This window comes from Marmota flaviventris, chromosome 4 (assembly GCF_047511675.1).
Source record: "Marmota flaviventris isolate mMarFla1 chromosome 4, mMarFla1.hap1, whole genome shotgun sequence".
In the NCBI taxonomy this organism is placed as follows: domain Eukaryota; kingdom Metazoa; phylum Chordata; class Mammalia; order Rodentia; family Sciuridae; genus Marmota; species Marmota flaviventris.
In genome coordinates, this window is record NC_092501.1 from 73,536,533 (window position 1) to 74,038,581 (window position 502,049).

The 502,049-nt window shown below is 37.7% G+C and overlaps 4 protein-coding genes and 3 pseudogenes across 20 annotated transcripts; 2 read left to right on the forward strand and 5 right to left on the reverse strand.

Moving 5' to 3' along the window:
- Positions 1-3,529: 3,529 nt before the first annotated feature.
- On the forward strand, positions 3,530-94,060 carry LOC139705502 (ankyrin repeat domain-containing protein 26-like). The gene is made up of 30 exons (XM_071611725.1): positions 3,530-3,601; positions 4,869-4,926; positions 5,020-5,171; positions 8,101-8,158; positions 8,253-8,404; positions 11,322-11,379; positions 11,474-11,625; positions 14,543-14,600; positions 14,695-14,846; positions 17,766-17,823; positions 17,918-18,069; positions 20,989-21,046; positions 21,141-21,292; positions 24,212-24,269; positions 24,364-24,515; positions 27,435-27,492; positions 27,587-27,738; positions 30,658-30,715; positions 30,810-30,961; positions 33,880-33,937; positions 34,032-34,183; positions 37,103-37,160; positions 37,255-37,406; positions 40,326-40,383; positions 40,478-40,629; positions 43,549-43,606; positions 43,701-43,852; positions 46,765-46,822; positions 46,917-47,068; positions 93,083-94,060. The coding sequence occupies exons 1-30, from the start codon at positions 3,530-3,532 to the stop codon at positions 94,058-94,060; spliced, it is 3,990 nt and encodes a 1,329-aa protein (XP_071467826.1).
- Positions 94,061-146,256: 52,196 nt separating this feature from the next.
- On the reverse strand, positions 146,257-281,573 carry Marchf8 (membrane associated ring-CH-type finger 8). Of its 6 annotated transcripts, XM_071611256.1 has the most exons (8): positions 281,130-281,573; positions 230,990-231,169; positions 178,354-178,404; positions 154,783-154,865; positions 153,697-154,542; positions 152,140-152,320; positions 150,123-150,270; positions 146,257-149,744 (listed from the first exon to the last, which is right to left on the reverse strand). In XM_071611256.1, exons 2-8 carry the CDS (start codon positions 231,089-231,091, stop codon positions 149,440-149,442), a joined length of 1,716 nt encoding a protein of 571 aa, XP_071467357.1. In that variant the 5' UTR covers positions 231,092-231,169; positions 281,130-281,573; the 3' UTR covers positions 146,257-149,439. The 6 variants fall into 6 exon arrangements, with proteins under 6 accessions (XP_071467357.1, XP_027803683.1, XP_027803686.1 ...); XM_027947882.2 differs by lacking the exon at positions 153,697-154,542; XM_027947885.2 differs by lacking the exons at positions 153,697-154,542; positions 281,130-281,573 and adding an exon at positions 280,989-281,009.
- On the reverse strand, positions 259,695-262,994 carry LOC114102449 (CCR4-NOT transcription complex subunit 8 pseudogene; annotated as a pseudogene).
- On the forward strand, positions 263,096-263,652 carry LOC114102448 (proteasome subunit alpha type-6 pseudogene; annotated as a pseudogene).
- Positions 281,574-299,363: 17,790 nt separating the features above from the next.
- On the reverse strand, positions 299,364-384,710 carry Zfand4 (zinc finger AN1-type containing 4). 9 transcript variants are annotated; one of them, XM_071611260.1, is made up of 12 exons: positions 384,640-384,653; positions 383,847-383,923; positions 371,480-371,780; positions 334,170-334,245; positions 333,016-333,083; positions 328,146-328,332; positions 320,803-320,950; positions 312,133-312,198; positions 308,847-310,010; positions 308,264-308,318; positions 301,380-301,497; positions 299,364-300,316 (listed from the first exon to the last, which is right to left on the reverse strand). In XM_071611260.1, the coding sequence occupies exons 3-12, from the start codon at positions 371,739-371,741 to the stop codon at positions 300,181-300,183; spliced, it is 2,280 nt and encodes a 759-aa protein (XP_071467361.1). In that variant the 5' UTR covers positions 371,742-371,780; positions 383,847-383,923; positions 384,640-384,653; the 3' UTR covers positions 299,364-300,180. The 9 variants fall into 9 exon arrangements, with proteins under 9 accessions (XP_071467361.1, XP_071467359.1, XP_071467360.1 ...); XM_071611258.1 differs by lacking the exon at positions 383,847-383,923 and having other exon boundaries at positions 384,640-384,710; XM_071611259.1 differs by lacking the exons at positions 383,847-383,923; positions 384,640-384,653 and adding an exon at positions 384,268-384,379.
- A 2,775-nt stretch (positions 384,711-387,485) lies between these two features.
- LOC114102419 (WASH complex subunit 2) lies at positions 387,486-445,595 on the reverse strand. Of its 4 annotated transcripts, none has more exons than XM_027947892.2 (31): positions 445,471-445,595; positions 445,263-445,385; positions 444,375-444,539; positions 436,270-436,332; positions 433,526-433,699; positions 430,127-430,220; positions 429,292-429,350; positions 428,010-428,057; positions 425,408-425,515; positions 424,776-424,857; positions 424,072-424,131; positions 423,128-423,243; positions 422,574-422,631; positions 421,427-421,486; positions 420,773-420,946; positions 418,843-418,979; positions 416,805-416,891; positions 413,079-413,180; positions 411,162-411,293; positions 410,355-410,524; positions 407,487-407,589; positions 403,329-403,484; positions 401,158-401,340; positions 395,628-395,756; positions 395,414-395,494; positions 394,727-394,849; positions 393,714-393,776; positions 393,137-393,343; positions 390,993-391,613; positions 389,565-389,742; positions 387,486-387,823 (listed from the first exon to the last, which is right to left on the reverse strand). In XM_027947892.2, the coding sequence occupies exons 1-31, from the start codon at positions 445,471-445,473 to the stop codon at positions 387,684-387,686; spliced, it is 3,999 nt and encodes a 1,332-aa protein (XP_027803693.2). In that variant the 5' UTR covers positions 445,474-445,595; the 3' UTR covers positions 387,486-387,683. The 4 variants fall into 4 exon arrangements, with proteins under 4 accessions (XP_027803693.2, XP_027803692.2, XP_027803695.2 ...); XM_027947891.2 differs by having other exon boundaries at positions 429,262-429,350; XM_027947894.2 differs by lacking the exon at positions 393,714-393,776.
- A 44,513-nt stretch (positions 445,596-490,108) lies between these two features.
- On the reverse strand, positions 490,109-492,939 carry LOC117794894 (ATP synthase F(0) complex subunit C2, mitochondrial pseudogene; annotated as a pseudogene).
- Positions 492,940-502,049: the final 9,110 nt, after the last annotated feature.

The window sequence follows — 502,049 nt, forward strand, 5'->3', positions numbered from 1 at the left end:
TTATCCAAATAGTGCTCTGGATTTCCCATTTATTAGCATTTAACTTTTCAATATAGTCCTTAATTGTCTTTGAATTTCAGAAACGTGTCTGTTGTATGATCCATATTTTTGCCTGTAAATTTATTCATTTGTATTTTCTTTCTCTTTACTCTTTATAGTGTCTCAGTGTTTAGATATGTTGTGTCTTTATTCTCACTTTTAAGTATTCTTAGATATCATCCATGCTGTACTATTATTTACTCTAGAGGTGTTAGAATAGCTTTTATTTTTTATTGTATTGTTACTTTCTAATTTCATTCCATTATCTGATGGCATGCAAGGAACCACGTCTCATGTTTTTGATGTATTAACTGATGCTTTGTGGCCTCATATGTGGTCTGTTTTAGAAAATGATCTGTGCCCTTCAGAGAAGAAAGTGTATGTAAAACTTGCTCATTACAGTTACCATGTTTTTATCCTTTTTCCCTTTCTAGACTGTCCATGAAGGGAAAGGAGAAGTTCATAAATATTTTTGGCAATCCAGGAATGATGGTAATCTCTTTGAGACTGCTCATTTCTGTGCTGTTTATCAATTTGAAGTTAGAGAGAATTTCATGAGTGTTTTACTTCTTTTTTTATCATAAAAGGAAAATATGACCAGAATAAGCAAGGAAATCGAACCTTGCTAGACAGCAGTGATTCTGATAATGAAGCAGAAAATGTAGTTTGGAACACTTGTGCAAAAAATATGAAAGTAAAGAGCTTGCATGGTACTCCTCCTACTTCACGTGGCAAGAAGGTAAGATGCATTCTAAGACTTTTTTCCCAGGCCCTGTTAACATATCATCTCCCATATCCTCATAATGGTGACATTGATCCTAGAAAAAAATATAAGGTTCCTACTAGTTCACCATAGCAAATAAGCACAGCACCAAGAAAGACATGTGTGCCAGGATTGTGATTTGTAGAAGTTTTGGCGTGTAATCAGTGGTTAGGAATGCTCTTTCAGAAGGAAATAAGTAGAGAGAAAACCAAATGAATACCTAGGTGAATCTGAATGTGAGAAAGGAGAAAAATGGGAATTATTCCTGAAAGAAGAATGACATAACTATTTAGATTGAGTGAGAGAGTGAAGACAAAGAGGTAGTACAAACACAACAAGAAGAGTGAAGTTAAGGATAGCTGGAACTGTAGAATAGATTCGTCTGAAACACTTGAAATGCATTTTAATTAAGAAGTGAAAGAAATACAATTCTCACTTCTTTCAAATCTATGAAATACTTGTGTAGTTCCAATGTGCAGAGTTGTGTGAGTGGAATACTGGAATCAGTGAAGATCTTACCATGTGTAACAATTAAGTGGACAAGTCAGGCAGGGAGAGAGCCAGCCTCATAAAAATGTAGCAGGAGAATATTGTGGACAGAGAGAACATTTGTTTACCATTCTTCTTCTCACATTGTGGAGTGGCAGGATCACAGGTGTTAGAAAACATGACCACAGTCATTTTGTGATTCTAAAATATACAAACATATGCATAAATGTAACTACACATATTAGATACTTAATAAATTTATTCACTTCCCAACTTATTGAGATTTGGAATAATTATTTTATCTGAGCAGTAATGAATTATAGATTGAAAATGATTAAGATGGTCAAAGTTTTGGGACAGTGCACATTGGTTTTACAGAATAGAGGGTTTCACTGTGGTATACTTGCATACGTGTATAAGTTAGTTTGAAGCAGGTCACTCACAAAATATTATTCTATGTGTTCTTTTTTTAAATATAAGACATCCTAACATAAAACTAGTAGATTTCTCATTCATTGCCATTTAACGTTCCTTAGTAGTATCAAGTGGTCCGCTGGATTTCAAAAAACTGTTGGTTATAAGAACCACATTTTGGATAGTAAATTATTTCACTTGTTTCTTCTGTCTCTCTCCTTTGGTTACTTTGGTTCAGATTTATAAGACTTGTTTCTCTTCTCAAAAACACAGCTCTCTTTTTCATTCATATTCTTTTTCGTTCCTTTGGCATGAATATGTATCATCTGTTCATGTGTCCTGGATTTGGAGTGGGATTGTTCTTGTTTCCCTAAGACCTCGAGATTCATCTCTAGGCTATATAGTTGAGATCCCTCTGATAAGGTATGTAGCCTTATAAGATATGTAGCCTTATAACTTATATAGTTGAGATCGCTCTGATAAGGTATGTAGCCACATTTATACTTTTCCTCTTTGACTGCATTCATTGTGTGTAGCAGACACTGGGATGTGTTTTTCATTTCAGTTGATTCTAATGATCTATTAATCTTTTTGCTGATTTCTTGGAGGACTGATTCTTCATGCCAAAGTGTATATGGCTCATTGTCTTGTGATTGTGCTCTATCTATCCCTTTTTTTGGTGTGCATTTGAAATGTTATTTGAATGGCATCTGATAATATGAAAGGAATCACTTTGATTGCGATGTGTACTTGCTAAGAATTGTCTTCATGACCTATATGGAGTCTGTTTTAGAGCAAATTCCATAAGAAGCCTGAGTGCAGCACTTTTTTTCTGAGGAAGTATTCCATAGATACCTGTAAAGTCCTCAGGATCAAAAAGTACAGTTGAATTCTGTAGGAATGGTTGATATTTTGTCTGAGCGAAATACCTCTTAGTGAGTTTGGCAGAGTGAAGTGACCCAAACTTGTTTTACAGGGCCCCTGTGTCCCTTTCCTTGGAGCAGTTTGTGGCTGATGTAATTGGGGGCATTGGTGTTCCAGGCACAGTCCTTTACCATTCTTGTTGGATTACTCCTTTTTCTAGTAGGTGTGATCTTCTCTGTCACCTCTGGCTAATGGAGGGTTGAAGTCTGCTGTAGCAAATATGACAATAGCTATTGCTCCTTGCTGTTGGCATCCATCAGCATGAAATGCAAATACTATTTTCCATTCTTGCGATCTCTGCAACTCTGTGCATGTGAAGTACATTTTCTGCTGACAATATGCATTTGGGTCTTGATTTCTTCACTTAATATTCCACGCAGTGCCTTTAATTGAAGAATCAAGCTCATTTACATTTGGTATGAATGGTGAGAGGTACATGTTACTTGGTGCCATTTTGCTTCATTTGATTTCTGTTGGAGTCAGTCATAATTCACATTGCTTACGTATATTAAGATTTATTCTTTCCCATGCTCCACACTGTGTGATTTTAGTGTTCTTCTTTCACATGTAGGATTGTCTCAGTACTTTCAAGATTGCTTCCTTAGTGCCCCTGTATCGCTTTTAGTTTTCTCTTAGCAATTCAGTGATGGGTGTTAACTGTGTATTGTGCTCCTTTTCTCAATTGCTTTCTTTGTTCTAAATTTTTCTGGTGAACATTTAAAATCTTCTAAGTACAGAATCATGTTGTAGTAAAACCACACTACTTTTAGCTGCTGGTTTCCTGTATGAAACACTTTCTTCTTCTCCTTGGCCTAATAGCACTGGCTAGAGTGACACAGAATGTTTTGAACAGAAATGATAAAAGGGGGCATCTTCAGTCTCGTTTCATGTCTAAGAAACATGGTTTGTGTTGTCTCCGTTTTGAATGAGATTGACTTCGCGTTTACTATAAAAAGCTTTTACAAGGTTGAGGTATGTTCCTACTATCACTTGTTTTTCTTGTGTTTTGAACCCTTATTTTGGGAAATGCTTATCCTGCCTCTATTGAGAATACCTAGGATTCTGGTCTCTGTGTGTGTTGGTATGCTGAATGGCATCTGTTGGTTTCCATCTATGGAGCCAAAGGTGTATCCCGAGATGAAACGCATGGGATTGTGGTGTCCTATCTTTTTCTTGTGTTTGGAAAGTGAATTGCCCACATTTTATTAAGATCTTCTGCATTTATTTTCATAAGGATTATTGGCCTCAAGTTTTGTATCCTCATGTGTATTTATCTGGTTTTGGAATCCTGGGGATGCGGCATTCATAGAATGAGTCTGGCCGGGTTCACTTCATTTCTCCTAAATGGAATGTTTTGAAGGGGGGTTTCTATTAACTCTTTTTAGAAGGTCTGCTTGAACTGGACTAGGCTTCCATTGGGTCCTGGGCTTTGCTTTGCAGGTAGGCTTTTGAGCATAACTTCAATTTCATGGCTTGATTTGTATCTGTTTGAATTTGAGATGGGCATTTGGGTAGGCAATGCTGGTATAATTTCCCAAATAGTTTCTGATTATCCTCTCCATTTCATTGTTCTCCATGGTGATTGTTCCTTTTCATCCCAAATTTCAGGAAATTGAGTCTTGTCCCTCTTTCTCTGGATAGTGTGCACAAACTTACATGAAATTTCTGGTTGGTTTCAAAGAACCAAGTTTGTATATTGTTGATTTGGTTGGAACCTTGTTGTTTTCATTTCTTAAAGTTTGGTTCAAATTTCAATTATGTGCCATCAAGGGCTGCTTTCAATGTTGATTTCTTCTTTTTCCATGGCTTTGAAATGTAATGGGAGGTTTGTGTCTGGGAGATTTTCTGTTCTCATAAGGAATAAGATCAGGGCTGTGAACCTTCTTCTCTGATCAACCTTCTGAGTATCCCTGGGTTGTGGATATGTTGTGTGGCTGTTATCAGTAACCTTGAAGTATTATTTATTTCATCTATCGTGTCTTCTGCTCTCCAGTAGTTGATCATTCAGTCTAGGGGACTAGAGGGGCTCCTGTGTTTTTATTCTACTGTTGATTTCTGATTTCATTGCATAAAAGTCTGATGGAACGCCAGGTATTCTCCCTAATTTTTTCCTATGAACTGATCCTTGCTTTGTGGCATCAGATGTGGTGTGTTTTAGGAAATGATCTCTGTGCTGCCGAGAAGAAAGTGTCTTTATAGTGCTTGCTAATTCCTAGCATCCTGTGTTTTTCCTTCCCAGAATGCCCCTGAAGAAAAAGAAGAAGTATGTGAAAACTTCCGGCAATCCAGGAATCATGGTAATGTCTTTGAAGACTGCCAAATGTGCTATTCATTAATTACAATTACACAGAGTTTCCTGTATGTTTTACTTTGACTTATTCCCATAACAGGTAAAATCGACCTCGGGAAACAAGAACACCGAGCCTTGCTGGACAACAATCATTCCGAGAGTGAAAGAGAACATGTGGTTTCCACCTCCCGTTTAATACATAACACGAAGAAGGGCTTGCGTGATGCTAACCCTTCATCACCTGACCCCAAAGTAAGGCATGTTTTAATACTTGTTTCCCATCCCCTGGCCACATCTTTGATTTCTTCTTCTATTTTTTGTTTGTTGTTTTAGCATATCATCTCTTCTATCCTCATAATGGTGACAATGATCCTACACAGAGGGCCCCTAACTCAGGGTCACAAAAGAAAATAAGTGTCTCACCAGGAGAGGCATAAGGATAGGATTGTGCTTTGTGGGAGTCAAGAACGGTCAGGCCTGCGAATGTGGAATAAAGAACTAGAAAGCAAAGCCAATGCATAGCTACTAGAACCTGGAAGAGGGATTTTCATGCCCCCAAATAAACCATTGTTTGAGTGCTGACTAGAGTTTTTCAGTAAAGAGTGGGCATTGGTACAGCTGGGCCGTTTTGAGTTTTAGGAGTAAGCTCCATTCTGATTCCCATAGTGGATGGTAGTAATAAGCATCCTCACCAACAATGTTGAAGCATTTCTATTTCCACATGATCCTCAGTGTGTATCATTTGTGTTCTCAACATTACCTTCCCGAATGGGGTCAGATGGACTCGCTGTTGAAATTGGAATTGCATGTCCCTGATGTGTGAAGACTGGGATTTTTACTACCTTGATGAGCTGAGCGATTATCCATGTTCTTTGGGTCCATCGAGATCATGTGCCATTGTGTAAATGGGTTGTTTGTCTTCCCAGAGCTCAGTACCTTTAGCTGTTTATATATTTAGTATGGCAATCCACTGTCCAAGAGAAACTGGCAAAAACTCATCTCCTAGGCTATATGCTTTCTCGTCACCCTGTGAATGGTTTTCTTTGCTGTTCTGCAGATTGAATTTGGATGCGCTCTGGTTTACCACTTCCTGCGAGCACATTCTCACGTGTAATATTCCTCTTTCTAAAGTCTTATTCGATGCCTATATTCGGAGGTGTTTCCCCGGTATTCCTTCCAATGGCTGCCATGTTTCACTTTTTGTTATATCTAGGTTTGTTACCCCTCTTGTGTTGTGTTGTGCATGGGGAGAAACAGAGACCTAGTTTCACTCTTCTTGGTATGGATATCCAGTTTGCCCAATTCCATCCGTTTTGCTTTTGCATTGGATTAAACATGTACATGATAGTTGGGTTCATATGGACGTATTCATACACGTGTTTTTTTCACACCATTCAGACCCTGGTTCCTCTCTCTTATTTCCCTCCACCCTCAACTTGCTCTAATCTACTGGTCTAACTACCATTCATTCGTTGATGTAGTGATTATTGATAGATATACATTGAATTGCAATTCACCATATATAATTTCATGCTTGTAGAGTATTTTCATCAACATTCCCTCCACTACCCTAACTCTTGTGTCCTCCCAATGATATTTTTCCGCTGTACTAACCTTTGCTTTCACTTCAGGATATCCATGCCTATCTTGTTCCTAGTAGGTTGCTTTATCTTCTGCCTTGATTGGAATCGTTTCAATGCTCCATATTCTCATATGACTTATTGAATTGAGCATGGTATTCTCCACTTCCTTCCGCTCATCGAAAATGGTATAAGTTCATTCTTCAACATATACGAAAACTTGTTCATGTATATACGCCTCATTGTATCATCCATTCAATGTGTCGCTGCTGGTAAGGGTTGTGCGGCTATAGACATTGATACACTTGTGTCCCTGCTTGTCAGCTGAACACAAAAGAGGCGTGGATATCAAGATCCTGGGGTGTTTCCATTGCTTGTTTTTGGAGGAATCTCCATAGTGCTTCCCACAGTGATTGCCCTAATGTGTGGTTGCCCATATGTGTGGTTGCCCTAATGTCTGTTGTTTTGCATCTCTGGAGCCCAAATTGCATCCCGAGATGAATCGCATGGGATCCTAGTGGTGTCCTATCTTTTTCCTGTGCTTTGGTAAGTGAATTACCCATGTTTTACGAAGATCTTCTGCATTTATTTTCATGAGGATTATTGGCCTCAAGTTTTGTTTCCTGATGGGTCTTTGTCTGGTTTTGGAATCGGGGTGATGCGGCATTCATAGAATGAGTCTGGCCGGGTTCCCTCCATTTCTCCATAATGGAATGGTTTCAGGGGGTTTCCCATTAACTCGTTTTAAAAGGACTGGGTGAACTGGGCTCAGCTTCCATTAGATCCTGGGCTTTCCTTTGTTGGTAGGTTTCAGCGTATCTTCAGTTTCATTGCTGGATTTGGATCTGTTGAAATTTCTGATGTGCATTTGGGTAGGCAATGCAGGTATAAGTTTCCCCAATAGTTTCTGATTATCCTCTCTATTTCATTGTGCTCCACGGTGATCCATCCTTTTCATCCCAAATTTCAGGAAATTAAGTCTTGTCCCTCTTGCTCTGGATAGTGTGCATAAACTTTGATCAAATTTACGGTAGGTTTCAAAGAACCAAGTTTGTATATTGTTGATTTTGTTGGAACCTTGTTGCTTTCATTTCTTAAAGTTTGGTTCTGATTTCAATTATTTGCCTTCAAGGGCTGCATTTAGTGTTGATCTCTTCTTTTTCCATGGCCTTGAAATGTAATGGGAGGTTTGTGTTTGGGAGATTTTCTGTTCTCTTAAGGAATAAGATCAGGGCTGTGCACCTTCTTCTCTTAACCAGCTTCCGAGTATCCCTGGGTTGTGGATATGTTGTGTGGCTGTTCTCAGTAACCTTGAAGTATTGTTTATTTCACCTATCGTGTCTTCTGCTCTCCAGTAGTTGATCACTCAGTCTAGGGGCCTAGAGGGGCTCCTGTGTTTTTATTCTACTGTTGATTTCTGATTTCATTGCTTAAAAGACTGATGAAACGCCAGGCATTCTCCCTAATTTTTTCTTATGAACTGATCCTTGCTTTGTGGCATCAGATGTGGTGTGTTTCAGAAAATGATCGCTGTGCTGCCGAGAAGGAAGTGTCTTTATAGTGCTTGCTAATTCCTGGCATCCTGTGTTTTTCCTTCCCAGAATGCCCCTGAAGAAAAAGAAGAAGTATGTGAAAACTTCCGGCAATCCAGGAATCATGGTAATGTCTTTGAAGACTGCCAAATGTGCTATTCATTGACTTACAATTACACAGAGTTTCCTGTATGTTTTACTTTGACTTATTCCCATAACAGGTAAAATCGACCTCGGGAAACAAGAACACCGAGCCTTGCTGGACAACAATCATTCCGAGAGTGAAAGAGAACATGTGGTTTCCACCTCCCGTTTAATACATACCACGAAGAAGGGCTTGCGTGATGCTACCCCTTCATCACCTGACCCCAAAGTAAGGCATGTTTTAATACTTGTTTCCCGTCCCCTGGCCACATCTTTGATTTCTTCTTCTATTTTTTGTTTGTTGTTTTAGCATATCATCTCTTCTATCCTCATAATGGTGACAATGATCCTACACAGAGGGCCCCTAACTCAGGGTCACAAAAGAAAATAAGTGTCTCACCAGGAGAGGCATAAGGATAGGATTGTGCTTTGTGGGAGTCAAGAACTGTCAGGCCTGCGAATGTGGAATACAGAACTAGAAAGCAAAGCCAATAAATAGCTACTGGAACCTGGAAGAGAGATTTTCATGCCCCCAAATAAACCATTGTTTGAGTGCTGACTAGAGTTTTTCAGTAAAGAGTGAGTGGGCATTGGTACAGCTGGGCCGTTTTGAGTTTTAGGAGTAAGCTCCATTCTGATTCCCATAGTGGATGGTAGTAATAAGCATCCTCACCAACAACGTTGAAGCATTTCTATTTCCACATGATCCTCAGTGTGTATCATTTGTGTTCTCAACATTACCTTCCCGAATGGGGTCAGATGGACTCGCTGTTGAAATTGGAATTGCATGTCCCTGATGTGTGAAGACTGGGATTGTTACTACCTTGATGAGCTGAGCGATTATCCATGTTCTTTGGGTCCATCGAGATCATGTGCCATTGGGTAAATGGGTTGTTTGTCTTCCCAGAGCTCAGTACCTTTAGCTGTTTATATATTTAGTATGGCAATCCACTGTCCAAGAGAAACTGGCAAAAACTCATCTCCTAGGCTATATGCTTTCTCCTCACCCTGTGAATGGTTTCCTTTCCGGTTCTGCAGATTGGATTTGGATGCGCTCTGGTTTACCACTTCCTGCGAGCACATTCTCACGTGTAATATTCCTCTTTCTAAAGTCTTATTCGATGCCTATATTCGGAGGTGTTTCCCCGGTATTCCTTCCAATGGCTGCCATGTTTCACTTTTGTTATATCTAGGTTTGTTTTCCCTCTTGTGTTGTGTTGTGCATGGGGAGAAACAGAGACCTAGTTTCACTCTTCTTGGTATGGATATCCAGTTTGCCCAATTCCATCCGTTTTGCTTTTGCATTGGATTAAACATGTACATGATATTTGGGTTCATATGGACATATTCATACACGTGTTTTTTTTACACCATTCAGACCCTGGTTCCTCTCTCTTATTTCCCTCCACCCTCAACTTGCTCTAATCTACTGGTCTAACTACCATTCATTCGTTGATGTAGTGATTATTCATAGATATACATTGAATTGCAATTCACCATGATATAATTTCATGCTTGTAGAGTATTTTCATCAACATTCCCTCCACTACCCTAACTCTTGTGTCCTCCCAATGATATTTTTCTGCTCTACTAAACTTTGCTTTCACTTCAGGATAACCATGCCTACCTTGTTCCTAGTAGGTTGCTTTATCTTCTGCCTTGATTGGAATCCTTTCAATGCTCCATATTCTCATGTGACATATTGAATTGAGCATGGTATTCTCCACTTCCTTCCACTCATCGAAAATGGTATAAGTTCATTCTTCAAGATATACTAAAACTTGTTCGTGTATATACACCTCACTGTATAATCCATTCAACATGTCACTGATGGTAAGAGTTATGCGGCTACAGACATTGATACACTTGTGTCCCTGCTGGTCAGCTGAACACAAAAGAGGCGTGGATATCAAGATCATAGGGTGGTTCCATTGCTTGTTTTTGGAAGAATCTCCATAGTGCTTCCCACAGTGGTTGCCCAATTGTGTGGTTGCCCTAATGTCTGTTGTTTTGCATCTCTGGAGCCCAAATTGCATCCCGAGATGAATCGCATGGGATCCTAGTGGTGTCCTATCTTTTTCCTGTGCTTTGGTAAGTGAATTACCCATGTTTTACGAAGATCTTCTGCATTTATTTTCATGAGGATTATTGGCCTCAAGTTTTGTTTCCTGATGGGTCTTTGTCTGGTTTTGGAATCAGGGTGATGCGGCATTCATAGAATGAGTCTGGCCGGGTTCCCTCCATTTCTCCATAATGGAATGGTTTCAGGGGGTTTCCCATTAACTCGTTTTAAAAGGACTGGGTGAACTGGGCTCAGCTTCCATTAGATCCTGGGCTTTCCTTTGTTGGTAGGTTTCAGCGCATCTTCAGTTTCATTGCTGGATTTGGATCTGTTGAAATTTCTGATGTGCATTTGGGTAGGCAATGCAGGTATAAGTTTCCCCAATAGTTTCTGATTATCCTCTCTATTTCATTGTGCTCCACGGTGATCCATCCTTTTCATCCCAAATTTCAGGAAATTGAGTCTTGTCCCTCTTTCTCTGGATAGTGTGCATAAACTTTGATCAAATTTACGGTAGGTTTCAAAGAACCAAGTTTGTATATTGTTGATTTTGTTGGAACCTTGTTGCTTTCATTTCTTAAAGTTTGGTTCTGATTTCAATTATTTGCCTTCAAGGGCTGCTTTTAGTGTTGATCTCTTCTTTTTCCATGGCCTTGAAATGTAATGGGAGGTTTGTGTTTGGGAGATTTTCTGTTCTCTTAAGGAATAAGATCAGGGCTGTGCACCTTCTTCTCTTAACCAGCTTCCGAGTATCCCTGGGTTGTGGATATGTTGTGTGGCTGTTCTCAGTAACCTTGAAGTATTGTTTATTTCACCTATCGTGTCTTCTGCTCTCCAGTAGTTGATCACTCAGTCTAGGGGCCTAGAGGGGCTCCTGTGTTTTTATTCTACTGTTGATTTCTGATTTCATTGCTTAAAAGACTGATGAAACGCCAGGCATTCTCCCTAATTTTTTCTTATGAACTGATCCTTGCTTTGTGGCATCAGATGTGGTGTGTTTCAGAAAATGATCGCTGTGCTGCCGAGAAGGAAGTGTCTTTATAGTGCTTGCTAATTCCTGGCATCCTGTGTTTTTCCTTCCCAGAATGCCCCTGAAGAAAAAGAAGAAGTATGTGAAAACTTCCGGCAATCCAGGAATCATGGTAATGTCTTTGAAGACTGCCAAATGTGCTATTCATTGACTTACAATTACACAGAGTTTCCTGTATGTTTTACTTTGACTTATTCCCATAACAGGTAAAATCGACCTCGGGAAACAAGAACACCGAGCCTTGCTGGACAACAATCATTCCGAGAGTGAAAGAGAACATGTGGTTTCCACCTCCCGTTTAATACATACCACGAAGAAGGGCTTGCGTGATGCTACCCCTTCATCACCTGACCCCAAAGTAAGGCATGTTTTAATACTTGTTTCCCGTCCCCTGGCCACATCTTTGATTTCTTCTTCTATTTTTTGTTTGTTGTTTTAGCATATCATCTCTTCTATCCTCATAATGGTGACAATGATCCTACACAGAGGGCCCCTAACTCAGGGTCACAAAAGAAAATAAGTGTCTCACCAGGAGAGGCATAAGGATAGGATTGTGCTTTGTGGGAGTCAAGAACTGTCAGGCCTGCGAATGTGGAATACAGAACTAGAAAGCAAAGCCAATAAATAGCTACTGGAACCTGGAAGAGAGATTTTCATGCCCCCAAATAAACCATTGTTTGAGTGCTGACTAGAGTTTTTCAGTAAAGAGTGAGTGGGCATTGGTACAGCTGGGCCGTTTTGAGTTTTAGGAGTAAGCTCCATTCTGATTCCCATAGTGGATGGTAGTAATAAGCATCCTCACCAACAACGTTGAAGCATTTCTATTTCCACATGATCCTCAGTGTGTATCATTTGTGTTCTCAACATTACCTTCCCGAATGGGGTCAGATGGACTCGCTGTTGAAATTGGAATTGCATGTCCCTGATGTGTGAAGACTGGGATTGTTACTACCTTGATGAGCTGAGCGATTATCCATGTTCTTTGGGTCCATCGAGATCATGTGCCATTGGGTAAATGGGTTGTTTGTCTTCCCAGAGCTCAGTACCTTTAGCTGTTTATATATTTAGTATGGCAATCCACTGTCCAAGAGAAACTGGCAAAAACTCATCTCCTAGGCTATATGCTTTCTCCTCACCCTGTGAATGGTTTCCTTTCCGGTTCTGCAGATTGGATTTGGATGCGCTCTGGTTTACCACTTCCTGCGAGCACATTCTCACGTGTAATATTCCTCTTTCTAAAGTCTTATTCGATGCCTATATTCGGAGGTGTTTCCCCGGTATTCCTTCCAATGGCTGCCATGTTTCACTTTTGTTATATCTAGGTTTGTTTTCCCTCTTGTGTTGTGTTGTGCATGGGGAGAAACAGAGACCTAGTTTCACTCTTCTTGGTATGGATATCCAGTTTGCCCAATTCCATCCGTTTTGCTTTTGCATTGGATTAAACATGTACATGATATTTGGGTTCATATGGACATATTCATACACGTGTTTTTTTTACACCATTCAGACCCTGGTTCCTCTCTCTTATTTCCCTCCACCCTCAACTTGCTCTAATCTACTGGTCTAACTACCATTCATTCGTTGATGTAGTGATTATTCATAGATATACATTGAATTGCAATTCACCATGATATAATTTCATTCTTGTAGAGTATTTTCATCAACATTCCCTCCACTACCCTAACTCTTGTGTCCTCCCAATGATATTTTTCTGCTCTACTAAACTTTGCTTTCACTTCAGGATAACCATGCCTACCTTGTTCCTAGTAGGTTGCTTTATCTTCTGCCTTGATTGGAATCCTTTCAATGCTCCATATTCTCATGTGACATATTGAATTGAGCATGGTATTCTCCACTTCCTTCCACTCATCGAAAATGGTATAAGTTCATTCTTCAAGATATACTAAAACTTGTTCGTGTATATACGCCTCACTGTATAATCCATTCAACATGTCACTGATGGTAAGAGTTATGCGGCTACAGACATTGATACACTTGTGTCCCTGCTGGTCAGCTGAACACAAAAGAGGCGTGGATATCAAGATCATAGGGTGGTTCCATTGCTTGTTTTTGGAAGAATCTCCATAGTGCTTCCCACAGTGGTTGCCCAATTGTGTGGTTGCCCTAATGTCTGTTGTTTTGCATCTCTGGAGCCCAAATTGCATCCCGAGATGAATCGCATGGGATCCTAGTGGTGTCCTATCTTTTTCCTGTGCTTTGGTAAGTGAATTACCCATGTTTTACGAAGATCTTCTGCATTTATTTTCATGAGGATTATTGGCCTCAAGTTTTGTTTCCTGATGGGTCTTTGTCTGGTTTTGGAATCGGGGTGATGCGGCATTCATAGAATGAGTCTGGCCGGGTTCCCTCCATTTCTCCATAATGGAATGGTTTCAGGGGGTTTCCCATTAACTCGTTTTAAAAGGACTGGGTGAACTGGGCTCAGCTTCCATTAGATCCTGGGCTTTCCTTTGTTGGTAGGTTTCAGCGCATCTTCAGTTTCATTGCTGGATTTGGATCTGTTGAAATTTCTGATGTGCATTTGGGTAGGCAATGCAGGTATAAGTTTCCCCAATAGTTTCTGATTATCCTCTCTATTTCATTGTGCTCCACGGTGATCCATCCTTTTCATCCCAAATTTCAGGAAATTGAGTCTTGTCCCTCTTTCTCTGGATAGTGTGCATAAACTTTGATCAAATTTACGGTAGGTTTCAAAGAACCAAGTTTGTATATTGTTGATTTTGTTGGAACCTTGTTGCTTTCATTTCTTAAAGTTTGGTTCTGATTTCAATTATTTGCCTTCAAGGGCTGCTTTTAGTGTTGATCTCTTCTTTTTCCATGGCCTTGAAATGTAATGGGAGGTTTGTGTTTGGGAGATTTTCTGTTCTCTTAAGGAATAAGATCAGGGCTGTGCACCTTCTTCTCTTAACCAGCTTCCGAGTATCCCTGGGTTGTGGATATGTTGTGTGGCTGTTCTCAGTAACCTTGAAGTATTGTTTATTTCACCTATCGTGTCTTCTGCTCTCCAGTAGTTGATCACTCAGTCTAGGGGCCTAGAGGGGCTCCTGTGTTTTTATTCTACTGTTGATTTCTGATTTCATTGCTTAAAAGACTGATGAAACGCCAGGCATTCTCCCTAATTTTTTCTTATGAACTGATCCTTGCTTTGTGGCATCAGATGTGGTGTGTTTCAGAAAATGATCTCTGTGCTGCCGAGAAGGAAGTGTCTTTATAGTGCTTGCTAATTCCTGGCATCCTGTGTTTTTCCTTCCCAGAATGCCCCTGAAGAAAAAGAAGAAGTATGTGAAAACTTCCGGCAATCCAGGAATCATGGTAATGTCTTTGAAGACTGCCAAATGTGCTATTCATTGACTTACAATTACACAGAGTTTCCTGTATGTTTTACTTTGACTTATTCCCATAACAGGTAAAATCGACCTCGGGAAACAAGAACACCGAGCCTTGCTGGACAACAATCATTCCGAGAGTGAAAGAGAACATGTGGTTTCCACCTCCCGTTTAATACATACCACGAAGAAGGGCTTGCGTGATGCTACCCCTTCATCACCTGACCCCAAAGTAAGGCATGTTTTAATACTTGTTTCCCGTCCCCTGGCCACATCTTTGATTTCTTCTTCTATTTTTTGTTTGTTGTTTTAGCATATCATCTCTTCTATCCTCATAATGGTGACAATGATCCTACACAGAGGGCCCCTAACTCAGGGTCACAAAAGAAAATAAGTGTCTCACCAGGAGAGGCATAAGGATAGGATTGTGCTTTGTGGGAGTCAAGAACTGTCAGGCCTGCGAATGTGGAATACAGAACTAGAAAGCAAAGCCAATAAATAGCTACTGGAACCTGGAAGAGAGATTTTCATGCCCCCAAATAAACCATTGTTTGAGTGCTGACTAGAGTTTTTCAGTAAAGAGTGAGTGGGCATTGGTACAGCTGGGCCGTTTTGAGTTTTAGGAGTAAGCTCCATTCTGATTCCCATAGTGGATGGTAGTAATAAGCATCCTCACCAACAACGTTGAAGCATTTCTATTTCCACATGATCCTCAGTGTGTATCATTTGTGTTCTCAACATTACCTTCCCGAATGGGGTCAGATGGACTCGCTGTTGAAATTGGATTTGCATGTCCCTGATGTGTGAAGACTGGGATTGTTACTACCTTGATGAGCTGAGCGATTTTCCATGTTCCTTTGTGTCCTTCGAGATCGTGTGCCATTGTGTAAATGGGTTGTTTGTCTTCCCAGAGCTCAGTACCTTTAGCTGTTTATATATTTAGTATGGCAATCCACTGTCCAAGAGAAACTGGCAAAAACTCATCTCCTAGGCTATATGCTTTCTCCTCACGCTGTGAATGGTTTTCTTTGCTGTTCTGCAGATTGAATTTGGATGCGCTCTGGTTTACCACTTCCTGCGAGCACATTCTCACGTGTAATATTCCTCTTTCTAAAGTCTTATTCGATGCCTATATTCGGAGGTGTTTCCCCGGTATTCCTTCCAATGGCTGCCATGTTTCACTTTTTGTTATATCTAGGTTTGTTACCCCTCTTGTGTTGTGTTGTGCATGGGGAGAAACAGAGACCTAGTTTCACTCTTCTTGGTATGGATATCCAGTTTGCCCAATTCCATCCGTTTTGCTTTTGCATTGGATTAAACATGTACATGATAGTTGGGTTCATATGGACGTATTCATACGCGTATTTTTTTCACACCATTCAGACCCTGGTTCCTCTCTCTTATTTCCCTCCACCCTCAACTTGCTCTAATCTACTGGTCTAACTACCATTCATTCGTTGATGTAGTGATTATTGATAGATATACATTGAATTGCAATTCACCATGATATAATTTCATGCTTGTAGAGTATTTTCATCAACATTCCCTCCACTACCCTAACTCTTGTGTCCTCCCAATGATATTTTTCCGCTGTACTAACCTTTGCTTTCACTTCAGGATATCCATGCCTATCTTGTTCCTAGTAGGTTGCTTTATCTTCTGCCTTGATTGGAATCGTTTCAATGCTCCATATTCTCATATGACTTATTGAATTGAGCATGGTATTCTCCACTTCCTTCCGCTCATCGAAAATGGTATAAGTTCATTCTTCAAGATATACTAAAACTTGTTCGTGTATATACGCCTCACTGTATAATCCATTCAACATGTCACTGATGGTAAGAGTTATGCGGCTACAGACATTGATACACTTGTGTCCCTGCTGGTCAGCTGAACACAAAAGAGGCGTGGATATCAAGATCATAGGGTGGTTCCATTGCTTGTTTTTGGAAGAATCTCCATAGTGCTTCCCACAGTGGTTGCCCAATTGTGTGGTTGCCCTAATGTCTGTTGTTTTGCATCTCTGGAGCCCAAATTGCATCCCGAGATGAATCGCATGGGATCCTAGTGGTGTCCTATCTTTTTCCTGTGCTTTGGTAAGTGAATTACCCATGTTTTACGAAGATCTTCTGCATTTATTTTCATGAGGATTATTGGCCTCAAGTTTTGTTTCCTGATGGGTCTTTGTCTGGTTTTGGAATCGGGGTGATGCGGCATTCATAGAATGAGTCTGGCCGGGTTCCCTCCATTTCTCCATAATGGAATGGTTTCAGGGGGTTTCCCATTAACTCGTTTTAAAAGGACTGGGTGAACTGGGCTCAGCTTCCATTAGATCCTGGGCTTTCCTTTGTTGGTAGGTTTCAGCGCATCTTCAGTTTCATTGCTGGATTTGGATCTGTTGAAATTTCTGATGTGCATTTGGGTAGGCAATGCAGGTATAAGTTTCCCCAATAGTTTCTGATTATCCTCTCTATTTCATTGTGCTCCACGGTGATCCATCCTTTTCATCCCAAATTTCAGGAAATTGAGTCTTGTCCCTCTTTCTCTGGATAGTGTGCATAAACTTTGATCAAATTTACGGTAGGTTTCAAAGAACCAAGTTTGTATATTGTTGATTTTGTTGGAACCTTGTTGCTTTCATTTCTTAAAGTTTGGTTCTGATTTCAATTATTTGCCTTCAAGGGCTGCTTTTAGTGTTGATCTCTTCTTTTTCCATGGCCTTGAAATGTAATGGGAGGTTTGTGTTTGGGAGATTTTCTGTTCTCTTAAGGAATAAGATCAGGGCTGTGCACCTTCTTCTCTTAACCAGCTTCCGAGTATCCCTGGGTTGTGGATATGTTGTGTGGCTGTTCTCAGTAACCTTGAAGTATTGTTTATTTCACCTATCGTGTCTTCTGCTCTCCAGTAGTTGATCACTCAGTCTAGGGGCCTAGAGGGGCTCCTGTGTTTTTATTCTACTGTTGATTTCTGATTTCATTGCTTAAAAGACTGATGAAACGCCAGGCATTCTCCCTAATTTTTTCTTATGAACTGATCCTTGCTTTGTGGCATCAGATGTGGTGTGTTTCAGAAAATGATCTCTGTGCTGCCGAGAAGGAAGTGTCTTTATAGTGCTTGCTAATTCCTGGCATCCTGTGTTTTTCCTTCCCAGAATGCCCCTGAAGAAAAAGAAGAAGTATGTGAAAACTTCCGGCAATCCAGGAATCATGGTAATGTCTTTGAAGACTGCCAAATGTGCTATTCATTGACTTACAATTACACAGAGTTTCCTGTATGTTTTACTTTGACTTATTCCCATAACAGGTAAAATCGACCTCGGGAAACAAGAACACCGAGCCTTGCTGGACAACAATCATTCCGAGAGTGAAAGAGAACATGTGGTTTCCACCTCCCGTTTAATACATACCACGAAGAAGGGCTTGCGTGATGCTACCCCTTCATCACCTGACCCCAAAGTAAGGCATGTTTTAATACTTGTTTCCCGTCCCCTGGCCACATCTTTGATTTCTTCTTCTATTTTTTGTTTGTTGTTTTAGCATATCATCTCTTCTATCCTCATAATGGTGACAATGATCCTACACAGAGGGCCCCTAACTCAGGGTCACAAAAGAAAATAAGTGTCTCACCAGGAGAGGCATAAGGATAGGATTGTGCTTTGTGGGAGTCAAGAACTGTCAGGCCTGCGAATGTGGAATACAGAACTAGAAAGCAAAGCCAATAAATAGCTACTGGAACCTGGAAGAGAGATTTTCATGCCCCCAAATAAACCATTGTTTGAGTGCTGACTAGAGTTTTTCAGTAAAGAGTGAGTGGGCATTGGTACAGCTGGGCCGTTTTGAGTTTTAGGAGTAAGCTCCATTCTGATTCCCATAGTGGATGGTAGTAATAAGCATCCTCACCAACAACGTTGAAGCATTTCTATTTCCACATGATCCTCAGTGTGTATCATTTGTGTTCTCAACATTACCTTCCCGAATGGGGTCAGATGGACTCGCTGTTGAAATTGGATTTGCATGTCCCTGATGTGTGAAGACTGGGATTGTTACTACCTTGATGAGCTGAGCGATTTTCCATGTTCCTTTGTGTCCTTCGAGATCGTGTGCCATTGTGTAAATGGGTTGTTTGTCTTCCCAGAGCTCAGTACCTTTAGCTGTTTATATATTTAGTATGGCAATCCACTGTCCAAGAGAAACTGGCAAAAACTCATCTCCTAGGCTATATGCTTTCTCCTCACGCTGTGAATGGTTTTCTTTGCTGTTCTGCAGATTGAATTTGGATGCGCTCTGGTTTACCACTTCCTGCGAGCACATTCTCACGTGTAATATTCCTCTTTCTAAAGTCTTATTCGATGCCTATATTCGGAGGTGTTTCCCCGGTATTCCTTCCAATGGCTGCCATGTTTCACTTTTTGTTATATCTAGGTTTGTTACCCCTCTTGTGTTGTGTTGTGCATGGGGAGAAACAGAGACCTAGTTTCACTCTTCTTGGTATGGATATCCAGTTTGCCCAATTCCATCCGTTTTGCTTTTGCATTGGATTAAACATGTACATGATAGTTGGGTTCATATGGACGTATTCATACGCGTATTTTTTTCACACCATTCAGACCCTGGTTCCTCTCTCTTATTTCCCTCCACCCTCAACTTGCTCTAATCTACTGGTCTAACTACCATTCATTCGTTGATGTAGTGATTATTGATAGATATACATTGAATTGCAATTCACCATGATATAATTTCATGCTTGTAGAGTATTTTCATCAACATTCCCTCCACTACCCTAACTCTTGTGTCCTCCCAATGATATTTTTCCGCTGTACTAACCTTTGCTTTCACTTCAGGATATCCATGCCTATCTTGTTCCTAGTAGGTTGCTTTATCTTCTGCCTTGATTGGAATCGTTTCAATGCTCCATATTCTCATATGACTTATTGAATTGAGCATGGTATTCTCCACTTCCTTCCGCTCATCGAAAATGGTATAAGTTCATTCTTCAAGATATACTAAAACTTGTTCGTGTATATACGCCTCACTGTATAATCCATTCAACATGTCACTGATGGTAAGAGTTATGCGGCTACAGACATTGATACACTTGTGTCCCTGCTGGTCAGCTGAACACAAAAGAGGCGTGGATATCAAGATCATAGGGTGGTTCCATTGCTTGTTTTTGGAAGAATCTCCATAGTGCTTCCCACAGTGGTTGCCCAATTGTGTGGTTGCCCTAATGTCTGTTGTTTTGCATCTCTGGAGCCCAAATTGCATCCCGAGATGAATCGCATGGGATCCTAGTGGTGTCCTATCTTTTTCCTGTGCTTTGGTAAGTGAATTACCCATGTTTTACGAAGATCTTCTGCATTTATTTTCATGAGGATTATTGGCCTCAAGTTTTGTTTCCTGATGGGTCTTTGTCTGGTTTTGGAATCGGGGTGATGCGGCATTCATAGAATGAGTCTGGCCGGGTTCCCTCCATTTCTCCATAATGGAATGGTTTCAGGGGGTTTCCCATTAACTCGTTTTAAAAGGACTGGGTGAACTGGGCTCAGCTTCCATTAGATCCTGGGCTTTCCTTTGTTGGTAGGTTTCAGCGCATCTTCAGTTTCATTGCTGGATTTGGATCTGTTGAAATTTCTGATGTGCATTTGGGTAGGCAATGCAGGTATAAGTTTCCCCAATAGTTTCTGATTATCCTCTCTATTTCATTGTGCTCCACGGTGATCCATCCTTTTCATCCCAAATTTCAGGAAATTGAGTCTTGTCCCTCTTTCTCTGGATAGTGTGCATAAACTTTGATCAAATTTACGGTAGGTTTCAAAGAACCAAGTTTGTATATTGTTGATTTTGTTGGAACCTTGTTGCTTTCATTTCTTAAAGTTTGGTTCTGATTTCAATTATTTGCCTTCAAGGGCTGCTTTTAGTGTTGATCTCTTCTTTTTCCATGGCCTTGAAATGTAATGGGAGGTTTGTGTTTGGGAGATTTTCTGTTCTCTTAAGGAATAAGATCAGGGCTGTGCACCTTCTTCTCTTAACCAGCTTCCGAGTATCCCTGGGTTGTGGATATGTTGTGTGGCTGTTCTCAGTAACCTTGAAGTATTGTTTATTTCACCTATCGTGTCTTCTGCTCTCCAGTAGTTGATCACTCAGTCTAGGGGCCTAGAGGGGCTCCTGTGTTTTTATTCTACTGTTGATTTCTGATTTCATTGCTTAAAAGACTGATGAAACGCCAGGCATTCTCCCTAATTTTTTCTTATGAACTGATCCTTGCTTTGTGGCATCAGATGTGGTGTGTTTCAGAAAATGATCTCTGTGCTGCCGAGAAGGAAGTGTCTTTATAGTGCTTGCTAATTCCTGGCATCCTGTGTTTTTCCTTCCCAGAATGCCCCTGAAGAAAAAGAAGAAGTATGTGAAAACTTCCGGCAATCCAGGAATCATGGTAATGTCTTTGAAGACTGCCAAATGTGCTATTCATTGACTTACAATTACACAGAGTTTCCTGTATGTTTTACTTTGACTTATTCCCATAACAGGTAAAATCGACCTCGGGAAACAAGAACACCGAGCCTTGCTGGACAACAATCATTCCGAGAGTGAAAGAGAACATGTGGTTTCCACCTCCCGTTTAATACATACCACGAAGAAGGGCTTGCGTGATGCTACCCCTTCATCACCTGACCCCAAAGTAAGGCATGTTTTAATACTTGTTTCCCGTCCCCTGGCCACATCTTTGATTTCTTCTTCTATTTTTTGTTTGTTGTTTTAGCATATCATCTCTTCTATCCTCATAATGGTGACAATGATCCTACACAGAGGGCCCCTAACTCAGGGTCACAAAAGAAAATAAGTGTCTCACCAGGAGAGGCATAAGGATAGGATTGTGCTTTGTGGGAGTCAAGAACTGTCAGGCCTGCGAATGTGGAATACAGAACTAGAAAGCAAAGCCAATAAATAGCTACTGGAACCTGGAAGAGAGATTTTCATGCCCCCAAATAAACCATTGTTTGAGTGCTGACTAGAGTTTTTCAGTAAAGAGTGAGTGGGCATTGGTACAGCTGGGCCGTTTTGAGTTTTAGGAGTAAGCTCCATTCTGATTCCCATAGTGGATGGTAGTAATAAGCATCCTCACCAACAACGTTGAAGCATTTCTATTTCCACATGATCCTCAGTGTGTATCATTTGTGTTCTCAACATTACCTTCCCGAATGGGGTCAGATGGACTCGCTGTTGAAATTGGATTTGCATGTCCCTGATGTGTGAAGACTGGGATTGTTACTACCTTGATGAGCTGAGCGATTTTCCATGTTCCTTTGTGTCCTTCGAGATCGTGTGCCATTGTGTAAATGGGTTGTTTGTCTTCCCAGAGCTCAGTACCTTTAGCTGTTTATATATTTAGTATGGCAATCCACTGTCCAAGAGAAACTGGCAAAAACTCATCTCCTAGGCTATATGCTTTCTCCTCACGCTGTGAATGGTTTTCTTTGCTGTTCTGCAGATTGAATTTGGATGCGCTCTGGTTTACCACTTCCTGCGAGCACATTCTCACGTGTAATATTCCTCTTTCTAAAGTCTTATTCGATGCCTATATTCGGAGGTGTTTCCCCGGTATTCCTTCCAATGGCTGCCATGTTTCACTTTTTGTTATATCTAGGTTTGTTACCCCTCTTGTGTTGTGTTGTGCATGGGGAGAAACAGAGACCTAGTTTCACTCTTCTTGGTATGGATATCCAGTTTGCCCAATTCCATCCGTTTTGCTTTTGCATTGGATTAAACATGTACATGATAGTTGGGTTCATATGGACGTATTCATACGCGTATTTTTTTCACACCATTCAGACCCTGGTTCCTCTCTCTTATTTCCCTCCACCCTCAACTTGCTCTAATCTACTGGTCTAACTACCATTCATTCGTTGATGTAGTGATTATTGATAGATATACATTGAATTGCAATTCACCATGATATAATTTCATGCTTGTAGAGTATTTTCATCAACATTCCCTCCACTACCCTAACTCTTGTGTCCTCCCAATGATATTTTTCCGCTGTACTAACCTTTGCTTTCACTTCAGGATATCCATGCCTATCTTGTTCCTAGTAGGTTGCTTTATCTTCTGCCTTGATTGGAATCGTTTCAATGCTCCATATTCTCATATGACTTATTGAATTGAGCATGGTATTCTCCACTTCCTTCCGCTCATCGAAAATGGTATAAGTTCATTCTTCAAGATATACTAAAACTTGTTCGTGTATATACGCCTCACTGTATAATCCATTCAACATGTCACTGATGGTAAGAGTTATGCGGCTACAGACATTGATACACTTGTGTCCCTGCTGGTCAGCTGAACACAAAAGAGGCGTGGATATCAAGATCATAGGGTGGTTCCATTGCTTGTTTTTGGAAGAATCTCCATAGTGCTTCCCACAGTGGTTGCCCAATTGTGTGGTTGCCCTAATGTCTGTTGTTTTGCATCTCTGGAGCCCAAATTGCATCCCGAGATGAATCGCATGGGATCCTAGTGGTGTCCTATCTTTTTCCTGTGCTTTGGTAAGTGAATTACCCATGTTTTACGAAGATCTTCTGCATTTATTTTCATGAGGATTATTGGCCTCAAGTTTTGTTTCCTGATGGGTCTTTGTCTGGTTTTGGAATCGGGGTGATGCGGCATTCATAGAATGAGTCTGGCCGGGTTCCCTCCATTTCTCCATAATGGAATGGTTTCAGGGGGTTTCCCATTAACTCGTTTTAAAAGGACTGGGTGAACTGGGCTCAGCTTCCATTAGATCCTGGGCTTTCCTTTGTTGGTAGGTTTCAGCGCATCTTCAGTTTCATTGCTGGATTTGGATCTGTTGAAATTTCTGATGTGCATTTGGGTAGGCAATGCAGGTATAAGTTTCCCCAATAGTTTCTGATTATCCTCTCTATTTCATTGTGCTCCACGGTGATCCATCCTTTTCATCCCAAATTTCAGGAAATTGAGTCTTGTCCCTCTTTCTCTGGATAGTGTGCATAAACTTTGATCAAATTTACGGTAGGTTTCAAAGAACCAAGTTTGTATATTGTTGATTTTGTTGGAACCTTGTTGCTTTCATTTCTTAAAGTTTGGTTCTGATTTCAATTATTTGCCTTCAAGGGCTGCTTTTAGTGTTGATCTCTTCTTTTTCCATGGCCTTGAAATGTAATGGGAGGTTTGTGTTTGGGAGATTTTCTGTTCTCTTAAGGAATAAGATCAGGGCTGTGCACCTTCTTCTCTTAACCAGCTTCCGAGTATCCCTGGGTTGTGGATATGTTGTGTGGCTGTTCTCAGTAACCTTGAAGTATTGTTTATTTCACCTATCGTGTCTTCTGCTCTCCAGTAGTTGATCACTCAGTCTAGGGGCCTAGAGGGGCTCCTGTGTTTTTATTCTACTGTTGATTTCTGATTTCATTGCTTAAAAGACTGATGAAACGCCAGGCATTCTCCCTAATTTTTTCTTATGAACTGATCCTTGCTTTGTGGCATCAGATGTGGTGTGTTTCAGAAAATGATCTCTGTGCTGCCGAGAAGGAAGTGTCTTTATAGTGCTTGCTAATTCCTGGCATCCTGTGTTTTTCCTTCCCAGAATGCCCCTGAAGAAAAAGAAGAAGTATGTGAAAACTTCCGGCAATCCAGGAATCATGGTAATGTCTTTGAAGACTGCCAAATGTGCTATTCATTGACTTACAATTACACAGAGTTTCCTGTATGTTTTACTTTGACTTATTCCCATAACAGGTAAAATCGACCTCGGGAAACAAGAACACCGAGCCTTGCTGGACAACAATCATTCCGAGAGTGAAAGAGAACATGTGGTTTCCACCTCCCGTTTAATACATACCACGAAGAAGGGCTTGCGTGATGCTACCCCTTCATCACCTGACCCCAAAGTAAGGCATGTTTTAATACTTGTTTCCCGTCCCCTGGCCACATCTTTGATTTCTTCTTCTATTTTTTGTTTGTTGTTTTAGCATATCATCTCTTCTATCCTCATAATGGTGACAATGATCCTACACAGAGGGCCCCTAACTCAGGGTCACAAAAGAAAATAAGTGTCTCACCAGGAGAGGCATAAGGATAGGATTGTGCTTTGTGGGAGTCAAGAACTGTCAGGCCTGCGAATGTGGAATACAGAACTAGAAAGCAAAGCCAATAAATAGCTACTGGAACCTGGAAGAGAGATTTTCATGCCCCCAAATAAACCATTGTTTGAGTGCTGACTAGAGTTTTTCAGTAAAGAGTGAGTGGGCATTGGTACAGCTGGGCCGTTTTGAGTTTTAGGAGTAAGCTCCATTCTGATTCCCATAGTGGATGGTAGTAATAAGCATCCTCACCAACAACGTTGAAGCATTTCTATTTCCACATGATCCTCAGTGTGTATCATTTGTGTTCTCAACATTACCTTCCCGAATGGGGTCAGATGGACTCGCTGTTGAAATTGGATTTGCATGTCCCTGATGTGTGAAGACTGGGATTGTTACTACCTTGATGAGCTGAGCGATTTTCCATGTTCCTTTGTGTCCTTCGAGATCGTGTGCCATTGTGTAAATGGGTTGTTTGTCTTCCCAGAGCTCAGTACCTTTAGCTGTTTATATATTTAGTATGGCAATCCACTGTCCAAGAGAAACTGGCAAAAACTCATCTCCTAGGCTATATGCTTTCTCCTCACGCTGTGAATGGTTTTCTTTGCTGTTCTGCAGATTGAATTTGGATGCGCTCTGGTTTACCACTTCCTGCGAGCACATTCTCACGTGTAATATTCCTCTTTCTAAAGTCTTATTCGATGCCTATATTCGGAGGTGTTTCCCCGGTATTCCTTCCAATGGCTGCCATGTTTCACTTTTTGTTATATCTAGGTTTGTTACCCCTCTTGTGTTGTGTTGTGCATGGGGAGAAACAGAGACCTAGTTTCACTCTTCTTGGTATGGATATCCAGTTTGCCCAATTCCATCCGTTTTGCTTTTGCATTGGATTAAACATGTACATGATAGTTGGGTTCATATGGACGTATTCATACGCGTATTTTTTTCACACCATTCAGACCCTGGTTCCTCTCTCTTATTTCCCTCCACCCTCAACTTGCTCTAATCTACTGGTCTAACTACCATTCATTCGTTGATGTAGTGATTATTGATAGATATACATTGAATTGCAATTCACCATGATATAATTTCATGCTTGTAGAGTATTTTCATCAACATTCCCTCCACTACCCTAACTCTTGTGTCCTCCCAATGATATTTTTCCGCTGTACTAACCTTTGCTTTCACTTCAGGATATCCATGCCTATCTTGTTCCTAGTAGGTTGCTTTATCTTCTGCCTTGATTGGAATCGTTTCAATGCTCCATATTCTCATATGACTTATTGAATTGAGCATGGTATTCTCCACTTCCTTCCGCTCATCGAAAATGGTATAAGTTCATTCTTCAAGATATACTAAAACTTGTTCGTGTATATACGCCTCACTGTATAATCCATTCAACATGTCACTGATGGTAAGAGTTATGCGGCTACAGACATTGATACACTTGTGTCCCTGCTGGTCAGCTGAACACAAAAGAGGCGTGGATATCAAGATCATAGGGTGGTTCCATTGCTTGTTTTTGGAAGAATCTCCATAGTGCTTCCCACAGTGGTTGCCCAATTGTGTGGTTGCCCTAATGTCTGTTGTTTTGCATCTCTGGAGCCCAAATTGCATCCCGAGATGAATCGCATGGGATCCTAGTGGTGTCCTATCTTTTTCCTGTGCTTTGGTAAGTGAATTACCCATGTTTTACGAAGATCTTCTGCATTTATTTTCATGAGGATTATTGGCCTCAAGTTTTGTTTCCTGATGGGTCTTTGTCTGGTTTTGGAATCGGGGTGATGCGGCATTCATAGAATGAGTCTGGCCGGGTTCCCTCCATTTCTCCATAATGGAATGGTTTCAGGGGGTTTCCCATTAACTCGTTTTAAAAGGACTGGGTGAACTGGGCTCAGCTTCCATTAGATCCTGGGCTTTCCTTTGTTGGTAGGTTTCAGCGCATCTTCAGTTTCATTGCTGGATTTGGATCTGTTGAAATTTCTGATGTGCATTTGGGTAGGCAATGCAGGTATAAGTTTCCCCAATAGTTTCTGATTATCCTCTCTATTTCATTGTGCTCCACGGTGATCCATCCTTTTCATCCCAAATTTCAGGAAATTGAGTCTTGTCCCTCTTTCTCTGGATAGTGTGCATAAACTTTGATCAAATTTACGGTAGGTTTCAAAGAACCAAGTTTGTATATTGTTGATTTTGTTGGAACCTTGTTGCTTTCATTTCTTAAAGTTTGGTTCTGATTTCAATTATTTGCCTTCAAGGGCTGCTTTTAGTGTTGATCTCTTCTTTTTCCATGGCCTTGAAATGTAATGGGAGGTTTGTGTTTGGGAGATTTTCTGTTCTCTTAAGGAATAAGATCAGGGCTGTGCACCTTCTTCTCTTAACCAGCTTCCGAGTATCCCTGGGTTGTGGATATGTTGTGTGGCTGTTCTCAGTAACCTTGAAGTATTGTTTATTTCACCTATCGTGTCTTCTGCTCTCCAGTAGTTGATCACTCAGTCTAGGGGCCTAGAGGGGCTCCTGTGTTTTTATTCTACTGTTGATTTCTGATTTCATTGCTTAAAAGACTGATGAAACGCCAGGCATTCTCCCTAATTTTTTCTTATGAACTGATCCTTGCTTTGTGGCATCAGATGTGGTGTGTTTCAGAAAATGATCTCTGTGCTGCCGAGAAGGAAGTGTCTTTATAGTGCTTGCTAATTCCTGGCATCCTGTGTTTTTCCTTCCCAGAATGCCCCTGAAGAAAAAGAAGAAGTATGTGAAAACTTCCGGCAATCCAGGAATCATGGTAATGTCTTTGAAGACTGCCAAATGTGCTATTCATTGACTTACAATTACACAGAGTTTCCTGTATGTTTTACTTTGACTTATTCCCATAACAGGTAAAATCGACCTCGGGAAACAAGAACACCGAGCCTTGCTGGACAACAATCATTCCGAGAGTGAAAGAGAACATGTGGTTTCCACCTCCCGTTTAATACATACCACGAAGAAGGGCTTGCGTGATGCTACCCCTTCATCACCTGACCCCAAAGTAAGGCATGTTTTAATACTTGTTTCCCGTCCCCTGGCCACATCTTTGATTTCTTCTTCTATTTTTTGTTTGTTGTTTTAGCATATCATCTCTTCTATCCTCATAATGGTGACAATGATCCTACACAGAGGGCCCCTAACTCAGGGTCACAAAAGAAAATAAGTGTCTCACCAGGAGAGGCATAAGGATAGGATTGTGCTTTGTGGGAGTCAAGAACTGTCAGGCCTGCGAATGTGGAATACAGAACTAGAAAGCAAAGCCAATAAATAGCTACTGGAACCTGGAAGAGAGATTTTCATGCCCCCAAATAAACCATTGTTTGAGTGCTGACTAGAGTTTTTCAGTAAAGAGTGAGTGGGCATTGGTACAGCTGGGCCGTTTTGAGTTTTAGGAGTAAGCTCCATTCTGATTCCCATAGTGGATGGTAGTAATAAGCATCCTCACCAACAACGTTGAAGCATTTCTATTTCCACATGATCCTCAGTGTGTATCATTTGTGTTCTCAACATTACCTTCCCGAATGGGGTCAGATGGACTCGCTGTTGAAATTGGATTTGCATGTCCCTGATGTGTGAAGACTGGGATTGTTACTACCTTGATGAGCTGAGCGATTTTCCATGTTCCTTTGTGTCCTTCGAGATCGTGTGCCATTGTGTAAATGGGTTGTTTGTCTTCCCAGAGCTCAGTACCTTTAGCTGTTTATATATTTAGTATGGCAATCCACTGTCCAAGAGAAACTGGCAAAAACTCATCTCCTAGGCTATATGCTTTCTCCTCACGCTGTGAATGGTTTTCTTTGCTGTTCTGCAGATTGAATTTGGATGCGCTCTGGTTTACCACTTCCTGCGAGCACATTCTCACGTGTAATATTCCTCTTTCTAAAGTCTTATTCGATGCCTATATTCGGAGGTGTTTCCCCGGTATTCCTTCCAATGGCTGCCATGTTTCACTTTTTGTTATATCTAGGTTTGTTACCCCTCTTGTGTTGTGTTGTGCATGGGGAGAAACAGAGACCTAGTTTCACTCTTCTTGGTATGGATATCCAGTTTGCCCAATTCCATCCGTTTTGCTTTTGCATTGGATTAAACATGTACATGATAGTTGGGTTCATATGGACGTATTCATACGCGTATTTTTTTCACACCATTCAGACCCTGGTTCCTCTCTCTTATTTCCCTCCACCCTCAACTTGCTCTAATCTACTGGTCTAACTACCATTCATTCGTTGATGTAGTGATTATTGATAGATATACATTGAATTGCAATTCACCATGATATAATTTCATGCTTGTAGAGTATTTTCATCAACATTCCCTCCACTACCCTAACTCTTGTGTCCTCCCAATGATATTTTTCCGCTGTACTAACCTTTGCTTTCACTTCAGGATATCCATGCCTATCTTGTTCCTAGTAGGTTGCTTTATCTTCTGCCTTGATTGGAATCGTTTCAATGCTCCATATTCTCATATGACTTATTGAATTGAGCATGGTATTCTCCACTTCCTTCCGCTCATCGAAAATGGTATAAGTTCATTCTTCAAGATATACTAAAACTTGTTCGTGTATATACGCCTCACTGTATAATCCATTCAACATGTCACTGATGGTAAGAGTTATGCGGCTACAGACATTGATACACTTGTGTCCCTGCTGGTCAGCTGAACACAAAAGAGGCGTGGATATCAAGATCATAGGGTGGTTCCATTGCTTGTTTTTGGAAGAATCTCCATAGTGCTTCCCACAGTGGTTGCCCAATTGTGTGGTTGCCCTAATGTCTGTTGTTTTGCATCTCTGGAGCCCAAATTGCATCCCGAGATGAATCGCATGGGATCCTAGTGGTGTCCTATCTTTTTCCTGTGCTTTGGTAAGTGAATTACCCATGTTTTACGAAGATCTTCTGCATTTATTTTCATGAGGATTATTGGCCTCAAGTTTTGTTTCCTGATGGGTCTTTGTCTGGTTTTGGAATCGGGGTGATGCGGCATTCATAGAATGAGTCTGGCCGGGTTCCCTCCATTTCTCCATAATGGAATGGTTTCAGGGGGTTTCCCATTAACTCGTTTTAAAAGGACTGGGTGAACTGGGCTCAGCTTCCATTAGATCCTGGGCTTTCCTTTGTTGGTAGGTTTCAGCGCATCTTCAGTTTCATTGCTGGATTTGGATCTGTTGAAATTTCTGATGTGCATTTGGGTAGGCAATGCAGGTATAAGTTTCCCCAATAGTTTCTGATTATCCTCTCTATTTCATTGTGCTCCACGGTGATCCATCCTTTTCATCCCAAATTTCAGGAAATTGAGTCTTGTCCCTCTTTCTCTGGATAGTGTGCATAAACTTTGATCAAATTTACGGTAGGTTTCAAAGAACCAAGTTTGTATATTGTTGATTTTGTTGGAACCTTGTTGCTTTCATTTCTTAAAGTTTGGTTCTGATTTCAATTATTTGCCTTCAAGGGCTGCTTTTAGTGTTGATCTCTTCTTTTTCCATGGCCTTGAAATGTAATGGGAGGTTTGTGTTTGGGAGATTTTCTGTTCTCTTAAGGAATAAGATCAGGGCTGTGCACCTTCTTCTCTTAACCAGCTTCCGAGTATCCCTGGGTTGTGGATATGTTGTGTGGCTGTTCTCAGTAACCTTGAAGTATTGTTTATTTCACCTATCGTGTCTTCTGCTCTCCAGTAGTTGATCACTCAGTCTAGGGGCCTAGAGGGGCTCCTGTGTTTTTATTCTACTGTTGATTTCTGATTTCATTGCTTAAAAGACTGATGAAACGCCAGGCATTCTCCCTAATTTTTTCTTATGAACTGATCCTTGCTTTGTGGCATCAGATGTGGTGTGTTTCAGAAAATGATCTCTGTGCTGCCGAGAAGGAAGTGTCTTTATAGTGCTTGCTAATTCCTGGCATCCTGTGTTTTTCCTTCCCAGAATGCCCCTGAAGAAAAAGAAGAAGTATGTGAAAACTTCCGGCAATCCAGGAATCATGGTAATGTCTTTGAAGACTGCCAAATGTGCTATTCATTGACTTACAATTACACAGAGTTTCCTGTATGTTTTACTTTGACTTATTCCCATAACAGGTAAAATCGACCTCGGGAAACAAGAACACCGAGCCTTGCTGGACAACAATCATTCCGAGAGTGAAAGAGAACATGTGGTTTCCACCTCCCGTTTAATACATACCACGAAGAAGGGCTTGCGTGATGCTACCCCTTCATCACCTGACCCCAAAGTAAGGCATGTTTTAATACTTGTTTCCCGTCCCCTGGCCACATCTTTGATTTCTTCTTCTATTTTTTGTTTGTTGTTTTAGCATATCATCTCTTCTATCCTCATAATGGTGACAATGATCCTACACAGAGGGCCCCTAACTCAGGGTCACAAAAGAAAATAAGTGTCTCACCAGGAGAGGCATAAGATAGGATTGTGCTTTGTGAGAGTCAAGAACTGTCAGGCCTGCGAATGTGGAATACAGAACTAGAAAGCAAAGCCAATAAATAGCTACTGGAACCTGGAAGAGAGATTTTCATGCCCCCAAATAAACCATTGTTTGAGTGCTGACTAGAGTTTTTCAGTAAAGAGTGAGTGGGCATTGGTACAGCTGGGCCGTTTTGAGTTTTAGGAGTAAGCTCCATTCTGATTCCCATAGTGGATGGTAGTAATAAGCATCCTCACCAACAACGTTGAAGCATTTCTATTTCCACATGATCCTCAGTGTGTATCATTTGTGTTCTCAACATTACCTTCCCGAATGGGGTCAGATGGACTCGCTGTTGAAATTGGATTTGCATGTCCCTGATGTGTGAAGACTGGGATTGTTACTACCTTGATGAGCTGAGCGATTTTCCATGTTCCTTTGTGTCCTTCGAGATCGTGTGCCATTGTGTAAATGGGTTGTTTGTCTTCCCAGAGCTCAGTACCTTTAGCTGTTTATATATTTAGTATGGCAATCCACTGTCCAAGAGAAACTGGCAAAAACTCATCTCCTAGGCTATATGCTTTCTCCTCACGCTGTGAATGGTTTTCTTTGCTGTTCTGCAGATTGAATTTGGATGCGCTCTGGTTTACCACTTCCTGCGAGCACATTCTCACGTGTAATATTCCTCTTTCTAAAGTCTTATTCGATGCCTATATTCGGAGGTGTTTCCCCGGTATTCCTTCCAATGGCTGCCATGTTTCACTTTTTGTTATATCTAGGTTTGTTACCCCTCTTGTGTTGTGTTGTGCATGGGGAGAAACAGAGACCTAGTTTCACTCTTCTTGGTATGGATATCCAGTTTGCCCAATTCCATCCGTTTTGCTTTTGCATTGGATTAAACATGTACATGATAGTTGGGTTCATATGGACGTATTCATACGCGTATTTTTTTCACACCATTCAGACCCTGGTTCCTCTCTCTTATTTCCCTCCACCCTCAACTTGCTCTAATCTACTGGTCTAACTACCATTCATTCGTTGATGTAGTGATTATTGATAGATATACATTGAATTGCAATTCACCATGATATAATTTCATGCTTGTAGAGTATTTTCATCAACATTCCCTCCACTACCCTAACTCTTGTGTCCTCCCAATGATATTTTTCCGCTGTACTAACCTTTGCTTTCACTTCAGGATATCCATGCCTATCTTGTTCCTAGTAGGTTGCTTTATCTTCTGCCTTGATTGGAATCGTTTCAATGCTCCATATTCTCATATGACTTATTGAATTGAGCATGGTATTCTCCACTTCCTTCCGCTCATCGAAAATGGTATAAGTTCATTCTTCAAGATATACTAAAACTTGTTCGTGTATATACGCCTCACTGTATAATCCATTCAACATGTCACTGATGGTAAGAGTTATGCGGCTACAGACATTGATACACTTGTGTCCCTGCTGGTCAGCTGAACACAAAAGAGGCGTGGATATCAAGATCATAGGGTGGTTCCATTGCTTGTTTTTGGAAGAATCTCCATAGTGCTTCCCACAGTGGTTGCCCAATTGTGTGGTTGCCCTAATGTCTGTTGTTTTGCATCTCTGGAGCCCAAATTGCATCCCGAGATGAATCGCATGGGATCCTAGTGGTGTCCTATCTTTTTCCTGTGCTTTGGTAAGTGAATTACCCATGTTTTACGAAGATCTTCTGCATTTATTTTCATGAGGATTATTGGCCTCAAGTTTTGTTTCCTGATGGGTCTTTGTCTGGTTTTGGAATCGGGGTGATGCGGCATTCATAGAATGAGTCTGGCCGGGTTCCCTCCATTTCTCCATAATGGAATGGTTTCAGGGGGTTTCCCATTAACTCGTTTTAAAAGGACTGGGTGAACTGGGCTCAGCTTCCATTAGATCCTGGGCTTTCCTTTGTTGGTAGGTTTCAGCGCATCTTCAGTTTCATTGCTGGATTTGGATCTGTTGAAATTTCTGATGTGCATTTGGGTAGGCAATGCAGGTATAAGTTTCCCCAATAGTTTCTGATTATCCTCTCTATTTCATTGTGCTCCACGGTGATCCATCCTTTTCATCCCAAATTTCAGGAAATTGAGTCTTGTCCCTCTTTCTCTGGATAGTGTGCATAAACTTTGATCAAATTTACGGTAGGTTTCAAAGAACCAAGTTTGTATATTGTTGATTTTGTTGGAACCTTGTTGCTTTCATTTCTTAAAGTTTGGTTCTGATTTCAATTATTTGCCTTCAAGGGCTGCTTTTAGTGTTGATCTCTTCTTTTTCCATGGCCTTGAAATGTAATGGGAGGTTTGTGTTTGGGAGATTTTCTGTTCTCTTAAGGAATAAGATCAGGGCTGTGCACCTTCTTCTCTTAACCAGCTTCCGAGTATCCCTGGGTTGTGGATATGTTGTGTGGCTGTTCTCAGTAACCTTGAAGTATTGTTTATTTCACCTATCGTGTCTTCTGCTCTCCAGTAGTTGATCACTCAGTCTAGGGGCCTAGAGGGGCTCCTGTGTTTTTATTCTACTGTTGATTTCTGATTTCATTGCTTAAAAGACTGATGAAACGCCAGGCATTCTCCCTAATTTTTTCTTATGAACTGATCCTTGCTTTGTGGCATCAGATGTGGTGTGTTTCAGAAAATGATCTCTGTGCTGCCGAGAAGGAAGTGTCTTTATAGTGCTTGCTAATTCCTGGCATCCTGTGTTTTTCCTTCCCAGAATGCCCCTGAAGAAAAAGAAGAAGTATGTGAAAACTTCCGGCAATCCAGGAATCATGGTAATGTCTTTGAAGACTGCCAAATGTGCTATTCATTGACTTACAATTACACAGAGTTTCCTGTATGTTTTACTTTGACTTATTCCCATAACAGGTAAAATCGACCTCGGGAAACAAGAACACCGAGCCTTGCTGGACAACAATCATTCCGAGAGTGAAAGAGAACATGTGGTTTCCACCTCCCGTTTAATACATACCACGAAGAAGGGCTTGCGTGATGCTACCCCTTCATCACCTGACCCCAAAGTAAGGCATGTTTTAATACTTGTTTCCCGTCCCCTGGCCACATCTTTGATTTCTTCTTCTATTTTTTGTTTGTTGTTTTAGCATATCATCTCTTCTATCCTCATAATGGTGACAATGATCCTACACAGAGGGCCCCTAACTCAGGGTCACAAAAGAAAATAAGTGTCTCACCAGGAGAGGCATAAGGATAGGATTGTGCTTTGTGGGAGTCAAGAACTGTCAGGCCTGCGAATGTGGAATACAGAACTAGAAAGCAAAGCCAATAAATAGCTACTGGAACCTGGAAGAGAGATTTTCATGCCCCCAAATAAACCATTGTTTGAGTGCTGACTAGAGTTTTTCAGTAAAGAGTGAGTGGGCATTGGTACAGCTGGGCCGTTTTGAGTTTTAGGAGTAAGCTCCATTCTGATTCCCATAGTGGATGGTAGTAATAAGCATCCTCACCAACAACGTTGAAGCATTTCTATTTCCACATGATCCTCAGTGTGTATCATTTGTGTTCTCAACATTACCTTCCCGAATGGGGTCAGATGGACTCGCTGTTGAAATTGGATTTGCATGTCCCTGATGTGTGAAGACTGGGATTGTTACTACCTTGATGAGCTGAGCGATTTTCCATGTTCCTTTGTGTCCTTCGAGATCGTGTGCCATTGTGTAAATGGGTTGTTTGTCTTCCCAGAGCTCAGTACCTTTAGCTGTTTATATATTTAGTATGGCAATCCACTGTCCAAGAGAAACTGGCAAAAACTCATCTCCTAGGCTATATGCTTTCTCCTCACGCTGTGAATGGTTTTCTTTGCTGTTCTGCAGATTGAATTTGGATGCGCTCTGGTTTACCACTTCCTGCGAGCACATTCTCACGTGTAATATTCCTCTTTCTAAAGTCTTATTCGATGCCTATATTCGGAGGTGTTTCCCCGGTATTCCTTCCAATGGCTGCCATGTTTCACTTTTTGTTATATCTAGGTTTGTTACCCCTCTTGTGTTGTGTTGTGCATGGGGAGAAACAGAGACCTAGTTTCACTCTTCTTGGTATGGATATCCAGTTTGCCCAATTCCATCCGTTTTGCTTTTGCATTGGATTAAACATGTACATGATAGTTGGGTTCATATGGACGTATTCATACGCGTATTTTTTTCACACCATTCAGACCCTGGTTCCTCTCTCTTATTTCCCTCCACCCTCAACTTGCTCTAATCTACTGGTCTAACTACCATTCATTCGTTGATGTAGTGATTATTGATAGATATACATTGAATTGCAATTCACCATGATATAATTTCATGCTTGTAGAGTATTTTCATCAACATTCCCTCCACTACCCTAACTCTTGTGTCCTCCCAATGATATTTTTCCGCTGTACTAACCTTTGCTTTCACTTCAGGATATCCATGCCTATCTTGTTCCTAGTAGGTTGCTTTATCTTCTGCCTTGATTGGAATCGTTTCAATGCTCCATATTCTCATATGACTTATTGAATTGAGCATGGTATTCTCCACTTCCTTCCGCTCATCGAAAATGGTATAAGTTCATTCTTCAAGATATACTAAAACTTGTTCGTGTATATACGCCTCACTGTATAATCCATTCAACATGTCACTGATGGTAAGAGTTATGCGGCTACAGACATTGATACACTTGTGTCCCTGCTGGTCAGCTGAACACAAAAGAGGCGTGGATATCAAGATCATAGGGTGGTTCCATTGCTTGTTTTTGGAAGAATCTCCATAGTGCTTCCCACAGTGGTTGCCCAATTGTGTGGTTGCCCTAATGTCTGTTGTTTTGCATCTCTGGAGCCCAAATTGCATCCCGAGATGAATCGCATGGGATCCTAGTGGTGTCCTATCTTTTTCCTGTGCTTTGGTAAGTGAATTACCCATGTTTTACGAAGATCTTCTGCATTTATTTTCATGAGGATTATTGGCCTCAAGTTTTGTTTCCTGATGGGTCTTTGTCTGGTTTTGGAATCGGGGTGATGCGGCATTCATAGAATGAGTCTGGCCGGGTTCCCTCCATTTCTCCATAATGGAATGGTTTCAGGGGGTTTCCCATTAACTCGTTTTAAAAGGACTGGGTGAACTGGGCTCAGCTTCCATTAGATCCTGGGCTTTCCTTTGTTGGTAGGTTTCAGCGCATCTTCAGTTTCATTGCTGGATTTGGATCTGTTGAAATTTCTGATGTGCATTTGGGTAGGCAATGCAGGTATAAGTTTCCCCAATAGTTTCTGATTATCCTCTCTATTTCATTGTGCTCCACGGTGATCCATCCTTTTCATCCCAAATTTCAGGAAATTGAGTCTTGTCCCTCTTTCTCTGGATAGTGTGCATAAACTTTGATCAAATTTACGGTAGGTTTCAAAGAACCAAGTTTGTATATTGTTGATTTTGTTGGAACCTTGTTGCTTTCATTTCTTAAAGTTTGGTTCTGATTTCAATTATTTGCCTTCAAGGGCTGCTTTTAGTGTTGATCTCTTCTTTTTCCATGGCCTTGAAATGTAATGGGAGGTTTGTGTTTGGGAGATTTTCTGTTCTCTTAAGGAATAAGATCAGGGCTGTGCACCTTCTTCTCTTAACCAGCTTCCGAGTATCCCTGGGTTGTGGATATGTTGTGTGGCTGTTCTCAGTAACCTTGAAGTATTGTTTATTTCACCTATCGTGTCTTCTGCTCTCCAGTAGTTGATCACTCAGTCTAGGGGCCTAGAGGGGCTCCTGTGTTTTTATTCTACTGTTGATTTCTGATTTCATTGCTTAAAAGACTGATGAAACGCCAGGCATTCTCCCTAATTTTTTCTTATGAACTGATCCTTGCTTTGTGGCATCAGATGTGGTGTGTTTCAGAAAATGATCTCTGTGCTGCCGAGAAGGAAGTGTCTTTATAGTGCTTGCTAATTCCTGGCATCCTGTGTTTTTCCTTCCCAGAATGCCCCTGAAGAAAAAGAAGAAGTATGTGAAAACTTCCGGCAATCCAGGAATCATGGTAATGTCTTTGAAGACTGCCAAATGTGCTATTCATTGACTTACAATTACACAGAGTTTCCTGTATGTTTTACTTTGACTTATTCCCATAACAGGTAAAATCGACCTCGGGAAACAAGAACACCGAGCCTTGCTGGACAACAATCATTCCGAGAGTGAAAGAGAACATGTGGTTTCCACCTCCCGTTTAATACATACCACGAAGAAGGGCTTGCGTGATGCTACCCCTTCATCACCTGACCCCAAAGTAAGGCATGTTTTAATACTTGTTTCCCGTCCCCTGGCCACATCTTTGATTTCTTCTTCTATTTTTTGTTTGTTGTTTTAGCATATCATCTCTTCTATCCTCATAATGGTGACAATGATCCTACACAGAGGGCCCCTAACTCAGGGTCACAAAAGAAAATAAGTGTCTCACCAGGAGAGGCATAAGGATAGGATTGTGCTTTGTGGGAGTCAAGAACTGTCAGGCCTGCGAATGTGGAATACAGAACTAGAAAGCAAAGCCAATAAATAGCTACTGGAACCTGGAAGAGAGATTTTCATGCCCCCAAATAAACCATTGTTTGAGTGCTGACTAGAGTTTTTCAGTAAAGAGTGAGTGGGCATTGGTACAGCTGGGCCGTTTTGAGTTTTAGGAGTAAGCTCCATTCTGATTCCCATAGTGGATGGTAGTAATAAGCATCCTCACCAACAACGTTGAAGCATTTCTATTTCCACATGATCCTCAGTGTGTATCATTTGTGTTCTCAACATTACCTTCCCGAATGGGGTCAGATGGACTCGCTGTTGAAATTGGATTTGCATGTCCCTGATGTGTGAAGACTGGGATTGTTACTACCTTGATGAGCTGAGCGATTTTCCATGTTCCTTTGTGTCCTTCGAGATCGTGTGCCATTGTGTAAATGGGTTGTTTGTCTTCCCAGAGCTCAGTACCTTTAGCTGTTTATATATTTAGTATGGCAATCCACTGTCCAAGAGAAACTGGCAAAAACTCATCTCCTAGGCTATATGCTTTCTCCTCACGCTGTGAATGGTTTTCTTTGCTGTTCTGCAGATTGAATTTGGATGCGCTCTGGTTTACCACTTCCTGCGAGCACATTCTCACGTGTAATATTCCTCTTTCTAAAGTCTTATTCGATGCCTATATTCGGAGGTGTTTCCCCGGTATTCCTTCCAATGGCTGCCATGTTTCACTTTTTGTTATATCTAGGTTTGTTACCCCTCTTGTGTTGTGTTGTGCATGGGGAGAAACAGAGACCTAGTTTCACTCTTCTTGGTATGGATATCCAGTTTGCCCAATTCCATCCGTTTTGCTTTTGCATTGGATTAAACATGTACATGATAGTTGGGTTCATATGGACGTATTCATACGCGTATTTTTTTCACACCATTCAGACCCTGGTTCCTCTCTCTTATTTCCCTCCACCCTCAACTTGCTCTAATCTACTGGTCTAACTACCATTCATTCGTTGATGTAGTGATTATTGATAGATATACATTGAATTGCAATTCACCATGATATAATTTCATGCTTGTAGAGTATTTTCATCAACATTCCCTCCACTACCCTAACTCTTGTGTCCTCCCAATGATATTTTTCCGCTGTACTAACCTTTGCTTTCACTTCAGGATATCCATGCCTATCTTGTTCCTAGTAGGTTGCTTTATCTTCTGCCTTGATTGGAATCGTTTCAATGCTCCATATTCTCATATGACTTATTGAATTGAGCATGGTATTCTCCACTTCCTTCCGCTCATCGAAAATGGTATAAGTTCATTCTTCAAGATATACTAAAACTTGTTCGTGTATATACGCCTCACTGTATAATCCATTCAACATGTCACTGATGGTAAGAGTTATGCGGCTACAGACATTGATACACTTGTGTCCCTGCTGGTCAGCTGAACACAAAAGAGGCGTGGATATCAAGATCATAGGGTGGTTCCATTGCTTGTTTTTGGAAGAATCTCCATAGTGCTTCCCACAGTGGTTGCCCAATTGTGTGGTTGCCCTAATGTCTGTTGTTTTGCATCTCTGGAGCCCAAATTGCATCCCGAGATGAATCGCATGGGATCCTAGTGGTGTCCTATCTTTTTCCTGTGCTTTGGTAAGTGAATTACCCATGTTTTACGAAGATCTTCTGCATTTATTTTCATGAGGATTATTGGCCTCAAGTTTTGTTTCCTGATGGGTCTTTGTCTGGTTTTGGAATCGGGGTGATGCGGCATTCATAGAATGAGTCTGGCCGGGTTCCCTCCATTTCTCCATAATGGAATGGTTTCAGGGGGTTTCCCATTAACTCGTTTTAAAAGGACTGGGTGAACTGGGCTCAGCTTCCATTAGATCCTGGGCTTTCCTTTGTTGGTAGGTTTCAGCGCATCTTCAGTTTCATTGCTGGATTTGGATCTGTTGAAATTTCTGATGTGCATTTGGGTAGGCAATGCAGGTATAAGTTTCCCCAATAGTTTCTGATTATCCTCTCTATTTCATTGTGCTCCACGGTGATCCATCCTTTTCATCCCAAATTTCAGGAAATTGAGTCTTGTCCCTCTTTCTCTGGATAGTGTGCATAAACTTTGATCAAATTTACGGTAGGTTTCAAAGAACCAAGTTTGTATATTGTTGATTTTGTTGGAACCTTGTTGCTTTCATTTCTTAAAGTTTGGTTCTGATTTCAATTATTTGCCTTCAAGGGCTGCTTTTAGTGTTGATCTCTTCTTTTTCCATGGCCTTGAAATGTAATGGGAGGTTTGTGTTTGGGAGATTTTCTGTTCTCTTAAGGAATAAGATCAGGGCTGTGCACCTTCTTCTCTTAACCAGCTTCCGAGTATCCCTGGGTTGTGGATATGTTGTGTGGCTGTTCTCAGTAACCTTGAAGTATTGTTTATTTCACCTATCGTGTCTTCTGCTCTCCAGTAGTTGATCACTCAGTCTAGGGGCCTAGAGGGGCTCCTGTGTTTTTATTCTACTGTTGATTTCTGATTTCATTGCTTAAAAGACTGATGAAACGCCAGGCATTCTCCCTAATTTTTTCTTATGAACTGATCCTTGCTTTGTGGCATCAGATGTGGTGTGTTTCAGAAAATGATCTCTGTGCTGCCGAGAAGGAAGTGTCTTTATAGTGCTTGCTAATTCCTGGCATCCTGTGTTTTTCCTTCCCAGAATGCCCCTGAAGAAAAAGAAGAAGTATGTGAAAACTTCCGGCAATCCAGGAATCATGGTAATGTCTTTGAAGACTGCCAAATGTGCTATTCATTGACTTACAATTACACAGAGTTTCCTGTATGTTTTACTTTGACTTATTCCCATAACAGGTAAAATCGACCTCGGGAAACAAGAACACCGAGCCTTGCTGGACAACAATCATTCCGAGAGTGAAAGAGAACATGTGGTTTCCACCTCCCGTTTAATACATACCACGAAGAAGGGCTTGCGTGATGCTACCCCTTCATCACCTGACCCCAAAGTAAGGCATGTTTTAATACTTGTTTCCCGTCCCCTGGCCACATCTTTGATTTCTTCTTCTATTTTTTGTTTGTTGTTTTAGCATATCATCTCTTCTATCCTCATAATGGTGACAATGATCCTACACAGAGGGCCCCTAACTCAGGGTCACAAAAGAAAATAAGTGTCTCACCAGGAGAGGCATAAGGATAGGATTGTGCTTTGTGGGAGTCAAGAACTGTCAGGCCTGCGAATGTGGAATACAGAACTAGAAAGCAAAGCCAATAAATAGCTACTGGAACCTGGAAGAGAGATTTTCATGCCCCCAAATAAACCATTGTTTGAGTGCTGACTAGAGTTTTTCAGTAAAGAGTGAGTGGGCATTGGTACAGCTGGGCCGTTTTGAGTTTTAGGAGTAAGCTCCATTCTGATTCCCATAGTGGATGGTAGTAATAAGCATCCTCACCAACAACGTTGAAGCATTTCTATTTCCACATGATCCTCAGTGTGTATCATTTGTGTTCTCAACATTACCTTCCCGAATGGGGTCAGATGGACTCGCTGTTGAAATTGGATTTGCATGTCCCTGATGTGTGAAGACTGGGATTGTTACTACCTTGATGAGCTGAGCGATTTTCCATGTTCCTTTGTGTCCTTCGAGATCGTGTGCCATTGTGTAAATGGGTTGTTTGTCTTCCCAGAGCTCAGTACCTTTAGCTGTTTATATATTTAGTATGGCAATCCACTGTCCAAGAGAAACTGGCAAAAACTCATCTCCTAGGCTATATGCTTTCTCCTCACGCTGTGAATGGTTTTCTTTGCTGTTCTGCAGATTGAATTTGGATGCGCTCTGGTTTACCACTTCCTGCGAGCACATTCTCACGTGTAATATTCCTCTTTCTAAAGTCTTATTCGATGCCTATATTCGGAGGTGTTTCCCCGGTATTCCTTCCAATGGCTGCCATGTTTCACTTTTTGTTATATCTAGGTTTGTTACCCCTCTTGTGTTGTGTTGTGCATGGGGAGAAACAGAGACCTAGTTTCACTCTTCTTGGTATGGATATCCAGTTTGCCCAATTCCATCCGTTTTGCTTTTGCATTGGATTAAACATGTACATGATAGTTGGGTTCATATGGACGTATTCATACGCGTATTTTTTTCACACCATTCAGACCCTGGTTCCTCTCTCTTATTTCCCTCCACCCTCAACTTGCTCTAATCTACTGGTCTAACTACCATTCATTCGTTGATGTAGTGATTATTGATAGATATACATTGAATTGCAATTCACCATGATATAATTTCATGCTTGTAGAGTATTTTCATCAACATTCCCTCCACTACCCTAACTCTTGTGTCCTCCCAATGATATTTTCCCGCTGTACTAACCTTTGCTTTCACTTCAGGATATCCATGCCTATCTTGTTCCTAGTAGGTTGCTTTATCTTCTGCCTTGATTGGAATCGTTTCAATGCTCCATATTCTCATATGACTTATTGAATTGAGCATGGTATTCTCCACTTCCTTCCGCTCATCGAAAATGGTATAAGTTCATTCTTCAAGATATACTAAAACTTGTTCGTGTATATACGCCTCACTGTATAATCCATTCAACATGTCACTGATGGTAAGAGTTATGCGGCTACAGACATTGATACACTTGTGTCCCTGCTGGTCAGCTGAACACAAAAGAGGCGTGGATATCAAGATCATAGGGTGGTTCCATTGCTTGTTTTTGGAAGAATCTCCATAGTGCTTCCCACAGTGGTTGCCCAATTGTGTGGTTGCCCTAATGTCTGTTGTTTTGCATCTCTGGAGCCCAAATTGCATCCCGAGATGAATCGCATGGGATCCTAGTGGTGTCCTATCTTTTTCCTGTGCTTTGGTAAGTGAATTACCCATGTTTTACGAAGATCTTCTGCATTTATTTTCATGAGGATTATTGGCCTCAAGTTTTGTTTCCTGATGGGTCTTTGTCTGGTTTTGGAATCGGGGTGATGCGGCATTCATAGAATGAGTCTGGCCGGGTTCCCTCCATTTCTCCATAATGGAATGGTTTCAGGGGGTTTCCCATTAACTCGTTTTAAAAGGACTGGGTGAACTGGGCTCAGCTTCCATTAGATCCTGGGCTTTCCTTTGTTGGTAGGTTTCAGCGCATCTTCAGTTTCATTGCTGGATTTGGATCTGTTGAAATTTCTGATGTGCATTTGGGTAGGCAATGCAGGTATAAGTTTCCCCAATAGTTTCTGATTATCCTCTCTATTTCATTGTGCTCCACGGTGATCCATCCTTTTCATCCCAAATTTCAGGAAATTGAGTCTTGTCCCTCTTTCTCTGGATAGTGTGCATAAACTTTGATCAAATTTACGGTAGGTTTCAAAGAACCAAGTTTGTATATTGTTGATTTTGTTGGAACCTTGTTGCTTTCATTTCTTAAAGTTTGGTTCTGATTTCAATTATTTGCCTTCAAGGGCTGCTTTTAGTGTTGATCTCTTCTTTTTCCATGGCCTTGAAATGTAATGGGAGGTTTGTGTTTGGGAGATTTTCTGTTCTCTTAAGGAATAAGATCAGGGCTGTGCACCTTCTTCTCTTAACCAGCTTCCGAGTATCCCTGGGTTGTGGATATGTTGTGTGGCTGTTCTCAGTAACCTTGAAGTATTGTTTATTTCACCTATCGTGTCTTCTGCTCTCCAGTAGTTGATCACTCAGTCTAGGGGCCTAGAGGGGCTCCTGTGTTTTTATTCTACTGTTGATTTCTGATTTCATTGCTTAAAAGACTGATGAAACGCCAGGCATTCTCCCTAATTTTTTCTTATGAACTGATCCTTGCTTTGTGGCATCAGATGTGGTGTGTTTCAGAAAATGATCTCTGTGCTGCCGAGAAGGAAGTGTCTTTATAGTGCTTGCTAATTCCTGGCATCCTGTGTTTTTCCTTCCCAGAATGCCCCTGAAGAAAAAGAAGAAGTATGTGAAAACTTCCGGCAATCCAGGAATCATGGTAATGTCTTTGAAGACTGCCAAATGTGCTATTCATTGACTTACAATTACACAGAGTTTCCTGTATGTTTTACTTTGACTTATTCCCATAACAGGTAAAATCGACCTCGGGAAACAAGAACACCGAGCCTTGCTGGACAACAATCATTCCGAGAGTGAAAGAGAACATGTGGTTTCCACCTCCCGTTTAATACATACCACGAAGAAGGGCTTGCGTGATGCTACCCCTTCATCACCTGACCCCAAAGTAAGGCATGTTTTAATACTTGTTTCCCGTCCCCTGGCCACATCTTTGATTTCTTCTTCTATTTTTTGTTTGTTGTTTTAGCATATCATCTCTTCTATCCTCATAATGGTGACAATGATCCTACACAGAGGGCCCCTAACTCAGGGTCACAAAAGAAAATAAGTGTCTCACCAGGAGAGGCATAAGGATAGGATTGTGCTTTGTGGGAGTCAAGAACTGTCAGGCCTGCGAATGTGGAATACAGAACTAGAAAGCAAAGCCAATAAATAGCTACTGGAACCTGGAAGAGAGATTTTCATGCCCCCAAATAAACCATTGTTTGAGTGCTGACTAGAGTTTTTCAGTAAAGAGTGAGTGGGCATTGGTACAGCTGGGCCGTTTTGAGTTTTAGGAGTAAGCTCCATTCTGATTCCCATAGTGGATGGTAGTAATAAGCATCCTCACCAACAACGTTGAAGCATTTCTATTTCCACATGATCCTCAGTGTGTATCATTTGTGTTCTCAACATTACCTTCCCGAATGGGGTCAGATGGACTCGCTGTTGAAATTGGATTTGCATGTCCCTGATGTGTGAAGACTGGGATTGTTACTACCTTGATGAGCTGAGCGATTTTCCATGTTCCTTTGTGTCCTTCGAGATCGTGTGCCATTGTGTAAATGGGTTGTTTGTCTTCCCAGAGCTCAGTACCTTTAGCTGTTTATATATTTAGTATGGCAATCCACTGTCCAAGAGAAACTGGCAAAAACTCATCTCCTAGGCTATATGCTTTCTCCTCACGCTGTGAATGGTTTTCTTTGCTGTTCTGCAGATTGAATTTGGATGCGCTCTGGTTTACCACTTCCTGCGAGCACATTCTCACGTGTAATATTCCTCTTTCTAAAGTCTTATTCGATGCCTATATTCGGAGGTGTTTCCCCGGTATTCCTTCCAATGGCTGCCATGTTTCACTTTTTGTTATATCTAGGTTTGTTACCCCTCTTGTGTTGTGTTGTGCATGGGGAGAAACAGAGACCTAGTTTCACTCTTCTTGGTATGGATATCCAGTTTGCCCAATTCCATCCGTTTTGCTTTTGCATTGGATTAAACATGTACATGATAGTTGGGTTCATATGGACGTATTCATACGCGTATTTTTTTCACACCATTCAGACCCTGGTTCCTCTCTCTTATTTCCCTCCACCCTCAACTTGCTCTAATCTACTGGTCTAACTACCATTCATTCGTTGATGTAGTGATTATTGATAGATATACATTGAATTGCAATTCACCATGATATAATTTCATGCTTGTAGAGTATTTTCATCAACATTCCCTCCACTACCCTAACTCTTGTGTCCTCCCAATGATATTTTTCCGCTGTACTAACCTTTGCTTTCACTTCAGGATATCCATGCCTATCTTGTTCCTAGTAGGTTGCTTTATCTTCTGCCTTGATTGGAATCGTTTCAATGCTCCATATTCTCATATGACTTATTGAATTGAGCATGGTATTCTCCACTTCCTTCCGCTCATCGAAAATGGTATAAGTTCATTCTTCAAGATATACTAAAACTTGTTCGTGTATATACGCCTCACTGTATAATCCATTCAACATGTCACTGATGGTAAGAGTTATGCGGCTACAGACATTGATACACTTGTGTCCCTGCTGGTCAGCTGAACACAAAAGAGGCGTGGATATCAAGATCATAGGGTGGTTCCATTGCTTGTTTTTGGAAGAATCTCCATAGTGCTTCCCACAGTGGTTGCCCAATTGTGTGGTTGCCCTAATGTCTGTTGTTTTGCATCTCTGGAGCCCAAATTGCATCCCGAGATGAATCGCATGGGATCGTAATGGTATCCAATCTTTTTCCTGTGCTTTGGTAAGTGAATTTGCCATATTTTACTAAGAAATTCTGCATTTATTTTCATGAGGATTATTGGCCTCAAGTTTTGTTTCCTAATGGGTCTTTGTCTGTTTTTCGAATTGGGGTGATGCGGCATTCATAGAATGAGTCTGGCCGGGTTCCCTCCATTTCTCCTTAATGGAATGGTTTCAGGGAGTTTCCCATTAACTCTTTTTAAAAGGACTGGTTGAACTGGGCTCAGCTTCCATCAGGTCCTGGACTTTCCTTGTTGGTAGGTTTCAGCGCATCTTCAGTTTCATTGCTTGATTTGGATCTGTTGAAATTTCTGATGTGCATTTGTGTAGGCAATGCTGGTATAAGTTTCCCAAATAGTTTCTGATTATCCTCTCTATTTCATTGTGCTCCACGGTGATCGATCCTTTTCATCCAAAACTTCAGGAAATTGAGTCTTGTCCCTCTTTCTCTGAATAGTGTGCATAAACTTTGATCAGATTTACAGTGGGTTTCAAAGAACCAATTTGTATATTGCTGATTTTGTTGGAACCTTGTTTTCATTTCTTAAAGTTTGGTTCTGATTTCAATAATTTGCCATCAAGGGCTGATTTAGTGATGATTTCTTCTTTTTCCATGGCCTTGAAATGTAATGGGAGGTTTGTGTCTGGGAGATTTTCTGTTCTCATAAGGAGTAAGATCAGGGCTGTGAACCTTCTTCTCTGATCAACCTTCTGAGTATCCCTGGGTTGTGGATATGTTGTGTGGCTGTTATCAGTAACCTTGAAGTATTATTTATTTCATCTATCGTGTCTTCTGCTCTCCAGTAGTTGATCACTCAGTCTAGGGGGTTAGAGGGGCTCCTGTGTTTTTATTCTACTGTTGATTTCTGATTTCATTGCATAAAAGTCTGATGGAACGCCAGGTATTCTCCCTAATTTTTTCCTATGAACTGATCCTTGCTTTGTAGCATCAGATGTGGTGTGTTTAGAAAATGATCTCTGTGCTGCTGAGAAGGAAGTGTCTTTATAGTGCTTGCTAATTCCTGGCATCCTGTGTTTTTCCTTCCCAGAATGCCCCTGAAGAAAAAGAAGAAGTATGTGAAAACTTCCGGCAATCCAGGAATCATGGTAATGTCTTTGAAGACTGCCAAGTGTGCTATTCATTAACTTACAATTACACAGAGTTTCATGTATGTTTTACTTTGACTTATTCCCATAACAGGTAAAATCGACCTCGGGAAACAAGAACACCGAGAATTGCTGGACAGCAATCATTCCGAGAGTGAAAGAGAACATGAGGATTCCACCTCCCATTTAATACATACCACGAAGAAGGGCTTGCGTGATGCTAACCCTTCATCACCTGACCCCAAAGTAAGGCATGTTTTAATACTTGTTTCCCGTCCCCTGGCCACATCTTTGATTTCTTCTTCTATTTTTTGTTTGTTGTTTTAGCATATCATCTCTACTATCCTCATAATGGTGACAATGATCCTACACAGAGGGCCCCTAACTCAGGGTCACAAAAGAAAATAAATGTCTCACCAGGAGAGGCATAAGGATAGGATTGTACTTTGTGGGAGTCAAGAACTGTCAGGCCTGCGAATGAGGAATAAAGAACTAGAAAGCAAAGCCAATGCAGAGCTACTGGAACCTGGAAGAGGGATTTTCATGCCCCCAAATAAACCATTGTTTGAGTGCTGACTAGAGTTTTTCAGTAAAGAGTGGGCATTGGTACATTGGGCCGTTTTGAGTTTTAGGAGTAAGCTCCATTCTGATTCCCATAGTGGATGGTAGTAATAAGCATCCTCACCAACAACGTTGAAGCATTTCTATTTCCACATGATCCTCAGTGTGTATCATTTGTGTTCTCAACATTACCTTCCCGAATGGGGTCAGGTGGACTCGCTGTTGAAATTGGAATTGCATGTCCCTGATGTGTGAAGACTGGGATTTTTACTACCTTGATGAGCTGAGCGATTATCCATGTTTTTTGGTTCCATCGAGATCATGTGCCATTGGGCAAATGGGTTGTTTGTCTTCCCAGAGCTCAGTACTTTTAGCTGTTTATATATTTAGTATGGCAATCCACTGTCCAAGAGAAACTGGCAAAAACTCATCTCCTAGGCTATATGCTTTCTCCTCACGCTGTGAATGGTTTTCTTTGCTGTTCTGCAGATTGAATTTGGATGCGCTCTGGTTTACCACTTCCTGCGAGCACATTCTCACGTGTAATATTCCTCTTTCTAAAGTCTTATTCGATGCCTATATTCGGAGGTGTTTCCCCGGTATTCCTTCCAATGGCTGCCATGTTTCACTTTTTGTTATATCTAGGTTTGTTACCCCTCTTGTGTTGTGTTGTGCATGGGGAGAAACAGAGACCTAGTTTCACTCTTCTTGGTATGGATATCCAGTTTGCCCAATTCCATCCGTTTTGCTTTTGCATTGGATTAAACATGTACATGATAGTTGGGTTCATATGGACGTATTCATACACGTGTTTTTTTCACACCATTCAGACCCTGGTTCCTCTCTCTTATTTCCCTCCACCCTCAACTTGCTCTAATCTACTGGTCTAACTACCATTCATTCGTTGATGTAGTGATTATTGATAGATATACATTGAATTGCAATTCACCATATATAATTTCATGCTTATAGAGTATTTTCATCAACATTCCCTCCACTACCCTAACTCTTGTGTCCTCCCAATGATATTTTTCCGCTGTACTAACCTTTGCTTTCACTTCAGGATATCCATGCCTATCTTGTTCCTAGTAGGTTGCTTTATCTTCTGCCTTGATTGCAATCGTTTCAATGCTCCATATTCTCATATGACTTATTGAATTGAGCATGGTATTCTCCACTTCCTTCCGCTCATCGAAAATGGTATAAGTTCATTCTTCAACATATACGAAAACTTGTTCATGTATATACGCCTCATTGTATCATCCATTCAATGTGTTGCTGCTGGTAAGGGTTGTGCGGCTATAGACATTGATACACTTGTGTCCCTGCTTGTCAGCTGAACACAAAAGAGGCGTGGATATCAAGATCCTGGGGTGTTTCCATTGCTTGTTTTTGGAGGAATCTCCATTGTGCTTCCCACAGTGATTGCCCTCATGTGTGGTCACACCAATAATGTGTGAGTATACTATTTCTTTGACATTCTCACCAACTTTTATTATCGTGTTTATTCTTTTTGTTGTTGTTGTTTTTTCTGGGGATTGCTTTTGAGGTCCTTCAACCTCTAAACCACAACCCCAACCCTTAATCTGTACACATGACTTTTTACATCTCTTTTCTTCCTTTGTCTCATTTATTTTACTAACAGTTCAGGTGCTGTTTTTTTTTAGGAGTGGGGAGTTTGCACATCTCATTCTTTTCTGATTTTAAAGGAAAGCCTATAGTGTTTTCACCATTATGTGTTCCATTTGTTTTATTCGGCGTACATAGCCTAGGTAATCCTTATTAAGTTCGTCCTGTCCATAGCTTCAGAGTTTTCTCCTGTTCAAGCCTGTGGAAAGCTTTTTGTACATCTTTTTAAATTATCCATAAATTTGTCTCCTTGGTGCTTTGTGTGGTATACTACATTTATTGATTTGCCATTTGTTGACACATCATTGCATTTTTCAAATTCAACCAGATTCATGATGGTGTATGATCATTGACATGTATTGTTGATATTGTTTTCTAGTGTTTTATGTGGGTTTCTGCAACTCTGGTCCTCAAGAATGTTATGAATAACTTTCATTCCTTGTTTTGTTCTCATGCACTTGTCTTGTAAGTGTGATATTGCCCTCCTATAATGTGTTTGCCACGTTCCTTCTTTTAGTATGCCTTGTAATTCTTTTGAGGAACACTGGTATTAGGTCTCCTGTGATGGTCTGGTGGAATTCTGTCATGACTCTGTCTGGTCCTGGGCTTTTCATTATTCCTTCAGTATAATGGCCTACTGTTGGTCCGTTTTGATTTCCCGTATTGAAAGAACAATCAAGGCTTGCCGTTGGAGATATTGTCCGTTTATTGAGAAACAGCTCTGCATATTTATAGAGCTGAGGTCAGTTTCACAGTTATGACAGTTTAATGGTTGAATGGTTTGACAGTTGGCTGGAGTGCTTTCTGATTGGTGGATAAGGATCATGGGATCCAGCAGTGCTAGCTGATTGGTGAGTAAGGATAATGTGAGCCTGCAAGGTCACCATTGGATGGCAATATCATATGAACCAGCAGAGCTCACCATTGGAAGTCAGGATCATGTGAGCCAGCATAGCTGAAAAGAGTTGGAGGGATTTTCAAGGAGAGACAAGAATGGATAGAACCCTAGAAGGAGGAGTCAATTTAGTAGGCCTTGCAATGGATTATTCCCAGTTGCAAAGGCAGCCTGGAGGCCTGTAGTAGGCCAGAAATAAATGTGGAATTACTGACTGCCTTCCCTCTGGTGTTCAATAGCCCCTTTTCTTCCAAATGGCTGCATGGGAGATAGGTATATAGGGAGAGGGTTTTTCCCTCCGCTTGCTCTCATGCCCTTGTGGCAGCTATGAGTTCAGCTTGTTGGTTGGTGATATTGGGTGGGAGAAGTTTTGCCTCTATGATGGATGAGAGGGAAATGATAGCATATCCTGCTACCTTAACCCCTTCATATATAAAGGAGCTACCATCTGAGAACCAGACGAGGTCCGAAGAGGGCAGGGGTCCCTCAGAAATGTGATAGAGCAGGGTAAAATCATCTCTAATACCTCCAGGCATTTGTGGATGGGATCTTGTGGGGGAGAAGATATGAGGAGGGAGGCAGGGTTTAACGGAGAGCAGGGCTGAAAAGAGATGGAGGGATTTTCAAGGAGAGACAAGGAGGGAGACAAGTTGAATCTGATGCCCCAGTCAATTAATGATGCAGATGGGTTGTGCGGGTATAAAAAACTGCATGAATCAACAATACAGTCAGCCTGCAGAAAGGAACCCTGGAAGAAATGGTTCCCTGGTCAGCCACTAAGAATATGTAGGATAGAATTTGCAATGCCCCATGTCTCCAGGGCCACACATGGAATTCCAAAACTATCCTCAGCTCTACTGATTTTTTTTCTCTTTTATCATTTTATTTTATTTTTTAAATTTTATTTGGTGTTTTTATATATACATAACAATAGAGTGTATTTTGACATACTATACATACATGGAGTGTAACCCATTTCATTAGGATCCAATATTTGTGGTTGTACATAATGTGGAATTACACTGGTCATGTATTCAGTTTTAAAAAAGGAAAGTTAAGTCCAATTAACTCTATTGACTTTCTCTACTAACTCCCCCTCCCTTCTTTTTATTCCTTTTTTCTAATTCAATGATCTTCTATTCTTCTCTTCTCTACCCTCCTTTGTTGTGGATTAGCATCCACATATCAGAGAGAACATTCGACCATTGGTTGTTTTTTTTTTTATTGGCTTATTTTGTTTAGCCTGATAGTCTCTAGTTCTGTCCATTTAGCAGAAAATATGAAAGTTTTATTCATCATTATAGCTGAGTAATATTCAATTGTATGTATATCACATTTTTTGATCCATTCATCTGTTGAAGGGAACCTAGTTTGATTATTTAGCTTGGTGTTTGTGAATTGAGGGGCTAAACATTGATGTGGCTGTGTCACTATAGTATGCTGATTTTAACTCCCTTGGGTATAGTCCAGGGAGTACGCAAACTGGCATAATTGGTAGTTCTATTCCAATTTTTCTAAGATCCATACGGTCTTCCATAGAGCTTGCACCAATTCACAGTCCTACCAGCAATGTAGGAGTGAACTTTTTCCCCAATCCTCATGAATATTTACTGTAACTTGCATTCTTGATAATTGCCATTCTGAATGGAATGTGATGGATTCTCAGTTTATTTTAAATTTCTCGAAATGCTGAATATTTTTTTCATATATTTTTTACCATTGTATTTCTTCTTCCATGAAGTGTCTCTTCAGTTCCTTTGCCCACTTATTAATTGGGTTATTGGGGTTTTTTCCCCTTTTTGGTGTTAAGTTCTTTAAGTTCTTTGTATGTCCTGGAGTTAACTCTACTGACTTTTTAGCCCCAAATTGAAGCTGTATGAGAAGTCACAGACTGTGTGATGGACGGTCTATATAAATGGTGTCTGTTTTCCTGAGATTGTTGGAATTCTTTCATTTTTATCTCTGGAGGGGGATCTTATAGTCTCCCACCTACCAGTGTGTGAAAGTAGCTTATGTCTTTTAGGAATTCTCTTAATATTCCAATAACCAATGTGTTCTCTGTCTCACCTGGTATCTGACTCTATACAGTTGCACTGCAAAGTTTTTGCCCAGTAACCTGTGTCATCATGGATTTCTAAGCCAGTCAATTGGGTTAAATCTCAGGTCAGCTTCTGTAGTGCCATAAACTTCTAGACTGACATTTTTTTCTTAGTATATATCTTTCAAGTTCTTTCTTGAAAGAAAAGAGTTGCAGAGTCTACCCAAACCTGTGTGCTATTTTTAATGAATGTCAAGAAATGTTTTCTTACTATTTTGTCATCTTATTCAACTCCTTTTTCTATCAAATGAATACCAAAAATATGTAGTTTTCTAGGTATTTGTTTACCCAAATTAAGCAGCTACTACAATGTTCCATTTATATACAACATGATATTTTCAAAGTCTTTTATCATTCCAACTATATTTATTTTATCCCACTAAAACAATGCCTGCCATTTGAGTGTCCTAAATGTTAAACATTGTATTATAACAAGTTTGTAGATGAGAATTTGTGTAAAGTGTTTGTTCAAGAATATCTCTCTTCTTATTGGTGGGGAATGCATAAGTAGAGTTCCATGTAGTAAAGTTATTTCTTTCCTAAAATATACACATTAGTTAGGACCTTGTCTCTGCATATGTCTCCCTCTCTCTTTCCATGCTGTGTTAACAGATACAATAGCCATGAGAAGACAAATTATTCCTGTTCTAGAGCGCATATATGAGGTTCTCTTTGGAAAGGTTTTAGTTTGTAATAAATTCTTGTCTGCTTTTTTTTGATTTCAGTAATGGGAATTTAGATCTGTTCTTAATAAGCAAGAAGGAAATCTTTCTGCAACTCATTATCAATGTTAATTTTACCAGAGTGTTTCTGAGCCTCTTCCACTGAGCTGTGTTGGCAAGTTTACTGTGGCTGAAGATCAAAGAGCTGAACAGAAAATAAACAAACATAAAGAAGGTAAGAGTTACATGTCCTATAAAATTCACAGGTTGAATGTTTACTTAAAGCATGTACACTGGTATATTCTAACACATGAAGGAAGGCACCTAATAAGTAGTAAGGAAAAAGAAATGAAAGATATGTGAGTGGCATATTGGAGAAAGGCTCAGCAAGACATTTCATTAGGAGTATCACTAGAAGAGCTGAATTATTGATTCCATCTTCAAACACCTTCAGATAGGAAAGTTAAAAAATAAAGAAAAGGATGTGAGCATTGGGAACGAAGAATAAGAAAGGGAGAAATGACGGAGTGCATAAAAGAAAAGAAGGTGGTGCATACATTGGTGGGAGTGAAATTCATGTAATACTTTAGGAAGATGATGGAGAGGCTATTCCAAGTGTGGGGAGAATTTGTGCGCTTCCAGTTCCAAAACTTGTCTGAGAAGTGGAAATTCCCCACACTGCCTGTATACATCACTATTGGGAAGGCAGCAAGGATTAAAGTAGCTGATCATGCAGAGCTATTTTTTTTTCTTAAATGAATATGAACCTTTGAACATAGCGAGCCATACATGTGTGTAATTTGATGTTATTTTAAAATGTTGGTACTCCTAGGAGAGAGCCATGTAGTCTAGCAAATGAGAATTAGGAAAAGAAAAATTGTATGATTTTTCTGGAGACATCAGGAAAACCACAGCAGGAAAATGTCCATCAAATAGTCTGTGACTTCTCATACAGCTTCAATTTGGGGTCATGACAGGGAGGGTGGGTGCCAAATAGAGATCAACTATGGGAATTGGAAGCTGATACAGTTCATCAGAGCTTCTGTTGCCTCAAAGAATCATCCAGTCTGCACCATGTTAAAAAAGGCACATTTTTCTGAGCAGAGGAGGTCTGGAATTCTACATTCCTAAAGGCTTCTACATTTATTTTAATTTTTGGTATCCTGACCACATTCTATTTAGCAAGGTATAGACTTCCTTTTAGAAAAATCTGGATGAAGATCTGTTGGATATAAGTTCAAGGAATAACAAGATCCAGGGATGGCTTATATTTTCTTGTTATATCCAAACATGCTTTCTGACAAATATGGAGGACCCAAAAGTTGAAGTGACAGAAAGTATAATTCTTTAATACAATTGCTAAATATGGAGGAAAGAGACAAAGTGGGACTAGTTTGTACAGAGAATGTAACATTGTAAGCATGACAACCACCAATCAAGAGGATACTTTGAAAATGCTGAAATGAAGGTAAATGAGGAAGGAAGGGAGGGAGGGAGGGAGGGAGGGAGGGAGGAAGGAAGGAAGGAAGGAATTAGCTTTGTAATTTAAGAAATTATGAGAAAACTTGTGAAAATGCACTTTGGAAAGCAAATGAAACATTGCATTGGAAGCAAAGATTAGATTATTCCTGCTCCAGAGATTATGGGAAGCAGGAGGGTATGTTGGCATGGGAAGACACCTAAGTTATGCATTCTTCCTCTTCCATAATATGCAGGGAAGGGATATATGTTGTATTGACGTTAGTTATTCATAAGAAATGAGGTTTGTTACAGGAACATTGGCTGGACTTTGAAAGATAGTGACTATTTCCCCATGATTCATATTTTCCCTCTGATGTTGGTGCTGGCAATGGGTCCCATGGCCTTGGTCATACAAACTCTGTCATACACTCTGTCATACACTCTGTCACTGAGCTACATGCTCAGCCCTAGATAGATAAGGTAGTCATTTCATTAAAATCCTTCAGACTAACAAGTTATACCATAGCAGAGTAATGTTGGGAACCAAACACATTCAGTCTTTGAATACCCAATTTGTTACTTTGAGAATCAACTACATGGATTTTGAAAAGTAAAGGATATTCATATCTAATCATTCATATATATCTGTTTATCTCTCCTTTCTTATTACCAAACTCAAATAATTTGAGTTTCTTCTACATCATTTTTTAGATGATCTTGGTACATCTTCTCACAGGAATAGATTGAGAACAGCAAACATAGCTCAGCCAGATGATGCAAGAATTTTAGGCACACTGGTGTCCAATGCAGGTATGGAAAAAGATAACTTTTTAAAATAAACTTTTATTCTAAAAATATGTATCCCAGTTTATCACTTCACAAAGCTTTCTTTGATGAGAATTGTGTATTCCACTGGCTTTTATCACAACTTTTCACATACTAAATCACAGGAGAACTTGAGGGATAGGCTCCATCATTGTAATAAACAGGTGCAAATAATTCTGGTGTGTCACTGTTAGGAGACACAATGTTACAGTCCTCCTGCAGCTATCCTCTTAGGGCCATGATTTTATCCTGTGGTCAGACTTTCTCTGCATCAATCAGCATATTGCCATTGGAAAATGAACACTGTCCTACTTGATTTCTGGTTATGGAAATCATAATCTAGTTTTGGCAATCTGACTGCATGTTTTGTCAAACCTACATTCTTGGTTGTGTTTTTCTGTGTCACATTTGGTTTCTTAATTAATTTAATTTTTTACACAAATGGAGCACAACTTTCCATTGCTCTGGTTGTACATGATGTAGAGTCACATCATACATGGAATCATACCTTTACATGGGGTAATACTGTCTGTTTCATTCCACCATCTTCTCCCCAACACACACCTTCTCCCCTCTCCTTCCTGCCTCTGCTCAACCTAAAGTTCCTCCATTCTTCCCTTTCCTTCCCCTGCTCCCATTATGGAGGAGCATCCACTTATCAGAGAATACATTTGCCTTTTGGTTTTGTGGGGTAGGCTTACTTCACACAGTATGATATTCTCCAACTCCATTCATTTATCTGTAAATGCCATAATTTCATTCTTCTTTAAGGCTGATCTTTAATATTCCATTGTGTATATAAACCAGTTTCTTTATCCATCATCTACTGAAGGGCATCTACGTGGGTTCCACAGTTTAGCTATTGTAAATTGAGCTGCTATATACATTGAGATGGCTGCATAACTGTAGAATGCTGATTTGAAGTCTTTGGGGTATATGCCGAGGAATGGGATAGCTGGCTCAAATGGTGGTTCCATTCCAAGTTTTCTAAGGAATCTTCATATTGCTTTCCAAAGTGGTTCCACTATTTTCCAATCCCACCAGCAATGAATAGTATACATTTTCCCCAAATTCTTGCCAGCACTTATTGTTGCTTAAATTCTTGATAATTGCCATTCTTACTAGAGAAGAAAACTTAAGTTTTGATTTGCATTTCTTTAATTGCTAGAGATGTTGAACAGTTTTTCATACATTTGTTGAACAATTGTATATCTTCATCTGTGAAGTCTCTGCTCATTTCCTTAGCCCATTTATTGATTGGGTTGCTTGCTTTTAGGTGTTAAGTGTTGGTGTTAAGTTTTTGTGTTCTTTGTATATCCTGATGATTACTTCTCTATTTGTTGTGAATGTACTAAAAATTTGTTCCTCAAATAGGTTCTTTCTTCACCTCATTGATATTTTCTTTTGCTGAGAAGCAGCATTTTAGTTTGAATATTTTCCATTTATTGATTCTTGATTTTATTTCTTGCACCTTAGGAATCAGATCCTAAGCTGACATGATGAAGATTTGAGCCTGCTTTTTCTTCTATTAGGTGCAGAGTCTGGTCTAATTCCTAGTTCCTTGATCCACTTTGAGCTGAGTTTTGTGCAGGGTGAAAGATAGAGGTTTAATTTCATTTTGCTGCATATGGATTTCTAGTTTTCCTAGCACCACTTTTCTACAATGCATGTTATTGGTGCCTTTGTCTAGTAAGAGATAACTCTATTTATGTAGATTTGTGACTGTGTCCTCTATTCTGTTCCATTGATCTACATATCTATTTCGGTGTCAATACCATGTTGTTTTCATTACTATAGCTCTGTAGTATAGTTTAAGTTCTGGTACAGTGATGCCACCTTCTTCACTCTTCTTCCTAAGGTTTGCTTTGGCTATTCTGTGTCTCTTGTTTTTCCAAATGAATTTCATGGTTGCTTTTTCTATTTCTATGAGGAATATCATTGGTTTAAATTGGAATTGCATTAAATCTATAAAGCGCTTTTGGTAGTTTGGTCATTTAATCCTGCTTATCCAAGACTTTCGATTTTTATTTCTTTTCTTTTTCCATGTTTGGTGGGAATATTTGAGAAAACTTGGCAAATGCCAATGTTTAGTATTCGTGTTTGAAAAAAAAGATATATACAATTACAAAAAAATGATCTTAATATTGAATGTTCCTACACTTATCTTTACACCACTTGAATTCCTAGAAATTTTTAGGGATTCAGAATTTGATGGTTTTAGACTGTAATATGTTAGAAAAATTCTCACTGAATTGCTGGACATCAGTGCACATTACAATCTCTTATTCTTGGGGTAAAACAAAAGTTGTCCTTGACTCCATGAGTTAGAGACAAGTTTTTAAAACCGAGAGAACAACTCTCCTTAAAAACCAGTTTTAGTACTAACTTTACACCAAGTCTATGCAGATAATATCATTGAACATTAGTTCAACTTTATGTATCTGTTAAGTCAGTGCCCTTATTCCCTGACTTGATGGGGTTTGTACTATGAAATCACACCTATTTCATGTTTTTCTCTTTCCTGTACATTATCATCTTGTACTGTTTTTTTTTAACCAATAATAATATATTTTGTAACTCAGAGTAAATTTCCAATGTCTCACCATAAAAAAAACAATAGATAAGTGAGGCAATGAATATGTCAATTAGCTTGATTTAATCATGCCACATTATTAAGATATCACAATGTACTCCATAAATGTATACAATTCCGATTTTTCAATTGAAAATAATATTAACAATAAATTTATTTTTTTTAATTTATTTTTTATTGGTTGTTCAAAACATTATAAAGCTCTTGACATATCATATTTCATACATTAGATTCAAGTTGGTTATGAACTCCCAATTTTACCCCAAATACAGATTGCAGAATCACATCGGTTACACATCCACATTTTTACATAATGCCCTATTAGTAACTGTTGTATTCTGCTACCTTTCCTATCCTCTACTATCCCCCCTCCCTCTTGTACTGTTTTTTATAGAAGAAAATCAATTATTTCCAGGGTATTTCCTAAGAGTTATAAATTTTTAAAGGTACTTACTTGTACCATTGAATTTAGTGTTCTTACTTCCTTTTGCTCTTTTTAAAGGAAGGGGTTTGAAATCAGGGCCTTTTGCATGCTAAGAAGATTCCCTACAACTGAGCCTCACCCCTAGCCTTGTCTTATTCATTGTTGAGCTTGGTAGATCCAAGAATCAGGAAATTATTAACAAAACACCTAAATGAGTGTCCTGGACCTAGGAACATATAAAAGTGAAAACCAACCAAGTAAACACAAGCAACTTACACAGTCCCTGTAATTCACCTCACAAATCATTTGATACTTTTGTAGAGAATTGAGCAGAGTCTCATTTGCCAGGGAATCATATTTATACCGGTATTCATTGAATAAAAACTTATTTTATAATATTGTTTATATTGAATATTTTTTGTGGGAATTTCTTCATTTCAGGCAGGCATCTTCTTAATGTTGCGTATTCCCTTGTACTTGTTCATCTCCTTCCATTTATCCAGTTGTGCCTGACATTCACCATACACATAGCATTTAGAAAAATCTAGCTCCCATGAAATTATGTTCATGAACCACTAAAGGACATGAATGGGCAAGTATTTCAATGTCACCTCTAGTGCTTTCATAATATGACTTTTGCCCTACTCTCTATCATTAGTCCTTTCCTGTCTTCCCTTTCCTATGGCCTTACTCCTCACTAATTCCTATATTTTGGGGCAAGCACACACCCCATTTAATACTCATCCTTCTCTCTTGCTACTTCCTGTCTTGCTTGTACCCTTTCCTGCACTCTGGCTGGGCTACCCTCACCTCTTAAGTCTCAGCTCAGGAATACCTCCAGAAAAACCATCCCCGGCACCTTTTATTCACACTAGCAGTACCAGGAGCTCAATCAACACTTAGAGGGTCCAATGAATAGGCAGTTTACACCAGATGACCTAAAAGATTGTCCCTTCCAGTTGAGCAGCAAAAGAGATTGACTTGTAAAGAAATCGTTGATGTCTCTAGTGGTGAAATAATAGTAGGGAAGTTGATGAATTGGTAAAGTAGGCCCAAGGAAAGAAGCCCTCATTAATGTCATCATAAGGAATGATAGCCATAATCAAGTAGGATTTCACAGAGCAAACTGAGTCTCAGGGACAGAAAAAGGAATACCACCTCAGATATGAGGAACAGGGAGTTAACTGATAAAGATGTGAGAAGTTATCAGTAATTTTTGAAGCCATTAGTGATGAAAAGTAGATGATTCACGTTCTCTATCAAGAGGTATAGAAGAGTGTATGGCTTGAATTTTATTTTTTATGGCATTTTCAAATTTAATTTCTGGGGATTTTTTTCATTTGAGTAGATGAATTTGTGGATTAACCATTGAGATGTTTGTATGCATTAAAGCTGGTGACATGTAGTGATGTAGTGTCCCACCAGGTGTTTTGATGAATTTCAGGATGAGTAGAAGTATTTCCTAAAGAAATAATCCTAGGTGGTGCTGTGGAGCACACTACATTTCTAGTGACTTGGGTGGCTGATGCAGACTGCTGGTAGGTTTCAGGCCAGTAGGGTGCTGGAGAACAGACCCTGTCATGAAATAAACTAAAAAGACCTGTGGAATGACCTCCGTGGTAGAGCAGGTGCCAACCATGTACAAGACCCTGGGTTGAATCTCTAGCAATACACACACACACACACACACACACACACACACAGAAACACAGACATAAAATCAAATGAGATGTAAGATAATAAAATAAGAATAAAGGAAGTACATATTTAACTAAAGATTATGGTCCATTAAAATTACTAATTGATAAAATAAAAAGATATTACTATTGTTTTATTAGACTATTGCTTTTTCTGTGCCCTCTATATTGTTTAATAACTGTTTACTTTTCTTCAGCAGCACCACATGTGGAAGTAGAATCAGAGAACCACCAGAGAAGGCTTAATGGCCCAGAAAAGAAACTGCCACATGTGTGTAAATATATAAATATTAATTGGTGGTTTCATAGTGGTTACTATGCTTTAGTAATGTAGAGTAGTTCAAATGCAATTGCCTTTCAGAATTGATTTATAAATCTATACATCATAGATTAATTTTTAATTTAAAACATTGTAAATGGTTATGTATCTTAAAATGTGTTTATTTTCCATAGTAAAATGGCAAAACATTTATCCTTTGAAGTGAGCCCACTTTAAGATTATTGAATGTGCTCCCATTTGTATAATATCTGTAAATGATAAAGGAAAAATTGGGGTCTTATGAATGAACAATTGAAATTATGAACAAATGTCAAGTTGATGGCAGCTTAATTATACTCATTGTGAAAGAGAGTGGTCATTCCCAGTCACTCAAAACTTTTAGTTTAATATAACCAGTGATTAATTGCCATAGTTCAAGAGTTCATTCTGCTTGACTTTGGAGCATATGGAAAGGCAGATAAAAGGATTATAATAAAAACACTAATGAAAATGAAGGTCATCATTCCTACCAGAATGGAATCTTTGTTATTAGAGTACAAACACCCATTTGCATTCAATGTAGCAGTTGGTACATCTCATTAAACACTTTTATCGATCATCTTAAGAGGACAACAATAGAAAATAAATCTACAGATTCAGTTGTTTGGTAGTTATGAAGATTTGGAAGTGTCTTATCAATGCATTGTTCATTCATATTGCCTTTTTTTCTATGCTGAGGTTTGTGCTTATGTCCAGATAGATTCCTCTTCCACTGTTATAGATAGGTCTTTTACTGAACCACTTTTTCCATGGGGTGGTCACAGGTTACATCCTGGTCACAGGTTACATCTCAGTGTAAAATCCCCAATTTAGTTTCCATATTCATTAATGTCTTTCTCACAGGAGATAACAACCATCAGTCAGTTTGACAACTTATATGCAAAACATATATATGCTTAAAACAAGTCTTTATTGAAAACATCCTCTACCATCTACAATCTACATCTACCATCTACAATGAAATGAAGTAAGAATAACAATCTAAAAGTAACTGGCTAAAGAATTTATCATTAGTAATAGTGCAACTGTCATTAGCCAGAAATTAGAAGAAGAAAAAAGTGTGGGAGGGCAGGGACAGATAAGAACACATGAGGAACCCATCCAAACTCATTCTATGAAGCTAGTCTAGTATCATTCTGATTCCAAAACGGAACAAAGACACATCAAAGAAAGAAAACTTGGGACCAATATTCTTGGTGAACATAGACACTGAAATTCTAATAAATACTGGCAAATCACATACAAAAATACTTTAAAAAGACAGTGCACAATGATCCAGAGGATTTTATGCAAGGCATGCAAGGCTTTTTCAACATTGGAAGTCAGTAAATGTATTCATCACATAAGTAGACTCACATGAGTATCACAATAAATGCAAAGAAAGTACTCAATAAAGCACAGCATTCACTCAGTTTTAAAATACTAGAAAAGTTAGGTAAATAAGGAGCATCCCTCATCAATGTATGAGTTATATATATGACAAATCCAAGGCCAATGTCATTTTAAATGAAGACAGCATTCCCTCTAAAAACTGGAACAAGACAGGGCTGCCCTTTCACTGTTTCTATACAACATATTTCTAGGAAAACTGGCCAGAGCTATTAGGAAAAAGAAAGAAAGAAAAGGGATACAAAAGAAGAGCTAGAAGTATTTATGATTGCCAATGACATGACATGATCCTGTATTTAGAAGACCCAAAATCACCACTAGAAAATTTCTAGAGTTCAAAAATGAATTCAGCAAAATAGCAGGTTACAAAATTAACAACCAGAAATCAAATACATTCCTCTATTTCAATGATGAATCAGCTGATAGAGAAATTAAGGAAACTATCTCATTCATATAAGCCTCAAAAATACATGGGAATCAAGCTAACAAAGGAGATGAAAGACCTCCATAATAAAAACTAGAGAACACTAAAGAAAGAAATTGAAGAAGACCTTAGAAGACGGAAAGATCTCACATGTCCTTGAATAGGCACAATTAATATTATCAAAATGGACATACTACCAAAAGCATTCTACAAATTTAGTGCAATTCCTATTAAAATACAATATCCTTATTTATAGAAATAGAAGAAGCAGTCATGAAATTTGTTAGGAGAAATAAGAGGCCCAGAATAGCTAAAGCAAACCTGAACAAGAAAAGTGAATCAGGAAGCATCATAACACAGACATTAAATTATATTACAGAGCTACAGTAACAAAAAGAGCATGATATTGGCATCAAAACAGGCATGATGATCAAAGGAATAGAATAGAAGGCACAGAGATAAACACACAAATACAGTAATTTCACACTCGACAAAGGTGCCAAAAATATACACTGAAAAAAAAAAAAAACTGCTTCAACCAATGGCGCTGGGAAAACTGAAAATGCACAAGTAGAAAAATAAAATGAAACCCTTCTCTCTCAGACTGCACAAAAGTCAATTCAAGATGTATCAGAAACCTAGGAATTAGACCAGACACTCTTCATAATCTAGAAGAAAAAGTCTGCTTAGGAACCGATTCCTCAACAAGATTCCTAAAGCACAAGAATTAAAAACAAGAATCAATAAAGGGAATAGTATCAAACTAAAAACTTCTTCACAGCAAAGGAAACAATCAAGAATGTGATGAGAGCCTGAAGAATGGGAGAAAACTTTGTCAACCACACCTCAGACAAGGCATTAATTTCCAGGATGTATGAAGAATTAAAAAATCTCAACACCAAAAGAACAAATAACCCCATCAATAAGTGGGCAAAAGAACTAAACAGACATTATCAAAAGAAGAAGTATGAAGGTCAAAAAATATATGAAAAAATGTTCAACATCTCTAGAAATTACAGAAATGCAAAACAAAACTATGCTGAGATTATATCTCCAATCAGAATGGCAACTGTCATGACTATAAGTAACAATAAATGTTGGCAAGTATGTGGGTAAAAGGGAACATTTGCACATTGTTGGCTACACTTCAAAATAGTGCAACCACTCTGGAACACAGTACAGAGATTCCTCATGAAGTAGCAATTGAGCCACCATTTGACCCAGTTATCTCACTTCTTGTTATATATCCAAAAGACTTAATGTCAGCCTACTACAGTGATGCAACCACATCATTGCTTGTACCAGTACAATGCACAATAGCTAAGCTATGTAATCAACCTAGATGCTAATCAATTGATGAATGGATAAAGAAATTGTGAGATATATCCATATATATATGTATTTATATAACATATATATATAAAAAGAAGAGTGACTTTATGATATTTGCTGGTAAAGGGATAGATCTGGAGACTGTCATGTTAAGTGAAATAAGCCAATGCCCAAAAACCAAAGGTTGAATGTTCTCTCTGATATGTGAAAGGCAAGAATAGAAGTTCAATGGATTAGAAATGGGGAATGAAGGGAAGGAAGGCGGGTAGAAATAGGAAAGACAGTGAAATTAATCTGACATAGTTTTCCTATGTACATATGAATACACTACAATGAATCTCACTATCATGTACATCCACAAGACTGGGATCCTAATTAGAATAAGATATATTTCATGCATATATCAGTATATCAAAATAGATTCTACTGTAATGTATAACTAAAAAGAGCAAATAAAAATTTCAAAAAACAAAACCTGAGGAGAAAAGGAAATAAAGAAGAGAAAGGATAGGAGTACATTTGAGAATGAGTACAAAGGTACAAATACCAAAGAGATAATGCAAATATTACCTAAACTTAGAAATATGACACATAATGTGTGAAAACTGTATCAAAATGTTACAGATCAAAAACCATAAAAGTTTAACATTGCTCCTTACTGATGTAATTAAGATACAAACACATTTTTCTGAGTCTTGTAATTTTATAATCCACCATTGGAAGGAGATTTCATGGGAGTGATTGCATGTCAATATGTTCCTTTCTATCACCAGACTGAATAGGTTAACCCTGGTAGTAAATCAGTGTAGCCTGAGCTCCTCTCTTCCTTTCCCTATAGGGCTTACTAAGGAAAAGTTGCCAGTCACAATAGTAATTTCACCTTCCTTTTTAAAAATTGCTATTTTTTATGTATTTATTTATACCTCAGTTGGAGGCATTGCTCTTGTAGGAGCTGGGTGCTCAAACGTTTTGCCTAAGGAGGCTGTGGACCATTCAGTACTACAGACCATTAGTCTTCCAGATTCTGCCTCACTGTTCCTGGACCCTTCTCCCTCAGGATCCAATATACAGTTACTTTTATCCCTGCCATGAAGTTCAAACCACATATTAGAAATGGGCATTGATTTCCTTGACCTCCAATCTACAGACTGGCCATCAAATGGATTGTATTTCCTACCAACCAGAGTTTTCAACATTTCGGTACAACACTCTCTTTTCTTGGCTCAAACTAATTTTCAGAGTGGGAGCCCACTAACCCAGTTGAGAGAGATGACCACTGTGTGTTGAAGATTTTTCCCCTGCACAAAGTGTCAGCCATGAACCTTTTCCCATTGTGACTACCCCTGAAAGGTCTCTCTGAATCTGTAGGGAGGTGACTAGACCCCCTTTCTTGGTGGAGGTGGCCACACTTATCCTAATGTCTCAGAATATGGTGGAGTGTCCACATCTGATAGATCTGGTCTCTCGTGGGGATTGCACTCACCAACATTTTTGGAGAGCTTGTTTGGACATTCTAGCAGGGGAGCAAGCTATCTATGTTGGAAGAATGGTTTTCCTCCAAATGTTGAAGGTTGCCTCTTAGATCAAATGGGCACCCTTAGGAAGGACACAGAATGAGCACTTAGGAAGAAAATATGACACAGCCTAGCAAGACAGATCAGGTGAATCAACACTAGGGATCCATGAGGTGGCAGATTTTGCACACAGAAGACTCTCATATCCAAGCCCAGGGTTTCTAGTAGATACAAACTTGATACTCACAGAGCTTGAACACCATTTAAGTGAAAGTGCCCTGGGTTTTTGTCCCTTATGAAAACCACTTGACTGCTCCTCCAGCTGCCCAGAATTCTCAACAGATCGGTGCCTCAATTTCTCTATGGGACATGATCTGACATGATCTTGAGGTGGGTCTCTGCTCATTCAGTGAATTAGTGTATTAGTTTAATCTTGGAACTAGTAGTTAGGCATACTGAAGTTGGTTCTTTGTTGAAACATGACACTGGTTTCTATTTTCTCTGAATATGTTTTCTGTGTTTCCTTCCATGCTCAGTGTTCAGAGCCAGTAGCCATATGAAGACAAAAGTTAGGCTTCATCTTGAGTGCTTATATGAAGTTCCTTTCTTGAAAAGATTTGGTTTTCAATAAATAGTTGTTTTTAATTTTCATTGATTTCCAAAATGGTAATTTAGATGTCTTCTTAGTATGTGAATAGGAAATCTTTATGCAACTCTCTATTGACATTCATTCCACCAGAAAATTTGTGAGAGTCCTTCACTGAGACATCTATCTGGGCCTTCAGATCAAAGAGAAAAGCGTACAGTAAGTGGTCATATAAAAGGTAAGAACTATATAGTATAACAATTTAGTTCCAAGTACTTTGAACTAAATGTTTGCTTAAGACATGAGCACTGACATGTTTTCATAACTGACAAAAAGTGACTATTAAATAGTAAGGAAGAAGAGAAGTGAAATGATACTAAGTGGTATAACTTATTACTTTTCAACTACAGGTTAAGTTGGGAATGTCACTAAAGGAAATTAATTATTAGTTCCTTTCCCAGACATGCTAATCCCAGAGGAAAGTTGGGAAATAAGAAAAAGAAAGAAGAGGAAATGGAGACTAAGAAAGGCAGAAGATACAGGGAATAAATGAAGGAAAAATGAGCAGGCTGATACAGTTGAATTCATTACTACTTTGGAAAGAGCATGAGCAGCATATTTAAATGTGGGAAGAATTTGTGAGCTTCCAGAACCAAAACTTGTCCAAGAAGTAGAATAAAATTTTCCCATTCCTCCCATCTCCCTCACTGTTGGAAAAGCATTAGGGATTGAAATACCTGAACACACAAAGCTGTTTAATTTACCACATATAACAGCTATTTGCATCTATAGTTAGGTGTCATTTTAAAGTGTTGCTATTTCCTAGGACAGGATCATATAGTCCAGTACTAGAGAATGGAGAAGAAATTGTAAGATTATTTATGGAAAGACAAGAAAACCACAACCTGATAAAATGCTCATTAGACAGTTTGTGACTTCTTATACAGTTTCAACTTGGGGGATGTGATAGGGAGGAACATGAGGCTAGATTCCAAAAAAAAAGAGAAGTTAGAGGAAGTGAAGGCAGATTCAGTAAAGACCAGAGCTTCTCAACCTTTAATGAATCATCTGTGTGGGGGGAGGACCATGTTAAAATTGCACGTTGTGAATAATTAGGATGGTGGTTCTACATTTTGAATACATTGTAAGGTGATTGCAGTAGTTCTGGTTTCCAGATCTCATTCTAATTAGCTCCAGTGTACCTTTAAAGAAATCTGGAAGAAGGGCCTTGGAATAATAGTTCAAGATACAGTAAGATCAAGGCAGAAGAAAAGGTTGCTTTTATATCTATGCATGTTCCTTGTCAAGAGGAAGGGGGAAAAAGATGCAGTAGTAGAAGTTATAAGCCTCAGATGCAATTGATAAATGAACAGGGAGGAAGAAAGTAATGGGAATAATCCATACAAAGAATGTAAAATGGAAACCAGTCTAGAGATTATTTTTTTAAAAGCAGAATGGCAGCATAAATAAGGAAGGAAAGAAAAAATGTAAGCTAGTTAACTTGGAACTTAATGATGAGGAAATTTGATAAAACTTAATTCATATGGCTTCAGTATATTCCTTCCCTTTCAAACCAAATATTAGGTTATGGCTGCTACAGAGATTATTGGAAGCAGGAGGAATTGTTGGGATTGGAGTAATAGGGACATATATTTCATTGATATTAGCTACTCATATGAGACTTATGTTGTCATAACAGCATTGACTGTTTTTGAAATGATAGCTAATTGTTCCCCTAGTATTTTTTACCTCCTTTCTTATTGGGGCTTGGGATGGCACCCCTGCCATTGGTCTTGATAGGAATGAACACTGTTACTGAGCTACATCCCATCCTTGGTAATATAACCTACTTTTTTCTTATAACTTTTAGTTGTGATTGACAAAATATACCTTTCTTTCTTTCTTTCTTTATTTACTTATTATTAGGTGCTAAGGATCAAATTCAGTGCCTCACATGTGCTAGGCAACTACTCTACCACTGAGCTACAGCCCCAGCCCTATAACCTAATTTTTAATGAGATGGTCATTTTACTAAAATCTTTTAAAGACTAAGAAGATGCACCACACCAGAGTAATGCTGGAAACAAAATACATTAGAGAGCTTATTCCTTGAATACCAAATTTATTACTTTGAATATCAATCATGCTGATTTTGAAATATAAAGGGTATTGATATCTAATTCTATGACTGTATTTACTGCTTTCTTTTTATTATCATATTCTAAAATTGTAAGATTACTATATATAATTTCTTAGGTGAATTTCCTACATCTTCTTACATGAGTGCATCAAGTAACTTGAACATGGTGAAACCAGAGTATATAAGAAATGTAAATGCATCAGTATCCTGCAAGGGTATGTAAAATCAAGAATATTTTTTAGTGAACAGTTTTTCTCAACACAAATAGCTAAACTGATCAATTGAGCAAACTTTCTTTAATAAGAAGTGTATATTCATTCCATCAGGCTTTTAGCATACTTTGTACTTCTTAAATTGCAGGACAGTTTGAGGAATATGTTCCATACCTGTAATATAAATGTATAAAAGTAAACAAATACAAAGTGAAAACAAGCAACTTAGTCCATGTTATTCGTTTCACATGTCATTTGGTATCATTTTATAGACTGAGCAGAGTCTCATTTACCAGGGAATCAGATCTATACATGAATTCATTCAATTAAAATGAATTTTACAAAGGACACACAAAATATTTTTATAAGAATTCCTTCATTTCAGGCATGCATCATCTGAATTTTGCACTATTCCCTCAGGCTTGTTCATCTTCTTTCATTTATCCAAATGCCCCTGACATTCGCTGTATGCATAGCATTTAGAGAAATGTGTTTATGTAATCTTCTTTCCCTTGCAGTTATGCCCTTGCACCATTCCTTAAACAACATTAACGGGCAAGTGTCAGAAAGGTACCACTAATGCTGTTGTAATATGACTTTTGCCTAACTCTGTCTTTAGCCCTTTCCCCTATCTACACTTTCCTCTGGCGTTACTCTTCACCAGTAACCTATATTTTTAAACAAGCACACAACCTGTTTAATACTTGAATGCCTCTCCTGCTATTGCCTGTCATGCTCTCACACTTTCCTGCATTCTGGCTGGCTACCCTCACCCTGTAAGTCTCAGCTCAGGTATTATCTCTAGAAAAGCCATCCCAGACACCTTTTAGTCACCCTAACATTTACAAAGAATTCAATAAGCAATTCAATAAAGAAATAAAGACTGTTTATTCAAACCAGGTGACACAAAAGATTGTCCCCACAAGTCTAGGTTCAAATAGGATTGACATGTAAATAAATAATTTTTTTCTTCAGATGGTAAAGGTATAGTATAAAAATCAAAAAAGAAAAACCAATTACCCTAAGGAAAGAAATACCAGTTTTTTGTGCAAAATCCATAATAATGGAAGAATTTACTTAGCAGACTGACTCTAAAATTTAGAAAAGTAGTTTGTCATAAAAGTCCACAAAACTATTTCAGAAATAATGAACAGGGTGTTTACAAATGAAAGTATAGGAAGTATCAGTAATTTTTGAAAGTATCAATGATGAAAAGTTGAAAGTTGATAATAAGTTACTCTTATGAGATGTGAGTTAGAAAACAGAGGACAGTGTAAACATTTATGTTTCTTTGGTATTTTAATATTTTGTCTCTCAGTATTTGATCATTTCTATTGAATGGGTGCATTTCCATCCTCATTGCCATGGATGTAGCCTCCCATGGGCTAGGTTTGTATAGATAGGTGTCTGTGTCAAGGGTTTATGTATCTTTTTGGTTTAAAGATTTGTCATTTCAATTTTAGAATTGTATAAACATCTGTTTAGTAAAAAGAGAAGAATATAAGTGTGACTCCCTCCCCCCACAGTTTTTTTGTTTTTTGTTGGTCTTTTTTTGTTTTTTTTGTTTTTTCCTCAAAACCTTAGTTGTTTTTTAGAAACCACTGTATGCATGGAACCTGGTGACCCCTAGAGCCTGTCCAAGTGATTTCTTTTGGATAAGTAGAATTATTTCCTGGAAAAATCCCTATTTGCTTAGTGACTTGGAGCTCACCTGTAATCTCAGCTACTCAGCAGGCTGAGGTAGGAAAATGGAAGGTTTGAGGCCAGCCTACACACTGTGGAAAGACAATGTCTCAAAATAAAATTAAAAGGCATGGGATGGAACTCAGTGGTAGAGTACTTGCGACGCATGTACAAGGCCCTGGGTTCAACCCTATAGCACATAGGCACACACACATATCAGTGAAAACCAAGCCAAATTAGATGAACTGCAACAAAATAAAATAAGATAAAAAGAAGTAGATATTCAGATAATGATTAAACTTCATTTGAATTATTTATTGGGAAAATAAATATAAATTTTTATTATGATGATAATGATGATGATGGTTGGCTTCTTTAATTCCAATTTGATAGAGTATTACATTTTTTGATTGTTACCAGTACATTTTTCAACAGCACCACCTTTAGAAATTACATCAGAGGAAGAGCAAAATACACTTGAAGGATCTGAAAGTAACCAGTTACTGGTATGTAAAACATGTACATTTAAATTCCTGCTCTCATATTGTTTTCTTTGCTTAGTAATTAGTGTATGCCAATTGCAATTACCATTCAGAATATTCTTTCAGAATCAATAGATCGTATTTTAATATTGATTTTCAAAGACTTTTAACTGATGATTAATCTTAAAATATGTCTGGTAACGTAGCAACTTATACCTAAATTTTATCCTTAGAAAAGAGGTCAATTTGTCAGAATATTGCATATAGGAAAACATTCTTGACTCTCTGAATCTGGCTTATTTCATTCAGCATGATGTTCTGCAATTCCATCCATTTACCAGCAAATGCCATCATGTCATTATTGCTTACGACTGAGTAAAACACCATTGTGTACATGTGCCACATGTTTTTTCTTTATCCATTCATCTGTTAACAAGCACCTGGGCTGGGTTCATATTTGGCTACTGAAAATTGTGCTGCTATATAACTATAGTATGCTGACTTTAGTTCTTTGGGATAATTATTGAGGGGTGGGATAGCTCGGTCTTAGGGTTGTGCATTCCTAGTCTCTTGAGGAATCTCCATATTGTTTTCCAGAGTGTTTGTGTTAATTTGAAGTTCCACTAACATTTATTATTGTTTGTATTCTTGATCATTTCTAGGGTTGTTGAACATCTTTTCATATACTTGTTGGCCATTTGCATTTATTTTTTGAGAATTATAAGTTTAGTTTTTTTTCCCATTTATTACTTGTTTTGTTTACATAAGCTTTGTAATTTGATGCTGTCCCAATTAATTGATTATTAATTTCATTCCTTGCCCTTTAGGAGTCTTGTTAAGGAAGTTGTTGCCTATACAAATTTGTTGGAGTGTTTAGCCTATGATTTCTTCTAGCAGGTGCAAAATTTCTGGTCTAATTCCTAGGTCGTTGATCCACTTTGAATTGAACTGTGTGCATTGTGAAGATATGGATCTAGTTGCATTCTTCTTTATATGGTGTGTAGTTTTCCCAGTGTTCAGAGCAAATGCTCTGAGGTTTTTCTCCATTCAGTATGACATTGGCTTTGGATTTTCATATTGGCCTTTACAATGTTGAGGTTGTTCCTTTTATCCTAAGTTTCTCCAGTGTTTTAATGTGAATGGGACTTCTCTCTCTCTGATTAGTTTGGTTAAGGGTTTATCACTCTTGTTCATCTTTTTTAAGAATCAACTTTATGTTGCATTTATCCTTTGTATTGCTTTTTAATTCTCAATTGCATGAATTTAAGCTCTGATCTTAATTATTACCTATCTTCTACTGATTTTGGAATTATATTGTTCTTTTTGATGGCATTAAAATATAATGTTAGATTTTTTTGTTTGGTATTTTTCTTTTATTTTAATGTAGGAAATCAGTGCTATAAATTTCCCACTGGGACTGCCTTCATACAGTCCCAGAGGTCTTGGTATTGTTCTATTCTCATTTGTTTTTAATAATTTAATTTCTTCCCCAATTTCTTCTTTGGCCAATTCCTGATAGAAAAGTGTATTACTTCATTTCAAGGTGTTAAAATGGTCTCTAATTTTTATCTGGTTCTTAACTCCTAATTTCATTCCATCATTATCTGATAGAATGCAAGGAATTATCTCTTTTTGTATTTGCTAAGACTTTCTTTGTGCTCCCAAATATTATCTGTTTTAGAGAAAGTTTCATGTGCCTTTGAGGGTAAAATGAATTCACTTCAATAGATGAAATATTCTACAGATGTCTGTTAAGTTCATTTCATTAATTCTACTTTTTACTCTTGGTTTATGTTTGGATGCCCTATCAAATAATGACATGGTTTGTTGAAATCACCCAGTATTATTGTATTGAGTTCTATTCGATTCTTTATAATATTGAGAAAGGCTTGCTTTTTGTTCATCAGTACACCAATGTTTGGGGCACAAAGACAATCGTTTCATCTTGTTGTTGGCTGATTCCCCTAATAAGTATGAAATAACCCAGTTTGTCTTTTCTGATTAATGCTGGCTTGATGTCTACTTTGATAGGAGAGTAGCTACCTATAGGACAGGTAGAAAATTATAGTCTCATTCTGTCTGGTAGCTCTTACTTCACTGCTTCCTTTCTGGACTTTGTAGGGGTGGAGGGCTGCTGCCTGCTCTGCCATATTCAGTCTCTAAAGGACTTAGAATTCTTTGATTTCCACAGGAAAATTCCTGTAGCCCAGATGAAGGAAGAAGGGTGATGAGAAAGTCAAGAGTTACTCAGGAACAGCACCTTAGTAGGGAGAGTTCAGGGAGGGTATTTGAACCCTGAGGAGGGTGGCTCAGGGTCAGAGCTGGGTGTGTGAGGAGGGGCTGCCCAGCTGTGCTGGTAGGAGGGCCCCAACTCACTTTGACAGGCCCATGTGTGTCCCTGCCATCCAGTGGAGACCACCTGCTTTTGCTCCTCAGGTCCTTCACATCCACACACTGTCTTGCTTGGTGCATATTGATATTGGCTCTTAAAATGTGTTAACTCCAGAGGAAGAATCAATCTAAAGGAAAACACTCTCTAATTTGAGAAGTTATGTACTTGATTTGAGGAAAAAGTTGCTTCTGGAGTGTCTATCTCTTTAGTAATGCAGAAATGTCTTAAACACAAAGAACCCAGTCTTCAAAATTCTCTCCTTCTCATATATGCTCTGGGTCCCTAAAACATTCTCACCAGTCATTTGCTAAGATGCATCGAAGTGAAAATAAATTAAAGCCTGAACATAACAAACTAGAAACTGAACATTCTTCTAACACTGAGGAGGAGAATTTTCATAATAATACAGAAAATTAAAAACTAGAAGTTGTTATAGTTACAATGAGAGAAGACCAAGGATTTGATCTACAAATAAAAGTAACTATGAACATAAGTACTCCTAGTTGGAATTTAAATGCTGGACCCATGCTTAGGGTCTAGTAAGTCAAAAGCCATCTTGATTCACGTCTTATCTAATCCCAAGAAGTGAATCAAATTACTCAAATAAAAAGGCACAGTATTTATACTGTGTATAAAATGACACTTGTAAGAAAACAAAATCAAATCAAATTTTGTCCCAGAATCCATCATGTGATGCAGTGCTACAGCTGTAAGAGCATGGGAACTGAATTAGAAAAGGTGAGTTTCTCTCTACCTCTTAGTGACAGAATAATAAAAGGATGTCTAGGTGAACACTTACTGCAAAACAAGGGAAGGTTTAGGAATGAGATAGGCATGTCACAGGTAGAGGTCTTGACATTAGAGAAAGAAAAAGTTCACCTTCAAAATGGGAGAGCTATTCTCTTGTTGCTACTCTTGGTTTTTCTCAGTATCAATTGTATTCTGATTTCCTGCTTTGAAAAAGCTCATGTATTAATGGTGTTATCTAAATAAGAAATTCTGTCTAGAAATTTAAGCTTTCCTCTCTCTCCATAAAGAGAATTTCAGGAAAACATTCTCATGATCTTTCTTTCTCATCATCTTAAGACAATCAATCTTACAAGTGGCCTGTGAACTGGGAAAGTAATTTAGTCCTATACCATATGACCTTCTGAACCAAGATAAGCATAAAGAAGTTGCTGACAGAATGTAATAAGCTTGAGGTGTTTTGTTTTTTTTCTCCCTCTTGGTGTAAGATTAATTCGCATTTATTTACACATACACACACACACACACACACACACACACACACACACACACAAAGGAAATGTAAGGGAAAGTCATGGCTGAGATGGAATATATCCATGTGCCTAGTTTTGAGATGTTTTCAGACAAACTAATCTGTTTATTGTGCTTTTATCTGTATAAATTTATCTGTTTTACCAAACCATTGAAACATAATTCTAATATGAGCACTTTAAATATCTTTTACAAGTATATATACTTCTTTTAAAGTCACTTCTGTTAAGTGTTTCTGTTTCAGTCAGCCCTTTACTTTAGGTTGTTTTGAAAAATTTGTTAATCTTGGTATGTTTGATCTTATCACATAAAGAAGCATTAATCTCAGCCCCAAATTTTGTACTTGACTTCAATGTAGAACATGGATTTCTGAAGTTCTAAGTTTTAAATATAGACAAAATCTAGACATATCCTTTTAAAAATAAATGTAGTAGCATATGAACTAGGAGGCTTCCCATCTCCCAAGAAATAATTGGTTTACTTTTTCTGGATAATTTATCTGATGCAGAATTGTGAAATTGTGGTAACTTTCCATGCCACCAAAATGCTAGGTAGTGCCAATTGGGAGTCATTAAAACTTTCTTGGTTTTACTCCCAAGTAGATAATGGGGCTAATGCAGATAACCAGTCTGGAAAGCATCTCATTTTCCAGCATTCCATAGTTACAAGGTAGCAATTTTGTCCTGCTCCTTGTGTTGCAACAAACTTTAGTTCATATGTTGCAATGAGCACCTTCACTGTTTTGCTCTCCCTGTATCCAAATGACAAAAGAATTGCACAAGGCAAGGTGGGGGAGGTTGGAGACTAGCTTAATGCAGAAAGGGGAAATCTTCCTCTTTACTGAGGCCCAACAAGACACAGTCCCTGAATTTGGGTGTTTAATGTACAATCCATGTAGGAAAGACAGAAGAGGACTCCTTTCCTATCCTTTTCTTTTTATGTCTGCCAGAGCTACAGGGAGTGTAAATGCTAGATAGCAAAAATGGCTCAAAATAAAAGCATGGAATGAAAAATTGTTCTATTTGAAATTTTGGAAAACTCTTGTTATTTCCACTGAAACAAAAATGAAGCAGAATTGGCAAAAATTTTCAATGATATTTTATAAAATTAAAGGAAGCTCAAAACATTTTATGGGCTGAAATAATGACAAACTAAATCAGGAGGTAAAATCAAGGATAAAAGCAGAAAAAAAGAAACCTTTTTATTAGAAAGTAGCATGATCATCCTTATCATTCATTAAAGGTGGAAGAAAAAAAGACGAAGCACCCAACTGAAACAAAAGAATCACAAAACCTATGTGAAAGTACTGAAGACACTGATTATAATGATGAACCCATGGAACAGAGAAAGAGCAGAAAAAATGATCATGAGCCTTTTTCTCTTACAAAGTGTCAAGAACATGATGGGTAAGCGTGTGGCAGTACTCCACAGTAGATAATTGTTATTCTCCTCTAAATCTCATTCTAATTTGGTCTAACATTCATGATTGAGAAATATTAAGCTTTACCTGGGGATATTCAACCTTGCAATGTTTCCAGAAAAAAATGAAAGTAAACAATGAGATACCATTTTATTGTGAATGTATTGATGAATTTTATTCAAAATGTAATAACTAAGATAGGGAACTGTGATGAAGAGAATATTCTCATACAGTGTTTATAAATTAAATTTATCAGCACTTTTTGAAGGGTAATTTAGAGGCATGTACCAAAGATTTAGAATATTATTCGTCAAACCTAACAGCCTCTCTTCTATTCCTGGATCCTTCTTGGAATGGAAAATATACTTGTAAATGCATGCCTGCCCACATATATTAAGGACAAGTATTATATGATATACAAAATGCATATTATATATATGAATATTTCTCATATGCATAACAGGAACATTAAATGCAATATATGTGTTAAGGATATATATATATATATATATATATATATATATATATATATACACACACACATATATATATATTCATTTATTTATTTAAGGGTATTTATTATAGCACTGTTATATCATTAAGTGAGAATCTAAATTCCTATCAATAAGGAAACAGTTAAATTTCCATATCTATAAACTAATGTAGTAAGCAATCATTTAAAAAATGAGGTTGGTTCTATAGCATACTGTCAATTTCACATTAAAGTACACTTATAACAGTTGCATGACACCTCTTAAACAAATTTTGTTCTAATTCTTGAATAGTCACATATAGATATGATTTTGTATGGTACTCTAAAATATCAGGTGTATCAACTTGATAGGTGTTTAGATTCTCAGGAAAATGGAAGCTTTGTTGGTGCACAACAGAAAAGTGAACTATCCACAACCTACTACTAAATATTGCTTTGATGTCTTAAAGTATACAAACCTTGCTTCCCCATACCAACAGTGGCATGGAAAATGGATTTTGTGCTCAGGAAGTATTTGTGAAATGCATGAATACACTGTTGGATTATCATGCCTGTTGATAAATTTCTTCAGAAAAAAAACAAAAAACAAATCTTAGTTTACCAAAACTAAACTAGCTTTTGAACTATGTTTTAAAACATATTGGCACAATTCACAAATTATTGTTTATAATTATCACCAGATATGGAATGATAATGTAGATTGATCTGCTATTCTGTGTCTTAAAAACACCAGAAGAGAATTATTACTTTTCATAGTATATTGTGATACACACGTTTAGAACCTGGAATCTATATTTGGGGTTTGCTGCTGACCATTTCTATGCCTTTAAGCAAGTTACTTGGCCTTTCTTTGCCTAGTTTCTTCCTTTATATAATACATAATATGGTATCTGCCTTATGGAATTATGAAGATGATAACAAGTTGAACCCATGTAGAGTGTTAGAAAAATGCACAGTAATTGCATTGTAGGTTTTGAAAAATTAACTCATATCATTATACAAAAAGACTTTCCCTTATATAAGGATTTAAGCCATATTTTACTAATGGGTTTGAGTCCTTGGTAAAAATTTGTCTTTTATTTTGATTATAATAGCAGAATCTGCTGTATTTATTTCTATTAAAGAATTCAAGTAACATGATACTTTTCCTTTGGCTGTCAAATAGTGTGATCTTAAATTTTATTTTTCTAATATTCTTTATGTAGTATTATTCGTTGTCCCTTAATGTTCCTCTTTCTGTTTATGATTGCAGAAAATGATTGTACTTTAAATAGCCTGTAAAATTTATGAATAGGAGAAATAATAACAAATGTAAAGATTTTACATAAAAATATATTATACATTCTTATTAACATATTAATATTTACCTGAAAGGATTTTATGTGTGTGTCTTTTCTTTTATTAGGGCCAGAGAGAAAGCATCTAACTCAAAGAGAAAGGTATTGTTAAAAATAATAAAAGGTAGTATTTTATTCAACAGCACACTGTGAAAGGCTAAGTGATATAATTTTAAAATTTATATTGTATTGTAAAATGTAACATGAACCAGGAATGGTAGTGCATCCCTGTAATCCCAGCGGCTGGGGAGGCAGAAGCAGGAGGATTGAGAGTTCAAAGCCAGCCTCAGCAAAAGCGGGGTGCTAAGCAACTCAGTGAGACCCTGTCTCTAAATAAAGTACAGAATAGGGTGGGATGTGGCTCAGTGGTCAGATGCCCCTGAATTCGATCCCCAGTTCCTTCACCCTGCCCCCAGAAAAAAAAAACATGTAACCTGAAATAATAGAGAATCTTTTTAGGTAAAGACTTCTGCTTTGGGAAAGTGATTAAGAAACAGTCACCATTGATAAAGACATCCTTTTGACAGAAACTAGATCTTATTTAACAAATACCTGTTTTTTGCATATAAAATAACAGACAGATGTTCCCTCTATGAATTTAGTAAATGGTATAAATATTTGAGGGACATTCAGAAATCATATTTTTTTTACAGGTCAAAACACCGGCCAATGCCATGGAAAACCTTGATAACTTAAGTAAGTCATGTCAAACAGCCTCAGAGGATTGGGAGTTGGCTTACCCTAATGATAAGGAAATTTTACAGTTGATTGAACAACATAAAACATCATGTAAAGGTAGGGCCTTTGCATAAAATTAGGCCTTTTATGTATATTATAATAATAGATGCATAAATAATAAATATTATTATGTTATAATAATAATACAATAACATTGCTTAGCAGTGCACCAGGGAGAGGTGATGTTTTATAGCTGTTCCTATCAGAAATATATGTTATATTAAAATAGATGGAAAACTGGGTTTACTCTGAGCCAGAGCTAGGATAATTCCCACTGCACTTTTCTTTGTGAATGGCACCCTGGCTCCTTTTGTTGGCTGTGTTGCTCTCTTGTGCCTTGATCATGATCTTTGTCTCTTGTGCCTTGATTATGATCATTGTCTCTATCTGAAGTCTGCAGTAACCTTAAACCTGTTTTTCCTGCTACCCCACCTCCTAAAACCATGCCCTAGCCTGCAACCATAATTATACATTTTTAAAAATTCAGATATGATCATGTTAACCCTACCCTTAAAACCTAGCTCTCACATATTTTTGCTATAAGGTGAAAAAGATTTCAGTCCTCTAGCTTATCCTGCATTGCTGTGCCCCAACCACTGTCTTAGATGTTTGTCCTTACAGTGCAGCTTTTTGTTTTAAAAGTTTCAATGTGAGATATTATTGAAAATATGATAAACTGCACATATGTAAAGTATGCAATTTGAAAAGTTTTAACATACAAGTTAAACACATTTAAATACCATAATCAAGATGTTCAACATTTCTAGCAATTAGAGAAAATGCAAATTAAAACTGTACTAGGGACTTCATCTCACTCCAGTTAGAATGGCAACGATCAAGAATACAAGCAACAATAAATATTGGTTGAGGATGTGGGGAAAAGGGTACCCTCATACTTGCTTGTGGGACTGCAAATTTGTATAACCACTCTGGAAATCATCATGAAGATTCCTCAGAAAACTTAGAATGGAACCACCATTTGTTCCAGTTATCCCACTCCTTAAAATCAACCTACTGTAGTGACATAGCAAAATCTATGTTTGTAGCAGCTCAATTCGCACAATAGGCAAGCTATGGAAACAACCTAATTGTCCTTCAACAGATGAATGGATAAATGAAATGTGGTATATATACAAAATATATACAGAATGGAGTATTACTCAGCTGTAAAGAAAAAATTAAAATAATGGCACATGCTAGTAAATGGATAGATCTGGAGAATATTGTGCTAATTGAAATAAGCCCATCCCCCAAAATGAAAGGCCAAAAGTTCTTTCTGATATATGCTAACCCAAAACAAGGAGGGTGGGGAGGGAAAGAATAGAAATCCATCACTAGATAAAGGGAAATGAGGGAGGGAATGGGGGAGGGAAGGACAATAGAATTATCAGACATAACTTTCCTAGCCTCGTATTTGAATACATGACCAGGGTAACTCTGCAGCATGTACCACCACAAGAATAGGATCCTAAATAAAATGAATTATACTCTATGTATGTTAATTTCCAAAAATACATTCTAGTGTCATGTATATTAAGAAAGAACAAATTTTAAAAACACAGTTAAGAAGCCCATTAATCACAAAACACTCCTCATGCCGCTATATATTCCCTAATTAAGAAAGTCTCAAACAGCTTTCCAAAATATTTCCATCTTTTTCAATGCCCATGGTATGAAAGGTCCCATTCTTTCCTATCTTCAATATCAAGTCATATGGTCAATTTTTAATAATTATAACCTTTCTAAGAGGGTGCTCTGCACACATGCACACATCAGTACGGTTTCAATATGCCTTACACTAATGACCAGTAATGTTGAGGATGTTCCATGTGCTTATTATTAATTTGGATGACATTTTTGGTCACTTATCCTTTTAATTCTCTGTTATTTTGTTTGTTCTTTTAAATTATTCATTCCAGTAGGATCCATTTTGATATATTCATGCAAGCATGGAATATATTTTATTCTAATCAGGCTTCCAATCTTGTGGATGTACACAATGTTGAGATTCACTGTGGTGTATTCCTGTTTAGATAGGAAAGTTATGTCAGATTCATTCCACTGTCTCCTCAGGATACCATTCCTTATCAGCTATTTTTTTGCAAGAAATTTTCACCACTTTGTGTCTTGATATTTTCTCATCTTGACAGTTATTTTTAAGAGCTTCAGTTTTAAATTTTAATGACTCTAACTTATGTATTTGTGCAAATAACAGATTTTGTCATTTGTGTCATAGCATTTTAATTTCTTTTGTAAACCATTTGATTTTAAGCTGACATAGTAGGGGGACATATTGATGGGGTACACTGTGTAATAATAAGAGCAGAGTGATTGAGATAGCTCATATCTCATATATCTCTTATCACTTTTAGAATCATGCAAAATCCTTTCTAGGGAATAGCTATTAAGAAACCAGCCTGAGGAGAAGATGGCGGCGAGGGGAGTGCATTGCCCCCGTGTGCCGCGTCACTGTGTGGGAGTATGACGAGTCAGGACGGCTAAAGGCTATCTTGTTAGGAATTTCCAGCAATAGTGGGGTGCTCCGGAACCTGGAGGAAGGATTTCCATCGCACGAGGATCGGCAACAGGGACTCAAATGCGAGAGATTTGTCGCATGGAGGGTAACACTGCTTATTCAGCAAATCGCCCCGCGGCTAGAGTCTGCAGCGCGTGCTGGGAAACGAGGAGATAGCGGCGCAGGGATACAGCGCTGCAGTTTCTGCCAGCCATGCAAGCACCGTACTCAGTGCTGAATTCTGGGTTCGAGATGGGGGAAGGAAGCGGTCCATTTCGGTTCTCCACACCGGTCAGACCACAGAGGAGGCCAGCGGCCACCATCTTGGAGAGCTGATGTCACCATCCCTGTTTTCGACTGACCGCAGCTCATTCAGCCATAGAACAGGTAATTTCAGGCTGCCATTCGCCTGCGGCTTGCAGACAGATTACTCAGGCTCAGTGCCTGAGTGCTTCTTGGAGCCTGCTCTTATCAGAGCATACACCGAGCACAGAGCAGCCGAGTTCCGGCTCCTGGAACTGCTCTGGCCCAGGGCTAAGGAGCCCGTGGAAACTGCTTCTCGGTCCGGGTCCTCCTGAGGGCCGGTCAGGAATCACCCGTTGCTTTGGTTACCCGGCAAGGGGAACGAAATGCTGCCATTCGCATAGGATACCAACATGGCAGAGATCTGATGTCATCAGAAAGCGGCAGAGGAGAGAACTTCATCAATACCAGCGGCGACATAAACAGTTGGTCTCCTGGTAGGGGGGGTGAGGCACAGACACCTGAGTCTCCTCAATTTGTCGTCGAGCCAGAGGGGAGGAGCCGGGCCGCCGCCCGCGCCTGGAGCAGGCCCAGCGGCTGGCCGGTGTGGTGGTCGCGTGACCCCAATTGGAGAGGGGGCGGAGCGGAGCCGCCACCCGCGAACGCAATGTGGGCAGACCCGCGACCCAGTGGTACACGGGCGTGGTAGGAGGGGCAGGGTAGAGCCGCCGCCCGCGCCTGCAAGGTAAGCAGACCTGCGACAGACTGGCGGGTCAGGCCCAGCGGCCTGCCAGCGTGGTACACACATCAACCCAACTGGAGTAGGGGCAGAGCAGAGCCTTTGCCCGCGCCCGGATCAGGCCCCGCCGGTGTGGTGGTCACGTGACCCCAATTGGAGTGGGGGCGGAGCGGAACCGCCACCCGTGCCCGCAGGGTGAGCAGAACTGCAACCAACCTGCAGATCAGGCCCAGCGGTCCGCAGGCGTGGTAGGAGGGGCAGGGCAGAGCCTGCCGGCGTGGTACACACATCACCCCAATTGGAGTAGGGGCAGAGCAGAGTCGCCGCCCGTGCCAGGAACAGGCCCAGCGACCTACCGGCATGGTAGTCACGACACCCCAATTGGATTAGCGGCAGAGCAGAGCCGCCACCCGTGCCCGAAAGGTGGACAGACCTGCGACCGACCAGCGGGACAGGCCCAGTGGCCTGCCGGTGCGACAGACACATCACCCCATTTGGAGTAGGGGCAGAGCAGAGCCGCCGCCCGTGCCCGCAAGGTAGGCAGACCTGCGACCGACCGGTGGAACAGGCCCAGTGGCCAGCCGGGGTGGTAGACACGTCACCCCAATTGGAGTAGGAACAGAACAGAGCCTTCGCCCGCGCCCGGAACAGGCCCAGCGGTCCGCGGGTGTGGTAGACAAGTCACACCAATTGGAGGGGGGGCAGAGCAGAGCCGCTGCCCGCACCTGCAGAGTAGGCAGACCTGCAACCGACCGGCGGATCAGGCCCGGTGGCCTGCCGGCATGGTACACTCGTCACCCCAATTGGAGTAGAGGCAGAACAGAGGCGCCGCCCGCGCCCAGAACAGGCCCAGTGACCTGCCGGCGTGGTAGTCACGACACCCCAATTGGAGTAAGGAGAGAGCAGAGCCGCTGCCCGCGCATGCAAGGTAGGCAGGCCACCGCCCGACCCTGCAAGGGAGACTTTTCAACTATACAAGAGCAATATAAATATATAGGGGAAAAAACATTTCAAAAACACAACAGTTTCACCAAGCAGAAAGAAATGCAAGCAGTATGAAAAGACAAGGAAAGAAAGGACCACAAGCAATGCAGGTCAACTCAACTTTAGAAGAGGTAACAGCTGCAGCAAATGGAATGTCAGATAAAGAATTCAGGATATACATGCTTCAGATGATCTGGAGTATCAAGGAAGACATTAGACAGCAAAATCAGACAATGAAAGATCACTTCGACAAGGAATTACACAAACAAATCCAGGAAGCAAAGGATCAACTATACAGGGAGATAGAGGTTATAAAAAACAAACAAACAGAAATCCTAGAAATGCAGGAAGCAATAAACCAACTTAAAAACTCAATGGAGAATACTACCAGCAGAGTAGAACACTTAGAAGATAGAACATCAGACAATGAAGACAAAGTATTTCAACTGGAAAAGAACATAGACAGCTCAGCAAGACTGTTAAGAAACCATGAGCAGAACATCCAAGAAATATGGGATAACATTAAGAGACCAAACTTAAGAGTCATTGGGATACAGGAAGGTACAGAACTCCAAACCAAAGGAATGAGCAATGTATTCAATGAAATAATACGAGAAAACTTCCCAGACTTGAAGAATGAGACAGAATCCCAAATCCTAGAAGCCTACAGGACGCCGAATGTGCAAAATCATAAGAGATCCACACCTAGACACATTATAATGAAGATGCCCAACATACAGAATAAGGAGAGAATTTTAAAAGCTACAAGAGAAAGGAAGCAGATTACATTTAGGGGTAAGCCAATCAGGATAACAGCTGATCTTTCAACACAGACTCTGAAAACTAGAAGATCCTGGAATAACATATTTCAAACACTGAAAGAAAATGGGTTCCAACCAAGAATTGTGTATCCAGCGAAATTAAGCTTCAGGATGGGAGATGAAATTAAAACCTTCCACGATAAACAAAAGTTAAAAGAATTTGCAGCTAGAAAACCATCTCTTCAAAACATCCTTGGCAAAACATTACAGGAAGAGGAAATGGAAAATAACAATGAAAACCAACAGTGGGAGGTAGGACAGTAAAGGGGGGGGGAAATAATCAAAGAGGAAAACAAACCATGTTTAGTAACAGAAATAAACAAATATGGCTGGAAGAACAACCCATATCTCAATAATAACCCTAAATGTTAATGGCTTAAACTCACCAATTAAGAGACACAGGCTAGTAGAATGGATCACAAAACAAGACCCAACAATATGCTGCCTACAGGAGATGCATTTGATAGGAAAAGACATACATAGGCTGAAGGTGAAAGGTTGGGAAAAATCATATCACTCATATGGACTTCGGAAACAAGCAGGAGTGTCCATACTCATATCAAATAAAATAGATTTCAAGCCAAAGTTAATCAAAAGGGATAAAGAGGGACACTACATACTGCTTAAGGGAACCATACACCAACAAGACATAACAATCATAAATATATATGCCCCAAACAATGGTGCAGCTATGTTCATCAAACAAACTCTTCTCAAGTTCAAGAGTCTAATAGACCACCATACAATAATCATGGGAGACTTCAACACACCTCTCTCGCCACTGGACAGATCTTCCAAACAAAAGTTGAATAAGGAAACTATAGAACTCAATAACACAATTAATAACCTAGACTTAATTGACATATATAGAATATACCACCCAAAATCAAGCAGTTACACTTTTTTCTCAGCAGCACATGGATCCTTCTCAAAAATAGATCATATATTATGTCACAGGGCAACTCTTAGACAATATAAAGGAGTAGAGATAATACCATGCATCTTATCTGATCATAATGGAATGAAACTGAAAATCAACGATAAAAGAAGAAAGGAAAAAGCATACATCACTTGGAGAATGAACAATAGGTTACTGAATGATCAATGGGTTATAGAAGACATCAAGGAGGAAATTAAAAAATTCTTAGAGATAAATGAAAACACAGACACAACATATCGGAATCTATGGGACACACTGAAAGCAGTTCTAAGAGGAAAATTCATTGCTTGGAGTTCATTCCTTAAAAAAAGAAAAAACCAACAAATAAATGATCTCATACTTCATCTCAAAATCCTAGAAAAAGAAGAGCAAAACAACAGCAAAAGAAGTAGAAGGCAAGAAATAATGAAAATCAGAGCTGAAATTAATAAAATCGAAACAAAAGAAACAATTGAAAAAATTGACAAAACTAAAAGTTGGTTCTTTGAAAAAATAAACAAAATCGACAGACCCTTAGCGATGCTAGTGAAGAGAAGAAGAGAGAGAACTCAAATTACTAGCATACGGGATGAAAAAGGCAATATCACAACAGACACTTCAGAAATACAGAAGATAATCAAAAATTATTTTGAATCTTTATACTCCAATAAATTAGAAGATAGTGAAGGCATCGATAAATTTCTTAAGTCATATGATCTGCCCAGATTGAGTCAGGAGGATATAGACAACCTAAACAGACCAATATCAATTGAGGAAATAGAAGAAACCATCAAAAGACTACCAACTAAGAAAAGCCCAGGACCGGATGGGTATACAGCAGAGTTTTACAAAACCTTTAAAGAGGAACTAACACGAATACTTTTCAAGCTATTTCAGGAAATAGAAAAAGAGGGAGAACTTCCAAATTCATTCTACGAGGCCAACATCACCCTGATACCTAAACCAGACAAAGACACTTCAAAGAAAGAAAACTACAGACCAATATCTCTAATGAACCTAGATGCAAAAATCCTCAATAAAATTCTGGCGAATCGGATACAAAATCATATCAAAAAAATTGTGCACCATGATCAAGTAGGATTCATCCCTGGGATGCAAGGCTGGTTCAATATACGGAAATCAATAAATGTTATTGACCACATCAATAGACTTAAAAATAAGAACCACATGATCATCTCGATAGATGCGGAAAAAGCATTCGACAAAGTACAGCATCCCTTTATGTTCAAAACTCTAGAAAAACTAGGGATAACAGGAACATACCTCAATATTGTAAAAGCAATTTATGCTAAGCCTCAGGCTAGCATCATTCTGAATGGAGAAAAATTGAAGGCATTCCCTCTAAAATCTGGAACAAGACAGGGATGCCCTCTCTCTCCACTTCTGTTCAACATAGTTCTCGAAACACTGGCCAGAGCAATTAGACAGACGAAAGAAATTAAAGGCATAAAAATAGGAAAAGAAGAACTTAAATTATCACTATTTGCAGAAGACATGATTCTATACCTAGCAGACCCAAAAGGGTCTACAAAGAAACTAGTAGAGCTAATAAATGAATTCAGCAAAGTGGCAGGATATAAAATCAACACGCATAAATCAAAGGCATTCCTGTATATCAGCGACAAATCCTCTGAAATGGAAATGAGGACAACCACTCCATTCACAATATCTTCAAAAAAAATAAAATACTTGGGAATCAACCTAACAAAAGAGGTGAAAGACTTATACAACGAAAACTACAGAACCCTAAAGAGAGAAATAGAAGAAGATCTTAGAAGATGGAAAAATATACCCTGTTCATGGATAGGCAGAACTAACATCATCAAAATGGCGATATTACCAAAAGTTCTCTATAGGTTTAATGCAATGCCAATCAAAATCCCAACGGCATTTCTTGTAGAAATAGAGAAAGCAATCATGAAATTCATATGGAAAAATAAAAGACCCAGAATAGCAAAAACAATGCTAAGCAGGAAGTGTGAATCAGGCGGTATAGCGATACCAGACTTCAAACTATACTACAGAGCAATAGTAACAAAAACAGCATGGTACCGGTACCAAAACAGGCGGGTGGACCAATGGTACAGAATAGAGGACACAGAAACCAATCCACAAAACTACAACTATCTTATATTTGATAAAGGGGCTAAAAGCATGCAATGGAGGAAGGATAGCATCTTCAACAAATGGTGCTGGGAAAACTGGAAATCCATATGCAACAAAATGAAACTGAATCCCTTTCTCTCGCCATGCACAAAAGTTAATTCAAAATGGATCAAGGAGCTTGATATCAAATCAGAGACACGCCGTCTGATAGAAGAAAAAGTTGGCTACGATCTACATACGGTGGGGTCGGGCTCCAAATTCCTCAATAGGATACCCATAGCACAAAAGTTAATACCTAGAATCAACAAATGGCACTTACTCAAACTAAAAAGTTTTTTCTCAGCAAAAGAAACAATAAGAGAGGTAAATAGGGAGCCTACACCCTGGGAACAAATCTTTACTCCTCACACTTCAGATAGAGCCCTAATATCCAGAGTATACAAAGAACTCAAAAAATTAGACAATAAGAAAACAAACAACCCAATCAACAAATGGGCCAAGGACCTGAACAGACACTTCTCAGAGGAGGACATACAGTCAATCAACAAGTACATGAAAAAATGCTCACCATCTCTAGCTGTCAGAGAAATGCAAATCAAAACCACCCTAAGATACCATCTCACTCCAGTAAGATTGGCAGCCATTATGAAGTCAAACAACAACAAGTGCTGGCGAGGATGTGGGGAAAAGGGTACACTTGTACATTGCTGGTGGGACTGCAAATTGGTGCAGCCAATTTGGAAAGCAGTATGGAGATTTCTTGGAAAGCTGGGAATGGAGCCACCATTTGACCCAGCTATTCCCCTTCTCGGTCTATTCCCTAAAGACCTAAAAAGAGCATGCTACAGGGACACTGCTACATCGATGTTCATAGCAGCACAATTCACAATAGCAAGATTGTGGAACCAACCTAGATGCCCTTCAATAGACGAATGGATAAAAAAAATGTGGCATTTATACACAATGGAGTATTACTCTGCATTAAAAAATGACAAAATCATAGAATTTGCAGGGAAATGGATGGCATTAGAGCAGATTATGCTAAGTGAAGCTAGCCAATCCCTAAAAAACAAATGCCAAATGTCTTCTTTGATATAAGGAGAGTAACTAAGAACAGAGTAGGGAGGAAGAGCAGGAGAAGAAGATTAACATTAAACAGGGATGAGAGGTGGGAGGGAAAGGGAGAGAGAAGGGAAATTGCATGGAAATGGAAGGAGACCCTCAGGGTTATACAAAAGTACATACAAGAGGAAGGGAGGGGAAAGGGAAAAATAATACAAGGGGGAGAAATGAATGACAGTAGAGGGGGTAGAGAGAGAAGAGGGGAGGGGAGGGGAGAGGAGGGGAGGGGGGATAGTAGAGGATAGGAAAGGCAGCAGAACACAACAGACACTAGTATGGCAATATGTAAATCAATGGATGTGTAACTGATGTGATTCTGCAATCTGTATATGGGGTAAAAATGGGAGTTCATAACCCACTTGAATCAAAGTGTGAAATATGATATATCAAGAAATTTGTAATGTTTTGAACAACCAACAATAAAAAATTTAAAAAAAAGAAACCAACCTATATGCCTTTCAACAGATGAATGAATAAAAAAATGGGATATATGTATGCATATACCTATACATATGAAGTAAATAGACACTCAATGGAATATTAGTCAGCCAAAAAAAGAATAACTTTGTCATTTGCCAGAAATATTTTGTTGTTGATTTCTGATCATGACTTCATAATCAGGGAACATATTGTGCATGGTTAAATTATTATGACATCTTAAATTACAATTTATTGTCTGATCTTAGCATCTGTTCCATTTTGGTAGAGAATGGTGGTGTTAAGCTTTTCTACATTCTTGCTGACTTTCTGCCTAATTTTTCTATTAGCATTGGTGATCATATAAATATATCATCTTTTTCATCAATTGAATCTTTTATCACTGTGCAATTGCCATGTTTATTGCTGGTAAGGTTTTGTAATATGAAATCTCATCTGGCCTTTATGTAGCCATTCCCATGAAGCCTTCTTTTATCAAGTGTCAGTGTGGTTTATCTTTATATTTTTAACCAATGTGTGTCTACATTAAAAAAGTATTTCCTGTAGGAAATGGGAAGCATATAGTTGTAGAAAGCACATTTCTTGTAGAAAGCATAGAGTTGAATCAGACTATTTTGTTCATACTAACAACCTGCCTTTTAATTTGAATTTTTAGAGCTTTTTGTTATATACATTTGGCCCTTGAACAGTGTTGGTGTCAGGAGTGTCACCCACCTGTGCAATCAAAGAAAATCTGTGTGTATATTTGAATCTGCAAAAATCAGAGGTACTAATAGACTGCTGTTGACCAAAGCTGTCTTCCTAATAGAAACAATTAACATATTTTGTATGTTAAAGATGTTGAATATGAGGGAAAATGTATAAAAACTGTGAGAGATCATTTTTTACTGTCATAGCCAATTTGCTGGAGACCAACTACTCCCAGGGAGATAATTAGCATCATGGGACCTTTTATGCAGCTGTTCATAACAACTCAGTAACCACAGGAGGTAACTACATAATTATTTGAGTAGTGCAGTTATATACTTGACATCTCCTGACTTCTCTGAGATCTTTCAAATTGATTCTAATTTCCTAAAACAAATCTGTGTATAAGACAACTCCCAGAGTTTAATCCTGTATTGTTCAATGGTTAATGTAGTTGGACTACCCTATCATCATGCTCTTTCATTTCTATCAGTGTTCCTCCCTTCAAGTGTAGTTGGTATTTCTTTTTTAACTATATCTTTCATCCTCCTCTTCTCCTTCTGAATTTTATTTTGGAAGTCAGTCTGGTTACTAGTAATGAGCTTGATATCCTTCCCAGTCTTGTTTTTGTGATTGTTCAGGTGATCAGCTGGTTATGAATTCTCCACTACTGGGAGTTGCTGATGACTCTACCCTTATCCTGTGAAATATCTATTTTTCCAGATTGACTGATGGGCAGAGACACCCTTCTTGGCACTCAGTGAACAGGAGACGGTTCCTCTAACCTTAAGCAATGCTTTTTCTTTGGGTCTCAGGTTGCTCTTGGCACTCCTTTGTCGTCCATTAGTCTGCTAAAAATTCAAAGGGGGTCCTCTGCAGATGTCCAGGATTCTTTCTCTGTAGTACTTTCTCCTCTCCTGCTCTATCCTGTGATGTCTCTGTGTCTTGGTTTTACCAGAATCTCAGCTCCATCACCTCAGCTCAGAGAGGCTGGTAGACTCTCCTTCTGCTTGTTCTTCTTGAATCACCACCTTGAAGCTCTCACAACAGGGAGATGGCACACTTACAAAGCTTACATCATTTGTTTCCTGTCTACTGGGGATCATTTTCCTCATTGTCTGAAGTGTCCACGGTCTTGGGAAATGCCGTTTAATATCTTTGGCCTGTTTTGGTTTGGGTAGTTTCTGGTGGGATCAGGAATCAGTACCTGTTACTTCCTCTTGGCCAAAAGCAGATTGTCATAGAGCCTCAGTACATGCTGTATGTTGACTGGAATGTTCTTCTTCACCCTCTGCCCAGCTGCTTCCTGATAATTTTCATTTCTCTGGGGAGTCATGTTTTCCTCAGGGAAAACTTTCTGTAGCTCTGATTCCATAATGTGATTACAGAACTCTGTTTCCCTACATTATCCATTTATTTGTCTGTCTTCTCCTCTACACTTTAAGCTAAAGAAGAACATGGATCTCATCTGGTAGGTTTTTCTACAGAATATATTATAATGTGCCAAAAGTTGTAGGCACTCCACGTGCATTTCTTCAGTGCATGAGTGCCTGTGAAAATGTACAGTCCTTCATATATGAAAAATATTCACATATTTGATTTTTATCATATTTGTTTTAAAAATTTATTGTTGATTGTTTTAAAAAAAATAAATTTTTGAATGTATTTTATTCATTTAAAAAATTTGCATTGCAATCATTGCTTCATGTTTTTTCCATTATATAGATTCTGTGAGCCTATCCAAAATCGAGGATGCAGTTATTTCATCTCAAAGAACAATTAAACATAGAAAATGTCACTGTTCACAGTGTTTACTATTTATAGAAAAACTTACAAAGATGGAAACTAAAGTTTGTGGACTGAAAATGAAGCTATCAGATGCAAAAAAAGTAAATGCCATGCTAGAGCATGAAAAAGCAGAGTGGAAACAGGAACTCTCTAATTTGAGGTATGATATCCTAACTTTAAAGAAATGTTTGAATGATCCTTTTTTTGCTGGAAAAAAATAATTTTATTAGTTCTTCTTAGTTACACATGAGAGAAAAATCCATTTTGATAAAATTATACAAGCATAGGACATTTTGTATTTCCTGACTTACCTTTTGGCATTTCATAAGGGAGAAAACTTCTAATTCTTCTAGAGTGTGAAAATCTTGGAAATAAAAACAAGTTGGTAGGAATGATTACTTCCACCAGTTGAATGCATATTCTTCCCAATCACAATTCTACTGGCTACATAAAAGCCCACTTTACAGGAATCTCAATATTCATTAACAAATAAAAGTTTTCGACTGTATTTTATTCATTTAAAAAATTTGTATGGCAATCATTGCTTCAAGAAACTTCATTTATAGGAATTGTTTTCTATATGTTTATTTTGACTACATCCTTCAAAATACAATTATTTATTTAAAGTAGAGACATTTTTAAAAGGTATTTGATCAGTATTTCTAAATTGTACTCTAGAAAATTTATGTAAATTTAGTATTCCAAGAGAGGATGAAATGGGCATTTTCCTCAATGAAGAAACATGTTTTGAAAAATTACACATTTTTTTCTTCTAGTGCCTGGGATGGAACCCAGGATTTTGCTCAAGTGTATAGGTCTGCTCCTGCTGAGCTATATCCCCAGATGCTGTCTTATTCTTAAGACCCATGAAATAAAATATGAATTAAAAAGTGATGACTATTTTATTCAATTTTTCTCATATATAAATAAAATAAGTTCAAATTTCTCTGGTAAAAGGACATATACTCTTTATTATTGGATTAAATATAAGGTTCTGTCTTGGAACAATTTTTACATTGTTTATAAAGTACATAATAATCAACAAGATCACTTGAAAGTGTTACCCAAAAAGAAATAATAAAAAGTGTAATACAAGGATTTATACTCCTTAGACTAGGAGTATAATATAGTAATGTGCTGTTGTGTGTTGTATGAAAACCTATGAAGGTACTATATTACATTGTGAATCATTTCAAGGGATATGTTTCATGTTTCATGAAGATAAACCTTATTTCCAGTAAACTTATAAACTGGTTTTTAAACAATAATTTTTTAAAACAACTTTAAATCATATTTAGAATTCAGGAGGAATACTTAAATTAAGTTTCAACTTGTGAATTTACAGAATCATCTCAAAATTTCTTTTGCATAATTTCTACCAGAGTTGCTAGTAACAGAATCTTACCCAATCACAGAATGTTCTTTATTACCTTTATATATCTAAACCTTTTATTTCTATATATAGATATATCCCCTTAGAGAGTTATTGAAGTAGGAAATAAAATGTGAAAACAAGAAGGGAAGTGTATTTGAGAACACAGAATTTGTATTAGGATAATAAATTAACATATGAAGAGCAGTTCATAAAGTGAACTTTTTTCTTTCTAACAAAATGAATTTTAAGATAACTTATTTAACTACAGATGTGAACTACAAGAAGAAGAGAAGAAGAGAAAAAATGCTGATCATCTTTTGAAAATAATTAAGCACCAGTTAAGAGAAAAAGAAGAGGATTATAATAAAGAAATGGAAACAAAAAGACAACTTGAAATGGCTCTGAAAACAAGAGATATGGAACTGAATACTGAAAGAAATAAGTTAAAGCAGGTAAAATAAGTGTCAAATTTCTTACTTTATTTCAACATTAATTATATTATTTGTATAATTTAATATATGTGGTCATGTTTCACTTAATGATTGGGATAAGATCTGAGAAAGGTGTCCTTCAGTAATTTCATCATTGTGCAATTTGATTTCAAGCCCCATTCCCCCTCTTTTCCTCACTTTCTCCTTCCTGTTATCCTCCTCTCTTCTCTATTAAGCATCCTTTTTTTCTATATGCATTAAAGTGAAATTGCCTTTGGTATCTTTATATATGAATATATAACATGATTTTGTTAAATTCGTTCCATTTATCTTCCCCTTTTCTGCCTTCCTACCTCTCATTCTCCTACATCTACTTCACTCATCTTTCCTGTATCTTTCTGCTCTCTGATCTCCTCTCCCACTGGCTTCTTTCCCATATTATGCTCTAGCTTCCACTTATGAAGGAAAACATTCGACCTTTGATTTTCAGTTGGGTTTATTTCACTTAGCATGATTTTCCCCATTTCTATCCATTTACTGGCAAATGCCCTTGTAACATTCTATTTTATGGCTGAGTAAAATTCTGTGGTGTATATTTACCACATTTTTTTTAATCTGCTCATCCATTAATGGACATCTGGCCTGGTTCCATAGCTTGGCTACTGTGAACTGTTCTGCAATAAACCTTGAAGTGTATTGCTGTGTGGTATGCTGATTTTAGATATTTTGGATATTCAAGGAGGAGTTGGAATAGCTGCATCACATGGTGATTCCATTCCTAGTTTTTTGAGTAATCTCCACATTGCTTTTGAGACTGGTTGTACTAGTTTGTAGTCCCAGCCACAATGTAAAGAGAGTGCCTTTCTCCCACATCCTCACCAACATTTGTCATTATTCATGTTCCTGATCATTGGTATTCTAACTGGAATGAGATGAAATCTTAGTGTAATTTTAATTTGCATTTCCATAATTTCTAGAGATGCTGAAGATTTTTCATATATTCTTGTCAATTTGTGTTTCTATTTTTGAGAAGTAGAATGTGTATAGAACATTTTCAGAAATGGAAAACCAAAAGAATTTTGGAAAATTTTTATCAGTCAAGTATATGTACAGCTAAGGCTCTCACTATGGCTTGGTTCTAAATATTAGAATGTAAACCTTTTTTTAAGCATGGTCACAGCTATTAATCACTGATTTTATGTCTTGGGTCTGTTGTACTTCAGGAAAAGTGTTCTTTAATTCTGAGATTCTTATAACTTATCATTTCTTTTGTACTCTCATAGATTCCCTTCAATTAACTTTTTGAACTTCTGGGAATATATGCTTTTATAAGGTCTGAAGTTTAGCTCTAATTTTTCTCCATATATATATAAAGTGTTGCAATGAATGGAGTCCAACTGGAGAAAAATTTCCAACTGGAGAAAAATTTATATATATAGAATTTTTGGAAATGAGTGCTAGCTAACTATTTCCTTGGTTTTGCTTAGGTTTCTACTAGCAATAAAATGGGAAAAGATCTGTTGGATAAATATCACAGGATAAAGGATATAATTGCTAGGAAAAGAATAGAAATAGACACAATAAAACATGAGAACCAAGAAAAGGAAAAGAAATACCTTGAGGATATTGAAATTTTAAAAGGAAAGTATGATGACCTTCAAAAGACAATCAAGCAGAAAGAGGAAACAGCTGGAGCGAATCCATTCCAGGATAATGAACAATTTAATAAGATGAAAGGTGAGATAACAATGCTAAAATTTCAACTGGAGTATGAAAAAGAAAACAGGGAAAGACTGGAAACAGAAGTTAAGTCGTACCATGCCACATTGGCTGCTGAACCCTTCCATCATTATGAAGGCCAGACATCAAAAGGATACCAAGAATTTGCTTTCCAGTCAGCCAGAGAGGAATACTTGCGTTCACAGGCCAAAATGAACTTTGATATCTCTCGCCTAAAAGTTCATAGTGAGGTTGTTTCCGAAGACCTTGTTAAGTATGAAGAAAGATTCTGTAGCCTAAAAAATAAAGTCTGTCAGACAAGACATGCTGTTAAAGAAATGACTTTGAATTTAGAAACTCTACAAGGAGACCTACGGCAAACACAGTGTCAGATAAAGAAAATTAAATACACATATCACAATGAACAAACTAAAGTGAATAAATATGATGGGAAGCAGGATTCCACAGAGGAGAGATTACAACCACAGACTGAAAATACATTGCTTCAACAGCAGTTGCACAAACCTCACAATGAATCTGTCAATAAAGACACAGTAATAAGTATCCAACAGCAATGTCATGATATTGTAGAAAAACTTCGAGCTGAGACTAAAAACCACTATCTCATTCTGGAAAACATAATTAATAAATTAAGCAGTAAATGTGATCGTATTGAAGAAAGACTGAATCAATATGAAAATGAGAAAACAGAAAGAACAGTAAGTACCAAGCATAAAAACATATGAATTACCTTTGAAGGAGAATTCAAAGTAATGTTTGCTTATGGCTAAATGTTGAATCTAATTGTGTGGAAAAATCCATACACTATAAATGTATTTGCTCTATCAACTCCAAAACAACCTCACTTCTGCCAAATTCACATTTGACCTAATTCCCAACACAAAGAAATAATCCATGTTTGAAGTGATGTCTGCTAATTTCCCTGCTCTGGTCATTATTCATTGTATACATGCTTTGAAATATCACACTGTACGTTATAAATATGTACAATTACGTGGTAATTAAAACTGAAGATTCAGAGGTACATAGTACTGCATTCAAAAATTTTTTTTCAGAATACAAAATAAATTTTATTGTGAATTTCAAATATACAAGATTTTTATTAATTTATGTTAGAACATAGGTACCTTATAGTTCTTATTTCCGAAGCATCAATAATTTTTAAAATTACTTTTTTTTTGGTTGTTCAAAACATTACAAAGCTCATGATATATCATCTTTCATACATTTGACTCAATTGGGTTATGAACTCCCATTTTTACCCCAAATACAAATTGCAGAATCACATCAGTTACACACTCACATTTTTACATAATGGCATATTAGTGACTGTTGTATTCTGCTACTTTTCCTATCCCCTACTATCTACCCTCCCCTCCCCTCCCATCTTCGCTCTCTACCTCATCTGCTGTTGTTCAGTTCTCTCCCTTGTTCCCCCCCTTTCCCCTCACAACCTCTTATATGTAATTTTGTGTAACATTGAGGGTCTCCTACCATTTCCATATGCTTTCCCTTCTCTCTCCCTTTCTCTCCCCCCACTCGTCTTTGTTTAATGTTAATCTTTTCCTCATGCTCTTCCTCCCTGTTCTGTTCTTAGTTGCTCTCTTTATATCAAAGAAGACATTTGGCATTTGTTTTTTAAGGATTGGCTAGCTTCGCTTAGCATAATCTGCTCTAATGCCATCCATTTCCCTGCAAATTCTATGATTTTGTCATTTTTTAGTGCTGCGTAATACTCCATTGTGTATAGATGCCACATTTTTTTATCCATTCATCTATTGAAGGGCATCTAGGTTGGTTCCACAGTCTAGCTATTGTGAATTGTGCCGCTATGATCATTGATGTGGCAGTATCCCTATAGTGAGCTCTTTTAAGATCCTCAGGGAATAGTCCGAGAAGGGTGATAGCTGGGTCAAATGGTGTATCCATTCCCAGCTTTCCCAAGAATTTCCATACTGCTTTCCAAATTGGCCTCACCAATTTTTAAATTTTGGTAAATTTTTAGCAAAATTTACCAAAAACAATTGAAAATATTGAATCTGAGATATTTTTACTCAATGCTGTACATTGAGTAAAAAAGGCATTGTGTTTCCTATGAAGCTTGAAGATATTAATTTACAAATATTTAATATACCTATACTGATATTAAAAATATAGTTATTCACTTGAATTCAAATTTAATTAAGCTTTTAGGTCTTTTGGGTATAGTCTGAGAAGAGGAATAGCTGGGTCAAATGGTGGTTCCATTCCAAGCTTTCCAAGAAATCTCCATCCTGCCCTCCAAATTGGCTACACTAATTTGCAGTCCCACCAGCAATGTATGAGTGTACCTTCCCCCCACCTCCCGCATCCTCGCCAGCACTTGTTGTTGTTTGACTTCATAATAGCTGCCATTCTTACTAAAGTGAGATGGTATCTTAGAGTAGTTTTAATTTGCATTTCTCTGATTGCTAGAGATGGTGAGCATTTTTTCCTGTATTTGTTGATTGATTGTACATCCTCTTCTAAGAAGTGTCTGTTCAGGTCCTTGGCCCATTTGCTGATTGGGTTATTTGTTTGTTTGTTTGTTTGTTTGTTTTTGTTATACCCTAGAGATTAGAGCTCTATTTGATGTATGAGGGGTAAAAATTTGTTCCCAGGATGTAGGCTCCCTATTCACCTCACATATTATTTCTCTTGCTGAGAAAAAAACTTTTTAGTTTGAAAAACAGCATACTACAGGGACACAGCCACATCAGTGTTTATAGCAGCATAATGTACAATAGCTAGACTGTGGAACCAACCTAGATATGCCCTTCAATGGATGAATGGATAAAAAATATTGGCATATATACACAATGGAATATTACTCAGCACTAAAAAATAACAAGATCATGGCATTTGCAGGGAAATGGATGGCATTAGAGCAGATTATGCTAAGTGAAGTGAGCCAATCCCTAAAAAACAAATGTTTTCTCTGATATAAGGGGAATGACTCAAAATGGGGTAGGGACGAAGAGCATGAGAAGAAAATTACCTCTAGATAGGGAAGAGAGGTGGGAGGGAAAGGAAGGGAGAAGGGGAATTGCATGGAAAATGTAAGGAGACCCTCATCGTTATACAGAATACATGTATGACAAAGTGAGGAAAAAGGAAAAAAAGTGTGTCACATTAGATTGGGTAGAGAGAACTGATGGGAGGGGAGGAGAGGGGAAGGGAGGAAAGGAAGGACAACAGAATAAAATTGACATTATTATTGCTGTATGTATATACATGACTGCATGACCAATGTGATTCTGCAACCTGTACACTCAGAAAAATGAGAAATTATACCCCATCTGATTCAAATGTATGATATGTCAAGATCATTGTACTGTCATGTGTAACTAATTAAAACAAATTAAAAAATAAAATGCATTCAGGAAAAAAATATTAAATCAAGCTATGAAATAATTTGCAGGAACATGTCATGCAAGGAAAAAATCCAAACCAAACTAAACAAATGATCCACTTTCACACACAAATAAGCAGCACTAAGAAAAGAAATATGAACTGTTGTAGATTACAAGACCCAGAAGTTCCACACCAACCAAATATCATGTATGGATTTCTATTGGAATGTAATTAAGCAAACCAAACATGAAAACATATTTTGAAAACCTTTCAATGTCAGACTTACAGAAAGCTTGCTACAGTACCAAGAATCCCCACATACCCTTCATGTGTTAAGGACTTACCATGTTTACTTTATCACTCTCTCACACTGCTGGGAATTGAACCCAAGTTCTTGCAAATGCTTAGCACATTCTCTCCCAGTGAACTATGTCCCACCCTTGAATAATATTTGTAATATCTTTATGGTCCCTTGTTTTAAGACCATGATGAAGTCGACAAAAAGAAATGCTCATATGTAAATTGAGTTAAGTGGGCTATTTTGACAGCTGAGCCGAAGTGTAGATGATATATTTTGTAATAATTCTCCTTCACTAGCATTTTATCTATTCTGCTTAGTTCTTTTATTCATGGCAGTAGTAGTAGAATTGAAAATCACCATCTCAATTTTTTATGACCACAAACCTCTTTCAAAGCATCTACTTTTTGTGAAATCATAATAGGATTAATGGCTGGAAAATCATAGTTGATTTAAGCTACCCATCGTTTCTGTCATTAATCGTGCATGTTTGCAGACAACTTGTTCAGACTTAACTGTTAGTGTCGTAAAGGATACAACTTCATCCAATGCAAAGATAATTGTAGCTCTCTGTGGTTCACTAACTGGGCATTGAATCCCCATTTTGAGACTAGCAAAGTGTGGCAGGACTCACGTACACAAGGAATGGAGTGAGGAGTGGAGCAAGTTTTAGGAGCTGTGGTCAGGGAAGGAGGTGGAGGCCAGGTCACCTAGGGTCTCCTTTTAATTCTTAGTTGGGAATCTTTTGGAAAGACTTGAGCAGAGGAGTAAATGTGTGAGGAACTCTGGTGTCAATTTGAGCCTCTAAGAAAAAAGGGGGTAATGTTCTCTGTAGAATTCACCAGCCCTAGTCCAATCCACATACTCATGTATATTTGAGAATTCAGTAGGTTGTCAAGCATTGCATCAGGGGAGGAACAGATAGAGGGCTGAATCTGTTGTCTAAAGAACATAAAAGTGATCAGACATGAAGACAACACCTTCTGTGTCCTCAACAGAATCCAGAAATAAGAGCGCATCCAGGGAGATAGATTGATGTATGTGGTGATATTTTTCAGAGAACTATGTAAGAGTTAAGTATGGTTAATATCCAGAAATCATAAGGTGATTTATAAAATCATTAACAGAAATATCTTACCAGGTAGCAGTGAGACCACTTCAACAAGAACGGGCTTCACTTGAAGTTTCGTCTGATTGTCACCTTAATTTAGAAGAGGAGACACAGGAATAAAGAAGAAACTAGATCAAGTCACAAGTCAAGTATGTATGAAATTGGACATTTAAAATCTAAAATCTAAAAATTTTAAACAATAAAAAGCGTTTTAGGATACTAATTTCAGTGCCTAGCATTCTTTGGTTTTCCATTATACTTGATTTTTATTATGATTTTTTATTATTCTCTTGATTGAACTTATTTATTTGATTTTGGTTTTCAGTACTGGGGATTGAACATGTAAAGAGTGAACATTCTCATATTAATCTGATCATTCTGATGCTACCTGACCATATGAATGGTGAACTGAGGAATGAAGAATGGGGAAACCCGAAGCTCTGTTACTCAGGCACATTGATAATTAACTCAGTGTTCAACAATGGGCAAATTATATTTCAAAGTAATGTTTTAGTAAACTGTGAAATCTTTGAGAGACAGAATATAATAATAATTCATTTTGTTCCATTTGCTATAGAATTTGTACCTAGACTTAATAGAACTTCTGCAAACATTCCAGTAAAAATATCAAGTTATTTTATTATCATTTAAGAATATTTTGTACCTTGGGTTTTACTTTTTTTGAATTCTGACCTTATATTTTTATTTTATGTTTTTATAAAGCTTCTGTATTTCTGGTTTAACATTTCAAGTTTGCTTTTATTTATCGTTTCTACACATTTAGTTTTACATGTTTCTTAGTCATGCTTTTTAAATTATTTCTGCTTTTTGAACTTTATATTTAATGTACTCAGCCTGGTCAATCATTGATTAGTAAACTTATATTACTCATTTTTAGACTTTCAAAAATAAATAGAAGACTATGTTTTTTCTCAGTACAACTTTACTATATTCACTGTAAAATATTTCTTTGTAGCAAAATATGTTGTCATTATTCCAAATTCCTCTTTAATCCAGGGGCTATATAGAAAAATGAATTGTTATTTTTTCCACTCAAGTGGATTTAGAGTTATTTGTTGTTGGTGATAATGGGCATTACCATGTATATATGGAATACACAAATTCACAAGGTTGAATAAAATTAGCATATATTAAATTTAAAAAATTGAATCTTTCTTGGCTCCTACAACTAAATTTGAATTTAGTTGTAGTACGTACCCATTGGATTTTTATGTACTCTCAAACTATAATATAATTTGGCCAATGTCACTAACACTCCCCGCCCATCCCTACCTCCCGCCCCTAGATCTTTTTACTTTACTGATCTCCCTTTTATTTTCATGATTTTGTTCCAACATTTCTTTACCTTTTTCCTCTCTAGCTCCTGCATGTGAGAGAAAGCAAACAACATTTGACCTTCTGAGTTTGATTTATTTTGCTTAACATAATCCATTTTGCTGCAAATGACATAATTTCATTTTTCTTTCTGGCTGAATAAAATTCCATTGTGTATATTCAGCACATTTTCTTCACCCTTTCACCTTTGATGAACACCTAGGCTGTTTCCATAATTTGGCAATTGTGGATTGTGCTGTTAAAAAGATGGACATGCATGTGTCACTGTACAAAGATGACGTTAATTCTTCAGGATAAACACTGAAAGATGGTATTGCTGGGTCATGTGGCAGTTCCATGCCTAGTATGTTGAGAAACCTCCATACTGAGTAGTGGTTGTACTAATTTACCATCCCACCAACAGTACAAGCATTCTTTTTTCTCCACATCCTCGTGTTATATTATTATATATGTATTCTTGATATCTGTCATTCTGACTGGTTTGAAATGAAATCAGTGTAGATTTAATTTCCGTTTCCCATATTGCTAGTGATGTGTGGAACATTTTTCATAAAGTTGTTGGCCTCTGTTTACTTTATTTGCCCACTTACTAATTGGGTCATTTGATTTTTTTGTGTGTAAAATGTTTAAGGTTTTCATATACGTTATGTATTAATCCTCCATCAAAAGAGTAGCTAGCAAAGATTTTCTCCTGTTTTATAGGCTCTGTGTTCACATACCTAGTTATTCCCTTTGCTGTGGAGAAGCTTTTTCATTGGATGTCATCCCATTTATTAATTGCTGGCATTATTTACTAAGCTTAGAGGTCCTAAAATGTTTTGTTATATTTTTTCCACTACAATGGAATTAGACTTTCTTTTTGGTGATGATAATGTCTGTGTGTATGTGTGTGTTTGTGTGTGTGTATGTGTGAGAGTGTGTGTGTGTAATATACAATTTCACAAAGTTGAATAAAGTGAGCACATATTAAGTTAAAAAAATTTTAAACTTTCTTAGTACCTACAACTAAATCTGAAGTGCAAGTGCACATCAGTTTGAGTTTTATGTATTAAAACTGCCCAAATGACAACTGATTAAACATTACCCTAACAACCAAGTGTTTGTTAATAATTTTACGGAATTAAATTCACATTATTAATGGCTTACTTTTATTTTCCAATTTTTATTTCTAAATATGTACCTAAGAGTTTAGACAGACATTATTTTGCCACATCAAGACTGTGGCTATAGCAATGTTTTAATGTATTATAATTATTTTAGTGCAGTCAACCTTATATACTTTTTCTAAGTTTTCATTTTAAGCATTGACATTTTTTTTTTCCTGATGAGAAAGAATGTCTAAAGCCTTGAAATATTTCCCTTTTTGTTTGGTTCTTCAACTTTAATTTTTTGGAAATAATTTTAAAATAAATGTTCCAGGTTCTATTAAAAAGAACTTTGTTTCTCTGAACCATGTGAGCATAAATTTCTGAGACTTGCCATCATTCTTGATTACTAAAATATTTCTTCTAAGTCAGAACATGCTCCATAACTTCCATACAACTTTCACAAGAAAAAGTTAATACTAATACATTCTATCAATCACTTAATCATCAGATTCTTTTGAAGTTTTGTGACTTGTCTAATAGTGTCCTTTCTAGCCAAAGGGATTTCATTTGGATCTGGAGAATGCACTTAGTATTATATTCCTTAGATTCCTGAAGTCTCAAACATTTCTCAGTCTTTCCTTAACTTTCATGACATGGATGGAATCTTTTAAGGACATCTCTTTTAGAATTTATCTCAAGTGGATTTTTTTCTGTTTTTTTTTTTATGATTACACTTAGATCACACTTTCTGTGAAGAGTATCAAATAATTTTGTGATTCTCTTCGAATCCCATCATGTATCCTATAAGTTTAATTTTCCCATTACTGATGATGTTAACCTGGGATCACTAAAAAGGGGAATCTTGAGATTTTTCTCTTGTGTGATGTTGTCTTTTCACCTCATAATTATTTCACGTTTTATGGGTATATAACTTGAGACTATATAAATGTTTGTGCTCCTCATGCAACTTTGAATTTATTCATTTATTTTACCCATATGGATCCAGGGCTTATCTTATTCAGTGTACTATGTGTTAATATCATTTTATACTCATTTTTCTTTTTATAAATGCCCTGGTTTAATAATTTCAGACTTATAGACATATAATGCAAAGAATTTCTAGATACTACTTCCCAAATATTAACAGTTTATTATTGTTGCTTTATCCCTTCTCCACTATTCTCTTTTTTTCTAATTTTTTTGTAGTTGTAGATGGATAGAATGCGCAGTGCCTCACCATGCTAGACTATTTCATTGAGCTATAGTCCCAGCCCTCCACTATTCTCTTTTTGTAAATAAATATAAATGTAGGTATATAACATAGTCTAGTTTCTCTGAAACATTTGTGAGTTACACATGATACTGTTTTATTTCTAAATATGAGGGTCTCCTAAAAACAAGGTATTATATAACTGCAATATAATCACCAAAACCAGGAAATTAAAATTGAACTAAGAAGATCTAATATATAAACTTCATTTAGATTTGCCACTTATCTCAGCAATGCCCTTAACAACCATAGTAAATCCAAGATTAGGGATTTTCACAATTTGTGATTCATTGTGTCCAGAGGTCTTCTTTCTTTAGTATCCTTTAATCTGGGACAGGCACTGAGACTTTCTGTGCTGTTCATGACATATATAATGTTGAATGGTATAGGTCAGTAGTCTCATGGATTTTTCCTCAGTCTGGGATCAGATGATGTTTCCTGATGTTTGGATTCAGGTTCAGCCATTAAGGCAGAAATGTCCACTAGTGATGTTGAGTTCTTCCCAATGTAGCATATTCAGTCTTCACTGCCAGACCCCTGATTTGATTAAGCAAGCAGCCATGTTGAGGAAGCCCACATGGCTGAGAACTATTTACAGACTCCAGGAAGAGCAAGCATCCTCTAGGACTTAAAGGAAGCTTCTAGTCAAATGAGCAAACAGCTGGTGGCCTCAGTTACACAGTCACAAGAAACTATGGAGGCAGGTACTTGGTTTTGTGCCTGGCCAATATTGACTTTGACTATATGGTTATGGAGTATCTGCCAGTTTGGTCCATGCTATAGTTTCTATTTTCCCTTTGTGCTTCATAAACATCTTATGCAGAGATACTTTGAAACTCTGTAGAAATCTGGCTGGTCTCAAAATATCACCCTCTAGATTTAGCATTTCATTGATGGTTCTTGTTTGAATCAAATTATTACCATGGTGATTTACCCAATGATGATGTTCTTATTCTTTCATTTAGTCAATATAGACAAATACAACAAAACACAAATGGGAGAGAAGAGTAAGCTTATTGTTTTGGTATTTTGCACACCCCAAATTTGGGTAATGGTGGCCATTTCAAGGTGATTCTATGTTTATTTGTTGTGTTCTCACTCATTTTTGAGTACTTTCCGACTCTCTGGCACAACAACATTTCTCCAGATCATCTTGTATTTTCTCTACTTTGGACCCAGAATCAGTCATTTTTTTTTTTTCCCCGAGAAGCTCTGATTCACATTCAGGGAGAAAGATGTGGGCACTATTTGTTGTAGTTGTGAATATTGCCCTTGGAGTTCTTGTGTTAAGCACATTTATTTTATATTATATATAACATACAAAGCTGAATATATGTTTCATATAGATAACATGCATAAAGGATATGTAATATATGTGTTAGGAACATTTATACAAATCTATTTCACATATATATATACGTGTGTTCTAAGTGCATTTATTATAGTATTTATCATATCAAATTGGAGATAATCTTATTACTACTCAATAAAAAAAACATTCTATTTTCACATCCATAAAACAATGTAGTATGCAACCATGTTTAAAATTTTAGAACTGTAGAGAATAATAATAGTGTGAAGTATAATTAAAGCACTCTAGATAGATGACACATCTTAAGCAAATTTATTTCAAATACCTGTAACAATTGCTAAATTGCAAAAGGAAGCTGCCTGCTACTGGCACTGTACCTTGTTACTAGAATAATCATTGGTTGTTATATTTTTGGTTTTTGTTCCCAGTGCATGAATGCTCATATAGAGGGCCATCAAATTAATCTAAATGTCACTCAGGGATTGCCCATGGGGATCCATGCCCCACTAATACTTCAGTGTATTTAGTAAAGCATATTAAATTGGTACTTTGACATACTAGACAAGGGACTTAAAGGGACTTTGATATACTAAACAAGGAGTTGATGAAAGTTTTCTGCAGAGCGCCAGGTAGAAAATAGTTTAGGCTGTGTGGACCAGAAGTTCCTCTGTGGGTGTAGTCTGATTGTGCTATAAATGTTAAGTGAAGATATGTGAATGTAATCCAACACAACTTTATTTTCAGGGATAGAGGCATAGTACAGTGGTAGAGCACTTTCCTAGAAGGCATCAGGCTCTGGGTTCACTACAACCACTGCAAAACAAAACGAAAAAAAAAAAACCTCCATTTACAGAAAAAAGCAATGAACTAGTTTGGGTGTAGACGCACTAATTTTCAGATCTTGTGTTAAACCCAAGGGACTGCTAATGCAGGGAATCTTCCTTCAGTGGCACTCTGCATGCATGTCACATTCCTTTTTATAGATGATGGTGTGCAAATAAACCATGTGCAAACCATGTACAATTCACAAAATTTCATTTTATAAAATAAGATTATTTTCTGAATCTCTCTCCCTTGGTTACTGTTATTAAATGTAGTATCTCAATATGATTGCATACTTCGTATATTTGATTAGCTTAAAATATCCTCAAATTAAAGTACTTTTATCATTCAAGAAATATTGCCCTCAAATTGTTTTTAATATGCTCTTTATTCACAAAAACTAGTAAATTAATAGATTTAATAAGAAATTGGTGAGATAACATTCAAGGGGGTTTTGTTTAGTTTATAATTTTATGAACTTATTACTTAAAACCTTAGTCTAGTATTTTTTGGTACCCCATATATGTAATTTTAAGACTCTTTGAAGTGTTGTAAATATATTGCATGATTATTATATCAGAATTGAAAGGTACAGTTAAACAAGATAAAAATTAGATCACCCACAATTATGCCATTTAGTTTGAATTCATTGAGAAGGAGGGTCTGTACTCCCTGACTTCATTGTCCTTTTAAATCCTTGAGTCAATTCCAGGGCATTCACTACCATTCAGCCATATCTCAGGCTCTTCGTTCATTCTTGAACTTGCTAATGATTTGTTCACAAGTACTCCTCTAACTTTCTACTACCCAAAGTTACCATTGATTTTCACGTTAGCAAATCTAGACAAAACTTCATTCACCACATTTTACATTTATACACTGAGCAATGAAAAAAAAGCATAGACTCCATGTAAATTAGCAGTTCTGCAAAATGACTTCTCTTTCACAACCACACCTAGAGGTATGGACAGCCCTCCATCCCATCCAAATAATGTTAGTACAACTAAGACAACATCAGTACAGAGTGCAAAAGTAAGAACAGCCTTATTGAAAGTGGGGAGGAACAAGTACCCAGAACAGCCTATTCTTAAGTGGACACAATCTGGTATAATCAGGAGAAAATAACAAATTCTCAATGTTCTCCTTGGGAGTCAGAAAAGGGAACATAAATCCAACATGTTGGTGTTTCAGGTGATTGCTTTCTTTCTCCTGTGACACAGAGAGCTGAAATAGGGGACCCTGAGAACAAGAGAGAATTTGGCAACTGATTGAGCACCTGAGTACTGCAGACAGACACCAGGAATAGTAGGTTATGCATTTGTGACAGAAGGTCACAGCTCTCTGCTTGGAAGGCTCAGAGAATTTTAATTTCCAGAAAGAATGGAGAAGTCATGAAATATCTAGCTGAGATTATTAGTAAAGGTTTCCCTGTATGGATATCCAAACAGAAATAGTTAGTCACAGGTATGTCAGTTTAAGGAGCACTACAGGATAAGTCAGAAGACAGAGCAGGTATCGTACACAAACCTGACAGATTTAAAATAAGACATCTTAGTATTTATGTTAAGAGATGAGCAAGAGTGACAAAAACATTCTCATGTTAAAAGTATCAAAAATATTACTAAAATGAAAGAAATGAATGACTTTGGAAATGTAATATCAGGAATAAATTGATAAAACATTCAAATAATCATTGAATGTGTGGCTCTCAATCTTCTTTTTTTCTTCTGCAGTAATGATGGAACCCAGGGCACCATGCCCTTGACAACAGTCCCAGGCCTTATTTTTAGTTTCTTTATATTGAGACAGATTCTCAATAATTTGCCCAGGATACTTAAATTTTGGACTTCTCCTGTCTCAGCCTGGGTAATCTCTAGGATTTCATGCATGCACCACTGCACACAGCTTAACAACCTTTAAATTTTTTTTCTTAGTTGTAGACAGACACAATACCTTTATTTTATCTGTTTTATTTATATATGGTGCTGAGGATGAAACCCAGATCCTCACATGTGCTAGGCAAGCACTCTACCACTGAGCCACAACCCCAGTCCCTTGTCAATCTTAATTAAGGGGGAAAAAAAAGCAAGTGAAACTACAGTAATAGTAAAAAGAAATAAATAACCACAGGTCTGGAAGAGTTTTCTGAATGTTTTCATTAATATCTTACACATAATATCGGAATTTTCCTTTTACATAATCATACATACATAGAACGTTAATTGCCTCCACTTCAGTCCCCGGTACTACTCGTTTCCCAACTCTCCTAGTACCCCCTTTCCCATACTTCTAATCTACAAGCCTTCCTTCAATTTATTTGAAGTGTCTTAAACTACTGATTTATAGATAAAGGTGAAATTCATTCATTGTACGTTATTTACATATATGTCCATAGCATTGGTCAAAATTGTTTCTTTTTCTTTCTTTTTTTCTTTTTTCTTTGTCTTTTTCTTTTTCTTTTTTTTTTTTGGTACTGGGGTTTTAACACATGGTCACTTAGCCACTGAGGCACATTCCCAGAATATTTTTATGTTTTACTTTGAGACAGGGTCTCCCTAAGTGGCTTACGGATTTGCTAAATTGCCAAGGCTGGCTTTGAAATTGTGATCCTCAGCTTCCCAAGCTGCTGAGATTACAGGTGTGCACCACCGGCACCTGGCACACTGGTCAGTTTGGTTCCAGCAATTCTCAATTCTCCATTTCCCGTTCCTCTTCCCTGTCCCTCAACCCTTCTTGCTCTGCTTTGAGACTTTAAACACAATGTAAACTGATCAATAAAAACAGTTTGTAATCATGTCTGGGTATATTGGCAGTGGAAAATTCAGTGTAGCTTTTATAGAAAAGGGAGGGAGAGGGGATCAGCTGTCATTGACTCCAGAAATGTGTCCAAACACAACAGTGATTTCTTGACTTTACAGAAGACTTTAAGCAAGCCAAGGAGTATTCCTTCCACAGGGCACTAGTTTCCCGAGCTCCTCCTGAGCCTATGCAGTAAGTAGTCTCTCAAGGAGCACCCTGGATTCTAGAGCAAACAATACGTGTTCTGTTTGACATAGTGCTGTATGAAGCACCAGCTAGTTGGCCCAATGCTTTTGCAAAATCACTTGGGATATTTGCACTGTCCATTGCAGCCAAAAGTGTTGGGCAAAACCAGATCCTTCTGAGGTATGTCTGGCCTTCAAGCCAAGGTCCTCCCTTATCAGGGAGGCCCCTCTTCAGTTCCACTGGGGTAGGGGAATGGCTTTATGGATAATGGTTAATGAATCAAGTAAATTACACACACAGGAGCATGCTATCAGATGCAAATGAAACTGCAAAGCCTAACTCTACACACACTGTGAATAATCACTACTGCAGTTTCCAGGACTTCCTAACAGTATATGTGCACTGGAATATTTACCAAAGTGTCTTTGCCCAGTGACAAATATGTCACTAAGGAAATTCCTACAGGCTTTTGTTTTCCTGCGGGGATATTCTCCATGAACTGAGGTTATAGAGTGAGGAGTTCAGAGAAAAGTTCTGTTTCTAACACCTAATACCATCTTACTAGTGTATTCTGGGCTGGAAGACATATTCTATACATTTATAATACAATTCTGGAAAATTCCATGCTATTTGGAAAAATGCATCAAACATCTGACTTATTAATGAAGAAAAACAAACATTTAATTACAAGCACTCAAAAGTCAAGTGCAAAAGTTGTGATCCAACCACTGTGAGAATACATCCTGTCAGATTTAAACTGTTTCATCGATGTTCATAGCAGCACAATTCACAATAGCAAGACTGTGGAACCAACCTAGATGCCCTTCAATAGACGAATGGATAAAAAAAAATGTGGCATTTATACACAATGGAGTATTACTCTGCATTAAAAAATGACAAAATCATAGAATTTGCAGGGAAATGGATGGCATTAGAGCAGATTATGCTAAGTGAAGCTAGCCAATCCCTAAAAAACAAATGCCAAATGTCTTCTTTGATATAAGGAGAGTAACTAAGAACAGAGTAGGGACAAAGAGCATGAGAAGAAGATTAACATTAAACAGGGACGAGAGGTGGGAGGGAAAGGGAGAGAGAAGGGAAATTGCATGGAAATGGAAGGAGACCCTCAGGGTTATACAAAATTACATACAAGAGGAAGTGAGGGGAAAGGGAAAAATAATACAAGGGGAAGAAATGAATGACAGACAGTAGAGGGGGTAGAGAGAGAAGAGGGGAGGGGAGGGGAGGGGGGATAGTAGAGGATAGGAAAGGCAGCAGAATACAACAGACACTAGTATGGCAATATGTAAATCAATGGATGTGTAACTGATGTGATTCTGCAATCTGTATACTGGGTAAAAATGGGAGTTCATAACCCACTTGAATCAAAGTGTGAAATATGATATATCAAGAACTATGTAATGTTTTGAACAACCAACAATAAAAATTAAAAAAATAAAAATAAACTGTTTGATATAAGGATATTTACTTTCTTGGGTTTATTGTTCTCTTCTACATGAACAAATATCTCCAAATCAAATGGAATCATGCATTCACAAAATACACACTATTTCTTACAATTAAAAGTGTAAACATGCTTTTATGATTGTTTTCTTTGAGAAAAATAGATGTTTGAGCAAGGCTGTGTTAGAGTCTAGTTGAGGTTTTTTTTCAACTCAGCATACTTCAGTTTCACAGAGTATTTGGGAAACAGTGACCTCCACTGAAGAGGCTGCTAGTACCCACAGACTGATTGCAGCAAGCTTCATAAACCTGGGCCCCAGCAGTCACCAGGAACGAGGAACTTGCAACACTGACAAGTAGTCTGGGAGGGTGAGGCCAGAACCTGTAGGCATGAAGCAGGTGAATATGAGAGCAGGACCATGTAGAGCAGATGCCATCTACTCTGAGTAAGGAGGGTACCTGACCCCTGACCTTGGGACCACTAGGGTAAAATTCACACACCTTGAACTCCCATTGTTTTCTGCAGTGAACTGCCTCATAGTACTGAGAGGAGTAATGGGGTTTGGAATCCCTGTCAGTTTGTTCTTACCAATTTTGTATTTGTGTTAGCAAACTCTTAATGGAAATGTTTGTAGGATTTCAGGGTCAAAGCACATGCCATGCAAGGATTCTTATTTACATTGATAATATAGAGATGATTTATATTTCCAGCCATTTTTATTTTTTGGCCTTCAAGCCAAGACTTGATTCTCTTTTAGTTAAGTATTCTTCTAGGGAGTTTCATCCCTCTACTGGTTCTGATTCTTTCTTTTTCATGAAATATTTCATTGAGTAAATTTCATAGTGCAGGCTTTTGGTTATTTGAATTCTTTTACATTTAGTATGGAAGTTTTTTATTTCCTTTTCAATTCTGAAGGACAAATTTTGCTGGATATGTTCATCTTGGTTGGTTTATATAATTCCAAGCCCTCCCTGCATTTAGGGTTTGAACTGCGAATGCATTTGAAATTCTAACTGGTTTTCTTCAAAATGTGACTTCCTTCTTCATCCTGAACCTTTTAAAATTCTAACCTTAGTCTGTAAATTAGGCATTTTATTATACTGTGTTTTGGAGAAGATCTTTATTGATCCCTCCTATTTTGGGTTCTAAGAGGCTCTATATTTGGATTTCCATCTCATTTTAAATGTTTTGCAAATTTTTGGTATATTGAAGTTTGTGCATTCATATATTTTGTATTTTGGTGCCTTCATCTATGCCAATGATTCTTTGTTTTCTAAGAATATTCAGGTCATGGTCTCTTAACATCTTTACTGTTGACTTTATTTTTAAAATTACACACTTTGCCTTCAAGGTCTGAGAATCCATCTTCAAAGTGGTCTAATTTATTAGTGATGTTTTCCACTTAATTTTTAATTTGGTTTACTGAATCTTTTCAGGATTTCTCTTTGATTCCTTTTCAGAATCTCTTTTTTGAAATCATCTTTTACTTCCTGTATTTTTAAACTCCTTACATATTTTTGGTTCACTGAATATTTTAACTATGAACTTTCTTAATTCTCAACATTTTATTCACTGTGGTGTCAATGAGATCAGTTGAAGTGTTGTGGGTTGTTTAGGATGGTAGGTTCACTTGTTTTTTATATTTGTGTATACCCATCTTCTGAGATGATTATTACCTCTACTATTGTTTTTTGTACCAAGGATAGAACCCAGGAGCTTAACCAGTGAACCTCACCTCCAGTCCATTTATTTTTTATTTTGAGACAGAGTCTTCCTCAGTTGCCTAGTGCCTCATTATGTTGCTCAGGCTGGCCTTGAACTTGTGATCTTCCTGCAAAAACACCCTGAGCTCCTGGGATTACAGGCATGAGGCTCCACACCTAGTTATTATTTCTACTTTTAAACAAGAGACAATTGAGTGAGCTTCTTTGTGTAAGTGCCCTGGGCTGGGTGAATATCCAGGTATTGATACTCCCATTCAGCATGTATCATCTGCTGTTCCTCGGCATAACTGAAGAAGCCCTACACCAAAAACCCCAAACCTGAAATCCAGAACCTCTGAGCACTGACATGATGCCCCAAGTGGAAAATCCCACACCAGACCTCATGAGATGGGTGCAGTGAGAACACAGGCACAAGCTGCGTGTGGCACACACACCCATGATCCCAGCCACTCCAAGGCAGAGGCAGACAACAAACCCTAAACAGCACTTCTTCCTCCAAGTCTTCACAGTGAGGCTGCCCACAGGGTGGCCATCTTACCTTTTCAATCAAGTATAAAGCCCAGTGCCAATAATTATGACAAGCAAGCATATCCGAGTCCTATGGAAAGAAAAAGAGAAAGAAGCAGCTGGCAGCCCCAGGAGAAACCAGTACCATCCTGTGCTGCACAGAACCAGTCACCTCCGAGGGCAGCCCAGCAGCCCTGCCAGGCACCGGCTCCCAGGCAGTCCTGTGCTGGACATCTGTACACTACCTTATGGTCTTCAGGGCTGAGGGGCAGCAACCATCACTCCTGCTTTTACAGAGGGGAAGCTGGGGCTGGGGCAGGTGGATGCATTGTCAGCCCCCAGCTAGGAGCAGCAGTCCTTGTATGGGCCACCAAATGCCGCAGTCTGGCTGGGCACAATTCACGAGCCACTTATCAAGCAGGAATGAACTTTATTTTTAGAACGCACACGCTAAAAAGCATTTTTCACTTTTTTTTTTTTGGTACCAGGGATTGAACTCAAGGGTACTTGACCACTGAGCCACATCCCCAGCCCTATTTTGTATTTTATTGAGAGACTGGGTCTTACTGAGTTGCTTAGCACCTTACTATTGATGAGGCTGGCTTTGAACTCACCATTCTCCTACCTCAGTCTCCCGAGCCACTGGGATTACAGGTGTGCACCACCATGCCCGGCCATCTTTCACTCTTGATAAGTGGGAGTCATGTGGATTGTGGGTAGTTTGTGACCAGTATACTTAGTATCTTCAGAGCAAACTTCACACTAATAAACCTTAGGTCAAGTGGAACTTGATGAAAAAATTCTCTACTGTTATCATATTCTGGGTATAAAATTGTAGTAACATTCTGGAATAGGTTCATATTCTGGGTATAAAATTGTAATACCATTCTGGAATAGGTTGGGAAATGAGTTATTAAAGATAGTAAAGTTACTGTTACATTATGTAGGAGAAGAAGAGATTAAATGGACAGAAAGAATGAAAGAAAAAATAAAAATAAAAACCAAGTTAAAAAGAAAGATGGATGGAGGAATTTGTGTTAGTGGCAGATAATGTAAGAGGGGAAAGTGGGACTAAGAGGAGCAACTCTGACCTAGGAAAACAAAAATAGAATTGTTTCCAATCTTTAAAACGTTACAAGAATACAATCAAATATTGACGAGGGTGTAATATTGGTAAAAGATAACATTTATTGATTCAAAATAAAAAGATCAAAACTGATATTAGTGCTCTATGTAATATCCAAGCCAAAGTGGAAAAATTTCTTATTGAGTCTTGCTTGTTTGGATTTCACCAGAATTTGGGACCTTTAGAAGATGTCCACCAATCTTCAGCTTTAAGTCTATGTTTCTCTGGGTGTGGCAATAGTGTGCACACCAGCTCTAAAAATATTCTAGGAGGCTCCCTCCATCTTTGGTATATTTGGGTCCCTATTAGCTTCCTGTTGGTTCAGAGGAGAGGGCACCTGATTTTCTGTGAGTAAGCAGCCTAGTTATACCATGTTAGGGGGTATAGTCTTGTGTGCTCTGCTGAAGAAAAACTCCATGTATCCAGGGCTGTCAAATCCAGGGTGTGGAACCAGTGTATATTTTGGAGGGTGTAAGGTGTGGCAGTGTAAGTTAGAGGTATTTTAACTTGTTTGATATGATGCTGGGTGGCCCATGGGGCAGAACGGTACATGGCTGCACCCCTCTCTGGGGTGCACAAGTCAGTATCCTTGAACCTGGGCACACTGGGAGGTAGATGGTGTTTGTGGGATGTAGTGTCTGGTATGCATGTGGTTTTCTGCTGGCCACTGTGGCTTGACAACCACTGTTGGGGCACAAGAAGAGTTCTTGCCCCAAAAGGCCTCCCAGTCCACAGAGTGTTTGGGACAACAGAACCCGCCTTAATAGAGACCCTTCCAGATTTTGACAGGTTAATGGGGGGAAAAATAACTTACTTATTCCTGGAACAGGCCTTTGACGTACATCTCTTTCATTGGCTGGTACCCATCCCTAATCAGTAGGCTATGGGTAATTCTCTATCTTATGATGTCCTTGAACATCATCAAGCTGAGCTTTCCCTCCTACTTCCCAAGACTGGACATACCATACATAATGCTGATCTTACTGCCTTGCTGACAGAGATAAGCTCTTGCTGTCCTTTTTTCCCAGAAAGCGGGACACTAAATTTGAAAGACTGGGAAAAAAATAGGTGAAACACTTCATGAGAAGCCACAAACTTCTATACCAGTCCTTCAAACTTGGTTTCTTTATAGAGATGCAATTGACAAAACCTCTCTTTTTCAACCTACCTGCTCTTCTCTTTCTGTGCCTAACTATGCAGCCCCTTTAAATCCCCTGCTGCTCCTCCTGCAGCTGCACAACAGCCCTGGCAACAACATTCTGCCTGGAGTTGTCCTGGAGTCTCCCATGCATATATACGACTCTTCTGACAAATTCACTGCCATTGCCTCTGTGGCTGGCTGAGGCAGACGCCCAGCCCCAGCTAGTTCCCAGTTAATTTAGTGTTTCAGACAAGCTGTGGAAGAGGGGGAATCTCATAGCTTACCTGTCTGTCCTGTTAAGATAAACTCTGCTAACCAGCCAAAATATGAACAGTTACCTTTTGCTATATTGAAAGAGTTACAACCTTTAAATGAAAGGGGAAGTACAAGATTTGACTCTAATGTCATTGAAATTGTTTATCAGTTACTATAAGTAGACCTGAATTAACTATTTAAATGAGCAGTCAATTACAGGGTTATCAGACACAAATACTAATGTCATGGTAATACTTTTATGGTATGGCTTTATGCATGGGCTCAAGAGGCCACCCAGTCTAGGGCAAAGAAAATAAAAATAAAAAATATCCAAAGGCTCCCTGGGGCTACCAGGCTCTATCCTTTCTAATCCACAACAAATCATCACTTATATTCAACTGTATATGGAAAATGTTACTAGATTTGCAAGATTTAAAACAAAAAAGAAAGAACTCTCCACAAAGTATATAAATTGCAACACCATGCTTTAAGAGAATTATAAAAGAAAAAAATGGTTACAACAGTTTTACTTACCTTTCAACTTCTGCTGGATCTGTAACTTTTCTAGCCTTATATTTAAAATGTAAATTACAGGACCTACAAGATTTACTAGACTTATAAAAAACTAAGCCAAAAGGAGAAAGGTGTCTCTCTTAAATCCAAACTACTTGGGTAGCTGTCTATGTTCAGCTGGCTTTCTTGACTAATTCCTCCCTAATGTTACAGCACAGAAATACAAAAGGAAAAACATTCTAAATATACAAGCTTTCTTTTTTTTTAAGAGAGAGAGAAATTTTTTAATATTTATTTTTCAGTTCTCGGCAGACACAACATCCTTGTTTGTATGTGGCGCTGAGGATCGAACCTGGGCCGCACGCATGCCAGGCGAGCGCGCCACTGCTTGAGCCACATCCCCAGCCCACAAGCTTTCTTTTTGAGAAAAAGTTTTTTCTTTTTTTTTATTGGTTGTTCAAAACATTACAAAGCTCTTGACATATCATATTTCATATATTTGATTCAAGTGGGTTTTGAACTCCCAATTTTACCCCAAATACAGATTGCAGAATCACGTCAGTTACACATCTACATTTTTACATAATGCCCTATTAGTAACTGTTGTATTCTGCTGCCTTTCCTATCCTCTACTATCTCCCCTCCCCTCCCCTCCCATCTTCTCTCTCTACCCTATCTACTGTAATTCATTTCTCTCCTTGTTTATTTTCCCATTCCCCTCACAACCTCTTATATGTAATTTTGTATAACAATGAGGATCTCCCTCCATTACCATGCAATTTCCCTTTTCTCTCCCTTTCCCTCCCACCTCATGTATCTGTTTAATGTTAATCTTTTCTTCCTGCTCTTCCTCCATGCTTTGTTCTTAGTTGCTCTCATTATATCAAAGAAGACATTTGGTATTTGTTTTTTAGGGATTGGCTAGCTTCACTAAGCATAATCAGCTCTAGTGCCATCCATTTCCCTGCAAATTCCATGATTTTGTCATTTTCTAGTGCTGTATAATACTCCATTGTGTATAAATGCCACATTTTTTTTTATCCATTCATCTATTGAAGAGCATCTGGGTTGGTTCCACAGTCTAGCGATTGTGAATTGTGCTGCTATGAACATCGATGTAGCAGTATCCCTGTAGTACGCTCTTTTAAGGTCTTCAGGGAGTAGTCCGAGAAGGGCAATAGCTGGGTCAAATGGTGGTTCCATTCCCAGCTTTCCCAGGAATCTCCATACTGCTTTCCAAATTGGCCGCACCAGTTTGCAGTCCCACCAGCAATGTACAAGAGTACCCTTTTCCCCACATCCTCTCCAGCACTTGTTGTTGTTTGACTTCATAATGGCTGCCAATCTTACTGGAGTGAGATGGTATCTTAGGGTGGTTTTGATTTGCATTTCTCTGACAGCTAGAGATGGTGAGCATTTTTTTCATGTACTTGTTGATTGATTGTATGTCCTCCTCTGAGAAGTGTCTGTTCAGGTCTTTGGCCCATTTGTTGATTGGGTTATTTGTTTCCTTATTGTTTAATTTTTTGAGTTCTTTGTATACTCTGGATATTAGGGCTCTATCTGAAGTGTGAGGAGTAAAAATTTGTTCCCATGATGTAGGCTCCCTATTTACCTCTCTTATTGTTTCTCTTACTGAGAAAAAACTTTTCAGTTTAAGTAAGTCCCATTTGTTGATTCTTGTTATTAACTTTTGTGCTATGGGTGTCCTATTAAGGAATTTGGAGCCCGACCCCACCATATGTAGATCGGAGCCAACTTTTTCTTCTATCAGACGTAGAGTCTCTGATTTGATATCTAGCTCCTTCATCCACTTTGAGTTAACTTTTGTGCATGGCGAGAGAAAGGGATTCAGTTTCATTTTGTTGCATATGGATTTCCAGTTTTCCCAACACCATTTGTTGAAGATGCTATCCTTCCTCCATTGCATGCTTTTAGCTCCTTTATCAAATATAAGATAGTTGTAGCTTTGTGGATTAGTCTCTGTGTCCTCTATTCTGTACCATTGGTCCACCCGCCTGTTTTGGTACCAGTACCATGCTGTTTTTGTTACTATTGCTCTGTAATATAGTTTTAAATCTGGTATCGCTATGCCACCTGATTCACACTTCCTGCTTAGAATTGCTTTTGCTATTCTGGGTCTTTTATTTTTCCATATGAATTTCATGATTGCTTTCTCTATTTCTACAAGAAATGCCGTTGGGATTTTGATTGGCATTGCATTAAACCTATAGAGAACTTTTGGTAATATCGCCATTTTGATGATGTTAGTTCTGCCTATCCATGAACAGGGTATATTTTTCCATCTTCTAAGATCTTCTTCTATTTCTCTCTTTAGGGTTCTGTAGTTTTCATTGTATAAGTCTTTCACCTCTTTTGTTAGGTTGATTCCCAAGTATTTTTTTTTTTTTTTTGAGAATATTGTGAACGGAGTGGTTGTCCTCATTTCCATTTCTGAGGATTTGTCTCTGATATACAGGAATGCCTTTGATTTATGCGTGTTGATTTTATATCCTGCCACTTTGCTGAATTCATTTATTAGCTCTACTAGTTTCTTTGTAGACCCTTTTGGGTCTGCTAGGTATAGAATCATGTCTGCAAATAGTGATAATTTAAGTTCTTCTTTTCCTATTTTTATGCCTTTAATTTCTTTCGTCTGTCTAATTGCTCTGGCCAGTGTTTCAAGAACTATGTTGAAAAGAAGTGGTGAGAGAGGGCATCCCTGTCTTGTTCCAGATTTTAGAGGGAATGCCTTCAATTTTTATCCATTCAGAATAATGCTAGCCTGAGGCTTAGCATAGATTGCTTTTACAATATTGAGGTATGTTCCTGTTATCCCTAGTTTTTCTAGAGTTTTGAACATAAAGGGATGCTGTACTTTGTCGAATGCTTTTTCCGCATCTATCGAGATGATCATATGGTTCATGTTTTTAAGTCTATTGATGTGGTGAATAACATTTATTGATTTCTGTATATTGAACCATCCTTGCATCCCAGGGATGAATCCTACTTGATCATGGTGCACAATTTTTTTGATATGTTTTTGTATCCGATTCGCCAGAATTTTATTGAGGATTTTTGCATCTAGGTTCATTAGAGATATTGGTCTGTAGTTTTCTTTCTTTGAAGTGTCTTTGTCTGGTTTAGGAATCAGGGTGATGTTGGCCTCATAGAATGAATTTGGAAGTTCTCCCTCTTTTTCTATTTCCTGAAATAGCTTGAAAAGTATTCGTGTTAGTTCCTCTTTAAAGGTTTTGTAAAACTCTGCTGTATACCCATCCGGTCCTGGGCTTTTCTTAGTTGGTAGTCTTTTGATGGTTTCTTCTATTTCATCCATTGATATTGATCTGTTCAAATTGTGTGTATCCTCCTGACTCAGTCTGGGCAAATCATATGACTTAAGAAATTTATCGATGTCTTCACTATCTTCTATTTTATTGGAATATAGGGTTTCAAAATAATTTCTAATTGTCTTCTGTATTTCTGTAGCATCTGTTGTGATATTGTCTTTTTCATCCTGTATGTTAGTAATTTGAGTTCTCTCTCTTCCTCTCTTCATTAGCATGGCTAAGGGTCTGTCGATCTTATTTATTTTTTCAAAGAACCAACTTTTAGTTTTGTCAATTTTTTCAATAGTTTCTTTTGTTTCAATTTCGTTGATTTCCACTCTGATTTTAATTATTTCTTGCCTTCTGCTATATTTGTTGTTGTTTTGCTCTTCCTTTTCTAGGGCTTTGAGATGAAGTGTGAGCTCATTTATTTGTTGGTTTTTTCTTTTTTGAGGAATGACCTCCAGGCGATGAATTTCCCTCTTAAAACTGCTTTCATTGTGTCCCATAGATTCTGATATGTTGTGTCTGTATTTTCATTTATCTCTAAGAATTTTTTGATTTCCTCCTTTATGTCTTCTGTAACCCATTGATCATTCAGTAACATATTGTTCATCTTCCATGTGATGTAGGATTTTCCCTTCCTTCTTTTATCATTGATTTCCAGTTTCATTCCATTATGATCAGATAAAATGCATGGTATTATCTCCACCCATTTACATTTACTGAGGGTTGCCATATGGCATAATATATGGTCTATTTTTGAGAAGGATCCATGTGCTACTGAGAAAAAAGTATATCCACTTGATGATGGTTGATATATTCTATATATGTCAGTTAAGTCTAGGTTATTGATTGTGATATTGAGTTCTATAGTTTCTTTATTCAACTTTTGTTTGGAGGATCTGTCCAATGGTGAGAGAGGTGTGTTGAAGTCACCCATAATTATTGTGTTTTGGTCTATTTGATTCTTGAACTTGAGGAAAGTTTGTTTTATGAATGTTGCAGCACCCTTATTTGGTGCATAAATATTGATAATTGTTATGTCTTGTTGGTGAATGGTTCCTTTTAACAGTATATTATGTCCTTCCTTATCTCTTTTGATTAACTTAGTCTTGAAGTCGATTTTATTCGATATGAGGATGGCCACCCCTGCTTGCTTACGAGGACCGTGTGAGTGGTATATTTTTTCCCAACCTTTCACCGTCAGCCTTTGTATGTCTTTTCCAATCAGATGTGTCTCCTGGAGGCAGCATATTGTTGGATTTGTTTTTTTAATCCATGTTACCAGCCTATGTCTCTTTATTGGTGAGTTTAAGCCATTAACATTTAGAGTTACTATTGATATATGGTTTGTACTTCCAGCCATGTTTGATTATTTATCTCTTTTTTAAAAAAATTTGGTTTGTTTCTCCATGATTAGCTTTACCTCTGCCCTCTGGCTTTACTGAGGTACTTCCCACTGTTGGTTTTGTTTATTGTTTTTCATTTCTTCCTCGTGTAGTGTTTTGCTCAAGATGCTTTGCAATGCTGGTTTTCTGGCTGCAAATTCTTTTAACTTTTGTTTATCATGGAAGATTTTTATTTCGTTGTCGTACCTGAAGCTTAATTTTGCTGGATACAAAATTCTTGGTTGGCATCCATTGTCTTTCAGTGTTTGAAATACTTTGTTCCAGGATCTTCTCACTTTCAGCGTCTGTGATGAAAAATCCGTTGTTAACCTTATTGGTTTACCCCTGAATGTAATCTGCCTCCTTTCTCTTGTAGCTTTTAATATTTTCTCTTTGTTCTGTATATTGGATATCTTCATAACAATGTGTCTTGGTGTTGGTCTACTGTGATTTTGTATGCTCGGTGTCCTGTATGCATCTACAATTTGTACATCCATTTCCTTTTTTATTTCTGGAAAGTTTTCTGTAATTATTTCATTCAGCAGGTTGCTCATTCCCTTGGTTTGAACCTTTATACCTTCCTCTATCCCGATGACTCTTAAGTTTGGTTTTTTTATGTTATCCAATATCTCTTGGATGTTTATCTCATGATTTTTTTTACCAGCCTTTCTGAGTTGGCTAGACTTTTTTCAAGTTGATATATTTTGTCTTCATTATCTGACGTTATGGCTTCTACTTGCTCCACTCTGTTAGTGATACTCTCATTTGAGTTTTTAATTTGGTTTATAGTTTCCTTCATTTCTAGAATTATTGTTTGATTTTTTTATAATCTCTATCTCCTGATAAAGATGCTTATTTGCTTCTTTTATCTGTTTATGTAATTCATTTTCAATGTGTTCTTTCATTGTTTGAATTTGCTGTCTCATATCCTCTTTAAGATTCCATTCCATCTGTCTAAGGTATTCCTTGAGTTCTTTATTTGACCATTTTTCTGATGCCTCTAGGTCCTCCTGAGTATTTAGGCTGTCCTGCATTGTTAGTACTCCTTTTCTTCCTTGCTTTTTCATGCTGCTCATGTTACTTCTTGTTCTGTTTGACTGCTGAGTTACTGTTTACACCTATAAATTTATTTGGTTTTGTGTGTCTCTCTGGGGTCTCTCTTTTGTGATGGGAGACTATGACTAGAGATGATGAGTTTTGTTGCACTTTAATGCAGATTCATTCGTTTCCTAAACTGTGAACAGATTCTGGTGGCATATAGCGGTCTGCAGTTTGGTCTTAGGACTTACATTTAGGTCGAATGATGTGATGGTATTGAGGTTGGTATCTCTTGACAACCTTGGACGGTTGCACTACTGATGAGGGATATTAACAGGAGAATGGTCTGGGGTATTTGGGGGTATCTAGGGACTTGGTAGCACTATATAATGCCTCGGAACATTGACCTATACATATTTAGTAAATTACACATAAACAGCATCGTGATGCTTGGGAGGAAAGGTATTAGAAGGGAAGGGAAGAAGTCACTAAAGAGAATGAGAGTAAACAGGTAGAATTCAAGGAAAGGGGAATAAGGAAATTGAAAAGAAATGAAAACACAAAAGAAAAAAATAGAAGATAAAAAAAATTTAAAAAAATAATCAAAAAATTAAAATTAAAAATTAAAAGATAATTTTAAAAAATTTAAAAACTTTAAAAAATAAATATGAAAAAAACCCAAATAATAAAAAAAAAAAAATTAAAAATGCAGTCTTAGAGTTCAATTAACTTCTCTTCCAGTAGGTGGAGCTGTGCCCACCGGGCCAAGCTTCTCCCCTCAATACACGGCAACCAATCACTGTGCAGCAGCTCCTCCTCCCAGACTGGGCGGGTCTCCAATCCTGAGTGCTTAGGGCCTTGTCTTGTGTCTAGTCACTTCCCCACTTTTCCTCCAGCGGTGACGCTCACCACAATACTGGCTACACACCAGGTCTGCTGCTCCCAGGAGCCCTATTTTCTTGAACGACTGGGCACACTCTCCCTGTTTGCCATTCCCTCAGACCCTAAGGTTGTGGAGCTTGGGGCTGAGAACCCTCAGCGTATTTTGCCTGCCCTCCAGTAGCCACGCCCCTTGGAGCTGGTGCAAGAGACCTCAGTTTTCAGCGCTGGTGGGAGCGGTAGCCGGGGGTCCTGCGCCGCGGGTCCTGCGCCTGCCGCTCCTGATTCCCTTGGTCTGACTATCGCGCTCACAGGAGAGGTGGGAGGGGCCCTTGAGGTTTCCCCGCTGTGTGGAGAGGGAAGGCTAGGGGGTTACACACCTGCCACCACCGGTTTCAATGAAGTTATCTCCTCCGCCGCATTCTGGTGACGTCAGTTCTCTGCCATTGTTGTATCCCAAGCAAATGGCAACAGTTTGTTCCCTTTGCCGGGTGACCGATGCAACGCGTGGGTCCTGACCGGCTCTCCCAAGCCCCGTCTCAAACCTGTGGCCACTGCCTATGAAAGCTCGGTTGGTATTAACCTCCACAGGTTCAGAAGGGCTGACCAGTTGTTTCAGCAGGATCGTTTAGCACTGAGTCAAAGCAGTTTGTCTGCGAGACGAAGGCGAACAGTAGCCTGAATTGAGCCGATCCGGGCTCAGTGCATGTTCTGAGAGGCGCAGATTGTTCGCCCCAGATCCACGTTAGCTCAGCATTGCCTAGTGATCCTGAGCAAACAGCATTTAGACGGTTTAAGACTCCCTATGCCCGCGCCCGCCGCCATGTTGGGTCCTCTTCGCAATCATGAAATTCATCTGGAAAAATAAGAGACCCAGAATAGCTAAGGCAATCCTTAGCAGGAAGAGTAAAGCAGGTGGCGTCACTATACCAGACCTTAAACTATACTACAGAGCAATAGTAATTAAAACGGCATGGTCTTGGCACCAAAACAGACTGGTAAACCAATGGTACAAAATAGAGGACAGAGAGAATAACCCACAAAATTACAATTATCTTTTTTTTTTATTGGTTGTTCAAAACATTACAAAGCTCATGACATATCATCTTCCATACATTTGATTCAAGTGGGTTATGAACTCCCACTTTTTACCCCAAATGCAAGTTGCAGAATCACATCGGTTACTCATCCACATTTTTACATAATACCGTATTAATGACTGTTGTATTCTTCTACCTTTCCTATCCCCTACTATCCCCCCTCCCCTTCCCTCTCATCTTCCCTCTCTACCCCATCTGCTGTTGTTTAATTCTCTCCCTTGTTTTTTTTTTCCCCTTTCCCCTCACAAACTCTTATATGCAATTTTGTGTAACAATGAGGGTCTCCTTCCATTTCCATAGTTTCCCTTCTCTCTCCCTTTCTCTCCCCCCACTCGTCTCTGTTTAATGTTAATCTTCTCCTCATGCTCTTCTTCCCTGTTCTGATCTTAGTTGCTCTCTTTATATCAAAGAAGACATTTGGCATTTGTTTTTTAAGGATTGGCTAGCTTCACTTAGCATAATCTGCTCTAATGCCATCCATTTCCCTGCAAAATCCATGATTTTGTCATTTTTTAGTGCTGCGTAATACTCCATTGTGTATAGATGCCACAGTTTTTTAATCCATTCATCTATTGAAGGGCATCTAGGTTGATTCCAAAGTCTAGCTATTGTGAATTGTGCTGCTATGATCATTGATGTGGCAGTATCCCTATAGTATGCTCTTTTAAGGTCCTCAGGGAATAGACCGAGAAGGGGAATAGCTGGGTCAAATGGTGGTTCCATTCCCAGCTTTCCTAGGAATCTCCATACTGCTTTCCATATTGGCCGCACCAATTTGCAGTTCCACCAGCAATGTACAAGTGTACCCTTTTCCCCACATCCTCGCCAGCACTTATTGTTGCTTGACTTCATAATGGCTGCCAATGTTACTGGAGTGAGATGGTATCTTAGGGTGGTTTTGATTTGCATTTCTCTGACTGCTAGAGATGGTGAGCATTTTTTCATGTACTTGTTGATTGATTGTATGTCCTCCTCTGAGAAGTGTCTGTTCAGGTCCTTGGCCCATTTGTTGATAGGGTTGTTTGTTATTTTATTGTTTAATTTTTTGAGTTCTTTGTATATTCTGGATATTAGGGCTCTATCTGAAGTGTGAGGAGTAAAAATTTGTTCCCAGGATGTAGGTTCCCTATTTACCTCTCTTATTGGGATGCAAGGTTGGTTCAATATACAGAAATCAATAAATATTATTCACCACATCAATAGACTTAAAGATAAGAACCATATGATCGTCTCAATAGATGCAGAAAAAGCATTCGACAAAGTACAGCATCCCTTTATGTTCAAAACACTAGAAAAATTGGGGATAACAGGAACTTACCTCAACATTGTAAAAGCTATATATGCTAAGCCTCAGGCTAGCATCATTCTAAATGGAGAAAAACTGAAGGTATTCCCGCTAAAATCTGGAACAAGACAGGGATGCCCTCTCTCACCACTTCTATTTAATTTAGTCCTTGAAATACTAGCCAGAGCAATTAGACAGACAAAAGAAATTAAAGGCATAAAAATAGGAAAAGAAGAACTTAAAATATCACTATTTGCGGACGATATGATCCTATACCTAGAAGACCCAAAAGGGTCTACAAAGAAACTACTAGAACTAATAAATGAATTCAGCAAAGTGGCAGGATATAAAATCAACATGCATAAATCAAAGGCATTCCTGTATATCAGCAACAAAACTTCTGAAATGGAAATGAGGAAAACCACCCCATTCACAATGTCCTCAAAAAAAATAAAATACTTGGGAATCAACCTAACAAAAGAGTTGAAAGATTTATACAATGAAAACTACAGAACCCTAAAGAGAGAGATAGAAGAAGATCTTAGAAGATGGAAAAATGTACCCTGTTCATGGATAGGCAGAACCAACATCATCAAAATGGCGATATTACCCAAAGTTCTCTACAGGTTCAACGCAATGCCAATCAAAATCCCAATGGCATTTCTGGTAGAAATAGATAAAGCAATCTTGAAATTCATATGGAAAAACAAAAGACCCAGAATAGCAAAAGCAATTCTAAGCAGGAAGTGTGAATCGGGAGGTATAGCGATACCAGATTTCAAACTGTACTACAGAGCAATAGTAACAAAAACAGCATGGTACTGGTACCAAAACAGGCAGGTGGACCAATGGTACAGAATAGAGGACACAGAGACCAATCCACAAAATTACAACTTTCTTATATTTGATAAAGGCGCTAAAAGCATGCAATGGAGAAAGGATAGCATCTTCAACAAATGGTGCTGGGAAAACTGGAAATCCATATGCAACAAAATGAAGCTGAACCCCTTTCTCTCGCCATGCACAAAAGTTAATTCAAAATGGATCAAGGAGCTAGATATCAAATCAGAGACTCTGCACCTGATAGAAGAAAAAGTTGGCTCCGATCTACACATTGTGGGGTCGGGCTCCAAATTCCTTAATAGGACGCCCATAGCCCAAGAGTTAAATACAAGAATAAACAAATGGGACTTACTTAAACAATTATCTTATATTAGACAAAGGTGCCAAAAACATGCATTGGAGAAAAGATAGCCTCTTCAACAAATGGTGCTGGCAAATCTGGAAATCCATATGCAACAAAATGAAATTAAACCCCTATCTCTCACCATGCACAAAACTCAACTCCAAGTGGATCAAGGATCTTGGAATTAAAACACAGAGACTCTGTGTCTAATAGAAGAAAAAGTAGGCCCTAATCTTCTTCAAGTCGGATTAGGCCACGACTTCCTTAATAAGACTCCTTTGGTGCAAGAATTAAAACCAAGAATCAATAAATGGGATGGAATCAAACTGAAATGTTTCTTCTCAGCAAAAGAAACAATCTGTGAGGTAAACAGAGAGCCTACATCCTGGGAGCAAATTTTTACCCCTCACACATCAGATATAGCACTAATCTCTAGGGTATATAAAGAACTCAAAAAGCTAAGCACCAAAATATCAAATAACCCAATCAACAAATGGGCCAAGAACCTGAACAGACACTTCTCAGAAGAGGATACAAGCAATCAACAAATATATGAAACAATGTACATAATCTCTAGCAATTAGAGAAATGCAAATGAAAACTACTCTAAGATACCATCTCACTCCAGTCAGAATGGCAGCTATTATGCATACAAACAACAAAAAGTGTTGGCGAGGATGTGGGGGAAAAGGCACTCTCATACATTGCTGGTGGGACTGCAAATTGGTGTAGCCAATATGGAAAGCATTTTGGAGATTCCTTGGAAGTCTGGGAATGGAACCATTATTTGACCCAGCTATCCCTCTTTTCAGTCTATACCCAAAGGGCTTAAAAACAGCATATTACAAGGACACAGCCACATCAATGTTTATAGCAGCACAATTCACAATAGCTAAACTTTGAGCCAACCTAGATGCCCTTTAGTGGATGAATGGATTAAAAAATGTGGCATATATACACAATGGAATTTTACTCAGCAATAAAAGATAATAAAATCATGGCATTTGCAAGTAAATGGATGGCACTAGAGAAGATAATGCTAAGTAAAGTTAGCCAAATCCCCAAAAAACAAATGTCAAATGTTTTCTCTGATATAAGGAGGCTGACTCATAGTAGGGTAGAGAGGGGGATCATGGGAGGAATAGATTAATTCTAGATAGGGCAGAGGGGTGGGAGGGAAAGGAAGGGAACAGGGGGTTATCAAGAATGAAACAATGTTCATACTCTCTAGCAATTAGAGAAATGCAAATGTGATAGATATCATTATCCAAAGTACATGTATGAAGATACAAATTGGTGTCAAAATACTTTATATACAATCAGAGATATGAAAAATTGTGCTGAATAAGTGTAATAAGAATTGTAATGCATTCCACTGTCATTTATTTTTTAAAAAATCAATAAAAATTTTTTTAAAAAAGGAAAGATCAGAGCTGAAATCAATTCACTTGAGAATAAAAGCAGTACAAATGATCAATGAAACAAAGATGTGGTTATTTGAAAACATAAATGAGAGTGATAAGCCCTTATTTTCTTTTTCAAAAAGAAAAAGAAAAAACACAAATTAATACAATTAGAGATGAAAAAAGAGAAATTACCACAGACATCATAGAAATCCAGCAGATCATTAGAAACTATTTTGAAAACATACACCAATAACTTGGAAAACCTAAAAAAAGGAATTCATTTCTAGGCAAATACAATATACCAAAACCGAATCAAGAGGACATCCCTTTATAGGAATTAACTGAGTGGTAACTGAAGTGGTAGAGTATAGCTGGAGCAAGTGGGAATTGGGGTATGGCTTGTATCTGGCCAGTGGAAAACTCTCTCTCTGTTTCCTGGTCACAGTGATGTGAGATGCTTCCCTCTGCCACCCTCTCCCACCATAATGTTTAGCCTTACCTCAAGCCCTGAGGAATGAGGCTGGCCTTCTATGGACTAAGAACTCTGAAACCATGAGCCCTCAAATAAATTCTTCTTCCTTTATAATTGTGTTCGTCTCATCTTTTAGTCACAGCAGTGAAAAAGCTGACTAAAACAACATGATAAAAGCTACATATGAAAAACCCAAACCAAATCTCACAATATGGGAAAAACTGAAAGCATTTTCTTTAAAATCTGGGACAAAAACAAGGATTTCTATTTAATATAGTCCTTAAAATTCTAGCCAGAGCAATTAAGCAACAGAAGGAAATAGAGGGGATAAAAATAGGAAAGGAATAAGTCAAGTTATTACTATTGGCAGATGATAAGATCCTATACCTAGAAGACCCCCCGGGAAAAAAAAAAAAAACTCCACCAAAAGACTACTAGAGCTAATAAACAAATCTGGCAAAGTCGGTTACAAAATCCATATACAAAATCAGTAGCTTTCCTACATGCCAATAATGGATCTGCTGAGATAAAAATCAGAACAATTCCATCCACAATAGCCTCAAGATTTTTATCAAGGAATAAACCTATCAAGGAGGTGAAAGACCTCTACAACAAAAACTATAGAACACTGAAGAAAAAATTGAAGATGACCTCAGAAAATGAAAAGACTTCCCATGTTCATGGATAGGCAGAATTAATAGTTAAAATGGCCATAGTAACAACAGCAATATACAAATTCAATGCAATTCCCATCAGTACACAAATGTCATTCTTCACAGAACTAGAAAAAACATTTCTAAAATCCACTTGGAAGAATAAAAGAACCAGAATAGCCAAAGCAATTTTAAGTCACAAAAGCAATGCTGGAGACATCGAAATATCTTAATTGAATTATACCATGGAGTTATAGTAACAAAACTGCAATGGTACTGTTATGAAAATATACAGGAAGACCAAAGAAACAGAACAGAATACATGAGAGAAACCCACACATTTGATCCTTCACAAAGGAGCCAAAAACATACACTGGACAAAAGATAACCTTTTTAAAAAATGGTGCTGGGAAAACCAGTGTTTCCTATATAGAAGAATGAAACTAAATCCTTATGGAACTCCTAGAAGAAAGTGTAGGGTCAACAATCTAGGATATAGGCACAGGCAATGACTTTTATCAATAGGACTCCTAAAGCTCAGGAAATTATTTCAAGAGTTAATAAATGGGATGGCATCAAATTAAAAACCTTCTGAATAGCAAACGAAACAATTAGGAATATGAACAGAAAGCATACAGAATTGGAGAAAATCTTTTCCAGCTACTCTTCTGACAGAGGATCAATATCCAGAACAAAGAACTAAAAAAAAAAACTTAATACCAAAACTAGATAATCTAATTAATAAATGGGCAAATGAATTAAGCATACAATTTTCAAAGAAGAAGTACAAATAGCCAACAACTATATGAAAAGTATTCAACATCTCTATCAATAAGGGAAACGGAAATCAAAACTCTCACACACAGCCCCCACAGATGATGGAAGCTGGGTTCCCCTGGGTGGAGTGGGTTGGCTGAGAAATACCCGAAAAATCACACCACACAGAAAATAGTTTTAAAGAGGGAGGGCAAGACAGCTCTTTGATCTTAAGGGTCCAGCTTTCATGCTAGAAAGAGAGCATAAGAGCCCATGTTTGCTTTATTTATATGAGGGAACTTCAGAGGCTTTCTACAGAATGTTCTTAGTCAGTTAGGGTAGGAGGTGGGCTGTCCAGTTCCCAATGGGTCACCTGAGACTGTGGAGAGCTATGGGATCAGTCTTCCTGGCTGAGCAAAGACAGAGGTCACGTGCATTGCACAATCCATTAAGTGGAAGGAGCCACAAAGTAGCTTGCAATGCCAAACCAAAAGCTCCTTGGCTCCAAGGCCAAAAGAAGACACTCAAATAGCTCAGGGGTGGCTTCCCACACAAAACTGCACTGATCTCTTCTCAAGCCAGTCAGAATGACAGATATCAAGAACACTCATATAATAAACATGAGAATGTGGAGAAAAAGGAACACTTGTACTGTTGGTGGGATAGCAAATTAGTACAACCACTATGGAAATCAGTATGGAGGTTTCTCAAAATACTAGGCACCACATGACCCATCTTTCAGTATTTATCCTGAACAATTAATGTCATCTTTCTACAGTGACACATACATGTCCATGTTTTTAACAGCACAATCCACAATTGCCAAACTATGGAACCAGCTTAGGTTTTCATCAACAGATGAATAGATGAAGAAAATGTGGTATAGAAATGATAGAGTTTTATTCAGCATGAAGAAAAATGAAATCATGCCATTTGCAGGAAAATGGATAGAACTAGCGAACATTTTGTTAAACAAAGTAAGTCAAACTCAGAGGTCAAGAATCCTGTTTTCTCTCATATGTAGAAACTAGGGAGGAAAAAGACAAAGAAATGTAGGGTGGATCTCATAATAATCAAAGAAAGATCAGTAGAAGAATGGGACCAAGGGGTGGAGGTGGGGATGGCGAAGGGATATGCCAGGCAGTGATATTAGCCAAGTTACATTTTTAAATTGTGTGCATAAATGAATATGTAACAGCAAATCCCACTAGTATGTACAACTATAATGCAATAAAAATTGTTTGAAAAAGTATATAAGGTTGATTGAATTGTGATAATTGGAAAAACATTAAAATATTGGTAAGGGTCACAGTAATGGCATAGCAAAATAATATCAATCTAATCTTTAGGTCCGTATTGAGAAATAAAATTTGTAAAATACAAATAAGCTATCAATAATGTGATATTTAGATCCATAAAGTTATTAATGGCCAGTTGACTTTTAGGGTACTGTTTAATCAGCTGGGATTTGGGCAATTTGAGTATGTAAAACTCAATCAAATGGTTTGTACTTGTACTTAAAATTTAGTTGTAGATGCAAGAAAGTTTCAAATAGTTTTTACTTTAATATATGTTCACATTATTCAACTTTGTGAAATGTGTATTCCACATAAACACACACACACACACACACATTATCACCATCGAAAATAAAGTCTAAATCCACTTTAGTGGAAAAATAATAACAAAACATATTTCTATATAGCCCCCGGATTAAAGAGGAATTTGGAATAATGGCAAAATATTTTCTTATAGTAATATTTTACAGTAAATGTAGCTAAAATTATACTAAGAGAAAATATGTGGACTTTATTTTTGAAAGTCTAAAAATGAGTAATATAGGTTTACTAATTAATGATTAACCAGTATGAGTACATTTTAAAAATTTTTTAAAAAGTAAAAATAATTACAAATACACAACTAAAATACATGGAAAACTAAATGTATAGAAAGGACAAAGAAAAGCAAACTTGAAATGCTAAACCAGAAATATATGATTAGCTTTATAAAAAATAAAACATGAAATAAAAATATAAAGTCAGGATTTCCAAGCAGCAAAACACATAATACAAAATATTTTCAAATAATTATGAAATTACTAGACATTTTTACTACAATATGTTTGAAATTCAGAGAAATCAGAAAAATTCTAAATTCTAAATAAAGTGTAAGTCAAAAGATAGTGAACTCAGAAAACAGGTCTAGTAGGGTATGTGTAAGCAATGGAAATATATGTTCATATTGCACAAAGAAAAACCAAATTTAGAAGACATTAATTTTTTAAAAATGAAATTAACAAAAAGAACACATGAATTTATGAATAAAAGTTGGGAGTCATTTATAAAATATATAAACACTTTAGAGTTTATAAATCCAAGAGCAAAATGAATCAAGACAATCTACAAATATGATAAAAAAAGTTCTAAAAATTAACGTTGACTTCATTATACTAGCTAAATACTAGCATTTGCCATCATACTGCAAAGACCAAGATATGAATATCAACCATCATCTCTTTATATAAATGCTTTATTAGTGCATTAGTATTATTATACATAATAGTAGACTTCATGTGACATAATTACACATGCATGAAATATAATTTGTTCCACTTCAGTGTTTAGTTGTTCCTCTTGCCTTTCCCTCCTCTCTTTTCCTGGTTCTCTTTCCTCTAGCCTACTGGTTTCCCTTGTATTTATTTATTTATTGTTTCTTAATAGATGTACATAAAGGTGAAATTCACTGTGGTATATTCAAATACGTACATAGTAAAATTTGGTCAATTTAATTGCACCATTCCTTCCTTTTCCCATCCCTCTTCCCTACCCAGTTTCCCTTTCCTCAGTCTACTGATGTTCCTTCTTTTATCATGGGATTCTCCCCCCCCTGCCTTTGCCCCCTTTTCATGCTCTAGCTTCCACATATGAGCAAGAACATTGGACTTGACTTTCTATGTCTGACTTATTTCACTTAACATGATATTCTCCAGCTCCACCCATTTAACGAGAAATGTCATCATTTCATTCTTCTGAGTGAAACTCCATTATGTATGTATATTTATTTTCTTGATCCATTCATCTATTGATGGGCACTTGGGCTGCTTCCTTAAATTGACACTGTTGTGCCTGTATCTCTATTATATGGTGATTTTAGTTCTTACTGGTAAATACAAGCAATGAAAGATCTGGGTCATATGATGGCTACATTCCTAGTCTTAGAGGAATCTCCATGCTGCTTTCCAAAGTAGTTATACTAATTTTCAGTTCTATCAACAATGGATGAATATACCTTTTTACCCACACCCTCCCCAATATTTATTACTGTTTTTATTCTTGAAAATTGCCATTCTAATCAGAGTGAAATGGAATCTTAGTGTAGTTTTGATTTTCATTTCCCTAATTGCTAGGGATGCTAAACCTTTTTTTTTTTTTGTATATTTGTATTCTTCTTTTGAAAAATGTCTGTTGGGCTGGGGATGTGGCTCAAGCAGTAACACATTCACCTGGCATGTGCGGGGTGCTGGGTTCGATCCCCAGTACCACATAAAGATAAAATAAAGATGTTGTGTCCACCAATAACTGAAAAATAAATTCATTCTCTCTCTCTCTCTCTCTCTCTCTCTCTCTCTCTCTCTCTCTCTCAAAAAAAAAAGAAAGAAAGAAAAATGTCTGTTGAATTCTTTTGCCTATTCACTGATTGGGTGGTGGTGGTGGTTGTTGTGTGTTAAGTTTTTTGTATACTCTAGATATTAATCCCCTGTTGGTGGAGTGGCTGGAAATTATATTCTCCCATTCTGTAAAATCAGTCTTCATGCTCCTGAGGGCAAGAATCCCATGATTATCTAAATAGATGCAGAAAAAAAAGACAAAATCCTGCATCCATTCATGTTAAATCTGCTCAAGAAACAAGAAATAGAAAGAACTTATTTCAACATTATAAAGGTTATATAAGACAAACCCAAAGCCAACATCATACTAAATGGAGAATAACCAAAAGCATTTCCTTTAAACTTAGGAAAAAGGCAAGTATGTCCATTCTCACCATTCTGATTCAATATAGTTCTTAGAACTCTATCCAGAGCAATGAGACAAAAGAAGTAAATTAAAGGGAAACAAACAGGAAAAGAAGTTGTTAAATTATCCCTGCAGATGACATGATCTTATATCAGAAAGACCCCAAATCTGGGCGAGACTTATAAAGCTGATAAATCCAGCATACAAGATGCTACTAAGAAAGAAATCAGAAAAACTATTTCATTCATAATAACTTCAAAAAATAAAGTACTTAGGAGAAAAATTAACGAAGGAGGTAAAAGATCTTTGCAATCAAAACTACAGAACAATGAAAAAACAAATTGAAGAAGACCTTTGAAGATGGAAAAACCTCCCATTTCTTGAATAAGAAGAATGAAAATTGTCAAAATGGCTCTATTACCAAAAGCTTTATACAGATTCAATGCAATTCCAATTAAAATATCAATGATATTCCTCAAGAACTAGAATAAACAATCCTAAAATTCATCTGTAATAACAAAAGACATAAAGTACAGAAAGAAATACTGAACAAGAGAAGTGATGCTGGAGACATCATAATACATGAACTCAAATTTTATTACAGAGCTACAGTAACAAAAATAGCATGGTACTGTCATCAAAATAGATATGAAGACCAATGGAATAGAATAGACAACACAGAGAAAATGAGACATAGATACAGTTATCCAATACTCAACAAGATGCCAAAACTATTTGGGTAAAAATAATAGCCTTTTTCACTGATGGTACTAGGAAAACTCGATATCTACAAGTAGAAAATGAAATTAGATCTCTATCCTTCACCTTGCACAAAAGTCAACTCAATTAGATCAAGACCTAGGAATTAGACAAGAAACTTTGCAACTGCTAGAAGAAAACACAGGTTCCCCACTCCAACATATTGGCACAGGGGCCAACTTCTTTAACAAGACACCTAATGCTCAAGAAATAAAACCAATAAGTGGGATGCCATCAAATTAAACAGCTTCTGCAGAGAAAAGTTTCAAATATATTATGAATGTTCATCATAAATAAATGATATAAGCATATTTTCTTTCAATGAAGTATTCTTATTATACATTCAATGGGAAACAATTAAAATGTTATGGCAATGGTCCAAAAAGTAAAGTATTATTTTTCCAAAAATGTATTTTCTCCTTAAAATGTATATACACAAAATTTATATTAAATCTTGTGATGATTCCAAAAGTATATCTTGACTTTGATTTATTAGAAGATCTTAGGGCAGAAATTCTAATAGGTTCAGGTTCAAATTCTATAACAACTGGAAAAAATGATGATTATTATATTCTGTATCTCAAAGACTTCACAGTTTTCTAACCATGTAGTAAAACATTACTGTTAAACATAATTTGCCCATAGTTGCACATTGAATTAATTATCATTGTGACTAGAACTTCTAGTTTTCCCATTCTTCATTTGTTAATTCAACATCCATCTGGTCAGGTAGTATGACAAACATAGGAATAACAAGATTAATAAGAGGAAGTCCACTCCTGAACAATCACATACCCTAACTTGTAAAACAGAGGAACAGGCAACTTCTATGCAGAGTCCCAGATGCTATGATAGGTATAAAATAAGCACTACAGGAACAAAGATATTTGTCTCAGTTTTGTGTCAACATGGGAGGGTTTTTGGTGGAGGTGAACAGAAAATTATTTCTTTACATTTCTCTCCCTTTTGCTCCTGGACTGATGGGGACAATCTTTTAGGTGACCTGGTAGAAACAGTCTTTATTTAATTGGCCCCATAATTACTTACTGAATTCTTCATAGTGCTAGTGTGACTACAAGGTGTGAGAGATGGTTTTTCTCGAGGCAATGCCTGAGCTGAGGGTAAGGTTAGCCAGACAGAGGGCAGGAAAAGGTGAGAATATGACATGTAGTAGCAAGAAAGGGTGATGAATATCAAGTGGGATGTGTGCTTGTCTAGCAATATAGGGATTGATGAGGAGTAATGCCAGAAGAAAGGGTAGACAGAAAAAAGGGCTGAAGAGAGTAAGTGAGGCAGATGTCATATTATGAAAGTATTAGAGGTAATTTGAAGATGCCTGGACATTAATGTTTTAAAGAGTGGTTCATGGTCATATTTGCATCGGAGCTAGATCACTCCCAATACTTCAGTTAGGATGAATGTGAAGGGCATGGGAATAAACAGAAGGAGATATTCGAATAAGTAGAAGGAAACAGTAAAAAATAAAAATGATTCAGGATTGAACTGAAGGAATGATTCCAGAAATGTTTAGGATGCAAAATTTTCTGTGCCCAGTATAAAACAAATATTTTTTCAATTAATAAATGTACAAATCTGAGTCCCTGGGAAATGAGGGATCATACAAATGCTCAAGACCATACAAAAGGTAACAAATGAAATGCAAGATGAACAGCATTTTGACTGTTTAAGTTGCTTGTATTTACTTTATAGTTTTCCTGTTTCCAATCTTCCTAGGTTGAGGGCACTCATTTGATTGCTTTATTTGGAATGTCCTGATTCTTATTTCAACCAAGCTTAACAATGAATAAGGGAGTGAAGTCCAGTGGTACAGTATTTGCTTAGCATGCAAATGCCCTGGTTTCAACCCCTCTCCACTAAAGAGAAAGAGGAAAAAAGAAAAATAAAGAAGTGCAAACAATTCAATGGTAGAGGTAAGTAACTTAGTAACTTCAGACTTACAGTTCTTAGTTCTCTAAGAAAATAATATTTTCTTCTATAAAACACTATTAAATCTATAGGTAAAAGAAAAAATAAATTGAATATTACATAGTTTCTTACTACAAATGCAATCACAGGAGTGATTTAAGGGCTGAATTAACTTAATTAACTGAATTACATATAGCAGAACACACATTTGATGCATTAGTCACACAGACTGATTGTCATAGTAGAATTTAAATTGAGTTTTCTAAAGAGATAGGTTCTGCCTGTTTCCCAGACTGGCCTCCAACATCTGGGCTCAGATAAAACTTTTTCTGCCATCTCCTAAGATGTGGAGACTTCAGGTGTGCACCACTGCTCAGCTTTACAATAAGCATTTTTAGAATTGGAAAAATCTTAAGAGTCTTACAATTCACTTCTGTGAATGCCTAACATGTATAAAAATTCCTACAGGATACCTTGAAAAATAGAAACATCTGAGATAAAGGTTACATTTTAAAAATCATTTTCTTTTGATTGTAAATACATTTTTTCCAAAAATAGATACTAACATTGACATTTGCCTTATTTATGTCAAATCCATCAAATTTGGAAAAAGAAAATATTAGGACTGGGAAGACTGGTTGCATTTCAAATGTTTAATGTTTGATTTCAATGTTCTTACATCTGTCATGCCTACTGTTTCACTTCCTACCAGCTGAATAGGTTTGGAAGAAGATATTAAATAAATAGTGCATATGTCATGCAATATGTAATTCATAAGGCGAGATAAAAATATAAATGATTTTAACTTCAAGTGAGGCTATTTCTCATAGATATTGAAAGCAAAAGGGACATATAATCAATTGTATGTCAATATGACAAAACCAACCATACATTTATGTAGAGTTAGTATGGAGCTACATTGTCATGTTTGGTTTGGATAATGATTACTTAGCTTTGTAGTTTGTTTTTTTTTTTCCTGGTTAGCACAGCAACATGAAATGAAGAAAAACAGGTTTAATAAAACATAGTTAAGATCCCAAAAGTAAGATTATGTTTCTCCTCTTATTTTCCAATTTTCTTCTGGTCTAAACATGTCTTGAAAAGAACTGATAATTCAGCAGTTCTACCATACTCCCAATTTAACCTTTTGCTGAAACTTGATAAGATAAATCACTTATTAACCTTTCATTTCTTTTTACTTACTACCAGCCTCAGCAAATTAGCAAGGCCCTAAGCAACTTAGCGAGACCTGTCTCAAAATAAAAACTAAAAATGGCCTGGGGATGTGGCTCAGTGGTTCAGTGCCCCTGAGTTCAATCCCTGGTACCAAAAGGAAAGGAAAAAAAAAAAAAGAAAAGGGACAAGCTAACTGACACAGCATGGATGAATCTCAATACACTATGCTAACTGAAAAAAAAAAAAAACTTTACACAAAAGAATACACATCATGTGATGTCATTAAAAAGTTAGATTCTAGAACCGACTAAAACCAGTCTCTGATGGGCTGTGGATCAGAAGATGAGAGTGAACTGTGAAACAAAATCACAGAAATTTCAGGATTGAGAATATTATACACACACACACACACACACATATATGTATATATATATATATATATATATATTTTTTTTTTTTTAGAAGGTTTGGATTACGTAGGTTGATATATTTGCCAAAACTTATCAAAGGGTACAATAAAGATTAATGTATTTCACTGTCTGTAAATATTATTGAAAATAATATTGAATTATTATTAAATATTGAATTCTAGCTAACAATGCAGACTGAAGTGGTTGGGGAAAAATATCTTCTGGCCAACATTTACTTAGAAATCCATAAAAACATAAGTTGATGAGTAGATAGAGTAATGAATAGATGGTGATACATTGTAAAGAAACATGGAGAAAATGTTATTTTGCAGAATCTAGGTTAAGTGTATTCTCCTTCTACAATTATTTAAACTGTTTATGCTTAAGAACTTTCATAAAAGAGAAAGGATTAAAGATGGCAGGTAAGAGAAAGGCTGCATTTCCATTTGATTTGTGGCTTGGAATTCAAGCTGTTGGAGTACTTCTTAGCAAGGTGGGTAAAAGAAGGAATTCATTAAGATTCAATATCAAACAGTCAGAATGTCCTGGAAACTCAGAAATTTGGATGCACTGAAAAAAGAAAAAGAAAGAGCACACTGGAGCCATGCTGGCTGCAGAGTGGCAGCAGTTCCACTTCACTGCAGAGGAGAGGGAAAACAGAGAGAGAAACACAACCAACCAATCTGGCACAGAAAGACCTGTAAAACAAAAAAGCAGCCTGAACTTAGCTGATCCAGAGGCTGAACCAGTGACCTGGTATTTGAAAAGTACTCTGTGTATCTCAACTGGCAAGTGGAGAGCTGAGGCCAAGAGCCATCTTGAGACAGCCATACTGTGGCTTGCTGCTGCAGGAGCTCAGGAGGTAATAGCAAATGTTGCCATACAGTTCCAGCCAGCACCTACTGTGTGGCCTAGGGTATACCTAGGAGAGGCTAATTGAAAAAGCACAGAGAAGATTGTACCCAGGAGGATTCATGACAGAAATATGCAGAGTAACGCAACTGACTTTCTCTTTAGGTCTGGCTGCTCATGTGACTACCTAAAAGGGTTGGGAAACTGAACAAAGGAGTGGATTACACTCAGGAATAAAGCCTGGGAAGGCTGTATTTATGGGCAGTGCAGTATGAGATTTGTGAAGGGTTTGCTCCCCTGTCCTGTGAGAATTCTGGGGAGACTCCTGAGATCCAGACTCCCAGCAGAGATCACTATCTGCCTGACCTAGGGGTGTGTTGATCTAATCTCTCCAAAGCAGGTACCATCCAACAAAGTCCCAAAGGCCTGATTAGACCTAAGCTCCAGCCACTGGGACTCCCCTCTTAGAACTCTGCAGTAGCCCCACCCTGGGATTGCATCAATCTAGTCCATGCAAACAAAACTCCAGTTGACAGTATTTCCCATTCTCATCTTTTTTTTTTTTTTTTTTCAGTTGAGAAGGAAATGGAGAGCTATTTTAACCAGGTCCAGTTTTAGGTCACTCCAGCTTGCAGCATGGTGAGTGCTTTAGCTTTTCTGTTGCTCCAACCAAAAACCTGACAAGAACAATTAGAGGAGGTAAAGTTTATATGGGGGCTCACAATTTCAGAGGTCTCAGTCTAAGGATAGCCAACTCCACTCTTCAGGGCTTGAAGTGAAGTCAAACATTATGGTCAAAGGGTGTGGTAGAAGACAGTGACTCAGGAATCACATCAGGAAGTAGAAGAGGCTCCACTCACCAGATACAAAATATTTGCCCTAAAGGCATGCCCCAAATGACTCAACTCTTCAGCCACACACTACTAGGCTTCAGTTACCACTCAGTGATAATTCACTGATTGGGTTAAGGCTCTCATAATCTAATCATCTCACCTCTAAGCCTTCTTGCATTGTCTCACACACGAATTTGGGGGATACTACACATCCAAATCGTAATATTCCACCCCTGGCCCCCAAAAGCTCATGATCATCTCACAATGCATTAGTTTTAGCATTGTCCAAAAGTTCAATCTGAAAGTCTCCTCTGAGACTCAGGGCAAACTCAGTGAGCCCCTGTAAAATCAAAAGTATTGAGTTTTGGGCAGTGTGAGATATAAGGGTTCAATTTTAACATATTACATGCAGATTTCCAGTTTTCCCAGCAGCATTTATTAAAGAGGCTATCTTTTCTCCAATGTATGTTTATGACAGTTTTGTGTAGTATGAGATAAGTGTATTTATGGGAGCATGTCTCCATGTCTTGTATTCTGTTCCATTGGTCTTCACTTCTGTTTTTGTGCCAATACCATGCCGTATCTGTTACTATAGTTCTATAGTATTATACTACAGAACTATATAGTTCTGTAGTATAATTTGAGGTCTCTGGTTGTGATACCTCCCACATTGCTTTTCTTCCTAAGGATTGTGTTAGCTATTCTGGGCCTCTGATTTTTTGCAAATGAATTTCATGACTGCTTTTTCTAGTTCTATGAAGAACATCATTGGAAGTTTAACAGGAATTGCATTAAATCTATATAGTGCTTTTGGTAGTATGGCCATTTGGATGATACTAATTCTGCCTATGGAAGAACATGGGAGATCTTTCCATTCTCTAAGGTCTTCTTCAATTCCTTTCTTTAGTATTCTGTAGTTTTTCATTGTAGAGGTCTGTTCACCTCTTTTGTTAAGACTGATTCCCAAGTATTTTTTTGAGGCTATTATGAATGGAATAATTTTCCTGATTTCTTTCAGCTGATTTGTCACTGGTATGTAGGAATTCAATTGATTTATGGGTGTTAATTTTATATCCTGCTATTTTGCTGAATTCATTTATGAGTTCAAAAAGCTTTTTGGTGGAGCTTTTTGGATCTTCTAAATATAGAAATATGTTGTTGGCAAATCAGGATAATTTGAGCTCTTCTTTTCCTATTTGTATCCCTTTAATCTCTTTTTTTCCAATTACTCTGGCTAGAGTTTCCAGGACTGTGTTGAATAGAAGTGGTAAGGTATCCCTGTCTTGTTCCAGTTTTTAGAGGGAATGCTTTCAATGTTTCTCCATTTAGAATGATGTTGGTCTTGGATGTAGCATGCTTTTACAATGTTGAGGTATGTTCCTCCTATCCCTAGACTGATGCAAGCACTTATGGAAAGCAATATGAAGATTCCTTAAAAAACTTGGAATTGAAATGGAACTACCAATTGACCCAGTTATCCCACTCCTCAGTTTATACCCAAAGGACTTAAAATTATCATACTGCAATGACACAGCCGTGTCAATGTTTAAGTATTTACAATAGTCAAGCTATGAAATCAACGTAGGTGTCCTTCAACAGATGGATAAAGAAAATGTGGTATATGTATACAATGGAATATTATTCACCTATAAAGAATGAAATTATGGCATTTTCCAGTAAATAGATGGAACCATGAGAATATCATGCTAAGTGAAATAAACCAGTCCTAAAAAACCAAAGGTCAAATGTTATCTCTGATATGTGGATGCTAACCCATAACAAGGGAGGGTAGGAAGGGGATGTATAGAAGTACACTGGATTAGACAAAGGGGAATGAAGGGAAGGGAGGAGGATGGGAATAGGAAAGACAATAGAATAGGACTTAACTTTTCTATGCTCATATATGAATATATAACCAGTGTCACTCCACATAATGTTCAGCCACAAGAATGGGATCAAAATTGTAATGAGTTGCAAAATATACCCTACTGTCATGTATATCTAAAAACAATAAAACAAATTAAAAGAAAGTTATACATACCATGTGTATAAAGACATATAATAAACATTTCCATTCAGAAAAATAGGGGCAGAGAAAGAAGAAATGGAGCCAAAACAAGATCAAGATCCAGCTGGGTAAATAAGTCTTGTAGTTCCATGTACATCATCTGAAGCACATGATATCATGATGTTCTCTCCAAGGGCTTGTGTAACTGATGGTTGCAGCTCACATTTCATCAATCTTGGCTTGTCTCTGATGAATTCCTGCAGCTTTCCTCTTCAGAAATTCTATGGTACTGGCATTTCTTAATCTTGGGGGTCTCCACTGCAACTTCAGCTTCCTCCTCCCATCTCCACCCACTGCTCTATCAGCATCAGCCCACAGGGACTCAGGCCCTGTTACACTTTGCCTGGTCTCTCAGGCCTCCCTTTGAAATCTTGGTGGAAACCTCCCTGAACCCTGAGCATCCTACAATCCTTCAGAACCAGTACTACCTAGTTTCTGCCAAAGTCTGTCACCATCTCCAGAAGCAGCCAATCCTCCTAGAACCGTGGCTGCCACAGCCCTAGAGTGCCTGGATGGCTGAGCCCTGGTGGAACAACTTCTCAAGCCCCTCTACGCAAACAGGATGTCCCATTGGTGTCTTCTCAAAGGATTTTTTATTTTACTCCTTTGAGCCAGAGATGGATGTGCTTTTGCTCATTCCCGAGATGCCCTCAAGAAATACTGTCTCTGGGCAAAGACTTTAGCATTTCTTTAGTTGCAGGTAATGTCTTTACCAATTGAAAGTTCCTTAGCCCCAGTTTTACTCCTACCTTTCAAGTCCAAGCTTTTCAAATCTTTCTGCTCCTGAGTATCACAATAAACTTGGCTAAAAGCCTCCAGCACTATCCTTGCCACAGCCTAAATACTATGCTGCCTAGAAATTTCTCCTGCCAGAGTAAGGAGTCCATTGCCTTTAAATTCACCCTCACAGACTCAGGACAAGGGCAGACCACCTCTTAGCCAGAATATAACATGATTGACCTCTCAAGTTCCAATGGAGTCCTCCTCTTCTGAGACCCCATGAGCTCACTCTTTACTCTCCAAAGATTGACATTCTGGTCTTCTGAGCTCCCACCCTTCTCACCTCCCTCTCCCTGTTCCTTCCCTCTCTACTGACCTTTCTGCTACTTATTTTTAGATTTGTTTTCTTTTGGGTCGGTGTCTTGTGGATATACATGTTAGTGAAATTCACTGTGGTATATTCATGTATGTACATAGGAAAGTTAGGTCAGATTCATTACTCTTATTCTGTTATCCTGTCTCATCTCCTTCCCCTTTAGTACCCTTCATATAGCCCACCAGTCTTCCTTTTTTTTGACAGAATCCATCCCTCCCAATTTCCTACTTGTGCTTTTATTTTTCCTCCTTATTTTGAACTAGTTTCCACATATAAAACATCGACCTTTGGTTTTCTGAGTCTGGTTCATTTCACTTAGCATACACACTATTCTCCAGTTCCATCCATTTATCAGCAAATGCCATAATTTCATTCTTCTTTTTGGCTAATACTCTGTTGTGTATATATATTCATTTTCTTTATCCATTCATCTGTTGAAGGGTACCTTAGTGGTTCCATAGCTTGACTATCGTGAATTGTACTGCTATAAAATATGATGTGGCTGCATCACTAAAGTATGCTGATTCTAATTAGGTCTTTGGGGTATAAACTGAGAAGTGAGATAGCTGAATCATAGCGTGGTCTCATTTCTAATTTTTTTTAGGAATATCCATACTATCTTTGTATTTTGATTGAAGAATTTAGACAATTTAAATCCAATGTTATACATAAATAAATGATTTGTTATTTCCTGCCATTTTGATTTATTTCGAGTTTAATTCAGATTTGGTTGTCTTTAATTGACTATTCTTCTAGTGTAATGCATCCTTCTGGTTTTAATTTTTATTCTTCATTTATTTTTACTAATCAAGGAAAAGATATTTTTGGAAGCATCAGAAGAGCACAAGAACAATAAGTATATATGTGCTGAGGCTTTGTGTACAGCCCAAGATGGTACGCTCCATAAATAAAAGAACTAAATGCTGTTAAAGTGCTACTCACAAAAGAGTCTAACATTAACACAGAACTCAACTGCACTGCTAAATATGGTTGTCTTTATAAAATAAAACTACAGGACTGAAATTCACAACCCACTAAAATCAGCAATAAGTTATGAAAATCATAAAGATATTTCTTTAAGTAATTAAGGGTAGTAAAAGTATTCAAAGTCCAAATAGCTGGTGGTAAGGTCTCCAGGATAGATTCCCAGGGTAAGAGAGAAGGGAACAAATGAAAACCTTGGAGTTTGAAAGACAAAGGGAACACATGACATCAAAGTGAAATTTCATTGCAAAGAAAATAAAATTTCTGAAAACTTTTATAAGAGCAACAATAGCAACTGCACAGTGTGATTGTGAAGAAGACTACCTGTAGAAATTAGAAGCAAATCTTTAAATTAAAATGAGACAAGTCTTCATTTCTTCTTCCTGAAATATTTCATTGAGTATGTTTTGTGGAGCAGGCTTCTGGTTTTGAATTCTTTCAGTTTGTTTGTCATGGAAGGTTTTTCTTTCTTTTTCAATTCTGAAGCTTAATTTTGCTGGGTACAGTAATCTTGGTTGGTCTTCAATTTCTTTCAGAGCTTTGTATGCATTATTCCAAGCCCTCTTGGCTTATAGGGTCTGAGTTGAGAAATCAGTTGAAAGCCAGATGGTTTACCACTAAATGTAACCAGTCATTTTTTCTTCTGTGGCTTTTAGGATTCTATCTCTATGTGTTAGGCATTTTCATATTAATGTGCCTTGGAGTGGATCTATAGAAAATTGTATATTTGGAGTCCTATAAGCCTCTCATATTTGAGTTCCATCTCATTCTTAAAGTTTAGAAATTTTTCTAATATTATTTCATTGAAAACATTGTACATCCCTTTAGTTTATATTTTTCAGAGTCTTCACCTACCCCAGTGATTCTTAAATTTGTTCTCTTAATGTCATCCCATATTTCTTGAATATTCTGGTCATGGTATCTTAACATCTTTTCTTTATAGTTAATTTTAAGATCATATACTTGGTCTTCAAGATTGAAAATCTATCTTCAAAGTGGTCTAATCTATTCATGATGCTTTCCATTGAATTTTTAATTGGACTTACTTTCATTTTAAGGATTTTGATTTGGTTCTTTTTCAGAATCTCTATGTGATCTCTCACTTCCTGTATATATTCTCTAATTTCACTCATTATGTCTTCTTTTAGCTTACTGAACATTTTAACCACAAATTTTCTAACTTCTTTCTATAACCTTTCTTCCACAGTGCAATGTATGGAGTCACTTATTGAATGTTACAGGCTGCCTGAGGTGATTTGTTACATTGCTTTTTCATATTGCTTGTATGTCTACCCATTTATTGGGAGGTTATAGCTTCTTTTTTTTTAAGAGAGAGAGAGAGAGAATTTTTTAATATTTATTTTTTAGTTTTCAGCAGACACAACATCTTTGTTGGTATGTGGTGCTGAGGATCGAACCCAGGCCGCACGCATGCCAGGCGAGCGCGCCACTGCTTGAGCCACATCCCCAGCCCTATAGCTTCTTTTTTAATTTTTTACTTGTTCTTTTTAGTTATACATGACAGTAGAATGTATTTTGACATATTATACATACATGGAATATAACTTCCCTTTCTTATGGTTGTACATGATATGAAGTTACACTGGTCATGTATTAAAAAATGAGCTTAGGAAAGTTATGCTCAATTCATTCTACTGTCTTTCCTATTCCCATCCTCCCTCCCTTTACTTTGTTCCCCTTTGTCTAAGCCAAAGTATTTCTATTCTTCCCTATCTACTCCCCTTATTAAAGTTTGTTAGCATCCGCATATGAGAGAACATTCGGCCTTTGGTTTGGAGGGACTGGATTATTTCATTCAGCATGATAGTCTCCAGTTCCAGACATTTACCAGCAAATGCCATAATTTCATTTTTCTCTATAGCTGAGTAATCTTCCTGTGTGTGTGTGTGTGTGTGTGTGTTTGTGTATCACTTTTTCTTTATTCATTCATCTGTTGCAGGGCATCTAGTTTGGTTTAATAATTTAGCTATTGTGAGCTGAACTGTACAGCTGCTTCTTTTTAAGGGGCAGCTTTGTGAGCTTCTTTCTCTTATGAGTCCCTGGGTTAGATGAATATCCAGATATTGACAATTTAACCTAGTGTGTCGCCTCTGTTAATTTCAGTATCAGGTCTACTTTGAGAGATGACACTGAACCCTATTTATTACAATCACTTCAGAGCCAAGCCACATACTATTCAATCTTTCAAAAAGTAAAAAACTTGTTGATATTATCCTCCACAGTTCCTCTAATCTAAGTGTAAACTCACAGTATGGTTCTGAAACAGGTTTAAGAATTAATTACTCATAGTAAAATTGCTATAAAATTATATGAGGGCTGAAAGGGGGAAGAAGAAAGATTGAGTAAGAGAGTGAGAAAAAGAAAAAAAAGGCAAGTAATAGACTGAGGTAAAAAGGAGAAAAAGGCTGATGGGAGTATTTGAAATAATGGGAGACAGTGTGAGAGGAATAGGGAATAGAGAAGCAAGTATATACTAGGAGTAGGAAGACAAAGACAAAGAGAATAATGCTTTAAACTATTAGAGGAAATATATTCATATGGATTGAAGGTACAATGTTGGCAGCCATCAAGAATACAAACAATAGTAAATGCTGTAGAGGATGTGGAGAATAACACTTTAATGCTGTTGGTGGTATTGCAAATTAGCACAACCACTATGGAAGTCAATGTGGAGAATTCTCAAAAGATTAGCTATGGAACCTCTATATGACCTAGCTATACATTTCCTGGTATTTATCCTAAAGGGAGATGTGTAGAGTAATGACACTAGAGGGAGGGAGGGGAGAAGGGAAAGGGTAAATATTGGGGAATAATATTGGCCGAATTGTATGGTTATGTTGTGTGCATGCACAAATATGTAACAAGGAATTCCACCATTATATACACATATACTGTACCAACAAGAAATTACTAAAAAAAAGAATTTTTATAAAACAACGCTGAAAAAGTTACAAAGTCCTACTTAATTCGGTATGACAATAAAAGGAAATAAAAAGCATACAGAATGGGAAGGAAGAAATAATAGTGTTTTTTGTTATAAGGTGCCATGATCATCCATATAGAAAATCCAAAAGAAACAACCAAAAAAAATTCTAGAATAATCAACTATAGCAAGGTTGCAGGAATCTAGCCTAATTCACAAAAGTCACACCTTACCATGAACTCCAGGAACTCCAGCTGCCATCCCATGACTCTGCGTGGGCCTCCAGTCCCACACACCAAATACTACATGGTTTATAAGCTCATACCTACTTTGATAACCCTGGTGCACACAGCATTTCTACAGGAAGACACACAAGGCTGCAGTACTGCACAGGGAAAGACCTGGTTGCTAGGCCACAGACAATCAGAAGTCATTGTGTGGACTCTCCAGAGATATTAAGTCTCCCTAGACATACCAAGGAACTGAGGGACCCACCTAGGTTTACACCAGAGGCAGGCAGAACTAGGTCTGTGTGGATAGCTTCCAAGACCTAAGTTCTATGCTGTTTTTGAAGCAGAAAGCTGAGGTAGATGGGGAAAAAACTAAAAATAAACCTCTCTAACCCAGCACAGAGATAGCTGGAATAGTTGCTACTTCCACACCCAGAGAAACTTAAGAGGACAAGAGGAGAAGGCATGGGCATTTACTACACCTCCAAAAACCTAACATATCCAAACTAGACAGCTTTGTAGGAAATCTCTCCATTTCAAACAGCTAACCAAGAAATAATTTTAGACTCAATAGTTTTTTTTAATTCATTGGTATTGACTTCTATGTTGATTTGAGAGGTTTTCCTCCATTATTTCATATTGCATACTTTATTCCAATTTTATATGTTTTTAAACATTTTTAATGTGTTTATTGGAATTATTCTTTAAATCTTCTTCTTTCTCATTGATACATTTTCTTCCTCCTCACATTATCTATTTCTATCACTACCACCCCTTTCATTTTACTTTTTCCTCTTTTACTGTTCATGCCCTATATAATTTAATGGTCATTTTACTTCCTTCAATAACTAATTTTTCAGCCTAGAGTATTACTCCCATTTTGGACTGACAGGATACAAAGGACATTTTAAGTATTTATGGTTTATTAGTATATGGTTTGCCCTGGATTGGGAAGAGTTACTGGTGGTTATTATCTTCTCTCAAAGAAGAGGAATTGATCATGGCATTGTGATCATTTTGAATGGGAATTCTGACTCAGATATTCACCAAGCTTGAATCATATAATAAAGAGAAAGCAGCTCACTAAAAAGACCCTCACCCAACAGGAAAAGAGATATCCCTCCCAGCAAATGCACAAATATCAATACTGAAAGCTGAGAAAACAAAGTGCCTCCAAAAGTTCCTAATGCTCCAATCACTGGACCCATAGATATCAAAGTGGAGGAGATGAAATAACCATATTTTAAGCCTAGAAATCCATAGTCTTCAATTCCCTGATTAGCTCAGGATGGGCACAAGGCTCCATGCACCCCATGCTACAAACCGGTCTCTACACAATCACCTCAACCCACAGACAGAAATGAACCAGATGAACTTTTTCCAGCTGTATCACTATCTCCTCAGAAGAATTTAACAAATTTCTGAACTTCTGTATGAGTAATCATTTTAAGAGATGTTACTTTGAGCTATTTACATTTTCAACAGGAATAATAATATAAGGGAAGGTATGTCAATAAATCATGTCCAAATAAAAAATGATATCAACATAGAGAAAATGCCAAGAATTTAAAAAGTTGATTGTTACAATAATCAATGAATTTAAAAAAGATCTAAGATGAACTGGGAGGGGGGAATATAGGATATGAAAGAACATTTACAAGTTCTGAAAAAAACAAACTGAGAAATAGTAAACATACACAAAAAGATACAAAACCAGACATTTAGATTACTATAAGTTTTCTAAGAAAAAGTTGAAATGTGGAGTGCCTTTTTAGAAACTACATCACACATACCAGTGTAAATTTGGTTTTTATTAACAATCAACTTTCTATAAACATTGCATCTAAATGTTCACCAATCAGCTGCACAATTTGAACAATTTTACTTCCAAAACAAAGACAAATGCTTTTATTTCCTTATGTCTCTGTCTTTCCTTGGGCTAGAGAAAGAAGTTGTATATGTAAAAGCAGATTCCAAAGGGGCAGTATTTCAAATGTGCTTTTTGCACACAGCCACATCCATAGCATGTGGATGGATATTCATCCTGCTAGACCTAGCTCTGCAGTCCACCACCAGGGCTGTACAGTAAGCCCAAATTGTAAGCATCACCCCAGGCTTCTGAACCACCCCACTGTCTGAGGACTTCATGTCTGAGACCAAACAAAGCACAAACAGATTTGGTAACTATGTCTATGTGATTGAAGAGTACACTAAAGCAAAAAAAAAAAAAAAAAATGGGGGAGATAGGACTGGGGTAAGAGATCTTTGACAGCATTTCCAGGAAATTCTTGCAATAAATGTGGGCATAATATCTGAATTACTGCTGGTAGCCAAAGTCAGAAGCCCACCAGTGGTATCATGACTTATAAGGAGTAAAGGCCAAGTCAGAGAGAGGGCTGGCCAGTGATACCCCTGAGACTGTTTTCCTCTTCTCCCTTACCCGGCCCACAAGTAACAGTCCTCCTGGCCCTGAGACCTCAGCCAAGATTTCTGTTTGGTTTGGCCAAGTGCCATCTTCCCATAAAGCCTGGTGAAAAATAAGGCAAAACTGGGGATAAATAATCCCTCAAAAGCACTGAGGGGCAAATGTACAGACCACAGGAGATTAGTAAGACCTAGAGTCCCCACTAGAGGGAAGCACACATATCCTTGCTAAGTCAGCTTCATTGGCCTGCCAGAACACAGGTGTTGGAACTATCCCTACCTAAACACACTTTCTTCACTACATAAACCCTCAGTGCTTTTCAAGTTCAGCACATGGGGTTCTATGAGGGAGAGGGATTCACACTTAAAAATCTATCCTTGTTTTCATTTGATCACTCACCCATGGTTGGAGGATAGAAAGGACAGGTATACACGACCAGGAACCTTTCCTAAGGGGCATGGGTAGGGCTGAGCTGAGGTTCAGCTCCTCTGAGCGGGTAGTCTATAGCGCCTGGTGTCTGCAGACTGAGAAGGGATGTGGGTAATTGCACTTTGGGGCACAGAGGGCACAGGCATGGACTAGATATGGCCTGGGAGACAAGAGAGGGCAGACTGACCTCAGTTCAGTTCTCTGGACAATGAGAGGAAGGTCATGGTGAGGCAACTCCACAGACCAGAACTGTGATCCCAGTCAGCAAGACACAGAAACAGCAAGAGAAGGCTTACTCCCAGAATCTCTCACCCAGGGAACAGAGACCCTGTATCTTCTTCCCAACCTTCAATACCAGTTGCAGGGCTTCTACTCTGAACATTTGTATTTGCTTTATCTTTTTTTGGGGGGGTGGGGGATGTGCAGGACTAGGGATTAAACTCAGGTCCTCAAATATTCTAGGCAAGTGCTCTATTCACTGAGATATCTCCCCACACCACTGCTTAATCCTTCTAACAGGTCAGTTGAGGCACCTAAGGCTCAGGGAGACTCTAGGCAGGACCCCCCAGATATCACCCTGCCCCATTTCAGGAGGCTCTGCAGGTGCTAGCAGCTGGATGACAGTTCCCTGGTTGAACATCTGAGCACTCATGTCCTGGCCAACTCCCAGAGTTGACTATTTGCCTAGCACTATGAAACTGGGCTTCAAGAACAGAATTATAAGCAGACATTTTAGGGGGACAAAGGTCATTTGATAGTGTTGAATTTGGTTTTGTCTGTCTTATGAAAAACGGTTCAAAAGGTAATCCCTGATGATAGAACAGACCAATTACAGGGCCAAGGGCTCCTAAAGGATCCTGTCTGTTCGGTCTGGTTAAGGCAATGATGGGTGGGTGTTGGCTGGGGAGCAGTAACATAGTGGCCCATGCACTTTGCTGCTCACACCTGGCCTTCCTCCCAGAGCCAGTCACCTGCCTTTTGGCTCTTAGCAATGGCTCCATGGAACTTCCCCAGCAGGAGCCAGCACATCAGACAGGTGACAGGAGCACCTACAGCACACACATCCAGACCAGACAATATGTGTCTGCTCTTTCAGCATAAAGCCAGCACCAAACTGGAGAAATCTATTGGTAATCATTTTTTAAATACTCAGTTTTGTTCTAAGTATTTCCTTTCCTTCCATTTGTATCTCAAAACCCTTCTTTTTCAGTGTAGACAAAAAAAGATATGTACAGGGCAGGCCTATGAAAAATAAGGACTTGTCATAAAACAGGCTCAAAACTATAGGAAATATGCAACCTGACTTTTAGCATCCATGAGTTCCCATGAACTCTGTTACGACAAAGTCTCAGACCTGGTCTTCCCTCTTGTCAAGTCATAAGTGTCTTCAGACATAAAGAGGACGCCACATTTGTTAGAATGTATAAGGCAAAAAAGGTTTCAGATCTATTTTTATGTAAAAGAGATAACAAGAGGTTTCTAAATGCAACACCCAATTTTAAGTGTCATTCCCACTAGACACATATTACAAAATACTCTCTTCTGTAAAGTGCTGTTTGCTCAGTAAATCATGCACCACCAGAGACATGGCACCAAGCTTCATCTGCTTAAGGGCCAATGTGGCAGCATCAGTAGAAGGAGGGTGGGAGTTTTTGCCTATAAAGACTATTTCCATTCCATCTCCTCAGCCCTCTTTAGTGAGAAGGGAATTCTCTCATTACTGCCAGACATTCCCAATGCTTGGCTCTGGGACAGGGACAGCTTCATTATCAGGGCTGTCCCCCACTTCTGCTCCTGCTCTCCCTTCTGGTTTGGCATTGTATTACCTCATTCTTCTCAAGATCTTGAATCAGAACTCAGCCAGCTCCCCATGATGGCTGCATGGGGTCTCCTCCTCCCTTTAAATCATATAGAGTGGCCAGGCAGAAGTGGGACTCACCCATGCCTGACACACAGGAGGGCTTTCCAGGAGATTTGACAAGAAGGGTTCAAAAAAGAGAGGCAATGGTCACCTGCCAAGTCTATACTATTTAAAGGACATAGAAAGGTACACAATTGGCAGTAAACAAATTCCTTTAGCTCTTCATAGATGTCCACAAAAACAATACCCTCCACACCATCAGACGTGAATGATTTCTGCTCCAGTGTCTTCAGGCTCTGTGCAAGAAGAAGAGTTTGTGTCCGAATAACAGACTCCATGTCCATCTTTATTTTCAAAACTGGACTCTGTTAGTGCAGATTTTTCAAAAATATTCTTTTTGCTTGTTTCTGGACAGTTTTGAACATAGATCACTCTATTATAAGCCTTGAGTCTCTTCCACAATTGCAGGTATACTTTACATTGAATGTACATAAAAAGAAGTCCTCCAGTGAAGCCAATGGCCACTACCACCAATTTAGTCCAAAAGGGCCACTCTAGGATTCCTGGAAGAGAAAAATTCAATTAGCCTCTCAATAGAGTTCAAATTTAACATCTGAAGTAAACAGAACACAGCTTTTGAACTTCTCATAACCAATGGATTCTTCACTCATCAAATCTTCCTTCCTCAAAAGTGGGGTGGAAGAGAACATCCACCATCTTTTATCCTGTCCTCTCATCTCACACTCCATTATTCCATTTCTTCTGACTGGGTTTTAAACTAGCCTGAGAAACATCCAAAAAGAATGCTTTGTGCCTCCTATTTATGCCCCACACCCCAAACCCAGATGCTCACAGTAGGGCTGGAACAACATTCTGACCTCAAGACCCCGGCATGTTCTCCAAGGCTTGTGCAGCACTTACTTCTCAGGCTGAGCTCTTACCTGTTCCCTGCCCCTGCTTGATCTCCTCAGCAGTACGGTCGATGAGCACATATAAGGACCAGACTACACAGGTGATGGCGATGACATGAAACATCACTGAGTATGTGATCTTCCTGCGCTCGCTGGCCGTCATCTGCAACTTCTCCCACTGGAAAGGTGACAAGCAAAGAGTGAGGCTCAGGCCCAGAGTAAATAGGTATAATGGGAGTGAGAATATTGTTGATGGCCACAATCAGCTCTCCATCCCCTCCCTCTCCCTCAACTAGATGACTTTCCCCAAATACTCAAAGCTGTTCTCTTTAAGCCACTGGGCTTCAACCAGGTACCAGACACAGCCAAAATTTTATGAAATAAAAAGCATCTGGGATCAAGATAAGCACTGAATTATCATCAGCACCTGCTTATTCTCACAAGCAGACACTAAGTGGCCTAATAAAGGATTCTGTGATTTCAATCCTAATGAAAACAACATGTTGGTTCAAGACCCAGGTGCTGTTTTATGTCTCCCTGGCTTGTTGACTGGTATGGACAAGCGGAAGAATAGGGTTGATGATGCCACAATACACTGGCAGATGGGTCACACTATGTTGTGAAGGTGAATGGCGGAAGGCGCTCACTCTTTGGTCCTCTGCTACCTTTGCAGCAGCAGCTTGACATCGATGCTAAGAGTTCCTGGTACAAGCAGACTCTGCCAGTGCCATCTCCTCTAGGAGCACATTAATTTACTCCAAATAGCCAGATTTTCTTTTTCATTTACTGGTTTCCGAATCAGAAGAAAACATATAAAAGTAGAAAGAAAGAAGAAAGTGTAAACACTCTGCATATCCCTTGCCAACGGTAGTCACAGCCTTTATCCAGATGGTTCTATGCAATGTAAGCTGAAAATAGAGCCTCTAAATTATCCACGTGCCACAAGAGAGAGTCACTTCAGAGATCAGCATGGAATAGGTGGCAAAATGTTTCTTTTAGTAATATGAGCCTGCCTTCTGTAACATCTGATTGCTTTCTGCTGAGGTTTTATAACCAGCAAGTTCTCTGGGCTTCCTACCTAAAACACAATCAGTGTCTTGGTGTCTCCAGTCCCCTGATTATCACTATTTCCTAGGAAACCCACAGCTCCACTCTTTCACACCTCTGAAATGCTCACCCTCTTGTCTTTCTTGGTGGATGCTTTTCTCCAATTTGACCTCGCTAAAGTCCTTCACTTTGCCCTCAAAGCCCATGCATATATCCTTCCAGAACTGCTACAAAAGCCAAACTTTCTTTGATGCTCTCCACCTCCCTAGGATGAGGCATGCCCACAACACACTTCTCTCTGCATGGTTTTAATTGGTCTCATTGTATGCCATTATTTGTCTGTGTGATTCCCCTGGCAATTTACATGTTGACATTTTTAAGACAGAAATAGGCTTTTATTTTTCCAAACAAAACCTCTGTGCTAGGCACATAGAAAGATGTATGAAACAGTCAACATCTGAATGGTAATCAGCATCACACAGTTTCTCTAAAATGAAGCAATGACCTGTGACATGAAGACAGCTGCATTTCCCCACTCACCCACCTCCCATCCAGTAAACACTTATCACAGGCATACACGAACAAATTGACTATGTGCTATGCTAGGCTTAATGGTTGGGAGACACACTATCTCCAATATTCAGTCTTCACTGGAAAGGCAAGATACTAACAGTTAATACATACAAAGCTAAATGCTGACTAAGATGTCACAGGACAGTCTGTGGCCAAGAGCCAAGTGACTGACACAGACAAGCAAGCAGTCTAATTGTGAAATAGAAGCATCACAACTGAATAGTGGTAAAGAGCTTCTTCCTGAAGGTAGGGACTTAGACATAAGTACCAGAAACAACAATCTACAATGTGAGTGTAAGCACCAGTCAGTTATTTAAAGAAACAAACAGAGGCATGCTATGGCTCCATGGTCTGAGATGATAACTCATCCAGGTCATTCATCTCAGAGAGGGTTAAGTACTTGTGGGAATGTTCTTTCCTCACATACTTTTCTCAAAGGTTTCAGCTTGGTCTCCATGATGAACTCGTACTTGCAGAGCTCACAGCAGCGCGTGTCAGAGCTCTTGATCCACTGCTGCAGGCAGGCCTGGTGCACAAAGTGGAGGCTTCCTGTGCAGTGGCAGGGGGTGATCAGGGGGCTCTCATCATCACCTTCACAGTGGCATATCCTATGGTGGGAGGAAAATCAGTTAGTGCCAGAAGAGCCCCACAACAAGGAAGGTGACACTGCAGTGGAAGTTCAATCCATGAAAGAAAACTTTCAGCAACAAACATCACAGAAGTGACTATGAGCACAAAAACATACAAGCACAAATGAAAATAATATTAAAACTAAAATATCTAGCTTACCGCACACACATGGAAAGTCAGGATGGCATTTGGCAATAAAGAGGGAGAAAATGATATAAGAAATGACAAAGCAATCATTGTGGGTTAAGACTTAAGAACTTCACTGAAAGATGAATTTAAGGCAACATGAAGTTATCTTCTAGAACATAAGACATTAAAATAATTAAAATTTCTATGTAAAATAAAATGAGCAGTGTCCCTCCGCAAAATACTACAGTGACTTAAGAAAGCATGGCTTTCTAACTTTAACACTGACTTCGCCTTCACACACTACAGGTACATCAGCCCACCCTCTCTCATGGAGTAAATAGAGATCATAGTTCTCTCTCCTCCACCTAAAAACTCACCATGATGACATACTGCAATTTCATTTCTTTTATTCAGGACCACTCATAGTACTGAACAAAAATTAATTTTAAAGCAGTCATTATTTCTAAGGAAGCATGCAGCAGGAGAACTACTAACCTCAAGGAACTTAATCAGGCTTTTGAGAACAGGGATCTTTTCCAACAGCTGAGGAATAAGCAGGGATATGTGTCCTGAAAGCAGCCAGGCCCTGACCTTGCCAGACTCTTGGGCTGGTTGTTTCAGGCACAGGATTTCTGATCCAGCTCTGAGAAATGTAATGGGTGGCACCAAGGAGGGAAAGGTTGGTTTGGGAGAAACAGGAGATTTGTGACAGAAAATGAATTCTCAGAGCCTTAGGGCCAGACAAGGATGCTGCACAAAGAAAATAAGGTGGGAAAGAGGATTTAGGACTGGGCAGGGGTGGCCACACCTAAGTTAAGAGGAAAGCAGGAAGGAGATACTGGAGAGCAGCTACTCCTAAACATTCACTGGGGGGGAGCTACAAGGAGTAAAAAACGAGACTGGGATGGCAGCAAATGCTTAAAATCAGGACTACCAAGCTGGAAAATTGGAAATACTATTTTCTTTTTTCTAATTTCCTTATCCAAAGTCTATTTGTTTTTAGTTGAGAAGGTCAGCTTGGCCTTTAATATGTATAGCTTCTTCCTCTTTTAAAATTAGTTTTTCAAATAGCAACAATACTTCATTCTCCTGAAGAAAACAATTACCCCCCCAAATGGCTACGACTGTATTAACTGTTTTCCCAAAACTTCACATATTAAAAGCAAGATGAGGCTACAAAGGTGTGAGCAGAGATGGCCAGAATGGTGGTTCCTGGCAAACCAACCTGCAGGCATCCCCTGAGATGGACACAGGAGAGATGGGGGTAGATTTTTCAGACAGGGGAGAAGGACAATCCAGGTCACTGTCCTTCTCCACTGAGCAGAGGGGTGCCCGCAGAACCCTGCACTTGAGTTTGGCGGATGTGCTGTCCTCAAAGACGTCGTCGTCTCCCATTTCATCAGAGCAGAAGCCCATGCTCCCTGCCAGCCCACTCGAGGACTTGGTGGCATGCAGGTGAGCGGTATGGCTCTCCAGCTCATGGAATCTGCGCAGGCTGCTGGTGCTAGAGCCATGGGAGAGCAAGAACAGGTACTGGAGCAGCCGCTGGCTTCTGGACCCGGCCTCACCATCTGCTTTCTCTTCCAAAATCGGGCTGTGCATGCCCCCCTTGCCAGCTTCTACCTCTGAGGCAACAGAATGGTTGGCAGAGAGGGATGAGACACAGAAACGTTTGGAACTGCCAAGAGATTTAGGATTCAGTGCTCTTTTTCCTTTAAAATGAAACCTGTTAATTCTGAGACATGGATCTTGAGAGAGTACCAATTTTCCTTCAGAACAAGTTCTTTCCACATAGTCAAAGCTTTCCAAAGTATCCTGGGGCTTCTCACATACATCATTTAGGGACTTTGAAAACTTTAGTGTTCTTCTGGCTTTGGCATTCTTAGCAGGCTTCAAGGCCTGAAACCATTCAGAATCAAAGGAATTGCTTTCTGATGCCTGTAATGTGTCTTTACAGACAACTGTCACAGGGAGCCCTTGTGTCAGAGAACTCTGGCAGTGAGGTGCTTTCAAGACAACAGCAGACTGCACGGGACTGTGATGACAATACTCAGAAAACACTGCACTGGAACTGCATGCAGAACAGTGGAATAAAGCACAGAAAGTAAAAACAATTTTAAGAGAAAACAGACATCAAAGTTTAGAAATGAGACTGGTGTGGTAATCTGGTGAGCAAACAACACATAAAATTGGGCCAACTCCTTCACCAAAGGAAGAATGATAAAACAAATGAAAAACTGAGAAGCTACAGACATTAATCCTTACATCCAGAATCATATGGGCCACGGCAGCATCTGAAGCACAGTGTTACCTGCAGATGTCCTGGTTGGATGGTGTGACAGAAGTGCGAGAGAAGGCAGACACTGGAGCTGATGCTGAAGGAGAACTCCCAGCCTGCAATGACATACCCCCAGTCAGTGTTCAGGAAGGAGCCAAGGTAAGTGGAAACACCATCTTCTCATGAATGGCTGTGAGAAGAAAAATCTAAGAATGTCTACTGCTCACAATAAGGAATATATGTTAGGTCCTACAAACCTAGGCAAAACAAATACAACATCATTCCTCCTTTTTTTCTTATGTGTGTATTGCCCTTAAAGAAAAGTAAGATAGTAATATACCTTGTCCTCAATACCCCCCACTTTTCATTCCCCCCAAAAAACCTAGTCAGTTAAGGAAGCAATGAGAGCAAGCCGGGGCTGGAATGTCCAGGTACATATTATCTTGAAGGTCTCTGACTTTCTCTCATGCATGCTGGGAAAAAGGAAAATTCAACATTATCAGAAGAAAGTTGCTTTCTGCATGTACACAGGGTAGCTGCTTCTTGGGATGCTGGTCATACATGCAACCTAACCAAGCTAATGTTGATGTCGCTGTTTCTGTAACCTAACCTATAAACCCCCTCCTCCTGTAGTAACTGGTGCAGATCAGAGCAATTTGGAGGCAGAAGTGCTCATCCAGGTGGCTGCCCCTGGACAAAGAGTGGAGAGGGATAGCAGGCACTATTCTCTGCAAGGTACCGGAAACACTGTGTGTAGCAGAGGTTCATCTGCCCAGCCTGTCACCACTGGACTTTCTGGCAAAGCACCTTTCCAGCCTTTTGCCACTGGACCATTTCTCAGTAAAGTGAACTTCTCGATAAAGTGAATTTTTCAATAAAGGCTTATGACTTATAAGCCACCTCTGAGTATTACCTTAGGTCTCTCTGCAATGTGTCCCAATGTCCTGGAACAACTGGGCTATGGATATAACAGCAGGCCAGTTGGAAGACCAAAGAGATCCTATGAGCACCAAGACTGTGGCAGCTGAAAAGGGGACATATGCCATAGGTAACATCCAAATGGCTTTCCATTTCCATGTGTTGGGGATGGTGGCTACAATAGATACTTGGGGGATATCACACAAGTAGGAGGATGCCTGAAAACACCCCAGGGACCAGGGGAAATATTATTGCTTGTGGGCAAGCAATACTATCTAAAGAAAAAGAAAGAGGTGAGTAAAATAGCAGCAGCTATGTGGTGGCCCCTCCACATAGCAATGGATGCAGCAACAGAGGCAGAGCTTCAGGCCCAATCCTGTATTAAGCAACTAAGGAAGAATTAAAAACTGGACTGTGCAACATGATTAACTCAAGCAGGGACTACTGAGCAATAATTGCTCATAGAAGAATATTGATGAGAATTTAGAAACCTAAGCCTTCTGCTTTGCTAAACTGAAAGGTAAACGTCTACCATGAGCTAAAATAAGGATGAAAATTACTTAAAAGAACTGGGACCCTTGGTGACCCCAGGATCTCAGAAGAAAATATGAGTACTGGGATGAGCCGATTGAGGTACCAGTACTAAAAGCCAGATGGCTCCTAAATCAAAAGGTAAAGACAGATCTGTCTCAGCTAGTGAAAGTGGATGATGAGAATCTTCCCCTTCCCAGTTGGTACATGCATATCTCCAGAACCAGGAAACAAGTTTAGACGGAAAGCTAGGGGAAATATAGCAGTATGGCTGTTGTGGCTTTGGGATACTATTACTGAATGCACACTCCTATCAGAGAGCAAAATGAAATAAAATGCCTCAGGCACCACACCCCCTACTCTGTAGTAACATTTATATTCAGCTGTTAAGGAGAACTATGACATCTCTATTGTCCTGGATGATAGCTGCCTATAAAAAATGCTTAGCTCCACTGGGGATTTACCTGTGGCACACCCAGATGACCTCCTAAGAGAGGAATGAAGTATGCAATTTATGCAGAGATCTACAATGGTCCTAATGAAATAGCAGGAATAAAGAAGACATTCTTCAATGGCTCTGGGGCATATTATGGAACTCTGGTATGAATTCTCAGTCCTTTGGTGGCCCTTCCAGTTTCACAAGCAGCACAGGCTATAACTGATATAGGGGAAACTGAAAAAATTAGGAAGCAAGGGGCTGGGTTTGTGGCTCAGCAGTAGAGTTCTCGCCTATCATGTGCGAGGCTCTAGGTTCGATCCCCAGCACCACATAAAAAATAAATAAATAAAATAAAGGTATTATGTCTGACTACAACTAAAAAATAAATATTTTTTTAAAAGATTAGGAAGTGAGAGATACAGAATATGGATGAAAAGGTGGGAGAAGGACGGAGCAAAAGAAAGGGAAGATGTCCAATAAAGAAAGCTAGGAGAAATCTGATTTCATGTGGGAAGGGCAAAAATTGACTTTCAATGTTCTTCCCCTAGGATATTTACATAGTCCAACCATACATCATGGGATGATGGCAATTGATCTGAACTAATGGACAAAACTTGACACAGTACCAATGTTTCATTATACTGATTATACAGTGTTAATTTCTGAGTCTTTTCCCTACCAAGAGGAGGCAACCCAAAGGTGGTGGGGCATTTCCCAGAGAAAGGATGGGCAGTCACATCTCCAAGTTGCAAAAACTTGGGCTATCAAATACTTGGGGTTATTTGGTTGGATAAGACTTCAGTGGCACCAGCTTCTCTCATAGGTAAAATTTAAGCTTTCTTTACCCTGACTACTTCCAAAAAGATGCATCTCATTTGGAATCATTAAGCCCCTTCACTCCATATTTAGCACAGATGTTAAGACCACTGTGCCATTTAGTAAATAAATAAAGTGGGACTGGGAACATGAGCACATTAAATACACACACACACACCGAAATTATAAACCTTGAGCAGAGTATTCCAAGAACAGCCCTATGAATTGGATTTTTCTAGATACCATGATGGTTTTAGACAAGGCTGTGGTGGTGGCCTCAGAACAGACATGACCAATGTCTTATGTGATGAAGTGTACAGCTCAGGAGGGAAGAATGAAACAATAGTGGCAGGATGATTTCATCAGACCCTTGCCCTTATCAAAAGTCTATAAGCTTGTCCAAACATGTGCAGGTTAAAGAAGCAATGAGAGCAAGCCTGGACTGGAATATCTAGGTACATGTTATCTTGAAGGACACTGACTTTCTCTCATGCACACTGGGAAAAAGGAAAATTTAACATTATTAGAAGAAAGTTGCTTTCTACATGTACACCAGGGTAGTTGCTCCTTGGGGTGTTGGTCATATATGCAACCTAACCAAGCTAATGTTGATGTCGCTGTTTCTGTAACCTAACCTATAAACCCCCTCCTCCTCTAGTAACTGGTGCAGATCAGAGCACTTTGGAGGCAGAAGTGCTCATCCAGGTGGCTACCCCTGGACAAAGAGTGGAGAAGGATAGGAGGCACTATTCTCTGCAAGGTACCAGAAACACTGTGTGTAGCAGAGGTTCATCTGCCCAGCCTGTCACCACTGGACTTTCTGGCAAAGCACCTTTCCAGCCTTTTGCCTCTGGACCTTCCCTGTAAGCATTTCTCAGTAAAGCATAAAATTTGCATGTCATGTCCAGGCATTTTATTTGGTCTTTTAGTAACTTTTCCCACTGCTCTGGCACAACAGGGCTATGTACATGACACTGTGGATAAAAGTATAGCCCAGAGATACCTGAAACCACAAAGCCTCACTGTCAAGCTTCTGTGAGTTCAGTGGCTGGTTTTTCCCCTAAGCATCTACACTTCACAAGTTCATATATAAGTCAATAAAATGAAGATATAGGAGGCATGGTGCCTGACATCACTAGCTTCTCCCAGAATGCCTTCACATGGTTCCTGAGACAATCTTATCCAAGGCTGGAGGACTTGAGAGCACTCTACTACCTCACAACCTCATGCACAGTGCCCACTTGCTGGTCCACATAACCTCACTACCAATGTCATAGTTCTCTCTCTCTCTCTTGTTTTTAATATTTATTTATTTTTTAGTTGTAGTTGGACACAACACCTCCATTCCATTCATTTATTTTTATTTTTATGTGGTGCTGAGGATCGAACCCAGGTCCCTGAGCATGCTAGGCGAGTGCTTTTCTGCTGAGCCACAATCCCAGCCCCAACATAACTCTCTTTATAAAGAAGATTCCATGATTTGAACCACCAATCCACAGATCAACCTGGAAGCTAGGAGAGGGCTGAACATAGGATGCTCCCAAGAGGTCTAATCTTAGAAATGTGAATTAATAATTAAGAAATTTAAGTTGAAATAACATGTAAGAAGAGCTCATAGGATAGAATAGGGCCTCTGAGGGGTAGTGAACAAGCCAAAATTAGGGGAAAGATCTAGGACAGAAAAAGCACCACAGTGAGAAGAGAAGTGGATGGAGAGAAATAGGGATGGGAAAGGAGCTAATCTGAGCATGCAAAGCCATCACTAAAGGCCTCCGGCCTTCCAGGCATGCCTCTCTGGGGTCTAACAAGACTCATTCTCTAGCCTCTAGGGTACCTATGTCCTTCTTATAGTCACGTGTTGCTTACAGTGGGAACATGGTCCACATTTATGACTAGAAGATTCTGTCATCATGCAAACATCATAGAGTGGACTTACACAAACCTAGATGGCATAGGTCAATCACTTGATGTGGCCTCTTGATTTGATTTAGAGATATAGTAAACATGAGATGTATGAGGCTGCTTCTGGCACAACACTGCATACTTATTTTACAGTAAATTTTTTAATAAGTAGAAGGAGTACACTCTAAAATAAAAGTGTAGTATAATAAGTGCATAAACCAATAATAGTCATTTACTTATCAGTTGTATAGGCACAGCAGGGTTATACCAGTATCACCACAAATATGAATAACATGCTGCACCACATTAGAATTGCAACGCTGTCACTAGAAGGCAGAAACTTTTCAGATCCACTATAATCTTATGGGACCAATGCCATATATGCAATGTGTCATTGACCAAAAAGATCATTATGTGATATGTAACTGTAAATACATTCTTCCTTCCTTAATTCCAGAAAACAATGCTATGAGTCTGTTAAGTCCACATTACCACTCACCATGATTCAAGAGGAGCTTCACCTTGACCCTAGTTGAGGTCTAGCCCCTACTTTAAGTGCCACCCCCAGGGATACACTCTCATCCTGGCACCCCACCCATGGGACATCTGTTAGCCACTGGAATGGAACTGTTACTGCCCAGAAATTCCTATTCCTATCCCATCCTTGCAGCAAATGCACCAGCCTGGAAAGAAACAGGACTAGCTTGTTTGCTGGACCACTACTCCTACTCCCAGAACAAGATTAAACATCATTTTAAACCTAATAAACCTCAAGAAACTTGATCCAAGAAGTTGCCATGCTGCATGTGTATAATGAAATCATCCAGTGTTACTCAATTAGCACATCTTCTGAGTCACCCAAGAATCCACATTTTCTAACCAAATGTACACATGGACATTGGACATATTTTATCTAAAAGCATTAATGGTCAAAGTTCTTAAGAATCTATTATTTGGAGACATGAAAATGACATCCCAAAATAACTTCCATTACTACTTTACAGGATTCTTCCAAAAATAAAATGAAAGAGATCTCAGGACCCATGTGGAGATGGTGCCATTCATACCCTGTATCCCACAGTCCCAAATATACCAGCCTTCCTCCTCTTTCTTTTGAGGCCTCCTCCCAGACAGCCATTACGGGCTCTATTGGAGAGCTCTTTAGGCCCCAATCTCTTGATTTGATTTAGACATATGGTAAACATGAGATGTATGAGGCTGCTTCTGGCACAACACTGCATACTTATTTTACAGTAAATTTTTTAATAAGTAGAAGGAGTACACTCTAAAATAATGATAAAAGCGTAGTATAATAAGTGCATAAACCATAAAATAATGATAAAAGTGTAGTATAATAATGCATAAACAGTAAGTACCCTGGTACTGAAAGTACCAGGGTACTTACTATTAATAACTACAGGGAAGCAGATTGAGGGTACCTATTCTTAAGTGCCCAAACTCTTTTTTTTTTAGTTATAGAGACACAATACCTTTATTTTATTTGTTTATTTTTATGTGGTGCCGGGGATGGAACCCAGCATCTCACGCATGCTAGGCAAGTGCTCTGCCACTGAGCCACAACCCCAACCCAAAGTGCCCAAACTCTTACCTCTGATGATTTTCTGATGTCCAATCCTAAACCCATTCTGAGACTGGAAACCTTTATGAACCTGTTGCCTCCTTTTACTTCTGAGAGTAACTTTTGTTCAGTGACAGAAAACATAAAAAACACAGGCTAGTCAAAACGTACAGCAGAAAAGTGTGAATCATCAACATCCTTCTCCAGGTGGACCTGAAGGAAGTAATGTCCAGTTGCATTCATGACCTTGTACTCTCACTGCTATAAGGTCACCTCTTCTTTCTCTGTGTTGCAGGTTAAGCTCAGTTGCCAGGACAGAGGTATAAAAGGAAACCCCTCCCCATAAGGGATGGAAAACATGGAATGAACTAGTTATCTTCCATGCCCTCACTTTCTTGGAAAGAACATGATCTTCTTGGAACCACATAAACTTTCCTGTCTTATGAAAGGAAGGTAAGTCTTGTGGAAGGAGAGTGGAATCTTATCTACAGAATGGTGCTGAATCAGGGTCAGTGTTCTGAGAAAAGGCAGGTCTCATGAAGCTGAAATCAAGAGAAAATGCCTCTTGCTCTCCTGAATGTCACATAATCTATATCAAAAGGGAAGTAAGGGATAATGATTGCATCCATAAGTGCCTGGGTTAAAAATATGGGGTAAGAACAGCAAGGCCCAGGGACAGGTAACAGGCCTTATCAAGGAAGCAATCAACTGTCCACATATGAAGAGACGTATGTGCACTTGCCTACACGGTTTCCATCTCAGATGCATTGCAGAAAACTCAAACAGGTGTGTCTGCACTGGCAGCAGACACCAACGCTGAGATAGTGGCAGCAGTCAGTCTCAAGGAAGAATGGTGTTGTGGCAAGGCAGGAAGATTGTTGCTACCCAATTTTTATTCAGGAAACGGGGACTCTGTCAGCATTCTCTATTTATGTTCCTGTCCCAATTTGACCCTCTTTAACTTCATGAAAAATGTTGTAAGATGCTTTCAGCAAGTAATGTCCAAAACTTCAACAAAGCTCCCAATAACAAAGTCTCCTTATCAGACTATAAATTTCAAGGAAATTTTTTAAATCTACTTTTATTTTACACAAATATAAACTTCAGTAAATGCTGACTCCCTTTTCCAGAAAGAGCAAGAAAATGAGAAAGGATGGGAGGGATATCATAGCTCCCACAGAAGCTCCTTCTGTTAACAGCTAAAGAAGAGCACATGTTCCAAAGATCAAGACGAATCCATATGCAGAATAATCACTGCAGCAATTTTAAAGAGCTTGATCTGTTGTTGGCAATAAGCTGAGTAAAATCTGTCAATCTACCAACAAGGATCTAGAAAACTGGCCTGATGGATAACAAAAAGGCCTAAAGTTTCCAATACAGTTTCACAGCCAGATTTGGGAAGCTGTTCAAAGTCAAAGGCTAGCAATCTCTTCTTAGAAGTTCCAAAACATAGCAGAGTGGCACTCAGGAGCCAGGGAGGCAGCACCAGGTCAAAGGTCTGTACCATACAAAATTAATTCCAGGAGCACCTGCACTCTTCCTCCATGAGGTCAGATAACGCAGGACCTGACAGTTTCTGACAAAAGGTGCTACTGTCTATAATAAGAAAATTAAATGTGACAAAAACAGTAACAACAAAATATACTGAAGCCCTCTGTTCCTGAAGCACTTTCCTGGTTCCCAAGAGACTTTCTAGTCATGAAAAAGAATGTAAAAAAAATTCATGAAAATTCTCTCTTTTTATATCATCTCACTCCAGTCAGAATGGCAGCTATTATGAAGACAAACAACAATAAGTGTAGGGGAGGATGTGGAGAAAAAGGCAGACTCATACATTGCTGGTGGGACTGCAAATTGGTGCAGCAAATATGGAAAGCAGTATGGAGATTCCTTGGAAAACTGGGAATGGAACCACCATTTGACCCAGCTATCCCTCTCCTCTGTCTATACCCAAAGTACTTACAAACAGCATACTACAGGGACACAGCCACATTAAAGTTATAGCAGCACAATTTACAATAGCTAAACTGTGGAGCCAACCTAGATGTCCTTCAGTGGATGAATGAAAAAAAAAATGGCATATATACACAATGGAATTTTACTCAGCATTAAAAAAAAAAAGAACCAAAACCATGGCATTTGCAGGTAAATGGATGGCGTTGGAGAAGATAATGCTAAGTGAAGTCAGCCAATCCCCCCCAAAAAAACAAATGCAGAATGTTTTCCCTGATATAAGGAAGTTGACTCATAGTGGGACTGGGAGGGACAGCATGGGAGGTATAAATGAATTCTAGATAGGGAAGAGGGGTGGGAGGGAAAGGGAAGGGGCAGGGATCAGCAAGGATGGTGGAATGTGATGGACATCATTATCCAAAGTACATGTATGAAGACTTAAATTGGGTGTCAACATACTTTATATACAAACAAAGATACAAAAATTGTGGTATATATATACTAAGAATTGTAATGCAAAAAAAAAAAAAAAAGAATAGTGTTACCTTAGATTAGGTAGAGGGAAGTGAAAGGAGGAGAAGGCAGGGGATGTGGGGATAAGAAAGATAGTAGAATGAAACAGACACTATTACTTTATGTATGTATGTGACTGTATGACCAATGTGATTCTACAATATGTATAATCAGAAAAATGAGAAATTATATCCCATCTATGTATGATATATCAAAGTATATAAGTGCATTCTACTGTCATGTATAACTAATTAAAACAAAATTTTTTAAAAAAATTTCCTCTTCTTGTGATGCTGAAATCAATTCTGCCAAAGCAAACCTTTAGGTTATATATAAGCCTAAATCTCAGTTGACTTTATTTCTCAGGAATGACAGATACTTTTAGACATTATCACTCACTTAGACATTTTGTATGGCTATTCTTGAGCCTCTTAATGATTGTCTTTCCTATCAGAGTCACTGTTTTGAATTACTTTTAACAAGGCTGTGAAGATATATGGGGAAAAGAAAACTTCCTATTCAACCTTGACAGAACCTGGCTTCTCATTCCTTCTGTTTCCTCTGGGAGAACCTACTGCCCTTGGAGTGTCTATCCTAATACACTCCTCAGACAGACTTCTCAGTAGGTGACAGGAACACACTACTCTCTCACTGCAGGATAACCTCAAGCCTTCCTTTCCTATCACTTTTTTCCCTTGCTCCTCCCACTAGATTACAGCCTGGCTTCCTTTTCCACCACTCCTTCCTACTCTTTGTGGGAGTCCCAGGAAAGTTTTCAGAGAGTCTTGCCCAAGTCCACCTCTTGATTTTGGACTGACAGCAGGATAATATCAGACTCTGAAGTCCCCACTGCATGTGATAACTCTAGGTCACTTTGGCCCATGATGACCAGTTCTAATTAGAATCTGTTCTTACAGATGGTTAGGGGGGATTATCCTTATCTCCCTGAGTTCTTCGATGGGGTCTTTGTAAGGGTCACAACAGTCCCCAACTTCAGGATAATTTATACTCTTTTTATTGGCATTTTAGGCCTCCATTTCTCCTGCAGATAATAGGCTATTTGCTGAAGAATGTAATAGATAGGAAGGAAGGAAGGAAGGGAGAGAGGGAGGGAGGGAGGGAGGGTGGGTCGGTCGGTCAACACAGTGGGCCCAGTTTAAAGAATTATTCCATTTACCTCATGTTCCCACCACTCATATCTCTGTTCCCTATACTCCGTAAGATAGCAACAGCTCTCAGAATTAAAAGGCACATTAATTTTGTCCCAGCAATTCTTTTAGGAATTCATCCAGAAACACCTGCACCAAAGGATTTAAAGAGCAGTGTTCATGAGAGCAAACAGCTGACATCAGCTTAAATGCCCACCAGCAAAATGAGGCAATACTGTTACATCTACAGGAAGAAATAACAGGCAGTCATAAGAAAGAAAGAGGAAGTCTGCTGTGCCTAGGAATGGACACATAGAGAAACAAGCAGAGAAACATCATTGCCATCTGTGCTGACACCTTCACAGATGATCCAATCCACAGAGGAAGACCTGGCATCTGATGGGGGAAACACTGATTCTCCATAGGAACTCTACAGAAGAGCTTTGCTGCTTTAAACCTGAGCAATATTTCCTACACATGATTTCATTGGGTACTCTTGTACATTGCTGGTGGGACTGCAAACTGGTGCGGCCAATCTGGAAATCAGTATGGAGATTCCTGGGAAAGCTGGGAATGGAACCACCATTTGACCCAGCTATTGCCCTTCTTGGACTTTTCCCCGAAGACCTTAAAAGAGCGTACTACAGGGATACTGCTACATCGATGTTCATAGCAGCACAATTCACAATTGCTAGACTGTGGAACCAACCCAGATGCCCTTCAGTAGATGAATGGATAAAAAAAATGTGGCATTTATACACCATGGAGTATTACGCAGCACTAAAAAATGACAAAATCATAGAATTTGCAGGGAAATGGATGGCACTAGAGCAGATTATGCTTAGTGAAGCTAGCCAATCCCTAAAAAACAAATACCAAATGTCTTCTTTGATATAATGAGAGCAACTAAGAACAGAGCAGGGAGGAAGAGCAGGAAGAAAAGATTAACATTAAACAGATAGATGAGGTGGGATGGAAAGGGAGAGAAAAGGGAAATTGCATGGTAATGGAGGGAGACCCTCATTGTTATACAAAATTACATATAAGAGGTTGTGAGGGGAATGGGAAAATAAACAAGGAGAGATATGAATTACAGTGGATGGGGTAGAGAGAGAAGATGGGAGGGGAGGGAGGGGGGATGGTAGAGGATAGGAAAGGTAGCAGAATACAACAGTTACTAATAGGGTATTATGTAAAAATGTGGATGTGTAACCGATGTGATTCTGCAATCTGTATTTGGGGTAAAATTGGGAGTTCATAACCAACTTGTATCTAATGTATGAAATATGATATGTCAAGAGCTTTATAATGTTTTTAACAACCAATAAAAAAAAAATTAAAAAAAAAATAGCTTATGGAAGCAGGAGGTATCACAATACCAGATGTTAAATTGTAATACAGAGCCACAGTAACAAAAACAGCATGCTGCTGGGTGTGGTGACACATGCCTGTAATCCCAGCAGCTCAGGAGGCTGAGACAGGAGGACTACAGTTCAAAGCCAGCCTCAGCAATATTGAGACGCTAAGCAACTCAGTGTGAGTGACCCTGTCTATAAATAAAATACAAAAATGGGATGGGGATGTCGTTCCCATCCCCACTCCCTTGAACATGTGGTCAAGTGCCCCTATGTTCAATCCAAAAAAAAAAAAAAAAAAGTACCAAAACCAGTACGCAAAAAAAAAAAAAAAAAAAACCCAGCATGCTATTGGCACCAAAACAGGCATGAAAATCAATGAAATAGAACAGAAGACAAGAGAGATAAACACACATAAATACAGTGATCTCATAGTAGACAAAGGTGCCAAAAATCTACACTGGAGGAAAAAAATAGCCTCTTCAACAAATACTGCTGGGAAAACTGGAAATCCATATATAAATAATAATAATCCATATTAAAAAACTTCTATCTCTCACCCCTGCACAAAAATCAACTCAAAGAGAATCAAAGACCTAGGTATAAAAGCCTGCATATCTGAGAAGAAAATGTAGGCCCAACACTCCAACATGTTGGCTTAGGAACTGACTTCCTTAGTAAGACTCCTAAAGCACAAGAAGTAAAATAAAAAATCAATAAATGGCATGGGATCAAACTTAAGTGCTTCTTCACAGCAAAGGAAACAAGAGAATAAAGAGAGAGCTTACAGAATGGGAGAAAATCTTTGCCACTCACATTTCAGATAAGGCATTAATTCGGGATATATAAAGAAGTTAAAAGCTTAAACCAAAACAATAAATAATGCAATCAATAAATGGGCAAATGAACAGAAACTTCTCAAAAGAAGAAATACAAATGGTCAACAAATATATGAAAAAATTCTCAACATCTTTAGCAATCATGGAAAATGCAATAGATTACACTGAGGTTTTACCTCATTACAATCGGAATGACAATTATCAAGAATACAAGTAAAAATAAATGTTGGCTAGGATGTGGGGATAAGGATACACTCACACATTGTTGGTGGGACTGCAAATTGGTACAACCATACTGGAAAGCAGTAAAAAACAAACAAACAAAAAAAACCTGGAATGGAACCACCACTTGATCCAGTTAACCCACTCCTTAGTATATACCCAATGGAGTGAAAATCAGCTTACTACAGTGATGCAGCCACATCACTGTTTACAGCAGCAAAATTCAAAATAGCTAAGATATGGAACCAACTTATATGGCTATCAATGGATGAATGGGAAAGGAAATTGTGGTATACATACACCATAAAAAAGAATGACTTTATGATATTTGCTGGTAAATGGATGGATCTGGAGACTATCAAGCTAAGTGAAATAAGCCAATGACAAAATAACAAAGGTCTAATTTTCTCTCTGACATACAGATGCTAACCCACAACAAAGGGCAGGGATAGAAGTTCACTAGATTAGACAAAGGGGAATGAAAGGAAGGGAGTGGGACAGGAATACGAAAGGCAGTGGAATGAATCTGACATAAATTTCCTTTGTACATACATGAATACAGCACAGTGAATCCCACCATCATGTACATCCATAAGACTTGGGTCCTAAATACAATATATCCTGTGCTTGCATAACTATATCAGAATGGACTCTACTATCGTGTATAACTAAAATAACCAATAAAAATAGTAAAACAATAAAAATGAAAATAAAACAAAACTACAAGCACAGCCAATGGCAATAATTATTCAAATCCCGAACAACAAGTGAATAAACTGATTTCACAAGTCATGATCTATATTTTAAAAATATGAAATGGAATGAAATAGAGTAAAACAGAAGTACTCAGAGTGTATTTCACATAAGAAGGATCAAGTGTTCTGAAGGGGACTTTTTTGTTGCGTGTGTGAATGAACAGGTTTCTATGTTAAAACTCTCTAAGGATCATGGTTATAAATTGACAGTCACTGCATGATGATAAGTCTAACAAAGACAACACAAAGCATCAAAATAAGTTAAAAAAAAAAAAAAGATGATGGTACAATCAAGAAGTCATGTTACCCCATCAGCTCAGAGAACTTCAGAAGTGAACTTCTCTGCCAGTTCCCAGGAGAGGTCTCTCCTTCACACAGACAATAACACAAATCTATTTGACTTTTCTCTTGCTGTATAGCAAAGTACCACAAACTTAGTGGCTTAAACTACAAAAATCTATCATCACACCATTTCAATGGACCAGAAGTCCAGGCACAGTGTGCTAGAACTCTCTCCTTAGGGTCTGGTTTAGTTCCCTATACGTTGCTGTGACCAAAAGTTCTGACAAGAACAACATAGAGGAGGAGAAGTTTATTTTGGCTCATGGTTTCAGAGATTCAGTCCACGTTGGCCAACTCCATATCTCTGGACTTGAGGTAAAGCAAAATGGCATCAGGAAGCAGAGAGGAAGCTCCACTCAGCGGGCAAAACATAAACCTCAGAGTTATACCTTCAGTGACCTACATCCTCCAGCTATACTCTACATGCCTATAGTTACTATGCAATTAATCTATTTCAGTATTTTAATCCACTTCTCATAATTTAATCACTTCTTGCATTGTCTCACAAGAACTTTGTTGTGGCACCTCATAAAAACCATATAGGGTCTCCCACTTTCCTAGAGAGCCTGGGAACAATATATATCCTCACTCATTCAGGTTGCTAGCAATGCTGTTCCCTGAAATGACAGTATTGAGGACACTGATGTCAGCTTGCTGGCTGTCTCTCAAGGGCTGCATGCATGGCCCATCACAGGACCCTTTACCATCTTCAAGGCCTACTTGTACTATCAGTATAATGTCTCTCTGTCACCAACTAAAAGAAATTTCTCTGTTTTTCAGTGTTCATGGAATTCCACTGGGATCATGTATATAAGTCAATAATCTCCCTATTCTAGGGCCAACTATGCTACATGACAAAAAATATGATCATGAGAATAACATCTCAGGATATTCATAGATTCTAGGCAAAATGGCAGAACATCTCTGAGGGGCCATTTTAGAAGTCCTATTTATCAGATCACCTTTTAGTTTGTGTGTCCTGCTCAGGAGGTTGCTAAAGGTTACTATTCTCCCACTCTAAACTCAGAGACAGTAGTGATCTCCTAACCCCACCTCAGAAAGTATGACATCATTGAGCACAGACAAAATCTCACTTGGTGTTAAGATACTGAAATGTGCAGACTAAAATTATGTTTCAAAAAACTTTCTGCTTAGCACAGAAGTTATTCTGTCAAAATCAAAGCTTCATTATGAGACTCTGATTTCTATAAATAAATATTCAGTTGTATTCACCTTCAAAAATGAGCTACAATTAAAGGACAAGCCATTCTGTGGCTGCTCTGATAAATACATGCTGGCTCTTGCTGAAGGCCTGCCAAGACCAAGCTTTCACAAAGGAAATTAATTAAACTGACCATTACAAAACCACACACACACACACACACACACACACATTCTTATTCTCTCTCTCCCCACCCTCTCATTTATGGAAAAGAATACACAATAAGAACTACTGAATGCCCAAAGAATTTCCATTATAAATGACTCTCATCAGCATTGCCTAGCAAGTGTCAGTAACACTAAATTCTATTCTAGCTTCTTAGAAGAAGCTGAGATTATATGAATGTCAATATAACCCCAGCACAATGAGGGGTGTGTATCATAGCACTGCTACAGGGAAGGCAGCAGCTGAAGGGACTTTCTTAGGGCTTACCTTCCCAAGCAGGTCTCCATGCTAAGTGTCAATCTTGCAAAAAATTATTTTTACTAAATTACATTGAAGACAACAATTCTGGGGCAAAGATGCAGAAACTACAGTGTGACGATATAAAGGTCCAAAATCACTAGAAATAACATGGTGAAAGGGCTTATGTCTGTGAGTCCTCACTCACAAGGACTTTTACTGTAGTAACTTCTTTAAATATTTAACTTTTCAAATAGAACAAAAATATTTTTTCATTGCCAATAAAGGAAACAGAGAATTCTTGGGTGGTGGCAAAAGCACTGGCTTTTGACTCTAAGCCCTCATTGTGCTCTGGCATCACAGCACTGAGCATATCACAGAGCATGAGTTCAATAATTTCAAAATCAGGCCAACAACCCAATGATAGGACTTGCTTCAGGAATCAAATAAAATCAGAGGAGATACAGAAATTCTACTTTCACCATTCCAGGAATACTTTCTATTCCAAAGCACCAATGCAGACACTGCTTGATGACCCACAAAGTAATCTGCAGGTTCTATATCTATTATAAAATGCTTTGTTTCCACAGAAGTCCACCTACCTGGGATGAAGAAAGCTTCTACCCAAGCTGCTCATGGACAGCACTGGCCCAAGATACATAAAATTACAAGAGTGAAACAACAGTCTGGGAGCACTTTATCGATGGGAACATAGGACCCTAACTTCATGCTCGGGCTCCTGCTCCTAAGTCAAATGAGTCAGAAGGCTTCAAAAGAAATCAATCATCTTTTTAAGCGTACCCCCAACCTACACACTCAATATCAAAGAAGGTTCAGAGACCTGCTAGAAGTCTCATTACCCTGGCCAGTCCCCCAGCCTGCCACTTTGCTCCATTATTGACCCAGCAGGCTGTAGCCTTCCCTAACCCAAGGCTCTATAACTCCTGCTTTTCCCAGAACACTTCCACATTCACCTCACACAGCTGGATCCTCCTCGGATTTTTCCTTAAAAGGGACTTTCCATCCCTATTATTCACTGTCCTTGCACCTTATTCACTTCTTCTACAGTACCTAACAAGGCTTATGTTTGGGGAACAATGTCAACTTCAGAGCTTCTGCCATCTGGCCTGACACACAGTAGGTATTCAATGAACATTTGCTGAAGGAATCAAATAACTATTTTCTGGGGAGACTGCCCATGTCAGAGTCTCAGGACCCCTTTACACTCTTAAACTATTGTAATCCTCCAAAGATCTTTTTCTTATATGAGTTACAGCTCTCAATCTTACTACATTAGTACACCTTAAAACACAAGAACATATTCCATAAGTATTTAAAAGAAGATACCATCTTGTATGTCACTCAGTCTTGGGAAACTCCACCATACATCTGTGAGAGAATGAGGTAGAAATGGCAAAGAATGTCTCAGTATCGCTATGAAACTCTTTTAAACTTGGCCCCACTTTTTTTACCTCTAGGAGACCATAAATTAAACTTTGAAAATTGTTTACCTAATGTTTAGCCAAAAAATTAAGCTGTAACTAATCAGAAGAAAGAAATTTATTAAAATATCATCAATGAACTTTGTAAAATAAGAGACAAATAGCAAACATTGCCCACCAGGCTCTGCTGGGATTGCAAGCGAAGCTACATGGTTAGTACCTGTGATGAAGATAGAGCAGGCTGTCACTACCGCCTGATGCCAGCAAGTCTAATTCATTCCTCTTGCTTTTGTTGCATGAAAATAAGTCTCTTGTCTTTGGCATAGTCATTTTCTTCAGTACACATTAAGAAACACACACACTGCCTTATATGCAACCCATGAGTCTGAGTAACCGAGTCTGTCTGGTCAACTCTGGATTCAGAAACAAAGAGAAGCAAACCCTGGCCTTGATGACCACATTCGGGTCTGCTTCCAGGCAAAGTGGTAGCAGGTTTCCATCCCGATGTCCTGACACAGACATTCTGCTATGTCTTTTTACTGTCTAAATGCAGCACTAACCTAGAAAGTATTTCAAAGAATTTAAACAAGTCAAAGACCAAATACATTGAGATTTGCTTGCCAAGTAACAGAAAAACAATAATTCTAAGTGCTCATTAAATAAGTTCAGTTTAACTTTACCCAAGAATATTTGATTAACCAGAGGCACTTTACTCATGGTATAACATTGCAACTGTGCTCAGCTCTAAAACCAGCCAATAGGGGTGCTGGCCCTTACAACTCTCAGAGCCAGAGAACTTGGAGGTGACATCCACACTGGAGAATTCCACTGCTTTCTCCCTGGAATAAATGCTGCCCATCATGATCTGCTTCAGAAATTGTGCCATCTGGACCAGGTCTGACTCCCAGGGTTGAATGAGAAGGCTTCCCTCAGGGTGAAATTATGTCACATCTGGTGTGCTGCCCTTTGTGCACCACATGCCTCCTCTAAAAGTCATAGGCAGAGGCATCAGAAAGTCCAGTCTCTTGGATTAGCTTGGCCTCAGCCAATTCCTGAGATCTAAGGCAATTCCAGTTGGACAGAGTGGGTTCAAGCCTCCTCAGGGAATCGCATGGCCCCCTCAAAGAATTCCAACCTGCTCCTAAAGGATTTGAGGCCAAAGAACTCACTGGTACAGCTGAAACCAACACAATTTCATGGTTTCCTAGCACCTACAATGGATGCTATGATAGCTATTACTGCCTTTCACTATCTACCTGAAGTACTGAATTTCCCCCAGGATACGACAAACTATCTTTCTGCTATAGTTTGCTCCTGACTGGTTCCTTTCCACCATTTATAACCTGTTTTAAGTGTCACCTCTTCAGCCATACCTTCTCTGAGCAACCCTATTAACTTGAGTTCCTTATAATCCTTTCCTCAGTCCCTTATCTATTCCCTTTGTAGGAATACTCTCCATGAACAGGTATTGCTTGTACCTTCTCTGTTTGGTTCAGCATTCAAAGTACAATGTCTGGTACATGGTTAAGTATTATACAAAATCTTAACTCATGCAATCCTACACTGCACTTCCTTGTCACAATACTGCAGGACAAGCATTTACCTCATTTGAGTCTGTGCTCAATACCTTACTGCATCCTATCAACTCATATTTGATGGCCCCCTAGCACCCTGGGAATGCTAGGCCCTCAACAGGCAGAGACTCACAGCAGAGATGGGAGGTGGGCTTACCCAGCCCCCAGCCCTCCTCTCTACCCAGTCAGCCTCCCAAATACCCTTCCTAGTCAGAGCTTTATCTCTCAAAGGACATTATCAGGAAAAACAGGGAGTGACAGTGAGTTTAGATGATATACTGAAGAACATATTTTGTTTTACATTTTAATTTCAGGTTGGAAAACTTACCAATCAAATGTGGTTTCCGATATTATACAATATATAAAATTCTAAGTTGGTTCTTCAGCAAACACTAAGCAACAGCACAGGAAATGAATGCAATTTGGGTGGGGTATGGATATGGAGCTGAAGAATATAGCTCCAAGATGGCTCTGCAGTCCCACCCCTCAGCAAGGTGAAGACAAGGTTGGAGCTGAATAGAAATTGCATTCCAATGTCCAACATTCTATGAGCATGTCCTCTGTGGGGCTCATCCAACCTTAAACAGCTACTTCTAAAAATATATTTTTTGTACACATTGCTGCAATATCATTATAAACTGTGACAGGTGTTAAAAAGGGAAAAAATGTAATACCCAAATGAGTGAGATAATTTAGATTAAGAAAAAGGCGTCCAGGAAAGCCCCTCTAAGGGGCCCAAGACCTAAAGAAGAAAACAAGAGTCAGCCATCCATTCTCAACTAGAGGGAATAACATGTGCAAAATGCATGCATGGATAGAGTACTGACCTGTCAGAACCATCTAGATTTTGATGACCAAAGGGACACTGAGATGGACGAGGCTCCAAGTGGCCAGTGCCAGATCACTTTAACTCTAACAGACGAAGGTAGGAAGATGGGAACTTATACTAACGAAATGAAATACATGAAGGCGAGAAAGGAGAAGCGTTAGGATTCCATTTACAGGTTGCTAGTCAGAGAAGGATTTCAGAAAAGTGGTCAAAATGTACACAGATTCTTAGGGAGCTAAAAAGGAGCTAAGAAGCTTGGCCTGGAAGGTGGCTGTGACAATGAAGGAAAAACAACAGGCTGAGTATAAAGCATCTGGAACAATGCCATGCAAACATTCACTCAGTACTGCTGGGAACCTCCAGGGTTACATCCTATCTTTTTGGCTCTGAAGGCTTAGGAGTAAACAAAACGTGACTCTATGTCAACAGAATTTAAGTGGGATGAAGCAGCAGCAGAAAAAATAAATTCAAACATCTAGGCAGCAATAAGTGCTCTGTTAAAAATTAAAAAAAAGGAAAAGTAACATGAACCACTTAAGTGACTAGGATGGGCCACTAGGGAGTGGTAACAAATTTGATGAACTCCTGAAATCCAATCTAGATAGACTACCATGAAACAGACTGAGGTTTATGTTCACCTCTTATCAACCTCTAATATCCTGCCAGCAAGAAGTAAACTGCAGAAATCCAAGACAGACTGCAGGTGAGCAACTAAGATGCTGAACCCATATGGAGGCAGAGAATTTGCAAGAAAAATCTGCTGAGAGATACAATGAGAATTCTGGGAAATAGAAGACATGTCCTTATTCTGACCTCCTTTCTTTGTACCTTTTATCTCAAGGGTATAAAGAATCTGCTGAAATACACCTGTTACACTAAAGATAGGATTTTATATGCCATGGCCTAAAAATGGTCGAAACCAGCAGGTTCATTTTACAAATCCTGCGATAAAAAGGAACTACGATTTTCAAGAAAAAAAAGTAACTTCCACAGTGTCCTCTGCCAGCTTCCCTTGGCCCCAATGAACTGGTTCAGCCTAACAACTTTATACAGCCTCTGTAACTCTTAATTACAGAGGGGTATACTTTGTGACAAAGTTTCACATTGAGTGGCTCCCTGGAAGTTCTGTGAACAGAGTTCTAAAGCACACACTGCTTCTGAGATTCTCCTATGACCCTAAAAAGTGTCTGGGAACGTAGTGGACATAGTAAGTGTCCAGGCACAGATAGCACATGATAAAAATGTGTACAGGAAGAAAAGATAACACTTATGCTTCTGCCCTTGATTAGCAGTAAATAATAGCAGCTACCACTAGACTATTCAGACCCAATCCACCCAAATGATCGCCATGATTTGACATAATCTGAAAAGAGTCAGATTTGTTGGTTCTGTGCAAGAAGAGAGCCCAGGTCTGAGCTAATATTAACTCTAAGACTCACAACAACCTTTAAAGATGCATTATTACCATAAATTAACTCATCAGGAAATTAAAGCTCAGAGAAGTATCCTTTCTCAAAGTCACAGGACTAATAAACCACAGTCAATGTAACCCCCTAACCAATCCTCCAAAGCAAGTCAGAATATCCACACCCCATGCCATGCCCATTAACCTAATTTCTAGACATTTTAAGTCAGTCATTTACAAGCTTTTTTTAATTACAGGAAAAAACTTTCCTTCAAATAAAATGTTACTAAACCACATGAACTATTTGGGAAGATAACTTCCTCCAGAATGAGATTCCTTGGAAAGCTGGGAATGGAACCATCATTTGACCTAGCTATTCCCCTTCTCAGACTATACCCAAAAGACGTAAAAAGAGCATAATACAGGGACACAGCCACATCAATGTTTATAGCAGCACAATTCACAATAGCTAGACTGTGGAACCAACCTAGATGCCCTTCAATAGATGAATGGATTTAAAAAATGTGGCATTTATACACAATGGAATATTACTCAGCACTAAAAAATAACAAGATCATGGCATTTGCAGGGAAATGGATAGCATTAGAGCAGATTATGCTAAGTGAAGTTAGCCAATCCCTAAAAAACAAATGCCGAATGTCTTCTCTGATATAAGGGGGGTGTCTCAAAATGGGATAGGGAGGAGGGGCATGAGAAGAAGATTACCACTAAATAGGAAAGAGAGGTAGGAGGGAAAAGGAAGGAGAAGGGGAGATGCACGGAAGATGGAAGGAGACCCTCATCGTTATACAGAATACATGTATGATGTTGTGAGGAGAAAAAGAAAAAAAAAGTGTGTCACATTAGATTGGATAGAGAGAAGTGATGGGAGGGGAGGAGAGGGGAAGCGGGGATAGGAAGGGCAGCAGAATAGAATAGACATTATGATTGCTGTATGTATATAGGTGACTGTATGACCAATGTGATTCTGCAATCTGTACAATCAGAAAAATGAGAAATTGATTCAAATGTATGAATTGTCAAGATCATTGTAATGCCATGTGTAGCTAATAAAAAAAAGCACTCTGTTTAACACATGCAGTTCAACTTCCTCTAACATTTCATCTGCATATGTGTTTCAACACTTGCTAGCTCCCTTGAAAGGTAGTAGAGCAAAACTGGATTCTTTATCCAGAGTAATGACCTACCACTGCACCATTCTAGAGCTCCAGGTTTTGTGGATGAAGGGAGAACAAGAGGAAAGAAACAGAGGTTGTATAAGTAGAGGGTATTCAGGGAAAGCATTCACACAACATGGTGAAGCCCAGTGCTCAAGGAACTGGTCTGGGGAATAACTCAGGACAGAAGCCAAGGACCACAATGCAAATGGCCTGCAATGTCATGCTAAGCACTATGGGGTTTTCTTTTTATGCAAAATTAAGAAGAAGATCAAGTTATTAGATTATAAATATGCCTAAGAAGAGATGAGTTAATGTCTTACAGAACATTTGCTAGATTCTTGGGCTGGGGTTGTGGCTCAGTGGTAGAACGCTTGCCTAGCATTCCTGAGGCACTGGGTTCAATCCCCAGCATCACATAAAAAAAAACCTAAATAAACAAAATAAAGTTATTGTGTCCATCTACAACTCAAAATTTAAAAAAATATTTTGCCAGATTCTTTTAGTTTAAAAAAAAATCAGATAATCTTAATGAAAACATCTATACAGTTAGTAAGTTAAAATGGCATATACGGTAGCTTTATTTCAGAGTATCTGAGGCAGTAAGACAGGTTTCATCATATTGTTCAAATCTTCCTGTCAGAATCAGTTTCATGTCTTGCTGCATAAGGAGACAGCCAGGGCTGTTTCTGGGCTGAGAGAGGAGCATTTCATGGGAGGAAGCTCATTGCATGGTGTACTGATGGTTCCTGGGTCACATCCTAGCAGCTGACATGCTCCTGGTAAGCTAACTAGATGACCCCACTGCATGGATGACTAACCCATACCCTCAATCCCTCCTTGTTCTAGCTACCTTCCTATGAGAGGTGGCCTGCTAAGACAGTTCTGGCAGTGAGATAAATAAGCAGAAGTCAAGTACTGGAGAGGGCTTCCAGTTAGGGAAGCATCAGTCTTCCTACCAAAAAGCGTCCCTCAGTTGACAGACTCCTCCCTTCCTTAGTCATTCCTCTTATTCCTGCCAAGGCCAAAGTGCTGAAGACTCAGCTCTCATTCATTGTGAGACCATGTGCAAAGCAGGAGAATGACAAGTGTACAAAGGAACACTGAAAAGAGAGCTCAGGTGACTATTCATCTTTTCATCACTGTCCAACACCTCCCAATAGTTCATTCAAATTATTAATCCACCAAATAGATTAATCCATTGATGAGGTTAGAGTCCTCATGATACAGTCATTTGTCAAAAGCCTCACCTCTGTACGTTGCTCTATTAGGGACTAAATATTTAAGCATATAAGCCTTTGGGGGACATTCCAGACCCAAACCATAATACCTGGCAATGTCTATGAACAACTTAGCCCTGAGCCACCTACCTCCAAGCACCTCATCATCTGAACCAGATAAAGCTATATTTATGTCGCCATAGTTAGCTTTGTGTTACTTTCAGTCCAATGCATTCCTAATTGAGATGACAAATCCTCTGGTGACTAAGATTTATTCTGCCTAAAAATATGATTTCCTGGAAGAAACTGTGTTTCCCTTGCAAGTCACTTCCCCCAAAATAACACTAAAGATTATTGATGATTCCACACATACTAGCCAAAGACTCTGCCAGCCCACCCCAGAAAGGGGAAAGGGCCTGAGAAAACAGAGAGAGAGCCAGGACAGCGGAGGAGGCCATTCACAAGGGGCTTCCTGTCTGACACATTTGGAAGGTGGGCTAGGGGCCAGCTTGGAATCCATTGTTGGCTCAATGGTGGTCCCTCTACTAGAGTTGATGGGCAAGAGTCCTAGGGAGGATGCATAGAACAGTTCCCCATGGAATGAGGGGTGGGAGCTCCACTTGCAGCCTTGGGTATATCTAATCACTTTGGCATGGGGTGTAGAGTGGGCACAGTGCTTGGTGCTAGGCAGTGTATGTGAGAGACCTGAGTGGACATGACAGAGATGCATGGAGGAGTGCGCTCTGCAGGGCGTGCCTGTCAACCGTCTGACTGCATGGGGTGGGTAGGTGGGGTCTCTGGGGTCTGTAGGGGTCTGGTATACCTTCAGGAACATAGTGGTTTCTGTGAGGTATGTGGACTAGAAAAACATAACTGCCACATACCTAGTATAGTCCCAAAGCAAATTACAGAAATGTATCAAGAACTTGATGTCTTCAAAAGACAAGAGTATAAACACATGTAAGGTATAAGAATATAAAAGTCCCTAGGCACTAGTAATATATTTCTGTAGTACTCTACCTTAGAAATGTTGCTTGAATGACTCATGGAATGTCCCAAAGTCTTCTCAGTCTGCAAGAAAGCCAAACAGGTATTCAATATTGAGCCTTGATTAAAATATGCAAAGAATATAACAATCCTCCTGACACACTATTCCTGTAACTAGAATTTGCTAAGCACAACCTATTTCTACTATGTACTAGATGTGTGAAGCCAGTTATCGGATACTGAAGAATTGGGCAAAAAAATAATAAAAACAGTAGGCCTTACCCTAAAGGAATTTATCAGGGAAAATACAGGAGTTTGAAATCAATTATAATAATAAGAGAGTGATAACTATCATAAGATATATTCAAGGGCAGGTTCAAAGATGAGAAACCTGCATGCACAGTGGATGTGACATAGTCCATGTTATAAAGTAGTCATTGTAGGATGTCCCCAGAGTTGATCCCACCTGGGTCATATGACTGTCAAAGTGCTAGGTACTCAAAAGATATATCACACTGCTCAGATCTCCCTCAAGTCTGTTCCTTCTCCTAGAGCAGAAATCCAGGAATGACACTGCCCCCTCCCTCTCAGACTCCTCCACGTTCAGTCTAATATCAAATTACTGGCTCCTTAAGGATTCTAAATCTCAAATCTCATTTCCATTTTTATTATAAATACCTTAGTTTAGATTCTCTTCATTTATCTTCATGGGACCTTCCTAAATAATCTCCTACCTCCCTGACAAATAAATTATCGGCTAACTTGTATTTCTCCTCCCCCAAATTCATATACTGAAGTTGTAATTTCCAATACTTCACAATGTGACAGATGGTAGAGTCTCTCAAGAGGTGATTAGGTTAAAATGAGGTCATTTGGGAGGAAATTCAATATGACTAATATCCTTATAAGACTGGGACACAGATACATACAGAGGAAAGACCATGCAAAAACATGGAAAAGACAACTGTCTGCAAGCCAAAGAGAAGCCTCAGAAGAATCCAATTCTGCTTATACCTTGAGCTCAGACTTCCAGCCTCCAGACTGTGAGAAAATGAATTTCTGTGGTTTAAGCCATCCACTCTGTGTAACTTTGTTATGGGAATCCTAGCAAATAAATACAATAATCTTCTACACTACATTGCTTTGTCTTTAAAAGATGACATTCTAAAAATAGTTTGATTTTTTTAAAAAAAGAAAGTAATTTTCTTGAATCCACACATTCTTGCTCAAAATCCAAATGAGTAAAAAGCTATTGCAAAAGAAACAGAAGATCTTACTTTAAAATTATCTATTTTCTCTTAAAATCTTTGGTCAATCAGAAAGCCATGCTAACGAAGAGAAGAAGAGAGAAAACTCAAATCACTAACATACGGGATGAAAAAGGCAATATCACAACAGACACTACAGAAATACAGAAGATAATTAGAAAGTATTTTGAAACCCTATATTCTAATAAAATAGAAGACAGTGAAGACATCGATAAATTTCTTAAGTCATATGAGCTGCCCAGATTGAGTCAGGAAGACACACACAATTTAAACAGACCAATAACAAAGGAAGAAATAGAAGAAGCCATCAAAAGACTACCAACCAAAAAAAGCCCTGGACCAGATGGGTATACAGCGGAGTTTTACAAAACCTTCAAAGAAGAATTAATACCAATACTTTTCAAGCTATTTCAAGAAATAGAAAAAGAAGGAGCTCTTCCAAATTCATTCTATGAGGCCAACATCACCCTGATCCCGAAACCAGACAAAGACACTTCAAAGAAAGAAAACTATAGACCAATATCTCTAATGAACATAGATGCAAAAATTCTCAATAAAATCCTGGCGAATCGAATACAAAAGCATATCAAAAAAATTGTGCACCATGATCAAGTAGGATTCATCCCTGGGATGCAAGGTTGGTTCAATATACGGAAATCAATAAATATTATTCACCACATCAATAGACTTAAAGATAAGAACCATATGATCGTCTCGATAGATGCAGAAAAAGCATTCGACAAAGTACAGCATCCTTTTATGTTCAAAACACTAGAAAAACTGGGGATAACAGGAACTTACCTCAACATTGTAAAAGCTATATATGCTAAGCCTCAGGCTAGCATCATTCTAAATGGAGAAAAACTGAAGGCATTCCCGCTAAAATCTGGAACAAGACAGGGATGCCCTCTCTCACCTCTTCTATTTAATTTAGTCCTTGAAATACTAGCCAGAGCAATTAGACAGACAAGAGAAATTAAAGGCATAAAAATAGGAAAAGAAGAACTTAAAATATCACTATTTGCGGACGATATGATCCTATACTTAGAAGACCCAAAAGGGTCTACAAAGAAACTACTAGAACTGATAAATGAATTCAGCAAAGTGGCAGGATATAAAATCAACACACATAAATCAAAGGCATTCCTGTATATCAGTAACAAAACTTCTGAAATGGAAATGAGGAAAACCACCCCATTCACAATATCCTCAAAAAAAATAAAATACTTGGGAATCAACCTAACAAAAGAGGTGAAAGATTTATACAATGAAAACTACAGAACCCTAAAGAGAGAGATAGAAGAAGATCTTAGAAGATGGAAAAATGTACCCTGTTCATGGATAGGCAGAACCAACATCATCAAAATGGCGATATTACCCAAAGTTCTCTACAGGTTCAATGCAATGCCAATCAAAATCCCAACGGCATTTCTGGTAGAAATAGATAAAGCTATCATGAAATTCATATGGAAAAACAAAAGACCCAGAATAGCAAAAGCAATTCTAAGCAGGAAGTGTGAATCGGGAGGTATAGCGATACCAGATTTCAAACTGTACTACAGAGCAATAGTAACAAAAACAGCATGGTACTGGTACCAAAACAGGAAGGTGGATCAATGGTACAGAATAGAGGACACAGAGACCAATCCACAAAATTACAACTTTCTTATATTTGATAAAGGCGCTAAAAGCATGCAATGGAGAAAGGATAGCATCTTCAACAAATGGTGCTGGGAAAACTGGAAATCCATATGCAACAAAATGAAGCTGAACCCCTTTCTCTCGCCATGCACAAAAGTAAATTCAAAATGGATCAAGGACCTAGATATCAAATCAGAGACTCTGCACCTGATAGAAGAAAAAGTTGGCTTCAATCTACACATTGTGGGGTCGGGCTCCAAATTCCTTAATAGGACGCCCATAGCACAAAAGTTAATAACTAGAATCAACAAATGGGACTTACTCAAACTAAAAAGTTTTCTCTCAGCAAGAGAAACAATAAGAGAGGTAAATAGGGAACCTACATCCTGGGAACAAATCTTTACTCCTCACACTTCAGATAGAGCCCTAATATCCAGAATATACAAAGAACTCAAAAAATTAAACAACAAGATAACAAACAACCCTATCAACAAATGGGCGAAGGACCTGAACAGACACTTCTCAGAGGAGGACATACAATCTATCAATAAGTACATGAAAAAATGCTCACCATCTCTAGCAGTCAGAGAAATGCAAATCAAAACCACCCTAAGATACCATCTCACTCCAGTAAGATTGGCAGCCATTATGAAGTCAAGCAACAATAAGTGCTGGCGAGGATGTGGGGAAAAGGGTACGCTTGTACATTGCTGGTGGAACTGCAAACTGGTGCAGCCAATATGGAAAGCAGTATGGAGATTCCTAGGAAAGCTGGGAATGGAACCACCATTTGACCCAGCTATCGCCCTTCTCGGTCTATTCCCTGAGGACCTTAAAAGAGCATACTATAGGGATACTGCCACATCAATGATCATGGCAGCACAATTCACAATAACTAGACTTTGGAATCAACCCAGATGCCCTTCAATAGATGAATGGATTAAAAAACTGTGGCATTTATACACAATGGAGTATTACGCAGCACTAAAAAATGACAAAATCATGGATTTTGCAGGGAAATGGATGGCATTAGAGCAGATTATGCTAAGTGAAGCTAGCCAATCCTTAAATAACAAATGCCAAATGTCTTCCTTGATATAAAGAGAGCAACTAAGATCAGAACAGGGAAGAAGAGCATGAGGAAAAGATTAACATTAAACAGAGACAAGTGGGGGGAGAGAAAGGGAGAGAGAAGGGAAACTATGGAAATGGAAGGAGACCCTCATTGTTACACAAAATTACATATAAGAGTTTGTGAGGGGAAAGGGGGAAAAAAAAACAAGGGAGAGAATTAAACAACAGCAGATGGGGTAGAGAGGGAAGATGAGAGGGAAGGGGAGGGGGGATAGTAGGGGATAGGAAAGGTAGCAGAATACAACAGTCACTAATATGGTATTATGTAAAAATGTGGATGTGTAACCGATGTGATTCTGCAACTTGTATTTGGGGTAAAAAATGGGAGTTCATAACCCACTTGAATCAAATGTATGGAAGATGATATGTCATGAGCTGTGTAATGTTTTGAACAACCAATAAAAAAAAAAAAAAATTTAAAAAAAAAAAAAAAGAAATACAAAAAAGCTAGTGGATCACTGAAAAATTCCTTTGAAGGAGATTCTACTCCACCAAATTCCTCCTTAAAGACAACATAGCCCCCCCCCCACCCCTTGCGGGTGTAGCTCAGTGGTAAAACACTTGCCTAGTGTACACAAAGCCCTGGGTTTGATCTTAATCACCAAGCAGAGGGAAGATAATGAAAGCTAACCAACAAGACAGTCTGAATTTTCCCTTTCTCCTTGACCCACCAAATTATAGACTACCTTTGTTTTTGGATTCTTGGCTTTGGATGCTGCCTATTCCTAAAATGGTGATGAAGAAAAAATGTCCTGATCTCTCAGGTAGCCTGTTAATCAGCACTTCTATTCTGACAATGTTTTGTTGTTGTTGTTGTTTGTTTGTCATTGTTTTGGGGGGTCTTCATAGAAATATGTTTGTGTAATTCTGATTTTCTTTTAATATTGTTTCCTTGTTTTATAAATCTGAGCTACTTTTTTTTTTTTTTCTTTTTTGGTACTAGGGTTTGAACACAGGGGTGCTCTACCACTGAGCTACATTCTCAGCCCCTTTTTTAAATTTTATTTTGAGTCAATTTTGCTAAGCTGACAAGTCTGGCCTTGAACTTGCAATCCTCCTGCCTCAGCCTCCCAAATCACTGACTTTTATAGAAGTAGATTTTTGGGTAAAAGATGGCAGTGTGCATACAATTTAGTTAATAAAAATAAATCAATCAGAAAACAGATACATAATACTGGGGTTGTGGCTCAGTGGCAGAGTGCTTGCTTCACACATATGACGCACTGGGTTATATCCTCAGCACCACATAAAACTAAATAAATAAAATATATTATATTATATTCCTCTACAACTAAAAAAAATATTTAAAAAAAAGAAAACAGATACATAGATTGGGAAAGACTTTGTCTGAGGGTGTGAGAAAGCAAAGTTTTGTTAATGTAAGAAGTTAACAAATCACAAGGACAATGAGAAGTTCTGTAGAAGAACAGGGGCATTTCATCTTTTCATCAGTCCCACTAATGATGTTTTACATGTCCACATGAGACAAGTAAACTAAAATGGGTCTATAGGGATAGTCTCTCAGTAAATAGAGACCTTTGAAAACATGACACATTTTATACCAAGCTTTCTTCTTTGGTTAAAGTTAACAGAACATTCATTGTATGCCTGTAAGACACTAGACATATTACTAATTAGAATATCACCAAAGGAACTTACACAATGTGCCCACAATGATAACGGCTATAATGTTTGACCAAAAGGGAACATTTTGACCTCCAAGTATAGAGTGGTCACCATGGAACTTAGTTGTCATGAGACCTGATTTCCAAGAAAGTTTGTAAATATTTTCCAAATCAGCAAAATTTAACCTTAGTTCAACTGCTTAGAGAACTACAGAAGATAATTAGAAACTATTTTGAGAATCTGTACTCCAATAAAATAGAAAATATCAAAGGCATTGACAAATTTCTAGAGCCATATGATATACCCAAACTGAATCAGGATAATACCTACAGGATAAATGGATCAATTTCAAGCAATGAAATAGAAGTCACCATCAGAAGCCTACCAACCAAGAAAAGCCCAGCACCAGACAGATACACAGCTAAGTTCTACAAGACCTTCAAAGAAAAACTAATACCAATACTCCTCAAATTAGTTCATGAAATAGAAAAAGAGGGAACACTTGCAAACTCATTCTATGAAGCAAATATCACCCTGATTCCAAAACCAGATAAAGACATAACAAAAAAAGAAAACTTCAGATCAATATCTCTAATGAACATGGATGCAAAAATTCTCAATAAAATTCTGGCAAATTGAATATAAAAACATGAAAAATATAGTGCACCACAATCAAATGGGGTTCATCCCAGGGATGCAAGGTTGGTTCAACATATGGAAATCAATAAATGTAATTAATCAAAGCAATATATTAATATTGCTTTAATATTCTTAAAGATAATAATCATATGATCATCTCAATAATTGCAGAAAAAACATTCAACAAAATACAGCACCCTTTCATGTTCAAAACTCTAGAAAAACTAGGGATAACAGGCATATATCTCAACATTGTCAAAGCTATCTATGTTAAGCCCCAGGCTAATATCATTCTAAATGAAGAAAAATTGAAAGCATTCCTCTAAAACTGAAACAAGACAGGGATGCCTCTTTCACCACTTTAGTTCTTGAAACTCTTGCCAAAGCAATTAGACAGACGTAAGAAATTACAGAGATACAGATAGGAAAAGAAGAACTCAAATTAGCACCATTTGCCAACAATATGATTCTATACTTAGTAGATCAAAAAATTCCACCAGAAAACTTCTAGAATTAGTAAATGAATTCAGCAAAGTAGCAGGATAAAAAATCAACATCCATCAATCAAAGGCATTTCCGTACATCAGTGACAAATCCTCTGAAAGGGAAATGAGAAAAACTACCCCATTTACATAGCCTCAAATAAAATAAAATCCTTGGGAATCAACAAAAGAGGTGAAAGATCACTACAATTAAAACCACAGAACGCTAAAAAAAGAAATTAAAGAAGACCTTAGAAGATGGAAAGATCTCCCTTGTTCTGTATAGGCAGAATTAATATTGTCAAAATGACCATACTACCAAAAGCACTATACAAATTTAATGCAATTCCAATCAAAATCCCAATGACATTCCTCATAGAAACAGAAGAAGCAATCGTGAAATTCATCTGGAAAAATAAGAGACCCAGAATAGCTACAGCAATCCTTAGCAAGAAGAGTGAGGCAGGTAGCATCACTATACCAGACTACAGAGCAATAATAACAAAAACAGCATGGTATTGGCACCAAAATAGACTTGTAGATCAATGGTACAGAATAGAGGACACAGAGACAAACCCACATAATTACAGTTCTCTTCTGTTAGACAAAGGCGCCAAAAACATATATTGGAGAAAAGATAGCCTCTTCAACAAATGGTGCTGGGAAAACTGGAAATCCATATGCAACAAAATGAATTTAACCCCTATCTCTCACCAAGCACAAAACTCAAAGTGGATCAAGGGTGTAGGAATTAAACCAGAGACACTGTGTCTACTAGAAGAAAAAGCAGGCCCAAATTTCCATGATGCCAGATTAGGCCCCACCTTCCTTAATAAGACTCCTATAGCACAAGAATTAAAAACAAGAATCAATAAATGGGATGAATTCAAACTAAAAAGCTTCTTCTCAGCAAAAGAAACAATAATCTGTGAGGTGAATAGAGAGTCTACAGAATGGGAGCAAATTTCTACCATACACACATCAGTATCTACCATACAACACTAATCTCTAGGGTATATAAAGAACCCAAAACTCTTAACATCAAAAAAACAAATAACCCAATCAAAAAATGGGCCAAGGAACTGAACAGACACTTCTCAGAAGGTGATACACGATCAATCAACAGATATTATGAAAAAATGTTCAACATCTCTAGCAATTAGAGAAATGCAAATCAAAACTACTCTAAGATTTCGTCTCATTCCAGTCAGAATGGCAGCCATTATAAACACAAACAACAATAAGTGTTGGCGAGGATGTGGGGGAAAAGGCACACTCATATACTGCTGGTGGGACTGCAAATTGGTACAGCCAATCTGGAAAGCAGTATGGAGACTCCTTGGAAAACTGGGAATGGAACCACCATTTGACTCAGCTATCCCTTTCCTTTGTCTATACCCAAAGGACTTAAAAACAGCATACTACAGGGACACAGCCACATCAATGTTTATAGCAGCACAATTCACAATAGCTAAACTATGGAACCAAACTAGATGCCCTTCAGTAGATGAATGGATAAAGAAAATTAGGTATATATACACGATGGAATATTACTTAGCATTAAAAGAGAATAAAATCATGGCATTTGCAGGTAAATGGATGGAGCTGGAGAATATAATGCTAAAAAAAAGTTAGCCAATCCCAAAAAAACAAATGCTAAATGTTTTCTCTGATATAGAATGCTGATTCATAATAGGGATGGAGGGGGAGCATGGGAGAAGTAGACATACTCTAGATAGGGCAAAGGGCAGGGAGGAGAAAGGAGGGGCATGGAGTAGGAAAGGCAGTGGAATGAGATGAACATCATTACTCTAAGTGTATCTATGAAGACACAATGGTGTGACTCTACATTGTGTACAACCACAGATAGGAAAAATTGTGTTCTATATGTAATATGAATTGTAATGCATTCTGCTGTCATATATAAGAAATTAGAATAAAGTTTTTTAAAAAGATATTAACTAGAGGCTTTCTGAGAAAACATTTTGCTTTCCTGATAAAACCAATGGCCATTTATCTGGAATTCCTCCTCCTTCATTCAGCCTGGAACATTGATGTATGCCAGGAAGTAAAACATTTATATTGGGACCACGCAGAGGAAAGGTATATATCAGAAGTCTCAGACTTTTTGGTCTCAAGGACTACTTTAAATTATAAAAATTATCAAGGGTCTCTCAAATCTTTAGTTTATGTGTATGTTATATTTATTGATATATGCTGGATTAGAATTAAATCTGCAATGTAAAATAAATATACATATCTGAACTCACTCAGCATTAACAATAGTAAATTCAGCTAATAAAAATAAACATTGGAAAAAATTATCTTCTCAAACAAAAATTTAAGTTAGAGAATGGCATTATTCCATAATTTTGTAAATCTCATTGTCATGTAACTAACAGAAAACAGCTGGATTCTCATATCTGTTTGTGCATTCAATATCTTCTGATATGCTGCTTTTGTGAGGATCCACATGGAAAGCTAGAGTTGGTATGGAAATTATTTTAAGCAGAAGACATTTAAGATTTGATAGATGCAGAGAGAAGCCTTCTCCATACTGCCCTCACTTAACAAAAGGCAAAAATTTCTAGTAAATGAGGCTACCGTTAATTCCCTCTTGGAAAGTTTACTAACCCGCCATAACTCCCCCTTCTGGGGAAAGTTTTATGGCCTTGAAGAAGGAGAAAAACATACTACTTGCAAACATCATCACAAGCTTTTTTACTTCTAATTTGTTCTCCTAGAAACCCATTTGTTTTTCCTAAAGATACTCATTTGTCTCTACCATGAATGTTTTTTCTTCCCCCTCCTATTACATCAGTTATAGAAGACTCTAACTGTAACCACTTAGCAAACTACTTCTCTATGAGCTCCTGTATGCACATGGATGAACTTTTTCCCCCTAATAATCTCTTTTTTCAGTTTGCTTCACAAGCCACCAGTCTTGAACCTAGGAGGCTATAGAAGAATGGTTTCCTCCCAAACACTTTGAACAAAATGAAAGAACGAAGAAAATTTTAAAAATGAAGAAAATCCAGCCTTATTCAGTTATGTATTTAGAAAAGGAGGTATATCCCAGTAGCTATTTGAAAGACCATAGATATTATTCTTTGACACAAAAACACAGAATAAGTGATCAGACACAAGGTGGACTCTGAGATGTTATCCATGAACTTTTAGTATCTATTGCATTAAATATCATCTGGTCTATCCTGCACTTTGAATTAATCTCTTAAACATTCATGATTTTATAATATTATTCTTTGGCCACTGTGTTAGTCAGTTGTTACTATTATCAAAATACCTAATAAGAACGACTTAGAGGAGGAAGAATTTATTTTTGCTCATGGTTTCAGAGTTTTAGTCCATGGTCAGCCAAGTTCATTCCTCTGAGCCCAAGGTAAAGTAGAACATCATGGAGAAGGGCAAGGTAGAGGAGCACCACACCATTCATGATAGCCAAGAAGCAAAGAGAGTGGGGGACAGGGGCTTCAGAGGAGATGCACCCATCAGTGGGTTATATGCCAAGTGACTCACCTCCTCCAGTCACTCCCCACTTGCCTACAGTTACCATCCAGTTAGTCCATTCAAATTAGGATGGATTGATTAGGTTTTAGCACTCACAATCCAATCACTTTACCTCCAAACATTACTGCATTGATAGAAGGGCTTCTGGGGGACATCTCATATCCATGTAGAAATTACTAGCTCATTTATAGTTACATAAATTTTCCAAATATCAACACATTTCATTATATGCAATTTTTTTAAAAATAATCCAGTCATCGAAAGATACTTAGTGATGTTTCCAAAATTCTAAGTTTTGTTGGGAAAACTTGAGTTTTATCATTAGTAACAAAAATCATCACTTGTTCTCCTTGAAGTGAAAATTTCACTGTTGAGAAAAAGTCTGCCCATGTCAGAATAACTATAGTTTAACTATTAGTAATTCTTTCAAGTAAAATTATGTTTCACTTTAAATTTAAAAAGTGCTATTAATTTAGCTACTTATTCAATCATATAAGAACTTTGCAATAGAGTATGCATTGGAAACGCTTTAAACCAGATATATGAAGAGAAGAAACTACTCAACTGAAATTGGAACACATGCAAAAATGAGCAAAAAAGGACATCGAACTGTTACTATAACTATTTTCCAAACCTTCAATAAGTTTGGAGACATAGTGAAAAAAATTCAAATAAAATATCTGAAGATGTGCAAGCACTTAAAAAGTACATAGAGATATACTCATTAAGACCATAGATAAAACAAAAGGCACTCTAAAAATTTGTGCTCCATATCTCAAATAAACTCAGGGAAAATAAATGGGGGAGAGGGAATTGCCCAAGTAAGAGAGTTCATGAGCCCATGAGAGAGAGTACAAGAGGTGGAGGGAGAAGGTACAGAGAACAAAAGATGTGGGAGAGGCGGGCAGCAATGAATGTACACAAATAGAAAACAAAAACTGCTGGGTGTTTCCAGAGGAAGAGCATGGGTTTCATTGAGTTCCATCAGCCAGGTCTGTGAGGTCCTTTCCAGCTTCTTCAGTGCCCCTGACAGCTCATCAGTCCCATTCCCCTGAACTCAGTCCCAGTGGCAGCCTGCCACTCCATCACCTGGCACTTGAGTCTCTGGGCCTCAAAGAAGTCATTCCAGGTAGCTGCTTGTCCTTCTAGAGTCAGGGTCCAGTCCATTGCCACCCACACTGAGCTTCTTTTCTAATTTAAAGTTCTTGTCATGACAGCCTCTCCACGTCTGCTTCTAAGGATTCTGCTTTCCCAATCCAGAAGATAGTGCATGAAGCCAGGGGACATCAGTCATTACCCAAACACAGTTTGGCCCCGTCTAGAAAGTGCAGGGCCCTGGATTCGATTCTCAGCACCACGTAAAAATAAATAAATATATATATATTGTGCCCAACCACAACTAAAAAATAAATATTTTTTAAAAATTTCAAATTAAATATCTGAAGATGTGCAAGCACTTAAAAAGTACATAGAAATATACTCATTAAGACCAAGATAAAACAAAAGGCACTCTAAAAATTTGTGCTCCATATCTCAAATAAACGCAGGGAAAATAAATGGGGAAGAGAAAATTGCCCAAGTAAGAGAGTTCAGGAGCCCATGAGAGAGAGTACAAGAGCTGGAAGGAGACGGTACAGAGAACAAAAGACGTAGGGGGAGGGAAGCGGCAATGAATAGTGATATTAATCATGCACATCCTATCTTGAAGCATAAAGGAGATTGCTCTTAATGGTTAGATGTTTTTCTTACCTTCTGTTTTCTAGGTAAATATACATAAAGGCAAAAACAAAACTAAGAAAGCACACTTAATTTCAAAGATACAAAAAACTGAACTATTGAAGAAAATCTACTTAACTCAGTAGAACAGTGATAATCTGTGACTTCTGAGTTGCAACCTAGTCCCTCCTTACTTCTCCCACTCTCAGCTGGACAGAGGTTCTAATATGGGAAGGTACACAACCAAGAAAAAATGATTACTCTCCTCATATCTTCCAACTTAATCACCCAGCATCTCCCAGAAAGGGAGAGACCTCCAGCATTTCTCATCTCATCCCCATTCCAAGTTACAGAAGTCCTACTCCAGGTAAAAGCACCTTAAAAGTCTGGGCTCCCAGGATACTGGCTCTCTATTCACTTCACAGATTGTTTCTTTTGCTGAGAAGAAACTTTTTAGTTTGAATCCATCCCATTTACTGATTCTTGGGTTTTAATTCTTGAGCTATAAGAGTCTTATTAAGGAAGTTGGAACCTAATCCCTCATGATGAAGATTAGGGCCTACATTTTCCTCTATTAGACACAGAGTCTCTGGTTTAATTCCAAGATCCTTCATCCACTTTGAGTTGAGTTTTGTGCATGGTGAGAGATAGGGGTTTAATTTCATTTTGTTGCATATGGATTTCCAGTTTTGCCAGCACCATTTGTTGAAGAGGCTATCTTTTCTCCAATGCATGTTTCTGGCACCTTTGTCTAATATAATTCTAATCTTGTGGGTTAGTCTCTGTGTCCTCTACTTTGTACCATTGGTCTACCAGTCTGTTTAGGTGCCAAGACCATGCTGTTTTAATTACTATTACTCTGTAGTATAGTTTAAGGTCTGGTATAGTGATGCCACCTGCTTTACTCTTCCTGCTAAGGATTGCTTTAGCTATTCTGGGTCTCTTATTTTCCTAAATGAATTTCATGATTGCTTTTTCTATTTCTATGAGAAATACCATTGGGATTTTGATTGGAATTGCATTAAATCTGTATAGTGCATTTGGTAGTATGGTCATTTTGATAATATTAATTCTGCCTATACAAGAGCAAGGTAGATCTTTCCATCTTCTAAGGTCTTCTTTGATTTCTTTCTTTAGGGTCCTGTAGTTTCTGTTGTATAGATCTTTCACCTCTTTCGTTGATTCTCAATAAATTTTTTTTAGGCTACTGTGAAAGGAGTAGTTTTCCTCATTTCCTTCTCAGAGGATTTGTCACTGATATACAGAAATGACTTTGATTTATGGGTGTTGATTTTATATCCTGATACTTTGCTGAATTCATTTACTAGTTCTAGAAGTTTTCTGGTGGAGCTTTTTGGGTCTTCTAGGTATAGAACCATATTGTCAGCAAACAATACAAATTTAAATTCTTCTTTTCCTATACATATCCCTTTAATTTCTTTCGTCTGTCTAATGGCTCTGGCCAGTGTTTCAAGAATGATGTTGAATAGAAGTGGTGAAAGAGGGCATCCTGTCCTGTTCCTGTTTTTAGAGGGAATGCCTTTAATTTTTCTCCATTTAGAATGATGTTGGCCTGAGGCTTAGTGTAGGTAGCCTTTACAATTTGAGATATGTTCCCGTTATCCCTATTTTTTCTAATGTTTTGAACAAGAAAGAATGCTATATTTTGTCAAATACTTTTTCTGCATCTACTGAGATGATCATGTTTCTTATCTTTGAGTCTATTGATGTGATGAATTACATTTATTCATTTCCATATGTCGAACCAACCTTGCATCCCTGGGATGAAGGGAATTTTTGCATCCATGCTCATTAGAGATTTTGGTCTGAAGTTTTCTTTCTTTGATATGTCTTTGCCTGTTTTTGGAATCAGGGTGATGTAGGCTTCATGGAATGAGTTTGGAAGTGCTGCCTCTTTTTCTATTTCCTGAAATAAATTGAAGAGTATTGGTTTTAATTCTTCTTTAAAGGTCTTGTAGAACTCAGCTGTGTATCCATCCAGTCCTGGGCTTTTCTTGGTTGGTAAGCTTCTGATGGCATCTTCTATTTCATCACTTGATATTGTTCTGTTTAAATTGTGTATATCTTCCTGATTCAATCTGGGCAAATCATATGACTTAAAAAAAATCTATCTATGACTTCAATGTCTTCTATTTTACTGGAGTATAAGTTTTCAAAATAATTTCTAATTATTCTCTGTATTTCTGTAGTGTCTGTTGTGATATTACCTTTTTTGTCACATATATGCTGGTAATTTGAGTTTTCTCTCTTCTCTTCTTTAGCTTAGCTAAAGGTCTGTCGATTTTATTTATTTTTTCAAAGAAACAATTTTTTGTTTTGTCAATTTTTTCAACTGTTTCTTTTGTTTCAATTTCATTGATTTCAGCTCTAATTTTAATTATTTCTTGCCTTCTACTGCTTTTGCTGTTGATTTGTTTTTCTTTTTCTAGGGCTTTGAGATGTAGTGTAAGGTCATTTATTTGTAAATTTTTACCCCTTACACATCAGATAAAGCACTAATCTCTAGGGTATATAAAGAAGTCAAAAAGCTAAGCACCAAAAAAACAAATAACCCAATCAATAAATGGGCCAAGGACCTGAATAGGCACTTCTCAGAAGAGGATATACAATCAATCAACAAATATATGAAAAAATGTTCAACATCTCTAGCAATTAGAAAAATGCAAATCAAAACTACTCTAAGATATCATCTCACTCCAGTCAGCTATTATGAAGACAAACAACAATAAGTGTTGACGAGGATGTGGGGAAAAGGTAGTCACACAGTGGGACTGCAAATTGGTACATCCAATATAAAAAGCAGTATGAAGATTTCTTGGAAATCTGGGAATGGAACCATCATTTGACCCAGCTATCCCTCTCCTCAGACTATACCCAAAGGACTTAAAATCAGCATACCATAGGGACACAGCCACATCAATGTTTACAGCAGCACAATTCACAATAGCTAAACTGTGGAGCCTACCTAGATGCCGTTCAGTAGATGAATGGATAAAAAAATTGTGGCATATATACACAATGGAATTTTACTCAGCAATAAAAGAGAATAAAATCATACCATTTGAATCAAATGTATGATATGTCAAGATCACTGTATTGTCTTGAGCAACTAATAAAAAAAATCACGGCATTTTCAGTTAATGGATGGCGTTGGAGAAGATAGTGCTAAGAAAAGTTAGCCAATCCCAAAAAGACAAATGCAGACTTTTTTCTGATATAAGGAGGCTGATTCATAGTAGGGTAGGGAGGGGGAGCATGGGAGGAATAGACGAACACTAGATAGGACAGAGGGGTGGGAGGGAAAGGGAGGGGGCAGGGGATTATCAAGGATGGTGGAATGAGATAGACATCATTATCCAATGTACATGTATGAAGACAAAAATTGGTGTAAAAATACTTTATATACAACCAGAGATATGAAAAATTGTGCTGTATATGTGTAATAAGAATTGTAATGCATTCTGCTGTCATTTTTAAATCAATTAAAAAAAAAAGTTTGGGCTCCCTTCCTCTGTTATGTTCCCATTAGACAATGCAGAAGTTCTACCCCAGGCATGAGGTAGGAAGAGAATAATGAGGTCCCCAATGTGCTCAACCCAACATGCTGGCAGGGAAGAGATCCTATACCAAAAGGTGAACCAAGAAAACCACAAGATACTGCCCACCAGAATGTTGCTCATAAAGTAGGTGTGTCACTCCAAGACATGAGGACCACTGTATCCTCTGTATGCTGGAGCTCTTAAACTAAGGCTCACAGTTTGCAAAGGTAGAAAGGCAGTTTCAGAGAACAGAAAGCTGCTAAAGTCTGTCTAAATGTACATTATTTGAAAAAGAGGATGTGGGGCTGGGGTTGTAGGCCAGTGAGGGAGCACTTGCCTCACCCATGTGTGAGGTACTGGTTTCAATTCTCAGCACCACATATAAATAAATAAAAAATAAATAAAAGTCCATCAATAACTAAAAAATTTTAAAAATAAAAAAAGAGGATATGGAAGTTCAGCCTAAATATGCTATCAAAAACAAGGGTGTTTGTTCCACCACAGAAGCCACTGAAGAGTAGTTGATTTCCCATCACTATGGACCTCAATAAGAGCCAAAAGATGACCAAGAAAGTCAGAAGACAATACACAGTTGCCAACACATGTGCCTCACCAAACACAAGTTCATGTGGGGCATGAACCAAGAGCTGTGTGGCTGTTCCCCATCTAAGCAGTGCACCATGGAGCTGCTCAAGGTCTCTAAGGACAAATAGAAAAGGGTAAGAGACACACATCCATGAAGGAAGCAAGAGGAGCTGAACAGCATCCTAGCTGCCATGAGGAAAGCAACTGCCAAGAAGGACTAAGACCCCTTTCTGCTCTGTGCATAATAAAACCTTTTAGTGGTAAGCAAATACAAGAGAAAGAGTAGGTCCACAAGAACAACAAACTAAACATACACCAATCACAAATGTATGACAGAAAGCCAGAAAAAGAGACCACTAAGAAGAGCCCTGAATTTAGAGGAAACCCTACAAATTTGCCTCAAAAACAGCCATTATAAAGAGATCAGAATTTATCTGAATCACACACACTCTGGAGCATTTTGTGACCCAGAGAACTATCAGAAAGAACAGTGCAATCAGCCAGAAATTAGTAGACACTAAAAGCAGATATAATACCAACAGACAAAGAAAACAGAGAGATCAGAAAGAGACTTCAAAGACAGCACTGCTAAAAACATCATCATCCCAACTCAAAGATTTTTATATCCAAGGCTGTACTCTCTGGGAAGCAACATCAGAGGACATACTGTGAATAGACATAACCATACAGTCCAGCCAAATCAACAAACAAACAACCTCCTGGTGGTAGTAATTCAGAGTTGCTGAAAACTTTATTTAAAATATTTAGCTTTTTTTGCTTTGTTTTCTGCAGTGCTGGAAATAAAATATTTAGTTTTGAAGAACAACAAAGAACTTATAACAAAATGGCAAGTAAAACAAACTTTTCTTGAAGGCCTAGATATTGGATTTATTAGCATATTAAGGTTTCGATATAGTTATCACAAATATGTTCATACAAGTAAAGGAAGCAATACTTAAGAAGCAAAGAAATATGATGACATTATCTAATAAATGACTATAGCATTAAAATGTCAGAAACTGTACAAATGGAATAACAGAAAATATGAAATTGAAAAGTAAAATAATTGAAATAAAAAATTCACTATAGGAATTCACAGAATATTTAAACTACAGAGTGAAAGAATCAGTAAAGCTGAAGTACCATTAGAGATTATTCAATCTGAGGAAAAGAGGGCAAAAAGAATGAAGAAAAATAGATCCTTAGAGAAATGTGGGGCATGATTAAGTGCCCCAATATATACATAAAGTATATATTGCAGAAAGGAGAAAGAGAGAAAAAATATTAAAAATTATAATGGCTGAAAACTTTCAAAATTTGATGTAATCATGAAACTATACATCTAAGAAGTTGGATAAAACTGTAGTGGAAGATAAAAGCAAAGAGATTCACATTTGACATATCAAATCAATATAGCTGGGGGGAAAAAAAGAAAAAAATACTAAAAGGGGAGAAATGGCCAATTCTGTAGTGTTGAAATTTCATCAAAAACTATAAAAGCCATAAGTTAACAGATGCAGATGAAAGAAGAAAACAGCAACCAAGATTACTATATCCAACAAAAACTACCTTTAACAACACAGATGAAATAAAATATTCCTAGAAAAACAAAAACTCACAAAATTCATCTTGAGCAGACACATCTTAAAAGAAATACTAGAGTGCCTTATACTCAGTCTTTCTAGTCTCCTTGTGCAGATGCCACCCCACTTGCGTCAGCCTTCAGCCCACCATCTTCTTGAAACCAATCACTGTGCCTTCATCTGAGTTGCTCAATTCTGATGAAGGTTGATGCTTGAGGTTGATGTAGAGATTGTCAACCAATTTGTGATGACCAAGACCATGTTGGAAGATTTGGGATGGATGATGGAGATGATGACCCAAAGTTACTCTACAAATATTAATTCAGCAGGTCATTCAATGATACACCCAACAAGGATGACCCTCCTCCTGATGATGATAAGAACAAAGAAAAGCAAACAGATGATATTCCTATATGGGACCAAGAATTCCTGAAAGGTGATCAGGGAAAACTTGAGTTTGCTTGATGTTACACAAAAGACTGCTGCCAGTAAGATCAAGGTGAAATCTCTTGAGTGATTCACAAAATTTTCATTATTAAAAATGACTTTACTGGGGCTGGGGCTGTAGCTCAGTGGTAGAGCGCTTGCCTAGCATGTGTGAGGCACTGGTTTCAATCCTTAGCACCACGTAAAAATAAATAAATAAAATAAAGGTATTGTGCCACCTACAACTTAACAAAAAATTTAAATGACTTTACTAAGCTATATACAACAAATCCAAGGCCAACATCATTCTAAATGAAGAAAAATTGGAAGCCTTTCTTCTAAAAACAGGAACAAGACAGGGATACCCACTTTCACCACTTCTACTCAACATAGCTCTTGAACCTCTAGCCAAAGGAATTAGGCAACAGAATGAAATAAAAGAAATATGAATAGGAAAGAAGAGCTAAAACTAGCTCTGTTTGCCAACAACACAATACTATATTTAGAAGACCCAAAAAAACTCCATCAGAAAATTTCTGGAACTCATAAACGAACTCTGCAAAGTAACAGGATACAAAACTAACACTCATAAATCAATTGCATTCCTATACTCCAATGACAAATCAGCTGAAAGAGAAATTAGGAAAACCACTGCATTCACAATAGCCTTAAAAACATGAAATAAAATACGTTGGAATCAATCTAACAAAAGAGGTGAAAGAACTCTACAATGAAAATTAAAAAACACTAAAGACAGAAATTGAGAAAGACCTTGGAAGATGGAATGACCAACCATGTTCTTGGCTGGGCAGAATTAATATTGTCAAAATGATACTATATTTGGAAGACCCAAAAACTCCATCAGAAAGTTTCTAGAACTCATAAACAAATTCAGCAAAGTCAAATTAAGCTCTATACAGATTCAATGCAACACCCATCAAAATTCCAATGCCATTCTTCATGGAAATAAAAAAAAAAAAAAGCACTCATAAAATCCATCTGGAAAAAGAAGAGGCCCAGAATAGTCAAAGCAATCCATGTGGGGAAAAAAACTAAGCACTAGGCATCATAATACCAAACCTAAAATTGGACTACAGAGCCAATTTAACAAAAAAGAGCATGGCATTGGCACCAAAAGAAGCAAGAAAACCAATGGGACAGAATAGAATACACAGAGACAAACCCACAAAAATTCAGTTACCTCATACAAGCCAAAGGTGCCAAAAAAAATGAACGTTAGAGAAAAGATAGCCTCCTTAACAAATGGTGCTGGGAAAACTGGAAATCCATATGTAGAAGAATGACATTTAATCCCTATCTCTCACCCTACACAAAACTCAGTGGATCAAGAACCTAGATAGAAACCCAAACATATACTACAAGAAAAGCTAGGCCCAACACTCCAACATATTGGCACAGTCTTCCTTAATAAGTCTTTCTTAATAAGATCCCTAAAGTGCAAGAAGTAAAATCAATAATCAAGAAATGGGATGGCATCAAACTTAAAAGCTTCTTTACAGCAAAGGAAACAATCAAGAGCACGAAGAAAGAGCCTATAAAATGGGAGAAAATCTTTGCCACCTGCACCGCAGATAGAGCATTAATTTCCAGGATATATAAAGAATTCAAAAAACTTAACAAAAAAAAAAAAAAAAGAAAGAAAGAAAGAAAGAACCCATTCAATAAATGGGCAAAGGAACTAAACAGACACTTCACAAAAGAAATACAAATGGTCAACAAATACATGAAAAAAATGCTCAATATCTCTAGCAATTAGAGAAATGCAAATTAAAACTACATTGGGATCCTTCTTATTCTAGTCAAAATGGCAATTATCAAGAATACAAGTAGCAATAAATGTCGATGAGGATGTGGGGGAAAAGAGTACACTTATACATTGCTCAAGGGGATTGCAACTTGGTGCAACCACTCTGGAAAGCAATATGGAGATTCCTCAGAAAACCTGGAATGGAACCACCATTTGACCCAATATACCACCCCTCAGCATATATCCAAAGGATTTAAAACCAGCAAATTACAGTGACACAGCCACATCAATGTTTACAGCACTATAGCTAAGCTATGGAACCAGCCTAGGTGTCTTTCAATAGATGAATGGATAAAGAAAATATGATACACACACACACACACACACACACACACACACACACGAGTATTACTCAACCATAAAGAATGCCTTTATGACATTTGCCAGCAAATGGATGGATCTGGAGACTATCATGCTGAGTGAAATTAACCAGTCCCAAAAAAACCAAAGGTCAAATGTTTTCTCTGATAGGTGGAAGATAACCCATAATAAAGGGGTTAGGGAGATGAGGGGAAGACCAAAAATGCAGTAGATTAGACAATGGAAAATGGAAGGAAGGGATGGGGAATAAGCAAAAGAAAGACAGTGGAATGAATCTAACACAGTTTTCCCATGTTCATATATGAAAACAACACAGTGAATCCTACCACCATGTACATCCATAAGAATGGGACTCTAACTAGAATAAGATGGGGAAAAAAGTAAATACCAAAAACTGAAACCCCTGTCAAAAATAAAACGATTTTACTAACTTTTCTAAAGAGGAGGAAAACCAGTTTTGCAAAGAGAGCCAGTTGTGTAAAGAGAAATGTTATGTCTGACATTGCAACACTGTACGGATTGTTCCAAATACTAGTTGTACTGCTGTTTATAATTGTTAATATTAGACAAACAGCAGACAAATACAGCAGCAAATCTACTGTATTGACACAATATTGGCCTCATAATAAGTACAGTTTGAGTTCAAATTCAGTCCAAATCTATGGCTGAATTTCTTTTAGTATGAGTGAAAATTACTTTTGTTTTTACTCTGAATAACTGAACTCTCTGAGTTCTCTTTAGAAAGCAGTATTTTGAGCTTTCCCTCTGCCTAGTTTATTGCCCAATTAGCGAGCTTTTATAAGTTGGCATTGTACATAAAACAATATGAAAAAAGTTTTCTGAAAGAAAATTAACAAAACACTATATTTATTCACAAGATGGAAAATGGAAAAAGTCTATTTGAAATACATGTTCCAAGGCGGGTTATTTGAATGTCTTCCAGCCTTCTAGAGTCAAGTAGTATCACTGGTATTGATTATCCCATGAGGCTTTGTTAATTGAACCTGAGGGCTTTTTTTGTTGTTGTTAATTTTTCTAATCTTCTCAACTTGGCATATACTGCCTAGAGATTCATTTACTACCCACTTCATGGTTTTTTGGAAGAAATGTAATTAGACAGTTTGTTAGCTATTCAATTTTTAAAAAGTAAATAAAGAAATATTAAAGGATGATCTTTGGGGCTGAACACAAGTAATGCCATTCAGTAATCAGAAAGTAAACAAAATAGTAAATATTAGTGAAAGTAATTATGTAATTATAAAAAAATGTATATTTCCAATTTCTCCCTTAAATGATTTAGAAAGAAATTATATAAAATATGTGTATAATCATATTATTGGACCTATAAGAGAAGCATATTTGATAATAACAAAATACATAAGTGAGTACAAAGTTGGATTGGCATCACAAAGTGATATTACATGAAAACTTAAACCCAAAAAAATGAATGAAGAGAATGAGAAATGATAAATAAGTTTAAAATAAACTATAAATATGCACAAGTCCTTCCACTTCTTTAAAAGACAAAGTTATTAAAAAGTAATAACCACTACAATGTATCTTGGGTTTGTAACAAATCTCTATATTCTATATTATTAACAATATTAGCTAATAAAAAGAAAGAGGAAACAGAGGTACCTAGGAGGAATGATCTCATATCTTACTGGAGAATGAATCTGGAGTAGGTTCTGTTAATGGAAAACTATACACTGTGAATCTTTAAGCAACCACTAAGAAAATAACTTAAAAGGGGCAAAAAATAATTTAAAGAATTAAAACATTGCAATTATTTACTCATGGAAAAAGAAAGCAATAAAAAAGAACACAGAAACAAAAAAAAAAAGGCATGAAGCATGGATAACAAAAGTAAAATGGCAGACAAATCAAATCATCATTAAATGTAAATGGGTTAACAGTATAACAAAAGGAAGAATTGTCAGAGAGGATAAAAACACAAAATTGCATTCTTGGGTAGAGGAAACACACATTAGATTCAAAATTGTTAAAAGGGTTAAAGAAAAAAGATAAAGACATATAGCACAAAAACTGCAATCGTAAAACTGCTGCAGTAATTATACTACTATCAGACAAAGAAGACATAAGAAAATCTTACTAGAGATAAACCAGGTCTTTTATCCTTAGATTAATCAATCATAAAGAAATAACAATTATAAATATATATGTACCTAATAAGAGAGCCACAATATACATGAAGCCAAAACTGTCAGAAGAACAAACGATATTTGTATACTTCAAAATTCCATTTTCAACAATGGACAGACTAGGTAGAACAGCAAAAGAAAAGATCTGAATAGCACTATAAACTAACTTGACCTTACAGACACCTTTAGAATAGGCAATCAAACCACAACAGAATATATACACTTCCCAAGTACATGTAGAACATTCTCTGGGATAAACTATGGGGTGCCCCACAAAACAAAACTTCAAGAAATTTAAAAGTATTTAATACAGTTAAATTTTAGAGTTAAATGTTATTGTTACATTAATAGCAGGACAAAATCAGCAAAGATTCACAAACATGTAGAAATTAAACAATAAAATCTGAAAACAACCATGGGTCAAACAAGAACTCAAAAGAAAAACCTAAAAATTTTGAGGTTAATACAAGTGTCATAAAATATCACACTTTGTAATGTAACTAGCACAGTTATTAGAGGAACATTTATACCGGTAAATGTTAATTTAATAAATAAAGGCACAGGGAGAAGGCAGCCATATGCAAGACAGAAGAAAGGCCTCATGAAAAACAGTATTTTTGTGGTAATCTGATTTGGAATTCTTGTCTCTAGAACTGCGAGAAGTTAAATTTCTGTGCTATTTTGCTATGGTGGCCTGAACAGAATAATAGAAACATCCTACAAAAGAAAACAGAGGTAACATTATTCTTCATGACTAAAAGATGAAAAAGAATGCTTTCTTCCTAACATTACAACATGCTGTTCTCACCACTTGTGTGTGTGTGTGTGTGTGTGTGTGTGTGTGTGTGTGAGTGAGAGAGAGAGAGAGAGACAGAGAGAGAGAGAGAGAATGGTATTAGGGGTAATAAATCCAGCAGCCCCTTGATTTATTTTTTTTTTAAGACAGGGATTTGCTAAATGGCCTCAAACTTGTGATCTCCTGAGTCACTGGGATTACCAGTGCATACAACCATACCCACGTGTTCCCATCACTCGTTAAACATTATTAAACTTGTTTAACATTCCTTGTTAAAACATTTTCTTAGGGAAAACTAAGTAACATAAAATTCACCATTTAACCATTTCTAAGTATATAGTTCAGTATATTCCATTATATATTGTGCAGCTAACTCCAAAATCTCATCTTACAAAACTGAAACTCTATACCCATTAAATAATTCCTTATTTTACCCCAGCCTCATCTGTAGTAACCATGATTTCACTTTAGGTTTTTTATGGAGTATTTAATGTTTCATGACTCACTTATTTCACTTAACATAGATATTCAGAATTCTGTTGTAGCATATATCATAATTCCTTTCTTTTTAAAGATTAATATTACACATACAAACCTAATTTTATTCATCCATTCATCCTTTCTTGGACCCTGCATTGCTCCCACCCTTTGAGTACTGTGAGTAATACTGCTATGAACATAGGTGTACAAATATTTCCTTCAAATATACCAGAAATGAAATTCCTAGATCATATGGTAACATTCTATCTGAATTTTAGTTCCTACCATACTGTTTTTCACAGCAGCTACACCATTTTACTTTCCCATGAAAAGAGCTCAAGCATTCCCATTTCTTCACATCTTCACTCGTGTGTGTGTGTGTGTGTGTGTGTGTGTGTGTGTGTGTTAGTGTTATAGCCATTCTGATGGCTGTAAGGGGATATTCTCATTGTGATTTTGACTTACACTTCCCTAAGACTTAGTAATCTTTTCATATGCTTACTGGCCATCTGTATCTTTTTTGGAAAAATGTGTGTTCAAGCACTGTGCCCATTTTCAACCAAATTATTTGTTTTTGTTATTTAGTTTAAAATTCTTTTTACAGTCCAGATAGTAATCTCTTTATTTATATATATATATATATATAGAGAGAGAGAGAGAGAGAGAGAGAGAGAGAGAGACAGAGAGAGAGCGCGCGCAAATATTTTCTCCACTCTTCACACAGATTTTTCACTTTTGATAGAGTGCAAGTTTTAATTTTTTACATAGTCTGATCTATTTATTTTTAATTTTTTGGCATGAGCTCTTCGTGTCATACTCTATTAATAATATTTTGCCAAATCCAACAGTTTCATGTGTTAGATCCATAGTTACTTTTTGTATATAAAATAAAGTAAGGGTCTAACTTCATTCTGTTGGATGTCACTATCCAGACTATCCAGTGCCATTTGTAGAAAACATTGTCCTTTCCTCCTATCAAAAATCATTTGATTATATATGCAAGATTTTATTTCTGGGTTCTCTATTCTAATCCACAATCTATATTATCTATCTTTATACCAATACCACACTAATTTAATTACTGTATCTTTGTAGTGAGATGTAAATCATGAACTTCCAACTTTCTTCTTCATTTCCGATATTATTTTGGCTATTGGAGGGTTCCTTGCAATTCCATATGAATTTTGGGATGGATTTTTCTATTTCTGCAAAAAAAAAAAAATCAAGATTCTGATAGGGACTACACTGAGTCTGTAGCTGCTTTGGATAGTACTTTCATCTTAGTAATCTTAAGGTTTCCAATCAATGAACACAAGTGTTTTCCCATTTTTAAAAATTTCTTTTAGCAACATTTTGCAGGTTTTTATATATAAGTCTTTCATCTTGTTTATTCCTGAACTTATTTTTTTGCTTTTTGCTGCTACTGTCAATAGGACTGCTTTCTTAATTTCTTTTTTGAAATGTTTATTCTTAATATTTATATCCAGAAACTTTGGGAAATTTATTTATTACTTCAGTTTTGGTATGAAATCCTGGATGTTTTCTGCATGTAAGATCCTGCCATCTGTGAACAGAAATAATTTTACTTCTTCCCAGTATAAAGGCTTTTTCTTGAATAATAAAAGGAACCCCTGTAACTTGAGAAATTCCAAGGGATTTAGAAGCTCTGTTCCAAGAATACAGGACAAAGACCAAAATACTCATTGTTATTATTCAGCACATGGTGAGAGGGGTGGGGATTGAGCAGTCAGGTAACCTGAAATACAAAGGGTCCAGAAAGTTAATCATAAAAAGAGTATGCAAAGAAAGGGTAAATCTGTAAATTAAAAAAAAAAAAAAAGGAATGCTTGGTGAAATAGTTTCCTAACACCAGCTGGCCAAGTAGAGTTTGACAAATATGTGTCAGATACTAAACAATGGATTCCTATATTGGTGGACGATGCTATTTTTTACAAATCTAAATGGCTATACCATTACTATGACAGTAATACTATTATATTTTTTGTTATCAAAAATGTTTGGTGGCATAATCCTTAGAACAATTACTCTTGGATTTTTAGATTTCAGTACTCAGTAAAACTTTAAAAAGCATCTGGGGATGAACATAACAGTGCCAACTTTTACTGTGTCAAATAATGACATTAAAAAATAAAAAACAGGGTCTGAAGCTGTAGTTTAGTGGTAAAGTGCTTGCCTCACATGTGTGAGGCACTAGGTTCAATCCTCAGCACCACATAAAAATAAATAAAGACACTGTATGTTCATCTACAACTAAATAAAAAAGGGAAAAAAAAGCATTATTATGCTTTTTAAAAAACAGTGTTTTAATATCAAAAAGGGTATCAATCAAAAGTTAAATTTAAAAATCATCTTATTAATCTGATTTCTCTTTTTGTGTTGAATTGCCACCACACCCAACACTAGCAATTAGAAACCACTTCACAGTTAGCTCTGTACTAGTTGTATGTTTTTTGGAATTCACTCATACTCATTAAATAAAAAGAAGCCCACACCTTCATAGCTGACTTCTCTACTCGTCAGATCTCACTATTTCTCCCAGTGAACTGTAAGAATGATAGAAAGAGGATTTCTAAATGTGAAATAGCTTCATAATCCATTTGGCTCTCAGAGCTCTATTTGGGAAGAATGTAAGGAAAATTCCAGGGTTAGCATTTTATTTGGAATTTTCTGCTTGATATTTTCTTAATATTTGATTTCAACAATCTTAGCTTTGCACTGCTCTAGCTTTAGGTCTGCATTTATTAGCATGTTTATTTTTCCTGCCTTCCATGGGCTACTAAACAACCTGAGATCATCAGTCTGTTAGGCTGGGCATTTCTGTCACCTTGGCATAATGTTATCAGACTCTACACACACTCCAAGCCCCTTAGTTAACTGCTTCTGAATCCAAGAAAGAGGTACCAAAAACTGCTTTGTGGACTCTCATCCTGGACACCAGTCATGTCCACAGTAACTGAGTGGCTGCTCCGCCATGCAGATTCCTTGGTAGATTTTGAGAGTGGAAAAGAAAGAGATTAGACTTTCACAGGGCCCCAACCATACCTCCTGCTCTACCTTTTGACCTGCCTGCATCTGCACAAAATAACATTAACTCAAGCATACAATTTGGTTATGTCAGTTCTGCAAAGCTCTAGATCCCTGGATTATAGAAAATAGAACATTTTTTCCCTCAGCAAAGGTACATTTTTTCTTCTATTCAGACAGGAAAGATTTGTGATTACTTTATTTCCTTACACTAATATCCTGAAATATTCCTAATAAGTTCTCCAATGCTACATTTTAGTTGAACCAACATCAGGTGCTGTAGGAGATAGTCTACTAACCATCTCAAAGTGCCATAACAAGGGAAGCCAACTTCACAACAAAAGGATCAAAAAACTATCTGGATGCCTCCCCTCCAGAATCAGTTTCTTCATTTCACAAATCAGTTTTCCAACACTGTTTTCTCTCCTGTACTTTTCCAGGAAGAGTCCAAAACTTCCCAGTCTATAGTACTGGATCCCCATTCCCAGTTCTAGGGGTAAGTGGCAATTGGCCTAAAACAATCCCTGTGACAAAGAGACTGACTGACTTACATCCCCTGAATTAATTCTACATATTAGGATCTGCTATTTGCAAATCCTCAGTTGCTGTTGCCAAACCCTATTACAATAAAGTTTCTATCCATTTATTTGTTTCTAATCAAAGAAACAGGCTAGTAATTAAAGCTAGACATGTGGTCTAACTTCTGTTTATGCTAGGAAACAGAACATTCCACCCAACTTTGCCACAGTAATTGATAAACAGGATAACATTTAATTGCTTTAGAAAACTTAATTCTATCCAAACCACTGGATGGGAAATTTGGGACCTGTTCACTCTCTTCCAAATTAGTTTTTTCATTTGTTAACCTCTAACAAATTATTTTCCACTGGTATTTGATTTTATGACCTGACCATTTCATAATATCTTTAACCTCTGCAGATGGGTTAATGAGTGAGAGACTATAGGTGAGAATCTAGTTCATTATCATTAGGCTTTCTGTTTTTTTTGTTTGTCTGCTCTGAAACATAAATCAATTAAGAATTCAAGCACAGTGGAAAGACAACAGATCTTTGATATAGTATGATGACTTTAGTAATTGTGTACACTATGGACACACAGTTGAAATTTTAATATTGAAGTTACAAACTTCATTAGCACCTACACATCTGTGTAAGTTCAGAAAGAATTTTACTTTCATTATGTGAAGGTGTAATGTTTTTTCTACCTCAAGATTATATTAATTGTAAAATCTATTCAATCATAAAATTTCTTAAAGAATGTATTGATTTGATTTATAGAGATTTAAAAGTATCTGTAAGTATAATATTACTAAAATTCTCAGAAAATAAACAAGTTGAATATCTAATACTTTCAAATGTGCTATCCTTATAGAAACCATTATGAAAATGTTTCAAGAAATCAAATTCACACAATTAAGCCCGATCTTTGCGAATGTGACTAGTTTTAACATTTATGGTTTAATATTAACATCTATATCTTCTCTGATTTATTAGTGTTCATTAAAACAAAGCATAGATTTTATTCTACTTATGTATGTCTTTCACATAAACTTATATAGGTTTTTGGGTTGCATAAGGTACCCTCTTCTACTTAATGTTTAAGATTATAAAAAAACGTAAATTTGTGTTCAATCAAATTCAATCTTATCCCAATGAACTTTTACTTCAACAGTGTTTATGTTTTGCAATATGTCAACTTGTAAATAAATTTCTAAGATCTATAATAACTTAAAAACTTGACCTCATATTAATTTAAATTAATTAGTGCATATTCACTGGATATCTAAATCATCTCTAAGATAGAAATATTTATTACTAAGCATAATTTTTAATTGTACATAGATTTGCTTCTTCTTTTTACATACTACAGAAAGGTTGTGTCATTGGCTCGGTTTTGGGTTTTTGTTTTTGTTTTATTTATTTATTTATTTATTTATTTTTAGTTGTAGATGAACACAATACCTTTATTTTGTTTATTTTTATGTGGTGTTGAGGACCAAACCCAGGGCCTTACAAGTGCTGGGCAAGCGCTCTACCACTAAACTACAACCCCAGCCACTGTCTTTGGCTCTGTTAATCAGTTAAATTTGTTTTATTTCTGCCATTTTGAAAATTGCATAAGGAGGTTATGTTTAGTAAGACAAAGGGTTGTTCTCTTTGCTAGTCTGTTGAAACTGATGCATTGAGAGCTCACTAACGTCTATTCCCTAGTTCTCTGTGTAAGAGAAATTAAAAACTACATGAATCAGACCACTATAGTAATGGTGATAGGCAGATGTGTAAGGTAGTAAGATGAGTTTTTATTAAGAGAAGAGTTTGTCCTAAAATAAAAGAGCTTGTTGTTCTAGAATGAGAAAGGAAGTTATAAAGGACACAACTTGAATTGATACAGAAAGTTATTAAAATTTGAGCAAAGGGAATTTTATAGCCTTAGCCAGAGCTATCTCAGTTTTGATGGGTTAATTCATAAGATTTTATTTATGCTTATAGATCCTGTAATATCAAACACTGATGCAAAACTATAATTTTGTTTTCTCAGTCAAAATAAAATGTTCTTGGATTACTGGTCTACTCCAATAAGAGACTGTACGATATCTGTTTTGTAACAAAGATTCTGTGTTTTCTCAGTAATATGTCCTATTCATGCTTATTTTACGAAGTTTTCCCACATATGAAAGATTGAAACACTGTACAATCAGTCTTCAAATATTAAATGTTACTATGAAAACAACAGGCAAATTTTCCAGGCAGCTATGATCTGACTCTTGTCTTAAAGTGTTTAAATCTCCTGACAACTTCTGATTTTTTGTCAGATTCAAATGTAAAATTAAAATGTTAAGGTATCTTTTACACTGAAAATTGTCTTTTGAGATTTCCCAGAGGATCTCTGAAAAATTACAAAAGTCTATTCTTTCACCTTGAAAAAGAAAATGTACTGGAAATAACTGGGTTTATTTATTACTATTTGTCAACACCCTCTCACTGTAATGATACATTTCTATTTATCACCATCAGAGTCCTGACACTGCTTTGCACTGCAGTTTTTTTTTAATATTTATTTTTTAGTTGTAGTTGGACATAAAACCTTTATGTATTTATTTTTATGTGGTGCTGAGAATAGAACCCAGGGCCTCGCATGTGCTAGGCGAGCGCTTCACTGCTGAGCCACAACTCCAGCCCTGCACTGCACAGTTTTTATGAGTCATAATTTCTGTTATTTTTAGAAGTATTAACTTGAGTCATGCCTGTAATCCCAGCAACTAGGGAGGCTGAAGCAGGAGGATTCCAAGTTCAATGTCAGCCTTAGCCACTTGGCAAGGCCCTAAGCAATTTAGCAGAGACACTGTCTCAAAATAAAAAATAATTTTAAACACAGGACTGGAGGTATAGCCCAGTGCTAACACACTCTTGGGTTCAATCTCCATTACCAAAAAACAAAAATTTTAAATACAAATATTAACTTGGTTACAACCTTACTTTTTAAATTTGAATCAAGCTGCTTCTAGGCCATTAGTTCTCAATTGTAGATATGTGTCACTTTTTATGGCGTTTAACTTACAGAAGTTAGGACATACTCCAGACTTTCTGAATAACTTTACTTGATATTCCTGATATATTCTTGGGATATTCATGGTATATTATATCTGGGATTATTATGGTATCAAGATATTTTCAGGGGACTGGGGATGTGGCTCAAGCGGTGGCGCACTCGCCTGGCATGCGCGGGGAGCTGGGTTCGATCCTCAGCACCACATAAAAATAAAATAAAGATGTTGTGTCCACCAAAAACTAAAAAATAAATATTAAAAAAATTATATCTCTCTCTCTCTTAAAAAAAAAAAAAGATATTTTCAGGTTGGGGTTGTAGCTCAGTGGCAGAGTGCTTGCCTAGCATGTGTGAGGCACTAGGTTTGATCATCAGTACCGCATAAAAATAAAGAAATAAAAGTATTGTGTCTACCTCCAACTAAAAAAATAAATAAAATTTAAAATTTTTTAAAAGATATTTTCTCTACCATTTCCAAATGGTAGGAGACCCTCAATGTTACACAAAATTACATAGAAGAGGATGTGAGGGGAAAGGGGGGGGGGGAACAAGGGAGAGAATTGAACAACAGCAGATGAAGTAGAGAGGGATGATGGGAGGGGAGGGGAGCAGGGATAGTAGGGGAAAGGAAAGGTAGCAGAATACAACAGTCACTAATATGCCATTATGTAAAAATGTGAGTGTGTAACCGATGTGACTCTGCAATTTGTATTTGGGGTAAAAATGGGAGTTCATAACCCAATTGAGTCAAATGTATGAAAGATGATATATCATGAGCTTTGTAATGTTTTGAACAACCAATAAAAAAAATAAAAATAAATAAATAAATAAAAGATATATACAACTGAAAAAAAAAGATATTTTCTCTAAAAGTATAAGCTCATCTGCTTTCATAAAATGTACATAATGTTTACTTTGAGTTATTATGTTTATAATCATTTTGTCTAAATTTTTTGGATTGATTTCATTTTCTGGTTTTGCATGTTACAGAAACATGTAGATGTCCGTATTTAAATTTTATTTTTCTTGAAATAAACTCTCATATTTTTCATTTTTAAAAATTATTAGTAATAAATTAACTGCCACCATTTAAAGTCTTTTGTCATCTATAGATATATTCTGTCTATTTACATCTCATGCTTCCCACAAAGTCCTTGTAATCAGCTCCAGGCCAAAGAAGTGAGTGAGAGCCCCATGGAGAAGGACTACATGTGGAATTTTCAGTACCAGCTTCTGACAATATAACTTAAACATCCTTAAGATTATCAGCACACTAAACCAGGGTTCCCAGGACCCTTATAAAGATGATGTGTTCACAGAACTGCTAACCCCACAGCCAGCCTTAAATAAGGCTGAATGAACTGATGAGGAATGACTATAGTTTTTGCTGGAACTACTTTGATGCTATTTGAATGTTCTATCCTCCAGACATAAAAAGAAGCCCATTCTCTTCACTCTTAAAACTATCATAATAATTTACTAAACATAAAACTCATAATAATTTACTAAACACTGCTTTTGTAAAGTGACATGAAACACTTATAAATGATATCTCAGTCTACCTTGCATCAGCCTTCTAGAATTCAGAAATTTTTTGGATTTTCTTGTTTTTATGGCAATAAAGCTATCTTTATTTGATACCCTCACTAGGACATAATTGGAAATACTGGATTTGCAATGAAATTCACATTTGAAAATGATGCTCATTCAATCAGATATGACCAGACAATTTTTAGGAACTAAGGTGAACTTGCAAAGCCTTCTTTGGAAAATCTGGCTTAAAGAGTTCCCAGTCTGGCAGGTGATTATATAAAACTTAATCACTTCTAAGAGGCCCAGGAACTTTAAGATATTTGGCGAACATTAAAAATATGGAATTCTTGGGCTGGAGATGTAGCTCAAGTGGTAGCGCACTCGCCTAGCATGCATGAGGCACTGAGTTCGATTCTCAGCACCACATAAAAATAAAATAAAGATATTGTGTCCACCTAAAACTAAAAAATAAATACTTTTTAAAAATATGCAATTCTTTTAGATATTATAGCTGAAACCTTGTAACAAGTTCTTGGCTTGGATTTCTAGCCTTAGGACCACAAATCGTAAGAGGTATGAAAAGATCCAAACTAACCAAATTATGCTATGTATATGTATGAATACATCACAATGAATTCCAATTTTTACATATAACTATAATGTACCAATTTTTAAAATAAATAAATAAATAGAAGGAAGACCAATAGATAGTAAAGGTATTGGGAAGAGAGGAGTATAAGGGGAAGTACTGTGGATTGAAATGGAGTAAACTACATTCTACTATCATATATAACTACAACAAAATTTAAAAAGAAATGGAGTAAACTTTAAGTATACTATCTATAACTATGTATACTATCTATAACTATGTATAACTATGCACTAATAAATAAAAACTTTTTTTAAAAAGAAAAAAATTGAACCTGAAATTCTTCAAGGACATTTAGAGCAAAGCCAACTTAAGAAGGCCCATTCTCCCTGTGTCTTTATAAATAAAATATGTCAAATCTAATCAGATGTTATTTTCTAATCAAGAATAACTTTTCTATGAGATTTTTAAAATCAAAACCAGGGAATCTAGAGGAAAAATGTCATTTCAATGGAAAACTATTTGTAACACTTTGTTGAAAATAAACTGTAAAAACCTGGTAGACATTAATTTATGATGAGAATGATTTTAATAGACTTCATCCCCATTTGGGAAAAATATTTTTTTATTTATTTGTAATTCATCTTAACATTCCTTTCCTCCACAAAAATTGGTGCTCTTTTGACTTTTTTTTAAACTGGTAGAATATTTGCCTGGCTCTCTCATATCATGAGAAAAATTAATTCTTTAAAACATCTCGTAAGTTGGCTTTTTTTTCTTGTTGTAAGCTCATCCTTTACATTTTTTTTCCTCATGGTAAATACACATCAAATTTATCATTCTAACTATTGAAAGCGTACAACTCAGTGATATTTAGTGCACTGACAATACTATGCAATCATCATCACCATCTAATTCCAGACCATTTTCACTATGCTAAAATGAAAGCCCAAACTCTGTGGCTCTCATTCCTCATTCCCCTCTCCTCAGCCCCTGGCAATCACTACTATGCTCTATGAATTTGCCTATTCTAGATATTTTATATAAATGTAATCACACAAAAATATGGTCTTTTGTTACTAGATTCTTTCATTTATCATAATATTTTCAAGGTTCAATCAATGTAGTATATATCAGCACTTCATTTTTTTATGACTGAATATTCTCTTGCATGAATTTAATACATTTTGTTTATTCATCCAGTGATGGACATTTGGGTTGCTTCCACCTTTTTACTATTGTAAACAGTGTTGCTATGAACATTCATGTACATGTTTTTGCTTAAAAATCTGTTTAGAATTGTAGTTCTGTTTAATTGTTGAGGAATTATCAAACTGTTTCTCATAGATGCTATAGTATTTTATATCCCTATCATCAATGCACATAGAGGGTGCCAATTTTTCCACAACTTCACCAATGCTTATTATTTATTATTCTGTTTATAGTCATCCTATTGGGTATGAATCGGTTTTCTTTATGGTTTTGATTGTAATTCCCTAAAGGAACATATGTTGTGCTTGTTACTTATGCTTTTTGGCCAATATTTTAATATGCATGTTGAGAAGCCAACCAGCCATCTTTTGCACAAAAGTTTAATCTTCATCTGTAAAATGAAAAAAAAAAAAATCTAGATTTGGAGAAATTCAGGAATTTCATGATGTTCCCTAGCTCAGTAGTTTCCCAGGGACCGGGGAGTAAATAGGAGCTGGAATTCACACATAGATCTGTCAGAATTCAAGCCTATACTTTGCCCTGGCATAGCTCTGATTGAAACTTACTTAAAACTACTGATTCTGGGAAGGGCAGGTTGAGTACCTCTTTAAATACTGACTTGAGAAGTGCACAGGAAGAAGATAAAATGGGAATAAATACTACAGTCCCTTAAATTTTAAAATAAATTCTATATGCATACATTAGAAACAAGAATATTTACCTTACAGACACTTTAAGTGTGTTGGGGATGTGACTCAGTAGTATAACGTTTGCCTAGTATGCATGAGGGTTTGATCCCCAGCACAACACACACATAAAAAAAGAGGCCCCTTCCCCATGCTTTTTGTAGACTGGAGCTTTAGTTTCAAATGTTTTACAATTTTTATACCAAAGAAAAAAGAATAAATAAAAAGAAAAGTATTAGAAATCTTACTTTTAAAAATATTGTTATGGTCAGTCCCGAGGACAAAACTATATGTTCCCCAAATTTGCATGTTGAACCTCTACCCCCCAACATGTGATGTGACCATACTTAAAGACAAAGCTTTTAGTAGTTAATTAAAGTTAAATGATGGCATGATGATGGGGACCCTAATCCAATAAGTGTCCTTAAAAGAAGAGAAACCAACAGTAAGTATGTATACATATAAAAAAGATCACATGAGGATACCAAGAGAAGGCAGTCATCTGCAAACCAGGAAGATATAATCTTTTCCAAGCTGGGTGTGGTGGTGTATGCCCGTAATTCCAACAACTTGGGAGGTTGAGGAAGCAGGATCACAAGTTCAAATGCTAGCCTCAGCAACTTAGCAAGGCCTAAGCAACTTAGGGAGACCCTGTCTCAAAATTTAAAAACAATGATAATTAAAAACTATAATCTCTTCCAAGTGCATTTTCTATGAAGTATTTTTCATTTTTGTTTTCTGAATATGAAATAACATTTTGCCAAAAAGAAAGGTTTGCTGATTTCTAAAAAATATTAATTATATAAATAGTAAAATGAAGAGATAAAAATATGCCACTTAAAAATTATGCATCCACTTTCATGTTCAAAACACTAGAAAAACTAGGGATAGTAGAAACATACCTCAACATCGTAAAAGCTATATGTGCTAAACCCAAGGCCAGCATAATTCTAAACCGAAAAAACTGAAAGCATTCGCTCTAAAAACTGGAACAAGACAAGAATGCCCTCTTTCACCACTTTTATTCAACATCATCCTTGAAACTCTAGTCAGAGCAACTAGAAAAAAAAATAAAGGGATACAAGTAGATAAAGAAGAATTCAAAATATCACTATTTGTCGATGACATGATTCTATATCTAGAAGTTCCAAAAAATTCCACAAAAAAACTTCTAGAAATAATAAATGAATTCAGCAAAACACCCATAAATCAAACATGTTCCTATACATCAGCAATGAATCCACTGAGAAGAGAAATTAGGAAAACTACCCCATTCACAATAGTCTCAAAAAAAAATTGGGGAATCAATCTAAAAAAAGAGGTGAAAGAACTCTACAATAAAAACTACAGAACATTGAAAAAAGAAACTGAAGAAGACGTTAGAAGAAGAAAAGATCTCTCCCGCTCCTAGTAGGTAGAATTAATATAGTCAAAATGGCCGTACTACCAAAATCATATACAGATTTAATGCAATTTCTATTAAAATCCCAATGATATTTTTCATAGAATTAGAAAAAGCAATCATGAAATTCATTTGGAAAAATAAGAGACCCGAAAGCCAAAGCAGTCCTTAGCAAAAAAAAAGTGAAGCAGAAGGCATCATAATACCAGACCTTAAACTATACTGCGGAGCTATAGTAACAAAACCAGTATGGTACTGGCACCAAAACAGACATGCAGAATAGAAGACACAGAGACAAACCCACACAAATACAGTTATCTCATACTAGACAAAGGCACCAAAACACTCACTGAAGAAAAGATAGTCTCTTTAACAAATGATGCTGGGGAAAATGGAAAGCCACATTTTACAAAATGAAATTAAGCCTCTATCTCTCATCCTGCGTGAAAGTCAATTCAAAGTGGATCAAAGACTTAGGTACTAGAACAGAGACTCTTCGCCTCCTAGAAGAAAAAGTAGGCCTAAATCTTTATCATGTCGACCTAGGATCTGATTTCCTTAACAAGATCCCTAAAGCGCAAAAGTAAAATCAAGAATCAATAAATGGGATGGATTCAAGCTAAAAAGTTTCTTCTCGGAAAAAAAAAAATCAATAATGTGAAGAGAAAGCCTACAGACTGGCAGATAAAGCATTAATCTCTAGGATATATACAAAGAACTCAAAAAATGTAATACCAAAAAAACAAATAACTCAATCAATAAATGGGTTAAGGAATTAAATAGACACTTCTCAGAAGAAGAAATACAACTGATCAACAAATATATGGAAAAATGTTCAACATCTCTAGCAATTAGAGAAATGCAAATCAAAACTACTGTAAGATTTCAACTCATTCCAGTCAGAATGGCAATCATCAAGAATACAGGAAATAATAAATGTTGGCAAGGATGTGAGGGAAAAGGTACACTCATACATTGCTGGTGGGACTGGAAATTGGTACAACCACTATGGAAAGCAGTTTGGAGATTCCTCAGAAAACTCAGAATGGAACCACCAGTTGACCCAGCTATCCCACTCTTCAGTTTATACCCAAAGTACTATATCAGCATACTATAGTGACATGGCCATGTCAATGTTTACGGCAGCTCAATTTACAATAGCTAAACTATGGAACCAATCTACATGCCCTTCAATAGATGAATGGATAAAGAAAATGTGGAGCGTGTGTATATATGTATGTGTGTATGTGTATACATATATATTCAATGGAATATTACTCAGCTTTTAAAGAAGAAATTATGGCATTTGCCAGTAAATGGATGGAGCTGGAGTATATCATGCTAAGCAAAATATGCCAATCCCCCAAAAAACAAAGGCCAAATGTTTTCTCTGATACGGATGCTAATTCACATTGAGGGCAGGCTCTAGGGAAGAATAGAGTTACTTTAGATTAGACAGGTAGAGGGGAGTGAAGGCAATTGAGGAGATATGGGGATAGAAGGTATAATGAAACAGACATTATTACCTATGCACGTATATGACTTCATGACCGATGTGATTCTACAACATAACATGTATAATCAGAAAAATGAGAAATTATACCCCATTTATGTAGGATATGTCAAAATACATAAATACATTCTATTATCATATATAACTAATTAAAACAAATAAAAATTTTTAAAAAAAAATATGCATCCACTCAGTACACAAAACCTTGAACTTGAAATATTCTTTAGCAATATAAATAAGAAGCCATTTCCTATAAAAGTTATTGCAAAAATTATACTACAACTTCCTACAGAACTACATGAACAAGCAACCTTTGTTCAAAGGCTATTTAAAGAGTTCAGTACAGAATGTACTCATTCAGAAATACATTTATTGACCAACTACCAGGTAGTGTTCTAGACACTTGGGAATGATGAGTGAACAAAATAAATACTCCTGCTCTTACAGAGCTTAAGAAAACAGTATAGGAGTACTGTCAATCTTCCTTAGTTGTCTCAGAGCCAAAGTACATGTGTTCAAGAGACATTTGGTATAGTTTTAAAACTGAAAATAATATTTACTGATAAAATAATATATCCAATTTGGCTCAGAGTCCTTGGTGATGTGGTTCTTTTCATCTTTACTGTTTTTGAGTTCTCACAGCAAGAAAATCTCCGGTCTCAGCAAAGTTAACACAGACTGCACCCAAAATCAAACAAAGGAAACAAATGGCAACATTATAACAGCCCTGCCAAATGAAATTATATGTCTGGCTTAAAACACACACAGTACATAGGTACGTGTACACACACACACACACACACACACACACACACACACAGTAAATAATACCCAACAAGGTCTTTGTTCTGTCTTCTATGCATTTTTTCTCAATTCTATGAGAAGCTGAAGATCTTCCCAGAATGAGTTTCAGCAGAAAGAACTGAAGTAGCTTCTACAAACAATACTTTCTCTAGCTGTACCCAGACTGTGAACTAAACTGTCTTTCTCAAAAATTTCCAAAGAAAACCATGATTTAAAAACCCATGATTTAAAATTAAATGGGCAATACTACATCCATTAAAAGGACGATTTTTACATCAAAAGGAAGATACCACTAAAAATGCTATAATACATACATTTAAATATTTATTTACTTAAAAAATACTTTCCACAATTTTGAGGAACAGTTTTGTTAGAAACAATGTAGATCCTTGAAGATATAAACTGCTTAACTTCTCAGATTGGATACCTCTATAGGGAAGGCAACTCTAAGTTCTGTACATATTTGTTTCAGAAGGCCAAAAATGGCATCCTTAAAATCTGTGAGAAACCTCAGCACTGCTGAAGGGCACTTCTCCTACCTGAAGCTTCATTTTCCAGCAGGAATACATTGGTGTATCCTCAGTGCAGCTCTCCCCTGCAGCATGGTGCCTGTGCTCCACACTGGAGGATGGGCTCTGCCTACACAGCAGCTTCAGCCCTACAACAGTCAGCAAAAGCACATCCTTACAGCCTCTGGACTCAAAGCCCTCAGTGTAACTAATGCTCCTGTGATCAAACTGGACTAACTACTTCCTCCAACTGATTTCCAAGGAACTAGGCAGTGAATGAATAATTCATGACTAGTCCATCCCAGCAAGCAATTTCATTACTGCCTTATAGCAATATGCAATATAAAGATTCTAAACCAACCATACTTGCTGGCATGCAAGGAATGGAAGTTCAGTTTTCCAGTAAATGTCAGTAAATGTTACTGGATCTGTTTGCTCTTCTGGTATGCTAACCTATCACACAGACTTACTTGAGAGACTTTAAAAAAAAAAAAAAAAAAAGTAGGAAGAGTAAATAATTAAACCAGAGATGTCTAAAAGAACAATTTTTTTTTCCTTTTTCTCTATAAACCTGTCCTACAGGGTTCTGGCTATAAGAAAAGCAGCACAGTGCTTGCCCTGTGATCAGCAGGCCAGTATTTATATTTAGCAAAAGATCAGCTACTGCATACCAAAGAAAATCACCAAGGGCTGGGGGAAGGGAGGTTTGAGTACCAATGCCAGGAAATAAACTGCTTCAAAGGGGAATTTTCCTGGTCAAAGGCTATAAATAAACCTTTCATCTCATTGGTATTCTTCTAGGAATCAGATGAACATTCATTTCCCTCAATTTGTCAATGCTTATACATTTCTAAATGCATCATGTCTGAAGCAGTCAATTCACTGCAACTAAAAACACAATTTCAAGAGGAACTTGAACCAAATACAGGAAGACCCATAATCTTACCATCTTGTCACTGGCCTCTAGAAAGTCCAATCACCTATAATGTTCTCTACCTGTTTTCTGCATCCCTCATTTTTACCTAACTACTTCATTCTTTATTTTTCTTCTGCACTTATTAAAAATGCCTCAAGCTTTTGCTCTCTCAGGAAGTTAATTTTCAGTAATAAGTACTCTGGCTTAAACAAGGTTCCCTTTATCTCTCACTCAAGGGATGGGTAGGTGGGTAATCAGCCTTTAGAGGAAAAGGAATGACTTCAAAGGAAGAGGAGACTTACCTGGGCTCACTTGGATGGACATGGACTCTCCTAAGGCATTGAGAAATGGTAGGGGCCCAAAAGGGTGATAACTTTTCCTTATCCATTATACAGGTCATAGATGACAAAATAATAATTATTATTACTACCAAAAATTAATAATAATTCTCACACTAAAAAAAGATACAAATTTGGGCTGGGGATGTGGCTCAAGCGGTAGCGTGCTCGCCTGGCATACACAGGGCGCTGGGTTCGATCCTCAGCACCACATAAAAATTAAAAAATAAAGATGTTGTATCCACCAAAAACTAAAAAAATAAATATTAAAAAAATTCTCTCTCTCTCTTAAAAAAAAAACAAACAAATTTAACCAACACAGCAGAGGCTGCCTGTAGCCCTTCCCCAGCTAAGCTGGTTCCCTTCTCCCTTTACCACACTTCATGACTTCCCCCTCCCATCCACCTCAACTGCACAAAAAGTGCCACACCAGCTCATGGTTCATAATGTAGCTGGAGAGGGAAGGGTCCCCCTAGACCACACAGGTAGGTAACACACACAGAAAGGCTAGACAGAAGCATGAGCCAATGAGAAGACATGGTAAGGTCCATGCACACTGGGCAGGACAGAGAAAGGCACAGTATATGAGAAAGAAGAAAGCTGAGTTTATTCTAGAAGAAGAGATTTCCCTTTGTTTTATTTTTTTTTTATTTTTTTCTTTTTCACTACTCTAACCAAAGGACTGATGAGAACAATTTTAGAGGAGGGAAAGTTTATTTGGGGGTTCATAGTTTCAGAGGTCTCAGGCCATACACAGCCAACTCCATTCCTTGGGGCTGGAGGTGAGGCAGAACATTATGAACTAAATAAGCTTTATAAATTGATTAACTTGAATTTAATATTTCTTTTATTCTATATTTCTTTTCATTATAAAATATTCAGTGTCAGGTGTTCTGTTATAGCAACAGAAAATGGACTACAACAAATAATCTCTTGAGGCCCTCACAGGTAAGTGTGGGAGGCCATCCTCGAACATGATTTGAGTTACCTCTCTGGCTGGGTGAGAGGCACTTAGACACAGCTGTGTCAGAGCTTTCCCCACCCTTCTCCAGGTCTGAGGGCTTGGCCGTGCAGAGGCGTGTCTGGCCACTGCCCGGAAGACCCAATCGTCACCCCTGACCTTGGGATGCTGCCCCCTTAATCTTCATTGGGTGGGATTTTCCTGGGAATTTTTTGTTCCCCAATAAAAGTCCACTCTCTGGGGTGTTCTCTCTCTCTCTCACTAGCCTCTTCAGTAAACCTCGCTACCGCATTAGGTGGCTGGAGGATGGAGCTAGGAGAAGCTGTCCTGGAGCTGGTTTTAAAGGTAATTAGAGTCTTGTCTCTTTAATTTAAAGCTCCCTAGCGTTTTCTCAGGATTCGAACCTTCTTTCACAAAGCCAGCGAGGGTCAAGGGCTAGAGGTTAGGTAGATGGAAGACTTAAGAAGCCATGCAAATGTTCTCACAGATGGTAATGCCTAACCAAAAAGTAATTTGGAACAGGTATATTTTAAAGATGTACATTAGATCTTAAAGATGCAAAAACAGAAGATAGAGTAAAAGAAGGGGGTGGGGGTTGGGGGGAGAAAAGGGAGTTACTAGGGAATTAAACTGACCAAATTGTTATGTGTACATATGAATATACCACAATGAATCCTAGTGTTATATATAATTATAATGCACCAATAAAAAACAAAGATTTTTAAATCCCATTAACATTATCTAATTAAAATTCTCACAACAGCCAGGCATGGTGGAGAATGCCTGTAATCCCAACAACTTGGGACTGAGGCAGAAGGACCAAAATTTTGAAGCCAACCTCAACAATTTAGCAAGATATTGTCTCAAAATTTTAAAAATGTTGGGGGGGTGGTTAGGGATGTAGCTCAGAAGTAAATAAGTGCTGGGTTCAATCCCCAGTATTACCAAAAATAATAATAATAATTCTCACACTAAAAAAGATACAAATTTAACCACCAAATCAAGTTTCCCAGTGCAGACCACAGTTTCAAAAGCAATGGATCAATATCTATAAAATCCTAAAAATATGTATGCTTCTTCAAGAAAGTGACAGTAACAGATATCCTTTTGTGGATTACAAAATATTTTTCTTATTCATCAACCATACTGGCTATTATGTAAAAGTCCATTAACTCTCCACAGAATTATAGACAGGCTTATCCAGTGGGTGCTATAGAAAAAATCATGCATAAATTCACCTTTGAGGTAACATGAAACAAATATGGGATAAATTTCACCTTCGTAGTTTTGAGAACAGTGAATGATAAGATGGAAGCTCTGGGGGTCTTGCAAGATCCTGCCTTAACTGCTGTTTCACTGCCTGTAGCTGCACAGTGGCACCATGATTTCCAGCATGGTCAGGCTGCCAACAGATTCAAACTACTCCCCTCACAAAGAAGGAACAGGATAGTTCCTCTATCTTCCCAAAACCAATCAAAATCCCAATTCTATAAATATAACAAGTCAATGCTATTTATTTAAGCCTTTAAAAACCATACTACAAAATAGATCAATTCAGTAAGCACTTATTGAATATCCACTTAACAATGAAATCTAAAGTAGGGTATATATCAAAAAGAATTTCCCTTCTTGACTAAAATATTGGATATCTTCCTTTCTTTTTTTTTTTTTTTTTTTTTAATTTTTTATTGTGGGTTGTTCAAAACATTACAAATTTCTTGACATATCATATTCCACACTTTGATTCAAGTGGGTTATGAACTCCCACCTTCACCCCATACACAGAATGCAGAATCACATCAGTTACACATCCATTGATTTACATATTGCCATACTAGTGTCTGTTGTGCTCCGCTGCCTTTCCCATCCTCCACCCTCCCCCCTCCCCACCTCTCCCCTCCCCTCCCCTCCTCTCTCTCTACCCCCTCCACTGTATAACCCTGAGGGTCTCCTTCCATTACCATGCAATTTCCCTTCTCTCTCCCTTTCCCTCCCACCTCTCATCCCTGTTAAATGTTAATCTTCTTCTCCTGCTCTTCGTCCCTACTCTGTTCTTAGTTACTCTCCTTATATCAAAGAAGACATTTGGCATTTGTTTTTTAGGGATTGGCTAGCTTCACTTAGCATAATCTGCTCTAATGCCATCCATTTCCCTGCAAATTCTATGATTTTGTCATTTTTTAATGCAGAGTAATACTCCATTGTGTATAAATGCCACATTTTTTTTATCCATTCGTCTATTGAAGGGCATCTAGGTTGGTTCCACAATCTTGCTATTGTGAATTGTGCTGCTGTGAACATCGATGTAGCGGTGTCCCTGTAGCATGCTCTTTTTAGGTCTTTAGGGAATAGACCGAGAAGGGGAATAGCTGGGTCAAATGGTGGCTCCATTCCCAGCTTTCCAAGAAATCTCCATACTGCTTTCCAAATTGGCTGCACCAATCGGCAGTCCCACCAGCAATGTACAAGTGTACCCTTTTCCCCACATCCTCGCCAGCACTTGTTGTTGTTTGACTTCATAATGGCTGCCAATCTTACTGGAGTGAGATGGTATCTTAGGGTGGTTTTGATTTGCATTTCTCTGACAGCTAGAGATGGTGAGCATTTTTTCATGTACTTGTTGATTGACTGTATGTCCTCCTCTGAGAAGTGTCTGTTCAGGTCCTTGGCCCATTTGTTGATTGGGTTGTTTGTTCTCTTATTGTCTAATTTTTTGAGTTCTTTGTATACTCTGGATATTAGAGTATCTGAAGTGTGAGGAGTAAAGATTTGTTCCCAGGGTGTAGGCTCCCTATTTAGCTTACTCTTATTGTTTCTTTTGCTGAGAAAAAACTTTTTAGTTTGAGTAAGTCCCATTTGTTGATTCTAGTTATTAACTTTTGTGCTATGGGTGTCCTATTGAGGAATTTGGAGCCCGACCCCACCGAATGTAGATCGTAGCCAACTTTTTCTTCTATCAGACGGCGCGTCTCTGATTTGATATCAAGCTCCTTGATCCATTTTGAATTCACTTTTGTGCATGGTGAGAGAAAGGGATTCAGTTTCATTTTGTTGCATATGGATTTCCAGTTTTCCCAGCACCATTTGTTGAAGATGCTATCCTTCCTCCATTGCATGCTTTTAGCCCCTTTATCAAATATAAGATAGTTGTAGTTTTGTGGATTGGTTTCTGTGTCCTCTATTCTGTACCATTGGTCCACCCGCCTGTTTTGGTACCGGTACCATGCTGTTTTTGTTACTATTGCTCTGTAGTATAGTTTGAAGTCTGGTATCGCTATACCGCCTGATTCACACTTCCTGCTTAGCATTGTTTTTGCTATTCTGGGTCTTTTATTTTTCCATATGAATTTCATGATTGCTTTCTCTATTTCTACAAGAAATGCCGTTGGGATTTTGATTGGCATTGCATTAAACCTATAGAGAACTTTTGGTAATATCGCCATTTTGATGATGTTAGTTCTGCCTATCCATGAACAGGGTATATTTTTCCATCTTCTAAGATCTTCTTCTATTTCTCTCTTTAGGGTTCTGTAGTTTTCATTGTATAAGTCTTTCACCTCTTTTGTTAGGTTGATTCCCAAGTATTTTATTTTTTTTGAAGATATTGTGAATGGAGTGGTTGTCCTCATTTCCATTTCAGAGGATTTGTCGCTGATATACAGGAATGCCTTTGATTTATGCGTGTTGATTTTATATCCTGCCACTTTGCTGAATTCATTTATTAGCTCTAATAGTTTCTTTGTAGACCCTTTTGGGTCTGCTAGGTATAGAATCATATCATCTGCAAATAGTGATAATTTAAGTTCTTCTTTTCCTATTTTTATGCATTTAATTTCTTTCGTCTGTCTAATTGCTCTGGCCAGTGTTTCGAGAACTATGTTGAACAGAAGTGGAGAGAGAGGGCATCCCTGTCTTGTTCCAGATTTTAGAGGGAATGCCTTCAGTTTTTCTCCATTCAGAATGATGCTAGCCTGAGGCTTAGCATAGATTGCTTTTACAATATTGAGGTATGTTCCTGTTATCCCTAGTTTTTCTAGAGTTTTGAACATAAAGGGATGCTGTACTTTGTCGAATGCTTTTTCCGCATCTATCGAGATGATCATATGGTTTTTATTTTTAAGTCTATTGATGTGGTGAATAACATTTATTGATTTCCATATATTGAACCAGCCTTGCATCCCAGGGATGAATCCTACTTGATCATGGTGTACAATTTTTTTGATATGTTTTTGTATCCGATTCGCCAGAATTTTATTGAGGATTTTTGCATCTAGGTTCATTAGAGATATTGGTCTGTAGTTTTCTTTCTTTGAAGTGTCTTTGTCTGGTTTAGGTATCAGGGTGATGTTGGCCTCATAGAATGAATTTGGAAGTTCTCCCTCCTTTTCTATTTCCTGAAGTAGCTTGAAAAGTATTGGTATTAGTTCTTCTTTAAAGGTTTTGTAAAATTCTGCTGTATACCCATCCGGTCCTGGGCTTTTCTTAGTTGGTAGTCTTTTGATGGTTTCTTCTATTTCCTCAATTGATATTGGTCTGTTTAGGTTTTCTATATCCTCCTGACTCAATCTGGGCAGATCATATGACTTAAGAAATTTATCTATGCCTTCACTATCTTCTAATTTATTGGAGTATAAGGATTCAAAATAGTTTTTGATTATCTTCTGTATTTCTGAAGTGTCTGTTGTGATATTGCCTTTTTCATCCCGTATGCTAGTAATTTGAGTTCTCTCTCTTCTTCTCTTCGCTAGCATCGCTAAGGGTCTGTCGATTTTGTTTATTTTTTCAAAGAACCAACTTTTAGATTTGTCAATTTTTTTCAATTGTTTCTTTTGTTTCGATTTCATTAATTTCAGCTCTGATTTTCATTATTTCTTGCCTTCTACTTCTTTTGCTGTTGTTTTGCTCTTCTTTTTCTAGGATTTTGAGATGAAGTATGAGATCATTTATTTGTTGGTTTTTTCTTTTTTTAAGGAATGAACTCCAAGCAATGAATTTTCCTCTTATAACTGCTTTCAATGTGTCCCATAGATTCTGATATGTTGTGTCTGTGTTTTCATTTATCTCTAAGAATTTTTTAATTTCCTCCTTGATGTCTTCTATAACCCATTGATCATTCAGTAACCTATTGTTCATTCTCCAAGTGATGTATGCTTTTTCCTTCCTTCTTTTATCGTTGATTTTCAGTTTCATTCCATTATGATCAGATAAGATGCATGGTATTATCTCTACTCCTTTATATTGTCTAAGAGTTGCCCTGTGACATAATATATGATCTATTTTTGAGAAGGATCCATGTGCTGCTGAGAAAAAAGTGTAACTGCTTGATGTTTGGTGGTATACTCTATATATGTCAATTGGGTCTAGGTTATTAACAGTGTTATTGAGTTCTATAGTTTCCTTATTCAACTTGTGTTTGGAAGATCTGTCCAGTGGCGAGAGAGGTGTGTTGAAGTCTCCCATGATTATGGTATGGTGGTCTATTAGACTCTTGAACTTGAGAAGAGTTTGTTTGATGAACATAGCTGCACCATTGTTTGGGGCATAAATATTTATGATTGTTATGTCTTGTTGGTGTATGGTTCCCTTAAGCAGTATGTAGTGTCCCTCTTTATCCCTTTTGATTAACTTTGGCTTGAAATCTATTTTATTTGATATGAGTATGGACACTCCTGCTTGTTTCCGAAGTCCATATGAGTGATATGATTTTTCCCAACCTTTCACCTTCAGCCTATGTATGTATTTTCCTATCAAATGCGTCTCCTGTAGGCAGCAAATTGTTGGGTCTTGTTTTGTGATCCATTCTACCAGCCTGTGTCTCTTAATTGGTGAGTTTAAGCCATTAACATTTAGGGTTATTATTGAGATATGGGTTGTTCTTCCAGCCATATTTGTTTATTTCTGTTACTAAACATGGTTTGTTTTCCTCTTTGATTATTTTCCCCCCCTTACTGTCCTACCTCCCACTGTTGGTTTTCATTGTTATTTTCCATTTCCTCTTCCTGTAATGTTTTGCCGAGGATGTTTTGAAGAGATGGTTTTCTAGCTGCGAATTCTTTAAACTTTTGTTTATCGTGGAAGGTTTTAATTTCATCTTCCATCCTGAAGCTTGATTTCGCTGAATACACAATTCTTGGTTGGAACCCATTTTCTTTCAGTGTTTGAAATATGTTATTCCAGGATCTTCTAGCTTTCAGAGTCTGTGTTGAAAGATCAGCTGTTATCCTGATTGGCTTACCCCTAAATGTAATCTGCTTCCTTTCTCTTGTAGCTTTTAAAATTCTCTCCTTATTCTGTATGTTGGGCATCTTCATTATAATGTGTCTAGGTGTGGATCTCTTATGATTTTGCACATTCGGCGTCCTGTAGGCTTCTAGGATTGGGGATTCTGTCTCATTCTTCAAGTCTGGGAAGTTTTCTCGTATTATTTCATTGAATAGACTGCTCATTCCTTTGGTTTGGAGCTCTGTACCTTCCTGTATCCCAATGACTCTTAAGTTTGGTCTCTTAATGTTATCCCATATTTCTTGGATGTTCTGCTCATGGTTTCTTAACAGTCTTGCTGAGCTGTCTATGTTCTTTTCCAGTTGAAATACTTTGTCTTCATTGTCTGATGTTCTATCTTCTAAGTGTTCTACTCTGCTGGTAGTATTCTCCATTGAGTTTTTAAGTTGGTTTATTGCTTCCTGCATTTCTAGGATTTCTGTTTGTTTGTTTTTTATAACCTCTATCTCCCTGTATAGTTGATCCTTTGCTTCCTGGATTTGTTTGCGTAATTCATTGTCGAAGTGATCTTTCATTGTCTGATTTTGCTGTTTAATGTCTTCCTTGATACTCCAGATCATCTGAAGCATGTATATCCTGAATTCTTTATCTGACACTCAATCTGCTGCAGCTGTTACCTCTTCTAAAGTTGCGTTGACCTACATTGCTTGTGGTCCTTTCTTTCCTTGTCTTTTCATACTGCTTGCGTATCTTTCCTGCAGGCGTGGGCGGCGGCTCTGCTCTCTCCTTATTCCAATTGGGGTGTCGTGGCTACCACGCCGGCAGGTCACTGGGCCTGTTCTGGGCGCTGGCAGCGGCTCTGTTCTGCCCCTACTCCAATTGGGGTGACGAGTGTACCACGCCGGCAGGCCACCGGGCCTGATCCGCCGGTTGGTTGCAGGTTTGCCTACCCTGCAGGCGTGGGCGGCGGCTCTACTCTGCCCCTACTCCAAATGGGGTGACGTGTCTGTCGTACCGGCAGGCCACTGGGCCTGTCCCGCTGGTCGGTCGCAGATCTGCCCACCTTTCGGGCACGGGTGGAGGCTCTGCTCTGCCCCTACTCCAATTGGGGTGTCGTGACTACCCCGCCTGCAGGTCGCTGGGCCTGTTCCTGGCACGGGTGGCGACTCTGCTCTGCCCCTACTCCAATTAGGGTGGTGTGTGTACCACGCCGGCAGGCTCCTGGGCCTGATCCGCTGGTCTGTTGCAGGTCTGCCTACCTTGGAGGCGCGGGCGGCGGATGTGCCCTGCCCCTCCTACCACGCCTGCGGACCCCTGGGCCTTATCTGCAGGTTGGTCACAGGTCTGCTCACCCTGCGGGCACGGGTGGTGGTTCCGCTCCGCCCCCACTCCAATTGGGGTCACGTGACCACCACACCGGCAGGGCCTGATCCGGGCGTGGGAGAAGGATCTGCTCTGCCCCTACTCCAGTTAGGGTGACGTGTGTACCACACTGGCAGGCCACTGGGCCTGACCCGCCAGGCTGTCACAGGTCTGTTTACCTTGCAAGCGCGAACGGCGGCTCTTCCCTGCCCCTCCTACCACGCCCATGTACCACTGGGTCGCGGGTCTGCCCACCTTGCGGGTGCGGGTGGCGGCTCCGCTCCACCCCCTCTCCAATTGGGGTCACGCGGTCACCACGCTGGCGAGCCGCTGGGCCTGCTCCGGGGGCTGGCGGCGGCCCGGCTCCTCCCCTCTGGCTCGACGACAAATTGAGGAGACTCAGGTGTCTGTGCCTCACCCCCCCTACCAGGAGACCAACTGTTTATGTCGCCGCTGGTATTGATGAAGTTCTCTCCTCCGCCGCTTTCTGATGACATCATATCTCTGCCATGTTGGTATCCTATGCGAATGGCAGCATTTCGTTCCCCTTGCCGGTCAACCAAAGCAACCGGTGAGTCCTGACCGGCCCTCAGCAGGACCCGGACCGAGAAGCAGTTTCCGCGGGCTCCTAGCCCCAGGCCAGGGAAGTTCCAGGAGCCTGAACTCGGCCGCTCCGTGCTCGGTATAAGCTCCTATAAGTGTAGGCTCCAAGAAGCAGTCCCCGCGGGCTCAGTTCCAGGAGCCGGAATTCGGCCGCTTAGTGCTTGGTGTATGCTCTGGTAGGAGCAGGGTCCAAGAAGCAGCCTCTGCAGGCTCCGCAGCCCTGGGCCAGGGCGGTTCCGGGATGGTTCCGGGAGCCGGAACTCGGCCGCCCCGCGCTCGGTGTTCGCTCCGATAAGATCAGGTTCTAAGAAGCACCCAGGCACTGAACCCTAGCAATCTGTCTGCAAGCCGCAGGCGAATTGCAGCCTGAAATTACCTGTTCTATGGCTGAATGAGCTGCGGTCAGTCGAAAACAGGGATGGTGACGTCAGCTTTCCAACATGGTGGCTGCTGGCCTCCTCTGTGGTCTGACCGGTGTGGAGAACCGAGATGGACCGCTTCCTTCCCCCGTCTCGAACCCAGAATTCAGCCCTGAGTACGGTGCTTTCACGGCTGGCAGAAACTGCAGCGCTGTATCCCTGCGTCGCTATCTCCTCGTTTCCCAGCGCGCGCTGCAGACTCAAGCCGCGGGGCGATTTGCTGAATAAGCAGTGTTACCCTCCGTGCGACAAACCTCTCGCGTTTGAGTCCCCGTAGCCGATCCTCGTGCGATGGAAATCCTTCCTCCAGGTTCCGGAGCACCCCACTATTGCTGGAAATTCCTAACAAGATAGCCTTTAGCCGTCCTGACTTGTCATACTCCCACACAGTGAAGCAGCACACGGGGGCAATGCACTCCCCTCGCCGCCATCTTCCGGATATTTTCCTTTCTGTTCCACACCAAGTACGTGTAACTTTCTCATATGCATGGACTCTCATATACTGCTATGGACTAAATGTTTATCTCACCCCCCCCTCCAAATTCCTATGTTGGAACCCTAGTCTCCAATGGGATGGTATTTGGAAATAATGCATCTGAGAAAAATTAGGCTCTAAGGGTGGAGCTCATGATGAGATTAGTGCTCTTCTGTGAAGAAACATGAAAAAGCTTCCTCTCTCTCCTCTCAATATATGAGGACATCACAGGAAGGCAACTGTTCACACACAGTCAGAAGTAGGAACCCTGACCTCAGACTTCCAGACTCCAGAACTGTGAGAAATACATGTTTATTATTTAAGCCACCCAGACTATGTTATTTTGTTACAGCAGCCAGAGCAGACTAAGAGACACACCAAGAGATTACAGCCATCTATTGTCTAAATTCAACCTACAATGAAAAAGAAATTGGCAGTCTCGTCAAGGTCAAACTGAGTGCTGAGAGGAATAAATACTTACCAACTTTAAAAAAAAAAAAAAAAAGAAATTGGCAGTCTCAACTTGGTATAGGCAAGTACCTTACAGTAAGATTTAGTTATATTTAAAAAACCATTTGGGTTAAAGAAGGGTTATAAGAAAAGACTATTAATTTAAATAAATCTTCCACTGACAGAATATGGGAAAGACATTTGAGGGTCTTCTTTCAACCCTAGCAAGTGAGAAAAAATAATGAAAAATATTAATACAACTAACAATTATCTACTTTACCACTACCCTCACAGCTGGCATTTCAACCAGTGCTGGTCACACTTCTCCCAAGTGCTCAGCTAAACAAAAAAGGGTGTGGGAAAACACAAACTAAGAATAGAGAGAGTTATTTTCATTTATAGAAATTTTCATTTTGAAGTCCAGGTACTTCAAAAGAGCTAGAATATGATAGATTTTTTTTAATTCTTTATGGAATAATGGAAAGAATGGTGTCCAATCAACTACAATAACTTCAAATTGAATGACACTTATTAATTTTTTTCTTAGTCTTTGGTAAAGATCAGTTTAACTATGAAATAGAAATTCTACAAGAACTAATTGGCATATGTTTATACAGCACGTTGCAAAGGCAATGGAGAAAGCAGGAAGTCATCCTTTATTCTTTCCTGTGCCTCCCCACATATATTCAACAAGTCCAATTAAGAAATAAACTAAATACTCCATTAACCTATCCCAGATGATATCACCATCACCTTTTTCCCTAGGCCAAGGATCTTCAGGGATTGGCCTATCTTTAAAATACAGCTTCCACTTGTTTTTGTAAACAACCTTTTATTGGAACACAGGTCCAAACATTGACATATTGTCTTAGTGTTTTCATATCACAATGGCAAAGTTAGTGAGTGTGATTGGCCCACAAAGTCTAAAATACAATCAGACACCACATAATGTTTTGATTACACTGCCTAGTGACTCCTTCCTTGGCTCTCTTAGTTATACAAGTACACTCTCATGATGTTGGCACAATGATAAAATTGCCTTATAGTCTATTTCCCAGAATGTATCCCCATAATTTTTTTTAAATTTTATTGGTGCATTATAGTTACACATAATATTCACTGTGACATACTCATACATGCATATCTCATATCCTTATTTATAAGCAACATATAACTTTATTTATTATCTGGCCTTGTACAGAAAAACTATACCAAACCTAGATTAACTAAGCTATTAAATAATCCTCTGCTCTCCCAGAACTTACTGAATTCATTCTACAAACTGCAGTCCCAGGGAAACTTTTAAGAACAAAAATCTGATCGTTCAATTCTTTGTACAGATAAATCCAAACTCCTTAAAGTAGCTTTCTGCTGATTTTTCCAGCTTCCTATCTTGCCACTAAACAATCTGACCTTTGTGCTCAAGTTATTTTATTTTAATCTCTCCAAATTCACATTGCTCTAATCTTCAGGAATTTGGCATGTAGCATTTCCCCAACTTGGCATACTATGCCTCCTCCCTTTCTCCTAACTCCAGATCATTGTTTCAGGTCTCTGCACAAATGCCATCTTTTCCAAGAAGACTTCCTTGACCCCACTGGCTGGGATTAGAAGTCCTAAACATTCTCCATCCTGAACTTCTCAGACTCTAATGCATAGTTATTTTCAAGCCACATCACAAGTACAAGGGCAGAGAGAGGCTCAGTGGTATTAACTATGGTACCCTTTTAACCAAGTAAAGCATTCCTAAATTTTTCTTCAAATAAATTTATGCTTTATATCATGTTCTGAAAATTAAAAGAATTTTATCTTTTTGGGGGGCAGGGGGTACTAGGGATTGAACTCAGGAGCACTCGACCACTGAACCACATCCCTAGCCCTAATTTGTATTTTATTTGGAGACTGGGTCTCACCGAGTTGCTTAGTGACTTGCTTTTGCTGAGGCTGGCTTTGAATTCGTGATCCTCCTGTCTCAGCCTCCAGAGCCATTGGGTTTACAAGCATGTAGCACTGTGCCCGGCACGAACTTTATCTTAGTGATTTATCAGAAGTAATCAGGCATACAGATTTAACCAATAGATAAACCATTTATAACCATTTATGAACAGAATAAGTTTACATCAAAATCAGAAAACTACCAAAAGACAATCTCTTCTAAGCACAACTATTGTGTGCTTATTAGTATATTACCTAAGGAAACCCTGATTTTAGAGCTTAAGTATTATTAAAGATTATATTTAATGAACTTTTAATGAAAACTAAAAAAAAAAAATGTATTCTCCCATTACCTGTTCTTCCCTCTCCTTTTCTTTGGTCTTACTTCTGTAGACTCTAGCAGAAGTAGCATCCTGGGATGGAATGGCAGAGATCTGATGCAGTGGCATGCTCATCCCAGCCTCTGATCCAGTTTCCTTCTTTATAGAAGAGAGTCTCCACTGGTAGAGTCATCTTGGGCCATGGACTTCAAGCTAAGAGGAGTGAAGAGAAACATAACTGAGCTAAAATACTTTTCTAAGAATGAGATTAGCATTTTATCTTTAATTTCATATTTTGACTTAAATAGATAATGATAAATGTTTCATCTTCAAAAATGACAGAAGTTAGCCAGATGTGGTGGAACACACCAGTGATCTCAGCAATTCAGGAAGCTGAGGCAAGAGGATTCAAATTCAAGGTCAATCTCAGCAAGTCAGCAAGGCCCTAAGCAGCCTAGTGACAGCCTGTCTCAAAATAAAAAGGATTAGGGTTATGGTTCAATGGTTAAGCGCCCCTGGGTTCAATTCCTGGTATTCAAAAAAAAAGGAAAATGACTTTTTAGGAGGAAAATTGTAACATTTCTCTAAAATGGGAGTATGCTGAAGAGGCTGGTGGATCAGGTACATGTATAATCAAAGATTAATTCTCCATTGTCTACTTAGGTTTAAGCACTTTATTCATCTACTATATTTTTGAAGTTAAACTTTTTTCACAATCAAGCACTCATCCTGATATAAGCAGTTATGTTTCCTTAAAACTGCTGCTCTTGAGCATATACAATAGTAAGATTGGAGGTTAAGATACATGCCCATGACAATCTCAGGGGACCATTTATGCCACAGAAACACAAATGCAAGAGGGTTTAAAATTATTTGCAGTTTTTAAGTACCTGCCTCTTTACAGCCACTTAAGCTAGTCTTCTGATGTACACCCCCGCCTCCAGGAGATAGACCTGTAAGTTTACTTGAAACAATACCTCTCCTGTGCCAGACGTATTGAAGGTAAGTCTAACTAAGTCTATAAACAAACTAAAAAACAGACCATACCACTTTCTAAAATTTTCAGTTGTGGAGGGACACAATGTCTGTGTGTGTGTGTGTGTGTGTGTGTGTGTGTGTGTCTCTCTCTCTCTTTATTTATTTTATATGGTGCTGAGGATCAAACCCAGTGCCTCACATGTGCTAGGCAAGGGCTCTACACTGAGCCACAACCCCAGCCCACCATGTCACTTTTTAATGTGAAGGTAATTATGAAAGCATAAAGCAGTTACTACACTATTTTCTTTGCAAAATCTCCAGATATCTATCAATTTATCTTTAAAAGCAATGGTTAAACCTCTATATTATACCTAACAATCAATTCCACTAATGCTAACTCAGAAAATATGGGACACCTGAAATGAGCATCCATATCTGTTAGAACTGAAATGCCAAGGCCAGTTCTTTGAGTCTGGGGATGGAAATCCTATGTTCATGGATCAGAAGACTTTATATTGTTAAAATGTTTACAGTTTGAATCTGGAATGTCTCCCAGAGGCTTGTGTGTTAAAGGATTGGCCCCAGCTGACAGCAATGTTGGGAGACAGTGGAACCTTTAAGAGGCACAGCCTAGTCAAAGGAAGCAGGTCAATGGGGGCATGCCTTTGAAGGGTGTGTTTTGTCCAAATCCCTTTCCTCCTTCTCTCCCCATCTTTATTTCTCTCCCTTTCACCTCTCTCCCTCCCCACATCCTTCCTGGTCACCATGAAATGAGCAGTTTTCTTCCACCACATTCTTCTGCCATAATGAAATGCCTTATTATAGGGCCAAAAGCCAAAAGGCCAAGAGATCATGGACTGAAGCCTCTGAAACTGTAAGCCAAAAGAAATCTCTCCTCTTTTTAAGTTTTTTATATCAAGTATTTTGCCAAAACAACAGAAAACTGACTAACACAGATGGCAATTCTCCCCAAATTGATCTAAAGATTCAAAGTAATACCTATCAAAATGTAAACTGACTTTTTTGCAGGAATTTGAAAAGCTAGTTCCAAAATTTATATAGAAATTCAAGGGACTCAAAATTGCTAAAATAACCTTCAAAAAGATGAACAAAATTGGAAGATTCACACTTCTCAAATTCAAAACTTAGTACAGTTATCAAGATCATGGTATTGAATAAGTATAGATAGATCAACAGAGATGGGTATGGTGGTACACAATATAATCCTAATGACTCAGGAGGCTGAGGCAGGAGGATTGCAAGTTCAAGACTAGCCTCAGCAAATTAATGAGGCCTTAAGGACTTAGCAAGACCCTGCCTCAAAATAAAGACATTTAAAAAAAGAGCTGGAGCTATCACTTAGTGGTAAGCAACCCCTGGTTCAATCCCCAGTACCAAAACAAAACAAAAGAATATATATATATATAGATCAACAGAATAGAATATAGAGTCTAGGATTCATGTTATCTATGGTCATCTGATTTTCAACAAAGGCCATTCTATGGTGAAAGAATAATATTTTCAAGAGGATGGAGACAACTGAATAGCCACATGCAGAAGAATGAATGTGTATCCCTTCCTAAAATAAAGAAAAAATAGACAAACTACACATCACCAAAAAAAAAAAAAAAGTGCTTTTAAAGACATCATCAAGAAAGGGAAGAGCCCAGTCCAGTAGCACACACCTACAATCCCAGTTACTGAGAAGGCTGAAATAGGAAGATATCAAATTTAAGGCCAGCCTGGCTAATTAAATGATACCCTGTCTCAAAATTTTAACAAAAGTGTCAGGGTAGGACTAAGGGTGGATATAGTGACAAAGCACCAAGTTCAATCCCCAGTACTGAAAAACAACAACAACAAAAAAAAAAGTGAAAAGATTTCTGGATGTGTGTGCATACCACAATCCCAGCTATTTGGGAGGCTAAGGCCGGAGGATCACAAGTTCAAGGCCAGCTTTCAAAAAACATTTTTAAATAAAGGACCAGAGACAGCTCAGTTCAGCAATAAGTGCTTGCCCAGCATGTGCAAAACCCCTAGGTTCAATCCCTAGTACCACCAAAAAAAAAAAAAAAAAAAAAAATCCACAGAATAGAAGGAAGTTTTTGTAAGTCCTGTATCTAGTAAGTGATTTGTATTCAGAATATGTTTAAAAAAAAAAAAAAACTCTCTTACAATTAAATTTAAACCCAATGAAAAACAATTACTCAAAATCTTTGGTCATCAAAAGAAATGTAACACAAACCATGAAATATCATTTTAATTATGTCTCTAACTAAAGACACTGCTGATAGAAATATATGCAGCTGCTTTGGAATACAGTCTGATCCTTTCTCAAAATGTTAAACATGTCACCACATGACCCACCAATTCCACTCCTAGGGCATACACACTCAAAAGAAATAAAAACATTTGCCCCATTTATGAAAACTGCCCAAAAACTTGTTTTTGTATTCTCCATTCAGTAGACTCATTCAATAATAAAAAGAAATAAAGTACTGACACATGCAAATGGATGAACTTTGAAAAAATGTCATTTTAAGTGAAAGAATTTAGTCACAAAAAAACACACAATATGATGACATTTGTATGAATGTACAAAGTAGATAAATCCACAGAGACAAAAAGTAGACTGCTGATTCACAAGGACTGGGGTAGAAATAGGCAAATAGTAGGGGGAAATGGCTAAAAGGGTTTCCTTTTTAAACCAATGAAAATGTCCTAAAAATGACAATAGTGATGGTTATATAACTCTTGGATACACTAAAAGTCATAAGATTATAAACTTTAAATCAGCAAATTGTAATGGGCATAAACTATATCTCAATAAAATTATTTTTAAAAGAATGTGGAAACAATTAAAGTGGTCTAAGAGAAATTTTTATTTTCCCTTTGTTCATTCCCTAATAATGTATCTAGATGACACGGAAATGCCAATTGCTTCCCCATCTCCCACCCTTCCACTTTTAAGAACGGCAACAGAAAGAGTACAAAATCAGCAAGCAGAAACTAATGCTCAAGTCCTAGCACTAAACTGTGAGAGGTTAGGCAAACTGACCAATTTCTAAATTCTTACTTCCTGTCTGTAAAAGACAAGGGTAATAACCTCAATTCAATTCAAAGGATTGCTGTGAAGATCAAATAAGATTGTGGCCATGTGCACAAATTAAAGAGTTCTCTTTAGCACATGTACCAATAAGGTTTTCCAGGTATTTGCAGTAATTTTCTCTCTCTGCATCACAAAGGTCTATCTAATTGCTTTGTCTTAAACAGTGCTATTTTCTCTTCCTCCTATGCTTCAGTGTAACACAAGATTTCCACAACTGGGACCTCAAATCTTTCTGACATTTATTTAAGACCTCTAGGCATCTTGACTCTGAGGGAAAGCAAGGATGACAAATCTATCGCTCTAAGGAGAAATGGATGGCCTGATAAAGAAGACAACCAGCAAGGGTTAACAACTGAACTTTCTGTTCTATGTGCTTTCCAGATAGTCAAAATGAAAGAAGATCTGCCCATTCCATTAACAACGTTGTAGACAAATACAGATGATGAAGGGGAGCCAGGAGAAGACAAAGATGCTATTGCAGACTCCCTGAGGAAAAAAATCACCCAAAAAGGGTCTGCCTTCCTCCCAGCACACTTGCTTGCAAGATGCCAGGTTCCGGCAGCACTCTGCTCTGTCCCCTAAGTCCTGGCTGAACGTTACAAGATATGTATGCACAAAAGAGCAGAGGGTAAAAGGGAGATACACAAAGATTCCCATACCTACAGGAAATCAAAGGTATGTTCAAAAATGGATCAGAAGTTACCATCCCATTCATAACACCTGAATATACACAAATAAAACTTGTTTTCCAGGAAAAATCTTCAGTTGTCAGTCATTTATGTCATTTGATGCTACAAACAAATGATAAAATCCAACCTCAATATGAAATTTCACAAAGTAGCAATGGAGAACCCCTAATAACTTAAAAAAAAAATCTCAAACTAAAATTTAACAAACACAGCAAAACTCTTAGAGACATTCTAGCCAGGTGCTATGGCACAGGTCTATAATTCAGGCTATCTGGAAGTCTGAGACAGGAGGATCTCAAGGTTCAAGGCCAGCCTAGGCAACTTAGCAAGACTGTATCTCAAAACATAAAATAAGGGCTATGAGTGTAGTTCAACAGTAGAGCATGTACAAGGCCTAACATGTGGGTTTAATCCCCAAAACTTAGAGACATTCTAATTAAACTGAAAAGCAAAATAAGCACATTATCACTGAGGTTTATAAACATATGGTTTGAATTTTCTGCAAATATACAAACACTTAAAAATATCCCAGCAGCTTGGGAGGCTGAGACAGGAGGATGGCAAGTTAAAAGCCAGCCTCAGCAACTTAGCAAGACCCTGTCTCAAATTAAAAAAAGGATGTTGCTCCATGGTTAAGAGCCCCTGGGTTCAATCCCTGATACAAATAAATAAGTAAATGGCTTGGGAGTATAGCTCAGAGTGTTTGCCTAGCATCAGTAAGGCCCTAGGTCCAATCCCCAGCATGGGAAAAAATAGAGAATTTCATAGTACAGTGGAAAGGCTGAAGTCCAAAGAAATTTTATAAGAATTATTGGGACCAGTTAAAGTTATGAACATTTGTATAAAATCAGTAGGGTACTCCAATGCAAGGAAAAATACACATACGCACACATATATACACACATATATATATGTGAGCATATATATGTGTGTTTTATATGTGTATATGTTACTTAAAGTAGTAGAAGTAAATGATATAAAAATTAAGAATTAGCCAGGTATGGTGGCTTATGCCTATAATCCCAGCAGCTCAGAATCGAGAGGCAGAAGGAATCCAAGTTCAAAGTCAGCATCAGCAACTTAGCGAGGCCCTAAGCAACTCAGTAAGACCTTATCTCTAAATAAAATACAAATAAGGACCGGGGGTGTGGTTCAGTGGTTGAGTGCCCCTGAGTTTAATCCCCAGTAGCAAAAAACTAAAATAAGATAAAATAAAACTAAGAACTTTTCATGAAAAAAAAAATAATGATTTATAATATTTTTGAATACTATAATAAAGATGTGCTCTTTCTAAAACTGAAGCATGTTAAATGTAAAACCATCAAAATCAAAACAAGAATTTTGGTTATAAAATGGTACTAAAATTATGCATAAGAATAAGCTAATCAAGTAAAAAAATGTTGGGAAAAAGCAATAAGGAGATGAGTCCTATTAAATATTTAGAACAAAAAGGATGGTGGAATATGATGGACATCATTATCCAAAGTACATGTATGAAGACATAAATAGGTGTGAACATACTTTATATACAATCAGAGATAAGAGATATTAAAAATTGTGCTGTATATGTGTAATAAGAATTGTAATGCATTCCACTGTCATTTATTTTTTTTAAAAAAATCAATTAAAATTTTTTAAAAAGAACTTACAAAGGAAATGTGAAGAATATTTAAGTATTATAAGGCAATTATTATTACTAAACAACAAGAAACGGATACCAGACTACAAAGAGATCAGAAACTAATTGAATTGTACTGAAGAATATAATAGCCAACAGCCCAAAATTACAGGAAGGGACAAGTTTTCAATGGGGTTGGGATAACATATTATCAATATACTAAGCATTAGACTCATATAGTATGAAGCACATAAAAGTTAAATGGAGGGACTGGGGTTGTGTCTTAGTGGTAGAGTGCTCGCCTCGCACACTGGGTTCGATCCTCAGCACCACATAAAAATGAAATAAAGATGGTGTGTCCACCTACAACTAAAAAATAAATATTAAAAAAAAGTTAAATGGAGAGAGGAAAGAAAAAAGAAACATAGTAAACATTGATTGCAATCAGACATGGTGGCTTATATCTGTAATCCCAGCAACTCAGGAGCCTAAAGCAGGATGATGTCAAGTTTGAGGTCAGTCTAGGCAATTTAGCGAGATCACATCAACTTAGTGAGACCTTGTCTTAAAATAAGTTGTAAAGCACCCCTGTGTTCAATCCCCAGTAACAAAAAAAAAAAGTCAATTGCAAATGAATCTATTAAAGAACTAAGGAAAGAATGGCTAAGCCTTGAATTAACATTTTTTTAAATCACCAAGGAAAAATGTTTGTAGATATGACGCTATGATTTTTATTGGTTGCTTTTAGTAATACGTAACAGTAGAATCCATTTTGACATAAAGGCATGGAATATATTTTGTTCTAATTCAATCCCCAGTATCTCCCTTAAGAAATAACAGCTGAATGAAAGACTGGAAAACTTTTGTAGTATAAAGGACAGAGATTAACATATTTTTATAGAATAAATTAATACAAATAAATTTCTAAAAAATGCTGAAACACTTGATAAATGCACAGGGCATACAAACAGCCACTTCATAAATAAGGACAAAGATAAAATGAAAGTACATCATCTGGTTTACTATCATGAATAATAACAACTTAATAATCAAGGAAAGTCAACAGTTCATCAAATTAATTTTTTCCTTAACAAATTCCAACAAAAATATGGCAAATGTGTCACTGACAAATGTGTGTTGAGGCTGTGTTCTCAGCCTCTGATGGCATCATAAATTCAGAATACCCATCAAGGAAACTGTTAAGCAACAGGCTCAGTAATCATGGGGGAGTTTATGTTTGGTAAGCTTAGCCTAAGAAAACCTGCAAAAACCTACAAATCCCAAGATTTTCCATTTAAGTAACCAAATTGGGGCAAAGCTATGTGAACTATAGTTATTAGTACAACTGAGGAAATATTATATGGTCATTATAAGCAGTACAGAAGCACAGATGTGATAAGAACCAGGTGCTGAAAATTATACATGCATTATAACTAACAGCCATGTAAATATACATATAAGCAAAAATCCTAGGAGGTAAATCATGAAAATGCTAATAAGCAGCTTAATAAGACAGCAATATAAATAATTTTTATTTTTATTTTTCAGATATTTTGTAAAGATATGCTATTTTATAAAGTATGCTTTTTAAAGAGCTAAAATAAAAAGATGAAGTCATTCCACATAGGCTGGCAAGAGAACTGTTATGTTTTCAATGAATATATACAACCATAAAAAGGCTGATTTTCTGTGAGGAATGCATTTCTGATGGCATCACAGAAATCAAACTTAATTCCCTACTGAAATAAAGTAGGAAAACATATTTTCAGAATACAGATGATTACCATCATCATAGGATTCATATTCTGCTCCTTTTCAATTTTTAGGATTTCCTCTAATATTTTTGTAGGGAACTATCCCTAAAAAATAGCTTGATAGCTGGGCATGGTGATGCATACCTGTAATCCCAGCAACTCAGGATGCTGAGACAGGAGAGCCTCGAGTTCAAGGCCAGACTCAGCAACTTAGACCCTGTCTCAAAATAAAAAAATAAAAAGGACTGGGAATGTAGCTCTGAGGTAGTATGTTCCTGGGTTTGATACCCAGTATCTAAACATCAAACAAACAAACAAACAAAAAACTCTGTGCATCATGGAAACAGTTTGTCTTTCTTCACAGAGCTATTACATCAAACTTTTGTTCAGAAAGTTACTGATCTTGGAGACTGAATTACTTCTTCTGCAAACAGTGAAATAAATTTATAATTATTTTCATATCATACTGTTTCTGGTTGGTATACTTTCCACAAAAACACAACTGCAGTGAAACAGCCTTTACACAACAACAAAAATGGAGTTCAAACATGAACTGCTAGCAAATGGGAATACAGCAATATGCCACAGTAGACAAAAAAGGCTAGTATTTGCCTGCTTTTCATAATCTGAGCTTTTGCCCAGCACGCAGAAGGCTACCTGCTGCTTACATGGCTCCTTTTTAGTACACATGTCTCTGGAGCTATGCTAGAACCCTTATCTGTGTCAGTAACCATCATCTAAAAGTACACAGAAAAGAATCATAAACAAGTACTATTAGTAAATGTATTTTTCTTCTTGTCATGGTTATAGCACAAATCTCTTGTTCCAAGGTAGTATAGAGGTTTTCTTTCCACAAGAGAAGAATATATTTTTTTCTCCTATCAGACTTCCTTGTATGGGAAGCCCACATGCCCAGGGTATGACCATGAGATCATGCATTTTCATTGTTTAAGCCATATTTACTATAAAGTTCCTTTCATCAGTTCTATAAACTTACCCACAGTCTGAAACCCTTTCATGAACTAGGCAAACTACAGTATATAATGCAAAGGAAAGGTCTTCCCCAGCTCTGGGAATTTACCTGGGGATTCTGACCCTTCTCCTCACCTGGCTAACTCAGGGGCCTCACTCTGTCATATAGCTTCCTCTCCATATTTTCACCCTCTCCTCCTTGAAGTCCTCATTATATCAGTTCTCCAATGAAAACGCACAGAATAAGTACTTTATGTCACTAGATGATGATATAAATAAATGCAAAAATTCAATATCAATACAGAATTTTAAGTGCCTTATGCATCTCTCAACCTTTAAAAACAAAAATAAAAAATTCTTGCAATGCTACTATCCTCTTTCCATCTACAACCAAACTTCTTCAGGTGTCTATAATGGTCTTCACCTTCTCACCTTGCACAACTCAGTTCACCACAATCTAACTTTTGTGGCCCCATTTCACAGAAACTCTGCCAGGACTTTCTTATTGACTACTCAAACTCAGAAGAGCTCCAAAAGAAATGAACCCAAATAAAAACATACAACAACAACAGCAAAAAAAAAAAAAAAAAAAAAAAAAAAACGGGTGGAAACAAAAAATAATAATTTTTAAAATCTCTAAGTCAATGAATATCCTCTTAAAGATACATACATACATAAAGATTACATACATTGCTCTAAGTGAAGTAAGCCAATCCCAAAAAACTAAATGCCAAATGTCCTCTGATATGAGGACACTGATTCATAATGGGGATGTTGCGGGGTGGGCATGGGAGGAATAGATTAACTTTAGATAGGGCAAAGGGGAGGGAGAGAAAGGGTATGAGCATAGGAATGACAATGGAATGAAAGGGACATCATTACCCTGTATACATGTATGAAAACACAAATGGTGTGACTCTTCTTTGTGTTCAACCAGAGACATGAAAAATTGTACTCTCATTGTGTAATATGAATTGAACTGCATTCTGCTGCCATATATAACTAATTAGAATAAATAAAATAAATTTTTTTAAAAAAGATACATACATTGCTGGTGGATCTGCAAATTGGTGAAGCCAATATGGAAAGCAGTATGGAGATTCCTTGGAAAACCATAAATAGAACCACCATTTGACTCAATTATCCCACTCCTTGGTCTACACCAAAGAACTTAAAAAGAGCATACTACAGGGATATAGCCACATCAATGTTTATAGCAGCAAAATTCATAATAGCTTAACTGTGGAACCAACCTAGATGCCCTTCAATAGATGAATGGATAAAGAAAATGTAGTATATATACACAAGGAAATAATACTCAGTATTAAAACAGAATAAAATCATGGCATTTACAGGTAAATGGATAGAGTTGGAAAATATAATGCCAAGTAAAATAAGCCAATCCTAAAAAAACAAATGCCGAATGTTTTCTCTGATATAAGGATGCTGATTCATAATGGGAATGGGGGGGGGAGCATGGGAGGAATAGATGAACTCTAGATAGGGCAAAGAGGAGGGAGCATGGTGGGTAGGAAAGACAGTGGAATGAGATGGACATCATTACTCTCTGTACATGTATGAAGACATGAATGGTGTGACTCTACATTGTGTACAACCAGAGATATGAAAAATTGTGCTCTATATGTATAATATGAATTGAAATGCATTCTGCTGTCATATATAACAAATTAGAATAAATTTTTTAAAAGATACATAGATAAGAGCATCTATACAGCTAAAATATGAAAATCTATACAAAAGAGGAAAAACTAAGCACTCTAGAAATTAAAAATAATAAGCAAATTAAGTGTTCAATATAGGGTCAGAAAATGAAATCACAGAAGTTGTCAAGAAAGTAGCACAGAAAATACATAAGAGAAAATGAGAGACAAAGAAAATTAGAAGGGTTTGTGAACATAAAACTATCTGAAAGTCAGTCCATGAATTTAACATTGATGTGACTGTTAACACACACACACAAACACACACACAAATAACCCAATCAATAAATGGGCAAAGTAACTGAACAGACAATTCACAGAAGAAGAAATATGAATGGTCAACTAATACATGAAAAAATGGTCAACACCTGTAGCAATTAGAGAAATACAAATTAAAACTACACTGAGATTTCATCTCACTCCTGTCAGAATAGTAATTATCAAGAATACAACTAACAATAAATGTTAGAAAGTGGGGGGAAAGGGTACACTCATACATTACTGGAGGGACTGAAAATTGGTTCAAGCACTCTGGAAAGCAGTATGGAGATTCCTCAGAAAACCTGGAATGGAACCACCATATGACCCAGTATACCCACACCTTGGCATATATCCAAAAGATTTAAAATCAGCATACCACACTGACACAGCCACATCAATGTATTATAGCAGCTCCATTCACAATAGCTAAGCTATGAAACCAACCTAGGTGCCCTAACAATAAGAACTGATCTTTTATGAATCAGCCATAAAGAAGAATAATTTTATGAGATCTGCCAGCAAAAGGATGGATCTGGAGACTATCACACTGAGTGAAATAAACCAGTTCCAAAAAACCAAAGGTCAAATGTTTTCTCTTATAGGTGGAAGCTAATCCACAGTGAGGGGTGGAGGTAAAGTGAAGAACAAAAGCAGAGTAGATTAGACTATGGGGAATGGAGGGAAAGGAGGGGAAATAAGCAAAGGAAAGACAGTGGAATGAATTTGACATAGTTTTCCCATGTATACAAATGAAAACAACAGTGAATCCCACCACCATGTACATCCATAAGATTGGGACTCTAACTAGAATAAGATATATTCCATGCTTGTATAATTATATTAATATGGATTCTGCTATCATGTATAACTAAAAAGAACCAATAAAAAGTTTTAAAAAGACTGTGGAGGAGCAGAACAAAGTACAACTGTATATGTGTGTGTGTGTGTATTATATTTTTATTCCTTTATTTTATTTATTTATTTTATAGGGTGCTGAGTACTGAACTCAGTGTCTCACATATGCTAGGCAAGCACTCTACCACTAAGCTACAATAGCAGCCCAGTACCACTATGTTTATACATGACTGTCAATCACCTAATCGCAGGTTTAAAATTCAGAAAACTACTAAACAAAGAAACAAACAAACCCTAGCCTTTCTCTACTTATTTAATAATAAGAACTGATCTTTTATGAACTACTTTGGGACAAAAAGTCAACCTGAACTGACAAAGAAGTCAAAGACTGTACCAGGACTATTCAGTATAATCATACTTCAATGAAGAAATAGTAATGGGTTTAAGGGGTATTAACCCAAACCTCAATGATCTTATTTTATAATATTTAGTATATAGCACATTATCTTTCTAAAAATCAGAAATATTCTAAATTCCAAATTATTTCTGACCCAAAGGTTCTAAATAAGAGAGTTTTGCCTTTGTTTCACTTTTCAAAAAACTACATACATGTATCACTATTATTTTTTTAATTTTAAAGCTGTTTTGAAGAAATAAATGGAGAAGAAGCCTAAGAGCTGACAAATAGGAGACTCATGTGACCTTAAATAGATCAACACCTATGCCAACATAATTTCCAAAGCAGGCATAATATCTGGATCACTACTTAAATACTAAATAAGAAGGTTTTTTTGTCATTAAAATTTTTTAAAAGAAAGGGAATAAACTTCACCTGCTCCCTCACCCACATTCTGTTACCTTTCCCTTTAGTTTGCTCTTCTAAGAGTTTTCTACACTCACCTTTGCCTTTTTCTCACTCTGCACATACATTTAAAGAAACTGCAATCTGCATTCTGTGTATTAAGGTCCACAATGCAAAAATAATATAAATATAAAAAGGTCCACATGCTCTCCAATGCTCTTCATGCTGTTTAGGCTGAAAGACACTGTCCAGTCCTCTTACTTGATGTGACAAGTTCACTCACTTCTTTTGACTTTCATACACAACATTCTTAACATTTGAGACATTAAATGTTCAAGTCCCTGAAAGCTTAAATTCTCATCCTTTGCTGCTTTTTCCTGGGGAACCTAATCCATCAGTTTGGCTTCAACAACCACTTTTATGGATGTTATTCAAGAAGAAAATATATATTAAATCAAACAATCAAATTTAAAACTTTTACACTTTTAAATATCCCGTTAATTACACCAATGATAAGTTACCAACTGGGAAAAATTAGGCAATATATCTGATAAAAGAATTGTATCCAGAATATGAAGACCTCCTAGAACTCAAGAATCTATAGGGGTAAATGAAAATCTTCCCTCTGACCTCTGAAACTATGCTAGAATAAACTGATAAAGACCATTAATTAGTTAAACACACACACACACACACAAATTTGGGGCTAGGGTTGTGACTCAGTGGTAGAATGCTCATCTAGTGGCAGGTGAGGCCCTGGGTTCAATCCTCAGCAATACATAAATAAATAAAACAAAGGTATTGTGTCCAACTACAACTAAAGAATAAATATTTTAAAACACACACACACACACAAATTTATCACACAGTGTAATTACCCACTACTCCAGCATGGTTCAGAAACTTATATACCACTTTTTCTATTGGAGAAGAGGAGAAAAGGGAACACAGACAATTTTGAGGAGGAACCTTATAAAATGATTCTCTTTGGAATTTGAACCCAGATACAGACATCTTGTAATAGCAATGTGTCCAAGCATGTTACAGTCCCCAATCCTCTTTTCTAAGATAAGGGGATCTCAAGGTGGGAATGAAAGTCAGCAGTGCTCCCTTTTGTAGTCTGGTCCTAATGCAGATAAGGAAATTACACAGAGAACCTCTCCTTGCCCATGGGGGAGAGGATAAGAGATAAGATTAGAGAGACCTTGATACTAAGCCTGCCCTTAAGGTCTCTTAATTTCTTTTAGATCAAACTGTTCAGCATGCCAAAAATACCCTATTTTTAGGGAATAATTATCTGATCCCTAACAAAAACAACCTGGTTTTAAAACAGGCAAAAGATTTTAATAGACATTTCACATGAATAGCTAATAAACTCAAAAAAGATGCTTAAAATTAAAACCACAATGAGATATCACTTATACCCCCAGTAGAATATTTATAATCAAAAAGCCACTCAATACTAATGACTTAATATAAAAACTGAAGCCCTCATATTGCTGGTGAGAATGAAATGATACAGGCAGTTTGAAAAACTGGTCTGGCAGTTTCTTAAAATTTAAGAACTCAGGAATTCTACTTCTTGCAATCAATGCAAAAGAAAATTCACAGAAACAAAGCAGATGGATAAGCCCCTACTATGGGAGAAGGTGGATCTCTAGGGATGTAAATACTTTGTCCCTGGAGAACACTCTCTCTCTCCTTCCTGGTGCCAGGTCCTGAGCTGCTTTCCTCTGCCACACCCTTCTGCCAAGAGGTTCTGCTTCACCTTTGGCCCACAGCAATCAAGTTAGCAATCTATGGAGTGAGAGCTCGGAAACCTTGAACCCCAAATAAACTTTTCCTCCTCTACTATTGTTCTTGTCAGGTCTTTTGGACTAAAACCAGAAACTGGTAACAAAAAGTGGGGTCATTAGAGTGACTAACCTCATCATATGACTCAGAAGCTTCTGGGGCTTTTTAGAATTTGTGGGAGGAACTTTGAAAAGTTTAGAGATGCAAGATGGAAAAGCTTTAGATCGTTGTAGGCAGGGCTTAATGAGTGAATCTGGTGGGAGCTCAGAAGACCAGAATGCCAATAGGACTGCAAACAGTGAAGACTGGGTCCATGAGATTTTAGAGGAAAAAGAAGACTCTACTGGAAATTCATTTTACATTCTGATTAAGTAGTTGTCTAAATGTTGCCCAGGTCCTGAGACCTTGTGTGAGGCTCAATTTAAAGGTGATGGACTAATTTGATGAGGAACTTCCAAAACAGCACAGTCTTCAGGGGGTGGCATGGGTATTGGTGGTGGCTTTTAGCCAAATTTACTGTGATAATCAGGAGCAGAAAGCATAGCTGAAAAACTTGCAGTGTGGCCAGAAAACTACAAGTAAAATTGGGACTAAGAACAATGTCATTGTTAAAGGGAATAAGCCACTGAAGAAACAGTAAATATTTTACTCAAAAACAATAGGAAATATCTCAGAACTGGCAAGACCACATTCACCTCAGGTTCATGAATATATATATATAAGTAAAAAATTCCTTTTAGAATAAACAATGGAGATACTCTTCTTGCACAGGGTGAAGACAGGAAGTTGTTTCACCATTTTCAGCCACCCAATCACTCAGGTTACTGCAGTCCCAGTCCCAGGAAGCTAGGCTACTGCTCAAGACCTAAGCTACTGGTAGCAGACCTTGGTGTTCTCCACGTGTGCTGGTTCTATAAGACTGCAGAATGCCGGAGTTAGGGGGTCATGGGGGAGGCTTTTACCGAGATTTCAAAGGAAGTCCAGCAAGGCGCAGTAGGATTCGAGACCCTGTGGGTTGCCACTGAGAGGATGCCAAAGCTGCAGTGGAGACCCCCAAGACTAAGAAATGCCAGTAACAAGGGACATTCTGTCAGATCAAGATGTCAGATCAGGCGAGGCAGGCAGCAACCAAAGGAGGCAGATTTAAAAGGGCCGCTGAACAGGCTTTATTGAGATGTCACTCCTGGGCGGAACTCAATCAAACCCACAGAGGGGACAGGGGAAGGGTCTGAGGAGAAACCACATGGAAGCTCAACTGGACTCGACTTTTATGGGCCTTACAGCAGGAAAGGAAAGGCTTGGGACAGGAAAAGGTGTTTCTAGGGTCCCTTATCCCCTTGGAGTTGGTCAAGGGAGTTGGCTGAACTCCAGGATTGGCCAGGGGGGTCCTGTTGATTGACAGGCGTTAGTCAGGAGATCTGGCTGATTGACAGGCATTTCCGCCAGCATCTGATTGATGTTCTTTTCCCGCGTGGGCTGCTTTGTTCTAAGTAACCACTAAGTTGCCACCAAGTCACCACCACCAACCTAACACATCCTGTCAAAAAAAACTATAGGAATTAAGCAGAAGCAAGCCAAAAGAGTGACCATGTGAGCTGCAACAGAAAGGCCATAGGGGCAGAGCTACATAATCCCTTTGGAAAGAGCATCAAGACACCAGACATGGAACTACAGGAATTGTTTGCCCAGCTGGATTTCAGTCTTGCTTTGGTCTCATCCCTTCCTTATAAGTCCCTATTTCTTCTTTTTTGCAATGGCAATATTTACTCTGTGCCTTAATATATTGGATACATGTAACTTGTTTTTGATTTTTACAGTGACTCACACTGAGTTTACCTTGAGTCTCAAGGGAGACTTTGGATTTGGGACTTTGGGGCAAAGCTAAAACTGTTGAAACTATGGGGACTCTTGGAAATGGACTAAATGTATTTTGCACTGTGAGATGAGCATGAGCTTTTGGGGACCCGAGAAGCATGTTATGATTTAGATGTTAAATATACCTCAAAAGTTCATGTGTGAGACAATACTAGAACATTCAGAGGAAAAATGATTGGGGTACAAGAGTTTTAATTTAATCAATGTGTTTAACCTCTGATATGGATTAACTGAGTAGTAATTGTAGGCAGGTAGGGTGTGGCTGAAGGAGGTAGATCACTGGGGTCATGCCTTTAGGTTTATATTTTTTTGTGATGAGGAAAGCTCTTTCCCACTCTGCTTCTTGATGGCCATGTCCAGACCTGCCTTCCTCTATAACACTTTTCTGCATCTATTCTTGCCTCAATTTGGGCCTAGAGCAATGGAGCAGGCCATCTACAAACTGAAACAGTGATCCCAAATAAACTTTTCCTCCTCTAAAATTGTTCCTGTCAGGTCTTTTCATAACAGGGACAAAAAAAGCTAACACACTGCTCAACTCTACTAAATTCGTTGAATCATACACTTATAATGAGTGAATTTTATGCTACCTAAGTTATACCTCAAGATACTCATTCAGTGCAGCCCACCAGGCCCCTATGATTTGACCTTTCATTTTGTAATACTCTCTCCTTCTCCTGTCACAACAGCAGCATTCTTTCAGTCCTATCAGACCTCTCAGCTTCTTCCCAGTCTGTTATATATGCCATCCTCTGCAATGCTCTTCCTTCCCTTCATGACCTAATTAACTTTCTCAGAGAAGAAATTCCACACTTAGAAGTCTTTATAGCACCAACAAAGAATCTATACATCATTAATGACTATTACAGTTGGAATTTTACATTTATTGAATTATCACCTTTTCCCCCTGGGCAATAAGCCCCACAAAGGCAGAGATCATGTCTCTTTTTGCTCATGGTTCTTTCTTTAGCCCAGCGTCTATAACATAAGATCTAGTCAATAAATGATGACTGGATCAAACCCTCTTAGACGATAGTCAAAAATGGCTGAGAGGGGCCAGGGATGTGGCTCAAGCGGTAGCATGCTCACCTGGCAAGCGTGCAACCCGGGTTCGATCCTCAGCACCACATACAAACAAAGATGTTGTGTCCGCCAAAAACTAAAAAATAAATACTAAAAAAAATTTCTCTCTCTTTAAAAAAAAAAAAATGGCTGAGAATTTCATTGGTAACTCAAAAACTTTAACCAACTCTGTTTACTGTCTTAAATGCTGACCAAGAACTCTACTGGAAATTTAGAAAACCCTAAAATAAAATTCAGTATCTTTCAACCTGATATGCATACACCTGCAAGCCCAGCAACTTCAGAGGCTGAGGTAGGAGGATCACAAATTTGAGGCCAGACTCAGCAACTAGCAAAGCCCTAAGCAGTTTAGTGAGACCCTGTCTCAAAATTAAAAAAAAAAAAGGTCTGCAGATATAGCTCAGTGGTAAAGCATTCCTAGGTTCAATTCCTAGAACCAAAGAGAAATTTAAAATTTATAGTAATTCATTTTAATTGAGAAGAAGTCATTGATTCTTTAAATATTTGGGGGTAGACTGATCACATCAGACATAATTTCAAATTGTAAAGGAATTCAAATATAGTAAAAAATAATCTAAGTAATTTTAAAAATAATTATAAAAGACTGCAATTACAAATTATTAAGAATTGCTGATGAGTATTCTTTTAAGAAAGTGGAAAACTCAAATTCTATAAGTTAGAAATAAGAATTTCAACCTTTGAGTCAAAAACCCAATGCTGGTTTAGTAGCAAGTTACTGAAGCCATATCTACACAATAAAACAAGAGCACAAAAAACATGCTTCTGTCCTAGATGTACCTCCTCAAAGCTGCCTTTCCTCCCTTCACTAGGCCAGCAATTGTATTGTATTGGAAAAAATTATTATGGGGCTGGGGATGTGGCTCAAGCGGTAGCACTCACCTGGCATGCGCATGGCGCTGGGTTTGATCCTCAGCACCACATACAAATAAAGATGTTGTGTCTGCCGAAAACTAAAAAAATAAATATTAAAAAATTCTCTCTCAAAAAAAAAATTAGTATGAAATTCATGAATAATTTTTCTTCTCTTTAAACAATAATATATTTCTTAGCTGTAAAAAACCTTAGGCAATTGTGAATTGTGCTGTTATAAACATTGATGTGGCTGTGTCCCTGTAGTACGCTGTTTTGAAGTCCTTTGGGTATAGACCCAGGAGAGGGATAGCTGGGTCAAATGGTGATTCCATTCCCAATTTTCCAAGAAATCTCCATACTGCTTTCCATACTGGCTGCACCAATTTGCAGTCCCACCAGCAGTGTATAAGTGTATCTTTTCCCCCATCCTTGCCAACACTTATTGTTGTTTTTTTGCATAAGAGCCGCCATTCTGACTGGAATGAGATAAAAATCTTAGAGTGGTTTTGGTTTGCATTTCTCTAATTGCTAGTGATGATGAACATCTTTTTCATATATTTTTTTATTTATTGTATATCCTCTTTTTAGAAGTGTCTGTTCAGGTCCTTGGCCCATTTATTGATTGGGTTATTTGGTTTTTTGGTGCTTAGCTTTTTGAGTTCTTTATATACCCTAGAGATTAGTGTTCTAGCTGATGTGTGGGGGGTAAAAATCTGCTCCGAAGGTGTAGCCTCTCTATTCACCTCACAGATTGTTTCTTTTGCTGAGAAGAAACTTTTTAGTTTGAGTCCATCCAATTTATTGATTCTTGATTTTAATTCTTGCACCAAAGGAGTCTTATTAAGGAAGTTGGGGCCTAATCCCACATGATGGAGATTAGGGCCTACTTTTTCTTCTATTAGATGCAGGGTCTCTGGTTTTATTCCTAGGTCCTTGATCCATTTTGAGTTGAGTTTTGTGCATGGTGAGAGATAGGTTTAATTAGGGTTAAATTTAATTCCATTTTTTGTGATAGGTTTAGATAGGGTTTAATTTCATTTTGTTACATATGGATTTCCAGTTTTCCCAGCACCATTTGTTAAATAGGCTATCTTTTCTCCAATGCATGTTTTTGGCAATTTTGTCTAATATAAGATAATTGTAATTTTGAGGGTTAGTTTCTGTGTCCTCTATTCTGTACCACTGGTCAAAAAAAAAAAAAAAATACCTTAGGCAACAACCAACCTGTGGTATACAGAATATAATGGTCTATAAATACAATTTCTCAATGAAATGAATCAAGGCTGGTTAAAGAAAGGGCTGATTCCACACCTATGTTTGGAAATGCACAAGATGAAGCTGCTATCTTGTCTTATCAGAAACCAGCAGCCCTTGAAGCCCTTAGAGGCATTCATGTTAAAAAAAGATCTAGAAGCTAACCAGAGGGCACTCTTACTAGCCAAAGAAAGAACAATGTGATCATTGATAAGAATAACTGCAATTAACTTAATGTTAAAAATTCATGTGTGCACATTGACATTTTTTAAAATAAAGGAAAAATTCATTGGCCATCTCTGATAATGTTAATGACTCTCTAAGAGTTATAAATAGAAAGAATTCATCACTCATTTGAGTCTTTCTTCCTGTATGCCCATCCTCCCTACATGAATTACAGTTATGGGTAACAAAATCGTTTGTAGAAAGAATTTCTCTACAGAAGTATTCTAGCTTATAAATGAAGGAATTTTAAAATTGGAATGGCAACATTACACAAACACATGATTAAATAACGAATTTATGAAAATTATAAGTGGTTATTAGCATCACAAGAAAAAGACAGCTAGACATTATGTACTATTAGAAACAAAGACTAGCTCAGTGGTAGAGCACTTGTCTAGCATGAGTGAGGCACTGGGTTCAAGCCTCAGCACTACATTAAAAATAAATAATATAAAGGTATTATGTCCATCTAGAACTAAAAATATTAAAAAAAAAAGACGATGCTCTATTGTGTGTGTGCATTTTTAAAAATTATTTCTTAAAGAGACAGGATTTCACTACATTGCCCAGACTGGCCCAGAACTCCTGGACTATGGGATACTCCTGCCTCAGCCTCCTGAATAGCTGGGACTGTAGGTACACTACCTGGCTTATGAATATCCTGGCAACAAAAATGGAATTAGATCAAACCTCTAAAACTAAAACCAGTCTGCACCTGGACCTTGTTTTACACTATTTAGATTCTGATTCAAACAAATCAACTACAATAAAATAAAAGTATAGAAGCAGTAAGGCATGGTGGCACATATCTGAAATCCCAGCAACTCAGGAGGCTACAGCAGGAGGATCAAAAGCTCAAGGCATGCCTTGACACCTTAGCAAGATACTGTTCCAAGATTTTTTTTAAAAAGAGGGTCTGAGGGTATAGTTCAGTGGTACTGAAAAAAAAAAGTGTTAAAAGAATTTTGGGGTGATAATGGTATTGTGATTAAGTCTAAGACAATAGCTTTTATCTTTTGGTGAAATACTGAAATATTTAAAAATAAAATGACATAACAAGAACTGGCTCCAAAAATGCAGTGAGATAGTGAAAGAGGCTATGTGTGGAAGCCAGCTGGTAACAGATTGCACTCCTCCCTCCACTTTCATGAATGTTTGAAATTTTTCATTACAAAGTTTTGAAAATTCAATAAAACAGTGTACATCTGCATAATTTATTAATAAATTGTTAATGGCATACACAATTCTTCATTATTTCCTGCTTTACAATAAGGAGGCTTCTACAGTTCTTTCAAATGAAGTAGTAAGACTTGTACTCTTCTCCTGTTTATCCGGGGCTCATGTCCTTTATTTTTCTAAATAATAAATGAAAAGCATACAGCCTGCTATATGAAAGGTGCTTAATAAATGTCAAATCAATGAATTCTGTTTCCTATACATTGCCCTGCTCTGCTTCCTCCAAGGCTCTAATCTATTGATCCAATTCATACTAAAAGAGGAACTGAACTCAGGATGTAGCTTAGTGCCTAGTAAGCAGAAGCTATGGGTTCAATCCCTAGCACTGTGAAAATAAAAAAGTAAGAGTAAATAGAACCAAGCACAGAAAAGCAAGATAAAAATCAAAAACCCTGTACTTAATCTTTTAAATCTATATGCCACCAAGGATGTTATTTTTTCTTGTGGTAACAAAATTCACCATATTAACTATGTTTAAGTGTACAGAGTTCAAAAATTATTAAGTATATTCACATTGTTGTGACATGAACTCTAGAATTTTCATCTTAAAAAACTGAAGCAACAGTTATTAAACAACAAAAGACATTTTGTTTCTGTTTTTCTTTGGCAATCTTGAGGATCAAACCCAGGGCACTACACATGCTATACAAGCGTTCTACCACTGAGCTACATTCCCAGTCCCAAGATGACTGCTCTTAATAATTCCTACTCATTGCCTAGTCTACTTTACATATACCTCTAGCTACCAAAACTGCATTTAAAGCATTATTCTTTTGAATATACACTTTGTAGATCACAATGACAGCAAATTTTTAAAAAATAAATAAATTAGTCCCTAAAGTAAACAGAACAGGTCTGAAGTATGACTGTTAACAGAAGACTCACATGAGCCCCAAGAAAGGAAAGAAAGACTGGGTTGGAAATGTGAACTCAGAGTCACTCTAGAAGGCCAAGACAGGAAGAGACAGGCTTGCAGCTATAAGGACACAGCACCCAGCTATCAAAGTAGTCCTTTCATAGCTGCATTCAACAGAGGCTTACCACTCCCACAAGCAGGCTGTAACAGTGATAACCCCTGATAAGCACAAATTAACAAATGCTTTATATCAAGGACTTAGGAAAGTTATACCTCATTCAATAGACTTTAAGTTAAAGATGTCTATGCTGGCCTACAAAATAACAAGTTAGCATAATGTGTAAGTAAAATAATCACTGAAACTCTCCTGCCAGTTTCAATAGTTCTAACTAACTCTGGTATTAAATAAACCAACCCTTAGTCAATCACAAGTGATTTTTCAAAACCACTTTCATTACAACACTACTCTTTCAGAGCACAAACTTACAGCCTAGCCTTCACTAGGACCACTCCAGAAGAGAGACAACAGATTTTATCAAGCCAGTCAAGGACCCGTTTACAACACAGAACCTAGAAATCTCATGGAACACAGTGGGAAACTGGAGAGGGGACACTCATTCTAAAGCAGGAATCCAGGTATGAACCAAAGAAAGCCACAGAACCCATGGTCACAAACCAGGTCACAAACCAATGACCTGGTTTGGAGGACAACGTGGTTTCCTTCAGTCACACTACACCACATAAAGTAAGGCTGCTGTATATAGAGTTAAGGACACTTCTTGAAAAGGATCTGTAGACCAATAAAATTGCCAGGGATCAGCAAAACAGGAAGAAGCAGCTGTTAGCCACAGGACTGACAGCAACACAAGTGATAATGACCACAATGGCAACCACAGCCTTGACAGTTGCCCTGTCAACACTGGATGTATGCATTCACAATAGAGACTGCATTCTGGTGCCAGGAACAGGGGTGGCAGTGCGCTTCTGCTTCCAGCACCAACACAAATATTCTTGTGTCACATGGAATTCTCAATAGTGCAGCTGGAGAACAGTCAGAGGAAACAGAGGTGGAACCTCCAGAAAACTTTCACTTTTTCTATACTAACCAATTTTCTTTTTTTATAATTATATCATACCATAAACAAAACTCACAATTTTGAATAAAGAAAATATATATAAAAGCATAACATATCAAGAATTAAATGGAAGAAATACATGGTGAAATCAATAAAATTTAATATAGAATTTATAATAAAGTCTTACTTGTGCTTTGACAAGTCCCATCTTTTTAAGATAAAATAAATATTCCAAATAAATGTATCTTACAAAAGACAATATGTGACTTAAATTCAATAAAGTTGGGCCAATTTCAGTTATTCAAGAAAAATATGTGTTCTATTCACCTGGAAAATAGAAGTTAGTGAACATACTATTAAACTTAATAGGTCAGCAGAGGCAGCACAACATACAAAAAAGCATAAGATTCGGAGCCGGGAACCTGGTGTGATACTTGGGTTTGTCATGACCATTAGTGAGCCTGTGCAGGGATACACACTAACAGAGAACATACCATACCATAGGCTAGCTCTGCACACTTTACACTCACCAACCAAAGCAATACTTACAACCCTATGAAGTACTCCCATATGCAGGATCCCTAAGATGGCAAGGGTCAAACTAGCTGGCCAGGAGCATGGCTAGCCCCAGAATCTGTGCTCTGAGTCAACAAACTGCAAAAACTGTCCAGGCCTTTCTGAGATTTTTTTTTTCTTTCTTTCTTTTTTCACTACTATAGATTTTTTATTTGTTCTTTTTAATTATGACAGTAGAATGTATTTTAACATATCATACATATATGGAGTATAACTTCCCATCTTGTGGTTGTACAAGATGTGGAGTCACACTAGTCACGTATTCATAGGTGAAAGTTATATTTGATTCATTCTATTGTCTTTACTGTTCCCATCCTGCCTCATTTCCCCATACCCCCAACCAATCCAATGAACCTCCACTCCTCCTTCCCCACCACACCTTTTATGAGTCAGTATCCACATATCAGACAGAATAACTGGCCTTTGGTTTTTTGGAATTGGCTTATTTCACTTATGCCAAGTGATAGTCTCTAGCTCCATCTATTTACTGGCAAATGCCATCATTTCATTCTTCTTTATGGCTGAGTAATATTCCACTGTGTATATGTACCACATTTTTTTATCCATGTTGAAGGGCACCTAGGTTGGTCCCATAGTTTAGATATTGTGAATTGAGGTGCTATGAGCACGGCTGCCGCATGACTATGGTATGCTGATTTTAAGTCCTTTGGGTATATGCCAAGGAGTGGTATAACGGGTCAAATGGTAGTTCCATTTCAAGTTTTCTGAAAAGTCTCCAGACTGATTTCCAGAGTGGTTGCACCAATTTGCTATCCCACCAACAATGCATGAGTGTACCTTTATCCCCACATCCTCACCAATATTTACTGTTACTTATAATCTTGATAATTGCTATTCTGACTGGAGTGAGATGGAATCTCAGTGTAGTTTTAATTTGCATTTCTCTAATTGCTAGTGATGTTGAACATTTTTTCATATATTTATTGACTGATCATATTTTTTCTTCCGTAACGTGTCTGTTCAGCTCCTTTGCCCATTTATTAATTGAGTTATTTGTATTTTGGAGTTAAGTTTTTTGAGTTCTTTTTACATCCTGGAGATTAATGTTATATCTGAGGAGCAGGTAGCAAAGAGGTCTCACATTGTAGGTTCTCTCTTCACGTTCTTGATTGTTTCCTTTACTGTGAAAAAGTCTTTTTGTTTGATACCATCCCATTTATTGATTTTTTTTTTTTTTTTTTACTTCTGTGCTTTAGGAGTCTTGTTGAGGAATTCAGTTCCCAAGCCAACATGATGGAGAGAGATTTGGGCCTTGCCTTCTAGTAAGGCATAGGGTGTCTCTGGTCTAATGCCTTGGTCTTGATCCACTTAACAGTTTTGTGCAAGGGAGAAGTAAGGGTCTAATTTCATTTTATTACATATGGATTTCCAGTTTTCCCAGCACCATTTGTTGAAGAAGCTGTCTTTTCTCCAATGTATATTTATGATGCCTTTGTCTAGTATGAGGTAACTATATTTATGTGGGTTTGTCTCTGTGCCTTCTATTCTGTACCACTGGTTTATGTGTCTGTTTTGGTGCCAATACCATGACATTTTTGTTACTATCACTCTGTATTATAGCTTAAGGTCTGGTATTGCAATGCCTCCTGCTTCATTCTTCTTGCTAAGGACTGCTTTGGCTATTCTGGGTCTCTTATTTTTCCAAATGCATTTCATGATTGCTTTTTCTAATTCTATGAAGAACATTATCAGAATCCTAAAAGGAATGCATTAAATCTGTATAGAGCTTTTAGTAATGTGGCCATTTTGACAATATTAATTCTGCCTATCCGGGAGCATGGAAGATCTTTCCATCTTCTAAGGTCTTCTTTAATTCCTTTCTTTTATAGTGTTTGTAGTTTTCATTGTAGAGGTCATTCACCTCTTTTGTTAAATTCATTCCCAAATATTTTTTGAGGCTATTGTGAATGGGGCAGTTTTCCTAATTTCTTGTTCAGCTAATTCATCATGATGTATAGGAATGGAACTGATTTATGGGTGCTAATTTTATATCCTGCTACTTTGTTGAATTCATTTATAAGTTCTAGAAGTTTTCTGGTTGAGTTTATTAGATCTTCTAAATATGTCTAAACATGTCATCAGCAAATAGGGATAGTTTGAGTTCTTTTCTATTTATATCCCTTTAATTTCTTTCTTTCTTCTAATTGCTCTGTCTAGAGTTTCCAGGACTATGTTGAACAGAAATAGTGAAAAAGGGAATCTCTGTCTTGTTCCAGTTTTCAGAGGAAATGCTTTCAATTTTTCTCCATTTAGAATGATGTTGTATTTGGGTTTAGCATATATACCTTTTACAGTGTTGAGGTATGTTCCTACTGTCCCTATTATCTCTCTTAGAAAGAACAAATGCCATAACAAAAGAGTGTTTTGCAAACTGTTCAGTTGTAGACAAACAGTTGATAGTTAAATATCTACCATCTATAAACATGCTGTGTTTTTTCTATTGACCATACATATGAATTTTTAAGAAATGGTTCCTAAAGCCATTTGTTATATCACTAATTCACACTATAAGAATGTTTCACTTAATTTTAGATGCATTTATGGATACTGATACTTCAATAAACATGAACATTAATCTGAGATTAAAGCCTTTATAAATATGACTGCAAACTTGCATTTCCTCCTTGGCTAGAATCCCAGAAATGAACAAATTCCAAGTGTGCATTAGACTGAATAGCTTTCACACAAGAAATAAGAGCACAGAAATTTTCAATTCACCAAACTTACTTTTGTAACAAGATCATTAGTTCTCTAGGTTAGAGGGCTTTTATTTTTATACCTTCCACAGCTGTAAAAATAATTCTAAACAGCTTAGAAATATACTTGTAAATCATGTCATCATGGCACCTCAGCAGACAGGTTGAATAGAAGGACTCATCCTTCCCCTAATACACAGACATCTGACCCAAGAGAATCCAAGCCACTGGCTGAAGAGAAGCTAGTTAAGTGACCTGGCATGTGGAATCTAGACATACCAAGCCAGAAGCCACAAAGTAAACCAAGAACTTACAGGGAAGTAAACCTGAAAAAAAATACATGGAAGAAGGATAAACCTCAAAGATTTACAAGTAAGGCCAAGGTTATCAGGAATTGAGAACTATGGGCAGAAGACATGAAACAGAAAAGATAATTTAAGGATCAGAAAGCCTCAGGCCTCAAACGGAAAAAATGAAACAGACATGAAAATAACAGAAGAGCTGAGTAGTTGATCCCTATAATTGTATTAGACCTCACAGTTATTCAGCTCATTTTTCCTTGAGATTTCAAAAAAAAAATACACTACTCTTAAAGAATACTGAAGTGAATTACTGTTCCTTCTAATTAAAAGTCTCATATAAGATATCTACAGTGATAAGATACATTTAAATTTTCAAGTGAAACAAGGCAAAGAGAAAAAGAAAAGTAACAAGGTGCCTTCCCAATTCTTTTTTTTAATATTTATTTTTTAGTTATAGGTGGACACAATGTCTTTATTTTATATTTATGTGGTGCTGAGGATTGAACCCAGTGCCTCACACATGCTAGGCGAGCACTCCACCCCTTAGCCACAATCCCAGCACCCCCAATTCTTAATAAAACCATGTTGTCTGCACACACAGGAAAGAATTCTACTTCTCCGTGAAGAAAAATGCCCATCCATGGGACTGCAAATTGGAGCAACCACTATGGAAAGCAGTATGGAGATTCCTAAGAAAATCTGTAAAGAAACAATCTAGACATCCCACTCCTCTGTTTATACCCAAAGAACTTAAAATCAGCATACTACAGAGACGCAGCCACATCAATGTTTGCAGCAGCTCAATTCACAATAGCTAAACTATGGAACCAACCACATGCCCTTCAACAGAAGAATGGATAAAGAAATTGTGAGATATATATATATATATATACATACATACATATACACACACACAATGGAATATTATTCAGCCTTAAAGAAGAATGAAATTATGGCATTTGCCAATAAATGGATGAAACTGGAGAATATCATGCTAAGTGAAGTAAGCCAATCCCAAAGAACCAAAGGCCAAGTGTTTTCTCTGATATGCAGATGCTAATTCACAATGTGGAGGGGCAGGAAGAGAATAGAGGTAATTTGGACTAGACAGAGGGGAGTGAAGGACGGAGAGGGGGCACTGGGGTAGGAAGATAGAATGACTCAGACATTATTACCCAATGTGCATATATGATTACATGACCTGTGTAACACTACACCATGTATAATCAGACAAATGAGAAATTAAACTCCATTTATGTATAATGTGTCTACTGACGTGTTTAACTAATTTTATTTACAACAAATAAAAAATATATTAAAATTATAAAATTTTAAAAATTAAAAAAGAACACCTAATTCATCCAAATATGGTGGATGGTAGTAAATGTTTAAAGAGGTAAAAAAGAAAGAAGCCAAAATAAATCTTGGTTTACTTTTTTTGGAGGGGGGGTTACTAGGGATTTAACTCAGGGGCCATCGACCACTGAACCACATCCCAGTCCTATATTCTATTTTATTTAAAAACTGGGTCTCACTGAGTTGCTTAGGGCCTCACTAAATTGCTGAGGCTAGCCTTTGAACTTGAGATCCTCCTGTTTCAGCCTCCAGAGCCCCTGGGATTACAGGCATGTGCCACCACATGCCCAGCTCTTTATGCTTTACTCTTTTTTAAGAGTTATATACAGTGTAGCACTTTGTTTCAGACTTGGATTTTTAAATGGTGTCAAATAATCCAGGCACAGTGGCCCACACTTGTAACTCAGCTATTTGAGAGGTTGGGGCAGGAGGATCTCAAATGGAGGCCAGCCTGGGCAACTTAGCGAGACCCTATCTTAAAATTTTAAAAAATTTAAAGGAGTAAGTAGTTCAGTAGTAGAGCACCCCCAGATGCTAATATGTGGGGAGGAGGTCAAGTGAGCCATGGATACGAGAAGCAATAAACAACTAGACTATTGCTTGGGGATGAGGAAAAGGGAAGACTTATTTACAAAACCAGTACAATTATCTATATAGTTTTGCTCAAAAAGATGTTTCCTTTTGGGAAGATAAGTACACAGTCAGCACAGGGAGCACGACTCTAGAACTGGGACCACCCTGCAGAGCCTGCCACCATCACCAATACATACTCTTGATGACTGCTAGGATGTTCATCTCCTCAGCAGAATCCACATCCTCATTCTGCTTCTGGACCACATCCATGCTAAAATCAATAGAGCTGCCCTCAGTACTTGGCATCATCAAAGCTGTCTTCAAAAAATAACTCTTTCATCTTCAAGAATATCTGGTGCTGCTGGATTCAAATCCCCTGCAAATCTAACTGATCAGCAACTTCCTATAGATTTTTTTCAAGGTGTTTGTAACTCTTCATCAACTATTTCATATAATAAATGGGTGGATGGGAAAAGGTTCCAAATATACAAGAATTCATGTTCTTGACAAAGAAGAATCTGTATGCAACTTTATAATGTGGCTAAAATCATAGCCACTGTAAAACGAAAGCCATATGATGTCATCAAAGAGAGTCACTCTCTTTGATGTCATAAGCAGCTCTGCAAAGTGTACTGTTAATCCATTCTCTCTTTGTGCTTCTGAAACTGCAATCTTAGCAAGATCTATGGAATCTTGGGAGTACCTGTCCTATGTAAGACTAAATTAGAGTTGAACTGCCAAATATTAATTCCAAAAGAACATTCTCGCTTCTAGTTCATGAATGTAAGGCCAAGCTGGGTAATTTTTAATAGGTCAAAAATAGTATGATGCAGAAGCTGACACTGGTAAACTGTAAAACTAGGAAATTCACCAACTGGTGGCACCATATCACCTGGAAATTCTGTGTCCATGGCATTATAACTAGCTTAGCATCATTTCTCAGATCTTCTTCCCCTCTCCTCCAGATTGCTGGCCTAGACTTAACAGCTCATCTGGCTCTTCTCTACAAGTGCAAAAAGTACCCTAAAGAAACCCAAGATGTTTATTTCATATAACTAGGTAAGGGTAAGCCAGAATATTTGACCTAATCCTCACCAGTAGAAACCCAAAGTTTATGCAGGCAGGGAACATTATGTGGTGGCAGCAGCTCCTGATCCAAAGTCTCGTTCAACTCTCGATTAGGCAAGAGTCCATTCTCACCCCAACTCTTGAGACCATATTATACTAGAGGTCCATTTGAGAATTTTCCCAAGACCTAATAAGATACCATCTCAATTCCATAGCATTTAATTTATTTACCAATCATAAGGTCATTCCTGTATAAAAAATTGAAATTACATTAATGAGCAATTTACTTAAATATACTGATTTCACAGAAAATGGTATCTAGTATGTGAAATAAGACAGTCCACATCTCTGACATCACTAGTAGTTAATTCAGAATTTAAAAAAAAAAAAATGGAGCTTTCGAATGAAATGGCAGATTCAATATATATTTACTTTTGCACCTTCCCAAAATACCAGAAGTGTTACTAAAGATATTTTAAATAACACATAACTACATGGAAGAAAAATGAAGCAAGAAACAAGAGCAACAGAATTCTAAAAGCTGAAAAGTAGGGATTAGGCAGGATACCTGGTAAGTAATTTAGCAGACCCAGGAGTGTTGAATTCCAAGTCAGCAATGGGGAAGACAGAAGGCAGAAAATAGAACTCCTGCAAAAAGTGGAATAACTGCTACATGTATAATGGCATTAATTGACGTGAACATACTTTATACACAGAGATATGAAAAATTGTACTCTATATATGTGATAAGAATTATAATGCATTCCACTGTTGTCGTATATTTAAAATAATAAGAAAATCAATAAAAAAACAAGAAGTGGAGTAACTGGCAACACTGCACAGTTTCAGGAGGGTTGGGGTAAAAGGAGGGGGGGTTAAGGTAAAGTTGGAATCAGGAAGGTAACTGGTAAATTACTCAAGAAGTGGTTAGATCCTCTTCTCGCTCACAAGGACAACGTATACTACATGCCTGAAATGAGTATTGGAACTCTGATAAGTGGCTAAAGTCATCCAAGACAAAAATATTCTCCTACTTCCTGATAAAATCCACCCACATTAAATTTCTCTTAAGAAAAGAGTATCTCTATTTCAGATCCTCTGGACTATCATAGACTAAATTTTAAAAGAAATATGTAAACTCACAGTAAAAAAAAAAATCACCATATACACGTAGAAGTAAGTCTCTATGAGTTAATCAGTAGAAAGAAAACTACAGGCTGGGTACAGTAGTGCATGCCTGTAATCCATCACCTTGAAGGCTGAGACAGGAGATCAACAGGTTTGAAGACTGCCAGGACAACTCAATGAGACCTTGTTTCCAAAACTAAATAAATAAAAAGAGCTTGGGATGTAGGTCAGGTAAAGTGCCTCTGAGTTTAATCACCAGTACCCTCCCCAACCAAAAAAAAAAAAGAATGGTGCATGCCAATAATCCCAGATACTCAGGAGGCTGAGGCAAAGGGATCTCAAATTTGAGGTCAGCATCAGCAATTTAGCAAAACCCTGTGTCAAAATGAAATTTAAAAGGACAGCAATGTAACTCATTGGTAAAGCATCCCTGGGTGCAATTGCTAGTACCACAAAAGAAAAAGAAAACAAATAGTACTGTTGTCACCCTTACTTCCAACAATATAATTATAAAACAGAATATTAAATAACTACATATTTAATATAAAGTATTTTTTAAATACTTTATATTTTTTATAAATATTCAGCATTCTCAGGAGTGCTGAATTCAATGTCAGCAAAGGGGAAGTCAGGAGGCAGAAGATAGAACTTCTGCAAGAAGTGGAGTAACTGGCAACACTGCCAGTGGAAGTATTTTAAAGTATTTTTAAAAGGAGTGCTAGGTGTAGTGATGCACACCTGCAATCCCAACAACTTGAGAGGCTGAAGCAGGAGTATCACAAGTTTGAGGCCAGCCTATACCACTTAGGGAGACCCTATCTCAAAATTAAAAATAAAAAAGGGCTGGTGATGTAGGTCAGTGGTAGAGCATCCCTGAGTTCAATCATTCATACCACAATCAATCAGTCAAGCAATTTTAAAATGAGGAAACAACAAAAAGTACCCAAAAAGTCCAGTTTGAAAAAAAAAAAATTCTTTTAGGAATTAAAAATGTAACTATTAATATGAAAAACTGAGTTAAACAGCAGATTAGACACAGCTGAAGTAGGATTACCAAACTAGATGTCAGATTTTAAGAAATTAGGGAGGAAGACCAGCAGGTGCCCCGGAAGCAGTCATTGCAACTTCCGGAGGGGTTTGTATGCCTACAGGTATTTGAAGTAGTGAGTGCACCAACATATTCTGTGGTTCCCGCACTTGATTTGACCACCACATTACCATTTTTTGCCGAAGAGCCAGCTTCACCAAGTAGAATATGCTTTTAAGGGTATAAACCAGGGTGGTCATCAGAAGCTGTCAGAGGGAAGGACTGTGCAGTAATTGTCACACAGAAGAAAGTACCTGACAAATTATTGGATTTCAGCACAGTGACTCACTTATTCAAGATAACTAAAAACACTGGCTCTGCGATGTCTAGAATGACAGCTGACAGCAGATCCCAGGTACAAAGGGCACACTCTGAGGCAACTAATTGGAAATACAAGTATGGCTATGAGATTCTTATGGACATGCTGTGTAAAAGAACTGTTGATATTTCTCAGGTCTACAGACAGAATGCTAAAATGAGGCTACTTAGTTGTATGATTTTAAATGGTATAAATGAAGAATAAGGCCCTCGGGTATACAAATGTGATCCTGCAGGTTACTAGTGTGGGTTTAAAGCCACTGCAGTAGGAGTTAAACAAACTGAGCCAACCAGCTCCCTTGAAAAAAAAAGTGAAAAAATATTTGATTGGCTATTTGAACAGACAGTAGAAACTGCAATTCTGCAATTACGTGTTTGTCTACTATTCTATCAATAGATTTCAAACCTTCAGAAATAGAAGTTGGAGTAGTTACAGTTGAAAATCCTAAATTCAGAATTCTTACAGAAGCAGAGATTGATGCTCACCTTGTAGCCCGAGCAGAGAGAGACTAGACATTGTTATTAGTTTACCAAATCCATGATGCCACTTGCCTGTGTGTTTGGTAACAATAAACTAACATTACGGAGGCCCTGAATTGAAAAAGAAACCTCTTCCACTCCTACTACTAAAGTGGTTAGGATTCTGTATAAATAAAAACAGTGCTTTTGGGAATAAAAGAGAAATTACTCAGCATTAGGAAGTGAAAAATATTAAAAAGAGCCTGACAAACATGAAGAATAGACTGACATGGATTCATCTATGGCTATCTGAGTCCTAGAACACAAAGAATAGAAAAGAAACAATACATGAAGACATAAAAGCTACAAATTTTAAAAATATGAAAGATGGGATGGGGGTATAGCTCAGTAGTATGGCACTTGCCTAGCATGCATGAGGCTCTGAGTTCAATCACCAGTACCACAAAAATAAACACATATGAAAGACCTGACTCCGGATTCAAGATACCTAATACGTACCCAATACTATGAGTAAAAAAAAAAAAAAACTGGATAGGGAGAATTAATATTGTTTAAATTACAGTATTGCCAAAAGTAATCTATAGGTTCAATGCAATCTCCATAAAAATACTAATAATATTCTTCATAGAATTAGGAAGAAAACTAAAATTCATATGGAAGAACAAAAAGAAAAAAACAGAATAGCCAATGCAATCCAGAGCAAAAGAACAAAGGTAGAGACATCACAATACTCAATTTCCAATTATAAAAAGAGACTCAGAAACTAAAACAGTATGGTACTGGCATAAAAACAGACACATGAACCAATGAACAAAAAACACAGAGACAAACCGAAATAGCTACAGCCACTGATTCTGACAAAGATCCTAAAAACATGAAAAGACAGCATCTTTTTAACAAGTAATGCTGGGAAAACTGGATATCCATAGGTAGAAAAATGAAATGATATCCTTATCTTGCACCTTGTACAAAAGTAAACTCAAAATTAATCAAACACCTAACTATAAGGACAGAAACACTGAAACTGTTAGAAGAAACAATAAGGGATATACTTCAACATACAGGTGCAGGCAAAGACATGTACTGAGGGCTGGCAATGTGACCCAGTGGTAGAGCACCTACCTGGCATACATGAGGCTCTGGGTTTGATTTTTAGCACCCCAAAAAAAAAAAAAAACACTGATTCCAACATATTCCAGTCAGAATGGCAATCATCAAGAATACAAATAATAAATGCAGGTCAGAAAAGAATTCTTATAGACTGTTATGGGAATAAAAATTAGTAAAGCCACTATGGAAATCAGTATGAAGCTTCCCCAAGACACTAAAAATAAGTCTACCATATGATCCAACCATACCACTCCTTGATATTTATCCAAAAGAATTGAAGTCAGGCGACTTGTGGTGGCACATACTTGTAACCCAGCAATTCAGGACGTGAGGCAGGAGGATAGCAAGTTCAAGGCCAGCCTCAGCAACTTAGTGAAGCCCTAAGTAAGGTAGCAAGACCCTGTCTCAAAATAAAAATAAAAAATTAAAAGGGCTGGGAATATGACTCTGTAGTTAAGCACCTGGTACCAAAAAGAAAAAATAGAGTCAGGATATTTTATAAAAACATGCATATCCATGTTTACTGCAGCAAAATTTACAACAACCAAGTTATAGAACAAGCCTAGGTATCAGTCAACAAACGAACAGATAAAGGAAATACAGTATGTGTGTGTGTGTACACACACACACACACACACACTAAAATTTTATTCAGCCTTAATGAGAAATTATGTCACTTGCAGGAAAATAGATGAAACTAGTGACAATAAATTAGAGAAAAAGAAGTCACACTCAGAAATATATCTGTTTTCTCTCATATGTGGTAGCTAGAAGGAAAACACAATAAGGTTTAAGACAAACAGATCAAGAGAACAGAACTAAGAATTCAAAAATAAACTCACTCTTATACAATATATTGATTTTCAAAAGAAGAACCAAAGCAATTCAAATAATGGAAAGCCTTTCAACATTTGTTTCTAGAGCAATTCATTATCCATATGTTTAAAAAAAAGATGAACTTCAACCCCTAACACCATAAATAAAAAAATAATTTTGGACTGATCATAGATCTAAACCTAAGACCAAAACTATAATAAAACTTCTAGGGAAAAAAATATAAAACATCTTTGCACATTGAGTATAGGCAAAACTTAAGAAAAGTTATTTGACAAAATTTAATGTCAGGAGGACACTAGAAGTAATCTCCACCATGGTGTTAGATTAACATTGGTAGTATGAATATATATTTATAACTTTTTATATATGTATATATAGAGATGTTGCTTCAGTATGTCTTCAAAAATTCAAAGGTTGAAACTTAATCATCAATATGCTACTCTTAGGAGGTGGGGACTTTATAATATGATTAAATCATGAAGGTGAAACCATCATGAATAAAACTAGGGACCTTATAAAGGGGATAGAGGGAACAGGCTTGGCATTTTTGCCCTTCTGCTCTCCCACCATTTGCAGATGAGGCAAAAGGCCCTCAGCAAACACCAAATATAGACACCTTGATCTTGAATTTTAGAGCTCTAAAACTATAAAAAGTAAATTTTGACTACTTATAAATAACCTAGTCTCAGGTATTTTGTTATATAAGCCCTAATAAACTAAGACACACTTATAAATGAAAAACTAAGATATGTGTGTATAAGGATACACACAAATATATCCTAATTTGTCCATTGAGGGGGCCTACATGTATGCAATAAGTTCATCAGGTAACCAGATTATGATTTCCAAATGGCATTCCCCACTAATTAGAACAAGACTCCTCTGAGACAGGGCTGATTCAAGGGTTGGGGCACACAAAATGAGTCCAGAGAATCTTGTTATACCAGAAAGTAAATAAGAGTTCAAAGAATTGTTAAAGCATATGAAAACAACACAAGAACCAGATTGAAAAGGTTCATAAGGGTCAAATTTGGTATATGCTGAATATAGAAATAACTACAGAAATGAATAATAGACCACTAAACAAGATTATACATATAAATTACTTAAATAATGAATGGGTAAGGTGAGAGGAAAAGGGAAAGCTTTTTCTTATAGGAGAATGTCAATAACTAAAGAAGGAGTATGGATTTGTAAAATTATCACTGGAAGCTAAAATCGGTGAAAGTTTGATGAGGAACAAGATATTTACATACTATCAATATTTATTAATTTTGAGGGAAAAAACAGTATCTTGGCAATAGAGAAATCTGACAAATACCAACTTAATCAAGTGTCCAATGTTACCAACAACAATGAAACTGACATTATGTGGCTCCTAATATATCATATTAAGAAAAATAAAAATCATTTATTTTGTTATCCCTACCTAAATGTATAACCTGAATTCAATCATAAGGAAACTTCAGACAAGCACAAATTAAGGGATATTCTAGAAAACAAATGGCCTGTATTTTATAAAATAATAATGTCAGAGAGGAAAACTAATTGATCAGAGGCAATGAGAACTCTCCCAATTCTTTGTGAGTGGTAATCAGAACAACTAAAGAGCAGCTTCTCATCAGGGTGGTTTACTATCGGAAGACTGAGGTTCAACAGCAAAGAGAGACATGGAAAAGTCTAGGCACTCTAGAGAATGGAACAGAGTGTGAAAAAGTGCTCCAGTACTGAAGGCACACCACATGGTGGCACAGCAGCACACCTGAGGACATGGGTAAGGGAGAGGGAACGGAAGAGCCAGTGAATGCATCTAAACACAAGCACAATGCAGAGGAACAGTATGGACACAGCATATCTGGGATCTACAGAGCAGGCAGAGTTAGAGAGGTTCTCTGTATTTCCCAACCTGTACTCACTATGCTGTAATAAGGAACCATCATTAGGTCATGTCTGAGTTTGCTACATGTTCCTGTCCCAAGAAACCCTTGGCAATCATTACTACACTGTCCCAGTGGAAGTATCTCTTGAGTCTTGGCTTTGGCTCAGGGAATACAGCATCACTGAAACAAACCCCCTGAAAACTCCATGGAATGAGAAACTGTTTGATAACAATGGAAGGAAATATAAATTGTTCCCCTGTAAGATGGGTGACTCAAATAGCCACCTGAAGTAGTTCAGAGAACTGAGAAGTGATTACCAATGGGAGCTGGGTCTCAGAAGGCCACCAGAGTCATAGGCAGCAGAACTAGTAGGGCCTTCCACATCCCACTCCACACTCACTTAAGTTGTTGTCCTACCATCCAAGAAAGCTTCACAAAAGGTGCCAATTACCCAGATGTGCTGCGGTGCTCCATGTCACCCTAGCACTGGAAATGTGTTGAACTAATCTCTCAGAAGTAGATTTCTTCAAGGGAATGTTATATTCTGCACGAGCTCCTACTAGCAGGAAGGGCAGCTGAGAGCTATTCCAAGTGGTTCCACTTCGAATCCACTCCTATTGGTCATCTAGTAAACAACACAAAATTAAGAAGGAAGGGACTGGGGACATAGCTCAGTTGGTAGAGTGCTTTCCTCACATGCACAAGGGCCTGGGTTAAATTCCCAGCACCACAAAAAAAAAAAAAGGAATGGGTGAATAATTCCCAGACTTTGCTCTCCCCAAAGGATACAAAGTTGATTGTTAAAATGATTAATAAATTAAAAGGAATAATTAGGGGAGAAAGTTCAGGATGTAAAAGAACAATTGGAAAAAAGTGATTCTGGAAAAACAATCTTGGAAACAAAAGCTTGATAAGTCAAATTTAAAAAAAACAGCTGAAAGCTTCATTCACCAATTGACTAAATCAATCAGGAGAAAAATGTCAGGCAGGGCTTGAAGACAAGGTTGATGACTCATCACATTTAGATGCTAATAAAGAAAAAATAAATTATAAACAGAATATACAGGGTTATGGATGAGATTAAAAGAATAAACGTGTGAATCACAAGTAAAGACAAAGGAACAGAGATACAGGATAAAGGCATAGAAAACACATTCAATGAAATATTAGTAGAACAAAGAATATTGAAAGATGCAAAAAAGAAGCACCAAGTTGCTTATAAAGGTAAACCTATCAGAATAACAGACGATTTCTTAGAAGAAACTCTTAAGGACAGGAGTACATGGAATTAAAAATTCAAACCCTGAAGGGAAATCACTGCCAACCCAGATTCTTATTATACCTAACAAAGTTATCCTTTAGAATTGAAAGAAAACATAAAAATTTTCCAAGATAAGTATAAATTAGAGGAATGCATGACCACTAAACCAGAATTACAGAATGTATTTAAAGGAATACTGCATTTAGAAGAGGAAGCAAAATAAACAAATCACAATAACATAAACATGAAAAAGAATAATCTCACTGAAAGAACTGATAAATGAGAACTAGAAAAGACTCAAACATTATTAATTCAGTAAACTATTAAACATCTAAAATGAATAAGAAAATAATGAACATACAGCACTTGCCACAACTAGAAGAAAAACAACAAATTGATAAGAGTTAGTATATATCTTTCAAAAATAACTGAATGTAAATGGCATTAATTATCCAATTAATAGACACAAATTGACTAAATTAAAAATAAGACCCTGTAGTCTGCCATTAGTAAGAAAGTTACTTTGTGGGTAAAGACACACACAAAGTAAAGGATGGAAAAAGATATTCCAAGCAAATGGAATCTGAAAACAAGCCAAAGTGGCTATACTTACATTCAATAAAGTGGACTTCAGAACAATCAGTCAGAAAAACGAAGATGAAGACTGTCACCACATATTTGTTTCAATATCTTTATTTTATCTATTTTTTTATTTGGTGCTGAGGATCAAACCCAGTGCCTCAGGCATGTGAGGCAAGTCCCTACCACTAAGCCACAATCCCAGCTCTTGTCATTATATATATTGATAAAAGGAATAATCCGTCAAGAAGCTATAAAAAGTCAGGTGTAGTAGCATGCCACTCAGGAGGCTGAGGCAAGATGATCACAAATTTTATGATCTTCTAAAACTGAATCAAGAAGATATAAAAAGACTAAATGGAGTAATAACAAACAATTAGAGGTTAAAGTAGTAATAAAAAAGTCTCCTATTACAGTGTCCCCCAAAAGCTCATGTGTGAGACAAAGCAGGAATGTTCATAGGTGAAATGATCAGACTATGAGTACTATCACCTAATCAATGAATTAATCCATTTAGCAGATTAACAGTTTGAAAGTACTACTATAAGAAATACTACTACAAGGCAGGCAGGGTGTGGCTGAAGGAACCAGGTCACTATAGGCATGACTTTGGGGTTTATACTTTGTCCCTGGCACCTCACTTACCCTCTCTTCTTCCTGGCAGCCATGAGCTAACATCTCTACTTCACCATGCCCTGCTACCATGATGTTCTGCTTCACCTCAGGCCAGAGCAATTGAGTCAATCCACCATGGAGTAAGACCTCTGAAACTTTGAGCCCAAAACAAACTTTTCCTCCTCTAAGCTTTTCTACTCAAGTATTTTGGTCACAATGACATAAAAGCTAACTAATACATTTCCCAACAACAAAAAGAAAAAAGGAAAGCCCAGGACCAAAGAGATTCCCTTCTGAATTTTGCAAGACCTTTAAAGAAGAAATAACACCAATGTTTCTCAAACTGGTCCATGAAATATAAAAGGAAGGAATCCTTCCAAACTCATTCTCAGTATTCAAGTCAGCATGACCCTACTACCAAAACCAGAGAAGGACATATCAAAAAAAAAAGAAAACTATAGACCAATATCCCTGATGAACACAGATGCAAAATCTAAAAAAAAAAAAAAAAAATACTTGCAAATTGAATTCAACAACACATTAAAAAGATCGCATACCATGATCAAATTGGTTTCATTCCAGGGATGCAAGGATAGTTCAACATGGCAAATCAATAAACATAATATAGCACATAAATAGAATCAAGGATAAAAATCAAAAGATCATCTCATATGCAGAAAATTGACAAAATTAAACATTCCTTCATAATAAAAGCCATGAAGCAACCAGGGATAAAGGATCATACCTGAACATAGTAAAGGCTGTATACAACAAATGCAAAGCCAATATTACACTGAAGGAGAAAAAACTGAAAGAATGTCCTCTAAAACAAGAAACTAGACAAGGATGTCCACTATCACAATTCCTAGTGAAAATAATACTTGAAATTTTAGCCAGAGCAATTAGGTTAAGGGAAGGAAATAAAAGGGATATGAATAAGAAAGAAGGAAGCCAAATTATCCCTGATTTTTGTTTTGTTTTGATTTTGTTTTGTTTGGGTACTGGAGATTGAATGCCAGGGCACTTTAACACTGAGCTAATCCCCAATCCTTTTTTATTTTTTTTACGTTGAGACAGGGACTAAGTTGCTGAGGCTGGCCTTGAACTTGCAATTCTCCTGCCTCAGCCTCCAAGGTCAATGGGATTACAGGCATGTGCCACCATGATTGAAATCCCTGTTTAGATATGATTCTATATTCAGAAGACGCTCTTGAAGACTCCACCAGTCAGGCATAGTGGCACACACCTGTAATCCCAGCAGCACAGGAGGCTGAGGCAGGATGACCACAAGTTCAAAGTTAGCCTCAGCAACTTAGTGAGGCTCTCAACAACTTAGTAAGACCCTGTGTAAAAATTTTAAAATTTTTTTTAAAAGGACCTAGGGCTGGGAACATAGCTCATTTGGTAGAGTGCTTGCCTAGCATGTACAAGGCCCTGGGTTCAATTCCCAGCACCACAAAACGCAGTGGGGAGGGGGTGCCTGAATGTTGCTCAGTGATAAAGCACCCCTGGTATCAAAATAAAGAATAAAAATAAAACAGACTCCTCCAAAAGATACAAATTTAGCACAGCAGGGGGACAGAAATCAACAAACAAAATCAGCAGCTTTTCTATACACCCATAATGAACTCACTGAGAAAAAGAAAACAATCCCATTTGCAACATCATCAAAAAATAAAATATCCAGGAATAAACCTATCCAAGGAGATGAAGAAATGAACATAAAAAAACATAAAGAAAATGAAATCAATAAAATTGATAAAAAAACCATGAAGAAAGAAATAGAAGAAGACCTCCCATATTCATGGATTGGAATAATAAATATTATCAAAATAACCAAATTACTGAAAGCAATCTACAGATTCAATGCAATCCCCACCAAAATACCAACAAACTTTCTTCACAGAAGTAGAAAAAAATCCTAAAATTCATATGGAAGCACAAAAAACGTTGAATAGTCAAAGCAATCGAGAGCAAAAACAGCAATGCTGGAGGCATCACAGTACCTGATTTCAAAATATACGATAGAGCCATACTTACAAAAACAGCATGGTATTGAAATACAAATATATAAACCAATGGAACAGAACAAAGGATCTAGAATGAAACCCACTATCTTCAACCACCTGATCCTGACAAGGGTGCCAAAAACATACATTGGAAATTCAAAATCCGGTGCTGGAAAAACTGAAAAACCACATGTAGAAGTTTGAAATTGGACCATTATTTCTCACTCAGTACAAAAATCAACTCCAAGTGGATCTAAGATCTTAATATAAGATCTAAAACAACTATTACAGGAAAACAGAGGAAACACTCCAATATATTGGTACTGGCAGTGATTTCCTGAATAGAACCCCAATAGCTCAGGATAAAAAGCAAGAATTGATAAGTGAGATTACACCAAATTAAAAAGCTTCTGACAGCAAAAAATAAAAATGAAGAGAAATAAAAATAAAATGAAGAGAAAACCTACAGATTGAGATAAACCTTTGCCAGCTATTCCTCTGACAGAGGACTAATATCAAGAATATATAAAAACTCAAAAAAGAAACGGTCATCATGGTGCACAACTATAATCCCAGCTACCTGGGAGGCTGAGGCAGAAGAATCACAAGTTCAAGACCAGCCTCAGTGATTTAGTGAGGCCCTCGAAAACTAAAAAATTCTCTCAAAATCTAAAAAATAAAAAGCTAGGAATGTAGCTCAGTGGTAGAGTGTCCCTGGGTTCAATCCACAGCACTGTTAAAATTTTTTTAAAAAGCAGAAAGAAATGAAAAAAAAAACTCAAGCCAGGCATGGTGGTAGGTGCATGCCTGTAGTCCCGGCAACTTGGGAGACTGAGGCAGGAAGATTCCAAGTTCAAAGTCAGCCTCAGCAACTTAGAGAGGCTTTAAGCAACTTAGTGAGACCCAGTCTCAAATAAAAAATAAAAGGGCTGGGTATGTGGCTCAGTGGTTAAGTGTCCCTGGCCAAAAAAAGACAAAAACAAAAACACCCAAACCAAACCTCAAAAAAAGTGAACAAATGAACATGAAATTCAATCAGTAAATGGTCAAATGATCTGAATAGATATTTCTCGAAAAATGTACAAATATGCAACAAACATGAAAAATGCTCGACATCTTTAGACAACAAGGAAATGCAAATCAAAGCTTCATCAAGAGTCCATCTCATCCCAGTCAGAATGGCTATCAGCAAAAGAACAAAAAATAACAAATGAACTTTGGAGAAAAAGGAAAACTTATACACTATTAGAATACATATTAATACAGCCACTATTGAAAAAAGTATTGAAGTTCCTCAAAATCAAAAATAGATCTATCATGTGATCCAGCTATACTACTCCTGGATATATATCCAAAGGAAATGAAGTTAGAATACAAATTAGATACCTGCATACCCATGCTTCTTACAGCAATATTCACAATTGCCTCTACAAAATCAGTATAGGTACCCATGAACAGAATGTACTTTTAAAAAGTGTATATTTTAATTGCACATGTGCGGCGCACGCACACACACACAAACACACAATAGAGTTTTACTCAGCCATAAAGAAGAATAAAGTCATGTCATTTACAGTAAAATGAATGGAACTGAAGTTTATCATGCTGAGCAAAATTAGCCATACACATTAAGTTAAGGATCACATGTTTTTTTCTCATATGTGGAAACTCTTCAAAAAAAGAGACCTGAAAATAGAAGACAGTCTATTAAGGAAAAGAAAGGGATACAGGAAGAGGAGAAATGAGGTCAGGGGAGAGAGGAAAGGGCAGAAGAGGGTAGTAGGGAAAGTGAATACAATCTAAGCACAATAGACGCACAAGTGGAAATGTCACAGTGAAACCCATTAATTTGTACTATTAATATTATGTATTAATTATAATTTTTAAAAAGTGTCAAGAACAATAAAAAGAGATTAAGGAACTATTCCATATTAAAGGACACTAAGAAATATAATAGCTGAATTCTGAGTGATTCTGGATTATTTACTGTACGGGGAAAATAAAAGAGCAATATTACAGGGAGAACTGGTGGATATTGCAATATGGATTGTGAGTTAAATAACAACACAGTACCAATTACCAATAAATTTCACTGGCAGGGTGCTTGCCTAGCATGTGTGAGGCCCTGGATTTAATCTCTAGCACTTGGGGGGAAAATTATAAAGCATATTTTTTAAAGCATTAACAATCCAAAAGATTCATGGGAAATGAGCATTTACAGTCAATTCACAAAACAAGCTAATAAACATTTAGGAAAAAGAAAAACAAGAAGTCAACTTCGCTAATAACCAGGCAAATAAAGACAACAATGAGATGTATTTTTCCACCTGTTTTCTTTTTAAAAAACATCAACTGGTAAGTTTTCCCTAAAATGGCCAATCAACACTTTGTTAGTAGGAGTGTTAATTGGAAACTTTCAAGAAAGCAACTCATAAAAATGAATCAAAGCTTTAAAAATATCCTCACTCTTCTAGTTCATACTATCCAAAAGAAATAATCTCAACCATAGATTGAAATGTATGCCCAAAGATATTCATCAAAGGATATTTGCAGAAGCAAAATTCTTTAAAGTAATCCACATATTAAATAAAGAGAAATGGTGAAGTCAACTACACTGTAACCACAAAATACAATAGTCAGTCACTAAAATAGATTAAAATGGGAAATATGATGCAATAAACATTAAGAAAATAGAGTTTACAAAAGGAAGCATTTAATATAGACTTAACTACACAACTCATAAACCCCAGAACAGAAGTACTAAAAGCAAACAGTGACTGAATGTAAATACAAACTGGAAGTTGAACACCTGTGCCAGTCTCCAAATTGTTTCTAAGATCTTACTTACTTACCCCTTCATACCTGTTGCACCAAGTCAAAACAGAGCAACCATTCCTTACATGGTGGTGTCCTTCTCCATCTGCCTGTTTGCTCCCTTGGCACTTGAGGGCATGGCACTATCTCCTGCTACACTCAGTAAACATTTGCTGCTTCATATTTAGAAACTCCCACCTCTTTTCATACATGTAAAAGAAGTGATTCTAGCTACTAAAGTTACCACAAACTGAAACCTAAATTAATATGCAGTTTCACTTTTCATTCCTTCTTTCAAGTAAAAACCTTAAAGAGAAAACATCTTCAGATCTCTTTCCTAACCTGATGCCTAAAGTAGGGAGGCAAAACAAAGACACCACATACCTGATTCGTAGGACCACAAATGTTGTCCGCTTACTTCTATGCCAAAAGACATTTACTTTAACAGTTTAATCATTAGCTCCCACCCACAAACACACCCATCTGTGCCTTGCAGAACTCAACCACTACACCGGGCCACACCTCACTCTAGTTTTGCCCTATTCCCCACTGATGCTGCCTTCCACTTGGCCACTTTCCACCTAATTAGCTGAACAGAGCACTGGCAGGGGAGAGAAGATTGTAAGCAAGGCTGGGAACACGGAGAAACCAGACAGGAGTAGGATTACCTAAATGTGGCAGAAGGCCATCTGAGAGGCATCCATAAGTCAGTGGCCCTAAATAGCAGCAATTTTTCACCACAGAGTTTTTGGCAGTGTTTTGAAAGATACTTTTTGTTGCCCAGTGTTGGAAGTGCTACTAGCATCTGGTAGAAAGAGGCCTGGTTTGATACCAAACATCCCACAAAGCACAGGACAGCTCCCCACAACAAATAATTATTCAACCTCAAATGTTACAACCTTAACAATACTGTTAAGGTTGAGAAACCTTAACAGTTACAAGGTTAAAACCTTAATAATACTTTACCATAAATTGATTTATCCACTAGTGCAATGGATTCTAATCCCAATTCATCAGGAACAAGATCCTCAGTGGGTAAAGGAAACCTGAGTTAGTTTAAGAAATATAAACAAACATACACATCCTTCTCAATCAGAAAAGTGTTCCTTTGGTGACCAAAATTCTACCTCAGGCATCAGGAGAGAAAGCATTATAATTTAAGAAAACTATTAAGAATGCCTGTTTCCCAAAGGCTTTGGTCCCCTACATATCATGTATTTCTGCAAAGACTGCTTCACAGCAGCAACTGTAAGAAGATAATACTATCAAAATTGCCCAGATGGGTAAACACCTTCAGAGAAGCTGGCAGAGCACCCACAGAGTAGATGACAAATTTAGCTGTGTATATCAATAGGACCTAAGAATTCAAACTCAGAGTGTACCACGCAACTTAAGAGAAAAGTGGTAAGCTCTCAAAGATCACTCAAAAAGAATAATTGTGCTGCTTTCCTAGATGAATCATCAAATACTACACAAGATTTAAGCAACATTTTCAAAATTATTTCAAAATTTATTTTGGCTGAATCCAAAATAAATATATAAATTTCAGATAAAAAGAGAATTTAATGTAAGAGTCATCACTACTATAATTTAGTTTAAAAGAGAACCACCAGGTCACACCAAAATAAGTTTTTCTCAGGCTGGGGGCTGTAGCTCAGTGGCAGAACACTTGCCTAGCATGTGTGGGGCAGTGGGTTCGATCCTCAGCACCAAATTAAAAAATAATAATAAAATTCAAAAACAAATAAAATAAAGACATTTTGTCCATCTACAACTACAAAAAAAGAATTTTAAAAAATAAGTTTTTCTCCATTATTTTAACAACTTTGTCATGCATGATTCCTGCCCATGGGAGGCCAGAAGGTTGGAGAAGTCATCCAGTGCCATCCCTAGATGAGACTTCAACAACTTTAACCTGTCTCTAAAGTCTCATTTACCTGTTTGACCTTGACCTTTGTCATTTCAGTATAAGAGAATACTCACCACTTAAGGTCCATTTTAACACTGAACAGGAATAACCATTAAAAATTCATCCATTATGCTGAATCAAGAATGCATGTCTGGGGCTGAGGTTGTGGCTCAGTGGCACAGTGCTTGCCTAACTCTTGCCCTCAGAATAATACCAAGTTGGATAACAAGATGCCATATAAATCAGGAACACTGGTGCACACCTGTCACACCAGCTACTGGGCAGGAGGAGGAGGCAGGAAGATTGCAAACATGAGGCCAGCCTCGGAAACTTAGTGAAACCCTCAGCAACTTAGGGAGACCCAGAATCAAAATAAAAAATAAAAAGGGCTGGGGATGGAGCCCAGTGATAAAACACCATGGGTTCAATTCACAGTACCAAAACCAAACACACAACATGAGAGGATGGGGGTATAGTCCAGTACTAGAGCAGAAGCTTAGCATGCTTAAGGCCCTAGGTTCAATTTCCAGCACCAAAAAAACCCACCATCAGATACTACTTCACAGCCACCAGTTAATAAAAACATGTGAAATATTGGGTTCAATCATCAGCACCACATATAAATAAATCAAATCAAATAAAGATCTATCAACCACTTAAAAAAAAAATACTAAACAAAAGGGAGAGTGCATGCCTTCCCAGCAACTCAGGAGGCTGAAGCAGGAAGATCACGAGTTCAAAGCCAGCCTCAGCAATTTAATGAGGTCCTAAGCAACTCAGTGAGACCCTGTCTATAAATAAAATATTAAAAAGGGGCTGGGGATGTTGCTCAGGGGTTAAGGCCCCTGGGTTCAATCCCTGGTACATAAAAAAAGTGCATGTCTTTAAACCACAGGTTTTAGTTTAAATCATGTGAAACAAGTCTTATTATTCTAGATGTATCTGCCCTTAAAGTTTTTCTCAAATTACCCTGCCCTCACTCCCCAATCCAAGCCTTTTCATTCTCCAGGTTTTAAAATGTATTCTCCTCATCAACTGTGTTATAGTTAGCTCTTTAAGGTATTATACAATTAAGACTCAATGGAAGGCAAAAAACAGAAGAATAAAAAGGAATCTTAGTAACCAACAGTTCACACCCCATCTCACTTTTATAAATGAGTAACTAAGGCAGAGAAAAGACTCTCTGATGGAGGTTAAGCTGTTACTCAGGAAAGTTGGAGAAGAAACTCAGGCTTCCTAACTCTTGCCCTCAGAATAATACCAAGTTGTATAACAAGATGCCATGTAAATCAGGAACACTGGTGCACACCTGTCATCCCAGCTACTGGGCAGGAAGAGGAGGAGGCAGGAGGATTGCAAACATGAGGCCAACCTCAGAAACTTAGTGAAACCCTCAGCAACTTAGGGAGACCCGAAATCAAAATAAAAAATAAAAGGGCTGGGGATGGAGCCCAGTGATAAAACACCATGGAGTTCAATTCACAGTACCAAAATCAAATACACACCATGAGGGGATGGGGGTATAGTCCAGTAGTAGAGCACAAGCTTAGCATGCTTAAGGCCCTAAGTTCAATCTCCAACACCAAAAAAAACTACCATCAGATAGTACTTCACAGCCACCAGTTAATAAAAACTTAAATATCTGACAACATTAAGTGCTAGCAATGACATGGAACAAGAACTAACATACTATTGATAAAAATTCATATTAGCAAAATCACTATGAAAAATTTAAATAGTGCAACAGATAGAAATCTAAAGCTATTCCCCGAAGATTCCTAGCCTGGTTATTCAATCAAATGTTAACCTGGGTACAATTGTGAAGTGACTATACAGATAAAATACAAACAGTAAACTATATCATCCAGGTGGGCACAAGCTAATCACAGAATAATACCAAGTTGCCCTCAGAATAATACCAATAATATCAATAAGCCCTGTTAACAGCAGACAATTATCTTCAGCTAAAGGAGGAGAAAGAGATGAGGTAGGATGGGCAATCTAGTAGCTCAGTGGTAGAGTGCATGTTTAGCATGTGTGAGACCCTGGGTTTTAACTCCAGCACACAAAAATAGAAAAGAAAAAAGAGGGTTAAGACATTCAAAGCATGAGAAGCAAACAACCAACTGCTTGCTGGCTCTGAAGATAAACTAATGAAAGAGACCACAGGGCAAGGAATATGAGTGGCCTCTAGAAGCTGAGAATAACCACCAGTTAACATCCAGTGAAGAAACAGACCTCAGTCCTACAACCACAGAGAACTGAACTATAAATAAGCTTGGGAGCAGATTCATCTCCAGAGTTTCTAGAAAAGAATACAGTCCTACCAACTAGATCTCAGTCTTATAAAACCCACAGCAGATAATCCAGACAAGTCTACCACACTTCTGACCTCTATGAGACTATGAATTTGTGTTGTCTGAAGCCTCTGAATTTGGGGCAATTTGTTAGGCAAGGTACAGTAGTGCACACCTGTAACCCGTAGTCCCAGTTATTCCAGAGGCTGAAGCGGGAACGTCTTTTTGGGCGGTGGAGGGCAGTACTGGGGATTGAACCTATAGCACTAGGCAAGTGCTCTACCACTAAGCTACACCCCAGCCCCAGAAGGTTCTCTGAGTCTAGGAGTTCAGGGCAAGCCTGGACAAGATAGCAGGACCCCATCTCAGAAAAACAAAAACACAGATAACCAACACTTGCAGAAAAAATGAAGAAATGTATTAACCTACAACCTAGAAGCTAGACATCTGACTAGATATGACTCTTGTCTCAGTGGCCTGAGTGTACCAGAAGATAAGCACAAGAGTGTTTTCACATCACCAAGCTCCTAAATGAAACTGAGTATAGCAAAAACAAGATTGGTAACAGATAAAATATAAAATGTTATACTGATTGTTTTACATATTCACAGTGAGTAGAATCAGAAGGCCTAAGAACTTCCTCAAAGATTATTTATAACAGAACAGTGTACTGCTTTAGAAAATGTGAAGTTAATCACGTAACTGAAGAACAGGTAGAGTTGGAAAGTTTAAGGGTTTTTTTTTTTTTTAAAAAAAAAAAGTCATTTCAAGACTCAAATTTATATTGTTTTCAGAAACTTTAGCATAATTTTTATTTGCTTTCAGATATTTTAAACAATTTACAACCAAAAATATAAACATAAAAACAAATTAGGGGGCTGGGGTTGTAGCAGTGGTATAGCACAAGCCTAGCATGTGTGAAGCACTTGGTTCGAGCCTCAGCACCACATAAAAATAAATAAAAGTACTGTGTCCATCTACATCAAAAAATTTTAAAAGTTAGGAAACTATGCACTGGTCTTAATTTTTAAAAAAATCCTGATAATGAATTTTGCCTACCTATAACCTATAATATTCTATTCGTGAAATAGCATATTATTTTCTCCTAAACTGAGTTTTCTCAAAATCCAAGTTGTTGTGCTTAGGGGTTTCAAGATTTAAATAAAAGGTGGTTGTTGGTGGTCCCACCGGGCTAAGGCAGGAGGACCTAGAACCCAGGAGTTCAAGGATAACTTGGACAATATGGTGAGACCCCGCCTCAAAAGAAATTAGTAAAAGGGCATGTTCACATTATTCTACAACTCTTCTGATTTTAGTTCATATACTTTTTCAGTGTGCATGCTTTTCACAGGATATGTCCTAATCTCTCCACTCCATTCTGTGCCTGAACAATTAAGTCAGCAATGAGGCATGAGATCTCACTGTTAGAATCAAAAAACCCACTAGGACTGGATTGCAAGAAAAGATGGGAAAAGTAAGGTATTTACTGGAAATGCTGAGGCCCCTTTCCTGTAATATAAGAGATTCAGCAATTGTCTAACTGCATCACATACAAATGAAAGCAAGAGAAAAACAACCACACATTCAAAAATTCCACCTTCCACTAGGCTGGTGACCCATGCCTGTAATCCCAGTGGCTCAGGAGGCTAAGGCAGGAGGATCGCAAGTTTGATGTCAGCCTCAATAACTCAGCGATGCCCAAAGCAACTTAGAGAGGCACTGTCTCAAAATAAACAAATAAAAAGGGCCGGGGATGTGGCTCATTGGTTAAGTGCCCCTGGGTTCAATCCCTGATACAAAAAAAAAAAAAAATCACCTTCTGATTGCATCAAATTGACACACAAAACATTTCCACAACGAGGTATAAAAAGTCCAGTTTCAATTTTGGGGCCCCTCCAAATACGGTTCTTTGTAAAAGAAGGTTCCGTTGCATTAAAGAAATATGAAAATAACAACATAAGCCTTTAAGACTCTCCCTAATAAGTTTTCTATTTAAAATTTCATCTACAAAGGCGAAGATCCAAATTTAAAGGGAAATGAAAAGCAACTTTAAAAAAAAAAAAAAAAAAAAAAAAAAACACCTACCTAATGCTTTCCCTGTGGCAGCTTCACCATAAGCGGCTCTCTCTTGAAATCACGTCAGACATGGAAGGTCCTAACAGAGCACTAGTCAAGTCTAACCATCCCAAAAATGTGGAAACTGGCTGAAGAAGAGCGCTGACTTACCCACGGTCTCACAGCCCGTCAGGGGCAGGACAACTCCAGGCCCTCAACGCCACACGTCCTGGCAACCCAAGCTCGGGCCGGCCTCAAGCGCAGACCCGAGTCCCGAACCGGAAGGGCTAACCGCCCAGGGTCGCGCTGCCTCTCCACGGGATGCGCGCCTGGCCCCCGACCCCGGGGCAGAGAAGCGCGCGTGAGAGGCCGACTCTGCCCGCCACCTGTCGCAGACCGGCGTCAGACGGCCACACCCCCTGCCCGGGCCTGGGACGCGGGCCGTCTCCTTGGTGGCGGGCGGCTGTGACTGTGAACCGCGTGGGAGATCCGGGTCTGGAAGCCGCAGGAGTCACCTCAGGTGGGCGCTGAGATTGAGGCGCCGCCCCCACCGCCAACCTGCAGTTCGCGGGAGACCCGGCCGCAGGCGCCTGTTTACACTCCTCTGTGGGAAGACGCTGGCTGACCCGTCACGTGACGCGTGCGTCACGTGCCCGCCCGAGGCGATGGGCGGGGTGGGAGGGGAGAGGCGTTGCCCCGGCAACTGTGGCGCTGTGGGGCGGGGAGCGACGGCGCCGCTGACCCTCCACCAGGAGAAACCACCCGGCCAGAAAGAGGAAGGACCACCCCAGCCCTGGCTCCGTCCTTTAGAGACCCTGGGCCTGACTGCATCTGTTATTAGCATTTTGGAAGAAGAGAATTCGTTCAGTCAACATGATGTGCTTGGTGGAAAGAAATAGAAACTTTCTTACCAGAGCTAGCAAATGAAAGGGGGAGCCAGGAAATAATGACAATGATTTTGTTTGCATCAACGAACAGATTTTTGCCTGCTTTCACTCCTTCATCTACAGTGGAGGGCTGATGCCCACAGCTCACCCCTTGCAGCGAGAGAAAGGTGGGGTGTGTATGGATCTCCAGCTTGTTATATTTTCAGTTTCTTGGGGATTAGTCTTTGTGTAAATAGACATATCTAAATAAATATTTGATTCAGCTTTTGCCCACATTAAACTTCCCTGATTATACATCTCTGTATCTTTAGTGACTGTTTCTACAAACTCCAGTTTTCATAGATCAAACTTCGTAGAAGTTTCGACTACTGCCAATTTTACTCCTTGTTTTAAATTGCACGAAAGACTTTGCATAATTTCTTAGTAAATTCGTGATTTGTAAGCAAATCCCCACAAATATCCCAGAATTGTTTTTGTTTTATTTTGTTTTTGTTTTGTTTTGTTTTGTCTTGGGTGATCTATTGAATGGCTTATCAAGTTCCTCCCCACAATTCTGATCACTTTGCATACTTGGCTATGTATAGAGCAAAATCTTAGGGTCAAAACAGTGGATTTAAAATATCCTCCAGATTAGTATAACAAAATCAAACCATCATTTCTATAACACAACTGGAATGCACCATAACCAAAAGTAGTAAATGAAATGTTGAATTTTTTCATACACATCTTTTTACTATGGAAAATAGGTTATCAAGGCCAGCTGTCACAACTTATGGACTCTTCTGGCACCAAGAGTTCCAAGAAGGCAGGATTAGTTTCTTCTACTGGTATACTTTATGCCTAAACTATGTCTGGTGAACAAAAAGTTTGATTGAGTGATTTTTAGATGTAGAATCCTGCCATCCTTCTGTAAAAAGTGGCAGAACCTTCATAGTTCCAGGGGCATCTGTGAGTCTTACAGAAGGACTGAGAAGTATTACTTATGCAGACAAGGCTAGAGTGATTCCTGTCTTAACCATTACTACCTAGGCATTTCACTTCAACTTTCTGAGCCTCTTTTCATTTATCCAAAAGAAAAATATCTGCTGGGTAGAGTGGTTCTGAGGTGAAATAAGACAATGCCTGCACAACACTAAAGTGCCCAAGAAGCCAGACCCAGTGGCTCATGCCGTAATCTCAGTGACTCTGGAGGCTGGGGCAGGAAGTTGAAAGTTTGAGGCCAGCCTCAGCAACTTAGACTCTCAGCAATTTAGCAAGACCCAATTTGGCTAAACTAAATAAATAAATAAAGTTCTGGGGATATAGCTTAGTGGAGAGTACCTCTGGATTCAATCTCCAATACCAGAATTAATTAATTAACAAACAAATAAATAAAATTCCCTACCCACACAGCATTCAGTAAATAGTAACCTATACAGTCTTTGGCAAGAAAGTAGTAGTATAAAAATTCAGAGTTCTGAGGGAAAGGAGTCTAACAGTTTGAATGTGTCCAAGTCCTGGGTCCAGATTCTTGTCACCTGGCCTATAGTTGAGGAAGAGATTGCCAACAAGAAAACAAAGAAAAAATGAGAAGAATCCTTTGTGCTTTGAATATAAATCTGCCTTCCAGTAACAAAGTTACTCTTAGGTAACAAGGTATTCAGTACAAGAGGAGTACTGGCCTTAGCCAGGTGTAGTGGCAAATGTCTGTAATCTCAGTGACTCAGGAGGCTGAGGCAGGAGACTCACAAGTTCAAAGCTTAGCCTCAGCAATATAGTGAGGCCCCAAGCAACTTAATGAGACCCTGTCTCAAAATAAAAATTTAAAAATGGCTGGGGATGTTGCTCAGTGGTTAGGTATCCCTGGATTCAATCCCCAGTCCATAAAAAAAAGGAATACTAGCCTTTCAGGAAAAGATTAGTAGGTACAAAGTTTCCAAATCCTTTCTATTTGTGCTCTTGGGGACTCCTAACACATTGTCCTTCCATAACTTATACCACATAAAGAAATTGCCTTCTTCTAATATTTGTGGGATATGGGGGTGATATTCTAAAAAAAAGTCAGGCTTCAGCCAAGTGGCCAGTGATACCCTGAGAATCAGTTATACCCAAATGGTTAAACATATAAACTGTGTTCTAGAGTTTTAGTTATGGTTTCATTGTTAACCACAAAATGCATAGTTATGTATGACATGATACACTGGGAAGTATACAACTCAAATGGCATTTTATCTAAAACAGTGAATATATATATTAGTGTTCCAACTGACATAATGAATGTAAGAAATAATGGAGAACTTGCAAACAAATGAAGAGATGAATACTAACCTGCTATGATATTACAAAGCTATGATGTGGTACAGACAATGTTGAATTCAATTTTCCTGATTCCAAGTCTATAGTCAGCTTTCGATCACTATAACAAGAGAACTTATACCTGAGAACTTATAAAAGTCTTATTTTTGGCTCATGGTTCTGGAGGATCCAGTACAAGATCAGGACATGAGATGAAGGGAGAGCTTTGGTCTCCCGACAAGGTAATACATCATAGTGAGAACATATGGCAGAGCAAAATCTCCTACTTACATCATAAAAGTAGAGTGTGGAGGAAGAGGAAGGGGCTGAGGTCATACAATCCCCTTTAAGGACATGTCTATAAAAACCTAAAGACTTCCCACAAGGCTCCACCTCTTGAAGTTTCCACTACATCCCAGTAGAAACATCCTGGTATCAAATCTTTAACACATGGACCTTTGGAGAACACATCTAAATCATAACAAAGTCTAACTTCCTTTTATTTTTTATTAATATCCATGAATATATGACTTTTATCGTGTTTATTATTTCTTTGTTTTTTACTTCCCACACTGACAACAATCTTGTTTCACTTAGTATTTAGTATGCTTTTCAAAGGTAGATCCAGTAGGATTTACAGATTAGATGTGGATATGAAAGACCAAAGTGAAGTTTGAGGTTTTGGGCCTATACAACCAAAAGAATCAAATTGTGGAAATGAATGATTATGTTTAATTTAGGGGTTATGTTTAATTAGGGATAGGGGAACAGGATCCATAATTTGATTTAAATTTGACATGTTACTTGGACATTCAAATGAAGATTAACAGTTGGTAGCTGGCTAGTAGATTGGAATTTTGAGGAAGAATGTATAAATTGTGCCAATGGTATGTAAAGCTATAGGATTGAAGGAGATCACACAGAGCAGTAACTTTAATACCTTTGACCTCAAACCAGGATATGAAATACATTTTACATATTGATCAAATAGATGTTTATAACTAAAAGTTTCCAGAAGCATATTTACCCTTCCTGTATGGGATGCAGTATTCCCTTTCTCTTCTACTTATTTCTTTAAACTTTTTTATCCTAATTCAATTGGTTCTTTTTAAACTAGTAACAGTTGTGGCCTACAGTTTAAAAATCATTTATAGTCACTGACCTAGAACATTAATTGCATAACTGCAACAAGAGATCCAAAGGCTAGTCATGTAGCACTATTGAGATAAGACCATGAGCAAAGGAAACTTAGGAAAATTGGGAGGTAACAGGAAAACTGGAGTCTGGAAGGCTAAATGAAGAATATTTCAAACGGGAAGTAACTACCTAAATGTGTCATTTGCTACTGAGAAGTTGGGTAAGATAAATGACCTTTGGATTTGGCAATATAGAAATCATTGAGATCCTGAAAGTAGAGCAATTAAGATACAGTGATGGGATTAAAGGTCTGATTGTAGAGATACTAGATGGTGACAGCATTTTGTAAAGAGAAGCATGGAAATTGGACTATAGTGGACAAGAAAACATTAAGCTTTTCTGGTTCTTATATATTACTATAAGTGGCCTAGTAACAAAGAAATGTTGATGCAGAAGATGGTGGCAACTGTAGGAAGGAAATCTTTGAGTAGGCTGGAGGAGCCACCCTTCACTAAAGTAAACAAGAGGAATAGTGTTGATAAATAAAATGTACAGGCTATTGGTTTAGGCTGAGCTCCTGCACCAGGCCCAAGAAACCAAATCAAAATGGGGTACCCATGCTGTAATTCCATGTCACCAAGCTAAGACTGTCACCATAAGGGAATCCTAGGAGGTCTATTTAGAGGCAAAGGAGATTACTTCTTGCACCTTCCAGATTCTTGACTCAGCACAGAAAATACCTAAAGAACACATCCGATTTTAGCAAAGAGCAAAAGAACTTTAAATAAAGCAAAAAGTGAAGATAGACATTCTCAGAATAGAATGCAGAGCAAAATATGCCTCTGGGAGCTTAAGGTCCAAGTTTTTATTAATGAACATAATTAGATGGAATATGTATGATCTAAAGAACTGGACATTCCTTTGGAAATACTGAACAAGACTATACTTCTCCATTAGATGGTCTGGTCTGGCATGAAGGTTTCAGCTTCCTTCAGTGTGTCTGGGACTGATGACCCAATCTAATGTATGGCCCTAGCCTCACAAGGTTAACCATCTCTATGTTTCTGCTTTGCTAAATTCCAGAAAACTTACAGGGAACTGGAAATTTACAAAGTAGTTTATTCAGTTCTTCATACCTTTTAGTCTTTTTCTGTCTCTACACTCAGGCTCTTTTGTTGAGCTCACAAGTTGTCTATAAATTGCCACATTACAACAGGGATGTTTTCTCCTTTGGAGACTCAGTTTTCTCTATATATTCCTAACTTTCTATCTCAAAACCCTAAGTACATATATGAAGACATGAATGGTGTGACTCTACTTTGTGTACAACCAGAGACATGAAAAATTGTGCTCTATATGTGTAATATGAATTGAATTTCATTCTGCTGTCATATATAATAAAATTAGAATAAAAAATTAAGTTTATCTCATCTTCCAAAAAATCAGACCAAGAACCCAAAACAGGCCATTTTTAGCCCCATGCTCATGCTAAGTCCCTTTTGCTTTAAACTCTTTACAATGTAATAGCTTTGAAGCAACCAAACTACTTTTAGTCCTGTTTCTGCTTTTCTCCAGTCCTTTTCAGTCTATAAAGCCAACCTCCTCTGATCAATTTATTAGAACACTGATTCTACCTTATAGAATAAGGTGTTGTCCAATTCTAGAATCAAAAGTAAAAGCCAATAGCTCAACGTGGTGGTACACCTGTAGTCCCAGTTACTCAGAAACCTGAGGCTGGAGGATCTCTTGAGCCCAGGAGTGTGAGACCAGCCTGGGAAATGTAGCAGTACCCCTTCCACCAGAAAAAAAATTTAATTTAAAGGCCAATTACAATTTTTAAACTACATTTGTTGTAATTTTGTCTTCTGACGGTGGATACAGGTACAGATATCTCAGTAGATTTGTTGTTGGGCACATGTAATTTCTCTTCTGATTGTTTATAGTTAAATAAGAGAGTGAGGGGATGGAGAGAGGTGTTGGTGGTTTGAGAGAAAACAGTGCCACCTGACTAGCCTATGGGTCTCTTCTTTTGTTGCAATTATGCCACTGCCCTTGCAATTATGCAATTAATCCAGGAGAGTGCTACATTCCAGCCCCAGCCCCTTGATTTCCCACACTTATTATTGCTGTATCTTCTCCTAACTTCTATCCTTGCCTCTTATGAGGTTCTTTTTTTTCTACATATCTTTTTTCCCTAGACAATCACAAAAGTTATTTTTCAAAACTTATGTCTGAACATGTTAACCCCAGTAGTTTCCCAGTTCAGAATAAAATCCAAAATTCTTGCTTAGAGAGTCCTCCATGATCTAGCCTTGCTGCTATTGCTCCCTCTCAATGGCTTTCCTCTGCTGCCTGGCTTCCTCACTGTTACTTGGTTTCCTCAAGAGTAGAACATTGCCATGTTCAGTAATTGGATGCTGAGGCAGGTAAATCTGAAGCTAACCTCAGCATCATAGCGAGGCCCTGCCTCAAAATAAAAAATAAAACAGGCTGGGAATGTAGCTCAGTGGCAGAATGTAATCCTCGTTCAATCCTCAGTACTGAAAAAACAAAGTAGAATACTGTCCTACATTTCACTTCCCTGTGGCTTTGTTACCCTGCTCAGGTCCAGTGCTACTGGATGACCAGATTCCTACCCCAGTCTAATCCTGCTTATCTTTAAGGACAGAATATCTGAAGGCCAGAAGTTCCTCTTCAGATGGGCTAGCTGAAACTAGTTGGATCTAAGGCCACTACCATGTGACCTCCAGACAACCTATAACTTATTTATAATATAATCAAATACATGAATATTTCTCCCCCTTGTTTCTTTTACCCTAAATCTATAATCTTCTGACCCCAAGTGGGGAAAGTTGATTGGGAATTCATCTCCCACTTCTATTGCTAAGAATAAAAGTGCCCTTCACTACTTAATTGATGTTTGGTCTTATTATTGGTTTCACAATTCCAATAGGGAAAAAGGATATAATACACCACCTTTCCCTACTTGGCTTTTGTTCTTAGCCCTTAATTCCATCAGTGGCAGAGAAATCTAGTTCCCTAAATCTCCATTTGCCAGTCCAGTTCTTGCCAATGAGATATGATCGAAAGGGACATCTATACCTCCAAACAAAAGCATTTTAGAGCCAAACACAACCCTCCAGCTCCAACTTCCCCTGCAACAACAATCTAGAAGACCATGAGAGCAATGGAGAAACTATACAATAGAAACAGCCTGAATTGCTGAGTCACTTTATTGGGCAGCTGCCCTGGGAAATTGGCTGGGTCAGTGGATTTTGCATGGAAAAAATGAACTTTGTTGGGTTAAACCACTGAGCCTTGGGGGTTAATTTGTTACCACAGGATAATTAAATATCTGTTATACACTGAATTATGCCAATGCCCCACAATTCATATGTTAAAGTTCTTACCCCCAGTATCTCATAATGTCACTCTATTTGAAATAGAGATGGTCTTAACAGAGGTGATCAGGATGGACCCTAATTCAACATGACTGGTGTCCTTGTAAGAAGAGATTAATATACAGACACACAAAGAGAAAAGACTATGTGAAGACAGGGAGAAAATAGCCATTTGTAAGCCAAGGAGAGATGATTCTGAAGGAATCAACAGTTTTTATCCATTGATGTTAAATTGCTAGTCCCCAACAAATTTCTGTTGTTTAAATCAAGGATCTGTGGCCCTTTATTATGGTAGCACTAGCAAATGAATTCAGGATACACTATCTAAATTATTTATTTTGCTTCTTTCTTCTAGAATGTACATGCATAATAAAAGTAAAAATGTTTAGTTTAATATTGTGTCCATGGCACTTAGAATAGGTCATGACACCAAACAAAAGCTCGATTAATATGTATCAAATGACTAAACACTGGAATGAAATTTTTCAAAAAAATATTTCTAGAGCTCTATTCATTTTTCTAACTTTCCTTAATATTTTTAAGACTCCTTTGAGTTAATCTTGACTTTTCATTTATAATATTGCCCATTTGCTTTTCTTTCATTTTTGGGGGGGTTAGGATCTTGGGGATTTAACCCAAGAGCAATTTACCATGGAGCTACATCCCAGCCCTCCCCATTTTTTTTTTTTTTGAAACAATGTCTCACTAAGTGGATTAGCGCCTCACTAAATTGTTGAGGTTGGACTTGAACTTGTAATCCTCCTGAGCTACTAGGATTACAGGTAATGCATCACTGTTTCTGGCTTTTTATTTTTTTTCCTTAAAGCAATGATGATGTGAATTTGGTTGAAATATTTCAGGACAATTTCAATTTTATTCAATTTCCAGTAATCAATTTTTCCTCTTAATTTTTATTTTCACCTTTCCATTGGTTTTCTAACTTATTTTTCTAAGTTTTAGATTAGTTATACTTCACAGTTTTTATTTTCCTAGGCAACAGACTTTTCTGCTTTAAACTCTTTTTTAAATAAAGAATATAGTAATTACAGCTTTGACTGTGTTGTACAAATTTTAATTAATACTACTTAGGTTGCATAAAATAATATGTGCTAATTTTTTTAAATTTTTTAGTTATAGATGGACACAATATCTTTATTTATTTTCATATGGTGTTGAGGATTCATCCCAGTGCCTCACACATGTGAGACAAACGCTTTACCACTAAGCTACAGCCCCAGCCCATGAAGAATGTTCTTTAGTCTTATATTATTGTACATTGGTTTATTTCTTTGGGTTTTTTTATATATATTTTTCAAATTGTCAACGGACCTTTATTTTATTAATTCATTTATATGTGGTGCTGAGAATCGAACCCAATGCCTCACACATGCTAGGCAAGTGCTCTCCCACTGAGCCACAATCTCAGCCCTTCTTTGTTTCTTTTTTGATACTGGGAATGAAACTCAGGCAAGGGCACTTTACCACTGAGCCACATCCCAGTTCTTTTTATTTTTTTATTTTGAGTTGTGGTCTTGCTAAGTTGCTGAGGCTGGCTTTGAATTTGTTATCCTCCTGCCTCAGCCTCTGGAGTGTCTGGGATTACCAGTGTAAGCCACCACACTCAGCTATTGGTATACATTTTATTTATTTATATTTAGTTACAGATGGAAACAATACCTTTATTTATTTTTATGTGGTGCTGAGAATTGTACCCAGTGCCTCACATGTGCTAGGCAAGCGCTCCACCACCGAGCTACAACTCTATTCCTGTTACAGACTTTAATAACAACATTTTGCAAAACAATATTTCTAAGAAGATAGCATGTAAAATTTAACTTTATATTTTAAAGGGATTCATCTGTCTCCAAATTAAACTATTTATGAAATAATCAGAATTTAGAAAACATATATCCCTACTGTTTGTCCCATTTTATTCCCTATAAAAATCTATTACATTCATCTAGTTTTTCACTGTCAACTTATTCTGTTCTACCTAATTCACTTCTTTTTACATGTATCTTTTTTAAAAATAATTTTTAGTTGTAAGTAGACACAACACCTTTATTTATTTTTATGTGATGCTGAAGATCAAACCCAGTGCCTCACACATGCTAGGAAAGCGCTGTACCACTGAGTCATAACCCCAGTCCTATATGTATATTTTTTAATAAACTAGTTTTAGAATAATTTTAATTTATAGAAAATTTGCAAAAATAGTTCAAGTTTTCTATATATCTCACAATCAGTTTCTCTGATTCACATCTTACATTAGTATGTGAATTAACCAAAAGTATACATTAAACTAAAGTCCACACTTTACTCACATTTCCTCAGTTCCCTTTTCTGTGCCAGGGCCCCATCCAAGGTACTATATCACATTTGTCAGCATGTCTGCTTAGGCTTCTCTTAGTTGTTCATTTCTTAGGTTTCCCTTGTTTTTGGTGGCCTTGATAATGTTCAGGAGTATTAGTCGGATATTTATAGAATGTTCCTCAGTTGGGAATTATTTTCCCCATAGTTCCACTGGTCTGACTGGGGTGATGGGTTTTGAGAGGAAGACTAGAGGTAAAGTATCATTCTCATCACATGTCAAGGATACACACCAGAAATCTGAGTTATGACTATGAATGACCTCAACCACCTGGTTGAGGTGTCTATCAGGCAAACACTTTTACCACTTACTTAAACTACCAGACCAGGACCAAATTTAAATACTGTAGATGTGATTTAAAAAAAAACCCAGGGCTAGGGCTGTAGCTGAGTGGTTAAGCAACTGCCTGGCCCATATGAGACATTGGGTTTAATTCTCAGCACTACATAAAAATAAATAAAGATATTGTGTTCATCTACAACTAAAAATATTTTTTAAAAACTATTTAATTCTCAAATATTATTTTCTTTCTCTATTCTATATAAACCCTATCTTCGAGATAGGGTTTCACTATATTACCCATGTTGGCCTCAAACTCCTGGGCTCCAGCAATTATTCTGCCCCAGCTGCTCAAGAAACTAGGACTCTAGGAGTGTGCCACCATGCTTGGCTCCCATTTTCCTCTTGAGGAGATGGAATATGAATTTGGGGGTTGATTTAGTATCCTGCATTCTCTACATGAGGATTTCTTCCTTTCCATTTTCCTTGTACCCTAACAAATCTTACAATTCTCACCTCTTTTGAAATCTAATCATCTATCACAGATACTGTGGCTCATCAGTCCAGAAACTGCTATAAAGGAAAAGCTAAAACCTTAATCTATCAAATGTCCTTGTTATCAAGGTTCTGGGCCAATGAAATAAAAGCTAAAGACATGTGGCAGGGCATTTCATCCTGAAATAAAGAGGTGAAGCCTAAGAAAAACTCCTCTTGGGGAAAAAAAAATAAATATATACACACACATACATCATATATATATCTTCTAGGGTTCTTGCCCAGCACTTCCTATTTTCTTAGCTAATTCTCACTTATTATTCTTCAAGAAATTTCAACCTAAGGAGTCCTAGACTAGGTCAGGTGCTTTTGTTGCATACTTGCACAGCTCCACAAACTTTTCCTTTATAATATTTATCAAAATGATAATTAGTGACATGTTAAGGAAAGTCTGGGTTGCAATGTAAGCTTTACCTGCCTGGTTTACTATTATATCCCAAACACCTAATTACTGTCCCTTGCACTTGGGAGTTACTCAATAAGTATTTGAATGAACAAATTTGCAAAAGAGGATTACCTTATAAGCACAGTCACCAAGTACATAAAAATTAAGCAATATTTATATTTTTCTCCTTGGCCCCCACTCATGCTAATCAGTCCCATTCTTACTTCCTAATAATGTACAAAATCTCTAAACACTTGAGGAAAACCAACAGTATGAAAGAAAAAGATTAAGACTGACAAAAAAAAAATCTAAGAAAATGAAATAAAAAAATTAAATTAAAACCAAAAATATGTTTTCATAAATAAGACCAGAATGAATTATTTAAACCATGGCTCAAGCTGAAAATGCTATATAAAAATTTTGAAGTACATATTCTTTTTGTTGTTGTTGCTACTGCTAATGCTATTATTGCTGTGGTCACTAGAGACTGAACCCATGGGTGCTCTACTTCTACCACTGAGCATTACATCCCCAGCCCTTTTTATTTTTTGAGACAGGGTCTTGCTAAATTGCTGAAATTGGCCTCAAACTTGTCAGCCTCTGAAGTCACTGGGATTATAGGCATGCACCACCATGCCTGGCTTAAGTACGTTTTTAAAAACAAAAGAAAGACTGGCAAGCTTCTCTAGAGTCAGTGGACTAAAATCTAAGTGAAGGCATGCATCCAAAGTGGTAACAGAGCACTAAAATCATGACTGTACTATGTGTATATACCAAACAGGACAGATGTGAGATTTGGTTCTGATGGCCTCCCAAGGGCCAGGGAGATCGAAGTCCAAGTTCAGTGTCACCCCAGGAAGATAACTCGCCTCTCCAAGGCTGAGATCCCACTCTACCCCCAATCTATAAGATTGCAAAAAAGAAAAGATACTTTGGAGTTGGTGGGGAGAGTCTGAGGAGAGAGGGAGGGTGTGAAAGCTGTAAACAAACTGGATGACTAAAGTAAAGATACTAAGCATTGGTAAGGATATAAAGCACAGAACTCTCAAATTGTTATATATAGAAAAGATAAATAAATTAGTAAAACCACTTTGAACTATTGGTTAAGTATTATCTAATAAACTGTACATGCACAAGGACCATCTTATGATCTAGACATTCTACTCTTATATATAGACCCAAAAGAAAAACATGCATATAGTTTTCAAGGGACAGGTACAAGAATGTTCATATCAGCATTATTTGTAACAGCTCAAAGGCAGAAACAATCCAATGTTCATCAATAGTAGATGGATGAATAAATTCATATTTATACACCACCACCATAAAAATAAACTACAACCACAGCAACACAGATAAGTATCCACGCCCTTGTGTGAATAAAACAAATAATATATATTCCATACAATTCCATACCATTTTGCAAAGAGAAAACTGAAGGGATACTATGGTTTAGGAGATAAAACCATATAGAAGTTGGGTGTGGTGGAGCATGTCTATTGACTTGAGAGGGTGAGGCAAGAGGTGCAACTTTGAGGCCAATCTCAGCAGCTAATGAAGTCCCTGTCTCATAATAAAAAGTTAAAAAAGAAGTGGAAATATAACTCAGTGGTAAAGTGCCCATGAATTAAATCCCTAGTACCTAAACAAATAAATCCATATAGAAAAAAAAAGAAGAAAATATCAATCACAAAAAGGCAAGATGGTGGTTATGTTTATAGAAGGCTGTGATGGACGTAGAACTAATTCAAAGAGAATAGTTAGCAAGCTATTGCAATAGCTCAAGTCAAGGCTATGGTAACCTGTACTGGGGTAATTGCAGTAGAGTAGGTGAATTTGAAATTACTGTAACTAAAAATACTATTATGGACCAAATGGTATACTATCAAAATTCATGTTAAAACCCTAACTAACCTTCACTGTGGCTGTAATTGGAAAAAGGAAATAATTAAGGTTATGTGAGGTCATGAGGGTGGGGCTCTGATCTATAGGACTGGAGTCCATAAGAAGAGACATTGGTGAGCTCAGTCCTTCCCCAAATCCCATTAAGGACAGATCATGTGAGGGCCACACTGGAAGGCAGTCATCTGAGCTGGGTCTGGTCATGCACAACTGTTAACCCAGCTACACAGGAAGCTGAGGAAGGAGGACTGAAAGTTTGAAGCCAGCCTGGGTAATTTGGTTGGACCAACTCTTAAAAAGGAAGGGAGGGAGTAAGTAAAGAAAAACAGCCATCTGCAAGCCAGGAAAAGAACCCTCACCAGCAATCAGCAACCAAACCTACTAGACTTGTTCTGGAATTCCAGCATCCAGAACTATGAAAAAATAAATTTGTTTAAGCCACCCAGTTTGTGGTATTTCACTGGGGCAACCTGGGCAGGCTAATATGTATTGTGGTACTAAGAAGTGGGCACTTCTGTAATAAATACCTAAAAATGAGAAAGTAGTTTTGGAACTGGGTAATGAAGTTGAAAAAGTTTGGATGCGAATGCTAGACTTGGATTGTCATGATAGGACTGTTGGTGGAAATATGGACCAACACAATTGGATGAAAGGTGAGAACTCAAAAAGAAGAGAGCTCCAGGGAAAGCCTCCATCTTACTACAGAAAACACAGAGCATGAACAGAATGCTCAAGGACATTATGGACATTAAAGGTCATTCTTGTGAGGTCTCAGACAGATCTGTTATTTTATTAATTAGAACAAAAGTAATCCCTTGGTGTAAAATGAAAGAACTTGGCTGAATTGTGTTCTGGCGTTTTGTAGAAGGTAGAAATTGTGAGCAATGAAATGGAATAATTGAGATCTCTAGGAAAAGTATTGGTTTTTCTTTATAACTTAAAATGCTAAAAAAAAATCTTTTTTTTTTATACAGATAGATTGAAAGACTTTTAAGCAAAAAGGAGCCACAGAGCCTTTCTTTCTCTCTGCCTACTCAGTTCTACTTTACAGTATACTTTCATTTTCACTTTCAATAAATCTATGCTCTGTCTGGCCTTGTTTTGTTTTGTTTTTTTAAAAGGACAGGCTGGATGGCATTAGAGCAGATTATGCTAAGTGAAGCTAGCCAATCCCTAAAAAACAAATGCCAAATGTCTTCTTTGATATAAGGAGAGCAACTAAGATCAGAGTAGGGACGGAAGAGCAGGAGAAGAAGATTAACATTTAACAGGGATGAGAGGTGGGAGGGAAAGGGAGAGAGAAGGGAAATTGCATGGTAATGGAAGGAGACCCTCAGGGTTACACAGTGGAGGGGGTAGAGAGAGAGGAGGGGAGGGGAGGGGAGAGGTGGGGAGGGGGGAGGGTGGAGGATGGGAAAGGCAGCGGAGCACAACAGACACTAGTATGGCAATATGTAAATCAATGGATGTGTAACTGATATGATTCTGCAATCTGTGTATGGGGTGAAGGTGGGAGTTCATAACCCACTTGAATCAAAGTGTGGAATATGATATGTCAAGAAATTTGTAATGTTTTGAACAACCCACAATAAAAAATTTAAAAAAAAATAAAAGGACAGGCTGGGGCTACAGCTCAATGGCAGAGCTCTTGCCTCATACATGTGAGGCACTGGGTTCATTCCTCAGCAGTGCACAAAAATACATAATAAAGGCATGCTGTCCATCTACAACTACCAAAAAAGATTTTTTTAAAAAAGGACCTATAATTTAATTTGGAAAATTCTCAGCCTATATATATTGCAGTAATAAAAATAAGAAAATGTTCTGAAAGGAACACTAAATATGACTGATAATTTTGCACCTGAGCAAAATCCAAGAATAAAACATGAGATTATACACCTTACAAACATTGTCAGCTAGACCTCACTCAATGAAACAGTAATAACAGAATAAAAGGTGTGGGGCTTTTGGGATTCCACAGGACAAGACAATAGAGCAATATGGCTATGAATCTGAGCTTTTCTCTTTTAAAAAAGTGAGGAACATCTCAAAGGTGATGGGCAAGGCTGCACTGCCACCCAGGGTTCCAGGAACAAGAGCATGCTGCCTGAATGGTCCTGGAGGATATAGCATCAAATCACAAAGGACAATTCTTGAGACTTAAGGTTTAATGGGATTTGTCTTACTAGATTTTGAACTTGTATGAGGTCTGGCATCCCTTTCCTTTGACCTATTTCTCCCCTTTGGAATGGCTCTCTATCCTATGTCTGTCCCACCATTGTATTTTGCAAATAACTTATCTGATTTCACAGATTCATAAACAGAGAAGGATTTTACCTCAGGATGATTATACTTGATTTAGATTTAGATGAGACATTCAAATAAGAAGACCATGGGAACTTCTGGATGGAATGAAAGCATTTGCATGAGAGAACATAAATTTTGAGAGGCCAGAAGGTTATGGACAGAATGCCAGTCACCTCCAAAATTCATATGTTGAAGCCCTAAGCCCCAGTGTGGCTTTATTTGGAATAAGTAATTTGGATTAAATTAGGTCATAAGGGTGAGGCCCTGAACTGAGAAAACCAGTGTCCTTATTAACAGAGAATCCATCCATGAGTCAGCCTCCTTATATCAGAGAAAACATTCTGCATTTGGCTTTTTGGGATTGGCTAACTTCACTCAGCATTATCTTCTCCAATGCCATCCACTTACCTGCAAATGCCATAATTTTATTCCCTTTTATTGCTGAGTAAAATTCCATTGTGTATATATGCCACGTTTTTTATTCATTCATCCACTGAAGGGCACCTAGGTTGGCTCCACAGTTTAGTTATTGTGAATTGTGCTGCTATAAACATTGATGTGGCTGTGTCCCTCTAGTACGCTGTTTTTAAGTCTTTTGGGTATAAACAGAGGAGAGGGATAGCTGGGTCAAATGGTGGTTCTATTCCCAGATTACCAAGGAATCTCCATACTGCTTTCCATATTGGCTGCACCAATTTGCAGTGCCACCAGCAATGTATGAGTGTACCTTTTTCCCCACATCCTTGCCAACACTTATAGGGCAGAGGGGTGGGAGGGAAAGGGAGTGGGAAGAGGATTAGTAAGCATGGTGGAATGTGATAGACATCATCATCCAAAGTACATGTATGAAGACACGAATTGGTGTCAACATACTTTATATACAGAGATATGAAAAATTGTGCTGTATACATGTAATAAGAATTGTAATGTATTTGCAGTTGTTTATTTTTAAAAAAAAATTGAAAAAAAAAAACCCCAGAGAATCCAAAGAGTTCTTTCTCTCTCTCTCTCTCTCTCTCTCTCTCTCTCTCTGGTTTTCCCTCAGCCTCATTACTTGCATGCACATTGAGAAAAGCCCATGTGAAGACATATTAAGAAAGTGGCTGGTAGAGTTCTCTTATCAGAAACCAATCCTGTTGGGCCTTGATCTGGGAAGTTCAGCCTCTAGAATTTGTAAGACAACAAATTTCTGGGCTATTTTGTTGGGAGCCTAAGCAGGCCAACATGCTTACAAAAAGTGAGAAGCATTAATGTATAATAAAGATAAATTCTTGTCATTAATAATAAAATATAACAAATTAATGTCTAAAACACACTACTGGTCTTATGATGGCAATTACTAAAATGGGAAACCTAAAACTGATTATTAGAAAAGACTGGGGTCTACAATGAAATTTTTACATATAATTTTTACTCTTATATAGTTTTTCTAAAACTGTGCATATTACTTCCATCAATCCTTTAAAGTTAAAATACCATACCTTCGGGCTGAGGTTGTGGCTCAGTGGTTGAGCGTTTGCCTAGCATGTGTGAAGCACTGGGTTTGAGCCTCAGCACCGCATATAAATAAATGAATAAAATAAAGGTCCATCAGTATCTCAAAAATATCTTTTAAAAAAAATACCATACCTTCATTTCCTAAATTTCAGTCATCCAAGTGTTTTTTAATTTTTGTTATATGTACTCTTGTTAATTTTCAACCAACTTATTTAAAATTAAATCATTTATTTTACTTGACTTTCAACTTTTACTGCTTACAATTATGTTTTTTCTGAGACACATTAAAATATGTCTATTAAAAAATGTTTACCCAGCTGGATGTGGTGGTACACGCCTGTAATCCCAACAACTTGGGAGGCTGAGGCAGGAGCATTGCAAGTTTGAGACCAGTCTGGGCAATTTAGTGAGACCCTGTCTCAAAATTAAAAATATAAAAGGTTAGGGATGTTGCTCAGTGATAGAGCACACCTAGGTTCAATCTGAAATATTGCAAAAAAAAATGTTTATCCATGTTAACCTAAAATTATCTCCATGTTTCTGGAGTACAAAAGAGGCCATGGTTTGAGAAATAGTGCTAGATGCAAAATTTAATCATTTGATGTCTTAGAAACATATTAAACACATAAGAAAATAAATACCTATCTTTCATTATTTATGTATTTATTGTTGCTATTATGTCCAGGTTGGTTCTGAACTTCTAGACTCAAGGGATCCCCATCCCCCTGTCTCCTGAGTAGCTAGGACTACAGGCATGTATCACTGTGTCTGGCTCCTGTCTTTTTTTTGTTGTTTTTTGTTTTGTTTTCAATACATCCCAGTCCTTTCTAACATTTTTTGAGACAAGGTCTCACTAAGTTTCTAAGGCTGGCCTCAAACTTGCAATCCTCCTGCCTCAAACTCCCAAGTCACTGGGATTAGAGAATATACCACTGTGCTTAGCTCCTGCCTTGTTTTTTTTAATTAAATACTTCCACAAGTAATACCCCTGAAAAAAACATCTGAGTATTGTAATTTCCCATGTTAGATGACTAAATTGTACTAAATATAACTTGAAAATATTTCACACCATGAAAAGTTACATATTTTAAAACATTTAATATAAAAAATGCTTAATGTTTGTAAAAAATTTGAAAACTACTTTTGTCATATATGGTTTTAGATACATAAAATATAAAAGCTTTTTTGTGTGTATTAAGGATATACTAAGCTATATTCCCAGCCCTTTTTATTTTATGTCAGGATCTCACTGATTTGCTGAGGTCTTGCTAAATAGCTGAGGCTGGCTTCAAACTTAAAATCTTCCTGCCTTGGCTTCCAATGTCCCTGGAATTATAGGCATGTTCCATTGCTCCTGGCAAGAAAAGGTATTTATAAAAGAAAATTTTGTAAATAATCAAATAGCCGAACTCATAGTGAAATAGAATATTTATTTGAATTTCTCTTGGTAGTAGCACTCAACAAAGAAAAAATAAACCAAGCTGTGACATTTTGTTTTAAATGTAGCCATTTTTTGGAAAATGAAACAGTTTTTGTGTTTAATGGCAATAAGTGGGACATCTATTTTAAAACTACCATTTAAGAAGTAGTACTTTAAGAATATATACTATGATTAACATGATGTGTTTTATGGAATAGATTCATATCTGAATGCCAATGTGAATATGGAAGAAATATATATGTGTTAAAAACCACACTGGAAAGCTAAAAGTTCTTTTTTACAAAAAGTAGTTTGAAATAAATAAGAACTTGCTAGTAAACCCCATAAACTTCCACACATGGGATTTAAAAAAAAGTCCCCACCTGCCCCCCCAACACAAAAGAAAAACCTTGGTCAATTTGAGTAGAGACATTACACGACCACTCATTTCTGTACAACATGGAGGCCTGGTTACACAGTCAATATTAACTTCCTAAAGTGCATCTTTTGAAGACTTGTCTAGTAAAATTGCAAAATCAAACATAAAACACTTAACACAGACATGCAATAACAAAGCTAAATCATTATAGTGCAAAGTTTTTAAAACTACTTTTAAAACTTTTGATTCACCAAAGAATAAAGACATCAAATAGAGTAGTGTTCTCATCCTCCAACAATATGCGTTATATCCTTTTGTTACTTGGCAAATCTTTTTGGAGTCGAATAAAAATAATGCAGTCTAAACAATATTTCTTCTGTTAATATAATACGATTCCTCAGGCAGAACAGTAAGATGCAGAGGAAGAGTTAGATTTTTGGAAGTTTTGGTGCATTAACCACAGGATTTGCCTCCTGCAAGTATCTCCTCCCTGCACTCTTGTAATCATAGGTGCAGCCGTGAGTTTCTGCATAGCGATGAGATGCACAGAAGTTGTTTCCACATCTAAAGCACAAAAAGAGTTTATGTGAATAGTCACATTTCTATGAAAGGCTCATCTCTTTGGGAGAGAGAGAGATGCTTGACTTCAGGTATTCCAACAGGAGCCCTTTGGATCTCCTTAGCAATCTCAGTGCTGACATTTCCCTTCCACTTATAAGCACAGAGACCCCTCCCAAACAAAACAAGTTAATTGTCTATGAATGAAGTTTATAATAAAGAATCCACTATGGAACGAAATAGGGTGTATGCCTTTCTGGAGTAGTAAAATTTCAAAAGCTGATAAATATGTCCACCATATCTCTTATATTTAAACCTGGAAAGAACGCTAAATTTCTAAGAAATTTTATTTCATGAAAAAATTAGATTATATAAAAGATAACTATGCCATAAAAGGATTTTTAAAAAATGTTTCTAGGGCTGGGGCATAGCTCAGTGGTACAGCACTTATATAGCTTTGTGAGGCCCTGGGTTCAATCCCTAGTACCACAAAAAAAAATTAAAATAAATGCTTTGAGCAATAAGATAGGCTGTTTTCAGTTGAACCTGATACATTCTAAAAAGTAGCAATTATTTTCAATGCTTGGCCTAATCCTAAGGGCAGATAAAGATACCAATCAATGCTAATAAAAGACATAGTTGTGGGAAGAAAAAAATATATTATTAAAAGAACAGTGATCTGTTTTGAAATAAGTGAACCATATAATTGTTAAAATTCACAGTAAATTAAATTCAGTCCTTTTTTTGGCTATTTAAAATAGAATACTGGAGAAGGGGTTCTTGTAGGTAATAGTCAAACAAAAACCAAGTGTATTAACAAAGAACAAAGAAGGTCCATTCTGTCCTATTGGCTTATTGGGTAGTGGAAGATCTGCTTTTGCCTTTTGGAAATTCATTAACTATCTACTTGCTCTTTACTTCAGTCAATTAGGAATTCAACTGAAGGTTGCTACTTGAACATCAGCTTGATGTTATGAATGGCCAATTTAAATAATGTTTTATTTTGCATAATCCCCATGCTGGGTCACAACAGAGAAAGCATCTTAGCTTCTCCAGCTGGCCAACCTGCCTGCATTCGTAGCTAGTAGCCAGTCCAGTTTTCTTTCCACAAAGAAAACAATGCTTTGTTGTTTTTTTCTTTGTTTGAAGAGGGGCTTTCACAGGTGGGAGGTGATGGGTACATTCCCCTGTTTAGAGAAAGGACATCTTGATTAATACAGGCATTAAATTCTAAATGTGAATATCACTAAGCAAAACACAAGACACATTCCTGTAATGATAAACATCTATGATGTAAGAATTTAATTTGTATCATTTTCTTTTTTGCATAATAGGGATTGAATCCAGGGGTGCTCTACCACTGAGCTCTACCCATAGTCCTTTGCCAAAGTGCTAGGTTGGCCTCAAACTTGTGATCCTCCTGCCTTAGGCTCTTCAGTAGCTAGGATTATAGGCATGTGCTACTACACCCAGCTTTATACAATTTTTATATTGAAAATTATTTACAGAACCTACAAGTTGCAGGAGTAGTTTCCTAAATTTTTTTTAAGATGTGATAGGATTCTACTGATACTAAGACAATATTTTTTAAGACTTCTTGTATAAACCAACACTTTGCTGATTAGATCTGAGGATAATCAGCTTACATATAGTATACCAAACATTGAAGAGATCAAGAAAAGTATCTGGTTCAAAGTTGTCCTTGATGATTCCCCTGAGAACAATGTCTTTGCAAAGCAATCATCCTGCCAACATTGAGGTATATCAGAGGATCATGGGGCTTTTCTTTTAGTCATAAGCTACCACAGAAAGTAAATTCTCAACAATGAGCAACTTTCATTGTTTCAAATTTCATTCTTCCAAAATTTAATAATTTTAAAATTAAAAGAACATGTATTTTTCTCTGTTACTAAGTGCTTTAAAGTCAAAATCAGTTCACATATAAAAAAGCACTCTGAAAAATTTAAATGTTATAATGATATAAATGTTATAAATAGTGACTAACACAGTACACAGCTTGATCTCACAGTATTACTTTTTTAAAAAGTATAGTTTTACAGAAAAAAATTATTAGGGGCTGGGGATTTATCTCAGTGGTAGAGCTTTTGCCTAGCATGTTCAAGGCCCCAGCACCAAAAATTTTAGTAAATTCTATACTATTGTAACTTGATTTTTTTTCTTTTTCTTCTTAAAAATAAGAGAATATCTCGCCAGGTGTGGTCACCTGCAATTCCAGTGATTCAGGAGGTTGAAGGAGAAGGATCTCAAGTTGGAGGCCAGTAAGACTTAGTAAGTCTTAAGACTTTGTCTCAAGAAAAAATAAAATAAAAACGGCTGAGGATATAGTTCAGTGGTAGAGCACCACTGGGTTCAATCCCTAGTATTAAATGATTGGTGATGATGATGATGATGATGGCATATTTCATGTGAATGAAATAAATTGGTTTGATTATTAACTTAAATGTCTTTAGAATTGACCAAAATCAACAAACCCTTTGGGAGAGGGTACTGGGATTGAACCCAGGGGCACTCGACCACTGAGCCACATCCCTATTTTGTATTTTATTTAAAGACAGGTCTTACTGAGTTGCTTAGTACCTCATTTTGCTGAGGCTGGGTTGAACTTGCGATCCTCCTGCCTTAGCCTCCCAAGCCACTGGGATACAGGTGTGCGCCCCTGTTCTCAGCCCAATTCTCTCTTTGTATTTATATTTTTAAGAGGTAAAAAGTACCCCATATCACCTTTGTGAAATGTTCCTGGTAATTCTAAGTGCACTGAGAAAAAAAGCTCTTATTGAATTGGTGCCTAGGAGCCATTAGGAGTCATTCAGTTACTTCTTTCAAGTTTTTTCCAGTTTTGTGCAAGAACTGGGAGTACATTTTACAGACTGATAGTAAAGCAGACTCAATTTTGTTGGGCTTGTATATTGAGCACCCAATCTGGATTGTGGCAAAAGATATAGCATCAATTAACTGTAAATCTGAATTTTTAATCTTTAAAGAGTTTTCATAGTCTTTCATCTGCCTAATAAATATTAAACTCAGGCCTCTCATACTTTTTCATAGTAGTTGATTAGAACTTCACAGGTGCCAGAACCATTGACACTCTCCCACTTTTCTTTTCATTCCTCTGCTTGTTCTTACTATTTTTATTGGCCTTTGATAAGTGCCATCAAGCATTTGTGAGTCCCTATTATTTTTAACAAGTATGGACAGTAGCTTTGAGCTTATCTGATGAATTGGGATGTAGAGGGTATACTTAGCATTCATAAGAAGACCAATGAAGAAACTTAGTAAGTCAATAAAGTAAAACTTACACCAAAAATTAGTCTCCAGATAACTCAGAATGATACAATTATTACTTAGGTGGGTTCAATTGTCAGCACCAAAATAAATAAATAGATAGATAGATAAATAAGAACTTGCACAGGACCCACAGGGACGGCATCTATACAAGATACCTAACAGAAGCACATTTATTTTCAACCACCTTTGAAGCTCAGGCTTAGGATATTCTTTCTAAAACAATGGTGGGTCAAAGAAAACTACTGATTATAAATTAGTTCGGTGCAATCACATTTTCATTTTTCTTTCTGTAGGAGATTCTTGAACTCAATATTTTCCAAATTTTTTCATTCAAGAACTATTGTGAATGTGCAGACATAAAGAACATATTAGTGGGCTGGGGTTGTGGCTCAGTGTTAGAGCGCTCACCTAGCATGCACAAGGCACTGGGTTCCATCCTCAGCACTACATAAAGTAAAATAAGATATTGTATCCACCTAAAACTTAAGAATAGATTTTTTTTAAAAAAAGAACATATTAGTGACAGAATTAGGTGGCATAAAAACATCTGCCATCTCCTATGAAAACTGTTTCTATATATTCTTCTACCCAAAGACAACTATTTATTAGTCATCTACTCCATCACTAATTTTCCTAATATTCCTTTGACCGGCAATGAAAGCCTTACATGTCCAATATGATGGTTTATAACTTTCCAGAGCCATTTCCTACTATTTACCATGTCATACCAACCCTGAATGATGTACTGGGTCCGTTCACATCCAAAGTCTTTTTCCAAAATTCTCTACATCACATGCCAACCTATTAAAATTCTACTTATCCTGTAAGACATCATCAATCCTCAACTCTTCTCTGAAGCTTCCTCACAAATGTGTATTACATGCATAAAGAAAAATTTCATAAAATAATGTTGATGTATAGAATAAAACTAAGGTTAAAAAAGATAGAGGCTTGGGGTAAAACTCAGTGGTAGAACATTTGTCTAGCATGGTGGCTTTAATCCCAAGCACTGCCAAAGTAATTTTTTAAAAAGACAAAAATAATAGCAAATCAAAATAAAAATCTGTTGTGATTTTTTTTTTTTTTTTGTGGCACTAGAGACCAAACCCAGGGCCTTGTACATTCAAAGCAAGCACTCTACCAACTGAGCTATATCCCCAGCCCTCAAAATAAAAATCTATAATAACATAATAGCCAAGAATTAAAAAGAAAGAAATGTAGCTCAGTGGTAAAGCACTTGCTTAGCAAGCATAAGGCTCTGGATTCGATGTCTAGTGCCACATTAGAAAATAAGAAAAAAGAAAAAAATATTTCAAATACAAAGACCAAGTAAGGTAATTCTACAGAGCACCCACTGATTTTGAAATTATGGAGATCTTTGGTGACCTCAGGATTAGCAATTTCAGAAGATCAGCAAGAAGAGAAGAAAGCACTGAAACCTACATTAAGACGGATGGAGTAGATGAAAGATGCAAATTACTAAAAGGCTTTACTGTGAATTAGGACAGCACAGTATGTCAAGGAAAAACTATAACATTAAAAGTGGATATATCACAGAACTGGGTTGTGGCTCAGCAGTAGTGTGCTCGCCTAGCACGTAGGAGGCCCTGGGTTCGATCCTCAGCACCACATATAAACAAAATAAAGGAATTATGTTCATCTACAACTAAAAAAAAATTTTAAAAAGTGGATATATTACAGTAATCAAAACATTGTGGCACTGGCATATACATACATAGACCAATGGAAGAGAATAAAGACCTAAAAAATAAACCCTCATCTATGAGGTCAAATAACTTTCAACAAAGGTGCAAAGATCTGGCAAGATTTGGCACCTTTATTAAGGGAAGAGTAGTCTTTTCAATAAATGGTACTAGGAAAACTAGATGCCCGCATTATAACAAAATAAAGCTGGGCTATCATCTAATATCATATTCAAAAATCAACTTAAAATGGATCAAAGATCTAAATGTATGGCCTACAACTATAAAACATCTAGAAGAAAACAACATGAGAAAACTTTCATGATACTGGATTTCTAGAATATGACACCAAAGACACGAGTGACAAAGGAGAAAATACACAAACTGGATTTCATGAAAATTAAAAACTTGTGCAACAAAAGACACTTTTTAAGAGAGTAAAAAGTTTAGGCATAGCAGCACTTACCTATAATCCTAGCAATTTAGGAGGCTGAAGCAAGAGGATTGCGAAGTTTAAGACCAGCCTCAGAAACTTAGTGAAACCTTAAGCAGCTTGGCAAGACCCTGTCTCAAAATGCAAAAATAAAATAAAAGGGTTGGGGATAAAACTCAGTGATAAAGTGCCCCTGGGTTCAATCTCCAGTGCCAGAAAAAAAAAGTAGAGAAAAAAAAAGTGGAGAAAAGTTTGCAAATAATTTCATGATAAAGGCTTAATTTCTAGAACACATAAATGACTTGTAAAATCCAATAATACAAAACAACCAGCCTGATTAAAAAATGTATAAAGGACAGGAATAGATATTTCTCTAAAGATATACTAATGGCCAGAAACACCTGAAATTTAGCCAATGAGGCAATCAACATCACTAATTAGAGAATTGATGATATCACTAATCATTACAGAAATGTAAATCAAGCTAGGTACCCTGGCACATGCCTATAATCCCAGCAATTTGGGAGGCCAAGGCAAGGGGATCACAAGTTAAGACCAGTCTCAGCAACTTAGTGAGGCCCTAAGACACTTAGGAAGATCTCGTCTCAAAATTTTTAAAAATTATAAATGAATAAAAAATAAAGAAATGCAAATCAAAACCACATTACATATCACCTTACACTCATTAAAATGGCTGTTTGGAAAACAAAACCAGAAAACAAGTACAAACAAGGAGAACTGGAATCCTGTGCACTATTAGTGGGAAAATAATATGGTGATTCCTCAAAAAATTAAAAATAAATCAGGTGTGGTAGCACACACCTGTAATCCCAGTAACTCAAGAAGTTGAGACAGGAAGACTGCAAATTCAAGGCTGGCCCCAGCAACTTAGCAAGGCCCTGTGTTAAAATAAAAAACAAAAAGGGCTGGTAATTTAGCTCAGAGGTACTATGCCCTTGGTTCAATCCCCAGTACAAAAAAAAGAGAAAAATAAAGTACCATATGATCCAGCAGTTTCATTTCTGATATACACCCCAAGGAATTTAAAGTAGTATCTCAAGTTCACAGCACTATTACTCACTCTAGATAAAATGTGGAATCAACACAGGTGTATTACTGACTGATGAATGGATAAGCAAACTGTGCTACATAAAACAATGGAATATATGCCTTAAAAAGGAAGAAAATGTTGACATGTGCTACAACACAGATAAACCTTGAAGACATGATGATAAGTGAAATAAGCCAGTCACAAAAAGACAAATACTATATACACTTATATGGTACTTAAGAGTGGTTGCTGAGGGAAGCAGGGAGGGAGAAAATAAGGACTTGGTGGTTCTTTTTTGTTTTTGTTTTGTTTTTGAGATGGGGTTTTCCTATATTGTGCCTATGCAAAGTTTCAGTTTTGTAAGATGAAAAGAGTTCTGGAGATAGATGGTGGTTATGGTTGCCCAATAATGGGAATATACTTAATGCAAAGAAACTGTATACTTAAATTATTAAAAAAGTAAAATTTGTGAAAAAAAGCAAAAAAAAAAGTAAAATTACTACACAAAAAATTTGAAAAAGTAAGAAGATATATTAAGACTCCATAATATCAGCCCTTACACAGAAATGGAAAACAAATCCTAAGTATCTCTTAAAAACATAAAACTCACATGATAACTATAATATATAAAGGTGGCACATCTTGGATAATGAATTTCCCAACTCTAGTCTGGATATTAAAACAAAAGAAGATAGGAATAGCTTCCCTATCCTTGAAAATACTGACTGATTAGTGCAACTTTAAGGTGACAGCACTTACTGGTAGGAGGAAATACTAATGTTATAGTCACTCCTGCTACTATGTTTTAGACAGGGCTAGTCCTAGAGATTGCTCCTTTCTTTTTCTTTTTTAGTACTAGAGATTGAACCCAGGAGCACTTCACCACTAAGCTACATCCCAAAGTCCTTTTTTTTTTTTAACTTTTTATTTTCAGACAGTGTCTTGCTAAGTTGTTGAGGCTGGCCTCAAACTTGTGAACCTCCTGCCTCAGCCTCCCAAGTCACTGGCATTACAGGTATATATGCCACTGAGCCCACCTATTTTTTTTCTTTTATCCAGAAATAACTATCAGTCCATCAAAAAGAGAGTCTTACCCTTGATACTGAAGCAATGATGTTAAAAACATCTTTCTAGAGTAATTCCTCAAAGCCCATTCAGTATCCCATCAGGACTCAAGAGTGGCCAGCCACTAGGGGATGGGAACTATATGTTAATTCTTCAATAATCTTGTTTTTTTCATATAGACCATATCTTTTCCCAGACAAAGGATGTCAATTTCAATTCTGTTTTATTCTTCAGTTCACATAATGAATTTCTGAACTGGAATAAAGTTTAGGGAGAGAGTTTACTCTGTACATACCATAGAAAATGTTCTTCCCATTTCTCTCTGAAAATTCAACATTATACATAGTAATGTGATTATTAGCTTTATATTATTTTCAAAATAATCTATAGCTTACCTACTCTTTTCCCTGCTGCTGCATTATTTCCATTCATTCCAATACCACGGGCAGACTACAATTAAAACACAAAAACACCTACAGAGGTGAGTCAATGGGGAATAGAAGAGATCACCAAACATGAAATACTTGCATTTTATTACTAAGATGCTATTGGGCTTCCACTGAAAATTATCTAATCTATCTTTGTTTAATTAACAAATTAACTCGAAAACTGCTTGTCACGTTTAGTAATATGATTCTTATTATTATTTAGATTTGATGGCTCAGATAAGAGTTCCTACTTTGAGAAAAATATTAGTAAAAACATTCAGTATTTAGCAATATATAATAAACTGTTTATATGAACTTATTTTCAAATCACACTTCTCAATCTGGGGCTAATATTATTTGAAATTTTATCATAAAAATATTTTTTAAAATTTTTAAAGATTTTTTATAAACTAGGCAAATATTTTCAGAGAAACTTATGAAAAAAGTCCAACCTTAGACCCCTATTTTCTGTAAACAAAAATCAAACTTTAAATATGATGAATAACTTACATGGATAACTACCAGATTATGTTGAAATGAAAACACTTACTAGAAAAAAATCTGTAGGTTCTGACTGGGGAGAACTTTTCCTAAGGCTTTCTTCCTGAAAATGCTGAAGGTTTGTAGACAGACCAATTCCAGAGGGCCGGAGCCTGCCTACCCCACGTGTGCTCTGTAAACTGTCTTTGCTTGCGCTCTGCGCCAGTGAAGCAAAAAAACCGACATTATTTACACAACCAACGGGCTCTTTGGAAGCCTTGTTGGCTATTTCTGTAATGTCCCGAGCCTCAACTTTGGAAATAATATCAGATCTTTTCCCAGGCGAATCAACTTTAATACCACGAAAGCGAGTAGTCCTAGAGAAGGAAGAATCTGCCATGGTTCGAACATCCAATGACCTGAGCGTGTTTTGTGAAGCAGAAGGGAGGTTCCCAGACTCCAAACATTTGGACTGTCTCTGTGGTTTCACCAGAGAATTACGCAGTGGCGTTGGAGCAGAACAGCGAAGTGGTGACAACAGTCCATTCTTGTGAGGACTTAATTCGCGGTGGTTGAGAACTGCAGTGTCTACTGACTCACCACTCAACACTCGTGTAACGTGTTTCAGATGCTGCTCTGTGACTCTCAACCCTTTGTCATCATTAGTGAGTAAGAGCTCTGTGTTTGCCTTTCGAACGCCTTCTAAGCTACTGTTCTGTTCAGTAGCATTTCCTTCTGAAACCGAGGCAAATGGACCCACTTTAAGTAGAAGTGATTCTCCAGGTACACTCCTTTCTGAAGTTGGAAATAAGACACTATCATCTTTGTTATTAGAGGGTAAGTTCCCTGAAATGTGTTTTGTCCGCCTGGGCAGGGATGATCCAAGAACAGAACCAGCAAGCTCTCCATCACTTTCCAACTCCATATGGGGTACCTGAGGTATCAGTCTGCTGTTACTGCTAGGATGAGACAGAGTGTTACTCTCCCAGTTATTCTCCTCCTTAAGTGCTTCACCAGTGAGAGACGAAATAGGTCTAGCTGCAGGGGGCTGAGTTGCCAAAGTTGCAGCTGCCTTCCTGGATGGTTCTGGTAGATATTCATTTCCAGGAGAAGATAAAGATTGCCCAATGTGTGGCAGGACTCTTAACAACCTGTGGCGTGCTGCTGCTGTGGAACTGCTAGAAGGTCGAGAAGCTATAGGTGGATGAGGTTTTACTTTGACAACTTTCTTAGGCTATAAGAAAAGAGTGAATATATAATTCCTTTACACAGATGAGCTGCCTCTGGTAGCTGCTTTTATCCTAGACTCATTCTCTGGATAGTATGCAACTCTACATCCACCAAACATACTCTTTAAAACTGAAGGTTATGAGCTGGGCACAGTGGTGCTTGCCTCTACTCCCAGCAACTTGGGAGGCTGAGGCAGAAAGATCACAAGTTAAAGGCCAGCCTTAGCAACTTAGCAAGACCTTATCTCAAAATAAAAAATAAAAAGGAATGAGGATGTACCTCGGTGGTAGAGCATCTACGAGCTCAATTGCTAGTACCAGAAAAAGAAATAAATACATAAATAAAATTTTTAAAATGAAGATTATGATTCTAAGCTGTAGAGATTAATAGCAGTTGCCTAAATCTGAGTATCTTCATGCATTCTCTAAAATAAAATAAAGCAAAATAACAAAAAATCCACAACCAAACAGATGAATAATATAATCAAATAAAATCACCCATATCCCACCCTTCAGCAAACTGGGAGAGATTCAAGTAATATGAAGTTCAAAGAAGAATTAGGAAAAAACCTAAACCTAAAAGACTTATCTGCAAAACCTATGCCAGTGGTAGAGAGTCAAGAAAGTGTAGCTTCAAAAACTGAACCCATAAAAAAGAAAATATACTTGTTATAAAAATACTGAAAAAGGTCTAAGATCTAAATCTTGGATATCAAACATGAGATATATTATGCTTTGTATCTTTAATGTCCCTGAAGAGGTCATGTACTAGACAATGCAGGAATGTTTAGAGGTGAAATTAATAGACTATGAGAGCTGTATCCTCATCAGTGGATTAATCCATTTGAAGGATTAATAATATGCATGAACTGCTGGGTGTGGAAGCACACGCCTGTAGTCCCAGTGACTCAGGAGGCTGAGACAGGAAGATCACAAGTTCAAAGTCAGCCTCAGCAAAAAAGCGAGGCACTAAGCAACTCAGTGAGACCCTGTCTCTGAATAAAATACAAAATAGGGATGGGGGTGTGGCTCAGTAGTCAAAGTACCCCTGAGTTCAATCCCTGGTACCCCCATAATAATAATAATAATATGCATGAACAACTGGGTGGTTAGGCAAGTAGGGTATAGCTGGAGGAGTTATATCACTAGGTGTGTGGTCTTGGCATATATCTGTCCCTGAACCCTTCCCCACACCCTCTGCTTCCCAGTATCCAGAAGCTGAGCAATTTTCCTCCATCATGCCCTTCTGTCATGATGTTCTGCCTCACCTTGGGCCCATAGTGATGGAGTGGGCCCACTCATGCATTGAACCTCTGAAACTATAAGCCTAAACTAAACACTTCCTCTTATAAGTTGTTCTTATCAGGTATTTTAGACACAGAGACAAAAAGCTGATTAACAGAGTCTACAAGGAAATCAAAAGGAAGCAACCTGAAATAATTTAGTACCCAAGGAGATAGTATTATTCATGGGAGGAAGGAATAAAGAAGAGTAAATCAGAAGGGCAAGGTACCTTTCAAGAATAAATGTAAAGAAGAAGCAAAAAGAGGAAAGCAAAGATCATAGAGAAACAAAAGTAAATCACAAATTATAATGCACAAATTTAAAAAAAATAAATGAATTCAAGGGACACTGGGAGAGGAAGTGAATTGGGGGATGGAGAAGGGGTGGAAAAGAGAAATCACTGGGAAATAAATTGGACCAAATTATGTTATATGCATGTATCAATATGCCACAATGAACCCCACGATCATATATAACTATAATGCACTAATAAAAACATTAAAAAGTGAATCACAAAAATCAGAACACACACTAAGAATTCCCTCAAAGAAAAGAGTGCCACTGATTAAAACAACCAAAAAATTAAACAGTTGTGTGGCACACGCCTGTAATCTCAGCAACTTAGGAGGCTGAGGTAAGAGGATAAAAAATTAGAGGATAGCCTCAGCAATTTAGTGAAACCTTATCTCAAAATTTAAAGAATAAAAAAGAACCAGTGATGTAGCTCAGGGGTGGAGTGTCTCTGGGACTGAACCCAATCCCATTAAAAAAAGGAAAGAAAACAAAAAAACTTGAATACAAAACTCTCACTTTTGTATATTAACCACAACTATTAATACTTACCAAATAAATAAAATTATGGGAAAAATCAGAAAAGAAAAAGAAAAGGGCACACCAAATCCATAAAAACTATAAAAATAAAACAGAAAAAAGTGAGAATTAGAATATTTCAACTACTTAAAATTTTCTCCCAACACAATGAAGTGAAAGACCACTGCATCACAACACTCCAAACTGAATCAAATAAGCTTAAGTTAGTATTTGCATGTATTTTTAAAAAATTATATCAAGTGGCACATACCTATATTCTCACTTTACTTGGGAGGCTAAGGCAGAAGGATTACAAGTTTGAGACTAGCCTTGGCAATTTAGGGAGACTCTGTCTCAAAATAAAAAATACAAGGTTCATCTCTAGTACTATGGGGAAAAAAAGTCATACCAAACAGTAAATCTCAAAACTGAAGACACAATGAACAACAGAGTGATATAAATATCAGGCCTAGAAATAATCTCCAGAAAATGAAATCATGTTAAAATGAAGAGTAAATTATCAGTTACACAAGGAGACTAGATTCTACTGAATATTTAATAAAGAATATTGGGAAGGGGTCAGGGTTGTGGCTCAGTGGTAGAGTGCTTACCTAGCATGTGTGAGGCACTGGGTTCAAGCCTCAGTACCACATAACAATAAATAAATAAAATAAAGGTACTGTACCCATCTACAACTTAAAAAAAATAGGAAAAAAAGAATAGTGGAAAAAGATATGAAAACGGGCAAGAAAATTAAAATAAGAATTTAAAATGAGAAAAAGTAGTTGAATAGAAGACAAAGACATTCCAATATGTGTATAAAGGAAGTCCCTAGAAAACATTTAAAAACTAATATATACATTATAAGAAATTGTCCTGAAATAAGACTTGAATCATTATGTTAAAAAAGACTTTATTTTGTTTAAACAAATAAAATAAAGATATTTTGTCCATCTACAACTAAAAAAATATTTTAAAAACTACTCAATGTACTGTGAAAATTGACCCAGAACAGTAAATTCTAAGACTATCCTAAATTAAGTCATTTACAAAGAAAATAAGTGGGATTGTCAACTGGATTTCTCAATGGCAATATAGGAAGTAAGACAAAAATGGAGCAAAATTTTACAGAAACGCCTGGGAAATCAAATCACATTTTACACTCAGTTAAAGGGTAAAGAAAAGGTTCCGAACATGCAAAAACTCAGTAATTTCTGTTCTTATAAACCTTTTTGAAGAATTTACTAACCAAAAAGTATAGAGAAACTTTAGTAAAAAAAAGATTGATAGTAAGCATGGTATATATGTCATTGAAACGAAAATATCAGTGGGTATAAGGAATGCACATTTGGAGAAAAAAGAAGTTCACTGTCACTTAATATACTGATGGTCATTAATAAGTAGGAGTTAAAAGATATTGATGGTATATGGTCCTGATATTAGGTAAGGAAAGTTTAAGGGTAAAGATGCTAAAGATATGACATAAATAAAATATTTTATAACATTTTAGGATTTGCAGTACAATGAAAATATGCTACTAGTATTTATGTACCAAGTCACACAGCATCTATCTCCTTAAAACAAAAAACTATGGGAGATGAAAAGAGATATGCACAGAAAGCTTCTAATTATAGACTTTCATGTATCATTATTTTCATTCCAAAAGATTAAGTGGACAAGTTAAAAAAAAGAAAACAGCAGATCTAAACAACCTATTATTAAGGTTGATTTTATAGATATAAATACCAAACTTTTACACTTAAATTAGAAAATACCTTTGAAATACACATAGAATATATATGAAAAGTGATATTGAATCTCAATGAATAAAATTCTATTAAGTAGAAATGTTAACAATATTGTCCAATTTCCATGAAATAAAACTAGCAATCCATTAAATTATTTTTGTACTGACAAAAATTATAAACTAACAAAAATCATAAATTTACTTTAAAAACAATTAAAGTACTGCAAATTGACATTGTATTACTATTATTAGTATTACTAGTATTTTGTAGTAATTAAAATCCTACAAGTTGACACGTTCCCACTGATGTGTTAAATGAGAAAAATATATCATCTTTGAAATCTTTCTAGCAAAAATGTTTTAACCTGCATGATAAAACTATCAGACAAATCCATATTGAGGGATATTCTGTAAAATAATGGGCCTATACTCTTAAAATACCTGATATGAATGTCCAAATAAAGTTAAAAAATAATTGTTTAACCAAATTGTCTAAGCAAACATTACATCTAAATGCAATGCAGATTTATTTTATTTTATTTTATTTTTGAGATACAGTCATGCTGTTGCCCATACTAGCACTGCACTCTTAGACTGAAGCAATCTACCTGCCTTGGCCTCCCTAGTAGCTGGAACTAGAGACATGTGCCAGAGTACGTGGCTATGTGATTCTTGATTGAAAACAAAACAAAACAAAATGCTATCAAAGCATATTATTTAGATGTGGAAAATATGAATACAGATGACATAATGTGCATCAGTGACACATTTTATGAGCATGTTAATTGCATGGAAAGAGAAGGAGAAAGCCCTTATTCTTAGGAGATACATGGTAAATGAAATATTTCAAAAGTGTCATAATATCTACAATTAATTCCCAAACAAATCAGAGGAAAAAATTAGGGAGAAAAAGCAAATGTGAGACGGCATTAATTAGTGAATCCAGGTAAAGTGTGTATATGTGTGTGTGTGTGTGTGTGTTTGTGTGTTTCCAATGCTGCAGATGGAACCCAGGGCCTTGCACATGCCAGACATATGCTTTATCACTGAGCTACATCCCCAGCCTTGGTATAGTATATGTTGATCTTCACTGTAGTAGTCTTATTTCTGAGAAATTAAACATTTTTCAAAATTAAAAGAAATAAAGCAAATAAGTTTTCAGAAAAATGCTGAGAATTCATTGCCAGAAATCTTTAAAAAAAGAAATAATTCAATAAGAGGTAAAATAATTGAAGGAAATACATAACTACAGGAAAGAACAAGTGATAACAGAAAAGGTGAATATGAGCTGGGTGTGGTGGCGCACACCTGTAATCCAAGTGACTCAGGAGGTTGAGAAAGGAGGATCACAAGTTCAAAGCCAGCCTCAGCAACTTAGCGAGACCTTGTATCAAAATTAAAAATAAGAAGGGCTGGGGATGTATCTGAGTGGTAAAGCACCCCTGGATTCAATCCTTGGTCCCAAAAAAAGAAAAGAGAGAGAAAGCAAACAACACAGTGAATTCCCAAACCATTTACTATCCATAAGAACGGGAGTCTAACTAGAGTAAGATATATTCCATGCTTATGTAATCATATCAAAATTGATTCTGCTGTCATAGATAACTAAAAATAATAAACATAAAAGAAAAGGTGAATGTATAGGGAAATATAAATTACTGAAGAGAGCTGGGGTTGTGGCTCAGTGGCAGAGTGCTTGCCTACCACATGCAAGGCCCTGGGTTTGATCCTCAGTACCACATAAACAAAATTAAATAAAATGAAGGTATTGTGCCCAACTACAAATAAAAAATAAATATAATAAATAAATAACTGAATATTGGCAATATAAAACAACTAGAGGGGGCTGAGGATGTGGCTCAGTGGTAGAGTATTTGCGTGGCATGCATGAAGCCCTGGGTTCAATCCTCAGCACTGTGAAAAATACATAAATAAATAAATTGGGGGGGGTGTTCAAAATACATGTAGACACTTAAATGCTTGGCCACAATGACACAAAAGTTGTTGGAAGTATAATGAAGTTGGTATTCTAGGATTTGGGCATTAACAAGAAAATAGCAGGAATCATTTTTATAAGACTGCAATAAATCAAAGATGTACAGTATATAATCTCTAAGTTAACCACTTAAAGGAACCAGCCTAAGAATATAAGACTAACAAAAAAGTATATAGATGAAAATTAAATAAAATTAATATTAAAAAGGAAGGGGGTTGTAGCTCAGTGGAAGAATGCTTACTCAGCACACGTAAGGCATTGGGTTCAATCCTCAGTACCACATAAAAATAAATAAATAAAATAAAGGTATTGTGTCCATCTACAACTAAAAAATATTTTTTTAAAAAGGAGAGGAGGGAGACAAAATGAAACAAAATGGGTAGTAAAATAGAAAACAAATAGATGAAAAATCTGAATACAATTAGTAATTTCACTAAATGTAAATAAAAAATAAATGTCAGTTTAGATTTTTAAAAAATGAGGTAAACCATGTGCTGCTTAAATTATAACAGAGATTGAAAATAATAGAATGGAAAAGATACCATACATACCCTGCAGAAAAACAAAAAGAAATAGGTTAATCAAAGCAGATATTTTAAGAGTGCTACTTAAGATAAGGAAAAACATTTTATAATAATAAGTGTTCAATCAAAAGGAAGATATCACAATCGAGAATCTATACTAAACCCAATGACAGAACTTCACAATATAAAATGCAAAAATAAAGAACTGAAAGGAAAAAATAAATCCACAACTATAGAAGAAGAGTTTAACCTAACTCTCTTAATGATTGATAGAAAACAGAATATCCGCTTCAAAAACAAAAAATAAAGACAAACCAGAAAGGATACAGAAACAAAATCTGAACAACACAATTAACAAAATTGATAAATTAACAAACTGATAGACATTTTACATATCAGAATATATTTTACAATAAATATCAATATATATCAGAATTTATTTATATAACATCAGAATATACAGTTTTTTCAAGGGTAAAAGTAGGATTGCCAATATGCTTATATTCATAAACCTCAACTACCTTCAAAAGATTAAAATCCTTTCAGTATGTTTTCTCGTAAATTAAGCTATAAATCACTATTAAAAAGGTATACAGGACTGGGGATATAGATCAGTTGGGAGAGTGCTTGCTTCACATGCACAAGGCCCTGGGTTTAATCCCCAGCACCACAAAATAATAATAATAATTATTATTATTGTTGTTATTATTATTAATATTATTGTATACAAAATTGCAACATGTTTGCAAACTAGAGCCTACTTCTATGTAAACCATGGGGGGGAAACCCCAATATCAAAGAGGTCTACATATTTAATGTAAAATCTATCAAAATCCCAAAAGCAAAAATAAAATGTAAACCTTATCAAAATCCCAAAAGTTTGGCTGGGTGGGGTGGTGCATGTCTGTAATCCCAGCTGCTTGGGAGGAGGAGGCAGGAGGATTGCGAGTTCAAAGTCAGCCTCAGCAATTTAGCAAGGCACTAAGCAACTCAGTGAGACCCTGTTTCTAAATAAAATACAAAATAGGGCTAGGATGAGGCTCGGTGATCGAGTGCCCCTGAGTTCAATTCCAGTTCAATCCCCCCACCCCTCAAAATCCCAAAAGTTCAAAAAATAAATAAAGTTTAAACATAAATAGAAAAAAAAACACCCTAAAAGTAACAGTATTGCCACTGTGAAAAAGTTTTGTTAAGTTTTTAAAAATTAAAAATAGAATTAATGTATTACCCAACAATTTCAACTCTGGTATATAGTTAAAAGGAGTGAAAGCAAGTTCTCAAAGAGATATTTTGTACTACCATGTTCATAGCATCATTATTCACAGTGGCTAAAATATGGAAGCAACCCAAGTGACTACTGATGGATAAATAAATAAATAAATGAAATGCTAAAGATGCAATGGAATATTATTCAATCTTTAAAATGAAGGAAATTCTGACACATTCTATGACATGAATAAACCTCAGAGCATTATACTAAATGAAGTAAGCCAGTCACAAAAAGACAAATGCTGCACGATTTCACCTTATATGAAGAATCAAATTCCTAGATATAGAAAATGGAATGGTGGTTGTCAAGAGATTGGGGAGGATGGGTACTAGGGAAGTTGGGATTTTGTTTTTTTTATTTTGGAACTGAGGACTGAACCCAGGGACACTTAACCACTGAGCCACATCCCCAACCATTTTTATTTATTTTAATTTTGAGACAGAGTCTCGATAAGTTGCTTAGGGCCTTGCCAAATTGCTGAGGCTGGCTTTGAACTTGTAATCCTCCTGCCTTAGCCTCCTGAGTTGCTGTGCCACCACACCTGGATGGGGAGTTGTTTTTTAATGAGTACAGAGTTTCAGTTTTGTAAGATAAAGTTCTCAAGACTGGTTGCACAAAAATGTGAAAGTACTTTACATACTGAATGGTGAGTACAACTTGAAGATGGTTAAGATGGAAAATTTTATCTTCACAATTAAGAATAAAAAAATTTAAAGTTCATGACAGAATCTAGGTGATAATAAATTTAAGTGCTTGGTGTTAATTTCAATTTAGCTGTTTGTTGGAAAAGGAAAAACACAGACTAATTTTTCTCATGAAGAAAAATCTTAAATAAAACATTAGCAAATGAAATCTAAAGACATAAAAAAGGAAGTAAAAATAACATAAAAAGAGAACAAATCACAACCAAGAGTGGTTCATTCCAAGAATGCAAGAATTGTTCTACATTTTTAAAATCAATTTGCCACATTATCCGAATATTTTATTCAGGGTACAATATTTTAAAACTTCCCTTTGGATTTCTTCTTTGACCTATTAATTATTTAGAAATGTGTTATTTTCAAACATCGGAAGACTTCCCAGATACTTTGTATTTAACTATATTCTCTTATAAATTAGAGCATTTATTTTGGTATTATTTGAATATTTAAAAATTTATTGGGACTTCTTTCATGGCACACAATGTGGTTTCTTTTAGTAGATGCTCTTCTCAATTCCCCCTGAATATCAGAAAAATGCAAAGTGAAATCAGTGTGATTTCACTATATACCAACCAGAATGGCAAAAATAAAAACAGGAGAACCATTCAAGATACTGGTTAAGAACATGAAAAAAAAAAAAAAAACTGCAACTCTCATTCGCTGTTGGACAGATATAAACTAGTTTAATCACTATGGAAAACTAATAAAATTTACAATAAAACTAGAAAAGTAGCTATTATCCATAATAGGTAAATATTTACACAGCATTTTAAAAAGAATCCAAGATTAAATTTAAACTATCTTTTATTATCCTTCAAGTTCTAGAGAGATGAATTGTTTTGTTGTTTTGTTTTGTTTTGGTACTGTACTGGGATTGAATTCAGGACCCTGCACAAGTTAGGCAAGCACTCTGTCACTGAGCTATATCCCCAGAACTTTCTAAAATTTTTCACTCGAGCTCCTGCTTCGTCTTAGTGTGCGTTAATCAGCCCATGTTGCTGTACGCAATTGACAAGGGCTTTGCTAGTACTGCTGAGTCTTCCCTCCTGACAGGGGAATCCACAGGAGGCAGGAGCAGAGGCTCCCCCAAGACCTTCAGCCCACATCACTGCTCCACTGCTCCTTCTTAACTGAGAAGCACTGTTTGGAGGTGAGGTATGTGTTGGTGTCTGTGTTTGTGGAGGGAGGAGAGGGATTACTTGGATACATGATTTGCCACTAATGAAGCTATTAGAACTAGAAATAGAAGGGAAAGAGGGGGAATGTGAAATTCTGGAACTAACACCTACAATCCTGCAGCCAGAAACTGGAAAATACTCCTCACAGAGGTTTTTGTATATCAGCAAAGGCAAACATTAACCAAGGACTCAGAATAATGTGTGAGTCGAGCTTGTGGGCAGATTCAAGGGGCTTCGAGAGCTTAGAGATAGGGAATTTAATTTAGAGCCCATGAGGGACTTTGCATTTAAGTTGTAAAAAATGAGTAGAAGCTGGCTGGGGAATCTGGTGTGAGAAAGCAGCCAAGGGGGCAAAAGCCTAGGTGATGGACCCCAAGTCATGAGAGCTTGGAGTGAACAAAACTCAATGTTAAATGCAACATCTGGGGGATTAAGCTTTCCAAATATGAACTTTGGAAGGACACAAATGTTCAGTCCATTGTACCTCTCTCATTCAAAAAATTGCTATGGAGGGCTGGGGATGTGGCTCAAGCGGTAGCGCGCTCGCCTGGCATGCGTGCGGCCCGGGTTCGATCCTCAGCACCACATACAAAGATGTTGTATCTGCCGAAAACTAAAAAATAAATATTAAAAAAAATTTTTTAAAAATTGCTATGGAAAAGGGGGGAAAAGCATTATTCAGAATAAACAGCATGCCAATAAATTCCTATGTTGATACCGTTTCCCTGGCATTTATGTATTAGGAGATGAGGGCTTTGGAAGGAGAGTAGGTCAAGGGAGTGGAGCAATGAATGAAATTAATACTTCTAAAAGAGGACCCTTGCCCTTCTACTATGTGAGGACACAAGAAGAAGGTATGATCTGTGAGCCAGTAAGTCCCTGTCACTATGCCTTGTTATGGACTTTCTGGACTTGCGTACTGTGAAAAATAAATTTTTGTTGTTTATAAAAAAAAAAATTATTTTGAGACAGGGTCTTGCTATGTTGCCCAGGATGGCCTCAAACTTGTGTAGCCTCCAGAATAGCTGGGTATAAAGGTATGTACCACTTGCTTGGCCTAGAGTTATGAAATTTAAAAATCACAAATTAATATAACTCATATTAAGTTGCCATATAATCTTTCCCCATGTGTTACTGGCCCTTTCATGTATCAATAAATAACAGAGGCCAGAATCTTGAAATGAATAATATTTTATAAATTTTTGTTCACAATTACCAACAGACCTCATTGTTGAACCCTGAAAGGGTAAGCTAGAAAAAATCCTGGCCAAGTGCTGACAGCATCACCTTTTTGCTGAGATTCATGTTCTCCATCTTAGCCTTAAGCAGCTTCATTTTATTCATAGTTATTGAATTTTCAATGATCTGTTGCCCAGAAGGAGAAGGCTCAACTTCTTCATTCTCATCTGTATACAAATTATACACTGAACCACCTCTGCAAAGAAAAATAACAACTTCTTGAAATTTGCTTGATTCCGGCTCAAAAATTAAAACTCTTCTATGTGCAATAGCAAATATACATGCTACTACCTATAAAACACTAAATCCTTTTTGTCAATGTAAATGCAAGGAAAATATATTTCAAAAAAATGTTTTTCTCAGGAGAACAAATAAATGGGGATAAATACTGCATCATGAAAATCTAGGACATTTCTAGAACAACCAGTGCAACTAAAAATCTAGTATACCTGAGCTTCTCTTAATTCAACATTCAACAAATTATTGGTAAAAATCATTGGACACCTATTAACAGCATTCCCAAAGGAGCAAAATCCATTTCCACAAGAATGCTCTGATTTCATTTTATTAGCCAAGGCTGACAGATGTGCAGCCTACACCACAGTCTGATCAGATTTCCATGAACTAGAATAAAAAAGAAATTGGTACAGAAGTACAGATTTTTCTTTATCCTGAAAAGATTCTCACTAAAAGGAAAAAAAAGAATTCATACATAGGTATAATCAGAACATTTTCAGTTCCTAAATAACAAATAATAAAAAAATTTTAAAAAGGGCTAACAACTTTTTTTTCTGTTTGGAAACATAATTACGAAGAATAGCATAGACTTTAACATAGAAAAAAGATACCTCTCCAAGTCAAGCCATGACACACATTATTAAACATGTTAAACTTTCAATTACTGATAAACCATCATGATATATTTATTTACACTTTAAAGAAATATTTGGAGTCTCTTTTTTTTCTCAGCATACCTGGAGAATGATTAAAACTTCAGAGCAAATTAAGAATACATATTAGTCACTGTGGCCCATTTACTTATATGAATACCAAAATGTACAGCCATGCTACAGAAGTATGAGGATTAACAACATATTTTCTATTCTATCTTCTTGTAACAAATGGAAACAATTTAGGATAGGCTTAATAACCTTAATATAGCAACTAGCCTCCACAACCCATTTGATCTGCAGTTCTTGATCTGTGACTATCACTGCTACCTATAGCTAGCTGATTGTCACCTATGTATACTAATGGACAAAAATCACAGTGCTAAAGTAGTCACATTGCCTGCCATTTGCTGAACACTTACTGTTCAGGCACTTCCTACACAATATTCCTAATCTTTGCAAAACTACATAAGGTAGACATTATATCCTATTTTATAAATGACAAGATTACAGTTAAGGGAGGTAAGTGATTTGGTTTAAGACGAGGAAACTGGTGAGCATAAAATCAAATGCCCCATCTGTCTTGTTCCAAAGCTGATTCTTCTTACTTAGAGAAGTAAGTTGCTTCCCTAGGCACCAAATGACAGATCTTACTGCATCAACCTTGTGCACTCAAATGAGTCACAGAATGTATAGTGTGTGATAGCTTTTATCTTGAGGTCAACGCACCTGAAAAGGAGGGATATGAGAGTATTTTTGTCAGTTCACCTTGAGGAATTAGAAAAAGTAACTCAAGTTTACTCTACTCTTGGTTACCTTGCAATATTTTAAATTAAATTTAATTTAAATATTCCTTTGTTATCTTATAACATTTTAACTTTACCCTTATCAAATACTTAAAGAAATTTTTGACTCAGTCTTACTGTCATGAAAAGATCTACTCTCCCGTGGAATATGTGTTTAAAAGAATAATCAAGGTATTTTATTGGATTCATTTTAGAATATAAAAAACACCTTAAGTTCACCTTTTTCCCCCAAGAATTACATTACTATATTTTCTCTCAAAAAGCACAGTGTCATAAGATCAGTTAGAAGCTAGTCACAAATTATAACTACATGGCAAAATGTAACTAGATTAGAATAACATAATAATTTATAAACTTATTTCAAAAATATCCTTATAAATTTAAATATTCCAACATTTTCTTGAATTCCTACATATTTTTGAGTACTATACAAGACTTTCTTTAAATAATTTTAAATGATTAAAGAATAAGAAATGGGAAAATGTGATATATATTTTAACATAAATATTGTTCATCTCAAAGCCAATAATAGTTAATTGAGTTTTACAAAGAAGTTACCATTTAAGTTTGAAATGGCTCTTTATATTTCTTTAAAAAAAAAAAAAAAAACAGAACAAAACAAAAAAATGGCAAGGTAGAATGACTGGAATGAACCAAAGAACACCCAGTTCTACCTGTTTCTTCTTAGAGCAGGTTATCAGGGGCCTATCACCTATTATGGGTGCTCATGAACAAAAGATGGTTTTCACATTTTTTGTGTGTGTGGTGCTGGGGATTAAACTCAGGGACTTGTGCATGCAAGGCAAGCACTCTACCAACTGAGCTATATCCCCAGCTCAGTTTTCACACATTTAAATAGTTGAAAATAATAATGGTGTTTCATAACACACGAAAACTGTTCAAAATTCAACTCTGTCTTCATAAACGTAGTTTTAGTGGAACAAAGCCATAGTCATTTGATTGTGTATCAGAGGTGAGTATCTGTTACAGAAAATGCATGTAGTTCTCACCACTCTGAAGCTTGGCAAACCACAAATCACCATGACACAGTCATAATTCAATCACATTTTGAGTACTATGTGTACTGTAACTTTTTTATATATACTAATATATCAAAACAAGAAAAGTGGATTTTAAATGCTGCAATTTTAAGGCATAGAGGAGATTATGTTATCAGTTTTATGGCAAAGCCTTTTTTTATGATGAAGTGACACTATAGCTTTGCTAAAGGACACAGCATATATTAAAGACATTACCACAGTAAGCACTCATTGCAATATTCCCAACTTGCAGGGAAGCAACAGTAAAATAAATTAGAAAATTTACAACGAAATCTCATTACAGTATAACTTCTTCATAAAATAAAAGATGAAAATGAGATTACAACAAACAAAGTGTTTATTTGCAAGCCAAGCAAGAAAAGGTATTTATCAATAGTGAATTAATTCAACTATGTTTGATCACAGCAGCTGAAGAAATGTGTACAGAGAAAATAAACTTCTTTAAAGACTACTTTTCCAGGAAGAACAATTTCTTGAAGATTTGACATTAGAGGCAATGACAACACTCAATTTAAAATTAAAGCAAATTATTTTGAGCCATTTTCCTTGGCTTCAGATAAATCTGCATTTGTTACCAATATTGCTCACGTGTTATTGTTAACTAAGGGTATCAATACCAAAGTATAAAGTGACTGAAGAGTTAGCCTCTCTGAATAGACTGCATGAAACTATTACAGGTGAGAATATTTCCAAAGAAGTTGTTAAAACACTAAAGAAATATAACTTGAAGTGAAATCTACCATATGTGTAAAGCTGAAAAAAAGTTTAAAAGTTAAAAGGTGGGCAAATAATAAAGTTACTAAATATTAACTTTACTATTCATCAGTATGTATTCTGCAATAAATATCTGAATCTACCATATATTATTAAACTAGTAGGGCCTGTGGTAAACTTCACTTGTTCCACGGACTTAACTCATGATCAATTTGATGCCTTAGCAGTGGCAAAGTTTTATTGTGGGGTTTGTTGTTTTATTTTCCAGGGATTAAACCCAGGCCCTAAAGCATGCTAGGTGCGTGCTCTACCACTATTATGCTCCAAACCTTAACACTATTTCTTAAGCTCTTGGATTTTTGAATGAGAAGAACCATCTTCAGCCAATAATATCAGACAATGAATGCCTTAGAAATTAGTTTTTGTTGTAGAATTGATAATATTTCCTAACAAATTCAACCTAAAATGACAAGACAAAACAATGCTTACATGTGAAACTTACACTGCAGTAATGGCATTTCAACAACTAGTGTTGCTTGAATCACATGTAATGACATGTTGCAATATTTGTGTGGGAATAGCACTCTCACAAATTTATAGCAGATATATTTTCTGAGCTCAAACTCTAGATCTTGATAAGTTTTTACACCATGATACAAGTTTAAAGGCAATCTCCCATATTTCAAAATCCACTTAAATGTGCAATGGAGCACTTCTACTTATCTTCAATTGAAAGTGATTAATCTGTGATACCATGAAATGTTAAAGGAAAACAACAAAGACAAAACTAACAGAACTTTATGAATGCTTTCCAAATGGTGAATATGCTCAATTAAAATCATATGCCCGGGCTGGGGTTGTGGCTCAGTGGTAGAGCACTTGCCTTGCACATGTGAGGCACTGGGTTCGATCCTCAGTACCACATATAAATAAATAAAGGTATTGTGTTCCATCTACAACTAAACTGCAACTAAAAAAAATTTAAATCATATGCTCATGGGCTGATATCAATAGTTGGCAGTATTTACCTGTGTGAAAAAACATTCAAAGATAAAATCATAAAATCTCATTACAGGTCAACATTAAGAGGTGACCTTTAGCAACTGGTTTTACAAATTTGATAGGCAACACTAACATTCAACCTCAATCAAGTAAAATACTCTCATAAAAATAATTCCTTTGGGGCTGGGGATGTGGCTCAAGCGGTAGTGCGCTCGCCTGGCATGCGTGCGGCCCAGATTCGATCCTCAGCACCACATACAAACAAAGATGTTGTGTCCGCCAATAACTAAAAAATAAATATTAAAATTCTCTCTCTCTCTCTCTCTCAAAAAAATAATTCCTTCTCATAAGTAGACCTATATTATGTATTACTAAAAAAATGTAGTCATTTATTGTTTTTTCTTAAACTTGGTTTTGAACCCAGGGGCAATTTAGTGACCTACATTCCCACCCCTTTTTAAATTTTAAAACAGGGTCTCTCTAAGATGTTGAGGCTGGCCTCAAACTTTCAATCATTCTGTCTCAGCTTCCTGAGTTGCTGGGATTAAAGGTGTGGGCCACCATGCCTAGCACAATTATTATTCTTATCTTTTGAATTTTGCCAGTAAAAGTTTTGTGGATATTTGTTTCCTCTCTTGTTACAAAACTACTTACATAATATCTTTTATTCGGGCCAGGGTTGTGGCTCAGTGATAGAGCACTTGCCTAGCATGCGTGAGGCACTGGGTTTGATCCCCAGTACCACATAAAAATAAAAACAAATAAAGTTATTGTGTCCATTTACAACTGAAAAAATATTTTTCAAAATAATATCTTTTATCTTATCTCTTGGTTCAACAATCCCCAGTTACTATCAGGGGACCTTTACAGAAAAAGTTTGTGGCCCCTGTTGTAGAGTAATAAAGCCCCTTCTAAAATAGACAGGATAAATGTCCTTCATGTATGACCAGATAGTTTTCTACTACCTTTCCTATCTACTCCTTTTCTTTCTTTGTCCAATTGTGCTAGATGAGGAAAAAGGAAGGAAAAAAAAAAACATAACAGAGAATTATCTTGAGAGGGACAATTATATGATTTTAATCATATTTGATGAAGATTTTAGGCTAAAAGTTGGCCAAGGAAAATTTGAAGCAAGAAGAGAAAATGACATTTTATGCAAAGGGGAAAGGTGTATGAAAACATGGTATAATGAAGAGGCCTGGAAAATAGGATGTCAGGCTCTCCAGGGCCTCATGTTAGGCTGAGGAGCCAGATTTCCTTCTTCAGGAGAGTCAAAAGAGGGTGAACTAAGGAAGGAAATTCAAACAATCATGAGCCAGCATGTGGAGAAATAGGTGTGAAGGAATTCTACTATGGCCCAGGACAGTTGCCCTCAATTGCAATACCTTATCTAATCTAGCCTATATGTGGATGCCATGGTTTACAGTGCTAACCAGACCATGATATATTAGAGGACAGTCAACACCTATTGTTCTCTGTAGACAGACACACACACACACACAATCCTTCTTGCACATGTGCTCTGCGGTAGGCAGAATCCTAAAGGAATCTCTATGGTTCCCAGTCCTGGTGTTCCTACCCTGTACGGTGCACCGTTTAGGGTGGGCATGACCTATGACTAAATTCTAGCCAACTGATTATGACACAGGTAAAGAGAGTCTGTAGATGTAATATAGGCTCTAAATCAGTTCATATCGAGTTAATCAAATGGGATCTGAAGATAGCTGCTAGTCAAGGACCAGCAAAAACTATGGCCCTCAGTCATGTAACTGAAAGGAAATAATTATGTCAGCAATGTGAATGAGTTGATAGTAGATTCCCTTCCCCACCCAAGTCTGCAGATTAGAATGCACACTTGCTGATACCTTGTGTACATCCCATAAAATACCAATAAAATACTCTCAGCAGAGTACCAGCTTTATTGTGCCTCGACTTCCAACCTCCAGATACTGTTCTCCAAAATTCAAGTTGTTTTTTTCTTTTAATAGTTTTACCACTAGTTTTCTCCTCTTCCTCTTCCTCCTTTTTTTTTGGGGGGGGGGTGGGGTGGGGTGGGTAAGATGTACTTCAGTTACCTATAAAACCTTTTTTTTTTTTTGTCTGCTTGGCAAACATCTATTCCTTGTTATATTCTCTTCCTTTCAGAGGTAATCCCTAACCCTCCATGTTTCAGATAAAATGAAGGCCCTTTCATCTGTTTTCCCAGAATATGAACATTATATTACCAACACCATTAATAGTAGATTGTATGCTCAATGAAGGTAGGTATAATCACCTTTATACAGTAGGACCTAGGGTAGTGACTAGCTATAAAATTTCAGTAATATTTAATGACTTAAAGTGAAAGGAGATAAAGAATCAGAGTAAGTTAGAATGTGCAGAAAATTAGAAGTTATTTTGTCCAATTTCCCGATTTTTCTATTGCCTAGCTAAATATCTGCAGAGGTTGCCTTTCTGATTTTAGAAATAGTGTTTCTCTCCCTTTTACCGAGTAGGAAAATAAAAACAAAGAAGGAAAGATATTTATCCATCTTCAAGTAGTAAAGTTAAATTTTTAAAAAATATACCAACTTCGGGTTTAACACTTTCTACAGGGTTACATAATAACACATTATCACAAGACTATAACCTAGTAGGCATCTCAAAATTTCATAAAGTAACAGAAACAAATCTTTTAATGAAAAAATTCTACTATGTAAAGAAACTTTTAGAAATAACTTTTTAAGTATCAATTATATGAAGGATAATTTCAGAATTATATGTTAGGGGGAGGAGCGAGGAAGGTGCATGACATTTAGTCAATTTTGTTGTAATACCAAGAATATCTTGACAACATAAGATAAACATAAAAGTTTATGGAGTATAACATCTGATATTGTCCTTTTCTAAGTGAGATATGCAAATGAAAACCTATTTACCTTAAAGATTCAGATAATGGTGTTAAAGTGCCATCTCCCCTATCTACTACACGAAAGAAATTCAATTGATCTCCTTCTCGGTATACCAAATATGTAACTTGTTTGTTGCAGGAGGTCTTCTCCCAGACCTCATCTCGACTGGAATCCATGTACTCAGCCATCTCCCTAAGTGAATCTTCCACAGGAACTACAAATGGAAAAATTGACAAAAAAGCTTTCAATTTACATCAACTTTTGTGCGTCTCAATATAGTGACAGGATATAATGTGCTGAATTTGAACAACCACCTTGTGCATATAATATGTACATGACATTATTTGGATAAATATTTGGTGTTCCTACATTAATACACCATTCTTGTGCTATATTAATATGAAAGAAACAAAACACATCACTATGCTTCTATGTCCAAAGACAGGGTTTAACTAAAACAATAGTTTTGTGTGTGTGTGTGTGTGTGTGTGTGTGCAAGCTATTGGAGTCCACATATTTGCTGATTCTACGACATCATTATCTATGGTTATTTTCACTGTAAACCTTCTCTTCCTATATTTTTAAATATTGATTCCAACAATTAATAATTAAAAAGCAACAATAAACTTACTTTAGGCTAAAAAATAAAAATGCACACATATTCACAATTGGAAGACATATCTAAAAAATGAGAAGCACACAGAGTTCTTCCTCTTTCTAGTTTTATATAATGGCTGAGTTATTCTTAGATTTGTTTCTTTTTTGGTAGTGTTGAAGATTGAACCCAGAGCTTTATACATGCTAGGCAAACACTCAAGTATACAATATAACCCAGAACAAGAGGGGTCATTTACTATACTAAACTGAAATGTGTGAATGGTCAATATGTTGTTTCTGAAAAAGATCCTCCCAGGACTCCAATTGTCCTGAAAGGTATCCACGTGTCCAGATGTGTCCAATCAGAGCACACAGAAGCCACTCTGAAGGCCCCCCAAATGGCAGATTCTAGTGGTCCACAGTTGTCCTCAAGTTAGAATGACAATCGCAGCCATCATTATAACCTGATCATCTCCACAATGTCCATTGATTTTTACCCCTGGTGGTGGGAATAGGTATCAAGAGATTTCAGGCTCTTAGGATGAATGTTCCAGTAGACTTGGGAGTCTGTTTGAGGGGAAAAAAATGTGCCATGTCTTGCTGCAAGACTATTTGTTCTCTCCTAAAAGAGGCAACAATTTTGTAAGCTTCACAACTTTTATTTACTAACAGAATCACAATGTTATACTACTTTTTAAAAAGATGTGAGCCATGTGTGATGTCACATGCCTGTAATCCCAGCAATTTGAGATGCTGAGGTAGGAGGATTAAAAATTTGAGGCCAGCAACCTCAGCAACTTAGCAAAACCCTCAGCAACTTAGTGAGATCCTGTCTCAAAATTTAAAAAGGGCTGGGGACGTAGTTTAGTGGTAATGTTTCCCTGGGTTCAATCCCCAGTACTAAATAAACAAGTGAAACCAGTAAAAAAAAAAAAAAGTTAAACTCTGAATGTAATTAGGTAAAACATCAAAGATGTTCCCATATCCTAAATTCATATCATTACTAATAAAACATAAAAAGTATAGAAATATAATAAGATTTAGCTTTTTTATAAAATAATTATTTAAATATTTTGATTAGCTCTTTGACAGACACAAAGTATATAAATATTTAAATTTTTTTTCAAATAAGTCCTTGCCCTTTTTAAGTTTAGTAATGTTTTACATTACATTACTAACAAGTAAAAATTAAGATATCAATATTTTAGGCTTGCTACTGCTGTTACTATAGCCACACTGAAAATCTTTCCTGAATAAGTAACAGCGTGTATATATATATATATATATATATATATATATATATATATGTTTATACTTGTCTTTTCACAAAAGAAAAGGCATTTGGATTTTATCAGCTATAAAGTAATACATATGGACTTAGGGTACAATTTAATTCTAGAAAGAAAGTATTTGTACAATGCTAAATACTATTGGAATTCAAATGATAAAGGTACTTATTTGAAATAGCAAGACTAAATTAGCTTTAAAATATGATTTCCTGTACATCCACAACACTGGGATCCTAACTGGAATAAAATACACTCCATGTTTATAAGAATATATCAAAATTGACACCACTATCATGTATAACTAAAAAGAACAAATTAAAAAATTCAATAAAATATGATTTCTTGAATACATTATGGAGAAGTCCTAAATCTGGGTTGAGTTGTCTTTTTCACAAAGTTTTTAATGACACATGGTAGATAATATCAAGCATTTAATTTTTATAAAAGTTAATTCAATAAAGGTAAAATTATTAAAAACTTAATTTTAAATATTAAAACATAAGTTCAGTGCATATTTTTAAATCACAAACATGGCACAGAAAGTTTAAGGGAAAATTATTAGGAAGACTTTATTACAAAGCTTCAATTATTAGAGGCACAGTGGGCAAAGGTTTCTGGGCCTGTTTGTGAGCAGAGCTTCTTTTTTGTCTGACATTTCAGAGAGGTTCCAGGAACAGTCTCTGCTCTTTGAGCTTCACAATGCCGCCCAAGGATGATAGAAAGAAGATGCTGGAAAGTTGACCAAGAATGACAAGGACCCAGTGAACAAATCTGAAGGCAAGGTCAAAAAAGAAGAAGTGGTCCAAAGGCAAAGTTTCAGTAAAGCTCAACAATCTAATCTTTTTTTATTTTTTTTTTTTTTTATTTTTTTTTTTTTAACCCTCAGGACCTCCTCAGTAAAAGACTTATCAAACTGGTTTCAAAGCACAGAGCTCAAGTAATTTACACCAGAAATACCAAAGGTGGAGATGCCCAGCTGCTAGTAAAGATGCATGAACAGGTCCAACCAACTGTACATTTGGAAAAATAAAACTTTCTAAAAGCATTCAACTACTAAAAGCTAGTGATTGATGCCTTTCATTTCTGCTTTAAAAAATCTACATATTTTATATATAAATATCTTATATATGAAATATAAATATTATATAAACATATATACAAAACACTATATGTATTACTAACACTCATTTTCATACACATATAAAATAATTTTAGTCCCAGTAAGAAAAAGTAAATACTTTTGTATTAAGTAAATACTTTTGATTAAATACTTTGGTTTAAAGACACATAAATAGACAACTTTTAAAAGTACATTAACAAGGGGCTGGGGCTGTAGCTCAGTAGTAGAGTGCTTGCCTAGCATGCATGAGGTACTGGGTTTGATCCTCAGCACCACATAAAAATAAAGAAATAAAATAAAGGCATTCTGTCCATCTACAACTACAAAATTTTTAAAAAATACATTAACAATGGAATTCACATGCCATTAAACACTATTTAATTGTATCTTAACATAAAGGCGCAGTAAACACTTAGGGTTCTTGTACTATCCTAAGAATTGTTACTATAAACATTGCTGAAATCACTTAAAACTATTTTGTAACTCTAATTCTTAGAAAGTTCCTAATGTCAAGAGTGCTAATTAACCATTCCTAAAGTTACTACTTTTGTTTTCTCTAACCTAAGCAGAACAGAACACCTTTCACAAAACCTCTCGAGGTAGGTAAGAAAAGGGTGGTAATAATATTTGTATTTTTTGTTGTTCTTGTTTGTTTGTTTCCTTAAAAGTACTGGGGATTGAACCCAGGGTCTTATGAATGCTAGGCAAAGTACTCTACCACTGAGCTACATCCCCAGCCCAATAATTCTATTTTTTAACCAAAGTTATGAAGCCAGACAGTATATAATTTGATATGTGGAAGTAATCTTTCAGTAGGATTAATACTTAACCTTAATTTATCTGGTTTGTAAAGAACCAAACAAAGAAAAGCCTTCCTCAAAATGAGGTGCACAAAAGCAGGAGGAGCAGGAGTGTTCCGAATAGCTGCCTCAACTTGGTAGGGATGTGACCTACCTGCACAACAGACACTAGTATGGCAATTTGTAAATCAATGGATGTGTAACTGATGTGATTCTGCAATCTGGGTATGGGGTAAAGGTGGGAGTTCATAACCCACTTGAATCAAAGTGTGGAATATGATATGTCAAGAAATTTGTAATGTTTTGAACAACCCACAATAAAAAATTTAAAAAAAAAAAGAGTCAATGTGAACACTCCCAGCTCTTCCTGTGCCTAGAATCTTCTTGTTAATCAAGTTTCTATCCATATCATCTTTTCCAAGGGCTCTTCCTATAATCCTACTTCCACAGACATTATCATATTATCTTGTTTCCTGAAAAGCACTTACAACCACTTGAAATTATATCAATTCTTATACATTTATTTGTGGCAGTGTCATAAAGCATGGACTTTGTCCCCCATATTTACTGCATTTGGGACATGGCACTAAATATCACAGATGCTCACTATATATTTGTTGAATGAATGAATGGTCTCTAGAGACCAACCACATTCTGAGAAAAGATTCAACCAAGGCCAGAAAAATATTCACAAAACCCAGCTGCATCAAAAACTTTGTAATTTTCCATAGCAATCATTAGCCCAGAAATTAAAAACTCAGTAGATAAAATAAAAGCAAGACTAGTATGAACCTAAAGGCAATGATAACATAATATTTAGACTATATCACTCCATTTCTTTTTCCTATACTGTGAGATTTATTTTTAAATCGTCTTGGATTGAATCAGGAGCATTAGACTTTCTAGAATATATTTCAGAGTTCCAAGCTCTATATACTTAGCTTATAAAGAATAATGCCTAAAGAAACAAATGTGATTCTTCTAAGACCTAATAGCATAAAGGGAACTTGACTAAAAATGTTGACTTGAAATTTCTTATTGTTAAATTGCTTGAAGAATATGATTGTTGAATTGCTATAATATATGCCTACCTTTTCTAGTATTTATAGGTCCACCACGCATAGCCAATACCAGCTTCAAGGTACAACCTTCTGAAATGCTGTGAATAGTTAACACAAAAATAAACTATAATCATCAAAATACTCAGTTTAAATGTAACATTAACTATGTGCTGGTTTATTAGCCACAGTACCTACTCTATAAAATATAAAAAGATACAACAGTATTATTAAATATAAAATGTATTTGCTTGCATAAATAACAAAAATGGCCAGGCGCGGTGGGACAAACCTATACTCCCAGCAGTTCGGGAGGCTGAGGCAGAAGAATTGTAAGTTCAAAGCCAGCCTCAGCAAAAGGGAGGCACTAAGCAACTCAGTAAGACTCTATCTCTAAATAAAATATAAAATAGGCCCAGTGTCTGAGTGCCCAGTACTCCCCTCCAAAAAATGTTTATAAGTTTTCATAAGCCTTAAATACGATGTGAAATTCAAAGTACTGGAAGGGAGTACTGGAAGTCAGTGTATCATGTAGCTTAGTCTCTTCATGCCACATGTAAGGAGAAAGAGGCCCAGTTAAGAGGCTTGCCCAAGACCCGAAGTATTGGAAAATGGCAACTCTATTCAGTATGGAAAATAGCAAATCTACTAGGTCTCCTAACTCCCAGTACTCTTCCAGTACTCTTACACACCACCTCTCATTCTTTTGCTTCTTTTCTTAAGAGTAATGAATTATGTGAGAGGAAAGAGGAAAAGACACAAAAAGCCAAAAAGTATGTTTGTAATCACTAGTGCACACAGGGTCGCTTAGTAACAGAAGCAGGGCTTAATGAAAAATATTTGGGGGAGAGCAATTCTCATATTCCTAGAATTTTTGAAAATGGAAGGAAGAGGAAACATGGCCAGATGAGAATGGGTCAATATTCAAAGAAAGAATCAAAGAAGGCAAGATGTATAAAGGTGGGAGATAAACAGCTTAACATGAAAATGAAAAGGCAAAACACAAGTATCAAAGGACAAAGATGGGGTAACGACCCAACATATCTATAGTTCATAATTTTATAATGAAATCCAGAAATCAGAGCTATTCAGAAGAGAGATAATCCAAGGATTCAGAAGAAAAACACTGGTGTACAGAGTCATAAAACTGAATGCCTATGAATCAGCTAATACGCAGTTACACTCACTTGTAATCATTCAAGCAATAATCATCTTCAAGTTCCATGTTATTCCAAATTAAGTGCTGCTGACAGATGGGAATACCTTAGGGGAAGGTGATAATAAAGAGTGTTAACAATTCAATAGCATCTCCAAATGAGTATGATACAAAGCTATTCCATTAAAGAATTAAGTATACTAATAAATACATTTCTAAATTGAATGTTAGCTGCTTAAAGTTTACAGAATCATTGGTAAAAATTATGATTAAAGTTAGATGAAATCTAACTTATTCACTTGAGAAGAGTATGTTTCAGTTCACTTTCTGGCCCTAAAACAATGTATAAAATCAGGGAGCCCTAAGAAAGGCAAGATAGCATGAGTCATTCCTCAAACAGTTTAAGGACTAAAAGATTGTTTTAATGCTGCAAAAGATAGTATTCATTTGGTTATATTCAGTGTTGAAAGTATCTTATGGTTTGGGTTTGGGATGTAGCTCAGTGGCAGGGCACCTGGCTATTAAGCCTCTGGGTTCCATCCCTTGTACCACCAAAAGAAAAAAAAACTTAAATTATGGGCAATTTTTAATGTTGAAAATGATAGTCCATAAGACCTTTTCTTTACATTTCTTATGAGGTAAAAAGAATATTAAGGCAGCCAGGCATTGATGCATGCCTGTAATTCCAGTGACTTGAGAGGCTGAGGCAGGAGGTTTGAAAGGTCAAAGCCAACCTCAGTAACTTAGCAAGGCCCTTAGAAACTTAGTGAGACCCTGTCTCTAAATAAAAAATAAAAAGGGCTGGAATGTGGCTCAGTGGTTAAGTGTGGTTAAGCGCTCAATCCCTGGTATCAAAAAAAAAAAAAAGAATATTAAGGCAGATTATATGCTTGAGCATAATAATTCTAATTATCATTTTAATAAATTCCACATTTAAATGTCCTAAGCAAGTTCAAATTATATTATTCAAGGAATGACCATTATCTAATTAATAGAACACTTAATAATACCAATATTGATGAAAATCTTTTTCAAATATCTCACATACTTGTCTTCTCAAGTTGCTTTTGCTTATGATACTACAAAATAAGTAGACCAGAAATAATGTGTTAGCTTTTACTACTATAAGCCAGGTACTATTTTATGCACTTGACCTATGTTATCATAACTTAACTGTACCAGCAAGCTTGTGAAGTGGGCACCAATAGACACCCCATTTCACAGGAGATAACACCCAAGAAAAGAGAATTAATTGGGACACTGAGAGTATGTGGGGGATCAGAGGTGTGAAGGGTGCCTAAAGAGACTGCACAATCTTTATGCTCACTCATCTCTAAGAAATCAGCCTCCACAAAACAAAAGTAGCTGTCTGAGGAATATGCAAAAGTGTTGGCTGTCAGGAGATGTGAATATCAATTAAGTGCTCAGCAAAAAGAAAATGCCAGTAAAAAAAAGGTTTCTAAGCTAGAAATTATTTCACTCTGAAAGTATTATCATATTAAATATTTAATGCACCAAGATCATCTTTTCAATCAAATTTCCAGAATTTCATTAGCATAAGTAGACAAAGCAATTTGGGCAAGTAACACTATGTTTACATTCAATCAACATTTGGAACATTATTTTGTAACTGAAACTTAGAGCTGGATTGAAGAGACAGTTGACACTGCTTAAATACTACTTAACTACTTTTAATAGACATAGCCATCCTTTAGCAGACAATATAATGTCCATGATTGAGCTGGGTTCCTGACTGCTAGTTGTTGGATGACTGAGAAAAAGTCATCAAACTCTATGAGCTTCAGCTTCTTTTCTTGCACACTGAAAAAGACTGGTGTTCCTCTACCATTAGCACTTTCTGAATCTAAAATTTATAAAACAAACCAATTCTGCTCTAAGACAGGGTTGCTGAATTTTTATTTTCTAAATCTGGCAACCTCAACAATTATTACAAGCCTAAGTCCAGAAGAATTTATTCTATAAAACAAATTTCCCGGGCTAGGATTGTGGCTCAGCAGTAAAGAGCTCCTTAGCATGGGCAGGACCTGGGTTTGATTCTCAGCACCACATAAAAATAAAGGCATTGTGTTGTGCCCATCTACAAAAAAAAAAAAAATTCTCTCTCTTAAAAAAAAAAAAAAAATTCCCTGTCCCCCAAATAGACTGCATGCATACACATTTTTTAATTTATTTGCTTCTTTTTGTGTGTATGTGTGTGCACTCTTGGGAATAGAACCCAGATCCTTGCACATGTAAAGAAGCACTTTGCCATTCAACAGTGTTTTAAAAGTTTCTTTCAAATGAAAATATCAATCATAAAAATAACCACTTGTGAAAAAAACAGACAATACAAAAAATTATAATGGAAAAAAAACATGTGCAATCCTAAATCTAGTAAAATCTATTTTTAATAGAATGGGATTGTACTTTGTAAAACTGTTTAGTAAACTTTTTTCATTTAATATATTGTATACATTTTTTCATGTCAGCAAAAATATACATTTTTTAAAATAACTAAATGGGACTCCAAGTTATATTTCTGCCTTACATGATTTACCCAATCATTCTACTAAGAGATTATTTTCATCTATCCAATTTTTCACTATTATAAACAAATTTATGATTGCAAAAGTTGTCAGGATAAAAATAAAGTTGCTTGTATCAACCCTAACAACAATTAAAAAAAGTTAAATAAAAGCAGGAGGTAATGAAGTAAGGGTTCTCACACAATTGCCTGATGATAACTATTGCAAAAGATTGCCAGAATCACAATCTTGCATAAAGGCCACCACAACCTTATAAAAAATACTTCTGTAAGAACTTCTGCCAAGCAATTTCCTTGTTTAACCTATGACCAGCACCAACTTTATTAGAAATCTTTATGGCTAAGAACTATGATTGCAAACTATCTTATGTAATCCTTATTTCTGAAGTTTTAGAAACTTCCCCTTGTCTCAACCTCTTTGAATACACTCGTAGTTTAGTATGACATGCATATTTCTATTCTATTCCCAAATAAATTTAACTAATCTTTAGAAAATCTCCCTAATTCCTTTTTAGGTTTACATGATTAAGCAACATGTGAATATGCATGCATCTGGGAATAAATACATAAGTTTGTGTGTGTGTGTGTGTACACATATAATTTACTGCTCAGGCTGGCATAACAAAACACCACAGACCAGGTGATTTAAACAGAAATTTATTTCCCACAGCTCTGGAGACCAGAAGCCCCAGATCAAGGTGCAAGGCAGGTTTCACTCTGAGGATTCTCTTATTGGCATGAAGGCAGCTGCCATCTCATTATGCACTCTGGTGACTTTCTTTGTGTGACAGCAGAGAGATGGGGAGCTCTCTGGTGCCTCTTCTTATAAAGACACTAATCCCACTGTTTTAGTCAGCTTTTTCACTTCTGTGACCAAAAGACCTGACAATAACAATTAGAGGAGGAAAAGTTTATTTGGGGGCTCATGGTTTCAGAGGTTTCAGTCCATAGATGGCTGACTCCATTCCTCAGGGCCTGAGATGAGGCAGAACATCATGGCAGAAGAATGTGGTGGCAGAAAGTAGCTCAAAGCAATGCACCAAAAAGCAGAGAGAGAGCGAGCTCTGCTCAATAAAAACAAAATATATACCCCCCCCCCCAAAAAAAAAAAAAAAAAAAAAAAAAAAATATATATATATATATATATATATATATATATATATATATCCCAAAGGCACATCCCTAGGGACCCACCTCCTTCATCAACACCCTGTCTGCCTCAGTTTCTACTCAGTTAATACTGATCAGAAGATTAATTCACTGATTTAATTAAGGCTTTCATAGTCCAATTACTTCATCTCTAAGCCTTTTTGCATTGTCCTACACATGTGGTTTTGGGGAACATATATTTAAACCATAACAATCATCATGAGGGCACAATGCTTATGACCTCATTGTAACCCTATTTACCTCGGAAAGGCCCCAATTGAGGGTTAAGACCTCAACCTAAGAATTTGATGTGTGTGTTGGGGGGACATAAATATTCAGTCATAACTGAGTATGTTTGTATATATATTGTAATGACTCAAAGGTGTTTCTTATGTCTTTTTAAAGAATTTTTCAGACAAATGCATGTGAGAACATGTTTATATCTGCATCTAGAATAAACCATAGAAGCAGAATCAATAGAACTTCTGGGTAATTAAAGAAAATGGGACCACAGATCCCATCTGTCAATGTTTTCTTCCAAACAAGAGAATATTATGAAGGGATATAAATCTATATAGAAACCCTGTCATAAAACATTATAACTTCAAGATAGAGAATGTACAAATTTCAAGATAATTGTAAATAAAAAGGGTCAATCACCCCATCTCAGTGCAGAATACCTCATGCTCCCACCCTTACAAGGTTAATTGAGAAAAACCATAGGTTAGACAGAGAAAGAAGTTAGTATTAGTCCTAAACTTGATTTAAAAAAAAAAAAAAAAAAAACCACCACCAGAAGATAAAGGTCACCCTGGGTATGAACATTTACAAAAAGGTAGGTCGGGGCACTAATAACAATTTAAAGAAGCTTCTTTTTAAAATATTTATTTTTTTAGTTGTAGTTGGACACAATACCTTTATTTTGTTTATTTATTTTTATGTGGCACTGAGGATCAAACCCAGGGCCTCGCACGTGCTAGGCGAGTGCTCTACCACTGAGCCACAACCCCACCCCTGAAGAAGCTTCTGTAGGAGATTTAAAAAAAAAATACAACAGATAAAAAGAGTAGCATGTGAAGCAGTTTCACTGTATATTCGCTACCAACTTATCAGACTCCAGTGAGACAGAATACTCACACACTAGTTACAGGAAGTGTAACTAGTTACTTGCTACACAGCTAAATCTAGCAACCTAGTACTCATCTCCAGTCAGTCCCTCACAAATAAGAAAAGCTGCCTGGGGCAGATGGAGACTAAGTGTGCCCCACGTGGACTGCAACTGAGGGGCCCTATAAAGCAGCCTCTCCTGGGTTTTTAAACTTGGTTCTACATTACATTCTCAAGAACTGAAGGACATCCTGGTCCCTGAGGTCCTGGAACAGACCCCAGGCTTTTATATCCCCAGCATTATATAGCCATTTCTGAGTGCTACAGGTGAGAAAGAGCAAAAACTGGGTTGGTCCAAGGCTACTTACTTGAAGAACTTTCCTTCAAACCCCTTAGTGATTTGATGGTTAAAGGGAAAAGAAACAAAGGGTAAAGAGTCCTGCAAGACAAGAGAACATCACAAAATTGGGGAATTTACACCACCACCATAAACACCAAACCACCGGAAGATGTCTTATAGACCATTTATTTGATTTCTGGTCAATGCTACATTGATAGAAAATGCATCATTCAAACAATCTTTTTTTTTTTTAAGAGAGAGAGAGAGAGAATTTTTTTTTTAATATTTATTTTTTAGTTTTCGGTGGACACAACATCTTTGTTTGTATGTGGTGCTGAGGATCAAACCCAGGCGAGCGCGCTACCACTTGAGCCACATCCCCAGCCCTCATTCAAACAATCTTAAAGATTATTTTAAACACCAAGATCACAAAAATAAGCAAGAGAAAAATGAACAGGTGCATAAGAGTTAATGGTACAAACAAGAAAATGAAACCCCACATATATCAACTAAAGAAAAATTCACCCTGAAAAAGAAATCATGAAGTAGAAGAAGATTGTTAAGTCCTCACCTCAGAGTTAAAAATACTCAAGCATTTGGATATATGAAAATCATTTGTACCTGAAAATCAAAAATTATCAGAATTTGACTGAAAGAATATATACAAAGTAAAGAATTTTAAAAAAAAAAATTATGTGCCAGGCACAGTGGCACACACCTGTAATCCTACTGACTCAGGAGACTAAAGCAAGAAGATCAAACGTTCAAGGTTAGCCTCCCCAATTTAGCAGGACCCTGTCTCAAAATAAAAATTAAAAACGGCTGTGGATGTAGCTTAGTGGTACAGTGCCCCTGAGTTCAATCCCCAGTACCTAATAATAATAACTACAACAACAACAATGACAGTTATCAGAAGAGAACATCCAGTATTAAACAAATATAAATAAAATAAAAATAAATTATTATTCTCAAAAAGAAGAAAAGAAAAACAAAGTAAACCAAAAGCACAAGAAAAGAAACTATACAGATGAAAGCAGAACACAATGAGACAGAAAATAGAAAAAAAGTAAAAGGAAATTCCATTATTAAAAATTCAACAAACTTTTAGCAAACTTTGTCAAGGAAAAAAAAGAGAAATAACAAATACATAAAAATAATAAATATCAAGGCAATAACATCCTAGGAAATGTTAGATTAACAAAGTTAAAGTTAGAAAGAATAAACAGATAAATGTTCTTAGAGGAACTAGGAAATGTTAGTCAGGAACTATACCAAAATTAAAAACACCAGACCCAGAGGGATTCACAGGATTTCACCAAAATTTTAATGAGATAAAGTAAACTCTAAGATCTACAATTTTTCCAAAGCATATACATAAAAACTTCCTAACCTAGGAAGAAGCAAATACCATTAACTACTAAATCTAAGAGAATTAAAAAAGAAAAAGAAAACTATAGACCAATTCATACAAATTCATTAAAAAAATCTTTATATTTGAAAACAGGCTCCACAAGTACACAAAGAAAATCTTTACCATAACCAAGTGGAATATAGTTGAGGAAGGCAAGTTCAATACTAAGGAATCTATTAATATCATATATCACAGTAATAATTACAAGGTGACAGAAAACCCGTCTAGAGATGTTGAAAAAAAAAAAAACCTTTATAAAATTCAATACCTATTCATGATATTTTTTACCTTCCAAAAATAAATTTAATTCCAATCACACTGTAAAGAGTAACACAAAATTTTATATATAACTTATTGATAACAGGTTACCTTTATCCAGTTACAAAACATTAAATGATATAAATATCAACTAAATTCCTTATTTCTATATAAATCTGAAGGAGACTATTGCTACAGACAATTGTAGCTTAAGTTTTATACTTTAAAAGACTTGTATACTTGAAGAACATAAATATAATATACAGTGAAGCCAGTAATGGTTAGGATCACAATTATACAGATGTCCTTATATTAACTAAGTTTAACTTTTAAAGTAAAATTTAGAATCTATAATATAAAGTAACAATAATCAGGGGTCTGCATGGATTAGCAGTACTAGCAAAAATCAATGGATAGCCTTAAATCTGTTATATGTTTCGGAAACAGTGCTAATGATTAGAAACTGACTTGTTCAAAGTAAACATATATAAGCCAGGTCTTAAAATGTCAATGCCATTCTATGTCAGATACTTTGTATAAAAGAGAGCACTCACAGGTTATTTTGCCTGTAAACCTCCATAAACTAACATTTCACAAACTTTTACATTAACACTTAGACAAGGCTCAAACAGTTCTCAGAGGTATCTCTGGCCACATATATTTAGGGGTGTCCACTATATTGTAATAACCTAAAATAACAGTTGTTTATTTGATCAGTTACAAAGTAATCATTTAAAAGATTTTAAAAGAGGTACAAACCCTAATCCCTTTAAGACTTAGTTTTCCTAAGTAATAAAACCTAACAGACACAAGAACTTATCTTGATAATAAGAGCAGATCAATGTTTTAAGGAGCCCTTCTTGTTTCTAAACATAAGAGAATTTTCATATTAAAAGTTAACCTTAGGAAAAACCCTTGGATAATTTTAACTGTGCTGATTATATATAGTCAAGTTAATCACATACACGAGCTCTTTGAGATTTACCTTCCACAGACTTTTTGCAACTTACTTACATTCTATAGCTTGTTTATATCCTTAGTTTGTCCCCTTTCACCTTGGACTTTAGCATCAAATCTTTTCCCTTCTAATTTTCCATATTCTTACATTCATATTCTGAAACAATCCTATGCCCCACAGGTAAGAGACAAAATTATAGCATTATGTCTATTAGATTTTACCCTTTAGAAATTAAAATAGAGAGAGCTGCCAACCACGCCTGCAAGGTAGGCAGGCCTGCGACCCACCGGCAGAACAGGCGCAGCAGCCTGCTGAGAGGCAGAGTCTCCCCCCCCCCCTGCGCCTGCAAGGTAGACGGAACTGTGACCACCCACAGAACAGGCCCAGCGGCCTGCTGAAGGGCAGAGCCGCCCCCCACCCCCCGCGCCTGCAAGGTAGGCGGAACTGTGACCACCGACGGAAAAGGCCCAGTGGCCCGCGGAGAGGCAGAGCTGCCAACCACGCCTGCAAGGTAGGCGGGCCTGCGACCCACCGGCAGAACAGGCGCAGCGGCCTGCTGAGGGGCAGAGCCGCCCCCTCCGCCCGCGCCTGCAAGGTAGGCAGAACTGTGACCACCGGCAGAATGGGCCCAGCGGCCTGCTGAGGGGCAGAGCCGCCCCCTCCCCCCCTGCAAGGTAGGCGGACTTGTGACCCACCGGCAGACCAGACCCAGAATTCCGCGGAGGGGCAGAGCTGCCCCACGCGCCTGCAAGGTAGGCAGACCTGCGACCACCAACAGAACAGGACAGACCTGCAACCGACAGACAGAACAGGCCCAGCGGCCTGCGGAAGGGTAGAGCCGCCCCCCCCCCCCCCACCCCGCGCCTGCAAGGTAGGCGGACCTGCGACCCACCGGCAGAACAGGCCCAGAGGCCTGCAGAGGGGCAGTGCCGCTGCCTGCGCCTGCAAAGTAGGCAGAACTGCGACCACCCACAGAACAAGCCTAGCAGCCCGCAGAGGGGCAGAGCCGCCGCCCGCGCCTGTGAGGGAGACTTTGCAACTATACAAGACCAATATAAATATATAGAGGGAAAATTCAATAGCACAACAGTTTCACCAAGTAGAAAGAAACGCGAACAGTATGAAGAGACAAGGAAAGAAAGGACCACAAGCAATGCAGGTCAACTCAACTTTAGAAGAGGTAATATCTGCAGCAGATGGAATGTCAGATAAAGAATTCAGGATATACATGCTTCAGATGATCTGGAGTATCAAGGAAGACATCAGACAGCAAAATCAGACAATGAAAGATCACTTCAACAATGAATTACATAAACAAATCCAAGAAGCAAAAGATCAACTATACAGGGAGATAGAGGTTATAAAAAACAAACAAACAGAAATCCCAGAAATGCAGGAAGCAATAAACCAACTTAAAAACTCAATTGAGAATACTACCAGAAGAGTAGAACACTTAGAAGATAGAACATCAGACAATGAAGATAAAGTATTTCAACTTGAAAAGAACATAGACAGCTCAGCAAGACTGTTAAGAAACCATGAGCAGAACATCCAAGAAATATGGGATAACATCAAGAGACCAAATTTAAGAGTCATTGGGATACAGGAAGGGATAGAGTTTCAAACCAAAGGAATGAGCAATCTATTCAATGAAATAATACGAGAAAACTTCCCAGACATGAAGAATGAGACAGAATCCCAAATCCTAGAAGCCTACAGGACGCCGAATGTGCAAAATCATAAGAGATCCACACCTAGACACATTATAATGAAGATGCCCAACATACAGAATAAGGAGAGAATTTTAAAAGCTACAAGAGAAAGGAAGCAGATTACATTTAGGGGTAAGCCAATCAGGATAACAGCTGATCTTTCAACACAGACTCTGAAAGCTAGAAGATCCTGGAATAACATATTTCAAACACTGAAAGAAAATGGGTTCCAACCAAGAATTGTGTATCCAGCGAAATTAAGCTTCAGGATGGAAGATGAAATTAAAACCTTCCACGATAAACAAAAGAATTCGCAGCTAGAAAACCATCTCTTCAAAACATCCTCGGCAAAACATTACAGGAAGAGGAAATGGAAAATAACAATGAAAACCAACAGTGGGAGGTAGGACAGTAAGGGGGGGAAAATAATCAAAGAGGAAAACAAACCATGTTTAGTAACAGAAATAAACAAATATGGCTGGAAGAACAACCCATATCTCAATAATAACCCTAAATGTTAATGGCTTAAACTCACCAATTAAGACACACAGGCTAGTAGAATGGATCACAAAACAAGACCCAACAATATGCTGCCTACAGGAGACGCATTTGATAGGAAAATACATACATAGGCTGAAGGTGAAAGGTTGGGAAAAATCATATCACTCATATGGACTTCGGAAACAAGCAGGAGTGTCCATACTCATATCAAATAAAATAGATTTCAAGCCAAAGTTAATCAAAAGGGATAAAGAGGGACACTACATACTGCTTAAGGGAACCATACACCAACAAGACATAACAATCATAAATATATATGCCCCAAACAATGGTGCAGCTATGTTCATCAAACAAACTCTTCTCAAGTTCAAGAGTCTAATAGACCACCATACCATAATCATGGGAGACTTCAACACACCTCTCTCACCAATGGACAGATCTTCCAAACAAAAGTTGAATAAGGAAACTATAGAACTCAATAACACAATTAATAACCTAGACTTAATTGACATATATAGAATATACTACCCAACATCAAGCAGTTACACTTTTTTCTTAGCAGCACATGGATCCTTCTCAAAAATAGATCATATATTATGTCACAGGGCAACTCTTAGACAATATAAAGGAGTAGAGATAATACCATGCATCTTATCTGATCATAATGGAATGAAACTGAAAATCAACGATAAAAGAAGGAAGGAAAAAGCATACATCACTTGGAGAATGAACAATAGGTTACTGAATGATCAATGGGTTATAGAAGACATCAAGGAGGAAATTAAAAAATTCTTAGAGATAAATGAAAACACAGACACAACATATTGGAATCTATGGGACACATTGAAAGCAGTTCTAAGAGGAAAATTCATTGCGTGGAGTTCATTCCTTAAAAAAAGAAAAAACCAACAAATAAATGATCTCATACTTCATCTCAAAATCCTAGAAAAAGAAGAGCAAAACAACAGCAAAAGAAGTAGAAGGCAAGAAATAATGAAAATCAGACCTGAAATTAATGAAATCGAAACAAAAGAAACAATTGAAAAAATTGACAAAACTAAAAGTTGGTTCTTTGAAAAAATAAACAAAATCGACAGACCCTTAGCGATGCTAGCGAAGAGAAGAAGAGAGAGAACTCAAATTACTAGCATACGGGATGAAAAAGGCAATATCACAACAGACACTTCAGAAATACAGAAGATAATCAAAAATTATTTTGAATCCTTATACTCCAATAAATTAGAAGATAGTGAAGGCATAGATAAATTTCTTAAGTCATATGATCTGCCCAGATTGAGTCAGGAAGATACAGACAACCTAAACAGACCAATATCAATTGAGGAAATAGAAGAAACCATCAAAAGACTACCAACTAAGAAAAGCCCAGGACCGGATGGGTATACAGCAGAGTTTTACAAAACCTTTAAAGAGGAACTAATACCAATACTTTTCAAATCTTTACTCCTCACACTTCAGATAGAGCCCTAATATCCAGAGTATACAAAGAACTCAAAAAATTAGACAATGAGATAACAAATAACCCAATCAACAAATGGGCCAAGGACCTGAACAGACACTTCTCAGAGGAGGACATACAATCAACAAGTACATGAAAAAATGCTCACCATCTCTAGCAGTCAGAGAAATGCAAATCAAAACCACCCTAAGATACCATCTCACTCCAGTAAGATTGGCAGCCATTATGAAGTCAAACAACAACAAGTGCTGGCGAGGATGTGGGGAAAAGGGTACACTTGTACATTGCTGGTGGGACTGCAAATTGGTGCAGCCAATTTGGAAAGCAGTATGGAGATTTCTTGGAAAGCTGGGAATGGAACCACCATTTGACCCAGCTATTCCCCTTCTCGGTCTATTCCCTAAAGACCTAAAAAGAGCATGCTACAGGGACACTGCTACATCGATGTTCATAGCAGCACAATTCACAATAGCAAGACTGTGGAACCAACCTAGATGCCCTTCAATAGACGAATGGATAAAAAAAAATGTGGCATTTATACACAATGGAGTATTACTCTGCATTAAAAAAATGACAAAATCATAGAATTTGCAGGGAAATGGATGGCATTAGAGCAGATTATGCTAAGTGAAGCTAGCCAATCCCTAAAAAACAAATGCCAAATGTCTTCTTTGATATAAGGAGAGTAACTAAGAACAGAGTAGGGTCGAAGAGCATGAGAAGAAGATTAACATTAAACAGGGATGAGAGGTGGGAGGGAAAGGGAGAGAGAAGGGAAATTGCATGGAAATGGAAGGAGACCCTCAGGGTTATACAAAAGTACATACAAGAGGTAGTGAGGGGAAAGGGAAAAATAATACAAGGGGGACAAATGAATGACAGTAGAGGGGGTAGAGAGAGAAGAGGGGAGGGGAGGGGGGATAGTAGAGGATAGGAAAGGCAGCAGAACACAACAGACACTAGTATGGCAATATGTAAATCAATGGATGTGTAACTGATGTGATTCTGCAATCTGTATAGGGGGTAAAAATGGGAGTTCATAACCCACTTGAATCAAAGTGTGAAATATGATATATCAAGAACTATGTAATGTTTTGAACAACCAACAATAAAAAATTTAAAAAAAAATAAAAATAAAGAAAAAAAAAGAAATTAAAATAGAGCTGGTCAAACATTTTTACAGTATGACCTAGGCATGAGGTTAGCCTGTACAATTGGAACGTTAGAAGCAGGGTCTGTTAGCCCTGATGGATGCTGAAATCAAAGGTTCAGGTGGCCACCTATCCTCCATGAAGACAGATCTGCTCCTACCATCACCACTGTTATCTCCTTCCTTAGGATTCGCCAAAAGAGCAGCTCTTTTTCTTTTTCTTTGAGAGTTAACCCTTGAATATTTGGTCTCTAGAAAAAGACAGTGGATGGGCTGGGGATGTGGCTCAAGCGGTAGCGCGCTTGCCTGGCATGTGTGCGGCCAGGGTTCGGTCCTCAGCACCACATACAGACAAAGATGTTGTGTCCGCCGAAAATTAAAAAATAAATATTAAAATTCTCTCTCTCACTCTTTCTTTAAAAAAAAAAAGACAGTGGAAAAAAATAGAGAGGGATTTAAAAAAAAAAAAAAAGAAAAGAAACTCCAGTTAGACAAAACAAGGCTAACCAGAGCAAAATATATTAATTTAGGCATGCAAGACCACAGGTGGGGATGGGCTTGGGGTTTAGGTCATGAAAGCATTTAAAAGCCTGAAGTTCCCTAGAGACTCTGTTTAGGTACTTGAGAGAGAGAAGGTGAAAGAATTGGGGGTATCAATAAGACATACAGAGTAGTTGGTAGTATCTTGAGCACCAGGAAATACATGTAGAAGAGGCATTTCTGCAGAGGAGAAGAGAGAATATTTGGCTTACACTCTGAGGATGAATGGGTTATCTCTTTCCTGAAGACCTTAGATCTGATCAGACTAAGATCATCTCAGGATCCAAGATTCATCAGGTGAGGATGCCCTCCACCACTGGGCCAAGTCAGTCAGAAACAGAAAGATAGTATTTGATACTTTGTATTCCTGAGGACTGCCCAGGTCAGACTCTGGACCTAAGACCTTCATGCAGCATCAGGAAGTCTCTCTGGTCTTCTACCATCAGTTGTCTCAAGTCTTCCTCTGTCCCACACACCAATTCTCTCCCATAGAAAAGAAACTGGAGCAAGTCAGGACTGACATTCTCAATGCCAAAGCAAAGGGGACAGGACCCATCTGCTCAGCATGCCTGTTTACCCTCATCTTAAGACTGCCAGTGATGTTAGTCAGTTAAAAATGACTAGTGTTTGTCCACTAAGTTTATTTTTAGAGTAGTTGGTAGTACTTTGAGCACCAGGAAATACAGTGTTTAAAGACAGTTTGTCTACTAAGAAAGAGAACACAAAAGAGAAATGAGAACTCCCTTTTCCATATTATTCACCCTTCCATAGATCCCAGGCAAGCCCTCATAAATGTAACAGGGAGGGTGGATGGGTGGGTTCTTTGTCTCATGAATTCAAGGAATGAAATACATGGACACAAGTGTCAGATATACCAAAGTAACAGGATTTATTAGAGTAATGGGGAAAAAGCAGAGCTCCCAAAGACAGAGGTGTCCCAAGAGATGGATGCCTTGAGGGGCTTTTCATTGAGAAGAAAGTTGAGCAGTTTTAGCAGAAAGAAGGTGGTAACCAGGCCTGGACCAGAAGTCTAGACATCAGGAACCTTGGACCATTTGCCATTGTGGTAGAGAAAATTTTCAAGATCCTGGAGAATTTGGAAGTCAAATATGCCATTTTCAGGACAGTGACTGCTACTGTCCAGCTTGTGTAGGGGCTAGGCAGTAGGTCTGACTGTGTCTTGGAGACCCAGGGTCTGAATATGTTTGGAAAGGTACCCTAAGGTGTATCTCATAGAGCCTTTGATGGGGTCTGGCTCATCCTGGACAAAAAGGATTAAGGAGGGCCTCTAAGGACTCTGGCATGGAGAAAAGCCAAATCAAGGGGCATCCCCACAAGAATTTTGGTTTCTCTGAGGGTGTTCCAGGAACAATCAATGGAATGACAGGCAATTGTTGGGTGTCCCAAAGAAAGCAAGTTGTTGCCACCCAGTGGTGGCAGAGGTTTCTCTCACTCAGTGCTGGGATTTGTCAGAGAAACAGCATCCATGGAGAGAAAAACCATGGCAAGGATTTGAGGAATCTGGAGGAGTCAGAGGGGGTCACTCACCCAATAAGTGATGGCCAGTGGTAGATGTGAAGTCGCACAACGTGAGTGGTCATTACTGGAGCTGCCAGAGAGAGAAGTAGAAAGAGAGAGGGAAAGAAAGAGAACAGATGGAGGTCAAGGTAAGGCCCAAAGAGGCTGCCCATGGTGGGAACCTTGAACACTGGTCCTGGGTTTCAATACCAACATGTAAGGAAATAAAGAGAGGTGGCTCAACAATGCAGGTTTATTTGGGACAATCCTTCAGAGGGGGCCCAGTGGAAATGAGACCCCTCCATTCATGATTTTTTTAAATATTTTTTTTTTAGTTGCAGATGAACACAATACCTGTATTTATTTATTTATTTTTATATGATGCTGAGGATCAAACCCAGTGCCTCACATGTGCTATTCAAGCGCTCTACCACTGAGCCACAATCCCAGCCCCCATGTATGATATTTTTAAAAACTCAAGAAAATAGGAATTAGAGGGGTTTGTTTGTGGTACTGGGGATTGAACTCAGGATGCTCTACCACTGAGCTATATTCTCAGCCCTTTTAAATTTTTACTTTGACACAGAATCTCAATACATTACTCAGGCTGCCCTTGAGCCTCAGCCTCCTGAATATGTAGGATTAAAGGTGTACATCAAAGTACTCGGCCTATACCAACTAGGTCTAAAGCCAGTATGTAACTTAATGGGGAATACTAGAAGCAGTTCTATTAAGATCAGGAGCATTGCAAGGATGACCACTATCCTACTGAACAGAGCACTACAGATATTTAATGTAATTAAAAAAGAGGAATAAATTAAAGGCCAAAAATGTTAAGTAATAAAACTATTTCTAGTGCAGATAATATGCTAGATATAACTGATGTGAAAACCCTTGTGAACCCTGATAAAACTAAGAAAAGTACATAGTAAAATAGAAAGATATAAAATTAGCACAAGAATAGAAAGATATAAAATTAGCCTTCAAATAAGCAAAAAAGCAAACTATTAAAGAACACAATGGAAGAAAAATTTCTACTACAATAGCAATAAAGTATATTTAATACTTAGTAACAAACTTAAAAACTTCTACAAAATTTTAAATACATCTACATAAAAGGAGACTTAAACCTGGGCACAGTGGCACATACCTGTAATCCCAGTGACTCAGGAGGCTGAGGCAGAAGGATTGCAAATTCAAAGCCAGTCTCAGCAATTTAGCAAGACTGTCAGCACTCAGCAAAATCTGGTCTCAAAAGACCTGGTAATGTAGCTCAGTGGCAAAGCATTCATGGGTTCAATCCCCAGTAAAAAAAAAAAAAGACTTAAAAAAACAGAAAGATAAATCTGTTCTTAGAATAATTCACATTCTAACGTTGTCAGTTCCACCTAAGTTAATTTATAAATGTAATACAATCACACTAAAATACCAACTTTAAAAAGAATAAGCAAGAGCCAGGTGCAGCGACACAGGTCTGTAATTCCAGCAGCTCAGGAGGCTGAGGCAGGAGCCAGCAACTTAATGAGGTCCTAAGCAACTCCGTGAAACCCTGTCTATAAATAAAATACAAAATAGGGCTAGGGATGTGGCTCAGTGGTCGAGTGCCCCTGAATTCAATCCCTGGTACAAAAATAAAAAAGGAAGAAGAAGAAGAGGCAAGGGATATTAAATTAAATAGAAAACAAACTTGAAGAATAGCCAGAAAATGAATGATTACTAGTTCTACCATACATGAAAACCCAGCATCAAGCCTCCGTAATTACAAGAGTATGGTACTGATTGACACATAAAAAAACCCAGAAATAGACCCAATTAGAGATGATAAAGATGGGCTCTCAAGTTACTGAGCCAAATATGAACTTTTTAAATAAATGGTATTGGAACAACTGAGTAGTCATGTAGGAAAAGATAAATTAGATCAATACCTAATGCCATACATACAAACTCCAAATGGATTAGAAAGATAAATGTAAAAAATGAAACCTTACAAATAAAAGAAAACATGGATGAATACCTCTAACTTTGGATTAGGGAAAGGAATTTCTATTTTTATGAGGAATGCTATTGGGATTTTGATGGGAATTGCATTAAATCTGTATAGTGCTTTTGGACATTTTGATAATGTTAATTCTGCCTACACAAGAGCAAGGTTGATCTTTCCATCTTCTAAGGTCTTTGATTTCTCTCTTTAGGGTTCTGTAGTTTTCACTGTATAGATCTATAATCTTTCACCTCTTTCATTAAGTTCATTCCCAAGATTTTTTTTTTTGAGGTTATTGTGAATGGGGTAATTTTTCTCATTTCCTTCTTAGAGGATTTGTCACTGATATACAGAAATGCCTTTGATTTAGGTGTTGATTTTATATCCTGCTACTTTGCTGAATTAATTTACTAGTTCTAGAAGTTTTCTGGGTCTTCTAGGTATAGAATCATATCATCAGCAAATAATGCTAATTTAAGTTCTTCTTCTCTGATACATATCCCTTTAATTTCTTTCATCTGCCTAATTGCTCTGGCCAGTGTTTCAAGAACGATGTTGAATAAAAGTGGTGAAAGAGGGAATGCCTTCAATTTTTCTCTATTTAGAATGATGTTGGCCTGAAGCTTAGCATACATAGCCTTTACAATGTTGAGATATGTTCCTGTTATCCCCAGTTTTTCTAATCCCAATAGCATTCCTCATAGAAATAGAAAAAGCAGTCATGAAATTAGTCTGGAAAAAAAGAGACCCAGAATAGTTAAAGTAATCTTTAGAAGGAAAAGTGAGGCAGGTAGCATCTCTATACCAGACCTTAAACTACACTACAGAGCAATAGTAACAAAAACAGCATGGTATTGGCACCCAAACAGACTGGTAGACCAATGGTACAGAATAGCAGACACAGAGACTAATCCACAAAATTACAATCATGTTAGACAAGGTGACAAAAACATGCATTGGAGAAAAGAAAGCCTCTTCAACAAACGGTGCCGAGAAAACTGGAAATCAATATGCAATAAAATGAAATTAAACCCCTATCTCTCACCAAAATTTAACTTAAAATGGATCAAGGACCTAGGAATTAAACCAGAGATTCTGCATCTAACAGAAAAAAAAAAGTTGTCTCTAATCTTCATCATGTGGGATTAGGCCCCAACTTCCTTAATAAGACTCCTTTGGCACAAGAATTAAAACGAAGAATCAATAAATGGGATGGAATCAAGCTAAAAAGTTTCTTCTCACCAAAAGAAACAATCTCTGGGGTGAACAGAGAGCCTACATCCTGAGAGCAAATTTTTACCCCTCACACATCAGGTAGAGTATATAATCTCTAGAGTATATAATAAACTCAAAAGCTAAACATCAAAAAAATAAATAACCCAATCAAAAATTGAGCCAAGGATCTGAACCGACACTTCTCAGAAGAGGATATACAATCAATCAACAAATATATGAAAAATGCTAAGCATCTCTAGCAATTAGAGAAATGTAAATCAAAACTACTCTAAGATATCATCTTACTCCAGTCAGAATGGCAGCTATTATAAAGACAAACAACAACAAGTGTTGGCGAGGATGTGGGGGAAAAGGCACTCTCATACACTGTTGGTGGGACTGCAAATTGGTGCAGCCAATATGGAAAGGAGTATGGAGATTCCTTGGAAATCTGGGAATGGAACCATCAGCTATCCCACTCCATGGACTATACCCAAAGAACTTAAAAACAGTATACTACAGGGACACAGCCACATCAATGTTTATAGCAGCACAATTCACAATATCTAAACTGTGGAGCCAACCTATATACCCTTCAGTGGAGGAATGGATAAAAAAAAAAGTAGCATATATACATAATGGAATTTTACTCACCCAATAAAAGAAAAGAAAATCATTCATTTGCAGGTAAATGGATGGCATTGGAGAAGAATGCTAAGTGAAGTTAGCCAATTCCAAAAAACAAATGCCAAATATTTTCTCTGATATAAGGAGGCTGACTCATAGTGGAGAAGGGATGGGGAGCATGGGAGGAATAAATGAATTCTAGATAGGGAAGAGGGATGGGATAGAAAGGGAAGGGGCAGGGGATTAGCAAGGATGGTGGAATGTGATAGACATAATTATCCAAAGTACATGTATGAAGACACAAATTGTGTGTCAACATACTTTATATACAAACACAGATATGAAAAATTGTGGTATATATGTGTAACAAGAATTGTAATGTGGGCTGGGGATGTGGCTCAAGCGGTAGTGCGCTCGCGGCGCTGTGTTCGATCCTCAGCACCACATAAAAATAAAAAGAAAAATGGTGTGTCCACCGAAAACTAAAAAATAAATATTAAAAAATTATCTTTTAAAAAAAATTGTAATGCATTCCACTGTCATTTTTTAAATCAATAATAAAAGGATTTCTATTACTCAAAAAGCAAGTCAACAAAAGATTGCTAAATTTGCTTTAAAATTTGTATTTTTCATGTGAAAAAAAAATTTGTTTGTTTTTTGCAGTATAAGGAGTTGACTCCAGCAGTGCTCTCCACTGAACTACAACCCCAGTCCTTTTTATTTTTTATTTTAAGACAGGGTCTTGCTAATTGCTAAGGGCACTTCACTAAATTACTGAGGCTTACCTCAAACTTGTAATCCTCCTGTCCCAATCTAACAAATTGCTAGGATTACAGGTATGTACCACACCCAGCCTCAGCCCTTTAAAAAAACAATTGAAATGTTCTCACTAAGTTGCTTAGGCTGACCTTGAATTTGAAATCCTCCTGCCTTAGCAACCTGAGTAACTGTAATCATAGGTGTGTATCACCTCACCTGGTTAAAAAAGTTTTTAATTTCATGAGAAAGAAACCCATATAACCAAAGTTAAAAGACAACTGACAAAGCAGGAGAAAATATGTATAACATTCCACAGACAAAAGACTAATATCCCTTATATATAATAGATTTTTAAAAATTAGAGAACAGCCAGATGTGGTGGTGTACATCTGTAATCCCAGCAATTTAGGAGGCTGAGGCAAGAAATTGAAAGTTCAAGGCCAGCCTCACCAACTTGACAGGGCACTAAGCAACTTAGTACATAATAAGATATATAATATAAATACAATAAAAAGATCTGAGGATATAACATAAAGGTAAAGTGCTCCTGAGTTCAATCCTTACAACCAAAGAAGAAAATTCTAATTAAAAAATGTGCAAAAGACATAAAAAATTCACCATAAAAGATACATAACAGCCCTTAGGGGCTGGGGTTGTGGCTCAGTGGTAGAGCACTTGCCTAGCATGTATAAGGCACTGGGTTCAATTTTGAGTACTGCATATAAATAAATGAATAAGATAAAGGTCCATCAACATCTAAAAAAATTTTTAAAAACATCCCTTACACTTATGACTAAACTGTTCCAATTCATTTATAATTGGAGAATTAAAACAACACATTAGATTGGTGAAAATTTTAAAGTTTGACAACACTTTCTGATGGCAAGGTTGTGGGTCAATAGGCATTTTCATATCTTTTTTTATTAATTTTATATATATATATATATATATATATATGACAGTGGAATGCATTACAATTCTTATTGCACATATAGAGCACAATTTTTCATAACTCTGGTTGTATACAAAATATATTCACACCAATTCATATCTTCATACGTGACTTTGGATAATGATGTCTATCACATTCCACCAATATTTCTAACCCCATGCCCCCTCCCTTCCCCTCTCACCACTCTACCCCATCTAGAGTTCATCTATTCCTCCCATGCTCCCCCTCCCTACTGGAATATGAATCAGCCTCCTTATATCAGAGAAAACATTCAGCATTTGGTTTTTTGGGATTAGCTAACTTCACTTAGCATTATCTACTCTAATGCCATTCATTTACCTGCAAATGGCATGATTTTATTCTCTTTTATTGGCTGAATAATATTCCATTGTGTATATTTACCACATTTTCTTTATCCATTCATCCACTGGAGGGCATCTAGGTTGGCTCCAGTTTGGCTATTGTGAATTGTGCTGCTATATACATTGATGTGGCTGTGTCCCTGTAGTATGTTGTGTTTAAGTCCTTTGGGTATAGACTGATAGCTGGGTCAAATGTTGGTTCCATTCTCAACTTTCCAAGAAATCTCCATACTGCTTTCCATATTGGCTATACCAATTTGTAGTCCCACCAGCAGTCCAGCAGTGTATGAGCATGTCTTCTTCCCCACATCCTCACCTCTCCAATGCCATCCATTTACCTGCAAATGAATGATTTTCTTTTCTTTTATTGGGTGAGTAAAATTCCATTATGTATATATGCTACTTTTTTTTTATCCATTCTTCCACTGAAGGGTATATAGGTTGGCTCCACAGTTTAGATATGGTGAATATGTTTGTCTTCATAATAGCTGTCATTCTGACTGGAGTGAGATGAAATCTTAGAGTAGTTTAGATTTGCATTTTTCTAATTGCTAGCGATGATAAACATTTTTTCATATATTTGTTGACTGTATATCATCTTCTGAGAAGTGTCTGTCCATGGCCCATTTATTAATTGGGTTATTTGGTTTTTTTGGTGCTTAGATTTTTGAGTTTTTTTATATACCCTAGAGATTAATGCTCTATCTAATGGGAATTAGATAGATGAAAGAAATTAAAGGGATACACATAGGAATAGAAGAACTCGGAATTGGCACTATTTGCTGATGATATGATTCTATACCTAGAAGACCCTAAAAGTTCTACCAGAAAACTTCTACAACTGTAAATGAATTCAGCAAAGTAGCAGGTTATAAAATCAACACCCACAAATCAAATGCATTTCTCTATACCAGTGACAAATCCTCAGGAAGGGAAATGAGAAAAACTACCCCATTTACAATAGCCTCAAAAAATAAAATAAAATATTTGAGAATCATCTTAATGAAAGAGGTGAAAGATCTATACAATGAAAACTACAGAATGCTAAAGAAAGAAATCAAAGAAGACCCTAGAAGATGGAAATATCTACCTTGCTCAAGTAGACAGAATTAATATTATCAAAGTGACCATACTTCCGAAAGCACTATACAGATTTAATGCAATTCCGATCAAAATCTCAATGGCATTCCTCATAGAAACAGAAAAAGCAGTCATGAAATTCGTCTGGAAAAAAATTAAGAGACCCAGAATAGCTAAAGTAATCCTTGGCAGGAAGAGTGAAGCAGGTGGCATCACTATATCAGACCTTAAACTATACTACAGAGCAAAAGTAACAAAAACAGCATAGTATTGGCACCCAAATAGACCAGTAGATCAATGGTACAGAATAGAGGACACAGAGACTAACCCACAAAATTATGATTATCTTATGTTAGACAAGGTGCCAAAAACAGGCATTGGAGAAAAGATAGCCTCTTCAACAAATGGTGCTGGTAAAACTGGAAATCCATATGCAACAAAATGAAGTTAAACCCTATCTCTCATCAAGCACAAAACTCAACTCAAAGGGGATTGAAGATGTAGGAATTGAACCAGAGACACTGTGTCTATTAGAATTAAACCAGAGACACTGTGTCTATGTCTCCATCATGTGGGATTAGGCCCCAACTTCCTTAATAAGACTCCTTTGGCACAAGAATTAAAATCAAGAATCAATAAATGGGGGCTGGGGATGTGGCTCAAGCAGTAGCGCGCTCGCCTGGCATGCGTGCGGCCCAGGTTCGATCCTCAGCACCACATACAAACAAAGATGTTGTGTCCACCGAAAACTAAAAAATAAACATTAAAAAATTTCTCTCTCTCTCTCTCTCTTTCTTAAAAAAAAGAATCAATAAATGGGATGGACTCAAACTAAAAAGTTTCTTCTCAGCAAAAGAAACAATCTGTGAGGTGAATAGAGAATCTCATCATGGGGACATTTTCATATACTGCTGTGAGAATAAAGTACTACAACCATTCTGGAGAGGAATTTGATAATACCTAAAAAATAAACTACATGTACATTTGTCTTTTGACCCAGCAATCCCAACATTATTAATCTACCCTAAAGGTATGCCTACAACATTCAAAAATATGCACAAGGCTATCCACTGTTGCACCATTTAAAATTGTAAAACAATAAATGCCACACATAAGAAAACGATTGAAAAAACAACAATATATTCACATAATGAGTCCAGATAGATATGAGGGGGAAAATGCTGTGAAGAAAAATGAATGACAAAGACTTCTATGAACGAGTTTGGTATAAAATCAGGATAAATTATTAAATGTAAAAAGAAAAGTATGGTATGTTACCATTCATGTTACAAAGAAGAAAGTATTTACCCATTTGTGCAAAATAAAAACAGGAGGATAAATCAGAAACCAATGAGATTGGTTATGCACAGGGAATGACTGGAGTGGGGCAGAAAATATGGGAAAAGGAACAAAGTAGTAGAGATGAAGAGGTAGCAACACTCCTGAAGAAATGTCTGTGTAGTTCTGACTCTTAGGACTATGTTGATGTTTTACCACAACTTCAACCTCCACCCTCAAATGAATAATTAAAATCATTAAGCCTGCAGGGGAGCCCCCAAATGAGTATAAATGAATTGCAGTTAAAGGTGTGGGGAAGAGAAAAAAAATAACTGAGGGAACTAAACAATGTCCTGACTACATATTGTAAGCTAGGACAAAGAGAACTATATGCAAAGACAAAGAGAACTCAGACACCACGTATAAATGAATAAGTAAAATAAAGGTATTGTTTCTACAACTAAAAAAATTTTCAAAAAATAAGTGAATTTTATATGAATGCTATCTCCAGTTTTAAATGTAAAAACTGAAACACATACAAAAGCTAAAATAATTCTTTACTTGCAGACCCCTGCTACCAAAAAAAAAAAAAAAAGTTAAAAAGCACGCATATAACATGTACCAAAAGCCAACATTCTGGATCATAAATCCAATCTGTACAAATTAAAAGAATTCAAATAATATATTTGTATTACATTATAAATAAGTAACAAAAGATCTCTAGATATTCTCCAAATTCATAGAAACTAAGAACTATGTTTCAAAAAAAAATCCATCAATCAAAAAAGAAATCAGAAGGAAAATTAGAAAATAATTTGAACTGAGTAAAAGTGAAAACAAAATATCACAATGTGTGGGAGAACAATAAAGCAGTACTTAGGAGAAGATTAAAGCACCAAATACCAATATGATTAAAGTAGAAATGTTTCATATCAATGACCTTAGCTTCTCCAGAACAGTGGAATGAAACTGACCAAATTATGCTATGAACATATATGAATATACCACAGTGAATTTCACCTTTATGTATATCTATAAAGCACTAATTTTAAAACTATAAATAAATAGAAAGAAGACAAGTAGAGAAAGGGGAATAGGGAGAGGACGGGTGGGGAAGTATTAAGGACTGAAGTGGAGCAAATATATTCTATGTTTTGTATGATTAAGTCAAAATGAATCCAAATATTATGTATATAACTATAGTGTACTTACAAATATGTACAAAATAATTAGAAAGAGAACAAATTAAACACAAAATAAGCAGAACAGAATTAATTTTTTAAAAATCACAACAGAAACTGATGAAATAAAAATAGAAAAACAGGAGAAGGGGGCTGGGGTTGTGGCTCAGTGATAGAGCTCTGCTGGCCTAGCACGTGTGGGGCGCTGGGTTAGTTCTCAGCACCACATAAAAATAAAATAAAGGTGTTGTGTCCAACTACAACTAAATATATATATATATATATATTTTTTTAAAAATATATATATATATTTGAAATATATATATATATGAAATATATATTTTTTCTTTTTTCAAATATATATATATTTGAAAAAAGAAAAGAAAAATAGGAGAAAATCAATGAATGCAAAATCTGATTCTTTAACAAGTTTACTAAATTAGGTTAAACATTTTCTAAAAAGAAGATGCAAATTACCAATGTCAAGAGCAGGAGAAATGACATCATTACAGATTCTATAAATATTGAGAGGATAATAAGGGATATTATGAATAACTCTATATCAACACAATTCAACAAGAGGAACACAAGCCTTAAAAAACACAAACTCAAGCTCATTCAAGAAGAAAAAGAACCCGAACAAATCCATTCTATTTCATAGGCTGGGCTATCATAACAATGGTATTCTCTTTTAAAAAAACTGCAGAGGAAAATAGTTCCAACTCATTTCATGAGGCCAGGATCATCCTGTTGTCAAAACCAGATGCAAACATTATAAGATAGAATTACAGGCTTATATCCTTCATGAACACAGATACAAAATTTCTACACAGTTTTAGTACACAGAATTCAACAACAGGTTAAAAATATAATACAATATGAAGAAGTAAGGTTTGTGTCAGAAAAGTTGGTTTAACATTTAAAAATCTATTTAATTCACACATTAACTAAACAAGAAAACTCATATTTCAAGCAGAGAAAGCATTTCACAAAATCAAATACCCATTCTATAAAAACTATGAGCAAACTAGGATCAGAGGGAACTTCTTCAATATGATAAAATCTAAATAATGGTAAAAGACTAAATACTTCCCCTAATGTAAGATACCATATAAAGATGTCTCCTTCTCATGATTTCTATTTATCATTATACTCAAAGTCCCAACTAGTGAAGTGGGACGATAAATAAATAAATAAATAAAAATTAAAAAGCATCCAGATTAGAAAGAAAGAAGCCAAACTGTCTTTATTTTAAAGACATGATTGTCTATGTGGAAAACCTGATAGAACAAAAATAAAATAAAACAAAAAATATAACTAATAATAATAGTGAGTTTATTTAATTAAGTTAATAAACTAAAACAACCAATAAGTGAAGTCAGTAAGACTTCAGGATATAAGATCAACTAACAAAAAAACTTTCTATATACTAGCAAATAACAAATGGGAATTGAAACCAAACAATCCCATTTAGGACAGCATCATATATATGAAAATACATAATAAGTATTCAGGAATAAATATTTAGAGAATAAATCTGATAAAATATGTGAAAGACACATACATACAAAACTACTCACACACACACACACACACACACACACACACCACACCTTTTGAAAAAGAATAATAAAGTTGGATGGTTATGACTACCTGAATTCCAAGAATTATAAAGTTATAGTAATCAAAAGAGCAGGTCATTGACCTAAAAATAGACATGAAAACCAATGTAATGGAATACTCCAAAATAAATTCACATGTATATTCACAACTCCTTTTTGATAAAGGTGAAAGGCAACATGGCAGAAGAAAAGGATAGCTTCTTCAACTGGACATCCACGTGCAAAATAAATAAATAAATTGAACAAATTTGGATCAGTTATACACCAAAAATTACATCTAACTCAAAACTACCCATAGATCTAAATATGAATCCTAAAACTATAGAACCTCAAAGGGAAAACAAAGAAGATCCTCTTTGTGACCTTAGATTAAACCAAGATTTCTTAGATTAAACCAAGATTTCCTAGATATAACACAACTGTTAAAAATTTAAATTGGACTTCAACAAATTTTAAACTTCTGCTCTTCAAAAAAAAAAACTGTTAGGACAACAAAAAGATAAGCCAAAGCTTGGGAGAAAAATTTCAGTGTCCCCCGCAAAAGCTCATGTGTGAGGCAATACTAAAACATTCAGAGGTGAAATGACTGTGACTTAAACCTGATCAGTGTTAATCCACTGACAGGGATTAACTGGGTAGGTAACTGTAGGCAGGTAGGGTGTGGCTGGAGAAGGTGGGTCATTAAGGATGTGCCTTTTGGGTAAATTTTTTCTTCCTGATGAGCTAGTCTCTCTCCCTGCTTTCTGATGCCATGTCCTTCACCATACTCTTCTGCCATTATCTTCTGCGTCATCTCAGGCCCAGCACAATGGGAGTTGGCTGTTTATGGACTGAGTCCTCTGAAACTGTGAGCCAAATAAACTTTTCCTCCTCTAAAATTGTTCTTTGTCATGTATTTTGGTCACAGATATTAAAAAGCTTACTGAAACACTCAGTAAAATATGTACTGATTAAAGATACACACAAAAGGAATTCTCAAAACTCAACAACAACAAAAAAAAAACTTTGGTTTAAAAACTATGGGTAAAAGATCTGAATAGACACTTCAACGAAGAAGAGTAAAATAAAGCTCACAAAGATACTCACTATCATTTGTCATTAGATAAATGCAAACTAAAACCACAATGAGATATTACTACACATCTATTAGAATAACAAAAATCAAAGATATCAAGTGTTGAAAAAGATAGGAGAAAAAACACTCTTCCATTCTTTTCCTCAACTATATCTTCTTTTTTCCAGCCAGCATTAACCACCAATCCAAATTTGGTGTAAATGATTCCTCTGCTTTTCATTATTCCTTTATTTGCATATGTGGTATTCTTTCTTTTGCTCCTTTTTATCTTTATTTAAGTGGAATCACAGTGTATGTGTTCCTCTCAGATTTGCTTTTTAAATTCACCACATTTCACATGAAGATATTATTAGTTTTCCTTTCTATAATCTAGTTTATAGAATTCCATTCCAATATGACAAATAGACTTACATATACCACGATTTATTCATTCTACTATATTCATTGGAGTTGTTTCCAGAATTTTTATATTATCATCAGGACTATTATGGATATCCTTCTCTCTGTCTTGTCCAGGCATTTAATTTTATAGTTTTTCTTGTTTCTATGGTGCTGCAGATTGAACCCAGAGCATCCCACATGCTAGGCAAGTACTATACCACTGAGTCACATCCCACCCCCATACATTTTTGTTATCTTAACTTTTACAGTGCTGGGGGTTGAACCCAACACCTTGCCCATACTAGGCAAGTGCTCTACCCTTGAGCTACATTCCCAGGCCCTGTATTTCATTTTAAAACATATTTTATATAATAACTTTATTAATATGGAAACACTAGCATTTTCACGTTACTATTTGCCTGGTACATATTTTTTAACTCTATTACTTTCAACACAGTTGGGATCTTTATATTTTAGATTAGGACTTTTTTTGGTGGGGGGGTACCAGGGATTGAGCTCAGGGGCACTCAACCACATCCCCAGCCCTATTTTATATTCTACTTAGAGACAGGGTCTCACTGAGTCACTTAGCACCTTACTGTTGCTGAGGTTGGCATTGAACTTGCAATCCTGCTGTCTCAGCCTCGAGAGATGCTGGGATTACAGACATACACCACCACACCTGGGTTAGATTAGGACTTTTATATCAGTATTTGATGTTGACATTTTTAAAAACTAGCCTACTGATTTTGGTCTTTCAATTAGCATTTTGTCTATTTTATATAATCAGGATTGATTATATATTCATTTCTATCTCATATTTTGTGGTGTTTAATTGTTTTGCTTTCACTAACTCCCTCTTTTATGTATTAAATGGAAAAGATGGAGTACTTTTATAATTTTTCTCTACCATTTGAAGGTTATATAACTGTTTCGAATTTGAAAAGACTACTATAAAAATTTAAATGATCATATTTAACACAAAATAAAATCTAAAGCTAATCACATCTGTATAGTTCTCATGAACAATACTAAGAACCTTAGGACTCTCATTTCAAGTAACTCTACTTGACTTACATTATTATTGTTACCAGGATTTTAATCCTCTCTTGATTTTCTCAAACCTTCTTAAGTGTCTAAATCAGATATTGCTTTATTTAGTGAATGTTTAGACTTACCAAGAAATGTGACATTTTGTAAACCATTCCATTATTAGTGCCCTCAGAAAAGACACAAGAGATGATTTCTCTCATCTCTATCATGTGAGGAACCACCAAAAAACCAGCTATCTGCAAACCAAAAAGAATGCCCTCACTAGACGCTGGATCTGTTGGTTCCTTGACCTTGTATTTCCAGCCTCCAACTTTCAGAAATAAATTTCTATTGTTTAAGCTATCCAGTTCATTGTATTCTGCCCCATCAGCCTGAACTTTTTAGGAAAGATAACAAGAATGGAAATTAAAAGATGTTTAACATCATTAGGGAAATACAAATTAAAACTACAGTGAAATAGTGCCAATACCTATTAGAATTGTAAAAAAGAAACAAAAGCAACTCAGAAGATATTAAGTGCTGATCATAGGGCATATGACTGTATATTAGTCATACAAAATGGTATAGTCTCTGGAAAACAGTCTTAGCAGTTTCTTATGGAATTAAATATACACTTATTACATACTCATCAATTCCATTCCTAAGTATTTACCAAATGAAATGAAACCTATGTTCCCATAAAAACATGAAGGCTCATAAGGCTTTATTTATAATTGTCAAAACCTGAAAACTGCACAAATGTCCCTCAATTTGGGAATGAATAACTATTGATACCATACAATGAACCATTACTTGGCCATAAACAGGATAGCTTTTGATACATGTAACAATATAGAGAAATCTCAAATGTATTATAGGAAAGAAAGCAGACTTAAAAGACATATTATTCCATTTATATGAAATTCTTGGAAAGCAAAATACAGGAATAGAAACAGGACAGGGGGTGGTAGGAGCTGGGTACAAAGGAAGGGTTGACCACAAAAGTAAGAGTACAAGAGAATTTTGGTGGGTGATAGAATTGTTCTGTATGGGTTTTGTTTGTTGTTTTTGGTTTTTTGAGATAGGGTCTCATTGTGTTGCCCAGATGGTCTTGAGTTCATAAGCTCTAATGATTCCCCAACTTCAGCCTCCTGCCACTAGGCCCCACCCTGTATTACATATCTTGATTCTGGTGGTGGTTACATGGCAGTAAATGTTTGCCAATATTGGCAGAGCTATCTACTTGTTGAGGGTTGAATTGTGTCCCCTCAAAATTCATAGATTAAATTCCTAATCACTAGAATCTAAGAATATACCTTATTCAAAGGCAAATACAATCAAGTTCAAATAAATTAGGGAAGACCCTAATCTAATGATTTGTCTTTATAAAAAGGGAAATTTGAAGACAGAAACGTGGAGATGTTGTGAGGAGATGTGGGTGATGGATGAGGAGATGGTGTGATTAGTCAATGAATGAGAAAGACTAATAGCCAACTACCAGAAGCTAAATGAAGGACATGGACAGATTCTAACAGCCTACAAAAGGAACCAATACTAAGGAATCCACACTAAAATCTTAGATTTCCAAAACTGTAAGACAATAAATTTCTGTTGTTTAGGCTACCCGGTTTGTGGTACTTTGATACAGCAGCCACAGTAAATAAATATGTAAATTTTATAATATGCCCATGTAACCACCACCAGAATCAATACTTTTAATAAAAATATTGAAGACATTTCAATGTTACTAGTTTGAATATTAAGAGTGTGAAAACTATAAAAAGTTATCAAGTTATTTTATACTCTATATTGACATGGTTGCAGATCCCCAAATGACAATGATTCTTTAAATAAAATAAAAATCTTTTGCCAACAAAGAACTTAATGACAATGAAATTCAACTTGTAGAGCAGAGATAACAGTTTTCGAAAGGAATTTTAAAACAAATGATTACATTAAAGAGAAAGATGAGATTCCCAGTTTCAGCTCCAACACGTAAAGGGCTTATAAGGAGCTTATTCCACTCATATCAAAAAAAATAGCTGAATGAACTGACACCACAGAGTTTTCTTGGAGCCATCACAGAAATAAGGCAAACTACTACCTTAAAATCTGTAGCGATATATAGAGAGTCACAGCCAAAAGCTACTTACCTAAAGTAGAAGTCTCTGAAGTCACAAACTAGAAGGAACACTTAAATGGTAATTCTGTCTGGTAGATAATGAGTATGCACTAGCAGGAGACAGAAATTCCTGAGGACCACAATCTTAGGGAAACCTCCATATTTTCATGAGTTTTATCTCTACAGAACTCCACTAGGTTCTCATTGTGAAGAATCAAGAAAGGTTCCCTTGTAGCTTAGACATAGGCAGGGGGAAAATAAATACTATAAAAGAACCAAAACACTATCCATAACAAAAGCCTATTACCTTTACTGGAGACCAGGCCCTTCAAGCCTTCCTATGGGATTAGGTAGTGAAGAGAGATGCTAATATATATTTTGAAGACTGTAACCTAGAGTAAGGATGGCCTTAAGCCTTAGCCTAAGCAACTCCATTTTAAAACTCCAGTTTGAAACCTGCAGTCTCACCAGGCACACCTACAAGCCCTCCAGTATGGCCCTCAGGCATAAACAAGTGACTTCTCCTTAACCTGACAAACCCAGAGTAAAGTCTCTGGCATGTTGCCCTTGCCCTGATAAGAGGAAGAAGCAAGAAAATCAGGATGGGGACCACCAGATCAGATGCTTTAATCTGAGGACGAATGACCTCACTGAGAAATCCAGTAGCAGCTGATAGGGATTGAAAGGGTGGTCAGAAGCCCCAAAATTTAGTGTAAATGATGGAGCAAGTGAACAGACATTCAGCCAGCCAACACTGATGCACACAAGCCTGAGAGCCTGATGAGGACCTAGATTGACATCCCAACTTTCCTCATCTGCCTGATCCTCTGCATTGTTCTCACCACTCTCAAACTCTACAGCAGCTTCTTGACTCTGGTGATAAAAAGACTTCTCCCCATGACTACCTCCTCAGCCAGTCGTCAGCTCCACCCCAAGAGAAGCCTGTCTTGATTCCTGATCTGATCACCATGGTCTGAATGAGTGTGCTTCTGCTGGACTTAGAGCCTAAGGCTTGAGACTTCTGATCTGACACTTGAACTTAGCATGCAGCGGGAATGTCTGTCATGAGCCTGTCATGATTAAGTGTATTTGCAGTGCTTAGAATTAATCTAGAATTGTTTGCTGTGAATTGATTATGTCTACTGCAGTGCCTAGCATTAAGGATTGTCATTCTCTTGATTAAGAACCTACAGAGTGAAATTGTATTGAGTGATTTGAGTGAATAAAGCATTGAAAAGGGCAGAAGCACATGGACATTCTTTATCTCTCCCCTTGGAGTGCATAAGTCGCACCTTTGCCCATCGCAACACCCAGGGACATAGACTCACTAAAAGACTGATTATTTTATTTTATTATTTAATAATAAAATTATAGAATATTTCCCCTCCCCAAAACCTTACCACCAAACTAACAAGGCACAGAAAACTAACAGTAGATTACAATGGAAAGGTCTGTCAACACCAAGACTCTGAGGAAGAGTTCTTAGGGAAACCCAAACACAACAGAGGAGACAAAATATAAAACTACAGGAATCTGAAGTCTCTGGCACTTTCAACTATAGCAAACATTACACAATCCAAGGCCACAAAACACACATTAACAAATTCAAAGAATAGAATTATCTCATATCACATTAGAGTTAAACCAGAAATCAGTACCCCAGAATAGCTGAAAAAAACAAAATGTCTAGAATTGAAATAATACATTTTAAAATAACACATGGGTCAAGAAAAATGTTTCAAGAGAAAATTAAAATATTTTAACTAAATGAAAATACAACTTATTAAAATTTGTGGAATACCTAGGAAAAAAATTATAGCATTAAAAATATGTATTAGAAAGAGAAGATCTAATAGCAATAACCTAAGTTTCCTCCTAAGAAACATAGGGAAAGAAGTAGTAAGCAGGAAAAAAAATTAATGAATTAATACTAAGAAAAGGTACAGAGCTGAGCACAGTGGCAAATGCCTGTAATCCCAGTGGTTTCAGGAGGCTGAGGTAGGAGGATAACGAGTTCAAAGACAACCTCAGCAAAAGTGAGGAGCTAAGCAACTCAGTGAGATCCTGCCTCTAAATAAAATATAAAGAGGGCTGGGGATGTGGCTCAGTGGTTGAATGCCCCTGAGTTCAAACCCGAGTACCCGCCCCTCCCCCCAAAAAAGAAAAAAAAAGGTATAGAATATGCACAAGTCAAAGGCAGGCCAAATGCAGACATTAATAAAATTAAAAATACAACAGAGATGAAAACTGTCTTTGAAAAAACCAATAAAACAGAAAAACTCCTGGCAAGACTGTCAAAAAGAGAGAAGGCATAAATATAGAATGAAAAAGCAGCATAATAATAGACACGGCAGAAATTTGAAAACATAAGAGACTACTTTAAAAATTCATGTGATAAATTAGAAAATATAGGCAAATAGACAATTTTCCAGAAAAGCATATGTTTATAATTGACTGGGAGGATTAAAAATATGTATGGCCTTGGGCAACTGTTAGGTTTGTTGTTATAATGTATGATCATTTTTAGATCCTATAACATAATCATATGCAGTAAATTAGGCTGGGCTAAAGATGATCCCTGAAACAGTAGCTGAGAGACAGAAGTAAACTGTAATAAAATGATATGAAGAAGCCATATTAATCAGTTATTTATAAGGATTTCTAAGAATTATTAGAATCAGTGCTGAGAAAATTAAAACAACAACTCTCTAAAATAAATGTTCTTTGTCTTTCCCAATATCCAGAGCTTATCAGGTTCAGACAATTTTACAGGCAAAGTTCTACAAAATAATTCAGGGTTAGTAACATGAATAGATAAGACAATTTTGAATAACATATTTAACAATATGTTGTGAAAACTTACAGTTAACCCTTAAAACTGAGAAAAAATAAAATCCTCCATTTTTCTCAGGTATTTTGTCATAATGCCAAAAAGATAATGAACTCAGTGAGGTAATGCATAAGTTATTGGCTTGATTGTGAACATTGCACAGTGCATGCATATGTCAACATCATGTTGTACACTATAAATATATGCAATATTTGTCAATTAAAAGTAGTAATAAAAAAGGACTTATAGTAAATAAGCCAGTGTAATACTGACGTAGGGAGAGACAGATAAACAGATCAGATTATCATTTTTCACTCACACACACACACGTGCACACACACATATTATATAAATATATATATGATACATGATGGGCACGATATTATTTTAATGAGAAAATATTCAATAAGTGGAAGTATTCAGACAACCAATTATCTATGTAGGGAAAAAATTAGGTCCCTATACGACATAAGGTCAGAATAAAGTAGGTTATGCTGAAGTGGCAACTCTTCAAAAAAAATAGTAAAAGTGGTTTAAAATATTTCTCATTCATTGTTACAAGTTCACTACATGTCAGTAAGGGAACCATGCTCACTACAGTCACTCAGAGATCCAGGTTGATGGAGCAATAATGTGTAGAAATGATTCTCTATTCATAGCTGATTGGCCAAAACTAATACTTACGGTCCCATCTACTCAAAAAGGGCCAGGAAAACCATCCTATTCTATGCACAGAAGATAAATCTCTAGCAAGGAGCAGTAATGGCAAGATTAGATGGCAAATCCATGTAATCCACTGCAACAAATAATCCTTTACATTTCTTGACACATTTTTATTTCCCAACTCCACTGCATTATTTTCACATCATCTGGAAGGGATAGACTCTCTTTTGCAGACCGCTGTCCTAAGAAATGATAATCTCCAAAGAATTTCCCTTCTATGGAAAGTCAAAGAGCTAAGCTACGTCTCTTCCCAAGTGTACAGTGCATACATTCTTGGGTACACATAGTACTATCTCCAGACTAACTATTTTTCCTTTGATAAAGACCACAGGCACTATGCTAAACACTTAGCATTTATTAACTCATGTAAACTTGAGAACATCCTTTGAGATTAGTACCATTATTATTCTCATTTTAAATTGGAATAACTAAGATATAGAGAAGTTAAGTAATTCGGCTAGTAATGTGAAACCAGGCACTTCTGTTCCTTCAAGGCCCAGCTAAAATCCCCTTGCAAGAACCAACCCTACTTTGCTACAGTTTAATTATTCCTAATCCAGTGCTCTCTTGCAACCTTTTCTCCACAAATTCCTTCCATCCTCCTTCCTGTCTTTCTCTAGGCTCTAGTTCTGAATTCACCAGAGACTGTCCAAAAGGAAAAGATCTGTTTTCCCTGCAGGATTAATCTGACTAGTGTCACCTTTGTCCTCTCTATTTTATCTCTACAATCTGAAGAATCTTACCACATTGTCCCCAAATGACTTTCAGAGTGAAAGTATAAAGCTCACCCAGGAAAGGATTAGAATTTATTTATCACAAAGGCTACCTTCTTGAAGCTTCCTGAAGAACAAAATGACTGTCAGTACCTCTGGGCTAAAAGATGCTATGAGAAATTCTGGACAAGAGCAGGAAAGAAAGGGATAAGGGGGGTGAGAATGGGAAATGGGCATAGGAGGAGGGATTTAAGATCTACCTCTACTTCACTAGTGGCAGGTGCTATGCACTGAATTCTGTTGCCTGCCATTAATACACTGAAGCCCTGGCCCTTACTATGATGATGCTACTTGGAGATAATGCCTTTGGGAATTAATCAGGATTATACAGGGTAATGATGATGGTTACCTCCTGATGGCTTAGTGTCCTTACAAGAGATACCAAAGAACTTGTTTATTCTCTGTATGCATGTGTCTGTGTGTATGTGTGTGTGTGTGTGTGTGTGAGATGTGCGCATGCCTACGTGCACATCACATGAAGTCACAGTAATAATGCATGAGAAGTCTGCAAGATAGGAAGAGGCTGTTATGATTTGAATATGGTCTGTCCCCTGTGAAACAAAAATTTAATTCCTATCTAAGAGATTAAGAGGGCAGAAATTCAAACTGACTGGTGTATAGAGGTGGGGCCTCTGGGATGATTAGGATTAGATAAAATCATCATGATTGAATACTAGTGGTTTTATAAGAAGAGGGAAAGAGACCAGACACAAACTTAGATGCTATCCTGCCTCTTGCCATGTGATGCCTTGAGCCTATCTAGGGACTCTGCCTCTCAATCTTTGGCCAGACCTGTGAGCCAAAATAAGCCATCTTTTCTTTATAACTTAACCAACCTGTGGTGCTGTTATTAGCAACAGAAAACAGATTAAGATAACGGCCCTCAACAGAATCCAAGCATGCTGATACCTAGACTGACAGAAAATAACTTCTGCTGTTTTAAGTCACCCAATCTACAGTATTTTGTTATGTCAGCCCCAGGAGACTAAGACAGTAGATATTTTACATATTACCTTAATTTTCCAATCACTGCATTTGTTTTATAATGTTTAAAATGGGATTCAATTGTCTAATAGCTATAAGCCACTGCTTTTACCCCAGCAATATCTCCTACGGAAGACAAAACGTCTATATTATTTGTTCTGATTCTGACAATAATTAAATTCTTCTCTTAAATGAATTCCTAAATGTCTCTAAACCCAAGTACACTCTTCCAACACTAAAAGACTGAAACAGGATGCCCTCTAAAGTGCTTTGCCACACAAAGACGGCTTAAAATGTGTGAATAAGGTTAAAAAAAATTAAGGATATTTGGAATACAGAAGGGCTTTTATATTCTTGCATTGAAAAAGATATCACTGTGTGTATGCATATATATATATATATATATATATATATATGAATATATACTTGCTTATATATATATATATGCATACATACACACACACACACACACACATACATATATATGAATGAAGCCGAACAAAGTCTAAATAAACTATTCTGACTCTGGATCTCACCAAATCATTTGGTAGTACAAAATCTACACGCGCCACTACTAGATGCACGGATATGGTTACTAGACTCAATCACTACTACGAAGAACTCCCTCAGGGCTAGAGTAGTAGCAAATACTCAGAAGTTCAGAAACCAGGATCCTTGATCCCACAAAAATGAAAATTTTCTTTCTTGCTGATCCTTCTATAATTCTGAATTTCAACTGGTCAAAGGGGGACCCTAATTATGACCTTTGTATTATAAGCAAGATCCAACTAGCTCCACTGACAAAGATCCACTTAGTGTTATATGGAACAATTTAATTCCCAGTCAAATCTAGATTTTAACAACTATAAATTTTGTTATAACTTATTTCAGAATATGCAAAGTACAAATAAAAAAACTAATTTTAACACAAAATAATTTTCATAGATAAATCACAAAAAAGAGATATTATACCTTATCCAATATCCCTGCTATACTAAAGGAACTTCAAACTATATATAATTGAAAACTTAAAGCTTTTCTCAGAAAATCTCCATATTAGAGGGTAGAAGGATTTAACAAAGCAGTATAAAATCGTGAGTAAGCTGGGCAGTGGCGCATGCCTGTAATCCCAGTAGCTCAGAAGGCTGAGGCAGGAGGATCACGAGTTCCAAGCCAGCCTCAGCAAAAGTAAGGTACTAAGTAACTTAGTGAGACCCTGTTTCTAAATAAAAATACAAAATAGGGCTGGGGATGTGGTTCAGTGACCAAATGCCCCTGAGTTCAATCCCCAGTAGCACCCCCATCCCTGCAAAAAAGGTAAGTAATAAGCAAGTCACTAAAAGGGAACACAATTATTATTTCCCATTAAAATTAAATAATATGGTTATGACAAAATTTGCATGTCATTTTAACCTGCTAAAAATTATTTTCAAATATGATTTTGCACCATTAACACAATGCTAGAGATCTGCTTCAAAGGAATTTGGTGGAAAGGAACAAGATGGAAAGAAAACAGGAAACGAAAGGAGATAGGTTCATGAATTGGAAATTGAAGAAAAGTGAGGAGCACACTGGGATTCATTATCAATTCTAACATATGCTTGAAATTTTCTCCATTAAAAAAACTTTAAAACTTTTTATACTTTTCTGATAAGCAAATTTAATCCTTATAACCTAAAAATATAGAAAGACTAGTACCTTCCAATCTTTGAATTTTTGCTTTCACAGAAATAACAGCTTCAAAGGGTGAAACTCTCAGCTCAAAACAAGTTCCAGTCAATGTTTCAATGAAGAGTTCCATGGTATCACAGAAAGAAAGTTTATAGTAATATGGTCCCACGTTATCTTCATTGAAGAATGGAGGCTCTTTTCTGTTGTCCATCACTTTGACTTTTCTAATTCCTCTGGAATAAGTCGTAGCCAACTGTATTGCAGTTCTAGCCAAATCAACTTTGAACATTGGTAATATGTACTGTTGTTCATGTTTTGAGTTTTGTACCTAAAAAGAAAGAATAATTTTTTAAACAAGTTTCATTCCCCTAAAAATTTTCTTAATAATTTTATGACTAATCCTGAATTTTTCACACTTGCCTCTGAAACCACTCTTCAAAATAAACTATAACATTATTAAGAATAGGCACATGTAGATATAGATAGATTTTTTTTGTCTCTCTGTGTGTATATGTCTGTGCACATTTATATGTCTGTCTCACTATGGATTGAACTCTGGGGCACTGATAATATCCTTACTTCTTTTTTATTTTTTTACTTTGAGGCAGAACCTCACTAACTTGCCTAGGCTGGACTTAAACTTGTGATCCTCCTGACTTAGTCTCCAGAGTTGCTAGGATTATAGGCTTATGCCACCATGTCAGGCAGAATAGGTATGCTTTTGATACTCTAATGTACTAAAGCTTGAAACAATTCCTAACATATTGTATATGGCAAACAATCATTTTAATATTAACATTTAAACTCAAAGTGTCAACATAACTTTATAAGACTTTGAAAAATACATGCATATCATTTTCCAAAAAATATGTAAATTATGTCATCAAAATCTATCAAGAATAATTTTGCAGCCATTGCATATTTGAATCAAACCAGATAAAAGGAACCACAAGAATCTTAATAGGTTGTTTAAAAACAGGACCCACTAAATAACCAATGAGCATTTGGATTTCCAGGGACTAGCTATCATTATAATATTAAAAGGTGGTTAGTATTGGTAAGAGATATTAGATAATCTTTTTTTAACATTTATTTTTTAGTTGTAGGTGGACACAATACTTTTATTTCACTTATTTACTTTTATGCAGTCCTGAGAATCGAACCCAGTGCCTCACGCATGCTAGGTGAGCATTCTTCCTCTGAGCCACAACCCCAGTTCCCCTAGATAATCTTTACTTAAAACATACAATGGCTAATAAGTAGAAGAGATAAAGACACCAAGCAGAAGTAATAAGAGAAATCACAAGTATGGGCCAGGCACAGTGGCACAGGCCTGTAATACAGCAATCTGGACATTGAAGGAGGATCTGAAATTTGAGGTCAGTCTCAGCAACTTAATAAGAACCTTAGCAACTTAGGACTGAGGATGTATCTCATTGCTAAAGTGCACCTGGATTTAATAACACCCTCCAAAAAATTACAAGTGTGGAATTAGGAACATAGGAATAATCAAATTGATAAAATGATGTTAATCAATAAACTCTTGGGAAAAGGGGAGGCCCTCAAACTTAAACTGTAAGAATAATACACATCTTCCTGGATGGGTAGGGAAAACTTTTGTAAAATGGCTTTATTGATATATAATTTATAGATTACAAAATTTTTCAATTAAAATGTAAAATTCATTGATTTTTAGCATATTCAGAGTTGTGCAATGGTCACCACAACCACTTTTGTGTATGTGTTGGTGGGTAGGGATTAGGGATTGAAACCAGAGCCTTGCACATGTCTACCACTGAGCTACACCCCCAACTCCTCACAATCACTTTTAGAGCATTTTCATCACCCTGAAAAGGAACCTCATAACCTATAGCCATATCTCCTAAATTTCCCCATTTTGCCTCTCAACTACTAATCTACTTTTTTCTCCCCATAATTAGCCCATTCTGGATAGTTTACATAAGCAGAATTATACAATATAAAGTCTTTTGTGACATGTTTACTTGGCATGTTTTCAAAGTCCATTTATGTTCTAGGGTACACAATATTCCCTTATGTGGATACACATCATATTTTTCCAGTCATTAGTTGATGGACATTTGGGTTGTTTCCAATCTCTGCCTATTATTAATTACAAGTTTTTGTGTAGACATATATTTTCCTTTCTCATATATGTGTGTGTGTGTGTGTATCTAGGAGTAAGTTTGCTGAGTTTTGTAGTAACTCTGTTTTGCAATTTATAGAACTGTTTTCCAAAGTGGTCTGAACCATTTTACAGTCTCACCAACAATGAATGAGGGTGCCAAATTCTCCACATTCTTGTCAATACTTCTGGTCTTTTTGATTAAAGCAATCCTGTGGATGTGCAGTAGTATGTTGTGGTTGTGATGTGCATTTCTCTAATGACTAATAATTTTGAATATTTTTATGTGATTATTGTCCATTGGTATATCTTCTACAGAGAAATGTCTATTTGGATCCTTTACCCATTCTTTAATTTTTTTTTATCATTGAGATGTAAGTTTAAATAACCTATATATAAGCCCCTTACCCTATATAAGATTAGCAAATATTTTCTCTCATTTTGTGAGTTGTCTTTTACTTTCTTGATGTTATCATCACAAATTCAGAAGTTGTCAATTTTGATCAAGTCAAATTTGGCTATTTTTTCTTTTGTTGTCATATTTTTAAAACTTTAGCCTTGCCCAAGGTAACAGATTCACTCATATATCCTTTCCTAAAAAATGTATAGCTTTACATCTTCAACAAATGGTGCTGGGAAAACTGGAAATCCATATGCAACAAAATGAAACTGAATCCCTTTCTCTCGCCATGCACAAAAGTTAACTCAAAATGGATCAAGGAGCTTGATATCAAATCAGAGACACGCCGTCTGATAGAAGAAAAAGTTGGCTATGATCTACATACTGTGAGGTCGGGCTCCAAATTCCTCAATAGGACACCCATAGCACAAGAGTTAATAACTAGAATCAACAAATGGCACTTACTCAAACTAAAAAGTTTTTTCTCAGCAAAAGAAACAATAAGAGAGGTAAATAGGGAGCCTACATCCTGGGAACAAATCTTTACTCCTCACACTTCAGATAGAGCCCTAATATCCAGAGTATACAAAGAACTCAAAAAATTAGACAATAAGATAACAAATAACCCAATCAACAAATGGGCCAAGGACCTGAACAGACACTTCTCAGAGGAGGACATACAATCAACAAGTACATGAAAAAATGCTCACCATCTCTAGCAGTCAGAGAAATGCAAATCAAAACCACCCTAAGATACCATCTCACTCCAGTAAGATTGGCAGCCATTATGAAGTCAAACAACAACAAGTGCTGGCGAGGATGTGGGGAAAAGGGTACACTTGTACATTGCTGGTGGGACTGCAAATTGGTGCAGCCAATTTGGAAAGCAGTATGGAGATTTCTTGGAAAGCTGAGAATGGAACCACCATTTGACCCAGCTATTCCCCTTCTCGGTCTATTCCCTAAAGACCTAAAAAGAGCATGCTACAGGGACACTGCTACATCGATGTTCATAGCAGCACAATTCACAATAGCAAGACTGTGGAACCAACCTAGATGCCCTTCAACAGACGAATGGATAAAAAAAAATGTGGCATTTATACACAATGGAGTATTACTCTGCATTGAAAAAATGACAAAATCACAGAATTTGCAGGGAAATGGATGGCATTAGAGCAGATTATGCTAAGTGAAGCTAGCCAATCCCTAAAAAACAAATGCCAAATGTCTTCTTTGATATAAGGAGAGTTACTAAGAACAGAGTAGGGACGAAGAGCATGAGAAGAAGATTAACATTAAACAGGGATGAGAGGTGGGAGGGAAAGGGAGAGAGAAGGGAAATTGCATGGAAATGGAAGGAGACCCTCAGGGTTATACAAAATTACATACAAGAGGAAGTAAGGGGAAAATAATACAAGGGGGAGAAATGAATGACAGTAGAGGCGGCAGAGAGAGAAGAGGGGAGGGGAGGGGAGGGGAGGGGAGGGGGGATAGTAGAGGATAGGAAAGGCAGCAGAATACAACAGACACTAGTATGGCAATATGTAAATCAATGGATGTGTAACTGATGTGATTCTGCAATCTGTATACTGGGTAAAAATGGGAGTTCATAACCCACTTGAATCAAAGTGTGAAATATGATATATCAAGAACCAACAATAAAAATAAAAAAAATGTATAGCTTTACCTTTTAATTTACAGTTAGTGGTCACTCTGAATTTATTTCTGTATATGGTGTGAGGCAGGAGTCCAACTTTATCCTTTTGCATGTGTTTAACCAGTTGTTTCAATATCATTTATTGGAATGGCTGTCCTATCCCCATTGTCATTAATCCCTGTAGAAAATCAACTGAGGAATGTGTTTAATTTCAGACTTTTAATTCTATTTCATTGGTCAATACATCTATACTTTTTTCAGTAATACAGTATAGCTTTAAGCTCTGAAATCAGGAAATGTGAGTCCTCCAACCTGTTCTTCTCTTTGCAGACTACTATTCTAAAATCCCTGAATTTCCATATGAATTTTAGGATGAATACACCTATTTTACAAAAACGTCAGGTGAGATTTTGATAGGAATTACACTGAGTCTGTATATCAATATTCTTGGAGAGTACTGCCATATTAACAACACCGTCTTCCAATCCAGGAACATGCAATGTCTTTCATTTTATGTTTTCTTTAATTTGTTTCAAGTATTTTGTTTTTTAGAGTATAACCTGTATATTCTTTTTAGTTTATTTATAAGTATAATTATTATACTATTATAAATGGAATTATTTTTAGGATGTTCATTGCTAATGTACAGTAATAAAATTCTTTTTAATATGATAATCTTATACACTGCAACTGTGCTTAATTGTTTTAGTTCTAATATTTTTGTAGTGGATTCATTAATGTTTTCTATATATAAGCTGAACACACAAGATCATGTTATATGTAAATATAGTGTTACTTCTTCTTTTCCAATCTAGATGCCTTTTATTTCCTTTTCTTAGTTATAGTAAGTCCTTTGAACCTACAGTGTAAGGTTGACTAGAAATGGTTTGACTAGACATCTTTGTATTCCTGAGTGTAGAAGGAAAGCATTAAGTTTTGCCACTAGATATGATGTTTTCGTAGATAATCTTTCCCAGGTTAAAGAGTTTCCCTTCTATTCCTGCTTGTTTAGTATTTGGAGGTTTTGTTTCAAATCATGAAGGGGTCAAATGTTTTTTCCCTGTATCCTTTTAAATAATCATGGTTTTAATAATGAGTTATTACTTTATACTAATAATTTGATATATTACATTGATTTTTGTAGGTTGAATCAACCTTGAATTCCCAGACTTAATTGTATTTGTACACATAATCCTTCATATATGTTGCTGGATTTGGTTTGGTAGAATTTACTATGAATTTCTGTGTCTATAATCATGAGATAATAATTTGTAGTTTTGTCTTTTTCTGATTTTATAATCAAGGTAATATTTGCTTCATAGAATCAGTTGGGAAACGTTCCCAAGTAAACTTCTGGATGTATTTCAGAATGGGTAAAACTACAGAGTAGAAGGATATCAGTAAGCAAGCCAAGGTAAACATTATATAGAACTGTAAAAATAATAAAAAAAATGTGTCATACATACATTAATTTTTTCTACCAAGGGATATTATCTATCACTGAAGTCATTATAATTTTAATAGAAATATATTTAAAATTATCTAAAGATTGTGGTTTGGATAATAATAATCTTCACTCAAAAAGCATGATAAGCTGGGGGCCGGGGTTGTGGCTCAGCAGTAGAGCGATCACCTAGAGTGTGGGAGGCCCTGGGTTCAATCCTCAGCACCATATAAAAATAAATAAATAAAATAAAGGTATTGTGTCCAACTACAACTAAAAAATAAATATTAAAAAAAATTAAGAAAAAACCATGACAAGCATCTGAATTCTGGACACTACAAAGATACCTGAAATCCAATATATCCAAAACTAACTATCTTTCCTACAAACCTTCCGTCTGTTCTTCAGTCCTCACCTTGTTAAACAGTACCACCAGTCAATCAGTCACTCAAACCAGAAATTTAGAAATTATTTCGTATTTTTTCCCCAACCCCGTGATATCTGGAAGTGACCAATCTTGACAGTATGACTTCGTTTTTTTAATTTGTTACATATGACAGTACAGTGATCTTGACATATCATACATTTGAATCAGATGGGATATAATTTCTCATTTTTCTGAGTATACAGGTTGCAGAAACACACTGGTCATGCAGTCACATATATACACACAGTAAAAATAATGTCTGTTTCATACTACTATCCTTCCTATCTCCCCAACCCTTCCCCCCTCCCCTCCCTCCATTTCTCTCTACTTAATCTAGGGTAACGCTATTTTTTTTTCTCACATCTTCATATACATGTATTTTGTATAACAGTGAAGGTCTCTTTCCACCATCCATGCAATTCCATTTCTCCCTCCTTTTCCCTCCCACCCCTCTTCCCAATGTAGAGGTAATCTTCTTCCCATGCTCTTCCTCTCTTCCCCATTTTGAGTCACCCCCCTTATATCAGAGAAGACATTCACCATTTGTTTTTTGGGGATTGGCTAACTTCAATTAGCATAATCTGCTCTAATGCCATCCAATTTCCCTGCAAATGCCATTATCTTATTATTTTTTTAGTGCTGAGTAATATTCCATTGTATATATATGCCACATTTTTTTAATCCATTTATCCATTGAAGGGCATCTAGGTTGGCTCCACAGTCTAGCTTTTGTGAATTGAGCTGCTATAAACATTGATGTGGCTGTGTCTCCGTAGTGTGCTGTTTTTAGGTCCTTTGGGTATAGTCCGAGAAGGGGAATAGCTGGGTCAAATGGTGGTTCCATTCCCAGCTTTCCAAGGAATCTCCATACTGCTTTCCAAATTGGCTGCACCAATTTGCAGTCCCACCAGCAGTGTATGAGTGTACCTTCCTCCCCCACCATCCTCTTCCGAACTTGTTGTCTGTCTTCATCATGGCTGCCATTCTTACTGGAGTGAGATGGTATCTTAGTTTTAATTTGCATTTCTCTGATTGCTAGAGATGATGAGCATTTTTTTTATATTTGTTAATTGATTGTACATCCTCTTCTGAGAAGTGCCTGTTCAGGTCCTTGGCCCATTTGTTGATTGGGTTATTTTGTCTTTTTTGGCGTATAGCTTTTTGAGTTCTTTGTATACCCTAGAGATTAGAGCTCTATCTGATGTGTGAAGGGTAAAAATTTGTTCCCAGGATGTAGGCTTCCTATTCACCTCACATATTATTTCTCTTGCTGAGAAAAAACTTTTTAGTTTGAATTCATCCCATTTGTTGATTCTGGTTTTAATTATTGTGCTATAGGTGTCTTATTAAGGAAATTGGGGCCTAACCCCACATGATGGAGATTAGGGCCTACTTTTTCTTCTATTAGACGCAGAGTCTCCGGTTTAATTCCTAGATCCTTGATCCATTTTGAGTTAACTTTTGTGCTTGGTGAGAGATAGGGATTCAATTTCATTTTGTTGCGTATGGATTTCTGATTTTCCCAGCACCATTTGTTGAAGATACTATCCTTTCTCCAGTGCATGCTTTGAGCACCTTTGTCTAATATAAGGTAGTTGTAGTTTTGTGGGTTAGTCTCTGTGTCCTCTATCCTGTACCATTGGTCCACCAGCCTGTTTTGGTGCCAGTACCAAATTTTGTTATTACTGCTCCATAGTATAGTTTAAGGTCTGGTATAGGGATACCACCTGTTTCACTCTTCCTGCTTAGAATTGCTTTAGATTTTCTGGGTCTTTTATTTTTCCAGATGAATTTCATAATTGCTTTTTCTATTTCTGTGGGGAATGCCATTGGGATTTTGATCGGAATTGCATTGAATCTGTATAGTGCTCTTGGTAATATGACTTCTTAATATTTCTGTATACTGTTACCCTCTTCATTCACACTGATTAGAACTTAGTTTCAAGAGTTTATTAGCTCTCAACTGAGCCTTTTTGAAAGCCTAGCTATTACCCTTGATTCCTGTGTTTCATTCTTCAAATACATCAATTATCGTTTTAAAAAAACTTTTGGAAATAAAGTTTATGAAAATTGGATTAGGGTGTCATTTTATCACACTATTCAGTAATTACTATATATACTCTCTATTATCTTTATTTAAGCAGGGGAAGAGGTCAAAGTTCTAGAATGTTTATTCTTGACTTTAGAATGCACTGAAGAAAAATCTCACCAATGAGGGAAATGAACCTAAGTTAAAGACACAAATTTTTCTCCTTTTAAATACTTTATTTTTTGTAGGGAAGATTTAGGTTCACAGTAAAATTGAGCAAAAAGTACATAAGAGCTCAACCACCCTCCTCCTCTCCTAGCTACATCCTGTGACAGCACCGTACATTTGTTATAACTGATGAACCTACATATCATTATCACCCAAAATCCATGTTTACATTAGGGTTCACTGATGATGATTTATAAACTGTAGGTTTGGACAAATGTATATAGACATATATTCCCAATGACAGTAGTTACACTGCCCCCCAAAATCCTATGTTCTATCTATTGATCCCTCCCCTTTCCCCCAACTCCTAATCTCTTAAATGTATTCACTGCTTATCTTTTCCAGAATATCATATAGTTGAAATCATTCAATATTCAGCCTTTTCAGATTGACTACTTTCCCTTAGTAAAATGCATTTAAGGTTCTTCCACATCATTTCATGACTTGATGGCTTATTTATTTTTAATATTAAATGATATTCTATTGTCTGGATTTATTTATCCATTCACTGACTGATAGGTATCTTAGATATTTCCAAATTTTGGCAATTATAAACAAAAGCTACTATAGGCATTGTATTCATGTTTTCATAAGGATGTAAGTTTTCAACTCATTTGGGCAAATCCCAAGAAGTTCAACTGCTGGATTGTATGATAAGAGTATGTTTAGTTTTTTTAAGAAGACACTAAATAGTATTCCAAAGTGTCTATACCATTTTGGCATTCCGACCAGAAATGAATGGGAATTCCTGTTGCTTCACATCCTCACCAGCATTTTGTATTACACTGTCAGTGTTCTGGATTTTGGTCATCCTAAGCAGTCATGTAGGGGTGTCTTGTTTGAATTTGTTTCCCTAATAAAATATGGTGAGGAGTACAGTTATCTTTTGAAACCATGGAACTAATCTTGTTAGTTCTTAGCTCAAGGTTTCACGATAGCATCCACTCTATAGAATAACATTCAGGGTGGATATGGTGGCATGCATCTGTATCCCCCACTACTTAGAAGACTCAGGCAGGAGGATCTCAAGTTCAAGGCCAATCTTGCCACTATTACCAGACCCTGTCTCAAAATAAAAAAAAATAAATAAAAATGGCTGGAGATGTAGCTCCATGGTAAAGTGCTCTTCAATTTAATCCCTAGTACCCAGGGAGGGTTAGATAGGCATCGGAAAACATTCAGACTTTCTAGAAAGGCTCTTAAGATCTCACCTTCTAACCCCTTTTTATTTATCTGCATATTTCACCCAAAACCCTTTGATAATTTATCCTCTAATCATTTCTACCTCCAGCTTTGGAACATACCAGCTTCTATCTTTGCGCCTGTTCTGCTCTGTTCACTGTCTACATACACACAACTACCTGATAAGGACCTAATCAGCTCCAGGAGCTGTGGATATATCTCAAGGACCATACATCTCAAGGAGGCTCTGGGTTTAATTCACAATGCCACCCAAAATAAATGAATAAATTTAGCTCTAACAACCTATCCCACAAAACCTTTTTTTTAATTGTTGATGGACCTTTATTTATTTATTAATTTATATGTGGTGTTGAGAATCGAACCCAGTACCTCACCCATGCTAGGCAAACGCTCTACCACTAAGCCACAACCCTCAGCCCCCACAAAATCTTTTATATCTAGTCTTGTTTTCCTTTTATTTATTTATTTAGTTATTTATTTGAACTGGGGATTGAACTCTTGAGGTGCCACATCCCCAACCCTTTTCTTTGTTTTTTGACATAGGGTCTCACTAAACTGCTCAGAGCCTTCATTTTTGCTGAGGCTGTCCTCAAACTATCGATCCTCCTGCCTCAGGCTCCTGAGTCACTGGGATTACAGGCAAGTGCCACCATGCCCAGTTCTATTCTCCTTTGCCCCACTACCTATATCATGTATTACACATAACAATTTTATTGTTTACATGGCTTTCTTGCCCTTCTAAACTATAAGCTATTTAAGGGAGGAAAGACATTTGATTTACTTTTCCATCGTCTAGCAGTGTTTTTCACATATTGGTACTCACTGAAAGTTTGTTGAATTAAAGAATAAGAAAAAACTTCCTCAATTGATGCTTAAAAAAAACTGTGATATACATAAGGCATTATTTTGTCCTAAAGAGAGGAAGATTGATTATGCTCCAAAAGTTTGAAGGGACAATGGTTTCCCATGGAAATGATGACCAAATCCAACAAAATATACCCAACTCATGACAGACATGCATATATATGTATTTTGTTATAGTGTGAGCTTTCATAATACTAAAAGGAAATTAATTTAGTTTACTAAGGAACCTGCATTGCATTGTGCAAATTGCTAATGCTCCTAAAGAAATGGCATCACAGGAAGAAAAGTTGTTGCTGCCATATATATATATATGTATGTATGTATATATATATATATATATATATATATATATATATATATATACACATACACACACATACATATATATGTGTGTGTGTATATATACATATAAATATACACATATGTATATAAATACACACACACACACACACACTAGTTAACAACAACAAAAAAACATAAATAGAAGAAGACCAGTAGAGTAGAGGAAGGAAACAGGAGAGGGAGAAAGGGAGAGTAAGAGAAAAGTACTAGGGAATAGGACTGAAGTGGAGGAAATTATATTCCATGTGTGTATGACTATGTCAAAACAAACTCCAATATTACGTATAACTATGATGCATCAATTAAAAAAAAGAAAAAGGTAGAGAAAATGTCTACAGGAAAAATGACTTTATATGGCGCTCTAGAACCTTAATCCATTTTCTTTCCCTTAAAATGAGATTTTGGTTCTTAAAAACATACTTATCAGCAGGGTGTGGTGGCACAAAACTGTAATCTGTTGGCTTGGGAGGCTGAGGCAGGAGAATCACAATTTCAAAGCCAGCCTCAACAACCCAGTGAGGCCCTAAGCAACCCAGCAAAATCCTGTCTCAAAATAAAATACAAAAAGGGCTGGGGATGTGGCTCAGTGATTAAGTGCCCCTGGGTTCAATCCCGAGTACCAAAACAAACAAAAACATACTTAGAGTGTACTACAGAATGATCAGTGTCTGTTAACTCAAGGTCAACAACACTCGGCCCACAAAGTAGCAGCTCTGGCAACATAAGTCAGGTATGCTGAAAGGAACATTACAGAAAGACAGGGATGGGTGAGCAGTGCCTATCCAGGGAATTTAGATACACAGGATATATAAGGAGCATTTCTTTCAGCACAGTGCTTTTGCACAGCAGTACCCTGAAAATAATAATCTGGAAGTCCTTCATCCAGAAGGAACTGTAGATGAGAAGAAAAATAGCAATAAAGTACAACATTGATTATGCTGAAACTTTCATGGTAAGTTTAGACCCGGTCAATGGAATTATTTGTAATATACAAAAAGAACTAAGGATAGTAACCTCAATTGAAAATGCTTCCTCTAGAAAATAGTCATACTAAAGTTTAATTAGAAGAAACAGTGAAAATTGAATAGAGAGAAATGATAGGAGAGGAGGGGAGGAGTATGGGGGATAGGAAGGGCAGCAGAAGAGAATAGACATTATGATTGCTGTATGTATATAGGTGACTCTATGACCAGTGTGATTCTGCAATCTGTACAATTAGAAAAATGAGAAATTATACCCCAATGATACAAATGTATGAATTGCCAAGATCATTGTAATGTCATGTGTAGATAATAAAAAAAATTTAAAAACTTTAAAAAAAATAAAGAAAATAAACAAAAAAATAAAGAAAATAAACAAAAAGAAACACAGTGAAAACATGTAACCTGGTTAAACCAGATTAGACTAGAAGAGCAAATGAAAAGATTAGTGGGCCAAAGACCTAGCCAGTACTAAAATCTGAGTCCACAGAGGACTTCTCCATACAGTCATGTGTGGCTAAGCATATTGGGGGCCACATTATGTTGGAAAAGGAGGGGTGCAATGAAGACTCAAAGGTGATAAATGATGCAAGAAGAGCTTTAAAAATAGAAAAGAAAGGAGGCAGGTAGAGAAAGAGGTGTTTCCAGAATTTTTACAAATAATTAGAAAAACATACCTAGCTATTAAGAGCAATGACATCGACGCCATTTCTAAATAAATTCTCCAAAACATGTCATCTTTTCTGAAAAAGTTCTGAAAACAACATCCAAACATGAAAGGGAAGTTAAAGATACACAGGCAATAATGGCACTGGCTTATCACCTAAAAGCAGTTACTTTTTAAACTTTCCTCCCAACTTAAAGGTATCCATGATGTGATGTGGACATTAATTACAGACCCAGATCTGTATTTACTGATATGAAAAAAACATCCGTAACGTTTTAAATGCAAGCTACAAAATTACATCAACCCTATCATATTATCTGTAACTTAAATTCCAGCCTGGAGTCGACTGGCCAATGGGCCTAGGAAATAACTTAGTGTTTGCGCCTATGCAAGCTTTCAATAAACATACGCGCTACACGCTCACAAATCACCTGCGCAGCCCTTGCTCCTCGATGCTACCCAGATGCCCCGGCCTCAATCTGGAGGGCGGTGGCCGTGCTCCCCGTGGGAACAGCGACTCGGAGAACAGCACCCGCTTGGGGCAGGTCAGCTGGGAGGCCCGCTTCAGCCAGCGGAGGGTCCCACCCGCGAGACTGTGTCCTGCGCAAAGGCGGCCCCCCGCGCCGGTCCCGGGGAAGCGGCGGCGGCTGGAGTCGGGCAGCAGAGCTAGGGCTGCGGAAGGGGCGCGGCCCGGCTGCCTGGAGCGCTGCTCCAGCCCCGCGAAGGGCGGCTGCGGCGCGCCCCAGCTCAGCGGCCCGTGGCCCACGGCGCCCTCCCCATCCAGCACGCTCGCTCGCCCTCACCGGCTGTCTGGTCCGTTCGCTCGCTCGCTCGCACGCAGGTCGACGAAGACTTTAGGCTCCGCTAGCGTAGCCGCAGCAGTCGCAGACCTGCAACGCTCCGCGACCACCGCGGCCCCGCCCTTTGTGACACCGTCTGCCAATCGCTCGCCGGCGCTCACGCCGCCCTCCAATCAGTGGGGAAGGGGGTGGGGCCTTGCTGCCCGACTCGGCGGTTGCTCGGACGCCTGGGGCTTGGCGTTCGCCGACGATTGTCGGCTAGGAGAGACCCGGATGTTGAGCTTCATTACTAACAACAGTAAACACCTGACTAGGGCTCAAGCCAGCAACTGGCCACTAGCCACACCGTCCGCAGCGAGAGGCAGGCTTGCAGCCTGCATGGAGCGGGGCCTTGGAGCGCCTTCCCTGGAAACCCCCCCCCCCATGGCCCTCTGGCGATAGGTGCGGGCATGCACTGTCCAGTGGGTGGCTTTTCCAGAGCCTGGGACACTCCTAGGGCATCCTGGACGTTAAACAAATCTTCCTTTCACCTCACCGCTTCCTAACATTCCTGGCCTCAATTGCCTCATCTGAAAAATGGGGACATTACCGTGTCTGGCTGAAGGGGGAAAGCAGATCTTTCTGTAGTTCTCGTTCATTTACAGCTCATCCACCTTGGGAAGGTTGTAGACCAGAAAAAGTGGGCAGTGTGAGTTCCAAATCACAGCCACCCTTTTTTCCTCTTCATTTCCAGCTGCTGAGCTGGGGTATAAATAGTAACCGGCTTCAAGACAACGTGAGCCTTCGAGCCCAACATTGGCCATACTGCTTCATTCTCTACATAGGATAGGCTGTTCCTACAAAACTAGCAGCCTCACTCACCTACTTCACTAGGTGGATTCTTCAACTGACAATTAAATAATCTTACTCCCACTCTGGTTCACTCATCCTCAGTTTATGACTCAGGAACCAGCCTAGGATGAATCCAACATCTAATCAGTCTCCATATTGTCTTCTTCTCTAAAACTGAGTCCCTACCCACCAATCTCCACAACCTACCAAACTACCGATAATACACTAGGGTGTGTATGGTAAGGCCCTTGACTTCATTTGTTGTCCTCTTCTTACCATTGGTTAGTTCCTTAAGCTCTACACTTGCTTAATGCTGAGTAGGATGAAACTGCTTGCAGACAGACATGATGGTAAATTATCTTCATACACAGAACCAAGTACTAGTGCCTGTGATAAGAGACTTAATTTAAGTAACGAATTGTGTTTCTCAACCCTAAGCCCCAATTCACAGAATTGACAGCATAGGCTTTGGAGTCAGGCAGATGAGTTCAGTCTTGGTTTCCAATACTGGAAGCTCCATCTGATCAAGTCATTCTGATCCTCATGTGCTATTTTGCAAGTGCTACATAGTTACAAGAGTCTTTACATATTGTCTCCTTCATCATAATCCTGAAAAGTTGGTATAAAGCTAAGGAAGGTAACACAATTAAACAGCTCTAAGTGCAAGAGCCAAATGTGAATCTCAGATAAAATTTAAAATCCAATCTTGTTCCACTATTCCACATTTCTCCCAGATTTTAGTCTTTATCCATGAAATTAGGACATTACTGATCCAGTAGTACATGGAGACTAAATAAAATAGCATGAAAAGTGCCTGCTATAGGAATTCTTTTTTTTCCTAACTATGATTTCATGAATCCCTAAAATCAGTCCTGATAATGAATAGATCTGGTGACAAGTCTTGCTGAGTCAGATCCCACAATGGGCTTGAACTCAGAGCAGGAAACTGAATATATAACCTAAAGAATAGAAAGGAAATTAATAAAAGGGATAGGAGAAGGCAATTGCTAAGTGCCCTCTTCTGCCATCAAATAATTCTCAGAGCAGGACACACTGCTGACCTGTGAGAGCCATACAAAATCTTTGGCTGTGGGTATGAGGAACTCCCAATCCAAGGTCTTGCTAGGTTGTGAAAGCTGGCCTTGAACTTGGGATCCGTCTGCCTCAGCATCCCAAAGTAGCTGGGATTATAATCATGCACAACTGTGCCCAGTTTCCCAGTCCAATCTTAACTTGTCCAAGGAAGTTGCTAATGGCTTTAGGATCTGTGAGGCCTGGCTAGCCTACAAGATCATGCCAGATACGGCACAGCACTGGAAAAGATAGCTAGTAGGTGGGAAGGTAAGCCATTCATGTGGCAAGTGGCTACCATACTGGCCAATAGAGACACAGAACACATCCATCGATGCAGAATTCTGCAGGACACTGCTGCTAGGAAGGCTGACATTTCCATTTAAGTATGTGTCTCTGCTAATATTACCTGGGTTCATCCCGCTGACTCCATAAGAAAATGCAAAGCTCCAAGGATGGAAATGGATGACTAAAAGCAAAGTCAGCAAACTGTTTCTGTAAAGGGGCAAATAAACATTTTAAGCTCTGTGGACCATCCAGTCACTGTTGCAACTACTCAATGCTAGCACTGTAGGGAGGTTGAATGTAGCCATAGACAATATGTAAACAGATATGGCTGTTTTCCAGTAAAATTTCACAAAACCAGATGATTGGTGTCCATAGCTTGCCAAATGTTTCCTTAAAGGACCTGTACAGGAATTTTTGGAATTCAGTGGACACCTCTGAAGCTAAGACTCATGAAGTATATCTCATTCTCCTTTCTCTTCTACCAAGGCCTTTCCTAAGCTAGGACTTCCTGCCATGTAACAAAGGACTTAGGTCCTCTGTATAGCATTTGCCACCTCCAGATTCCCTACAGATTATGAAAGCCACAAATATATTTCTCCTCTAACATGCCCTAATCTTATTATGACCCTACTAAGGCTAATTAAATAAAACACACCAACCTCCATGAAACATTTATTTGTTTTACAGTATTAAGCATGGTTAAAATCAGTGCAGAAAATATCAAGTACATTGGGTAAATGGTGAGCTAGCTGTTTCAGTGTTTGCTTTGTGTAATCAGGTTAAAATAATAAGCATTAAGACAGCATCATTTACTGAAGAACACAGCTAAAGGGTGAGATATGGATACCCTGTATGCTTTACTGGCCTCCAAAGGCATTCAGGGGATCATCAAATATGTTAGACCCCTTGTGTTCAGATCTTGGATCAGATGCCACCTGTGCAGATCGGCTTTTTGGTTTGATTTTCTTAGCCTGGACACCGGAGGAGAATATATCATCTTTGAAAAAAGAAAGAAAAAGATTTGCTGAACAAGTGAGAAAATGGGTGATTTTAAGACACATTCACACAAACCACCAAAGAACCATTTCTGGTAATAGTACAGGGTATCAAGAAACAAAGAAGTCAAGCCTCTTATAGTTCTGGTTTAGTTATTAATCAAATATAATCGCAGGTTGTTTTGAGCACAGATATCTTAGCTATAAAAGTGTGTATAAATTCGTGAAAAAAAAAAAGAAAAAAGGGTGACTGGATCTCTAACCCAGACTAGAAACTTATCATCTGGGACACTGGACTTATTTCTACATTCTTTTCACTGTGGGTTTTAAAAGGAAACGGTGACTAACAATATGCAAAAGAATCCAATACAGGGTTCACTTTCTTTCAGAATAAATACATTAATTCAAGGTATCTCAATGGTAAGAGTGAAGTCTTTGTGACTATATCCATGTTTAGTGTTCCACTTACTCTAAAGCTTGTCTTAATTATGCTGCTTGCCCAGTAATGTTACTGTTTAGATTCTGTTATACCAAGATTCCAACATGTGGATGCAAAGACAGGTACACACAAATGATAAAGACCACAGCCATTATTGGTAATAGAGAAAACTTAGAAACAAGTGAGAACACCATTAAAAGGCTAATGGCTAAATATAAAGCAGTATTATACAACCACTAAAATCAAGGAAGGAGATCTCCATGTGCTGACATGGAAAGACACAAAGTGCCTAGAAGGGCTCTGGGGATGTGGTTCAATGGTATGGTATATACCTAGTATATGTGAGGCCCTGGGTGTGATCCCTAGGACTATGGGGGATAAAAACAGAAAAGAAAAAGGTGACTAAAAGAAACAGAACAGGAAAAAAAGAAGTATATGTTTATATGTATACAAATATATATTATCATCACAATGTCTGAAAGGACATAAACCAAACTACTGATATTGCTTACATCTGAGGCTTTTTTTTCATTTTCTAAATTATATGACTATTACCATAAGTATGTATTACATTTTTGATGAGAAACAAATGAAGTCTCCTGTACTCCACAGGGTGGGAGATAGCACACAGTTTGTTGAGGCAGTATGCCCTGTGTGGCTCTGCAACACCAACTGTCTCCCAGGTAGTCTCAAGGTCTAGATTTGGATAAGAAGAATAGGAAGCATATATTTGGCCTTAACTCCCAAGTTTTAGACATAGGATACACAGGAAGCCCAACATTTACAGCTACGGAGCATCTGACTTGCCCATTGAGCAAGCAGAAATTGTAGCATGTTCACAAACAATGAGATACCAAGTCTGATGTATGTTCTACTTCCTTGCAATCCTACTCACCTCATCTACGCCCAAGTTTTTGAAATGCTGACCCTTACTCTCTAGCTGGAACTCTGACTCAACCTAGTGCATGGTACCCAACGTAGCTACCTCAGCCTATGTATCAGCCCATGGGCCAGTTCCTGATGGATCATGCTTTCATAGCATCACAGTGTTTGTCAGATGGTTAATATAGAAAGGTTAAATTCTGGGTACCTTCATATTCCTTGATGTCTAACTTACCAAAAAATTGTTTCATCAAAATGACTAGCCATAACTTACCCACACTCAGCCTAATTCAGGATTACATAGCAAACTGAAATCTACTAGGGAACAGTTTCTAGGAAATGGCCAATACAACTAACAGCAGACAGACCAAGGAACTGAATAGGAACAATTCTCTAGATCAAACATAGAAAAACAAACTTACCCATATCATCATCAAATATAGATTTAGCTTCTACTTTCTTTTTGGACTTTTCTTTGGGTTTTACAGTTAGGTCAGCAAAGATATCAATGTTATCATCAAATAAGTTGGATTCCAAAGTTTTCTCCTTCTCTCTTTTTTTATGTAAGGGTTTAATTGCTTCTGTAGCAAATATATCATCCTTGTTAAACCAAAACAAACAAGCAAAACAATTTTAAATTAAAAAAATTTTTCTTGATAAAAATACTTCAACGCGGTACAGAAACACAAACTGTTTAGGGTGTTTGGGAATATTCCCTCTGCCTGGAATGCACTCCTCCACATGCCTTTCTCATTATTCTATCATTAAAACACCAGCCCTACAGTGAGGCCTTCTCCATTATTCTACATATTAAAACACCAGCCCTACACTGAGGCCTTCTCTACCTGTTCTACCTGAAGGACAGTCTCCTACCCCTACTCACCATTCTTCCCTAGTTTTATTCATGGTACTTTGTGCTATTTGAAAATATCTTAATTATCTCTTTCCCCATTTATATTTGTTTGCTCTCCCTGAGAGCTCTGAGGAACAGAGCACTTGTGGTCCTAGTTCACTCCACCTGCAGGACCCAAATGCTCAACAGATACCTATTGAGCAACAGCCACTGAAGGCCTTACTGCATGTGCCTTTGCTAAATTAGCAGGTCCAGTCAAGGCCTATTTCCTCAAAACCAAATGTTAAACATTCAAGCTACACCAATAGACTTCATATACATCAGAGAGTGGTGTGTCAAGGAAGCTGACTATAGCAATGTTCTATAAAATTTAAAAAAAAAAATCAAAACTATCAAAATCAAGACCTGGAAGCAAAGTGTGAAAGATGATATATCAAGAACTATGTAATGTTTTGAACAACCAACAATAAAAAAAATAAAAATAAAAAATCAAGACCTGGGGTTGGGAGTGTTCCTCAGTGGTAGAATGCTTGCCCAGCATGTTAGAGGCTCTGGGTGTGATACCCAATACCACAAAATGAATCTAATGAATGAATGAATAAATGAATAAAATCAAGACTTTCATCAAGGATTATGACCAGCCAAAAAATACCCCTACATGCAGCAACACAACAACAACAACAATAAATCAAACACTTCTGTATAAATTTCAGTCATTAATAGGGTATCTTGGGCTGGGGTTGTGGCTCAGAGGTACAGCGCTCGCCTAGCATGTGTGAGCCCCTGGGTTCAACCCTCAGCACCACATAAAAATAAAATAAAGATATTGTGTCCACCTACAAGTAAAAAATAAATGTTTAAAAAAATAGGGATTCCTAATTATAACCATTAAGTAAATATCAGGTGTCTACAAAACTAGCTTAATGTAATAGATAGCACAAATGAGTCAATCAGTTGTTTTTCTTAACAGAGAAATAAGTACGAAATATTTTACTACCTCAAAAATATCTTCTGTTTTTGACATGACATCCTGATGGCTATTAGATTTTGATTCACTCTTCTTGCCTTTCTTATCTGTAAAGAGATCATCCTCATCTTCCAAGAGGGGAAAGGGATTTGCTTTCTTTACTGGTCTTGGTTTAACAGACTGAAAGAGATCATCATCACTGCTGGCTTCACCGAGTACAGGAAACAGGGGGCTTTTTTCTTTACTCCCTGCTGGTGGGTGGGCCATGGCCTCTGATGCCTTCCCCTTGGCTTTTGATCTCTCCATGGACTGAGATCCTGGGCCCCTGGAAAAGATGTCCCCAGAATCAAACAGGTCAGCTTCGCCTCTGGACTGACCCAGGGACTTTGCAAAGGGGCTTCTGTCCATTGCAGGAACAGGACTATTTTCCCAAGGTGGAGCAGCAGCAGCAGCAGCTGCCTCCTGAAAGACCTCTCCACTGGCTGCTCTAGGCTGAGGTTGCCAGCCATTTGGTGAAATGGCACCATCTGCCAATTGTGCAAGGGGTCCTCTGGGTAGACTCATGTCCTCAGCCTCACTGGACTCCTGGGCAGCCAGCCGCCTGGCTGCACGGGTCTGTGGTCTGCGCTTCCCTCTCACTTTGACACGGCTCTGCAATTGGATGAAAAAAAAAATCACATGCTGATCTGATGATAAAGTAAAAATTATTAAAAGCTAACATAGCAAAGAAATCAGTAGCATGAAGTACTGTAAGGTTATCTGGTCTCTATAAATCATTATCTGAAATACAAAAGAAGTTATTTCTTAAAGATTTCCAAAGGAGTTTGCTAGCGTACTTCATTTTTGAGGCTTTTGAGGGCAGTTTATGGTGCAGTTTCAGTGTCTGCTGGGACCTCAGAATGTAGGCAGATTGATGTTCTATGACTCACAACCCTCACAGGCATTCTTCTTTTCTCTATTCAAATGTGGGCACCTTTCAAAACAAGATAGCATTGGGAGATTCTGGAACCAAGCTTTATTAGGTGCTAATCTAAATTAGGCTTCAGGAGCAAAGAGGAATGACACAATAAGGAAAGAGAGGTAACCTGAGGTTCTGTTTTCTTCAAGCCAACAAACACTAAATTCAAATATTAAAAAAAATGGTTCTGAAACCAGAGCCCTTAATATAACATTGAAATATTAGTCTCTCAATAGCTATGATTTAATATTTGTGATATGTTCCAAAATATACAATCCAGTCAAGTTTTAGAGAGTACAACCTATTTTGGGCAAAGTACTTGACTGTATCTGCCTACTTCTAGGAAATTTCATGAATAATTTCAAGAAGTAGTTAATTTAAACTTAACCACCACCAAAAAAAGACTAATAAAAATTACAATAAAATGATATTTTACTTTATAAAAAATAGATGTGTAAACACTTAAAATGAATGTATTTGCTAAGGTTAAATCATTCTAGGTCTTATCACTTTAAAGATCAGCTAAGATTTCAAGAGAAGGGAGTCTAGTTAGAAAAAAGAAAAACCTTTAAAATAGAAGGAAAAGCTCCAAGAGTTCAGAGTTTATCAGAGATTCTGCGAAACAGTGTGACAGGTTTTTTACTTGAGGAGGAATTGCCATGATTTGCAAAAGGAGCCCAGGACATGGGGATGGGAGGGGAAAGCAACAGAAGTTAGAGGTGTGAGTGGAGGTAGAGGTGGGGAAGAACATTCCAGGTGAGGAAGCAGCATGACTGGTGGGCAGCAGCAGGACGAAGTTTGTGTACTCAGGGAATGGAGCCTAGTGTTTGGAGTTCAGGCTGCAGTGTGGGGAGATTGGTGGGAAAGCTGGAGGCATGGCTTGGCATCACCTGTAAAGGGGCTTTCATACCAAACTAGAAGCTAGAATGTTCTCCTCTGCACAGTGAGAAGCCCACAGACGGCAGATACCAAATGAGATAGGGGGAAACTTCATTGTGGCTACCATGTAATGTAAATGGAACAAAAGCAGACAATGAAAAAGCAGAAGCAGAATTAGGGAGGTGGAGAAAAGTAGGAGGGGCTGAAGCAAGGATGAGGAATTAATTGTGGAATCTTCAATGTGGAATTAAAGAGGCATTTCTATCAATGAACTAGAAAGAAGCATTTAAATTATTCTGGCTAAAGGAAAGCAAGCAAGCAAAGATGTTTTCTTCACCTTGTTTGCACTGTGTAAGGTGTCTGCCTGAGCTGGAAGATCGAAACTCACACCAGCCTCTGCACTGCCAGGAAGCATACTTTCCAGACCGTGGCTCCTTCCAGGTTCAGATGAAGGAAAAGCCAATTCTGGTGAAACAGGTTTTGCTCCCAAGATCTGGGGAACCGCTGAAGGCAGCAAGGCTGCTGGGTTAATTGCTAAATTTGCCTAAAGAAGAAAAATGAAACTCAGTATTTATTCTTTAACACATTAGTCTCTTACTATTTCTGTGACATGATGAGATTCGGTGTACACAATGTAGAATACAAGAGGAGAAAAAAAATGTAGGAAAATCACCTGATCTAGTCTTAGAATTAGAACAGGGGGTCACACACCTGTGCCCACCACTGTGATCAAAGAAAAGACGTTAAAGACAGAGCACACAAGAAGCAACAACTAGGTGGAATTGGGGGTGTGGCTGGAATGGGGGGGGAAAGATGAGGAAATGCTTGGCAGCAGCTGAAAAAAGTGAAAATTCAAACAAGGTTTATAGATGCCACAAGGTAGGCAATGAAGATTCCAGATGTGTTATAATTACTTGTATTTTCCCGATCCGAGTGGATGGTTCTTTGGTTTTAAATGGAACGAGACCTGACGAATCCTGTATGAAATTACATTCAGTTAAAAATCCATTGGGGAAAGAGGAAGCAAAGTGTCTCAGGGATTACAGTCACACCTGTACATAAATCTGTGATAGAGCAAAGCTGTCACTCTCCATATCATTCATTCAAATCCCTCCCAGGGCCTCAAAATCTTTGCTACCCTTACTTCACCTGTGCCCCCTCCTCTGGCATGTAGGTGGAAAGGCTCAGATCATACATGAAGAAGAGGGAGACACAGATGAGGAATAAGATTTGCAAGAGCTGTAGTCTGTCAGAACAGTAAAGCCTGATCAGCTGGCACCATTGACCTGCTGGCTATCCACCACAGTGGCATAGAGGAGCACACTGAACCTCTCCCCCAACCTGACACCACTTCTAACACTAAAGAATAGGAGTTTGGGGGTGAGTGAGTAGAGATGTGCTAGTCCAAGTGCCTCCCTTTCTGAGCTCAAGACAGAGGCCTCAGTGACATCCAGGGACACACTCCAGGCAGACTTTTGGCCTATTCTCAGAAGAAGCTCCACAGAATTCTGAGAGGATTGCTGATGAGAAAGTCTAACAACAGCCGTCTCAGAAATGTTGACACTTAGAAGAAACTAATAAATCACATGTGATTTATATTAACTCAAATTTCATTCTATCCCAGAGGAGAAATGGGGTCTCTAGTGGGGAAAAAAGTTCTTCACCCTAACTTAATTCCATCCTGGAACTAAATTTGGAATGGAGTCAAAAAATAATAATGATTAAGTACAGAATCATGAAATTCCAGAGTAGAAAGGGAGAATAGAGATGAAAGGGGGTAAAAGAACAGAGTGGGGGAAAAAAGAAAGGTCCTTTTGCTATTTCCTCAACTAAGAGAACTCTGAGTAACTCTGGGTCTGCATCATGGAATTAGTCTGTACTGGGATGCAAATAAAAGCTGCAGGTCCTTACAGAGGTCAGTTCTAACCTGTGATGTTTCTGGTTTCCATATGCTTTTTTCTTTGCTACCTTGAGATGACTCTGGATGTTTTTGGTTCTTGAGAGAGGAAACAGAGTGGTCTTTTTTCACTACCCTCTTTTTTTCTGGTACCTTCAAAAGAAAAAGAATATCAAAGTCTGTCATGTATCAAATTTTAAAGTAAAATCATAATGTAAAAAAGGAACCTGGCTTCTGGGTTTTATAAGTCCCTTGAAAATGAAGTTGAACTAGGTAAAAGTAAAATAGCATTTTAAAGATGTCCTAGGGCTGGGGATATAGCTCAGTGGTAGAGTATTTGCTTAGCATGTATTCAATTCCCAGCATCACCAAAAAAAAAAAAAAATAAAAAAACTGTTTTTTTGCAGGAGTCCTCTCTATGATAAAAAGAAAATAGTATATAAAAAACTGAGTGGGACAGAGGGAAAAAAAAAATAACACACAGGGGCTAAAACTCAGATTTAAAATTTTCTCTCTAAAAGGCCCAAAAATGCAGTCACCATATTGTATGTAATGACCATTTAAAAAATCAAAGACATTTTTAATACAGTCAGAGGGTCTGGGTCAGTTAATGTTCTAATATTATTAGTTAGGGAACAATGTAATTTTCCTTCATCCTATAACTGGATATAGTTTCCTCTCCCACACTCCCCAACACTGAGAACAAAAGGTTGGTACCACAGGCTGGGTCTTAGCAGAGCTGAAAAGATCATCGTCTTCATCATCACCAAACAGGCTCCCAGTGCTTGGCTTTGACAACTACAATAGACAACATTTAGATTCAATATCCAAAAGAAAAGAAAAATAATTTACAAACAGAGCTCAGTGAGCCAGTGAGAGACTATCTAACACAATAACAAACATATAATGTAGGGACCCACTGGAAACTAACCTTCGTTTTTTTGGTGCCAGCAAAAAGGTCAACATCTGGGTCATTGTCCTTTTGGAGCTTGTGACTAAAGAGGAGCTCTTCGTCCTGAAACACACCTGTGCTCTTGGGGCGGGCATCAGGATCTTGACCCTGGGAGAAAGAGAGAAGATCACATGTTATTAGATTTCTTTCTTTCTTTTTTTTTTTTTTTCCTTTTTTTTTTTTTGTTCTAATTTGATATACATGACAGCAGAATCCATTACAATTCATATTACACATATAGAGCACAATTTTTCATATCTCTGATTGTACATAAAGTATATTCACACCATTTGTGTCTTTTTACACGTACTTAGGGTAATGTCCATCTCATTCCACCATCATTTCTAACCCATGCCCCCCCTTCCCCTCCCACCACTCTGCCCTATCTAGAGTTCATTTATTCCTCCCATGCTCCCACTCCCAACCCCACTATGAATCAGCCTCCTTATATCAGAGAAAACATTCGCCTTTTGGTTTTTAGGGATTGGCTAACTTCACTTAGCATTATCTTCTCTAACTCCATCCATTTATCTGCAAATGCCATGATTTTATTCTCTTTTATTGCTGAGTAATATTCTGTTGTGTATATATACCACAGTTTCTTTACTCATTCATCTATTGAGGGGCATCTAGGTTGGTTCCATAATTTTGCTATTGTGAATTGTGCTGTTATAAACATTGATGTGGCTATGTCCCTGTAGCATGCTGTTTTTAAAAACTTTGGGTATAGACCAAGGAGTGGGATAGCTGGGTCAAACGGCGGTTCCAATGTGATTAGATTTCTAAGGATTTATTAAGCAAAAGTCACAAGTACCAAGATGGACACAAGAAAGGTGTCCCCTGCAGTTCTCCTTATACTGGCAAAAGGTTGAAGCAATTTATTCACATAATAGAATACTGAAGAGCTATCAAAAATAGGGGAAAGTAAATTTATGAATACAGAAAACATAATCTAGAAAGATCATCTTTCAACCCTTGTGTGGTATCTGAGCATTTATTTTTTAAAAAATCCATGAGTTCCATGAGAAACATTTTGGAATACAAACAAAATTAAATGAGTTCTCATTCCTAAAAGGAACAACAGGCACCAGTGACTTAATCCCAAAAACCAGAGTGGATCAAGCATGTATCCCTAGTCCACAGACATGGCACAGGCATGACCAGCAAGCCATCTCCTAAGCCTTCCATCCCGCTACCTTCAGACTCCATAAAAGTTATTTTTTGTTTGCTAGGATAACAGACATTTAAAAATTACTGTTCACATTACTTGGTTTGAAGATATCATGCTTCAGATCTGACATTCTAAAATTCATCCCTATTCATTATTATGACAGCCTAAACAAACAAAAGATTAAGAACAAAACCCCACTTCTGAACAAATTAAATTACATTGTTAACTAATGATTAATTATTATTAATATATAAGAACCAGTTTAACACAGAAACTAAAGTTAAAAGTTTCAAATCATGAAAAAACAGTACCCAAACCACACACTGCATGAGAAAATACAGTAAATAATTTATATTCACTATGTGCAGCTTTCATTTACAAATAGGGTTATTCCGCTGGTATAACAAAGAATTCATAAAACATTTTTGTAGAAATCAATACAAACTATTCAGTTTGATATTAAAAAAAAAAAAAAATGGGATTCTACGAGAAGCCAAACCAGTTTTTTTCCCCAAATATCTCTGTTGAGATAACTCACACAATGTGTGCAAGCACCATCACCACAATCTAAACTTAGAACACTCTCATCACCCAAACATACCCCAAACCATTAGTGGTCACTTTCCATTCCTGCCCACCCACTTTACTCAGCCCCAAGCAACCACTCATCTACTTTCTGTCTTATGGGGTACTGTGTGGTAACCGGATACCTATACATGATGTGCAATGATGAAATCAGGATAATTAACATTTCCATCTCCTTAAATGTTCATCATTTCTGTGAATCAGAAAACTTCAAACTCTTTCTAAAGTTCTTTATAAAAATAGACAATGGATTGTTGTGAATTATAGTCACCCTATTGGGCCATAGAGTATTAGAACTCATTCCTCCTATTTACTTCATACTTCTTGTTGCTAAATAAATCAGCAGATTTCCCTTACCTGCGGGGGATACACACTAAGACCCCCAGTAGATACCTGAAACCTCAAGAGTATGGAAGTCTATAATCCAATGCTGTTTCTACCATAAATAAGCACCTATCACCCACTGTGGCCATACCTTCTACAGTGTGAGATGTAGAACAAAACCAGCATGGATTTCTTTCTCTTCCTTCACAATGTGACAGATTTGTTCTTAGCATAGAGTTTAGCCACCTCTGCACATAAACCTCTGCACATAATTTTTTTCTTTTCCTTAAGTCTATTACTTTTACCTTGCCTAAAAGGAAGACCTCCTTATTATTTCTTTTTGGCATATTAAAATTGCCAGTATCACTACTCTCGTGTTTGGGGGATATTACTAAGTAAAATAAGGACTTCTTAACTGCAAAAACACAAAACACTACTAAGGGACTACTGGACAGGTATCCTACACAGCATGGATAAGCTTGACAAAGGAATGTACAATATCAAGGGTGAATGGAGAGGGATGGTGTGCAGTTTATCATGTTATGCAGAAAGGGGCACAACTTAAAACTTACAAATTTCTGGAATTTCCCATTTAAGATTTTCAGGGTATAGCTGACTGTGGGTAACTGGAACTCTGGAAAGAAAAATCTTTGATAAGGAGGGACCGTTGTAATCCATTGAATGGGTAGAAAACATTGTGTGTGCCCATTCTTCAGTGGATGCACATTCGGGTTGTTTCCATCTTTTGGCTACTATAAACAATGCTACTGAAATAGCCACATTCACATTTTTGTGTGAATGTGTTTTCATCCGTTTTGGATAAACCTAGAAGTGGAACTGCTGGGTCATGTGGTAACTCCATGCTTTCATAAGTTGAAGAACCACCAAATGGTTTTTCAAACTGATTGAACCATTTCACATTCTCAGAAGGAACAAATGAGGGTTTCAGATTCTTCACACCTCCTCAAAACTTGTAACTCCCTTTTTTGAGTTGTAGCCTTCCTGGTGGGCATCTCATTATGGTTTTGATTAGTACTACCCTAATGACTGATGATGCAGAGTATCTTCTCATGTGTTTTGCCAATGAGTGTATTTTCTTTGTAGAAACTTCTATTTGCATCCTTTCTCTTTAAAAAAAAAGGGGGGAGTCATCTTTTTATCGAGTTTTATTACTGAGTTTTAATTCTTTCACATACTCTAAATATAATCCCTTAGCAAATACCTGAAAGAATTTTCTCCCATTCTGTGGGTCATCCTTTTACTTTCTTGATGGTCCGGGTTTTTTTTGTGTGTGTGTGTGTGTGGTTTTTTTTTTTGTAATGGGTGGGTAGGGGTTATTTACTGGGGACTGAACTCCAGCACTCAACCACTGAGCCACATCCCCAGCCCTATTTTGCATTTTATTTAGAGACAGGGTCTCACTGAGTTGCTTAGCGCCCCACTATTACTGAAGCTGGCTTTGAACTTGTGATCCTCCTGACTCAGCCAGCTAAGCCACAGGTATTATAGGCATGCACCACTGTACCCAGCTTTGGTGGTATTTTTTGAAGCACAACTATTTTTAATTTTAATAAAGTCCAATTTGGCTACTTTTTTGTCACCTGTACTTTTGATGTCATAGTTAAGAAAGCTTTACCTAATCTAAGGTCATAATCATTTACTCATATACTAACTGTTTTAGTTCTTACATGTATATTTGAACCATTATAAGTTCATTTTTGTGTGTAGGATGAGGTAACAATTCAACCTCTTTTTTTTTGCATGTGGCTTATGAGTGGGTCAGCACTATTTGTTGAATAAATATTATTTCTCCATTGAATTATCCTGGTACCCTTATCAAAAACTGACTGTTAAAGTGTTTATTTCTGAATTCTCAATTCTCTTCCACTAATCTATACATTTTAACCTTATGCCAGTACTATACTGTGATGAAGTATGTTTTGAAATCAGAGAGTGTAAGTCTAACTTTCTTCTTTTCCAAAATTGCTGGCTATTCTGTGTTCTTTGCACTTTTATAAAAATTTTAGGATCAGCATGTCCATTTCTGCAAAAAGCAATGTGGAATTCTGATTGGGACTGCATTCAATCTGTAGATCAATTTGGGGAATACTGTCATCTTCACAATATTAAGGCTTCCAATCCATAAATATGAGATGTTTTTCTATCTATTTTAAGTCTCTAATTTCTCTCCATACTGTCATAGTTCTTAATATATAAGTCTTGCAATTCTTTTGTTAAATTTATTCCTAAGTATTTTTTTTGTTGGTGCTGTTAATGGAATTGATTTCTTAATTTCATTTTCAGACTGTTTCTGGCATATAAAATTATAATTGGTTTTAAAATATTGATCTTATATTCTATAATCTTGCTGAATTTAATTACTTTGAATAGATACTTTAGGACATGCTATAGATAGAGATAGTTTAACTCTTCTTTTCCAATCTGGATGCATTTTAATTTAGTTTCTTGTCTAACTACCCTGCTTAGAATCTCCAGTACAAAGTTGATTGGAATTGGCAAGAGTGAATGTCCTTATCTACTCATGATCTTAAAGCAACAGCATTTAGTCTTTCACAATTAAGTATAAAGTCAGCTATGGGTTTTCACAAATGTCCTTTATCAAGTTGAGGAAGTATCCTTCCATGCTTAATTTATTGAAGGTTTTTATTTTATCAAGTACATTTTCTGCCTCTACTGGGATGACCACATGCTTTTTATCCTTTATTTTACTGATATGATATATTATATCAATTCATTTTCAAATGTTCAACCAACCTTGAATTTCTGGGAGAAATTCCACTTGTCATGCTATGTAATCTTTTTCATATTTTAATAGATTGGGTTTACTATAGCATTTTACTGAGGACTTTAGCATTTATATTCATTAAAGATATTGGTCAGTAGTTTTCTTGTGATGAGTCTGTGTATTTTTAATATCTGGATACTATCAGTCTCACAGAATGACTGTCACTTACTTTGAATAAAATTTACTGGAACATAATCATATCCAGTCATTTTAGTATTTTTTAGGCTGCTTTCACACTACCAAGGGTAGAGCTGAGCAGCAATGAGAGAACCCATATGACCTGCAACAGCAAAAATAGTCACTATATAGCCCTTTACAAAAAAAAAAAAAAAAGGACGCTGATACCTGATAAACACGAAAGGTCCATGTACAACATATATTTCTAAAACTAAATGCCAGACATAATGTAAGTGTACAGATCTGGCCTAACTTACCTCCTATCCAACAATGCTATCTGAGAGTCACTGATTTGGACTCCTGAATACCTAAATGACTTGAGAGAGTCATTTACATTCTCTATTGAAAGCTAAGGTTTCTTTAGTAACTCAACAACAGAATGAACACCATGAAATAGGATCCTTTTATCTTGTCTAAGATGTGAACTTTTATCATTTTTTGCTCACCTTTCCTACTTCTTTCTGTGGAGCAGAAATGTTGTTTTGATCTTCCATTTTATCCTCTTCATCATCAAACAAGCTAAGAACAGTTCTGGTTCTACCCTTGGTTCCTTTGTCTAATGAAGACAATGAAGAAAATAAATCAGAATTCTTGGCTGCATCCTGAGCAGATGTAGTCAAAAGTCCTTCCTGAAAATGGAAAAAGAAAAAGAAAAAAAATCAGTAACTGGGAAAAAATATCCCACTTTGGGCCTCACAAGGTCCTTACTGATTCAATAACTAACTGCCACATTTACATGATTCAGAGCATGATAGCTAATTGTATCTACTCTCATGTGACAGAACACTGAGTGAGGTCAGTTCTCAATTATTGCTCAAATGAAGTCCTGTAGAGATAATCTATAGTCAAAGGTAATTTTTCCAAACACTTTAAGACCATAAGTCCTGCCCCTCTGCTAGTAGATACACAGTTAGAACCCTGATGCACACAGGTTGATCATGAGTTAGAAAAGAACTTTTAAGTCACAGAAGCATCATATGTCAATCACTGGAAACAATCATGTGTTTTCTAATATTGAACTACTATGCCAGTCCCAAGGGGAAACATACTAAGCAAAACCAGACACTCAACTTGTAGAAGAAATACTCTGTGTATGCAATTAGGTTGATCACTAAAATAATCATAAAATGCAACACTTATTCATTGAAATAGTATCACAATTCAGGCAAGATAGCACTGATCATAAGAACTACTATTATGGGCTGGGTAGTTTGTGGCTCAGTGGTAGAGCGCTTGCCTAGCACGTGTGAGGCACTGGGTTCAATCCTCAGCACCACATAAAAATAAATAAGTTAAATAAAGGTATTGCATCCATCTACAACTAAAATAATTTGGGGAGCAGGGGTTACCAGGGATTAAACTCAGGGGTACTCGACCACTGAGCCACATCCCTAGCCCTATTTTGTATTTTATTAGAGACAGGGTCTCATTGAGTTGCTTAGAGTCTCACTAATTGCTGAGGCTGGCTTTGAACTCACAATCCTCCTGCCTCCACCTCCCAAGCCGCAAGAATTACAGGCATGCACCACCACACCTGGACTTAGAATAATAGTGGTTCTTTTTTAAAAATTATTTTATCATTTATGTACCACCAAGACAGAAAAACAATGCCGATTAAACATGCCATTGATCGTGAGGCATCCTAATTTCAGAGTGGCTAAACTGTGGAAAAACATGCTTCTTTGAAGAAATATGTATTTTATAAAATAGCACCTATCATGTGCAAGGTAACAGGCTATCAACATAATGGTGAACAAACAAACCCAGCCCCAATCCTCAAGTGAGGAAGAGGATAGCATAATAAGAATCAAGTATGGAATGGGTTAGGACCAGGTAATTCAGGTCTAAATGCAGCCACTGGGAAAAGAAGGTCACAGTGACATAGGTACAAACATACACTTGTATTACTATAGCTCCAAGGAGTCTCCATGAAAAAAGTAAATGTAATAATCTTCATACATTCCCTGGGAAGAGATATTAAACCTGAACACTTAGACCCACAAAGTTTAAGAAGATTTAGGAAAAAGATGAGATAAACAGAAACCAAAGGCAAGTACTGGTACTGAATTCCCGGATGTGGCCAGCAGCATTAGCCATAAGGCCTTTAGCAAGAGATGGCAAAAGCTGTTTGAGAAAAAGTACACATTTGACTCTACTCTGTAATTCACAGCCAATATTAACCAGATGTAAAAGAATGAACTAAAATCTTCTGGCATCTTAACTCAATCACAGGTGGGGAGTAGAGGAAAACTAATGGAACGAGGAACAGCACTTAGGAGAAGCCAAAAAGAGCACATATACAGAGAGAAAGGCAAAATGAAAAAACAAGAAAGATGTGGAAGAGAAATATGCAATGACATGAACATGTCAATAACAACACAGAACAGGAAGCCTGCACACCACTGTGTGCATGCATGTTATCTAAAAAAGGGAACAAAAATCAAGTGCCTATGGGTGGGGGTGGAAGCAGAGGCAGTCTTCTTCAAACTTTTCATTGTTTTCAAGTCTTCATACAAATGAGTCATTCATTTTCTATGGTGGAAAGATGATAAGGGTTTGTGTGTGTTACAATAACATAAGAGACACAAACACACTGGGAAACAAAAACAAAGGCTACCTTTCCTGCTGTCATAGCCGTGTCAATTTTCCCTGAGTCTGATGATGCTTTGGCACTCTCGACATTCTTATCTGTGGGTTTCACTCCAACTTGTGTCTTCTTCTCACCTTCATCACTGAACAGCAAAGGTGGCACCTCAGGGACAGTCTCTTTCTTCTGTCAAGAAAAGAGTAAAATTTGCAACAACAGCACCCAAAAAAATGTGCCTGACTAGTATGACAATGTACAGAAAGACCAAAACCGGTCCTCTTGGGACATAAGTGAACTATGAAAGGACAGTGCACAGAACAGTGGGGGAGGCACCAACAGAAGACAAGACAAACACTACTCTCTAGACTTTGGCCACAGCACTTCAGTTTCTGCTGCCATAAACATTTGTTTTGTCTCCTTTTCACCTCCTGTCAATCCCACCCTGTCCTCCCTTAAAAATAGACCTTGTGTGGGCTGGGGATGTGGCTCAAGCGGTAGCGCGCTCGCCTGGCATGCGTGCGGCCCGGGTTCGATCCTCAGCACCACATACAAACAAAGATGTTGTGTCCGCCGAAAACTAAAAAATAAATATTAAAATTCTCTCTCTGTGTCTGTCTGTCTGTCTGTCTCTCTCTCTTTAAAAAAAAAAAAAAATAGACCTTGTGGGCTGGGGATGTGGCTCAAGCGGTAACACGCTCGCCTGGCATGCATGAGGCACTGGGTTCGATCCTCAGCACCACATAAAATAAAATAAAGATGTTGTGTCCACTGAAAACTAAAAAATAAATATTAAAAAAATTCTCTCTCTAAAAAAAAAAAAAAATAGACCTTGCCATGATGCCAGGACAATTACTCTCTCTGTGCTTCCCTCCTCTTAACATTTCAACTCTTAAGCATCATCCAGAGCCATCCTACTAAAATAAAAATCCCTGCCATATTACTTCACCTCCAAGCCCAAAACTGCACTTTTTGCATTAAGTAAATGGCAATCAACAGACACTCTAGTCTGTATCCCTCTCTTAATCTGTGCCTCCCCATTCCTCATCATCCCTTAAATTTACTGAAGACTTCTATACTTCCATACCATGTTCCCCTCTTGGCATGCAGAAGCAAATCCTTATATTTGCAGCAGGGTCCAGCTCACACATCACCCATGAAGGTTTTCCTGTTCTTCAGTAATCAGTTGCTTCATTGAATAAACATATTATTTCTCTATCTGGCATTTACTCTACTTTCTAATTGGTAATGTACATTTGTTCATTTGAAAGAACCATACATCATATTTCTATAGCTAGTTATGACATTTTTAAACTAAGTAGTTGCTCAAGTTTGCAAACCCTTTGGCTTGTCACTCATCTCTTCCTCCTCTGGAAGGCAGAGATTTTTTAGAGATTAGGAACTAAAGTTTTGAGACTCACCTAGAGTTATCAACACGCTTGGGGCAAGAGAATTATCAACAGATTCTTAAGGAAAAAAACCATAACTCTATTATACTAACTAGATTAGATGCTATGAGAAAGTGAGGTTTGAAGCAAGGAATGTAGATATGGGAAACTAAGGGATGACATTATTATCCACATCAGAAAAAGAGTTATAAATGAAATTAAGAAAGGGATGATTTTCAGTTATTGTTAGGATGAGAACTTAAAATGCAAAATGATTTCAACTTGAAATAAAAGAAGACTGGAAGTTCACAAAAAAACTTTAAAAGAGATAAGTCAATACTAAAGGGATTAAAGAAAAAAAGTGTTATGAAATATGCTGGACTCACTAGAAACTATGCAAATTTCTGCAGCAAGTTGATTGGGAACAAAGAAGAGACTTAAGTAGGGCAGAATATTCTCCCTTCATATGACTCTGGTCTTTAAACTGAGGAACATGCCACTCACCATACTCGTTTTAAAGCTTCTTGCAGATAAGCTCACTCTTAATTCTCGTGATGAAATTTCTTGTCTTTTCTTTTTTGGTGCAGGGTCTCACAAATGCTAGGCAAGTGCTCTACCACTGAGCCAACATCCTCAGTTGAAATTTATTTTCTTGATATGCTTACAAACAACTTACATTTAACTTACTTTAAAATATTTTCTTTGGAGGAGGGACACCTATTTGCCTTTCCTCCATATATACCCTAAGATCTCTAAACAAAAATAAAACAAACAAAAAATACATACGTCTTATCTACTATTGTCTAAAGGTAATTATATTTCACAAAGAGTAGAAAAATAGTGTGTAGGCTACTTAGCTTCTTAACATTCATGTCTTAAGCTTCTCCTTTTTTGTTTCCTTTGTGTGTGTGTGCACATGTATGATGCTAGTGATTGAACCTAGGGCTTTACTCATGCTAGGCATGCTCTCTATCACTGAGCTACATCCTCGCTCTTTTATTTATTTTGAGGGAGGGCCTTGAACTTGTACTCTTCCTACCTGAGCCTTTCAGGTAGCCAAGATTACAGGTGTGTGTAATCTTGATTAAGAACCTGTTACCACGTTAGTTATAGGTGCCCTAATCCCTAGCTGCACAGTCCTAGGGACAGTGCTTCTCAGTTATGTTAATAGCCAATCAGTAAAAAGCAAGGAAATTCTTTCATGTGCTACATACAACATGAGAATCTTGAGGACGTTATGCTAAGTGTAATAAACAAGGTGAAGAAGAGTAGAGTAGTAGTAAGGCTAAGGCTCTGTGTCCAGTGATTCTTGATCTTTCAGGCCACTACAGCTCAGGCATAGGGGGTCTCGATAAAGCCTAGCCTAAGAAGTTTCAGATTTCCTTTTGGGGTTGTTAATCAGAAGTTGGTATTAAGACAGTGCTTGGTCTCACTTGTTCCTATGTGCAAATATGGTTAGCCAGAGAGAGAATGCTGGGGAGGAGTGAGATATGGCCTAGTGGCAAGATCCCAGTATGCCTTGGTTCCTGGACAAATACATCCTAATGGCACCTTCCTCTCTTTTTTTAATAGTCCTTTTTGATACAAAACTAACATCAAAGATGGCTAAACTTTTTAGTTCACATGATGGGAGTAATATCATTCAGAAGTAATCATTGAAAGGGTAGTTGGACCACATAGCCACTGATGGCTATTCTCCCCCCTTATCACAAAATTTAAAAAAAAAAAAAAACTTACATAAAACAAACAAACATATATTTTACCACCTTCCATTTTGAAGTATATAGATTTTAAGTGTATCCACACTGTTGTGCAACCAATCTGCAGAATTTTTTCATCATACAAAATTAAAACTCAGTACCATTAAACAACTCCCCATTTCCCTCTCCCTTTAGTTCCTGAGAACTACCACTATACTTCCTATACCTTTGACTCTGACTACATCAGCAGTCCCATATAAGTAGAATCATACAGTATCTGGGGTTTGTGATTAGTTTATTACACTTAGCATAATATCCTCAAGGTTCACACATGTTGTATTTTTAGTACATGAAAGAATTTCCTTGCTTTTTACTCACTGGCTATTAACATAAACCAGGACCAAAGGGGTAGTTAGCACATAAAACATGTTCCCAAGAGGATAATTTATGCCTTGCTATAGTTTGGATTTTGAATGTTCCCTGAAGGACCATGTGTTAGAGGTTTAGTCCCCCACGTGGGACTTTTAAGAGAAGGGACCTAATAGAAGGAACTTAGGTCACCAGGGTGTGTCCCTGGAGGGGATACTGGGACTCCATTCCTTTCCTTTCTCTTTGCTTCCAGGGTGCCATGAAGTAAGCAGCTTCCTCTGCCTGTGCTCCTAACATCACGAACTTTGCTACCATGGTTCCAAATGTAACTGAGCCAACTGGTCATGGATTGACACGTAAGCCCAAACAAACCTTCCCTCCTTATAAGTTCATTATCTTGGATGTTTTTGTCACAATGAAAGCAACTTGACTAACCCATGCCTTAACTGGCCTAGTCCAACGTTTGCAGAACTCCATGCCACTGGACTCTGTCTCCCTTGGCAGTTTCTTATCCCCACTCTTGACTGAACAGACTACATGACACGGAGGAATCCTTTTCTTTAGGCTTTGCACATGTGCTCCACCTGGAGAATACCACTAACCAAAAAAGCTCTTTTTAAACTAGGTAAACAAGTTCTTCCCTAAGACTCAATCTCCAAAGTCAGATTTTCAGAGCTGACTCAGGGTAGTATTACTATTTATGCTATTTCCTGGGTCTATGAGATTAAGAATACCGTTGCTGCAGGAGGAACAGATGCAGGAGGAGAGCCAAATAGAGAGCTTCCACTATCAGCGTCATCTTCAAAGAGGAGTGATGCTCTCTGGGTCTTCTTTTGACTATATGAACAAACAAAAGGTCAAACTCAAGGCAAAAGTAATTTAAAAACAAAAATAATAAGCCATACCTAAAGCAACCCACCTATCATCTTCTATTGATCTTACACAGTTGAAAGCAAATAAGAAAAACTTTTAAATAGGAGAAATTTGTCCCTAGCTAGTAACCTATGAAGAAGAATCACTTAAGTAGAAGAGTCCAGGGTCCTTGTCACTAGTCCCTTGTCAGTTACTTTCAGTCGGTGTAGGTGCATTAGCTATTAGCTCTGCAAGCACCTGATGCCTTGGCATTCACAGATGTAGCGTTCCCCTCACCACCTCCTACAGCAGAGGAAGAACCAGAGAATTCAGATATGCCTTCTTCCAAGGACAGGAAGACAGGTGCTTAGACAGAGCACAGGGCCACAGCCAGCTTTGGGAAGTGGCCTTGTGATCTACCTTCTACTTCTTTTTTCATAGTAGCTTTAAGGAGACATAATTTACATACCATAAAATTAACCCCCATAAAGTACACACATCAGTGGATTTTCATATTTTCACTGTGCAACTATCATCACAATCTTAGCGTACATCTTTATCATCCAAAAAAAGAAAGTCCATGTCACTCACCAGTCCCTTCTCCCCATAAACCCTGGCAGCTACCATTCTATGTTCTATCTCTCTGGAGTTACCTACTCTAGACATTTCATAGAAATGGAATCATAGTCTCTCTTTCTGGTCTTTTATGACTGGCTTCTTTCAGTTAACCTAACATTTTCTAGTTTCATCCAAAGCCTAGTATGTATCATTACTTTATTCCTTGTAATTCATGAATAAATAATGCATGGTTATGCAACATTTTGTTTATTCATCTGATGATGAATATCTAGGTTGTTTTTACTTTTGGGCTACTATGAACAATGCTACAATAAACATTCATGTAAGCTTCTGTATGAATATACATTTTTCACTTCTCTTAGGTATATACCTAGGAATGAATTTATTGGATCATATGGTTAACTCTATGTTTAACATTTTGAGGAAGTGCTAAACTGTTTTCCAAACTGGCTGAACCATTTTACATTCCCACCAGCAGTATATGAGGTTTATAATTCTTCTACATCCTCACCTACACTTATTGTCTATAAAACTTCCTTCTGAAATCTGATAAAAGCTATGCATTACTTCCCACATATAAAATTTTATAGACAACCTTAGGAACAACTGAAGATGGAATGAGTCTAGGGCACAGACAGCACTACTGAAAACCAGATAATGTACGTGGCAGTCATCAGAATTTATAAACGAGATGTTCAGTTTATGACTATGATCAGATTATGACTATGAATGTGTCAGGGGGCATGCTGATAATATAGGTAACTTCCCCCAAAGTACACGGAACACTCAACTGCAGTGGAGTGTTCATGAAGGTAGAGCTGTGTCTGCTCTCCACTCTTTACCCTATTCCTTCTCTTTCTTACCTGTTCAGGTCAGGGAAGGCTTCTTAAGAGAGGACTTATACTACCTCTTAAAAGAAGCTGGCCAGGAAAAAAAAAAAAAAGGAAGAATAGTGTCCCAGGAGAAACAGCATCGAAAAGAAAGGAATGAAACACATCCCCTGCATTTATCATGATGAATGACAATGTCTAAGTGTTGGCAACATACCAGCTATTGTGCTCAGCATTTTGGATTTGGGTTTCATTTAATCATCTCAACAACTCTATAAGAAATGAGGAAACTAAGGTACAGATAAATTAGATAAATTTGCCCAAGGTTATTCAAATAGGAGATGGCAAGGCCAGAATTTAACATCAGGTATTGGGATTCTAGAGCCTATATTCTGAACCAGAAGCCAAAGAGGTCAAGACATGGGAGCCTAAAGCAGAGAATGGTGAAATCTGAAGAGAAGACAATATTTGGAGATAGAAATATGAGGTACTTTTATTTTTATTTTTAAAATTTTTCAAATTTTTAGTTGTAGATGGACACCTCTACAACTTTGTTTTATTTATTTTTATTTGGTGCTGAGGATCAAACCCAGTGTCTCACACATGGTAGGTGAGCGCTCTACCACTGAGCCTGAGTTATTTTTAAATCCAATGAAGCATAATCACACTAAGGTACGGGATTGACAGGTCCAATCAATTGCCCCTTTATGCTACTACTAGTCAGATTAATTTCAAATTAATCATTTAAAGTTTTCAAGAGAAAAAAGTATTATTGGTGAGAGTTATTTTGAACCCACAGCGAATCAGGCAGCATGTTACATCAACACAGCCCATGTTTATTCTAAGTTTCTTGCCAGCTTCAGTTTAAGTGTCAATGTGGACAGTCACTCAGGGCGGGTAGGACTCCCGAAACCTGGTAGGATACTAGAGCTCTGCAGAGAACTATCCCCTTAACAGGATGTTTTTCAGTGCAAAGTGACTTCTATAGAAATGACAAACTTTTAAGTAACCTTGACCAAACTATACAATCTTTAGGATAGCCCTGAGAAAAAACAAAACAAATACAAAATTTAAACCCTTGACAAACTAAGAAAAAGAATATTTCACAGTTAAAAAAAAAAAATGACAGATAAAATCAAGTAAGGATCCAAGACAAACATTTCTCAGTATTGAGGAAGAAGACCTTGCCTATGAAAGGCAATGACATTTGCATTTGCACTTGTGTTGGGACTAGGAGGTGCCAACCATTAGCAGTGGAAACAATGACCATCTTGGGCGCTGAAAATCTTTCCTCACTGCTACACACACTGAGTAAATAATTTCTTACAATGGCCATCTCACCTGTCCTTGGCAATAGCAAATAGATCATCTTCATCATCCTCTTCAAAGAGACTCGTTTTTTTCACCACCTTGGCCTCCTGGCCCTGGTTGGTTCCTGAGTCCCGGAGTTCTCCTTTGGACCTGCTGTCAGATGCTGACTTGGTCTGTGAATCAGTAATATTCCACTGGTCCTTAAAACATAAAACACATTATTAAAAATCCTCCCTGAGGTTGAGGCACAGCTCAACGGTAGATACTTGCCTATCCTAGAGAAAACTCAGAACGAACAGATTTTGCCAAATGCTCCCCAGCTTATTACCACTAGTTCATACCTCTTTTGTCCAATCATGCTTCTCTAAACTAAGCATGTCTTCCTCAGACTTAGCATGTTTTCCTGTTTCTCTGAGCCTTCATTTCTGATGGCTTCCAAAGAAGCCTAAAACTTACCTTAAATAACGTGTATGCTTTTCCTTTGTTGATTTGTCTTTTGGTACAGGGCCTCAGACATGAACCTTGTGATGCGTGAGAAATCTTTACTTCTCTACATGGCCTAACTCATCTGAATTAGCATGTATTATAATTTAGGGGCCACACTTATTCTCACCGTTTTGAACAGTAATCTTTAATTCACTGTATTAGACATATTAAATATCTTTAAGAAAAGACACAACCTTATAAACATTATTTTTTGGTAAATGATCTTCACTAAGTATGAAACAGGGGTAGGTTAAAAAAAAAAACAAAAAACAATGTTTGGGTTAGCTATGATTTCTTAAATCCCCTCAGATACTATCTTCTTCCTCCTCTTCAGGCAAAATCTTAACCCACCTCTTCATCACTGCTGAACAACAAAGTAGATGCTTTCTTTTTGGACTGCTCCAAGGGTTTTACTTTCTCTTGACTCTGAGTTTGTAGAGATGATGTCTGCTTTGTAGCAGCTGGAACCACAAAAAGATTATCCTAGAAATAAAAATGGTGGAGAGGTATGATAGCTTCATACACATAAAACAGAAAATGTAAAGTTGTTCTCCCATGTCAAAGGGAGTTAAGTCTCCATCGATAACAGAAAATAACATATCTGGGGGGGAAAAATCATTGTCTGCTAGTAGATCCCACTCCACAGGAGCCTTTCTAACTACATTCTCTACCCATGGAAGGGAAACAGATTACCACTGAACTTGAAGACAGAATACTAGGAAGGAGCAGGGGAAAGACAACTTGAGGATAAGGTGGGAGGAGGGGAAACTGAGGCCCATTCAGTGCCCCCACCTGGTGGGGGTTAAAGTTTGGTTTGTTTCCCTTCTTATGTGGGCATGAGAGTCCCAGGAGCAGTCAGTCAGCAACTCACACCTCTTTTTATGAATTAGAAACTAGAGCAAAGGATAAAAAGAGAGAACAAAGAGACTTTCTCCATTCTTTTTTTTTTTTAAAGAGAGAGAGAGAGAGAGAGAATTTTTTAATATTTATTTTTCAGATTTTGGCGGACACAACATCATTGTTTGTTTGTGGTGTTGAGGATCGAACCCAGGCCTCACGCATGCCAGGCGAGCGCGCTACCGCTTGAGCCACATCCCCAGCCTTTCTCCATTCTTTTAGAGCTACAAAAAAAAAAAACAAAAAAAAAAAAACCCCAAATCTAGGAAAGAGGATGGAATAACTTGTGTTTCAGGTCAATTTTTTTAAAAAGAATACAAAGTTAAGAAATAGTTAAATTCCCGACATCCTAAGGGTTGATGATTATGAGTTCAATGGCATTTGTAAATTACTTTGTAATCAAGTATCCAAAAGTATCTCTTCTTAAAGTCATGGAACAAAACTGTCAGAAGGTCCCAGACTGGGTTAGATTGGAAAAACCTTTAACAGCATGGTACAGCAGGAGGACCACCCCGAACCATAAAAATCAATGAAGGGAGCATTTACAGAGAATGTGGTAAAGTAGGACAGGTCATGAGAATCATGATCTGGCATCAAATGGGAAAACTAACGACAAAAGTGAACACTCATATTACTTACTCTGTTCTAGAAACTGCGCAAGGGTTTTACATTTGTTACTTTAGTTCTCACAACAATCCCATTTACCTATAAGCCATACAAGATCACAGAAAGTTGAGTTACTTGCTGAAGGTCCCTCGTGTTAAATGATGGGAGCTAGGTCTGAGGCGACAACCAATGAGCTTATCCATTGCATGATACTACGTAAGGGTTAAAGTTTGGTTTGTTTCCCTTCTTATTTTTATCCACCACTCTGATCTCCCCATTCAGGTGGGAGTGAAAGGCTAAGTGGGGACATGGTCATTCTTTTTCCACTTTGTCCAAGACATTCTCGCACATCCTTGAGTATAACACAGATTCACTCTCTGAACAGTATTTCTCAAATGCAGAGTCTAAAAAATGAAATCTACTGAGCTTTCCTTAAGAATTAGGCTGGGAGTTGGGGATGTAGCTCAGTCACAGAGTGCTTGCCTAGCACATGAAAGGCCTTGTGTTCAACCCCTATAACCAAAAAATAACTAAACCCAACAAACAAAAACCACTTGGTTCAGGAGTTTAACATCCTCCTCAATGTATAGCTGGGAAAACTTAATGAGTTTCCCTAGACACATTATTGTTTCATGAGTTGCAGGAAGCATGACTGCTTTCCCATCACCTCTCTACTACATGAGCCTCTGGCTATAAAGCCACATTAACAACAACTTCCCACTCATCTAAAAGTTAATTATCTAGTGCTGCAATAACAATATTTACCTCTTCATCTTCATCATCGAAAAGGGAGACTGACGTGGGTAGTTTGTTGGGCAGGAGAGATGCACCTTTGGACTTACTTGCATTTTGAGAAGAAAATAAATCCTGTCAGATCAAGAGTGAAGTTGCTGATTAGTTGGGTATATCAGTTCAATACAAAACACTAAAGATTAGAACATGGTGGTTGCCATGCATCTAAGTTGAAAGGGAGAGGGTAGGTGGCTAAAACAATCTTTAAAGAGCTTCAGAGTCTGCCCCGTTTGTGCGTGGCACAAATGCCTGATGTTTTAGAGGAGAGCCACAGGACTCTCGGGACTTCTGTGTTCCTACCTAAATGATATAAAGCAGAAAGACATTTTCTAATCAATGTCCTATCAAAAAAATTATTTTATTTGTTTTGTTTTGTTTTTTTGATTTTTTTTTTTTGCAAAAAAATTATTTTAAAAAGCTTCTTTTTTCTATCTAAAGAATCAGAGACAATCACACAAATTCAATAATGGAAACAGAGGCTAGATTCCCAAATTACTAAATCTATGATTGTCTCATTATTCACACCTCTCTCCCCTAAGATCATAATGTTATTTTCTTTAAATAATACAACCTAAGTTTCTATTTAAAACCATTTGCTATTCTTCTTAGCCACAGCTATAAGCTCTTGCAAACCAGAAAGACCTCCAAGATTCTGAAGAAATCATCAGAATAATAATGTGTTAATACGTTGGCTTGGACTGCTAAGAAAGCTCTGTGAACTGAGCCACATGAAATTAGAAATGAGTTATTTGAGAAGAATTCTTCTCAATACAGTGGTTTTCACCTGGGTTCCATGGAGTCCCACCTTTATATGCAGGTTTATAAAAAGGTGTTCTGATGTTTTCAGAAAATGAAAGCATTCCAAACCAAAGAGTAAAAACCAATTTTTACATCATAATTTTGGACCTTTCTTGGTATTAGAGAAAAAAAGATATTTCAATCACCTCAAACATGTCCCCCAAAATGACTTCCTAGGACAGGCTTCAGCTCCATACTCGAGAAATAAAAGAATCATTCCTTCTGCTTCAATGCTTTATTTCCCCTTGTTTTACTTTTTCTTGCCTAAGAATCCCAACAACATCCAATAAAATCATTCATTGTATGATGATACAAACAGGGCAAAGCCTTTGGTGGTGATTTTTTTAAAAATTTCTGGTTCCCTGACACTGCCACCATCGAGAAATAGGGACTATGCCCCTGCCATTTATTCTGGGTGGGCCTTTCTGACTGTCTCAAACAACAAACAGATGCAACATATGGAACACTTGATCCCAAGGCTGGGTTACAAAAGGCAATAATACAGGCTCTTCCCAGCTCTCTCTCTCTCTCAAGAATCTCACTTGGAACTCTGAATCACCACATAAAAGACTCAGCTTCCTTGAAGCTGCCATGCTAGGAGACCACTTGGGAATAGAGAGAGGGCCCAAGGAATCTTTCCCACCCAGGCACCAGACACATGAGTGGGATGATTCTTTGTCCATCCTCCCTCAGATATAAAAGACCCTCAGTGACAACTGCCAAGCTGAGCTCAGTCAACCTCTAGTTCCATAAGAAACAATAAAACTTGATGTTTGAAAGCACAAAATTGTGATTTGTTTCATAACGCTAATAACCAGAACACTTAGTAATTTCAGGCTTTTCCCTAAAATTAACTCAACATTTGTTTCTTCCATGGACTTAATAATTAATGAACAGTAAGTAATACCAAGCATTAGTACCAGAGGTAGCATGTCAAGTATATAAGCAGGGAACAAAATGTTGTGGAGCTTAAACTAATTTGGGGTAGAGACAATGAACAATAAATACACATGGTCCCCTGGCAACACATGCTATGAATAACAGAAGAGAGGAGAGGAGAAGGAGCACAGTGTGGTGCATGCCAACAACCTCGTCCTCTGTAGGGCCATCAGTTGAGGCCTCAGAAGACCTGAAGGAGTAAGAAAGTAAACCAACGAGCTTCTGAGGAGAGCCTTCCAGTGGGGCAGGAGCCAGTGCAAAGACCCTAAGATGTGAGTATAGCCCCAATGGGTGACAAACATGGAGTAACTCAGAGTGTGGGCCCTTCTGCATGGTGTCTTGATAGCTAGAAATCTGGCTAACCTGGACTTTAGCTAATTCCTATCTCTGTGCATAAGCCTTCAATGAAATGCAAACCTCAAAGGTGTTATTTACATCAAGCACAATCAGTCCACCTCCAAAGAGTTATGTATTCATCCTGGCTTTGAGCACAAAATCTAACCTTGAGAGCTGAACCTAGAGTCCACAGTTTCTTGAAATTACATGTAAATTTCTGCCATGTCCGTATATTTTTCTGTGAAGGGAACTTACTACTTCCCTTTATATTCTTGTATGGGTCTCCATCCCAAAAGGTCAGCCCAAAATCACTTCTGAAAGGACTAGGTGTGAGGGAGTCAGAAAAAGCAGTGCAGCTTCTCACAGCCCACAGGGACCAAGGCTACCCACAACCTGTGACTAGCCATAAGAAGACCAAATAAATGTCTCTATAGCATCAACCCCACTATCCAGTTAGCAAGACTATCAAAAGAGGAAGCAGCAGATTGCTTTCCATTCTGCTAAGAATGCCTCAGGATGTATACCAAAAAAAAACAGCCTAAAATCAGAGTATCCTTAAGACAGTTCTTTCCTCCCAGGAGATGAAATGGATTCAATACCAAAAGAAAGAAGTATTGCATACATACTGCTTTCTAAGGACCATGTATTTTTAAGACATTTGTTTCAAAGAAAGAAGTGAACTACTAAAGTCCTATGCCTCAAGGAACTGAACAACAACAAAAAAATATGATCAGTCAACAAATATATGAAAAAAATGTTCAATATCACTAGCAATTAGACAAATAAAAATTAAAACTACACTGAAATTTCATCTCACTCCAGTCAAAATGGCAAGTATCAAGAATACAAGTAACAACAAATGTTGGCGAGGGTATGGGGAAATGGGTATGCTCATACATTGCTGGTGAGACTGCAAATTGGAGTAACCACTCTGGAAAGCAGTATGGCAATGCCTCAGAAAATTTAGAATAGAACCACCATTTGACCCAGTTATCCCACTCCTAGGTTTATACCCAAAAGGACTTAAAATCAGAATACTATAGTGACATGGCCACATCAACGTTTATAGCAGCTCAATTCACAATAGCTAAGCTAAGGAACCATCCTAGGTGCCCTTCAACAGATGAATGGATAAAGAAAATGTGGTACACATTCACAATGGAATATTACTCACCATAAAGAAGAATGAAATTATGGCATTTGCTGGTAAGTGAATGGAACTGGAGACTATCGTGCTAAATAAAATAAGCCAATCCCAAAAAACCAAAAGTTGGATGTTCTCTCTGATATGTGAATGCTGACTCACAATAGGCAGGGGTGGGGGATAGGGAGGGGTAGGGGGTTGTCCAGAAGGACTGGACAGCGGGGAAGGGGGAAAGGGAAGGAGGTTAGGACTGGGAAAGACAGTAGAATGAACTGGACATAACTTTCCTACACTTACGTATGAATACACGACCAGTAACTCCACAAAAATGGGAGGTTATACTCCATGTATGTATGATATGTCAAAATACATTCTACTATCATGTATAACTAAAAAGAACAAATTTAAAAGAAAGTAAAGACTAATTTGGAAACAATTTCTAATCTCACATTCACACATGATCAAGTAAGAGAATTCCATACCTCAGAGTCCTCCTCATCCGAAAATAAACCTTTCTGAGTCTTTGTTTCTGACAAGAACTTGAGATTTTTGCTAGAAGGTACTGTAACCTTTGTGAGGGAAAAAAAGAAAAAATGAGGATTAGTAAGTAACATGCCTGAAAATTAGAGTATACCTAATCATTCATTCAGAAAACATACTAAATCTCTTCTATGAGAAGGCCCCAAGTCAAGAACCTTGGGAATAAAGATGCTGTGGACTTTGGGTGTGTACAAAGTTCACACAATTAATACAAAGAGAGAATTTTCAAGCAAAATAATTTAAAAATTAGTTTAAGTTAGGAAAGAGGAAAGAAACAATTCCTTGAGAAAGTAAATTCCCAAAATGAACAAGGCCCAGACACAGTGAGACAGTATAAGCAAGAGCATTCCAGACAGAGGACACTGAGAAAAGCAAGATAGAGCAAAAAGCATATCTGGTGCAGCAGGGAGCAGGACACACTTCCCATGCCATGCAATTCACAGAGGGGACATGTGCAATCAGAGATACCTAGAAAGGCAGGCTACCCAAGGGGCCACCATGTTCTGAATGCTGGGACTCTGGTGGCAGGAAGAGAAGTCAGGTTTCATAGTAAGGTCATAACACACTGAGATGACTTAGGAAACATGGGGGTGCAAGCTGTGCAGAACAGTGGGAGAAGGAAGCAGCTAAAGGAGCTTCAAGACTGATGAGGACGCAGTCACCGGCCAGACACAGGTCAATTTGAGAATCAACAAAAATGACAATGATGGGAGTGGGCAATAACATGTGGAATAAAGTATACCCACTCCCAAAATAACACTAAAAGTGGTGGGAAGGATGAGGAGAAACTTCTATTCGAAAGAATGTCAGCTAGTAAGGATAGATGAAATGCAGAATTAGACATTTTTTCATATTCCTTACAGGATAAATGGTTCAGGAAAAGATCACCAGTGGATATTAAAACCACTGCATGCAAGGCTGGTAGAAGACAGGAGATTCATAGTGTCGAAACATCACTTAGACATCAGTCTATAAATGACAGAAGAAATGAAGGCACCTTTCCAGTGGAGCAGTGTGGTTAGCACCTTTATTTATTTATTTAGGTACTGGGGATTAAACCCAGGGGCATTTAACAACTGAGCCACATCCCCAACCTTTTTTTGTATTATATTCAGTGACAGGGTCTCACTGAGTTGCTTAGGGCCTCACCAAGTTGCTGAGGCTAACTTTGAACTTGCCATCCACCTGCCTCAGCCTACAGAGCTTCTGGGATTACAGGTAAACATCACCACTCCTGGAAGTTAGCACCACTTTAACCAAGTGATCAAACAAACTGTCACAAAGACCACAGTAGGCTCGAGGCATCTTGGAGGTGAGGCAGCGGACACTTTGCCTGCCTATATTTTTGCCAAAAATGCAAATCTAAACCTAATTTAATTAAAGTAAAATGATCAGGGAAATTCACATTGTTATACATTCAACAAGACAACTGGCTGGCCATAAAAAAAGAAAAACACAGGAGGCATTGCTTTAATTTTGTTAAAAAAAAAAAAAAAAGTGCTTTTTAAAAAAAACATTTTTGAGACAAGAAAAAGAATTAGAATATGGACTACACGTAAGAGAATTTCATGTCAGTTATTCTTTTTTTTGTCAGGTATGATTTTACAAAGACATGTTGGGACAAATGGGAGAAATCAGAATGTAGACTAGATATTATATTCCACTAAAGCACTTATATTAATCTCATAACTGTTAATGGCCTTTGATTACACAGAAATCCTTTAAAGAGATGTTTTACATTTAGGGGTAAAATGTCATAATGACTATAACCTACTTAAAAGCAGTTCAGGAAAAAGCTGTATAGAAAGGTTCAGATGCATATAATACTGGGCAAAATCCTAACAATTGTAGGTATGTGGGTGCTCTAATTCTTCAAACTGCTTCAACACAAACATAAAAGGGAACAATACTTCCCTCCGCGCTTCAGATGAATTAGTAAACTGTCTCTGATCAACATTCCTTATTTTCCCTCCTGCTCACCGTTTTTTCTGCCCTTGCTTTGTTTTCATCTGTCTGATTCACAGTAGCTTCTGGCAAAGCTGCTGCTTTTTCTTTGAACAGATCTCCTTCTTCATCATCGAAGATACTGGCAGTGGATTTGGTGGATTTGACTTTTTCTTTAAAAAAGATACCACAGCATAAAATGACACTAGCATCAAAATCCTATCATAATATTCACAAATTTAAAAAAAAAAAAAAAAGTCTTTCCCTTCAAAGGATATACAAAAAAGTCATGCTATTTCTTATATGTAGTTACCTTGGTAATTTTCTTCATCCATCTTCCCCCACCCCCGCCCCTCCTCTCTCTTGTTTTTTTTTTTTTTGCTAGGGAAGTGCTCCACCACTGAGCTACCACCCCAGTCCCATTGCCTTGGTATTTCTCAAAGAGCACAACAGTAGCACAAATGAAACCCTGGGCAGTTAGTTTAACCATCCAAAAGAGAAGCCTGAAGAAAGAAACATCATTTAAATAAGTCACCAAGTCCACACCATTCTAAGAATCTACTTTTTAAAAATACAACTATACAGAAACAGATAAAAACAAACCCTGAAATGCCCCCAGAACTCTACCTGCCCACCCAAACAAGACAGACATCAGAAATAGTTTGGAATATGTGCTGCTAAATTCCCAAAAGTTAATATAATAACTTTAGATATTAACAAGACTATAAATGAATTATAAGACAATCTGAGCAATGTGCCCTACCTTCTGCATTTGCCACTTAATGTACCTAGAAAATCTTCCCAAGTCCACTTGTACAAACCTTGTTCTCTGAACTCCACTTAACGGAACAACCACAGCTTACACTACTGGGTGGTTTCCAACCTTTCATTCCCATGAGCACTGTTGCACTGAATGAGGCATGGGTCACTGAAATGAGGGTACTGACTCATGAGTGTCCTGACAGTCATCTGTCAAGGAATGTGGCAACAACTTTTTTGTGATGCCAAACCAGTTCTCAAAGATGTCCACTGAGTGAGGGACCTCAGACTATTGTCATTTCATTAACTGTCATTTCAGGCTGTGGGTCTGAGTGTGTTATGCACCTGCCTGCCCTCTTTCTAAAAGAGCTAGACTATCATTTCTCCTCATGTTTTTGCTTCTATCCCTACTTCCTACACCTAACACTGGAAAAGAAGAGTTAGTCCAGATGGTCTGCTTCAAAATACATTCTGAACTCATCTATTCCTTATACCACCCTTTCTTTTTTCAAATTGTTAAAAGTATGTACACCTTAGTCATCTTTCTTTTCTGGCAAAGCCATTGAATCCTGCTCCTCCAAGTGTGACCTACAGAGTAGTGAACTCTGCCTACCAGGGAACTTGTTGGAAATGTAGATTCTCTCAGGCCCCATCTTAAGACCCATTCATTCAAAAACTTCACTTTAACAAAAGCCCCTGGGAGATTAATCTGTACATTAAAGAACAAACAACTTAAGAGGAAAGACTTTATGAACACACTTATTTAAATCTGGAAGAAGAAAAGGGGGAACCAAAGTAGACAAAGAGCTAAAGTCCTGTTATTCTTGGATACTTGAGTTTTTAGCAGAGAAGAGAAACTGGGACTAAATGACTAGTGTACAATACTCTGTTCATATAATTTACTAAAGGTTGCTGGAAGAACATATAATTAAAACTTAGTAATTCCAAAGGTCAGAATTATAATTTTTTAGCAGAAATTATAGGGGAAAAGATTTCAGCTCTGAATAAGAAGGACAATAATTAGTTTCTGGAGCAGAAAAGATTGGTCAATTAAACAGAGACCTCCAAGTTTGCACAACTTTTTTAAGTATAGATGAGACAATCACAAAAACACTTGAGAAGAGATTCTGGAACTGAAGACACACAGAACTAGGGAGCTATGTCCTTTTTAGGTCAACATTCTTTTTCTAACTTCAGAAACAGGTACCTGTCTTGGAAGGTTTGCTGCAGGATGCTGCAAAAAAGTCATCTTCATCATCATCATCATCGAAGAGGCCAGCAGGAGCTGGGAGGTATGAGGTCTTCCCTGGAGTGGGCTGCTCAGGCTTCTGGGACTCCTTCAGTGATGGAGCAGAGGTGGCCCCAAATACATCAGTGTCCCCTGGGGGTGGAAAGACAAGACAGCCACAACTGAGAGCCAGGGGAGCCTCCTGAAGAAAACCAATACTATCTATCAAGAAGTATTAGCTTCAGTTTATACACAAAACATAAACAAAGACAAATAACCTCTATTTCTTACTGCTTGGGATCATACCACAATGCAGAATGACCTGGACAAACACACAAAAAAAGTCCAAGGCCACAGATTGTTTTGTTTTTGTTGTTTTGGTGTGGTGCTCGGGATCATGTGCATGCTATGCAAGCACTCTACCACTGAGCTATCCCCTCAATCCCCCAGGCGACTGATTCTAAGAGAATATGAGCTAACGTCAGAAAACAACCTCTTTCAACATGCTGTTCAATGCCCTCTGAAGCTTCCAGGTACCTCTTATTCTCCAGTCATGCCCTAGAAAATCACAGCTTAAAAAAAAATGACAAAACATTAATTGTATACTTATTTAAAAAACAAACACCATGTTACCTAAAAACACAGACACAGCTCCTGCTGGGATTTTCTTTCCAGGTTTGGTGGATGAAGACTCTAGATAAAGAAAGGGACAATCACTTCACAAATAAAATAACTTTCCTAACTGTTAAACTCACCTTTCCTGAATCATGCGCAACATGACACATACCTAAATAGGAAACCTGTTGAAACTAATTTTTCCAAAGTAAACCATTTAAAAATTCTTGGGTATTTTTCTTCTCTAACAATGCCAAGAGTTCTCCCTGAGGATTGATATAGTCCAGCTGTAATTTCTGGGGATTGTCATATGTCTACAGTCAAATAGCAGTAGTGGGGACAACTAGGGGAGGCATGGACAAAGCAATCAGGTCCCACAAAATAATTCTAACTCTACCTATTCCAGCTTGATGAGCTGAACAAGCAAAAAGGAATAGTACAAAGTGTGAGACATCAATGAAAAAAAGTGAAGACAATAACAGCAAAGAAGAAAATGACATAAGTCAGTCATCAGGAGATAAAAGGTGGAAAACAGAACCCAAAGGACAGTGAGCTGATGTCAGGATTCCAACCCTGAGGAAATGTTGTCTGGAAGATCAAGTTGCTTAAAACAACTAATTCCCAAGAACTACCTCAAATCTAATAAAACTACAGGTATAAAAAAAAATTATAAACTTTTCAAAAACTCAAAACATGGGCTGGGGATATAGCTCAGTATTAGAACACTTGTCTAGCATGTGGAGGCCTGGGTTCAATCTCCAGTATTTAAAAAAAAAAAAAAAAAAGAAACCCACTCTACACAGATGATTCTGATGCACAAGAGCTGGGGAATTATTGATAGCCAACTTATATGCAGAATATTAAAAGTGCTTCTTTGAATTTAACTTCTTTAAGTTAAAGATATCATAAACACTACTACAGAGTACTTTTTCTTTTTGTAAATTCTCTCCCAAGAAAAAGGCAAATCTGCACTTCAGTTTACAGATATAGTGTTTTTTCTAAGAAATGAATGAGTGAAATCAAACTGTTTTCAACTGGGCCAAGAAAAAACAACAGCTTTCAGCTCAACAAAGAAACAACTTTGGGCATTTCATCTCCTTACAGGAAAGAAACAGTTGTGAAACCCCCACAAGGAAAACGCAGAGTAGGTCCAACCCCAGCTTACCTTCATTAACGGGGGCTTGGGGTTGCTGATCCCGGGGGACTTCCCTGAAGAGGTCACTCTAGTTGTAGTAGGTATGTGACAAAGAATTTTAAAATGTAAAGGTAATTATAGCTGCATTTAAAGATTTCTAAGGAAAAGTACCCTGTAATTCAAAGCTATATATGTACTATTCTGACAGAAAATCAGTCATCAAGTGAAGACTATTGCAAAATAGAACCTTAAGTAATTTGGGCCTGCTCAGGAATTAAATACAAAGATCAAATAAGGTAAGAAATAATCACCTATCTGACCAAGTAAATCCTTCACTATTAATACTCACTCTCACATTCTCTCCTCACCTACCAAAGGACAGTAGGAAATAGTATTTCTCACTCTATGATTCTGAAATATGTCCCAAAATAGGAAAATAGAAGGAACTTCCAAATGAAAAGCTATTTTTCTCCTACTAAAAGAACAAAGTATATTTCTTCCTTGTGAACCCATGACAAACAGCTATAGGAAACATTACTGAGTACTGCTCACAAACCTCCTCCTCCTCATCATCATCAACTCACCTCCTCCTCATCATCAAAAAGTCCTTGTCCTCCACTGAACAGTCCGCCTCTAGAACCAAATGGTGAGAAGTCTTCATCTGTCAACTTGGGGGGTGCAAATAAGCTATCTTCTTCATCTAGCAAGCAGAAATGTTGTGCAAGAAGAGTTAAAGTGTGTTTGGAACCCAAATTCCTGGGGCTGCCTCTACAACATCTACAACACTGGAATGGAATTTAATCATATCTAACCAGGAGTAGCTGAAGGCACACTTGCAGATTTCATACAAAAACCTATTAAACAGTTCACTGAGTCCCTCAAAAGGGTCTTGGGGCTCTCATTCTCAAGTTGGTAAATGTCCAGAGCACAGTCAATTCTTCAGGAAATCCTCCTAGACACATTTACTTTGAAGTGAGAACACAGCTCAATTGTCATATTCAAGACCCATCTCCCCAAGAATCTAGGGGAAAAGCAGGCTGAAGAAAGAGACCTACAGATGGACATAGCAACAAGATGAACATACATAATGGACATTACTATAAAATACAAAAGGGCCTGCTATAGTCTTTACTGAAAATGCTAGCAAACAGTTAGGTAATGGCCTCTATAAAAATTTAATAATTCAAATGTTTACAGACATTTTGCTCCACATCCACCCGTCACCTCAGGATCCCAAAACATGATCTTTGATTGTTTTTGGTTTTTGTTTTTAATATTTTTTTTTACTTGTAGTTGGACACAATACCTTTATTTCATTTATTTATTTTTATGTGGTGCTAAGGATTGAACCCAGGGCCTCACACATGCTAGGCGAGCATACTACTGCTGAGCCACAACCCCAGCCCTAAGTAGTTTTGAAAAAGAATTCACTTGTCAGCATCTAAAGCAACACTTTATAAATGATATATAAACAATATTCCTGAGTCAAAAAGGCTCCTTAAATAATCAAATTGAGGGAAAGGCCTACCATCCGAAGGTGTTCTCCTTTCCTTCTTCTCTTTTAATGTCTTCCGGGATTTTGCTTCTCCTATGGATAAGATTTGAATATTTCTATTTTAATAAGACATAGTCCATCCTTAGTTTTTATGTGTGTATTTTTTCTCTCTACATACTATATGATATTCACTCTCTCTGTCTATATGTCTGTCATCCTCATGACTCAGGCTAAAGACAGACATTCAACTTCATATCTCAGCTCCAATGGAGCACTTAACCCAACGCCTTATACAAAAGAAGGTACTCAAGAGAGTCATCTTTGTATGCCAAAAGGTTGCTGCTTATATGCCAAGATCATCTTCATATCAGGACCATACTTTTTCAAGAAATCATTCTGATATCTATCCTATTAAATAACTACAATATACTATATAGTGTATTTTCTTATTTAGTCAATATATAGGAGTAAACATTTAGTCAGGAACTCAATCTGGTGCTCACAGTCCTCTGGAGTACCCATTAACTCCCTGGAATTGCCTGTAAAATCTTATATACAAATGCACATGTTCATTTTTCTTCCAGGGTTCACAGTGTTCCATTATCAAAAGCCGTTTTTGAATCAAAAACAGAATAAGAACTACAATGTAATTTGAAAGGGAACTCCACCCTCAGTGAAGTCAGCAGAGGCTCCCACACGTTATTTACCACCCCCATTAACTATCCTCTGAGGCTCACCTATTTGCTCCTCTTCTAGTCGGTTAGAGGCATCTCCTTTGATCCTGGCTGCCAGCTCATCGGCAAATGACGTAGGTCTTTTCTATGGACAGAAGAGAACAAAAGAATTACTATTATAATAGACAGATAACTTTTGGTCACCACAAAATTACACATATCAACACATGCAAAGAAACTGTATCAAAGAAAAAACTAGATGAATTTAACTAGATGAATTTAAACATATGCACACTATGGAGATAACGCAAAGAACGTGATTCATAATAGTGTTCCTTCAAAAGGATATATGTGCTCTTTATTACTTTATTTTTTTACTAGCACACTTTAATACCTGAAAAATCTAAACAAGAAAATTATCATAAGGTGCTTGGTAGGTGACGAAAGAGCTTTAAGTCTTAAAACTATAGAACTGAATGTATTCTGAATGATCTGAGCTGTAAAATTGTAACATTGAAAGAAGATGACAATTGTATGGCAAGTGGGGATGCTCACCATTGTTTCCACCAAAGTGTAAATGCAATTACAAATATGACACAAAAGATGACTACAAATGTAAGTGAGTATATAAGGACTGAGTCATAGGCACCATTTCTAAAATCTGGCCAAGTGACAGCAGCTACAGTCTTTCTTACTAGTCTAGTATTTTCTTCAATATCTTCAATGTCTTCCTCTTCCTTCTCAGAGTCAGCAAAAAGGTCACCATCCTCCTCTTCCTCTTCATCACTCATTTGTGCAGTGTTCTGAGTGTAAAACACCAGATTTGAACTATTAGTCACAAATCATCAGGCTCAAAAACAGATATTCTCGTGGCTAGGGTTGTGGCTCAGCCTTAGAGCACCTGCCTAGTACGTGTGGGACCCTCAGTTCAATCCTCAGCATCACATATAAATAAATAAAGGTACTGTGTCCACCTATAACTAAAAACATTGAAAAAAAAAGAGACAGAGAGATACTGTCACTTAGTTTTGCATTTGTCCCTTTACAAAGGGAATAACTAATAGATATATTGATAATAATGATAGCAATGTAGCAAACAAACAATGAAGCAGAAAGTATATGTGGCAGAACAAATAATACACAAGGATTAATTAGAATAAAAATAAAGAAATTACTTTTTTGGAGGGGGACAATACTGGGAATTAAATCCAAGGACACTTTTCCACTAAGCTACATCCCCCCAGCATTTTAATTTATTTTATGACAGGGTATCACTAAGATACCCAGGCATACCTTGAACTTGCTATCCTTCTACCTGCTGAGTAGCTGGGATTACAGGTGTGTGCCAACATGCCTAGCTAGAACTTACTCTTTCAATAAGGATGTAATAGCAAGAACATACAACTGAAATATGAAATATTCAAGAAGTTCATCACAAGAGAAATAAATAAAACAATGTCTTATTTTAATAAAAACACTAGGTAAGAGTAAAAAGAAATAAACTGTAACAACTAAAGAGCCATCCAAGTAGACCAAGTAAAAAAGTGGAGAATGACAAATCCAGCCTAATACCCTGCCCCACTGTACTGTATCATTTCTAAGAATTCAAATGTATTTGCAGAATACATTCCATTATAAAAGCAACGGAAAAGACTTAGAAAGGCACACTGCCAGATCATAATATCAGCTGCCTCTGAGGAGTATGAGAAGACAATGATGGTGGGCTTAAATACAACCTTATTTGTTGAATTCTAATTTTTAATTTTTCCAAAGGTACCTAGTATGTCTTTGTACAATCTTTAAAAAGTTTTTTTGTTGTTGTTGTTTTCTTTTACTGTATAAGTCACTAAGAGAATTGTCAGCACTATGCCAAAAGGATTTTATTACCTAATTTAATCCTTAAAACCGTGAGGTTAGCTATGGCACACAAAACCAGTCTAACTCAATAAAAACAGATGGGAATTCAGTGTTTTTTAAACACTGTATTGTACTGTTTGAAAAACTGTTTGTATTTATAAATATTAACAGCAAATTTCATAGAAAAAAAATATCTTCTGACATTAGACTGCTTATTAAAACTATAGAGACCAACCATATTTCTGAATACAACCTGGAAAACAGAAGTACCAATCAATAAGTACAAAATGCTTCATTAGATTTCCCTTACCAGGTGTCAACCTACTTTACATACAGAGATATGAAAAATTGTGGTGTATGTGTAATAAGAATTGTAATGCAAAAAAAGTACATGTATAAAGACATGAATTGGTGTGAACATACTTTATATACAAAGATATGAAAAATTGTGCTCTATGTGTGTAATAAGAATTGTAATGCATTCTGCTGTCGTGTATTTAAAAAAATTAAAAAAAAAAAAAAAAAGATTTCCCTTACTACCATATATCAGCTTGTTTAAAAACATAGAAGAGGCTGGAGATAAAGTTTAGTAGTAGAGCAATATGGATATATGTGTGAAGTTCAATCCCCACTACTGGAAAACACAAACACACACACACAAGTAAGTTTACAAAGCAAATTACAAAGACTATTCAAAATGACAAGGAAAAGCCGGGCACGGAGGTGCATGCCTATAATCCTAGCAACTTGGGAGGCTGAGGCAGGAGGATCAGGAGTTCAAAGTCAGCCTCAGCAAAAGTGGGCACTAAGCAACTCAGTGGGATCCTGCTCTAAATAAAACACAAAATAGGTCTGGGGATGTGGCTCAAAGGTGGAGGGCCCCTGAGTTCAATCCCTGGTACTCCCCACAAAAGTCTGACAAGGAAAACATATTGACATAAAAGAACAAAGAATAAAATATGCATGTGACAAAAAGAACATGCCCTTTGATAGATAAACAAAAATTAAGATAACTGTGCTAAGACAGTAGGAACAATTATATTCATCTTGTGATCATTAATGTCTCAAGATTTTAAAATGAGAAGAGGACTCATAGTTCAGTTTGGATAATGGGGTATTCTTTTTATAGGATCTTTTTCAAAATTTCTTATTTTTTTTCCTTAAGGAAAATGAAATCATAAAGCAAAATTGGGAAAAAATACAAAGGGAGTAGTTAGCATAAATACAAAGGAAAATTAGTTGTAAAACATGAAAAAAATCCTCACTTTGTCATAAATGTTTCAAAAGTAATTTTAGTATATATGCAACACTTCAATTAAAATTTAGAAGTAAATATCATGCAGATGTATAAATATCCCACCATTACAAATAATTACAGTGCACCAATAAAAGAATTATTAAAAAAACAGAAATAAAGTCACTTCAATACATGAGCCTTACCTGGTTTTGATCATTGTCACTATGATTGGCAAAATCATCATCAGACTCCTAGCGGGGGGGAAAATAACTTTGTTGTTTACAAAGGCTTTACTTAGAAGCACAGAAATGATTTCAGGTCGAAGACTGGGGAAAGTTTAGCAGAGGAAAAGCTCTGACACTTACTCTCTCATACTGACTACTTGCCACCTTAAGTATCAAGATGTAAACAGGTGGATAGTTGACAATTATTACGAAAGGTCCTATCAGCTAATGTAATTTTTGTGGCCAGTGAAATACCTCTAAACATTTGTTCTTGGCATCTGTACTTTACATTCTAACCTTTGGATTCAAAGTAAGAGCTACACATTTAATTGACTAAATTTTCAAAAGCTGGTGTGTTATTTTACATTTTGGATCCACTTTCTATACTCCCTCTAGGTAGAATAACTACTTCATCAGGACCAAGAAGGGAACATAAACAATTTAGTAAAGAGCTGTATCAACAGGTAAAAAAAAAAATTCAGAGAATAACTATCTATTGTAGCAAGGCTGCTTAAAGAAAAGTCACTTCTTACTGCTAGAGAAGGCAGGATGGATGAGAAGACAAGAATGTGCATACAAAATGGTGTCCTTTTGGAAATCTGATACTAAGGACCAGCCTTCAAAGTTTCTCTGCCCTTTGCAATAATGAATACTCCATCTAAGAATAACTCAAGACTCTAGACACTAGATCAGGGAGTCAGACTACATGCTATAAATACAAAAATGCTAGAGAATGCTTTAAAGCATCCTTTCATCTAGAAAGTTTTGTAGTTAAAACATGTTAAATGTAGATTTTTTTTCTGCTAGGATTATTCAGAAAAAATACATTCAAAGACTTTATCATAAGTGGAGATTTCACCAAAATATCTAAGCTGCCTCCTCAAAATAAATGGGAAGAAAAGGGATTTGGCAAGGTGGGAGGGAAAGTAAGGGTAAAAGAGATTCAAGCAGTGCTGTTTCTAACACAAGACAAAAAGAAAATCTAACACCAAGGATAAAACTTCAGAGTATGGCCGGGCATGGCGGTACACACCTACAGTAACAGATACTCAGGAGGCTGAGGCAGGAAAATCATTTGCACAAAAGGGTTTGAGACCAGTGTAGGCAAGCATAGCCAGACTAGTCACAAAAAAAGAACAAAACAAACAAACACACAAAAAACAGATCACCACCAATTCACAAAAATGTTTTGTACTTAGCTGGCTAAGCACATCCTAAGTTTCATGCTTACCGTGACCCAATCATAGCAAACAGTGTTTACCTCTTCTTTCTCTTCTTCACTGTCCACAATACTGCCACGATCGCTGCCTACAGAACCCTCTGTTGAGAAGAAGATAAGGGTTAGCACTAACATGCATAAGAAAATGTCCTTAATGTCCTTCCTCAAAATCACAAACAATAGCATGAAAGCTATCTATACCTACTAAATGTAATTAAAATTATCTTTATTACATTAAGAATAGAAAATGTGTACAGTCTCAAAGTATCTTACCACAAAAAAGAAAAAAAATATTCATAAACTGGCTGGTATTCTTCAAAGGTGTCAAGGTCATGAAAAGCAAAGAAAGCTGAGCAAATGTATCAGACTAAAAGATGACTAGAGAGATTTGACAACTAAATGCTATAGGAGATCCTGGATTGAGGCCTGGACCAGAAAAAGATGGTAAAAGATATCAATGGACAAATGGCAAAATCTAACTATGACTGAAGATTAGGTAACAGTATTATGTTCAATAAAACTTTCTGATTTTGGTCATTATACTAGAGCTACATAAAAGAATGTCCTTGTACTCAGAAAACAGAGAGAAACATTTAGGAATAATAGGGCACAACGTCTCTAGTAGGTTCAGGAAAAAAAAAGTGGAGATTTTATATATATATATATATATATATAGAGAGAGAGAGAGAGAGAGAGAGAGAGAGCGCGCGCAAGATCAAACAAATGTGGTAAAATGTTAACTGACAAACCTGGGAAAAGGGAATATATGTGAGTTCTCTGCACTATTCTTACAACATTAATGTAAGCTCTCAAATTATTTTAAAATTAAAAGATACAAATGTTAAAAGTAACAAGACTAGTTGGTGAAGAAAAGTACCTTCACTAGACAGCTCTCCAAGTCCTACATCTTCCTGCTCCATGAACAGCTTTGACCCAATGAGATAGGGTAAAGGACGATCAATGTATAGATCCTACAAGAAGTGAAAGGGAACAGCCATTAAACACTTACGTTGAAAAATAAAATCAAGTGTTTCACTGGACATCCAATTCCATCTGACTAACCCAAACAAGCTGCCTAATAAAAGCAGAGAATAAGAAACACCGCAGAATTTGAAAAGAAGAAAAATCACTGGTTTTAAAAATGTTAAATTCTAGGTAAAGATAGCAAGTAAAGTTGAATCCTCCCCAAGCACCTCATTAACAAAATGGAAAAACCCTGCAAAAAGTTACCATCATTAACCAAATGAGGAAAAGGATACGATCTCATAGTAAAATGTGAAAAAGGAGGACCAAGGAAAGAAACTTCCGGGGAGCTTTGATGAGTCCTACCCCAGACTCCCTCCTCTAGTTAGCCAAAAAAAAATGCATTTGTGTATGTGAACTCCAATTCAAATCTCACCTCTGCATTTGGTTATTTCCTCAGCATGCTTCTTTCCAAATTTAGGGCTATTACTTATGATTCTCAAAATGTATGTTTTTTTATGTATAAAAGCAGTATTAAAGCAGTCCTGGTGAGTCAAAACGCTTTAAATATGTAAATGTATGTTATATTTTAATTTATAAGGCACTTAGTGCCACAAATACTCTCTCAAAATCAATATGGCAACCTACTTTGTATACCACTGTGTAACTCCTGTTGCCACATTATCTCCTTTAACAATCCAAGGAAAAAAAGAGTAAGGCAATAAACTAAAGGCTAAGAGGAAGCCTGTTCAGTAATGCTCATAGTGGATTTACTTGTAATAGCCCAAATCAAGAAACAATCCAAATGCTCTTTGAACCCATCTACAGTCATCCATAGCACAAGCTACAGAATCTCTACTTCTAATGAGGCTCCCAATCCTAACCTCAATTCAAACCTCATCTCTGCCCTAAAGATTATTGGGAGAGTGGATTGGGGAGATGTTGATCCAAAAGAACAAAATTTCAGTATGACAGGAGGAATGAGATCAAGAGATCCATGGTACAACATGGTAACTACAGTTAATAACAATGTATTGTGGGGAACAAATTTTTACTCCTCACACTTCAGATAGAGCCCTAATATCCAGAGTATACAAAGAACTCAAAAAATTAAACAATAAGAAAACAAATAACCCAATCAACAAATGGGCCAAAGACCTGAACAGACACTTCTCAGAGGAGGACATACAATCAATCAACAAGTACATGAAAAAATGCTCACCATCTCTAGCAGTCAGAGAAATGCAAATCAAAACCACCCTAAGATACCATCTCACTCCAGTAAGATTGGCAGCCATTATGAAGTCAAACAACAACAAGTGCTGGAGAAGATGTGGGGAAAAGGGTACTCTTGTACATTGCTGGTGGGACTGCAAACTGGTACGGCCAATCTGGAAAGCAGTATGGAGACTCCTGGGAAAGCTGGGAATGGAACCACCATTTGACCCAGCTATTGCCCTTCTTGGACTTTTCCCTGAAGACCTTAAAAGAGCGTACTACAGGGATACTGCTACATCGATGTTCATAGCAGCACAATTCACAATTGCTAGACTGTGGAACCAACCCAGATGCCCTTCAATAGATGAATGGATAAAAAAAATGTGGCATTTATACACCATGGAGTATTACGCAGCACTAAAAAATGACAAAATCATAGAATTTGCAGGGAACTGGATGGCACTAGAGCAGATTATGCTTAGTGAAGCTAGCCAATCCCTAAAAAACAAATACCAAATGTCTTCTTTGATATAATGAGAGCAACTAAGAACAGAGCAGGGAGGAAGAGCAGGAAGAAAAGATTAACATTAAACAGATACATGAGGTGGGATGGAAAGGGAGAGAAAAGGGAAATTGCATGGTAATGGAGGGAGATCCTCATTGTTATACAAAATTACATATAAGAGGTTGTGAGGGGAATGGGAAAATAAACAAGGAGAGAGATGAATTACAGTGGATGGGGTAGAGAGAGAAGATGGGAGGGGAGGGAGGGGGGATGGTAGAGGATAGGAAAGGTAGCAGAATACAACAGTTACTAATAGGGCATTATGTAAAAATGTGGATGTGTAATCGATGTGATTCTGCAATCTGTATTTGGGGTAAAATTGGGAGTTCATAACCAACTTGAATCTAATGTATGAAATATGATATGTCAAGAGCTTTATAATGTTTTGAACAACCAATAAAAAAAATTTTTAAAAAAATAAATAAATAAATAACAATGTATTGTGTTTCACAATAGCTAAATTGTGGATCCAACCTAGATACCCTTCAGTAGATGAATGGAGAAAGAAAATGTGGTAAATATAAACAATGGAATATTACTCAGCATTAAAAGAGAATAAAATCATGGCATTTGCATGTAAATGAATGGAACTGGAAAATAAAATGCTAAGTGAAGTAAGCCAATCCCAAAAAAACAAATGCTGAATGTCTTCTCTGACACAAGGATGCCGATTCATAATGGGAACGGGTGGGGAAGAGCATGGGAGGAATAGACAAAATTTAGATAGGGCAAAGGCAAGGGAGGGGGAGGGGGTAGAGGCAGAAAAGACGATGGAATAAGATGGACATCATTACCCTAAGTACATGTATGAAAACAAGAATGGTGTGGCTCTACTTTGTGTTCAATCAGAGATATGAAAAATTGTATTCTCTTTGTGTAATATGAATTGAATTGCATCCTGCTGTCATATATAACTAATTAGAATAAATAAAATTTAAAAATTAATTATAAAAAAACAATGTACTCTGTTTGAAAATCACTGTGAGTGTATATTTTAGATGTTCTTAGTACAAAAGGTTACTATGTGAGGTATGTGTCAATTAATTAGCTCAATTAAGTCATTCCACAATATATACATACTTCAAAACAATATGTTGTACAAGATAAATACATATAAAATTCTGTCAATTAAAAATAAGTAAAACTTCTGAAGTTTAAAAAAAAAAAAAAAAAAAACCCAACTCAAATCTCATCTTCACCTTAACATGCCAGTCAGAGGTCAATTCCCTCTCAGAGCACTTATGATGGGTACTCACGTAAATACCTCCTCTTTCCCACCAGAACGTAATGAGCACCTTAGAGCAGGAGCCACACTTTGCTTGCACCTCCCACCCTGGCAAGCAGCCTTTTACCTCTTAAGTGATCAATGCTTGTTTTTAAAGCAAGTCTTTCTGATGAGTTCAATGTAAGTAACACACTCACTTTCTACAGATGGAGTCTATGTCATACTAGTCCTGTACCCAAGTAAAGACCCCAAGACATATCAGTAAATGTGGTACAACATTAAGTACCTGAATCAAATGTCTTTACCTTAGGTTCAAGGATCAGTTCCACCCGCTCATTAGCATCATCTTCTTCAGAGTCTGAGTTGCCTGCTTTTATGTCAAGTTGCTCAAATGCACTATCCAATACTTGCAAACCATAGTTCACAGCCTCCTGGACTTTAGGAATCAGATCTACTTCTTTCTGTTCCCTGGTCTTCTCCTATAAACAAAATACTATTCAGTGTGAATGTTTAATGTATTTATATCACCATAAGAAAATACTGTTAATGTTCTCTAAAGCCTAGCCTCATGTGAAAAATAAAAATCTAAATTAAAAATGTTAACAAAATTCAAGATTCTGACCAATGCCTTAACTCTCTTTGCAACTTTCTGGGCATGCATCAAACCACCTAAGATCCTGGAGTTCCAAGCTTTCCATCTACAACCAAGTTCAAATACTGGATGATGGTTCAGTTAATAAGTTGTGTGAAAGTACCCTAACAATTAATGGCATGTCACTTCCCCACTGCTGGAGGAATACAGGGCCTAGATTTTGAGATTCACCCCATGAGTATATTCCTTAGTTAATGGTCCCTTGGCCAATTTTAGGAGCTAAAATTTAGACGGAAACACTCTAGACTGAGATGTCACTTTTCAATTATAGTTTAAAAGAATTTTTTTAAATGAGTAATTACCATTGATTTATAAATTTGCTTCACATCAAGGAAAGATCAGTTTCATCTCTACTATATATCACACAGAACAATGCTTTCCCTCAAAACAAGTCTGTCCATATCGCCAACCTGCTGAAACTTTTCCACAGGTCTCTACTTACAACAGCTCTCAATGGCAGTCCCCTTGTACACAAGCACATGTGTTATCAGTTGTGAGAAATATTAAAAATATATTTAATAATTTTCTCTTCTCAAAATATTAACTCTAGAAGGAACCAAACCATACAGCGCTGTTTTGAAGGCCAAAGGAGAAAACCCTATGAGTATTTTTTATCTTTTACCTCAAGTATTGAAGTCTTTGTACTGAGTCTGTGAAAACATGTTCATGAAACATACAGTGCTTTTTCTTATTTATATTTGCAGTGCTGGGGATTAAACCCAGGGCTTCATGCATGCTAAGCTAGTGCTCTACCACCAAGGTATACCTCCTTCCCCTGTGGCTTTTAGAAAATAGTTCACTAAATACCCATTTTTCATATTTAATGCTGACTTGGTATAACCAAATACTATTCCACTTAAATGGTTAGCAAGTCCTTGAGTACCATTAGAAATAAAATATCTTGATTATCCTAAAAATCCTGGGAATAGTCAGACTGTAGCTAGTTTGTAATATCCTCTTATAAACTAACAGCTTCACCTGTTACAAGCAATAGTTACTGACAGAGCACTAACCTTTTCAAGTGATTTACATTTTCTGAGTAAGCTAGAGCTCCCTGAAAGCTACTCCCATAATAAATGTTCCCCCACTCCCCTGTGCCTTCCTGGGTGGGACACAAGAGGAAGCAACTCAGCCAGAGTACTAGGAAATCAGTATGGCCCAGAACTTCTTAGTGCCAATAATACCTATATGTGAGACCAGGCAGGAAGAATGTTTATGCACTTTCTGTTACTATGAAGCCACAGGAAATAAGGCAAGAACCACTGCTCCTTGGCCTTTTGGCCTATTTTCTGAAGCCCTCCAGCAACAAGTTATTACCCGTTTTCCTTCCTCTTTGCTTGGCCACCAGTTAATTTATATATGTGAATGTCCATGTATGTATGTATGTTTATGTGACTGCAAAATCAGGCTTTCACATAATTCTGGCCTGAAATACCAGACACATCATCAACTCTGAACTCTGGCTCATGGCATTCTCTTGCTGAAAAGCCCCACCCACCACCTCAAAATATGGCCCTTCTTTCTTCCTCCAGCCAAAGTCTCATCCTTCCTATCTCTACCCACCAGTACTTTCTCTTCTGAACTTCCAAAACAGTTAAGCCACACAGCTTAGAAACTCTAGGTCCTGTGGTCACCAGTACTATAACCTCTTGAGAGAAAGTATCCTAAGTTAACGGCCACCTGCAGTATTACTACAGAGTCAGTAACTGTTCACTGTGCAATTCCTATTCTCTATACTAACGCTTCCTATAGCAGTCAAGAAGCACTCAATTGTGGGCAGACTAGACCAATATTTATCTTATTAACATTTTGATCTGGTAGTAATAAACATCAAAGCAATCATGAGAGATAGAGAAACTCAGTCTTCAAATAACTCACCTATGTAATATTGTACTTTAGAGGTGGCAAATTTGGGCTGGGGATGTAGCTCAGTGGTAGAGCACATGCCTGAAGTCCTAGATTTGATCCCTAACACCACCAAAAAAAAAAAAAAAAAAAAAAATCGGCCAACTCCTAACCCATGGCCTAGTTCTGCAAATGTAAGAATAAATTCTACATTTTTAAAAGGCTGGAAGAGAAAGAGGAAAAGGAGAGGAGGAAGGGGAAGAGAAGAGACAGACAACTAAGTGGCTTATAAAACCTCCATATTTGCTACTGCCATTTACAGAAAAGGTTTGCTGATCTCTGCTCTATTTTTATACCAGAATTCAGGAATTCAATCTACATATTACTTAATATGCTAAGTTTCGGAAACAAATAAAAAAGTTCATTTGGGCTACCTTTCGAGAGAAATCTCTCCCACTTCCCCAGTATCCTTCCCCATACTAGATATCTAACAAATCTCTATCAATCTTCTACTCTAAGCTGGGAACTTAATCAAAGAGTTTTAAAAAGTACCTGTTCTGTTTTTTCTGCCTCAATCTTGAGCACTGGCTCCTCCACTTCTTCATCGTACACACGCTGAATATGAAAGCAAATTCAGTTTTAAAAGATCAAAATATTATTTGAAATAAATTGTAATATAAGAATTCAATATACAGTAACAAAAAGACAAGGATGAGGAAGGAAATGGTTATCAACAATGGCTGGAGCCACTACCAATGGGTCATAGACAAACAGCAAAGAACAATCATCAATTTACACAATTTTAAAAAATGACAAAAAAATATAAAGTAAGTTCAACTTCATGGTTGACTAGAGTAGTAAAAACAGTAAGAAATCAGTTTTTGCATCCTTTTGTTTCACCAGACACACAATGCTGATGGGCAGTGATTAGGTACTCTCTCCAAAGCAACTGAGAATGACAACTGGAATAACTTAAAAACTAAGTAACAAGATCTTTAACATGTAGAGCGATGGATATGGTAAAGTTAAAATTTCTTTTCATCCTGTTGTTTAAAATGCCAATAAATGTTTATTATTCCACATACATGAGAACAGAGAGATAAAATCAACCAATGACTTGCCAGAAGGCTGGGTATATAAATGACCTTTACTGCATGGCCAGGCAAGAATCTCTTTTCCAAGACAAACAGATTACTTTGCCAACTCACTGTGATTTCCTTTTTTTATTAAACTTTTCTTTTAACCACCAAAGTACAGCATAATTAAGGATAGATACTCAACTGGTAAAGTTTATGCAAATATTCCAAAATATAAAAAACTCAAATTTGAGACACTTGAGAGATGATGAAAAAAAAGTCAATAAATATAAGATGATGAAAATGTTCTGGAATTTGTTGTCCATGGTTATAAAACTTTATGAATAAACTAAAAGCCTCTGAACTACATACATTTAAGAAGAATGAATCTCATGGTATATGAATTAACTCCCTTCCTACCCCAACCTAACCCTGGGAATAACCAACTTAAACTTTGAGCACATGCTCCTGTTTCCTAAGGTCCTTAAACACAGACTAATGCACACATTCAGTTTACCTACCCTTCTTGTTTTTAAATAAAAACACACTTATACTATAGATTTCTTTGCCCTCTCTTTCACTTAACTTTCTCGTAAACTACATTGTAGGTCAATATATATAGATTTGATTCAAACCTTTCAATTAGTCAAAAGCTTTCCACTGGTGAATATTAATATTTCCCAAGTTTGCTATTGTAAACAAAGCTGCTTTAAACACACACACACACACACACACACACACACACACACACTTTCCTAGGCAATAATTATTTCTATAGGCTTCTCAAAATAGCATTGTCAAATAAAAAGACAAAACTTTTCTAATCTTAACAGCATTTCTAGATTACTATGCATGAATGTGTCACAAGTCACTTTCACCACCAGTGTACCCATCTATATATATCCCAAGCCTTTGGCAGCAGTGGATACTGCCCATCTTTTAAAAAATAACCTACCAATCTGATCAAATAACATTGATTTTTAAATATAACCTCTGACTCCAGAATTCTATTTCTTAAATCTTAGTTTCAAGAAAAATATTCCTGACTGCAAACAACCGGATGCTCATGGCATCACAATTTATAGTGGAAAGTCACAAACACCAGAATTACTATGCAATTCCAATCAAATGTTTATAGGATTTCTGTGGAATGAAATAGTAATATAAACTACATTTTGAGGTCTTAAATTTACATGGCAAATTAGAAAGTTAAAGAGAAATATGACAATTATGAATAAAGTTGTGGGGAATTGCTGTATTGTGATGGATTAGAAATCTGTGGTATTTAAGATAATTTTACTAGCATACAGCAGAGAAAACCAGAAAGGCCTCAATTATGTGAAAGCCTGATTTTATAGTCACATAAACACACACATTCATTCACATAAATCAACATGATAATAACAACTACACAATAAAGGTTGTCTATACAAAAGAAAAATGGAATTGCTAATACTATACATATATGTACTCACACATACCCACTCAAGATAGTTTCTCCAGTTATAAAAAATTAAAAGGCTAGGATACAAAAAAGTCCTCACCCAAAATGTTTAGCACTCATGAGAAAAAGGGGGTAGATTGGTATCTTTGAAGCAAAATGGCAAAATATTAAGATCTATTAACCAATGCTAGGTGCTGTATATTCTTAACATTTGTTGTTGTCTGTATTTTTTATATATATTAAATAGTTCATTAAAATCGGATATTGGATAATTGTTAAATAAATTATGATAATCATAGAAGGGAGTAGGAATAAAAATTAAGTTCACAAAAGTCTCAAAGATGTGTTAAAATGTTCATAAGTTAATATTAAAAAAAATCAGGCTGCAAATGCACACACAGTCATCTAGAACAGGTCAAAGTTGAAACAAATAAAAGACTAGAAAGGCTGGGGGTGGTGGCACAGACCTGTCTGAAATCCCAGGATCACAAGTTCAAAGCCAGCCTTGGCAATTTAGAGAGGCTCTAAACAACTCAGGGACACCCTACCTCAAAATAAAAAAATAAAAAGGGCTGGGGATATGGCTCAGTGGTTAAGCACACCAGGGTTTAATCTCCAGTTTAAAAAAAAAAAAAAACACATCAAAATGCTCAAAGGTTAATTAATCTGGGCTGGTGGAATTCTAACGAATCTTCTTTTATGGATTTATCTTCTGTAAGCCTATTGTCTGCATGGAAATGCATTTACAATATACATTTCCATCTGATGAAATTTCAGATAATTTTTCTTTTTCTTACTTTTCTTTCCTATATCTTTCTTTATTGTTTTTTTTTCCTTGATGGTTAAAAAGAACATCTATTTTTATAACAAGTCAAATATGCTATAATGTCACTATAGAGGAAACACAACATTGTAATTTAAAACTTTTTCTTATTTATACAAAGATATAAAAGATTTCAGTGATCATAATTAAATTAGCCCAGGGGTGCTTAACCACTGAGCCACATCCCCAGCTTTTTATATTTTATTTAGAGAAAGGGTCTCATAGTTGTTTAGGGCCTTGCTAAGGCAGGCTTTGAACTCATAATCCTCCTGCCTCAGGCTCCTGAGCCACTGGGATAATGTAAAATTTTTTTAAGTTATCTTTTCAGATTACTTAAATTTCCTACAATTAATTGCTAAAATAATTCTGGATTCTAGACTATGAAGAAAGAATACAGAAAAATATGAATTCAATTTATATGCTGATTTTTTTCACTGCTCCTCTGTGATCAAAATTTTCTTACTCTTAATTCTAACTTTATTTTTATTTTCCCCCATCTGTTTTCCTTTTCTTTCCACATTTTTTATTGGTGTATTATAGTTGTACATAAAGATGGGATTTGTTGTTACATATTTGTACACACAGACAATATAACAACATAATGTGGCCAATATCACTCCCCAGCCCTTCCCCTCTCCCTCCCCCCTCCCACCCTCTATTCCCTTTCCTCTTTTTTCTTGGGGTGCTTGGGATGGAAACCAGGATCTTGTGTGTGCTAGGCCAGTACTTTACCACTGGGCCACATTCAAAGCCCTAATTTTTTTTTAACCCCTAATTGCTTCATAAAAATCAGAAATTGGGCCAGGCATGATGGCTCATGCCGGGGCTGTAATCCCAGAGGCTCAGGAGGCTGAGACAGGAGGATTGTGAGTTCAAAGCCAGCCTCAGCATTGGTGAGGCACTTAGCAACTCAGTGAGACCCTTCTCTGAATAAAATATAAATTGGGCTGGGGATGTGGCTCAGTGGTTGAGTGCCCCTGAGTTCAATCCCCAGTACCAATAAATAAATAAATAAAATCATAAATTGGTAATAATTTTCAGACAGAAACAGAAAAATTAAATCTTAAAATGAGACTTTAATTAAGATAGAGGTTACTTCAGAATTTAAATACCAAGAACAGCACCAATACCTATTTTTTCCCCCTGTCACTAAAACTACCTTACAAGACATAAAAAACACAATGAGTAAAGACCTAAAACTTGGGATCTTTTGAGCACAAGCAGTCTATGCATCTCAAGTACTTAGTACACAGCAAATAATCAATGCCAATTTCCTTCACCCTTCCCAGGCTGAACTCACAGTTTTATGTGCTTTGTAGCCATTTTACAATCAGATAGCCATACCCAGAACTGTTAGATATCTTTGGTATTTCCCCTCTAGGAGATGTTCCTCAACTGGGAAGAGAGAATAAAAGGTGAAGGTAGGACCATGGAAAACTGAAACAACTAGGGATTTTTTTTTTTTTTTAACAGATGCATAGTTTAGGTATTAAGTGTCCACAAGAATGTTTAGAGGTGAAATGATTGGGTTTTAAGAGTTTTAACCTAATCAGTGCATTAATCCCCTCATAGGGATTAACTAGGTGATAACATAATGGTAGGGTATGGCTGGAGGAGGTGGGTCACTGAAGTATACCTTTGGGGGTGAATATTTTGACATCAGTGTGAGAAGAACTCTTTCTCTGCTTCTTGGTGGCCATGTCCTGACCTACATTCCTCCACCACATTCTCCTGCCTCACCTTGAGCCCAGAGCAATGGATCCAGTCTTCTATGGAATGAGACCTCTGAAAACATAAGCCTCAAAGTAAACTTTCCTTCTCTAATTGTTCTTGTCAGGTCTTTTGGTCACATCAGCAAAAAAGTTAACTAAAACAGATTATACACAGACCTTGGTTCTTTCATTTGTTCATTCATTCAAATATTATGAATATTCAAATATTCATAAGAGTCCCTATGTATCAGGCTTGTGATGAACCCTACTAATATAACATTTAGCAGGGGAGTTCAGCTCGTAAGATACCATCAATAACATTAAAATTAGGATTATTGGAAGTCTGTGATGCTTGAAGAGCTTTTATCCAGGGGATATGCCTAGAACAGAGGGTCAAAGAAGACGTAATAATTGAGCCAAGAAGTGGAACACAGATATCAATCAAAGGACAGAGGCACATGGATGACTGTAAGCCAAGGCCTGATGATAACATGGCACTGGGTACCTTCAAGAAATAAAAGGTTGCAGCATCAAAAGCAAGGGATATCATCATTTAAAATAAGACAGGTCCAGAAGGCAGCCTGTAAGGAAGTTTGGGGCAATAAGGCTCTGAGACATGCATTGGCCTAATTGCTGAGTTTCAGTAACCACATCTATTTCCTCAAAAGAAAGGGTGAAAAGGAGGGGGGGGAAATAACTCCAAAAATAGCATTTATAAATTAACGGGAAGATGACCTGAAAAATTAATTTAGGTTTCATTTTGGAACAGAAAATTTTAATTTTACAAATCTAAAAATTTTTAAACAATGGACTTTAAAAAATTCTCCTTTAAGATAGCTTCTAAAAAAACCAGAAGTCATTATAGGCAAATACATGCATGAAACTCCTAAACTGACAGATTAGTGAAACTTTAAGAATTAGAGCTGTTCTTCTGCAGACATTTAAGCATAGTAGAAATAAGGCTACAGAAAATAAACACCATTTTTTTGAAGAAAATAATTGGGTCATCTTTTGATTAGACACTAAAACACTGGCCAGTGTTAATTAGCAAGAATCCTTCAGGATTCCCTCTTGAGCCTTTACTAAAGGTACTAATTTTTCTTGCCCTAGAAAGTCTTGATGGTTCTCGCCCTAGAAAGTCCAGAATGTTTCACAAACTCTAAAGTGTAGTCTGCAAATGCACTGCTGTTTCTAAGGTTAATTAATAAAATGCAGAAACCTATCAGACTCTGAATAAATGTTTCCAATGAACTACCACAAAACGAAATGGTACCACCATTCTAGCCTGAACAGCAATATATAAGTAGTACAAAATATAAGGGTTGGGGGGGAAAAAAACACAATAGAAGCCAGATCACTGCCACAGGTATTATCAGCAAATAGACTTTTTTTGAAGTTTTATTAAGCAATAGCTGTTCCCTCGACATCATCAGCTGCCTGTCACAAATGCAAAGAACCTCTAACATGTTTTTAGGCATTACAGGAAGGTTAAGAAGCAATTATACTTGATAGTGACACCAAACAGGAATCCTGACAGAAGAACGGAGTGGAAGAGGCATAGGACATAACATTAAAGGAATGAAGAGATGGATGGAAAATAGAATCCACAAAAGTAAACAGAAATAATGAACTGTAATCAAGACAAAACAAAAACCACACACAAAAAAAAGTCCACAAAACCTATACCATGGAACACTCTGAATCAAAGAAAACTTCAACAGAAAAGAAAAGCTAGAGAAAAAGGGACACCTGAAGACAGTGACTCAGAAAATAAACTTATGAGGGCTGGGGATGTGGCTCAAGCGGTAACGCGCTCGCCAGGTGTGGGACGCTGGGTTGGATCCTCAGGACCACATAAAAGTAAAATAAAGATGTTGTGTCCACTGAAAACTGAAAAATATATATTAAAAAATTCTCTCTCTCTCTCTCTCTCTCAAAAAAAAAGTTTAAAAAAAAAGAAAAGAAACTTATGATACTCCTCACCCCTTCTCCCCACAAAAGACTCATCAGGTACCAATCCAGGACTAGGCTGGTATAGGAATGCCAAGTATAAAAAAAAGCTTCTAAATCTATTTCCTTGCTCAGTCTAGAGCTGTAACATTGACTGAAAGAAGTGCTGAGCACCTGATATAGCAAAAAAGGTACACAAAGAAAGTAATGACAATAATTAGAAGGACAAATTCGGCATTATGAAAGTGACTGGGCAGTGTTCACCAGGAAAGTAGAGTCAGCTTCTAGGCTGACTGTTACTACTATTACTATTATTAAGGTTTTGTGTCCAGGGCCTCATGCATGTTAAACAAGTGCTATACCACTGAGCCACATGCTTGGCCCATTAAGCTGACTCTTTTTAGTTGTAGTTGCAGTTTAGTTTAGTTGGACACAATACCTTTATTTTATTTATTTATTTTTATGTGGTGCTGAGGATCGAACCAAGGGCCTTGCACGTGCTAGGCAAGTGCTCAACTGTTGAGCCACAACTCCAGCCCTTATCTGACTCTTTTAGTCAAAGAATGCTCAGAACCAAGCAAGGACATTCAGTGTAGAAAATAACTAGAGGCTGAGCACCTCTAATCCAAAAATCTAAAATCCAAAACTTTTTGAGCACTGTAATGACCCTCAAAAAATTCTGGATTTTAGCACATTTCAGAATAGGGATGCTAACCTGATAGTCTATGCAAATATCCCAAAATCTAGAAAACCCTGAAACCTGAAATACATGTAATCCTAAGCATTCCAGACAAGGAAGTTTGAATGCCATTATATTTCAAACTCATGAGTTTGCCATTAAGAAAAATAGCTGGCAAAGAGATTTCTAATACCTTTATGAAGATCTTTATTCATATATAGTTCCCCAAAAAAGGTTAGAAGTAGCATTTCAACCTGAGCTACTGAAATATGCACAAATACACCCTGCATAAGTTGCCTGCATGGCATTACTGGTATTGTTTTAATCCTAATTGAAGGACTTTTATAATCTTGCAATTTTGAAAATCTTTTCTATTGCGTCACATTTAATGATTGCAGGAGATAGTCTATTTTAATAATTATCTTTTCACAAATTAACAATCTCTGAGAAACAGATAAGCTTAGGTAAGCTTCATCTCTTAACAGTCTCCCCTTTACTCCACTTGGCTCCACAGACACCTACATCCTCCTTTTCATTCTAGAATTATACTATTTACCAAGATAAAATTTCTGTCTAAGTTATCTATATTCCTAATATCTGACAGAAACTCAATATATAGACCAAAATCACTTGTGGTTTAGGTGAAATTCAGTAACCTGTTTGTAGCTATACTTACAGAATGTGCCATAATGGACCTTCAGTATCATATAACTTAGCACAACTGTCATCTGCTCTGAAAACTAAAAAAGGATAGAAAGACTAGAAAATAAGGACATTTTATCATTAGATTTCTTTTGAAGATGTGGAAAAAGACCCAAACTTTACTAATAAAAAAAGCAGGCAATAATCCTAAAGAAAGAAGCTTCAGTTACCCATAACCACTGTTCACCAAAGTTTAGGAGGGTATCTAAAATTACAATAGCGCTTGCTCCCCAAAAAGGTATTATTTATAAGCATTATGTAAACAACTCACATTCTCAATGAACTGGGTATTGGACAGCATAAGGAAATCATTGAAGACATTATGCAAGCGACAATCAGTGGCTTTAGTCTCCCGAATTAGTCCATCCACTTGTTTCTTGATTTCATGGGTCCGAGAGATAGTCTGTTGTGAGAATTCCTGTAGAAACTGTAGTAGCTATTTTCAAAATAAACATAGTAGTATCAATATTATGTGCATCTACTCTGTGTGCCAAAACGAAAAGAACCCACAACCTTTCACTTTTGAGTGTTGAAACATAAAGGAAAGATGCTTTTGAAAGATCTAGAAGCATTAAAAATAAAACATTAAGAAAGCTCATCAAAGAAGTGAGCCAATGGACACTTGCTATCTCATTTCTGGAGGAATTTTAAAGTACCGTTTGGTTGTCATTCTACAGGGATCACTGATGAAGCATAACAAAACACTCAATCCAAAAATCCTATTCATGTGGGACTCTGGAATTACAACTGACCTTTCTGGGTCCCAAGACTTAAGGATGTCACTCAAGGATATTCATATAGTGGCTTGTCTCTTGCCACTCAGTCCAGATCTCAACCCAGAATAAGGCCATAGCAATCCCTCAGCATCGCAGAAACGCATCTGCCTAATTGGAAGCAAATGCGTGCACCGCCAGGAGCCCAATGAAGGAAGACAAATCCTCATCTACGCTTTAGTCCGAATTCTGGATGGGTTGAGCCCACTGATTTGCCCTTCTCCTTCGGACCTGGGGATTGTCATGGTTGGGTTTTCAAGGGCAAGGAGCAGAGAGCAGGCAGCGGGACAGCCTAGGTGCAGAAGAACAGGGACTCCAGTTCCCCGGCCTGTGCTTCACCCAGTGCGGCCCGCCTTCCCCTCCCGTCCCCAGGGCCCGCCTCTCACTCCCGCATCAGCGGCCAGCGACCAGCTCTGGCTGCTCCTGCGGATCTCCTCCACCGACCAGGGCCGCTCCCACACGGGCTCGGAGGTCGGAGCCCGCTCCTGGTCTGGGGTAGTCCGGTTCATCTGTAGCAGGAAGGACGAGAAAAGAGGCTGAGCCTGGCGGTAGAGGCCACCCCAGGGCAGCCCTACCCGGACCTGCCGCCCTCACCATCTCGGCCCGCGTCTCTGCGGGCTCCACAGGGGCAATGCCAGCACTGGTGGAGAACCTCAGAGTTCCGGAATCGAACCCCTGCAGCGCGACCGAGAAGGGCTGGAGGTGGATCACGTGACTGTGTGTCACATGACAGGGCCCACACGTGAGCGGATGTGCGACGCAGCCGGAAGGAAGCTGGGCGGGGGGTTCCAAGGAAAATTAGGCAGGCTCCATTAGGCAAAGGCGGAGATACTGAGGGCTGGGTGGACGCCAGGGGGCGCAAAAGAGATGGGGCTGGAGCCCTCTAGTGGCGGCCAAGATCAGGGCATCATTCCTGCTGCCAGCCTGGCAGGTGGAGAGGAGGGGTCCCAAGGAAGCTTGTGGAGCAACCAGCCTGGGGATTTTAAATGCTGAGTGATGTAGATGCAGGAGAAAACTTCAGTAATAGAGCTGTGCCTGTTCACTTGCTGCAAATCCACTGTCTGTGTGATGAACCCAGCCTAATTCCATCTTAAGATCGGAGCCATCTCATCAAAAAGTCATAAAAAAATCATTTCTGTTTTCTGTAAAATACTAGGATTTCTATTTGGCCTGGCCATATTTTGATGTTTTAAACTTGCTTGGACTTCCTGCCAGTGCCTGGCTTTCCCTGACCGGATAACAACCCTCTCTAAAACCTTAGTGGCACCTCATAAATCCTGGCTCCCCCTGAACCAATAACAACTCCCTCTGAAACCTCAGCAGTGTCTCATAAATTCTGATGTTGAGATCTGAATCTATTCCCTACTTTGAAATGTTAAGCCACGTAGATCATTAACCTTCTGTCTGCCTTTGTATTAGGCTTGTCAGAATCCTGTTAGCTGTAAGTTCCCAAGACAGTGCCCCCCAACCCGCCTTTTTAACTTTTTGTGTTATAAACCTTTTTCCTGGAGACCTGATCTCTAGCCTGGCTTAGGAAGAGACTGCCACTGGCCAGCTTTCTTTGTGTACCCAATATAGCTTGCTTTGATTTAAAATTGGAGTCCGTGGTCTTTTCTTTGGGGTGTGGCTCAACATATGATGGGTCTGGCATCCTTGCACTAAGTAAATGAAGAATCACTGGTCTAAGTGGGCATCATCATGCTTCTGATGACATTCTCAGTTTCAGCTCATTCTTTTGGTGTCTGCTTTATTCTTGGCATTGCCTTAAGACTCAAGGCCACATTTATGATAGGCAAAAATCCCCTTTTAAACCATCCTCCAGTCACCAAGCTCCCTACTAGCACTCATTGAGCCAGCTATTTGATTCCCACACTTATTTGAATTTTCCTCTGCTGAGTTGTTGTTGAGCCAGACTAACTTACTTTTTAAAATAAATCTCAACTTCCGGAGCTGGGTATGTAGTTCAAGGGCAGAGCAATTTTGCCTAGTGTGCAAGGCTTAGGGTTTGATCCCTACAACAGAAAACAACAAAATAAGCATCACAAAGCAAACCAAAAACTAATTTTGTTTGTGTGTGCCCAAGGGTAGGTTATTTAACTTCTTTGAGTTTTCCTTCTCAGATTATTGAAATTGTACAGATAGATATTCTGCAGGGGTGGGATGATGTTTGTAAAACAACTAGCATTATGCCTGGTATTTAGTGAGCATTCACCCTCAATCTTATCATTTCCCCATACAGTCCAATGCTTGGACTTTCTTTTGTGGTAACCTCAGCCTTTACCTTGTTGAGGACTTCCAGATTACCCCAAGTGCAATTTAAGTGACTTAAGTTATTTGCTATATATTTATACAATATTTCTCCTAAAGTATCTCATTTAAATCTGCATGTTTAGAATGGCTCCACTTGCTTTAATGCTCTGCTGTTGTTGTTTGGATTCTTTAAAATTCTTTGACCAAAGGACCCACACATTTTCATTTTGCACTGAGCACCACAAATTATGCAGATGATATTAAGTGGGAATGGGGTTATTTGGGCTATCTTCCCTGGGTGAACCTAGGATGAAAAGTACTGAGGGATGGAATCACAAGCTATGGTCCCTGGGACTGCTGGCTTTCAGAAAGCCAGACCTAGTAGGAGGCCAGACTTAGCAGGGAGCTACCATAACCCCAGTCCCATGGCTTTCTTTCAGTATCTAGAGCATGTACAACAGGAAAGAAAATGTGGGGTCTTTCCAGAGGCTGTCCCAGGCACCAAATCAATGCTGTCTCATGGAATCAAGTACTAAGATTATACACCAGCTACTTCTGGATTCTAATTAATCACATAACTAATCAGTCATTGTATTAGGAATGTCAAGGGAGAAAAAGAAATAGAACCTTGTCACTTATCAGGGATGATCTTTCAAAATATTTTTCTTGATACATCTTAAATCTCTAAATTATACTTTTTAAAAAATCTCATCTCAGGGCTGGGGGTATAGCTCAGTGATAGAACATTTCTCTAAGATTCGCCTAGTTTAGTCCCCTGCACCACACACACACACCACTCCCCCCCACACACACCCTGTCCCTCTTTCAGATTTTTTCTTTTGGGGTGGGGGTACTGGAGACTAGACTCAGAGGCACTCAACCACTGAGCCACATCCCCAGCCCTATTTTGTATTTTATTTAGAGACAGGGTCTCACTGAGTTGCTAAGTGCCTCACCTATACTGAGGCTGGCTTTGAACTTGCTGTTCTCCTGTCTCAGCCTCCCCAGCTGCTGAGATTACAGGCATGTGCCACTGTGCCTGGATCTTTCAGAATATTTTTGTTTTCAGGAGAGTAGAGAATATCAGACAAGAACTCATGACGTCAGGAGGAAGAGATAAAGCTAAACAGATAGGGAGATGGCTCCTGGGTAACTTTTGGGCAGTACAACACAAACTGCACCTGCAGGTATTTGCTAGGACACTTACAAAAAGTCTATTTTTAAATCACGACCTACGTGACTGGGGTCCGGTCCATGGCTCTCCAAGAAGGAAATATGCCTGATTGGTATTTTGATTGGAGTAAAGGCTGCATGAATACACTAAATGTGTTACCCAGAATTGTGCAAGGGGGCTTCTTTAAACCTATAGATCTATATAAACCCCTAGACAATAGCCACTCTTGGGTATCCCTGTCTTGGAACCCCACCCTCTTTAGGATCTCTGCTTTCTTTCTAATACTCTAATAAATCCTGTTACTTTGTTCCCACCCTGTATCCATAGATTTTATTCTTCAAATTCATGTAACAAAGAACACAACTCCACACTTTTCCCCCTCAAACAACAGTACAGATGCCAACAGGAAATCCCCTCTCTGCCTTGGCTGTAAATCTCAAGTCCTTTTTCAATAGATCTACATAAAGGTCACATGTTGGAAACGTGATGGTTTCAAAAGAGATGCACTTCCTTTTGTAAACTGGGTTTGACCCCAAAGGCTTTATTGTTTTGTTTTGTTTTTTTTTTTTTTTTTTTTTTTTGGTGCTGAGGATTTAACCCAGGGGTACTTTACCACTGAGCTAAATCCCAAACCCTTTTTTTATTTTGAGAATGGGTCTAAGTTGTTTAGGGCCTTGCTGAGTTACTGAGACTGGCCTCAAACTTGTGATCCTCCTGTCTCAGTCTCCTGAGTGGATGGGATTACAAGCATGCTTCAGCACTCAACACAAGGTTTCTTAAAAGAAAATTTATGTATTGAGTATGAGACATTATTTTAGGAATTTTTCTCTGTTGAATATAGGAAAAGGATATAATTTCCTAAATGCCTATGCTTCTAAGCCTTGGAGAGGGATCTTTATAATCCCTATGACAATATGGAGAGAAAAAATATTTATGTATTTCTCTCTCTCTCCCCACCCCCTTTCCCTCTTTCTCTCAAACACACACACACACACACACACACACCCCAAATATGTGTATACATTTGGTATATTTTACTTTCTTTTATTTCTTTCTTGTTCCGTGTGCTTAAATCATCTTTATCTCTTCTCTTTCTTATTTTCTTGGGCACTTGGGCCCAACTTCCCATCTCTTTAGTTTTTGTCTCTTCCTGTTTTGTGGCTACATATGGACCAGAAAAATAATTATAAAAAATGATGTGTTGTTTTGCTCAGTGCAAATGTGTTAGCCTTTTTTTATAGCAAAAGCCAGTGGGTAAAAACTTTTTCATTCCTTCACTATAGAAAACAAAACAAAAAAGTCTAACACCCTGCCTAAACTAATAAACTGTTTTAAAAAGACTTCCTATTGAATTATAATGTGCCTATTAAAAAAACAAATATTTTAACTGCATAAATCAATAAATTTTCATAAGTGGGACATGGCCATAAAACCAGCACTCAGATCAGAAAAAAGGATGTTACTGATTCCCCAGGAGGCCTCTTCTGCCTCCATCCAGTCTCAGCCTTCTTCTCACCCAAGGGTAACTATTGCCCAGAACTCCAATATCACAGGTTAATTTGTGTGTTTCAGAAATGGAATTAAATGTCCTAAATTTGGTTCCCTTAGGAACTGACCTAGAGACAAGGACTTTCTTTCATGTCGTTTATTTGAGAGGTGCAGGGAACACTGGGTAGGGCAGGAGGTAGAAGTGAGCCAGAGAAAGGAAGGCAGCAGCCATTTAGGGTGTATTATGAAGCTAACTACCACCAGGGTGACTAGGGGTGACTCCTACAGGGAAACTCTGGAAAGTACAAAATGTGCTTTTTGGAATTATCCTGCTCCAAGAGAAAGAACTGGGCTGTTTACATACCACACCATGAGTTGTCCCATGACGTCCTTTTCTCTGTTGCGCCATCACACCCAAGATCCTGTTCTACACTTAACTGTCATGCCTTTTCAGTTTCTTTTAATCTGAGATGGTTCTTCAGTGTTTATTTTTTCATGACCTTGAATACTTTTGAAAAGCCTTGCTCAGTTAATTTGTAGAATGCCCTATTCTTCAAAATTTGGATTTGTCTTCATTACTGCTTTAAGGTAAAGAAACTAAGGCACAGAGCAGGTATTTTGGGTAAGGTCACAGCGCACATTATAAGTAATAGAGGAAGGACTTGAATCCAGGTCATCTGGCTCCATAGAGCTGGTTTTTAACCACTAATCTATGGCAGAGTCTTAAGATATTTAACTGAATTATTTTGCTACAAAGTAGTAGAAGCTTCTCTTATCTGGAAGAGCTCTTAATGGAATGTGTATGTATACATACATGAATTTCTTAGAAGTTAAATTATTAAGTTGATAAGTTTTATTTTTAAATTGAGAGGCATCTGTTAAGAATCCCAATAGTGCACAATTATATATTAAATAGGATACAGACTAATCATGAACTCTATTACTGTAAAACAGTAGTCAACCAACTAATAAATGATTGAGTGATCTAAATTCACAGTATAGAGTGGTTAATAATGCTACAAAGGTAGCTTATTTAAAATTGATGCTTAATATAATTTTGGTAAAAATGATTTATCACTTTTCTATAAAACATGGGAGAAATTTAACCAATCAACATACAACTGTCACCACATGAAAAGCTACTTCATTAAACGTGGAGTCTAAGAACATACAAATATTTCTTTTAGCATGTCTACAGTAATTGCCTATGCCTTTCTATTTAACTGCTTTTAAAAATTCCACATGCTATATTGTTACCGTCTGTCCCAGTTACAGTACAATGACAGGTAGGAAGAGCATTGGTTAAACTTTTGTATATTGTTAGCAGTTTTCTGCTGTCTCTTCTTTCCAATCAGAGATTTGTGGACGTGAGGGATCACACCACTCCAGCTGTGATAGTCTTGATAAGAGACTCCATCTCTCATCACCACGGATTGCAAGCTGCAAGTGATGCAAAGTGATAACACTTTTCTTTCAGGTTCTCAGAAGCATGACCTGCCAGCTTCTTCACCTCTGCAGTGAGGTATTCCAGAATCGGAGCACTGGGCTTAGCAGCAGTAGTACCCATACCTCTGTGGCTTGTGGGGCAAGTCCCAAGTGTCTGTGGACATGGCCCACAGGAAGCCGTAGTCCTGCTCTCTGAGCAAGACATTGCCTTGAACTTGACCTTCCCTCTATCCTTTCCAGTTTTGCCTCCAGCCACGGTCTCAGCCACCTCTGCCTCTGCTTGATTGCACGACCACCCGCTGCTTCCACTTACCATGCAGCATGGAGCGGCTCCTTCATATAACTTAACAAATCGTTATTTTAAAAAAACACCAGCCTGCTACATGTTAAAAACTACAGAAGTTTAACTTATGGAAAGAACATACCTCTTTGTTTCTGAACGTTCTCATATTAGTGACTGTTTCACAGGGCTGCATACAATTAATGAGGCACTATGTGCAAAACACTCAGAAATCCTTGGCACATTGAAAGCACTCAAGAAATGTGTGCACCCTCAGCACAGGAAAAGCCAAATATAAAAAAAAAACCCCGTAGAGAACATTATTCTCAGTGCAGAGATCAGGAACAAGACAATGATGCCCACTTTCACCACTTCTATTAATTTAGCTGGAGCAATTAGGCTAAAAGAAGAACAATTAGAAAAAGAAGCAAAATGCATCCAAATTGGAGTGATGTGACCTCATTTGTAGAAAAATCCTAAAGATTTTTTCCATAAAATAATTGTCAGAAGTAATCATTGGATTCTTTAAAGTTGCAGGATACAAAACCAATATACAAAAGTCAGTTGAGTTTCAGTGGGGCATGGTGACACATGCCTGTAATCCAAGAGAATTGAGAGACTGAGGTAGGAGGATCGAAAGTTGGAGGCCAGCCCCCACAACTTAGTGCGGCCATAAGCAACTTATTGAGACCCTATCTCAAAATTTAAAAAAATAAAAATAAAAAGAGCTGCAGATGTAACTCAGTGGTAAAGCCCTCTGAGTTCAATCATCAGTAACAAAAAAAGGGTGTGAGGGGGGGAAATCTGTTGAGTTTCAATACACTACCAGTGAACATTCTGAAAATGAAATTTAAAAAATAATTCAATGTACAATAACAACATCAAAAGTAATGAAAGACATAGGAATAAACTTAATGAGGTAAAAGACTTGTATTTTCAAAACAACAAAACACTGATAAAAGAACTTAAAGAAGACATGCATAAGTGGAAACATCTTTGTTCATGTATTGGAAGATTTACTATAGTTATAATGATAATACTACCCAGAGTATTCTATGAATTCAATACCATCCCTACTAAAATTCCAACAACTTTTGGGGTTTTTGCAGAAATACAAAAACCACTCTAAAATTCAAATGAAATTTCAAGGGATTCTCAAAAACCAAAATAATTTTTGAAAAACAACCAATTTGGGGGACTCAAGTATCCTGATTTCAAAACTTATGACAAAGCTACAAAAATCAAAATAGTGTTGTATTGGTATAAGAGAGCAGTAGAATAGATTAGAAATTCCAAAAATAAAATCTCACATATTTATAGTCAAATGAGAAGGGTTTAAAAAACGATTCAACAAGGAAAGGATAGTCTTTGCTACAAATGGTGTTGTAGATTCTGAACATTGACATGCTAAAGAATAAAACTGCAGCCTTACTTTATACCATATACAAAAATTATCTCAAAATGAATCAAATGCATAAATATAAGACCTAAAATTATAAAACTCTTAGAAGAAAATGTAGTAGAAATGGTTCATGACATTGAATTTGGCAATGATTTCTTGGATACAATACCCAAAGCATAGGCAAAAAGAAGAAAAATTGGTCTTCCTCAAAATTAAAAATCTTTGTTCCTCAAAGTACATCATCCACAGACTGAAGACATTCCACAGAATGGGAAAGAGTACTTCCAAATGATATATCTGATAAGGGATTAATATCTGTAATATATAAAAAACACTTGCAACTCAAAAATACAAAGTGAAACAACCCAATTTAAAAACAAGCAAAGGAGTTAAATGTACATTTCTCCAAAAAAAAAGATCTAAGGATGGACAATAAACACATGAAAAGATTCTCAACACCAGGAAATGTAAATCAAAATCACAAGATACCCATCCCAATAGCTGTTACTGAAAAGAAAAAATACTAACTAAGCAAAAAATAAAGTATTGGTGATGTGGAAAAATTAGAACCTTTGCGCACTGTTGGTGGGAATATAAAACAGAACAGTCAATGTGGAAGACAGTATGGTGGTTCCTTGGAAGTTAAACATGAAATTACCATACAGCCCAGTAATTTCATTATTATGTTTATACCTAAGAGTATTGGAAACAGGAACTACAGCAGATATGTGTACATCAACATTCATATCAACATTATTCACAATAGTCAAGAGGTAAAAACAACCCAAATTTCCATCAGTGGATGAATGGATGAACAAACTATGGTATATGCATAAATGGAATGCTATTCAGTCTTAAAAAGAGGAATTCTGAAATATGCTACAACACAGGTGAAACAAGGATGTTACATTAAATGAAATAAGACATTCATAGAACAAATACTGCATGATTCCACTTACATGAAGGAATAGTTACATTCACAGAGACAGAAATTAGGAGTTGGAGGAGAATTTAACAGGGAGTTATTGTTTAATGGACACAGAATTTCATCTGGGGAAAATAAAAAGAAAGTTTTGGAAATGAAAGGTAGTAATGATAGCAAAATAATGAAAATGTACTTACAGTCATGCAGGTTGGCCTTAAACTTGCAGTCCTCCTGCCCCAGCCTCCCGAGTAGCTGGGATTACAAGTTTGAGCCACTACATCTAGCTTTAGAACATCTTTTGAGGGGTTTTGTTTTGTTTTGCTTTTAATACAGGGTCTCACTCAGGCTGGTCTCAAACTCCTGGGTTCAAGTAATCCTCCTTCCTCAGCCTCCTCAATAACTGAGACCAGCTGCATGTCTTTAATTGAGTGCTCACCACATCCCAAAGCCAGACTAGCAAGGTATTTATATAGTCTAGCTAAGATGCATGGTATCAATACAGCCCTGGATGCATGTATCTAGAAAATTACTCTATGTAATTACTCTGAGTCACCTTAGGATAACTCTAAACTCACAAAATTCCTTTCCATAATGGACATTTCAATGATTTTTTTCTATGCCAGGGATCAAACCTCAGGACTATGAGCATGCTAGGCAAGCACTCTATGCCTGAGCTACATCCCCTGCCCTACTTTTGTTTTTTTTTTAAAGGGTTTAATTCCAGTGTACTGAGAAGTCTGGGATTTCTCCTTTCAGCACTCTACTACTTGCCTAGCCTACTCTGAGCCATGGGATTCCAACCTCTACAAACTAGGATATGTTGGTCATTCTTCCCCTGATTTCCAGTTGGGTTTGGCCAATGGAGGTAGCAGGAAGAGATGATGTCAAAGGAAAGAGCCCTGGGCCTTGATTTTCCTGGTTTATTCCCTGACAGCCACAGTTTCAGCAATAACAAGATTCCTTGTCTTACTCTGTTTTGTGGTAATATTACAGAATGTCGGAGACTGAGTAACTTATAATAAGCAGAAATTTATTGGGTTCATGGTTCTGGAAACTGGGAAGTCCAAGATCAAAGGTCTGGTGGGGGCCTTCTTGCTGGGACCCCCGTGGTGGAAAGCAGAAGGGCAAGAAAATGAGAGCAAGGGAGGGAGTGGACGGGAGGAGGAAGGGGGACAAACTTGCTTTTATAACAAATCTACTCCAACAAGTATGACATTAATCTTGATCTAATCCCCTATTAAAGACTCCATCTCTCAACACTGTTGCATTAGGGAACAAGTTTCTAATGTTGGAATTAAAGGCGTGCACCACTGCACCCACCTTGCTTTGTTCTCTTTACCGCCTTACAAACTGGAAATCTCCTGCCCCAATTCTGATGAAGTCATAAAGGTCCTTCCACTCTCATGAATTCTTTTGTGTTCTTTCCTTATCTTAATTTGCAATTCCCGTGAATCGCTTCATGGTATGACCTTTGTTTCCCTTTGGAAAAAAGACATGAAATAATCATACATATAAATGTTTACTCATATTACTTATGCATCTAGAGAGATATTAATATATATTATATATGAATATTTATATATCCATATATATGTAGAGATATAGATCTTAGCTTGGCCCAATTTGTAGTTGAAGACCCAGACAAACATCTCAAGAATGGCTCTAAGAAGGTTAGAGTTGGGTAAAGACCACTGCCAGTCTGGACAAGTACAGCAGGAAACCAGCAGAGTTGCTTCTTTACACAGAAAACACATGCCATTTTTAATGTTAACTTCAACTGCAATGAGCCAATGATTAAGGAAAGAATCAATATGTACCTAAAACTACTTAGATCCAAAATGCATATAAAGATTTCCTTCTCCTTTCAGCACATCCTGTTTGCCCAATGTATTTCATGGGTAATTTGCAATGCAAAAAAAGAAATCTCAAGAAGCCCAAAACCTAATTTCGTGGACCAATGATATTAGAAAGATATCAGTGGCTAAATATCACCACCTGGTCATGTAATAGTACAGGATAATGGAAGTTTATGTGTGGGAAATGAAAGTAGAATTTACTCTTCCTCATGAATCAGTGTTTTCCAATAATGCCCAGGGCCAGTTCATTCCTTTAATTCAAAGCACTGTTTTGTCAATTTCTGGCTCCAGCATGTCTTACAATCTGAGATCTGAAAAGGCAACACTTTTGTTTTCCTTGAAGTGCTATATTTATGATTTAAAAAGATTTGTCTGTAATTGAAAGTTAACTGATCCTGATGGGAAAAAAGTAGAAGCTGTTAGCCTTCACAGAAACTATCAACCACAGCTACAGATGAACACAGGATTGGGTCTGAAGAGACAGAGGAAAAGCATCAATATCATCTGCTATTTAAGAAAAAGTTGATCTAAGGGAACAATGCCTTTGGGAGTTTGGAAGAACCTGGATGGGGAGCTTTGGTAGACATGGAGCTGCATTGTCCATACCCCTCATCAGGAAAGGATTTGCTGCCCAGATTCAGCTAGTGTGGTCAGCAGATGGCCTCTAGCTTGTAGCCTTTTTTCAGGGTTTTGTTAGACAACTTTGTATTGCTATGACAAAATGCCTCAGAAAAACAACTTAATGGAGAAAAGATTTATTTTGGCTCATTGTTTCAGAGGTTTCAGTCCATTGTCTCCTGGCTCCATTGTTTCCAGGCCTGTGTTTAGCCAAAGCTGACAGGGAGGACATGGTGGAAGCTGCTCACCTCAAGGTAGCTGGGAAGGCGAGATGTGTGTGTGTGTGTGTGTGTGTAATTGTGTGTGTGTGTGTGTGTGTGTGTGTGTGTGTGAGAGAGAGAGAGAGAGAGAGAGAGAGAGAGAGAGAGAGAAAGGGGGGAGAGGGAGAAAGGAAATGGCTTAGAACAAGATGTTGTCCCCAAGGGCACACCTCAAAGACTCACTCTATTTAATTAAGTCCCATCTCCTATAGTTTCCCCCACCCATTCAGCTATTAATGATAAAATCAATTGACAAGATCAAAGCCCTCATGATCCCATCACTTGCCCAAAGCCCTACCTCTGAACATTGCTAAATTGGGAACCAAGACATCAGTGAAAGCATGAGCCTTTGGAGGTCATTCCAGATCCAAACCACAACCAGGGTCCTTGATCTTTCAGTGTGCCACTGGGCTGCCTAATGTTGCCATGTTCCTGGGGCAGCCTTCTGGACCATTCCAGTCTGAAGTGGACATTCTGATGGACTGGTTTCTTCAGGGTGATGATCAGGTTTTGAAGGTGCCCATCTTATCTTCTGTCCCCCCACATTTCTGGGGAGATAGTGATGTAGACCTTAGGATCCAGTGACTCTGATGCCTCGTTGAGATGGGGGGTTGGGGGTAGGTGAGAACCCTGGGGTTTCAGATCTCATCCTGGACACATTCTTGACTGAATAAGAGGAAAGGAAAGAAGAAAAAAAAAATTTTTTTGATGTCTTTAAATGTTGCCTAGCCATGTATCTTTTCCTTGCAGGCCTCCAGAACCAACCTTTCCCATGGAATAATAAATGATGTTATAACCTGAATGCTATAAGCCCAACAAGTCTTCCCCATTTCAGGTCTACATCCTTTTTTCCTAACCTACCATGATTTCTGTCACATTAGGGCATCTGGAAGACATAAAATCCCACCACTTACTTCTCTGACCTTTAGTTTCCTCATTTGTGAAAAAGGGTGATCTTCTCTTTTCCCTGGGTTGCTGTGATGATTGGAATGAGAGTGCATGTGAAGCAATTAGCACAGGGTTTAGATGCAAAATTTTGAAAAGGTGAAGCTATCGTTATTCTATCCCAGGCCTCTATCCCCCTTGTAATGGAAAGCCCAACAGAAAGGCTCCTCTTGACTTGGTTGTGCTCACATAAACCTAATGAGACTGGGTAGCAATTCTGCAAATTCACCTCTATGTGAGAGCTGCCTTTCCATCCCAATAAGAAATAGAAGAGATAAACAATCTTATGAAGAAAAAGGTTTATTCTGGCTCATAGTTTTAGAGACATCAGTTCATGATCAATCAGCCCCATTGTTTTGGGTGTATGGAGGAGTAGCCCATCATGGTAGAAGCACATGACAGAGAAAAGCCTCTCTCTTTATGACCTGGAAGTGAAAGATAGAAAAAGACCAGTCACACAATCCCCTTTGAGTGCCTGCTTCTAATAGCCCAGAGACCTCCCACTAGGCCCTGCCTCTTAAACTTTCTACCACCTCTCACTAGCACCTCACAAACATATGGGCCTTTGGAGGACACTTAAAATCCAAACCATAGCACCATACTTCATATGCTCTTCCCCATCCATCATATCATTTCCTATTTCTCTCTGGTGAATTTAAACGCCTTTATGGGCCTCCATCCAGATGAGAAGCAGGGCAAGTATAGAGTGAGGGTAGACTTCAAGCCAGCTAGTTTCATTCTATTTCAATTTATATAGTGTCTTGAGGATGACTCAGTGTCTTCCAGTGAAATGCACAAATATAAACTATATATCCCTTCCCATTGTCTAATTCTAGTAGTACAGGCCAGGGAGATGAGTTGGAAGCTCACCATACCTTTTACCAATAGGAGAGGGGATCTTGGAATTGTGCTTCATGTCTTTGTTAGTTTCTGTTTCTTTGAGTCAAATTTGGTAGGGTACTGGGCTTCTCAACCTGCTGTATATTAGTTGTGGCTGGTGAACTAGTGAGGTGTTCTTGAGTCATTCAGGCTGGTGCTCTTCCCTGTGAACTGGGACTACTGTGATCTGTGGATACTGAAGTTTTCCCAAAGTTCTGGTTATTATTCCTATTCCATTATTATTCCTTTAGACCCAATAGAGAGACCTGCTTTGCCAAGTGCCCCAGTCAGATTCAGCTGTAGCCAGTGTTCTCCACCTCTCCAGGGGACATCAAGATCACTTGCACAGTACATACAAGCTGTGGGATCCAGACTATTTTCTCTGTTGTTGCTATGCTTTTACCTCAAGCTTGCTATGAGACCTCCCCAGATAGCAACCCCTGCAAAGATTCAAATGCACAGAGACCTCCTTACTTTTAGATTTCACCTTACTCTCACATATTATTTCAATTAGGAATGCTTTGGGCTGCAAGTAACAGAAAAATCTAACAGTGATGTAAATCACAAGGCCACTCACAGGGTCTTGGAGAGGTGGAATCAGGAATGGTTTGGCAACTGTGTAATGTCATTGAGAGTACAGGTCCTTTCTATCTTCTCTCTCTGTTATTTTAGTATGTATGTATATTTCATCTTAGATATCACCTTCATGATTAGGGCAGGAAGAAGTGTAAGAAGAAACAGCTGCATTTCTCCTCTTGTGCTGATCCCTTTTATTTGAAAACACAGTGTCTTTCCCAGAAGCTCAAGAGGAAGCTTATAACTATGTGGCCCAAACTAGGTCACATGGCCACCTCTAGTTTTGAAAGAGGCTAGGGAAAAAAGTCTTTAATTTTTCACCTCTCTGGGGGGAGTTTCTGGGGAGAAGGAAATCAAGAGCATCTTTTGAATAATCACCCAAGAATTTCTTGTATCCACTTTGCCCCTTTGGGGCTTTGCAGTAGAAAGGGGAGGTTGAGAATCATATGTTTGACCACTGTATCCCTTAAAAGCATAGGCAACTCTAAGCTTGAATTTCTCATAAGGATGTTGTAAGAATTAAATAAAATTATTTACATAAAGCACTTTGCATAGTATCTGACAAATTTATTATTTAACCCTCAATAAATGTTAGCTATTATTATTCTTTTTATTGGTATTAATATTATCTTTATTAACACTAATCTCTTTTCATCACTCTTCTAGGTCATAAGTCTTCTACTTCATCTCTGACAGAGACCTCCCCCTAGCCAGGTACAGTGGTGCATGCCTGCAATCCCAGTGACTTGGGAGGCTGAGGCAGGAGGTTTGCAAATTTGAAGCAAGCCTCAGCAACTTAGCAAAGCCCTAAGGACTAAGAAAGACCCTGTCTCAAAACAAAAGAAGATTTTTAAAGATGGACTAGGGATGTGGTTCTTTTGTGGCTGGCTTCTTTTACTTAGTATAATGTTTTCAAACTCCATCCATGTTGTCGACAGGCATGGTGGTATAAACCTATAATCTCAGTGACTCAGGAGGCTGAGGCAGGAAGGTCTTAAGTTTGCAGCAAGCCTCAGAAATTAGAGACTCTATCTCAAGAATAAAAAGGACTGTAGATGTAGCTCAGTGGTAAAGTGCCCCTGGGCTCAATCACCAGAACCAAACAAATAACAAGAGTAGAGTTTTATTTTAGACATGGATCAATTTCATATTGAATTATATGATACTATAATTGAAAATGGACTGAATTGGACTTAGTGTTCACACTCCTGCAGATCTGCTTGTCCCCATCCATTGCCCAGTGCTTTGGCCTAGGCTACATGTCTTGCATCTTGTTTGGAGCCATCCTAGTGATGTCCCCTGCCATCTCTGTGGTCATAAAGCCCAGAACATTGCTGCTGCCACCACTGCATACCAAGAGTTACCATGAACATTGCCAAACAGGAGCAGACCCATTGAGGTTCTAGCTTCCCCGGGGGCTGTGCAGCCCAGACGTTAACTCCAAAATCAACTCCAATGTGGCATGGATTTTGACCAAGGGAAGAGAAGAGATGGAGAAATCCAGCAGATACATTACTCACTCTTTATGTCTCCCCTCTCAACACTTCCAAGAACAGAAGTTTCATGTGGACTCTTGAAATCATCCCAGACAGAAAAAATGGCTTCCTTTGTTGCAAAGCTATGGCCAGTTCACAATCTCTCTTCTTGTGTATTATACTTTCTTTCCTTTCCTGTCTCAAACACGGTATCCCTCACTCTCATTTTCCTAGGATTATATTCCCAATAAAATGTGAACACAAATTTTTTTCCCTCTACTTTCTGAAACACTGAGGCAGACAGGGCCTTAGAGATGACCTCAGAGTGAAATCCCAAACTTACAACCACCCCACAGTAGGACTTAGCCTACAAACATATTTATCCTAAAAGAGCTTTAAATTAAATTATTTGCTGTTACTTAACAATTGGAAGAATCCTACAAAATCTTGATTTCCTAATTGTCTATTATAACTGAGGGCAGAATTATAACTGGTGCAGAATTGTGGCTGGCACAACGTCCACCATCTGTCTATATCTGCTGACTTCCAAACCCAGGCTGAATATCAGTAGACATTTATATTCATACTCAACCAGTTCCTGCTCATAGTGAACTTATTTCTTATACAAATATCTCTGTCAGATGTGGAATAAATAGAAACAGACTGGGAGTGATAACGTAGTTCATGAGAAATAGGGAGCTAGGTTCAGTGTCACGCACCTGTAATCCCAGTGACTCAGGAGCCTGAAGCAGGAGGATTGCAATCTCGAGGATAACCTCAGCAACTTAGTGAGATCCTGTCTTAAAAATAAAGGATAAAAAGAGTCAGGGATGTAGCTCAGTGGTAAAGTGCCCCAGTACCAAAAAGAAAAAGAGGATGGGAGAAAGAAAGAGGAGAAAGCATATTGACTTACGGAAGTGAGGCTCTGCCTGGGTATAGGATATGTGAATAAACATCACACCCACTTTACTGGGTTGTATTAACTGACTTGCTCCTATGAGCATTTGCACTGTCATGTCATACAGAGAGAGCACTGACTTCCTCATGGGCCCAAGAGGATTCTGAGACCTGGGTAGGGTGAGAAACCGTTCCAAGTTCTCACAGTTAATCATCAGGGTGCTCCTTTTTGCCCTATCCACCATGGCATAGGTCAGTAGCCACTTACAGGCATTTCTCTTTCTCCAGTTGACACCTACAAGGAAGAATAGTTTGAAAATACATAAAAACATGCAGGCTGTTGACTCTGTCATAAATTACTGGGTTGATCAGTATCTGTTAGAATTTCTTGAGGCCAAAGGTTGTAGAGGCTCAAACATATTGTCAAGGAAGGAGGAAAGGAATGGAAGGCCATGGATACCCTGCTCTAAGAAGACAAACCTTATGACAGCTGCCTTCCTGATGCTCCAGCCTGATGGCACTTAGTTAGCATCAGGGAAACAGCATCAGCTATAAAAGGAACACAGGCTTTGAATTAGCAGATCTGGGTTCAAACTCTTCCTCTTTCCTCACAACTTGAAAACCTGAGTGGGTTTCTCCATTCTCCTATACCTCTATCACTCCATGTCTTAGTCCATTTTCTGCTGCTATAACCAAAAGCATGGCGTCAGCCATCTGATGAGGGTCTTCTTCCATCGTCACATAGCACAGGACAACAACTGTTGAGACAGGAAAGCTCACTTTGTAGCAAAGCCATTACTGCAATAGTCCATTCATGAGGGCTCTTCCAAAGTCCCCACCTCACAACACTGCCCCATTAGGGACCAAGCTTCTAACACCAAATTTAAGGGAAGCCAGATATGGTGACACACACCTGTAATCCCAGTGACTCAGGAGGCTAAAGTAGGAGGATTACAAATTTGAAAACAGCCTCAGCAACTTAGTGAGACCCCAATTCAAAATAAAAAATCAAAAAGGCTAGGGATGTAGCTCAGTGCTCAGGGGTAGAGCACCCCGAGGTTCAATTCTCTGTACCCCCCACCCACATACACAATTAGGGGGAAGCATTCCAACCATGTCACCTTACCAGAAAAAAAGGGAGCAAGAATGCCTATTTTGTAACATTACAGTGAAAATCCAAAGAGTCAATGTATGCAAGCAGTGACAAGGACCTGATGTCTTGGTGCTTGCTCCACTCCAATCCCTCAGGTAGTTCTGGAAGGCAGTACTCACGATGAGACAAGAAGGCTGCTGGTCTCCCTGGCTCAGGTGGCTCTATGAGGAGAGAGAATCGGAGCCAGGGCTGCCAGACGTACTAGTGGATACATGACTTCTGCTGCCTGAGACCCCTGGGGGCCTCCATCACTATATTGAATTTCTTAGAAACTCCAGCCCTCACAAGATGCAGAAACAGAAGGGGTAATACCTGGCACAGCAGGTGGTGGGGGTGGGGGCCAGGCCTGATGACTGGTGGCTGGGCTGATGAATTGAGCCAAACAATTTTTTCAACATCTTGAATACTAACTACCTGTCCCCGGAAACTTATTTTCCTATCACTATATTCAAAAGAAGAAGACATCAGCTTCACAAAAAAATGAAGTCTTTGAAGCAAACCCAAAGTCAGGGACGTAGCCAGCTTTTGGGTTTACAATTGTGCTAAGCTGTAAACATATGATCCTTTACCAAATACCCTTTAATCTGGTTGGCAAACAAGAAACGCTGAGCCTCCAGAAAAATGTCAGGGCCTTCCTTTCCTCTGAGAGAAAAATCTAGTTTTGTTTCTCAGGTTTCTTAGTGGTTAATCCTGGACATGTTTACTTTGCTCCACTGCTTTGCACCAGTGTTTTATCTGTTGTTTTTATTCTACCTTGGATAAGCTTCAAATTTCCTTACAGAAAATTTAAAAAAAAATTATTCACCAGTGGTCTTGACAGCTTTGAGCATCTTCTTTTGACCTGCTATCCAGTGTAGATATGGCTCATGGCATCCCGAGATGGCCCAGGAACCTGCACTTCTGACATTCCTGTTGTTATAGAGGCTCTCTTTTCTACCTCTGCTCTTTCCCTAGAACTACAGGATCTCTACTCATTGCTACCAAAACACCTTCTGTTTCATCTTTCAGCAGATTAAAAATCATTTTGTCTTACTGCTGTATAGAAGTAAGTGGAAATATTGATTAGGCAGAAATTGATACATGAATGGAGAGGGTTTCCATCTTTCTAGCTTCTGAAGAATGGAAAGGCTGTCAGTATACCTGGCATAGTCTGAATCCTTAAATCCAGAAGCTGATTCATCTCTAGTCTTATCACTTGAGTAAAAAACTTTCCTTTTGCCTATGCTCATTTGAGTTTGGTTTTTAAGACAGTAGACAGAATCCTGACAAATGTAGAAACTGGTCCCGCCATAGAACATTTCAAAGATCAGTCACAATTTAAAACTGCCAGGGAAGGTGAACCTTCAGAGAGGATGGCTCTTGCTTGACTGGGAACTTGGCCATACTGGGAACTTGGCCATACTTCACATACTGAATGTTTCTTCATCTCTCCCTTCATACCTTTTTGTCACCAGAAAGCTGGTCTTTATGGAAGGAATCCCTGGGAAGGAAGGTGCATGAATGTGGGGATGGGATCGAAATTGCATGTTTGGGACAGGGAAGGGACCCAGAAGGAAAGTTTAAAGAATATGCAAAGGTGGAGGTCAATACATAGATGTAAGCAAGTTCTCATTGCTAGTCTGTGAGGTCAAAAGCTCTTCTGGCTTTTGAGGAGGCACAGTTGGGTAGGAGGTTTAAGAGAAGCAATAACGGTTTGGAAAGACTCCACAAAAGGATGGGAGAGGAGAAATCAGTTTGAAGACCAGTGAGTGGGAGCCTCCTGATACACTGCTGCAGCATCTGCCCAAAAGCTGCATGACTCCACAGAGCTGCTTCCTGCAGCAGGATAGGAAAGAGCACTTGGTCCACACGTAGGATAGTGCATGGGCAGTGCAAGGTGGGGTGCTCAGAAGCTCATGCTCCTTTTACCTATGCTTATTTGTGTTTGTTTTCTAAGCTGGTTGACAGAATCCTAACAAATGTAGAAACTGGTTCTGCTGTAGAATATTGCAAGGATTAGCCACTACAATGTAACCCTGCAGGGGAGGTGGACCTTCAGGGAGTATGGCTCTTGCCTGACTGGGAACTTGGCCATCCTCACATATTTCAGTCCTTCAGTCAGGCAAAAGGACACTTCTCACCACAGCAACCCAAATTCTCCAAAACCACAATTTAGCAGACATTAGGGTATGCCCCAAGCACAGTGGGAAAATGTGCCATGACCATTCTTATCTGGCTGAATAGACATCCAGGAACATTGCCCATTATGCAAACTTCATTTTAAAGTCTGGTTTCCAACAGCCATCTTAAAACAGTTCATTAAATTTTAACAGTGGAAGGCATGTACTTTTCCATGGTTAATCAAGTGTTAGGAGGATGCAGCTTCTACTGACAACCAAGGCTCATTCTAGGAGGTTAAGGAGTCCAACATCTGTCCACAAAGAACTCCTAAATATTCTTTGTTACAATCAGAGCAAGGAAAACCTGGTTTATAAGGAACTTTGTACTCACTCCTTCTCACCTGTCAGTTTCTAAAATGTTCACAATAACCCTGGGAGGTAAGCCAGCTGGTGCTTAGGTTTCTATACTTCAGACAATGTCCTGACATCCATCCACTCACATTCTTTTTTCCCATTTTTTTTTATTTATATATTTTTTTTAATTTTTTATTGTTGGCTGTTCAAAACATTACATAGTTCTTGATATATCATATTTCACACTTTGATTCAAGTGGGTTATGAGCTCCCATTTTTACCCCATATACAGATTGCAGAATTACATCAGTTACACATCCATTGATTTACATATTGCCATACTAGTGTCTGTTGTGTTCTGCTGCCTTTCCTATCCTCTACTATCCCCCCTCCCCTCCCCTCCCCTCCCCTCCCCTCTTCTCTCTCTGCCCCCTCTACTGACATTCATTTGTCCCCCTTGTATTATTTTTCCCTTTCCCCTCACTTCCTCTTGTATGTACTTTTGTATAACTCTGAGGGTCTCCTTCCATTTCCATGCAATTTATATAGAACATTAAGATACATTTTGACTTAATCACAATGGAATGGAATGCAATTTGCTGGAATTCACATCCCCAAACCTTCTATCTCCCCTCCATCCTTCACCCTGTTCCTCCTCTCCCATAACTGTAGTGACCTTTCTGCAATTTATAAGTTATTTTGTTGAATTAGTGCTCCTGTGTATACTCAATGTTGGGATTTACTGTGGTATATTCCTGTATGTACATATGAAAATTCTGTCAGACTCATTCCACTGATCTTCCCTTATCCTGTCCCTCCTTCCTCACTCTCCACCTGTCTACTCTGCTGATTTCTCCTTTATTTTGAATTTCCTCTCCCTTTTTTTCCCCTTTCTCTCATTCTTACTCCCCCATCCCCCTGACCCCCATTTTGGATTAAATTCCTTGTTTCAGAGAAAACATTTGACTTTTGACTTTTTGGGACTGGCGTATTTCATTTAGCATGATAGTCTCCACTTCCATTCATTTACTACCAAATGCCATATTTTCATTCTTCTTTATGACTAAGTCCATAAAGAAGAATGTATGTATGTGTATATATATATATATATATATATATATATATATATATATATATATATATCATATTTTCTTTATCCATTCATCAAGGATATAGGCCTGAAGTTTTCTTTCCTTGGGATGTCTTTGAGTGGTGGGTATCAGGATGATAGTGGCTTCATAGAATGAATTTGAAAGAGTTCTCTTCTTTGCTATTTCATGGAATAGTTTCAGGAGGATTAGTATTAGTTCATTTTAAAGGTCTTGTAAAACTTGGTTGAAAATCCATCCAGTCCTGGGCTTTTCTTTGTTGGAAGATTTTTGATGGCTACTTCAATTTCATTGCTTGATCTTTTATCTAGTTCATTCTTTAAAAAAAATAATTTTAATTAGTTATACGTAACAGTAGAATGCACTATGATACATCACACATAAATGGAGTATAATTTTTCTGGTTGTACATGATATAGAATTCTTCCTACTCCTATATCCCTTCCCCTCCTTTAACTCCCCTCTACTTAATCTCAAGTAACTCTATTCTTCCCTAGACCCATCACCATTATTGTGAGTTAGCATCTGCACATCAGAAAAAATATTTGGCCTTTGGATTTTTGGAATCGTCTTGTTTCACTTAGCATGATATTCTCCAACTCCATCCATTTGCCAGCAAATGCCACAATTTCATTCTTTTTTAATGCTGAGTAATAGTTCATTGTGTAGATATACCACTTTTTCTTTATCCATTCATCTGTTGAAGGGCAGGTAGGTTGGTTCCATAGTTTAGCTATTGTGAGTTGAGCATTAAACATTGATGTGGCTGCGTCACTGTAATATGCTGATTTTAAGTCCTTTGGGTATGTACCGAGGAATGGCATAGGTGGATAAAATGATGGTTCCATTCCAAGTTTTTTGAAGTATCTCCATACCACTTTCCTTAGTGTTAGCACCAATTTCCAGTCCCACCAGCAATGTATAAGTGTACCTTTTCCCTCACATCCTTGCCAGCATTTATTGTTGCTTGTATTCTTAATAACTGCCATTCTGACTGGAGTGAGATAAAATCTGAGACTAATTTCGATTTGCATTTCTCTAATTGCTAGAGATGTTGGATATTTTTTTCATATATTTGTTGACCGATTGTATTTTTTCTTCTGTGGAAGTATCTGTTCAGTTCCTTACCTCATTTATTGATTGGGTTATTTGTTTTTTGGGTTTTTTTTTTGTGTGTGTGTGTTGAGTTTTTTGAGTTCTTTATATATCCTGGAGATTAATGCTCTATCTGAGGTGCATGTGGTAAAAATTTTCTCCCATTCTGTAGGGTCTCTCTTCACATTATTCTTTCCTTTGATGAAAAGAATATTTTTAGTTTTAATCCATCCCATTTATTGATTCTTGATTTTACTTCTTGCACTTTAGGGGTCTGGTTAAGGAAGTCAGATCCTAGGCTGGCATGATAGAGATTTGGGCCTATTTTTTTTTTTCTAGGAGGCACAGGGTATCTGTTCTAGTGCCTAAGTCTTTAATCCACTTTGAGTTGAGTTTCATGCAGGGTGAGAGATAGGAGTTTAATTTCATTTTGTTACATATGGATTTCCAGTTTTCCCAGCACTATTTTTTGAATAGGCTATCTTTTCTCCAGTGAATGTTTTTGGTGCCTTTGTCTAGTATGAGATAGCTGTATTTGTGTGGGTTTTTCTCTGTGTCTTTTATTCTGTACCATTGGTCTATGTGTCTGTTTTGGTGCCAATATCATGCCTCTTTTATTACTGTGGCTCAGTAGTATAGTTTAAGGTCTGGTATTGTAATGCCTCCCACTTCACTGTTCTTGCTAAGGATTGCTTTGGCTATTCTGGGTCTCTTATTTTTCCAAATGAATTTAATGATTGCTTTTTCTAGTTTTATGAAGAATGTCATTGGGATTTTAATAGGAATTGCATTAAATCTATATGATGCTTTTGGTAGTATGGGCATTTTGACTATATTAATTCTGCCTGTCCAGGAGCATCATTACTTTATATTTATCTGTTTTATTTTTTTAGTTGTAGATGGACACAATACCTTTATTTTGTTTATTTATTATTTATTTATTTTTATATGATGCTAAGTAAGGATCATACCCAGTGCCTCACACATACTAGGTGAGCACTCTACCACTGAGCCACAACCCCAGCCCAATACTGATCTGTTTAAGTTTTCTGTATACTCATGGTTCAATTTGGGTATGTCATATCTCTAGGATTTTGTCAGTCAATATCTTTAAGATTTTCTACGTTATTAGAGTATAAATTTTCAAAATAGTTTCTGATGATCCTCTTGATTTCAGTAGTGTTTGTGGTTTTTCACCTTTAATTTTGTTAATTTGAGTGTTCTCTCTCTCTCTCTCTCTCTTGTATTTTTATTTTTTGGCTAGTTTGGTTAGTGTTTATCAATCTTGTTTATCCATTCAAAAACCAATTCTGTGTTTCATTGATTTTTTTTTGCATTTTTTAAAAACTCAATTACATTTATTTTGGCTGCAAGTTTAATTATTTCCTGTCTTCTACTGATTTTGTGTTGGTTTGTTCCTTTTCTAGGGCCTGTGTAATGTTAGATTATTTATTTGCTATCTTTCTATTTTTTATGTATGAATTCAGTGCTATAAACTTTCCTGTTAGACCTGCCTTCACACTGTCCCAGAGATTTTTGATATCTTTTATCACTATTCTTAGTTGTTTCTAACATTAAAGTATTTCCTATGGGTGCAGCTGCTGAATTGGGCAGGTTGGTTCATAGACAATAAAGACGTTCATTTTATACAAGATAGTGTTTATTTTACTAATAATATGGAAGCAAGGGCTAAAACAAAGTGGTAGGTGAGAGAGAAATGGAAGAAAATACATCATCAGATTGGAGGAAACACCAACACCTGAAATCATATAGCTGGGAAGTTCTGGGGCAGTTCCCAGACATCCAGACTGGGAAGTTCAGCACAGAGTATCCTCTCCATGCTCTCAAATACAAGAAAGCTCTGTTGTAACAAACTGCGTGACCTAGAGATGCCATGATGGATACTTCATCCCCTCAAGGACTGGACAGATCCCCAAAGGGAGGGATTGAAGCCTTGAGATAAGTGAATGACTCAGCTCTTGTGAGTGAGCTGAACTATGGAGAAGTCAGCATTCTTTCTTTAGATGTTCCATCATGATGTCAGAGGTCATGGCAGGCACATATACAGGGAAGATCTCTAATATTTTCCTTAGCCCTTTTTTCTAAGAAGTTTTTTTTTAATTTCTCCCCTAATTTCTTCTGTTAGGCAAGTGCCCTACCACTGAGCTACAACCCCAGCCCCATTGATTTATTTTTTTTAAACATTTTTAATTGTAGAGGGACATAATACCTTTATTTTATTCATTTTTTAAAATTTTTTATGAGGATCAACCAAGTGCTTCACACATGCTACGCAAGCACTCTACCACTGAGGCACAACCCAATCCCTATCATTGATTTCTAATTTCATTCCATTATGATCTGAATGAATACAAGGTATTATCTCTATTTTTTGGATTTGCTAAAATTTCCTTTGTGACCTAAAATGTGGTCTATTTTAGAAAACGTTCCATGTGCTGCTGAGAAGAAAGTGAATTCAGTTATTAATGGATAAAATATTCTATAGTGCCGCAGTCCGGCTGCAGCAAAATAACCGGGGGGTGACGAGCAACTTGTGTACATTGATACAGCAGGAGTGGAAGCCGTTTATTGTAGAACCGGAGCGGTATATATACATTCCACACAGCTTATCTTAATTAACATAAACTCGATACAGCAGTCAACCAATAAGGAATCTCCACACTTAATGGTTCGCTGGTGTTACTTCATAAACCACTCCCTCTGGCAAAATGCCAGGCGCCATCCAGACTTGTTTACAGACTCTAACATTTGCTAGGCGCCATCCTGACTTGTTTACAGACTCTAACACTATAGATGTTTGTTAGGTTCATATTATTAACTGTATTTTTAGTTCTGTAGAATCTTTACTAAGTTTAGTTCTGGATGATCTATGGTGGTGATGGAAGTGTGTTAAAGTTACCTAGTATTATTGTGGTCTATTTGAGTCTCAATATAGAGAAGGGTTTGTTATTTTATATATAAATGCACCATTGTTTGGGGGCATAAATATTTAGAATCATGTTTTTTATTGTTGTATGATTTTTTAAGTGGTATAAAGTGGCTCTCTTTGTACCTACCTCTGAGAAGAGAATAGCAAGTGTAATTGACTTTCCATATCTATGAATCTGTTCCTTCTCCCTTTCCCACGCTTCACATGATAGACCTTCTTAGGACCACATTCATACAACAGCTTCTTGGGAGTTTTATATAACTCTGTGGATCCACAGACCAGGACAAACAGTGGTTTTGTCTACATGCCCAGCTTTTCCATGCTGAGCTTCACAGCCCAGACTACTGCGACCCCACTGGGACACTACTTCCTATAGAGGCTTGTCTGCAAAACAAGCAGATACCTAGGAGGTTTTCTCTACTTTGTTTTTTAACTATAAGGATATTAAATTCACTGGCATGACACTCACCACCTTGAAAGTTCATTTTTCTTTCTTTCTTTTGTGTGTGTGTGGTACCTTGTGATTGAACACAGAACCTTGTTCTTGCATAGAAAGCATTTTAACACAGAGCAACATTTCTTGAAAGTCCACTTCAAAGGAGAGTAATGGGTCATTTTCTCTCTTGCTAGATTGAGGCAGAGATGACATGGCAAATGCCCTCAGAAGACAGCAGTAATTTCAGTGGAGGAAAAGGCTGGAAATAGTTTTACAGAGCCCTGGGACAAGGGGTCACTTCTCCACAGGCATGACGAGCTAGTCAGGCAGAACACGGAATAAACATGGAATAGAGTGGACGCTGCACATACTACCTGTGACAGACAACCCTGCCTGTGATTATTTTGGGATAGACTGGTAGCTCTATGGAGATCCAGATTCTGGTCCAAACAAAAGTCTTGTGGTGAAACCTAGTAAATAAAGAATTTATCAACAACACACTTGCAGTAACAACTCTTGCCTCTCATTTGCATCACACTTTACAGATTCTTCCAACACTTCAGCTTATATGGTCTAATTTAAATCACACTGCAGGCCTTCTGGTGGGAGTCCTCATGGTTCTCCTATTGTTCAGCTGCAGTAGCACCATTATTACTCCCACTCATAGGACACACGTTGTGCCTTGGAAACTGTGTGAGCACTTTTATCATTTATTCCATACATACAATCGTGTGTCCCTTGGTGACAGGATAAGTGCTGAGAAATGTATTGTTAGGCAATTTTGTCATTGCAAGTACCACAAAGAATGTACCTGCAATAAACCTAGATGGGATAGGTCTATCATGCAAAATAACCTATTTATTTATTTATTTATTGGTACCACGGATAGAATCCAGAGGTGCTTTACTACTGAGTCACACTCTAGCCCTTTAAAAAAAATTGTAATTGTAAATGGACAGAATGCCTTTGTTTGTTTATTTTTATGTGGTACTAAGGATTGAACCCAGTGACAAGTGCTCTGCCACTGAGCTACAGCCCCAATGTGCCAACCCTTTTTTATTTCTTATTTTGAGAAACAGACTCACTAAATTGCTCAAGGCCTCACTAAATTGCTGAGGCTGGCCTCAAACTTAAGATCCTCTTGCCTCAGTCTCCTGAGCTGCTAGGATTACAGGCATGCACCGCTGTGCCCAGCTCAACATGACCTCTTGATGGGACCAAGAGACTCAGCAAGAGTGGGTAGCTCAGAGGTAGAGCACTTGCCTAGCATGTGCAAGGCCATGGGTTCAATCCTGAGCACCACAGGGAAAAAGAGATAGAGAGAGACAGAGACAGACTCAGTAAACTTGAGCTGTATGAGGCTGCTGCCTGCATAATGGCATATAGTTTAACAAAGCTTTTCTAAATAAGTAGGAGTACAGTCTACAATAATGAAATAATGACAAAAGGTATAGCATAGTAAATACATAAACAATAACAATTATCATTCTCAATATTACCATTCTCAAGTATTATGCACTATCCATATTTGTATGTCTGATTTTGTTTTTGAGGTACTAGGAATTGAACCCAGGGCTACACAACCCCCAACCCTGTAAGTGCTATACTTTAATACTGTTATAGTTAAAGCTTCGTCCCAGGGTTTCATAAACTGACTTCCAGACCACTCACGTATAATCGAATCAAGCCTTTACTGAAGCACACCCGGTGGCGGCTGACCAGAACATAAAGCTGTTCCCCTGATCAGCCCCGAACAATTGCAAGAGCACTCCTTATAAGCCTGAAAACCGCAAAAGGGATGTTCAGGGGGTCTAGCCAATGCAAGCAAGCCAGGTTACAGAAGCGGGACAGTGCAGTCAAGCAGAGGGAAGCCTAACCAATCACAGTTAGCCCAGTCACAGAAACAGAGCCCCGTTACCCTAGTTACAGAAACAATACCCCATTAGGTAGTTCGTGTTCTTAAAGGTTTCTATAGCAAAAGGAAAAGAACATCTTGCTCAAGTCATGACTCTTCTACTTGGCATGGTTGTTTTACAGGATGAAGTCATAAAACAAAATGGAGTCACATTTGCTCTACTATCACAATACAACTGGAAGTATGATAGGTTTTTTTACAAGCATAACCACTAACATGAGGAATGCATCTCAATCATTATCACCGCTATGCCATGACTAGGTAGTAGTAGTATTTCGTTCCATTATATCTTATGGGACCACTATTGTATATATGATCCTTTGTTGACCAAAACATTACATGGTGCATGGCTGTGTCTGATGAGATCCAACTATGGCCCAGGCACTTTTCTGAATACTAGAAATAAAACCATGAACAAAACAGAGAAGTTCCTGACTTAAAGCAACTGATATTCTGGATGGAGAGGCCAATGTGAACAACTAAACAGGGGATTGTATCTCAGGTGAGTGATGGTCAGCACCTTGAAACATGAAGCAGGGAGGGGAGAATTAGGAGGGTGTGAGGGCAGATGCAAGATGAGAGGTCATTCTGGGAAGGACCTGCTGAGAAGGTAGCATTTGAGAAAAGATCTGGAGTAAGTAAAGCTGCTAACTGACTGATCCTTTGGGAGAAATCTGTCCATGCAAAAGAAACAACACAGGTGTGGCTGGGGTGTCTGAGGGCACTTGGGATGGAGCACTCAGAGAAGAAAGCAAGACCAGATGGGATGAATTATGTTCTTAAAAGCAAGAGTATGGCTGGGGATGTGGCAGATTTCTTGTCTAGCATGTGTGAGGTCCTAGGTTCTATCACCAGTACCACAAAAACAAAAAAGACAACGAAAAACAAACTAATGTAATCCTATTCTGCCAGTTGCTGTATGCTTGCTGATCCCTGGGAGGGACATCAATAAGAATAAGTTATAGTCTCTGTCTTGGTCATAAAGTTCTTAGGTACACACAATGAAATATGCCCTGGCTTGTTTAAGTCAAATAATAATAATAATAATAATAATTAAAGGATGTGAGGCAGTTCACAGACATTGTAAAAGGCATGAGACAGACTTGGTTAGGTAGACTACTCAACCCCTTCTGCTACATGGCTCCAGTAAAACCACTCTGCCACTGTTCACAGTCACTGCCCCTCACATTGCTGACCCTGCACATTGGATTCCAGAAACCCTTTCCCTAAGAACCAGAATCACGTACTACCATCATTTCCTGGAGGATTCTACATGATGCCACTCTTCATGCATGCTCTTTTTGGAGCTGGGGTCATATGCCTGTGCTATAGAGGAAAGTCCAAGCTGCTACTAGAGTAAAGTGGGATTCACAAAAGGGGGAATTCTTCAGACCTGGTGTTTTCAAAGAAGGTAAGGGGCTACAATGCCTGATGAAAGTTCCCTGACTTCCTGGACCTTTGAGTTAATGGACTCATTAAATATACATAAGTGAAAGTAGATGTGTGCCCCTGGTGATTGAGGAAGCAGCCAGCTCCGCAGCTCTTCAAGGAAGCAGGAGAGTGACCCCACACTGGGTTGAAGATTAGCTTAGTTCATTTTCTGTTGCTGGAACAGAATACCTGTTTTGTAGAGATTAGAAGTTTATTTTGGCTTGTAGTTCCCAAAGCTGGGAAGTCCAGAACATAGTACCAACAAGTGCTCATATTCATGGCAGAAAGCAGAAGGGCAAGAGGTTGCCTGTGAAAAGGCAAAACACAAGGAGCAGCTTTGTTTTCTAACAACCTGTCTGGTGAGAATTAACTAAGGCAAGACATTAATCCATCCACGAGGTTCCACCCCCAATACCCAAATTCTCCCCCGAGGTCCAACCTCAGATTCTAATGAACTTTATGGGACACGCTCAAATCACAGCAGAGGTGAGGGACTGCTTTTAGGGCTGATAGAGGATGGTGCTGAAAAGAATCCTTGTGTCAGACTTGAAGAGCTTGAGTGGGGGGGGGGGGGTTGCTGCTTAAGAGGCCTGAGCTTCATCTGTGGGAACGCAGGGTGGGATTTCAGGTATTATAGCAAGTTGTGGAAAACATTTAGGATACAGTGGAATTAGGGGTTGAATTTGCCTCCCCTAAAAAAGGTTAGGTTGCAACCCTAAACCCCAGTACTTTGTAATGTGGAGAGAATACAGTAGGGATGGGCAGTAGGGATGGGCCTCTTGAAGAGGTAATTAGGATAAAATGAGATAATTAGGATGGACCATAAGTCAATAGGTCTAGTGTCCTTATAAAAGGAAACTTGAACATGTAGAAAGACTCCAGGGTGTCAAGCATGGTGGTTCATGCCTGTAATCCCAGTCATTCTGGAAGCTGAGACAGGAGGATACCAAGTTTGAGGTCAACCTGGCAACTTAGGGAACCCCTGATTCAAAATAAAAAAATAAAAAGGAGCTTGGGATATTGCTCAGTGGTAAATACTCTGGGTTCATTCTCCAGTACCACAAAAAAAGAAAGAATAAAAAACAGAAGGGGAAGAGAGAGAGAGTGAGAGAGAGACAACAGACAGATAGACACTGACTGAGTCACTCCAGGGATGCATGCCATGTGAAGAGGTGGAAAGAGGGCAGCAGTCTTCAAACTAAGAAGAGAGGCTTCAATTAAAACTACACTGACATTTCATCTCCAGTCAGAATGGCAGCCATCAAGAATACAAACAACAATAAATGTTGGAGAGGATGTGGAGAAAAGGGAACACTTTTACACTATTGGTGGGATATAAATTAGTACAAACACTACGAAAATCAGTATGGAGCCTCCTCTAAAGACTAGGCTTGGCTGGGCGCAGTGGTGCACACCTGTAACCCCAGCGTCTCGGAAGGCTGAGGCAGGAGGATCACAAGTTCAAACCCAGATCAGCAAAAAGTGAGGCACTAAACAACTCAGTGAGACCCTGTCTCTAAATAAAATCCAAAACAGGTCTGGGGGTGTGGCTCAGCGGCAAGTGCCCCTGAGTTCAATCCCTGGTACCAAAAACAAAACGAAACAAAAATAGGCATGGAAGTACCAAATGACCTAGCTATACCTCTCTTTGGTATTTACCCTGAAGAAATAAAGTCGTCTTACTATAGTGATACATGCATACCCATGTTTAAAGCAGCACAATCCACAATAGCCAATTATGGAACCAAATTAGGTATCCATCAATGGATGAATGGATAAAGAAAATGTGGTATACATACACAATAGGGTTTCACTCAGCCATAAAGAAAAATGACATGTCATTTGCAGGAAAGTGAATGGAACTTAAGGTAAGTCAAACTCAGGAGCTCAAAGGGTTGTATGTTTTCTTTCATATGTAAAAGCTAGAGAGGATAAAGAAAAAGAAAGTTGGGGGTGGACCTAATGTAAATCAAAGGGAGGTCAGTAAAACAGAAGAAAGGGACCAAGAGGTGGGAAGAGGAGAGGGAGGAGGGAAGAGCTGGGGAGTGATATTGGCCAAATATATTGGTTTTTTGTTTTTTTTTAAGAGAGAGAGAGAGAGAATTTTAATATTTATTTTTTAGTTTTCGGCGGACACAACATCTTTGTTTGTATGTGGTGATGAGGATCGAACCCGGGCCGCAAGCATGCCAGGCGAGCGCGCTACTGCTTGAGCCACATCCCCAGCCCCCAAATATATTGTTATATTGTATGCATGTATGAATATTTAACAACAAATCCTATCAATATGTACAACTACAATGCACCAATAACAAAATGTGAGGGAAAAAACTTAGAAAAAAAAAAGAGGCTTCAAGAGAAACCAAGCCTGTCCCTAATGCCTTAACCTTGGATTTTTAATGTCCAGAACTGTGAGCAAGTAAACTTTGTTCAAGTCACTCCGTCTGTGGCATGTGATTATGACAGCCCTAGCTCACAAATGAACCTGAATGAACATGAGGTTAGGCTTCTTACTGTTTACCAAAGGCCATCCTGGCCATAATGAGGGTAAGCAGAGGTGTTAAGAGGATATTGTTCTCTTTTCCTTTTCATTTTTTGCTTCTGAAAAAGTCTTTATGTAATCTTAATTTTAAAAAATTAAATTAGATGTATTGTATCTGATACTTAAAAACATAAAAATGGGCTGGGATTGTGGCTCAGTGGTAGAGCACTCGCCTAGTGCGGGCGGACCCAGGTTTAATCCTCAGAACCACATAAAAATAAAGGCATTGTGTTGTGTCCATCTACACTTAAAAAATATTTTTTAAAAATGTCAACTATCCTTTAAAAAAAACATAAAAATGTTTATATCAATGGAGTGCCATATGGTGCTTTGATATATGTTGTTTTGCCGTGATGTTTAAATGAGGTTAAATGTATCTATCTCTTCATTTATTGTTTCTTTGTGGTGAAAAGTTTCAACATACTTTCTTTTAGCTTTTTGAAATGTACAACACATTATTGGTTTTTTTTTAGTCACCCTACTATGCAGTAGCTCAACAAAACTTTTTGCTCCTAACTACATCGTAGTACCCAACCATCACTCTTTCCCAACTCCTCCCCTCCCCCCTATTCTCTCCAACTGCTGGTAACCATCATTTTACTCTTAACTTCTATGAGATTACCTTTTTTATGATCAGGCATTACTTGTTTTTCTGATCTGACTTATTTTCACTTATAATGTTCTCCAGTCCATCCCTTTGTTGCAGATTATGGGATTTTATATTTTTATGGCTGCAAAGCACTTCCTTCTATATATGAACCACTTTTCTTTGTTCATTCACCAATTTATGGGCATATAGGTTGATTCCATGACTTGGCTACTGGGAATTGTACTTCAATAAACATGGGAGTGTGGATCTCTCTTTGACATCCTAATTTCATTTCTGTTGGAAATATACCTGACAGTGAGATTGCTGTATTATATGGTCAGTGAGATTGCTGTATTATATGGTGGTTCTTTTTTTTTTTTTTTTGAGTACTAGTGATTGAACCCAGGAGGACTCGATCATTGAGTCACATCCCCAGACTATTCTTTTTAAATTTTATTTTGAGACAGGGTCTTAAAAATTGTTGAGGCTGGCCTTGAACTTTCAATCCTCCTACCTCAGCCTCCTGAATTGCTGAAATTATAGGCATGTGCCACCACACCCAGACTATTTTTTAACTTTTTGAGGAACCTGTGTACTGCTTTCCACAAAGGAGGTCATTCTTGAACAAAAAGATGAAAGACTTCTTTGCTGTAGCTGGGAATAAAAACTGAAGATTCAAGAAGACTTTTAGAAAGTTCAAGTGGCTTTCAAGGGAACCTGGACTAATGGGTGCTATTCTCCCATGCAATAGAGGATGGCTTATGCATTTTGCTCTCTAGTTCCAGACCAGCAATTCCTCTGGTCCACTGTGGCAGGCCTGATGTGCCTCTAAGCTGACCTGTTGAGCTATTTTTTATGTCTTCATGAAACTTATCTAAAGCAACTGACTATTATGATTGGCATTCCTGAGCCTCCATTTCTTGGAAGAGCATGCTATCTGCCTAGCAATCTACCCAGCATAGAGTGAAGGTTCAATGAAGGGAAGTTCCTTTTTCCTCTGCCCTCTGTTAGGGTAAAATGCATATCAGGGGTGGGGACAAGGGTAAATACATAATCAGGGAGGATATTTGATGGATAAATAACTCATAAATCATTTGAAACCATAGTTTCCTGTTGAAAATTGACCCTCTGCAAACACTCAGTGTGTTCTTGGTGCCTTATCTTTCCCAAGGATGTTGAATGTGTGGTTACCCTCTACTGTATAAATGTGTGGTGTGAGTTTTCCTGGATGCACCTGCGTGTAAGGACTTCTGCTGATCACAATGGTAGGTAACTGATTTCATACATGAAGGCCAGAAAAGAAAAAATAGCCAAGCATGGAGATGCACACCTGTAATTCCAGTAACTTGGGAGGCTGAGGCAGGCAGATGCCTAAGTTGAGGCCAGCCTTGGCAGCTTAATGAGACCAGGTCTCAAAAAATAAAAAAGGGCTGGGATGTTGCTCAATGATAAGGCACCCCTGAATTTAATCCCCAGTACAAAAAGAAAAAAGGAATACGTATTTCTTATTTTAATATTCTGTGATACACATTTAATGGTAAATATGACTTGGTTATGAATCTTCTGTATATTACTTGCATTTCAATGTGTACTGTATAATGAGATTCTGGGAATTTAGAAAAATCTAAATGAGTTTAGTACCATTTCTTTTCTCCAAGATCAAGGTTATTCCTACTAATAATTCTGGGATATAATGAGATTTCTTGTGTGTCTCTAAATCTTGGGTTCTATCTGAATGATTTAGTGAAATTAAATATAATTTCAGAATTATAATTAATGCATCATTTTTTCTAGTGAGGAAACTGAGTCTGTGGAGGAGAAAGAGCTGCCACTGGGTATTCAACACAAAATTGTCAGGGGGGAAGGGGAAGCCATGAGACAGAGCCCAGGTATATCTCTCTAGGCTGGCACTCCCAAACTTAACTGTTTAATGTAATCACCTGATCTTTGAAGAATATTGATACCTGACTCCGACTGAAAACACTTTGAATTAATTGGTCTGCAGTGAAGAAACGGTAACAGGAGTTTTGAATATTGTCCAGGTAATTTTATTGTTTAGCAAAGTTTGTGAACCATTTTTTGTTAATTGCATCATGCTGGATTAAGACATTTGTGCCAGGTACGGTGGTGCAACCTGTAATCTCAGTGACTTGGGAGGCTGAGGCAGAAGGAGCACAAGTTCTAGACAAGCCTTAGCAACTTAGACACTGTCTCAAACTAAAAACTAAAAATAGCTGGGAATGTAGCTCAGTGGAAAAGCATCTTTGGATTCAATCCACTGTTCAAAAAGAAAAAGAAAACTTGTTCTAAATATGTATGACCCCATGTAGGCTTCCTTTCTGTCTTTAAACTTGATTTTTCCTAAATTATCCTTTGATGAATACTGTAGTGTAACAGGGACTTAGAGTCTACTTTTATCTTTAATCAAAAAAGCACTGACTCTTCACTTGGACCTGCAGAAATCCAGTGGGTAACCAAAAGCAGGATGAGAGCTTGGCATCTCTGCCTTCATTTTGCACCTGTCTCCTTTGCTACTTCAAATGCTGGGTCAGATTCCTGCTCAACTCTGCTGGTAGACAGGTTAATCATTTAAGGAGTGCTCATCTTTCCCCTACAAGGCCGAAGAAACGAAGATAAAAGCAGCTAAACTATTTTAAAGGTTTTGCAGGGGCTAGAATTTTGCCTAGAAGTCTACAGTCATGTTCTAAACCTAAAAGCTTACCTAATTCATCTTGCTTTTCTGACTAGTCCTTTCTCTGAGTCATTCTCTACTGCAGTCACATAGGATTCCAGGAACAACAGGTTTGATCAATAAAAATCTTGTAATGAGAGTCAAAACTACCTCCCAGTCAGTAGCAATTTTCTTATCTCTGATAAGGTAACTGATAAGGCTCTGCATGCCATTCTGAGAAAAGTAATTAACCAGACCACAGTTGAACAAGACTACTGGACTATGCACACTTCAAGCCCTCCACCTTGTTTTGGTCTTCCCTATGTAATCTTGAAGTAATCAGTGAGTCAAAGATAGCCCTTAGTTTTATCTTCCCAGAGTGGCCACACTGAGATTGGATTCCTTTCCTCTGTTCAGCAACACTTAGGTATTGTTCAACTGAGTGAGTGCTAAGCCTGGTCTGTTGACTCCTGTTGATCACAATGGTAGGTAACTGATTTCATACAAGAAGGCCAGAAAAGAAAAAATAGCCAGGCATGGAGGCTAGGAGAGGTAACAGATTTGGCAAGCCAGCCAGAAAGCCATGTCCACAAAGCAGTTGCCACCCCAGCTGGTCAACTCCTTATGAGAGAGAGACAGAGAAGTGTCCCAAGCAGTTGCTGAAATCACTTTCATTTTGGGTAGGCATAGGCTGCTTTTTTTTTTTTACCATCATTGGGTGAAGCAGAGAAACAAAATTTTGGAGTCCACGGACCATTAACATGAGAACCCTGGTAAATTCTTCCTGACTAGGCACATCAAGCCTCCCCCTTTATTTTCCTTGTCATTTGGGGGTCCTTTAAACCAATTTGAATTCTTTTGAATCAATATGAGCTTCTGCCATTTGTTTGACAGGCAAATTTGAATAACTTTGTGGTGCAAATTACAAGGGTAGGAATGTGGGATGCATAGAGAAGCCAGGGTCTTTGGGGACAGCTCTATTATAATTTGCATAAGAATGGAAAACACTAATTCTGTCTCTGAGTTTGGGGTGAATTTGGGGTGACTTGTCCATTTATAGTTATAAACCTATGGCTAAGAAAAAGACGATTTATTATTGTAATACAGCATGAACTATATGTCTAAAAGTACAGTCTGACTTAATATAATTATTTGGTTGTTAGTCTGTGTTTATGGTGATTGGATTTACAGAGGATAAAAGATAACTTAATGGATACAGCAATAGTCCTGTTAGAAATTTATGTCACCAACACTTGCTGCATCCAGCAGACAAGCCTCTCAGAAAATTAGTCCTGGAGACAGCACTGGGCATGACCTAATTCAAATTCACCAAGGTAAACTACTACCAGAATTCTTAGAAATAACTTTGGTTAAGGTACCAGTGATACCTTCACTTTTTAAAAAAATATATTTAGGTTGGATTTATTTTTATTGTATTATTTGTTTATTTTTAAGTATTAATTTTTTAGTTGTAGTTGGACACAATGCCTTTATTTTATTTATTTTATTTTTAATATGGTGCTGAGGCTCAAACCCAGGGCCTCGCACATGCTAGGTGAGCACTCTACTGCTGAGCCCCAGCCCCAGCCCTGTATTATTTATTTTTATGTGGTGCTAAGGGCCTCACGTGTGCTAGGCAAGTGCTCTGCCACTGAGCCACAACCAGCCAGGAGGGGCTGGCTCCTTCACTTTTGGTAGGAATTCTTCTTGCACATAATAACATCTAATGGCTCATGAAAATATCTTATGGCCTTTTTCATGTGAATTCATTTTTGAATATTTAAATTGATCTTCCTGTTGACTAGCAATTTCTCATGAACACCTGTAAGATAATTCTTAAATAGCAGTTACAGGACCAACACGTAAAAGCTTTTGACTATCTACCTATTATAGATCTTCTGCTGTACTTCTGCTTATACTAGGATAACCAGTTACTCAAGGTTGCTCAAAGTCTTATTATCTCAGCCAGCCTTGCTGTAATGTGAACATTTTTTAAAAAATATATATTTTTTAGTTGTAGATGAACACAATATATTTATTTATTTTTATGTGGTGCTTAGGATTAAACCCAGTGGCTCATGTATACGAGGCAAGTGCTTTACTACTGAGCCACAACCCATTCCCTGAAATGTGGACATTTAGAAGTTAACCTTAACTTATTTAAAACCAAAGAAAAACAAAGGTTAAAAGTTTTTTAGAAACCAAACTACTGAGTATACTGATTCATCTGAAAAATTTTGTTCAAGGCTTATTCAAAACTTGCAGGTAAGAATCTTAAAATTCAGGGGCTGGGGATGTGGCTCAAGCGGTAGCGCGCTCGCCTGGCATGCGTGCGGCCTGGGTTCCATCCTCAGCACCACATACAAACAAAGATGTTGTGTCCGCTGAAAACTAAAAAATAAATATTAAAAAAAAAAAGAATCTTAAAAGTCAGCCATTTAAACAGATGATCTTAGTTTCATTAGGTTATTGATTTCATTTTGTTATCAAAATAATTTGGTCCAAGTGTTAGTGGAGCGTGCCTGTAATCCCAGCAACTCAGGAGTATAGGCAGGAGGATTGCAAGTTCAAGACCAGACTCAACAACTTAGGGAGACCATGTCTCAAATAAAAAGTAAAAAAGAGCTGGGAGCGGTGCACCGTGGCTCACATCTATAATCCCAGCAGCTTGGGAGGCTGGGGCAGGAGGATGGTGAGTTCAAGTCAGCTTCAGCAAAAGCATTAAGCAACTCAGTAAGACCTGTCTCTAAATAAAATACAAAATAGAGCTGGGGATGTGGCTCAGTGGTTGAGTGACTCTGAGTTCAATTCCCAGTACCCCTCCACAAGAGCTGGGGATGTAGCTAAATGGAAAAGTACCCTGGTTCAACCTCCAGTCCTGCAAATAATAATAGTAATAATTATTATAATTTGGATGTGATTCTTTATAAACCTAGTCAATTTTTATTACCATATTTCTCTGTTTCATACTGGAATTTTAATATAAGTAGATCTCCAACAATGAAATTGATTTAAATTTGTTGATAAAGGTTTAAAATTGCTAACATACATTTTGCTTTCATTGCTAGCCAATCAGGATTATATTTATCTCTGCTGGATGTCTAACATGAAATGTCCATTGATTTCTCTGTTTCAAATTCAGCGAGTTTTAGGGATTTTCTTAGGCAAAAAGAAATAACCTGTGCTTGTCTGACATCTTGGTTTTCATGGGTAATCTAGAAATAACTGCTAAACATAAGTAATTTAAGCACATATACCTGAAATAAATGTTTATAAATGTATATGATAGAGATAACATATCTGAATCATTTGTAAATAGCTATAATACCAATTTCAGGTACTTTTGGCCTCTTAAAAACAGTGTCCTTGAGTCTGTTAGAAGTGTTTTCATCAATTGTTGATATACAAAACACAGTTGAAGTGTGGCATGGTGGTGCATGCCTGTAATCCCAGCAACTTGTGGGGCTAGGGAGAAGATCACAAATTCGTGGTCAGCCCGGGCAATTTAGGTGAGTCTCTGTCTCAAAACAAAATAAAAAGGACTGGTGGTATAGTTTAATGGTAGCATACCCTTCAGTTCAAACTTAGTAATAATAATAATAACAATAAATTAACAGTTTAAGATTGCTTTCTTCCTGGGTGTTCACTAAAAATAGGTCACTAAGAGTTGAAATTCTCTCTCTCTCTCTCTCTGGTAGTTTGGATGGATCCCAGGGCAACTTTACCACTAAACTACATCCCCAATCTTTTTTATTTTTATTTTTATTTTGAGAGAGGGTCATGCTGAGTTGCTGAGGGTCTCAATAAATTACTGAGGCTGGCCTGGAATTTGCAATCCTCTTTCTCAGCCTCCCAAATTGCTGGAATGACAGGCTTGGGCCACCATGCCCAGACTAATTAACATCTGTAATTCTATATGCCAAGAATACAAACATAACTTAAACTGTGTTTTGACTTAAAAATATAGAAATAAGTTGGGCATGGTAGCTCATGCCTATAATCCCAGCCACTTGGGCAGGAGGATTGCAAGTTTCAGACCAGCCTGGTAATTCAATGAGAACTTGTTTCAAAATAAGAATTATTTCAGAGAGATAGGGTGCATTCAGGGTGGTATGGCTATAGACAAGGATTATTTCAATTGTAAATTTAAGAAACAACGTAGAAATAAACCAGCAAATAGGAGAAGAAGAGATATAAAGGAAGTTATAAGTATAGGGGTATATTTTTGGTGAGGAAGATTTAAAAGAGGAGAGAATGTTTTAGGAGAGAAGGCTTTTTTATGGTAAAGTAAGATTTTTGTCCTGAGGTAAAAATGACTAGATTGTTTCCAAGTGGAAAAAATATCAAACAAAAACTAAAGGTATAAGCAAGTTGCAGGAGGTCTAAGCAAGTCACAGGTTTGTGAAGGGCTGGGTGTGATGGTGCCTACCTGTAATCCCAGCCACTTGGGAGGCTAAAGCAGGAGGATCATAAATTTGAGATCAGCCTTAGGAACTTAGTGAGACCCTGTCTCAAAATAAAAAACAAAAAGGGCTGGGAATGTAGCTCAGTGGTAGAGAACCTCTGGGTTCAATCCCCAGTACTGCTAAATTTAAAAAAATAAATAAAATAGAATAAGGAGAAGGTTTGTGAAGGACAAATAAGAGGAAATTTGTGTGTGGTTATATTGATTATAATTTTAAAAAATTGTTCTTAAATTTTTTAAAATCAAAATTTAGGGCATTGAGCTGGGAACAGTGGTGCATGCCTGTAGTTAAGTGCCCCTGTTTTCAATCCCTGGTATCAAAAAAATAAAGAAAAGAAACTTCTATATAAACTGGAATTATTTTGTTCTTGTTGGTTTTGTTTTATTTTTATATTCTCCTTGTAAAACTTTGTACTTTTTGCCTCTCAAAATTCTAGAGGATTGGGCTGGAGTTGTGGCTCAGTGGTAGAGCACTTGCCTGGCATGTGTGAGGCACTGGGTTCAATTCTCAGCACTGCATATAAATAAATAAATAAATATCCATTGACAACTACAATATATGTATACATATAAAATTTTAGAGGAGTAAAACTCCTAAGAAAATAATCTTGTTCACTGTTTTGAAATGCCGACCATCACCTATAGACCTATAGGACAGATAAAGTTAAAATTAATGATGGATTCCAGATAAGCTGGGTCTAAGAACCATTTCTTGTAAACTTCTTTGTTGCTCAAATAGGCCTTCAATTTGTGTTTTGGTTTTTTTCTTGACACTGACTCCTAGTTGTCTATCACTTCTCCTGCAAAGCGGGGGCCACATCAAACCAATAACAGGGACAGAGTTCCTTCTGGCAATGAGGAACAATCAAATACAAACTAGGGGTTGGCTTATCAGTGATTCTTCAGAGAAATTTTTTCAAAGGCAAGAGGGCAAATTGTTAGAATCAAAATGGAATCACTTGTGTTAGCCCTACCAAAAGTAAATAAGGTTGAGAGGTTATGGAATAAAGTTTCTTAAGCTTTTGTTAGAAACAAAACCTTCTACCAGATACCTCCACACAGAAGGTAAAGCTCAGGACTTTGACAAGGGCCCTCTATTTAGGTTGATGTAGGAAAAATTTCTACTTTTTCTGATCCCAAGTGTGTTTCTTAGTAGTCCATATTCATGGAGCCATTTCAAAAGAGAGGACTCCCTACATGATTTATTTAGTTATATATCTTCTGACTTTGGCTCCATCTTGTATTCTGCTTTATAGTCCATAATAGTGTTTCTACTTTTAGGCTTAAACATCTGGTCCTTTTCACTTACGTACTTCAGCCATTGCTTAGAGACCCAGATTGTCCCCTTCTCACATGTATTAGTTTATCACTTGCTGAGAAACCTGTAAAGCCAGATTGGCCAACACACCAATTCCCTGAAGATTGAGGAATGGGCAAAGAAATGGGGTGGGTAATTATAACAGGGACTTAGAAGTTGCTTTGCTAAAAAACATAGACTCTTCACTTGGGCCTGCAGACATCCAATGGATAATCAAAAGGAGGATAAGAGCTTGGCATCTCTCTGCCTTTGTTTTGGTACCTCAAATGATGGGTCAGATTCCTGCTCAATTCTGCTGGTAGACAGGTTGACTATTTGCGGAGTGCTCATCTAAAACTAGCAACTCTCCCCCTACCAGGCTGAGGAACCCAAAATAAGAGTAGCCAAACTATTTTTAATATTTGCAGAGACATCATAATGAACAGATAGTCAATTGCCATCTTATGACAAGAATCAAACCCCCTATGTAGCAGCCACTTCCTTATCATTAACAGGCTCTGCATGGCCATCCTGAAATAAAGATTAACCATGGTTTGACCAAGACTGCATGACTATGCATCCTTCTAGCCCCCTGCCTTGGGATTGTTCCTTCTCTATGTAATCTTGTAGCTCTTATAACCTGAAGTAACCCAAAGACATCCCTTCGTTCTTCCTTCCCAGTGTGTCCACACTAGGAATGAATTCCTTCCCTGTGCCCTGCAACATTTATCTATTGTTCAATTGGATGAATGGCCAAGTCTAGTCTATTGGGGACCTCTGGGGTCAGACCTCTGTCTTAGGACCCCAGTAAAAGTAGCAGGGAATGAACTGGGCTGCTCTCAGGGCTGCAGAGGACAAGAGGAAGGAAGTATGCCAACATGCAGTGGCTGATCCTCTCCTCAGGACAAAAATGCTCTCTGAAACCATCCTCATAGCCAGTAATGGCAGAAAAACAGTGTGTGGTATTTTCCTTGTCTCTAATCCACCCCCACTTGGCCCCAGAGTAAACTTGGTAAGATACAGAACTGTCAATACCCATACCCATACCCATCTTAAGACCCTGAAAACCTCTAATTCTTAATCAGAGACAGTGTTCAAACTCAGGGCTGCAAAAGCCCCAAGTACACTGTTTACCAATTCTGAAGAAAGAATTTGGAGGACTCAACAGAGATGGTTTGGACATTTTATTACAGACATGCTGCTTGGTGGCAGCAAGCTGGGAGAATATGGAAAATGGCCCTGCTCCTAGAAGCAGGGGGAATATATAGGGTAGGTTATGTGCCCACTGTGCAAATGAATTTCTTTTTTCTTTTTCTTTTTTGGTACTGGGGATTGAACTCAAGGGCACTCCACCACTGAGCCACACCCCAAGCCCTGTCTTGTATTTTATTTAGAGACAAGATCTCACTGAGTTGCTTAGCAACTCACTTTTGCTGAGGCTGCCTTTGAACTTGTGATCCTCCTGCCTCAGCCTCCTGAGTTGCTGGGATTACAGGCATGCGCCACTGAGCTCAGCTGGCAGATGGATTTCTTCAGATGTTTTGTGAATATGTTCTTTTGCTTTAAAACCTAGGTCACTCTGCTTTGATCCCCACCTAAAAACTGAACAAGGCAAGTGCCAAGTTTTCCTTTTCTGTTTTCTTTGGAGTCCTTATCTCACCACCAGGTATGAAAAGTCTTCCCAGGCACTGATTAATATTTAACCCCACAGAGAGTAAAACCCTTCTAGGAGCAGTGACTTGCTTAAAAGGGCCCAATTTCTAAGGGGCACTATCAGACTGCTTCATCCCAAGGCTGGGTTTAAAGCCACACCACCTAGAAAACCCTAACACATGTCGGCTTCAATGACCATTCTCCCATGCCAGCTTGGATCAGGGACTCACGATTATTGAATACAGGAAAAGAAGGCAAGAGAGAGGGAAGACCTGTGGCAGAACAGAATTCAGGAATGGGAAGGGACTTTGGAGCTTCTCAGGAGCAATCTTCAGACCAGCAGCATCTGCATCGACATCACCATCCCCTGGATGCTTCAGTCACACACATGAAGGTCTGTTGAAGCAGAATCCTCAAGTATTTTATTTAACAAGCTCCCCCAGGTATTCATGTGTTCATTTAGGCAGAACTGGTTTGGATCATTTTTCCTGTGACTCTCACCTGGGAGACTAGGTAAAGACAGGCACTGACCCTGTTGGTCTTCTAATGAACCTGAGATTATGTGTTTCTTATTAGCTCCCTAAGGAATTGTGGTGCCCACTCAAGTGGGAGAACCCCTCTCTTGGGGGAGGAAACAGGTTGAAATAGACGGGGCGAGGGGGGGCAGTTGCAGGCATTTTTCGGACATATTATCTTTTTTTGTATATTTTTTCTTATACTTGGGATTGATCCCAGGAGTGTTTGACCTCTGAGCTACATATTCAGCCCTTTTGTTTGTTTGTTTTGAGACAGGGTCTTGCTAAGTTGCCCAGGTTGGCCTCAAATTTGCAATCCTCCTGCCTCAGACTACAGGCACGAGCCACCAGGTCCAGCCTGAGATACTGTCAAATGGGTAATCTTAGAAATAAATTATGTTCTCTTCCCCAATATCTTGTTTAGACTCCATCCCCAAGTCATTCAGTCGTGTGTCTCTGTCCCAGAGCAGAGGGAGTTTGATGGATTCTGCACACCTTGCTTGCCCTGGGCTGCAGACCTGGCTCATTTCCTTTGATTCCTCTGTTCTATGACTGAGAGAAACAAGACCCTCAAGATTCCTATGATCACTGCAGCCCCCTCACTGGAAGCCCTCTTTCTGTATGAAGAGAGCAAAGGTTCTGTCACAAAGCTAGCTTTTTTGGGGTAAAAGAAAAATGTAGGTTTCCACTGTGATTTTAAACTGAAGATCATGCAAAAGAAGAATGAAACAAAGGGCTGGGGTTGTGGCTCAGTGGTAGAGCGCTCACCTAGCATGTGTGAGGCCCTGGGTTCAATCCTCAGCACCACGTAAAAATAAATAAGTAAAACAAAGGTATAGTGTCCAACTACAACTGAAAAGATTTAGAAGAAGAAGAGTAAAACACAAAGAGCAAGTGTAATTCTAAGTCCTGGTGTGGGCTGAGTGAATTGAGGGTTTTTGTTTTTGTTTTGTTTTGCTTAAAGAATGCATTTGTTTCTTTGTAGTTATAAATCAAATGCATTTCATTGTAGAAAATTTAGAAAATTAGAGAGAAAGTCTAAAGCTCTCATTATTGCACCACTCAAAAATGCCTTGTTAAACTTGGTACATTCCCTCAGTCTGTCCCTGAACCTCACTCGACATCACAGCAATAACACCATCAAGAATTCTTTGTAATTGGCTTTGTTTCTCTTAATGGTACATAGTGACCTTTCACTCAAGTCATTTTTTCTCCCACTTTGTCAGTTTGCCAGGTGTTGTTTTGGATCATTGTGTTCTCAAACAGTTCTGTTCTTTGAGCTTTTTTTTTTTTTTAAACCAGTAACCACTGAGCTACATTCCCAGCCCATTTTATTTTTTTTTAAATTTTGAAACAGGGCCTCAGTAAGTTACTCAGGGCCTTGATAATTTGCTGAGGTGAGCCCAAACTTGCAATCCTCCTGCCTCAGCCTCCCAAGTCCCTGGGTTTACAGGTGTGTGCCACCAAACCTAGCCTCTTTGGGCATTTTGTGTCTTTATCTTTTACCACTGCACCGAAGGAGTCTATCTTCATCTCTGTGCTATTCTCCTTAGGATCCGAGTTTAGAAGTAATAAACATGAACTCAACTGTTTTAAATGATCTTAAGAGTTTTGATGTACACTCTCCAATTGTTCTCCATAAAAACTGTTCCAACATATGATCCTTGTGCATGTCACTTCCCCTGTGTGCTCTGTTCTGCTCTGAGTAGTAGTATAAATTAAATGTTAATTCTTGGCCCATTATAGTACTCTTTTATCAACATCTTTATTTTTATTTTTTATTTTTTTTGGTGGTGGTGGTGGGGGAGCTGGGACCCAGGGATTGACCACCAGGGGAGCTTAACCACTGAGCCACATCCCCAGATCTTTTTATATTTTATTTTGAGACAGGGTTTCACTAAGTTGCTGAGGGCCTTGCTAAATTGCTGAGGCTGGCTTCGAATTTGCAATCCTCCTGTCTCAGCCTCCTAAACTGCTGGGATTACAGGCACATGCAACCATGCCCAGCAACAACTTTACATTTCTTTTGTTATCAATCAGCTTAACTTTTCATGTGCTTATTCATAATTTCTATTTGTTTCTGCATATGTGTGTTAAATGACCTTTTGTTTCCCTTGTCATTTTTCTCCTTAGATGCTTTTCTTTTTCCATTGGCATATAGAAATCCTTCATATAATGATATTGTTCTCCAAATTGGATATCTTTTAAATTTCCTTTATGTTCTTACAACTTTTACATACTCAAATCTATTTTTATTTTATGCTTAGAGTAATATAAGTATTTGCCTATAATTTACTTTGATTATTTTATGATCTTATTATAAAAATGTACCCCTTGAATACTTTTAGAATTTTTACAAACATGTTATTAATACAGTATGTACTTGTCTTTGTTCTCTCAAATTCTGAGCTTTTCCTGGACTGCCTAGAAGGTGTAGAAAAAGGAACATATAGAGATGATGAGACAGGGGAGGTGGAGGTGGTGCTTTCACATGGTGAAGAGGATGCAAAAGGCCACTGTCAGGCAGGAGACTCCCTTGGCCTCTGAGAGTAGTCCAGAGTGGCATAGAAGAGCTGTCACTTCAGAGAAGGACTCCTGGTATGACAATGACAAGGCTCCCAAAAACAGTCCCAATCCCAATTCCAGAGCTAGTCAACAATGGTGGCAGCTCCAGCCCCAAGGAACTTGGCTGCTGAATTCACAAACCATGAAATGGCATTGTTTTGGAAGCTGTGACCAGTGACAAGTGAGATCAGGGGACACAGGAGTGGTAAAGCTGCTCAGGCTGTCATCTGTCAGTGTCTGTGGTCAGCTCAGCAGTTGAGAGACACTCCTGACCTAAGAGGGATGGAGATTAACTTCTAGTGGGCTGAAGGGCTGCAGCAGGAGAGCTGACTACAGTACAGAGAAAGTAGTCCACTTACCGACTAATCACTCGGCACAGCTCACACCATGTTCATTTTGATTTTATATGTATATATACATATTACAATCATTTTTTTTTGACTGCTCTGTTTTGTTCCCTATTTTTGTCTTTCTATTGTTATATGAGTAATATACTACTTCAGGTAGTGTCACTTCATAATTAATATTAGACATCTTTCAGAATGACTATTCTCTATTCTCCTTTTTAAAAGATTCCTAAAAGTACCATCTTAAGATTTGTTTAGTTTATTTATTTATTTTTTGGTACTAGAGATTCTACCTAGGGACCCTTTACCACTTAGCTGCATTCCCAGCCCTTTTTATCTTGAGACAGGGTCTTATTAAGGTGCTGAGACTGGCCTCAAACTTGTGACCCTCTTGCTTCAGTCTCCTAAATTGCTAGTGTTACAGGCGTGTGCCACCAAGACTTGTTTATTTTACTTACCTCAAAAAGATGACAAGGGCAACTTGCTACTTTTCCTTATCCTACTGATTTCAATCTAGGTTAATTTCGTTTGTTCATGCAGCCATCAAATATGCTTTTATCAGCTAGGCATGGAGGTACACACCTGTAATCCCAGTAACTCAGGCAGCTGAGGCAGGAAGATCTCAAGTTCGAGGCCAGCCTGGAAATGCAGCAAGGCTATGTCTCAAAAATAAAAAGGTTTGGGGATGTAGCTCAGTGGTAGTGTTACCGCTGTTTACCAGTGACGAGTCCTTGCTTCCCCAAATGCTGAAGTATAACACCAGAGAAGAATGCCAAGGCAAGTGTAGAGTGGAAAGTGGAAGGCTTTATTAAAGGACAGCAGAAAAGACACCCCCCACCACCTCCAGGAAGAAGGGAATCTGAAAGGTGGAATCCATGGAAGAGGAGGTCTTCCCTTTTTTATATCTAAGCTCTTCTTTTGTCCTCCCACATTCCAATCCTTTATTTTCTTCTATCCTGCAGTGATAGAATGCAGGTGGGAAGGCCAAAAGGTGGGAAAGTTGTGGACCTAGGGTCGCAGGAAGGGCCTGGAGTGGTTTGATAAGGTCTCAAAGTTTTGCTGGGAACTACTTCATTAACAGTTCTTTAGGATGGGCGGGGGCATTGGGGACATTAACATTTCAAGTTCCCCAGGTGTTGTTCTGGTTTCCGGGACTCAGATTGGACTCCATTTTCTTTATTGTACTCGATTTACCTAACTACACTACTTTTCTTTAAATCTGGCTTCAGTAGTGTGGACCTGGGTTCAATCCCCAGTGCTGAGAAAAATAAAATAAAATAAAATTTAAAAATGCCTTTGTCACCTTCAAAATGAAGCTCTTAGCCTCACTCTAATCTATCTTTTCTGTTGCATCTCCAACTCAGCTTGAGCAAGACTCCAATAGTTTTCTCTTTGTCAATTGTGTCTTTGTCAATGTTTTATTATCTTTATGAAACCCTTCCACCCCTTCCTTTCTGTCCTTTACATTCTACATATTCTATTGTAAGGGTAAAAGAAATTGAAGTTAAAGCATAAAAATTAAAGGGTAAAAGACCGGGTGTTGTAAAAGTTTCTAAGCTGCAAGGTCTGAGTTAAATTTCTGTAGCTGTTAAGACAATGCTTAGAACCGCCCAGTAAACATTTCCCCTGATTGTCTGGTTGTTTAATAACTGAAGGGGTCTGTGTGGTTGCACACAGGCCTTGCAGGGCCTGAACCAATCAGTTTGAATGTAACCCCCTCCTTAGGAATGACCTATCACTCCAGCCTGACCTGTTCCCGCCAATGAATGAACTAATCATGTTTAGGAGTTGTTCAATTTTCCCGCGCCTAATGATGATTTGTTCTGATGTATACAAAGCCCTCCGCCCTCCCCAAAAAGTGTACTTAAGGAGTGCTCAGCCCCTGCTCGGGGCTCTGCCTGCTTTCCCTTCTTGAGTGGGCACGGAGCCCCAGCATGCTGGTTCAATAAATCCCCCTTCTGCCAATTGCATGAGTGGTCACTTGGTGGTCTCTTTCTCCGACGTTTCGCGGGACCCTTACACTATAAAATATCTTAAAACATCATCACCTTATCTGCAAACATTTCCCAAACTTCCTCTGTAACAAAATAGCATACTGTCATTATTGCTCTGTGATTTTGACAGGCTTGTAGCTCTTTCTGTGTGTTTTGTTTGTTTTAGTGACTTGCTAGGCCAGTTCCTTGGCTAGGTTGCCTGAAGGCAGAAGTTCCATCTTCAGTAGCATTTACCAGACCTCAGCAGGGACCCTTCAAACAGCACCTGGATTTACTCATTCTCTACCCCTGACCTTTATCTACATTTCAGAAGGCTTTCCTGGCCAGCCTTATGGTCCTTGCTACCTTCATGACTGCATGCAATGCGCAGTGCTATGCAATCACTTTGGACAGTGATCAAGGTAATGTGCATACTCGTCAGTCCTGGGTTTTCAATGCTTATTATGTTATTATAGCCTGGTAGGTATGGCCTATTGGTAGATGAGAGCCTTTTGAATCTCCATGAGGAAGAGGGTTGAGACAGATATAGAAAAGGAATAAAATGAATGACTTTAATTTGCCCTGCATATGAAGCAGTCATTCTCAATTCTTGCTGGATGAGAATTGCCTAGAGAGCTTCTGAAACTTACCAATGCTTAGGCCTCATCTAAAACCAGGTTAATCAGAATCTCTGGGGTTGGAACAGCATATTTAAAAGCTTCTTGATGGACTCTCAAATGCAGCCAGGGTTGAGAACCACTGCTTATTCCAAAGCAGTATTCAAACCTTCATGTGTGTGCCAATCTCTGGAAAATCTTGTTAAAATGTAGGTTCTGATTCAGTGCATCTGAAGCAGATATGAGAGTATCCAAGTTCAGAGTGGTCCCAGGTGATGCCGTTGCTGGTCCTTCAAGCACACTTGGATCAGCAAGGATCTAAGGAAGTAGTTCTCATCTCTGTTTGAACCTTGGAATCATTTGGGAGTTTCCTAGAAATACAGAGACATGGGCCCACACCAAGGGATTCCAATTTCAGTGTCATGGGGTGGGACTCAGACATATATTTTTTTTTTTCTTGTTGGATGCTGGTGATTGAACACAGGGTCTCATGCATGCTAAGCACATGCTCTACCACTGAGCTACACCCCCAGCCCATAGATGTTTTTAAGTAAAGAAGGTGTTTCGCATGTACACAGGGCTGAGAAACTCTTATGCAAAGCTAATGGAAGTGAAAAAGTAAATTATTTATCCAGATATGATCCAGTAGGAAAAAGCTGGGCTTCAATTACCCATAGGCTCATAATAAATACCTGATTAAACAGGAGGGCCTGAGTTATTCTTGAAATGTCTGCTCTGAAATAAAATCTGGAAAGATTTAAACTTGGTATAAGAAAACATTATCAGGGTTGGGGCTGGGGCTCAGTGGTAGATCACTTGCTTCACACATATGAGGCACTGGGTTTGATCCTCAGTACCACATAAAAATAAATAAATTAGATAAAGATATTGTGTCCATCTACAACTAAAAAATTATTAAAAAGAAAACATGATCAGTGACAAAGACTGCATAGTGCAGGAATTTAGCCATGGTCAATACTGAAGCATTTTCTTAAATGCCTTTAAAATTGCCTATCATCACATGGCAGGGGCTGGCCTCCCTGTCCTGACAAGCCTTGTCCTTGTTAAGTGACTTGACTATTTCACTGATATGCCCTGTGTACTCTTTTAGAATGCAAGGATATTAATGGAGTCATACACCCACTGAACTCGAAATGGACAAATTCGAACTGTGAGGAGTGTTATTGCCTTGAACGTGAAATTAGCTGCTGTAATTTGTAAGTCTCAAGCTAATGGGGACCAATAGAGGGATGTGGCTGACTTTGATGAACAGCTATTACCTCTTTCAAAACACCATGCTTCAAGTTTTTAAAATAGACTTTATTTTTGGTCCTGGGAATGGAACCCGGGGCACTTTGCCACTAAGCTATGTCCTCAGTTCTTTTTTTATTAAGACAGGGTCTCCATAAGTTGCTGAGAATTGGAGAAGTACAGAGATTTTCACATACTCCATATACAGAGATTTCCATTTCCACACAGCCTCCCCCTTTATCAACCATTTTGGGCAGTATCTTTATTCATTTTCTATAATTGATAAACCTGAGGGAACACATCATCATCACCCATAGTCCTTCTTTTACATTAGGGTTCACTCTTGATTTTGTAGTGGGAGGAAGGGTTAGTTTTCAGTCATATCTCCTTGTGGTAATGTATATATAACATAAAATTAATCATTTCAGCTAGTTTTAAGCAGACTGTTTCAGTTGCATTAAGTACATTTATATTATTATAAATACAACCATCACTACCACTCATCTCCAGAAGTCTTTTCATCTTTTTTTGTTTGTTTTTGAGATAAGGTCTCACTAAATTGCTTGTGATCCTCCTTCTAGCCTCTTGAGCTGCTGGGATTGCAGGTGTGGGTTACCATACCCAGCCAAGTCTTTTCATGTTGCAAAACTAAAACTTTGTACTCATCAAATAATCACTCCATAATCACTTCTCCCACCCAATTCCCTCTCCCACCATCTCCTAGAAACCACCTTTCTGTCTCTATGAATGTGACTATTCTAGGAACCTCATTTAAGTGGAATAATATAATATTTATCCTTTCAAGATCAGTTTACTTCACTTAGCATAATGTCCTCAGTGTTTACCCATGTTGTAGTATATGTTAGAATTTCCTTCCTTTTCAAGGTCTATAATATTTCATTGTCTGTACATATTACATTACATTTACATACTTATCTATCTGTAGGCACTTGGGTTGTGTTCCATTTTATTTAAATTGTTTTGAAACTTGGACAGTATCTCTATTCTTTATTTTTTATGGTACTGGGGATTAGACTCAGGGGTGTTCTACCACTGAGTTACATCCTCAGTCCCTTCCCCTAATTACTTTTTAATTTGAGATATCCATTGAGATAAGTGGCCTGGGCTGGCGTCAAACTTGTGATCCTCCTGCCTTAGCCTCCTGAGTTGATGGGAATGCAGGTGTGCAGAACCATTCTGGGCAGTATCTTTATTCTTAAATACCTATTTTTAGATAGGTTCCTGAATATAGGAAGGCTTATCCAGTCATCTGATGCTATTCTAGAAATTGCCCCAGTGGGTCCAGAGTGGTGTGGTACATGGCTGTATGCCCACCAATTCTGTAATCCCAGTGATTTAGGAGGCTGAGATGGAAGGATTCTAAGTTCAAAACAGACGGAGAATCTAGTGATGCCCTAAGCAAAGAGACCCTGTCTCAAAATAAAAAAATAAAAGTCTGGGGATGTAGCTCAGTGACAGAGTGCCCCTGTGTTCAATACCTATTACTACTACTACTACTACTACTACTACTACTACTACTACCAATAAAATAAATAATAATAATAAATAAATAAAAAGCCTGGAAATAGCTCAGTGGTAAGTACCCTTAGGTTTGAACCCCAGTCTGGGGAGTGGGTGGGTATTGTCTTAATGGTCATGTTGGCTTTGATGTTGGAGATTTGCAAGAGTGGGAATGATCTGAGCAAAGGCAGAGGGAAGAGATGTGAGGTGTGAGGCATGATTTGTAGTATGCTTTATACTGTAAACCCCATGTTGCTTTTCTGTTCAATTTGAACTCAAGGCAGCCAAAGGTTATGCAGATGTTTTCTGCTGAGTTGCTATGGATGGAAAAGGCTTGTACGTGGGGAAATAGAACACAGAGTATCTGCAGTTTTGTTCATGCCAGCCACCCCGGCCCCCAATCCATCTGATTCTTCCTTCAGTCAGCCATGGCCTATAGTGTGTTGAAAGAACAAAACTGATTTTTAATTTTTCTGTTGTGAGAACTAAACCCAGGGCCTTACACATGCTAGGCAAGTACTCTACCAATTGCTTACTGAGTTATACCCCCAGTGTGACAGGAGAGGTTTTGATAATGGAAGCATTGCTGTAAAGCATTCCCCAAACTTGCCTCTGAATCTGAATTTTATCAAGTGCCTCAGGGACTCTTATGACTACACCAGTGAGTAGAGGAGCAAGCTCTTAAATACCTGAGTCCTATCAAAATTTAAGTGTCTGGAAAGTTCTGCTTGCATTGATTGAGCAGGACTCCTGGTAAATGTGAATCAAAACAAGAGGAGTATCAGACTGGGAAACTGGCCACCAGGCTGTCTGGAGCTATTACCCTGGCTGGACTTTTGTGTATTATAGCTGAATCTTGATTTTTGTGGTGCCAGAGATTTGTCTTTGTATCAAGTGTCTTTGTGGTTGAATCTATGATGAACAATTCCTCCCTCACATATAAGGTCACATATATAGTATCCCCAGCTCCTCCAATAAATACTTAATTTTTTCTCTATGCCTTGCCTGTGTCTCCTGAGCCTAGGGGAATAACTGGCTCACAGTGCCCTTTTCTCGGCCACATTTTCTATTCTTTTGACACACTGCTCCACCCTGGAGAAATGTGCTTATTTATCCTTACTGTTCAGAATCAACTTCCTTGGAATTGCTTCACTTCCTACCCATTCTATTTTTCTCATGAACTTAAAAAAATTTTTGACCATAACAAAAATATCAATTTTGATTAAGTTTTCTCTAGAAGAGTTTTTTGGGCCCATCACCCCTCCTATGGGATAGTGCCCAGATCTGGGCACTATCAGTGTCCAGAGGCTCAGGCAGAAGCTCCCCAGGCATTGCATGGGAGATGTCTTGGCACATGTTCTTCTGTCCAGGCCCAGATTCTCAGACTGCAGTGAGGGAGGCAAAGGACCAAGGTCACCCAGCCTCCAGCTCTGAACACCTGATTACCCAATGCTTGTAGTACCCTTCTCAATCTCTCTTTAAAATTTTTTTTCAGTTGTAGATGGACAGATGGACACAATACCTTCATTTATTTATTTTTATGTGGTGCTGAGGATCGAATCCAGTGCCTCACACAGTCTAGGCAAGTGCTCTACCACTGAGCTACAAACCCAGCCCCTCAATCTCTTTTTATTTTGAGACAGGGTCTCAGTAACTTGCTTAGGGCCTCAGTACATTGTTGAGGCTGGTCTTGAACTTGAGATCCTCTTGCCTCAGCCTCCTGAGCCACTGGGATTATAGGTATATCCCATCAAACCTGGAGAATTACACAATTTCATTTCCTACCAAAATCTTGCAAAAGAAAGGTATTTGTTTCAATAAACACTACTCTATTTTAAAACAATTTATATTGGAGTAAAATATACATTACATAAAATTTTCCATTTTAACCATTTTTTTTTTGGGGGGGGGGTGCTGGGGATAGAACCTAGGAGGGCTCTACCACTGAACTACATCTCCAGTCCTCTTTGTATTTTATTTTGAGACAAAGTCTCACCAAGTTGCTAAGGATCTCACTAAGTTGCCCCAGCTGTCCTCAAACTTGTGATCCTCCTGACTCCTGAGTCACTGAGATTACAAGAATGTGCTACTGTGCCTTACTATTTTAAGCATTTTAAAGTGTACAATTCAAGTTAGTGGTATTAAGTACATTCACAATATTGTGCAATCATCACCACTATTTCCAAAACTTTTTAATGACCCCATTAAATTAACTTTAAAGGATAATTGCTGTATCCTTTAAGCAATAATTTCTACTTCCACTCCTGTTACCCTCTAATCTACTTTCTGTCTCTATGGATTTGCCTGTTTTACATATTTCATGTGGATGAAATCACAATATTTGATTATTTTGTGCTTGGTTTATTTTACTACACATATTTTCAAGGTTTATCCATCTTTCATCGTTATATTGGTACGGCATTCTTTTTATATTGGAATACTATTCATGGTATTGCTATACCACATGTTGTTTATCATCCACATTGATGGATAATTGTTTTTCACTTCACTTTTTGTTTTTGACTTCACTTTTTGTTTATAGCAAATGCACTAGTATGAATGAACACGTATTTTGGAGTCTCTGCTTCCAATACTTTGGAGGCATATACCTGGAAGAAATGTTGGGCCAAATGTAAATATTGTTTAAATTTTGAGAAACTGCCAAACTGTTTTCTAAAGTGGTTGCACCATTTCACATTCTCACCAACAAGTAATCACTTTTAAACATTAAACATTTACATTAGACATTTAAACCACTTTAAAACATTAAACATTTTCCAAAACTTTCAAAGTAAAACACTTAATTCTAGAACTATTGGAAAGTACAGGAGGAAAATGTATAATCCTACTGCATAAAGGTAATAACTGTTAAGGTTTTAATTTCTTTTTGTCTTTAATTTCTTTTTGTGTGTGTGGGTGTGTTTGTGTAGAACTGGGGATTTAATCCAGGGCCATTCTACCAGTGAGCTACACTCCCAGCCTTTTTTTTTTTTTTTTAAATACCTTCATTTTATTTATTTATTTTTATGTGGTGCTGAGGATCAAACCCAGGACCTCGCATGCACTAGGTGAGTGCTCTACCGCTGAGCCACAACCCAGCGCCCCCCCCCCCCCCAGCCCTTTTTCATTTGTATTTTGAGACAGGATTTGCTAAATTGTTGAGGCTGGCCTTGAATTTGCTATCTTCCTGTCTCAGCCCCCTGAGTTGTTGGGATTACAGGCCTGTGCCACTGTGTCTATTATCTATGCTTTTTTTTCTCTCCATTTGCATAGTAGATATCAAATTTTATATTGCAGTTTTGTGATCTGAATTTTCCACTTAATATTCTAACATTAGTACTACTTTATCTTATCAAAACTCTTCAAAATATCAAATACTATCACTTTCTCATTCCTTTTTCTTGAAAAAATATTAAACCAGAATTTTTGAGCCAAAGGCACCATTCCAATGTTTGCTTCCACTCATGGGATGACATTCCCACAGATTTGAGCTGTGATCAATCCTTTAGGTTCAATGCCCAGTGTTCTGGTTGGCTGTGAGCTGACTTCTTGCTATCCTCTCTCATGGTACCACAATGGGCTACAAATTCAGACATCTTGGAGACAGATAATTAAGGACTAAAGAATGACACTGATTTAGGCTAGCTTTAAGAAATGTCCTTTTTAGTAAAATAAAAGTCAAGGGTTTTGAAAGGAAACACTGTCACTAAGGGCACTGGGGATGGCTGCTTCTATACTCTTTAGGCAGGGTCAATCAAATCCAGAGTGTATGAATAGACTTCAAAGGAGCAGTGAGCCCCCAAACTGCACCAGTGAATGTGTAGGTAGATGTTTCTGAGAAGGTGATTTTTAGTTTTCATCAACTTCTTCTTGGGCCCTATGACCCTGGCCTGGGGTACCTATTTGCTTCTGTTAGTTGAGGTAGCTCCTCTTCTAACAGGCTGCTATGCTAGGGCCAGGGCAACTGCTCCCTTCCCACTTTCTAGCAGCATTGCTACTGGTCATTTCCTGAACAGGGAAGGTATGTAGGGATAGACTGGAAGAAGCTGCCCAGCTCCAGAGAAGCCTTACCCCTATCTTTCTTGTATGTAGGTTGGAACATAGGACTGAAGTTAGGAATGGTCTATGTGACTTGATAATATGGGCAGGTCCAAGGACATGGAGGCCAAGCTTTGGGATGCTAGCCAATGGGTTCCCTCAAGTTGGCAAGGAATATGGGTTTTTTTTTCTTGCACAGAGCTGAACTGGGCAGCAGGGTAGGGTGGCTAGTTGTTCTTCCTTCTAATGGGTCTTGGTCTTGTCTCAATGACAGAGTTCTTGAACCTGTTGGTTTTGACGCCAAGTGCGAGAAAATCTTTCACAAGTCGAACTGCAGCTATACTGTGGAGGAGAAGAACAACCCAGGAAAGCCCTGCTCTGTTAACACTTGGGTAGTATAATATTCTTCTAATGCTCCAAGCCTGTCAGGGCCCAGGCCCTTCCAGGATAGGCCTCATTCACCTATGGCCTCTAATAGCCTGTGATTTCCTAGCCCTACCAATCAATAAAAAAATATTTTGAGCAAACACTTGTATTGTTTTCACTGATTTAATATGTATTATAAAGCATACAAATATTCAAAGGAGCTAAAAATAAATCAAGTAAAAGTTGTATTTGTCTTACACTCCAATTGGTCATCAGGCATATTCTTCTAGGTGGACCACTGCCACTTTTGCCATTTCTGATATATTACTATTCTGCTGCCTGTGTCTATTACCTGGTGGATGGAGGGAAAAACAACAATAAATATGTCTTTGAGATGAAATCCAATTCTTTAGAGGTGTTCATGTTTATCTTCTGTCTTCTTGTTTAGGCAGTGCCTTCGCTGTTGTTCCACATCCCTCTGTGTTTGCCTAAGATTAGAGCAAGGTAGCAGGAAGTGCCCTCCTGACCCTGGGGCAGTCTGACAGGGAATTCAAAGGCCTAGGCGCTGTCTGGGTGGTGGAGAATGGCCAGGTCGATGGACTCCAGGATCAGTTATCAATTGCTGCATACATACCACCCAAAATGGAGTGACTTGAAACATTGGTTCTCTTTACAGTTTCTGTGGCAGAGAATTTGTGTTTACTCAACACTGTGCTGACTGCCTGGGCCAGACATTGTGCTGGGCCTGGGGATAGAGAAGTGAATCAGAGAGATCAAGCCCCTGCTCTCCCACGGCTTGGAGTACACATCACAGATCACAAACAAGCACATCCATTGCTAAATAACCCATGAGAAATTGATAAAGAGCTGTATTTCCCCTACCCCTGATCCAGTCTGTTCAAACATGTGGATCTATTGAGCAATCTAGGCAGTTCCCCTTGGCTTTTTCCACACTCTTGAGTAATAAGAAATTGCTTTGGTTCCTTTAGTTACATAAAAATCTCATTCCAGAGTCAGCATTTTCATTGAAGACAGAGTGGGGGACAGGAGAACAAAGGGCACAATGTACTCTTGGCTGCTTTTGCTGAAGAGGTGATCAAGGCTGGCTTCTTCTTGGAGCTTTTTGCATCAATGTGCCCAGTTCAGAAAGAGTTTCATTTTGCTGGGTGTGGTGTTGCACATTTATCATCCCAGGGACTTGGGAGGCAGAGGCAGGAGGACTGGAAGTTTAAGGCCAGACGGGGTGAATTGGTGAGACCCTGTCTCAAAATGAGAAGTAAAAGAGGTCTGGGGATATAGCTCAGTGGTAAAGCATCCCCAGATTTGATTCTCAGTACCCCCCACCCCATCTTAGTTTAACATCTGGTCACAAATCAACAGGAGTTGGGAGTATAGCTCAGTGGTAGAAAACTTAATATGTACAAGGCTCGGCACTGACATTGGGAGAAATATGAAGAAGGTATTGCAATGGTGGATGTGAAGAATTGCGTGCTATGATACAGTGCAAACAATCTTATATTTTGGAGTCAGATGATATAGAATCTGGGCTGACACTTATTTATTCAGTTCTTTTTAAAAAAATTGTGACAAAATTTACATAACATAAAATGCATCATTTAAACCATTTTTAAAGTATGTTCAGTAACATCAACTATATTCATAGTGCTGTGCAACCATCACCTCCATCCAGCTTCAGAACTTCCCATCATTCCAAACTGAAACTCTAAACCTATTAAACAATAAGTCTACA

Excerpts from the sequence above, each read along its gene's own strand:
- LOC139705502 (XM_071611725.1), top strand. The coding sequence starts at position 3,530 with ATGGTTTGTGTTGTCTCCGTTTTGAATGAGATTGACTTCGCGTTTACT. Across the intron at positions 11,626-14,542 it reads CTTCATCACCTGACCCCAAA|AATGCCCCTGAAGAAAAAGA; the intron begins GTAAGGCATGTT and ends TTTCCTTCCCAG. Across the intron at positions 24,270-24,363 it reads CCGGCAATCCAGGAATCATG|GTAAAATCGACCTCGGGAAA; the intron begins GTAATGTCTTTG and ends TTCCCATAACAG.
- Marchf8 (XM_071611256.1), bottom strand. The coding sequence starts at position 231,091 with ATGAGCATGCCACTGCATCAGATCTCTGCCATTCCATCCCAGGATGCT. Across the intron at positions 178,405-230,989 it reads AAAAGGAGAGGGAAGAACAG|ACTGAGAAGACTTTGGGACA; the intron begins GTAATGGGAGAA and ends GCTTTCTTGCAG. Across the intron at positions 150,271-152,139 it reads AGCTGAAACCTTTGAGAAAA|TGGGAGAAGTTGCAGATGAC; the intron begins GTATGTGAGGAA and ends TCACCTTTCCAG.
- Zfand4 (XM_071611258.1), bottom strand. The coding sequence starts at position 371,741 with ATGTTCAAAGTTGATTTGGCTAGAACTGCAATACAGTTGGCTACGACT. Across the intron at positions 334,246-371,479 it reads AAAAATTCAAAGATTGGAAG|GTATTCCCATCTGTCAGCAG; the intron begins GTACTAGTCTTT and ends CCTTCCCCTAAG. Across the intron at positions 300,317-301,379 it reads GCTACTAGCTACGAATGCAG|ATGTGGAAACAACTTCTGTG; the intron begins GCAGGTTGGCCA and ends TTTGTGCTTTAG.
- LOC114102419 (XM_027947891.2), bottom strand. Across the intron at positions 429,351-430,126 it reads TGGAGAGCTGTCTAGTGAAG|AGGGTTCTGTAGGCAGCGAT; the intron begins GTACTTTTCTTC and ends TCTTCTCAACAG. Across the intron at positions 411,294-413,078 it reads TCGATGATGAAGATGAAGAG|GATAATCTTTTTGTGGTTCC; the intron begins GTAAATATTGTT and ends TTTTATTTCTAG.